Source organism: Oncorhynchus masou, chromosome 24 (assembly GCF_036934945.1).
Source record: "Oncorhynchus masou masou isolate Uvic2021 chromosome 24, UVic_Omas_1.1, whole genome shotgun sequence".
In the NCBI taxonomy this organism is placed as follows: domain Eukaryota; kingdom Metazoa; phylum Chordata; class Actinopteri; order Salmoniformes; family Salmonidae; genus Oncorhynchus; species Oncorhynchus masou.
The window spans coordinates 67,860,296-68,326,257 of record NC_088235.1 but is presented as its reverse complement, the minus strand read 5'-3'; the positions used below and the strand labels follow the sequence as shown (position 1 = coordinate 68,326,257).

The following is a 465,962-nucleotide window of genomic DNA, read 5'->3' as shown; positions in this document are numbered from 1 at the left end:
ATTAATGCATCACTCCTTTATTATAGGGATTTGTAGTCCTAATATTCACCATAGATAAGAGGCTTGTTGAATTCGACATTGACTAACTGAAATCATGTTGTGCAGCTTTATGTCAACATGTCAATTTGCTTCGGACATGTTTGTATGTTCGATTTTTTTTTTAAAGCTACAAATCCAACATGCAGAAGCCTACTTGTTTCCTGTCATGAGAATATTTGGCCTGAACTACATTACCCAGAATGCACTTAACTGGAGACATCATCAACATTAGTCTGCGTTCTGAGTTGGTGGAGAGTGGACAAGATACAGTACATCAGGTATTCCCAAACTGAGTTACCGCAATACCGTCTGGGGTACGCCAAATAAAAATGTGGATCACATTTTTTTTGACCAGGAAATTATAGGGTTCATTTATTTTTATTTGTTCACATTTCAAACAGTCCATTTATATTTACCAACGGGGCTATACATGTGGAGTTTTTTTGTCGCCTGAGCCTCATTTCAATGCCAAACTTAAACCATCTAACTTAAACTCACCCCCATTCCGTACAAATGTGCCCAACCGCAACATTCAAACGAGGCTACAAAGAAAAATAATGGGACTCTAGCGACTGTGTTGACTTCAAAATCGGGGGTGTGAATTACGTTTCAAGAGTTGATCGACATGGTAATGGCTCTATAGGATTGGAGAAAAGTTGAAAAAATGGACCCTCCGTTACATCGTGGCGTGTCATGCCATAACGTACGTCTCTCCACCAGGTGTAGCACTTCTCTCATCCTTTAAAAACAAGAAATGGACAGTGATGGGGGTAAGGGGGAAAGCTAGTCATTTTTTGCGTCATCATTGCATGCGATCATCATTCTCAAAGCTGCTGTTAACTTCTAAGATCACTTTAGCACTGCCCTAAAAACCCGATTCAACTGCGACACAAACCTTCAAATAGGTATGCAATGACACATTATATAAACTCTTTATAGTGTTTTATTTACATTTTAGATGTGATAAGGTGATAAGTTGGACAGATCGAGTGAAAAAAGCAATTTTCCCACACAACATCTTTCCTTCTCACTAACATGCAGTAGTTTTGCTTCCCCACCCGCCATTTTTAAAAAGACCCGACAGGGCTCATTGTCTTCTTGAATTATGCAGAAACGGGCAGCGTTTAGGTCATGTAATTGTTTCTCTTTGAAAGGGGAGAGATTGTGCTTTACAATGGTATTGACATTACAGTTGATCTGGAAGTATTACGTTTTTGGGGCGCTAAAATAAGGGCAATTGTACGGACCAAGGCGATGTACAAGTTTATGTTAGTGTTCAGCGAAATAACAACACAATGTCAAATACAGGTAACCTAGTCAAATAATTAACAACCAATCACATTAACCGTTACTCTCTCGCAAGAATTCCACTAACGGTCCGTATGTAGCCAAACGTAGCTGCTGCTCATTCTGTTTGCTCGAAAATTGATAAAGTTTTTTTTTTAAGGTAAGGCCAGCGTCCATAGAGACACATGCCAGCTCTACTGGTAGAACTGCCACTACTAGCAGTACTACACCTGCACCTGTTGATGACACAAATTGTTCTGCTTCCAGGAGCACATCCAATGCGAGAATCAGTAATTCTACATTTGTTGTTAGCCCAGCTAGCATGGACACTTGATAGTTGGGAATATGATGCAGCTGAAGAGCTACTGACCCCTTACTCGGGAAAGCACTGAACAACAGACACGGACATTGGACCATCGAAGAGGTGCAAGTATGATGAGAAATACTTTGATTTGGAGTTCACTTATATTGGGAGTAGTGCCTTTCCTCAGCCACAGTGTGTTATATGTGCAAAAGTACAATCTCACAACTTGATTAAACCTTCACTCTTGTGCAGACATTTAGAAACAAAACATTCCAATTTGAAAAATAAGCCACAGGAGTTTTTTGAGCGAGAATTAAGACGACTTTCAAGTAGTAAGACATGTATAAAAGCAACAGATACAATTAATAAGAACGGTCTAGAAGCATCTTATATGGTGAGCTAACGAGTGGCTAGGACAGGCAAGCCCCATACTATTGTGGAGGACTTAATTATTCCTGCTTCCGTGGATATGGCTAGGATAATGCTGGGGGAAATGGCCCAAAAAACTTTACAGACAATGCCTTCATCAGACAACACTGTTTCATGACGCGTTAGTGACATGGCAGGAGATGTTTTGAAACAATTACTGCTTTGCATACAAGCCAGTAAATTCTATCCATTACAGATGGATGAGTCAACAAACGTGGCAGGCCTGGCACATCTCCTGATATACAGTTGAAATCAGAAGTTTACATATACATTAGCCAAAAACATTTAAACTCAGTTTTTCACAATTCCTGACATTTAATCATTTAATCCTATCCACCACTTTATTTTAAGAATGTGAAATGTCGGAATAATAGTAGAGAGAATTATTTATTTCAGCTTTTATTTATTTCATCACATTCCCAATGGGTCAGAAGTTTGCATTCACTCAATTATTATTTGGTAGCATTGCCTTTGGGTCAAACATTTTGGGTACCCTTCCACAAGCCTTCCATATGGGTGAATTTTGGCCCATTCCTCCTGACAGAGCTGGTGTAATTGAGTCAGGTTTGTTGGCCTCCTTACTCGCACACGCTTTTTCAGTTCTGCCCAGAAGTTTTCTATAGGATGAGGTCAGGGCTTTGTGATGGCCACTCCAATACCTTGACTTTGTTGTCCTTAAGCCGTTTTGCCACATCTTTGGAAGTATGCTTGGGGTCATTGTCCATTTGGCAAACCCATTTGCGACCAAGCTTTAACTTCCTGACTGATGTCTTGAGATATTGCTTCAGTATATCCACATAATTGTCCTACCTCATGATGCCATCTATTTTGTGAAGTGCACCAGTCCCTCCTTCAGCAAAGCACCCCTACAACATGATGTCGCCTCCCCCGTGCTTCACGGTTGGGATGGTGTTCTTCGGCTTGCAAGCCTCCCTCTTTTTCCTCCAAACATAACGATGGTCCTTATGGCCAAACAGTTCTATTTTTGTTTCACCAGATTACTCCAAAAAGTACGATCTTTGTCCCCATGTGCAGTTGCAAACCGTAGTCTGGCTTTTTTTATGGCGATTTTGGAGCTGAGGCTTCTTCCTTGCTGAGCGGCCTTTCAGGTTATGTCAATATAGGACTTGTTTGACTGTGGATATAGATACTTTTGTACCTGTTTCCTCCAACATCTTCACAAGGTCCTTTGCTGTTGTTCTGGGATTGATTTGCACTTTTCGCACCAAAGTACGATCATCTCTAGGAGACAGAACGCTCCTTTCTGAGCGGTATGATGGCTTTTTCCAAGCTGTTTAAAGGCACAGTCAACTTAGTGTATGTAATCTTTTGATCCACTGGAATTGTGATACAGTGAATTAACAAGTTCAAACCTTTTTGGGATAGGGTGCAGCATTTTCACTTTTGAATGAATAGCGTGCCCAGAGTGAACTGCCTCCTACTCTGTCCCAGATGCTAATATATGCATATTATTATTAGTATTGGATAGAAAACACTCTGAAGTTTCTAAAACTGTTTGAAAGATGTCTGTGAGTATAACAGAACTCATATGGCAGGCGAAAACCTGAGAAAAATCCAACCAGAAAGTGGGACATCTGAGGTTTGTAGTTTTTCAAAGCTTGGCCTACCAAATACACATTGAGATATGGATAAGGTTGCACTTCCTAGGGCTTCCACTAGATGTCAACCGTCTTTAAAAACTGGTTTGAGGATTATACTATAAAGGAGGGGCTAATGAGACCTCTTTGAGTCAGTGGTCTGGTAAGAGCCTTGGTCTCATGACGGGCGCTCCCGACAGAGTTACTTCACGTTCCAGTGCTTTTCTGAAGACAAAGGAATTGTCCGGTTGGAACATTGTTGATGTTTTATGTTAAAAACATCCCAAAGATTAATTCCATACATCGTTTGACATGTTTCTAAAGGACTGTAATGGAACCTTGCAAATTTTTGTCTGGACGAAATGCTCGCGCCTCATGAAGATGGATTACTGGGCTGAACACACTAACAACAGGTGACTATTTGGACATAAATGATAGAACTTTATGGAACAAATCAGTAATTTATTGTCAAACTGGAATTCCTGGGAGTGCCTTCTGATGAAGATCATCAAAGGTAAGTGAATATTTATGGTATTGTTTCTAAATTTGTTGATTCCAAACAGGCGGATATTCCTCTGGCTGTTTTGGGTTCAAAGCGCCGTTCTCAGATTATGCGTTTTCCATTAAAAAAAATTGAAATCTGACACAGAGGTTGCATTAAGGAGAAGTCTATCTTTAATTCTGTGAATAACACTTGTATCTTATATCAATGTTTATGAGTATTTCTGCTAAATCACCTGATGTTTTGGAATCAAAACATTACTGCATGTAACGCGCCAATGTAAACTGAGATTTTTGGATATAAATATGCACATTATCGAACAAAACATACATGTATTGTGTAACATGATGTCCTATGAGTGTCATCTGATGAAGATCATCAAAGGTTAGTCATTAATTCTATCTATATTTCTGCTTTTTGTAACTCCTATTTTTGGCTTGAAAATTGCTGTGTTTTTTCGACTTGGCTCTGAACTAACATAATCATATGTTGTGCTTTAGGTGTAAAGCATGTTTGAAATTGGACAGGATGGGTAGATAAACAAGATGTTTATCTTTCATTTGCTGTACTGGACTTGTTAATGTGTGAAAGTTACATATTTCTAACCCTGCGCTAGAAAGGTTAATGACGCCAACTTAAGTGTATGTGAACTTCCGACATCAACTGTATGTCCGTTACGTTTATGGGAGGTCAATTAAGGAAGACATCCTCTTCTGCAAACCACTGGAAACCAGGACAACAGGAGAGGATATATTTAAAGTACTAGACAGCTTTGTGACATCAAATGGACTTTGGTGGTCAAGATGTGTTGGTATCTGTACTGATGGCGCAAAAGCCATGACAGGGAGACATAGTGGAGTGGTAACGCGCGTGCAAGCAGTTGCTCCCGACACCACTTGGGTACACTGCAGCATCCACCGAGAGGCTCTTGCTGCCAAGGGAATGTCTGACAGCTTGAAAGATGTTTTGGACACTACAGTGAAAATGGTTAACTTTGTTAAAGCAAGGCCCCTGAACTATTGTGTATTCTCTGTACTATGTAATGATATGGGCAGCGACCATGTAACACTTTTACAACATACAGAAGTGTGCTGGTTATTGTGGTATCCCAGGAGGTCTAACCCGGGGGTGGTAATTGAGGGGCGGTACGTGATGCGACGTTGGCTCCATCTGCTGGGAATACACGAGCTGGGCACCCCGACACGGATAGCTCCAAGTGGAGGTAATTAGGGGAAGTGCCAACCTGCCGTGAAGTTTGGCACATAAAAGGAGCACTGTGGCACACCATGGGAGAGGACCGGGAGAGAGATACACAGAGCCAAAGCTGAGAAGAAGGACCGAGCCAAACCTACATGATTTTCTTTGTTATGTTTAATTTATGGCCTAGTAAAGTTGTGTTTGCGGACTAAAACCTTCCTGTCTCTGTGTTAATCTCTGCACGATCAACCCAACACCCAACGGTTTACCACATTATCAAGGGACAAAGTATTGACACGTTTTTTTTTAATATTGATTACTGACCATAATTTTCACTTGTCTGACCGCTTGCATGATGACGAGTTTCTCACACGACTGGTCTATCTGTCTGATGTTTTTTCTCGCCTGAATGATCTGAATCTAGGATTACAGGGACTCTCCTCAACTATATTCAATATGCGGGACAAAATTGAGGCAAAGAATCTGAGCTCTTCTCTGTCTGTATTAACAAGGTTAACACACAGGTCTTTCCATCATTGTATGATTTTTTTGTGTGCAATTGAACTCAAGCTTACGGACAATGTCAAACGTGATATATAGCGCAGCACCTGAGTGAGTTGGGTGCGCAATTACGCAGGTACTTTCCCGAAACGGATGACACAAACAACTGGATTCGTTATGCCTTTCATACCCTGCCTCCAGTCCACTTACCGATATCTGAACCACTGCAAAATTGCAACAAGCGTTTCTGTGAAAATGTAATTTAAATCAGAAGCCACGGCCAGATTTCTGGATCGTGCTGCTCACAGAGTATCCTGCCTTGGCAAATCGCGCTGTTAAGAAACCGATGCCCTTTGCAACCACGTACTTATGTGAGAGTGGTTTCTTGGCCCTCACTAGCGTGAAGACTAAATACAGGCACAGACTATGTGTGGAAAATGATTTAAGACTGAGTGAGTTATTCATAATTTTCGATGAACAAATAATATATGTAAGATGGTTGTAAATAAAGAGCAAATTTATTTATTATTTGTGGCCTGGTCCTGTAAGAAGAGCTCTTCGTCACTTACCATGAGCCAGATTGTGACAAAAACACACACTCATTCTTATGTTTAATAAATGTATCGTATAGTGTGTGTGTGGTAGGCTTACAATGATGGAAAAATCAACATTTGAGAGTGCGCGCTGACCCTGGTGCTAGAGGGGGTACACAGCTGGAGGTTGAGTGTTTGAAGGGGTATGGGACTATAAAGATTTGGGAATCACTGCACTTCATGACCAAAGGTCAGTGGTGTAAAAAGTACCCAATTGTCATACTTGAGTAAAAGTAAATATAACTTCATAGAAAATTACTCAAGTAAAAGTGAAAGTCACCCAGTAAAATACTACTTGATTTAAAGTCTAAAAGTATTTGGTTTTAAATGTACTTAAGTATCAAAAGTAAATGCAATTGCTAAAATATACTTAAGTATCAAAAGTAAAAGTATAAATCATTTCACGCTCCTTATATTAAGCAAACCAGATGTCACGATTTCCTTGTTTTTTTACATTTACGGATAGCATGGGGCACACTCCAACACTCAGAAATAATTTACAAATGAAGAATTTGTGTTTAGTGAGTCTGCCAGATAAGAGGCAGTAGGGATGACCAGGGATGTTCTCTTGATTTGTGTGAAGTGGACCATTTTCCTGACAAAATGTATGGAGTAAATAGTCAATTATTATCTTTCGGGATGTAGTGGAGTAAAAGTAACAGTTGTCAAAAATATAAATAAACAAAGAGATCTTCTGTTGAATCTGACAATTAATCTTAATGGTTGTACAGTCGTCTCAAATAAAACTGTGAAGGACCTCGGCGCTACTCTGGACCCTGATCTCTCTTTTGATGAACATATCAAGACTGTTTCAAGGACAGCTTTTTTCCATCTATGTAACATTGCAAAAATCAGAAACTTTCTGTCCAAAAATGATGCAGAAAAATAAATCCATGCTTTTTTAGTTCTAGGTTAGACTACTGCAATGCTCTACTTTCCGGGTACCCGGATAAAGCACTAAATATACTTCAGTTAGTGCTAAATACGGCTGCTAGAATCCTGACTAGAACCCAAAAATGTTGATCATATTACTCCAGTGCTAGCCTCCCTACACTGGCTTCCTGTCAAGGCAAGGGCTGATTTCAAGGTTTTACTGCTAACCTACAAAGCATTACATGGGCTTGCTCCTAGATCTTTGTGGGCTATACTCGGCCTTGTCTCAGGATGGTAAGTTGGTGGTTGAAGATATCCCTCTAGTTATGTGTGGTTATATCCTTCTTGTTTGTCCCTGCGCGGGGGTATCATCGGATGGAGCCACAGTGTCTCCTGACCCCTCCTGTCTCAGCCTCCAGTATTTATGCTGCAGTAGTTTATGTGTCGGGGGGCTGGGGTCAGTTTGTTATATCTGGAGTACTTCTCCTGTCCTATCCGGTGTCCTGCGTGAATTTAAGTATGCTCTCTCTAATTCTCTCTTCTCTTTCTTTCTCTCTCTCGGAGGACCTGAGCCCTAGGACCTTGCCTCAGGACTACCTGGCATGATGACTCCTTGCTGTCCCCAGTCCACCTGGCTGTGCTGCTGCTCCAGTTTAAACTTTTCTGTCTCTGATTATTATTATTTGACCATGCTGGTCTTTTATGAACATTTGAACATCTTGGCCATGTTCTGTTATAAACTACACCCGGCACAGCCAGATGTGGACTGGCCACCCCACATAGCCTGGTTCCTCTCTAGGTTTCTTCCTAGGTTTTGGCCTTTCTAGGGTGTTTTTCCTAGCCACCCTGCTTCTACACCTGCATTGCTTGCTGTTTGGGGTTTTAGGCTGGGTTTCTGTACATCTACCACCCGAGCCACTGCCTGTTCACCCCGCTATCATCCAGAAGGCGAGGTCAGTACAGGTGCATCAAAGCTGGGACCGAGAGACTGAAAAACAGCTTCTATCTCAAGGCCATCAGACTGTTAAACAGCCACCACTAACATTGAGTGGCTGCTGCCAACACACTGACACTGACTCAACTCCAGCCACTTTAATAATGGGAATTGATGGGAAATGATGTAAATATATCACTAGCCACTTTAAACAATGCTACCTTATATAATGTTACTTACCCTACATTATTCATCTCATATGCATACGTATATACTGTACTCTATATCATCGACTGCATCCTAATGTAATACATGTATCACTAGCCACTTTAACTATGCCACTTTGTTTACATACTCATCTCATATGTATATACTGTACTCGATACCATCTACTGTATCTTGCCTATGCTGCTCTGTACCATCACTCATTCATATATCCTTATGTACATATTCTTTATCCCCTTACACTGTGTATAAGACAGTAGATTAGGAATTGTTAGTTAGATTACTTGTTGGTTATTACTGCATTGTCGGAACTAGAAGCACAAGCATTTCGCTACACTCGCATTAACATCTGCTAACCATGTGTATGTGACAAATAAAATTTGATTTTTATTTTTTTATTTTTTTTTATTTTTGTACAGCACTTTGAGATATCAGCTGATGTACGAAGGGCCATTTAAATACATTTGATTTGATTTGATAAATAGTAAATTCAAGTACAGATACCCCAAAAAGCTACTTAAGTAGAACTTTAAAGTATTTTTTACTTTACACCACTGCCAAAAGTATGTGGACACCTGCCACTCAAACATCATAATCCAAATTTATGACCATTCGAATGGAATTGGTCCCCCCTTTGCCGCTATAAGTCTCCACTCTTCTGGGAAGGCTTTCCACTAGATGTTGGAACATTGCTGTGGGGACTTGCTTCCATTCATCCACAAGAGCGTTAGTGAGGTCGGCACTGATGTTGGGAAATTAGGCCCGGCTCGCAGTTGACGTTCCAATTCGTACCAAAGGTGAGGCTTAACCACAATATTTATTGTATTATTTGTTCAGTCTTTTCTGGTGGATTAAACTGAAATTGCAACCAACTTTCTATGGCTTGTTTAAAAAAGAACAATATTTTAGAGATGATTTTGTTTTCAAATAACCAAAAGTGAGTGGTTGTAATCTGAATAAAGGGAAAAAGGCCATTCTTGAACTTGTGTTGAGACATTCTAACTAATTTGGTAGAGAACCAGTTTGGATTTAAGTATAACTTTTGTATGACTGATGCCTTAAGTGAGAGGTCTAATGCTTTAATATTTAATCATTTCTGCCCTCTGAATTCATATTTATTATATAAATAGGCCCTTTTAATGTTGTCTGGCACGCCATTTGCTCATTTAATTTAAGAAACAGGTCGCTATGTGTAGGCAAAACCAAAATAGGCCAACTGGGATATGACTAAAGAGTTAATCAGGGTGATTTTTCCACAAATAGACAGGTATTTTCCTTTCCATGGTAACAAGATCTTATCTATTTTTGCTACATTTCTACAATTTATTGGAGTGAAATAATTTCTTTCTTTCGGGATATGTATACCGAGTATGTCCACATCCCCGTTAGACCATTTTATTGGTAAACTACATGGTAATGTAAATGTTGTATTTTTTAGTGCTCCAATACATAATATAGCTTATCAAAATTTGGTTTTAATCCAGAGAGGTTAGAAAAAGTATCTAGATTCTCTGAGGCTGTGGATCTGATTCTAATTGTGGATTTACAAGAAAACATGAATCACCTTTGTTTTTAAGCCCTGGATTTCTAATCCCTTAATATTATTGTTGGATCTGATTTTAACAGCTAACATTTCGATGGCAATAATAAATAGATATGCCGATAGTGGACAACTTTGTTTTATCCTTTTGACAGTTTAAAACTTGATATGTAGCTATTATTTAACACCCAGAGGTGCTATACATAACTTTAACCCATTTCATGAGAGATTGTTTCCAGTATTTCCCTGAGTTTGAAGGTAGGCCTTGAAATACATCCACATGTACACCTCCAATTGACTCAAATGATGTCAATTAGCCTATCAGAAGCTTCTAAAGCCATGTCATATTTTCCTGGAATTTTCCAAGCTGTTTGTAGGCACTGTCAACTAGTGTATTTAAACTTCTGACCCACTGGAATTGTGATACAGTGAATTTTTTGTGAATTAATCTGTCTGTAAACAATTGTTGAAAAATTACTTGTGTCATGCACAAAGTAGATGTCCTAACCAACTTTCCAAAACTATAGGTTGTTAACAAGAAGTTTGTTAAGTTTTTATCACTCCAACCTATGTAAACTTCAGACTTCAACTGTATAAATGTAAATCCTGCTCATCTTAATTTCCATAATTAAAAATTCATATTTGTAATAATGTAGGTAGTTTAAACAAAGGATTGTTACCTCTTACCAGTATTGCCATTACAAAAATTACATTTTGGCAAGCAATTATTATTTTAGAAATCAACTGTGATTCTATACTCTCTAGCAACAGTTGTGGGATACACACACACACACACACACACACACACACACACACACACACACACACACACACACACACACTTTACGCCTTTTCCTCACAAACAACCATACACCCAAGTATAGTGTTTCCGCTATATTCATTTAAATCATTGCCGCCACTCCAAAAAGTATATATTTAACAGGGAATTGCACCCGCTGATTTGGCCTGTTTTTTTGGCTTACTGCCCTTGCCATCGCCTCTGTCACCCATCTTACAGAACCTTGCCCGCAGTGGTTTCACCTCACTCAATCACAACAAACAAACTGCAGGTTGAGTTCAATAACAGGCAAATGTATGGTGAGATGCCAGAGGAAGCTTTTATTTATTTATTGAGGGAAAATCCATTGACACCAGAGTCTCATTCACAAGGATGCTTTGATCACAACAGACACAATATGAAACAAAACAGCGATCAAATTACAGAAAATGAACATGACCAATTACCATCAGTAGCCTACAGAGTAATATGAGAAGAAGGCAATTGCTGAATTTATGTAGATATTCTAAACTAAGTGGTTTGATATCTTTCAAATGTAGTAGCAGGTTAATAGCCGATGCAGATACTGTGCCTATCAACATTTTGTCAGGTGGTAATGGGGCTACCTTGACAAACATGTCAGTGGTCATACCTTCCTGTGTCGTGTCCCATATACAACAGGAGTTCCCTGATCCTGGTTCAGAATACACAGGGTTTCTCCCTCCCCATATTGACTGCCAAAAAAGACAATACAAGTAAACATCTAGTAAAATGTTAATGCTGAGTGCCAGTTCTCTCTCCATTCAGAGTAATCAGTATCAAGCATGTCTGTCGGTCTAGACTTCATCACATCATCTAGAAAGTCTCCATGTGCTGGCTCCATACATGTTTTTGTGAACACATACAGTACCCACAGTCACTGTTCTATTACCAATAGCAGTTAGGATAGGTAATATCTGACACACAAACAAGTATTACGTTGAAGTTTGAAAAGGTCAGACTAAATCTACCTAATTCTGTTTTCTCCATCCACAACAGTTGATGAGAGGCAAGAGATGGTGAGGTGAGGGTCTTTGCCATAGCCCCATTTATGGGCATAGCAGCTGTAACGCTTGTCGTCTGGGGAAGGAGAGGAGGACCAAGGTGCAGCGTCGTAAGTGTTCATATTATTTAATGAAATATGCAACACTAGACAAAACAACAAACACGACAAACAAACAGTCCTGAAAGGTGAAACAAAAACACTAAACAGGAAACAACCACTCACAAAAGACAATGGAAAACAGGCTACCTAAATATGGTTCTCAATCAGGGACAACGATAGACAGCTGCCTCTGATTGAGAACCATACCAGGCCAAACACAGAAATAGAAAATCATAGACAAACTAACATAGACAATCCACCCAACTCACGCCTGACCATACTAAAACAAAAGACAAAACAAAGGAACTAAGGTCAGAACGTGACAGCAGTGTAGATCAGCTCCTGGCCCCTCAAAGATCTCTCTCTGTGTGTGTAACCTCCTAACAGTTATGTTTCTTCTCGTCAAGACCAGTACGTGCAGGATCTAATTTCAGGCGTTTTTTTTTACGGCTGCTACGTTAGGTTACTATCAGGGGCCTCATGATGGAGTGTCCTTTTCATAGGAGTCGAGGGAGACTGGCAACAAAGGAGGAAGTGTCACAATGGTACTTGTGTTGCATGAGACACTTTTTTTCTGAGGTCTTGCCTGACAAGCTGTGAAAAATAGCATGTGTACAGTGAATTCAGTTATATTTGGAGGTCGCTAAATCATTGCAATCACATTGCTGGACATGTTATGATACCAATTATTGCTCCTTCTGATAGCTCCCAGCATCCGTTCATGACATGGGAATCAGTCTGGCACCCAACTGTGCACTTTGTCTAACAGAAAGACAGCTTCAACGGTTGTTATCATCCCTCAATTAAAGTTAGCTAGTACCACCATAGCTGCATCCAATATGTATTTGTGCCCTAGACATGGGTTGCACTGTTTTGTCTAAATTACACTAACTTAGAAATACTTCGAAATACGATGACATTGCTAAAGCAGAATAATAATTAGTAGGAAACAACTTTACCATTTTATGATGTCGTCAAATTTACTTTAGTGAGATGGCAATATTGTAATTAGGTTTACTTACAACGTGTGTCAAAAATAGCTGCAATGCTAATGTTAGCTAGCTAAAATACGGTGTTATAAAAATAATGTTATTGTGTTTTTAAGCAAAATCAGAGTTGTATTGAATTAGTCTAACATTAGCCACAGGAAGTGGGAAATCTGAGGTTTGTAGGTTTTGAACTCACCCCTATCGAATACACAGTGGGATATGGGTTATTTTGCACTTCCTACTGCTTCCACTAGATGTCAACCGTCTTTAGAACGTTGTTTCAGGCAGTGAAGGGGGGCCGGATGAGAGCTGTTTGACTAAGCGGTCTGGCAGCAGCCTCGTTCTCAGTCACGCGCATTTCACATGAGAGGCATCTCTCGTTCCATTGCTTTTCTACAGACAATGGAATTCTCCGGCTGGAACATGATTGAACATTTATGATAAAAACATCCTAAAGATTGATTCTATACTTAGTTTGACAAGTTTCTTCGACCTGTAATATAACTTTTTGAACTTTTCGCCCGACTGGACCTGAACGCGCTTTTGGATTTGTTTACCAAACGCCCTAACAAAAGAAGCTATTTGGACATAAATTGACATAAATGATGGACATTATCGAACAAAACAAACATTTATTGTGGAACTGCGATTCCTGGGAGTGCATTCTGGTGAAAATCATCAAAGGTAAGTGAATATTTATAATGCTATTTATGACTAATGTTGACTACCCAACATGGCGGATATTTCTCTGGCTGGTTTGAGATCTGAGCGCCGTTCTCAGATTATGCTTTTTCCGTCAAGTTTTTTTGAAATCTGACACAGCGGTTGCATTAAGGAGATGTGTATCTAAAGTTCCACACATAACACTTGAATTTTCATCAACATTTATAACAAGTATTTCTGTGAATTCATGTGCCTCTTTGCAATATCACTGCATGTTTTGGAACAACTGAACATAACACTCCAATATAAAATAAGATTTTTGGATATAAATATGAACTTTACTGAACAAAACATACATGTATTGTGTAACATGAAGTCATATGAGTCATATGAGTGTCACCTGATGAAGATCATCAAAGGTTAGTGATTCATTTTATCCCTATTTGTGCTTTTTGTGACTCCTCTCTTTGGCTGGAAAAATGGCTGGGGTTTTCTGTGAGTTGGTGGTGACCTAACATAATCATTTGTGGAGCTTTTGCTGTAAAGTATTTTTGAAATAAGACACTGTGGCTGGATTAACTATAATTGTATCTTTAAAATGGTGCCTAATACTTGTATGTTTGAGAAATTTGATTTGTGATATTTATGTTGATTTGTATTGTCACGTTCTGACCTTAGTTCTTTTGTTATGTCTTTGTTTTAGTATGGTCAGAGCGTGAGTTGGGTGGGTTGTCTATGTTAGTTTTCTATGATTTGCTATTTCTGTGTTTTGCCTGGTATGGTTCTCAATTAGAGGCAGCTGTCAATCGTTGTCCCTGATTGAGAACCATATTTAGGTAGCCTGTTTTCTATTGTGTTTCGTGGGTGATTGTTTTCTGTTTTCTGTTGTGCGTCTGCACCAGCCAGAACTGTTTTCGATCATTTCTCTTTGTTATTTTTGTTATTTCCGTGTTCATTCTAATAAATATGGACACATACCACTCTGTACCTTGGTCCTCACCTTCTTCCACCAACAACAGCCGTTACAGAATCACCCACCACCAAAGGACCAAGCAGCGTGGTAACGGGCAGCAGCAGCAGGAACAGCACTATAAGGAGGAATGGACATGGAGGACATTCTGGACGGCAAGGGTTGCTACACATGGGAGGAGATCCTGGCTGGAAGGGATCGCCTCCCATGGGAATAGGTGGAGGCAGCCAGGAGAGCGGAGGCAGCAGGTAAAGGGAGCCAGCGCTTTGAGGGAACACGGCTGGCAAGGAAGCCCGAGAGGCAGCCCAGGTAGGAGACCTGTCAGGTAGGAGACCTGAGCCAACTCCCCGTGCTTAACATGGAGAGAGAGGGACCGGGCAGGCACCGTGTTATGCCGTGAGGCACAGGCATAGCCCGGTGCTGTACATAGCAGTGCCTCGTATCGGCCAGGCTAGAGTGGGCATCGAGCCAGGTGCCATGAAGCCGGCTCAGCGCATCTGGTCTACAGTGCGTCTCCTCGGGCCAGAGTACATGGCACCAGCCCTACACATGGAGTCCCCGGTTCGCCAGCACAGCCCAGTGCGGGCTATTCCACCTCGCCGCATTGGCCTGGCTACGGGGAGCATTCAGCCAGGTAGGATTGGGAAGGCTCGGTGCTCGAGAGCTCCAGTGCGCTTTCACGGTCCGGTCTGTGGCAGCTCCCCACACCAAGCTGTCTCTCCGTCTCCTTCCTACAGGTGCTCCCGCCTTTCCAGCGCTGCCAGAGTCTCCCGTCTGTCCGGAGCTGCCAGAGTCTCCCGTCTGTCCGGAGCTGCGAGAGTCTCTCGTCTGTCCGGAGCTGCGAGAGTCTCCCGTCTGTCCGGAGCAGCCAGAGTCTTCCGTCTGTCCGGAGCTGCCAGAGTCTCCCGTCTGTCCGGAGCTGTCAGAGTCTCCCGTCTGTCCGGAGCTGCCAGAGTCTCCCGTCTGTCCGGAGCTGCCAGAGTCGCCCGTCTGTCCGGAGCTGCCAGGAGCTGCCAGAGTCTCCCGTCTGTCCGAAGCTGCCAGAGCCTCCCGTCTGTCCGGAGCTGCCAGAGTCTTCCATCTGTCCGGAGCTGCCAGAATCTCCCGTCTGTCCGGAGCTGCAAGAGTCTCCTGTCTGTCCGGAGCTGCCAGAGTCTCCCGTCTGTCAGGAGCTGCCAGGAGCTGCCAGAGTCTCCCGTCTGTCCGGAGCTGCCAGAGTCTCCCGTCTGTCCGGAGCTGCCAGAGTCTCCCGTCTGTCCGGAGCTGCCAGAGTCTCCCGTCTGTCCGGAGGTGCCAGAGTCTCCCGTCCGGAGCTGTCCGGAGCTGCCAGAGTCTCCCGTCTGTCCGGAGCTGCCAGAGTCTCCCGTCTGTCCGGAGCTGCCAGAGTCTCCCGTCCGGAGCTGTCCGGTCCGGAGCTGCCAGAGTCTCCCGTCTGTCCGGAGCTGCCAGAGTCTCCCGTCTGTCCGGAGCTGCCAGAGTCTCCCATCTGTCCGGAGCTGGAGCTGCCAGAGTCTCCCGTCTGTCCGGAGCTGCATCTGTGTCCGGAGCTGCCAGAGTCTCCCGTCTGTCCGGAGCTGCCAGAGTCTCCCGTCTGTCCGGAGCTGCCAGAGTCTCCCGTCTGTCCGGAGCTGCCAGAGTCTCCCGTCCCGTCTGTCCGGAGCTGCCAGAGTCTCCCTTCTGTCCGGAGCTGTCAGAGTCTCCCGTCTGTCCGGAGCTGCCAGAGTCTCCCGTCTGTCCGGAGCTGCCAGAGTCTCCCGTCTGTCCGGAGCTGCCAGAGTCTCCCGTCTGTCCGGAGCTGCCAGAGTCTCCGGAGCTGTCTGTCCCGGAGCTGCCAGAGTCTCCCGTCTGTCCGGAGCTGCCAGAGTCTGTCCGAAGCTGCAAGAGTCTCCCGTCTGTCCGGAGCTGCCAGAGTCTCCCGTCTGTCCGGAGCTACCAGAGTCTCCCGTCTGTCCGGAGCTGCCAGAGTCTCCCGTCTGTCCGGAGCTGCCAGAGTCTCCCGTCTGTCCGGAGCTGCCAGAGTCTCCCGTCTGTCCGGAGCTGCCAGAGTCTCCCGTCTGTCCGGAGCTGCCAGAGTCTCCCGTCAGCCAGGAGCTGCCAGAGCCTCCCGTCAGCCAGGAGCTGCCAGAGCCTCTCGTCAGCTAAGAGATGCCAGAGCCGTCCGTCAGTCAGGAGCAACCAGAGCCGTCCGTCAGCAAGGAGAGAGTAGCAAGTTTTAAGTTCCTCGGCATACACATCACAGACAAACTGAATTGGTCCACTCACACAGACAGCATCGTGAAGAAGGCGCAGCAGCGCCTCTTCAACCTCAGGAGGCTGAAGAAATTCGGCTTGTCACCAAAAGCACTCACAAACTTCTACAGATGCACAATCGAGAGCATCCTGGCGGGCTGTATCACCGCCTGGTACGGCAACTGCTCCGCCCTCAACCGTAAGGCTCTCCAGAGGGTAGTGAGGTCTGCACAACGCATAATCGGGGGCAAACTACCTGCCCTCCAGGACACCTACACCACCCGATGTTACAGGAAGGCCATAAAGATCATCAAGGACATCTACCACCCGAGCCACTGCCTGTTCACCCCGCTATCATCCAGAAGGCGAGGTCAGTACAGGTGCATCAAAGCTGGGACCGAGAGACTGAAAAACAGCTTCTATCTCAAGGCCATCAGACTGTTAAACAGCCACCACTAACATTGAGTGGCTGCTGCCTACACACTGACACTGACTCAACTCCAGCCACTTTAATAATGGGAATTGATGGGAAATGATGTAAATATATCACTAGCCACTTTAAACAATGCTACCTTATATAATGTTACTTACCCTACATTATTCATCTCATATGCATACGTATATACTGTACTCTATATCATCGACTGCATCCTTATGTAATACATGTATCACTAGCCACTTTAACTATGCCACTTTGTTTACATACACATCTCACATGTATATACTGTACTCGATACCATCTACTGTATCTTGCCTATGCTGCTCTGTACCATCACTCATTCATATATCCTTATGTACATATTCTTTATCCCCTTACACTGTGTATAAGACAGTAGATTAGGAATTGTTAGTTAGATTACTTGTTGGTTATTACTGCATTGTCGGAACTAGAAGCACAAGCATTTCGCTACACTCGCATTAACATCTGCTAACCATGTGTATGTGACAAATAACATTTGATTTGATTTGAATCGCCCTTCTCTCCAGAGCTGCCGGAGTCTCCCGCCTGTCCGGTGCTGCCGGAGTCTCCTTGTCCGTCCGGTGCTGCCGGAGTCTCCCATACGTCCGGTGTTGCCGGAGTCTCCCGTCCATTCGGGACCCGTGGCTAGGGTTAGGGTCCCCAGTCCGAGGTCGGCGGCGAGGGTTGCCGCTCCAAAGAGGCAACGGAGGCGGGCTAAGAGGCAGACAAGGACTATGGTGGAATGGGGTCCACGTCCCGCGCCAGAGCCACCACCGCGGACAGACACCCACCCAGACCCTCCCCTATAGGTTCAGGTTTTGCGGCCGGAGTCCACACCTTTGGGGCTGGGGAGACTGTAATGTTCTGACCTTAGTTCTTTTGTTATGTCTTTGTTTTAGTATGGTCAGGGCGTGAGTTGGGTGGGTTGTCTATGTTAGTTTTTCTATGATTTGCAATTTCTGTGTTTGGCCTGGTATGGTTCTCAGAGGCAGCTGTCAATCGTTGTCCCTGATTGAGAACCATATTTAGGTAGCCTGTTTTCTATTGTGTTTCGTGGGTGATTGTTTTCTGTTTTGTATTGTGTGTCTGCACCAGCCAGAACTGTTTTCGGGTCATTTCTCTTTGTTATTTTTGTTATTTCCGTGTTCATTCTAATAAATATGGACACATACCACACTGCACCTTGGTCCTCACCTTCTTCCACCAACAATGGCCGTTACATGTATTTGGCGCCCTGCAATTTCATTGGCTGTTGGCGAGGTAACCCCAGTCCTACACAGGTTAAAAGGCCTTTGAACGCATTGTGGGAAATTAAACAATGGAGCCCCATTTCAATGAAGGAAAGCGAAGTGTGCGGAGCTTGGAAAAAAGGGGCATGATTTGTTTATATAATTGTAATCCAAACCAAATCTTCATATACTCATTGTGACGCACAACATTATTGTATTTACACGTTGTAGTCACTTTTGATACTAGAATAAATGTTTGACTCATATCAATGCCACATAGGCCATTTTTCAAAGGTATAAGTAGGTTTTTAGGGGCTCTTAATAAAAGTGATAAAATTTTGTATCTGCGGCCAAGAAGAGGGCAACTAAAACGTTTGGTCGGAGACCGTGTCATTGGCTAGGCCCACTACCAGCCCCCCCACACTAACTTTGCCAAACTGGCTGAAAAAAATAAGTACTTCTGCAAAAAGCACATAGGCTAAACTTTGAAAATCCAAAGGCACAGCTGTTAACTCAATTTGATCCACTCCCTCACTCTGTCCCCCTTGAAGCAACAGTAATGAGTAATTCATAAGCACAGGCCTATTTATGTTCTGTGGCTTAGCTACTATCTTAAATTATAGGCTACCAGTATGGTGCTACCCATGAGAAAGGAAGTCTACAGCCTTTCAAAAACTTAGGCAAAAGCTGAACTTTGTACAGTAAAAACATGATTATATTGTCTTAATTAAATCTACACGCAAAGTACATTTACCTCTTGAATTTATAATGCTTTATCTGTGAAAACAAGTAGAGAGTGATTCCATGCCAGTAAGGCCCAAAAATAATTTGGGTATCTCAGATTGTTCTAGCAATTGGGAGAAAGGATGTTAAGATATGCTTTTTACATTTGTAACATATAGCTTTTTTATCTTGGTGAAAGTGGCAATTTTTTGCCGTTTTTAGACCTATACATGCAAGTATATGCATTAAAGTTACGATAAATGTTATGAGCACAACCAACACAGTGAATGGGACAATGGATTCAAAGACAACTCTCTCTGCTGGTGATTTGCTGAATGAGCAATCCTAAAATCCTGAATATGCAGGCATTTGAATTCATAAATTCAACTATTAAAATTGCATTGACCCCCAAACTGTGTACCAGTAATATTATATCAGCACTGTTTAGCTGAAGAAAAATAGGTATTCCTCTTACCAACATCATTCGGGCATACAGTATCAGTCAATAGTTTGGACACACCTACTCATTCAAGGGTTTCTTTATTTTACTATTTTCTATATTGTAGAATAATCGTGAAGACCTCAAAATTATGAAATAACACATATGGAATCATGTAGTAACCAAAATAGTGTATTTTAGTAACCAAAATGAGATTTTGGATTCTTCAAAGGAGCCACCCTTTGCCTTGATGACAGCTTTGCACACTTTGCATTCTCTCAACCAGCTTCACCTGGAATGCTTTTCCAACAGTCTTGAAGGAGTTCCAATATATGCTGAGCACTTGTTGGCTGCATTTCCTTCACTTTGCAGTCCAACTCATCCCAAACCATCTCAATTGGGTTGAGGTTGGGTAATTGTGGAGGCCAGGTCATCTGATGCAGCACTCCATCACCCACATTGATCAAATAGCTCTTACACAGCCTGAAGGTGTGTTTTGGGCCATTGGGCCAAATGATAGCCCCACTAAGCGAGCGGTATTACTGCAGAATGCTGGGGTAGCCATGCTGGTTTAGTGTGCTTAGAAATCTAAATAAATCACTGACAGTGTCACCAGCAAAGCACCCCCACACATCACACCTCCTCCTCCACACATCACAGTGGGAACCGCACATGCGGAGATCATCCGTTCACATCATCTGTGTCTCACAAAGACACAGCGGTTGGAACCAAATATCTCAAATTTTGACTCATCAGACCAAAGGACAAATTTCCACTGGTCTAACCAATACTCTTCATCATTTTAATGCTTCTGGTATTTTTGCAAATGACATAAGGGATCACTGTGCTATTGTGCCTGTGTGAGAGATGGTAAAATTCCTAAGCATTCACCACGTGCCATTACGAAAAGAAACTGGAAGCGGTTTCATATTCAAGGTTTTTTACATGATGTATCTAGCATTGAATGGAATATAATGGAATTAATCCCTGATGTTGTAACTAGCTTTTCTTCCTTACACATTGCATTCCAGGATGTATGCAATAGGCATGTCCCTTTAAAAAAATCAGGATTAAGGGCAGAGAGAACCCTTTGTTTACTGAGCAATTTACTAAAATCATAAGGGAACGAAATGCTAAAGCAAGAGGGTCTGGTTCGGTTGATGATTGGATGGCTTTTAACCGTCTTCAAAATATAAGTGTGGCTATGATCTGTAAATTGAGAAAAAAGAAGAAACCCGCACACCGCTCTTGATAGTATCACTGTTCTCCAATAAGCTTTACGCATTGGCCCACGGCCTTCGTCAAAGCTCTGACGAAGGCTGTGAGGCCGATGTGTAAAGCCTATTGGAGAGCGGTGATACTATCAAGAGCGGTGTGCGGGTTTCCTATTTTTCTCATTTTATTCAACTGTTACCATGCACCTGCCAAAAAGATAGCTCAGATGTGTGAGAGCCTTTTGAATTAGGATCCGTAAATTGAAAGCAGACCACTACCTGAAATCTACTTCGGATAATTTAAATTATCCATCAACATTATGGCAATTAGTGAAAGGTTGGTAGTGCAAAAAAGATACACAGCTTCCCAAACAATTGTTGGGAGACACACAGACTGTAACTGAGAGAACCTGCATTCTGAAAGCCTTAAATCAGCATTTTCTATATGCAGACAGTTTATTTGAAAAGGTCAAAAGGTATAATTGAGCCTCCTATGAATTTACCTGACACCCCTGTGCACTCCTTCGCCAGGTTCTCATTTTCATCCTTCTCTGTTTCAGAATTGCGTAAAGCCCTGAAAGAAATTGATAGAAAAAATCCCCGGCCTTGATGATCTTGATCCCCGCTTCCTACGCTTAGCTGTAAACATCATTGCTGCACCCATAACATGTATTTTGAACCTCAAGCTTAATGTTAAGGAAATCCCAAGTTATGGAAATCTGCTTTTGTACTGCCTCTCCTGAAAGGTGGAGATCCTTCGCTACTTGACAACTATCGACCCATATCAAAATTGTCTGTACTGTCTAAGGTACTGGAGTCCTTAGTTAGTAGGCAGCTGAAGGCCTACCTCCAAGAAAACATCATCTTAAATGGAATGCAATCAGGTTTTAGATTCTGGCCACAGCATTGTTTCAGCAACATTGAAGGTTTTTAAACACATCCACAGTGCTCTTGACAAGACGTTACATTGTGTGTCTGTCTTTATTCATTTGTCGAAGGCATTTGACACTGTGGACCATGCTGTGTTAGTGCAAAGGTTAAAATGTTGTGGAATTACTGGGCATGCTCTAAATTGGTTTATAAATTATCTATCAAATTGTACACAATGTGTAATGGCAGATGGTTGTGAATCTGAGTCCATAGAGTTGTGCTCAGGTGTTCCGCAAGGTTCTATTATGGGCCCATTGTTGTCCATTTTGTATATCAACAATATTGGGAATCATATTGAAACAGCGGATGTTAATTTTTATGCAGATGATACTGTTCTTTATTCAAGTGGTAGTAATTTATCTTTAGGGAAAATTCCCAAAGAGCCTTTAACATCATACAACATAATCTGTATGACTTAAAGCTGGTTCTGAATTTGGGTAAGACAAAATGCATGGTATTTTCAAATACCTGTTTGAGAGAATGCCAAGAGTGTGCAAAGCTGTCATCAACACAAAGTGTGGCTACTTTGAAGAATCTCAAATATAAATATATACATTTTTTTGGTTACTACATGATTTCATAGTTTTGATCTCATCACTGTTATTCTACAATGTAGAAAATAGTAAAAAGGGAAAAAAGCCCTTGAATTGAGTAGATGTCCAAACTTTTGACTGGTACTGTATATCATGATAATCCTGTTTTATTTTTATGAAGGAGTGGGCCTTTAATATTATTTAGGCTGGTATTATAATGACTCTTATATTTAGTTTGCAGGCTGACACCATGCTGAAGATGGGCTTCCAGCAGCAGGTCCTGGAGGTTCTGGAGCATGTCCCAGAGGAGCAACAGACCCTGTTGATGTCCGCCACAATCCCCAAGGGCACAGAGGCGGCCCGACTGACCCAGGACCCGGTCTGCATCACTACTGTGGACCAGAACCAGGCCTGCGCCAACATTTGCCAGATTGGCATTTGTTTACATCCTTGTTAGGGAGCTATTCTTCTTTGCCAAGATAATCCATTCACCTGAGAGGTGTGGCATATCAAGAAGCTGATTAAACAGCATGATTATTACACAGGTGCACCTTGTGCTGGGGCAAATAAAAGGCCACTTAAATGTGCAGTTTTGTCACACAACAATGCCACAGATGGGTCAAGTTGAGGGAGTGTGCAATTGGCATGTTGACTGCAGGAATGTCCAACAGAGCTGTTGCCAGAGAAATGGATGCTAAGTTCTCTACCATAACGTTGTTTTAGAGAATTTGGCAGTACGTACAACCGGCCTCACAACCACAGACCACATGTATGGTGTTGTGTGGGCGAGTGGTTTGTTGATGTCAACATTGTGAACAGAGTGTCCCATGGTGGGGTTATGTTATGGGCAGGCATAAGCTACGGACAATGAACACAATTGCATTTTATTGATGGCAATTTGAATGCACATAGATATCTTTACGAGATCCCGAGGCCTATTATTGTGCCAATTATCTGCCGCCATCACCTCATGTTTCAGCATGATAATGCACAGCCACATGTCGCAAGGACCTGTAGACAATTCCTGGAAGCTGAAAATGTCCCAGTTCTTCCATGGCCTGCATATTTACCAGAAATGTCACCCATTGAGCATGTTTGGGATGCTGTGGATCGAAGTGTATGACAGAGTGTACGGCAGTTTGCTCCAGTTCCCGTCAATATCCAGCAACTTCGCACAGAAGATGCGTCACTGCTGTTATCAAATGGATTCATGCTAGCCACAAGTTCTGACTGAGCTCAATTGTCATGAAACTCACATACAGTGATGAATTTCTCTCTCTTTCATACAAACTTTAAGAAATAACCAGGAGTGCCCACAATGTGTATTGTGCGGGAAGTGCTTAGTAAAAAAGTCTCTCAAAATGAACAAATTAATAAAACGACACGTCCTGACCAAACATCCACAGCATGATGGAAAACCCAGGGAGTTTTTTTAGAACAGGGCAGAATGCTTCAGGAAACTGTGCTTCGACAGTGGAAAAGTAAGTCAGCTAGCAAGGCATTGTTGTCATTTGTTAATTAACAGGTGTTAATAAGCAGAAATATGGGAGTAGTAGATGTCAGTTTCTCTTTCAAACAATCCCCTGGCCTTTAAAAAAGGCCCAATTATTACATTTTTTTTTTAAAAAATTAACCCCTTTTTCTCCCCAATTTCGTGGTATCCAATTGGTAGTTACTGTCTTGTCTCATCGCTGCAAACCCCTGTACTGACTCAGGAGAGGCGAAGGTCGAGAGCCGCGCAGACTCCGAAACACGCTTCTTGTGTGTCTGCACTGCTTCTTGACACAATGCTCGCTTAACCCAGAAGCCAGCCGCACCAATGTGTTGAAGGAAACACCTTACACCCCGCGGCCATGTCAGTGTGCATTGTGCCCGGCCCGCCACAGGAGTTGCTAGAGCGCGATGGGACAAGGACAACCTGGCCCAACAAACCCTCCTCTAAACAGGAAGATGCTGGGCCAATAGTGCGCTGCCTCATGGGTCTCCCGGGCGCAATGGGACAAGGACAACCCGACCTGCCAAACCCTCCACTAAACCGGACGACGATGGGCCAATTGTACACCGCCTCATGGGTCTCCCGGTCGCAGCCGGCTGCGACACACTATTTATATGGATTGAACCAGGATCTGTAGTGACGCAGCTAGCACTGCGATGCAGTGCCTTAGACCGCTGCAACACTCGAGAGGTCCCCAGGCCTTGTACACAGATAATTGCTAACATTAGCCAAAGCAAGCTAGCTAGCACTGATTGTGCAACCCTTAGTAACAGTACAGATTAAGATGAAAAATGATCAGGCCTACTGTACCTCATACTGTAGAAACTAGTCTAGATTGGAACTGTCATTGTTAAAATACAAGTAATAATTTTTATTCTGAACTGGAATAAACTTATTGAAGCAAGATGCTTTTTGAGGCAAACACACTCACCCAGTTCTGGGTTGCTCATATACAGCAGGAAGCGAACTCCTGCCTGGCAGAGAAAGCAGAAGATGTTCTGATCCAGTTTGGCACCACATATCTACGCGAGTCAGGGTTCTTAACTCTGACATACTTAAAAAACAAGTACAGAAGCAGTCTCAATGCTGAACCTGACCTCAATGTTGCACTGTCAAAAACTGTGCCCAAAATAGACATGCTTGTTGAAAACTTCAACCAGCCACACACCTCTCATTAGGACTATGTGTGTGTGTGTGTTTTCTGGTCTACATCTGTGTGATGTGATCAATCAGTTTATTCCAGTTCAGAATAAAAAACATGTATTGTATTTTAACAGCAACAGTTCCAACCTAGACAGATATGTAAGAGTGTTTCTAATGGGGGAAAATAAACATGAATAGATATTTATATGGATATTTAATTTCATTGTTATTTGGTTTTGTCTATATTGCATTTGTTTTGGGTATAAGGGCAATGAAATGTACCAATATTTACATATAGTTGCATGCTTTCCTAAGCTTGGGTCCCAGGAAAACACAGAATTTCTCATTTGGTCCCAGGCTGAAAAAGTTTAAGAACCACTGGAGTAGGGCCTAATGAATTTATTTCAAATGAACTATTTATATGAACTGTAACTCAATAAAGTCTTTGAAATTGTTGCATGTTGTGTTTATATATTTGTTCAGTATATATGAAAACTGTTTGTTTTTTCTTCGGTGTACTGGGTAATGTTCATTGGTCACTAAACAGAAGAAAATAGACTGAAACAGGGAGGTGCGTGTCTGCAAAATGATTTATAATGTTTTCCATTGCGTTCCCTCATGAATCCAACCCTGGTGTAGATTTTATTTAATGTTCATTTAAGTGTCCGGTTTGGTCAGTAATTCCTGTATAGAGTCATAAAGCAGACACTCTCAGAATGGACTGTTTTTAAGTCTGAAAAATGGTCATTCCTGCTGTGTGAGGACTGAGATGGCGCCGGAGGGGAGGGCTGCCGTCTTATCGGCTCTTCACCAACCATGCTATTTTGTATGTTTTTTTACATTGTTCTTAACTTGTTTTGTACATAATGTTGCTGCTACCGTCTCTTATGCCCGAAAAGAGCTTCTGGACATCAAAACTAAGATTACTCACCTCAAATTTGATGAGGAGTTCTTCTTCAATGAGTCGGACATGAGGGATATACTACAGACACCCAACCAGGCCCAGATCCCCGTAATTCTCTGGAAAAGGAAACCTAGGTTTCGTGGAAAGAGATCAGGATGCCTTGTGAGGATCAGTCGAAGAGTGGCTAATCTTCCCTTGCCTTTCATTCTGCTAGCTAACGTTCAATTGCAGGAAAATAAATGGGATGAACTGAAAGCACGTATATACTACCAACAGGACATTAAAAACTGTCATATCTTATGTTTCACTGAGTCGTGGCTGAACTACGACATTAAGAACATACACCTGGCGGGTTATACAGGACTGAACAGCAGCCTCTGGTAAGACACGGGGCGGGGGCCTATGCATATTTGTAAACAATAGCTTGTGCACGATATCGAAGGACGTCTCGAGGTTTTGCTCGCCTTATGTAGAGTATCTCATGATAAACTGTAGACCACACTATCTACCTAGAGAGTTTTCATCTGTATTTTTTGTTGATGTCTACATACCACCACAGACCTAGGCTGGCACTAAAACTGTACTCAATGAGTTGTATTCCGCCATAAGCAAACAGGAAAACGCTCATCCAGAGGTGCACTCCTAGTGGCCAGGAACTTTCATGCATGGAAACTGTCAGGACCTGGTTACGAACCTGGGTCTCCGGAGTGAGAAACAGTCACTTAACCAACTGAGCCACGAATAGTCAGCAGAACCCAGAAGATGAGGCAGACACAGCAGTACTTAAGACGGTGTATTTAATAAAGTAAAAAGGAGAAGTCCTTCAATACAAAATGGCAAATCCAAAAGGTGGTAGGTATAGCACAAAAAAGCCTCAAGAGATACTCAAAAAACAAAAACAGAATTCCACAAGAGCGTCCACCGGAATCGACAAGAATACACAGAACACTAGGGCTGGGTGCTAACATACAAACACAGCACAGAACTGAGGGAAACTAAGGGTTTAAATACAATCAGGGGAAACGAGGCACAGGTGCAAATAATAATGGGAATCAAGGGAAAAAACATAAGGTCAAAAAGCACAATGGGGGCATCTAGTGACCAAAACCCGGAACAACCCTGGCCAAATCCTGACAGAAACTTAAACAGTTTTAGCCCATTTCTATCAGCATGTTAAATGTGCAACCGGGGGAAAAAAATTCCAGACCACCTTTACTCCGCACACAGAGACGCGTACAAAGCTCTTCCTCGCCCTCCATTTGGCAAATCTGACCATAACTCTATCCTCCTGATTCCTGCTTACTAGCAAAAGTGACTAGTGACTCAGTCTTTTAAAAAGTGGTCAAATGAAGCAAATGCTAAACTACAGGACTGTTTTGCTAATACAGACTGGAATATGTTCCGGGATTCTTCCCATGGCATTGTGGAGTACACCATATCAGTCACTGGCTTTATCAATAAATGCATCGAGGACGTCGTCCCCACAGCGACTGTACGTACATACCCCAACCAGAATCCATGGATTACAGGCAACACTCGCACTGAGCTAAAGGGTAGAGTTGCCGCTTTCAAGGAGCGGGACTCTAACCCGGAAACTTATAAGAAATCCCGCTATGCCATCCGATGAACCATCAAACAAGCAAAGAGTCAATACAGAACTAAGATCGAATCGTACTACACCGGCTCCGACGCTTCTCGTATGTGGCAGAGCTTGCAAACTATTAAAGATTATAAAGGAAAGCACAGCCGAGAGCTGCCCAGTGACACAAACCATCGAGACAAGATAAATAACTTCTATGCTCGCTTCGAAGCAAGTAACACTGAAACATGCATGAGAGCATCAGCTGTTCCAGATGACTGTGTGATCACACTCTCCGCAGTTGATGTAAGTAAGACCTTTAAACAGGTCAACATTCACATGGCCGCCTGGCCAGACAGAATAGCAGGACGTTTACTCCGAGTATGCGCTGACCAACTGGCAAGTGTCTTCACTGATATTTTCAACCTCTCTCTGTCTAAGTCTGTAATACCAGCATGTTTCAAGCAGACCACCATAGTCCCTTGTCCAAGAACACTAAGGTAACCTGCCTAAATGACGACCGACCCATAGCATTCACGTCTGTAGCTATGAAATGCTTTGAAAGGCTGGTCATGGCTCACATCAACACCATTATCCCAGAAACTCTAGACCCACTCCAATTTGCATACCGCACCAACAGATCCACAGATGATGCAATCTCTATTGCACTTAACACTGCCCTTTCCCACCTGGACAAAAGGAACACCGATGTGAGAAAGCTATTCATTGAATACAGCTCAGCGTTCAACACCATAGTGCCCTCAAAGTTCATCACTAAGCTAAGGACTCTGGGACTAAACACCTCCCTCTGCAACTGGATCCTGCACTTCCTGACTGGACGTCCCCAGATATCAACACATCCGCCACGCTGATTGTCAACATGGAGGCCCCTCAGGAGTGCGTGCTCAGTCTCCTCCTGTACTCCCTGTTCACTCATGACTGCTCAGCTAGGCACAACTCCAACACCATCATTTAGTTTGCTGATGACACAACAGTGGTAGGCCTGATCAAAGACAAGTATGAGACAATCTATAGGGAGGACCGTGTGGTGCAAGGACAACAACCTCTCCCTCAAAGTGATCAAGACAAAGGAGATGATTGTGGAATACAGGAAATGGAGGACCGAGCACACCCTCATTCTCATCGACGGGGCTGTAGTGGAGCAGGTTGGGCACGACAAAACCTATTCCCCCTAAGGAGACTGAAAAGATTTGGCATGGGTCCTCAGATCCTCAAAAGGTTTTACAGCTGCAACATCGAGAGCATCCTGACTGGTTGCATTACTGCCTGGTATGGGCAATTGCTTGGCCTCTGACCGCAAGGAACTACAGAGGGTAGTGCGTACAGCCCAGTACATCACCGGGGCCAAGCTTCCTGCCATCCAGGTCCTCTATACCAGGCGGTGTCAAAGGGAGGCCTTAAAAATTGTCAAAGAGTCCAGCCATCCTAGTCATAGACTGTTATCTCTGCTACCGCATGGCAAGCGGTAACGAAGCGCCAAGTCTAGGTCCAAGAGGCTTTCAGCTTCTACACCCAAGCCATAAGACTCATGAACAGCTAATCAAATGGCTACCGGGACTATTTTGAATTGCCCCCCCTGCTACTGCTGCTCTACTGCTGCTCTTTAATTATTTGTTATTCTTATCTCTTACTTTTTTGGGAGGTATTTTCTTTAAACTGCATTGTTGGTTAAGGGCTTGTAAGTCAGAATTTCACTGTAAGGTCTACTGCACCTGTTATATTCGGCGCATGTGACAAATTAGATTTGATTTGAACCTCTTAAAGACTTCTCTCCCTGGCCCATATTTAGAAAGCCATCACTGCTGCCCCGCCCCCCTTTCCAGAGGAAATGGGTGGGGCCTTAGCCATGACCTCGCTTCAGGAAACTATGCAACGGTTTATACCATCTATACAAGGCAGGGAGCAGGAAGAGGCTGTGCTTTCATAAACCCATTGGAGAAATTGCATTACTGCCCAGTAATCAGACTTTTTGTTATACAGGGGGATATTGACTTGCACTCCTGCATTTTACCTGTTGTCCAACAATTCTGAAATAAAATGTAATTATCATGTTATTTTATAGGTTTAGTTTTGTAGGTTTTAGCAGACTGTCTTATCCCAAATCAAATCCAATCAAATCAAATTTTATTTGTCACATACACATGGTTAGCAGATGTTAATGCGAGTGTAGCGAAATGCTTGTGCTTCCAGTTCCGACAATGCAGTAATAACCAACAAGTAATCTAATTAACAATTCCAAAACTAATATCTTATACACAGTGTAAGGGGATAAAGAATATGTACATACAGATATGAATGAGTGATGGTGCAGAGCAGCATAGGCAAGATACAGTAGATGGTATCGAGTACAGTATATACATATGAGATGAGTATGTAAACAAAGTGGCATAGTTAAAGTGGCTAGTGATACATGTATTACATAAGGATGCAGTAGATGATAGAGTACAGTATATACGTATACATATGAGATGAATAATGTAGGGTATGTAAACATTATATTAGGTAGCATTGTTTAAAGTGGCTAGTGATATATTTTACATCCTTTCCCATCAATTCCCATTATTGAAGTGGCTGGAGTTGAGTCAGTGGAGCCACTGATATTACTTATGATGGCTTATAATAAATGCACAGGGGGGTGAAACATCAGCATAAAACATCAACAAGCATAATACATCAACTCTTCCTTAGATGTAGGAAGAAATGTTTTTGTGACCGAGATGGCCATCATATTTTGTATAACACCACTGACCTGTGTGTTTATCTTGTATGTGCCCAGGATGGGAAACTGTACCAGCCTCCGGTGATGGTGATTATAGACTGTAAGCTGGGGGCAGATGCTATGTGAGCCGGGAAGTAGGTCATGGGCCTCAACACGGTGGCCATCCACTCCGATAAGACCCAGTGGGAATGCAACCGCATCCTCAAGGTGAGGCCAATGGCAGCCTTTGGTTCATTAGGCACCAAACAGAAGAAAACTGACTGAAACAAGGAGTGAGTGCCTGCACTGGTCCAATAAGAAACACACATTTTCATTTTCTTTTGCAAAACATTCTCTTTTGCGTGCCCTAATGAACAAGACCCAAGGGAGGGGTATTCAGTTGAATGATCAAAGGGTTTCCCTAGATATGTTTCCCTAGGTCAACACCACACACACTAGGATCTAGGATCAGTTCAGCCTTTTACAGCATAATTAATAAGATTACATGGATAGTGGGGACCTGATCCTAGATCAGCGCTCCTACCATAAGATGCTTTATGAATACGGCCCAGGTCTGGCTACTGTGGCTCAAAAAGCGAAGCAAGGCAAAGCTAGTGTACTTCCATAAAGAGTATGATACCTTTAATATGTTTTGTACTCTGTTCTCAGGGTCTACTTGAAGGGCACTTTGAAGTGATGGTCCACTGGCATACTGGGCAGAGGGCTCAAACTGGTCAACGTCAAACTGGTGGTCTTTGACATCTCGCCCAACATGGACAAGTATGTTCATCAGGTAGGTGAATTTGCAACTGTTGTGCATGGGAAAATCTGATGTGTTTTTGTCTTATACGTTTTTGAGACAATACCTTCTTGCATCTTGCACAGAATAATTTTTTGTATAGTATAGTTTACAAGTGTGTGTGTTTGTGTGTGTTGCCACTTATTCGGTGGTGACAAGCCATTTTAGGTGTCCGTCCTGTCACTCCTTCCTCACAGCTGAGCAGAGCAGGCAGACTGGGTCACTGGGGCATTGCCTTCACGTTGGTCAACAACATCAACAACTGTCTGTCCCTGAAGGTGGTAAACTGGGTGAAGCCCACAGGCTCCCAGCTGCCCCCCCCCCCCAGCTCCTCAACTCCCCTCACCTCCACGAGCAGCAGAGGAAGGAAGAGCAGAAAGCCACGTAAAGTAGAGAGGATGATGTCGTTGGTCACGAAGACCAATGAAACACATCAGGAGATTAAAAAGATTGCATCTGTCAAACTGTTTCTCTTGTTAGTTACTTTGTGTTTATATCTGGGTAATTTGTCAGTTTTTAAAAAATTAATATAAAAACTTGATTGAGTTGTCATTTGGATTTGACCCTCTTTTAAATTCAATATGGTAATATACACAATATACTGTATATATACAAAGTAGGTGGACACCCCTTCAAAATTAGTGGATTCGGCTATTTCAGCCACACCCGTTGTTGACAGGTGTATAAAATCGAGCACATAGCCAAGCAAACACCATAGACAAACAGTAGAATGGCCTTACTGAAGAGCTCAGTGACTTCCAACAAGGCACCGTCTCATAGGATGCCACCTTTCCAACAAGTCAGTTCATCAAATTTCTGCCCTGATAGAGCTGCCCCAGTCAACTGTAAGTGCTGTTTAAATGAAGTGGAAACGTCTAGGAGTAACAACGGCTCAGCCGCAAAGTGGTAGGCCAAACAGAACGGGACAGCTGAGTGTTGAAGCATTTAGCGAGTAAACATTGTCTGTCCTAGGTTGCAAAACTCACTACTGAGTTCCAAATTGCCTCTGGAAGCAATGTCAGCACAAGAACTGTTCAGCGGGAGCTTGGGTTTCCATGGCCCGAGTAGCCGCACAAGCCTAAGATCACCATGCACAATGCCAAACGTTGACTGGAGTGGTGTAAAGCTCGCCAGTGGTGTAAAGCTCGCATTCTCTGGAGTGATGAATCACGTTTCACCTTGGCAAATGCCAGGGGAACGCTACCTGCCCAAATGCATAGTGCCAACTGTAAAGTTTGGTGGAGGATTAATAGTGGTCTGGGGCTGTTTTTCATGGTTCAGGCTCCTTAGTTCCAGTGAAGGGAAATGTTAACGCAACATCATACAATGAAATTCTGTGCTTCCAACTTTGTGGCAACAGTTTGGAGAAGGCCCTTTCCTGTTTCAGCATAACAATGCCCTGTGCACAAAAGGAGGTCCATACAGAAATGGTTTGTCGAGATCGGTGTGGAAAAACTTGACTGGCCTGCACAGAGCCCTGACCTCAACCCCATTGAACACATTTGGGATGAATTGGAATGCTGACTGAGAGCCAGGCCTAATCGCCCAACATCAGTGCCCGACCTTCCGAATGCTCTTGTGGCTGAATGGAAGCAAGTCCTTGCAGCAATGTTACAACTTTTAGTGGAAAGCCTTCCCAGAAGAGTGGTGGGGACCAGCTCCATATTAATGCACATGATTTTAGAATGAGATGTTCGACAAGCAGGTGTCCACATACTTTTGATCATGTAGTGTAGTTGTGCATTTTGTTGAGACGATGGATCTAGTCTCAAGCGTGAAATACTGCCATCTACCCTTTAAACACAGGCTCTGCATGTCTTTTGTTCTGCTGTGGACGGTGACGTAATATGTGTCTAGCCAATAGCACACCATTGACCACTGAGTTTGAAATCGACGCGGGGCAGATGTCAACCACTACAGTGAAATGGTAAACAAACTCAGAAGAAATTGTTAAATTCTTCTGTTTTGAGAAGTAGCTGGCAAATATAATTGTGAATGTCCGAATTATATTAACGTTTCACGTTTACTTATTAAACTGATCAGATGATCATTTTCAGCTTTGCAATGTGTTATGGACAGTTAGCTAACGTTAGCTGGCTAATTTAGATAGCTAAGCTAACGTCGTACACCAACTAAACGACCAAATAAAACCGCATGCATTGTTGTCTAGCCAGCTCATGTCCGAATGATCAATTTCTTAATACAACTAACGTTAACTTTAAACTTTTTGCAGGGGAAGATGTGCACTTTCATTGATTTGTCTACAGATAACGTTGGTAACATTTTTCTTTTGGAATTGACGAAAGATTGTAATACATTTATTATTATTTTTTAAATAAACGCAGCCATGTCTTTATATTCGACATCAGCGAAAAAGCACACCGCTTTTTATGACAATTTCTTGACATCAAGGGTTCCTGACATGAAAGACCAAAAAGCTGCGCGAGGAATGATCAAAGGGGACGATACGAAATTATTGACATTGGATAAAACCAAGGAGATAAATACAACCTATTTGAACTCTGCACTGTCAAAAACCGGAGGTCAGAGGAATGGCACCCCCGGTCGAGGGCGTCTCACTCTACAGAGGAAAACGGGTACGAACGGCGACACTGTGATGAGTGAAAATACAATGGAAATCACTCAGAATAGGACACCGGTACCCGAGAAAAGACTCACGTTGCAACGCAGAACCAGGACAGGTTCAATTGACAAAAGCGCAAGTAATGACACCAGCAAAGCCACAGAGAGCTCGAGACAACACTGGGTCAGCGGTACCGACTCTCATCATTACAAAGTTCTCTCTGAATCAAACCCTCGAACGCCTGTTAGTGCAGTTGTATTGAGGTCATTCAGTCTGAGGGACAGCTCATCTAGAAGTAAATCAAGAGAAGCTGTTCATCTTTTAAACACTCCTTCTAAAGGAGGCAAACTATTTGCACCAAAACAGCCAGCAGCCCCGGGTAAAGTAGATGTGACAAAACCTGAGGATCATACCAGAACTTTTTCAACACCCACAAAAATGACTCCATTCGAGAAAATCACAGCAAAGAAGGATGCCTTTGAGAGGTTGGCTGGGAAAGAGATCCCAAAAGTGGTGGCAGTAAAAACGGTAGGCCTAGAGAGGCCGAAGACACACGCACAGGTGACTGTGGAAGCTGCAAAGCCTGTTGCAACTCCCCATACTAACAAGTTTCTGGTCAGTAGTCAAAGAGCAAACGTGACCTCCAACTTGCTGCCCGGGCAGGTGAGAAAGTACTCAACCCATGGCGACCTGACCATGGCTAGGTCCTCGACTCCTGCGCCTACCTTCTCCACCGAGCTTTTGCTCCCACCCAGTGCGATGCTAAAGCACGAACAGGGTACCCTGAAAATGGAGAACAGTGCTGTGACAGTTGCGGTCAGAATGAGGCCATTCAACACCAGGTATAAATATGTAGCATCTGCTTGTGATGAATTGTTAATTGAAATTGCATTCAGCCAGCTCTTAACGACATTTTTATTGTTTGGAATAAATATAGCTGTCTTTGAACTTGTATTCTACTAATGTGTTTCTACAGTTATCCATAAATAGTGACTTAAATAATGACAATGAAATATCTGCCTTTCATTCATATTCAGGGAGAAGACTGAGAAAGCATTGCAGGTGATCTTCATGGATAACCAGGAGACTCTTGTCCAACATCCAGACACCAAGCAGAGCTACTCCTTCACATATGACTTCTCCTTCTGTTCCGTCGACAAAAGCGACCCCGGCTTTGCCAGCCAGCAGACGGTGTATGAAAAACTAGCAAAGCCACTTCTGGAGAGGGCCTTTGAGGGCTTCAACACCTGTCTGTTTGCATATGGCCAAACTGGATCTGGGAAGTCTTACACGTAAGGCTCACTCCCACAACTTGAAGAAACACTCAAATTGTATAATGTATTGGTTCTAATGCAAGGTTTCCCAAATTCGGTCCTGGGCCCCCACCTGGGTGCATGTTTTGGTTTTTGCCCTAGCACTACACAGCTGAATCAAATAATCAAAGCTTGAAGATGAGTTTGTTATTTTGATCGGCTGTGTAGTGCTAGGGCAAAAACCAAAACGTGCACCCAGGGCTAAGATTAGGAAACCCTGGTCTAATGTAATGTTCCTTTGTGACGCAAGCCTGGTAAACTGGTTGCATCCATATGCTCAATTGAACTATATGTTCTTCTGTTAATCTCCTGCAGTATGATGGGTGTTGGGGAAGAGGCAGGTGTAACACCAAGATTCTGCGAGGAGCTCTTCTCTAGGCTGTCTGTGGTTGATAATCGGGAGGTACCTTATTATTATTAATTCAGATAATATTCCTACCAAGTTGCACATATTGTTGACTCTGTTCAGTTATCATGCAATGCATTTTTATGTGGCTGTCGATGTATTACAGGTTACATGTCATCTGGAGATGAGCTACTTTGAAGTGTACAATGAGAAAATCCATGACCTGCTCATTGCCAGGAATGAACAAAACCAAAAGAGGTGGCCTGTGAGTAGGACAAACTCCCTAAAGATAACCGATATGAATTGTAACATGACATTTCAATCCTGACATTTCTATTGAATGGCCCTATGATCTGTGTTGTTTCTCAATGCCATTTTACATCAATGAGCTTAGTAATGACCAAATGCTCTGTTTTTGTAGTTAAGGGTGAGGGAACATCCAGTCAACGGGCCTTACGTTGCTGAGCTGACAACGTGAGCAAACTTACTCTTTCCATTCTTATCTTGTTAAATGTAATGATGGATTGCTAGTCTTATGGATTCACTCACTGACTATGTTTGCTCACAGGAATGTGGTGAGCTCCTATGCGGACATTCAGGTAAGTTGCTTTGCAGACACAATTTCTTAACACTGGGCCACATTCAGTTGCCAAACATTGTTGAACGTTGCAGATAGAAATGCCATTAATGGCCTCCCGAGTGGCGCAGTGGTTTAAGGCACTGGGTTCGAGTCCAGGCTCTGTCGCAGCCGGCCGCGACCGGGAGACCAATGGGGCGACACACAATTGGCCCAGCGTTGTCCGGGCTAGGGGAGGGTTTGGCCGGCAGGGATGTCCATGTCCCATCGCGCACTAGCGACTCCTGTGGCGGGCCGGGCGCAGTGCACGCTTACACTGTCGCCATTGTAAGCGGCTGGCTGCGACAGTGTAAGCGGCTGGCTTCCGGGTTAAGTAAGCCTTGTGTTCGTTTGTGTTTTGGACGACACACCGCTCTCGACCTTTGCCTCTCCCGAGTCCATATGGGAGTTGCAGTGGTGAGACATGACTGTAACTACCAATTGGATACCACGAAATTGGGAAGAAAAAAGGGGTTAAAAAAACACAATAAATGCCATTTAATAGAGCTATCTGAACGTTCCAAAACGTGTCCTGCTGAACCCGTCCATGTTATGTGGCGAGCTCTTACCACTTTTGAACACTGCTCATTAAATGTGTGGTGAATATACACTCTTACCAGGGTTGGCTGGAGCTTGGGAACAAGCAGCGAGCCACTGCAGCCACGGGCATGAACGACAAGAGCTCCCGATCCCACTCCGTATTTACTCTGGTTATGACCCAAACCAAGGTGAACTCCCCGCCCTGTCTCTTTGTGTGTGTATGCTGTTAGCGTTACTTTGTGCATCTAAATGCATATTATCCACCCACTGATGACCAATTATTTGTTTCTTCTGATGATTATCTGGGTCTGTTTGTCTTGTGTCCTTTGTGTTTGTGGTTCTTCGTGTTTATGTTTTTATGCACATTTGTTTCATTTGTGTGTCGCTCATCTCCTTTTCTGTTTGAATACACACATACAGCTAGCTAACTGCCAAAATAAAGGAAACACAAACATAAAGGGTCTTAATAAGGCAACCACAATCCAAAATGGCTTCGATGCACCTTGGCATAGATTCTACAAGTGTCTGGAACTCTATTGGAAGGATACGACATCATTCTTCCACAAGAAATTCCATCATTTGATGTCTTGTGTTTGGAGGTGGAAAACACTCAGGCGTCGCTCCAGAGACTCCCATAAGTGTGCAATTGGGTTGAGATCTGGTGACTGAGACTTCCATGGCATATGGTTTACATAATTTTCACGCTCATCAAACCATTCAGAGACTGTTCTTGCCCTGTGGCTGGAAGCATGGTCATCCTATGGGACCTTAGTAGCTAAACTAATGGCATGCCCAGCATTTTTATATATCACCCTAAGCATGATGGGATGTTACTTGCTTAATTAACACCTACTTTGTATCCCTCATTTCTCAAGTGTTTCCATTATTTTGTCAGTTACTTGTATGTTTTGCGTGTGTGTGTGTGACTGTTCTCCCTTTGTCTGTGTAGACTGAGTTTGTGGAAGGGGAAGAACATGACCACAGGATCACCAGCAGGATCAACCTAGTGGACTTGGCCGGCAGCGAACGCTGCTCCTCAGCCCAGACCAGCGGAGACCGCCTCAGGGTAAGCACTGGTAGTTGGACTTGATTTCTTCATCCCGCTCTCGCTGACTTCTTGTCCGACTCCCAAACGCTCCTGCAAGAACTGGTTCTGAACGCGACGGCCTGAACCCGAAGGTTTGGGCGAAATAGAATAGGAGAGCGGACATTTGCACTTGACTCAATATACTTTTTGATTGACTTTTATGAGCGGGACGATTTGCACACAGTAAAATAAATGTGTTATAAATATTTATTTCCAGTCATATATAAATGTTCACAAGGTTTGCTGCCTCAGTTTGTATGATGGCAGTTTTCATATACTCCAGAATGTTATGAAGAGTGATCAACAACGAGAGAAAGACGATTTGCAGGCATAGACAAATGTGTTAGCAATATTTCTTTCCAGTCAATGTCGAAGCGTAAAATATAGCCTATCTTATATTAGGAAGTGAATTTCCTCGGAAAGACATTTCCCACTATTTGTCATTTATTTTTTGCAAAGTTCAAAACCAGTCAAATTGCAGCCAATCTGTTCTCTCTATCAAATCCATCCAGCCTAACTTTATCCTATTCCCCTGTATCCCAGGAGGGTGCCAGCATCAACAAGTCGCTGCTGACCCTGGGGAAGGTGATCTCTGCCTTGTCAGAGCAGGCCCAGACCAAGAGGAAGGTCTTCACCCCCTATAGGGACTCTGTGCTCACATGGTGAGTAAGAGAAACTTCACTGACATGCTAAAGAGTTGAATGCTTGTTATACAAACAATTGGGATGGGCTGAATTCCATTATCAAGTTAGAGAGATTTAATTGAAATGGAATCGTCCCTTACCTTGCCACACCACAGTATTGTAAACTACAAACATATTTCATCAAGCTTTTGAAACTAATGAGAAGGAGGAGATATTGAGGTTTATACATTCCTCAATTGAAACATTGTTAATCCATGTTAAAGAGAACCAATGTGGGGATAAGATCATGGTTTGTGTTGTTGGTAATGCCACTACCTGTACAAGATATCCTTATGAAATTGCGAGAGGTTGGTAAAGTCAGTTTGTGAAGTAAGTAGTTTTGTCGAGAGGTAAACTGAATGTCGTTTGTGTTGCCCGTGTGTCCAGGCTGCTGAAGGAGAGCCTGGGTGGAAACTCCAAGACGGCCATGATCGCCACCCTGAGCCCGGCGGGCAGCAATGTGGAGGAGAGTTTGAGCACGCTGCGGTACGCCAAGCAGGCCCGCATGATCATCAACGTGGCCAAGGTCAACGAGGACACCAACGCCAAGCTCATAAGAGGTCAGCCTTGCTCTCCCTCGCCATGCCACCACCCATCTCTCTGTCTTTCTTGCTCTCTTTTTCCTATCTATCCATCACCAGATTGAATTAGGTAGCCCAGCTCTAACCTTGCCTTTGGAACATATTTATACACTGTCACTTTACACGGGGGCAAAGTCAACTGTCATGCAGGTATTATTGAAAGGAGATAGCTGCGCCACATTTGCAAATACTTTATTTGACTACGGAAGGGGAAACAGTGCAGAGATTGAGACCATCTACCTTCTGTGGTGTATCACCATATTATGTGTATTAAAGGGTAGGTTGCAAGAATAAGTTGTCTTTTGACATCATACATGTGATTGTTATGAACAAAAGCTCATACAAAATGGCTCCTCACTTTTCTGTTTTGGTGGCAATTTAACAAACAATGCCGTTTGTGTCTTTGTTTACTAGAGCTGAAAGCTGAGGTGGAAAAGCTGCGGGCTGCTCAAATGAGCTCTCAGGGCATCGAGCCGGAGAAAATTAACCTCTTCCAGCAGGAGATCTTAGCTCTGAAGAGCCAGCTAACCCAGCAGGAGAGGGAGATGGCCGAGGCCCACAGGTGACCACCATACAACCTCCACACGCCTTAGGCACTAGTACCAGAGAGGGTCTGATCTAGGTAGCAAAATATGAAAATGGGTCCGAACAACTGATTTTGTCTTGGTTTGTTACTTTAATCTGATTCCTTTACCTCTTGTCAGAGCGTGGAAAGAGAAGCTGGAGCAGGCAGAGAAACGCAAACGTGAGGAAACCAAAGAATTACAGGTCAGTTTTAGTTGGTTGTAAGTGGAAAATGACCTATAGCTTCATTACTAGGGTTGCAAAGGGAGGGTATATTACACAAAACTTTTTAAGTTAACAGTAAAGTACCAGAATTTTGCTAACTTTCATGTTTTAATTTCATCAGATGACATATTGTGGCCTTTTTGTGTACTTCAGATTATCACAGATGTCTGTAATTATCTCTGGCCCTCTGTGGCCTTTTCACGTAAAATAATCAAATAATAATGAAAAAGCTGTTATCCTATATATACCAACTTAGTGAATACCATTGGTGTTTAATATGAGGGTTTCAGCAAGAATTATCCTTAATATATTTTTAACACTTTTTATTAAAAACATTGTATATTGTACATGTTTTCAAAGTCAATTCCTTCCTATATTTGTCTGCTTCCCTCTCCCTGTCTCCCTCTCAGAAAGCGGGCATCACGTTTAAGGTGGACAACCGGCTGCCCAACCTGGTAAACCTGAACGAGGACCCGCAGCTGTCAGAGATGCTGTTATACATGATTAAGGAGGGACAGACCAAGGTCGGCCAGCACAAGTCAGAGTCCGCCCACGACATCCAGCTGTCTGGGGCCCTTATCGCAGACCACCACTGGTGAGGAGAACCGACCCACCTCTTTGGTTTTAAATAGCGTCTTTTAAAAAGGGGAAGCACCATTTAAAAAATGTATTTATTTTGTATCTTCATTTAACCAGGTAGGCCAGTTGAGAACAAGTTCTAATTTACAACTGCGACCTGGCCAAGATAAAGCAAAGCAGTGCGACAAAAACAACACCACAGAGTTACACATGGGATAAACAAACGTGCAGTCAATAAATATGTATACAGTGAGTGCAAATGAAGTAAGTAGGTAAGGCAATAAATAGGCCAATAGTGGCAAAGTAATTACAATTTAGCAATTTACACTGGAGTTATATGTGCAGGTGAGATGTGCAAGTAGAAATACTGGTATGCAAAGGCGCAGAAAAACATATGGGGATGAGGTAGGTAGTTGGTTGGATGGGCTATTTACAGATGGGCTGTGTACAGCTGCAGCGATCGGTAAGCTGCTCTGACAGCTGACGCTTAAAGTTAGTGAAGGGGATATGTCTCTAACTTTAGTGATTTCTTTTTGCAATTCGTTCCAGTCATTGGCAGCAGAGAACTGGAAGGAAAGGCGGCCAAAGGGAGTGTTGGCTTGGGGATGACCAGTGAATTTTTTTTAATTTAACCTTTTATTTAACCAGGTAGGCCAGTTGAGAACAAGTTCTCATTTACAACTGCAACCTGGCCAAGATAAAGCAAAGCAGTGTGACAAAAACAACACCGAGTTACACATGGGAAAAACAATCGTACCATAGCCTACTAATGAGTCCCGTCTGTCACTTGCTTATATTTTAATGTTTGTTTGACATGAAATAACTTTATTCCAGTGTAATTTTGTCGTCGTTCTTGACCTGTCGGTCCTTCTGTCTGTAGATTTTTTTCCTTCTCCAGGTTATTTAGTAGGAAACCCCTCTATTCCAGTGTCCTTTTGTTGTCATTCTTGTATGGTTTCAGTTGCGTTATGGCTAGAATTGACTAAACTGTTCCTTTCCAGTGTAATTTCCAATGTGAATGGTGAAGTCAGCATCATCCCCATAGAAAACGCCAAGACCTTTGTCAACGGGAACCTGGTATCTGAGACCACTGTCCTGCATCATGTACGTATTGTGTACACACACGATAAATAATAAAAAGCACAAGGTACAATATTAGAAACCTGACTTTGAGCTCAATCATGAATCACTCACGTTTTTTAAAATATTTTTTATATATCTCTGTGGTTTCTAGGGTGACAGGGTGATCCTGGGCGGCGACCATTACTTCCGCTTCAACCACCCGGCAGAGGTGCAGTCTGGGAAACGCGTGTCATGCTGGACGGGCGACGGCGATGGCCATAAGGACTTTGAGTTTGCCAAAAATGAGCTGCTCTCCGGGCAAAGAGCGCAGTGAGTCGACCACAAGATTCAGAAACGATTGCGTTATGATTCCTGTCATGCGTCAATGTGAATAACGGAAAGTCCCATGCGTACTGGGTGAAAATATTTTTAGATGATTACATCGATGATGCAATACTGCACTTGTTTGAAAACTTGTTAATGCAACTAGGAGGCCATTTTGTTTCTATCTAGACTGGAAGAGGAGATCGAGGAGGCCAGGCTAAAGGCCAAAGAGGAGATGATGCAGGGGATCCAGGTGGCCAAAGAGATGGCCCAGAAGGAGCTGTCTGACCAGAAGACTCAGTATGAGAACAGGATCAAAGCTCTGGAGAGAGAACTGGTACGCCAACCATGGCTTTACGCACATGTAGGACTAATGTGTGAATGAAAACACTGATAAATCTCGGCCACTGCCTTCATGTTCACATCAAACCTTATGTAAAGTACCATGGTGTCTTCACTGTCTTGTATAAAGTGAGTCATTTAGTGTAACGGTGTAATGTCAGGGCTACTGAATTGACCAATGACCAGCTAAATCAGACGCACCACAAGTGTTGGCTACTTATCCGGCATAGTCACTCGGTGTAACATTTTGTAGTCATAGGGATACCACGGCAGGGTTTTTTCTGCATAGAAAAGTATCAGGTGGGCCGCTTAAGTGTTTTCACGGTCCAACTCTTAATCTTTACATTTTCAAGAGGAGGCCTCAGAAATTTCCGGTTTGCGACCGCGCCGTTGGCCACGCCCAGTGCCTAAGTCCCATTTTGATCCAGAAAAAACCCTGCAACGGTATAACATTTTGTAGTCAGTCATTCAGTGTACTGTTTTGTGGTCATCTGCTCCAATTGCTGACAGATTTGAATGCGAATGTAAAAATAATCAGCAAAAACAATATACAATTTTATTGGTCACATACACATGGCTAGCAGATGTTAATGCGAGTGTTGCGAAATGCTTGTTCTTCTAGTTCTGACAATGCGGTAATATCTAACAAGTAATCTAACAAATTTACAACAACTACCTTATACACACAATGTAAAGGGATGAATAAGAATATGTACATATAAATATATGGATGAGCGATGGCCGTGCAGCATAGGCGAGAGGCAGTAGATGGTATAGAATACAGTATATACATATGAGATGAGTAATATAATATGTAAACATTATTAAAGTGACTGGTGAAACCTTTATTAAGTCCATTAATTAAAGTGGCCAGAGATTTGAGTCAGTATGTTGGCAACAGCCTCTCTGTTAGTGATGGCTGTTGAACAGTCTGATGGCCTTGAGATAGAAGCTGTTTTTCAGTCTCTCGGTCCCATCTTTGATGCATCTGTACTGACCTCGCCTTCTGGATGATTGCAGGGTGAACAGGGCGGCAGTGTAACCTAGTGGTTAGAGCATTGGACTAGTAACCGAAAGGCTGCAAGTTCAAATCCCCGAGCTGACAAGGTACAAATCTGTCGTTCTGCCCCTGAACAGGCAGTTAACCCACTGTTCCTAGGCCGTCATTGAAAATAAGAATTTGTTCTTAACTGACTTGCCTAGTAAGATAAAGGAAAAAAAAAAAAAAAAACAGGGAGTGGCTCGGATGGTTGTTGTCCTTGATGATCTTTTTGGCCTTTCTGTGACATCTGGTGCTGTAGGGCAGGTAGTTTGCCCCCGGTGATGCGTTGTGCAGACTGCACTACCCTCTGGAGAGCCTTGCGGTTGAGGGCGATGCAGTTGCCGTACCAGGCGGTGATACAGCCCGACAGGATGCTCTCGATTGTGCATCTAAAAGTTTGAGTGTTTTAGGTGACAAGCCAAATTTCTTCAGCCTCCTGAGGTTGAAGAGGCGCTGTTGCGTCTTTCTCACCACGCTGTCTGTGTGGGTGGACCTTTTCAGTTTGTCTGTGATGTGTACGCGGAGGAACTTAACTTTCCACCTTCTCCACTACTCTAACGTCGATGTGGATGGGGGGGTGCTCCCTCTGCTGTTTCCTGAAGTCCACGATCATCTCCTTTTTTTTGTTGAGTGAGAGGTTATTTTCCTGACACCACACTCCGAGGGCCCTCTCCACCTCCCTGTAGGCCTTGTCGTTGTTGGTAATCAAGCCTACCACTGTAGTGTCATCTGCAAACTTGATGATTGAGTTGGAAATGTGCATGGCCACACAGTCATGGGTGAACAGGGAGTACAGGAGGGGGCTAAGAACGCACCCTTGTGGCCCCCAGTGTTGAGGATCAGTGGGGTGGAGTTGTTTCCTACCTTCACCTGGGTGCGGCCCGTCAGAAAGTCCAGGACCCAGTTGCACAGGGCGGGGTCGAGGTCTCGACCCTGGGTCTAGATACCCATTTTCGTGCCGGATATGTTTCAATCTCTAGACAAAAGGCTGTACGTGATGACGTTAATGCACACAATTACTTTTGTGCATAAATTCCCATGTACTGAACAAAAAATACAAGTAAAATGGGTTTCTATTGCATTTTCAACTGTAATGATGGTTTTCCCACAAATTATGCGTTACATAGCGAACAGCTTGCAGATACAATTCGAGTAGGCTGCCTACATGATGAGATTATTAAGAGTGGGATAATTTTGTATTTGTCAAACAGCAGCCAAGCATCGATCATGTCACCAGAATAAGACCCTTGACATTTAATTGAAAGGAGCATCAAGCTCCTCGTGCACTTTCACCACCCTGTAAAGTTCATCTGTAGCTTTAATAACCTGCATGCTTTCCTGAGTCGTAGTGGGCGGACCACAGAACATATAATCACGTGACTCAAGTTTATTTCAATATGGTTATTATATCAATATTTGCGCATACATTACGCCATTTCTAGCATAATACATTTTACAGACCCAAAAAGATCCCACCTTGTCTACTGTTTTGTCGACATTTGGAAAGTTCACAGACAAATTTGGTGTTTCCATCTGGCCTTGTGACTTTTTTTTTTACCTGACCATGTACTTTACTTGATTTTAAAGGTTAGGTGGTCCTACAATGGTATAACATTTTGTAGTCCTACAACGGTGTAACCTGAGAAGTTTGGTTTTTAACAACCAAATCTCTATGCGCTTTTCCGTTTCTCAAAAACAAGTGAAATTGCAAAAAAAGTGTCTGGATCCTTCTATAATCCTTTTATGCTTTTTTGAAAATACAATCTGCACAGGTTTCATATTTCTGTGGTGACATCACCATGCAGTAAATTGGTTAATAGACTATTAACTTTCAACAAATAACAGCTAGTTTTCAGTTTCCCCCACTCAGACCACTCCCAGACAGCCCTAGCAAAATTCTTGCTTGAGAAATAGTTTTTTGCTAAAAAGCTATTTTTGCCCTCTTTTCATGGAAATCTATTACAGTAATGTACTTAATTGTTACACAGAAATGATTTGATACATAAAACTGCATTAGGCCTTTAAGACCTTTACTCATTGACAATGGTGCTTTCCTTCCCCCAGGAGGAGGAGAGCGAAAGGAAGCGGTGTCAAGAGATGGACCAGCAGCGGGCGGTCTCCAAGATGGAGGAGCTGCAGTTTGCCAAGGTGGAGCTGGAGCAGGAAGTGGACACGCACAAGACACGTCTCCGCCTCCACATGGAGGCCCAGGCCACAAGGCAGGCCATGGCCGATCACGGTGTCCGACAGGCCAAGGTGGTGGAGGCCCTCGAGGCAGAGAAGAGGAAGATCAGCAAAGACCTTGAGGAGATGCAAAGGAAAGTGGCGCAGAAAGGAAGCCAGACTCTGAAAAACGGTAAACCATTGTTGGGAATTTTCATCTTCGGGTTGTATTCACGAGGAAACGGACCGAAACTAATAGCTAGCGCTGTGTTGTAAAGATAAGTGTCGTTTCCATTACGTCACAGCATGGTTCTAGTGTTGTAGCTAGTTACAGATCTGATGACCTGGTGTGTATTCATTAGTCCACACCATAGCAAACTGTAGAAAAACTTTTTTTTTACAAAGGAAACAAGTTTTTATTGGACAAACTCGGGTACAGCCCTCCCAGTTTGGTTCTGTTTGCTTTCTGTTTTGTCCCTAGGAAATACACTAATACTCTGTGGTCTGTTGTCTTAAGTCCCTCCACAGTGGGACGCCATGAAGTTGTCTCTGATGATCGAGGAAGCCAACAAGATCAGTGGCAAACTCATGAAGAACACAGTTTTCAGCAGGTACGAGCGGAGAGAATCTATATTAAATATTTATATGAAATAAATATTTATATGAAATAGTCCTTTGTTTTGCTGCATATTGAGATATTACTATATATCCATCTATCAGGAAATTATCTCTCTTGTTTTATTTAATTTAACCTTTATTTGGGCAGGGTGGGGTCTCATTGAGTCCAAGGTCTCTTTCGCTTTCTTTTTAGGTTAATCCTAATCTTCACTGTTTTTAGACACGAGGGGTCTGGGAAGGAGGGCGGAGGGGGAAAGGGAGAGCTGCAGGTCCAGGTGCAGAACACCAAACTGGGCATCTCCACCTTCTGGAGTCTGGAGAAATTCCAGAGCAACCTGGCCGCCATGAGGGAACTCGACCAGGTCAGTAACAGTCATTTGAGTTATTCCTTGCTACTAATGCATATGTTGTCCACCTGAATTTAAAGAGTTGTGTTGGGTGCATTTTTATTGAAATGTGGATACTCTCTGGTTAATCTAGTTGGTAGTTATCATACCACTATCAAGTCGATTTAGACTGCATTCTCCCACCCTGTTTGTCTCGCACTCAACCAGTGGAACAGTCAGTCCGCCCTTTGTAGATTTTGCCGGTGCACACCTAATTTACAAAACGCTTGTTTATGCATGAAGGGCATCCTCCGTTCCTGTAATTTCTCATTTAAGCTGAATAAATGAGTCTGGGGTTAAACTGAGCAGTCATTTATTCTCCTTCCCCAGGGGGACAGCAGCGCCTGTAAAGATGACGACGTGTTTTACGACCCCAATGATGAGTGGGAGCAAGATATATCGGCTTCCTCAACCGCCTCCTCCTTCTCACGCAGAAGGTAATTTCTAATGTGCATCCCAAAAGGCACCCTATTCTCTATATAGTACACTACTATTGACCAGGCCCTATGGGGCTGTGGTCAACAATAGTGCACTATGTACAGAATAGGGTGCCATTTTGGGACACAAACCTAGTCTCTACTCTTTCTCTCTATTCTCCTCAATTAAACTCACATGCAAAAATGTGTCAGAACTAAGTTCTATATGATGAATGTGGCAAACTGTGTTTTTGAGCTCACTTGAGTGAACATAGAAAACTATAATTCGTTGAACATATGGAACTGGTTGGGTATTTATTTTCTTCTACAGCGCTTGATATTTCCACTCTGTTGATTTACTACTTGGCACATCCTGGAAGTTCAATGTATAATTGTTCTTCACCTCAGTGTGAAATAACCACACAGAAACATTTCCCTAATTTTCCCCCCACGCTATTTTTTTTTGTTGGCTATGTTTATGGGCCTGGTGGTGCCTGCAGTGAAGGAGAGGAGGCCAAAGGAAACATGGAAACCATCTCGGTCTCTCTCGCTACTCGCTGCTCACTCTCACCTGAATCCTCTGGAGTCTACCCTGAACCCACTCGCAGCCACAGCTAGTGCCCTGTTTATCTATGTCGGTCTGGCTGTGTGTGTCTCTGTCTCCAGAAAATCCATGACGGGGAGTAAACACTTTGGGAAAAGCAGGACTTACTGAAAGCCTTAGCTGGAGGGAATTCACCATTGACGGGAGTGTACAAAGTGTGGGTAATCGGGACGCTGCCCGAGAGAACACTCACATTCTGCCAACCAATGTTTGGCTCTCAATTATTTTAAATGGCCTCTCCTCCTCTGCTCCTGTCTCCTCTCCTTCATCTGCACTGATATGATAACAGGATAGGTGAATGAAATGTAGCTGGTGCGTGGTGCCTATCAGACATGAATTTGCTTTCACATCAGTGAAAGTTGGGGCAATGCTGTGTTAGACCGTTGAGATCCATTCCAAGACACATTAGTAATGTGTGTTTTTTTGTTGTTTGTCCCCCACCATTATAGGAGCAGAAGCCTGTTGAAGAGCAGGAGGATTTCAGGGCGTCTCTACGAAATCCGAGTGCACCCTATTCAAAGCCTTCATAATAGTAACACCTCACAGTCCTCTGGTATGTGTGTTGTGCGGTCCTGTGTGTGTAAGACACTGAAGTACTTCTAGTTTCTTTTCCAGTCTACCGTATATAAAAATGAAAGAATGGTATAACATTAGGTGAATTTTGTTGCATTACAACCTGCAATTTAAATGGATTTTATGTAATGGACATACACAAAATAGTCCAAATGGGTGAAGTGAAATGCAAAAAATAACTTGTTTAAAAAAATTATAAAATATCAAAAACAGAAAAGTTGTGCGTGCATATGTATTCACCCCCTTTGCTATGAAGCCCCAAGCTGGTGCAACCAATTACCTTCAGAAGTCACATATTTAGTTAGATTGCGCACAGGTGGACTTTATTTAAGTGTCACATGATCTGTCACATGATCTGTGTATATATACACCTGTTCTGAAAGGCCCCAGTCTCTGCAACACCACTAATCAAGGGCTACCACCAAGCAAGGGGCACCATGAAGCTCAAGGAGCTCTCCAAACAGGTCAGGGACAAAGTTGTGGAGAAGTACAGATTAGGTTTGGGTTATAAAAAAATATCTGAAACTTTGAACAATAAGGGGTGTTCGCCAAAAGGCATGTGGGTCAGATGAGACTAAAATTGAGCTTTTTGGCCACAAGGAAAACACTGTCTGGGGCAAACCCAACACCTCTCATCACCCCGCCATCCTCACCGTGAAGTATGGTGGTGGCAGCATCATGCTGTGGGGATGTTTTTCATCGGCAGGGACTGGGAAACTGGTCAGAATTGATGGAATGATGGATGGCGCTAAATACGGGGAAATTCTTGAGGGAAACCTGTTATTCTTCTATATTTGAGACTGGTACAGAGGTTCACCTTCCAGCAGGACAATGACCCGAAGCATACTGCTAAAGCCACACTTGAGTGGTTTAAGGGGAAACATTTAAATTACTTGGAATGGCCTAGTCAAAGCCCAGACCTCAATCCAATTGAGAATCTGTGGAATGACAAAGATTGCTGTACACCAGCGGAACCCATCGAACTTGAAGGAGCTGGAGCAGTTTTGCCTTGAGAAATGGACAAAAATCCCAGTGGCTAGATGTGCCAAGCTTATAGAGGCATACCCCAAGAGACTTGCAGCTGTAATTGCTGCAAAAGGTATTGACGTAGGGGGATGAACAGTTATGCACGCTCAAGTTTTCTGTTTTTTTGTCTTATTTCTTTTTTGTTTCACAAAACATATTTTGCATCTTCAAAGTGGTATGCGTGTTGTGTAAATAAAATGATACAAACCCCCAAATATAGATTTTATTTCCAGGTTGTAAGGCAGCAAAATAGGAAAAATTCCAAGGGGGTGAATAATTACGCAAGCGACTGTAGGCCTACAGTTATAGCTCTCGTAGTCCACGTGGAGTTTCCTTCATATTCCATGTAATTATTTTGGCCTACGTGTCTGTCTCTGTTCCAGGTCTGATGGGTGTGGCCAAAACGCCCTCGCTGCACCCCAGCTCATTAGATTCCACCCTGACGGGGATCTGCAAAGATTTGATTGGCCAGATGGTGGGCCAGCTGCGCGGGTGTCACAGCTACGAGGAGAGCATGGCAGACAGGCTGAGCTCTGACCTCTATTGTGTGTACACAGCCGTGACGACCATCTCCGGCTTGTACGATGGCCTGGCTGATGACTGTCAGGAGAGTGGTAAGTCTGCATCTCAAAATTTACAATGTTCCATTCTTCAATGTTCCATTGCTCAGTAGGTTATGTGCTTGCAACACCAGGAGCTGGTTGCACCAGTTGATTTGTAAGTGGGTTGTAAATCTATGTCCAATGTAAAATGTGCTCTATGCTGGACCTAAATTATATCTGTTGCACCACCTGGGCGTAAATACTAATACGAGCTATGTATGCCTAGGCGTTGATTCTACACCTTTTAGGGAGCAGGTGTGTGGTGTTACATTGGAATCTTCATCATAGCAATCTATATTTTCGAAAGGAGAGTCTCATGTTCATATTTCACAAACTCCGTGGGCTTTTTGAGTTTCCTAAGCACGAGTCATTAGCAAAATAATACACTTGATTTATGCTACATTATAGCATGCCGAATGTGTCTGATCAGATATTAGCAAACTAATAGTGGAGCTGCCTCCACTTATTTGCCCAGCCAGAGATCAAATAACCAGACATAGATTTGGTGAATCAAAATTACATTGATTAAAAGACAAGGGCTTTTAGTCTGGGATATAGCCTGGGCTACTATGTGAGTGAAGAGAGAAATAATCACACCTTATTATACACTAGTTTAGGCTATAACATTCTTGCAAAATGTCCTGATAACACTGTTAGACGAACAAACTAGACGAGTCCACAGGCTTGTTTCAGAGCAGCGCTATAACGCTGTCCCAATCATAGCGATGCTGAAATTATAGTTGACCACACACGGCTATTGCTTTAGTAGAATGGCGCCGGAGAGGATGGCTGTTTTATGTGCTCCTAACCGACTGTGCTATTTTGTTCGTTTTTTGCAACTTATTTTGTACATAATATTGCTGCTACCGTCTCTTATGACTGAAAATAACTTCTGGACATCAGAACAGTGATTACTCACCTCAAACTGGAAGAAGCTTTTTCCTTTAACGAGTCCGATGCGAAGGATATACCGGCTTCATCAATAAGTGCATCGACGACATTGTCCCCTCAGAGACCGTACCAGAAGCCATGGAGTACAGGTAACATCTGCATTGAGCTAAAGGCTAGAGCTGCCGCTTTCAAGGAGCGGGACACTAATCCGGACACTTAAGAAATCCCGCTATGCCCTCAAGACGAACCATCAAACAAGCAAAGCGTCAATACAGGATTAGGATTGAATCCTACTACACTGGCTCTGACACTCCACGGATGAGTTAGGGCTTGAAAACTCTCTTATGGACCACAAAGGGAAACCCAGACACGAGCTGCCTAGTGATTCGAGCCTATCAGGCAAGCTAAATGGTCGCTTCGAGGCAAGCATCACTGAAGCATGCATGAGAGCACCAGCTGTTCTGGATGACTGTGTGGTAATGCGGCAGGGTAGCCTAGTGGTTAGAGCGTTGGACTAGTAATCGAAAGGTTGCAAGTTCGAATCCCCGAGCTGACAAGGTACAAGTCTGTCGTTCTGCCCCTGAACAGGCAGTTAACCCACTGTTCCTAGGCCGTCATTGACAATAAGAATTTGTTCTTAACTGACTTGCCTAGTAAAATAAAGGTAAAAATAAAAATGCTCTCGGTAGCTGATGTGAGCAAGATCTTTAAACAGGTCAACATTTACAAAGCCGCTGGGCCAGACGGATTACCATGATATGTACTCAAAGCATACATGGACCAACTAGCAAGTGTCTTCACTGACATTTTCAAACCCTGCCTTAGACCCACTCCAATTTGTATATCGCCCCAACAGATCCACAGATGATGCAATCTTAATCGCACTCCACACTGCCCTTTCCCACCTGGACAAAGGGAACACCTATGTGACAATGCTGCTCATTGACTACAGCTCAGCGTTCAAAACCATAGTGCCCACGAAGCTCATCACAAAGCTAAGGACCCTGGGTCTAAACACCTCCCTCTGCAACTGGATCCTGGACTTCCTGACGGGCTGCCCGGTGGTGGTAAGCGTAGGCAACAAGACGTCTGCCACGCTGATCCTCAACACTGGGGCCCCCTCAGAGGTGTGTACTGATCACCGACAACGATGAGACAGCCTATAGGGAGGAGGTCAGAGATCTGGCAGTATGGTGCCTCGGACAATAACCTCTCCCCCCAGTGCGAGCAAGACAAAGCAGCTGATCGTGGACTACAGAAAAAGGCGGGACGAACAGGCCCCCATTAACATCGACGGGGCTGTAGTGGAGTGGGTCGAGGGTTTCAAGTTTCTTGAAGTCCACATCACCAGACTATTATGGTCCAAACACATCAAGACCGTTGTTAAGAGGGCAAGACAACCCCCCCCTCCCCCCCCTTCAGGAGAATGAAAATGAATCATGGGTCTCCAGATCCTCAAGTTCTACAGCTGCACCATCGAGAGCATGGTTGCACTGGTTGCATCACTGCCTGATATGGCCACTGCTCGGCATCTGACCATAAGGCGCTACAGAGGTTAGTGCGTATGGCCCAGTACATCACTGGGGCCAAGCTTCCTGCCATCCAGGACCTATATACTAGGCAGTGACAGAGGAAAGCCCAAAAAATGGTCAGCGACTCCAGTCACCCAAGTCCTAGACTGTTTTCTCTGCTACCGCACGGCAAGCGGTACTGGAGCGCCAAGTCTATAGCTTCTACCCCCAAGCCATAAGACTGCTGAACAATTAATCAAATGGCCACAGGACTATTTACGTTGACCTCCCCCATTTGTATTGTACACTGCTGCTACTCGCTGTTTATTATCTATGCATAGTTACTTCACCCCTAGCTCGACTAGCCTGTACCACCACACATTGACTCTACTGGCACTCCCTGGATATAGCCTTGATATTTTATTGTTACTTTTTATTCTTTTTTACTTTAGTTTATTTGGTAAATATTTTCTTAACTCTTTCTTGAACAGCACTGTTGGTTATGGGCTTGTAAGTAAGCATTTCACGGTAAGGTTGTGTACACTTGTTGTATTCAGCTCGTGACAAAGTTAGATTTGAAAGTACTTAAAACGTTTGGATGACTTTCATTAAGAGTTTCATTAAGCAACAATATGATAAATTGCTTTAATTGCATTTGTGTACTTTATTGCAATATTTTCGTCATTCATTTCCACAGTAATTATTGATTGATTAATCCAGTTGTGGTTAAGAAAAGCTTTTTTGGTCCTCCAAAAATCGGTACCGGCATTGAAAAATCATAATCGGTCGCCCTCTAGTTGAGAGTACTGTAAGTTTCTCTCCCATTAATCATGAATGTGACCCTGGTCTTCTACACCTATAGTAAAGTATTTGCCAGTGCTTGGCACTCCTGAAATAACAGGTTTAAGCCCACAGTGCCTTCAGAAAGTATTCACACCTCTTTGACTTTTTAAAACATTTTGTTGTTACAAAGTGGGATTAAAATGAATACATTTTTTGTCAACGATCTACACAAAATACTCAGTCAAAGTGGAAGAGAAATTATAACATTTGTGAAAAATAAAACTCTTCATTAGATAAGTATTCACACCCCTGAGTCAATACATTTTAGAATCATCTTTGGCAGCAATTACAGCTGTGAGTCTTTCTGGGTAAGTCTCGAAGAGCTTTGCACTCCTGGATTGTACAATATTTAAATATATTTTAATAAACAATTATTCAAGCAGCATACCACCCTGCATCCAACTGCTGGCTTGCTTCTGAAGCTAAGCAGGGTTGGTCCTGGTCAGTCCCTGGATGGGAGACCAGATGCTGCTGGAGGTGGTGTTGGAGGGCCAGTAGGAGGCACCCTTTCCTCTGGTCTAAAAAAAATATCCCAATGCCTCAGGGCAGTGATTGTGGACATTGCCCTGTGACGTCTTTTAGGTGGGATGTTAACCCCGGTGTCCTGACCATCATACCATCATGGCCACCATACCATCATGGCCACCTAATCATCCCCAGCTTACAATTAGCTCATTCATTCCTCCCCCCTTCTCAGACATCTTTCCTGGTAAAATAAGGCTACCGTCCTGGTAGCCATTTGATGTTCAGGAGTCGTATTGCTTGGGGGTAAAATCTGTTGAAGCCTTTTGGTCCTAGACTTGGCGCTCCGGTACCGCCTGCCATGCGGTAGCAGAGAGGACAGTCTATGACTGGGATGGCTGAGGTCTTTGACAATTTTTAGGGCCTTCTTCTGACATTGGTCGGAGGCTGAGCAGTTGCCGTACCAGGCAGTGATGCAACCAGTGCTCTCGATGTTGCAGCTGTAGAACCTTCTGAGGATCTGAGCACCCATGCCAAATCTTTTCAGTCTCCTGAGGGGGAATAGGTTTTGTGGTGCCCTCTTCACGACGGTCTTGATGTGTTTGGACCGTTCTAGTTTGTTGGTGATGTGGACACCAAGGAACTTGAAGCTCTCAACCTGCTCCACTACAGCCCCATCGATGAAAATGGGAGCATGCTCGGTCCTCCTTTTCCTGTAGTCCACAATCATCTCCTTTGTCTTGATTACGTTGAGGGATAGGCTGTTATTCTCCACCACCCGGCCAGCTCTCTGAACTCCTCCCTATAGGCTCTCGTTGTTGTCCGTGATCAGGCCTACTACCACTGTTGTCGTCTGCAAACTTAATGATGGTGTTGGAGTCGTGCCTGGCCATGCAATTGTGGGTGAACAGGGAGTACAGGAGGGGACTGAGCATGCACCCATGAGGCTCCAGTGTTGAGGATCAGCGTGGCAGATGTGTGGCTACTTACTCTCACCACCTGGGGGCGGCCCGTCAGGAATGCCAGGATCCAGTTGCATTTTGAGGTGTTTTAGTCCCAGGTTCCTTAGCTTAATGATGAGCTTTGAGGGAACTATGGTATTGAATGCTGAGCTATAGTCAATTAATAGTATTCTCACGTAGGTGTTCCTTTTGTCCAGGTGGGAAAGGGCAGTGTGGAGTGCAATAGAGATGGCATCATCTGTGGATCTGTTGGTGCGGTATGCAAATTGGAGATGGTCTAGGGTTTCTGGTATAATGGTGTTAATGTGAGACATTACCAGCCTTTCAAAGCACTTCATGGCTACGGACGTGAGTGCAGTCATTTAGGGAGGTTGTGCTCTTGGGCACAGGGACTATGGTGGTCTGCTTGAAACATGTTGGTATTACAGACTCAATCAATCATGTTGAATATGTCAGTGAAGACACCTGCCAGTTGGTCAGCACATGTCCGGAGCACACGTCTTGGTAATCCGTCTGGGCCAGCGGATTACGTTGGCTACGGAGAGCGTGATCACACAGTCGTCCTGAACAGCTGATGTTCTCATGCATGTGTCAGTGTTGCTTGCCTCGAAGCGAGCATAGAAGCGTGCATCCCTTTGTAGTCTTTAATAGTTTGCCAGCCCTGCCACAACCGACGAGCTTCGGAGCCGGTGTAGTACGATTCAATCTTAGTCCTGTATTGGCGCTTTGCCTGTTTGATGGTTAGTCAGAGGGCATAGAGGGATTTCTTGCAAGCTTCCGGGTTAGAGTCCTGCTCCTTGAAAGTGGCAGCTCTACCCTTTAGCTCAGTGCGGTTGTTGCCTGTAATCCATGGTTGGGGTATGTACGTACAGCCTCAATGCACTTATTGATAAAGCCGGTGACTGTGGTGTACTCCTCAATGCCATCGGAAGAATCCCAGAACATATTCCAGTCTGTGCTAGCAAAACAGTCCTGTAGTTTAGCATCTGCTTCATTTGACCACTTTTTTATCGACTGAATCACTTGTGCTTTCTGCATGAATTTTTGTTTGTAAGCAGGAATCAGGAGCATAGAATTATGGTCAGATTTGCCAAATGGAGGGCGCGGGAGGGGTTTGTACGTGTCTCTGTGTGGAGTAAAGGTGAACCATACATTTTTTTTGGTTGCGCATTTAACATGCTAATAGAAATTGGTGACAAATGTTTTAAGTTTCCCTGCATTAAAGTCCCCGCCACTAGGAGCGCCGCCTCTGGGTGAGTGGTTTCCTGTTTGCTTTTTTCCTTATACAGCTGACTCCGTGCGGTCTTAGTGCCAGCTTCCCTCTGTGGTGGTAAATAAACAGCCACAATTTTTTAAATAAACTCTCTTGGAAAATAGTGTGGTCTGCAGCTTATCATGAGATACTCTCCTCCAGGTGAGCAAAATCTAGAGACTTCCTTAGATTTCGTGCACCCCTTCCCCTGTGTGCTGTTCGATCTAGCCGGTGCAGCGTATACCCCACCCTACCAGCTGAATGTTTTCCATGTTGTCATTCAGCCACAATCCGGTGAAACATAAGATATTACAGTTTTTGATGTCCCGTTGGTAGGATATTTGTGATCATACCTCGTCTAATTGTTCAATGATTGTACGTTGGCAAGTAATATTGATGGTAATGGCAGATTTCCTACTCGCCGTTGGGGATCCTTACGTGGCACCCCGCCCTGTGTCCTCTACATCTGCGTGTCTTTCTCTTGAAATGACAGGGATTTCGGCCTTGTTGGGTGTCTGAAGTACATCCTGTGCGTCCTGCTTGTTGAAGAAAAAAATCTTTGTCTAAACCGAGGTGAGTGATCGCTGTCCTGATATCCAGAAGCTCTTTTTTGACATAAGATATGGTGGCAGAAACATTGTGTCAAGTAAGTTGCGAAAAAGAAAACGCATGCCACAAATAGTTAGGTGCCCGTAACACGTCTGCCACATCATCTTGGGAAGCTCAGGACATTAAGTTAATTTCTTTGACACATTTTTTGCAGATGTACTTTAGTGCCTTATTATAAACAGGATACATGTTTTGGAATATTTTTATTCTGTACAGGCTTCCGTCTTTTAGCTGTTTTTTAGGTTAATATTGTGAACTACAATGTTGTTGATCCACCCTCAGTTTTCTCCTATCACAGGCATTAAACTAACAATTTTCTACAAATCAAATTGTATATTTCACATGCTTATTAAACAACAGGTGTAGACCAACAGTGAAATGCTTACTTGTGGGCCCTTCCCAACATAAAAAATAAATAAAAAAAATAACACAAGGAATAAATTAGAAAAGCTCTTTTCGGTCGGTCTGACAACTGAGTTTGGAACGCCTGTATCTTTGTATTGACTGGGTGTATTGATACACCATCCAAAGTGTAATGACTTCACTATGCTCAAAAGGATATATTCTTGCCATCTACCAATGGTAGCCCTTCTTGGCGAGGCATTGGTAAACATCACTGGTCTTGTGGTTGAATCTGTTTGAAATTCGCTGCTCGACTAAGGGACGTACACAGATGGTATTGATTACAAAAATCATGTTAAACACTTATTGCACACAGTGAGTTCATGCAACTTATTGTGTGATTTGTTACACAATAGGCAATATTACTCCTGAACTTTAGGCTTGCCATAACAGGGGTTGAATATATATTGACTCAAGCTTTTCATGTTTAATTCATTTGTAAAACGTTCTAAAAACATTACCCTAATTCAAAGTGGAATTATGTGTGTAGGCCAGTGATGCAAAATCTCAATTTTTAATCAATTTTAAATTCAGGCTGTAACACAACAATGTGGAAAAAGTCCAGGGGTGAAAATACTTTCTGAAGGCACTGTATATGTTTATCCTCCTGACACTTCAGACAATAGGCAGCAGTGTGCTGTGGGTGTTTTCTTGAAAAACTCATTCTTGAAACAATTCTGCAGCGGATAGACAATGTTTTCCACATTTAATTTGTGGGTGAAGGAAGCTCTGTTTTAAGTGTTGTCACCAATAGTGCTGGGTGATGTCAACCTTTGTCCTCATAAAATCTTGATTGACAATTTGTTTTTTTTACTCCTCTAAAACAACTGTTGGATTGTTGCGTGATTATTATTATTTTTTTCAAAATACAGATCTCTATTGCGTGAAATTGCATGCTACTACTATACGAATCATGACGTAGAATCATGGACGCATATTTTTGCTTTTTTCAACTGCCATTTCCTGCAATCTAGAGAAATGTTTTCTGAAATGGTAACAAATTTAAGTAAAAATGTGTATATATACAGTGTACAACTTTGTTTTTTACAGAGTTGCGCATGCAGTCCAAATGCCCCACCTGTTTTGAGCCCCACTTCTGTCCTGGAGTTGCGTTCCCATATCAAAACTAGACAGATAGCTAACAACTAAGTCTTCAATAAAACTCCCAAGGCGTGACTTTTCTTGAATGATTATATTGTAAACGTTTGTTGTGAAACTGCAAAATACAGAAAATAATATACTTCAGTATTCAATTCACATCGACATACTGTAACTGTACATTATACATTTTAAATTGAAGTTGCATAAATACAAAACACGTGCCAAGGTACCATATATCTGGCATGATGCCAAACCAGATAGCTGGTTGCTAGTCATGGTAATTACTCTAATAATGTGCAACCACCTCTGTACAATAACAAAGCATATTACATTAGAAACAGTAACAAGTTCAGTATTGTAACGACCCTGGGTTTATAAGCGCGGAAATGGACTCTGCCGCACGAGCATGCTTTTGCGGCACAGTCGATAGCGCGCCGGACCGCGGGCTAGAAGATCGAGAGTTCGAGGCCTGCTCCCTGCCTGTTTCATTACAGTATGTTTTACAATTTGTTTACATGACGCAGGAGCGAAGTAATACAGCTGACGGCATACATGAAAGACGAGGCAATTTGTGTGAGTAAATGCAAACAACTAACATTGGTAAGTAAGCAATTCTATCAATAACAAGATTATCATTACTAGCAATATGCTTTCACTTACAAACAAATCTTTTCCGAGGCGTGACGAGAAATAACTGCACTGAAAGACCTGCACCGTAGCGTTGTTTTTTTGCAGCTTTGCGTGCTGAACGACTACTCTACTTCCTGTTTCCGTACAGTCTTTCGAAGTACCAGAAAGCTTCACTAGGGGGTGATAAACACTATGGAACACAATGAAAATCCATCTTAATTAACCACTGTAATAAAATTATCTGTTACCTTCTAACAGGAAGACGGCACATCCACCTTTTTTTAAAGCTTTTTTTATGTGCTTGTTTTGCATTTTGCATTTTATTTTGGCATATCAGTTTGCTAACAATGTAAAACAAATATTAATTGAGTAAGGCAGCTCCAAAATGCAGGTGTTTCAGCCTAGCTCAGTGCTTTCTGTGGTGGTGGGGCAGCCAGCTGAAAATTGGTGGCTCGTGGTGTTCTTTAGTTGCGCTGTGATTGGCTCAATGTTCTGTCACTCAAGGGGACACTACGTCACTGCAAAGCCCCTTGGGTTCTGCCATAAAGTTACATTAGAAGACTCAAGGGCATTGGCCATAGATGACGTCAAATCACGTTATATGTACCGAAGCTTTGATTGGACTGATCGTGTCAACATCATACTTTCAAAATCTTAGCTAACAAGTTAGCAGTCATCATCATGAATCAAGTTGACATCTACTGGAAAATCCTTTTCAGTCCTTGTCATATGAAGAGAAAGTATAGATAAAATGTATTGATGCTCATTGGACATAAACATTACACAAGTTGGAAATCGCAAATTCAACAATGAGTGGTTTGGAAGGAATCAGTGGCTAACTGCAAGCTTTGCAAAGCAATCACCAGCCTGCTATTCAGTGGAGAGGTGTGTGGTCCAAGTCTGGGTTTAAGGGTGTCCTTTTCCAAGCTTAAAAGGATAAACATTCAACATTGGCCAAGCTGTCAAAACAGCATGACTTCTGCCGTGTTCGAAACAACTGGGAAATCTCAGGCTTCAGTGAGTTCTAGTAAACTGGGAACTCGGGGTGAACGAGCTCCGACTGGGAAAATAAGTTTTGAACGGTCATCCAACTCAGAATTCCAAATCGGGAACTCTTTTTAGAGCTCCGACCTGAAGATCACTGACGTCATGATTCAACCTTGTTTTTTTCCCAAGTTCCCAGTTGTCTTGAAAGCACCATAAATCCAGAGAATGCCAGAATTTGATGATACATTTTGATGACAAAATCTGTGCACAAGAAGGACTTTCACGCCACCTTCCTGTTCAAGTGAGCACATCACAAAAATGTATGTTGTGTAATGATGTAATATGCCAAGCAATTGCCAAGTGTATGTTGTGTATTAAGCTGTTAGTATCCCATGTGCTTCACCGTAATAATTTGCTCCCTTTTCTCCTAAAAATGTAGCCTGCTGGACTTGGTGTTGCACATTTACCCTATTTTATAGAAATGTCAATATCGAATATTGTAAGAGCTTTCATTGTCTGTGTTTATACCCCCTTTATTTATCCTACGGTTCTGACTTGGTGTACAGGGAGAATACTGTAAGAATGGCCCATGTTTTGAATTCAAAAGTGCTGAACAAGTAGATAAATTGACTGTCTGTCCTTGCTCGCTCTTTAATATCTTAATCGAAATTATAGATTGACTTATCCGCTATGTTGTATCAGCTATGAAAATTTTCATAAGTATTCAGACCCTTTACTCAGTACTTTGTAGCATTTTGGCAGCGATTATTGTCTTGGCACACCTGTATTTGGGGATATTCTCCCGTTGTTTTAGGCAGATCCTTTCATCGCTGCACAGCTATTTTCAGGTCTCTCCAGAGATGTTCGATTGGGTTCAAGTCCAGACTCTGGCTGTGCCACTCAAGGACATTCAGACTTTTCCTGAAGCCACTTCTGTGTTGTCTTGGCTGTTGTGCTTAGGGTTGTTGTTCTGTTGGAAGGTGAACCTTTGCCTCAGTCTGAGGCCGTAACCTGCCCAGAGCGCTTTTCATCAAGGATCTTTCTTTACTTTACTCTGTTCATCTTTCCCTCGATCCTGACTAGTCTCCCAGTCCCTGCCGCTGAAAAATATGCCCTCAGCATGATGCTGCCACCACTCTGCTTCACTGTACTGATGGTGCAAGGTTTCCTCCAGGCGTGATGCTTGGCATTCAGGCCAAAGAGTTCAATCTTGTTTTCATCAGACAAGAGAACCTTGTTTCTCATGGTCTGAGTCCTTCAGGTGCTTTTTGGCAAACTTCAAGCATGTCATGTGCATTTTACTAAGGAGCGGTTCTGTCTGGCCACTCTACCATAAAGGCCTGATTGGTGGAGTTCTGCAGAGATGGTTGTTCTTCTGGAAGGTTCCCCAATCTCCACAGAGGAACTCTGGAGCTTTGTCGTAGTGACCATTGAGTTCTTGGTCCCCTCCCTGACCAAGGCCCTTCTCCACAAATATCTCAGTTTGTCTGGCAGGACAGCCCTAGAAAGAGTTTTGGTGGTTCCAAACTTCTTCCATTTAAGAATAATGGAGGCCACTGTGTTCTTGGGGACCTTAAATGTTGCAGACATTTTATTGGTACCCTTCTCAAGATCTGTGCCTCAACACGATCCTGTCTCGGACAATTCCTTCAACATCATGGCTTTGGTTTTTGCAAACGTTCCAAAAAAACAGTTTTTACTTTTGTAATTATGTGGTATTGTGTGTAGATGTTTTTTTACATTTTTTTTAATCCACTTTATAATAAGGCTGTAACGTAGGGTAGCCTAGGGGCGGCAGGGTAGCCTAGGGGCGGCAGGGTAGCCTAGGGGCGGCAGGGTAGCCTAGGGGCGGCAGGGTAGCCTAGGGGCGGCAGGGTAGCCTAGGGGCGGCAGGGTAGCCTAGGGGCGGCAGGGTAGCCTAGTGGTTAGAGCGTTGGGCTAGTAACCGGAAGGTTGCAAGTTCAAATCCCCGACCTGACAAGGTACAAATCTGTCGTTCTGCCCCTGAACAGGCAGTTAACCCACTGTTCCTAGGCCGTCATTGAAAATAAGAATTTGTTCTTAAACTGACTTGCCTAGTTAAATAAAGGTTAAATAAAATGTGGGAAAAGGGAAGGGATCCGAATGCACTGTATGCATAGGCTTATTGACTCTGACTTTTATTCATGTTCTTTTTGGAAGTGGAAACTATTGGACCTTAGACTTTAAGGCAGGTACCCTGATGGTTAGGGCGTTGGGCCAGTAACCGAAAGGTTGCTAGCTCGAATTTTCGAGCTGGCAAGTTAAAAATCTGTCATTCTGCCCCTGAATAAGGCAGTTAACCCACCGTTCCTAGGCCCTAATTGTTAATAGGAATTTGTTCTTAACGGACTTGCCTAGTTAAAGGTAATAATATTAAAAATAGGACATTTGGAAATAGACTTCTGTTCGTAACTTTATTTTGACTTAAAGCTTTTATGGTAGAAGGATAGGTTATTGGAGGGATTCTTACTCCCCGCACAGATTATTTATTTCTTAAATAATCTTAAACTTGTCATTAGATTGTTTTATAGGCCATTGATATTGTTTGTCCTTACTCATTATTAGTCCCCTGGCTTCCTCATGTTTTTGGGCTGTTCAATCTACTTTTGAGATGGAACTGTTAATTATTCTAATTTGTTTGATCGGGAGAGAAAGCATGCATAAAACAATGAAAGCCCAAAGTCGTATTCATATTGATTGGAGAGACAAGGGAATATAGCTGTTTTTTGTTGTTGTTTTTACCGCTGGACACTATAGTTAGGGAGTGTCAGTTATAACATTTTTTTATAGGTTTAGGCAATTTTAAGGCCCATGCATCTTACAGAAGGCGAGAAACAATATTTTTTGACGGGACATTTTGTGCTGCTTTGGTGGAATTCTCTGGTCTTTCCAGCCTACACTGCTCTTGCGTTCTGTAGGCTTATATAACAGGCTATTTATTGAAATGTGCTATAGCAAATAGGAATAGGCAGATTACTTGGAATGCCACTTGTATGCTGCCCTGTCGTCTGCTGCCCAACTCCATTCTTTAGGCTACTACGTGGTGCCAGTCCAGTTCAAACGGGCTAAGCCATCGTCTGTCACATCACAATGTCCTCACCATCGACAATGGCCGCCAAACATCGTCAACAGAGGATACTGTCGTAATATTTCCCAACCCGAGTCACTATACTTAGTTCAGTCGATGGCAGGCTAAACTGAATGAACATATTATTAAGAGTTTTGGGGAATGACTTCGTCATTGATCATTGGAGCCAGATGCTGGTATGCAGGCAGCACTATGCGGGGCAGCTGGCATTGAAACCATTCCTCTGGGAGAGAAAGGTTCCGATGACGGACCTTCAGCTGCTGGAGGTGGAGGGTCGGCTGTGAAACTTTTGCTGTAAGACGTGAGGGAACAAGAGCAAGCCGTCATTTTAAATGCATCAAAATATGTATTCCCATTGGTGAGAAGAGAGCACGTTGATTATTGCACCAGTATGCAAATTCAAATCAAATTAATTCATAAAGCCCTTTTTTACATCGGCAGACATCACAAAGTGCTTTTTCAGAAACCCAGCCTAAAACCCCAAATGGCAGGCAATGCAGCTGTAGAAGCACGGTGGCTAGAAAAAAAAGAAAGGCAGGAACCAGGCCTCTTCTGGCTGTGCCGGGTGGAGATTATAAGAGTACATGGTCATTTAAGGCCAGATCGTTCTTCAAGATGTTCAAATGTTCATAGATGACCAGCAGGGTCAAATAATAATCACGGTGGTTGTAGAGGCTGCTACAGGTCAGTACCTCAGGAGTAAATGACAGTTGGCTTTTCATAGCCAAGCATTCAGAGGTCGGATGAGAGAGGGAGTCAAAAACGGCAGGTCCGGGACAAGGTAGCACGTCCGGTGAACAGGTGAGGGTTCCATAGCCGCAGGCAGAACAGTTGAAACTGGAGCAGCAGCACGGCCAGGTGGACTGGGGACAGCCAGGAGTCATCAGGCCAGTTAGTCCTGAGGTATGGTCCTAGGGCTCAGGTCCTCTGGGGGGAGGGGGGGTGGAGAGAGCACACATACTTAGTTACCTAGGACACCAGATATAACAGACTGACCCTAGTCCCCCGGCACATAGACTATTGCAGCGTAGATACTATGCCTATAGGTTATTTAGCAAGTGTGATAAGGTTGCATTATTCAGCTGTGCTGATTGGCCATAGGGTAATAGGTGACTGACATTCCGCACATGGCTAATTGATAGTAAAGGAGGAGGAGTGACATGATGCTGTGCTGTTGATGAGAACATTCTAAACATCAGATATAAATTCCTGCTGTGTCCATAGAAGAGGATTGCCTGGCTACCCAACCACATTGCTATGGCCAAACACCACACCCACGATGAGTCTGGCTATGATCTCCTCACAACGATTTCTCGAATGCGAACATTTTCAAACCGTTCTGATTGGTTCCACAAACCGATGGGTTGGGCCAGAGCCTGAAAACACTTGGTCAAGTGGCATTTTGGAGATGGTAATTGGCTTTGATAGAAGTGATCAATCGCTGATGACTTGTTTTGTACAACGTCCCTCACTTTGAAAGCAAAAATGACTTCTACGATGGCAGTCTGACTGAAGGTATGTAGCGATAGATAGAGCAGCGGAATCAAATTCAGTATGAGTCATCAGGCAAAGAGAAAACAATGTAAATTATATTGTGGTTACAGAATGAAGTAATGTGAGCTATCCATTTAGATGAGCCTTTGTGATTTGTACCTCCACTACCGGTCAAAAGTTTTAAACACCTACTCATTCAAGGGTTTTTTCTTTATTTTACTATTTTCTACATTGTAGAATAATAGAACTATGAAATAACACATGGAATCATGTAGTAACCCAAAAAGTGTTAAACAAGTATTTTATATTTGAGATTTCAAATAGCCACCCTTTCCCTTGATGACAGCTTTGCACACTCTTGGCATTCTCTCAACCAGCTTCACCTGGAATGCTTTTCCAACAGTCTTGAAGGAGTTCCCACATATGCTGAGCACTTGTTGGCTGCATTTCCTTCACTCTGGGGTCTGACTAATCCAATAACCATCTCAATTTAGTTGAGGTCGGGGGATTGAGCAGGTAATCTGGCCTCAAGAAAAATAAATAAAATATTTGGATTTGTTTTAACACTTTTTTTGGTTACTGTATGATTCCATGTGTTTCATAGTTTTGTTGTCTTCACTATTATTCTACAATGTATAAAATAGTAAAAATAAAGAAACCCTTGAATGAGGAGGTGTTTTAAAACTTTTGATCAGTAGTGTACATTATCTGAATAGTCATGGCAAGGTTAAACTAAACAACATGAATCCGACTAAATGTCCTGAGGAAAACAATCCTAATATTGGAAACAAACAGCCTTATGTTGTCACCCAGTCACATTTGTTTATTTTCCATGCTGTAGCACACCAAGTTGTGCATGAAGCAGGTTCATAGTAAAGGACTTTTTTTTTTCTTTTTTGCCATGGAATATTGACAAGTATCTCGGTAGTGTTTTGATACGGATATTGTGAAAAATGTACCCTTTTGCCTTCTACTTGAAAATAATGAACTTTTAAACATATACCCAGCGTATTCACTAGGAACCAAATGGGAAGGAACAGGGAACGACTCCTCTGAATTCGTCCAATAAGAAACTCTTGTTTTTGTTGCGAAAAGTTTTGCTAAGTTGGGCACCACATGACATTTTGAAAATACTAAAATTGACCTATTGTAATGTATTCTTTATTCTGTCTCTGTCCCAGTGTTTGTGTTAGAGGCTGAGGCTCCGACACAGCTGTTGAAGGCCACCTCGGCCATCGAGAGAGCCGTGTTTATCACCATGCAGTGGGTGGCCAGTGTCAAACCCAGAGCCGGACCCCTCTACACCGTCGCAGAGGAGCTCAAGACCCAAGTCAAGAGAATGGGTGGTTACTTTCAGCTTCTCATCCAGGTAGACATTTTTGTCAGCACTTTTAACTTAAAAAGATCAGACAATAGAATTAACAATGTATCGGACTAGGACTGTCTTGAAAAAGAGATGTTATCTTTATGAAATTGACCTGGATAAATATAGGTTGGCTAAAGTATTACATTCCAAAAGGTATACAAGGGACATATTGGAGCATTGAAACTATTGAACACAGTATATTCAAAACAGTAGCCGCTGTATGTGAATGTACAACATACAGATAGAACTATGCACCAAAAACATTCAATCACACCTACAGTGCATTCGGAAAGTACTCGAGTACTTAAATCATTTTACCACATAAAGACAAAGTAAAAACAGGTTTTGTAGATTTTTTTTCTCCAAATGTATTAAAAATATAAAACTGAAATTGTACATTTACATAAGTATTCAGATCGTTTACTCAGTACTTTGTTGAAGCACCTTTGGCAGCGATTACAGCCTCAAGTCTTCTTTGGTATAACGCTTGGCACCTTTATTTGGGGAGTTTCTCCTATTCTTCTCTGCAGATCCTCTCAAGCTCTCTCAGGTTGGATTGGGAGCATCGCTGCACAGCTATTTTCAGGTCTCTCCAGAGATGTTCGATCGGGTTCAAGTCCGGGCTCTGGCTGGGCCACTCAAGGACATTCCCGAGACTTGTGCCGAAGCCACTTCTGCGTTATCTTGGCTGTGTGCTTAATGTCGTTGTCCAGTCTGAGGTCCTGAGCAGGTTTTCATCAATGATCTCTTTGTACTTTGCTCTGTTCATCTTTCCCTCGATCCTGACTAGTCTCCCTGCTACTGAAAACATCCTCATACCATGATGCTGCCAACACCATGCTTCACCGTAGGGATGGTGCCAGGTTTCCTCCAGATGTGACGGTTGGCATTCAGGCCAAACAGTTCAATCTTGGTTTCATCAGACCAGAGAATCTTGTTCCTCATGGTCTGAGAGGATTTAGGTGCCTTTTGGCAAACTCCAAGTGGAATGTCATGTGCCTTTTTATTGAGGAGTGGCTTCCGTCTGGCCACTCTACCACAAAGGTCTGATTGGTGGAGTTCTGTAGAAATGGTTGTCCTTCTGGAAGGTTCTCCCATCTCCACAGAGGAACTTTGGAACTTTGTCAGTGACCATCAGGTTTCCTGGTCACGTCCCTGACCAAGGTCCTTCTCCCCTGATTTCTCAGTTTGGCCGGGCGGCCAGCTCTAGGAAGAGTCTTTGTGGATCCAAACTTCTTCCATTTAAGAATGATGGGAGGCCACTATTTTCATGGGGATCTTCCATGCTGCAGACATTTTTTGGTACGTTTCCCCAGATCTGTGCCTCGACACAATCCTGCATCGGAGCTCTACAGACAATTCCTTCGACCTCATGGCTTGGTTTTTGCTCTGACATGCACTATCAACTGTGGGACTTTGTATAGACAGGTGCGAGCCTTTTCAAATCATGTCCAATCAATTGAATTTCCCACAGGTGAAGTTATGGAAACATCTCAAGGATGACCAATGGAAACAGGATCCACTCCGCTACAATTTCTAAAAACCTGTTTTCGCTTTGTCATTATGGGGTTTTGTGTGTAGATTGAGGGGAAAAAAATCTATATTTAATCAATTGTAGAATAAAGCTGTAACAGAATGTGGAAAAGGGATCTGAATATTTTCTGAAGGCACTGTATGTACAGTACACATACATTGATTAGTTTACTGTAAGTAATGTCATAGTGAATTACAGTAAAGATATTCTAGAAATATCAGTTTTTATCCCAATTAAACTGAAAAGACACAAACGCTGCAAAAGGAAAATATTTTTCAATCGAGTTGGGTTGACACCTCACTGGCTCATCAAAATTCACCTCGCTGATTGACGGGTTTTAGCTTTGAGCTGTTTTGACTCCTCGTATGGAAATATCAGAGCGTAGGGGAATTCTCAACCTTCAGCCTCAAGTCCAACATGAATGAATGTATATTATACAGTGCCTAATGAATGTCTACACACACCTGGCACGGTCTTTACATTTTGCTGCCTTAAAATTGTGTTAAAGAATGCAACCGATGTACACAACCTTCTCCAGCGTTGCACAAGTCTTAGGGCAACATATAATATCCATTTTATTTGTCAAAATTGCTCACGGTCAGTAAATTTGGTTGGGAGTCATTGATGGACAACAATATTCAAACTGTGTCTCTGATTTTCAAGCAGGTTTAAGTCAGGTTTGAGACTGGACCTTTCAGGAACACTCAACATATTGGAAAGCCATTCTGGTGTGTCTTTGACATAAAAATGCGTGTAATTGTCCTTCTGAAAAATAACTATCCCACAGTAAGGTATTCAGAAGGCTGAGACAGGGTTTCCTCTTACTTTTTTATCTGAGCTTTGTTCCTTTCATATTTATTTAGATCCTGACAAACTCTCTAGTCCCAGTCTCTGCAATAACATTTGCATTCACTCCACATTATTGGCCTGTATGACAATGTTAAATCCACTTCAAAACATCTTCACCTTGTCTTTAACTTTGAAAATTTGGACTAGGTTGTGTAGATGGTTGGGAAAATAATCAAATATATTCCCTTTTGAGATTACATTTTAAGGCAGCAAAATGTGAAGACTGCAAGGTGTGTGAAGACCTTCACTACATTTTAGGAATTTAGCAGACAATCTTATCCAGAACGATTTGCTGGAGCAATTAGGGTTAAGTGCCTTGCTCAAGGGCATATTGACAAATTTCGCCTAGTCAGCAAGGGGATTCAAACCAGAAACATTTTGGTTACTGGCGCAACCTCTTAACCGCAAGGTTACCACCCAGCCCACACTAGTCACTAGTGACGGTATACGTAGCCTTCAAAATGTATTCATACCCCTTGACTCATTACACATTTTGTTGTTGCAGCCTGAATTCAAAATTGATTAATATATTTTTTCTCTCACCTCATCTACTGTACACACACTACCCCATAATGACAAAGTTAAAATATGTTTTTAGACATTTAAAAAAAAATGAAATGCGTATCTCATTTACATAGGTATTCACAGCCCAGAGTCAATATTTTGTAGAAGCACCATTGGCAGCAATAACAGCTGTGAGTCTTTCTGGGTAAATCTCTGAGAGCTTTCCACACCTGGATTGTGGAACATTTGCTCATTTATTATTTTCAAAATGCTTCAAGCACTATACATTTGGTTGTTGATCATTGCTAGACAACCATTTTCAGGTTTTGCTATAGATTTTCAAGTAGACTTAAGTCAACTGTATCTCGGCCACTCCGGAACAGCCACTGTCTTCTTGGTAAGCAACTCCAGTGTAGATTTGGCCTTGTGTTTTAAGTTATTGTCCTGCTGAAAGGTTAATTCATCTCCCAGTGTCTGGTGGAAAGTAGCTTGAACAATGTTTTCCTCTAAGATTTTGCCTGTGCTTAGCTCCATTCCATAATTGTTTTTTTTCCTGAAAAACTCCCCAGTCCTTAACGATTACAAGCATACCCATAACACGATGCAGCCACCACTATGCTTGAAAATATGGAGAGTGGTACTCTGTAATGCGTTCTACTGGATTTGCCCCAAATTTGCCACATTTGTTTGTAGTATTACTTTAAGTGCCTTGTGCAAACAGGATGCATGTTTTGGAATATTTGTATTCTGTACAGGCTTCCTTCTTTTCTCTCTCATTTAGGTTAGTATTGTGGAGTAACTACAATGTTATGTGACTTGTTAAGCACATTTTTACTCCTGAACTTATTTAGGCTTGCCATAACACAGGTTGAATAGTTATTGACTCGAGACACATCAGCTTTTCATTTTGAATTAATTTGTAACATGTTCTAAAAACGTAATTCCATTTTGACATGGTGGGGTATTGTGTGTCGCCCAGTGACAAATAAAATATCTTTAATGCAGTTTGTGCATTCATTTTACTTTGTCTAATTAAGACAACCACATTTCAATTATTAAAGTAGTTATCAGCAAAGTCAGTGGTGGTAGGAAAAGACAAGTGCAAGTGTTTTTATTTTATTCAAATATTATTTTATGTTATTTAACATCCAATTCCCATGGACTGTGACCAGGGTTGTGACTCTGAGATCTCGTCCATGGTGACCGAGGCCCACAGGAAGAGTGGTCAGTGTCTGGACACGGCACTGCTGGTCATCAGCCACCTGGCCGCGCTTACCGCCACCCAGCTCCATTTGACCGAGCTGGGCTCTGAGGCCACAGGCAAGGTAAATGTCACAACACTGTCTCTCTCCTACTCTCACACTCACCATATACTGCCTTTCATATTGATTGAGAATGGTTAAGATACTTAGGCATGGAGGCTTTGTGGTGCTTTGGTGGAAATAACGAAGCCATGATGCATCCTGCCTGGATGCTTCATCTCCACTCCCCTCCTCAATTCAGAATAATGATATAACTGGACCCAATGACACATGGCTAATCACGCTGGTTTGCGGAGGGTAAAGAAAGCGTCTCTCAAAAGTTGTTTGTCGTTTCTCTTTCCCCAGCGGTCTGTGGCCCTGTCTCTTTTGGAGGGGACTTGTAAAGGGGTGCACTCTCTCCTGGAAGAGGGTCTGACAATCTCCAACAAGATGCTGAGAGATGCGCAGCTGGCCTATCCCAGGACTCCGGTACGTAGCCACCATTTTAGTATTCACTGTCTATATGACTTCTCTATAGGAATTGTTCTGATATACACTGCTGTTCAACAGTTTGGCGTCAGTTAGAAATGTCCTTGTTTTTGAAAGTAACGTCAATAACATTAAAATAACATCACATTGATCAGAAATACAGTGTAGACGTTGAATGACTATTGTAGCTGGAAACGGGTGCTAAAATAAAAATAAATAAATATCTACATCGGCGTATAGAGGCCCATTATCAGCAACCATCACTCCTGTGGCACGTTGTGTTAGCTAATACAAGTTCATCATTTTAAAAGGCTAATTGATCATTAGAAAACCCTTTTGCAATTATGTTAGCACAGCTGAAAACTGTTGTTCGTTTTTTTCCCCCTCCACTTTTATTTAACACCAAGTAGGCCAGTTGAGAACAAGTTCTCATTTACAAGTGCGACCTGGCCAAGATAATGCAAAGCAGTGCGACAATAAACAACAGAGTTACACGTGGGATAAACGAAAGTACAGTCAATAACACAATAGAAAAATCTATATACAATGTGTGCAAATGGAGTAAGGAGGTAAGGCAATAAATAGGCCAAAGTAGCGAAGTAATTACAATTACTGTGATAGACTGCATTCAGTTTGCTGAGTAGAGTGTTGGAGGCGATTTTTGTAAATGACATCCCCGAAGTCGAGGATCGGTAGGATAGTCAGTTTTACGAGGGTATGTTTGGCAGCATGAGTGAAGGATGCTTTGTTGCGAAATAGGAAGCCGATTCCAGATTTAATTTTGGATTGGGGATACTTAATGTCTGGAAGGAGAGTTTATAGTCGAGCCAGACAATTAGGCATTTGTAGTTGTCCACATATTCTAAGTCAGAACCGTCCGGAGTAGTGATGTTAGTTGGGCGGGTGGGTACAGGCAGCGATCGGTTGAAGAGTATGCATTTAGTTTTACTAGGGTTTAAGAGCAGTTGGAAGCCACGGAAGGAGTGTTGTATGGCATTGAAGCTCGTTTGGAGGTTTGTTAACACAGTGTCCAAAGAAGGGCCAGATGTATACAGATTGGTGTCGTCTGCGTAGAGGTGGATCAAGGAATCACCCGCAGCAAGAGCGACATCATTGATATATATATACAGAGAAAAGAGTCACCCAAGAATTGAACCCCCATAGAGACTGTCAGAGGTCCGGACAACAGGCCCTCCCGATTTGACACACTGAATCTGAGAAGTAGTTGGTGAACCAGGCGAGGCAGTCATGTGAGAAATCAAGGCTGTTGAGTCTGCCGATAAGAATATGGTGATTGACAGAGTTGAAAGCCTTGGCCAGGTCGATGAAGATGGCTGCACAGTACTGTCTTTTATCGATGGCGGTTATGATAGGACCTTGAGCGGTTAGGACCTTGAGCATGGCTAAGGTACACCAGTGACCAGCTCGGAAACCGGATTGCACAGCGGAGAAGGTACGGTGGGATTCGAAGTGGTCAGGGATCTGTTTGTTAACTTGGCTTTCGAAGACTTTAGAAAGGCAGGGCAAGATGGATATATGTCAATAACAGTTTGGGTCTAGAGTGTCACCCCCTGTGAAGGAGATGACCGCTGCAGCTTTTCAACCTTTATGAATCTCGGACGATACGAAAGAGAGGTTGAACAGGCTAGTAATAGGGGTTGCAGTAATGGAGGTGGATCATTTTAGAAAGAAAGGGTCCAGATTGTCTAGCTCAGCTGATTTGTATGGTCCCAGGTTTTGCAGCTCTTTCAGAACATCTGCTATCTAGATTTGCATGAAGGAGAAGCTGGGAGGCTTGGGCAAGTAGTTGCGGGGGGTGCGGCGCTGTTGCCCGGGGTTGGGGTAGCCAGGAGGAAAGCATGGCCAGCCATAGAGAGATGCTTATTGAAATTCTCGATTATCGTGGATTTATCGGTGTTGACAGTTTCCTAGCCTCAGTGCAATGGGCAGCTGGGAGGTGTTCTTATTCTCCATGGACTTTACAGTGTCCCTAAACTTTTTGGAATTATTGCTGAAGGAAGCAAATTTCTGTTAGGAAAGCGAAGGCTAGCTTTTTCAAACTGACTGTGTTGGTTCTTGACTTCCCTGAAAAGTTGCATATCGCGGGGATTATTTGATGCTAGTGTGTTACGCCACAGGATGTTTTTGTGCTGGTCGAGGGCAGTCATGTCTGGAGTGAACCAAGGGATATATCTGTTCTTAGTTACTCATTTTTTTGAATGTGGCATGCTTATTTAAGATGGTGAGGAAATTACTTTTAAAGAACAACCATGCATCCACTACTGATGGGATGAGATCAATATCCTTCCAGGATACCCAGGTCGATTTAGAAAGGCCTGCTCACAGAAGTGTTTTAGAGATTGTTTGACAGTGATGAGGGGTGGTTGTTTGACCGCGGACCCATAACGGATGCAGGCATTGAGGCAGTGATCGCTGATATCCTGGTTGAAAACAGCAGAGGTGCATTTAGAGGGCAGGTTGGTCAGGATGATATCTATGAGGGTGCTCGTGTTTCCGTATTTAGGGTTGCACTTAGTGGGTTCCTTGATAATTTGTGTGAGATTGAGGGCATCTATCTTAGATTGTAGGACGGCCGGGGTGTTAAGCATATCCCAGTTTAGGTCACCTAATAGAACAAACTCTGAAGATAGTTGGGGGGCAATCAATTCATGTATGGTGTCCAGGGCACTGCTGGGAGCTGAGGGGGATCTATAATAGGCGTCAACAGTGTGATACTTGTTTCTGGAGAGATTCATTTTTAAAATTAGAAGTGTATGGGCATAGACCTGGTAAGTATGACAGAACTTTGCAGGCTATCTCTGCAGTAGACTGCAACTCCTCCTTTGGCAGTTCTATTTTGAAGGAAAATGTTGTAGTTGGAAATCTCAGAATTTTTGGTGGCCTTCCTGAGCCAGGATTCAGACCAGGCAAGGACATCAGGGTTGGCGGAGTGTGCTAAAGTAGTGAGTAAAACAAACTCTGATTAAGGAAGCAATAAAACTGGCCATCTTTAGACTAGTTGAGTATCTGGAGCATCAGCATTTTGTGGGTTTGATTACAGGCTCAAAATGGTCAGAAACAAATAACTTTCTTCTGAAATTCGTCAGTCTATTCTTGTTCTGAGAAATGAAGGCTATTCCATTTGAGAAATTGCCAAGAAACTGAAGATCTCTTACAATTCTGTGTACTACTCACTTCACAGAACAGCGCAAATTGTCTCTAACCAGAGTAGAAAGAGTGGGAGGCCCCAATGCACAACAGCGCAAGAGGACATGTACATTAGTGTCCTCTTGCTCAGTTGCTGGCTTTCTAGGTAGCACTCTGGGATGCTGGCCTTCTAGGCAGAGTTGCAAAGAATAAGCCATATCTCAGACTGGCCAATAAAAAGAAAAGATTCAGATGGGCAAAAGAACAGACACTGGACAGAGGAACTCTGCCTAGAAGGCCAGCATGCTGAAGTCGCCTCTTCACTGTTGATGTTGAGACTGGTGTTTTGCGGGTACTCTTCAATGAAGCTGCCAGTTGAGGGCTTGTGAGGCATCTGTTTTAGAGGTCGACTGATTAATCGGAATGGCCAATTTAATTAGGACCGATTTTTCAAGTTTTCATAACAATCGAAAATCGGTATTTTTGGAGATTTTTTTTTTACCTTCTCAGTTCAGGGATTCGATCTTACAACCTTAAGGTTAACTATTCCAACGCTCTAACAACCTACGAGGAGCCTGCCTGTTACACAAATGCAATAAGAAGCCAAGGTAAGTTGCTAGCTAGCATTAAACTTATCTTATAAAAAACAATCAACCAATCATAATCACTAGTTATAACTACACATGGTTGATGATATTACTAGTTCATCTAGCGTGTCCTGCGTTGCATATAATCGATGCGGTGCGCATTCGCGAAAAAGGACTGTCGTTGCGCCAATATGTACCTAACCATAAACATCAATGCCTTTCTTGAAATCAATACACAGAAGTACATATTTTTAAACCTGCATATTTAGCATCTCTAAGTCTAAATATTGCTTTTACATTGCACAATCTTCAATGTTATGTCATAATTACGTACAATTCTGGTAAATTAGTTCGCAATGAGCCAGGCGACCCAAACTGTTGCATATACCCTGACTCTGCGTGCAATGAACGCAAGAGAAGTGACACAATTTCACCTGGTTAATTTTGCCTGCTAAAATGTCAGCCTCAAAACCTTAATGACTTGGAGAAGATCTGCAAAGAGGAGTGGGATAAAATCCCTCCTGAGATGTGTGCAAACCTGGTGGCCAACTACAAGAAACGTCTGACCTCTGATTGTCAACAAGGGTTTTGCCACCAAGTACTAAGTCATGTTTTGCAGAGGGGTCAAATACTTATTTCCCTCATTAAAATGCAAATCAATTTATAACATTTTTGACATGCGTTTTTCTGGATTTTTTGTTGTTGTTCTGTCTCTCACTGTCCAAATAAACCTACCATAAAATTATAGACTGAGGGATCAAATACTTTTTTCCTCACTGTATGTACACGTGTTTTGAAAGGCCCCTGAGTCTGCAACACCACTAAGCAAGGGGCACCACCAAGCAAGTGGCACCACGAAGACCAAGGACCAAGGAGCTCTCCAAACGGGTCAGGGACTAAGTTGTGGAGAAGTACAGATCAGGGTTGGGTTTAAAAAAATCGATCAGATCTTTGAACATCCCACTGTGCACCATTAAATCCGTTATACAAAAATTGAAAGAATATGGCCATTGTACTACTTTAAGCCATACACTCCACGGAGCTGGGCTTTACAGAAGAGTGTCCAGAAAAAAAAAACATTGCTTATAGAAAAAAAGGCATGTGGGAGACTCCCCAAACATATTGAAGAAGGTACTCTGGTCAGATGAGACTAAAATGTAGCTTTTTGGCCATCAAGGAAAACGCTATGTCTGGCACAAACCCAACACCTCTCATCACTCCGCGAACACCATCCCCATGTTTTTTCACAGCAGGGACTGGGAAACTGGTGAGAATTGAACGAATGATGGATGGCGCTAAATACAGGGAATTTCTTGAGGGGAACCTGTTTCAATCTTCCAGAGATTTGAGACTGGTACAGAGGTTCACCTTCCAGCAGGACAATGACCCTAAGCATACTGCTAAAGCAACACTCGAGTGGTTTAAGGTGAAACATTTAAATGTCTTGGAATGGCCAAGTCAAAGCCAAGACCTCAATTCAATTGAAAATCTGTGGTATAACTTAAAGATTGCTGTTTATTAGCGGAACCACTCCTACTTGAAGGAGCTGGAGCAGTTTTGCCTTGAAGAATGGGCAAAAATCCCAGTGGCTTGATGTGCCAAACTTATAGAGACATACCCCAAGAGACTTGCAGCTGTAATTGCTGAAAAAGTTGGCTCTACAATGTATTGACTTTGGGAGGGTGCATAGTTATGTACACTCAAGTTTTCAATTTTTTGGGTGTTATTTCTGTTGTGAAACAAATCTTCAAAGTGGTAGGCATGTTGTGTAAATCAAATGATACAAACCCCCCAATTAATCTATTTTAATTCCAGGTTTTAAGGCAACAAAATAGGGAAAATTGTCCCCTTGCTCAGTTAGGTGCACCGGTGCCTCCCACTCCTCTTTCTATTCTGGTTGAGCCAGTTTGTGCTGTTCTTTGAAGGGAGTAGTACATAATGTTGTACGAGATCTTTAGTTTCTTGGCAATTTCTCGCATGGAATAGCCTTCGTTTGTCAGAACAAGATTAGACTGACGAGTTTCAGAAGAAAGAACTTAGTTTCTGGCCATTTTGAGCCCGTAATCGAACCCACAGAAGCTGATACTCCAGATACTCAACTAGTCTAAAGGACAGTTTTATTGCCTCTTTAATCAGAATAACAGTTTTCAACTGCGCTAACATAATTGCATAAGGGTTTTCTAATGAACAATTAGCCTTTTAAAATGATGAACTTGTATTAGCTAACACAACGTGCCATTGGAACACAGGGAGTGATGGTTGCTGATAATGGGACTATGTAGATATTCCATAAAATATCTTCTGTTTCCAGCTACAATAGTCATTTACAATATTAGCAATGTCTACACTGTATTTCTGATCAATTTGATGTCATTTTAATGGACATAAAATGTGCTTTTCTTTTAAAAACAAGGACATTTCTAACTGACCCCAAACTGTTGAACGGTAGAAATCCTTGAGATGGATTCTTGAGGTTTTGGCATCAGAGAAATGTTATGTTAAAACGTTAAGTAAAGGAATTACATTTAAAGCCATGAATGGCATCAATGATTTGCATAGGATACATTTTGTAATGTTATTCTGGATTGTTTATTTTGATTTATTCTGTCTCTATTATCAAGCATCAGTCTCCAAACAAGATACCATATGGTCTATATGTTTTTGGCAGGTTTTGCAGAACCTCAAGTCGAAGATGCTGGACCTGTCCTGTGCTCTCCAGAGCTACATCCACTGCCACATGAGGGTGAGCACTGGGCGAACAATAACAAACCCAACCAGCCCATCTATCTTTCTTGACATGGGGTTAAACTCTCCAGATTAATGGCCCCTCCCACAGCCAGCACGTTAAAAGGTGCGAATCAGCTTTTATGGCTCTTGTAAAAAACCTTGCCACCCCTGTCAGCCTTATCGCCACAGTCTCACGTTGAGCACATCGTTCAGGTAATGGATGTGTTGAATGAAGTGCCATCAGTCACCGTTAACGTGCTTGTTTGCCATTATCTGCCACTCACAAACTAGAGTCTTTGTTAGTGTCGATCATCGGCTGCGCTAGACGATTGGGACAAAGGAGAGGACATCTTTCCCCCGGACCTCCACCCCCATTGTCTTCAAACAAAGGGATTGGATGAGCAAAACCAGACACATGTTGAATCTCTGTGGGCCTCTGGGAGAGCCATGGTTTAATTTGTTGCTAGTGTATTTTCATGATAGTGAAATGCAGATGCAGGCAGGTCCATAATTATTGGCACCCTTGTTACACATTTTTTTTATACAAATACTGTGTATGCTCAAAGAAAATGTGAAGTTATATTATTTTACGCTAATGCAATTGCGTAAATAACATTTTTTGTTTAACCACCAGTAAAAAAAAAAAACAATCTAAAAAGAAAAAAACTCTAGCACCCTCTCCTTGCGAGCATAACGACACTGAGATGTTCTCAAATCTCATAAAACATTTAAGAAAACATGTTGGGAGGGATCTTAGACCATTGCTCCATATATAATCTTTCCAGATTCTTGATATACTTTGCCTGCTTTTATGGACTTCCTTCAATTCAAACCACAGGTTTTCAATGGAGTTCATGTCCGGAGACTGAAATGTTTAGCTTTTTGTGTCTGTTGAACCATTTCTGTGGATTTTGATTAGTGTTTGGGGTTATTGTCTTGCTGGAAGATCATCTTGCTGCCAAGTTTCAGCCCCCTGGCAGAGGCAACCTTGTCTAGCTGACGCCAGCTCTCAAAGTCTTGCTGACTTGAGAGTAGGGGTCTGAATGATAGGTATTTTTTCTTAATGTTCTAACTCGACAATGCTGTAACGTTATTAGGAGGAGCTACTTTATTAGCAGAGCAGCAGCTCAAATGTGAGTGACGATGGGAGCAGGGAGGTGGCGACATGGCAACAGTCGACTCGCGCTGGTAGACTAATTTATTGCTAGTTATTTGTCATCTCATCTGATTACTTAGTACCTTTCTTGATTGCATCAAACCGAGAGATGAATTTGGGATGAATTGGCATATGTTTTGATTTGTTTAACACTTTTTCTTTGGTATGTTACCACATGATTCTGTGTTATTTCATAGTTTTGAAACTAGCCATAGCACCGGTGCCAACGTCATTTATCATACTTCATGGTGCTATGGTCTGTTGATGTGAAAATGTAGCTCTTTGGCCACGCACACCAGTGGTGGGTTTGGCGTAGAAAAAATGGAAACATGTGCAGAAGAGTACCTCATGCCTACGTTAAAATACGTAGGATTTTATGGGGTTATGTTGCTTCCACTGGTTTTGTGGCCTTTGTTTAGGACAACAGCATCATGAACTTACCAGGACATTTTAGCCAAAAACCTGGCTGCCTTTGCAAGGAGGCTGAGACTTGGCTGCAAGTGGATCTTCCAGCATGACGTTAACCCCAAGCACACACCCAGACTTGAACCACATTGAAAACCTGTGGTTTGAGTTGAAGAGAGCAAGTCCATAAGCGCAGATGAAGGATATCAAGGATCTGGAAAGATTCAGTGTGGTGGAATTGTAAGATCCCTCCCAATGTGTTCTCCAATCTCTTAAAACATTTTCAAAAAAGGCAGTGTCGTTATCCTCGCAAAGGTAGGGTGCTACTGAAAACAGGTCTCAAAATTATTGGCAGCCCTATCTTACATTATTATTATTTTTATTACTTGTTAAACAAAAACTATTTCTCTGAGTAATTGTATTAGTATAATAATTTTAAACTTTTTTGGCGCCTACGCAGTATTTATTTTATACATGCTTTATCAAGGGTGGCAATGATTATTGACCTGAAATTGTCACATGTTTTGTAATTGCACTGTTGTAGTGAGACAGTATTTGATTGGAATCAACACTAGTTATGCACAACTAGTGTATGGAGGAAGGGCTTTATTAGGGTTAGCTACTGTATGTGAGGAAAAGGATTCATCCCCTTGGAAAGGCACCATTTTCCAATGATATCAACTGTAACGTGTGTCTGTCTGTCTACAGGATAGGGAAGAAGGCTCCAAGATGGGAGCTGAGGACCCTGATCCCTCACTGCTCCACAGAGTGAGGAACACAGCAGCCAAGCTGTTCCAGCTCAACCAGGCAATCGGGCAGCTTCACGCTGCTCTCTCTCTCGCCCTCCGAGGTACTGACTGTCTGGCCTGTGAGAAGCAAGGCCACAGCTTCCTCAGCATTGCTAAAAAACATAATGCCTGTCATTTAACTGACCAAAATGGCTTCCTTTTTGATTTCCTCTCATTTCCCTGTCCTTTTGTGACTTCAACTTTGGTTGATAGATTTGAGCGATATTGTGGAACTGTAAACATGTGTTTCTATTATCTGCCCATCATTAGTCTAATCATCCAGGAAAGCTAGGTTCTAGCCACTATAGGGACCTAAATAAGTCAAACGAGAAGTTAAATGCATGTATTTAACTCTTTACCAGGTAAAAGTAGTGACTCCAGCCTCAGTACCTGCCGAGAGGCTGTCTCCTCCTCCTCCAAGACCATCGACAAAGTCATTAACGGCCTCCCCAGGGGCGGCACAGGACTGGCTACTACATCATCTAGTCTACAGCTGCCCTGCTTGGAGACTGTCATAGCAGCCCGGGACGAGCTCCATTCTGCCCTGCAGTCCCTGAGTACCGCCTTCAACACGCAGGGCCTTGAAGAGAAGAGGGGATCTTCTGGCTCAGAGAAGAGCACACGGGAAAGGGGTCAAGGGAATGAGGGGACCCTGGTTGCTTCCAACATGGAAAGGAACAGAGGAGCCCCTACGATTGGTTCTCTCTCTTCAGGATTGTCTTCATCTAATGACGATGCACATTGGGTTTGATGCACAGGGGGTTGATCAGCTGATCAGGTACTTGTTCAGTAGGCATGAAACTGCCGGAAATGGGAAGGTAGTACAATCTGAACTTGTCCAATGAGGAACAAAGGTTTTCGGTTTCCGTTGCAATTTTTTTTGCTACAGTGTGCTCTAATGAACACGACCCAGATGATTTATGTTAAAGGTTACAGGCTCAATGCCATTAATAGAAAGCCTCAACAGAGAGAATGAATGTGCATCAAAGGTATTTCTGTCCAATTGCACTAAAACCCCAGATGTATACACTGAACAAAAATATAATGTAAACGCAACATACAACAATTTCAGTTACAGTTCATATAAGGAAAGCCGTCAATTGAAATACATTCATTAGGCCATAAACTATGGATTTCTCATGACTGGGAATAAAGATATGCATCAGTTGATCACATACCATAAAAAAGTAGGAACGTGGATCATAAACCCAGTTAGTGTGACCACCATTTGCCTCATGTCCCACTCTTCAATGGCTGTGCGACATTGCTCGATATTGGCGGGAACTAGAACACTTGTACAGGTCGATCCAGAGCATCCCAAACATGCTCAATGGGTGACAAGTCTGGTGAGTATGCAGGCCATGGAAGAACACGGACATTTTCAGCTTCCAGTAATTGTGCTTAAATTCTTGCGACATGGGGCCAAACATTATCATGCTGAAAGATGAGGTGAATGTGGCGGATGAATGGCATGAAAATGGGCTTCAGGATCTCGTCACGGTATTTCTGCATTCAAATTGCCATCAATAAAAAGTAATTGGGTTCATTGTCTGTATATTATGCCTGCCCATACCATAACCCCACTGCCACAATGAGGCACTGTTCACAACGTTGGCATCAGCAAACTGCAGTCAGGTCAAGACCCCGTTGAGGACTACGAGCACAGAGGTGAGCTTCCCTGAGACCATTTCTGACAGTTAATGCAGAAATTCTTCAATTGTGAAAACACACAGTTTCATCAGCTGTCCTGGTGACTGGTCTCAGATCATCCCGCAGGTGAAGAAGCCGGATGTGGAGGTCCTGGGCTGGCATGGTTACATGCGGTCTGCCCTTGTGAGGCCGGTTGGACGTATGGCAAAATTCTCTAAAATGACAACGTAGGCGGCTTATGTTAGGGACATGAACATTCCCAGGCAACAAACAGCTCTGGTGGACATTCCTGCAGTCAGCATGCCAATTGCATGCTCCTCAACTTGAGACATCTGTGGCGTTGTGTGACAAAACAGCACATTTTAGAGTGGCCTTTTATTGTCCCCTGCAAAAGTACCTCTAACGATTATGCTGTTTGAACAGCTTCTTTAATATGCCACACCTGTCAGGTGGATGGATCGTCTTTGCAAAGTAGAAATGCTCACTAACAGGTATTTAAACACATTTGTGCACAAATGTGCGTAACATTTCTTAGATCTTTTATTTCTGCTCATGAAACTTGGGACCAACACTTTACATTTATATTTTTGTTCAGTATACTTTATTTTGTCAGACAGGGATTTCTTCAGATTGTGTACTTTGATAAAATGTGTATACGTAATTGAATTGTACTGCAGTGGATTGTAAACTATTTGGGCAATATCTTCTCATTTTGGCATTTATACATGTAGGCGAAGGCGCAACAATTTTCTGTATTGTATGTAGCTCACTCAATGCTGTTAGAGGTGTCCCATATCACAACTTTTTTTCTGAGTGGTTTCATTCATTTGATCAACTATACTTTGCACTTAAACCTTGCACAAAGTACTTGTCATTTTTTTTGTATCTCTTGGTAAAGATTTGATACCTCACAATCATGTCACAATTTGAAAGTGAGCATAATAAATGAATATTTCTGGACTTTTTTGTTTCGCTTTTTCGTCTGGTCTCCATACATGCATATTTTGGTCTCGTTTTATGCATATTGTGCAACAGCTTGTGAGTAAGTTCGTTATTTTTCTCTCAGCAGAGCTTGAAACTGCTCCCTGCTTTTATACCCACCCTTCGCGCTCTCAGGCTCTGCATCACTTCATAAAATCTGATGTCACCTAGGAGGTTCCCTCAAACTCATGAAGAGTAAATCGAATCTACCAATTTTGGGTTGCAAACAGCGACCGATTTGTTTTTGCTAATTACTTTTGTTGAGAAAATGTAGCACGGGAGGATTCATTGACGAAAGTATTTTAAATCACACGACGACTTCGAAATGTCGAAGGAGGTGGACTAAAGAAAACGCACGAAAACTTAAGTATTAACGGATGGTGTCCGATCTCAGGTAGGTGTAAAGTACTGTTAGTCTTAACTTAAATGTTAAAGTGACAATTCAATAATTATATTTGGACATGTAGCTTTTGCCTTTTGGTGCAACCTTTAAATTAAGTTGATTTATATTGCCTTTATCGATGAATCATTTCCCAAAAACGTACTAACAATTTCAAATTGGCTTCCATTTCAAAGGATGCAGTGGTTTTGGATATTATACCCCAATTTACTTGTAAGTGCACTGTTTTCATTATTTTAGGGCATGTTTTATATTTGAAGGAATGTGTTATTGAACTTTCACACTGAATTTATGAAGGATGTTCACTCAGCCCTATTCTCCCGTAAGCCAATGTTTCTTAAGACCTATGTTCACTCAGTACCCACTGAACAAATTTCCATCATAATTGGCATCAATATTGGGGAATATGGGCCAGACTTAAGAAATGTACGCCTTTCCTATGCATGCCATTCCTACACACTCCTCAGTAGTTCAGATGTACCTTATGCAGGTGTGGTTCCATTGCACATTCTGAAAACAATTGAATTAAACTGCTGAAAACCCTCCCACTTGCAGGCCAACATATTTTATTGTGGGATATTTTAAATATGGGATTCCGTACATGTATCTAAAGTCATCCCTTTGAATTTGGTGTACTTTAAAAAAATACGTGTATCAGCAAACTCACTAGAATATATGGAGAGTACGGTTCAGGGCCTGGCTTCCAAAAACTTCTTAAGGCTAAGTTCATCGTTAGAACCTTTGTAGCAACATAGTCAAATATCCTAGCTGTTTCGCAAAACCATCGTTATTAACGTTGCACTTGAAAACGCTCGTAAACTAACGGTGCCTCAGACCACTTGTAGAACAGCTAAGTGTGTCGTTGCATGCAGACTAGACTTGGCACGCGCATGCATGTTGATTTTTGTCCACCCACACCGGACACGATCAGGACACGCAGGTTGAAATATCAAAACGAACTCTGAACCAACTATATTAATTTGGGGACAGGTCAAAACGCATGTAACATCCATGAACATCTAGCTAGCTAGCGTGCTATTGCTAGCTAATTTGGGTTATTTTATTTGACCTAAATTGCGCAATGATGTGCCAAATCGTTGATTAATGTATTTTTATTGGTCATTCGAATAAGCCGCCTCAATATTTGCTGCCGTAGGTGGTAATTTCACTAGGAGCTGACCCATCTTCAGTATTGTGAAAAAATTACAATGTTAAGGTAAGACTTGACTGGAGAAAGCTGATCAGAGAGCAGCGCTCCCTTTCTTTCGAATCAGTATTGAAACCTACTCCAACGATGCATTTAGCGACCGTTCTCTCTGCCTGGTATTTTGGGAAACGCATATGCGACCTCTTTCGGCTGTTGGAGGAAAGATGCATCGTTGGGGAAACCGGGCCCAGAATATTAAGGATCAGTGAAAGAAAGCCATGTAAATACACACCTTTGTCTCCTTTCCAACACCAATTAGTAGATTTAAAAATAGTCTGATCTTGTATATTTTTTAGGGTTAGTAAGTTATTTATTAATAAAAAATATAACTGGTTTGGAGATCCTTAAGGTGCAAAATATATTGGTGAAACAAAGATTGTGGTTTGATTCATCCTGAAAGTTACCTTATTCAATTGTTCAATCCATGAAATATTGGAAGGTGAGAAAAGTGTACAATAGGGGTTGAACAGTAGTCCTATAAGTCTACCCTAATAATCCTCACTAATCGTGGAACTATGATGGCAACGGTCCATTCATTAGAACTGCTCCAGGTTTTAAATTGCTATGTATGGTCTGCGTTCCATAATGATTCAAATAGGCTACATGTCCAAATTTATTGCACAACTTATAATACGGTAGCCTAATATTATCCACTATTGCTAGCGATCCTCAGTAACAACCACATGCATGGGACAGAGGAAACTAACAATTTAGGATAATGGAATGATGCAAAATGTAAAGAATCTAATAAGGAAGTCAGCGACAGTTATAGATGTATGTGGGCAACTGATGATTGATACCAATAGTGGCTAATATTTAACACAATACAAATTGTAAGAAGTACAATGACAAGTTCCTCGACCTTATTTCATCATGCACTAAGGTGGTGAAATTAGTGCCTTGCTAAAGTATTCGCCCCCCTTGAACTTTGCGACCTTTTGCCACATTTCAGGCTTCAAACATAAAGATATAAAACTGTATTTTTTTTGTGAAGAATCAACAACAAGTGGGACACAATCATGAAGTGGAACGACATTTATTGGATATTTCAAACTTTTTTAACAAATCAAAAACTGAAAAATTGGGCGTGCAAAATTATTCAGCCCCTTTACTTTCAGTGCAGCAAACTCTCTCCAGAAGTTCAGTGAGGATCTCTGAATGATCCAATGTTGACCTAAATGACTAATGATGATAAATACAATCCACCTGTGTGTAATCAAGTCTCCGTATAAATGCACCTGCACTGTGATAGTCTCAGAGGTCCGTTAAAAGTGCAGAGCATCATGAAGAACAAGGAACACACCAGGCAGGTCCGAGATACTGTTGTGAAGAAGTTTAAAGCCGGATTTTTTTAAAATATATTTTAAATTTGAGATTCTTCAAAGTAGCCACCCTTTGCCTTGATGACAGCTTTGCAAACTCTTGGCATTCTCTCAACCAGCTTCATGAGGTAGTCACCTGGAATGCATTTCAATTAACAGGTGTGCCTTGTTAATATGTGGAATTTCTTTCCTTAATGCATTTGAGCCAATCATTTGTGTTGCGACAAGGTAGGGTTGGCATACAGAATTAGAGGTCGACCAATTAAGATTTTTCAATGCCGATACCGATAATTGGAGGACCAAAAAAAAGCAGATACCGATTTATCGGCCGATTTTTATATATATATTTGTAATAATGACAATTACACCAATACTGAATGAACACTTTTATTTTAACTTAATCTAATACATCAATAACATATATTTAGTCTCAAATTATGAAATATGTTCAATTTGGTTTATATAATGCAAAAACAAAGTGTTGGAGAAGAAAGTAAAAGTGCAATATTTGCCATGTAAAAAAGCTAACGTTTAAGTTTCTTGCTCAGAACATGAAAACATATGAAAGCTGGTGGTTCCTTTTAACATGGGTCTTCAATATTCCCAGGTAATAAGTTTTAGGTTGTAGTTATTATAGGACTATTTCTCTCTATACCATTTGTATTTCATATACCTTTTGACTATTGGATGATCTAATAGGTACTTTAGTATTGCCAGCCTAATCTCGGGAGTTGATAGGCTTGAAGTCATAAACAGCGTAATGCTTTTACGCATTGTGAAGAGCAGCTGGCAAATGCAGCCGAAACTGCTGCATATACCCTGACTCTGCTTGCACAGAACACAAGTGAAGTGACACAATTTCCCTAGTTAAAAGAAATTCATGTTAGCAGGCAATATTAACCAAATATGCAGGTTTAAAAATATATACTTGTGTTTTGATTTTAAGAAAGGCATTGATGTTTATGGTTAGGTACACATTGGTGCAACAACAGTGCTTTTTTTCGCGAATGCGCTTGTTAATTCATTGTTAATTCATCAGCCTACTTCACCGTTTGGCGAAGTAGGCTGTGATTCGATGATAAATTAACAGGCACCTCATCGATTATATGCAACACAGGACAAGCTAGATAAACTAGTAATATCATCAACCATGTGTAGTTAACTATTGATTATGCTAAGATTGATTGTTTTTTATAAGATAAGTTTAATGCTAGCTAGCAACTTACCTCCTTGCTGCACTCACTGTGGTGTTCAGCCTGCCACGCAGTCTCCTCGTGGAGTGCAATGTAATCGGCCATAATCGTGTCAAAAAATGCTGATTACCGATTGTTATGAAAACTTGAAATCGGCCCATTCCTATTAATCGGTCAACCTCTAGACAGAATACAGCCCTATTTTGTAAAAGTCCATATTAGAGCAAGAACAGCTCAATTAAGCAAAGAGAAACGGCAGTCCATCATTACTTTAAGACATGAAGGCCAGTCTCTACATGAAAGCTGAAGTCTCTACCTATCCATTGTCCGTAGCTTATGCCTGCCCATACAATAACCCCACCGCCACCATGGGGCACTCTGTTCACAACATTGTGCACTCGCCCACACAATACCATACACGTGATCTGTTGTTGTGAGGCCGGTTGGAGGTACCGCCAAATGATCTAAAATGACTTTGGAGGCGGCTTATGGTAGAGAAATTGACATTCAATTCTCTGGCAATTGCTCTGGTGGACATTCCTGCAGTCCGCATGCCAATTTCACGGTGCCTCAAAACTTAAGACACCTGTGGCATTGTGTAGTGACAAAACAGCACATTTTAGAGTGGCCTTTTACTGTCCCCAGCACAAGTATATCTGTTTACTGATCATGCTGTTTAATAAGCTTCTTGAAATGCCACACCTGTCAGGTGGATGGATTATCTTGGCAAAGGACAAATTCTCACTAACAGGGATGTAAATACATTTCAGCACAATCTGAAAGAAATAAGCTTTTGTTCATATGTACAATTTCTGGGATCATTTATTTCATGAAACAATGCAACATTCCAACATGTACAGTAGCTTACTGTGTTCTGCAGGTTATCATCTAACCAGTGATGTAAAAATATCTCCAGTTTCTGTGTGGTTCTTGAGTTGTGGTAGTTTCAAAAGTGCAACCCTCCCACCCCACCCCCACCCCTTTAAAACTGTGTTTTGACATTGAGGTGTTTATCAAAATCTTGGCAACAGGGAGCAGCGACAGCATCATTTTCAACATTAAATTTCAATGGTATTGTACTTAATTCTGTAAAAACTAATGAATGAGTCCAAAAACATGTACTGATTGAATTATTTTGATGATATACCAGAAATCACCAAAATGTGTTTGCCCTGTTGAATCATTGGTGACTGGAAGTTGAAAAATATCTCTTCCTTTCATTTGGGTTGCCGACCCCGGGTTTAGAAGATATAACTAGGGGAACATAGGGCTGAGGGAACATGGGGCTGAGGGAACTGAGGGAACATGGGGCTCAGGGAACTGAGGGAACATAGGGCTGAGGGAACATAGGGCTGAGGGAGCATAGGGCTGTGGGAACTGAGGGAGCATAGGGCTGTGGGAACTGAGGGAGCATAGGGCTGTGGGAACTGAGGGACCATACGGCTGAGGGAACGTAGACATGGTCAGGTTACTCAGACCATAAATACACTAGTGTACACCATACGCTGTTTTAAAACAGCTAAATGGACATATTTTCATTATCATAGGCTACTTCACAAGCACAAATATTATTCTTACTACAACATGTGTTTATATACCTATTTATAGTAGGGGTCCCCAGTATTCCACTAGTTACACTTGATAGCGATTTAGATAAGACATCAAATGTCAGGAATCAAATGATAATACATTAACCTAGGTTTTGTTTTATTCCGTAGATTTGGTTTCACCACTGTACATCAGGTAAGTAGTCTTTAATCTGTTGACATGTAAGTGATATATTCTGAGTTAAAGCTGGTAGTAACATTACATAACAGCCACTATGAACTGTAACTTACAAGGCATGTATGACAAAGTTATAACCTATAGTTATTATTTGAGTTCTCGTACAATTGTAAGAGCTCATGACTTCACCGCACTTAATCGGGGTTGAACCATATTGTTGGTTAAGGGCTTGTAAGTAAGCATTTCACGATAAGGTCTACACCTGTTGTATTCGGTGCACACCTGTCTACACCTGTTGTATTCGGTGCATGTGACAAATACAATTTGAGCGTGTGGTCTCAGTTATACTGTACGTCCAGCAGTTGCCATTTTCCTGTCCTTAATCTCCCACTATGCTGAGATAATGTAAAATGGGTATTGTTGACCAAAAACATGGTTGAACAGTGGCCCAAGAAAGCCATAGTGCAACGACAGCCACTATAACTCCCTGTATTCCCTAGCAGTGCATACGATTTCCTCGATAGTGAGCTCCGTTGTTAACCAGGGTCATGTTCATTTGGGCACAGTGTAACAAAATGTTAGAAAACCTATTGCAATGGGGGGGGGGGGATAGCTTTCTTTTTGGACAAGTTCAGATAGTGCCTCCTCGTTTCCGACAGCTTTCCATTTTGTGAAAACGGACTTGAACGGTAAGGGACTACCTGGACCTGTTCGATGAGAAAAGCTTATTTTCAGATTTTTTGGGGGGCACATGGAATAAACAAAAGGCTTCAAAACCTTTGTTACCCTAATGTTACCCCTTTGTTACCCTAATGTTACCTTTGTTACCCTAATGAACATGCTCTCGCTCCTCTCCTCAACCACTCTTTGTGTTCTCCGGGCAGATACAGCTTTGACCTTGGAGAGCAGGACCCTGTTCACATACGACGAGACCTACTACGAGTACGTACCCGACAGGCTACCGTGGCATGTGGCCGGACGCCTCTGTAGCCAGCGCTCGGGGGCCTTAGCCACGGTATCCAACGCCTTCGAGAACCGAGAGCTCACCACCTTCTTAAAGTCCCTGAACATAACCCACCCTGTGTGGATTGGCAGGAAAGTCATGACACACTTAAAGAGTGAGTTCAGTCACTATGCCATTGCCATATTTGACAGCTTTAAGATTTCAGCACCTTCTCTGTATTTTTTATTTATTTTTTATTTCACTTTTATTTCACCTTTATTTAACCAGGTCGGCTAGTTGAGAACAAGTTCTCATTTGCAACTGCGACCTGGCCAAGATAAAGCATAGCAATTAGACACATATAACAACACAGAGTTACACATGGAATAAACAAAACATACAGTCAATAATACAGTAGAAAAAAAGAAAACAAAAAGTCTATATACAGTGAGTGCAAATGAGGTAAGATAAGGGAGTTAAGGCAATACATAGGCCATGGTGGCGAAGTAATTACAATATAGCAATTAAAAACTGGAATGGTAGATGTGCAGAAGATGAATGTGCAAGTAAAGATACTAGGATGCAAAGGAGCAAGAAAAAAATAAATAAATACAGTATGGGGATGAGGTAGATAGATGGGCTGTTTACAGATGGGCTATGTACAGTATGCTATGTCTCACAGTAGGGTCTTTGTTAGAGGTCGACGGATTCTGATTTTTTTTAACGCCGATACCAATTATTGGAGGGCCAACAAAAAGCAGATACCGATTAATCGATTTTTATATATATATTTGTAATAATCACAATTACAACAATACTGAATGAACAATGAACACTTCTATTTTAACTTAACATAATACATCAATAAAATCAATTTAGTCTCAAATGAATAATGAAACGTTCAATTTGGCTTAAATAATGCAAAAACAAAGTGTTGGAAAAAAAGGAAAAGTGCAATATGTGCCATGTAAAAAAGCTAACTTTTAAGTTCCTTGCTCAAAACACGAGAACATATGAAAGCTGGTGGTTCCTTTTAACATGAGTCTTCAATATTCCCAGGTAATAAGTTCTAGGTTGTAGTTATTATAGGACTACTTCTCTCTATACCATTTGTATTTCATATACCGTTGACTATTGGATGATCTAATAGGTACTTTAGTATTGCCAGCCTAATCTCGGGAGTTGATAGGCTTGAAGTCATAAACAGCGTAATGCTTTTACGCATTGTGAAGAGCTGCTGGCAAACTCAGTAAAGTGCTGTTTGAATTAATGCTTACGAGCCTGCTGCTGCCTACCACCGCTCAGTCAGAATGCTCTATCGAATCATAGACTTAAATATAATATAATAACACACAGAAATACGAGCCTTAGGTCATTAATATGTTCAAATCCGGAAACTATAATTTCGGAAACTAAACGTTTATTCTTTCAGTGAAATACGGAACCGTTACGTATTCTATCTAACGGTTGGCATCCATAAGTCTAAATATTGCTGTTACATTTCACAACCTTCAATGTTATGTCATAATTGCGTATAATTCTAGCAAGTTAGTTCGCAACGAGCCAGGCGGCCCAAACTGCTGCATATACCCTGACTCTGTTGCACAGAATGCAAGAGAAGTGACACATTTTCCCTAGTTAAAAGAAATTCATGTTAGCAGGCAATATTAACTAAATATGCAGGTTTAAAAATATATACTTGTGTATTGATTTTAAGAAAGGCGTTGATGTTTATGGTTAGTACACATTGGTGCAACGACAGCGCTTTTTTCACGAATGCGCTTGTTAATTCATCACCCGTTTGGCAAAGTAGCGTGTGATTCAATGTTAAATTAACAGGCACCGCAACGATTATATGCAACGCAGGACAAGCTAGATAAACTAGTAATATCGTCAACCATGTGTAGTTAACTAGTGATTATGTTAAGATTGATTGTTTTTTATAAGATATGTTTAATGCTAGCTAGCACCTTACCGTGGCTCCTTGCTGCACTCGCATAACAGGTAGTCAGCCTGTCACACAGTCACTTCGTGGAATGCAATGTGTAATCGGCCATAATCTGTGTCCAAAAATGCAGATTACCAATTGTTGTGATCTTGAAATCGGCCATTCTGATTAATCGGTTGACCTGTAGTCTTTGTGCAGACGTTTTAAATTGGACTGGCGGCAGCGACATTGGCCTTACTATCCTGCAGTCTAGTGAATACGTTTTTGCAACCTAAATATGACTACAATTGGAGTTGCGTAATATCGTTCCGTCCCTTTTATGTCTGTGTCCAAGTTGTATAATGAACGTGACTGTTCTATCTCTGTCCACCACTCTAAGGTTCCACCGAGACCCTTATCCTGGAGTTTGACGGGAGATCCGACGTGAAGAACGCGCGTCTCCTGCACAATTTCCCCGCCATGTGCGAAGTGACCGTTTGCACCCGTGTCCGCTTCGATCCGGCCTGCTACGGATTTTCCACTGTCTTCTCTTATTCCATCCAGTCATTCATTAATGAGTTCCAGCTCCGCGCCAGGCTGATCCAGGGCCAGCCCGTTCAGCTGGCTCTGTTGGTCCATGGCATGCACGGGCCCTACCAGGAGGCCTTCCGCCATGATGGCTCCTGGCACTCACTGTGCGTGAGCTGGTCGCGCCACGGTGGACGCTGGGCCCTGTTTGCCAACGGCCGCCCGGTCAACCGGGGCGACAGCCTGTACAGCGCAGGTGACGTGGGCCCTGATGGCCACTTCATCTTGGGCCAGGAGCAGGACTCGTTCGGGGGCTCGTTCAAGAGTGCAGAGTCCTTCTCGGGTAGTCTCACGCAGCTGCACATTTGGGAGCGGATGTTGAACGACAGCGAAATCCACACCATGGAAAAAGAGTGCTCTCCCGCCTCATCTGGGCTGGTATTCAAGTGGAGCGCCACAGTCCTGGAAGTGGAGTCCTCCTTGAAGAGGCTCTGGGGAGACTCGCCGTGCCAAGGTAAGGACCACGTGGGCGGACATGCTTGATTTAAAGCGGACTACCCCTGGAGCTAGGCTGGGCTGTCCCAGCATTCATTCTCTCTCTCTCTCTCTCTCTCTCTCTCTCTCTCTCTCTCACTCTCTGTCTCTTTCTCTCTCTCTCTCTCTCTCCTCTTACCTGTTATGAGTTCCAGAGCCTGCATTTGGAGGTTCCATGTCTCTGTCCGGCAGCTCCCTCTTCCTTCATGAATAGGGGAGCAAATTGGCAAACTCAGCCCAGTAATGGTTGTAAATATTTAATGTGTGTGGTAATGAATCCCACCCTTCAAAACAAACTCTCCTTTCTGACATCGTCGTCTCAGCTGCCTGGGCTCTTGTTATGGAGACCGTAGGGAATAGTGTCCCAAATGGCACCCTATTCCATACATAGTGCACTACTTTTGACCAGACCTGGTCAAACGTAGTGCCCTATATAGGGAATAGGGTGCCATTTGGCATGTATCAAAGGAGAACACACAGGCAGATGTTCTATCTCCATATATATCAGACCCAGACAGTACAACCTCCTTCCGTTCCTTATCGGACCATTTAAGAATGTTGACTCATTCTGACATCATGTGAAACCCAGCACATTAGGAGCGCACTTGCTTTCTCTTTCTAGCAGCTTTTTTACTTCTTAAAAGCATTGCATATCCATTGCACAGCCAGAAGAGGGTGGGACCTCCCCTCTGAGCCTAGTTCCTCTCTCGGGACTTTATTTTAACAAACCTAACGCAAATGGCCTTATGGTTAGGGTGTCCACCCTGATAGACTAGTGTCCTGTTCCACGGGGTGTACATCAAGCTGCCTCATGCTACAGAAACAGGAGATAGGCACCTTCCCTATGAGCCGTTTCGACACGCACAATCCAAGGCTCTTGCAAGACTACTTACTTACTAATTCAATGGTAAATCTAAGCGTTGGCGGTAGAGCTATAAGTCCGGGGGTGTGTCAAATATTTTTGCTATTTTCACAGCTGGAATTATGAGTGAAATAATTGATGGTGGCGCGAAAGGGTTGGGTTTTGATTAATAAACACGTTGTAGGTGTGACAAGGGCTTGGCCACTGACTGACCAATCAATGCATTCCCATGGCTTAATACTGCATGCGATTGTCTCAAGTTCTGTATGTTATTGACTGTGTCTTTGCGTTTTCTTCAACTCCAATTCAGCTGGGGGCATGGACTATTCTCGTCCTGGTCCATTGTGGATTGATATTACACTTCATTAAATAGTATAGGCCACAGTAATGAGTAATAGCAACAGTAAAAAATTGTGCTGAGCAATTAACCAAAATTTCGCTCATTTACATTTTTTTAAACAACTAATTGAATGTTAGTTGTTTAAATATTTTCATTCCATGTAGTTTTTTTTTGGGTTGTTGAGTGCAATGTGCTGTTTATCTCGCGACAAATCAGATCAAGCCTGAACTGTGAGATGTAGTAGGGAGGTGTAGTTTCCAACAGGCCAATATTCTACATAGTTTAGCAAAGAAAACATGCTAATTAACTACAATAACCATAATCCATTGAGCACCTACTTGTCTGTTCTGAGATGGAGAAGAGATAGAAAGAACTCGCAATTGAAAGGGATAAAGAGCAGTTGTTCATGAGGTATCTCTACCTGAAAATACATTATCTAAGATTGATAGTTGGTATTCAGCAGTTTTAAAAGTATGTGTTTTTTACTTTGAAGAACTATTAAAAAATTGATTTGTGTCAGACGGCATAGGCAACAGTTCTATAGAGATGAGATGATGACTTGGAATTAAATAATAGTCTTCAAATAGGCCTAAAACAAATGTAATATACAAAACAATTAAAATATTTTATTAAAGTAAAGTAATGTGAATACATTATGGTTAATAAGTGATAAGCAGTAATGGCAGTCATTTTATTAATAGTTTTTCTGTGGGGGGGTGAAACTGAAACAGCACTCCTAAAAGCTTAGTACTAGTAAAAGAAAAATGAACATCCAGTGTTTGCTCAATAGCCTATGTTTGGAGTGTTGGCAGTCAATATTGTTGTAATTGGCTTTAAAAGCGTAGCGTACATATCTTTACTCATTGCACTTCTCCTAAAATAAAAATTCTAGGCTCCCGTAAAATGTATTGTATGTGTGAGGCAGGTTCTCAATAAGCAAAATATAGCCTAGACCTACCGTTGATACTGCATTATAGCAATGAATCATTTAAATTAAGCGGAGCCAGTTCAGAAAATAAACCTGAGTGCCCCTCCTCAGGCTGACGCATCAGCTGAGATGGCATCTACTGTGTTAGAGGCTAGTATCAATCACGCCTACCTTAGTTGGCGGTCTATTTAAGCTGTCCGGGTCTGCTCACTCATCCTGCTGCCACTTACTGTTACTATGTGCTGGCTTCTTGTTCCCACCATCACCACAGCCTCTACCTGTTAGGTTCTGTGTTCCTGCCGGGGGGATTGGTATAGCTTACCGCACTCACTGCCTGTAGGCTATTTTATATTGATGCTTTGCTTGGACAGTGAGCTACCCTGATGGAGCAGAGCCTTTATCGCCAAGACTTGCACTATCCATTGCTTCTACCTGGCTTTTTCTTTCTGAAATAAGTTTGTAGGAGTGCGTTTTTGGTAACCGGATGAGATGCTCTCTTTGGAAATGGATACTTGAAGAAGCTAAATAAAGTATGCAGGTAGGCGCATACAATGCATTCGGAAAGTATTAAGACCCTTTGACTTTTTATTCTTATTCTAAAATGGATATCATACAAAAAATCTTCATCAATCTTCACACAATACCCAAAAATGGCAAAGCGAAAACAGGTTTGTAGAAATGTTAGCAAATGTATAAAAAAAAAATATATATATATATATCTTAACGAAACTATTCAGACCCTTTGCTATAAGACTCAACATGGAGCTCAGGTGCATCCTGTTTCAATTGATCATCCTTTTGATGTTTCTACAACTTGATTGGAGTCCACCTGTGGTCAATTCAATTGATTGGACATGATTTGGAAAGGCGCACACCTGTTTAATATAAGGTCCCACAGTTGACAGGGTATGTCGTGTCTGTTGACTTATATCTCCCTCACTAACTTTAAGCATCAAACCAAATGTTATTTGTCACATACACATGGTTAGCAGATTTTAATGCGAGTGTAGCGAAATGCTTGTCAGAGCAGCTTACTGATCACTGCACCTGTACACAGCCCATCTGTAAATAGCCCACCCAACTACCTCATCCTATATTGTTATTTTTTTTGCTCTTTTGCACCCTAGTATCTCTACTTGCACATCATCATCTGTACATCTATCACTCCGGTGTTAATGCTAAATTGTAATTATTTCACCACTATGGTATATTTATTGCCTTACCTCCCTAATCTTACTACATTTTCACACACTGTATATAGATTGTTCTATTGTGTTTGTTTATCCTATGTGTAACTCTGTGTTGTTGTTTTTGTCGCACTGCTTTGCTTTATCTTGGCCAGGTCGCAGTTGTAAATGAGAACTTTTTCTCAACTGGTTAAATAAAGGTGAAAAAAATAAAAAATAAATGTCAGAGCAAAAACCAAGCCATGAGATCGAAGGAGTTGTCCGTTGTGACGGCCCTGAATTTTTCTGAACCGTCTCAGTGCTTCTCCTTCCAATAGGACGCTTTCCTTTAATTCCCAATTAAATAGCCAGCATCAGCTGCGCAAAAGTGGGTTTGTGATGGAGACGTGAATGAGGATGTGTTCAACCCTCAGTTCCCGAAGCTTCTCTATTCCGGTTGTTTTGTTGCCGTTAAACGTGTATTTTGTAACCTAATAGAGTTTACCCAGGATCGGATCCACTCTTTACGTCCGTGGACTACACCTCTCTGTTCTTCGTGGCCTTTCTCCGCTGGAGATCTATAGGCGGGTTGGATTGTCTGACTGACCGACTGACTACCACCTTTTTGTATACGGTATTTCATTTGTTTTGATGTGACGTATACGGTGATGATTTATGTTATTAGTTGTAGTTGAGGACTTAGTAAGAGTTGATACGCTTTACAGTTCTGTGGTAAAATAATTGTTATATTGATTGTATGATTAATACTGGGCTTACGCTACACTTGAATGAATGGACAAACATTGCGTGACTAAGGTCACTGGAGTTCCCTGAACTCCTTTACCGGGCTGGACTCTTTTTAGGCCCGAGGTACACAACATACAGAACACAACCTACCTGGCACCCCTATAAATAATAACCTCAAGTCAAAACCGTTACACCGCAGAGCTCCGAGACAGGATTGTTTCGAGGCACAGATCTGGGGAAGGGTACCAAAACATTTCTGCAGTATTGAAGGCCCCCAAGAACACAGTGGCCTCCATCATTCTTAATTGGGAGAAGTTTGGATCCACCTAGACTTCCAAGAGCTGGCCGCCCGGCCAAACTAAGCAATCAGGCGAGAAGGGACTTGGTCAGGAAGGGGACCAAGAACCCGATGGTCACTCTGACAGTGCTCCAGAATTCCTCTGTGGAGATGGAGGAGGACCTACCAGAAGGACAACCATCTCTGCAGAACTCCATCAATCAGGCCTTTATGGTAGAGTGGCCAGACAGAAGCCACTCCTAAGTAAAATGCACATGACATGCTTGGAGTTTGCCAGAAAGCACCTGAAGGACTCAGTCCATGAAAAAAAAGGTTCTCTGGTCTGATGAAACCAAGATTGAACTCTTTGGCCTGAATGCCAAGCATCACATCTGGAGGAAACCTTGCACCATCCTACGGTGAAACATGGTGGTGGCAGCATCATGCTGAGGGCATGTTTTTCAGTGGCAGGGACTGGGAGACTAGTCAGGATCAAGGGAAAGATGAACAGAGTAAAGTACAGAAATATCCTTGATGAAAACCTGCTCTAGAGCGCTTAGGACCTCAGACTAAGGCAAAGGTTCACATTCCAACAGGACAACAACCCTAAGCACACAGCCAAGACAACACAGGAGCAGCTTTGAGACAAGTCTCTGCATGTCCTTGAGTGGCCCAGCCAGAGCTCGGATTTTAACCCAATCGAACATCTCTGGAGAGACCTGAAAATAGCTGTGCAGCAATGCTCCCTGTCCAACTTAACAGAGCTTGAGAGAATCTAAAGAAGAATGGGAGAAACACCCCAAATACAGGTGTGCCAAGATTGTAGCGTTATACCTAAGAAGACTCGAGGCTGTAATCGCTGCCAAAGGTGTTTCAACAAAGAACTGAGTAAAGGGTCTAAATATTTATGTAAATGTGATATTTCAGTTTTTTTTCCCGTAAATTTGCTCAAATGTATTAAAACCAGTTTTTATGCTTTGTCATTATGGGGTATTGTGTGTAGGTTGATGAGGGGAATAAAACAATTTAATCGTTTTTAGAATAAGGCTGTAACGTAAGGAAATGTGTGGCAAGTAAAGGGGTCTGAATACTTTCCGAATGCACCGTATGTGTATATGTTTAAAGATGTGCAGTATATTTTCTGTTCAAGGCACATTGACTAAACAACTTTATGGATATGCTGCTTTGCAAGGCAAGGATAAAACAGAAAACACGTTGCTGTTTAACCAGCCTTAGTAGCCTAGGCCTAGGTTAAGGGTAGCGGAGGGCTTGATACGAAATGGAAAACAAGAAATCTTTTTTTTTTTTTAACAACAACCATATTTCTACACAGGGTGGGGTCAGAAGCATGATATCATATATCTCTTCTTGTTCCATGGCACTGTGTGCACACGTAGGCCTAAGAAGACTCACCTGTGCGATGCTGCTAAACCAGCCTTGATTAAGAGGACATGTCTTTTCCATGGGCACTGTGTGTCATGGGTGGATAGTCTGCTATTCCGCTCTCAAAATCCATGCCATTGTCAAATGCGTTACCATTAAGACCTGCTTTTTGTGGGTCTTATCTTCCCATTAGCGCTGGGAAGATTGTTACTTTTGCGCTTGTTTTTAAGGACATACCTAAAATATTGCCACACCTCCCACCTCAACGCAAGCGAGTTGATTTTAGACAGGTAAATTGCCGAGCCTGGAGTTAGACACTTGTCTTCCTTCTACTAAGTTTTTCCCGGACAATGTGCTACTGCTTTTGCTTGCTGTTTGGGGCTAAGGACAGGTTTTAGGGCTGTATTCCAGAATTCCCGGTTGAAGGATTTCGTACCTTGGTCAATCCTTCCTGATTCTAGGAATCCTCCAACCTGGATATCTGGAAAACCTGAGAATTTTTGGAAAGTTACTGTAAGTTTGCAACCCTCGACAATTTAATGTAAAGCACTTGTGACATATAATGATTCTAAAAGGTCTTTAAAAAATGCATTTGATTGATTGATGTACAATGGACTTATCTTATCTTTTTGGCTCTCTGTTTTTTTCTGTTATTGCTTCCTTACTAGCTAACAGCAGTGAGTTGGCTGACGAGTTCCTGTACTCCCTGTTGGATTCAGATGTGGTGCCATATCACAACTTCTCTGAGGTGGTGGATGCACCTCAGGCTGGAGAGTGTGTCACCTTTGACCCCCTGAGTGGAGGCTGGGGCTTAGACGTTTGTGACAGTCAGAGAGGTGCCGTCTGCCAGTTTGAGAAAGGTGATCGCTCACTGATAACAGTTAAATGTCATCGAAACATGATCTAATTATTTCTAAGCACACACAAATCAATCAAAGGGGGAGTGCATATTTTTTGGGGGAATTAAACATCATCCTATGTAAAATAAGATACAACTTTTAAAAGTTAAGCGTCACCTGTTTCAAATAGACTCTTGTTATGTTATGTGCCAATGTAATAAAAAACTCAATGGCCCTGCTTGGGTACTTTCAAAATTAAACTTAGGATGTGTTCAGAAAGGTGATGTGTTTAGAACGTTATATAAATGGGATTAATAGAGCTAGCAGGATTCATGTCAAATATTTGTTTTACACAATACATTTATATCTGGACATTCGATAACGTTGCACCCATTCAAACAGACCCAAGTCATTCCATCCTTTAGTTAATCACTAATCTATAATTGGTTAAGTTACATCTACCTCCGTAGATACCTTGCTTTCACCTATCCAGTCACCTTAAAGGGGCAATCCAGGATTTGAACAACAAAGCGGTCAGCCCGCCACTTCTTTTGGTAAACAGAGTGATGAGGCTGGAGAAATGTAATTGATAGACAGAGCTAAGGACGCAAGGACTGACCATCCATGAGATCAAAATGATAGTGTTAGCCATGTTTTGAAGCTATACAGTGTTTATTACATTGTTTACTTGGCATGGAATAAAACAAGCTTATATTTGGGGTTCTGATTGGGTACAACAGTTGAACTAAGCTCATGAGGCATTTACATGTTATGGATGTACCAAAGGATGGTTGTACCAGTCCCCCATTGCCCCTTAAGTCAGAAGGGGACAAGGGAGGGGGTTGTTTTAAGATGGTCATACCAAGGATAATTTAGCTATTTGATTTCGAATTTTAGGACCTGTTTTGTTATCAAAAAAAGTACATAAAACGATTAATTGATGAAACATTTAAATTTGGCCTTACTGCTATTGGCCCATAGAAACACATTGAATAAAATATTCATACATGACAAAACAGATCAACAGTCAATAAAAGAAAGTGTCTGTCCTATATCTGAGAGATATAATAAATATCAGGATTTTAGGCATCCTAGAGCAAAATGTGTTCGTGAGAGTCTCACGATTCAGTATTAGTGTGTAGCCCAATCTGTACAGACTTTAGAGACAGAAGTTGGCAGATGAGCGGAACCGACTTCAGACGAGTCCCGTGACTCTTGTGGGGGTAGTAGAGCAAAACGGAGAACACCATTGTGTTTGGGAGAGTCTCATCTGTCTCTAGAGTAGTAATACATTCGGACGCTACAGATGTTTTTGTGAGGAGACCGATTTTCGGGATGTCACATGGTCTGACAAACACCACTGTAGACACGCCACCTTCCACCTTAGATGCGGAAGGCCGCCATTGGTGGATGAAGTTATTTGAGATGCTGCCCATGCAAAAAAAAAAAAAACACTATATCTCCAGTTTAAACAAAATTATTTTGATGGGGATTTTTGTATTATGCTAATTATATTTCCACTGGGGCACGGACATCAACTCTGGGCGGTTGTTTATGTTTTATTCAGTATATCCCGAGATATCTCATACTAACATTGTTTTGTTTACCTTTTTTTTATTCTAGAGGTGTTGGACATCTTCGGCTTTCCCAAGACAGCGTTTTTCATTAAGGTGAGCAAAGATGCGCTCTACCAACCCTGTAAATTGGAAGGTTCACCCAGCTGTAGCCTATTAGTTTCATGCCATTCAAATGCAGCTTTATCAGTCTGGATTCTGCGTCCAACAACCGCAAGCCAATGGCAGAATTAATATCCATCTCCCCTGGGTCATTTAGGGTTGCGTCCCAAATGGCACCCAATTCCCTATGTAGTGCACTGCTTTTTACCAGGGTCCTTAGGGCTCTGCTTAAAAGTAGTGCACAATAAAGGGCATTTGGAACACAACCTTAAGCCTGTGTCACACCAAAGGTTTTCTGTTATATTGACAAGATAGTTGAGTGACTGCTCCAACAATGGAAATGCATGTCCTCAAAGATGGAAGGCAGGGGGGAGGTGGTGAGATCAGCTGTGTGGTGACCTTTCTCGCCAGTGTGAACAACTATATTCCGATATAGTTGTTTATATAAGTGCATCCATTTATATCAGTGCATTTATAACACAACCATTACAAAACTTATTTTTGATCAAATAAGCCTCACGTACCAAATTAGGAATGACATTTTTTGTTGTTGACCAAATTTGACACTCATTGACCTCCATTAAAAAAAATCCTCACTTCGTTGTTTTATTTAGGTAGACAGATTTTGGATTGAGTAAACCCTCTTGCTTTGCAGCTTCCTTTGGTCACACAAAGCTATTTGGACACAATTTTTGTTTCAGATGCAAGTGACATCTTCTCGAGCAACTTTGCTGATACATGAAGCAATTCAAAGGCAATTGAAATTTCATGCAACATCCAATCCTGTCATACATTGGAGCTCCCGAGTGGCGCAGAGGTCTAAGGCACTGCGTCTCAGTGCTAGAGGCATCACTACAGACACCCTAGTTCGAATTCAGGCTGTATCACAACTGGCCGTGATTGGGAGTTGTCTGGGTTTGGCCGGTGTAGGCCGTCATTATAAATAAGAATTTGTTAACTGACTTGCCTAGTTAAATAAAGGTACAAATAATTAATAATAATCACATCATGGTTTCATAAATTATTTGTTTATCCTAACGCTTGGTAATTGGAGCATCCTCGATATATAGACAAAATACTGGCTGAACATTTTAGCTAGCTAACCAAAATGTTGCCTATTTGACAATCATGTTTTACCAAGCTAGCTAGCTAACCAAGCAGTTCATGTTGGACAAATTCAGTTGAAACTGGAGAGAGAAAGGTCTGGGTTCACTTTTAAAATTAAATGTATTGACCTCCAGACCATGTACATAAACCATGACTTGCCATGGTGACTAGAATTGTTTATACATTTCCTAAATGGCATGTCTCTTTTGTTGTAGTTTGCAGCAGCACTGACAGCTGTGTTGACATGAAAACTGGATCTGATTTCCGATTGGAATGATATGACTAGTCAAGTAAGCTTGCTCACTGATTGGACATTGAATACAGTCAGATGCAATGCAACTAGCCATAGACGACGCTAAAAATCTTTACATAGTTGGAGCACTCTACATAATCATGTCGTCCTGAAGTCTGCAACCGATGTGCTCACATTAGATGAGTTTGCTAACATTGCAACCTGTCTAGTCCCCTCCTTGACCTGCGATTTCCAGATGTGTCAGGGCCCGCCTCCTACTCTGTGTGCTGTAGGACAAGTTGCACAAGTAGGCCTGCACAGACTACTATTTTAGCCGTCTTATGCCACGATTTTTGCTGTCCCAGACAAAATTTCCACATCGTGGGCAAATTATAATTGCAAGTCGCATCGTAGCACCCCTATCACTTCACCAGAATTTTTTTGGCATGTCAGAAAAATAACCGGGACCTAAGATTGCATATCGGGAGAGTGGAAGACGCGTAGTCGCATTTCATTCACCCACTTTCATTATGCGACCTACGATGTCTTGGTCAGAGCATACGGCGTTAGAATTTATTTGCAATCCCAGAAATTTGTCGTGGATCTCAAATCGTGGCAAAATCGCAGTTAAAAATCATGTAATGTATTATACATTACATGATGGCGTCACACTGAGCAGCCCAGATCCAACTTCGTTAGGAGCAACATACAGTGCCTCCAGAAAGTAGTCCTACCATAGATCTACACACAAGACCCCATAATGACAAAGTGAAAACATGTTTTGAGAAATGTTAGATAATTTATTGAAATGAAGTATAGAAATATCCAATTTACTTAAGTATTATTTACTTAAGTATTCACACCCCTGAGTCAATACTTTGTAGAAGCAGCTTTTTGTAGAAGCAGCTTTGGCGGTTTATAGCTCTGAGTTGTCTTGGGTGTGTCTGTATCAGCTCTGCAAACCCGTATTTGAGGATTTCCTCCCATTCCTCCTTGCAGATTTTCTCAAGCTTTTTTACATTTGACCTTTATTTAACCAGGCAAGTCAGTTAAGAACAAATTCTTATTTTCAATGACGGCCTAGGAACAGTGGGTTAACTGCCTGTTCAGGGGCAGAACAGTACCTTGTCAGCTCGGGGGTTTGAACTTGCAGCCTTCCGGTTCCTAGTCCAACTCTCTAACCTACCCTGCCACCCCTTTTTAATTTTACCTTTATTTTACTAGGCAAGTCAGTTAAGAACAAATTCTTATAACCACTAGGAACAGTGGGTTAACTGCCTGTTCAGTGTTAAACCATTACAGTCAGCTCAGGGGTTTGAACTTGCAACCTTCCGATTACTAGTCCAATGCTCTAACCACTAGGCTAGGGTTTGTTAAACCATTACAGTCTAAGCCGGGGAGGGTTCTACTAAGCCATGTGGAATTGTTTTAAGAAGGTACCAAGATACCAAAATGATCCATACCAAGGATCATTTTGCTATTTGATTTTGAATTGTAAGACCCCTTGAAGTATCAAAAAATATATAAACAAATTATTTAATTAATATAATAATAATAATAAATAACATTTTTATTTGACCTTTACTGCTATTAACCCATACAAACACATTGAATAACAGATTCACTACATGGAACAACAGATAGTCCTCCCCCCCAAAAAAGTGTGTTTACATGTGTTTAAACCCTTATTTTTGGAACTAAACTGTCTCCATAAATACTTCCATAAATGTTTTCATTTGGTACCAGGGGACCTTCAGACTAGTCTTGTGAGGCCTGTGGGCATCCTAGAGCAAAACAACTGACATGTACGTGTTCTTTAGAGAATCACCTTTCTACAGATAGGTTATATTAGTGTAGCCCAAACTGTTTGAACACTACAGACAGAAGTTGGCAGATCGACTGTACCGACTTCAGACGAGTTTGTGGGGCTCGTAGACCAAAACATTCGGACACTACAGACAATTTAGTAAGAAGACCGATTTTCGGGATGTCTCATGGTCTGACAAACACCGCTCTAGCTCTATGCTAATTAGATTTCCACGGACATCGATTCTTGGGGGTTAATTTAGATGGGGAGCGGTGGTGAACAGCAATCTTCAAGTCTATCAACAGATTTTCTATGGGATTCAAGTCTGGGCTTTGACTGGGCCACTCAAGGACTGTCACATTCTTGTTCTGAAGCCGTTCCAGCATTCCACCTTTTAACAAACTCCAGGCGCGCGTGCGGTCATTATCGTGGAAAATACATAATTAGTCATTCTATCCCATGTTTTACTGTTTAAAGAATTATCTTGTTATATGCTGGTGTTTTTATAACCTGATACAACCTTGTCTTTGTGGGACTTAGTCATAAGACTGGGCGTATAGCTAAGGTCAGCTTGGGTGCGGCCACCAGCATGTGACACCCCGTGGGTTTACTATCTACAGAAAGTCACATGTATGGAAACTTGCAGAAAGGCGCAATTTTACACTATTTTACACACCTTTTACACACTATCTGTTGACTGCCACGTATACAGAAAGGGGTTGTATGTATTTCCTCTATAAAAGCAGAGACCGGGCTATGTTTGTTAAGCTTTCAACTCTGAACCGTTCTTGGTGATGTTGATTTTTGCAAATCTTATGATAAAGTATTGTTTGAAAGAATCTGGTCTCTCTTCCCTTTGATTATATATTCCACAATATCACGTGCCTTTTTCTTAGGAGTGGCTTCAGTCTGGCCACTCCAATAAAGCCCAGATTGGTGAAGTGTTGTAGAGACTGTTGTCCTTCTGGCAGGTTCTCCCATATCAGCCAAGGAACTCTCTGTAGTTCTTTCAGAGTCCTTCTTGCCCGGTTGTTCAGTTTGGTCAGACAGCCAGCTCTAGGCAGAGTGTGGGTATTTCCATATTTTTTTCAATTTCACAATGCTGGAGACCACTGTGCACTTGGAAACGTTCAACACTCTAGAAATGTTTTTTTTTTTACCATTCCCCAAATAAATGCCTCATAACAATTCTATCTCAGAGATCTACAGAGAGTTCCTTGGAGTAGCTGCTCTGACATGCACTGTCAACTGTGGAACCTTTCCACTGGGGCACAGGCATCAATTCTAGGAGGTTAATTTAGATGGGGAACGGTGGTGAACAGCAGGTGTGTTTCTTTTTAAATCATGTCCAAACAATTGAATTGGCCACAGGTGGACTCCAATCAAGTTGTAGCGACATCTCAAGGATGATCAAAGGAAATTGGATGCACCTGAGCTCAACTTGGAGCGTCATAGCAAAGGGGTGTGAATACATACAGTATCAGTCAAAAGTTAGGACACACACACACATACTCATTCAAGGGTTTTTCTTTATTTTTTACTATTTTCTACATTGTATAATAATAGTGAAGACATCAAAACTGTGAAATATGGAATCATATAGTAACCAAAAAAAGTGTTAAACAAATCAAAATATATTTTATATTTGAGATTCTTCAAAGTAGCCACCCTTTGCCTTGATGACAGCTTTGCACACTCTTGGCATTCTCTCAACCAGCTTCATGAGAAATCATTCTTAAATGAAAGAAGTTTGTGGAGATGGAAGAACCTTCCAGAAGGACAACCATCTCTGCAGCACTCCACCAATCAGGGCTTTATGGTAGAGTGGCCAGACTGAAGCCACTCCTCAGGAAGTGACACATGACAACCCGCTTGGAGTTTGTTAAAAGGCACCTAAAGAACTCTCAGAACTTGAGAAACAAGATTCTCTGGTCTTATGAAACCAAAATTTAACTCTTTGGCTTGAACGCCAAGCATCACGTCTGGAGGAAACCTGGCACCATCCCTACGGTGGAGCATTATGCTGTGGGGATGTTTTTCATCGGCAGGGAGACTTGTCAGGATTGAGGGAAAGATGAACAGAGAAAAGTTCAGAGAGATCCTTGATGAAAACCTGCACCAATGCGCTAAGGACCTCAGACTGTTGCTAAGGTTCACCATCCAACAGGACATTGACCCTAAGCACACAGCCAAGACAACGCAGGAGTGGCTTCGGGTCTATGAAGTTGGGTCTTTATATTCATAAAGTCTATGAATATCATTGAGTGGCCCAGCCAGAGCCCGGACTTGAACCTGATCAAACATCTCTGTGGAGACCTGAAAATAGCTGTGCAGCGACACTCCCCATCCAACCTGACAGAGCTTGAAAGAATCTGCAGAGAAGAATGTGAGAAACTCCCCAAATATACATGTGCCAAGCTAGTAGCGTCATACCCAAGAAGTCTTGAGGCTGTAATCGCTGCCGAAGGTGCTTCAACAAAGTACTGAGTAAAGGGTCTGAAAACTTGTGTAAATGTGATATTTAATTTTTTCTTAAAACCTGTTTTTGCTTTGACATTATGGGTATTGTGTGTAGATTGATGAGGTGGAAAAAATATTTAATCTATTTTAGAATAAGGCTGTAACATAACAAAATGTGGAAACAATCAAGGGGTCTGAATTAGAGGTCGACCGATTATGATTTTTCAACGCCAATACCAATATCGATTATTGGAGGACCAAAAAACCCGATAACGATTAATCGGCTGATTCCTTTATTTTTTATTTGTAATTAATGACAATTACAACAATACTGAATGAACACTTATTCTAACTTTAATATAATACATCAACACAATCAATTTAGCCTCAAATAAATAATGAAACATGTTCGATTTGGTTTAAATAATGCAAAAACAAAGTGTTGGAGAAGAAAGTAATATGTGCCATGTAAAAATGTGTGCCATGTAAAATATGTGCCATGTAAAAAAAGCTAATGTTTAAGTTCCTTGCTCAGAACATGAGAACATATGAAAGTTGGTGGTTCTTTTTAACTTGAGGATTCAATATTCCAAGGTTTTAGGTTGTAGTTAATATTGTATTTATAGGACTATTTCTCTCTATACCTTTTGTATTTCATATACCTTTGACTATTGGATGTTCTTATAGGCACTATAGTATTGCCAGTGTAACAGTATAGCTTCCGTCCCCCTCCTCGCCCCTACCTGGGCTCGAACCAGGAACACATCGACAACAGCCACACTCGAAGCATCGTTACCCATCGCTCCACAAAAGCCGCGGCCCTTGCAGCGCAAGTGGAATAACTACTCCAAATCTAAAAGCAAGTGACGTTTGAAACAGTATTAGCGCACACCCAGCTAACTAGCTAGCCATTTCACATTGGTTACACCAGCCATTAGGCTGATAGGCTTGAAGTCATATACAGCGCTGTGCTTGAGAAGAGCTGCTGGCAAAACGCACAAAAGTGCTGTTTGAATGAATGATTACGGGCCTGCTGCTGCTCAGTCAGAATGCTCTATCAAATCAGACTTAATTATAACATAATAACACACAAAAATACGAGCCTTTGGTCATTAATATGATCGAATCCGGAAACTATTATTTCAAAAACAAAACCTTTATTATTTCAGTGAAATACGGAACCGTTCTGTATTTTATCTAACGGGTGGCATCCCTAAGTCTAAATATTCTTGTTACATTGCACAACCTTCAATGTATGTCATAATTACGTAACATTCTAGTTCCCAATGAGCCAGGCAGCCCAAACTGTTGCATATACCCTGACTCTGCGTGCAATGAACGCAAGATAAATGACACAATTTCACCTGGTTAATAATGCCTGCTAAACTGAATTAGTAGTTATAACTAGTGATTGATTGTTTTTTATAAGATACATTTAATGCTAGCTAGTAATTTAACTTTGCTTCTACTGCATTCGTGTAACAGGCAGGCTACTCGTGGAGTGCAATGGTTAGAGCGTTGGACTACTTAACTGTGCTGTTGCAAGATTGGAACCCTGAGCTGACAAGGTGAAAATCTGTCGTTCTGCCCCTGAACAAGGCAGTTAACCCACAGTTCCTAGGCAGTCATTGAAAATAAGAATGTGTTCTTAACTGACTTGCCTAGTTAAATAAAAGGTATAAAAATACAAATGTAAAAAATAAAAAAATAATTGGAGTTCTGCGCCCCAAAATACCGATTTCCGATTTGTTATGAAAACTTGAAATCAGCCCTAATTAATCAGCCATTCCGATTAATCGGTCGACCTCCAGTCTGAATACTTTCCAAATGCACTGTAAATAAGCCCAATAAACATTCCCATTCAAGTCAAAATTCGCTAATGTTCTAATAGTTATTCTATTTCTATGGTTCAAACCACCATGTTTTTCACCAAGGTGATTGAGGACATGAGCATGAACGCGTCGTCTGAGAAAGACTTGGTGTCGCTGAGCGGACTGACTACCGTGCTGGTCAGGGTCCTGGAGGCCAGTCCAGACATCCTCACATCCACCGATGTCCTCTACCTCACTGAGATGATGAAACTGGAGGCCACCACCACCACCCAGGAGGTCAACCATGCCCAGGCGGGCCTAGACTCTGCCGAGGCCATGGTGTCCATTGCCACCAACTACCTGAAACTGGCCAGTCTCATCCTGGACTCTAAGAGGGCCGCCCAGTGGCTAGGTCGGCCGGAGGATGTTGTACGTTTTCAGTGTTCACACATTTATATAATGTATTACACCAGCAAACAGAACTGGTTGCAATTACGTATTTAATGATTTCATGGTCAGGTTGTATACTGGTCTTAATATTTTTTTTTGTCACACTTTTGTCTTAACTCTACAATGAATGTGAAGTTTTGATTTATTGTGTAATTTTTATGTTCTATAAGGAACTGGTTCTATAAGGAAGTTGTAATCTGACCACAAAACAACAGGAATATTATGTATTTTTCATGACTTCTTGATCTTGTCGTGAAAAAATATATCATTACCTGATTGTAACAGAGACCAGTTGTTGTATTCTGGTTACATGACCAGTTTTCAACCAGAAAATCCCTTTTCAGTAATATGTTTTTTTTCTCTCACACAAATGCCAAATAATTAAAACTTTTTTTTCCCCCATACAGACTGTGGGACCATTCACTGTGGTGGAGAGCATTGATAAACTGACTGGAGCTTTAGCACATGTGCTATCTGCCGAGTGGAAAAGCTTCACACTCTCCACGAAAAACATAGGTAATGATATTGTTAGCATCCGTTTTTTTATAGTGTTGCTAAACATCTTTCAAATGAGGTCTTATTAAGAATAAAATTAACATAAGAATGGATAAGAACTGGAGATAGAACTGGGAACTTCAGATAGATGCGAACCAACTAGAGAATAGAGGTGAAACGACAAAAGGGAGTTCACTTTACAGTGGTATCTGATGGCTCAGTCTGGGAGTATAGTGTTTGAATCAAATCAAATTATATTAGTCACAGGCAGAGAGAAAGAAAATAGAGAATTATTAGAAAAATTATAACATGTAATAATAAATACCCAATGAGTAATGATAACTTGGCTACGAGGTAATTGAGGTTGATATGTACATATAACTAGGAATGAAGTGAATAGGCAACAGGATAGATAATAAACAGTAGCAGCAGTGTTTGTGAAGAATAAAAAAAAGTTTGTGCAAAAAGGGTCAATACAGATAGTCCCGGGTAGCTATAACTATTTAACTTCTTGGAACTCTAGGGGCGCAATTTCATTTTTGGATGAAAAACGTTCCCGTTTTAAACAAGATATTTTGTCACAAAAAGATGCTCGACTATGCATATAATTGCTACTGTTCGAAAGAAAACACTCTGACGTGTCCAGAAATACAAAGATCTTCTCTGTGCGTGCCCTTTAACGTGAGCTTCAGGCAAAACCAAGATGAGATGGCATCCAGGAAATGACAAGGATTTTTGAGGCTCTGTTTGTCATGATCTCCTTATATGGCTGTGAACGCAAGAGGAATGAATCAACCCTCTCTGTCGTTTCCCCAAGGTGTCTGCAGCATTGTGACGTATTTGTAGGCAGATCATTGGAAGATTGACCATAAGAGACCACATTTACCACGTGTCCGCCCGGTGTCCTGCGCCGAAATTGGTGCGCAAAAGTCACCTGCCAGTATTTTTCCAAGGAATACAGAGAGGAAAGCAAGCTTCCACGAACTGCATGTCAATGAAGAGATATGTGAAAAAACACCTTGAGGACTGATTCCAAACAACGTTTGCCATGTTTCGGTCGATATTATGTAGTTAATCCGGAAAAGTTTTACGTTGTAGGTGACTGCATTTTCGGTTCGTTTCAGTAGCCAGGCGCAATGTAGAAAACGGAACGATTTCTCCTACACACAGACGCTTTCAGGAAACACTGCGCATTTGGCATGTGACTGAGAGTCTCCTCATTGAAAACATCAGAAGCTCTTCAAAGGTAAATGATTTTATTTATTTGGTTATCTGGCTTTTGTGAAAATGTTGCGTGCTACATGCTACACAAAATGCTATGCTAGCTTTGCATACTCTTACACAAATTAGTCCATTTCTATGGTTCAAAAGCATATTTTGAAAATCTGAGATGACAGTGTTGTTAAGAAAAGGCTAAGCTTGAGAGCAGATGCATTATTTTCATTTTATTTGCGATTTTCAGAAATCGTTAACGTTACATTATGCTAATGAGCTTCAGGCTATAACTGTATACAGGTTTTTTTCATAGCCAAACGTGAACAAAACGGAGCGATTTGTCCTACACAAATAATATTTTTTTGAAAAACTGCACATTTGCTATGTAACTGAGAGTCTCCTCATTGAAAACATCCGAAGCTCTTCAAAGTTAATGATTTTATTTATTTGGTTATCTGGTTTTTGTGAAAATGTTGCGTGCTAAATGCTACTCAAAATGCTATGCTAGCTTTGCATACTCTTACACAAATTAGTCCATTTCTATGGTTCAAAAGCATATTTTGAAAATCTGAGATGACAGTGTTGTTAAGAAAAGGCTAAGCTTGAGAGCAAACACATTATTTTAATTTTATTTGCGATTTTCAGAAATCGTTAACGTTGCGTTATGCTAATGAGCCTGAGGCTTTAGTCACGATCCCGGATCCGGGATGGGGAGTTTCAAGAGGTTAACTAACTATTTAACAGTCTTATGGCTTCGGTAGAAGCTGTTCAGGGTCCTTTGGTTCCAGACTTGGTGCATCGGTACCACTTGCCGTGCGGTAGCAGAGGGAACAGTCTTTGACAGGGGTTCTCAAACTAGGGGTTGCGACCCCATATGAAAATGGGGTTCGGGACAATTTCCAAAATCTTGAGAAAAATAATATATACAAAAAAATAATATAGTATTGTCTTTGTCTCTTAAAATCATTGTAATGTGGTTAACCTTAAAAATATGATTTAAAACATTCATTCATTCAACCAGAGACATTTACATTACATTTTACATTTAAGTCATTTGGCAGACGCTCTTATCCAGAGCGACTTACAAATTGGTGAATTCACCTTATGACATCCAGTGGAACAGCCACTTTACAATAGTGCATCTAAATCATTTAAGGGGGGGGGTGAGAAGGATTACTTTATCCTATCCTAGGTATTCCTTAAAGAGGTGGGGTTTCAGGTGTCTCCGGAAGGTGGTGATTGACTCCGCTGTCCTGGCGTCGTGAGGGAGTTTGTTCCACCATTGGGGGGCCAGAGCAGCGAACAGTTTTGACTGGGCTGAGCGGGAACTGTACTTCCTCAGTGGTAGGGAGGCGAGCAGGCCAGAGGTGGATGAACGCAGTGTCCTTGTTTGGGTGTAGGGCCTGATCAGAGCCTGGAGGTACTGCGGTGCCGTTCCCCTCACAGCTCCGTAGGCAAGCACCATGGTCTTGTAGCGGATGCGAGCTTCAACTGGAAGCCAGTGGAGAGAGCGGAGGTGCGGGGTGACGTGAGAGAACTTGGGAAGGTTGAACACCAGACGGGCTGCGGCGTTCTGGATGAGTTGTAGGGGTTTAATGGCACAGGCAGGGAGCCCAGCCAACAGCGAGTTGCAGTAATCCAGACGGGAGATGACAAGTGCCTGGATTAGGACCTGCGCCGCTTCCTGTGTGAGGCAGGGTCGTACTCTGCGGATGTTGTAGAGCATGAACCTACAGGAACGGGCCACCGCCTTGATGTTAGTTGAGAACGACAGGGTGTTGTCCAGGATCACGCCAAGGTTCTTAGCGCTCTGGGAGGAGGACACAATGGAGTTGTCAACCGTGATGGCGAGATCATGGAACGGGCAGTCCTTCCCCGGGAGGAAGAGCAGCTCTGTCTTGCCGAGGTTCAGCTTGAGGTGGTGATCCGTCATCCACACTGATATGTCTGCCAGACATGCAGAGATGCGATTCGCCACCTGGTCATCAGAAGGGGGAAAGGAGAAGATTAATTGTGTGTCGTCTGCATAGCAATGATAGGAGAGACCATGTGAGGTTATGACAGAGCCAAGTGACTTGGTGTATAGCGAGAATAGGAGAGGGCCTAGAACAGAGCCCTGGGGGACACCAGTGGTGAGAGCGCGTGGTGAGGAGACAGATTCTCGCCACGCCACCTGGTAGGAGCGACCTGTCAGGTAGGACGCAATCCAAGCGTGGGCCGCGCCGGAGATGCCCAACTCGGAGAGGGTGGAGAGGAGGATCTGATGGTTCACAGTATCGAAGGCAGCCGATAGGTCTAGAAGGATGAGAGCAGAGGAGAGAGAGTTAGCTTTAGCAGTGCGGAGCTCCTCCGTGATACAGAGAAGAGCAGTCTCAGTTGAATGACTAGTCTTGAAACCTGACTGATTAGGATCAAGAAGGTCATTCTGAGAGAGATAGCGGGAGAGCTGGCCAAGGACGGCACGTTCAAGAGTTTTGGAGAGAAAAGAAAGAAGGGATACTGGTCTGTAGTTGTTGACATCGGAGGGATCGAGTGTAGGTTTTTTCAGAAGGGGTGCAACTCTCGCTCTCTTGAAGACGGAAGGGACGTAGCCAGCGGTCAGGGATGAGTTGATGAGCGAGGTGAGGTAAGGGAGAAGGTCTCCGGAAATGGTCTGGAGAAGAGAGGAGGGGATAGGGTCAAGCGGGCAGGTTGTTGGGCGGCCGGCCGTCACAAGAAGCGAGATTTCATCTGGAGAGAGAGGGGAGAAAGAGGTCAGAGCACAGGGTAGGGCAGTGTGAGCAGAACCAGCGGTGTCGTTTGACTTAGCAAACGAGGATCGGATGTCGTCGACCTTCTTTTCAAAATGGTTGACGAAGTCATCTGCAGAGAGGGAGGAGGGGGAGGGGGAGGAGGATTCAGGAGGGAAGAGAAGGTGGCAAAGAGCTTCCTAGGGTTAGAGGCAGATGCTTGGAATTTAGAGTGGTAGAAAGTGGCTTTAGCAGCAGAGACAGAGGAGGAAAATGTAGAGAGGAGGGAGTGAAAGGATGCCAGGTCCGCAGGGAGGCGAGTTTTCCTCCATTTCCGCTCGGCTGCCCGGAGCCCTGTTCTGTGAGCTCGCAATGAGTCGTCGAGCCACGGAGCGGGAGGGGAGGACCAAGCCGGCCTGGAGGATAGGGGACATAGAGAGTCAAAGGATGCAGAAAGGGAAGAGAGGAGGGTTGAGGAGGCAGAATCAGGAGATAGGTTGGAGAAGGTTTGAGCAGAGGGAAGAGATGATAGGATGGAAGAGGAGAGAGTAGCGGGGGAGAGAGAGCGAAGGTTGGGACGGCGCGATACCATCCGAGTAGGGGCAGTGTGGGAAGTGTTGGATGAGAGCGAGAGGGAAAAGGATACAAGGTAGTGGTCGGAGACTTGGAGGGAGTTGCAATGAGGTTAGTGGAAGAACAGCATCTAGTAAAGATGAGGTCGAGCGTATTGCCTGCCTTGTGAGTAGGGGGGAAGGTAAGGGGTGAGGTCAAAAGAGGAGAGGAGTGGAAAGAAGGAGGCAGAGAGGAATGAGTCAAAGGTAGACGTGGGGTGGTTAAAGTCGCCCAGGACTGTGAGAGGTGAGCCATCTTCAGGAAAGGAGCTTATCAAGGCATCAAGCTCATTGATGAACTCTCCGAGGGAACCTGGAGGGCGATAAATGATAAGGATGTTAAGCTTGAAAGGGCTGGTAACTGTGACAGCATGGAATTCAAAGTAGGCGATAGACAGATGGGTAAGGGGAGAAAGAGAGAATGACCACTTGGGAGAGATGAGGATCCCGGTGCCACCACCCCGCTGACCAGAAGCTCTCGGGGTGTGCGAGAACACGTGGGCGGACGAAGAGAGAGCAGTAGGAGTAGCAGTGTTATCTGTGGTGATCCATGTTTCTGTCAGTGCCAAGAAGTCGAGGGACTGGAGGGAGGCATAGGCTGAGATGAACTCTGCCTTGTTGGCCGCAGATCGGCAGTTCCAGAGGCTACCGGAGACCTGGAACTCCACGTGGGTCGTGCGCGCTGGGACCACCAGATTAGGGTGGCCGCGGCCACGCGGTGTGGAGCGTTTGTATGGTCTGTGCAGAGAGGAGAGAACAGGGATAGATAGACACATAGTTGACAGGCTACAGAAGAGGCTACGCTAATGCAAAGGAGATTGGAATGACAAGTGGACTACACGTCTCGAATGTTCAGAAAGTTAAGCTTACGTAGCAAGAATCTTATTGACTAAAATGATTGAAAGGATACAGTACTGCTGGAGTAGGCTAGCTGGCAGTGGCTGCGTTGTTGACTTTGTAGGCTAGCTGGCAGTGGCTGCGTTGTTGACACTACACTAATCAAGTCGTTCCGTTGAGTGTAATAGTTTCTACAGTGCTGCTATTCGGGGGCTAGCTGGCTAGCTAGCAGTGTTGTTTACTTTACATTACGTTAAAAGAACGACAATAGCTGGCTAGCTAACCTAGAAAATCGCTCTAGACTACACAATTGTCTTTGAAACAAAGACGGCTATGTAGCTAGCTAGCTACGATCAAACAAATCAAACCGTTGTACTGTAATGAAGTGAAATGAAAATGTGATACTACCTGTGGAGCGAAGCGGAATGTTGACCGGGTAGTTGAAGTTCTATTCGGTAGACGTTGGCTAGCTGTTGGCTAGCTAGCTAGCAGTATCTCCTACGTTAAGGACGACAAATAGCTGGCTAGCTAACCTCGGTAAATTAAGATAATCACTCTAAGTCTACACACTCTAAACTACACAATTATCTTGGATACGAAGACAGCAAAGACAACTATGTAGCTAGCTAACACTACACTAATCAAGTCGTTCAGTTGAGTGTAATAGTTTCTACAGTGCTGGTAGACGGTGGACGATAGCTAGCTGCTGGGCAGATAGCCATTAGATCACAGAAATAGGCTGCACTTGACCATTGCACTTGAATCATTCCCATGGTGAATGGCTAGGCCTGCTACGCTATGAAAATAGACACTATGGCCGAGACATTGATATTATCGGCCGCAATTGATATGGTGAAAACAATGTGTGGGGAGGCGGAGGCACAGAAACTCACATCAATACCTTGTCAGAGAAGACTGCTGAATGAGTAATTTATTATATTGCTAGCAATCAATTCAAATCAAATCTTATTCAAGAGGAAACTGACTGAACGACTCAAAACTCCCCAGCTTATGCTCTCCAAATGGACGTTAGCTGTGAGGGCCGAGATGCCCATGTATTGTCTTTTGTTTGCTATACATGTATGCCATTCATGAGGACATATTGTTCTGTCTCACGATTCTCGAGCATGGAAGGGATGTTCAGTGTGCTGCGTGCCTATATTGACGAAATACAGATTCCATGGGGTTGAATGGTGGGCTTTTGCACAGATGTGACTCCAACTATAGCGGGACGGCGGGCAGGCCTCTGCACTCTAGTTATGAATGTGTCTCCCTCTGCCATATGGACACATTGTATGATACCGAGAGCAACTGGCAGCAAAAGAGCTGAGCACAGAACTCTACAGCAGGTAAGCACAGATATACAGCGGGAAGAGAGAGTATGTGAACCCTTTCTAATGACCTGGGTTTCTGCAAAAAAAGAAACGTCTTCCCACTGTCAACTGCGTTTATTTTCAGCAAACTTAACATGTGTAAACATTTGTATGAACATAACAAGATTCAACAACTGAGACATAAACTGAACAAGTTCTGCAGACATGTGACAAACAGAAATTGAATAATGTGTCCCTCAACAAAGGAGGGGGTGGTCAAAATCAAAGTAACTGTATCTGGTGTGGCCACCGGCTGCATTATGTACTGCAGTGCATCTCCTCATGGACTGCACCAGATGTTACTCAACTCCTCCACCAAGGCACCTGCAAGTTCCCGGACATTTCTGGGGGAATAGTCCTAGCCCTCACCCTCCGATCCAACAGGTCCCAGACGTTTGTTTAAATTATGTTTAATGTTTAAATTATGTATTCAATATAGACAAGAAAAATACAATAATGTGTGTGTTATTAGTTTAAGCACACTGTGTTTGTTTATTGTTGTGACTTAGATGAAGATCAGTTCAAATTGTATGGTGTGGTAAGTTCCTCAAATCCATCAAATGAATCCCGGAACATATTCCAGTCTGTGCTAGCAAAACAGTCCTGTAGCTTAGCATCCACTTCGGACCACTTCCACATTGGGCGCATCATTGGTACTTCCTGTTTGATTTTTTGCTTGTAAGCAGGAATCAGGATGATAGTATTATTTGGCAGAATTGCCAAATGGTGGGTGGGTGACGGAGAGATTTGCATGTGTTTCTGTGTGTGGAGTCATGGTGATCTAGAGTTTTTTTTATTCTAGTTGCACAGGTGACATGCTTGAAGAAATGAGGTAAGATGGATATCAGTTTCCCTGCATTAAAATCACCAGCCACTAGGAGCGCCACTTCTGGATGAGCATTTTCCTATTTGCGTTTGGCCCTTTACAGCTCATTTAGTGAGGTCTTAGTGCCAGCGTCAGTTTGTGTTGGTAAATAGACAGCTATGGAAAGTATAGATAAACTCTCTTGACACGTACCAACACATGGGTGTGATCATTCTATTGTGGTCCTTAGGGTTGCAAAGTGTCGTAAACTTGCTGGTAAATTACCGGAATATTTCCATGGGAAGTTAAGCCCTGGAATTTGGGGAATTTTTCTTAAATTCATCAAAAAGTTAGCTTATAACAGTGAACCTTTTTTGTGGGATACACATGAGGCAATTCTAGGTCTTGTGGCATATTTTGGTTAAACTATCCACGATTCAATGGTATTGCAACCATCTGCATGCACAGTGCATTCTTCCATCACATGTGCAGTGCACACTTCCATCACATGCACAGCTGATTCTCAAGAAAATGCACACTAACATGCTGGCCAGGCCGGACACGTCGCGTACGCGAGCAAGCAAAATACATTTAGAAATCCATGTAATTAAATTATTTCACCCACACTGCTCGCGCGCGCCAACGAGCGTCTTTGATGCCAAGGGCTAAAATAGAACTCCTTTCTATTTATGACGCAGATCACGCTGAAAGTCCTGCATCTCCCATTTCCTCATTAGTTTATAGAAGCAGGTACCCACGTGCCATCTCCTCATTGGTTATACCCACGTGGGTGATTGAAAGACAAACAGTTTTGCCGGTCATCGTGGTAGTACTATGAAAGTTTAGATGCCAATCACCGTATAAGTTCAAAGATGAAAAAGCCTGGAAGGAGGAGAGATGACGAGAAACGATTCGGTTGGCCGTTTTATGTGTGGATTAATTGTAAGAGTAGAGGTCCTTGTGCATTTCAGGTAAAATAACAACTCAATGTTTATATCCCAGGACATCTTAGCTAGCAAAAGCAAGCTAGCTAAATAGGACAAATTAGCTAGCAAATGCAAGCTAACTAGCTAAATTGCCATACATGTTTAATGTTTTTCGACCTGTCCCCAAATGAATGTCATTGGTTCAGAGTTTGTTTTGATATTTTAACCTGTGTGTCGTGATCGCGTTTGGTGTAGGGGGACAAAATAAATGTATGCACGATAGAGCACGATGGCGCACGCGCGCATCCGGTTTGGGTTCCGTGTAATGAGATGCTATTGAGCCCACACTACTACACTGTCTGAGCCAAGGACTACATGCTTTCTGGTAAGTTTTAATTACAATACTGGGTGGGGTGAATATATTTTATATGACATTTTATATGTTTTTGTTTAAATCATTTCTAAAGTAACAATTTCTGCTAGTTAGTTTTTGTTACCATGTGGGTTTTAGCTTGCTTGAGCCTAACTGAGGAGTGTTAATTCACCTGTTTACATACATGTTTCATTTTAAAACATGTATCTTAGTGCTTAGCTATTTATCTGTACATGGAATTGTGTTTGTTTTTTTAACAATTTTTTTCCTAGTCTTTACAGGAATGTCACAGGCACTAACTGATGTGTGGAGACATTTCACTGCGGCTAATGTAGAAGGAAAAACTGTGTACATTTGCAAATACTGTGCCAAATCATATGTGAAGAATGCATCAATGATGCAGAATCATCTGGCCAAGTGCATAAAGTTCCCTCAGCACTCACAACAAGCAACCTCTGAAAAAAGACCCTCTACTTTTATTTGAGGTGATAATGCTGAATCAGACACCTTATTGATAGCAACAGCTCATGGTCCTCCTGGAATCAGAAGTTTTTTTGACTCAATGGAGGAACGTAGTCAGAGAAATGCTGATGAATGTCTTGCTCGGGTTGTGTATGCAACTGGTTCACCTCTGATAAACTACATCATCTCCACCCCTCAAACCAGTATTCCACAAGAGCACAGACACAAGGGACAACAGACACACCGGTCTCTACATTGCAGATAAGCTGAAGGCAGCCATCAATGACCTTGGACCACAGAAGGTATTTGCAGCGGTGACAGACAATCCTGGAAACACGAAGGCTGCTTGGTCTATTGGAGGAGTCCTTCCCTCACATCACACCCATTGGCTGTGCTGCTTATGCATTGAATATGCTCCTCAAGGACATCATGGCACTGAAAACAATAGATACACTCTACAAGAAAGCCAAGGAAATGGTTAGGTATGTGAAGGGTCATCAAGTTATAGCAGCAATCTACCTCACCAAGCGAAGTGAGAAGAATAAGAGCACCACATTGAAGCTGCCAAGCAACACTCATTGGGGTGGTGTTGTCATCATGTTTGACAGTCTCCTGGAGGGGAAGGAGTCTCTTCAGGAAATGGTCATGTATAGTGGGGCAAAAAGTATTTAGTCATACCCTTAAGTTCTCCCACTTAAAAAGATGAGAGGCCTTGTAATTTTCATCAAAGGTACACTTCAACTATGACAGACAAAATTAGAAAAAAAAATCCAGAAAATCACATTGTAGGATTTTAAATTTATTTATTTGCAAATTATGGTGGAAAATAAGTATTTGGTCAATAACAAAAGTTTATCTCAATACTTTGTTATATACCCTTTGTTGGCAATGACAGATGTCAAACGTTTTCTGTAAGTCTTCACAAGGTTTTCACACACTGTTGCTGGTATTTTGGCCCATTCCTCCATGCAGATCTCCTCTAGAGCAGTGATGTTTTGGGGCAACAAGGACTTTCAACTCCCTCCAAAGATTTTCTATAGGGTTGAGATCTAGAGACTGGCTAGGCCACTCCAGGACCTTGAAATGCTTCTTACGAAGCCACTCCTTCATTGCCCGGGCGGTGTGTTTGGGATCATTGTCATGCTGAAAGACCCAACCACGTTTCATCTTCAATGCCCTTGCTGATGGAAGGAGGTTTTCACTCAAAATCTCACGATACATGGCCCCATTCATTCTTTCCTTTACACGGATCAGTCGTCCTGGTCCCTTTGCAGAAAAACAGCCCCAAAGCATGATGTTTCCACCCCCATGCTTCACAGTAGGTATGGTGTTCTTTGGATGCACCTCAGCATTCTTTGTCATCCAAACATGACGAGTTGAGTTTTTACCAAAAAGTTATACTTTGGTTTCATCTGACCATATCACATTCTCCCAATCTTCTTCTGGATCATCCAAATGCTCTCTAGCAAACTTCAGACGGGCCTGGACATGTACTGGCTTAAGCAGGGGGACACGTCTGGCACTGCAGGATTTGAGTCCCTGGCGGCGTAGTGTGTTACTGATGGTAGGATTTGTTACTTTGGTCCCAGCTCTCTGCAGGTCATTCACAAGGTGCCCCTGTGTGGTTCTGGGATTTTTGCTCACCGTTCTTGTGATAATTTTGACCCCACGTGGTGAGATCTTGCGTGGAGCCCCAGATTGGGGGAGATTATCAGTGGTCTTGTATGTCTTCCATTTCCTAATAATTGCTCCCACAGTTGATTTCTTCAAACCAAGCTGCTTACCTATTGCAGATTCAGTCTTCCCAGCCTGGTGCAGGTCTACAATTTTGTTTCTGGTGTCCTTTGACAGCTCTTTGGTCTTGGCCATAGTGGAGTTTGGAGTGTGACTGCTTGAGGTTGTGGACAGGTGTCTTTTATACTGATAACAAGTTCAAACAGGTGCCATTAATACAGGTAACGAGTGGAGGACGGAGGAGCCTCTTAAAGAAGAAGTTACAGGTCTGTGAGAGCCAGAAATCTTGCTTGTTTGTAGGTGACCAAATACTTATTTGATTTTCTGGATTTTTTTCTCTCCATTTTGTCTGTCATAGTTGAAGTGTACCTATGATGAAAATTACAGGCCTCTCTCATCAAGTGGGAGAACTTGCACAATTGGTGGCTGACTGTATGTCACAGTTTGCCGATAAGGACAGCCCCATCAAGAGGATCCTCCTGTATGATGTATTTTGGGAGAAAGTGGTAAGCAGCCTGAAACTCCTGAAACCTATAGCAGTAGCCATTGCACAGATTGAGGGAGACAATGCCATCCTGTCTGATGTTCACTCTGCTTGTTGAAGTATGAGAAGAAATCCATACTGCCCTTCCCCCTTCACTGTTGCTCCAAGCAGAGGAAACCGCTGTTCTGAAATACATCAAAAAGCGTGAAGACTTCTGCCTGAAGCCCATACACGCCGCAGCGTACATGTTGGACCCCAAGTATGCTGGCAAGAGCATCCTGTCTGATGCAGAGATCAACAAGGCCTATGGTGTCATCACTACCGTGTCTCGCCACCTTGTTCTGGATGAGGGCAAGGTTCTTGGCAGTCTGGCGAAGTACACTTCCAAGCAACGTGACACCCAGAATGCATTGTATAATGTCAACAAACATGGTGCAACACATAGCTGGCAAATAGCTTAGCCTTATCTCATCGTAATCAGTACAACCTTCAAAAAAGTATTTTACACACATCATAGGTGTCCATTAAAATCTATGCAATTATCGGAAAGTATTATTTTTCACCAGTACTGTGAATAAAACTGTTAATACTTTATGCTCCATACATACATACTGAATGCTACAGTAGAAACGTCAAAACGATAGAATACCTCATGAAGCTGGAGAGAATGCCAAAAGTTTGCAAAGCTGTCATGAAGGCAAAGGGTGGCTACTTTGAAGAATCTAAAATAGATTTTGAGTCGTTTTAACAGTTTTTTTGGTTACAGCATGAGTCCATATGTGTTATTTCGTAGTTTTCATATTTTCTTCAATGTAGAAAATAGTACAAATAAAGAATAACCCTTGAACGAGTAGGTGTGTCCAAACTTTTGACTGGTACTGTATATTTTTGATACCTCAAATAGCTAAATTATCCTTGGTATGATCATCTTAAAACAATTCCATATTTTAGCACGAGTCCAATTTGTCTGTGATGTTCCTGCATTACTTTATAGGAGTCCACTTTCCCTGTATGTCCTTTGTTCCCAGATGTGCACGTGGAGGCACGGAAGCTGTCCCAGATGAGCTGCAGCTGTGTGTTTAAACCGTCAGTGTTTGGCGGCCACAGTAGAGGTAGTGGCCAGGACGAGCTGCTCATCCCCGACACGGAGGTCCAGAGACTACATGACTTGGGTAACACTCATTCATGCGGATGAACACACACACGGACACTCACACTAAGGTTTAACTCTAGAACCACTAGAGAACGTTGCCTATAGCCTATTTTTGTTTCCCTTACAATAAAAACATTACAGTGTAATCCATTTGATCAACTTTATTTGTAGATTTGATTAGTAATAGTTATAGTAATTAATAAAGTCCAGTTACAGCTTCTTTTGACAAAGTAGAAGTTAAAACTATAATAATAATATAACCAACCAGGTACACAGGTGAAATTATTTGGCATATTCCTAAACAAAAGCATCAGTGCATGAACAATTGTGAAGGATGAATTGCATTAATTAATATTTGTGGAAATACTGTATATTCATGACAAGATATAAGAACACGCATTTTTTGATTGTATCGGACACTTGCGTGCCTTTTCGCATGAATCAATCTCGTCTTCTCTTTATGCTTTGTTTCCAAAGTCAGCACACAGCTTCGAGGCTTTGTGTGAGCAAGCCCCACAAACAAATCGGTTACACTGCACACAGTTTTCATGGGCCTTGTTTTGTGTGCCCCTGCTGCAGGTGTCGCATAACCTCTCTGTAGCGGTTGTGTGGCATGGTCTCTCCCAAAACAAGTCCACCCTAAAACTATCAGAACAAAATTCCTCTACATCCATGCTCTTTCCGCGTGCAATAAATGCTTACAGTTCATCATTAGACATGTCCCACGTACTGTTTCCTTTTTTGTGCACATGAGCAACAGTACAATCTCTGATGCACTGCGACATCTGCATGTCACATAAACTCATCACTCTTTTCTACCCAAACCGTGCCATCCCTCCCAGACTCCTGTCTCACCGTGGCAGTTGGGATCACCATCTCAGTTGGCTCTGTTCTGGTTTTTCTGCGGCGAGACTCAAGATCAGAATCAGATGAAGACTCTTCATCAGCAAGGTCGATTTCAAGCTCAATATCTGATCCTCCATCAGGCTCCAAATCTAAATTCTGCAGTATTTTCAGTGCTGTCAAAACGTGAAAGAGAATGGTAATCAAACCCGCATGTCTTGCGGTCAAATTAATAACGTGAGTGCCAACGCTGATAAATAGGCATAACACAAACTCGTTATTACACTATTGTTGTTCTAAATGAAACCAACCTCTTCACCCTCATCATTCAGTTAGGCCTTATTTAAATCAGATTGTGAAGTAACTTGCACAATGATTGCCCATTCCATCCATTTTCATTCATTCTGTGGGCTGGCATCGTTTGCTTCGCTGTATAGAGTCAAGGATATGTTTAGCGTTATTCTAAAGGCCTACTGCAACATGTAACATGTTTTTATTTCCCTTACAATACATTTGATTAGTAATAGAGTTATAGTAAATAAAAGAGTCCCATAACAGCTTATTTTTACAAAGTAAAAGTTTACATACAACTGCCCCAAAACATCACTGCTCTAGAGGAGATCTGCATGGAGGAATGGGCCAAAATACCAGCAACAGTGTGTGAAAGCTAGGCTACAGCGAATGTAATTTTCACTAGACCGTATTAACCCCATAATATTTTACTAGTCGGCCAACAATGCTTCAAAGGCTTGTTAAAACTAGGCTACATCAATGAAATAGTGTGGTGACTTCAAGAGTACTTTGAGTTGGTTAAATTGCGACAAATACAACAAGATATCGTTAGATTAATGTGTATATTTCTCCATTTATAGTGGTATAATCATGTCAGATTTTCTTTCACTGGTCTCCCGGTTTGAACAAGAATAGTGGAAGACTCATTTAACTAACACTTGCATCAGTGTTGTATTTTATGATGACGTTTATTTTATCACTCATTTTGTTTGGCAGGTCACAAGGAAGTGATGGTCATCCATACGTACTACAGCCATCTCATGGAGATCCAGTCTAGGATGGAGCAGGACACTTCTCCAGAAGACCAGAGTGAAAACACAGGGTCTGGTTTCCTTAAACCTCCAATTTGACCTAGTAGAGAATGTCATCCAATACAATGAATGACCATGCTTTGACATAATTATGGTAAACGTTTCAAAACCTCCAGATCTTTTGGGGAATTAAAATGCTACACCAACATACAGCATGGAGAATTCAAAGGGAATACATTACTGGATTATATCTGAATTACACTTTACACTTCAAGTAGTCTGATCTTAATCGGATAAGATCTGATTTTGGTTGCCAACAAGCTCACATGAAAGGAAAGGCCTAAAGGTTACATCTACTCTATTATTGCTCTCCGCAGTGTCCTCCCTGGTCGCCTGGCCACTGCAGTCATCTCAGCCACGGTTCGAGACCCCTCCAAGGCCCAGAACATCCCAGTGGCCATCCACTATACTTTGTCCTCCTCGCACGTGGTAAGATCAATGGCTGCATCCCAAATGGCACTCTATTTACTTTATAGTGCACCCTATTACCTTTAGAGTCCTATGTGCCCATGTCAAAATTACTGCTCTATAGGGAATAGGGTGCCATTTGGGACATACACATTACTATATATGAAGGGGATAAAGCCCACTGCTACACACTAGATTACTGCCTGCATCCTGATTCACACTATAGTGCCAACCTGAACCATAGAGTACTTACTGGCTTGGATATTTTCATTTCACATTGTCCTTTCCAACTCTGCTCCAGCAACTACGGTGATGAGTAATCAGGCCAGCCAGTGCGGCTTGGCTTGGTTCGGCTTAGTAGTGTGAAATGTTATGTCCTGCAACAACAACAAAAATATTCCCTGCAATTCTTATGATGAAACGAATTCCAATCTGTACAATATGTTACGATTTTGTAAGAGCTTAAGTATGGGTGTGTGGTGTAACGTTGATGTGTATATATTGTGTCTAGTGGGTGGTTCTCCTCCTACAATTTTTCTTAGGTGAGGTTGCCAGATTCTCAAGAACCCCAGAATCTTTGGGTTTCACTAACAAATGGTGCAATTCAATGGTCATTTTTACAGTGGTTGGAGGTGGTTGGGAACAGGGTGAAGTAATGGTTGAGGGAAACATAACGTTGTTATAGAAACTCTACAATACAGTACATGTCATTGATTTGACATCTATTCACAAAGTAAAGAGTTGGCCCAGGTCTTTCTAGTAAGTTCCCTGGCCCAATTCCGTTTTGCTTTTGGCGTGTCCTGTCAAAGGGTGCGAGGAGAGAGACTGAGAGAGAAAGAGGGTGAGAAACATCTGTTTCTTGTTCTAGGTGGAGTATTCGCAGCGAGTCACGCCTGTTTGCGTGTTTTGGAATTTCACCCTAATGTAAGTATGACCACACAGTGCAGCTAAGTCAGACGTCCCTAGAGTACATGTCAGTAGCGATAAGTCATAACATAACGTTGCGTAGTGTTTGTATGTGTGTGTGTGTGCGTGCGTGCGTGTTTGTGTCATATTGATTTCTGGGTTTTTGTGCCACAGGACTGGGAATTCTAATGGCTGGTCAAGTGAAGGTTGCAGGGTGACTCACACGAGCTCTGATGTCACTTCCTGCTATTGTAACCACACCACCAACTTCGCCGTCCTGATGAATTACATGGAGTCCAAGGTAATGAATAGCATGGTCGTTCCACCAATTACGTGCCATTTGAGTAGTGTAACTTGGTGAGGGGAAAAAAAACAACATTTTAACATTCTGTCATAAAGAGTACGTTCAACTTTATAAAAAACATGTTTTACCATCTCAAGAGGTTAATTAAAAATTTTAAATAGTGCGGAACTGCCAAATAAAGTAACAGGGTTGACTGTAACAATATTGACCGTAACAGTGTTGAAGATGTCATCTTAAATCAGCCATAAATCACCTTTTGAAATGCAGAATGGAAGCTTGTTGTGTGAATCAGGGAAGGGCAATTGAATGCAAGCTTCACAGTATTTTTGTTATTGTTAAAACATTTCTAGCCTGTCGCTCTATGGGTAATAGGGTTGATGTGTTACGCTCAACCCACTTTTCCACCACAAAACACCAGAAAATTGTCAAAAAGAGTAGAACCAGCTCGCCTGCTTTTACACTGTGATTTGACTATGAGATGTTCAATGTTTCTTTAGAAAAACATATATTTTAAAAGGAACAGTTTCAGTTCAATTTATGTAACAGGGTTGACTTTTTTTTGTTCTCTTGAAATTAATCTCTAATTACATCAAATACACTGAACAAAAATGGAAACGTAACCTGTAAAGTGTTGGTCCCATGTTTCATGAGCTGAAATAAAAAATCCCTAAAATGTTTCATACGTACAAGAAAGCTTATTTCTTTCAACTATTTCTCTAAAATGTTGTTTATATCCTTGTTAGTGAGCATTTCTCCTTTGCCAAAATATCCATCCACCTGACAGGTGTGGTATATCACGAAGCTGGTTAAACAGCATGATCATTACACAGTTGCACCTTGTGCTGGGTACAATAAAAGGCCACATTAAAACGTGCTGTTTTGTCGAACAACACAATGCCATAGATGTTAGACGTTTTGAGAGAGCGTGCCGTTGGCATGCTGACTGCAAGAATGTCCACCAGAGCTGTTGCCAGATAATTGAATGGTAATTTTAATATCATAAACTGCCTCCAACGTGGTTTTAGGGAATTTGGCTGTACGTCCAAGCGGCCTCAAAACCACAAAACACGTGTAGCCACGCCAGCCCAGGACCTCTTCTTCACTTGTGGAATCGTCTGAGGGTGGGTGCAGAGGGGGTGCTGAGGAGTATTTCTCTCTGTAATAAAGCCCTTTTGTGGGGAAAAACTCATTCTGATTGGCTGGGCCTGGCTCCCCAGTGGGTGGGCCTGGCTGCCAAGTGGGTGGACCTATGCCCACCCATGGCTGCACCCCTGCCCAGTCATGTGAAATCCATAGATTAGGCACTGATGAATTTATTTAAATTGACTGATTTCAATATATGAACTGTAACTCTGGAAAATCTTTGAAATGGTTGCGTGTTGCATTTATATTTTTGTTCAGTATAAATAATAATCTTCAGAAATGACTTCGTCAAAGCAACAACATACACTACAGTACCAGTCAAAAGTTTGGACACACCTACTCATTCAAGGGTTATTCTTTGTTTTTACTATTTTCTACATTGTAGAATAATAGTGAATACGTAAAAACTAGGAAATAACACATATGGAATCATGTAGTAAAGAAAAAACTGTTAAACAAATCAAAACAGATTTTATATTTGAGATTCTTCAAAGTAGCCACCCTTTTCCTTAATGAGAGCTTTGCACACTTTGTGGTAGTGGTATGTTTCAGTTCTGATATCGCATCAAAGAATTTTGTACACATGCACGCACAACTCCAGCAACTGTTGGATTTGTAGCCAGGACAAGCGTAGTTCAGCTCTGCTCTGCTTAGTAGGGTTATTTGTTGTGTCAGGTATTCCTCAAATCAAGCTCATCTAATGTCAGTCACTTGCACTTATTGCCATCAGACTGTTGCAAACTTGTATTGTGCCACATTGCCCAGTAGATGTCACTGTTAGTATGGAGAACCATAGGCCTCAGGCCATGTAGGAGTTAATCAGCTATAATATAGACTTGTTCCTAGTGATCAGTACTCAGTGGATGATAACAAGACTTATGTGTTGACTGTGTTTTGACTGGCTTGTCCTACTGTGTGTATGCGTGTGTGTGCTTTTCTCCCTTTCTCTCCCCAGTGGACTCAGGAGGAGGAGGATATTTTGACGAAGCTGACGTTTATCGGCTCTGGGGCCTCTCTGTGCGCGCTGGTGTTGACCTTGATGCTGTTCACCGTGCTGGAGTGAGTGTTTTATTAGCCAGTCGCCAAGCTGCTACTTTTGAAAAAACACCACCACTGTGAAACTGGGAAGAATTTGAGCCAACATGGCCTCATTGAAGACATTTGTTCTCTCTAACTTAGCTTCACCCTCCAAAGCCAGCATGGCCCATTTCTTAGTCAGCACTCACTGGAATATGATATTTTAGCCATGCAAAAGCAAACAACAACATTTACTTAAAGACAGTAAGAGAAAACAAACATTGTAAGCAAGCCCCTTTAAAAGCAATCCATCAGTAGCTACATTCACAATTAAACCTGATTTAACAGCAGAACTTCTCAACAGTAAGTTGCCACATCCAGAGTTCGGGTTTCTAACTCCATTTGAATTTATTAAATTCAGGAGATTCACTGAAGACATTTCGCATTATTTCCAATGAAGAGTTGTCTGAATTGAAATGGAATCGACCCCAACCCTGGTCAAACCAGCCAACAACATATCATTGGAATCATAGAGATACAATTACTAGAATTGGGTTTTCCCATTCGTCAATGTAATTTGTTTCAAGTAAAATTGTCATGATCTCAAGGACTTTGTCCCTTCTAGTAATTATATTTCTATGGTCAGAATCCTGCCAAGTCATCACTGATGCTCTGTTTTAGAAGTTTTTAACAGTGCTAATGTAGTAATTAGCACACTGCAGGTTTATGGTGGCATTAAAGGGCAGCAAATTAACTCATCAATGGAGATCCAAATCAGCATGGGAATTGGAATAGCGGGAATAGGCGACTTGACAAGGAGATTTATGAGCCAGTCAAACCTAAATTATCCCAGACACACCCTATGGCACACAGATGAAAACAAGAGATGGCTGGTTATTCGCCAATACTTCATTTGAATAACAACAATGGGGTTGGATAAATCACAGAGTGAGCCTTTAAAGCCATTATATTTGCTGCTATTACTTTCTTTCTCATACATTCTGAAAGTATACATGTGTAATTATTGCAAAGATACTTGATTGAGGTTTTATTGTTATGCCGTCCTGTTAAAATATAAATGTTTTCAACACTAAATCTTTTGATTTTGTCCAGCATTCCCAAATCGGACAGGACGTCTATCCACAAGAACCTGTTCATTGCTCTAACCTGTGCCCAGATAGTCCTTCTCTGCAGTGGCTCAGCTGTCAACAACAAGGTAGGCTAACAATCTTGGCTAACTGTGGGGCAGAATAATTAACTTTACAGTTAGTTAGCTACGGCACCTCTCTTTGCTAGGAAACCGCTACCCCTGAAACGGATAGGGTGGCTCCACATTTTGTGACGTATCCTCTTACAAAGCGTATTGGTCTGCCGTGTTGTTTATCTGACCCTTGACCCTGTCAGGTGGCCTGCACCCTGGTGGCGGCCCTGCTGCACCTTTTCTTCATGGCTGCCTTCAGCTGGATGCTCGTGGAAGGACTGCTGCTCTGGAGCAAAGTGGTGGCGGTCAACCTGAGCGAGGACCAACACATGAAGTACTACTACCTCATTGGCTGGGGTATGACACAGAAGAACAAGATAGAAGAAGATTTATCTTATTAGTCCATTGAGAAACAATGTCTTTTCCATATCCCATTCTCCCCAGTAGACATACTGTACACATACACTACATGTATTATTTTATACTAATACAATTTCTCTGAGAAATATATATTTCTTTTCAGATCCTTCCTATCCTTCATCTGCTGTTATGGACTGCCCTCTTCAGTTCAAACCACAGGTTTTCAGTGGGGTTCAAGTCCGGAGACATAATGTTGATTTTGTGGTAAATTAACCATTTCCTTGTGGATTTTTATTAATACTTGGGGTTATTGTCTTGCTGGAAAATCCACTTTTGGCCATGTGTCAGCCTCCTGGCAGAGGCAACCAGGTGTTTGGCTAAAATGTCCTTGAATTGAAGAGGGCAGCCCATAAGAGCAGACAAAGGATATCAAGGATCTGGAAATATTCTGTATGGAGGAATAGTCTAAGATCCCTCCCAACGTGTTCTCCAATCTCATGAAAACATTGGTGTCATTATCCTCTCAAGGGGAGGGTGCTGGAGTATTAAAAACGGGTGAAAATAATTTTGTCCCCCATCGTTTGAGATTTTACTTGTTAAACAAAATATCTTTCTCTGAGCAATTGTAATAGTTTAAAATAATATAATTTCCCATTTGTTTTAGCATACAATATAGCTCAGTATTTGTATTATTTATTTTATAGAGAAAATAATTATGTACCTGACTGTACATACACACATACAGTGCATATACACACACACACTCAGGAAGAACTGATCTCTCTTGCTCTAGCTCTCATTCCTTCCCTCCCTACCAGGTCTGCCAGTGCTGATAGTCACCATCACCCTGGCCTCTGCCTCAGGGAAGTACTCTGCTGATGGCCACTGTTGGCTCAGTGTGCAGAACGGGGTCATCTGGGGTTTCGCAGGCCCTGTCATTTTCATAATTATGGTGAGAACACATGAACACACGCACATTTTTTTTGCTCGCATTGCATTGTCTGAAAGCATTGAAAATACACTGAAAACATCCCAAATACATAATCTATACAGCTAAAATCTACAATGCCATGTAAAAACAAGTTGACATTAAGGTTAAATAAATTGTTCTTTCTCAATTTACCAAATTTTGCTAACCGTTACGTTAGATAAAATCAAGAAGTCGTCATGAAAAATCTTGAGTTACAGCTCACTTTGAGAAAATCCTGTGAGTTAACGCGATGTTTAAAGTTTAATGTTTTTATCGTTTGCCAGCCCCAAAATTCTACTAATTTAACTCTAACAGATGACAAAACAATGTCTTAGATACAGTAAGGCCTTCTGAATACAAACAGTACCTCTCACATGACCTGCATGTTTTAACCAAATATGTACTGCATTTACACTGTTGAAATGTATGTGAATATATTGTATGTCTCTGTCTAACCGACAGTGTGTGTGTGTCCTCTCATCAGGTGAACATCATGGTTCTGATGCGGGTGGTGGTCATCACCATCTCCACAGCCAAGAGGAGGTCCATCATGCTGGCAATGGATAGCAGTCCTGTGGAGCAGGCCTATGAGCAGATCAGGTATGCACCACACAGGGGCGTAATTTCATTACAGTTACTGCCACTGGAATGGACTACTACTAGGTGGTAGACAATACTAATGTAGTTGTTCTATGTCTTTGCAGAAGTTCCATGGTTTGAGGTTGGTTTTGTAATCTGGTTAGAATTCGTTTTTAACATTGTGCATAAAGCCGGCAGGTATAATACTTTCATTACTTGTTATAAGCATGTATGAGGCATTATAATCTCTTAAACAAATAACTCTATGTATATAATGACTCTATGCATTTTTTTGGTCTTACAAAACATTGTGGACATCCGCTCTTTCCATGTCATGGACTGACCAGGTGAATTCAGGTGAAAGCTATAATCCCTTATTGATGTCACTTCAATCAGTGTAGATAAAGGGGAGTAGACAATTGAAACATGGATTGTGTATGTGTGCCATTCAGAAGGTGAATGGGCAAGACAAAAATATTTAAGTGCCTTTGAACGGGGGATGGTAGTAGGTTCAAGGAGCTCAACAGTTTACCCTGTGTGTCAAGAACAAAGACATCCAGCCAACTTGACACAATAGTGGGAAGCATTGGAGTCCAAATGGACCAGCATCCCTGTGAAACGCTTTCGACACCTTGTAGAGTCCAATTCCCTGACGAATTGAGGCTGTTCTGAGGGCAAAAGTGGGGCGGTGCAACTCAAAATTAGCAAGGTGTTCCTAATGTTTGATATACCCAGTGTACATATTAACTGATTGCAAGATATTAACTACACTGCAAGAGGTGAGGTAAAGTGTGTTGGTATTTTTCTCTTTGTTGTTTCCTTTACCCTTTGTATTGGATACAGTGTGTGAAATTTGAGTGTAATTATTCATTCACTGAAGTGCTGTTTACAATCTATCAGTGGAAATCATTTCAACATGTAAATGTTTTTCCTGCAACTCAGCTGCGCTGGTCACAATAACAACTCTGTGGAGGAGGAATATAAATGTTGGTGTTGAGCGTCAGCCGGCCAGCCCGATGGCAGCCAGAGTGGAAACTTAAACACATTCCTCCGCTGAATAAACTAGAGCCCTCTCCAGCCCCACAGCTGGTGCGGTTTAGCGGTCACCTGAACTGGAAGGTAATTTCATCCTAAACAGAATTAGGGAGCGATTTAGTGTGGAAATTGTCACAATATGAGACTAACCAGCCGCCCCTGTTGTGCTTGGGTCGACCCTCCTGCCAACCTGCCCTATTTGGCCCAGTAGGGAGCCAACCACGTCCAACCAAGCCCATAGCGTTGCGCACTGATCCGATCCAGAATGGACGGGGAGTTTCAGTGTGAGGTGCCTGGATTGGGTGGGTAATGGGGAAACTGTCTACAAGCATGGTGCCCAGTCCTTCAATTTGTGTCGATTGGCTTGTGGTTGCTTTCTCTCAGGGCTGCAGTGAAAGCGGTGCTGGTGCTACTGCCAATCCTGGGCCTGACCTGGCTCTGTGGCGTCCTGGTGCCCTTCTCCATAGTCATGGCCTACATCTTCATCTTTCTCAACTCACTACAGGTACTGGCCACATACTTTCACTTATCTAAAAAAACACATCACTCTTTCTGTTGTTCAATTTGTTTTCACCCATACTGTCTCTGTGTGTTCTCTCTCTTCCTCTCACTCTTTCAGTCATTCTTTGTCCCTCTGTTGTCCTCTTTCTCTCTCTTCCTCTCAATTCGGTGTTATACACGTATGATTGTATACGGATGTGTAGATTATTTGCTATAGGCCTATTTCATTGGAGGCCTACCCAGTAGAGGGACATACTGATTTGTAGATGTTGATTGGAGAATTAACAAGGATTGCAAGACCACTAACCACCAATAGAGATGGAAGTGGCTCAAGTTTCAGTTGAGACCGTTGTTCTTTGAAAGGCCTCTAGGTTTTGCTGAGTGAATGGGATGCTTTATTAGAACCAAGCTCGGAGATTAAAAAAGGGACACAATCAGTATTTGTGGCAAATAGGGACTCTCATTTTACCATAAAAAACATCCCCATCGTTTTTTAAATGTTTTTTTTTTATCAGAAAGCATTTTACTATTATGCATTCTCGTGATTCTCTTATTCTGACAACAAACTCTCAAGGTTTCAGTTTGTGTTTGTTGGAGACAAGGTTGACTTTGACAGGAAATGAGAAGCATTCTGCTTGTGTTAAACAGGTGCTTCTGTTTTTCAGTGAAAGTTACAAAATGGTTTCATGAGCTACTACAGAATTTACAGGCTGGCATCTTGATTGTCAATTGTGTTCATGTTTAAATTGTTAATTTTTCAGCTATAAAAAAACATGTTTTTGTTATTTTATTTAAGTCTTTTATTTACAGTGAACAATGTACATCATTTCAGTCAAATTCACCACTTCGTATCATGTTATTGATATTGGATTCAGTAGTCATGTAAATAAAATATTTTTTTAAACAGTGAAATAAGGTATTTTTCTAATTAAATTTCATAAATATGACACATACAACATTCTGAAAACATGAATACGTATTTTCTTATGTTTTATCTCAGCAGTGTACCCAGGAGTTAGCTTTCATTTTTACTTCCGACCCATAATTAACATCAACTTGAGAAATATCGGTTTTCACATGAAAACATTAATTCCAGTGTAACTTAATTATCTTGCTTGCCTGTGAAAATAGGACAGAGAGAGGGAGAATAATGTAATGCTCAGAATGCGGTCTACCCTGGTGTGCAGTACTCGCACTACTCACATCCTGCTTGGCAATTTGTAGTCATCTTTAATCAGTTGTATCTTTAATTGAGCCGTATATTTAACAAGAAATCAATAGAGATTTAGCCCGAGTCAGATCATTAAGAAAGCCCTCTCTCTTTCTAACTATAAATAGTTATGTTTCTCCCACATCTAATTACATTTTTTATCATAACAATAATTAATGCAGGCTATCTTAGTAGTCGGGGTGGAGTAACATAGCTTTGATGGATGGCTTCCACTTTAACAGTAAAGTAGAAACATAGAAACAACTTTTCCTCATAGTTTTTCCTCTGAGCCCTGCTATAAGCAATAGAGCAAACTGAATGAAGAAATGATTTCGGGTCCTTCAAGCTTCCGTTACCTCACTAACATGCAACACGACTCCTTTAACATCATATTATCCACGTGATCGCATAGCAGACTAGTTATAATATTTTTATGTCTATATTCGTGACGTAATTGGAGCATTACCAAGACAAAATATACAGTTGAATTGCTCAGATACAGGTAATAAATGTACAACTTTCTGGTCAGGACAGTGTTTTTAACTGCCTGTGTAATGTTAAAATAGGCATGTTTGCGGTTTAGATTCAATGTTAGCGGTCATCATGCCTTGAGGAAATCATCCTACACATAATCACTGTCTGTATTTATCACACCAAAAGTCCCAGCCCATGTTTATCGTGTCAATCTTAAATAAGGTAACAAATAGCACTAACCTGCACCTTTTTGTAATTCACCAGTCAAGTACAGGTTTTTTTATGTGACCGTGTGAGTGAGTACCTTTTACTTCTATCATTGCTAAATAATGAAATGAAACTAAATAAATGAAATGGCCATCCAAACGGGACTATATACATTTTTCAAATGACTGCTTATTGTGTGGGGTCAGACTGGTCCACAAACCTCGCCTGAGGATGAATTAATGAAGTGACGGGGCACTCCGTGTCAGTTGGTGTGGCGATTGGGGCCCTATAATAGCCAGCTGCTCCTGAATTCTGTAATCGGCCCTGCTTTAAAGGCTTTGACTGTAGAGAATAGGGCCAGACCACCCCTGCTATGCAGAAAACTAGTCCCCCGTTGCTAACCGTGACCTGGCATTCAGCATATTGTCACTTATTAGATATACCTTGTTATTCGGGATACAGGCCAAATCACTTATTAGATTATTGCTCTTCAGCTAGAGTGTCACTCATGTATTGCATAATTTCTCAACTATGTCTTTCAAGTATATTATTCAGTATTTTGGGACTGTTAAAGCTGAAAATGTCAGATCACTATATACTAGATATTTGCTCAGCATGCTTTGAATTCTTATCAAAGAATTACGGCTTCAGAGGGTGGACATCCGGTGAAACAAGAAGTATCATGCATATAAAAAGCATTTTTGAAAGTATTAATTGCTTTGTTGGGAATTTGCGCATCCAGCTGGAATGCCAGCTATTGATGGAAGCTGTTTGGAATCCGAGGCTAGAGTTGAGTCTTTGATTTGATTGTCGCCATCGCTCTGTTTTTAGTCTTTTAGGAAGTATCGCATTTGTTTGATGGCGAGGGGATGGAAGTCAGCACAATTTCGGTGAGTCACAGAGACGGTTCTCAGCACTAGGCCCAGTGCAGAGGAAACATCCTGAGTGCTTTCTGTGATCTTCTAATTGTACTGAGAGTCTTTTCGGCCCGGTCTTTTCCACTGGAACATGAAGAAAATAGACGTCCCCTGTGTACAATTTAAAATGGATTCATCTGTTTTCCTGATGATTTCCAGGCCCATGTGGTACCCCCTTTCCTCTCTTCTCTCTCTTGCATAGCTCTATCTTTCTTTCTCTCTCTCCCTTTCTCGTAATGCAAGCAAGGCTCAGGCTTTGGAGCAAAATCTTGGGAGCCAAAACATTTATCTTGTTTTTGCAAGTTTCTCAATGTATCTTCCACGTTTTTTCACCTACTTTTTGTGATACATTTGAATTTGGTGTCATCGGTGACTTCTTGATGCATCACGTAGGCCTATACTGATCTCCAGTTCTGCTGGAGATGTATCTAACTACAGTATATCCTCGTTCAAATGACATTGATTTCTTGGCGAGGAAAAACCTACTTGAACATTCTGAAATTCTAATGGCCGCCCATAAAGATGATGAAATGCAGGAAATACATAATAATGCACGCAAAACCTCAAGTGATTCTGGCATGTGATAAAAAGGGGACGTTTTAAGGACGTTTTTTTTTATTTGTGGCTATTGTATTTTCAGTGGGGTGGCCAAAGCAACGTAACGCTTAAGCTGCTTGCCTTTACTGTTAAATCAATAAAACAGATAATGTTGACAAGCCTTTTTCATCGCACTCCTCCCCCCTATTGGGTGCTTGACAAGATTGTTTGAGTATTTACAGTGTTGTTGTTCTCTTTTCTTCTTCTTTTTTTTTGCAGACATTAACCGACCATGATAAACAAACGAGCAAACACGATCATGCATTTTCTTACACACCAAAAGCTCACAGACCGTTTATGTTTTATTTTTTCACTGATACACACAGGGAGTGTGTGCGTGCGTTTGTGTGTGTTTGTGTGCATGCGCGCATATATGTGTGTATTTTTGTGTGGTTTTATACCCTAGCATTTCCTCATATAACATTTGTGTGGTTGTTTTTGACTCATTTGATGTTTTGCATTAAGAGCAACAGCACATGGTTTGGTAGATTCTCAATTTGCTCCATTTTGAGTAAGCACCCATTGGTTCTGATTGTATTTACTATATCATGTAATTGGTCCTTGGTATATATTATAATATACTGAACAAAAACATAAATGCAACATGCCACAATTTCAGATATTGTTTTTATTTTATCAGTTCGTATAAGGAAATCAGTCAATTTAAATAAATAAATTACTCCCTAATCTATGGATTTCACATGACTGGGAATAAAGATATGCATCTGTTGGTCATTGATACCTTCAAAAAAGGAAGGCGCAGGGATCAGAAAACCAGTCAGTATCAGGTGTGACCACCATTTGCCTCATGCAGCGAGACACATCTCCTTCGCATAGAGTTGATCAGGCTGTTGATTGTAGCCTGTGAAATGTTGTCCCACTCCTCTTCAATGGCTGTGCGAAGTTGTTGGATATTGGTGGGAACTGGAACACGCTGTCGTGCATGTCGATCCAGAGCATCCCAAACATGCTCAGTGGGTGACATGTCTGGTGAGTATGCAGGCCATGGAAGAACTGGGACATTTTCAGCTTATACGAATTGTATACAGATCCTTGCGACATGCTAAAACATGAGGTGAATGCCGCGGATGAATGGCACGACAATGGGCCTGAGGATCTCATCACGGTATCTCTGTGCATTAAAATTGCCATCGATAAAATGCAATTGTGTTCGTTGTCCATAGCTTATGCCTGCCCATACCATAACCCCACCGCCCCCATGGGGCAATCTATTCACAACGTTGACATCAGCAAACCGCTCGCCCACACAACGCCATACACGTGGTCTTCGGTTGTGAGGCCGGTTGGACACACTGCCACATTCTCTTAATCGACATTGGAGGTGTTTTATTGTAGAGAAATGAACATTCAGTTCTCTGGCAACAGCTTCTTCAAGACTTGAGACATCTGTGGCATTGTGAAGTGTGACAAAACTGCATTTTAAAGTGGCCTTTTATTGACCCCCAGCACAAGGTTCACCTGTGTAATGATCATGCTGTTTAATCAGCTTCTTGATATGCCACACTTGTCAGGTGTATGGATTATCTTGGCAAAGGAGAAATGCTCACTAACTGGGATGTGAACACATTTGTGGACAACATTTTAGAGAAATAAGCTTTTTGTGCGTATGGAACATTTCTAGGATATTTTATTTCAGCTCATGAAACATGGGACAAAATCTTTAAATGTTGCATTTGTATTTTTGTTCACTGTACATTTACATTTTAGAGTGATACAGTATATCGAATAGTTTCATTGATATTTCATTATGTCCCATTCATCTGAATTAAGGTAGTGGGAGAGTCCTACAATAACCAAATTACACATAAAGACAAAAAAGTATGAATTGGCCACCAAGCTCCCTCATACACTATATATACAAAAGTATGTGGACACCCCTTTCCAAATTAGTGGATTCGGCTATTTCAGCCACAGCCGTTGCTGACAGGTGTCTACAATCGAGCACACAGCCATGCAATCTCCATAGACAAACATTGGCAGTAGAATGTTCTTACTGAAGAGCTCAGTGACTTTCAACGTGGCACTGTCATAGGATGCCACCTTTCCAACAAGTCAGTCAAATTTCTGCCCTGCTAGAGCTGCTGTAAATGCTGTTATTGTGAAGTAGAAACATATAGGAGCAAAAACGGCTCAGTCTTGAAGTGGTAGGCCACAAAAGCTCACAAAATGGGACTGCCAAGTGCTGAATCACACAGTGCGTAAAAATCGTCTGTCATTGGTTGCAACTGTCACGACTAAGTTCCAAACTGCCTCTGGAAGCAACGTCAGCACAAGAACTGTTTGTTGGGAGCTTCAGGAAATTAGTTTCCATGGCCGAGCTTCCGCACACAAGCGTAAGATCGCCATGCGTCAGCTGGAGTGGTGTAAAGTTTGCCACCATTGGACTCTGGAGCAGTGGAAACACATTCTCTGGAGTTATGAGTCACGCTTCACCATCTGGCAGTCTGACGGATGAATCTGGGTTTGGCGGATGCCAGGAGAACGCTACCTGCCCGAATGCAGAGTGCCAATGATAACATTTGGTGGAGGAGTAATGGTCTGGGGCTGTTTTTCATGTTTCGAGCTAGGCCCCTTAGTTCCAGTGAAGGGAAATCTTAATGCTACAGCATACAATGACATTGTAGACGATTCTGTGCTTCCAACTTTGTTGGTTTGGAGAAGGCCCTTTCCTGTTTCAGCATGGCAATGCCCCTGTGCACAAAGCGAGGTCCATACAGAAATGGTTTGTCACGATCAGTGCGTAAGAACTTGACTGGCCTGCACAGAGCCCTGACCTCAACCCCATTGAACACCTTTGGGATGAATTGGAACGCTGACTGCGAGCCAGGCCTAATCGCTTAACATCCGTTCCTGACCTCACTAATGCTCTTGTGGCTGAATGGAAGCAAGTCCCCGCAGCAATGTTACAACATTTAGTGTAAAGCCTTCCGAGAAGAGTGGAGGCTGTTATAGCAGCAAAGGGGGGACCAACTCCATGTGAATGCCAAAGATTTTGGAATGAGATGTTTGGTGAGCACGTGTCCACATACTTTTGATCATGTTGTGTATATCCCTAGAATATGAGAGGATTTTAACTCCTTCCCGGCCGTCTTTATGAACTTGTGGACCATAAATACCACCATGCCTCATCTGTGCTCTTATCAAGCTGGAAATAAATAGCATGGAGGGGGGCTTCACTTGGCCATAAATCGCCAACCCTCCGTCATCCAATCTCCGTGCAATGTCATTCAATAGCTCCCTGCTATCCATTACCTGGGCATAATGGGCTCCTGGCCATGCATTGTCCGTCTTATTATTAGCCCATAACTTCTAACTATCAATAACTTTTGAGTGCAGTGGGACCGAGAGATTGGGGGAGGAAGGGTGAGAGTGAGAAAACAAATGGGCTGGGGCTTGGAAGTTGGAACTTTGTGAGTTTGCTCATTGTTAATAAGTGTAGAGGAAACTACAATATTAGTTATAGAATAGTTGTTGCTTTTAAAGTTGTTGGTGTTTATGGTTTTGTTTTTGTGCAGCAGAGGTTATAAGGCATTTAAAATGTCTGTTTTTGAACCACCAGAGGGCAGTGTAATTTCAGTCCTTCAAGTTCTTACTATTACAGTGGGGAAAATATGATGAACTTGTGCAAATATTTTTACTTGTGCACTTTCTTGTCAAGCTTTTTAATTAGAAGTTGCTGATGATGACAATAGCATTTACATTTCCTTTGAAATTAATTGTCAGTGCCTGGATAGAAATATAATTCCAAATGCATTCAACAGCACTTCAGAAACGGTTTACTTTTTAAATCATGTTTAATGCTGAAGGAATAGATTTGATAAGCTAATGTAATGATGATATGTAATTGATTTGTTGTGGAATTAAGTTTTAGCATGTTTAAAGAGGCTACTTTCTGATATTTGAGATAATAGATATTTCCCCATCTTAACTTCAGTGCCTAAACCTAACATCTTATTTTTCTGATTAAAATATGTTGTATTCCCTGGGCATTCTGTCAAAATTATATTTTATTTAATATGTGGTGTCATATATAATATATTGTCATTTGTCATGATGAGATTTCTGAATACCCAATATGGTGTCGAAAGAACCAATATAATTTGTGCTTTACCATGACATGACTGTTGCTCAGTCAAAGATGTCATCCAGTCAATTAATCAATACTGGTTCTATACACATTGGCTGTCCGAATGGCATTTTAGAAGCCAATGGAACAAATTACATTTAAAAAAAAATAGGAATTTTAGCCAACATGGCTGCGTTTACACATGCAGTCCAATTCTGATCATTTTTTAACCAGTTGGTCTTTTGTCCAATCAGATCAGCTCTGAAAAAGATCTGATGTGACTAGTCAAAAGACCAATTAGTGGAAAAAATATCAGAATTGGCTGCCTGCATAAACACAGTCTTAGTAGTCAGGAATCAGGGCTTTGGGCTTTTTGTAAGGACTTTTTTTACATTTTTGTGTGTGTGTGAGAGAGTGTGTCTACCTGGGCCAAAGACATAGTCATAAGAGCATAGCGTTTTTAGACACTCAAGATGTTCTAACTTAAACTCAGTTCTAACTAAAACTCAGAATGTTTCTCTATTTGTTGAATGTGACTTTTTTTCACGTTTTCCTTTGACGGGTTGTTTTGACATTATTTTGACTGATTGTTTGACTCATTGTGGCTGTTTTGACAGGCCCTTTGAGCTAAGCCTTTGACTGGGGTAATTGTAGGCAGTGATGATAACTTTCCCTTCTGCCCGACTTCTAAGGCTGTCGAAAAAGTCTTGGCACTTTAAATAAGTGTTAAGGCTTTATGAACCCTTTAAAAGGCATATAATGATTTTTCAGAAATCATTCATAAGCAAATGTCACGATATAGTCTATTAAGTGAGGCAAAAGGGTCTTAATGCCACATTGGGCAAAGCACCAGGTGGATTGAGCTTTTTTATCATCCCTTATGTTGTATAACTTTGCTTATTAATTATATTTAGTGCTTATGAAGCCTCTGAATGCCTCCTGAAAGAACTGGACATTTCTTGTGGCCTTGTTACTCAGTGGGCCCTGGGCCTGAACCTCTGGGAGTTACGCTTGTGCAGGATCAGGGTAAGTTCCGTCTTAAATTCTGCCCACTTTTCCGATATTAACTCAAAATGCATCGTCACAATGGAACATTGCTCATGATTTTCTAGTCACGGACTGAATTTTGTGTCATCCTCTGAATTCTGCCCTTGACATGAACTTGAAATACAACTCATAAACAAGATATTTCTAATAATTTTCTAGTCATGAAGTGAATTTGGTGTCATGTCTCTGAATTGAGTGGATTAAAATGGATTCAATTGAGTTGACCCCCCCAGTCCACTGGCTGGTGATTGTCTCTGATTAATGGTGGTTGTGGCCAAGGAGGAGATCAGGGGGCCGTTTACACTCCTTTCAGCTGTCGCAGCTGTGTGTCATGCTTCAGTTCCCCCCCCACACTAGCAATCCCCGGTGGAATTTTTTGGCCATGCGTACGCTCACTCGTATGGATGCCAAGATACCTCCATCGGGGGCGCCCTGGGAGTGGGCCTGGGTCATGTTCTCTGTGTGTGTGTGTGCGTGTATGTGTGTCTCCAACGCCCGTCACCTCCCCGTTTCCCACCTCAGACAAAGGGGAGACTGGTTATTTTAAATCCCAGCGCACGACAGGGAACAAAAACAGGAGTCCAGCTTTCCAGGCAGTTGTCCAGTCAGTCAACTCACATGAACTCTCCAGCCTCTCCGGGGCAGTGTCTCACACACACACACACACACACACACCTTTCCTCTCTCCCCTGCGTAGACACACACACAGGGTTGGGTAGGTTACTTTTTAAATGTGATCCGTTACTAGTTACCGGTCCAAAAGTTTAGATGACCTAACCCAGTAACGTAATCTGATTACTTTCAGTTACTTTTGAATAACTTTCTCCTTAAGGGGCATTAGAATTCATGTGTCAAACCTATTCCACAGAGGGCCGAGTGTCCTTAATTGATGAATTAAGGTCACAAATTAGTAAGGAACTCCACTCACCTGGTTGTCTAGGTCTTAATTGAAAATTGAAAACCCGCAGACACTCGGCCCGCCGTGGAATGAGTTTGACACCCCTGCATTAAAAGAAGACAAAAATGATTAATCAAATGCCTTTGGTGTGTCATCACAGTGGTCTCTGACTTGTGGTTAGACTCGCTCAGGTGGAACAAACTTTAACCTGCGCCTTTTTTCAATGCTGAATTGAATGCCATTGAGAAAACAGAAAGGTATCATAATATTGTTGCTTTTTTGCAAACATCCTTTCTGAATATAAAAGTAATTGTCTACGGTAATAAACTAGATCTACATCTAGTTAAATAAAGGTCAAATAAAAAAATTATAAAACACAGACACACACACTCCCACTGTTCCCGAGTGGCGCAGCGGTCTAAGGCACTGCATCTCAGTGGTAGACGCATCACTACAGACAACCTGGTTCGATTCCAGGCAGTATCACAACCGGCCGTGATTAGGAGTCCCATAGGGCGGCGCACAATTTTCCCAGCGTCGTCCGGGTTTTGCTGATGTAGGCCGTCATGGTAAATAAGAATTTGTTCTTAACTGACTTGAATAGTTAAATAAAGGTTGAATTTAAAAACACACACAGCCCAATGGTCAGATTACCAGGGAAATGTTTTTCACGTTGAATTGTTTGAGACGGCAGCAGGCAGGAACACTATCCCCCTAGGAGTCCAGTGCCTTTGTAAAGTTCAAAGACACAGCCCCTACTCAGTGTGGAGATATCTCGCATCACATGCTAACTTAAATAATGCTAATATTTTCTGTTTTCCCACAACTGTACTTTTTCAGGGTAAACTAAAACCTTTGGTAACACTTCATGATAAGCATTAATAATGCATTTGATAAACTATTGATGAATATGTAGTTCTGGGTCCAAATTATAGTAAAACAATGTATTTATAAGTAGTTGAATAGGTATACATTCATTAGACACTCTGTAGCAACAGGTAATAGGGTATCACTATGTAGCATCAGGTACTAGGGTATCACTTTGTAGCAACAGGTAATAGGGAACTTGTAGTGTCAAATACATACAAGCACATTAATAACAGGGCATGCGTATATCATCCAATAACTGTATTCATAAATGTGTTCATAAATCCCCCCAAAAATACAGGGTGCCTGAGAGGACAGGGTAAAGGGCACAGAGGAAAAAGTCAATTGCTTGCTTTTTTATTTATCCAGGTGAGTCAGTTAATAACAAATTCTTATTTACCGGCACAAAACAATGTTAAACAAGATTACAAGGTCAGTGTTGTGTCTTACTATGAATTCCTAAGAAGATGGCATTTGCAATTAGGTCATAGTGTGCTTTTTTAGGTAGTATATTTTTGGGGCATTTGCCTCAAACTTGTTCTTGTTATTTTTTCATGTCTCATTTCATGTTACTTAACTTTGGAAGTACACTGTCTAAGGAGAACACTGACACATTTCATATTGCATTTCCATAACTTCTTATGGAAATAAATGAATGTTTTATGAATGAATGTTATCAATAAAATATCAACTCCTTAAAACCCTTGTCAAAGTCTCACAAATACAATTGAAGAATGATATTGGGGTTAATTCCATAAAAATATTTTTTAAGTCCAATAGACCAGCAGCGCATAAGTGAGCAATATGTGGTATTTAAGAATAAAGAAGGGCCTCATTTTGAACCAAACGCCATCCGAGCGAAAACCCAAAAACCTGACTATATCGGTGCTGCTGGGAAAATAAGCCGGGAAGAATGATATGCTTCCTGTCAAAAGGAGAGAGAATTCTAAATTCCTGCCGTTACTCACGACACCACCACCTCAAAAAATACCCTTACTTGTATTAAGCCCACTAGCATTTATTTGCTTTAGAATTTACCTGCCAGCTCAATTTAGTAATAGCCTATGTCATATGAAAGCAAACCATAGTGCAAGCCCATGACCCGAAACACATGATCAGCTGACTCTCACACTTCATGACCCTTTTTATAATAACACAACACCCCCTCCCCCTTCCTCTGCCCTCCCCCTGCCAACCACCCACCTAGCAGTGTCAGGAACCACTCCGACGACTCCAACACTGAAATAACACATTCAGAACAATGACCATTCTATTTATAAGTTCAACCACTTCTTTGCCTTCTCCGACCTGTTGTGAGCTCACAGTTCACACAGACGTGCTCGTCTGGCTGTGACAGCAAGATGGGGTAGGTTTGGTGGATTAGTTAGTTAGAAAGGGGAGCCCTCAGCCCGACCACATCGCAGTCATATATTTTAAATGGGTTTGAATCTATCTAAGTGCTGCAGACTGTTTGGCCTGCTTTGATGCCTACTTTGCAGATAATTAGTGAGAACTGGGTCAGCATGGGGCAAGGCAGCGGCATCTTTTAAATATTTTGTTGGGGTGGGGTAAAGGCCGTCAAATACACATGCCAATTTGCAAGTGAGCTATTCGCTTATTTTCTCGCATGTGAATTAAACCAAAATAAACACCAATGTATTATTCAGGGGCCTTGACTTTGTAAATCATTATTCCTTTTCGAAAGAAAGCTTAATTGTATGTCATAGCTATTATTGAACAGAGAAAGGAAAGTTCAGTCTGTCGGTTTATCTAAGAATTTACGCTGAAAAGGGATGCTATGCATTTAGATTTTTTTTCCCGCATAAAGATTGCCCAGGGAACTACCTGGCTATTTCAAACGTTACAGCATTGTTGTTTCAATGTTACAGCAGCATTGTGTAAAGCAAACATGGCATGGAGTCACAGACAGTGAAAACAACGGCAGCCAAGGGGATGTCACTCAGCCTCAGCCCCTTTGGCCTTTTGCCCTTCCTCCCATGGCCGTGCTGTGCTTTCTCACACACACAGGACAGGGTGAGCCACACACACAGACACAACCTGGCATCTTGTGTCATTTCCTCCGCGCACCGCCGAGCCGCCTGGCCCTAATGAGAGTTTACAACGACATGCTGATTCCTATTAATCTGGTTATTGTCGACTGGAGGGAGGGAAGAAGGGAGGGGTGGAAGGAGGTAGGGAAGGAAGGAGAAGGGAGGAGGTAGGGTTTGTGTTAGAATGGGCCCACGCTGCTGAAGTTGGGAAAAAGAGTGCGCTCTCTCTCTCTCTCTCTCTCTCTCTCTCTCTCTCTCTCTCTCTCTCTCTGACAGATCGGGGCACCACCACCTCCCTTTGCTCCAACGTTACACTGAGCAGATGTGGTTCCCCAGTTGTTATTCCTAGTAATTATCCTCATTAAGTGAAAGCATGTGCCAATCAAATGCCTTTGAGAAGGGCCCCGGCCGGGGCAGAAAATCGGCCTAACACCATCTCAAAAACGTCAAGCCTGTGTCATTTGGACTCATTAGTAGGCTAGATTAAAGAGGTTAGTCGACCAGGAGTTAAGAAAGTCCCGCGGAACGAGAGGCTGAGGCAGCGACGATATTGCGACTCGTTTCACTTTCCTGTGGTTGATAAATTTTATGATTATCACGTTTAACACTTTGCGATGCTCAATCACATGAAAAGGCCGAAAAGCCATATGGGCCTTTTTTAATCCCCTTTTTAAAATGTAAGACCTCTTAGATAATTACTCCTTAAAAGCAGAGAAATAAATATACACAAAAAAACTATTCCAAATTCAATGAGTTGAGGATTATTGTAATAAATTCTAGTATAAATTATATTTTACGAAATTGTTGAATCATTTCTTCTACAGTCGGAAGAGGGGAATATTTTATAACATCTTAAATAGGGACACAAAAACACAGAGCCATACAGATAGAAAGAGAAAAAAGACAAGACAAGTTCCCCCCCAAAAACAAGATATATGAAGTCTTCATGTCGATGAACTACCATTCGTTTTCACTTTGAAGTCCCGCGATCCGTAGTAAACTGTGATTGCATGTGACAGACTCCGGGTCCCCTGCTTTATCATGATGGATACTCCGGCAAAGTGCCTGAACTGCCGCTGGCTCCACACGTCACCGCAGTTGGCATATGCCATTAACCCCAGCTCGCCTCACCTCAGGTGGGGAAGAAGAATAGAGGAAACACGTCCCTAGGATCCAGGAATTGGGATAATACTTCTCTCCCTCGCTAGTGCAACTTTCTCTGAGTTTGCATATCAGCGCATTTTATTTATTTTTGTTAGTGTGATTTTGCTCCGGTGTGTTGTGTGGTGTTTCTAATGCACATAGAAGCTTGTTTGTGTGTATCCACCAGTTACTACACAGTCCTTTCCTATCAGACGACCAAAAAAGTGGAGTTTTTGGGGAAGTTTTAAGTTTGCCATTAATGAATGGAATGACATATAAGAATTAGCTTGAGCTGTTGCAAATAGTATCTGCTACAAAGGGTAGCTAATGTCTAGTCCAAATAGACACTGTTATTATGATTTTAATATAATAAGCCCAGCACAATGCCTGAAAAATACAGTCAATACACTGTGCTTACATAGGAGACTCACAAAGAGAAATAGTAAGTTGGCCTTCTTCTCTCCCCTTTTTTCATGCCGTGAAATTGAAGGTATCCTGCAAAGTATCACATGTTCTGCATTCAGTAGGTGTTAGTGTAGTGATGATGGTAGAAGCGTGCCTGATTCTATCCACAGTCAGTTGGACTATTCTCTCTCAGTTCAGAGCCTAGAGCGGAGTGTTTGTGTATGAGGGAGATTCCCAGCCCAACCCAAACTCCAGCTGCTCACTGCTTCTCAGAGATGTAAGTTCGTTTTCCACCTCCACCCCACCCCCGTTAGTGGAAAATGTGTAATTAAAATATGCCCCAAGATTGACAGAGGGGTCTCATGCAATTTGACAGGGGGGTGCCCAAAAATGTCTGTTGGATATCTAAGTATTGTTAATTGAACAGCTTTCTGGCACTCAGGCTTCTCTTTCCTTTGCCAGTTCAAAGAGTTTGGTTTGACCCATGTGTTAAAAGTTTGTATCAGTTTTCTGCGTGTATGTTTTCCTTGGCGCTGGGAACATGCAATGCCAAATTGTCTTGTTTAAAAGTGTGTTTGTTTACAGTTCGTTCTTTCGCCCTTATTTTCTTCCACATGTGTACGCTAGGATAAATCCGGGTATACGGTTACACACTCAGTTGGATTCGAATCGTATTGTAGCAGGCAGATTGGTGTAAACGTTCCAGAATTAAGTTAACACACCAGACAAAATCAGTACATTAGTGAATGGAAAAGCTGCCACTCGAGTGGCTTCGGTTGGTGTACTTAAAGAAGAACAAGTACAATAAGAAGTACAATAGTGCTCTCATCTGTTACCGAAGGAGGTTCATCAATAACATTTGGCCCTCTGATGTAAAATCAATACAACACACACCGACACAATGTTAGACCGATGGTTGTGACATCTGTCATCGACTGGCTATAAAGATATGTCACCATTGATTTTACGGGGATAGTTTTTTTCACCTTTCTCTCCCTCTCTCTCGTAGTTGTTAGGGTGTAATGGAAAAAATAAATGAATGTTATTATGAATGAGGCATGGTCAGCCTTGCCAAACTCAATTAATATTAGAGAAACAATGTGAGAAAGAACACTGTGATTAGATCTTTCAATTTTCCACGGGATGCTTTGCTGGCAGTTTGAAAATGGGGTGGGATGCTCAAGGGGGGAAAGAGTTTTGTTCAGCGCTCGCTCAATACATGTTTTCCCTGACCTTCCAAAACTAGCCCTTCTGAATGGACAACTCTCTCCTGAAAACCAGAACATTATTTGGTGTTTAGGGTCCTCTGTGAAATGTTAAGGTTTTTTTTAGGCTACTTTGAATTCAACAACCTTGACATTTTGTTATGGATTCTATAATTCGCGGGGTTCTCAAAGTGGGGTCCGCGGCCAGATACCAAAATAAAAAAGTGTATGATTGGCTCACAGGGATATTGGTATCCACAGTACTCCACCAATTATCACATTTTCAACTCAATAGTTCTTGTATTCCCCATCAACATTTGTTTGGAGTGGAAGACATAAATGCACTGGAATTTAGACTTTCAAACTGCAACTTTTTCTCTCTACCTCATAGCAAAATGTGTAGAATTGCAGGATATTATATTTAAAGCTGCAACAACAAAAATCTCTGCCCCATGACAAAATGTGTAGAATTGCAGGATATTATATTTAAAGCTGCAACAACAAAAATCTCTGCCCCATGACAAAATGTGTAGAATTGCAGGATATTATATTTAAAGCTGCAACAACAAAAATCTCTGCCCCATGACAAAATGTGTAGAATTGCAGGATATTATATTTAAAGCTGCAACAACAAAAATCTCTGCCCCATGACAAAATGTGTAGAATTGCAGGAAATTAGCTTGAAAACGGCAACATTTTCTTTCTGATGCCAAGAGATGCGGCCCTAAAATGTTCCTTCCCAGTGCCCAGACTTGGTTCGTCCTGCCATGTAGTGCCGAAGTCATAGAAACTCCTTGTATGCTATTTTTTTTTTATCTCACTTGAGTTGTGTTCATATGAATTTGCTATTACAAAGTGGTCCCGGCCCCAAAAAGTTTGAGAACCCTTGCTTTAAATCTTGCTTTCTACTGAAAAATGTAATATCTGTTGGATGCTAATTGTTTTCATGTTGAAATGAGTAGAATTCCTTTAGTATATATTGTGTATTATGTGTATCCATTTAATATGGTGCATTTATTCCAAATGTATTTTGAAATCATTGATAACTTGTTCAATTTTGGCAAATATCAGTTTAGAATATTAATCCAATACCAAATTATCAATAGAGAAACAGATGTTAGAAGTTAGATAAGCGTACCATATGTTTAATACAAAAGGATGGTACTGTACATGATATACCTAAGATGTGATGTGTGTGCACGAGTGTGTACAAAGCGCTTGTGCCTGTGTGTGTCACAATTTGCCATGGGTTTGTTTCTTGCTGTATACCTCGTCGTGCCAGTGGTAGCAAGCAACATCTGTTTCGGCTTGTTGTTCCTCTTGGCTGCTTTTCAATTGGATTTCCTCAAGCAGGTCCAAAAGCTGTCACCTCTGCTAGGCTCTGCTAGCTATCAGCACTGGCCCCTATATTAAGTAGGTGTTTCAGGGCTAAGCTAATAACTCTCCCTCCTCTCCTGAGTGATCACAGTCAGCACTGCCCCTCTCTGGGCTCAGTTACCCCCTGCTCCACAGGGGTGGCTGGCCTGGGGGTCCCCTGTTCACTCTGACACTGTGTGTGTGTGGTGGTGGTGTGGTGGGATGGGACGGTGTGTGGGGGGGGATGACCACACGTCTGTGTGTGTGTGTGCGTGTACAACCTGTACGTTAGGGCTAGCAAAATTACAGTAGAACCGTGCAGCCGACGGTTATGGATGACAACATTCATGAAAATCAAATAAATGTTATAGCCGTTTAAAAATATATATATTTACAGCTGATTGAAGACGGGGACGCATATTCATGCAGTTGTGTCCGTTTCTGCGGTGACATGGACTCTTTTCGCTCCTTGCTGAAACAAGTAAGGTGTTGTAGCAAACTAATCTTTGGTTGCCTGGACAATACCCCCCTCCCTCCAGCAGCAGCACACATAGAAATAGGATAAATAGAACGTACTTGATGCCTAACCCTGGCAATTGACCCTTTACTAAGACCCACCCCCCTTGGTTACTGTTGCAACCTCAGAAAACATTCCCCATTCAACCACTTGCAAAATCTTCTCTCAATGATTTCAAACTGTGTTTCTAATACACAATGAAATTAAACACAGACTACCACTTGCTAATCAGGAAACTCTTGGGTATATTGTGGTGGACTGTCATTACAATTGCTTCATGGGACCCTGATAAAATTATATTTGTAGTGTAGCTACAGTAGCCACAGAAAGGCTCAGAATTCACTCAGCATGCAATTAAAGCTATAATCAAATCGCATCCTGTTGTCGTAACAGATAGGAGTTGTATTCATAACATTGCTAACTTAGCTAGCTAAAAAACAAGTTAAATTAGGTGACTAGCTAGCGTTAGCAACGTTTGGCAGTCAATGATACTGGGAACTAGCTAACCAGCTGAGCTATCAAACAATGTAACAATTTTGGATAAAAAGATACTCCCAACAGGTACTGCATTTCAGGAATCACAGTAGCAAGTACTCCTGGTGCACTGTTAAATTATTTAGCAATTAACAACAACAAAAAATCGGAACAAAACTCTGCTTCTGCCATAGCCTTCACTGGCTTTCATGTGATTTAAACGTGAGCTTGTCCTAGTTGTCGGACTCGATGACAGTCCATTGGAGCGCTGCGATTGTTGCCCAAAAACCTGGAGCGGGGCTTACCGAAAGGTCAATTTTACTTGTAAACTCATGGGTACACCCGCAATGGCTGGCTGGTATTGTGATACAATAATTTCCATGGTAATGTAGAATGTTCATTCAAATGGTGTTAACAGCTGTGGCTCATGCAATAAAATATTTTTTTGGTTTAATCAACAAATCACTGCAAATATTGATGGGTCCACTTCCTGCTTTTACTTCCTGCTTTGCTCCTATGGGTACACTCGTAATGGCCACCAGTCCACTCATTATGCCATCATTGACTTGAATGGGGACACCCTTCTATTCATTCTATTTCTATGGCTGCACATGCAGTCCTTATCTTTTTTTGGTTGTTGCTATTCCATCGGTTATTTTGGTGACCGCGGTCATTTGGCTGGCCAATAACCATCATCCAAAATTCCACGACAGTCACAGCCCTAGCATGAGTGCATTGTGTTGTTTAGCCCCCACCTGACTTCCTGTGAAAGCTTACCACTATTCCTCTCTCCTACATCAGATCTACAGCATGGTGCAGGCTCTGACACAATTTATTTCCTCAGGCCATTATCACTTAAATTGTTTTAAGTACATCACTTTTATACATATGGTATAAACAATATAAAGGCTTGCCCATTCAAATAAGGATTTCGTAGAATCAAGGCTTTAATCTGGAAATAGTTTTTATGTCCTGTCCCTAGTGCAACCTGGCACTGTGTTGATGGCTGAATATGTTCCGCCATCATTATAAAAGCAACTGAGTGCATATTTAACATGGCTTTTGGCCCAGAATGAAATCCAACCAACATATGTGAGTGATGTGGAAATGCCTCACCCAAGGAATATTTTATTTGTTTTAGAATACTGTAGTTTATGTAATCCCTGAATGCCTGTTTGTGTGTGTGTGTGTGTGTGTGTGTGTGTGTGTGTGTGTGTGTGTGTGTGTGTGTGTGTGTGTGTGTGTGTGTGTGTGCGTGTGCGTGTGTGTGTGTGTCTCTGTGTGTGTGTGTGTGTGTGTGTGTGTGTGTGTGTCTCTGTGTGTGTGGACTAAGGATTGTTTTTTCTGAATGTAACAATCACCCTAGGCAAACCACTGTTAGTCTGCTGGTGTCATCCAAAATGTGACTGCAGAAATTCATCAAATAAAATGTTTGGTATGTTGTTGAGATCCATTTATTTTAGCCCGAACCTTAAAGCTTTTAAGTATTGTCTTAATTATATTATTATTATTATTATTATTATTATTTCAGACTGTTGAAAAGGGGGTTCAGTAGAAAATATGGATTTTTTTTGCAGTTGTTCATTTGGTTATATCCACAAAATTAATAATAGTATTGGATATGTAATATTTTTCCCGATTATGCTTAATGCGCTAGATTTGAACACAAGTTTTATCTTCTAGCCTTTTCGATCAGGAGAGTTGGTAGTTGGCTCTCTTTCTGACAGAGCGGCTGCCTGCCTGCATCCCAACTGGACGAAATACAGAGAAGTTTGATCTAAATGTGAGGACCTGCAAAGCATCAACTTCTAGGGCTCGGGGCTTTGACTGACAGCTTTATTTGACAGGCCGTGAGCGGTTAAAGTGAAAGTTATGTATACAAGTTAATTAAACTGTTTTTGTGTAGAGGGGTCATAGACATTAGCAGGTACCCTCCGCAAAAAGTGTGAACTTTTTTTTCACACCGTGTTTTAACCTCTTCTGTCTCTCATTTAACGTAATGACTGCCATGTGTGGTGGAATTTTCCAACCTCTGCCAAGCTATGGACAGGGCAGTCGCTTGTTTTTGAAAAGATTTAATGTACAAATTGTACTTTTGTAATGTATCATTTGTTGCTAAAGCATTGCTTTTTGACAGAGCACCAATGGTTGAAATGTTATGTGGACTGACATTAACATTGTAGATGACTGAGTTTGTTTCGTAATTGAGCTATTTTGAGACTTGGATGATATCTCTTGAGTTTTTGTAGTTCAGAATGTCTGCCTAAAGGACTTGTAAGTAGTCTAGCTTTTGTGAAGCTCTCGAGAGTGTTTTGCTCTGAAGTTGAACAATTTTATAAATAAAATTATGATCACTACATACAATACTAACAGCCAAAATACAGTGAAGAAAGTTGTTTTGAAACCTATAGTTGGTTGTATTTAAATGGGAACTTTTGTTTCCTCACTTCATCTAGATCATTTGAATATAATTGTCAAACAACCCTGTGACAACTGTCCTTGATCAGTCTGATGGCACTTTCAATCAAAAAATATATTTTCCAAGAGGCCACAAAAAAGAGGTGGTCAACAGAAAATATTCACACAAAATAATCGGGAACAATAACATCATTAGAAGGAATTCACGATAACCTTAAGGGAACATTCCATAATGCCCAGGAAACGGTTTGAGCTCATCAGGCGGTGGCTTAAACCTGATGGAAGGGCTCCACACCTTGCTGACTTCTCTCCCATTGTCAGGCAGCTATGGTGGCCATGTCCAGTTGGTACAGAAGTGGTGTCAGGAGCCGTTATATATATTTTGCTGCGGGAAGTAGAAAGCTACCCGCCACTCCCCTTACCGAGACACTGGCTCTCCTTAATCATAGTTTTCATTTCAGTACATTTAGATTTCGGTTCCCAAGGACAATGTCATCAATAAAACAGCCTTTTGTGAGATTTTTACCTGCTGCTACCTAACTTTCCACATTAGGGAGGGGCCACTGTAAAAAGAGGAGGTGGTCATCTGTAAACATTTATAATAATTTGTTATGTAGGCTAGGGGCTTGAGCCCAGCAGGGAGGTAAGGGAGAAGCATGAAGGCACACATCCTTAAAGTGGGGCAGGAGGACTCCTAAATGAAAAGTCAAGTGAATTTCTGTATCTTGTCACAAAGTAATGAGGAGCTAGGGCCCTTCTTCATTGCGACGTACAAGACATTCACTCTCAATCTGAGGGAGAACTGTTAACTGATGTATGGCCTGAAATTGGAGAGGAATTTATCTGTGCTCAACGCAGGGCTGTCGTGACGGGAGGGTGAAGGGAAGGGAACATGCTTGGATGGACTCGACTCGTCACGAGGGTTTTTGCAGTAGTGCTGTTTCACTGTCTCTTCTAGCTGCCAGTGCAAGTATTTCTTACACGAGTTTGGTATCCCACATTGCCAACTCAAAGTCCTAAGCCAGGACATGTATTCAAATGCTGATATAAGATCAGGTCTTCCACCACCTCCATATAATCTTATCTCATTGGGATCTAAAAGGCGAAAGTTATCCTATATCAGCACATCTACTGAGCCTTTATGAATACGGGCCCAGGTGTGAGAGTCTACTTTGTTATCAAAGTTATCTATTTGTTCTGACTGCAGTGTTTGAGAATAATTTATCTGGTTTTGACCCCTTCTAATGAGTTGTGTGCTGCTGTGAGTTGTGTGCTGCAGTTTGACTGCCTACTTCTCTAGCTAGCACACATAGTATTTCCCCACTGTTTATTCAAATTGCGTATTCTTTTTTGTCTTCCGATGCACCACATTACAGTTCTCAAGGGTGATATATGTTTTTACAAACACAATGTTTGTTGGTTTTAACTTTTTAAACATACAATTGTTCCCTAATTAGTTTGGTCGTAAATTAATTCAGCCATTTTGTTTGATGTATTTGTAGCAATACTTTGAAAGCAACTAAGCCAATCCTTTGCATACATTTGTACCATTTTACTGCAGAGTTCAAAAGAAACCGGGCTCTGTTTGGAAAAGCGCACAATGCATTTAAATATTACGCTCCAGTTTTACAATGTTTGTTTTTAACTGAAAAATTCATGAATTAACATTTTAAACAATCCATCATTATTGTTTTGATGCCACTTATTTTTAACTCAATTATATTCTAATTGATCATTTTTCATAATGTGCGAGAGATGTTTTCCCACTTTGTTTGCTACACAACAAAATATTAATTGCAAATAAAAGAAATGATCAAAAACATGATAATTAATTTGTAACAATAAGGAGGAAATTGCAATTCTAATGCAATACAATGTGTTATGTGTTGTAAATTACCTCTTACTGTCTCTAGGTATTGTTTTTTTGGTGTGTGTGTTGGGTACATTTTCAGCACTGCACTTTGATACAGAGTTTTAAGGGCACTCTTTTGTGTCTTAACTATAATCACACCGTTATAAAAACAAGCGTATGTAAAGGACAATATTGACAAGTGCACATTTCTCATAATATATTTTTTAATACCTTTGAGTTTTAGAGTCAGGTAATGAAATAGTTAGATTGACAGTGACACCTCCTGGTGCATCCATTTTGTTTTGTGTGGCCTTTGGAGTGGCTGGATAAAGAGGACAGATGTCCGAAGATGGCACCAGACAGATAGAGGCCAGTCCCTTGGGGACAGCAGCAGGACCAAAGGAGTTGGGCGATAAGCCCAGTTTGGAGGTGCCATCGTATAGGCCATCAAGCCTGTCATCGCGAATGGGGCCCCCAAATCATGTTGTCAATGGTGATGCATCGAGATCTTGCTCTGGCAAATTGGATGTTCCAAACTCGCACTTGATTGATGCCCCGACCACGTCGCCTATTCAAGAGGTGTCATCTAACCGCTGAAAGATCAGAAATGAGAAAAGAAGCAAGAAAGAAAAAGGACAATATGTTATTTTGTTATGTTAATTGATAAAAGTTTGTACTGTGAAGAGTCTGCCCTCGTCTGACATTAGGCCCAAACTCGGGACAGCCTTGGAATTGATAGGAAATTTTTCCCTTTCATTTTTTAAAATCTTTTGGGTGGCGACTGCATTCCGCAGTCCTCCTTTGTGAATCATGTCTCTTCACTGTGCCTATTACGGTTGGAGGACTGCATTATGGGGTGAAGGTGAATTTACAGCTTGTATTTTCAATAAAGACAACAATGGGTTAATGAAAAATGTGCCCTTTATGTGCCCAAGGGCATTCCATTCTTGCGCGCCCAGTACTAGCCGCAGAGTTTTGTGAACCTGAAATATTTTCCTTTATTTGCCTTTTCTTTCATTCTTTTGCTCGCCTCCTCCACTGATTATTCTCGATAAACTCCTACATGTGTGTGTGTTTTTGTGTGTCTGTCTGTTTGTGTATGTGTTTGTCTGAGTGTGTCTGCGTGCCTCTATCTACCAGGGAACACAAATTGAACATGGCCACTTGAGGGTGAAATATTTCTGTTCCGTAAAGCCAGAGGAAACCTTGGGTTTCAGGTTTTGATCGGCTCGAAGATGAACACCGCACAGCAGAGATGCGTGTCTCGCAGAAGTGCCCCAGTTTAAAGAAGATCTCCACTCCCTTAAGTCCTCCAAACCCACTCTGTAGGGCTCGCTAGAAACAAAACAGCCTTAAGCTCAGTCCACTTTTCCCTCTGCACAGAGAGAAATATGTGTAAATACGTTGAAATACTGTAGGTATAGAAATACATTATGTTATTCATGACGCAAGATAATAAAAGAGAAAGCAACTTTTTTCTCTCTTTTTTCCTCTGTGTGTGTGTGTGTGTGTGTGTGTAGGGCCTGTTCATCTTCCTGATATATGGAGTGTACAACACAGAGGTAAGTCTGCATTGTGTCTCAAGGCTGTCGCAGTGAATGAGAGAAATGACACGTTTCTGATGGGCTCGCTCGGTTTAAAAGGGGGGGGGCGACGGATTGAAGGAAGGGGACTAGGGAGCGGGGGAGGCTTTCCACATGAGCGTCCCACTGCCCTTCATGCTTGAGCTAACTTATATGCATCCAGCCACCGCCATTAAACACTGACACGGCCGGTACTCAGCGTAGTCATTCCTCACCCACATTGGCTAATATTTCACTGCCTCTTTAAGTTTTTAAACTCACGGCCCTCAATTTAGCATCCTGACAATAGGGCTACTCCGCCACTGGAGGACTAGAGGGACTGGAGGATCTAGCGCTTTGTCGATGGGGGAAAAACAATATGCAGCTTGAGGAATGGGAGGGAGTGGCGAGGTATCATATTGAGATGGTTGGTTATTACCATTTAGATTTACATTGGGATACTAAAGGGGGATAAAAAAGGGGGGGAATCTGACTTTATTGATGAGTTTCAATTGAATGAATCGCTCTTGGTCAAATAGTTCTTTTTTTCTATTGCCATGTAAATAGGGCGGGAGTTGAATGTGCTTAAGCAAATAACACACATTATAGTCGAGCTGAAGTGGAGCGGGATTATTTCTGAAGTCCAATTGCTCATTTCAAGATGTTAACCTTGCTCTGCCTCGAGATGCTTTTACATTCAGCAAGACTGAATGGAAATGTATTTCTTCTCACTGAGGAGATTCAAATGTTTGAATTTAAGCTGACTTCTGATTTGCTTTTGACCAAAGTTAATGGCCTGCAATTACTTGGATATGCTATCACAATACAGTAAGTAGCCTGTTGTTGTCCTTCACAGTGACATATTTGTTTTCACAAGAAAAATACTTCTCTGTAAGATACCTCCCGAAAAACCAAAACAATTACTGACCAAGATTTTTTTTTTTTAAATACATCCAACTTTACTGTCATCTTTACTGGGTCAAAATAGCATTATTAAAAAATTGTCACACAGGAATAATCATTTTCGTTACTTTAGAGAAGTCACCCAGTTTTAAGGTGTGTATGTATGTATGCATGCATTTACTGTATGTATGTATATATGTACGTACATACATACATACTCACTCACTCACTCACTCACTCACTCACTCACTCACTCACTCAGTTTTTCACAATACCTGACAATTAATCCTATGTTGCCAGGAACTTACTTTCGGCCATGTGGATTAATTCCAACACCCTGTCTCCCACCTGGAATTCTCGGGGCTGGGTTCCCCGATTCCAGACCTGGGCTTGGGCTGGTTGGGCCTTCTCCATATGTTCCCTTACCACTAGCCATATGGCTGTCATCCGCTACCTCGTCGTCTCCATGTGCCCTACCACGCTGCGTAAGGTGGTCGGCTAGGCTTCCCCCACACCTCCTTGGCAAGGTCCAGTCGGCCGCGTGGCCGAAAGGGGAATACCCAGTGGAGGACTGGGGTACTTCTTGGATTGAGAACATTAGGTGGGGTAGTATCTGGTCCCAGTTCTTCCCGTCCTGCTCGAATACCTTCCGCAGCATTTGTTTGAGCGTTTTATTGAACCGCTTGACGAGCCCATCCGTCTGCGGGTGAAAGACGGAGGTCCGGATCTACTTGATCTGCAGGAGAGCACACAAATCTTTCATTAGGTGGGACATAAACTCAGTACCTTCGTCTGTCAGGATCTCGTTTGGGATGCCCACCCGGCTAAAGAGGTAGAACAGCTCCCGGGCGATTCCCTTGGATACCGCCGCCCGTAGGGGAATGGCCTCGGGATCACCAGGATGTACCGGTGTCCTCGTGCTGTTTTTACCAAGAATCCCACTATGTCCATGGCGATGCGTTCAAATGGCATAGGGATGATCGGTAGGGTTTCGGAAGTGTGCTTTTGCTGCAGTGAGTTGACACTCCGGGCAGCCACAAACAGTAGTCTTCCACGGCCCTCCTCACCCCGGGCCAGTGGAACCGGGAGGCGATCCGTTCCCAGGTCTTCTCCATTCCCAGGTGCGCCCCCAACAGGCGGGTGTGGGACAGCTGAAGAACGGTTCCCACATACTGTCGTCGGGGCACCAACAATACCTCTCAAAGTTCCCCCTGTTGGCGCGACACCTGATACAAAGGGTTATTGTTGATTTGGAAATGGGGGTATCGCCAGTCACTCACCCCCGGGAGTAGCTGTCCATCCACCACTATCACTTGGGCTGCGGCGGCTTTCAAGATCGGATCCTCACACTGGGCCGTCCCGAATTGTCCCCTCAGTTGGCCCCCAGCGGGTGTCTCGACTAGCCCCTCGAAATCGAGGAGGGGGAGGCTGGGCTCCTCCTCCAGTGGTTCCCCAGGGCGGTCGGGTTCTGGTGCCCCGTCCGACTCCAGACCCGTAGATACAGGTTGGTCGTCCCCGCTCTCTTTTCGACCGGCTCATATCTTTTTCTTCAGCTCGTGCCCCCATAGGGCCGCGAACAGCGGACAATCCCGTCCCACTAGGAGAGGTACCAGCAACTCTGGTTCTGCACACACCATCTTCTGGCAGCTCCCTTGTGGCATCACGATTTTGGTCCATATGGTTGGATACCGCTTTTTTTCTCCATATTATGTCAAGAACAGCTCAAATAAGCAAAGAGAAACAACAGTCCATCATTACTTTAAGACATGAAGGTCAGTCAATGCGGAACATTTCAAGAACTTTGAAAGTGTCTTCATGTGCAGTCACAAAAACCATCAAGTGCTATGATTAAACTGGCTCTCATGAGGACTGCCACAGGAAAGGAAGACCCAGAGACCTCTGGTGCAGATGATAAGTTCATTAGAGTTACCAGCCTCATAAATTACATCCCAAATAAATGCTTCAGAGTTCAAGTAACAGATACATCTCAACATCAACTGTTCAGAGGAGACTGCGTGAATCAGGCCTTCATAGTCAAATTGATGCAAAGAAACCACTACTAAAGGACACCAATAAGAAGAAAATACGTTATTTTATTTTATCATTCTTGGCCCAAGCAAGAAAATACTTATTTGGTCCAAGAAACACGAGGAATGGACATTAGACCGGTAGGAATCTGTCCTTTGGTCAAATCCTTTGGTCCAAATATGTGTTTTTGGTTCCAACCGCCGTGTCTCTGTGAGATGTGGAGTAGGTGAACAGATGATTTCTGCATGTGTAGTTCCCACCGTGAAGCACGGAAGAGGAGGTGTGGGGGTGATTTGCTGGTGACACTGTGATTTATTTAGAATTCAAGAGACACAGCATATCTGCAACTATATACCATCCCATCTGGTTTGCGCTTAGTACGACTATCCTTTGTTTTTCAACAGGACAATGACCCAATACACCTCCAAGCTGTGTAAGGACTATTTGACTTAGAAGGAGGGTGATGGAGTGATTCATCAGATGACCTAGACCTCCACAATCACCCAATCTCAACCCAATTGAGATTGTTTGGGATGAGTTGGACCGCAGAGTGAAGGAAAAGCAGCCAACAAGTGCTCAGCATATGTGGGAACTCCTTCAAGACTGTTGGAAAAGCATTCCAGGTGAAGCTGGTTGAGAGAATGCCAAGCATGTGTAAAGCTGTCATCAAGGCAAAGGGTGGCTACTTTTGTTTACTACATGATTCCATATGTGTTATTTCATAGTTTTGATGTCTTCAATGTAGAAAATAGTAAAAATGAAGAAAAACCCTTGAATGAGTAGGTGTCCAAACTTTTGACTGGTACTATATATATATATATATATATATATATATATATATACATACATACATACATACATACATACATACATACATACATACATACATACATACATACATACATACATACATACATACATACATACACCTTAGAACTGGGTGACTTCTATCAATGCAGCAAGGATGCATAAAAAATATAATCTTCTGATGCTATGACTTAGTGGGCAAGGTCATTGTCACTGGGGCACAGTACAATGTCCCCTCTTCCTCTCCATCACCCCCCTCTCCATCCTCGTCTTTCCGCCCCCCTCCCTCCATCACAGGAGTCCACGCAGTACGTGACCGCAAGAGTCAGGACACCTCTCCTCCCTTAGTTTTTTTTTATCATTCTGCTCTACAGAGAGGTGTGAAGAGGTGTCCCTGAGTCATAGCACTGCATTGACATAGCAGACGCATTGGCTTGACCCCCCACATTGTAAAATAAATCATTGTCACATTCTTGCTTAAGTGGCTTTTTTAGTGTGCAGGAATCAATTTTCTTACTTCAAGTTCTCCTTGACCTCTGGGTCTTCACAATTTGTGAGCAACCCATTTACACGTTCTGCTTTTCAAAAGGGGTTTTGTAAATACTAAACGTAATAATCTTCCTTTTTTTTATCTCCCTCTTTTCTTTTTTGCTTTTCTCGCGAGCTGGCCTTTTTTTGCTTTTTTGACGCTGCTTAAAGGTGTGACAGAAAACACTGGCACGTTTCGCGTTTCGCCCTCTGACACCCAAAGGAAATTTGTGTCTAATAGAAAAAAAAATGCAAAAGCTGAATAGAACAATCAAAGTTTTTGTGTGTGTGTGTCTGACTAGGGGTAAAATCAGATCATTAAGGAGCGGAAAGGAGAGGCCAGAGTGAGAAGTTCTGTTCTGTCTTCTCTCATTTAAGCAAACCAGTCCAGATCACCAGGGAAGGTAACATCCAATGACCTCCCTTTGGATTAAATTATCGCATATGTGACAAGACAGAGAGAGAAAGTTTTGTTTATTAGGATCCCACTTAGCTACTGCACATGCAGCAGCTACTCTTCCTGGGGTCCACATACAACGTACAAATACATGACGAAGTACAGAACAGTAATAGACAAGAACAACATAACATATTACAAGGGACAACAAAAATACTATTTACACACTATATATATATATATATATATATATACACATATTCATATTCTTATATACAGTACAGTTAAATTAGATCTTATGAAAAGAAGAGGTGCTGTGATACAACCAAATTCTTTTTTAATCTGTTTTTTAAAGCTAAACTTGCTTTTTACCTGAGTGTAACCTCTGGTGGCAGAGAATTCCATGATGACATGGCTCTATACATAACTGAGCGATCCATTCAATCTGTCTTTGGTTTATGCACCGTGAAGGAATCCATAGTGTGGTGTCTGGTGGGGTATGTACGGTGCTTTCAGAAAGTATTCACACCTTTGGCTTTTTCCATGTTTTGTTGTGTTACAGCCTGAATTTAAAATGTATTACATTGTGATTGGTGTCACTGGTCTACACACAATACCCCATAAGGTCAATGTGGAATTATGTTTATAGAATTCTTTACAAATGAATTAAAATACAAAGCTGAAATATCTTCAGTCAATAAGTATTCAACCCCTTTGTTATGGCATGCCTGAATAAGTTCAGGATTAAACATTTGCTTAACAAGTCACATGAAAGTTTCAACCTTCGTCTCTCCCGAGCCCGTACGGGAGTTGTAGCGATGAGACAAGATAGTAGCTTCTAAAAACAATTGGATACCACAAAATTGGGGAGAAAAAGGAGTAAAACAAAAAAAAATGAAGCTAGCCACAGGCAGGAAAACCTGGTTTAGTCTTCTTTTCAACAGACACTGGGAGATATATTCACCTTTCAGCAGGACAATAACCTAAACACAAGGCCAAATATTGCTTACAAAAATAAATTGAATTTTCCTGATTGGCCTAGTTACAGTTTTGAATAGGCTTAAATCTATGGCAAGGCTTTAAAATGTCAACAACCAACTTGACCGAGCTTGAATATTTTTTTATGTGCAAATATTGTACAATCCAGGTGTGCAAAGCACAAATGTTTCTTAACAAGAGTAAAAGAGAAGTTGTCCATTTTCCCCTCAACCCTCAACAAGGAAAGACTACCATGCATGTTGTTGATGTTAGTTCCCTGCATACAGTTAATGGCAAGGCCTGTCTTTGCTGCACCTGACCATATTACCGGATGGGACAAGATCAAAGCCTGATCAACTAGTACAGTGGATCTTTCTGTCAAAAATGCAGGACATCTTTTTATAACAGACATACTGTACCTCTCCCCATCTCCACAACAACTTTGCGAGTGTGACTTTGTCAAACTGACCATCCAATGTTACTGCGATGAGTTCAGCTTCTTCAACTTGTTCAATGGTCACATCCTTTATGCACAGGTCGAAGATAATGCTCTGAACCAAATACAATGTCTTTGGTTTTAGATGTATTTAAGACCAGTTTATTGTTAATTACCTGATCTGACACTGACTGTTACTCCTTGCTAAGAGTCTCAGTGAGCTCACTCTCTGTAGGTGCTGATGTGTGGAGTGTGCAATGATCAGCATACATAGTCATTTATCTGATGTTAGACAAGCTTCCATTGAAGAATACTCTCCTGAGTTCTATTGGATAAGTAACTCTCCAACCATTTGATGGCAGGTGATGTCAAGCCATAACAAGTGATTTTTTTTCAATAACAAATTAGATCCAACTAGCATCTTATTATCATGTCTTTTAGACAATCATCAGTCATCTGAGTCAGTGCAGTAAAAGTTGAGCGCCCTTTGTTCAAACAAATACAATGAGAGAGGAAGACATAAAGAGGAGAGAGCACGTGTATGAATTTGACTCTTAAGTGTTGACATTCATCTTCTCTTCTTCCGATAAGTGGAGAGTTGCCAGATGGTATCCCCTTAGATCAGGGGTGCTCAAATACTATTTGAGAAGGTCCAGTCACACAAATTTCCCAGGTGGCAAAGGCCTGGATGGATATTGTAATTTATTTATTCATTTTAATAGGTTGGGACCTGCGGTCCATTGGTCTTGTTACGTTCATTTTCTTTTAACAACATTGGTGTTGGCAAAGAATTACATATAGAATCAGGGATATGTGTGGGATCTCTATGCGTGTACACACCAGTGGATTATATTGAACCTTCTTATATCACTGTATAGGAGTAGGTAACACAATTTAATCATGTTCATAAATTAACCATTTATTATAAAGTGTTACTCAGCATTATTCTTTGAGAACAGTGATAGATCGTATGTATTTGTTCTATGTTATTTGATTCAAAAGGTCCCTTAAATCTAAATATCAATATGAACAATTACATCAATGAGTAGTGTGCGTTTTATTGTCAATTAGAGTTACATGTTACACAGATTGCAATGAATAGATTGCAATGAAAGTTGAAAAGATTCAATCAAATTCAAATTTATTAAAAGTTACCCAAATGTTCTAAAATGTACTGTGCATTTTAATGCAAAGTTGGAAAATACTCTTGTTTGCAGGTTTCATAATTAGGAAAACACAATGTTACATATATCATACCCACTGATATTACACTCCATTGCAACATATATTTAATTACATGATTGAATGATTACATAATTTATCCCAATTCACTTTTTCTCCTTGGTCAGTTCTTCATCCTCCTCTTTGATTACTTTTTATTTCAATCAACTCTATGGATGTCGGTGTGTGTACATGCACGTCTTTCATGTGCTAATCATTTTCTCCCATTTACAACGGAGACTCGCGGTTATATCCCTGCAAAATCTTCAGGCAACAGAAATCCTTAACCGCATAACAATCGTCTAAAACAATGCCCTTCCCTTCATTGTCAAATGATTCATTAAGTCAATGTCACTTAATTGCCTCTCGCCTTTTATTTTATGCTATTGAAATAACCAGGATTTCCCCTTTAACAGCGGTTGGTAAACATTATCTAAACGCATCTCAAACGCATTTCAAATGCTCGGCAGGTCAATGTCACGTAATTTCCTCAGCTTTGATATGAACAAAAACACCAGGATTCCCCCTGAATATCGCTGTGTAAACATTATCTAAACTCATCTCAAACGCTCGCCGCTCCTCATCCCGTCAGGATTAATAGGGGTGTGGAATATGACACTGCTCTGTTGATTCTGCCTGTCAGGAGCCTTCTGCTCTCTTCATTATGGGCCCGCTCAGCGATTGTGTGTATGCAAAACATCCCCCTGGCACACACACATAGACAGACACACACACACACTATTTTTAGTGTGTGTATTTCAGTGTGGCGTCATAAATTATGACATGCCGCAGCCTAATGAAGCCATAAGAAATAATGCATATTCACTAATGGAGCAGGCTGCCCCTGAGTGCGCCGGAGCCCGTTACAAATTTACAGTGTATGGTGACAGCAACCAGCCTCATTGAAGAAAACGTCATTGGACGGAAATGCTTCACAGTTACAGTAGTAAACAGGATCGATAGAATACAGATCAGTAAAGCCTGAACTTGTGTCTTTTGTTGGTGTTATAAGCATGCATGAGCCTTTAAAATGTATTGTAAGGCTTATGATATTTGATTGTCTCTCCATGTAGGACATTTTTAACTGACTCAAAATAGTTTTAGTCAAGTTGATAACGAGACATAAGGGGTCATACATGCTTATGCCAAGTCTTACGATGCATAATAACAGCATTGGGATGCATTACTCCTGCAGGCTTAACATTAAGTTGTAAAACATTTTTAAATGTAGCCAATTTGTATGAAGAGGTATGATGAAATGAATCGCACAAAATATATTATGAATAAAAAATGTAATTTTAAAGCATTCCATTGGAAACCTTAAACACATTCTACTGATGTTAATAGCCAGTTTTAGGGAAATATCTATCAGTAATTCAGTTGATGACTTTCAAGTGAATCCTTGCCTTGCTATTGTTACTTTAGTAGCTCCATTTTCATGTAAACCAAATTCTACTGATACAATAAATGTATATACAAAAAATAGCCTACAATGTAATATGCGTTCATACTGTAAATATACCCTGCCCAAAACATTTAACCACCAAAAAAAGAGATGTAATCTATGTGTGCAACAAAACAGCACTATTGGATACTGTTCCACACTGCAAATATAATCTGTTCTGCTAGTGCAACCCTTTCCCCCCTATAGCTCCATTTGTTGGTTCCCCTTGCCATGTGACAGATGATAGCTTAAAGTAGTCTCCTTAGTTTGCTGGCGCTATGTGTCACTTTCAGGTTCCATTACCCCTGACAAACTGGAACATTTCTGTTTTCCCCTCTCCGGTGCTGCTCATCGGCCTAAAAAAATGTGCTGCGTGCTTTGTGTGTCTCTCTCTCTCTCTGTCTCGCTCTCTCTATCTCTCTCTCTCTCTCTCTCTCTCTCTCTCCACTTTGTTCTTTATTTTGAATTTGCTTCCAGATGCAGTGGGATGCCTTTGAAGGATTTTTTGTTTTGTTTTTGTAAGTGTTGTATTGTCCCCAAGTCAAGAACAGACTATGGGAGACGTACAGTACTACATAGAGCCATGGCTACATGGAACTCTATTCCACATCAGGTAACTGATGCAAGCAGTAGAATCAGATTTGAGAGAAAAAAACAGATAAAAATATACCTTATGGAACAGCGGGGACTGTGAAGAGACACACACACATGATAAGACACGCACTCGTACACATGGAATTTGTATCGTAGATATTTGATTGTAGAGTAGTGGCCTGAGAGAACACACCTATATGTGTTGTGAAAAGTGTTATGAAATGTAATGTAATATTTTAAATGGTATATAACTGCCTTAATGTTCCTGTACCCCAGGAAGAGTAGGTGCTGCCAAAGTAGCAGCTAATGGGGATGCTTAATAAATACAAATACAGCATGGTATGTTCTGTGTCAAACTCTCTTAATGCCCTGTCTCGCTCTCTCTCTCTCGCTCTTTCTCGTATCTCTCTTTGCTGCAGGTTCGGAGCACAGTTAAAGGGATCAAGGAGAGAAGAAAAGCGCTACGTTTTTCAGTATGTAACCTAGCATCCCTTTTACGTGTGTGTGTGTGTGTGTGTGTGTGTGTGTGTGTGTGTCTCTGTGTGTGTGTGTGTGTGTGTGTGTGTGTCTCTGTGTGTGTGTGTGTGTGTGTGTCTGTGTGTGTGTGTGTGTGTGTGTGTCTGTGTGTGTCTCTGTGTGTGTGTGTGTCTCTGTGTGTGTACAGATTCACATAGTTCATACATAGTTCACCATAGTACACATACCATGTTCTTTTCCACATCAATGCTGCAATGTCAGTGAGAAGTAGCCACTGAGCAATGCTTTTTGTACCGCTGGCGACAAACCCCATGTTAGAAGCCCTTATACATCAAACACGCACCTCTGTAATAGCCCCTATGCCGTACGCCGGCCCAGCACCTTCATCCCGACCAATGTCACCCGCACCACCGGGGTTACAAGTTTCTAATCCTGGACGAGCTGTCCCCTGACATTAAAGTGTCAGGCCACTATTTATACTGTTCCCTCCTGCTCCCTGCAATCACTTAGCTCCGGCAAAGCGCTTTAAAAGTAGTTAATAGCCCCCCTCCACACATACACACACCAACCAAAGCCCCCCACCCCCCTTCACACACAACAACTGTCCCCTCTCCTCCACCCCCTTCTGCAACTCGTCCCTTATGAGTGATCACATTAACTCCTCTCCCGGGTTGTCACGCTTTATGGCTCAGAGCAGTTTGTTCCCCAGTCCAGTCCCCCCCCCACCCTTCAACCATCAGGTAATTGAGAAGGGAATCAGACCATTTTTAAAGGCAGATTGATTTTAGAATATCGCCCCTTCTTCCTTTTTGACCCCGTTACAGTTCCTGACACTGTGAAGATTGTGACTAGTAAAAAAAAAAAATGGCTCGGGAGGGGGGGGGGGCAACACACCCCCAGGGTAGCTGATATACCGTGCAGCTGTATTATCAGTGTGGGGGTGCTCCTTTTAGTGCTCTCTGGCAATTTTCCAATCTCAAAGTCCGCCATCCAGTTTGCCCATGCAGCGGATGTTTTTTAGCTAATGCTATTTTGCCCCATAAATCCCGCTGAAATACAGTATCTACCTGTCTGTCTGGAGATGGGAGACATTTGGCTCTAGATGACCGAACATGCCCTGTATCTCCCCAGTTGTAAAATATAGGATTCAGTATCGTCTCTGGTGGAAGGTACGAATACAGTTCTTTGCAGCATACCGTTACTGCATATGGTACTTCAGAAGATAAATGAGACATAAAAAATAGTTTTATCTAAAAGGCTTTTTATGAATGCTTCATAAGGTTGATGTAAAATGATTGTGTGACGCATAACCAGATACACTGGAATGAAGCACGCTGTCCGTTTCAGCTCTGTTTTCTAAATGGCCATTAGTCCATAGATTTCTCAGAATGCACATCAAAGCAAATATTGAAATAAAAATAAATAAAAAGAGGATACACAGCGCAGCGTTGTTGTTCACATCTCTTAAATGATCCGGCGCCGCATTCATGTCAGCATAGGTATAGTGCAGCGAAGCAAAACATTACCCCCAATCATTATATCTAATGACATTCTGTCATTGTTAATTTAATAATCCTATTGACCGCTGTTCAGCAGCCCCAAAATGCAGTAGGTTGTGCAAACAGCCCTTTTAGACCTCCGGGAGTCCCCCCTTCAAGTTAATTTATACACAAGCTCTAGACCAATGTTGCCTGCCTGCTTGATACCAACTGCCTGGTGACCCTCATGACCCCACACTTGTACTGTACACACACTGCCAGATTGCTTTGTGAAATAAAGCTGTCAGTTGCACCACCCAAATAAAAAACAACCTCTTTTCAATACTTGGAGTTCCGTGGCTTTGACAGCACTGAAACATCGATATTGGAAGTGGATTAGTAAAAAAAAAATAATTCTTAATTCAAGTTTTGACAAGATATAGGAAGCCGGGGGCGAACAGTGTGGGTGTGTGTGTGAGTAGGGGTTGTAAAAGGAGCGGCAGGCATAACTTTGAGAGTTTGTTCAGAGATCTGTGATGCTAGGCATTCCTTCATGACAGATATGTAATACAAGAGGCCGAGCCCATGGAAGTGCCCTGGTGCTCTCTGAAGTCTGTTTAATAGCTGTGCAAACAAATGGGATTCAATGATTGGAGTTTATTTTGGTCTCTTAGAGAGATTCCCTGTTTTAAATTTGTTCAAATTGTGAAATGTGTCGCCCATAGGGATGGATAGAGAATGCACTTGCCACAAAACACTTTGATTGCATGCACAATGCCATGGGGGGATTTCACCATTTTAACTGGGTGGTCAACTGGTCTGCACATGGTCTTCTTTCTTAAATGGGTTTGTTTATAGTTTATAAGGTTTCCATCCAGGTCAGTAGGAGAATCTGCCAATGAATTACAAGGAGCAGAAGGAGGAAGTAATGTCAGGTTGTCGGCTAGGACAGCTTTCCATTCTAAAGCCCATAGACCTTTTTGTCTGTTGGCTGCACTCCCCTCCTCTAAGCCTGCCTCCAAATCAAAACTCCAAACGAGAACAAAGAAGAAGCTGAGCGGGGAAAACTTGTGCACTCAATGAGAAGAATCGAGCCCGAAAACAAGATATTTGATCAACTGAATGCTTTCAAAAGGATTAAATATTATTACCCTTGAATATTATTTTCTATTTACATTTTTTGTTAATACATTTATTCTATTTATTTTTAAAATATAAGTATTATTTTTGTTTACAGTTTTTATTCTTCCTCAGTCCATCATTACAGTGAGGAGGGAAATTATTTGATCCCCTGCTGATTTTGTACATTTGCCCACTGACAAAGAAATGATCAGTCTATAATTTTAATGGTAGGTTTATTTGAACAGTGAGAGACAGAATAACAACAAAAAAATCCATAAAAAACGCATGTCAAAAATGTTATAAATTGATTTGCATTTTAATGAGGGAAATAAGTATTTGATACCCTCTCAATCAGAAAGATTTCTGGCTCCCAGGTGTCTTTTTTACAGGTAACGAGCTGAAATTAGGAGCACACTCTTAAAGGGAGTGCTCCTAATCTCAGTTTGTTACCTGTATAAAAGACACCTGTCCACAGAAGCAATCAATCAATCAGATTCCAAACTCTCCACCATGGCCAAGACCAAAGAGCTCTCCAAGGATGTCAGGGACAAGATTGTAGACCTACACAAGGCTGGAATGGGCTACAAGACCCAATCAGCTTGGTGAGAAGGTGACAACAGTTGGTGAGATTATTCGCAAATGGAAGAAACACAAAATAACTGTCAATCTCCCTTGGCCTGGGGCTTCATGCAAGATCTCACCTCCTGCAGCACCCGCAAGGTCCCCCTGCTCAAGAAAGTACATATACATGCCCGTCTGAAGTTTGCCAATGAACATCTGAATGATTCAGAGGACAACTGGGTGAAGTGTTGTGGTCAGATGAGACCAAAATGGAGCTCTTTGGCATCAACTCAACTCGTCGTCTTTGGAGGAGGAGGAATGCTGCCTATGACCCCAAGAACACCATCCCCACCGTCAAACATGGAGATGGAAACATTATGCTTTCAGGGTGTTTTTTCTGCTGAGGGGACAGGACAACTTCACCGCATTAAAGGGACGATGGACAGGGCCATGTACCGTCAAATCTTGGGTGAGAACCTCCTTCCCTCAGCCAGGGCATTGAAAATGGATCGTGGATGGGTATTCCAGCATGACAATGACCCAAAACACACGGCCAAGGCAACAAAGGAATGGCTCAAGAAGAAGCATATTAAGGTCTTGGAGTGGCCTAGTCAGTCTCCAGACCTTAATCCCATAAAAAAGCTGTGGAGGGAGCTGAAGGTTCGAGTTGCCAAATGTCAGCCTCGAAACCTTAATGACTTGGAGAAGATCTGCAAAGAGGAGTGGGACAAAATCCCTCCTGAGATGTTTGCAAAACTGGTGGCCAACTACAAGAAACGTCTGACCTCTGTGATTGCCAACAAGGGTTTTGCCACCAAGTACTAAGTCATGTTTTGCAGAGGGGTCAAATACTTATATCCTTCATTCAAATGCAAATCAATTTATAACATTTTTGACATGCGTTTTTCTGGATTTTTTTGTTGTTGTTCTGTCTCTCACCGTTCAAATAAACCTACCATTAAAATTATAGACTGATCATTTATTGGTCAGTGGGCATACTTACAAAATCAGCAGGGGATCAAATACTTTTTTTCCTTCACTGTAAGTCCTTGACTCCTTACTCTTCTCCCTGTGCCCCTCCAGAACTGTGCCAGCTCCAGACCCTCCAGCTCATTGACCAGCTCCCGGCCCGCCAGCTCCCCCACGCGCTCCCCCCAGGGCCCCCAAGGTCCCAGCCTGGACAAAGGGGGGGACAAGACCTGCTCCGGCCAGCCCAGCCCACTCCCCAACCCTACCTACCCCCATACCCCAGGCCTTGTGGAGGAGAACGCCAACAGAGGTGAGCCACAAGCTCCCTCACCCACAGTTCCGATGACAATACTACCTACAGAGGTGAATCGATGACTACCTCCCTCTCTGACCCTCATCCTGAATGCTGCATTTCACTCAGAAAACAAGATCTCAGACTGTATATTGCGTACCATGGTCTGAGAGCTGAATGAAAGGGGGGAAGACAGCTGAAAGAATATGCTCCAGCTTTTCACAAAAATAATCTAAATCGTCCCAAAAATATTTAGACACTCATTCTTCACTTCAAAAACATATTACCCTGTGTGGGAGTGTGGCCAAGTGTAGTTTGTAGTCGTGCAGACTCCCATGGACATATTGCCCACAGTGGCATGGGTACGAATCTCACCCCAGTCTGTCTTCCCCTCAACAACCTGTACCCTGCCTACATTCCAACTGTCTAAGTAAATTACAAAAAGAAGGACAGAGCTCTTGTCCTCCTTTTTGTAAATTAAATACAAAATAAGCATATTACTCAAATGTTGTACAACTTCGAGAGGCAATCATGAAATTCAGGAACAAAAATAAAACAAATAACCTTTGCTGATTTTTCTAAACCAATAATAGTTCCTCTTAGATGATTTTGAGTAGCCTATGTAATTAGGACTGAGAAATATGGAACTTTATTCAATCGAAAACCTGAAACCGGATATTGGCGCAACAAGAGTCATTTAATCAACAAAAAAGTGTTTTTATATGACATAACATGTCAATTCAACCTCACATTTATTCAAACCATCTTCCTCGAGAACAATCTCATCCTAGTCTTACTGCGGAAACCTGCGTATTGGCTTTGATTGAACAGCGAATCTGCGATGCATTAGGTTGTGAACGAGGAGCGGTGCTTGGCACAGAGAGTGAACCCAGACGTGATAGCTCCTCTGTAGGACTCAAACACTGTCCAGACTGCACAGACTGAACAGCTTTAATGCAGTTCCCTGACCCGTGTATCACTGAGTGGAGTCAATGTAATTGAAGGGGAGGAAAACACACATGATAACACACAATCAGCCATGCATGCACGCAATCACATATGCACGTGTGCACACACAAAGCATTTTACGCACATGCACACACACCTATACACACAAACACAACACAGACACACACACAGCAGAGGAAAGTTTCAAAGCAGTGAAAAAAGGATGGTGGCATCTCCTTAGTAAGTGACTCAAATACAGAGTCAAGCTGCTATATCTTCTCATTTCTTTAAAGCTGCAATCTTGTATTCAAACAACTGCTCAGCCTGACACTTTTTTGGTAAACTGGTGAGGGATGGGTTCAAGGACTGACCATCCATGAGATCAAAATTATGTTTTAACCATGTTTTGAAGCTATACATTGTTTACACACAATGGAGTAAAATTAGCTTATATTTGGGGTTCTGACAGAGAAAAACAGTCTAACTAAGCTCATGAGGCATTTCTATGTTATATTTAAGCAATAAGGCCCGAGGGTGTGTGGTATATGGCCAATATACCATGGCTATGGGCTGTTCTTACGCACGACACAACACGGAGTGCTAGGACACAGCCCTTAGCCCAGCCGTGTTATATTGGTCATATATCACAAACCCCTGAGGTGCCTCATTGCTATTATAAACTGGTTACAAACATAATTAGAGCAGACCAAACTGAAATACAGAAATATCTAATTTACATACAAAACCAGTCAAAAGTTTGGACACACCTTCAAGGGTTTTTCTTTATTTTGACTATTCTCTACGTTGTAGAATAATATTGAAGACATCAACACGATGAAATAACATATATGGAATCATGTAGTAACCAAAAAAGTATTAACCTCTTGATGCTATGGGGGCGCTATTTCATTTTTGGATAAAAAGACGTGCCCGTTTTAAGCGCAATATTTTGTCACAAAAAGATGCTCGACTATGCATATATTTGATAGCTTTGGAAAAAAAACACTCTGACGTTTCCAGAACTGCAATATTGTATTGCAGTTCTATTGATTTTGTCTGTGAGTGCTCCAGAACAGATGCTACAGGCAAAACCAAGATGAAACTTCAACCAGGAAATGAGCAGGATTTTTGAGGCTCTGTTTTTCATTGTCTCTTTATATGTTTGTGAATGTGCAAGGAATGAGCCTGCCCGATCTATCGTTTCCCCAAGGTGTCTGCAGCATTGTGACGTAATTGTAGGCATATCATTGGAAGATTGACCATAAGAGACTACATTTGCCAGGTGTCCGCCCGGTGTCCTCCGTCGAAATTGGTGCGTCATCTTCAACTGCACGTCTTTTTCCAAGCGTTTCACCGGAGAAAGGAGACTACCACAAACGATATATCAATGAAGAGATATGTGAAAAACACATTGAGGATTGATTCTAAACAGTGTTTGCCGTGTTTCAGTCAATATTATGGAGTTAATTTGGAAAACTGTTCGCCGTTTTGATGACTGAATTTTTGGGGTTTTTTGGTACCCAAACGTGATGTACAAAACGGAGCGATTTCTCCTACACAAAGAATCTTTCAGGAAAAACTGAACATTTGCTATGTAACTGAGAGTCTCCTCATTGAAAACATCCGAAGTTCTTCAAAGGTAAATGATTTTATTTGAATCCTTTTCTGGTTTTTGTGCAAATGTTGCCCGCTAAATGCTACGCTAAATGCTACGCTAGCTATCAATACTCTTACACAAATGCTTGTTTTGCTATGGTTCAAAAGCATATTTTGAAAATCTGAGATGACAGTGTTGTAACCTCTTGAAACTCTGGGGGCGCAATTTCATTTTTGGATGAAAAACGTTCCCGTTTTAAACAAGATATTTTGTCACAAAAAGATGCTCGACTATGCATATAATTGATAGCTTTGGAAAGAAAACACAGAATTTTCCAGAACTGCAAAGATATTGTCTGTGGGTGCCCTAGAACGGGAGCTACAGGCAAAACCAAGATGAAACGGCAACCAGGATATGAGCAGGATTTTTGAGGCTCTGTTTTCCATTGTTTCCTTATATGGCTGTGAATGCGAGAGGAATGAGCCTGCCCTATCTATCGTTTCCCCAAGGTGTCTGCAGCATTGTGACGTATTTGTAGGCATATCATTGGAAGATTGACCATAAGAGACTACATTTTCCAGGTGTCCGCCCGGTGTCCTCCGTCGAAATTGGTGCGTCATTTTCAGCTGCTGGTATTTTTCCATGCGATTCTGAGGGGAAAGCAGGCTTCCACGAACTGCATATCAATGAAGAGATATGTGAAAAAACACCTTGAGGATTGATTCTAAACAACGTTTGCCATGTTTCGGTCGATATTATGGAGTTAATTCGGAAAAAGTTTGACGTTTTGGTGACTGAATTTTCGGTTCGTTTCGGTAGCCAAATGTGATGTACAAAACGGAGCGATTTCTCCTACACAAAGATTCTTTCAGGAAAAACTGAACATTTGCTATGTAACTGAGAGTCTCCTCATTGAAAACATCCGAAGCTCTTCAAAGGTAAATTATTTTATTTATCTGGTTTTTGTGAAAATGTTGCGTGCTAAATGCTACGCAAAATGCTAAGCTAGCTTGCAATACTCTTACACAAATTATTGATTTGCTATGGTGCAAAAGCATATTTTGAATATCTGAGATGACAGTGTTGTTAAGAAAAGGCTAAGCTTGAGAGCAGGCGCATTATTTTCATTTTATTTGCAATTTTCAGAAATCGTTAATGTTGCGTTATGCTAATGAGCCTGAGGCTTTATTCACGATCCCGGATCCGGGAAGGGGAGTATCAAGAGGTTAAGAAAAGGCTAAGCTTGAGAGCTAGCACATTCATTTCATTTGTGATTTTCATAAATAGTTAACGTTACGTTATGCTAATGAGCTTGAGGCTATAACTGGATACAGGTTTTTTTCATAGCCAAACGTGAACAAACGGAGCGATTTGTCCTACACAAATAATATTTTTTTGAAAAACTGAACATTTGCTATCTAACTGAGAGTCTCCTCATTGAAAACATCTGAAGTTCTTCAAAGGTAAATGATTTTATTTGAATTATTTTCTTGTATTTGTGAAAATGTTGCTGGCTGAATTCTAGGCTCATAGCTATGCTAGCTATCAATACTCTTACACAAATGCTTGTTTAGCTATGGTTGAAAAGCATATTTTGAAAATCTGAGATGACAGTGTTGTTAACAAAAGTCTAAGCTTGAGAGCAAATATATTTATTTCATTTCATTTGCGATTTTCATGAATAGTTAACGTCGCGTTATGCTAATGAGCTTGAGGCTATAAATAGAATCCCGGATCCGGGATTGCTCGACGCAAGAAGTTAAACAAATCAAAATATATTTGATATTTGATTTTCTTCCAAGTAGCCACCCTTTGTAGACAGCTTTGCAGACTAGTTGGCAACCAGCTTCATGAGGAATTGTTTTCCAATAGTCTTGAAGGAGTTCCCACATATGCTGAGCACTATACATTGCTCTCCTTAGGAGAGGAGAGCTGCTTATACTTCACTCTGCAGTCCAACTCATCCCAAACCATCTCAATCATCTGATGTAGCACTCCCATCACTCTCCTTGGTCAAATAGCCCTTAACCAGCCTGGAGGAGTGTTTTGGGTCAATGTCCTGTTGAAAAACAAATGATAGTCCCACTAAGCGCAAACTGGATGGGATGGCGTATCGCTGCAGAATCCTGTGGTAGTTATGCTGGTTGAGTGTGCCTTGAATTCTAAATAAATCACTGACAGTGTCACCAGCAAAGCACCCCCATACCATCACATCTCATCCTCCATACTTCACAGTGGGAATCACATATGCAGAGATCATCCGTTCACCCTGCAAAGACATGGCAGTTGGAGACAAAAATCTCGTATTTGGACTTGTCAGACCAAAGGACAGATTTCCTCCAGTCTAATGTCCATTGCTTGTGTTTCTTGGCCCAAACAAGTCTCTTCTTATTATTGTTGTCCTTTAGTAGTGGTTTCTTTGCAGCAATTCGACCATTAAGGCCTGATTCACGCAGTATCCTCTGAAGAGTTGATGTTGAGATGTGTCTGTTACCTGAACTTTGTGAAGCATTTATTTGGGCTGCAATCTAATGTACCTATCCTCTGCAGCAGAAGTAACTCTGGGTCTTCCTTTCCTGTGGTGGTCCTCATGAGATCCAGTTTCATCATAGCGTTTGATGGACTGCACTTAAAGACATTTTCCATATTGACTGACCTTTATGTCGTAAAGTAATGATGGACTGTCGTTTCTCTTTGCTTATTTAAGCTGTTCTTGCCATAATGTGGACTTGGTCTTTTACCAAATAGGGCTATCTTCTGTATACCACACCTACCTTGTCACAACTCAACTGATTGGCTCAAACATATTAAGAAAGAAAGAAATTCCACAAATGAACTTTTAACTTGGCACACCTATTAATTGAGATGCATTCCAGGTGACTACCTCATGAAGCTGGTTGAGAGAATGCCAAGAGTGTGCAAAGCTGTCATCAAGGCAAAGTGAGGCTACTTTGAAGAATCTGAAATATAAAATATATTTTGATTTGTTTAACACTTTTTTTGTGACTACATATGTGTTATTTCATAGTTTTGATGTCTTCACTATTATTCTACAATGTAGAAAATAGTAAAAATAAGGAAAATGAGTAGGTGTGTCTGAATGTTTGACTGGTACTGTAAGTATTCACACCTTTGAATCAATACTTTGTAGAAGTACTTTTTGCACTGATTACAGTAAATTTTTGGATTGTGCAACATTTTCCCTTTGTTCTTGAGAAAATTCTTCAAGCTCTGTCAAATTGGTTGTTGTAAGTCATAACTGTAACGAGGCCACTTTGGAACATTCACTGTGTCACGCCCCGATCTGTTTCACCTGTCCTTGGGATTGTCTCCACCCCCTCTAGTTGCCGCTTATTTTCCCCAGTGTATTTATTCCTGTGTTTCCTGTCTCTCTCTGCCAGTTCGTCTTGTATGTTTCCAAGTCAACCAGCATTTTTCCCCATTCTCCTGCTTTTTGCATTCTCCTTTTTCTAGTCCTCCCGGTTTTGACCCTTGCCTGTTTCTGGACTTTGTACCCACGACCATGGGTTAAAGGCTATTATGGAGAAAATCAGGGAGTTAGCTCAGACTGTCTACCACCTCTGAAAAACCCCAATCATCCAGTAATTTTTTTCCTGTCTGTGGTGAGTTTGTACAGCCTATCCCGACTCCCTGTGAACCCCTCGTACCTCCTCCAGAGCGATATTCGGGGAATCCTGGTACCTGCCAGGGTTTTCTTTCTCTGCTCGCTTATTTTTGAGCTACAGCCTTCTTTGTTTTCTTCAGACCGATGGGAAGGGCGCTCTCCTGGGCTACGGCAGTTTGGGAGCAACAATCTGCCATTTGCGGTCATTTGGAGGAATTCATGGCAGAGGTGAGTTTGAGTCTCCGGTTTAAAGGAGAAAGGTGGCCAGAAAACTGCTTGACTTAAGTCAAACTCCGTAGTGTGGCAGACTACGCGGTGGATTTTCGCACGTTGGCTGCCGAGAGTGCCTGGAATCCGGAGTCTCTTTTCGATACTTTTCTGCACGGATTATTTGAGGAGGTAAAGGGTGAGCTAGCTGCTCGGGAACTGCCGGTGGACTTCGACTCTCTTATCGCCTTAACCATTCAAATTGAATGACACCTAAGGGAACGCAAGTGAGAGGAAGTCTGGTCTCGGGCACACTCGTGCTCCCGATATGGTGTGTTCACCTCCTATGGAATCTGGAAGTTTCCGAAGGCAGGCAGCTCTTCCGAGAGGAGTTGATGTCCCCAGAGCTCTCTCGTGAATCTACGACGGGTGATTTGGATATTCCTGAGCCTATGCAGTTGGGACGAACTAGGCTATCAGTTTGGGAGCGCTCACGGGGGATGAATAATAACAGCTGTCTGTACTGTGGAGGGGTAGGACATTTTATAGCTACCTGCCCTATTAGGAAACCCGTGTCTCTAATGGGTACCAGTACTATGGTGAGTCAGACTGGGAGTTCTCGAATTCCCATCACCCGCACACCCCTTTTTGCTCTTGTGCTGTGGGGAGACCAATCTAAGTCTCTCCAAGTACTCATTGACCCTGGGGCTGATGAATGTCTTATGGATGCCACGATAGCATCGGAGCTTGGTATTCCCACTCAGCCGCTCTCTGTGCCAATGGACGCTAGGGCACTGGACGTCCACTCTATAGGGGAAGTCACCCATAGTACCGTGCCCGTTCAATTACGGGTTTCTGTGACCGCAGTGAGACCATGCAGTTCCTCCTCATTGCATCTCCCCATGTTCCGGTTGTTTTGGGATTTTCCAGCCTACAAAACACAATCCTGTGATTGACTGGACCATACGCTACATCCTGGGTTGGAGTCCTTTTGCCATTCCCACTGCCTTCAATCAGCACAGCCTTCCCCAAGTCATCCTCCTCAGGATGTTAGCAAGACTGTGGATGTCTCTGCTTTTCCTACTGAATACCATGACCTCCTGGAAGTGTTCAGTAAGGCACGTGCTACTTCCCTTGCCCTGCACCATCCTTATGATTGTGCCATTGATCTACTCCCAGGCACTACACCACCTCGGGTCGGCTGTATGCTCTGTCCGGACCAGAGACCAAGGCTATGGAGGAGTATATAGAGGAGTCTCTGGCCGCTGGGGCCGTCTGTCCTTCTGCATCTCCTGCCGGCGCATGGTTTTTCTTTGTGGAGGACAAGACCCTGCGCCCATGCATTGAGTACCGGGGACTTAACGATATCACGGTCAAATCGTTACCCCCCTACCTCCCCTCGGCATTTGAACCTCTCCAGGGGGCTACCATGTTTTCCAAGTTGGACATATGGATTGCCTACTACCTGGTTCGGATACGTGAGTGGGATGAGTGGAATGAGTGGAAGACAGCCTTCAACACAGCCAGTGGACATTATGTGTGTCAGGTCATGCCATTTGGACTCACCAACGCTGTCTTCCAGGCTTTGGTCAATGATGTGCTTCGGGACATGTTAAACCGGTTTGTGTTCCTCTACCTGGACGACATCCTGTTTTTTTCCCATTCTGCCCAAGAACATGTACTCCATGTCAGACAGGTCCTTCAGCGCCTCCTGGAGAACCAATTGTTTGTGAAAGCAGAGAAGTGTGATTTCCACCGCTCTACAATCACCTTTCTGGGATATGTCATTGCTGAAGCCAATGTTTAGATGGATCCTGGAAAGGTGAAAACAGTGGTGGATTGGCCTTAACCAACGTACAGGGTGCAGTTGCAACGGTTTCTTGGGTTTGCATACTTCTTCCGCCGTTTAATTCGGGATTACAGCACCCTGGCGGCCCCCCTCTCGGCACTCACCGCCCCCAAGGTACCGTTCAAATGGTCTCCAGCTATTGACAAAGCCTTTGTGGACCTGAAGCATCGGTTCACAACAGCACTCATCCATCCAGACCCCTCGTGCCAATTTGTGGTGGAAGTGGATGCTTCGGATGTTGGAGTGGAGGTCATCCTGACCCAGCGATCTGCCCAGGACCAGAAGCTTCATCCCTGTGCCTTCTTGTCCCATCGTCTCAATCCTGCTGAGAGGAACTACGATGTTGGCAACCGAGAACTCCTGGCGGTAAATATGGTGTTGGAGGAATGGAGGCACTGGCTGGAAGGAGCAGAACAGCCATTCCTGGTCTGGACCGACCATAAAAACTTGGAATATCTCCATTCAGCCAAGCGCTTCAACTCAAGGCAGGCCCGGTGTGCCCTCCTGTTTTACCAGATTCAACTTTTACCATTTCTGGGTCTAAAAATGTGAAGCCTGATGCTCTCTCCCGCCTATATAGTTCCTCTGCCACACCCTCGACTTCCAAAACCATTCTCCCTACCTCATGCCTTGCTGCCACTGTGGATTGGGATATTGAAGACCTGGTTCGTGAGGCACAACGCTCCCAACCTGGACCTGAAGGGGGCCCGGCTAACCGTCTGTTTGTCCCTCGTCCGGTCCCGGGTCCTGGAATAGGCTCATTCCTCCAGGCTGACCTATCATCCAGCGTCCCGTTGTACACTAGCCTTCCTTCGACAACGCTTCTGGTGGCCCACTGGTCCCTGACGTCTCTGCCTTCGTCACTGCATGCACTGTGTGTGCTCAAAACAAGACTCCATGGCAAGCTCCTTCTGGCCTCCTGTAGCCACTACTGGTTCCTCATCGTCCCTGGTCTTATATATCTCTGGGCTCCCTCTGTCTGATGGCAACACTGTCATTCTGATGGTAGTCGACCGGTTCTCCAAGGCCGCCCATTTCATCCCTCTTCCCAAACTACCTTCAGCCAAGGAGACGGCCCAGTTTATGGCGCAGCATGTCTTCCGGATCCATGGATCCTGTCCACAACCATTCTCTTGACTGGATTAATAAACATTGTAAGACTCCAACCATCTGCCTCCTGCCCCCTGTGTCTGCATTTGGGTCTCGCCTTGTGCCTTGATACACTGTCTTTGTAAGCAACTCAAGTGTAGATTTGGCCATGTGTTTTTATTTTGAATTTTAACCTTTATTTAACTAGGCAAGTCTTGTTTTCAATGACAACCGAATTGACAGAGGGGAAAAAGGAAGCCTGTACAGAATAAAAAGATTCCAAAACATGCATCCTGTTAGTAATAAGGCACTAAATTAACACAGCAAAAAGTGTGGCAAAGCAATTCACTTTTTGTCTTCAATACAAAGTAGTATTTTTGAGGCGAATCAAATACAATGCATTATTGAGTACCACTCCATATTTTCACGTGTAATGGTGGCTGTATCATGTTACGGTTGTGTTTGAAATCATTAAGGACTGGGGCATTATCCTAGAGGAAAACCTGGTTCATTCTGCTTTCCACCAGACACTGGAAGATGAATTCACCTTAACTTAAAACACAATATCCTAGTAGCCTAGTGGTTAGACTGTTGGGCCAGTAACCGAAAGGTTGCTGGATCGAATCGCTGAGCAGACAAGGTAAAAAAAAATCTGTCGTTCTGCCCCTGAACAAGGCAGTTGGCCTACCGGGGAACAGTATTGTGGAGTAACTACAATGTTGATTCGTCCTCAGTTTTTTAGAATGGCTCAGCAGTTTCCTTCCTCTCCGGTAACTGAGTTAGGAAGGATGCCTATACCTTTGTCGTGACTGGGTGTAGTTATACTAAACAAAAATATAAACACCACATGCAACAATTTTAAAGGTTTTACTGAGTTACAGTTCATATGAGGAAATCAGTCAATTTAAATAAATTCATTAGGCCCTAATCTATTGATTTCACATGGCTGGGAATACAGATATGCATCTGTTGGTCACAGATTTTTTTATTTTTATGGACCTTACAATGGGCCTCAGGATCTCATGGTATTTCTTTGCATTGAAATTGCCATCGATAAAATGCAATTGTTTGTTGTCTGTAGCGTATGCCTGCTCTTACCATAACACCAACGGCACTCTTTTCACAGCAAACCGCTCACCGTACGACACTATAAACGTGGTCTCTGGTTGTGAGGCCAGTTGGAATTACTGCCAAATTCTTAAAAAAGACGTTGGAGACAGCTTATGGTAGAGAAATGAACATTTTCTGGCATCGGCTCTGGTGGCAATTCTTGCAGTCAGCATGCCAATTGCACGCTCCCTCAACTTGAGACATCTGTTGCATTGTGCTGTGACAAAACTGCATATTTTAGAGTGGCCTTTTATTGTCCACAGGTGCACCTGTGCAATGCTGTTTAATCAGCTTATTGATATGCCACACCTCAGGTGGATGGATTATCTTGGCAAAGAAGAAATCCTCACTAATAGGGATGTTAACAAATGTCTAAACTATTATTGCACACGGTGTGTCCATGCAACTTACAGTATTATGTGACTTGTCCATCATTTACAGCAAGCGAGGGGGCCCACAAAACGCAGCCGAGGCCAATTTTATTTAATTATTTGTGAAGCACAAACGTAAATATTGATTGTCAGCCGTTATTATCGAGCTAATTTCCTGTGCGGCAGCACGCTCCGCTCTGCATGATTGAGCGTCTAGTGAGCTTTGCGCTAGCATTGCACTCTACTGCTCTGCTTTACTCTACTGTTTGCATATGTAAAGCTAAGCGGAGCCTCAGCGCTCGCACAACCACTCTAACTAATCGTCTTGACGAGCCCACCCATAATCCAACGCAACATGAGCAATGATTGAATATTTGTTTTTAATACCGGGCCACTTTCTTTAATCGTCGGCGGGTAGTGGGTAGGGCACCCCCCTGACCGCCAAGGGAGCAGTGGAACTAGATAGTGTGAGGAGGACACAGAGAGAGAGGGAGAGAAAGAGACAGGGTGATGAAGGATGGAGTTTAATGAATGAAAAGAGAGATAGATAGAGAGCGAGTGAGGAGAGATGAGGTTGATTGTGTGCATTGTCTGTGGGTGTTGTTGTATTGTGCATATAGTACATACGCGCTGAGCTCTAAGGAAGTGTAAAGTGCGGCGCTCTATAACGCTATTTAACAGAATGAACATTACCCAATACCAAGACATTTTATCCCAAAAACCTGCTTGGGCTCTACCAGGAGGCTGACACAAGTGGATCTTCCAGTAAGACAATAACTCGAAGAACTAATCAAAATCCACAAAGGAATGGTTAATTGATCACAAAATAAAAGTCTCAGTCTCTGGACTTGAACCCCATTGAAAACCTGGGGTTTGAACTGAAAAGTGCAGTCCACAAGTGCAGACGAAGGATATCAAGGATCTGGAAAGATTCTATTTGAAGGAATAGTCTAAGATCCTCCCAACGTGTCCTCCAATCCCATAAAACATTTTAGAAAAAGGCTGTGTCGTTATCCTCACGTAATTGTTGGCATCCTTGAAAAAAATAAAACGAATACTGAGCTATATTGTATGCAAAAAATGTTTTTATTATGTTATACTAATACAGTTGCTCAGAGAAAAAGTTTTTGTTTAACAAGTAATAAAAAAAAATATTGTACAGCGAGGCACTGTTGACATGTTTCAGGGCTTTCACAAACAACTTAGAAATATAATATAATTCTATAAGTTCTAATAGAAAATGTTTTTGTAAAATAATAGTGTTAAGTCAATATTAACAAGGGTTCTAATGGTCAGATTTTCTCCTTTTAGCATCTGTTGTTCCCCTTTTATTTGTGCACCACATTTTTGGAAAGCTGTTTGACTTATAATACTCAATGTTGCCGTTTCAGCTCCCCCTTATTTTAATGGACTTACTGAAAGTCTGTTTCTTAGAGCAACTATAAAAACCCGAAATAACAACTGTGAAAGTGAAGAAACAAAAGTGAATTCCTTTCTACAGAAATATTGAAGATTTGTGCGTTGTACCTGGCCAATAATAAATCAAATAAAGTAATACTGTTAATAATGTAATACTGTTAACCAGGGCCCATAGGTCTCTGGTCAAAAGTAGTGCACTATATAGGGAATAGGGTGCCATTTGGGTATGCAACTTAAGTGAAGTTGTCAGTGCGCAGCCTGCCAGGATTCTTTCCACATAGCACTCTAGTAAAAAGTAGCACACTATATTGGGTGTAGGGGGCCATTTGGGACTTAGCCTAAGTCAAGTTGTCGTGCGCAGCCTGCCATGATCTGATCCCTTGTGCTGTCTGTCGTCTCTGGGTACAGGCCCATCTCCTGTAGGTGAAGGAGGAACCATATGGTTGTACTGCTAACATCTGACTCGCCCCCTCTTAACATGTGTTTCTCAGCATCAGCTGCAATTAGGGGCCTACCATTGCGTCTAAATAAAGGGGCTCGTCTCTCTATCGCATGCAGCCGCAGATTACCCCCAGAGCTCCCCACCAACACCAATGTGGTGCATGGGGATGGGGGGATGACTTTTCTTCCTCCATCCCTCTTTCATTCCCTCCCTCCTGGCCCGCTGCTTGTCACACACGTTTAGCCTGATTCATTGACACGCCACAGGATCTGGGGCCTCCCAAAACGCCCCAGAGACAATGACAGCATCACCTTCTCTCCTTCAAACTCATCTGTAGTACACCTTTGTAGTCCTCGTTCACCTTGTTCAATCAAAAGTTGCATGTGGAGGTATCCGGGAAATGTCTGTTTGTGTGACCATTTGCACAATATTGATGAAGCTAAAAGGAACACCAGAGCGCTCTCGCTGTTTTTCTGCCTCACTTTGGGAATTTCCATATGCTGGTTTTGATTGAATAGCGGCAGTAACGGGGTAAAGTTATCGTTTCCAGCTAGCCATAACATAGCATCGTGATTCATAATCCACTGTATTGATTTAGCCTGTTTTCTGTTTTGTCTGCTGTGTTCCAGCAAGGTTAGTTTGTGGACAGAAATAAGAGAGTGTATTGAAGTGTACTACCAATTTTTATTAGTCAGGTTTTACTAATTTGATTTATACTGTAGCTCTTGAAAGACGATGACTTGAAACGTCATTGACACTTTTCCGCGTTTATCTGTGTAAAAACAGAAACGCTCTGTTTTCAATTACTGATTCCAGTTGGAAAAACAGCTGGGCACATCTATCCAGGTATATGCTCCTATTTTCTTAAGGAATGAGTCTTTACATTGGGGATTGGCATCACATCGATAATTGCACGAGCAGAATTACAGACACCAGCAAACCCTGGTGCGGCGAGAGGGAGGTGTACTCTCCATGGTGGCTTTATGGTTTACGTCTCGCTGATGCAAAGTGATGTGTACTAATTCTACATCTGGTCAAACAAAACAGGCCCCAGAAGTTCAGCCAATGCAAAAATCACTTCCCTTTTTCTCGTCCTTTCCTTCTTTCCTCCTGCCCTCTCTTTATTCAAGCCATTTATGCATCTTTATTCATTTTTCTCCCATCCACAATGATTGACAAATAACTGGGGGTGACCTTGAAGGTTGTATGCGTTGAGCTTTAGCTTGCTCAGCCTTTGTTTAGTGGATCTGTGCCGCTGTATCAGGGCCTTGTCATTTGGACTGAGGCTTTGAGGACTTGATTGTAGCCTACAGTCTAAATACCCAAACAAACTGCTGGGGCCAAAATGTGCTATTGGTTTGCTGTGTATTTACATTCCTTCCTTCTTCTCACTCTGTCTTTCTACATCTCTCTCTCTTCTGTGTTTCACTTTCTCTCTCATCTCGCTCTTGTCTCTCGCTATCTCTCCCGTCTTTTCCTCTCTCTGTCTCTTCTCACTCCCTTCTTCGCTCCCTCTTTTCACTGAATGGCACATGCAGGATCTCTGGCCTAGAATCATATGTTTACATAAAAACCAGTTTGGGGGAAGAAATTAAGTTTTGAGATTTCAATTTAGGAATTCCATATTCTTAATTTCCTTTTTGCTTGGGGCCGTATTATGTGAAATCTGTAATTCATTCTGAGGTAAACGTTAACTCTGGCACCCACATGTTCTTGCGCTCATGCTCTGGCACTTCATATTTATCAGACACACACACAGTCAATGAACAAAGGAAAAGCTGAAATATTGAACGTGTGTTGTCGCTCTTAGGGCGCTTTAAGTGTGAATGTTTATGCATATGCACTCGACTGTTTCAAAGCGTGCCGTGTTCCAAATGTGTTTTCCTACTCGTTTCGCATACGGCTTGCTTGAGCAAAGTCGAGGACAGAAATCTATTCATAATTCAAAGAAACAACAACGGCGAGTTGAAAGCTATAACAAATTGGAGGGAAAAGTTGAATTTGTATCTTCTTAGGAGGCTGACTCCATAATACATACTGCTCCCACTGTGTGGTAATGGGATATATGATGGATGGCCAACCAGCATAGACTCCCATTTCTTCTCTTTGCTATTCATCTGTTTATCTATTTATTCATTTCTTCCGTCATCCAGTGAGACCCAGACTAACTGTGGATTGGGCCCTGGAGGGTCTCTGGAGGGTTCCCCGTAAGTGGCCTAAAAGGGATATTTCACCCAAATTACTCAATAACATATTGGTTTCTGTACTCTGTTAGCAGTCTATGCAGTAAGATGTCAGCAATCCATACTTTGGTTTTGTGTTCCTGGCCACTGTCTTCAAATGTGCCACTTTGTAATTTGGGTGAACTATCCCTTTAACATGGTTGTTTATCAAAAGAAGGATGGATACTACAATTTACTATAGATCCTTTAGGGCATTTGGTGTTGATTGATGTCATTGGTGGCACAAGGTGCAGTGTGGCTTTGGCTTCCTCAAAGCAGATTTGATGTGGTTGCTGTGAGCCCATAAATTAAAGGTACAACTGTCTCCACTCATATATTGTGCCAAACAACACCCCTTGGCTGTGGTATATACTGTACTGTATTCACGATATACCATGCCTCCTCAGGCCTTATTATTGCTAAAGTACCACATGCAACTTTAATACTTTGTTGAATCACATTAACAATCGATGTCTGGACATTGTACCTGTCTTGTAGATTATGCACTCTAAAAAAAGGTACATTAGAAGAGTATACTGTACATACACCACTACAACCAGACCAGTTGTTTCTCAAGATGTCGCTCTAGCTAGCCAACCTCGACCTCAAGAAGTGAAATTCCTGATTTTTACCTGGATTATGTTGGAGAGGCTTCCATTAAATAACACCCTCTGTTTTCTGTTGGACAGCTAACTCTTTATCCACAATATAGCATGGGGTGTGAAGCCATAACACTTTTTTTCCCCAGAAGCAGACTATGATCGATAATGTCGAAAGCCATCCTGAAGTCTTACAAAACAGCCCCCACAATCTTTCATCATCAGCCCATCATCAGTCTTTTGTGTAAGTGCTGTGCTTGTTGAATGTCCTTGCCTATAAGCGTGCTGAAAGTCTGTTGTCCATTTGTTCAATGTAAAATATCAACTTTTTTTCCAAAAGTTTAGGAAGGGTTGGTAACAGGCTGATTGGTTGGCTATTTGAGCCAGTAAAGGGGCTTTACTATTCTTGCATAGCGGAATGACTTTTTCTTCCCTCCAGGCCTGAGGGCACACACTTTCTAGTAGGCTTTGATTGAAGATATGCCAAATAGGAGTGGCAATATCGTCCTCTATTATCCTCAGTTATTTTCCATCCAAGTTGTCAGAACCCGGTGGCTTATCATTGTTGATAGACAACAATACTTTTTTCACCTCTTCCACACTCACTTTACGGATTTTAAAATTACAATGCTTGTCTCTCATAATTTGTTCAGTTATACCGTACTTGGATGTGTAGTGTCAGCGTTTGTTGCTGGCATGTTTGCTAATCTTGACAATGAAATAATCATTACAGTAGATGGCAACATCAGTGGGTTTTGTGCTGAATGAGCCATCTGATTCAATGATTGAGTTTGTCTTTTTGACCAAAATTTCATTTATGGTGCTCCAAAGCTTTTTACTATTATTCTTTATATAATTAATCTTTGTTTCACAGTGTAGTTTCATCTTCTTTTTAATCAGTTTAGTCACACGATTTCTCAATTTGCAGTACATTTTCGAATCGGTTGTGTCAAGTGCAGCAGCTACTGTAGTTGCACCTCATTACACACATACAGACCAGCAAATATTATTTAAATCATCAACAGAGGAATTACTGCAAAACTTATTGTATGATCTCTTATACACCATGTTAGGCCAAGCATTAACTTTGGTTTTCCTAGATATGGCTACTATATTATGATCACTACATCCATTGGATTTGGATACTGCCTTAAATCACATTTCTGCAGCATCAGTAAAAGTTGTGATAAATACATGTTGATGATTTCATTGCTGTGCTGTTTGTAACTACCCTTATAGGTTGACTGATAACCTGAACCAGTTTGAAGCTTTTTCTTGAGTGGGCAGCTTGATAAAAGCCAGTCAATATTGAAATCACACAGAAAATATACAAATATATATACAAATATCCTGCTCTGTCCATGTCTGATCTGTGTAAACGTTTTGACCAAACCCTCTGGTCTGCCACAGTATGTACAGTCTGAAGTTCACCACAATATGTACAGTCGGAAGTTTACCACAGTATGTGCAGTCGGAAGTTTACCACAGTATGTACAGTCTGAAGTTCACCACAGTATGTACAGTCGGAAGTTTACCACAGTATGTACAGTCGGAAGTTTACATACACTTAGGTTGGATTCATTAAAACCTGTTTTTCAACCACTCCACAAATTTCTTGTTAACAAACTATAGTTTTGGCAAGTCGGTTAGGACATCTACTTTGTGCATGGCACAAGTCATCTTTCCAACATTTGTTTACAGACAGATTAATTCACTTGTAATTCACTGTATCACAATTCCAGTGGGTCATAAGTTCACATACACTAAGTGCCTTTAAACAGCTTGGAAAATTCCAGAAAATTATGTCATCATGGTTTTAGAAGCTTCTGATAGGCTAATTGACTTTGGTGTGAAAAGTGCAAATCAAACCCAGAACAACAGCAAAGGACCTTGTGAAGATGCTGGAGGAAACCGGTATAAAAGTATCTATATCCACTTAACCTGAAAGGACGCTCAGCAAGGAAGTAATCCTCAGCTCCAAAACCGCTATAAAAAAGCCATACTACATTTTGCAACTGCATATGGGGACAAAGATCATACTTTTTGGAGAAATGTCCTCTGGTATGATGAAACAAAAATAGAATTGTTTGGCCATAATGACCATTGTTATGTTTGCAAGCCGAAGAACGCCATCCCAACCGTGAAGCATGGGGGTGGCAACATCATGTTGTGGGGGTGCTTTGCTGTAGGAGGGACTGGTGCACATCACAAAATAGATGGCATCATGAGGAAGGACAATTATGTGGATATATTGACACAACATCTCAAGACATTAGTCAGGAATTTAAAGCATGGTCACAAATGGGTCTTTCAAGCATACTTCCAAAGTTGTGGCAAAATGGCTTAAGGACAACAAAGTCAAGGTATTGGAGTGGCTATCACAACGCCCTGACCTTAATCCTATAGAAAATCTGTGGGCAGAACTGAAAAGGCGTGTACGAGCAAGGAGGCCTACAAACCTGCCTCAGTTACACCAGCTCTGTCATGAGCCAAAATTCATGGGCCAAAATTCACCCAACTTATTGTGGGATGCTTGTGGCTGAAACATTTGACCCAAATTTAAACAATTTAAAGGCAATGCTACCAAATACTAATTGAGTGTATGTAAACTTCTGACCCACTGGGAATGTGATGAAAGAAATAAAAGCTGAAATAAATCACTCTCTCTACTATTATTCTGACATTTCACAACCTTAAAATAAAGTGGTGATCCTAACTGACCTAAGACAGGGTATTTTTACTAGGATTAAATGTCAGGAATTGTGAAAAACGGAGTTTAAATGTGTTTGGCTAAGGTGTATGTAAACTTCCGACTTCAACTGTTGATATCACGTACATTATCAAGCATTTCACATGTTATCCAGATACTGATTATTGGCACTTGGTGGTCTATAGCGGCTTCCCACAATAATGGGCTTTAAGTGTGGCAGATGAACCTGTAGCCATATTACTTCCACAGTTTTTTAACATGAGATCATCTATACGCTTTACAGGAATGTGGTTCTGAATATACACCGCAACACCACCCACATTGACATTTCTGTCTTTTTTGTAGATGTTATAACCATGGATTGCTACCACTGTATCAAAGGTATTATCTAAGGGAGTTTCAGAGATAGTCAGAACATGAATGTCATCTGTCAAGTTATTGATTTCATGAACCTTGTTTCTTAGGCTACATATGTTAGTGTGGGATATTTTTAGCACTTATTGGATGCTTGATTGGTTTTATTGCTTTACTGGGAAGCTTATCAGAATTGGACATGCTCATGTTATTTATGTTTGAGGTGATACTGCAGGATGAACCGACCACAGTGGACTTCCTACTAGGGCACACCGCCTGAGTGCTAACAGTATAACTCTGGTTCATAGGCACAATAGTTGTAGGCTCAACAGAGGCCAAAATCTCCAGGTCTCCCTCATCTTCAACCTTATTTTTGCTCCCAATCAAGGGCGTTGCTCAGGGACCTGTGTTGTCCCCCACTCCCTTACCACTCCCCTGGGGGTGACCTCTCACGTCCCGCCCGCACCGCTGCTTGTACAGGCCCCTGGGATATGGAGGGGTGAGAGGGGGGGGGTGCAGGTATAGCATAGAGGCAAGGTGACAGCACTCTAAACCAATGGCGCATCAAGACACTTCTTCCCCGGGCAGCAGGACCGTAGATCAGAACAGGGAGGATGGCGGAGCGACTGAGGGTGACAGGGGAATAACATCCCTTTCTCCTCAATCGACAGGGACCATAACTCCTGCTTCTCCAGGGACAGATTGAGAAAGGCAATAGCCATGGGCTGTGAAGCACGGATGCTTAGGAGAATTGAAAGTTAAAGAAGCAGCGGTTGGGTCTTTTTGTTATTTTATTTTTTTTGTCCCTTTTTTTATGTATATATAAAAAAAATCCTTATAAAACTATCGAACAATAAATCCTGTGCATTCTTGCACCCTCCCCCCCAAAAAAACAACAACATTATTTTATATACACTGAGTGTACAAAACATTAAGAACACCTCCCTAATATTGAGTTGCACCTCCCCTTTCGCCCTCAGAACAGCCTCACTTCGTCGGGGCATGGACTCTACAAGATGTTGAAAGCGTTCCACTGGAGATGCTGGCCTGTGTTGATTCCAATGCTTCCCACAGTTGTGTCAAGTTGGTTGGATGCCCTTTCTTGATGCACATGGGAAACTGTAGAGCGTGAAAAACCCAGCAGCATTGCAGTTCTTGTATGTTTCAAAGTATTTTTTGCTACTTTTTGATATCTACCATGACTCTAAGATTATGTAGAGCAAGACCAGGATATTTGAACCAAACAGAGTTTCCTTCTGAAGCTTAATTTCCTGGTCCAGGCTTAGTGGTGTTGAAAATGTGATGCATTACATTTTCTGATTGTTATACTGCTTGGTGTGTTGTAGTGTATTGTATATTGTAGAGTACTGTGATGAGCTGGTACTAATGATAGTGCACTGTTATGAATCATTGTGTTACATGGTCTTGTGTCTCTCAGAGCCTGTATAGTTACTGCTGCATCAGGTCTGAGCTGTCTCACTCACACCATCTCTCCTTCTTCCTCTCTCTATCTATATCTCTCTCTCTCTCCCTTCCTCACTCTCTCTCTCTTCCCCTGTCTTTCCTCCTGTCTCCTTCTCTTCCTCACCCCCCATCCCGTCCTCTTCCCCCTATCTCTCTCCATCCTGCCTGAGGCGAGAGCCTCCTCCTTCTCCATGCATGGCCACTTTCCCCTGGGGAACAGCTTTTATTGACTGATCAATTTCACAGTAGCTTATTGAATGCCTTTTAATGGTTTCTTTATTTTCAATTACAATACACTGTGTCTCGCCTGACGACGTGGTAACCGACAACGACCCAATGTACTCACCAGAGAGCAGCGAAATTTTGAACTCCCATTTTGAGAAATTACAAATGTTTTATGTGTTCGTTGTAATGTGTTTGGGACTTTTATTGTCACGCTGGGATAATATTGTCCTAAACTGTGTGGGGGCGAAAAAGATTGACTGGTTGAATATCATTAGTCAAGATATTATACCAATAGTGATAATAAAGAAACACTACACAACAGAAAACCTCAGTCAAATCACATTCAATTAATTAATATTTGTGCTGGTTGAGATTTAGGCCTAATACATTCCACCATAGAGTAGCTTGCAATTTCCAAGCCCAGTATGGTCACTGACTAGACGAGGGGAAGGGTACATTTCAATGTGCGTTGGAGATTAATCGGCGGTATATAAAAAAATTGGGATTATTTCATTCAGGCACTGTCATCAAGTTGATGAAGGCAAACACCGATAGGTCTGGTAAATACAGTGGATGAAAAATAAAAACTGCTAGAGTGTTAAGGTGTGTGTATATTGGATGGCGGGGATTGTGTTTGTGCGTGCCTGCCAGCCGACCAGGTTACCAGGCACCTGCTCCACTGAAGGTGAAAGAAGTGCTCACTTGAGCTCATTGAAAAGTAGATGTGACAGTAAATTTTTCAGCCTCCCGAGATGGGAGATCTTGTTATAGCAGTCAGGATGGGGGTCAGGGCAGTGGCTGTTGATGATTGAGGAAAAGAGAAGTAAATTCATTCTGCTTCAGGCACTTTGTCAAGTGCCAGTAGCTTACCGTTGAGAGCCACTCACCCATCACTGTGTTACGGCCCCAGAGGTCACCCTCCCGTCGTAAATCAGAGTCGCCTCGCCTCGGCTGCTAAACCTATTGCCTGCTCTCCTATTGCCGCTCCCCCTGCTCCTAGTGAAATGAAAAAGGAAGATCAGCCAAGCCCATGTTGCTGCTGCTGTATTGAAGAACATAACAGGGGCATGCATGTAAGGAGATGACTGGGACTGGGAAAGAACTCTCTGGGAGCACTCCTCCACGCCACATGTTGCTTCTGTTTCATAAAAGCCACCTCTCTTTTTTCGCTCTCAATTCAATTCAATGGGCTTTATTGGCATAGAAAAAAAACATGTTTACATTGCGAAAGCAAGTCTCTCTGTCTCTTTCTCTCAGGATACATATCGATCCTCACGTATCAAGTCATTAAAAAGTATATTTTCTCCGTTTTTTCTTCTTCTTTCTATTGTTTATGAGAATGAGGCAATTAATTGGTCTGTTTAAGTTGGAGCAACCCGTTCCTGGTGGTTTATGATGTGTCTAGAGTTTTTGCCGCCATTGCATGGCTGCAGTTGCATTGCCATCAGTGACAATGTTTTTGATTACTCCTGACAAACCTCCTTGGAGTGTTAATTAAAAATGGCAGCAGATGCGCAGGTGTGGGAGATCATTAGGAGACACAGGGACCCCTTGTTCACACACACACACTTGTCTCGCCACACCCCAGCCCAGCGTGCACACGATTGCACACACACACAGGCCTCCACAGCTCAGAGGAGAAGTTATCAGGAAAGGGGAGAAGAGAAAAGGAGCAGAGAGGAGAGGAGCAAGGGAGAGGGGTGGAGAGGATAGAAGGACGGAAGATGAGAGAAAAGAGGAGAAGGACGGAGAAGAGGAGAGGAAACAGCGCTGACACTGTAATCTGCCAGACAACAGAACCAAACTAGAACCAAACCAGAAGCATATCCAAAACCAACTCAACCAGCAGGTGCCTTAATAACATACAACCGTCAATCCTACACACGTACAAACTGTTCTAGGATCAGCATTAGTCAGCCCTATCCAGTATCTTTCACTTTGGGTTTCCATGTCTGAGTGATGGCGCTAAATGCCCTAACCACAGCTGCAAGCAGCACGAAAGCTATCAGCAGCGTGTTTCTGAATCTCCCCCAAAGTGCGAAAGGTCTGATGATACTCAAACATGCCGTGTTAGTTTTTCTGGTGAAATGTAAGCTCCAGTCTACAGAAGGATTCCTTCATTTTTCAGTCTTTGCTCGCACTGCCATCACGGCCCAGAGCTTTGGACCCAGCCGGGACTCAGGGCTGGCCTCACGCAACTCTACATACAGACCTTCACAGGGTGCCTCCAAACCAAACATCAAATGTACAAACGCAAACCCCCAAAGGCTCTCTTTCTTTCAACCTGTTAATTGATATATTATGAAATTATTGATATCTTGTGTGGCCATGTGCAAACATTTTTCTGGGATGGTGGGAAAGAGAGGGAGAGAGAAAGAGAGAGGAAAAGGGATCCAGTGTGTGTGTGCACTGCTGTTTTTAATATTCCTTCTTATTAGGGTGTGATTATCCTCCCACGCCTGGCTTCTCTCACATGATGACTGGAAGAGGAGCGGGGAGACCAGGAGAGAGGACTCTGAAAACCTGCGTTTTCACCTCTAACTTTACTTTCATTTCAGTGAATCAGACTTTTTTCTTAAAGTAACTGTGAATTCTGATGGCCAAATGACAAAGATAGTTGATTTAAAAAGTATTTATAGAAAAATTGTGTCCGTAAAATAGCTATTTAAATATATGGATACTAGCCTACAATGGATGTTCAGGGTTTGTTTAAATATTAGGCAATTTTGAGCATACTGCTCTTGCATCCCTTGAGAAGAGTCATTGGTGTATTTGTTGATGGTATCATGCCAAACATTGTCGACGACCTCTGAAGACTCCCACCGTTTAACAGGCGCTAACATCAGCCGTAAGCGAACGGTTAGCCTTTTCCAGCATCTCTCTCCCAGGATGTTTATGCCTTTATGTTCGCCTCCTCTTCACGCATACACACACACTCGCGTCCAAAGGCCTCTCCAGTCAGCCGATGCGCTTCTGCCGCTGCTCCTCACCGCCTTCAACATACTCTGGCACAGTTTTGCTAACCTCTCAAATAGAAAATTCCACCCTTTGATGCAAATCGCCAGAGCAGGCTGGATACATGCCACTGAGGATGCTGGCGACCGTGCTATGATCTGACGGAATATTCCGTGCACCAAGAGAAGAAAAAAAATGGAAAGGAAAGGACGACAAACAGAGAGAAACAGGATGGATGGAGGGAAGAGGAGATGAAGAAGAAGAAAAAAGGCAGCGAGAAACTGTGCAGGGCAGGTCTCCGGGGGCCCGACCAAGCACTTTGTATCGTACATATATCACCTGTCAACCACGGGCTCTAAAGAGACACACAGAAACACAATGGAACTGACAGATGGTCCAAAACAAACCAAACCTGGTTTGATGCTATTAAAAGCTGTTTACCTCGGCCAGACGGCTGCCTGTGTGTGTGTGTGTGTGTGTGCGTACGTGTCTGTCTGTTTGTGTGTGCGTGTGTGTGTACAGTATGTGTGAGAAGGTGTTTGTGTTTGTTCTGTTCGTGTGTGTGTGGCTGTTTCTTAGCTCCCAGCATTTCATCTAGCTCACTGTTATGTTAGCAGCTCCCAGGCGGCAGTTCTAAGGCCGAATAGTGCAGTGTGTGTGAGCTTGTGTGTGTAGGAGCTGTACCACAATTAAGATTAAACAAAAGACACAACATAGTGAAACATTCCCACTGATTACTATGGTTGTTGTTGGACACCAGCCAAACTCTCTTAAGTATTGACTGATCAACCCCCCCCCCCCAAGCGAAGGGTAAGAGAGAATATCCCCCTTCCCTATCCTCCCTTCTTCATCCCATCCTCCCCTCTAAAGAGGTCTGACACCTTAGAATGATGAACCCCTTAAATGCACTGACCTTTCTCATGTGGACTTCACCCCCCCACACACTTTCTCCATGTCAATGAGACAGAGACAGATTAAGATATTTCTGATGGGGAGCGATTTGAGCGCAACACGCTAAATGAATTCTGGTGGAAGCCAGCCCACCTCCTGTTACTGACACAGGGCCACTTTGAGACCATGACAACTATGAGAGAGGAGAGGAGTTGACAGGCCATGGGTGTGTAGGTGTGTGTGGAAGTGTGATTACTTTGCAAGAATAACGTGTTACATTTATTGTATTAGATGCCGTCTCAGTTGCAGTTATAATATTCCTTTTCAAAGGCTTTTTTTTGGGTGGCTTAAGACAGCATCCAATTACATGTGATGATGGACTTTGGGCTCATTTTGACTTCTGAATTTTCTCCATAATTACAAGAGCATAATTAGTCATTCAGTGCTGACAGCCTCGTGTGTGTGTATATTTAATTTAAGAAATAATTAATGATTACTTTGCCCCATTACATAGTTTATTTGTCACGTTCTGACCTTAGTTCTTTTGTTATGTCTTTGTTTTAATTGGTCAGGGCAGGGGTTGGGTGGGCGGTCTATGTTCTTTTTCTATGATTTGGTATTTCTGTGTTTGGCCTGGTATGGTTCTCAAATCAGAGGCAGCTGTCAATCGTTGTCCCTGATTGAGAACCATACTTAGGCAGCCTGCTTTCACCCTTGAGTTGTGGGTGATTATTTTCTGTGTCTGTGTGTTCCACACGGAACTGTTTTGGTTTTTGTTATTTCACGTTGTTAGTTTGTATTTTTCAGTGTTCTATTAAATGAATCATGAACAGGTACCACGCGGCGCATTGGTCCTCCAATCCTTCCTACTTACTCCTCGTCAGAGATAGGAAGAAGACTTGCATTATTAGGCATGGCATATTATAGTATCCCGATATTAGGAACACCTTCCTAATATGGAGTTTGCACCCCTTTCTGCCCTCAGAACAGTCTTAATTCATCAGGGCATGGACTCTACAATGTGTCGAAAGTGTTCCACAGGGATGCTGGAATCCAATGCATCCCACAGTTGTTTCAAGTTGGCTGGATGTCCTTTGGGTGGTGGAGCATTGTTGATACACATGGGAAACTGTTGAGCGTGAAAAACCCAACAGGGTGGTGGACCATTGTTGATGCACACTGGAAACTGTTGAGCATGAAAAACCCAGCAGCGTTGCAGTTCTTGAAACACTCAAACTGGTGCGCTTGGCACCTAATACCATACATCTTTGAAGGCGCTTAAATATTTTGTCTTGCCCAATCACCCTCTGAATGGCACACATACACAATCCATGGCGAAAGGCTTAAAAATCCTTCTTTAACCTGTCTCCTCCCCTTCATCTGCACTGATTGAAGTGGATTTTACAGGTGACATCAATCATTTATTTAATCAGGAAAACCCATTGATACCCAGAATCTCTTTTTCAAGGGAGACCTGGCCTAGAAGGCAGCAACAATCATTACATTACATAATTAAAACATACAACAATACAAGTCAACAACATGATCCAGCCTAAAAAAAAAGCATTTACACTCTTCTGTAACAGAGTTGGGGATCATAGCTTTCTCCTGGATTCACCTGGTTAGTCTATGTCATGTTTTGTACACTCAGTGTGTGCATTACTGTTTCAGCTGTCCATGCTCTGATTGGCTCCAATGACCGTCATTGGGTCATCCCTTGTGTTTGGTTTGTTCCATTCTGATTGGTCAGTTTAGAATTGATCAGTCAGACATTTGAGTCCAAGATAAAACATTTTTAGTTGCAGACAACCTTTTGACATCTCAGTTTACACAAAACACACGGTAGCATAGCTATCTATGAAAACTTTTGAGTACATGATTAAAAAAACACTGACAAGCATAGTCTAAAACTACTGGTCCTGAGTTGTGTATTATGTATATTGGATCTTATTTTTGCTTGGATATGTCTGTTAATACATTCGATTCCCTGCATTCTGTAATTCACAGATTATTGTGGTTGACAATTATTTTCCACAATTTCAGATGTGCTGTTCACTTAGGATTGTCTGTACCGTATACCCTGTAAAATATATTACCTTTTGGTAATTTTTGCAAATATTTTTAAATAGGAAAGAATCTCCTTATTAGAAAAGCCTCTACTTGTAATACCCCAGGGAGTGCCACACATATTTTCTTCCCCAAACAGTCCAAGTGGTTCCATGTTTAGTATGTTTGTAAAGCGGTGTGAACAGAGACGTGGGACCGCAGAGGCCTCCCTCGTGGTGGAACTATGCCTGTTGATTTAGCATGCTACGGTTCCCATGGCATTACAGTGAAAAGTACAGGAGTATTATACAAGTATGACATTCCACAATTGTGTGTGGCTCCAAATTGCTTCAAAAATACTTTTTATGGAAGCACAAGAACCAAAATATTCAGTGATGTGCAAACTGAATTGAAGAAAAGTTGTTACTTTGTGTCGCTTCAGTTGAGGTCATTGGCAGAGGTCATTGGCAATCGTCCATGTTCTCATCAGATAGTATAGATAAGACAAGATCCTTATCTGTGTTATGCTGATCAATAAATATACTTTCCTGGTAATTTAACCATGTTCTCAACCACATGTTGGGACATTTCCATAAGCAGTGGCTTAGACCATCTGACCACCCCATGCCATTAGAATCAAGATCCAGACATTAAAACAGAATGAACATTATTCCAAAATGATCATTAGTTGGGTATAAATATAAATGTTCTGTTGGTAATTTAATTCCTCTTTTCAGAATGAACATTATGCATCAGTGATTTGTATTTCACATGTCCTGAATAGTGAGTACGCATTTGTCTACCACTGTGTAGCCATTAACATTTTTTTTTTATTTTACTAGGCAAGTCAGTTAAGAACAAATTCTTATTTTCAATGATGGCATAGGAACAGTGGGTTAACTGCCTGTTCAGGGGCAGAACGACAGATTTCTGCCTTGTCAGCTCGGGGATTCGAACTTGCAACCTTTCGGTTACTAGTCCAACGATCTAACCACTAGGCTACCCTTCCGCCCCATGATGATGCTAGTGTAATGACAACCGTCTTCTGGGAGATGGAAAGGTTTTTCCAAAATGATATTATGATTATTTGCATCAATCCAGTGTCCACTCTGCAATCACATGAGCGCTACAGAAACATTGCAAATCAAACAATAGCATCTGGCTGGGGTGATTACAGCCCCCAAAATCTAAAAAATGATCCCAGAACCTCAAAAGTGGTCTCCTGATGTGGTTTAAAGTATTATTGTGGACATACAAAATCAAATGTGGTTGTTTTTCTCTCTCTTTTTTTGTTGTTTGAAAAACTAAAACCTGAAAAAACTAAATGGAATTTGGAGGGGATAAAACTAAACAGATTTTATAGGGCCCTAATAATTTAACCCTCAATGTACTTTAAATTCAACATTCAATTTACCTCAATCATTCACCCAACTACCTCGTACCCTAGTACACTGACTCAGTACCGGTACTCCTGTATATCGCCTCGTCATTTTATCGTGTTACTATTTTATTTTGTATCTATTCATACATTTTCTCACTTTTTAACTGCATTGTTGGAGTAAGCGTTTAATGGTAAAGTCTACAATAATTGTATTCGGCGCATGCGACAAACAACATTTGATTTGATTTAAAGCTATTTCTTGATCAATGAAAAGTGAAAACAGTGACTGTCGAAATGCATTTCTGTTTTAACGAGCAACATTTTTGTTGTATTACAATATTGTTAAATAACAAGGATGTGAAAATGACAATCAGTTATATCATCGAAATGATCTATGTCGAGACAAATTAAGGAAATTGTGTTAAGTTAGAAACGGTTTATAGGATAAAACAAATTGGGATGTCTTCATTACTTATTTACTGTTGTATTACTTTTTTACAGCGTAGAACAGGGGTAGGCAACACGGGTCCTTGAGTGCCTCAGGCACTTCATGTTTTAACTAACCTGGGAGACCAGGTGTATTCGATTCAGGCAATGACTGAATCAGGTGTGGTGCCTAGTTGGAACAAAATCGTGCATTACCTGCGGCACTCCAGGAACAGGGTTGCCTACCCCTGGCGTAGACTGAAAGAACAATAATTGGGAGCGGACACATTTTTTATAATTTTTATTTGATCTTATCTTTTCACTTATCAAATTACTGTGTTAATTGTAATACTCCAATATATTAGATAACACATGTTTTCAAAACTTGGCTGAGTGATGTGAGAGGTAGGTGAACCAGACAAACTGACAGTGTTGTGTGTGTGTCTGTTTCCTTCAGGTCAGCTGTCCATTCCTTGTGTCTCAAAGAGCCTAAAGGATTCCCACAGTCATGCTACAGGTGCCTTGATCCCCAGAATGGTAATAACACACATACTGTACACGTACACACATACACATTTAGTGCATTCGGAAATTATTCAGACCCCTTCACTTTTTCCACATTTTGTTACGTTACAGCCTTATTCTAAAATATATACAAATATGTGTTTTACTCATTAATCTACACACAATACTCCATAATGGCAAAGCAAAAACAGGTTTATAGAAATGTTTGTAAAAAAATAAAGTAAAAATGTATTTACATAACAATTCAGACCCTTTGCTATGAGACTCGGAATTGAGCTCCGGTGCATCCTGTTTCCATTGATCATCCTTGAGATGATTCTACAACATGATTGGAGTCCACCTGTGGTAAATTCCATTGATTGGACATGATTTGGAAAAGTACACACCTGTCTATAAGGTCCCACAGTTGACAGTGCATGTCAGAGCAAACACCAAGTCATGAGAAGGAATTGTCTGTAGAACTCTTAGACAGGATTGTGTCGAGGCACAGCATTGAAGGTCCTCAGAACATAGTGGCTTTCATAAATCTTAAATGGAGTAGGATTGGAACCACCAAGATTCTTCCTAGAGCTGCCTAAAGCCACTATGTTTTTGAGGACCTTCAAACTGAGCAATCGGGGGAGAAGGGCCTTGGTCAGTGAGGTGACCAAGAACCCGATGGTCACTCTGACAGAGCTCCAGAGTTCCTCTGTGGAGATGGGAGAAGCTTTCAGAAGGACAACATCTCTGTAGCACTCCACTAATCAGGTGTTTATGGTAGAGCGGCCAGACAGAAACCCATTTTCAGTAAAAGGCACATGACAGCCCACAAAAGGTCCCTAAAGGACTGTCAGACCATGAGAAACAAGATGTTATGGTCTGATGAAACCAAGATTGAACTATTTGGCCTGAATGTCAAGCATCATGTCTGGAGGAAACATGGCACCATACCTACGATGAAGCATGGTGGTGGGGATGTTTTTCAGGGACTGGGAGACTAGTCAGGATCGAGGGAAAGATTAAAGGAGCAAAGTGCAGAGAGATCATTGATGAAAACCTGCTCCAGAGCGTTCAGGACCTCAGACTGCGGCATAGGTTCACCTTCAGACAGGACAACAACCCTAAGCACACAGCCTAGGCAACGCAGGAGTGGCTTCGGGGAAGTCTCTGAATGTCCTTGAGTGGCCCAGCCAAATCAGATCAACGTTTATTTGTCACGTGCGCCGAAAACAACAGGTGTAGACGACCTTACAGTGAAATGCTTACTTGCAGCCTCTAACCAATAGTGACCGGACTTGAACCCGATCGAACATCTCTGGAGAGACCTGAAAATAGCTGTGCAGCGACGCTCCCCGTCCAACTTGACAGAGCTTGAGAGGATCTGCACAGAAGTCGTGTCATACCAAAGAACACTCGAGGCTGTAATCACTGCCAAAGGTGCAAAGTACTGAAAAAATATAAAGTACTAGATAAAATACCTGAATACATATGTAAACATTTTTTTTGTGTGTGAAAGTTGCTACATTTTCTCCAAGCCTGTTTTTGTTTGTCATTATGGGGTATTGTGTGTAGATGGATAAGAAAACAAATGAACCCATTTTAGAATAAGGCTGTAATGTAACAAAATGTGGAAAAGGTCAAAGGGTCTGTACACTTTCTGAATGCACGGTACATACACACCACTGTTAGATCTGTCACTCCCTCCTCCTCTGGGCCTTTTGGGCTTTCTAACAGGCTAAACACCGGAGGTCAGGCTGTGGCATTTGACCTGTGAACCCAAGACAAAAACAGCTTGAGCTCCAGGCCAGGTGATTACTATAGAACGCTACTGTATTCAGGGCAGCCCAGTAATGTTTTAAGCTCCCCCTCGGCCCCTTTCCTTCCCTCCTGTCCTCCCCTACTAATTCCCCACAACCTCCCCCAATATTGTCATGTCTCCCTCTTCTCTCGCTCCCTTTCCTTCCCTCCTGCCTGTCCTCCCCTACTCAATCCCCACCACTTTTACCATATTTCAGGTCCTCCCCATGTCTGCCTCTCCCTCTCTCTGTCTCCCCCTTCTTTTCCCCCTGTTCTCTGACTCTACTAGTAGGTTTCCCATGTCCTCCCCCTTTCTCCCTCCACCTGTCTCCCATGTCTTCCTCTGTCTACTGTCTCCCCCTTTCCCTCCCTTCTCTCTGCTGCTGTCTGATCCTACCGGAGGTCCTCAGTCATCACAGCAAGCCTCTGTGCTGGAGGTCAGTGTGAGGCCTAATGTAAGGTGAATAACTTGGGGCTGAGTAGCTAAGACCCAACTAGTGTATGTACAGAGCAGTACAGGGGACATATGTATCAAGCGTCTCAGAGTAGTAGTGCTGATCTAGGATCAGGTCCACTCTGTCCATATAATCGTATTCCTTGTGATCTAAAAGGCATAACTGATCATAAATCAGCACTCCTACTCTGAGAATCTTGATACTTATGGCCCCAGAGAACTGACATTGACTTTTGGTCCTCAGTACTGAAGCAAGCGAGTTGTTTTAACTTCCCTTTTAAGTTCTGACTGACTGGGGCAAGGATCACCAAGTAGATTCAGCCGCAGGCCAATTTTTTTCTTCAGTGGATGGTCAGGGGGACGGAACATAGTTACAAATCATTTGTAGACTGCAAATAGACCACAAGAAGCCCAAACAGATATAACATTTGACGAAAACACAATCATTTCAAACCTTTCTTATGTTTGTATACGATCACATATCTCTATTATGCGTGGGAATACGGGAACATATTTCCAAAATTCAAATAACTTGGAGATGATTTCTCTGTTTTTACAATCTTTTATGTCCAACAATGAAAATTCACAACAACATTAAAAAAATATATTAAAAAAATATATATATGATTTTTTTTGCTCTGAAAACTTGGGAGGCCAAATAAAACTACCCACTGGCCACCAGTTGGGGAACCCTGGACTAGGACATGCCGTGTGGGACGCCTCCACATACATGCACACTCGTTGCCTCCTAAATGGCACCATATGCAAGGCACTACATAGGGAATCGGGTGCCCATTTCAGCAGACACTGATGTAATGTTGTGAAAACAGATCAAACAAATGAAACTACAAACAACGAGGCAAAAGTGGCAGTTTGATTTGAATATAGATTGTGATAGTTACAGGGAGGAATAAAGATGACAGAGCCCACATCAGACATACTGTACCCCTGTACTATAGGCCCCCTGGTGGACAGTGGTGGGAGAGCATCAGTAGTCACATCACTGTCTTTCATCCCTTGCTAACCCAGTGTGTTTGCGTGTGTGTCCTGTGGATAGTGGTGTGTGTATTTCTAGCTGATTGTGCAGTGTAGGTGTGTGTATGTCCAGGGCAGCATAGAAACGGTTACTGTCCCATTTCTGATATGATCATGCTTGACTTTAGCCCCTTTGCTCTGTTTGGTTTGGTTTTCATTTGGGTGGTCCACTCGATCCATGTGAAGTGTGTATGGCTGTTTGAACTTGTCTCTTTCTCTGTGGGGCCTGGCGTGGCCTGAAACCTAATACTTAAGTACACACAATTACGTTCACACCAGTGGTTACATGGGGAAATAGGCCCTTTCCCAGAGGTGTGAATCAGTTCAACCTGTATACAAGAGCCAGAGGCTTCTCACCACTCATGGTTCAAGGTTAAGAATTTCTTTGGTTGGAAAAGAGGCGGGTCTGAGACCTGGTTGGCTGTCCCAGTGGAGATGGTGCCTTGACAAGCAGAATTATCCAATCGGATATCCTGTTCTAGGATTTGTTCTGATCAGCTGTGGTGAAAATATCCCACTGTGCAGTAATGTCCAGAGTGTTTTCAGTGTCAAGAGTGGGTAAAGTAACTGCCACAATAAAGGAAACACAAATGTAAAGTTGGGCCACCACGATCCACCAGAACAGCTTCAATGCACCTTGGCATAGATTCCACACGTGTCTAGAACTCTATTGGAGGGTTGCAATACCATTCTTCCACGGGAAATTGCATAATTTGGTATGTTGTAACACTCAGGCACTGCTCCAGAAATCTCTTGTTTGAGATATGGTGACTGAGACACAGACAAACAAACACACACAGACCCCCATATGGTCCTTTGGGACCACTCTTTCAAAGTCACTTACTCTAGTATGGTACATAAAATATTGGGCGACTGGGCATTTCACTAAGCATGATGGGAGGTTAATTGCTAAATTAACTCATGAACTACACCTGTGTAGAAGCACCTGCTTTCAATCTACTTTGTAACCCTCATTTACTCTAGTGTTTCCTTTACTTTGGCAGTTACTTTCATATACAGGGCTTTCCAAAAGTATTCAGACCTTTTTCCACATTTTGTTACATTACAGCCTAATACTGAAATGTATTAAATACACACAATACCCCGTAATGACAACTCAAAAACAGTGTTTTAGAAAATATATTAAATATAAAAAATGGAAATATCACATTTAGTCCCTTTACTCAGTACTTTGTTCTAGCACATATGGCAGCGATTACAGCCTCAAGTCTTTTTGGGTATGACGCTACAATCTTAGCACACCAATATTTGGGGAGTTTCCCATTGTTCTCTGCAGATCCTCTCAAGCTCTGTCAGGTTGGATGGGGAGCGGCACTGCACAGCTATTTTCAGGTCTCTCCGGAGATGTTCGATCAGGTTCAAGTCCGGACTCTGGCTGGGCTACTCAAGGACATTGAGATTTCCCCAAAGCCACTCCTGCTTTTTCTTGGCTGTGTGCTTAGGGTCGTTGTCCTGTTGGAAAGTGAACCTATGCCCTAGTCTGAGGTCCTGAGTGCTCTGGAGAAGGTTTTCATCAAGGATCTTTATGTACTTTGCTCCATTCATCTTTCCCTTGATCCTAACTAGTCTCCCAGTCCTTCCACTGAAAAACATCCCCACAGCATGATGCTACCACCACCAAGCTTCACCGTAGGAATGGGGCCAGCTTTCCTCCAGACGTGACGCTTGGAATTCAGGCCAAATAGTTCAATCTTGGTGTCATCAGACCACAGAATCTTGTTTCTCATGGTCTAAGAGTCCTTTAGGTCCCTTTTGGCAAACTCCAAGCGGGCTTTCATGTGCATTTTACTGAGTAGTGGCTTCCATCTGGCCACTCTACCGTAAAGGCCTGATTGGTGGAGTGCTGCAGAGATGGTTGTCTTTTTGGAAGATTCTTCCATCTCCACAGAGGAACTCTAGAGCTCTGTCAAAGTGACCATCAGGTTCTTGGTCACCTCCTTGACCAAGGCCCTTCTCCCCCGATTGCTCAGGTTAGCTGGGCTGCCAGCTCTAGAAAGAGTCTTGGTGGGTCCAAACTTCTTCCATTTAAGAATTATGGAGGCCACTGTGTTCTTGGCAACCTTCAATGCTGCAGAAATATTTTGGATCTGTGCCTCGACACAATCCTGTCTCTGAGCTCTATGGACAATTCCTTTGACCTCATGGCTTGGTTTTCACTCTGACGTACTGTCAACTGTGGGACCTTATATAGACAGGTGTGTGCCTTTCCAAATCATGTTCAATCAATTTAATTAATTAACTTATTTTTTGCTTTGTCACTCTGGGGTATTGTGTGTAAATTGTTGAAGAAAAAAACATGATTTAATCCAGTTTAGAATAAGGCTGTAACGTAACAAAATTTGTTAAAAGGGAAGGCGTCTGAATACTTTCTGAATGCACTGTAAATGCACAGACAAACGCATGCGTGCGTGCGTGCGACCACATAAATCCTGCATTGATATGGTGCACCTCACATAGAATTAATTGGCCATTTACTTAGTTTTGGTGCATCCTTCTTCCACACATGACGAGTGTTGACCAGCAACGTGATTACAATCTTCCCGATGTACGCTCGTGCAATGTCATGCAGTAATGCTGTATTATGTCTAGTAATTTCCCCCCCAACCGTTTTGAGACAGTATGAGATGTCTTCAAAAAGACAAACATAATAAATAAATATGATTATGTACACTACATGACCAAAAGTATGTGGACACCTGCTTGTCGAACATCTCATTCCAAAATCATGGACATTAATATGGAGTTGATAACCCCTTTGCTGCTATAACGGCCTCCACTTTTCTGGAAAGGCTTTCAAAAAAATGTTGGTACATTGCTGCAGGGACTTGCTTCTATTGAGCCACGAGCATTAGTGAGGTCGGGCACTGATGTTGGGTGATTAGGCCTGTTTCGCAGTCTGCGTACCAATTCATCTCAAAGGTGTTCGATGGGATTGAGGTCAGGGCTCTGTGCAGGCCAGTCAAGTTCTTCCACACCCATCTCGACAAACCATTTCTGTATGGACCATGCTTTGTGCGCAGGGCACTGCTGAAACAGGAAAGGGCATTCCCCAAACTGTTGCCACAAAGTCGGAAGCACAGAATTGTGTAGAATGTCATTGTATGTTGTAGCGTTAAAATTTCCCTTCACTGGAACTAAGAGGCCTAGCCTAAACCATGAAAAACAGCACCAGGCCATTATTCCTCCTCCACCAAACTTCACATTTGGCACTCTGCATTCGGGCAGGTAGCGTTCTGCTAGCATCCGCCAAACCCAGATTCGTCTGTCAGACTGCCAGATGGTGAAGCGTGACTCATAACTCCAGAGAATACGTTTCCACTGCTCCAGAGTCCAATGGTGGCAAGATTTACACCACTCCAGCTAACGCATGGCATTGCGCTTGGTGATCTTAAGCTTGTGAGTGGCTCCTCGGCCATGGAAAGCCATTTCATGAAGCTCCAGGTGAACAGTTCTTGTGCTGACGTTGCTTTCATAGGCAGTTTGGAACTCGGTAGTGAGTCTTGCAACCGATGACAGACGATTTTTATACGCTACAGCACTCAGCGGTCCCGTTCTGTGAGCTTGCGTGGCCTACCACTTCGCGGCTGAGCCGTTGTTGCTCCTAGACGTTTCCACTTCACAATAACATCACTTATAGTTGACCGTGGCAGCTCTAGCAGGGCAGAAATTGACGAACTGACCTGTTGAAAAGGTTGCATCCTATGACGGTACCACTTTGAAATAGCCAAATCCACTAATTTGAAGGGGTTTTCATATACTTTTGTATATATAGTGTATGTACATATTAGCCTTAAACATGATTGTTAACTATAAGTTCTTTAAGGCTACGAGATATGGCATTCCTCCTAGAATCAGTACACCCATTTCCCCAAAAAGTCTAATAAAATAAATATGATTGATTTGTCAATATAATATAACACATTAGCCTAACTGTAAGTCTCTCTGGATAAAAGTGTCTGCTAACTGCCAAATGTTTTTATGTAAATTGTATTCTGAAAGTATTAACACCCACTTGACTTTTTCATCATTTGTTGTTTTTCAGCCTTAATTAAAATAGATTAAATAAACACTTTGGATGGTGTGTCAATACACAGAGTCACTACAAAGATACAGGAGTCCTTCCTAACTCAGTTGCCGGAGAGGGAGGTAACCGCTCAGGGATTTCACCATGAGTCCAATGGTGACTGTAAAACAGATAGAAGAAAACTGAGGATGGATCAACAACATTGTAGATACTCCACAATACTAACGTAATTGACAGAGTGAAAAGAAAGAAGCCTGTAAAGAACAAAAATATTCCACACAAATATTCCAAAACATAATCCTGTTTGCAAGGCACTAAAGTAATAGTGCAAAAAATATGGCAAAGCAATTCAATGTTATGGTTGGGGCAAATCCAATACAACGTATTACTGATTACCACTCTCCATATTTTCAATTAGTGGTGGCTGCATCATGTTATTGGTATGCTTGTAATCGTTAAGGACTGGGTAGTTTTTCAGGATAAACATAAATGTAATGGAGCTAAGCTCAGGCAAAATCCTAGCTTTTCCAGTCTGCTTTCCACCAGACACTGTGAGATGAATTGACCTTTTGGCAGGATAATAACCTGAAACACAAGACCAAATCTACAATCTACACTGGAGTTGCTTACCAAGAAGACAGTGAAAGTTCCTGAGTGGCAGAGTTATAGTTTTGACTTAAATCTGCTTGAAAATCTGTGGCAAGACCTGCAAATGGTCAGCAACCAATTTGACAGAGCTTGAAGAATTTTGAAAAGAATAATGGGCAAATGTTGTACAATCCAGGGGTGGAATGCTCTTAGAAACTAACCTACAATGACTTACAGCTCTAAATGATGCCAAAGGTGTTTCTACATCTGCATTGCTTGCTGTTTGGGGTTTTAGACTGGGTTTCTCTATAAGCACTTTTTTGAAGGTAAAAGGGCTTATAAATAATTTTGATTGATACTAACATGTATAGTCCCAGTGTTGAATACTTATCAAATCAAGATATATTAATGTTTAATTTTTCATAAATTATTTTACAAATGTTCATATTTGTCTTCCCGTTTGACATTGACAATGCATTTTGTGTAGATCGTTGACAAAAATGTAAATCAAATTGATTTTAATCCCACTTTGTAACACAACAAAATGTGGAAAAAGTCAAGGGGGTGAATACTTTCTGAAGGCACTGTGTAGACCTTTTTTAAGAACCTGTAAGCTACCGTTTTTAATTTGAACTATAGTACATGGACTCGTATCTGCAGTGAGCCAACATTACTTTTATTTTTCTCTACGGTGGCTCTTCTTTTTGTCCAGCTTCTGTGCACAGTTGTATGTGTGTTTGCGTAAATATCTCTACTCTCACTGATATCGTTGTCCCTATCAAACCAGTACAGCTGACGTACCTCCCCCTGCCTGTCTGTTAATTGGACAAGTGGTCCGACACTGAGCAGCGGCCTTTCTGTGAGGCGTCACACGCGATAGGGACCCCCTTGGCAGCCCAGGTGGCCCCTCCATTCAGACACAGCCAGGGGCCGGGTCCCACCGGGCCTCCCTGGCCCCCCACTTGTCAGTCACGAGGGCAACTTGTCAATCACTAGGGGAGTGCTTGAGCTTCCTGTTTTAGCCCGGGTGCTGTGACACATCCTGGCAGGGGGTGACTGGTGTCAGCCTGTCAACTGGAGGGGGGCTGTTGGAGCACACACTCTCTCTCCCTCTGCTCTCTAAGGCTGGTGACTCCGCAGCAGAGGCAGGGCCCTAGTTCCTGTTTTACCTCACACACCTGCAGGCTGCCGTTAGTGCAGTCGGTGCTGCCGTCTCAGAGGTCACATGTGCCATAATCCAACCTCATTAAGAGCCCTCTAAGAGCCGGGGGAAAGAACGTACAATTGCCTATCACCAGATAACTCACCGCTGAGTGTGAAGGTAGCCATTTTTCACATGCAGCCATATTTAAGACTCAAACGCACCCCTGTGACCTCAGGGTTTCAACAGCAATTAAAACCGTCTTTTCACGTCTTTAGTGCCACACTGGCTCTGGTACAGGGCTCGTGCTCCCTACTGTAACTCCCACTCTGCCAACTGACAGACCCATGCATGTACACACGCACACACTCCACACACATCTACACCCATCTTCAAAGAAGAGTTCAGGCTGTGTGTGTGTGTGTTTGCTGTAGCTAAAATGAACTAACAAATTGTAGCTAAATTAACGAACTGTAGCTAATAAACTGTAGCTAAATTAGCAAATTGTAGTTAACAAACTAGCTAAATGAACTAACTGTAGTTAAGTTTTATTTTGATAGGTGGGCATGGCTGGAACATTCCAACCATTGTCTGGTCTATGTCAGGCCCTGTCTATTGTAGATACGCCACTATAAGGTTATTTTCGATACCAAAATATTTAGCCGTAGGGACAACAACCAAAAACAGAAAGCCGTTGAGGTGAAGTGCAGACAGACTCATCTTTCTCACCCTTAATTAAACCTCTGTAGCGGGGGCCATTGTTTAACTCCAACAATTGTCATTGAATTAAAAGTGTTGTGTCTTTTGTTCTGGCGATGTGTGCTGCTGTCAGGGGTCCTGTCGTTAATGTGCCATCACCACGCCTCATATCCGCATTAGACACCGCCGCTGATGTTATTTCCTCTGTGTGTGTGTGTGTGTGTGTGTGTGTGTGTCTCTCTCTCTCTCTCTCTCTCTCTCTCTCTCTCTCTCTCTCTGTCCTACATATCCCTCAGCAGGAGAGGAAGAGTGGAAGAGCATTACTGTGCGAGACGGTCATGTCATCCAACATCTGAGAAACCTGGGGCTCAGTGATACTTATGCACACACACACACTCAAGTACATATCGTATACATATACGCACGCACGCACGCTCGCACAGACACAAACACTTATAATTGAGAGACCTACGTCCCGTTTCCTTGCAGTTGCCTAATAGGAATGGAGATTTTTTTATATGTTTTATTGCGTCACTACAGTTGGATTCAGATGTTTTATTGCAAATTAAAAAGCTGAAAGAGTTACCTCTTCCTTTTCTGTGAATGAGCAGTGTTTGCTTTTTGGATTTGGGTGTGGCACTCTAGTGAGTAACATGTCCTGGAGCCTGCAAGGCTTCAGTGAATGGGTGTTGGCCAGGCAGATAGTATGACAGACAGGAAAGGATCATCCCGGGGTCACCACAACAATTATCACTTAGTGTCCACAAGGTAGAGAGGGTCACAGTGCCTTCAGAAAGTATTCACACCTCTTGACTTTTTCAAGATGTTGTTGTGTAACAGCCTGAATTTTAGTTTTTTTCTCATTGGCCTACACACAATACCCCATAATGTCAAATTGGAATTATGTTTTTATTTTATTTATGTACTCATTAATAAACAATGAAAAGCTGAAATATCTTCAGTTGGTAATAATTCAACTTTGTCATGGCAAGCCTAAATAAATTGAGGAGTGTAAATTTCCTTAACCAGTCACATAATAAATTGCATGGACTCTTCTTGTATGCAATAATAGTGTTTAGCATAATTTTTAACAACTAACTTGACAGAGCTTGAAGAGTTTTAAAAATAATCATGTGAAAATATTGAACAATCCAGGTGTGCAAAGTTCTTAGACTTACCCAGAAAGACTGACAGCTGTAATCACTGCCAAGGGTGATTCTAACATGTTGACTCAGGGTGTTGAATACTTATCTAATCAAGATATATTACCTTACAAAGTACAAACAATATAAAAAATGTAAATTAAATCCATTTTAATCCCACTTTGTAACACAACAAAATGTGGAAAAGTAAAGGGGTGTGAATAGTTTCTGAAGGTACTGTAGCATTATATTCTCTCTCTCTTTCTGACACACACAGTTCTCTCTTTCTCACACACATACACATACCCTTACAGCCCCTCTCCTCTCTCTCTCTCTCTGGCACATACACAGACAGCAACAACATCCCTCCCCCCGTCTCTTTTATGTACACACTAACACACACTAGTGATATGTCCACTGAGGTGACATTTCCGGGCGGGGGGGACAGAGGATGACACCCGTGTCCACCCCTGCTTGAGAGGAAGTGGATATCAGAACACAACAGGAAAGACCGAAAAGAAAAACAAGCTGACATCTTTTTGGACATTAAATCACTTCCTTTAGGGCCCTGCGACTGACCCCTTAAGCAGGTTTACCGCCGAGCATCCTCTTGCTGGGCTGGGGATCGATCGTTGTGTGTGTGTGCTGTCTTACTCTTTCTTTTGGGGGGGGGGTAGATCAGCTTCAATATTGCAAATAGATTGTGGCTTCTATCAGTGTTATTGTCTGCATAATTTCCAATTCTCCATATATTTTCTCCATATATTTTTTTGTAAATATATATATATATAGAATGTTAAATATATTTTTTTTTCCATATACACTGCTTTCGGAAAGTATTCAGACGCCTGGACTTTTTCCACATTTTGTTGCGTTACAGCATTATTCTAAAATTGATCAAATATTTTTTTTGCCTCCTCAATCTACACATAATACCCAATAATGACACCGAAACACGTTTTTGGAAATTATACCTTATTTACATTTTTAAAAACAGGTTTTTGCATTTTCATTAGGGGGTATTGTGTGTAGATTGATGAGGAATTTAATCCATTTTATAATAAGGCTGTCTGAATACTTTCTGAATTCACTGTATTTTCCTTCTTTATTACCCTACCACCCCTCCACTAATTGGAGTAAACTAATAGACAACTTCCAGCTTATACATACTACATACATTTCACGGGAATTATATTTTGCATGATCTTGTTTTTAGTCCCAGCCTTCAGCTCCCCTTAACCCCTCCCATCTATCTCTGAAGACCATCCCGTTTTGATTTCTAGTTGCCGTATATTTTTCTACTCTGCTGTGATGTTTCAAAAAAGTTATATATTTCTATTCTCATAGTTTCTACATAGTTTCTACATCAACATATTTGCTAAGATATTATTATATTGTTGACCGATTGACTATGACTTTTCAAAACACCCAGCAGTGCTATTTACAGAGTTAGCTCCGAGTAATTATTGCAATTGTTCAGCCATTCTTGAACTTGCGACCAAAAACAAGTTACCAAAACAAGATCTAATGATTCTGTCTCTTCGCAGTAACATCTGCAGAGCTGGGATGGTTGTATCCCCCATATACAGTGCCTTGCGAAAGTATTCGCCCCCTTGAACTTTGCGACGTTTTGCCACATTTCAGGCTTCAAACATAAAGATATAAAACTGTATTTTTTTGTGAAGAATCAACAACAAGTGGGACACAATCATGAAGTGGAACAACATTTATTGGATATTTCAAACTTTTTTAACAAATCAATAACTGAAAAATTGGGCGTGCAAAATTATTCAGCCCCTTTACTTTCAGTGCAGCAAACTCTCTCCAGAAGTTCAGTGAGGATCTCTGAATGATCCAATGTTGACCTAAATGACTAATGATGATAAATACAATCCACCTGTGTGTAATCAAGTCTCCGTTTAAATGCACCTGCACTGTGATAATCTCAGAGGTCCGTTAAAAGCGCAGAGATCATCATGAAGAACAAGGAGCACACCAGGCAGGTCCGAGATACTGTTGTGAAGAAGTTTAAAGCCGGATTTGGATACAAAAACATTTCCCAAGCTTTAAACATCCCAAGGAGCACTGTGCAAGCGATAATATTGAAATGGAAGGAGTATCAGACCACTGCAAATCTACCAAGACCTGGCCGTCCCTCTAAACTTTCAGCTCATACAAGGAGAAGACTGATCAGAGATGCAGCCAAGAGGCCCATGATCACTCTGGATGAACTGCAGAGATCTACAGCTGAGGTGGGAGACTCTGTCCATAGGACAACAATCAGTCGTATATTGCACAAATCTGGCCTTTATGGAAGAGTGGCAAGAAGAAAGCCATTTCTTAAAGATATCCATAAAAAGTGTTGTTTAAAGTTTGCCACAAGCCACCTGGGAGACACACCAAACATGTGGAAGAAGGTGCTCTGGTCAGATGAAACCAAAATTGAACTTTTTGGCAACAATGCAAAACGTTATGTTTGGCGTAAAAGCAACACAGCTCATCACCCTGAACACACCATACCCACTGTCAAACATGGTGGTGGCAGCATCATGGTTTGGGCCTGCTTTTCTTCAGCAGGGACAGGGAAGACGGTTAAAATTGATGGGAAGATGGATGGAGCCAAATACAGGACCATTCTGGAAGAAAACCTGATGGAGTCTGCAAAAGACCTGAGACTGGGACGGAGATTTGTCTTCCAACAAGACAATGATCCAAAACATAAAGCAAAATCTACAATGGAATGGTTCAAAAATAAACATATCCAGGTGTTAGAATGGCCAAGTCAAAGTCCAGACCTGAATCCAATCGAGAATCTGTGGAAAGAACTGAAAACTGCTGTTCACAAATGCTCTCCATCCAACCTCACTGAGCTCGAGCTGTTTTGCAAGGAGGAATGGGAAAGAATGTCAGTCTCTCGATGTGCAGAACTGATAGAGACATACCCCAAGCGATTTACAGCTGTAATCGCACCAAAAGGTGGCGCTACAAAGTATTAACTTAAGGGGGCTGAATAATTTTGCACGCCCAATTTTTCAGTTTTTGATTTGTTAAAAAAGTTTGAAATATCCAATAAATGTCGTTCCACTTCATGATTGTGTCCCACTTGTTGTTGATTCTTCACAAAAAAATACAGTTTTATACCTTTATGTTTGAAGCCTGAAATGTGGCAATATGTCGCAAAGTTCAAGGGGGCCGAATACTTTCGCAAGGCACTGTATATAACATTCTATTGGTTGCAAGAATTTTGTATAATATTTTAAATTGAAAGACTTAGAAGTTTTTAATCCGACATCGTTTTGTATATCAGTTCATAAACCATGTGACATGGAATCGGTACATCAAAAATATCCTCCCAACTATTTTGCGACCAGTGTGGCTCAGCTGTACATTTTTTTGTCCTTAAATTAAACTAGTATACTTTTTGTATGTATCACCATTTTCTTTATCCAATTTTGGTCTTTAATGTAGGGCCAACAGTCAAGTTCCTTACCTTTCCTCCATTTTTGGGGTAATGCTGCAATCAGTTGCATGTTTGACAAAACTCCATCAGTCCTATTTGTGATATCATTTACAAAGATTATACTGTTTTTAAAAAAGTAATAATAATTAAAGTATTTTTTTAATCAATTACTATATTTGAGTTGAACCATAATATTTGTTGAGGCTTTTCTTGTGGATTAAAGTCAAATTGCAATCAGCTTTCTATTGCTTGTTAAAAAATAAATATTGTGGAGGTTGTTTCATTTTCAAATAACTGAAAGTCAGAGGTAATCTGAATGATAGGAAAAAGACCATTCTTGAACATGGCATTCTTTTTTTTCTTCCTTTTTTTTGATCCAATAAAAAAATATGGTGCACACAAAGTTTGGTTTTAATCCAGAGAGGTTAAGATAATGATCTAGATCCTCTATGAAGCTGTGCAGGGAATCAAATAGTGGATTATAAGAAAACAATAGTCAGCGTACAATGACACCTTTGTTTTTAAGCCCTGGATTTCTAGCCCCTTGATATTATTTTTGGATCTGATTTTAATAGCTAACATGGTCATAATAAATGCATATGCCGATAGTGGACAACCTTGTTTTACTCCTGGTGACAATTTAATACTTTCTGAGAAGTAGACATTATTTACTATACATAACTTTTAACTCATTGTATAAGAGATTCTCCAAAATTAAAATAGTCCACGCATTTGTATATAAATTCCAGTCGTACTTTATCAAAGGCATTTTTAAAGTCAGCTATGAATACCAGGCCTAGTTTCACAGATTTTTGCATAATCTTCTATTGTATTATTATCTCCATTGTATCATCCATGTCCCCCCAAAAAATAACTGTCTGATTAGGATGAATAATATCCAACAATACCTTTTTAATTCTATGCGCTATGCATTTTGTTATAATTTTGGCATCACTACACTGAAGTGTAAGGAGTCTCCAGTTTTTTAGGTGGACTGGATCTTTATATTTACCATCTTGGTCCTGTTTCAGTAATAGTGAAATCAGACCTTGCTCAGTATCTGATAGTTTACCATTTTTATTGAAGTCGTTAAAACATCTTATTAACGGAACTTTGACAAACATCAAAAAAATATTTGATGAACCTCAACTGGTATGCCATCCATCCCTGGAGTTCTCCCAGACTTGAAGGCATTAATTGCATTTAGAAGTTCCTCCTATGTATTTAGGCCTTCACATGAATATTTCTGTATAGCTGTTAATTTTACACTATTAATAGAAAAAAATAGACCGTCATTTCGAACAAGTTTCTGTAAATTATTTTTGGTAGCATTTCTAGGTTGAAGATAAAAAAATATTTGGTGATTTTTTTTTCCCTTATTCCATCCAGTTCGCTTTATTTTTATAATATATTACACTTGATCTTTCTTGAATAAGTTCATCCGTTTCTGTTAGTTTTTATTGCTATCTGTCTGTACTGTTAGTTCCTCTATTTCCTTTTTTTGATCTAAATTGTTTTTGTTTTAAAGATTAATATTGAATACAGTAAGGGGATTTGTTGTACCTATGATATGTAGGAAAAAGTTGTACATTCTTCTGTCTTTGTTAGAACAAGTTGTTATCCAGTAGGCTTTGAGATTAAATGTCCAATATCCTAGTCCTTGTGGAAATTCTGTAATGTGTAAACCAATTATTTGATGGTCCGACCACATTCTGTCCCCTATCGACACTCTTTAAACTTTTGGTACCAGCGAAAACAACATAAGAAAGTAGTCAAGATAACTAGCTCGAGTGAGCCTCCATCATGTATATCTCATCCTAAAGATTGATTCTATACTTCGTTTGACATGTTTCTACGACCTGTAATATAACTATTTGGACTTTTCGTCCGTACTTTCAATGGATTTGTTTACCAAACGCGCTATCAAAAGGAGGTATTTGGACATAAATAATTAACTTTATCGAACAAATCAAACATTTATTGTGGAACTGGGATTCCTGGGAGTGCATTCTGATGAAGATCATCAAACGTATGTGAATATTTATAATGCTATTTCTGACTTTTGTTGACGACACAACATGGCGGATATCTGTTTGGCTTGTTTTAGTCTCTGAGCGCCATACTCAGATTACAGCATGGTTTGCTTTTTCGGTAAAGCGTTTTTTAAATCTGACACAGCGGTTGCATTAAGGAGAAGTTTATCTAAAGTTCCATGTATAACACTTGTATTTTCATCAACATTTATGATGAGTATTTCTGTAAATTCATGTGGCTCTCTGCAAAATCACCGGATGTTTTGGAACTACTGAACATAACGCGCCAATGTACACTGAGATTGTTTTATATAAATATGAACTTTATCGAACAAAATCTACATGTATTGTGTAACATGAAGTCCTATGAGTGTCATCTGATGAAGATCATCAAAGGTTAGTGATTCATTTATCTCTATTTCTGCTTTTTGTGACTCCTCTCTTTGTCTGGAAAAATGGCTGTGTCTTTCTGTGAATAAGCACTCACCTAACATAATCGTTTGTGGTGCTTTCGCCATAAAGCCTATTTGAAATCGGACACTGGTGGAATTAACAAGAAGTGTATCTTTAAAATGGTATAAAATACTTGTATGTTTGAGGAATATTAATTATGAGATATCTGTTGTTTGAATTTGGCGCCCTCACTTTCACTGGCTGTTGTCATATCGATCCCGTTAGCAGGATTTCAGCCATAAGAAGTTTTAAGTGCATGAGGGTGATAGTTTGTAGTGTGATCTCCTTTACGGTCCATTGAGGTATTTAAATCTGTATTATAATCTCCCACCATAATAATTGAGTCTGTTTCACTCTTTGTGAAGTATCAAAAGAGCTACAGTTAGTCAACAATATATGTTCCCCCTTGCGTTAGCTTGCATACTCCAAAGTAACTGTACTACAGGTTGACTAAACACTGTGTTAAACCAATTTATGGTGTTAGCTGGGGTTGCTCTTTCAGGTCTCTCAGTTCTCAGACAAGGTCTCTCATCATGCGAGCCTGGTTCATTGAACCACTTCAGTTACAGTTGTAAGGAGAGGGATAATGAGTGTATTCTTAGCACCAATAAGAGACCCGACCAAAATAGGGTGAAAAGTCGGCTTTATTTATCTTAGTCTTTCTACCACCCAAACATTTACTATCTATCTTCACTACCGTCAAGGTTGTGAGGCAGTTTCAAAACATAATTTGAGTTCGATAATATGCCTTATATTTCTCTCATAAGAAGATTTGTATTACATATTAAGTGTATTAATTTAATTTATTTTGTTAAATTTATTTGACAGGGAGGCCGTTCCACCAATTCAGTGCCTTTTGAGAGTGTAACTTCGTAAGAAAAGAAAAAAGATTTGGCATACCGAGTGGCGCAGCAGTCTATTTAACTAGGCAAGTCAGTTATGAAAAAATTGTTATTTACAATGACGGCCTACCAGATAATGATTGTTCTGAATTATCACAGATTAAAGGCGCATCTCCTCTGAGAACTAAGGAAGTAGCATGAGGCCCCAGAGGGGTAAGAATAAAACAGAGTGCGAAACAAATTCGACACACTTGTTTTTGCTTTGTCACAATTTTCTTCATCCAATTTTGGTCTTTAATGCAGGCCTGGCAGACATGTTCTTTGCTTTCCCTGCTTACACTTGTCTCTTCCATTTTTGCGGTAATGCTGCAATTAGTTTGTTGTAATTTTGGGTAGAGCAGGCATTTCCATATATTTTTGTTAGCTGGATGTCTGACATAACTCCACTGGTCCTATTTATGATATAATTTACAAAGATTATACTTTTTTTCAAACATTTAAATATATACACTACCGTTCAAAAGATTGGGGTCACTTAGAAATGTCCTTGTTTTTGAAAAAAATATCAGCAACCATCACTCCTGTGTTCCAATGGCACGTTGTGTTAGCCAATCCAAGTTGCTGGCCTTCTAGGCAGAGTAGCAAATAAAAAGCCATATCTCAGACTGGCAAATAAAAATATAAGCCTAAAATGGGCAAAATATCACAGACACTGGACAGAGGAACTCTGCCTAGAAGGCCATTATTCCGGAATCGCCTCTTCACTGTTGACGTTGAGACTGGTGTTTTGCGGGTACTATTTAATGAAGCTGCCAGTTGAGTACTTGTGAGGCGTCTGTTTCTCAAACTAGACACTCTAATGTACTTGTCCTCTTGCTCAGCTGTGCACTGGGGCCTCCCACTCTTCTTTCTATTCTGATTAGATCCAGTTTGCGCTGTTCCTAAAGGGAGACACAGTGTTGTACGAGATCTTCAGTTTCTTGGCAATTTCTCGCATGGTATAGCCTTCATTTCTCAGAACAAGAATAGACTGCCGAGTTTCAGAAGAAAGTTGTTTGTTTCTGGCCATTTTGAGCCTGTAATCGAACCTACAAATGTGGATGTTCCAGATACTCAACTAGTCTAAAGAAGGCCAGTTGTATTGCTTCTTTAATCAGGACAACAGTTTTCAGCTGTGCTAACATAATTGCAAAAGGGTTTTCTAATGACCAATTGTCCTTTTAAAATTATAAACTTGGAATAGCTAACACAACGTGCCATTGGAACACAGAAGTGATGGTTGATGGTTGCTGATAATGGGCCTATGTACGCCTATGTAGATATTCCATAAAAAAATCTGCAATAGTAATTTACAACATAAACAATGTCTACACTGTATTTCTGATCAATTTGATGTTATTTTAATGGACAAAACATGTGCTTTTCTTTAAAAAGCAAGGAAATTTCTAAGTGACCCCAAAATTTTGAACAGTAGTGTATGTTTTTTTAAATCAATTAGTATAACCACAATATTAGTTGAACCACAATATTTGTTGTATTATTTGTTATGTTTTTTTCTGGTGGATTAAACTGAAATTGCAAGCAACTTTCAACGGCTTGTTTAAAAAACAGCAATATTTTGGAGATTATTTAATTTTCAAATTACCAAAGGGAGAGGTTGTAATCTGATTAAAGGGAAGGCCATTCTTTAATAGGAGATGAGACATTTTTACTAATCTGCTAAAGAAACAGTTTGGGTTTAAGTATAATTTTTGTATGACTGACGTCTTTAGTGAGAGGTCTAATGCTTTAATATTTCATCTTTTCTGCCCTCCGAATTCATATTAATTATATACAGTTGGGTTGGAGTCATTAACTCGTTTTTCAACCACTCCACAAATTTCTTGTTAACAGCTGCCAGAGTCGCCCTCCAGTCCGGAGCTGCCAGAGTCGCCCTCCAGTCCGGGGCTGCCGGAGTCGCCCTCCAGTCCGGGGCTGCCGGAGTCGCCCTCCAGTCCGGGGCTGCCGGAGTCGCCCTCCAGTCCGGGGCTGCCGGAGTCACCCTCCAGTCCGGGGCTGACAGAGTCTCTATTTCCAGTGTGGGTTGCTGACAGATTCGCCCTCCAGTCCGGGGGGCTGCCAGAGTCGCCCTCCAGTCCGGGGGGCTGCCAGAGTCGCCCTCCAGTCCGGGGGGCTGCCAGAGTCGCCCTCCAGTCCGGGGCTGCCAGAGTCGCCCTCCAGTCCGGGGCTGCCAGAGTCGCCCTCCTGTCCGGGGCTGCCAGAGTCGCCCTCCAGTCCGGGGGCTGACAGATTCGCCCTCCAGCCCGGAGCTCCCAGAGCCGCCCTCCAGCCCGGGGCCCGCTGCGAGGGTCCCCCATCCTGGGTCGGCGGCTAGGGTGCCCGCTCTAGAGGCGCCAGGTAGAGGCCCCAAGTGGCGCCAGTGGGCCAAGCCTGAGGTGGAGCGGCGTCCACGTCCCGCACCAGAGCCGTCACCGCGGATAGATGCCCACCCAGACCCTCCCCTATAGGTTTAGGTTTTGCGGCCGGAGTCCGCACCTTTGGGGGGGGGGGGGTACTGTCATGCCTTAGATATCCTTTTTATGTCTCTGTTTTGGTTTGGTCAGGGCGTGAGTTGGAGTGGGTATTCTATGTTTTGTGTTCTATGTTTTCTATTTCTTTGTGTTTGGCCGGGTATGGTTCTCAATCAGGGACAGCTGTCTATCGTTGTCTCTGATTGGGAACCATACTTAGGTACCCTTTTTCCCACCTGTGTTTGTGGGAAGTTGACTCTGTTTGAGCACTTTGCTTTTGAGCTTCACGGTTTGTTTTTGTAGTGTTTAGTGTTTTGTTTGGTGTCATTTTGATTAAATTAATGAAAATGTATGCTCATTACGCTGCACCTTGGTCCTCTCCTTTGAACAATCGTGACAATATCCACAGTAAAACGCGTCTTATATCAACATAAACTGAAAGGCCGCTCAGCAAGGAAGAAGCCACTGCCCAAAACCATAAAAAAGCCAGACCACAGTTTGCAACTGCACATGGGGACAAAGATCGTACTTCTTGAAGAAATGTCCTCTGGTCTGATGGAACAGTAAAAACCCAAGTTAAACCATTTAAAGGCAATGTTACCACATACTATTTGAGTGTATGTAAAATTCGGCTCTATGCGAAAAAGCGTCGCCCTCCTGAGACGTCTTTCAATGTCTTGTGCTCACTGACCTGCCTTTGATCTTTATCTGAGGAAAAGGCAACAGTGAAAGAGACACGTTTGCCTAAGTCCTTATCAGAGCAGGAACAACGTTGCCATTTCAAACAGAGCTAGAGAAACGGAAGATCAAGTGCCAGACACAATGCCTGACATCATGACAACCGACCATTCACCTTTGTAGTATATTGTAAGTGTTTATCATATCAGACATTGTATTGCACATTGTTTTTCTCAATAGAAACTCCATTTATTAATAAATGTCATGAAAGTGTATTTGAGTACAACCGAGCAAGTTGTCAACTCACACACATTGACAAACACAGCTCTCTCTTCGTAGCATCGGTCTATACATTGTTGCTGTCCCCCCAAACACCCAGCCGTCAAAAATATGACTTCCTTCCCGTGGGCATTTTCCTGTTTATGTGTGGGTCAGGAGAGAGAGATAGTGTCTTCCAGTCCCTTCTGACCTAACCTTAAGGTCAGCACGTCTTGCATACTTGTAATCATCACAAGTACACACAAAGACGCCCTCTTGTCCCAAAACAAAGACATTGAAGGAAACTCACATGATGTTTATTTTCTGGTTTACCATATTGTACCAGATGAGGCTGGGATTGTCAGCGAAACAGCAAAATGTCTCAATTGCATGCATAAGCTATTGTACTTTAAAAGGTTGTTTGTTTTATTCCTGCTGATTTCCCTAAAAGAGGTGACTGCTGTGAATGTTTAATATAAAAGCTCCTGTTTCCGCACAGTACAACACTGCTGGGTTGGAGCGTGTGCGTGCGTAGAAAGTAGCTCGCCACTCCCAACCTCAGAGAAGATGTTCCCTTGCTATATTTATTATTTATGACTTTACCAATTCAAATGGGCATTTATATCAGCCACTGTGTTACTGGTGTCTGACTTGGCTTCTTGGGTTAGACTGAGGGAAAATTCTGATCTTGGTAATGTAGAGGGAGCACTTGATGTGTTATGGAGCTTTTTTACTCTATGAATGGAAGGTTTCATTCTTCCCTTCTGTTAGCTATGATTGTGATACTCCCTCTGAATAATACAGGAAGATTCAGAGGCATGTCTGTCTATAGCAGCCAATCACCTGAGACTTTGCTGCTCTCGCTCAATCATGAACTGGCACTCAGGATTTCATAATATTAACACAGTAAGAAAAGATGGAGAGAAAGCAGGGAGCACTAATGACAGCCTGCAGGTGTGTGCATGTGTATGCGTGTGTGCGAGTCACCACATGCGTGCGTATGTGTGGGCCCAAACATGAGTGTGTGTTTATGTGGACAGAGAGAGGTACAGACAAACCTTCATTTTTTTGTGCCTAGTGCACACATAAAAACGTTTCAGATGTTCAAATCAAAGAACAATTGCGCAGGAAAAATGACGGCGGTCGGGTGCATCACGAATTCTGGCCCGCTGGACAGCAACATAATAAACTAAAGCCCTGATAATTGGGAACAAGGTCAGAATGACTGCTAAGGTTTGATCCATAAATGAAATAATTACATTTGTAACCTAGCCTAAAAAACTAACAATTACATATGTCCAAGATGCCTGATTAACTTGACATCAATAGAGTAGCCACATACATCCCACAGTCCCTGGTGCAGACATTCAGAAGTAGAAAGATGGTATTTAGTTTAAAAACTCTGACAAATGCCAAACGAACAAGAAACGCTTTTCAATGAGAAAACAGAAATCCACTTTAAAAAATAAAACATCTATACAATATTCATTTTAAGAAGAACAAAACTAGTTATATTTGAACACCACCACAGCAGCTTCGCTATTTGGCATCTTCCCAATTAAGTAGCCTAGTTTTGTTGTTTGGCATCTTGAAGAGAACTAAGGGCATATTACTCTCAGCCCACCTCTTCCAATGCATTGTGGAAAAGTGTGCATTGAATTCTACTAGATGACGAGCCGAAATGAGCTGGAAATTCACATACTATTTTTTTTTTAAATTGCATACTGAGAATGAGTCATGTGCGATGGGATTGTTTCCCGTTATTCGTTGATATCTACAGTTGAAGTCGGAAGTTTGCATACACCTTAGCCAAATACATTTAAACTCAGTTTTTCACAATTCCTGACATTCAAGCCTAGTAAAAATTCCCTGTCTTAGGTCAGTTAGGATCACAACTTTATTTTAAGAATGTGAAATATCAGAATAATAGTAGAGAGAATTATTTATTTCAGCTTTTATTTATTTCATCACATTCCCAGTGGGTCAGAAGTTTTCATACACTCAATTAGTATTTGGTAGCATTGCCTTTAAATTGTTTAGCTTGGGTCAAACATTTTGGGTAACCTTCCACAAGCTTCCCACAATAAGTTGGGTGAATTTCGGCCCATTCCTCCTGACAGGGCTGGTGTAACTGAGTCAGGTTTGTAGGCCTCTTTGCTTGCCTACGCTTTTTCAGTTCTGCCCACAGATTTTCTACAGGATGAGTTCAGGGCTTTGTGATGGCCACTCCAATACCTTGACTTTGTTGTCCTTAAGCCATTTTGCCACAACTTTGGAAGTATGCTTGGGGTCATTGTCCATTTGGAAGACCTATTTGCGACCAAGCTTTGACTGATGCCTTGAGATGTTGCTTCAATATATCCACATAATTTTCCGTTCTCATGATGCCATCTATTTTCTGAAATGCACCAGTCCCTCCTGCAGCAAAGCACCCCCACAACATGATGCTTCCACCCCCGTGCTTCACATTTGGGATGGCATTCTTCGGCTTGCAAGCCTCCCCCTTTTTCCTCCAAACATAAGGTCATTATGGCCAAACAGTTCTATTTTTGTTTCATCAGACCAGAGGACATTTCTTCAAGAAGTACGGTCTTTGTCCCCATGTGCAGTTGCAAACCGTAGTATGGCTTTTTTATGGCAGTTTTGGAGCAGTGGCTTCTTCGTGACTGAGTGGGCTTTCAGGTTATGTCGATATAGAACTCGTTTTACTGTGGATATAGATACGTTTGAACCTGTTTCCTCCAGCATCTTCACAAGGTCCTTTGCTGCTGTTCTGGGATTGATTTGCACTTTTCACACCAGAGTACGTTCATCTCTAGGGGACAGAACACGTCTCCATCCTGAACGGTATGTCCCATGGTGTTTATACTTGCGTACTGTTGTTTGTACAGATGAACGTGGTACCTTCAGGTGTTTGGAAATTGCTCCCAAGGATGAACCAGACTTGTAGAGCTCTACCATTTTTTTCTGAGGTCTTGGCTGATTTCTTTTGATTTTCCCATGAGGTCAAGCAAAGAGGCACTGAGTTTGAAGGTATGCCTTGAAATACATCCACAGGTACACCTCCAATTGACTGAAATTATGTCAACTAGCCTATCAGAAGCTTCAAAAGCCATAACATCATTTTATGGAACTTTCCAAGCTGTTTAAAGGCACAGTCAACTTATTGTATGTACACTTTTGACCCACTGGAATTGTGATACAGTGAATTATAAGTGAAATAATCTGTCTGTAAACAATTTTTGGAAAAACTACTTGTGTCATGCACAAAGTAGATGTCCTAACCAACTTGTCAAAATGATAGTCTGTTAACAAGAAATGTGTGGAGTGGTTGAAAAACTGATGACTCCAACCTAAGTGTATGTAAACTTCCAACTTCAACTGTAATTGATTAGCTGTTGTCAAAGCCAAAATTAGTATGACATCAGAGCATTTAAAGTATATGTACTGAACAAAAATATAAACGCAACATGTTACACACAACAAGTGTTGGGCCTATGTATCATGAGCTGAAATCAAAGATCCCAGAAATTTTCCATACGTACAAAAAGCGTATTTCTCTTAACTTTTTGTGCACAAATTTGTTTAGATCCCTGTTAGTGAGCATTTCTCCTGTGCCAAGATAATCCATCCACCTGACAGGTGTGATATCAAGAAGCTGATTAAACAGCATGATCATTACACATGTGCACCTTGTGCTGGGGACAGTAAGTCCACTCTAAAATGTACAGTTTTGTCACACAACACAATGCCATAGATGTCTCAAGTTTTGAGCGAGTGTTCAATTGGCATACTGACTGCAGGAGCTGTTTGACACTATGTCCAACCGGCCTCACAACAGCAGACCAATGTGTATGGCGTTGTGTGGGCGGTCGGTTTGCTGATGTCAAACACAGTTGCATTTTATCAATGGCAATTTGAATGCACAGAGATACTGTGATGAGATCCTGAGGCCCATTGTGAGGCCCATTTCTTTAACAGTGTATGTGACCAACAGATGCATATCTGTATTCCCAGTCATGTAAAATCCATAGATTAGGGCATAATGCATTTATTTCAATGGACTGATTTCCTTATACAAACTGTAACTCAGTAAAATATTTAAAATGGTTTCATATTGCTTTTATATTTTTGTTCAGTATATTTTTTAAATGTTACATACTATTAAACTTTATTTTTTCGCATGCTCAAACAGCTTACGATTTAGGATACAAGGATGGGTATTCGGACATGGCCTCCTTTTCTCTCTCTCTCTCTCCCTCCACCTCCCTCTCTCCCTCTACTCTCACCACCCACCCACCCTACTCTCTTTCTCTCTCTCGCTCTCTCTCGGGAGCCCCTCTGGCCCTGAGCCAGTCTCTGGTTGCACGTGATATTGACCTGATCTACCTGCTAGTCTCGGTGGTACTGCCTCAGGCCTACTTCAGCCTCTACACCTCTCTATACCGCATTGGTTCAGCGCTAACATTCATACTTGACTTGGAAAGATGGCTGGAATGGAATGGAGAATCAGTGTCTAATATCATAGCCAGTCCTCTGAGAGACTGGGTAGAATGGCAGTCAATTGGAGGTGTTTTAGCAGAACATGCTCTTGCCATCAATCTTGTATCGATCCCTGTGTTGAAGACACAATGGAAGGGTATCTGTCAGTATGCGTTTCAATCAGTGTTCTGCTCTCCCTTATATCACATTTTGTGAGTGTAGTGTGAGGACATCCCCAGTATTTCAGACACAGAGACACACACCCTCTTTCACACACACCCTCAGCGTCATTGTTATGTCAGGAGTAGCGTGCTTGATCCTCCACAGGTCAACGACAGCTTGACAGGCTGTCGTTGTCTGAAGGTGACGCGAAGCAGCTCCCTGCCGACACACTCAACCAACCTCTCCTCTCCCCTCTTCCTCCTCTTCTCACCTCTTCTCTTTCTTTTCCCCTTTCCTCTCTTCCCCTCCCCTCCTTTCTTCCCTCATCTTTTATCCTCTCCTCTCCATCGTGACCCTAACAGATGCAGAGCCCAATTCCCCAGGCCCCCCCCAGCCAGTTCCCTGTGATGAGTCCACAGGCCCTGTGATGTACTTTCTCTGTGTAAGTGTGTGGTTTTCCTGGGCCTCTGATGGTGTACGGCTGCTGTCAGGGGCCTGAATCCGGGGCTCTTACTGTGGCTCTTTCTTGGGGCCTCTTGGGACCTTGCAGCAGCCAAAATAAACAATGTTTCCCATTACAACTGCCTATCTGCTGCTGCTAGGAACAGCTGTTTGGATCTGAGCGCCCGCCAAACATTGTTCTGTGTCGCGAGAGAGACATGGGAAGAAAGGAAGGAAGAGCGAAGGAGCGAGGGAATGAAAGGAGAGATATTGTTGTTGGAGTTTGTGTTGTGGCAGTTTGTCTTTGTCCTTAAGGTGTCTCTGTGTTGGTCGGTGCCTCGCACACACGCAGGCACGAATCAAACGTACGTACGTACACACACACACACAAACACACCCACCCAGACACATACACACACACAAGGCATACCTCCCATTCCCATCTTCCCCCCAGATTGGGAGGTTGTACATGTTTTTGTTTGTCACACAAAGTGTCAAACACGCTTCTCTCCTGACTCAAGGACAAACAATATTTAGGTGCTGTGGTGGTTGTGGCTTAAAATAACCCACTTCAAAGTACCAGACCAGACAATGTTAATTTGTTTTACCTTTATTTATACAGGCAAGTGCATTAAGAATAGATTCAAATTTTTAATACATACCTGTCAAGAGGCGACCACAGCAACGACTTTACATTTGGAGCTCAACAATGTCACTTTTGTCCAAAATGGTGGCTTAATTGACAGCATGTAGATGGAGTCCAGACCCCTCCTGTTGACTTCTGACTCAACAATGTCACTTCTCCTCAAAATGATGGTTTAGTTGACTGCATGTAGATGGAATCCAGACCCCTCCAGTTGACTTGTGTGAGTGGTTGCGTTGCTTTAGTTTCTCACAGCAGGATTATGTGTTTGGTGTTTGACTTGGGGTGTGAACCCTTCTGCTCCCCTGCTCTGTGTTAATTCTCCAGCTCAACATCAGCCAGTCCCATTCAATCTGCAGTAAGCCTGGTTCCAGATCAGTTTAGGCCTTATAGACGACTCCTTGTTTGTTGTCATGCAAAAAGGGATGGGACAAGGCTACGTTGGAGTGGTTTCTCCAGCAGGTTTCTGTCTATGGAGTTTGTTTGCATTGGAGTTAGCCTGGTCCTAGATCAGTTTGTGCTCTATAGCTAACTATTATGGTTGTTCTCATTCTAAACATAACAAACAGATCTAGGACCAGGCTACGTTGGGAGTGGTTTCTCAACCAGGTTTCTCCTGTATTGCGTTTGGTTGTGTTAGGAAAACCTGGTCCCAGGTCTGTTTGTGCCTTATAACCGACTCCTATGGTCTGTGTCATTCTAAACATAGGGGAGAATAGGGTATTGTGAAACATTTCTTACATTCAGCATCACTACGCCAAGGGAAATATAGTATTCTTACTAACAAATATCTCTACATATATTCCAGGGTGTGGTGTATCCCCGGAAATAATCAGAATTCATGTAAACATAACAGTTTTTAAAACATAGCTTGTCCAAAAAAAAGTAGTCTCTTGGCGCAACTTATCCCCGGTATGGGGTAAATTGAGCACAAGGACTGGGTAGGTTTATGGTGTCCTGTGTCAGTGGGTGTTGGTGCTGGTAGGTTAATGTTTAATTCATGGATGGGGATATGATATAGGTATTGAATAGATATAGATCTCTATACATGCAATGGCTTGTTCAACTTCAAAGCTTTGTCTATTTATTGAGGCTACCAGACAGTCCTTTTCATTATTATGTCTACAACACATTTTGATTGTGTAATAATTCATCTTTACAACAAATTCCGGATGCAAGCTTCATAGGTAAACAATACATTTCAAGCAATTTTGACATACCAAAAGACCAGTAAGCCTATGCTAGTAATTGTTGCTTAAGGCCCAGTTGCTGGTGAGCATGCAAAGTAAACAGCTAATATTCCTGATTAACCATTTTCTTTGGAGCTGCATATTTATTTATGGTAATCCTCTCTCTCCCTACAATTAGACATTTGCGCTGCCCCAGATCCTACAGCAAATATGTACATCAAATCATCAATCTGTTCACGAGCTCAGTGGTTCCCAAATTTTTGAACCAGGACCCCCAAAAAGGAGTGGTTCAAAGCTTGTGACACCCCTGCGCACGTGCATGCCCTTGCGAACGCGCACGATCGGTGCGCAAATGTAGCCTGTCATTACAGCCATAAATGTGATGCACTTCCAAAACGCAAGATACAGAAATATACTGCGTTTTACACCTGCGTTTTGAGCTGAAAGTCATTCATATTAGCAAGTAGGGATATCATGTCACATTATCACGTCTCTGGAGTACAGAGTAAGTAGGTTCATGTAGCCTACCTGTGTGCAGCGGAGGTTGAGGTTGCAGGATCAGATGGAAAGCATGATCAGTCTGTATAGACTTTTTCTTCTTCACATATTGTATTTCATTTGCCAGAATATGTTACATCTTCAAACCGTAAGTATTAAAGGTAGTGCGACGTTACAGCTAGCTTTAGACATATAGCCAATTTCCACCACCGAGGTAAACAATTGTAACCCACCCAAACTAGGCATATCTGAAATATGAAAATTATTAATGAAATCAAGGGGCAGGGATGCGGCCGTAACAGATTGCTAAACGGTATTTTATATGGATAATATAAACGTAGGTGGGCTACTCTGTTTTTGCCAGGCTCATTTGGAGAAAATTAAACAAGCGCTTTCTGGTCAATAATCTGGATGCTCTGCCAATGTTGATGACTGGTCATTGGTCAACACTTGAGATGCGTGGAGATACTTTTGAAACAAGAACTTGGTGCAATGCTGTAGGTCTATGTTAGTGACCAGATCAAATAAGCAAAAATATACATACAAATGGAAGGCTATATGTAACCTATTAAAATATGTATTAAATGATAACTTCTTCCAAAATATTGGAAGAATGGTTTCCTAGAAACAATTGGTGGTTCAACTAAACCTTTTGCACAACTTACCCCACTCTCCCCTACAAACAGATCTATGATCAGGCTCTGTTGGGAGTGGTTTATCTACAATCTCTAGCAGGTATGTGTTGGAGTTAGCCTGGCCCCAGATCAGTTTGTGCCGTGTAGCCAACTCCTATGTTCATTGTCATGCCAAACATATAGACTGATCTGCCACATCTAGGTCTGTGTATTGGGTTTGATTTAAGGTGCAGTGTGTTTTAGTGTGAACCGTGCTTGGCCTGCTCACTCTCTCCCCTCCCCTGCCTGCTGGTCTGTGTTATTTCCTCAGCCCTCCATCAGTGGGTCACAATTCAAGGCTGCAGGGAGCCACAGGAGACAGAGGCCTGCTCAGGCCAGAGCTGCAGCACTGGGTTCCCTCAAAGTTCACTTCCCCCACCACCATACAGTACATGTGGGGGTATGGGTGTGTGTGGGGGAGGGGTGGTAGGTGGGTGTGTTTGTGTGCCTCTTTGTGTGGGGGTGTGTGTGTGTAGGGTGGGTGGGTGGTATGGTGTGGGGGGATATGTGTGTGTGTACGTACGCGCTATAGGATTGGAAAGGGAGATGCGTGTTTCTAGTGTCAGTGAGTCAATCAGCAAGTTTTTCTGTGCTGAAACTGGTTACCTCCATTCATATGACATGTCATGTTATTTTTTTGTGTCTGTGATAATGTGTGTCCAGTGTGACTGTTTGTTTCCCTTTTTCTGTGTGTGTGTGTGTTAGTGTACGTGTATGTGTCTGTGGGTTTGCATGTTTGTGTGTGTGTGCATTCGTGTTTTTGTTTGTGTGTGTGTCTGTTTCACTCTCCAATAAGCTGGCAGATGTGACCTTGAGTGGCATCCCCATGCTGATTTATCAAATGTTGTCTTCACAGCACAGTCTATTTTCACCTGACAAAGGCACATTTCCCAACTAAACAGGGGCTCTTAGTTAAAAATGGCTATGATGGCTCAATGTCCTTCCACACACAATGCATCTGAAATGATCAGTGTAAGGATTAACCTGTTTAGGTTAATCAATCTCCTCACTAGAGTTACAGCTCTGTTCTAATGTTGTAATGTATGGTTTGATGTCTATATTTGATGCACTAAATCAATGTATTTTCAAGAGTCTCCTCGATTTTTAATTAGTGTGGGAAAAAAATCTATTGGGGCAGTGTGTGTTGAAAAGTGTTGATTCGATATAAAAAGGAGTTCAACAACATGAGTTGTTGAAAGCATGAAAGTTAAGATGTCACAGTTTTCAATTTGTCACTTATTTCATCGTTACATATCTTTTTCTTCTCGCGGCACTCTTCTCGCCATTGGCGAAGCAAAGGTCAGATTCCCACCACGGCCGGTATTGTCCACAGGCACTTGTCTGAGGCCTGGTGTGATTAATTATTGGTGCCTACATGTGAAGAGTTTCATGTCTCTTACAAAGGAGTGAGGCAAACGAGTAGAAAACTAGTTTTCGGAAAGACTTTGACTTTGGCCATTTGAATTCGATGTTCTATCCGTCTCTAACTCTAAATGGATTTCTGAAGTGCTCATTGGCTGGGGCTTTCAATTGAACGTAACCTTGAGTTATTTTTCATGTCGGATTTAAGTGCCGGTATGACATGAAATTGAAAAATCTCCATCCGATACTACGCCATTGTCCAGGCAATTAATGGAATGGTGAAAGAGAGGTTCAGGTGCTTCAAAAAAAAAAAAGCATGTATCCGTTTTTCCTTTCCCTTTTTTCGACTTAATGACTAATAAGGATAATAAGAAAAACACAGCTTAATGCTGTAGTGTTCCTACTTAATGCTTATTTATGTATTATGCATGCATATAAATGAATAGGCCGTGTCCTTCGGTCCATTCCGTTTCAAAACCCGCTATATTTGCTTCTTAAGGTGAAGGTTTTGCATAACAATCAGCGCAATCCTATTCAAACGTTGGCCTATTAATTTAAGTCGTACCTTTTTTTTGTGTGTCTAAAGGGCTGCTAACAATAAGCCGCAGTCGGTGTTTCTCGTAAACTTGGCTAATTGGTCCTCAGATGAGTTCTGACATTTTTGGCCTCTTTCTGGTATTCAATGAGATTTTCTTTTAAACATTAAAGCTTCTACCAGATATACTGTATCTGGTGGTGTTCTGGTACAGTATATGTAACTCAGAAAATGCTTCTGACATGATTGTTCACTTAGAGGAGCAGTACTGTAATGCTGTTTTACAATGCTGCCTGCAACGTTGTGTTGGGGGGGAGTTCATGGGTCCTGATCGGTGTTAATCGAATGACAGTTTTGTAACGTTTGCTTTGAGACAAGATTTTGTATCTAACTTGTAATGCTACGACAGAGTGCAGCTTTTAAGGGGCAATCTGCAGTTGAAACAATAGAAGGTCTCCCTGCCACTGTTTCGGTAGAAAGCTTAGGCTGAAAAAATGCAACCACTCTCAAATTCCTAGACAGAGCTATGGATGAGGCGGAGTGACCATCCATGACATCAAAATAACAAGCTTATATTTTGGGTTCTGATGGGGTACAACTATTGAACTAAGCTCATGAGGCATTTCTAAGTTATATTCTTCAAGAATCAATGGTTACATTATCATTAATTTATGTAGCAACTGCAGATTGCCCCTTTAAGGCAATTTCTCGCAAAGATATCCAATTGAACTAAAAGTAATGTATTTATCTAATGTGTGAATTCTCTGTCATCAACAGAACACTGTGAGAAACTCATGCCAGCACTATACTATGCGCTAACACATCCACTAAACTGCATATGTACCAACTAGTAGACCATGCCACTGTGGGGCTTTTTCATGGCAGGGCAGAGTGCGATATACCACGCGGGTGGCGTAACACAGCGAGAACGGAGCCCTCCTGTAAACGTTGTGACTTGGCTGCCCTGTGGGCCTCCAGGGTAGATAGAGGAGGCTGGGGAAAGCAGGACCAGGTGACTGCTCTGGATTTTTCACCCCTCCCTGTCTAATTCAAATGTCTCTCTTCTATTTGAGTGGCGTCATCTCTCGCTCTTTGGAGGAAGTCCAAGTCCTTTCTCCTTGCGGCCCCTTCTGGTTGACTTAGTGTTGTGGAGGTGCCGGGAACATATGAGAAGAACTAGCCAACGTGCATGATGTGGTGCCATAATCTTAAGTGATTGAGCATAGATACAACTCCGGGGTGTTTCGACATTGAGGGTGGGAGGGACACTTGTTAGAAACTGACAGTGGTGTGTGTGCGTGTTAGAGAGAGGGAAGCTGTTTCTTTTTGTTGCTTTTGGCTATCTACTCATTTGTTTATTTTTTCCTGTCTTAGAGTTGGCGCTTAGAGTTTTTGCTACTGCTACCTTCAGGGATGCGAGTAGCATACATTTGTGAGTCTTTTTACCTGAGGCTGCCCTTGTTAGTGCCTGTGTATAAATGTATATACATTATTTATAAAAATTCACAGGGAGTGAAAAAAGGTTTAATACATTTACAGACAGTAGAGAGAACAAGCACTGCAAGCAAAGCTGGGAGTTAGTTAGTTTGCATAGTAGTAAGGGGGGGGGGGGGGTAGTAGACAGGTACTTTTTGACCAGCATGTGCAATTTCATTGTACTAATGATAATAATAATATTACTATTACCACAGCTACTAATAAATATTTCATTTGTATATTTGATTGGGACGGATAGAATTTAATAGTGATGCATGGAATCGTCAGTCAGATTGCTAATACAACATGGGTCATTTTAATAATGACAATAGTATAATTTAGTGAATGTTATTAATGTATCTTTATGTGTATACAAAGATATGTCAATTTCTGCATAAGGGGTACTTTGTTTTTTTAAACTGTGTCTTAAAGGGAAAATCCACTCAAACTATATTTTGGTATTTTTTTAATTAGTCTACTGTTGATACAGTCAGAAAATGTTATGCATGTCAGCAGTCAAGTTTTTATGATATTGGACTTTCAAGAAGCAAAGCCTCACCGGCCACATCATCAAGTTGACGCAAAAGTGCATCTTGTAAAATGGCACAAAAAAAATAAGGCCATATCAACAGTGGACGAATGAAAAACAATTACCAAAAGTGGATTTTTTTGGTGTGGATTTCCCCTTCAACCACACACACACACTCACACCACTCACTGTGCCTTCTTCCTCTTTTGACAGGACAACCCTCCCAAAGCCATGGAGGCCATGCTAGGTGGATGTAGCCTTCACGTACCCATGATGGACGTCGAGCTCACGTCTTGTTTCTCCCTCCCCGAAACCCTAACCCCCAGAAAACCTACGGCCTTGTATATTTAGACGAACCCATCTGTGGCCCTCATTACCACTGTCATTTTGCTGTTGTTTTTCTTCTTTGTCTACTTGTCTCTTGAGGTGGTGTTAATTTTTATATATTTTTTTATATACTGATTCCACATGGTCTCTGTACAGTATGTCATTTAATTTTTAACTTTTTGTAATGTTTTGTTGAACGACGTACGTGTTGTTAATTAGGTAACAAACAATAATAGAATTCAAGGCTGTATAAATGCATATATCGAAAGAATAGGGCAGCACTTTCTTTTACCAAGTAGTGTGGAATAGTGATTTCAATGTCAACACCCAAAAATGTGTTTAAAATAAACATACAGTACTCTTCACTGTTAAGATAATCATTTTCACTGTACATAAAGGTGCATATTTGCTTAAAATGACCGGGAATGCAACTAAAAACCTCCCCATTAAATGAACCATGTTGCATTCTGATTGAATTAATATTACTCTGTGTAAAAATGAATGAATGGTAGAGTCACCTGCAGGAAGTGACAGCAAAGCGGTGTTGGCATATAATTATTTATTGAAATATGAAGAAAAAGTCCATCAGCTTTGAAAGAAACTCCCCAGAACAGGAAGTGGCAGGACATAGTGTCAGTATGGGGGGGATGTGAGTGTGAGAGAGAGTGTTTGAGGACTTCCAAGGCAGCTGTAGAACTTTACCAGAACACACAGAATGAGATGGGGGACTGATAGAGATTGTCATTAAATACACACACTTAAGTACGGTAGTGGATTCATGCCAAAATAAAAACGTTTTTTTTGTGACTATTTTTCGATATCAGTGGGGGTTTTTCACCATAGTGCATCGCATTTCGTAATAACGTGCGTCTATCGCAACAACATTTGTATTTGTTTTGGCATGAATTTGCTTCCATGGTTAAGCAGGGGACGAGAATAGAAAGTACAATACTTCATGGGGTTAAAAGCCAAAGGTTTAGCCAAAATAGCTTTTTTCTGTCTTTAATAAAACACACCTTTCAGAATGGATACTGAATCAATTATTTAACCAACCACTAACATTTACAAAAGCAGAAATGTATGTACTGTAGATACAAAAAATATTTTTGAATCACAGACGAATGTGAAGTGGATGATGTGATGGTTTTGAAGTGTACATTATAAGGGAAGGAACGAGCACAGGTTCAATGCTGTAAAAAATAATTGTGATTCAATTACAATCCATAACGCTGTGAAGAGCAGCGCTGTAGCGCAATTGAAATTTGAGGGTTCCGATTCAGCTGACATATGCAGCGTTTACCGTGAATGCAGTCTCCACGAATGCAGGAATAATGCCTTTACATTTCTATTGCGCTGTAGCGCAGGTCTTCAGCGCTACTGATTGAATCGAGCCCTTGATCTGTTTTGACTTACAAAATGTAGACAGGCGTATATATATATATATATATATATATAATATATATATATATATACACACACACACATATACATATATATATACATATATACACACATATATATATATATATATATATATATATACACATATATATATATATACACACACACATATATATGTATATGTGTATATATATATATATGTGTATATATATATATATGCATATGTGTGTGTATGTATATATATGTGTATCACAAATGTTTGGGGCCTTATTTGTGTAAGACAACAATGTAATTCCACAAAAGGACATTACAGACTTCTGGATGGCTGGGGGGGGGGGGGACTGTTTGTTCATTCAGTTATAACACATCACAGGTAACCACAGCTCACGGGACAGATGCAGTCTTTGGTATCAAACAAACAGGGCTGAAATGTGAAGCTAGTTGAAATTCAATGACAAGAAACAACTGATGCAAGGACAGTAACAATCACACCCATTAACTTAAATACAATACTTATATATTTTTTCAATTTACAGCTCAGAATCCCATAGACATGTAATTAAAAAAAAAATGATATTGATAATTTCTAAGATAATTGTTTTGTTCCTGAACTGCATCAATACATTTAAAAAAAAACATGCAACAGTAAACAAATATATTTGGCCTTGTCACCTTGCGCTTATAACACACAAGAACAAAACCCGGGGCTGGATTCAATCTGTATCGCCAAAGTATTGCGGAAGTTCTGCGTTAAAATTGAAAGGTCATTTCAGATTGAGCCTACATATGCAGCATTTACCGTGTATGCAGTCTCCGCGACCGCTGGAACGTTGCCTTTCATTTCATTTGTGCTATGAAGCGGATCTTCAGCCCTACGAATTGAATAGAGCCCCAAGACGCAATAAATTATTTTCATTTTTAAGCATAACCAGTGACATACATTGAAAGCTAGAACATTGAAAAACAATTCTAAATAAAGCAAGTGTCTGAAACTGAACTCTAACACAATATGCACATTTTTTGAATGCCAACAGAAAACCTGTTAGAAATTAAATGTTTTAAGTGAGATTCCTTTTTGATTTTAGTGTCTCACGACATAATTAAGTACTGGTCAAAGAAAAGAAAAAAAAGTTCAACACTGTACACACCAAAGAAAGCAAACCAGAGGAATCAATTTTGTGTTTTTAGTTTTTTTAGGAAATCATTGCTTTGCAATTTGCCTTGTCACAGTTATCTCCCACAGGACCGCTTGAATGTAAACACCACTTGAATTATTCTTCTTGTTTTTATTTTTTTACATTAATACTTTATATATATATTTGTACATATTTTCATTCACATCTGCACGGTTAGCTAGCATCGTAATGAAATAAGGCAAGACTCACATAACTGTGACATCACAAATGTATAATACTGATACTTAAGGTTTTGTTACTTTTTTGTTTGATGTTGTTCTGCAGCAGGCTTTGGTCTGTTCGGACAAAAGGCAGCGTTTCTCAAATCTAAAATCATGCTTTCTTTCCAGTTCTAACGAAAGGGATACATATTTTTGGGGGAGGGGGGGGATCACACTCCATATCTGTCTATGCAACCATAAAATAGCCATGTAGAACATTCAAATAACTTATCTATGGTGTGTAAAACACATTTTACTGAGGTAAATGGTAAACATTGTTGATATGAGATCCTTTTGGGGTGGTTACAGGGTGGATTACAAAGAGGAGCCTCAGAATGACCAAGAGGAGGAAAAAACTAATGTTTTCAAAAATAGTTTTTTTGTTCTCTTCTTTTGTTCTGTCATGTTTTAATTAATTTTGTTCATCTGTTTTTTGGTGGATGGGGCTGCACACGAGTCTCTGTCAGGTTCTGACATTTTCACCAGTTCTTCGTTGCCGTCTGTCTGTCCGGCCTGTTAGCCATGCAGCTTCTTTGAAGCCGGCTAAAGAGACTCTTGTCCAGCTGACAGCCTGCTCTGGTCTGCCCAATGCAGTCAGCTAATACAGTACCAACACTGAAAAGCATGGGCCAGTCTAAAGAGAGCGAACCACCCACACACCTTTGGCCAAAGTCATCGCTCTCTTCTGAAACCCTCAGCACAGATATCATAGGGTGGCTGGCACTCTTCATTGCTCAAAACCCTTCAACAGTATGGGAGGTGCAGAATACTAATGGTTTGCTTGTTTGTTACTTTAGTTACAGTCTGCTAGTCCTTGTATCACCTTGATGGTTTGTGTTTTTATTAAAAGCAGAAAAAAAAGTATCTCCCATGTACAGAGACCAATGTATAGTTTACAAATGTTTTCGCTGTTTCTCACTGTCTCACAGCTTTACCCAGGGCACCAGACACACTTGTCTTAGAGTAAAGGGATGTGTGTGTGTATATGTAATATGCGTATTGTTTGAATTTTAACGTGTGTGCTTTTGCGCGCGTGTGTGTGTGTGTGTGTGTGTGTGTGTGTGTGTGTGTGTGTGTGTGTGTGTGTGTGTGTGTGTGTGTGTGTGTGTGTGTGTGTGTGTGTGTGTGTGTGTGTGTGTGTGTGTCAGTTTCTGCATGTGTTTTTTCCTGTTTGTGTGCCAGGATGGTTGATCATTACGATGAAGGAAAAGGACTGATGCTTCCCACCCCAGAATCACAAAGTCTAGCTCTAACATGGGCAGAGTTTGTTCTGAGTCGGGTAAGGGCTGGAGTCTCAACAAACAAAACTGCAAAAACTAGTTCAGGGTCCAGCGTCCCGCCTGCAGTCTCATCAGGCTCTCTTGGCGTGTAGCATCTCGATGAGCAGGTTGTTGCAGGGCACGTCTCCATTCAGGTGCTTGTAGTACAAGTACTCCTCGGCCTGGAGGCTGATGGCTCGGATCTCAGGCAGCCGCAGGAGCAGCTGGCCAAACTTGTCTGTCTGCTGCGGGTAGTTGCACATGACATAGTCCAGCAGTGCAGCGTTCACCTGCTCCTGGACGCTTTCCACCAGGTGGAAGTTCTCCAGGTTCTTCACGTCTGGAAAGAGAGAGGGGGGAACAGGAAATGGTGGTTAGCATTTCAAGGAAACCGAAATGGTCAATATCAACACATCAGTTTGCGTATATTGAACATTTCTCAGATGCTGGGTATAAAAACCTTCATATATCACGTGTTGAGGATACATGTACACTAATTTTAGGCCCTGAAAAGTACACCATATGTACACCTTCTCTTAATGACATGATTGAAGAGGCTAACATTCCAACAATGGAAAGTCATGGAAAGCAACCAAGGAACTAAACTGAACAAAAATATATAAATGCAACATGTTATGTGTTGGTCCCATGTTTCATGAGCTGAAATAAAATATCCCAGGTGCTGAGGAGTATTTATGTCTGTAAAAAAGCACTTTTGTTGGAAAAAATACTAATTCTGATTGGATGGGTCTGGCTCCCAAGTGGGGGGCCTATGCTCTCACAGGCCCACCCATGACTGCGCCCCTGCCCAGTCATGTGAAATCCATAGATCAGGGCCTAATGAATTTATTTCAATTGACTTATTTCCTTTCATGATCTGTAACTCAGCAGAATGTCTTTTTTTGTTACATGTTGAGTTTATATTTTTGTTCAGTATAAATGGACGATACATATTTACATTTAGTTCACATAACATATATTAGATTTACATTTTCAAAACTTAGCAGATGCTCTGATCTAGAGCCTGAAACAAGTGGGTAACGTGGTACTCTAGATGCTTTATCCAAGACAGATTAAAAAGATGCCAAATTCTCCCCCTTCTATATTTCTTTGCCCCGGATTCTCCCAAGAGAATAAAATCGAAAGAGAATCAAATAAGAAAAAAAATCCTCTCCTCTGAGAAATTCTCCCCAGGAGTATATGAATTATGTAGGGCAGCATTACAGCGATGGAAGACTCTTTAAAATGAGTCCTTCCCCATTTAAATTAAGCATCTATACTACTCTACTGGCGTGTACTTTACACTTTTGTGTGGACATGGCTACATATTGAATTGAAATCAAACTGTAAAGAAAGCTTATGTCCAGTGACACATTTTCGTGCTGGCATTTGAAAATATTGAAATATAAACTTTTTACTATTAAAGTTTTATATACAGTATGTACTGTTTCGTACAGTAGCGGCTTTTCCATGTGGGCTATAGAGCTTGGATTCTGTGATGGATCAGAAATAAATACAATATGGCCACCTGGCTAAATGAATGCCAGTACACTACATAGTAATGTATGCGCACCTAATGAATAGGTGTCACAGGGCTATATTTAATAAAATACAGAGAGAGGTGTGTGCATGGTTGTTTATGTGTGTGCGCAGTGGCTATCTGAGTGTGATCTTTTATTCATCTTTGACTCCAGGTTGAGTGGGCTCTGGGAGCCCCTGTGCTTGTGGAATGTGACGGGTGTCCCCATGTCTGGCAGACACACACACACTTAGAACAGACCTCCCACCCGCCTTGCCAACTCTAAGAACCTGAAATGATCAGCCTCCTTGCTACCGACACACACAGGCTCCATTGCTGTGAACTCTGAGACACGCACGCACCCCCAAGACACATTCGGGCTGTGAAGCAGAGAGAGAGAGAAAGAGGAGGAGGAGATACATCAGCGCCTAATGAGGTCTAAAGAATGAGAAGTCATTCAAGGCACCTTACTCATTCTATGATGCTCTGCACCGCTTTATTACAATGTGTGTGTGTGTGTGCCTGTGTGTGTGTACCTGTGTTTGTGTGTGTGTTCACCCTGACCCTAGTGTGACACGTAGAGGCTAAATAAGGCCAAGAGAAGGGATGAGAGATGAGGGGGAGGAGAGGCTCTGCCAGTGACAAATGACCCTCCAAACAGATATTTGCTTTTTCCTGCCTGCTGCCACTCTGTGGTCTGTCTGTCTGACCTCACATCAGCCTCATCAACATCTCCCAAATGAGCTCCAACCAATTGACCCGGTCAATATAAAAGAGGGCTGTGACTTATGGTGTTAATGTTCGGACATACATCACTCCGAGTGAGTCTGACACATGTCATGTTCATTAGGACACACCTTAGCAAAACATTTGTCAACAGGAAACTAAAACCTAAGGTTACTTTTACAACCCCAGTTCTCTGATAATATGAATAAGATGTATCACATATGGGGATCGCCTGGATCACCAATACTCTCGGAAGGACCTATCAAAAGTGTCTGTTGGAGACAGACGAGTACAGTGGTGAATAAGGAGAGACCCTCATCTCCTTATAAGGAGCCACACTCCAACCCTCTGGTCATTCTCACTTACTGAGTTTATTGTCCCCATGGGGAAATTTTGTTGCAGTCTCATGTACACTTTTTAAAGTGGCATTTAAATACAAAACAAATTAACAATACAATTTTCATAAGTTACATACCAATAAAAGAGACTAGCCTGCTGGCCTTACTGGGTCGATAGGAACATTAGCCCGAGCTATTCAGGAGGGATATCACACCTGGCACAAATTATTGTCTAGTTCTGTCTTTCCTGCCGAGGGGCGCCCTATACCTGTGCCCAGAAGGGAGTAGTCCAAAGTCCGGGTACAGGGGGTGGCTTGAGTCTAAAATTATTTTGTGAGCCTTGTGGAGGGCCCTGACCATAAAGATCTCATCCAGGCATGTCTGTTTGACTCTCTTCCTTGCTCTCTTGTGCGCAGGGGAATGTGGTGATACATCTCACTCGAAAGTACTTTAAGTTCTCTTTCAAATACTTGTTTTGATGTATCACATATGGGGATATGGCCAACTCCCGTACTGCAAAACATGCTCTCCAAAGCCAGGGTAGTTAGAACCAAGAAGGTGGAACATCATAACCAAGAAGGTGCAGAAACAACCTGTCGGGAAAAACATCATAACAAAGTGAGGGGAAGCCCAATACGTGGCACACAACATCTCAGTTTAATGAGATACACTACATAACCAAAAGTATGTGGACACCCGCTCGTCGAACATCTCATTCCAAAATTCATGGCCAATAATATAGAGTTGGTCCCCCCTTTGCTGCTATAACAGCCTCCACTCTTCTGGGAAGGCTTTCCACTAGATGTTGGAACATTGTTGCAGGGGCTTGCTTCCATTTAGCCACAAGAGCATTAGTGAGGTGGGGCTCTGATGTTGGGAAAACTAGGCCTGGCTCACATTCGGCGTTCCAATTAATCTCAAAGGTGTTCAACGGGCTTGAGGTCAGGGCTCTTTGCAGGCCAGGCTAGTTCTTCCACACCGATCTCGACAAACCATTTCTGTATGGATCTTTCTTTGTGCACAGGGGCAATATTATGCTAAAACAGGAAAGGGCCTTCTCCAAACTGTTGCCACAAAGTCGGAAGCACAGAATTGTATGCTGTAGTGTTAAGATTTCCCTTCACTGGAACTAAGGGCCTGAGACCGAAACATGGAAAACAGTCCCATACCATTATTCCTCCTCCACCAAACTTTACAGTTGGTACTATGCATTGGGGCAGGTAGCGTTCTCCTGGCATCTGCCAAAACGCAGATTCATACGTGAGACTGCCAGATGGTAAAGAGAGTCATCACTCCAGAGATCGCGTTTCCACTGCCTCAGAGTCCAATGGCAGCCACTCCAGCCGAAGCTTGGCATTGCGCATGGTGATCTTATGCCTTCTGTGCAGCTGCTCGGAGATGGAAACCCATTTCTTGAAGCTCCCGACGACTCGTTGTTGTGCTGACATTGCTTCCAGAAGCAGTTTGGAACTCGGTAGTGAGTGTTGCAACTGAGGACAGATGATTTTTACGCACTACATGCTTCAGCACTCAGCTATCCTGTTTTGTGAGCTTGTGTGGCCTACCACTTTGCTGCTGAGCCGTTGTTGCTCCTAAACGTTTCTACTTCACAATAACAGCACTTACAGTTGACTGGGGCAGCTCTAGCAGGGCAGAAATTTGACGAACTGACTTGTTTGAAAGGTGGCATCCTATGAAGATGCCACGTTGAAAGTCACTGAGCTCTTCAGTAAGGCCATTCTACTGCCAATGTTTGTCTATGGAGATTGCATGGCTGTGTGCTCAGTTTTATAAATCTGTCAGCAACGGGTGTGGCTGAAATAGCCAAATCCACATACTTTGCATATATAGTGTATATCCCAAAACCAGAGCCCAAGTGGTAAACGCTTCTGTAGATAAAGGCCCTTTCAGGCCCCTCAGAAGACTGTCATAATTGCCATCATAAATCAATATAATAGTCCCCATAATCTGGTAAAATATCGTCGGAGAAGAGCCCATCCTCTTTCGAGGGTAGTTGCCTAATGAGTGAAGCGCATAACACCCTTACATGACCTCTCATTCAATCCAAGTAGATGCGCAACCCATGTACAATGAGGGTTACGCACTTCTGGGGAAAGACACAGACGAAAAGCCATAGGCTCCAAAGTGCAACAATGAGAAAAAGTTGACCTGGGCACAAGGATGGGTTAAGGTACATTTATCTGGAAAAACCCTGGGCAGACTGCGGGCGTGAACAGTGGCTGGTAGAGCACAGTCCACACACTCGCTTAAGGATGCCATGGGCAGTAGCAAAGAAAAATATGGAGAAATATTACACCTCCACGCTTATCAGTGGCTAGTAGCTGCTGTGAAAGTATCTTGAACACAATAAACATGTCCCAGGACAAGCTAAGACTTAGAGACTGGGTGTAAGCGATGTGCCCTCCTTGGAACAACATTACATGAATAAACTGTACTACTGTAGGGGTCTAGGCGGGCCAAAAAAGTGTCTACAGGACTTTAACAATGACGAAACCTTCTCTCTGTCAAAAAAGCTTTGCAAGGAGCATAAGACCATGGAAAACAGAGTGTAGGCAAGAACAATATATTTAGTCATACCAGAAAAACACAACAACTGTAACACAGAGAGCATGCATAAGCTCTTCCAAGAGTCCCAGGCCCTATTCACTTGCTCTGTGCAGATGGAAAAGAGAGGGTAGCCAACATAGGAGGAAAATAATACGGCATCACCCTATTTTCATGGATGTGTCAGCTCTCCCACCTCCATGGCTCTCACAGGGTCGTAGCTTCTACCAGGATGCAGCAAGTCAGTCCGCATAGATGCGGGAAGTGGGCTCTCTCGGGAAGTCAGGCAATATAGCCGGTGGAAGAAGGAAACAACTGCCGAGCAGTAAACCTAATCATTTGGCATAGGTGCCTGAGAAATGGAACAAACAGAGCAGTTGGTTCAGTGCAGTTAGAAAGCACTCGTTGGACCACTGGTGTTTAAAATGTATATTTTTTATCTATTTAGTTGTGCTGTTGCATTTGTATCGTTGTTTCATGTCCGATGTGTTGGTCCAATGGTGTTGTTACATTTCATTTGAGCTGCGTGCACCATGAGCAAATTCATTATATAATTTCACTTTTCCTGTAAGAACCATGATGCGCACATTCTGATTAGGCTTTGCTGTGGCGCAGACTCTGACTCTGAGTTTTGTATTTATTATGGAACCCCATTAGCTGCTGCCTTAGTTTTTACAGTCATGCTTATTAGTAACTGGAATAAGCATTTCATAAATGTGTCAAGTGCAGCGTCTGGTTGGTCCTCATGACATACCACAGACCAGCAAATATCCTTTACATCTTCAACATAGGAATCCCTACAAAACGTATTATATGATCTCTTATACACTACAATTAGGCCCAGTCTTTGGAACTTTGGTTTTCCTAGATATGGCTACTACATCCAATGGATTTGGATACTGCTTTAGAGCATTAGTAAAGATGTGATCAATACATGTTGATGATTTCATTCCTGTGCTGTAGGAATATACCCTGGTAGGTGGACTGAGAACCTGAACCAGGTTGCAGGCACTGGTTCAGTTTTAAGCTTTTTCTTGAGTGAACAGCTTGATGAAAGCCAGTCAATATTTAGGTCATCCAGAAAATATACCTCTCAGTTGATATCACATACATTTTCAAACATTTCACACATATTATCCAGATACTAGTAGCTAACAAGTAGATAGTTCGAAATAATCACTAGGCCTAATATTACATGATTAAAATATGTGAAATACAGTGGCGGTCCGTGCCGTTTAAGATGAGGGAGGACAATTTTTTTTTCATGAGCATGGCCTTTTCTACTACACTCAGTTCAAAGTAACATTGAGAGTTTCAGGCCACTACACGATACTCAAATTTTCCCTATGCCCATCATGTTGCTTCATCCCAGCCTATGAATGAAAGTTTACAATGTGGAGCACACAGGTCGAGATACAAATTTCAGGTGATAGACAGTGACACATGGACCGACAGTGACACATTCAATGCTACCTTGCACACTCTTGCTTGCATCTAGCTGATCTTCTAGGGTGTAACCATTCGTCCAATAGTTGCAAACAACATTTTCTATTGGACAAATTCAGGTATGTTTATCCCCATTTAGTTCGTTTTACTTTTGTTTAATAAATGTTAATAAATGTTTTTCAACAGAATCGGCAGATTAATATATCCCTGATCACACATAAACACAGTTAACTTTCATAGCAGCCACGTTTTCCTTCTCGCATCTATGCGTGCTCTCCTCCTCTCACCTTTTCCCTTAGCTTGTGGACTTCAATTGCACAACACATCAGCTGTAAGTGACCAGGCAAAATAAACTTTCCAAGCCAAACCATATCATAACCGCTACACACAGCCTACATCATTGTCACCATATACAGAGTGCTACTGTAGACCTTTACTGCAAGACAGTATGTTTTAATAAATTATTTTGGTGACATGTGAATAGATTTGGTATAGTTTTTTCTAAAAATCTCTTTTTATTTTTATGAAGTTCACTATGGAGGATGGTCCTCTCCTTCCTCCTCTGAGGATCCTCCACTGGTGAAATATTTAGCATTTAACACCATTCAGCATTTATGGCATCCATTTTCCCCATTTAAATCGGTTAAATCACAATGTTAAAATGTTATCAATCAGTTACATAAAAGTAACAGACCTTGTTGAGCCCCATATGTGAGAGTAGCAGCGCACCATGGCCGATTTGCGGTTACAATGTAGAGAAGCTGTGTCTGTATGTGCCAATGCACAAAATGAGAAAGCACAGGATATATGTGTTTCGATAAAAACGCTCTGCTTGGCTTGGTAGGTAATACTGATCAAATAAGCCATTTCTACCCTTGTTGCATCAAATATGTATGCTGCTGAGACAAGTACATATTAAAAAAAATATATGTATTTCATGGTGACAGCGCTTCAAACAACAGCGCCAAAAACATGTTTGGCAGAGGAAATGCAGAATGGTCAGTTAATGTGTTTGCTTAGAGCACACTTGTTAGGCCACTATAGTAAACAGAACGACAATTTAGTAGCCTAGTCCTTCATGAAGGCTACAGATTTGTATAAATGTAAAACCCTTTAAAAAGGCAAGATTCTCAAGGTAGACTACAGTAGAATGATTTTTGTTCAAAATGTGTGGTCTTTGTTTCTATTCATCAACTTTGCCCTACACAATAACAGAATATGCAGGCTGTATATGAGTAACTTGCGAGAAAAAAAGTGTTTATGAAAGAAATGTTGGAGACCCCTGCCCAAACTGTTCAAATATGACCCATACTACCGGAGCTATATTTTATTCTTTATACTGCAGATTCGGAGCCTTCATACCTGCTAAAAAAAACTAATTTGATAATGATCAATTAATCATTCATTAACAATATTATATTTATGTGAACATAATCAATGACCAAATTTAAATACAAAACTTCAGTTTGCATTTTCAAGTTGATAGTTCTTGTTCAATGCCCTACCAGCTAACACTACCATATTGAGAAAGACATTTGTTAAAAGATAATTACATTATTGCATCGCATTATTTATGACAAATCCTAATTAGGTACAACAATATTATTCCTGTCATGCAACAAGATCTCACAGTCTCACTGCAGAATTAGACATTCATCCACGTTCTCCAAACATCAAATTTCAAAGCTGCTCCAAACGTCTAATTTCAAGTGTGAAATGGCCTGGTTCAGGGGCCTAGCCAGAGTCTTGCCAGACTGCTGCATTGCCGAGGAAATCAGTTCAGCTGTTGCCCCCTCCCAGCTGTGAGACTGGGGCGAGAGGCAGGACTTTTGCTTTCTTTTTAATTTTTAAATGTTTTATTTAACCTTTATTTCTATGTTGAGTATGTTACACCTCTGCCACATGGCAGGGACAATGGGCCCGAACAACTCCTTGGGTGTCACTGGGGAACCAAGGAGGTTCACTTTTTCTTTAAAATGTTTTTGTTCATTTGTCTCATTTAACTCTATTTTCCAGATCGACTTACAGTTAGTGCATTCAACTTAAGATAGCTAGGTGGGACAACCACATATCAGTCACAGTAAGTACATTTTCCTCAATAAAGTAGCTACAAGCAAAGTCAGTGCTAGTAGGGGAGAAAAATTTAAGTGTGAGTGTTAGTTCCCGAAAGGCAAGGGGTAAGGAGTGGGTGTGAGGTGGGGGTGTTGTGGGCAGGGACTCTTTGTCCTAGCTTCAGGGGGAAGCTGGTTCCACCATTGGGGTGCCAGGACAGAGAGGAGCTTTGACTGGACTGAGCAGGAGCTACCCTCCCATATGGGTGGGAGGGCCAAGGGACCAAAGGCTAGCCTGAAGGTAGGGAGGTGCAGTTCCTCTTGCTGATCCGTAGGCAAGTACCATGGTCTTGTAGTGGAGGCGAGCTTTGACTGGAAGCCAGTGGAGCATGCATAGGGGCAGGGTGACCTGGGAGAATTTGGGAAGGTTGAACACCAGGCAGGGTGCAGCATTATGGATAAGCTGCAGGGGTTTGATGGCACAAACTGAGAGCCCACCCAACAGCGAGTTGTAGTAGTCCAGCCTGGATTAGGACCTGCGCCACTTCCTCTGTGAGGTAAGGTCGTACTCTACGGATGCTGTAGAGCATGAACCTGCAGGGCAAGTCACTGCTTTGATGTTTGCAGAAAACGACAGGGTGTTGTCCAGGGTCATGCCAAGGTTCTATGCACTCTGGAAGGGGGACACTGTGGAGTTGTCAAACTTGATGGAGAGGTCTTGGAGCGGGCAGGCTTTCCCCGGGAGGAAGAGCAGCTCCGTCTTGTCGAGATTGAGCTTGAGGTGGTGGGCTGAGATATCTGCCAGGCATGCAGAGATGCATGTCACCACCTGGCTGTCAGAAGGGGGAAAGGTCAAAAGTTGTTGAGTGCCATCTGCATAGCAATGATAGGACAGACCATGTGAGGATATGACAGAGCCGAGTAAATTGAGAGAAGAGGAAAGGTCCTGGAACCGAGCCACGGGGGACACCAGTAGTGAGAGTACATGTTGCAGACACAGATCCTCTCTACATCACCTGGTAGGAGCAGCCTGCCAGGTAGGATGCAATCCAAGAGTGTGCAGAGCCTGAGACGCTCAGCCCTGAGAGGTTGGAGAGGAGGATCTGATGGTTTACGGTGTCAAAGGCGGGGGATAGGTCTAGGAGAATGACAACAGAGGAGAGAGAGTAAGCTTTCGCAGTGTGAAGAGGAGAGCAGTATCGGATGAGTGACCCGTCTTGAAGCCTGACTGGTTAGGGTCAACAAGATTGTTCTGGGAGAGATAGCAAGAAAGTTGGTCAGAGACAGCATGCTCAAGTGTTTTGGAAAGAAAGGTGTAGTTTTTGACGTCAGAGTGGTCGAGTGTTGGTTTCTTGAGGAGGGGTGTGAGGAATGGGAGGTCTCCAGAGATGTTCAGGAGAAGCTGGGCGGCCAGACCTCACTAGTCGTAGGATTTTATCTGGAGGGAGACGGAAAAAGAGGTCAAGGTGTAGGGTAGTTCTGTGTGAGTGGGATCAATGGACTCAATAGGCTGAGTGAATGAGGAGTGGATGTTGTCAACCTTCTTTTCAAAGTGGTTGACAAAGCCGTACGCAGAGAGGGAGGAGGGAAGGGGGTGGAGGATTAAGGAGGGAGGAGAAGGTGGAAAAGTTTCCTTGAGTTAGAAGGATTTAGCAGAAGGGAGAGATGATAGGATAGAAGAGGAGAGCGTAGTGGGAGAGAGAGAGCAAAGATTGCGATGGCGCATTATTATCTGGGAAGGGGCTGAGTGAGCAGGGTTGGAAAAGAGGGAGACAGACAAGGAAATAAAGTAGTGATCAGACACCTGGACGGGGGTTGCAGTGCGATTAGTAGGCGAACAGCCTCTATTAAAGATCAGGTCAAGCGTATTGCCTGCCTTGTGAGTGGGCGGGGACTTTGGAAAGGGTGAGGTCAAAAAGAGACAAAGAGGGGAAACAAAGAGGTGGGAAGAAATTAATCAAAGGCAGACGTCGGGAGGTTGAAGTCACCCAGTACGATGAGCGGTCAAGGAGTCAAGCCCGTTGAGGATCACTCCAAGGGCACATGGTGGGTGATGATGACAATTTTAAACTTGTGACAAGTGACAGTGACCGCATGGAATTCAAATGAGGAGATGGGCAGATGAGTGAGGGAGAAAATAAAGAATCTCCACTTAAGAGCAATGAGTAGTCTTGTGCCACCACCGCAATAACCAGATGCTTTTGGTCTATAAGAAAACACGTAGTCAGATGAAGAGAGAGCAGCTGGAGTAGAAGTTTTGTCAGAGTCTCAATAGCTAGCAATCAAAAGATGGATATCGTGCTCCCCACGATACCAGCTAACCTGGAGTCCAATCAATGAGATGAGATTGGAGATGTTGGTTAGAGCTGCCCTGCCCTATAAAAAACACTCACAACATTTGAGTTTGCTATTCACAAGAAGCATTGCCTGATGTGAACCTGCCTCGAACAAATGAGATCTCAGAAGACCTAAGATTAAGAATTGTTGACTTGCATAAAACTGAAAAGGTTTACAAAAGTATCTCTAAAAGCTTTGGTGTTCATCAGTCCACGGAAGACAAATTGTCTATAAATGGAGAAAGTTCAACACTGTTGCTACTCTCCCTTGGAGTGGCCATCCTGCAAAGATGACTGCACAGTGCAGAATGCTCAATGAGGTTAAGAAGAATCCCAGAGTGTCAGCTAAAGACTTACAGAAATCTCTGGAACACGCTAACATCTCTTTTTATGAGTCTACGATACGTAAAACACTAAACAAGAATGGTGTTCATGGAAGGACACCACGAAAGAAGCCACTGCTGTCAAAAAAACATTGCTGCATGTCTGAAGTATTCAAAAAGAGCACCTGGATGTTCCACAGCGCTACTGGCAAAATAGTCTATGGACAGATTAAACTAATGTTGAGTTGTTTGGATGGAACACACAACACTATGTGTGGAGAAAAAAAGGCACAGCACACCAACATCAAAACCTCATCCCAACTATAATGTAATGGTGGAGGGAGCATAATGGTTTGGGGCTGCTTTACTGCCTCTGGGCCTGGACAGTTTGCTATCATTGATGGAAAAATGAATTCCCAAGTTTATCAAGACATTTTGCAGGAGAATGTAAGGCTACCTGTCTGCCAATTGAAGCTTAACAGAAGTTGGGGGATGCAACAGGACTACGACCCAAAACACAGAAGTAAATCAACAACAGAATGAAATACGTCTTCTGGAGTAGCCCAGTCAGTCCTGACCTCAACCTGATTGAGATGCTGTGGCATGACCTCAAAAGAGCAGTTCACACCAGACATCCCAAGAATATTGCTGAACTGTAAAGAGGAATGGTCTAAAATACAACTACAGAAAATGTTTAGTTGAGGTTATTGCTGCCAAAGGAGGGTGAACCATCAATTAAATCCAAGGGTTCACATACTTTGCGCACCCTACACTGTGAATAATTACACAGTCTGTTCAATAAAGATGTGAAAACAAATAATTGTTTGTGTGTTATTAGTTTAAGCAGACTGTGTTTGTCTATTGTTGTGACTTAGATGAAGATCAGATCAAATTTTATGACCAATTCATGCAGAAATCCAGGTAATTCCAAACGGTTCACATACTTTTTTCTTGCAACTGGAGACTGAGAAGTAGAAAATACATTTCTACATAAAGCAAAAACCTTTCGGTCAACCTCTCGACAGAGTCTGAAGACCTACGCTCGGCAGCGATGTCCTTCACGGTTCACTTGTGAGCAGTTAAGCAGGAAAACAGGGATCCAGGGATCCAGTCGTCGGGAGAGCTGGAGAGTAATGTTCTTTATGAGGAAGAGAAGTGAGAATGACCAGAGGGTGAGAGAGTGGCTCCTTATTAGGAGGTGAGGGGCTCACCTCATTTGTCGCTCTACCGGTCTGTCTCCAACAGATGCTTTTGATAGGTCCTTCTGAGAGTATTGGTGATACTGGTGAATCCCCCATATGTGATACATCAAGTATTTGAGAGAGAACAAGGGGTTGTTATTGGACAAGTCCAGATGTTTCAATCTATTCTCTTACATTTGGTGCCTAATAAACACAACACATGTTTCCTTGATGAGGACATAGCAATACTGACAATAGCAATACTGACTATTTTGAATATATGTAGAAAATGTACAATCTATATTGACAATATGATGTCATTGTCTGTTTATCGATTACAATTTCTTCTGTCCATTGATAAAATGTGATTTCATTGATTTAGAGGAGACATGACAGGGTTAGCTGCGATCACTGGCAAAACAAGACACATGATATGTTGCCATGGTTTCATGGTAAGACTTTTCTCTGTGTGCGTGCGTGTTTGTGTTTGTGGGGTGTGTGTGTATGTGTGTGTGAGACCCAAAACTACAGAGATGAACAGCCCAATGTCTCTGTCATGCTAATTAGAGAAAGATGAGGCAAAAAAAGGCACATTTTAATTGCTAATTATTATCAGGCTCCTTTTGAAAAAATAATGAAAGGGGCTCAAAAAGCACACTGATGTTCGATGACAATAGCTTGATCTCTTTTCCCCTGCAAACAAAAACACAGGTTTGCCGCAAAAGGAATTATCCCCATTTTCGATAGTAATTTATCGGCAGCGAAAAAGAGGGTTTGATGATGCTATGGCGATAAAGGGAGTAGGGTGATGGAATTGTATGGTTGAGTCATTCTGATTAACACTAGCCCAAATGTCAGGTTGGAGCTAAGTACCACCGTAAGTCTCTCCTCCTACTCTACTCCTCAATCCCTCCATTGAGTCACTAAGGGACTAATTATCAACTTTTTTTCACATGAAACAGGCTCAGTGTGCTCCAGCGCCGTGCACAGCACTCAGATGGAAACCCTGAGGTCCCGTGGAATATATTGTTTCGTTTGACTTGCGATCCACGCTGGAGCCTGACGACCCCACACTACACTACACACACACTACACTACACTACACTACACTACACTACACTACACTACACTACACTACACTACACTACACTACACTACACTACACACACACACACACACACACACACACACACACACACACACACACACACACACACACACACACACACACACACACACACACACACACACACACACTGTACAGCCTCTCAATATGCCGCAATGCCTTTTAATTACATTGGATTAGCTCTGCCTGGATTCATTCAGAATAGGGGGGTCCATTTCTGCTGTAGTTTTATTTACCAAACATATACATATACATATATATATATATATATATATATATATATATATATATATATGATTATTATCATTATTTATTTTTTTCACCTTTATTTAACCAGGTAGGCCAGTTGAGAACCTGGCCAAGATAAAGCGAAGCAGTGTGACAAAAACATCACAGAGTTACACATGGGATAAACAAACGTACAGTCAATAACACAATAAAAAATCTATATACAGTGTGTGCAAATGTAGTAAGATTAGGGAGGTAAGGCAATAAATGGGCCATAGTGGCAAAATAATTACAATTTAGCAATTAACACTGGAGTGATAGATGTGCAGAAGATGAATGTGCAAGGAGAGATACTGGGGTGCAAAGGAGCAAAAAAATAAATAACAATATGGGGATGAGGTAGTTGGGTGGGCTATTTACAGATGGGATGTGGACAAGTGCAATGATCGGTAAACTGTTCTCACAGCTGATGCTTAAAGTTAGTGAGGGAGATTTAAGACTCCAGCTTCAGTCAATTTTGCAATTCGTTCAAGTCATTGGCGGCAGAGAACTGGAAGAAAAGGCAGCCAAAGGAGGAGTTGGCTTTGGGGATGACAAGTGAAATATACCTGCCGAGCGCATGCTATGGGTGGGTGCTGCTATGGTGACCAGTGAGCTGAGATAGTGCAGGCCTTTACCTAGCAAAGTCTTATAGATGACCTGGAGCCAGTGGGTTTGGCGAAAAATATGAAGCGAGGGTCAGCCAACGAGAGCATACAGGTCACAGTGGTGGTTAGTATATGGGGCTTTAGTGACAAAACGGATGGCACTGTGAAAGACTACATCCAATTTGCCGAGTAGAGTGTTGGAGGCTATTTTGTAAATTACATCGCCGAAGTTAAGGATCGGTAGAATAGTCCGTTTTACGAGGGTATGTTTGGCAGCATGAGTGAAGGATGCTTTGTTGCGAAATAGGAAGCCAATTCTAGATTTAATTTTGGATTGAAGATGCTTAATGTGAGTCTGGGACGGAGAGTTTACAGTCTAACCAGACACCTAGGTATTTGTAGTTGTCAGAACATTCCAGAGTAGTGATGCTAGACGGACGGGCGTGTGCGGGCAGCGATCGGTTGAAGAGAATGCATTTAGTTTTACTTGCATTTAAGAGCACAGATGCACAGAAAGCCACAGAAGGAGTGTTGTATGGCATTGAAGCTCATCTGGAGGCTTGTTAACACAGTGTCCAAAGAAGGGCCAGAAGTATAGAGAATGGTATCATCTGCGTAGAGGTGGATCAGAGAATCACCAGCAGCAAGAATTGATCATTGATGTATACAGAGAAAAGAGTCAGCCCAAGAATTTAACCCTGTGGCACCCCCATAGAGACTGTCAGAGGTCCGGACAACAGGCCATCTGATTTGACTCACTGAACTCTATCTGAGAAGTAGTTGGTTAACCAGGCGAGGCAGTCTTTTGAGAAACCAAGGCTATTGAGTCTGCCGATAAGAATGCGGTGATTGACAGAGTCGAAAGCCTTGACCAGGTCGATGAAGACGGCTGCACAGTATTGTCTTTTATCGGTGGTGGTTATGGTATCATTTAGGACCTTGCGTGTGGCTGAGGTGAACCCATGACTAGCTCGGAAACCAGATTGCATAGCAGAGAAGGTACGGTGGGATTCGAAATGGTCGGTGATGTGTTTGTTAACTTGGCTTTCGAAGACTTTAGAAAGGCAGGGTAGGATAGATATAGGTCTGTAACAGTTTGGGTCTAGAGTGTCTCCCCCTTTGCAGAGGGGGATGACCGCGGCAGCTTTCCAATCTTTAGGGATCTCAGACGATACGAAAGAGAGGTTGAACAGGCTAGTAATAGGGGTTGCAACAATTGCGGCGGATCATTTTAGAAAGAAAGGGTCCAGATTGTCTAGCTCAGCTGATTTGTTTGGGTCCAGATTTTGCAGCTCTTTCAGAACATCAGCTATCTGGATTTGGGTGAAGGAGAAATGGGGGAGGCTTGGGCAAATTGCTGTGGGGGTTGCAGAGCTGTTGACTGGGGTAGGCGTAGCCAGGTCGAAAGCATGGCCAGCCGTAGAAAAATACTTACTGAAATTATAGTTTATCGTAGATTTATCGGTGGTGACAGTGTTACCTAGCCTCAGTGCAGTGGGCAGCTGAGAAAGAGGTGCTCTTATTCTCCATGGACTTTACAGTGTCCCAGAACTTTTGGGAGTTTGTGCTACAGGATGCAAATTTCAGTTTGAAAAAGCTAGCCTTTGCTTTCCTAACTGCCTGTGTATATTGGTTCCTAATTTCCCTGAAAAGTTGCATAACATCGCGGGGGCTATTCGATGCTAATGCAGTACGCCACAGGATGTTTTTGTGCTGGTCAAGGGCAGTCAAATCTGGAGTGAACCAAGGGCTATATCTGTTCTTAGTTCTACATTTTTTGAATGGGGCATGCTTATTTAAGATGGTGAGGAAAGCACTTTTAAAGAATAACCAGGCATCCTCTACTGACGGAATGAGGGCAATATCCTTCCAGGATACCCGGGCCAGGTCGATTAGAAAGGCCTGCTCGCTGAAGTGTTTTAGGGAGCGTTTGACAGTGATGAGGGGTGGTTGTTTGACCGCGGACCCTTTATGGACACAGGAAATGGGGCAGTAATTGCTGAGATCCTAGTTGAAAACAGCAGAGGTGCATTTAGAGGGCAGGTTGGCCAGGATGATATCTATGAGGGTGCTCGTGTTTACATATTTAGGGTTGTAACTGGTAGGTTCCTTGATAATTTGTGTGAGATTGAGTGTTGTAGTTGGAGATGGAAATTTCTGAATTTTTGGTGGCCTTCCTAAGCCAGGATTCAGACACGGCTAGGAGATCAGGGTTGGCGGAGTGTGCTGAAGCAGTGAACAAAACAAACTTAGGGAGGAGGCTTCTTAACATGCATGAAACCAAGGCTTTTATGGTTACAGAAGTCAACAAATGATAGCGCCTGGGGAATAGGAGTGGAACTGGGGGCTTCAGGGCCTGGGTTAACCTCTACATCACCAGAGGAACAAAGGAGGAGTAGGATAAGGGTACGGCTAAAGGCTATAAGAACTGGTCGTCTAGTGCGTTGGGGAAAGAGAATAAAAGGAGCAGTTTTCTGGGCGTGGTAGAATAGGGCATAATGTACAGACAATGGTATGGTAGGATGTGAGTACAGTGGAGGTAAACCTAGGCGTTGAGTGACGATGAGAGAGGTTTCGTCTCTGGAGGCACCAGTTAAGCCCGGTTAGGTCTCTGCATGTGTGTGGGTGGGACAAAATTGCTATCTAAGGCATGTTGTGCGGGACTGAGGGCTCTACAGTGAAATAAAACAATACGAACATGGCAGAACATATGAATGTAACAATAAAGGACAGAAGAACAGAGCAGATCAAGAGAGAAAGAGTAATGACTCTAGTAATCAACTCGTGCATCACAAGCAAATATGATACTCACTACCTAATCATTAATCCTTTAGTCACAAAAAATGACTGTCAATACATAACTTGTAACAGTGGCGTGTGTCCAACTAAACACGTGAGTGAACAATGAGCCAATCCGTTAAGAGCCATTCAGGGGGCGGGACTTTGGCTAGATCGTCCAATTCCCTGTTAGGGTTTACATGACCTCTCTATACAGAGATTGTTTTACTACTACTAGGCTATCACCGCATTGTAGGATATGATATATCACTGTATTATCCCCCTATCTCAGTCTGTCCGCTATCTCCCAAGCCACTGCCATCAATCTCCCCTTTATTCATCATTAACCTGCTCACCTGACTTTCAGGAAGGTTCCAATCAGACTGGTGGGGCAGTCCTGTCAGGGAACCCAGTGACCCCATCACTGATGTGGGGAGAGGTAGGCCCTGGGAATGCCACACCTGTGGATGGGTTGGTTGTGTGAGGGGAGGGGAGGGGAGGGGAGGGGAGGGGAGGGGGAGTATGTGTGCGTTGGAGGGCGGGGGGGGGATTTTGTGTGTGTGTGTGTGTGTGTGTGTGTGTGTGTGTGTGTGTGTGTGTGTGTGTGTGTGTGTGTGTGTGTGTGTGTGTGTGTGTGTGTGTGTGTGTGTGTGCTGATGCTGGACAGGGCAGTAAGAGGGGGCAATGGCCGCCCGGTCAACTCTATGGGCCAGTTTGTTAATACTTCTACTGCTGAGTCACTAGGTGAGTAGTTATGTGATAATGCCAGAGAAACTGGTGTTTGAAGAATATATTGGCCAGTCGTTCACTCTCAATGTTCCATTGCCATACTGGCTGGCAATGTACTTATCCCTTGCTAGCTAGCTAGCCAATTACGGCTAATTTACAGTCACGTCAAAAAGCGAAGCCAGAATAACAGTAAAGTAGCTGCATTTGCATTTGTTTAAGCTGTTTTCTAGTGACATTTATTTGGATACATCCATAACAATGAGCTAATGAGGCGGGATTTTGCCTGGCATAAAAAAATGTGCTCACTTGAACAGACGAGCTAGCCAACAACACAGCTAACACAAACACTTTAAACTGAAGCTGGAAAGACTGCAAACTAGCTGCACTTTGTTTCGTTTTACCATTTTTTCAATTGACATTTCTTAGTATATATCCATAAAAAATGATGCCAGCTGATTCATGATTTCAACTGGCTGAGAAATGCTTTAACTATCCATTCAAGTACATATTACCTCAATTAGCCCGACTAACCAGTGCCCCCTGCACATTGGCTACCCCGGACTATTTGCGTTGTGTTTATTTTTTACATTTCTTTACTAATCTATTGTTTACCTAATACCAATTTTTTTACTTAAAAATTGTACTGTTGGTTAGGGCTTGTAAGTAAGCATTTCACTGTAAGGTTTTATATTTGGCGCATGTGACAAATAACCTTGATTTGATTTGATTTGATATGTCTTGTCCGACTCCAGACAGTCAGATCCAACAGAGTAAATAGGCATTTTAACGTCATAGATTTAGACGGTGGTAACATGTGGAACAGACACCGTCTGGAATGTGTTTTTAATTAGACCCACCGATTGTATAATACTGTACACACACCCTATGTTTGTACCCACTGAATGGAAGTGTTGAGACATTTTTTGTTGAAATTTGTGAATTTCTGTTGATGTTCTTTCTCTATTTCAAACATACATACACACACAAATATGCATTAACACACACCCACTCACTGAAACACACATACCCACTCATTGAAACACACACACACACACACACTGTCTTTCACCGCGAATACCACACGTCCTACTCAGACCTCATCAATACTCAACTGACGTGTGTGTTCTACCATAGATTCTCCTTCCTTTCACAGCACCATGTTCCCTATCTATATTTCTATCTACTGAATGGATTTCCCTGATCCCTGGAGCTCTACACTTCCTTGTTTCCTCCAATTCCCACTGGGATAATTCACTCAGTTTCCACATCTAAGACTAAAACAGGGAAACTGGAGCAGTGTGCCTCTTGACATTAATAGGTTATTTGAAGGAATTCACCGTAGAGTAGCTAAGCTAACGGCTAGCTAAGCTAATGGCTCGCTAGTGCCATGCATTCTGTAGTCACGTCTAGCTAAGCTAACAGATAGCGCCAAACATTCAGCGTAAGTACAGGGGGATAAATAGGCCATCGCGATTGGGCCATTATCGCGATTGGGCCATTATCAAACTGAGATGCATTTCGATCTGCAATAAAGATTTAAGGGTGTGTATGGCTGTCTGGCTATTATATTTTCTTCTTTACAGTGAAATGGCTGGAGAGGAGCAGGCAGAGGAGTTGAAGAGAGAAGGAGAGGAAGGGAAAGGAAAGGACAGGAGAAGTGAGGGGTTGAATGAGACATTTGGGAAAGCACTCGAGAAAGCACTTTCTAAAACACTATACTGGTCCTCAAAATGACACCAATACCCAATTCAATCACACACAACCAGACAGTGTTGCATTTTTTTTTCTACTGTGTTATTGACTTGTTTATTGTTTACTCCCTGTGTAGCTCTGTGTTGTTGTCTGTTCACACTGCTATGCTTTATCTTGGCCAGGTCGCAGTTGTAAATGAGAACTAGCCTACCTGGTTAAATAAAGGTGAAATAACATGTAAATAAATAAAATTAGCATCAATGATGCATCAATGATGCATTAGCATTACGTCACAACACTTCCTTGTTCTTTCGAGTGGGGGGGGGATGTGTGATTGGCCTGTTGATGAGCCAGTGGGGACAGGCTTTTATGTGTCAGAATAAGGCATGAAGGCTCGCCCCTCGTCAACCTCGAAGACCGCCGGGACCTGCGCCGGGCGGCTATGAAAGAGAATTAAACAGGAACGGCGTCCATTCGGGGATATATTAAGTAAAATCTGACTTAAAACCGGCGGCAGTTGTTGTTACTAAGCAGGTAGCCGAGGAGGCAGGTCCCGTCGCCCAAGGACGGGTCGGTTGGTTGGCGAGCTCGTCAGGTGCTCCGAAGACGCAGAGAGGACAGGAAAAGCGCCTTAGGTCTGATTAAATAAACAAGAGAGACAAGGCTCGCCGGCGGATCACAGAGCCGTCTTGTTACTTATGCTAGCTGAAATGCACTAGGGTCTGATCCTAAGGTGAAGGGAAATGCATTTACATCCATTGATTCTGTCTGTGGCATGACGATGTCGGCGTTATTAAGTGCTAGGGCAGTGGAGGACATTCAGAGGCAGAGGGGTTATATCCACAAGAATAATCACGAGAACATCGTGAAATCATGAAAATGGACACAGGCGAGAGCTTTTTCACAATGGTGACTAATCTAGTATGTCAAACCAAACAAACAGAAGATTGCACAGTGTGTTTGGTACATTCATGTAAGTGCACACACACCTGCAATTTGCATTGGTGGATTGTTAATTAATCTCCCTCTGTCTGTCTCCCTCTGTCTCTCTCTCTCTCTCTGTTTCCACTACAGGTCAAGGCTTCATGCTTTTTTTGCCAGTTCATGACTGGGGTGAAATTCTATCCAAACCACACTGCAGTAACAGTGTTGTAAAGTGGCTATACAGAGGCAGGTAGGGCACACCACTGTGAAAGCAGACACTAAGGGGTTGTATTAGCCATGAGTAGGTGACTGTGTTTTGGTTAATCATGACCTGGATTTTTACCTTTATTACAGAAATTAGAATTGGCCCAAAAATGAAAGCAATTGTCTGAGGATGGTGACATAAGAAGAAAAGGGGGCAGTTTGCTTTAAAATCCAGGTCATGTGACATGATTAACCAAAACGCAGGGCCCATGAGCCCCTTTCCTCAACCCTTCTGGTCTCCTTTGCCACTTTTTAAAGCCCCCCTCCAGGCGGAACCAAATGCCTTTCAATGAGTTGACCTCAAAGGGCACAGCCACACTCCCAGGCCTGTGCTCTTTCACCTATATAATGCAATCAGAATTCAATGAGCTGTTAACCCCTAGAGCTAACACAGCTAGCTAGCACTTCATGTTTTTTTTTGGTTTTTTAGCACTTCATGGTTAGAGTTAATATACAGTGAGTCATTCTGAAAAGAAGCACATGCTAGGCAGTTTGGAGCGATGGAATTGACAGAAGCATACGACATTTGAAAAGAAAGAAATAATAAAAGTAGGTCAAATAAATGTACTAAAGGTGTTGTAAATTTGGTTGTCTCTCTGATGTAACCTGTGTTTTGTCTGTCTTTAAAGCTTTGAGGAGTTCATATGAACAACAAACAACAGACTGGTCAGCTCCTCTCCTTTACTCTTCTCCATCTTTTCCCTCTCCTCCCCTTCTCTTTTGCTGATGGGTAGCTGGTTCTGGTGATGGTACTGCTGGCGCTGGTGAGGGGAGTAACTGGTTTGCATTCAGCATGTACTTTTACGGCCCTGCTAATTACATGCATGCGAGAGTGAGCGGGGGCACGTCAAAACCTCCTTGTTTATGATAAAGTGACAGAAAATCATTGGGGGGTCAAGTATCCCCCTCTCCTTCTAAACTCCTGGAGCAGTAGAAATCCCGCCCAGAGTGGAAACCTCGACACCTAATGAGACCATTAAAGCCGAGCTCCCATCAATATATTTCTTTCATTCTTTTTCGGACAAAATTTGAATTGATAATTCAACAAGAGTGCCGGGGGATGTATATTTTCTGTGTGAAGGACAGTTAATCCATAGTGTCATTTTTCCCTCGTTTTTTTCTCACTCCCTCTATCTTCACACCTTCCATTCCCGTCTTCTTCCTGACTCCCCTGTTTGATGATGGAACAGACAGAGTGCTGACTACAGAATTGGGTTTTTATCTTCATCACCCCTTTAATCTCTCTCTCTCTCTGTGATTTTACTCCTCTGTCAGTGTAGATTGGAGGTTCATTTATTTGGCTATGTTAGCAGCTGTCGTAACATGGCAATAAGTAACATGGCATCCCACTGGGCACACACTGTTTTTGTGTTGCCTGTCAAAGTCGGCTTGATTTACAAGAGCATTGCTTCATTGAATCTTTCTCATGTACCAAAGGGTGGAAATAATAATGAAACGGAATAAACGGGAGGAGAAAGAACACAATATTGAGGCAATCAGTCTTATTCAAAACAGGTGCATCCGTCTAATGCTTTGTTATCGATTGGTTGTCGGAAGCAGCATTGAAGGGAAAAAGACTCGCAAAGCTGTCTGAAATAATTTCCCCGATCAGAACAGTTTCGCACTGGTGATATGCAATAGCGAAGACAGTGGGTTGAAAGAATCTCTATCAGGAATTAGGGTTCAGAAAGAGGGCGTAACAGTGCTGACAACTTGGCAGAGGAAACTCTCTTATTTATATATCCTATAACACTGGCCACAGTATTGAAGTGAACACTCCTACACTTTTAAAGAATGCCTGGGATCAAAAATGCCTGTGGACACCAATGACATCCATGGCAGGTGCCACCACAGCATGTGTGGTCGATTTTAATAACAGAGAGATATGAATGAGAGGATGAGGGAGAGGCAAGTGGGAGAAATACAACAAAGAAAGTGGTAGACTCAGGACTCGAGCCCCCCACATAGAGGGGCAATGTGTTAGTTCGAAGTCGGCAACTCTAGCACTAGACCAGACTCCTGGCGGGCACCTGGTACCCCCATTAAAATGATATAAAGTTGCATTATTCCGTCGATGGACACATGTCATGGCTTTTGTCCTCCCTGCGACCTCTAACCTTACCAACAGTCAACCATTTTGACAACCAAGGGTGTCCATTTTGGCTCTCACTGTGTTTTGATTGATTGATACCCCCTTTGTCTAAATGCGTCTCTCCCTCTTGGCCCTCCTGGCCCTTGTTTCCAACACTTGCCCCGGCCTGCAGGTTTAGGTTACACTCACCGAAGAGTGATGTGGAGATTTTTTCCACAGGGGGGTGAGAAGACAGTGAGCTCCACAGACGGCTTTGTTACTTTAAATACACTAGCACAAGCGGGGCAAGGCAGGAGGAGGTGTGTGTGTAAGTATGCACAAGTGTGTGTGTATGTGTGTGTGTGCGTGTGCATCTGTGCGCAAGTGTGTGCGTCCAGAGAAAAAGAGACACGACTAGAGCACCTGTCGGATCATCTGTGCTTAAACCATTTAATCACTGTCTCCAGTTACCGCTGGTCCTTCTCTGTTCTCTGCCGGGATCCTATAACCACATTGTGAGAGGGATCCGTCATGAGCCGACCAGCACAAAGAGCAAAGGGAAGCAGTATCCGGCCACCTGACTGCCATAGCTCACATCACATTGGCCACATGGATGCCCTTATATACAATCACCCAGGGTGGGCACTCACTGGGCAGGCCATGGTGGCACACGCCAGCTGGCAGGGACTTGATGCCAGGGTGCCGATTTGTGATGCACCAGGTGACGCATCACGTTAGGAAAATTCCTTAAATAAACAACTTATTTTACATCACGGCTTTTGTCGCTAGCAAACAGGCAGTCTGAATTTCAGTCTACAAGCGTCAGTATGCGTTTTTGTAATAATGATCATGACGCAATAGTTCTCGTATGCTGTTGTACTCTACTCCTTTACATAATATTAGCACTCATCTGTCTCCATATGCAAACTTTTCATGTTTCGGAGAGAACTTTTTTACTGTCAAATTATGACAGTCAAATTACGCTAATGACTATTCAAACAATTCATAATGTACAATAATGAATAATGCACAAATACTATCAGCTAATATTTGCACAAATGTAAATGGCTACCAGTCACATTTATCGGGCTTGACAAATGATTGAAAGACTTGCCTCTCTATTCAATCAGATCCGCTTTAGCTGACATCCGCATAGTGGTTGTTTTGGCATAATACCTAAATTGGACATTGCCACTGGTTGCACAAGTTCGAACACTGGAATGTGAGATGCAATCTACACCTCAGTGAGGATTTGAGGATTTCAATTTGAGAGCGGGGTGGGGGTGTGGCAAGTGAGGCGGGTGTGGCTTCGTGACAATGATCACAAGAGCAGCTGCTGACCGACTTGACATCTCCAACACAGTTTCACCTTCAACACAGCCAAAAACATCTGCTATGTGGCCGTCTGATATCGCCCGGTTAACGCTTGATCTGATTGGTCTATTTCATTGCCGATGTGGTTTTTGTGCATTAGACCTGGGTTATGCTACAGCAGCCCCTGAGGCCACGGCTGCCTTTGGCCTGACTGTTGCAGTGTGTGAGAGATTGTGTCTGTGTACGTTTGTGTTTGTGTGCGTATGTGTGCAGAATACGCGTGTGCATTTCTCTGTGCGTGTGTGTGCGTGCATGCAGGCCTGTGTGTGTGTGTGTGTGTGTGTGTGTGTGTGTGTGTGTGTGTGTGTGTGTGTGTGCGTACATACTCGTGTGGGTGTGACAGAGACAGCTTTATAGATGGCCACGGCACAGAAATCCCTGGGAGGGATCGATGGAGAAATGACAGCTCTTTATGGAGGGCTTGTGTAACTCCTTATCTGTGTTTGTGTGCAATGTTTAAATAAGGCCTGGCTGGCTTACTGATCAATACGGATTCTGACCGTGGCAGTTGCTCTTTCTCTCTCCTTACATCGGCCATGCTACCTGACACTATACTCCTGGGAGAGGACATATGCCGTAAAATACAAAGTTTATATACCAGTTTTCTCCCACAAGTATATAAATATATCCACAAGATCACCAGGCGCTGAGCTGAGATAATTTAATTAATTTAAATAAAAATAGGTCATATTATCTGCTTCCAATGGGGTTAGAAATTCTGACTAGATAATGTGAGATGATAAGTGTACCGGTTTCATGAATGTACAAGGTTTTTTCCAAGATAATCACATTTTTGTTTTAAAAAAGTAGGTTTGAATTATTTGCTTCAAGTGGGTAAAACATTCTGACTAGTTAACATCAGATAATGTAAAACAATAAAATTAAAACAAAAATCATTGTTTCAAAATAGCTAGCATTGTACAATTTTGTTTACTATTTACATTTATTATTTATTATTTACATTTATTTTGCCCCCTGCTCTCCACTGGGCCCTGGGTAGCCTGTCCTCTCCTCCATGCCCTGGCAGGCCTCAGCCGATAATTGATGGAGAGCAGAAGCTAGCGCATTGGCTATAATAGCGCTGCTGCTGCACCCATTGTGAAACATTAGCATCGTAGCGCATACCATGTACTGTACATAATGATAACCTCAAGCTGGGGCTACAGGGACCTCCAGTCATGTAAAGAACTATTCTGATGCTGCTCTATAGGGCCACTACAGGACCCCCCTCCTCCCTACACACATGCACAAACACACACGCGCTAGGCGTTGGACGGCTTGTGTGTGTAATGAACTTAAGTCCATTGATCGGGAATGAGAGGCGTTGCGAGCGGTCTGCTTGTCCCAGCAGGACCTGCGCAGCGCTCATAAATGTTTGAGTGGGCCCACGCTCTCCTCCTTATGCACTACTGTTCCTGTTTAGGTATCCGCTTCAAATGAATCCGCTTCAATTCAGGTGATAGACAGCTCGGGGTTAGGAGGAGTGATTATTTCAATATTTCTCCCTAATTTTTGTTAGAGGCAGGGTGGGTTTGAAGAGAAGTTGGTGTGGAAAAGTTACACATAAACACTTAAATATGGCCAAATGCCTTGCAAACAAGCACCTGGGAGAGAAGAAATGCTGGCCTTAAAAAAATCCAGCCTTGCAAATATGTTTGTATGTTTATTTGTTTCCCTGCAATGTTGTTCTCTCATGTTCTCATGCAAACGTGCATCCTGTGAACAGAGGCCCAGAAGGCCCCACCAGAAGAATAGGTATTATAATATATAGATATTATGATAGCATTGTCTATCGATGATGATTGACAGTCGATGGTGACAACATCATGATGTGACAGACGATGGTTTAGCGCAGGGGTAGGCAACTCTGGTCCTGGAGTACCGCAGGCACTTCATGTTTTTGATTTAACCGACCTGGAGGACCAGGTGTGTTGAATTTAGGGATTGAACTGATCAATTAACTCAGTTGGTCAGGTGTGGTGCCTAGTTGGAACAAAATGCTGCAGTACTTGCGGCACTCCAGGAACAGGGTTACCTACCCATGGTTTAGAGTATTTGAACTTGACTGGCACCGTGCAGTAAAGAACGAAGTTCTATCTCTAAAAAAGTTGTTTGAATAGCCTAAAAGTAAAAGGTAGCGAGGGTACTAATAATGAGAGAGAGCAGACAATATACACTTTGACAAGTTTCTTATTAAGAAAGAAATTATCCATGCAGACTGGGAAAATCCTTCCATGAAAGGTTGAAAACCAATAACCATCCTTCTACTAGGCCTATCATAAATGCTTTAAGACAAGTTACAGTTATGAACAGTTGCTTATTTCCCAAATATTCTAGCCTAAGGTGTGCTCTAAAGTTGCTGCTTTTAAAAATAACAATAATGAAAGTCTATAGGACAAGAGTTTTTTAGAATAAAAAGGAAACGTAATAGAGCTAATCACAGGCTAGAGGAAAACCTGGTTCACACTGCTTTCCAACAGACACTGGGAGATGATTTCACCTTTCAGCAGGACAATAAGCTAAAACAAAAGGCCAGATCTATACTGGGGTTGCTTACCAAGAAGACAGTGAATGTTCCTGAGTGGTCAGAGTTACAGTTTTGACTTAAACCTGCTTGAAAATCTATGGCAAGACCTGAAAATGGTTGTTTAGCAATGATCTACAACCAATTTGACAGAGCTTGAAGAATTTTGAAAAGAATAATGGGAAAATGTTGCACAATCTAGGTGTGGAAATCTCTTAGAGCCATACCCAGAAAGACTCGCAGCTGTAATCACTGCCAAAGGTGCTTCTACAAAGTACTGCCTCAGGGGTGTGAATACTTATGTAAATGAGATAATAATCACAATAGGACAACGGTTGACATCGGCCAACCATAGTGCACATATCACTTAGGAAGCATCTGACTTGTCGGGAGCATGTCCTAGGGGCTTAGAGGTGATGCAGGGGTCTAACCGGGAGGCAAACACAGCCTTATGCAGCCCTGGTAATAAAAGTTGAGCATTGATTTTCTGTAGCTGCTTGTAACTGTTAATGTTGATACATCAATAGCCGCGCAAGGAAAGCACCGGAGCTTAATGGGAGGGCCGAGAATGTTGGAGATATGGCAGAGGTGTCTGCCACTAAATCACGGAATCTATCCCGACGATCGATAAGACAGTAACTACAAGTGTCCCTCTGCTTTCCTAATGTTTTATAATAAACTGACAGGCTTGTAATAAGGCCTAGGATAGAGGGAGCGCAACGGTTTCTCCCTGCACCAACATCAATAGCTCATTCGCGCTTAAATCACACCCGGCGGAAAGAAGAGGAGGAAAGAAGGAGAGGGAAGAAGGGAAGAGGATATTTTTTCATAAGAAAACTTTACAGGGCATCTGTCTGCTCAGTGTGGCCCACTAAAGCTGGACAGTGTGTTGATGAAAGCAGACAAAGATTACAGGACATTCGCTGTAGTACTCTCTGCCTGTCGTCTATAGTGTGAGTTAAGATTGCGTTAAATTCTACTGCATCCGAACAGACATTATGGTTGCGTTGGATAGGCCTCCACTTCTCATCAGTTTTTTAGTGGATGGGATTGTAGTACAGTCTACACACCAACGTAGCAGTTCCTGAAACTGTTAGGAAGTTGATGTAGCAATGTTTTTGTCTGTTTGTGTCTGGGGTTGGAAGCAAAATTATTTTCCAATCTTTTCGTTTGTGTTTATTATTTTTTTCGTTCCGTTCCACTGTTCTGACCAGCAAAAAAAGTTCTGACCCGGTTCAAACCAAAGAAAGTTACAGTTTGTATTGTTCCTTTCTGTTCCTTTATAAACCTCTGAAATATACATTGATTTACATTTAGCTTAACATTAAATTACTTCACCAATGGATAGAGCAGCTTGCTATGGAGCGGGCAAACTATGTAGATATCGGAAAGTATTCAGACCTCTTGAATTTTTTCATATTTGGTTACATTACAGCCTTATTCTTAAATGGATTACATTTTCTTCAACAATCTACACACAATACCTCAAATTTATTAAAAATAAAAAACTGAAATATCACATTCACATTTTACAAATATTCAGACACTTTACTTTGTTGAAGCGTCTTTGGCAGCGATTACATATCTTCTTGGATATGACGCTACAACCTTGACACACCTGTATTTGGGGAGTTTACCCCATTATTTTCTACAGATCCTCTCTAGCTCTGTCAGGTTGGATGGGGAGCGTTGCTGCACAGCTACTTTCAGGTCTCTCCAGAGATATTCGATTGTGTTCAAGTCGGAGCTCTGGCTGGGCCACTCAAGGACATTCAGAGACTTGTCCGGAAGCTACTCCTGCGTTGTCTTGGCTGTGTGCTTAGGTTGATGTCCTGTTGGAATGTGAACCTACACCCCAGTCTGAGATCCTGAGCGCTCTGGAGCAGGGATCCTTTTATCAAGGATCTCACTGTACTTTTCTCCGTTCATCTTTCCCTCGATCCTGACTAGTCTCCCAGTCCCTGCTGCTGAAAAACATCCTCATAGCATGATACCGCCATGCTTCACCGTAGAGATGGTGCCATGTTTATTGAGTCCTTTAGGTGCCTTTTGGCAAACTCCAAGCAGGCTGTCATGTGGCTTTTACTGAAGAGTGGCTTCCGTCTGGCCACTACTTTAAAGGCCTGATTGGTGAGTGCTGCAGAGATGGTTGTCGTTCTGGAAGCTTCTCCCATCTCCACAGAGGAACTCTAGAGCTCATTTGGGTTCTTGGTCACCTCCCTCACCAAGGTCCTTCTCCCCCATTTGCTCAGATTGGCCAGGCGGTCAGCTCTAGGAAGAGTCTTGGTGTTTCCAAACTTCTTCAATTTAAGAATGATGGAGGCCACTGTGTTCTTGGGGACCTTCAATGCTGCAGAAATGTTTTGGTACCCTTCCCCAGACCTGTGCCTCGACACAATCATGTCTCAGAGCTCTACGGGCAATTCCTTCGACTTCATGGCTTGGTTTTTGCTCTGACATGTACATTCAACTGTGGGACCATATATAAACAGATGTGTGCCATTTTAAATAATGTCCAATCATTTGAATTTAACACAGGTGGACTCCAATCAAGTTGTAAAAACATCTCAAGAATGATCAATGGAAACAGGATGCACCTGAGTTTAATTTCAAGTCTCATAGCAAAGGGTCTGAATACTACAGTGCCTTGCGAAAGTATTCGGCCACCTTGAACTTTGCGACCTTTTGCCACATTTCAGGCTTCAAACATAAAGATATAAAACTGTATTTTTTTGTGAAGAATCAACAACAAGTGGGACACAATCATGAAGTGGAACGACATTTATTGGATATGTCAAACTTTTTTAACAATCAAAAACTGATAAATTGGGCGTGCAAAATTATTCAGCCCCCTTAAGTTAATACTTTGTAGCGCCACCTTTTGCTGCGATTACAGCTGTAAGTCGCTTGGGGTATGTCTCTATCAGTTTTGCACATCGAGAGACTGAAATGTTTTCCCATTCCTCCTTGCAAAACAGCTCGAGCTCAGTGAGGTTGGATGGAGAACAGAATGGATGGAGAATTTGTGAACAGCAGTTTTCAGTTCTTTCCACAGATTCTCGATTGGATTCAGGTCTGGACTTTGACTTGGCCATTCTAACACATGGATATGTTTATTTTTGAACCATTCCATTGTAGATTTTGCTTTATGTTTTGGATCATTGTCTTGTTGGAAGACAAATCTCCGTCCCAGTCTCAGGTCTTTTGCAGACTCCATCAGGTTTTCTTCCAGAATGGTCCTGTATTTGGCTCCATCCATCTTCCCATCAATTTTAACCATCTTCCCTGTCCCTGCTGAAGAAAAGCAGGCACAAACCATGATGCTGCCACCACCATGTTTGACATTGGTTATGGTGTGTTCAGGGTGATGAGCTGTGTTGCTTTTACGCCAAACATAACGTTTTGCATTGTTGCCAAAAAGTTCAATTTTGGTTTCATCTGACCAGAGCACCTTCTTCCACATGTTTGGTGTGTCTCCCAGGTGGCTTGTGGCAAACTTTAAACAACACTTTTTATGGATATCTTTAAGAAATGGCTTTCTTCTTGCCACTCTTCCATAAAGGCCAGATTTGTGCAATATACGACTGATTGTTGTCCTATGGACAGAGTCTCCCACCTCAGCTGTAGATCTCTGCAGTTCATCCAGAGTGATCATGGGCCTCTTGGCTGCATCTCTGATCAATCTTCTCCTTGTATGAGCTGAAAGTTTAGAGGGACGGCCAGGTCTTGGTAGATTTGCAGTGGTCTGATACTCCTTCCATTTCAATATTATCGCTTGCACAGTGCTCCTTGGGATGTTTAAAGCTTGGGAAATGTTTTTGTATCCAAATCCGGCTTTAAACTTCTTCACAACAGTATCTCGGACCTGCCTGGTGTGTTACTTGTTCTTCATGATGCTCTCTGCGCTTTTAACGGACCTCTGAGACTATCACAGTGCAGGTGTATTTATACGGAGACTTGATTACACACAGGTGGATTGTATTTATCATCATTAGTCATTTAGGTCAACATTGGATCATTCAGAGATCCTCACTGAACTTCTGGAGAGAGTTTGCTGCACTGAAAGTAAAGGGGCTGAATAATTTTGCACGCCCAATTTTTCAGTTTTTGATTTGTTAAAAAAGTTTGAAATATCCAATAAATGTTGTTCCACTTCATGATTGTGTCCCACTTGTTGTTGATTCTTCACAAAAAAATACAGTTTTATATCTTTATGTTTGAAGCCTGAAATGTGGCAAAAGGTCGCAAAGTTCAAGGGGGCCGAATACTTTCGCAAGGCACTGTAAATAAGGTATTTCTGTTTTTTATTTTTATTACATTTGGAAGAATATCTAAAATCCTGTTTTCACGTTGTCAATATGGGGTAATGTGTGTAGATTGACAAGGAAAATTCTTTATTTAATTGATTTTAGAATAAGGCTGTAACGTAACAAAATGTCGAGGTGTCTGAATACTTTCCAAATTGATTAGACAGACAAGTGTGGTGTAGGGTTTGAGATGCGACTGAAATTTTGCGGGGCATGAGGCACTGGGCATCTTGTTGTTATGACATGCATTATCTGAATTTGGACCAAAGAATTATACCTACGGAGGAGCGGCTTCTATGAAGGAACTTTGAATACCTTTGAACATCGGAGAGTTGGCTTAACTAATGTTGGACCAGAGCTAGGCCTTGATCATGACTCTCAGTTCCATTACATTACACATAATGCCACGTAGCATTTTCCTGAACTAGACCAGTGGTAGCTAAGTTAGCTAGTTAACAGGCTTGTGTGTACAGAGCGGCACCAGAATTAAAATACACATTTTTGTAGTTAATAAATCCAATGTGAAATGTGATAACTATAGTATCCTTACCTATCATTGAAAAAGTAAAAAATCTGAATCATTTCTGAATCATTTCTGAATCATGCTTGTAACGAAAGTAGCTATAGTAGACTATGCTTCGGAGGGAGTAGTACGGGCAGGTAGCTTACACCCACCCTGGCAAAGATTTTCAGCTGGTAGGCAGACACTTGAATACGTTTTTAAGTGACAAAGTGACTCTAACTCTGTATTGTTTACATGGCAATGTAGTATATATGTTTATTTATTGTGTGCATAGTGCATAGGCTCTTTTTGTGGGAAAAAAACTCCCAGAATGTAAAAAACGTTATTAACCTGTTCCCATGCTTTTAAAATAATGGTTTTGTTCCAGAACAGTATAGATCACTTTCGTTCTCAGTTCTGGTTCTGTTCCTCTAATATGTTGGTTATTTTACCGTTTTTGATAGTGTTCCCTGAACCGGTTCCAACCTCTGGTTTGGTTATCATACAGTATCTTCACTACATTTAATGGAAAGGAGTGTTTAAAACAGGCTGTACCTGTATTCATTCCCAGAAAATTAGCATAATCTAAAAATCGAATGCATAATGTATTTTGCTAACACACTGAACTAGGCTCCATTATTTCTCTCAGGACCCCCTTGTAACACAATTATGATGTGTGTGTTTTTTTTTACCATTATCACACCTTTATCAGCAGAAAGTGCTAGGGTCCAGCATTTTACAAAGTACAGGTAACTGCCAAAATAAAGGAGGGCACTTGAGTAAATGAGCAATGGAAAGTACTGTAAATTGAAAGCAGGTGCTTCCACACAGGTGTGTTTCCTGAGTTAATTAAACAATTAACATCCCATTATGTTTAGGCTGCACCGAGGAGTCTCAAAGGAGCATAGGGGGTTTAAAGGGTGTGTGTGTGCATCCCTTCATCCCTTCGAGTTCCAGACACTTGTGGAATCTATGCCAAGGCGCATTGAATTTGTTCTGGCGGCTGGTGGTAGCCCAATGTCCTATTAAGATATGTTATGTTGGTGTTTCCTTTATTTTGGCAGTTAACTGTAGGAGCAGGGTATTAAAATCGAGGCGGAATCGGGGCTTCACTTCCAGAGCGTTCTGAATGTTAGGCAAAAGGGAGAGAATGTAAGGCAAGAGCTACAATTTCGCCCCAAACTCCTTTTTTAATCAACAGCAGCCTGAATCGGAATCAGTAATGGCCATTAATAGTGGCATCATGGAGATCTGGTGCTTTTACAGCTTGATAAAGTCTGAAAGCCTTTTAGAAGGTCTCAATACAGTGCTTGCTTTTCAAAGTGGGAGCCCGACAACGAACAACTGTGGGTTTGCTTTTTTACAAAGAGAGAGGGATGAAAATCAAGAAATACTAGATTCATTGCTTAGGGATTTGCTGCTACCTTGTACTGTTAAAATAAAGGAAAATAAAGGACACTCAACTAGAAGGCAATTGAGGCTTTTGTGGTGACTAAGTTCAAGCGTATGTCAAGAAAGCATTTTTATGCAACAGTCTCATATGTTGCTCAGTTGGTAGATCATGGTACGAAACTAGTAGGAAAAAGTATGTCAAATATACACTCACTACTGTAAGTTGCTCTGGATAAGAGTGTCTGCTAAATAAAAAATTAAACAAAAAAAGTACCAAAACTGAAGAGAAGTGAGAAGATATTGAGGGAATATGTTTAAGAAGTAAGCACACACACCCAATCATGGTTTATATGGGTATTGATCACGTTAACGCCACACGCGACTTCACCGCCTCCAAATGTTAATCAATCCTGACTGAATTCCAAATTATTTGATTTGTTTCAGGAAATGAATATTTGCGAGGCATTATGTGAGCCCGGGTTGTGCATGCATTAGTGAACTCCCCAACTCATTGGCCGGGATCAGAGCATTGATTGGGGAAGCAGAGGAGCAAGGCTTGTAGCTTAATTAGGACATACCTGTCTGGGAATTACATGTTTTCTTCTCGGCTTTCAGGGAGCAGTGTATGTGTGTGTGCCTGCATGCGTGTGTAAGAGAGAGAGAGAAAATGAGTTTTTTCTTTCAACAGGGTTTACCACGTTTGTGTTGTTTCAGCAGATTGGTGTCTGACCTCGTGGAACCCAGAGCGAGAGGCTTCACGTGACGTGCTAAACATGTTAATGAGAGATGCTAGCTAGCGCAGGGGAGAGGGCGGAAGGGTGGAGGGGATGCGAGGAAGGGAGGGAGAGAGGGATAGAGGGGAGGTGGGATGGGTGGAAGGGTTGAGACACAGGTTATTCCAGAACTGATTTCAGATCAGATCTATTCAAATGTCTGAAGAGAGAAGGAAACTGTGGTGTAATACCTTTTTTGCACTATTGGTTAGACCCTGTAAGTAAGCATTTCACTGTAAGGTCTACACCTGTTGTATTCGGCGCACGTGACAAATAAACTTTGATTTGATTTGACTGTATGTTTATATTTCCATTGAAAATTATTCAGTATTTCCCATTTGTTTTATTTTTAGGTGGGAGGATCCCCAAATCAACAGCAAAGGCTGCCAACATCCCCCAAAAACGTCAGCTCTTTCGGCAAGGGTGCAAAGGAGACTATCTAAACGGGAAGGGACCCGCCTACATATACTAGTAAGGGGAAACACTCCTCGTAAGACTTGAATGGAACACAATCAGTCATCTGAGTAACCTTTACTCCTATAGTTTTTTCTGGTTCTTTTAGAAAAGAAGCAGAAAAAAGGCCAGATAGTAGTAGTGTTATTTATGCTCTGCCCACAAATCTGGCCCCCGTTGGGAGCACTTACCAGCACAGCCTGGCTATCCCTGGCTTTCCTCGCCTCTGACAAGTTATGACTGGGGCGGCCTCACACAATTACACATGACAGAGGCTGACCTCGAGCCGTGGGGTCACTGCAGAGCTCCCCTAACTGCACTCTTATGCCACTATTGCCGCATCTGGCATGTAACACACACACACACAGATATACACACACATATACACACACATATGCACAAGCACGTATGCAAGCAAAACATGCACGCACATGTGCGCACACACACAGACACATACGCACGTTGTTTTGCACATGCACTCAAGCACGCACACTAACCGTGCTTACACCTTGCATTAACGTGGTTGTCGTCATCCAATCACTATCTGATCGATATTTGTTGCTTCTAATAAAATGTGTCTCTTATTTGCCCACTTCATCCCTATTGTGACCAGATTCCCTGTCCCCTCCCTGTATCCAAATTATTCCAACCTGCCTTGGATCTCCTGTTATGACACAAGCTGTATAAACTGACAGAAAACAGCACACTTTTATAGTCAACAGTCTTACACTCTCATCATTACAGCTTACTTTTGTTATCCAACGACTTAAGACTTGACGTAATAGGCTACTGTCCCGATAACCTCGACCACAGATGTACACATAAATATTCGGAGAATCCCTAAAAATTTCACCACACAAATGAGCTGAGGATTTGTGTCCAAAATACAATTATTACACTTAGGCCTTATGCACACAGTAAGAACAGAAACAGGTTACTTCACAGAGTCGGCTACAAAGTGCATCTCTGAATGGTGCAATACATTATCCAAACAGGCCTGGAAAGGGTTTACATACACTACACGGACAACACTATCTGGACATCCCTTCAAATTAGTAGATTTGGCTATTTCAGCCACACTCATTGCTGACAGGTGTATAAAATAAAGCACACAGACATGCAATGCAAAAATTGGCAGTAGAATGGCCCGTACTGAAGAGCTCAGTGACTTTCAATGTGGTACCTTCATAGGATGCTGCTCCGGTCAACTGTAAGTGCTATTATGGTGAAGTGAAAATGTCTAGGAGCAACAACGGCTCAACCGCGAAGAGGTAGGCAACACAAGCTCACAGAACGGGATCGCCAAGTGCTGAAGTGCGTAGCTCGTAAAAGTTGTCTGTCCTCGATTGCAACACTCACTACCGCGTTCCAAACTGCCTCTGGAAGCAATGTCAGCACAATAACTGTTCATCTGGAGCTTCATGAAATGGGTTTCCATGGCCAAGCAGCTGCACACAAGCCAAAGATCACCATGCACAATGCCAAGCGTCAGCTGGAGTGGTGTAAAGGTCAACGCCATTGGACTCTGGAACAGTGGAAACGTGTTCTCTGGAGTGATGAATCACGCATCACCATCGGTCAGTCCGACGGACGAATCTGGGTCTGGCGGATGTCAGGAAAAGGCTAACTGCCCGAATGCATAGTGCCAACTGTAAAGTTTGGTGGAGAATAAATAATGGTCTGGGGCTGTTTTTCATGGTTTGTGCTAGGCCCCTTAGTTCCAGTGAAGGGAAAACTTAATTCTACAGCATACAATAACATTCTAGACGATTTTGTGCTTCCAACATTCTGGTAACAGTTTGTCGTAACAGAAACCTTTCCTGTTTCAGCATAACAATGCCCCCGTGCACAAAGCGTGGTCCATACAGAAATGGTTTATCGAGTTCAGTGTTGAAGAACTTGACTGGCCTGCAAAGAGCCCTGACCTCAACTCCATCGAACACCTTTGGGATGAATTGGAACGCCGACTCCGAGCTAGCCCAACATCAGTCCCCGACCTCACTAATGTTCTTGTGGCTGAATGGAAGCAAGTCCCTGCAGCAATGTTCCAACATCTAGAGGAAAGCCTTCCCAGAAGAGTGGAGGCTGTTATAGCAGCATAAGGGGGGTCAACTCCATATTGATGCCAATGATTTTGAAACTAGATGTTCAATGAGCAGTGTACACATACTTTTGGACATGTAGTGGATGTTGTCTTTATATTATCGTACATTTGTATTGAAAGAGGCATGCTAGGAGAACGACCGTGGTTTAGGTAAGTGATAATGCCTGAGAAGCTGGTGTTTGGATGAAGTCGAGGCAAACCATACCTCGACATCGAGGGCATTATCACTTTTATACAACAAGTTATAAACATATTCAAACAATGATTTACATATTTTCATAAAACAACTTTATTTTGAGGAATTTATTCGTACTATTTCAACCTTCCACAAGTTATAGTCGCGACACAAATCAAGGGTTGCTACCCAACCCGGCTGGTCGTTCGTTCGTCGTATATCTATGGACGGGACCCAGTCGTTCATTATAAATGTTCTATTGCCATACTGGCTGGCAACGTTCTTATCCCTTGCTAGCTAGCCAACTACAGCTAACTTATAATCACGTCAAATACAGTGTGGCAGAAAAACAACAAAGTAGCTGCATTTGCAATTGTTTAAGCTGTTTTCTAGTGACATTTATTTGGATATGTCCATAACAATGAGCTAATGAGGCGCGACTTCACCTGGCATAGAACATGTGCTCTCTCATCAGGATACTGTTGTTCAGACGAGCTAGCCAACAACACAGCTAACACAATCACTTCAAACTGAAGCTGGAACGACTGTAAACTAGCTGCACTTTGTTTCGTTTTACTTGTTTTCTATTGATATTTCTTTGTATGTATCCATAAAAATTATGCTGATTCATGATTTCGACTGGTTGAGAAAATTTGCCTGCCTGTCTGTCTCATCCCAACAAGTTCATAACTACTATGTGACAGCTGGAGATCGAATTTGAATATTGAAACAATGTTGCAAATGTCGGAGAGACAGACAGCAAGGTTAATACAAACCTCTGCATGTACGCACGCGCACGCACGCGCACACACACACACACACACACACACACACCACACTTTTTCTTGACACCCCACCACCCACCAAGACAAGTGACTCTTCCCAGGTCAAAAGCGATGGTCTATCCTCCTCTTTATCGACAGCCAGTTTTACAAAGAGTCCGGCGGCGAGCGACACTGACTGATCACGCTGGAGTCGGCACGCTGATAGAAAGCACAGGAGTTGGAGCTATTGGGCTAGGCTCATGTCAGGCCAGGGGAAATGTACCTTTGATTTCCTTTAAAAGGCTTCATTTGTAAAGGGCTTAAGAGAGGGCTGCGTTTAGGAGAAAAGGCCTGTCTAGGATTGATGTCTGTATGTACATCGGAGCTGCATTTGACCTTGTGTGGCAAGTTTGTGGAGCAGTGTGTGTGTGTGTGTGTGTGTGTGTGTGTGTGTGTGTGTGTGCGTGCGTGCGTGCGTGCGTGTGTGCGTGTGCATGCATGCGTGTGTCAAATCAAATCCAAATCTAATTTACTTGTCACATACACAGTTTACAGCAGGTATAAAAGGTGCGAAATGCTTATGTGCTGGATCCCTCAACAATGCGGTACATTAATCTATAATCAATAATAACGGTGAAAAGAGTCAAGTCAAAAATAACAAGTAGTAGAATGAATAGAAGTGGTAGTGTGCATATGTGGGTGTGTGCGTGGTTAACCTGTCTCACACACACTCGGCCTTGGACTGACTGGTGCTTTTACCTCACATCGATCTCTACCTTTCGGTGATCAGAATTCTACCAGGCATCTCTGAAATAGAGAGCCCCTGACAAAAAAGCCTTTAAAAGATGTGCATTGAAATTCAATTCAGTCTAAATCTGATTAAAGACGTTGTATCTTCTTGAATATACAGTGCCTTGCGAAAGTATTCGGCCCCCTTGAACTTTGCAACCTTTTGCCACATTTCAGGCTTCAAACATAAAGATATAAAACTGTATTTTTTTGTGAAGGATCAACAACAAGTGGGACACAATCATGAAGTGGAACAACATTTATTGGATATTTCAAACTTTTTTAACAAATCAAAAACTGAAAAATTGGGCGTGCAAAATTTACTTTCAGTGAAGCAAACTCTCTCCAGAAGTTCAGTGAGGATCTCTGATTGATCCAATGTTGACCTAAATGACTAATGATGATAAATACAATCCACCTGTGTGTAATCAAGTCTCCGTATAAATGCACCTGCACTGTGATAGTCTCAGAGGTCCGTTAAAAGCGCAGAGAGCATCATGAAGAACAAGGAACACACCAGGCAGGTCCAAGATACTGTTGTGAAGAAGTTTAAAGCCGGATTTGGATACAAAAACATTTCACAAGCTTTAAACATCCCAAGGAGCACTGTGCAAGCGATAATATTGAAATGGAAGGAGTATCAGACCACTGCAAATCTACCAAGACCTGGCCGTCCCTCTAAACTTTCAGCTCATACAAGGAGAAGACTGATCAGAGATGCAGCCAAGAGGCCCATGATCACTCTGGATGAGCTGCAGAGATCTACAGCTGAGGTGGGAGACTCTGTCCATAGGACAACAATCAGTCCTATATTGCACAAATCTGGCCTTTATGGAAGAGTGGCAAGAAGAAAGACATTTCTTAAAGATATCTATAAAAAGTGTCGTTTAAAGTTTGCCACAAGCCACCTGGGAGACACACCAAACATGTGGAAGAAAGAAGGTGCTCTGTTCAGATGAAACCAAAATTGAACTTTTTGGCAACAATGCAAAACGTTATGTTTGGCGTAAAGCAACACAGCTCATCACCCTGAACACACCATACCCACTGTCAAACATGGTGGTGGCAGCATCATGGTTTGGCCCTGCTTTTCTTCAGCAGGGACAGGGAAGATGGTTAAAATTGATGGGAAGATGGATGGAGCCAAATACAGGACCATTCTGGAAGAAAACCTGATGGAGTCTGCAAAAGACCTGAGACTGGGACGGAGATTTGTCTTCCAACAAGACAATGATCCAAAACATAAAGCAAAATCTACAATGGAATGGTTCAAAAATAAACATATCCAGGTGTTAGAATGGCCAAGTCAAAGTCCAGACCTGAATCCAATTGAGAATCTGTGGAAATAACTGAAAACTGCTGTTCACAAATGCTCTCCATCCAACCTCACTGAGCTCGAGCTGTTTTGCAAGGAGGAATGGGAAAAAATTTCAGTCTCTCGATGTGCAAAACTGATAGAGACATACCCCAAGCGACTTACAGCTGTAATCGCAGCAAAAGGTGGCGCTACAAAGTATTAACTTAAGTGGGCTGAATAATTTTGCACGCCCAATTTTTCAGTTTTTGATTTGTTAAAAAAGTTTGAAATATCCAATAAATGTCGTTCCACTTCATGATTGTGTCCCACTTGTTGTTGATTCTTCACAAAAAAATACAGTTTTATATCTTTATGTTTGAAGCCTGAAATGTGGCAAAAGGTCGCAAAGTTCAAGGGGGCCGAATACTTTCGCAAGGCACTGTACTTGGATTGAGTAATACTAATCTAAAGTAGAGAATTGACTGTCAATAAAAGGAATAAAAGGTTAGAGTGACACCAACTACTGTATATTATAAACTGGGTGGTTCAAGCCCTGAATGCTGATTGGCTGAATGCTGATTGGCTGAAAGCTGATTGGCTACAAAACATTTATTTTCACAGTTCTAATTATGTTGGTAACCAGTTTATAATAGCAATAAGGCACCTTGGGGGGGGGTGGTTGTGGTATATAGCCAAAATACCACAGCTTATGGCTGTATCCAGGCACTCCGCATTGGAGTATACAACATATACCACATCTCCTCGGGCCTTATTGCCTAATTAACTTGTTACAATGTAAGCAGTGCACATATGTCAAAACACGAATGCACCCATGCATTTGATAGCTAGTCCAAATTAGCTGGTCAAAATGGAGCTGGTTAAAATATGTGATGTGCAGCTGGCAAAAAAAAAGGTGCTCCACTTGATAGCTTATTGGTACAAGTGATGGTCACCTATCTATGTTAACACACACACACACACACACACACACACACACACACACACACACACACACACACACACACACACACACACACACACACACACACACACACACCGATAGTAGGAGCAACTTGTGATCCTGTAAAGAACCAGTATTCACAAAACATCTCAGAGTAGGAGTGCTGATCTAGGATCAGGTCCCTCTCTGTCGATGTAATCTTAGTCATTATGATCTAAAAGGAAAAACTGATCTGACAGTAGATCAGCACTCTTACTCTGACATGCTTTAGGAATACGGGCCCAGGTAGCAAGTGTAGGAGTAATAGAGAGATAGTGTTTCACCTCATGTTGCCTTCTGCATTCACCCAGCACGGCACAGGAGTAGTTTCATGCCTCATTTCATTAACTCCCTATTAATTGGCTCCTCAGCTGGAGTTGATGAACTCTAGTACACACAGTATACAAACACACAGAGACACGCACACACTGTATAGTAAAACTTACACTTACAGACACGCGTGCATTCACATGTATATAAAAACACACACACACACTCCTCTCGACTGTGGGATGATATTAATCAGAGCACTTCTAATCTCCTGGCTTAATGTTGGTTTCCCGCTTTCTCTCCATAGCGAACCGTCTAGCGTTCACAGGGGCCCAGGCAGCGCAGAGTACACGCACTGCCGGGGGCGATACACATCCCTCAGGTGAGCCTTTCATTATGGATGATGTTTCCGCCAAATTATTTAGACCATCAACCCCCCAGACCCCCCATCACACCCTCCCAGCCTCCCCTCTCACCCGCCCCTCTGCCACAAACACCCAATAACACAAACATTAATCTCACTAGCTCTGAGCACGGCAAGTCGGCCAGGAGGAAAGCATTTCATTAAGGGGCTTGTGCGAGGGTTGGGGAAGTAAAGCCCTTTTCCAGGTGGGACTGAAGCGTGGGGAGGAAAGGGGGAGAAGTGGAGGAGTGCAGAGGGGTTGGGGGAGGGTCTGCGTTTATTCAAAGGCTTGCTGTTCACTTAGCGATTCCAGGTGGTCAACATAAGCCCCTTGTAAATTGGAGGCGAGAACATGCACACGCGCGCACAAACAAACTCACACACAGACACGCACACACACTCACACACACACCTTCAGATGTGGAAATGCAAGTGATATGATAATACTTGTTGACAAACAGCCGAGTACATTACAATTCCAGCAATCTTTCCTGGCAGTAACCATCAACCCTGGAAGTCTGTCTTTGATAGGAGAAACCAGTGTCCACCGTGGGGCTAGCCTGAGCATATTACCTTGACTTCAAATGACTTCATTAATGAATGATGTTAAACTATGGGAGTGAGGAGGCATAAGTTACGAATGGGAAACGGTGAGGAAAGTCCCATGGCTGACCAACAAACACACATACAGAGAATATGAGAATATTGAACCTTTCTTAGAGGTGTGTGGTGTGTTTGTCTGTGATCGTCTCCGTGTGTGTGTGTGTGGGGGGGGGCGGGACGTCTACCTGGCCTGATGACTACCTGGCCTGATGACTCCTTGTTGTCCCCAGTCCACCTGGTCATGCTGCTGCTCCAGTTTCAACTGTTCTGCCTGCGGCTATGGAACCCTGACCTGTTCACTGGATGTGCTACCTTGTCCGGGACCTGCTGTTTGGGACTCTCTCTCTTCCGCACTTGCTGTCTCTAACTCTATGAAAAGCCAATTGACATTTACTCCTGAGGTGCTGTCCTGTTGCTCCCTCTACAACCATTGTGATTATTATTATCTGACCCTGCTGGTCATCTATGAACATTTGAACATCTTGGCCATGTTCTGTTATAATTTTCACCCGGCACAGCCAGAAGACGACTGGCCACCCCTCAGAGCCTGGTTCCTCTCTAGGTTTTCTTCCTAGGTTCTGGCCTTTCTAGGGAGTTTTTTCTAGCCACCGTGCTTCTACATCTGCATTGCTTGCTGTTTGGGGTTTTAGGCTGGGTTTCTGTGCAGCACTTTGTGACATCGGCTGAAGTAAAAAGGGCTTTATTTGATCAACATTTGATTGATTGATTGATTGATCCTGCAGCTGCCACAGTACCATGACCACACCACAACCTGCCATCACGACAGACCACTGCATCCGCAACCCGTGCGATTGACCAAATGGCCAATCGGTTGCAGATAGGGTAAGTGTGTGTGTGTGTGCATGCGTGCATCTATGTGTGTGTGTTTATATGCAGGGCTGAACTACCACATTTGGGGCTACCGGGCACCGATCACCTTTTGTAGAATTAACATTTTTGGAGGGAAAACAGCTAACTTCCCGGTTGAAAAAGCTAACATTTAAGGTTGAAAAAATGTGCAGTTTTATAATGCTTTCGACTAGGCTGGTCACTCGAAACATACGTCAATTTCAGACATTTTAAAAGGTCCTGTTGTCGTCGATATGATCCGTCCTTGGAGCTCACCAATTATTTTTTTTGAGAATTGTGGTACAGCACTCAAACTGGAAATGTTTTGAGCCAGAGCACACTGCTTAGACCACTGCGTCAAGGCAGTTCATAATGCTTTAGCAAGCAGGGAGAGTAGTTAATGATATTAAATGGAAACAGCATTTCTTGTATTATTATTTAGTTTTGTTTCCCCAAACCATAGCCCTAACTTTAACAGCTCGGGAATTAATACCTGAACTTAAACTTTTGAGTTGTTTTTGTTTTAACCCTGTAACCATGCGGAATGAAACCTATAACCATGCTGAATTAATGAGTCAAAAATCGACGTTCATCCAATTATGTCAGATCCTGAAGTGAAACTATGAGATCAGATTGATTCTACACATTTTGTCACGAGGCTAAGAGAAAATGTTGCTGTTTAAAAGCTAATTTCCTGATATTCTACACGTTTTGCCATGGGTCAGAGAGAAAAATGTGCTTTATAGCTAACATCACGCTATTGCTCACATTTTGCCATGAGGCTGAAAGAACATTTAGCAATTTTAAAACAAAATGTTCTACTATTCCTCACATTTTGCCATTAGCCCAAGAGAGAATTTAGCCGTTTTAAAGCAAATTTTCCTACAATTCTACACATTGTAACTGGGTTGTGGGCCCCCTGGAGGTCGGGTGCCCCGGGGCACGTGCCCAGTGTGGCCGTTCGGTGACCCTGCCCTGTTTCTATGTGGCATTCATGACCAGTGTGTTGTAATCTCGTGTGTTGTAATCTCCCCCACCCAGCCTCCCTTCTTTCCATCCCTGGGACTCACCCACACGGAAACAACCCTCTCTCCCCCCGACCCGTTCAGCCTCCACCCTCTCCTCCCTCAGCCACCTTCTCCTCTCTCACCCAGCCTCCCTTACCCGGCCTCCCCTCCCCTACCCAGCCTCCTCCAGCCTATTACTCACCCAAGCTGAACAGCACCAGGAACTTGAGGCAGACAAACTCCCTCTGGTCCAGCTGCAGAGAGCGCAGCTTGCCCACCAGCTCCTGGGCGTGGCTCATCAGGTTGTTGAGAGTGGCTCCGGCTTGGGAGGCAATTACAACGTAATCCACCTGCAGGAGAGAGAAGGGGGGGGGGAGCACACACAAGCTGTTAGACACTGTGAGGTATCTGTATATATAATTTGATCACTCGTTTGTTGCCGAGAAATCTCCTTGATCTTGTGCAATTCAATAGCATTCCCATAGAATATAACACACTCCTTTACAGTGTGTGCTGAAGTTGAGGTGAGAGAAAGGTCTTGTCTGGGATGAAAGAATACTTTGAAGTCTTGTAGAATGATTTAACTCTTTTTGTTTATAAAGCCCTCCTGCATAAACTTCTGCCGTACCTTACTTCATTGTTAACTTATATGGTGTTTTGTATAACAACATGTATTTTAATGTGTGTATGGGTGTGTAGTTGTGTATTTTAATGTGTAGTTTAATGTGTATATTGTATCTTGATGTGTATTGTTGTGCTAAACAGGGCTCATCTGGAAAAGAGACCTTGGTCTCAGCATTGTCAGTTTTAGAATGGGTGGCCAGTAATAAACTAGTCCTTAACATCTCTAAAACTAAGAGCATTGTATTTGATACAAATCATACCCTAAGTTCTAGACCTCAGCTGAATCTGGTAATGAATGCCGTGGCTGTTGAGCAAGTTGAGGAGACTAAATTACTTGGTGTTACATTAGATTGTAAACTGTCATGGTAAAAACATATAGATTCAATGGTTGTAAAGATTTGGAGAGGTCTGTCCGTGATGAAGAGATGCTCTGCTTTTTTGACACCACACGACGTAAGATGTGCAGGCTCTAGTTTTTTTCTTATCTTGATTACTGTCCAGTCATATGGTCAAGTGCTGCAAAGAAGGACCTAGTTAGGCTGCAGCTGGCCCGGAGCAAAGCGGCACGTTTTGCTCTTCAAAATCAAGTTAAATAAAATTGGCTCCCTGTCAACATAAAGGTTAAATAAAACATGGAAATACCTTGACCGGTTTTTGAAAGTAAAACCATTTTGTAGATCACTGGCACCTTAAGTGATGCCTATCTATACAACAGTATGCCTTATACAGTATATGTGTATGAAATTTCCCTTTGGTCAATCTGACAGTGTAAGATCCCATCTCAATATGGGTGCAGTTAGCTTACCGTTCTTACACAATAAGACAAACAATAAAATAAACACGCAGGTAGACCCCTATAACTGTGTATCCATAGAAATTAGGAAGAATACAGTGTATGCCTTATAACAATACAGGGCGCTATGTGTCTAACAACAACAGCTCGATGCATCCTCCCCATCAGCATACAGTAGGCTGGCTATCAGGAGAGTTTCTCTCCCTCTCTTATGGAGGCTTATCGCTCTCACTGAACCTGAAAATATATATATTTATATATATATATATATATTTCTCTCTCTCTCTCTCTCTCTCACTCTCTCACTCTCACTCTCCCCCGCACTGTAGCCCAGCACACTGTAGATTGCCAGCACAGCAGGGAGAGGATACAGGGAGCGAGGGAAAGAGGAGTGAGAAAGAGAGGGATGGAGAGGGCCGAAGGGCCGGGGCTGACTGCTGAATCATAATCACCCGCCGATAAACAAGGGGGGGACAACCCCCTCTCTCCTCCCTCTCGCCTTCCCCCTCCTCTCCCCTCCTCTGCGTCTGGACGCAGGGTTTGGAGGCGGGGGCCGAGAGGGGTGAGAGCGTGTGGGCCCCCCCGGATATCCCCCAGGACCCCCCCACCCCTCCTCATGCTCTGGCCCCGGCACTGGCCCCATTGGCCCACCGCGAGCACTTTCAGGTGCACTTAATATCTGCAGCAGCAGCAAATTTGTCTGGGAGGCAAGTCCATAGCTGCCACTCACAGTAAGCAGGCCATATTAAATTTTTATATTTATTGACAATTCATTACCATAATTGACTGAGCCAGGGTTTCTCGAGGAAGGTAGGCGGCTGCCTCCTAGGCTCGGGGAGGGGTCCCCGCGAGCTGCATTTGCAATTAAAACGGCCCAGATCGGAATTTATTTATTGTGTAAATAATGATGAGTAGAATTTTTTTAAGCATTGGGCTGGGAGGATTCCGAGATGTGCGGCAGCTTTTATTCCCTACTTCTCATCGCCTCTCCATCTCTCCTTTTCTCTATATCTCTCTCTCCCTCCCTCTCTTCTCTCCCTCTCTCTTCTCTCCCTCTCCCTTCTCTCCCCTTCTCTCACTCTGTACTTTTTTGAGGTGGTGAAAATTAAGAGTCAGTGAAATGTCAACGCCCCCCCCTAAAGTGTCAATTCATTTACATAAAATCAACTGTGCATGAAATAACTTCAATGAAGGATTGGGCTCTTGATGGCATTGGGTTATGGTTTCCTAGCCTTAAAGTAAAAAAAACAATACACTTATCTATCATCTCTATGTCTGCATATTATAAAGATTCATAGGTCAACCTGTCATTAATACATCAAACAAAGGCAAACAAAATTAGCATGGTTTGCCAAATGACAAACGAGCATAAAAATGGGTAAAGACGGCTAATATGGTTGGGTGACTCATATAGCACAGGAAGTTGGGTCATATAATAACACAAATGTCTAAAGTTAAATTGCACAGAAAGTTGGATTAAAGTGTCTGCTAAATGACCACATTCTCCTAATAATACTATGGCTCAAAGAAGACGAGTTAGTTTAAAAAGACAATGCCACTGAAAAGTAGTGTAAACCTGCCGAATACATGAGTTCAGAGAATATTTTTTAGCAATGCTTTAACATTTGCCTTTCACGTGCAAGTGCCATTGATATCAAGTAATATCAAAGACTTATCTTGCGAGACCTTGCTTGTACATTCATACTCTACTGAACTGCCATACAGCCAAAACCCTGTGTTTTCACATGACACCGGCAGTCATGTCTTGTGTTTGAGCCAAGGACAGTTCAGGTCAGTACAAGACAGGCCAAAGAGCTGTATAAATTAGACGTGAATGTTGTGTGATTATATATTGTATCTGTTGCTACATCAGATTCCTCCGAAGGTCGGTGTACTGTGACTAAGGCTACCAGCTGACAGATAGGAGAGTGGAGGGCGGTGAGGGATCTGTATTCAAAGGGGGAAGAGGGGAGGAACGGAGGTAGAAGAGGGGAGGAAGGGAGGGGGAAATCGGAAGGAAGGGACAGTAGCATGTTCTGAAGCCTGTCCTCCCGGGGTGTCATGTGTTGCTCGCGTTTCTCCTTTAATCCCCCATGGTGCACTTGGATCATTCCGACGACGGCTGGCAAAACAGCCAAGACACAAATGCTCACGCAACGAGGTAACAGCGTGGAAGTGGTCGGCACGCCCAAACAGACCCAATTGCCCTCCCAAAGATCCTCAAAATATTTTTGCAGTAACGCCAACCCGTGATCAACCCAACCCCATCTCTGTTGCGTTATCTGAGAGATATCGCAAGAGGCTGTTGAGTTCTGCCATAGTAACCTTATCCATGTGTTTTTGGTGGAGGTGTTGCTGGTAGTGATGGTGGTTGTGGTGGTGGGCCCTGGCTTTAAAGCATTGCTGCTGTCACCTCTGGCTTCAAGGAGAATAATAGGAGATAATGAACGGTTTGAGAGGAACTCCCCTCCTGTCTCCCACACCGGCCCCCCAACACCAGCTGTTCATTAACCAAAATATGCAAACGAGACCTGGTCCTCACCTCCCCTGACTCTTCCCCCCCCCCTCCTCCTCCTCCTCCTTCTTCCCTGGCTCAGCCCTGCTCACAGCCAACCTTCACTAATCAAACACAGAGCAGCAAAGACACTGCTGGGAGTACGAGCCAACGCTCGGCACTCTGCACTGGACGTGGGAGGGGGGGGCAGTGACTCAGGGCACTCTGTGTGTGTCTGTGTATGGGTTGGTGTATGTGTGGGTATATGTGGTCTGATAAAATAGCAGTGATATGAAAACTCCCCCTCTCTTGCGCTTTTTCTCTTTCTGTTTCTCTGTTTCTCTCTGTCTCTCTCCCTACATGAACTCACACACAACAACTTCAACTTTCTGACCACTAATTATTGGAGTTCATTCGGAGAACCACTCGTGTCCCTCCTCTCACAACATCTTCTTTTCCAAATCACGTCAGTAAAGCTCATCTACAGTACGTCTGTAACTGTAAACAAAGGTAAAAACAACACTCCCTAACTCCACTCAGACCCTCCTTGCTTCGCCTCAATAGTAATGCCCCCATCTATTGTTGGAGAACATTTTGTTGAAGAGCAACGTTTTGGAAACACCGCCCCATCAATAATTAAGCGTGCTCGTCTTGCTGACAGGCGTGCCGGGCGTTCAGAGCCATATTCATAACGAGCAATTTCATTCCTCTTTCCCTCTCTCTTTATCTCCCTCTCTCTGTCTCTCGCTCTCTCTCTGTCAGTGGAGAAAAAGACTGAGGAATCACAGGTCCACTCTGTGTTGAGAGCCTCGTCAGGAGCCTCAGGCATCGGCCCTTGCCGGCTCCTCGGGGGCCCCGCAAAGGTAAATCATCATAGGCTTTTTTTTCTACAGCTATGACTCTACCGGCATGCTTAACCAAGCGCTTTATTTATTCGCTGTTTGGAGTCTTTGCTTGATGCAAAATAATAAAAAATAAATAAATTGAAAATGTTTAATTGATTATTCTGGTCACATTAGCTTATACCTATAAGCGTAATCTATTTTTAATGGAGCGGTGACTGCGCGGGGGCCGGCTTGGTCGATAGTGCTTTAAAGGGTGTTGATGTGCTCGTGCTGAGTGGCTGATGAGGTCTATGGGGAGGGTGTGGAGAGAAGGGGAGGGGCGTGTGGGGCAGGAAGGGGTTGGTGGAATTGGGGGAGTCAGGTGACTTACCTGCTGGCCGGTGACCAATAGGATGGAGCCTTCCTTGGCGTGCATCACCTGACGGAAGATGTGGTCGAGGATGAGGAGCTCGCTCCAACAGTTCTGGAGGAGCTTCATTTGGTCATCCACCTGATTGTGACAAAAAGGTAGAGAAATAGAAGATGAGGTCAGTTGTTGATGCTAATGCTAATGTATGTGCACAGCTCATGCTATCCTAATGTGTCATGCTACATATGTTTCCCCTCTGAATAAAAAGGATACATAACGATGAATAAAAAAAGGTTAAAGATTTACGATGCTGCATTATTCTCTTGGTGAAAAGTTTTTGGGTGAAGCTTTACCACTTTTATGGTTTGACAAGTAGACACATCTTGGGGTAGATTGACTCGTATTGATTACTATTCCACAGGTGGAGGAAGACAACTTCACACGATACTGTAGTTTCACATAGCCTCCCCCTTCCCCGTCTGAACACAACCACACCACTACTTTCTCATGTGAACTTAGCAACACCACGCTCTCTCAAAAAGCCCAGGAACGTCCCTGTTTGACAGCATTACTGGTTAGCTGTTTGCCCTGGACTACCAGTGGCTGAGGGATTTCTCCATTCCCAGTGATTAAGTAGTGAGTTTCTAGCAACACTGCGGCCGTGACTCCCATTCCGGTGGCTGACGCACGCCAAAGGGGAGTCTGATACACTGCAACAACCATCCATTGTGAACTCCTGCAACTTCCCAGGTCTCACTATGTTAATCATTACACACTGTAGCCACACACATAGAAAGGCCACATTCAGAAGAGAAAGAATGAGGAAAAAGACAGGGAGAACCTCTCTCAACCCCTCCTTTTTTCCCCCGACAAAAAAAGTGTCACATTCGATACTATTTATCTGACTTGCGGAATGATGTGGCTTCGCGAAATTCTTCGGTATGTGTTGTTCTGGTGAAATGTGCTTTGCCTGAGTCTGAGAAAATCCTTGGGTTGACAGTAACAATCTGTGACGCTGCACTCGAAAACGTCAATGAGAATTAGAGAAGAATGTGTAAATCGATGGTGTAAACTACCTCACTAACAGGTATGGTACAACTGACGGAGAAAGGAATGCTATTATCCATACTGGAACTTTTACTTTGTTATATATTTTTTTTATTAACCCCTCTTCGGAGGACAAATATCTTTTTGTTTTTCTACAGATTTTGTGCTACATATACACTACCAGTCAAAAGTTTTAGAACACTTACTCATTCAAGAAGTTGTCTTTATTTTTATTATTTTCTACATTGTAGAATAATAGTGAAGACATCAACACTATGAAATAACACATATGGAATCATGTATTAACCACAAAAGGGTTAAACAAATTAAAATATATTTTAGATTTGAGATTATTCAAATAGCCACCCTTTGCCTTGATGACAACTTTGCACACTCTTGGCATTCTCTCAACCAGCTTCATGAGGTAGTCATCTGGAATGCAGTTCAATTAACAGGTGTGCCTTGTTCAAAGTTAATTTGTGGAATTTCTTTCCTTCTTAATGTTTGAACCAATCAGTTGTGTTGTGACAATGTAAAGAAGATAGCCCTATTTGGTAAAAGACCAAGTCCATATTATGGCAAGAACAGCTCAAATAAGCAAAGACAAACAACACTCCATCATTACTTTAAGACATGAAGGTTAGTCAATATGGAAATTTTGAAGAACTTTGAAAGTTTCTTCAAGTGCAGTTGCAAAAACCATCAAGCGCTATGCTGCAACTGGCTCTCATGAGGAGCACCACAGGATTGGAAGACCCAGAGTTACCTCTGCTGCAGAGGATGAGTTCATTAGAGTTACCAGCCTCAGATATTGCAGCCCAAATAAATGCTTCACAGAGTTCAAGTAACAGACACATCTTAGCATCAGCTGTTCAGAAGAGACTGTGTGAATCAGGACTTCATGGTCGAATTGCTGCAAAGAAACCACTACTAAAGGACACCAATAATAAGAAGTGACTTGGTTGGACCAAGAAACACAAGCAATGGACATTAGACTGGTGGAAGTTTGTCCTCCAAATTGGAGATTTTTGGTTCCAAATGCCGTGTCTTTGTGAGACACAGTGTGGGTGAACGGATGATCTCTGCATGTGTATTTCCAATCGTAAAGCATGGAGGAGGAGGTGTGATGGTGTGGGGGTGCTTTGCTGGTGACACTGTCTTTAGAATTCAAGGCACACTTAACCAGCATGGCTACCACAGCATTCTGCAGCGATACGCCATCCCATCTGGTCTGGGCTTAGTGGGCCTATAATTTGTTTTCCAATAGGACAATGACCCAAACACCTCCAGACTGTGTAAGGGCTATTTTACTAAGGAGAGTGATGGAGTGCTGCATCAGATGACCTGGCCTCCACAATCCCTCGACCTCAACCAAATTGAGATGGTTTGGGATGAGTCGGACCGCAGAATGAAGAAAAAGCAGCCAACAAGTGCTCAGCATATGTGGGAACTCCTTCAAGACTGTTGGAAAATGCATTCCAGGTGAAACTGATTGAAAGAATGCCAAGAGTGTGCAAAGCTTCATCAAGGCAGAGGGTGGCTATTTGTTGAACACTTTTTTGGTTGCTACATGATTCCCTATGTACAGTATTAGTTCATAGTGTTGTAGTCTTCACTATTTTCTACAATGTAGAAAATAGTAAACATTTTGACCCTTGAATGAGTAGGTGTTCTAAAACGTTTGACCGGTAGTGTATGTACATTTTACATATGCATTTTACATACACATTTGACATACCTGGTACTTTTATGTATATAAAGCAGTCACATAACAATAATACATTACCAAACATAATCTCTTTAATCCCAACCCTCAGCCGCTCTCAGCCCATCCCAGCTATCACCATAGACCACCCTAGTTTGGTTTCCATGTGCCATATATTTTTCAATAGTGCTGTGATATTTTATATATCATTTTTAACCTTTCTAATCATATCGTACAGATTGAGCTAAAGATGAAAACCTTTCCTACGAGTATTATTATATTATTTATTGTAACTTTGTAAAAGAGGCCATTTGTTTCAATCGAAGCGCTGTGATATCACTGAGCTAACAGATGTCTACTGTACGTGAAATGCTTTATTACTTTGAATGACAGTGTGGTAGTTTCAGCACAACTGTTTTTGGCGTTGATTGTTTTGACTGCATAGGGGTTGTTTTATTCTCCACCTAGTCATAACAATGGCAGTATCACTGAGCGTTCGCTTGGTGGTGCCGGGTCATGGAACTTCATAGTCGAGACTCAAACCGGGTCTGTCTGTGTCTCAAACCCAGGAACGCTGACATGATTTGTCTCATTCCTCTTTTTATCAAAATGAAATACAACAAAGCCGCTGTGACCATTACCACAACTTCTGAAAGTTGGGTGAACTCCCTTTCTTTCCTCTTTTTTTTCTCTCATCCTTCCTTTCTGTGGGGTGGGTGACCAGAGGCGACATGTGAGAGCAAAATTCAAATGCCATCATTAAAACCATCAGAAAGCGAGGGAGGGCGTGAGGGAGGCGATGGTGAACGAGTGTCCTCCTTACTGTACTTTAACCCCCCCACACTCCCCCCATCCCTGTCTTCGTCTCAAAGCCTCAGCATTAGTAGTAAAATACCCTCTCAGAGAGAGAGTGAGATTGAACGAGAGAGAGATAGATGGAGCGAGAGAGTCTAAGAGAGAGGTGGTGGAGTGGGATGTGCAGCGAGACCTCGCTCTTCAAAGCAGGCCTGTCAAGGGCCCCGGCGAGCGTCGGGGTCCTCATCAAAGGGAGCCGTCCTCACGCTGCCTGCCTGGCAGCATCACTCCCGACAGAGCTGGGTCATCAAAAGGGGACAAGGGGAGATGAGGGGAACATGAGGTGGGAGCAGGAGACACCCGCACAGCAACCGAGACAGGACGAGCACAGTGAGGCGGGGAGAGAGATTGCCGACCCTTTAAGTGCCAGTGACACTGGCTGTTTTCCTGACAAGATTTTCCTTTACACTGTCACATGGTTGAACACGACAGGCCCTGGATTTCACAAATCCATCTGTCTGTCCACTGAGATACTTGGTGGTCTGACAAAAGGGAGGGGATTGTTCGACTATCTCTGCCTTTTATGTATTCTGTTCACAGTATGATTGCTTGTGAACAGGAATATACGTGTTGTAAATAAAAAAAAGTATGCAGCCAAAGCCAAGCCAACAGAACAGAATGTGATCTTAGACAATGAGGTTTATTGAGTAAATGGTCTAATAAAGTTTCAATTGATGTTAGGCCTATAGTTTGTTGAACTATATGGGAGCAATACAACTGTCTGGTTAATAATTATCATACCAAGTAGTCATGGAAACTGTGGATAACATGGACGATAGGCAGTCAGTTGCTAACCACGATCAATGTACTACTTCATTAAAAAGATTCCAACCTTTCCTGATGACCAAACCCTTACAATTGAGACTTCTTGGCGTTATCTAGTAATTTTACGTTAGTAGAATCAAGCTTCATTCCACTGCAGAAAACAGACATCACAATTACATCATCAATACTAAACAACTGACCACTATTACTCAAAGTAGTATATTTAAATACCGGTTTCATTGTGAACAATTTTTTCAATTTGAGCACCATTATTTCTATATAGCCTACACTTTCTCACTCTGAACTTCTAAACGCAAGTGAGGTGGGTGTGGCTTCATGACAATGATCACAAGAGCAGCTGCTCACCGATTTAATGGCTCCAATGCAGTTGCACCTCTGACACCGCCAAAACATCCGCTATGCGGGTGTCTGCTATCGCCGGTAAACACTTGATCTGATTTCATTTAGGCCTTAAACTACCTATCGCTTTCTATGGTTTGACTTGAACCCGCCAAGCAATAAGTGATCTATCCTTGAAATCATGAAACAGTCATGACAAAGGCTTTAGCATGTTCGCTTTGGGTTTGGCATTGATAGTGGTTGAATAGCCCCCTTAAGAAGAGTATTATACCTCTGATAGGCCCAAACTATGTTCAAACAGACATTTAAGGCTATTTTCAAGGTGTTCTTTCTCTATACTTTAATATCATCACTGCTTTTTTCTTATTTTCAAAAAGGAACTTCTCTCAGTACATATTCTCCCAGAAACCAATTTAACACCTTCATGACCATTGAGGTGAGGACATCAATGTCCAGATCAATCGCTTTGCCCATAGCTTTTGTTCAAAACCACAAGCGCAGATTAATGTTTTCTACTTCACACACAGAGAGAGAGAGAGAGAGAGAATAATAGGGGGAGTGAGATAGAGAAAGAATAAGAGGGGGAGTGAGATAGAGAGAGAATAAGAGGGGGAGTGAGATAGAGAAAGAATAAAAGGGGGAGTGAGATAGAGAAAGAATAAGAGGGGGAGTGAGATAGAGAGAGAATAAAAGGGGGAGTGAGATAGAGAAAGAATAAAAGGGGGAGTGAGATAGACAAAGAATAAGAGGGGGAGTGAGATAGAGAGAGAATAAAAGGGGGAGTGAGATAGAGAAAGAATAAGAGGGGGAGTGAGATAGAGAAAGAATAAAAGGGGGAGTGAGATAGAGAAAGAATAAGAGGGGGAGTGAGATAGAGAGAGAATAAAAGGGGAGTGAGATAGAGAAAGAATAAGAGGGGGAGTGAGATAGAGAAAGAATAAAAGGGGGAGTGAAATAGAGAAAGAATAAGAGGGGGAGTGAGATAGAGAAAGAATAAGAGGGGGAGTGAGATAGAGAAAGAATAAAAGGGGGAGTGAAATAGAGAAAGAATAAGAGGGGGAGTGAGATAGAGAAAGAATAAGAGGGGGAGTGAGATAGAGAAAGAATAAGAGGGGGAGTGAGATAGAGAGAGAATAAGAGGGGGAGTGAGATAGAGAAAGAATAAGAGGGGGAGTGAGATAGAGAGAGAGAGGACTTAAGGGTTTAGAGAAAATAAAATACAGTGATTAAGAAAATAACATTTCCCCCATTTTTCGGGAATGTAAATTCATTGGGAATGGTGTTTTTGGAGAACCCAACAGTAATATGTATTCATCTTCCCCTGCTAAGAAGAGGTCACTGATAATGTTGATAATAGTCTGGAGTCAAAACTGGCAAATGTGTCAAAGCGTGTTATTTTTTATTTTTTCCTTCATCCTTTTTTTGGGCTGTTTTTGGTCGAGTGCCACAAGCATTGTTAAGCGTGGTGGGTATCGCGGCCTAACGAGGGTACACAGCTGGATCTGATTTTAATAAGTAGCTCCATTTTTGATGTGGCCTAATGAACAGATTAATAGAATCTCCTTCAGTGCTCCTTAATGAACAGAGTGAATTGCATTATTTTTGCCCACGAACGCAGCGACTTCACATCCAAAATTACATTTACATAAAGCAAGATGCGCATCTGATTTCCCTCTCTTTCTCACTACTTCTCTCTGCCCTTTTTTCCCTCCTACTAGCTGGATGTGTATCAATGTTCTCTCTGAGAACTACAGGTGAGGTTTGAAGTTCACTTCAATGAGGGGACTCTCGAGCATGGCATCGTTTGAGTTCTCTTCTGTTGGCATCTGTTCGTCTGGTGGCGAACAGGCCTTGTGCATGGTACTATTCACTTGGGGATAGGAATTAATCACCTAGAGTAGGTTCCACTCTTCTCAGGCTGTTACTCAGCCTGCTTCACTTCAAAACACATTCTAACCTAGACATACAGTACTTAGGTGTAGGTGTTTAGATTTGGGTTTCGTTTGTAAAGCATTTTTCTTAACCATGGAGAAAGCCATTCCCAAATGTAATATAATCGATAGTGACTGTAAGGGAGAGGGGGATACCTAGTCAGCTAACAACTGAATGCATTCACCTGAAACGTGTCTTGATATTTACAAGAAAAAGTAATGTGACACCTTATTTTGCACACTACCAATAACGCTTTAAAACAATATAAAAGAAACAACACACAAAAGAGTGGTTTAATAATCATATAATTGTAATGTCCATTCTAGTAATTATTTTCCTATGGTAATAATGAAAGGGCAAAATAGCCTAAGTGAGTGAGTAAATCCCTGGGATGTGCTAAGTATGTGACCTAGGGGGAGCCAGCCAGCTAGTTTCTCCCGAGAGACAGGGCCTATTTAATCTCTCCTATCTATGATCCTGTGGAAATATCCCAGTCTGTTTATCATGGCACAGCCTCTGTTTGGGCCTCGGCCTATCCCCTGCTGTGGCTAATGGTGATAAGCATGCTGGGAAAATCCTTGGGCCTTATGTGGGCCGCATGTATGTGGGTGTATGTAAGTGGGTGCGATGACACAGAAATGCTTTTCAGCTAGAAAGGGAATTTATATATACAGTATATACAGTATATACAGTATATACAGTAAATATACAAAAGTATGTGGACAGCCCTTCAAATTAGTGGATTCGGATATTTTAGCCACACCCGTTGTTGACAGGTGTATAAAATTGAGCACACAGCCATGCAATCTCCATAGTCAAACATTGGCAGTAGAATGGCCTTACTGAAGAGCTCAGTGACATTCAACGTGGCACCATCATAGGTTGCCACCCTTCCAACAGTTCGTCATATTTCTGCCCTGCTAGGGCTGCTCCGGTCAACTGTAAGTGCTGTTATTGTGAAGTGAAACTGTCTTGGAGCAACAACGGCGAAGTGGTAGGCCACACAGAATGGGACCGGTGAGCGCGTAAAAATCATCTGTCCTCAGTTGCAACACTCCCTACCGAACTAACTCTGAGGCTAGTGTTTGCGGCCTTCTAAAGTAGGACAGTTTTATTGCTTCTTTAATCAGGGCAACAGTTTTCAGCTGTGCTAACATAATTGCAAAATGGTTTTCTAATGATCAATTAGCCTTTTAAAATGATAAACATGGATTAGCTAACACAACGTGCCATTGGAACAAAGGTGGTGGTTGCTGATAATGGTCCTCTGTACACCTATGTAGATGTTCCATTAAAAAATCAGTAGTTTCAAGCTGCAATAGTCATTTACAACATGAATAATGTTTCCATGGTATTTCTGATCAATTTGCTGTTATTTTAATGGACAAAAAATAGCTTTTCTTTCAAAAACAAGGACATTTCTAAGTGACCTGAAACTTTTGAACGGTAGTGTATATGTTTTGATTTCCACATACACCAGATGGGTGGAGTGAAATGTGTTATTTTACAGGGTCAGCCATACCGTGGTAGTACAATGCCCCTGGAGCAAATTAGGGTTAAAGGGACATTTACAAAAAAAATCCACTTCATATTCATCATCTCCAGCACCACTCCAACACCCTGTGCTCTGACCTCTTTCTCCCCTCTCTCTCCAGATGAAATCTCGCTTCTTGTGACGGCCGGCCGCCCAACAACCTGCCCGCTTGACCCTATCCCCTCCTCTCTTCTCCAGACCATTTCCGGGGACCTTCTCCCTTACCTCACCTCGCTCATCAACTCATCCCTGACCGCTGGCTACGTCCCTTCCGTCTTCAAGAGAGCGAGAGTTGCACCCCTTCTGAAAAAACCTACACTCGATCCCTCCGATGTCAACAACTACAGACCAGTATCCCTTCTTTCTTTTCTCTCCAAAACTCTTGAACGTGCCGTCCTTGGCCAGCTCTCCCACTATCTCTCTCAGAATGACCTTCTTGATCCAAATCAGTCAGGTTTCAAGACTAGTCATTCAACTGAGACTGCTCTTCTCTGTATCACGGAGGCGCTCCGCACTGCTAAAGCTAACTCTCTCTCCTCTGCTCTCATCCTTCTAGACCTATCGGCTGCCTTCGATACTGTGAACCATCAGATCCTCCTCTCCACCCTCTCCGAGTTGGGCATCTCCGGCGCGGCCCACGCTTGGATTGCGTCCTACCTGACAGGTCGCTCCTACCAGGTGGCGTGGCGAGAATCTGTCTCCTCGCCACGCGCTCTCACCGCTGGTGTCCCCCAGGGCTCTGTTCTAGGCCCTCTCCTATTCTCGCTATACACCAAGTCACTTGGCTCTGTCATAACCTCACATGGTCTCTCCTATCATTGCTATGCAGACGACACACAATTAATCTTCTCCTTTCCCCCTTCTGATGACCAGGTGGCGAATCGCATCTCTGCATGTCTGGCAGACATATCAGTGTGGATGACGGATCACCACCTCAAGCTGAACCTCGGCAAGACGGAGCTGCTCTTCCTCCCGGGGAAGGACTGCCCGTTCCATGATCTCGCCATCACGGTTGACAACTCCATTGTGTCCTCCTCCCAGAGCGCTAAGAACCTTGGCGTGATCCTGGACAACACCCTGTCGTTCTCAACCAACATCATGGCGGTGGCCCGTTCCTGTAGGTTCATGCTCTACAACATCCGCAGAGTACAACCCTGCCTCACACAGGAAGCGGCGCAGGTCCTAATCCAGGCACTTGTCATCTCCCGTCTGGATTACTGCAACTCGCTGTTGGCTGGGCTCCCTGCCTGTGCCATTAAACCCCTACAACTCATCCAGAACGCCGCAGCCCGTCTGGTGTTCAACCTTCCCAAGTTCTCTCACGTCACCCCGCTCCTCCGCTCTCTCCACTGGCTTCCAGTTGAAGCTCGCATCCGCTACAAGACCATGGTGCTTGCCTACGGAGCTGTGAGGGGAACGGCACCGCAGTACCTCCAGGCTCTGATCAGGCCCTACACCCAAGCAAGGGCACTGCGTTCATCCACCTCTGGCCTGCTCGCCTCCCTACCATTGAGGAAGTACAGTTCCCGCTCAGCCCAGTCAAAACTGTTCGCTGCTCTGGCCCCCAATGGTGGAACAAACTCCCTCACGACGCCAGGACAGCGGAGTCAATCACCACCTTCCGGAGACACCTGAAACCCCACCTCTTCAAGGAATACCTAGGATAAGATAAGTAATCCTTCTCACCACCCCCCCCCCCTTAATGATTTAGATGCACTATTGTAAAGTGGCTGTTCCACTGGATGTCAGAAGGTGAATTCACCAATTTGTAAGTCGCTCTGGATAAGAGCGTCTGCTAAATGACTTAAATGTAAATGTAAATGTAATGTGAAAATGGCACATTTCTATGTTTTGAGGAAGAAAAGATTGAGGAAGATACTTTTTTCCAATGACATCATTGGTGTGCATCATGTGATTCTAACCAATTATGAGTAGGCGTTGCCGACTAATTGTCTACTAATTGGTTGATGATGTCATTGGAAACGCTTATCTTCATTTTTATATGACAGAACACGTATCTTCATCTATCTTTTTCTACTATAAAACAGAAAAATGCAATTTTCACATATGTTGAGGTTGGGATGGTGCTGGATCTGATGAAGTTGACATTTGTTCTGTTCCGTACAGTCAGTTTGTATCTGAAGCATTCTGTGAAGTTGATTCTCAGTCATTGGCAACTGCTTCTGATTCTATGTCTTTCTGTCTGACCATTCTAGTCTTGCTGCCAGACCAGTCAGTCTAGTGTGGATTAGAGGGGGGCTAATGGTAGGTAGAACACATATGCTTGAACTTTTTTCTCCGTCTTGCACCTGTTTAGAAGTTAGATCTAGATTTTATATCAAGTAACTTGGCCAATGTATGCAGGCCTATCCCCTGACCACACAGAAACCCTATACAGATATTATGTCTCTAAACAGCAATAGAAATACCAATGTCCAAACTAAGCCTATACAATGAGCCAGAGAAATGATAACTCATCCTCCCTCAGACTGTTTTTTTTAGCCTTCACACAATATCAACAGAGGAGCATTTTCTCTATACCATGGAAAACCGCAGAACATTCATATTGAAGTGGACTTTTTACAAGGCAAAGAGTTAAGTATAAATATATGCATAGATATATATATATATATATATATAAATAAATACATATACAGTTGAAGTCGGAAGTTTACATACACTTAGGTTGGAGTCATTAAAACTTGTTTTTCAACCACTCCACAAATTTCTTGTTAACAAACTATAGTTTTGGCAAGTCGGTTAGGACATCTACTTTGTGCATGACACAAGTAATTGTGCATGACACAATTCCAACAATTGTTTACAGACAGATTATTTCACAATTCCAGTGGGTCAGAAGTTTACATACACTAAGTTGACTGTGCCTTTAAAACAGCTTGGAAAATTCCAGAAAATGAAGTCATGGCTTTAGAAGCTTCTGGTAGGCTAATTGACATAATTTGAGTCAATTGGAGGTGTACCTGTGGATATATTTCAAGGCCTACCTTCAAACTCAGTGCCTCTTTGCTTTACATCATGGGGAAATCAAAAGAAATAAGCCAAGACCTCAGAACAGTCTGGTTCATCCTTGGGAGCAATTTCCAAACACCTGAAAGTACCACGTTCATCTGTACAAACAATAGTACACAAGTATTACACACCATGGGACCATGCAGCCGTCATACTGCTCAGGAAGGAGATGTCTTCTGTCTCCTAGATATGAACGCACTTTGGTGCGAAAAGTATTGTAAAGTGGCTGTTCCACTGGATGTCAGAAGGTGAATTCACCAATTTGTAAGTCGCTCTGGATAAGAGCGTCTGCTAAATGACTTAAATGTAATGTAATGTAAAAGTGCAAATCAATCCCAGAACAACAGCAAAGGACCTTGTGAAGATGCTTGAGGAAACAGGTACAAAAGTATCTATATCCACAGTAAAACGAGTCCTATATCAACGTAACCTGAAAGGCTGTTCAGCAAGGAAGAATCCTCAGCTCCAAAACCACCATAAAAAAGCCAGACTACAGTTTGCAACTGCATATGGGGACAAATATCATACTATTTTGGAGAAATGTCCTCTGGTCTGATGAAACAAAAATAGAACTGTTTGGCCATAATGACCATCGTTGCGTTTGGAGGAAAAAGGGGGAGGCTTGCAAGCCGAAGAACATCATCCCAACTGTTAAGCACGGAGGTGGCAGCATCATGTTGTGGGGGTGCTTTACTGCAGGAGGGACTGGTGCACTTCACAAAATAGATGGCATCATAAGGTAGGAAAGTAATGTGGATATATTGAAGCAACATCTCAAGACATCAGTCAGGAAGTTAAAGCTTGGTTGCAAATGGGTCTTCCAAATGGACAATGACCCCAAGCATACTTCCAAAGGTGTGGAAAATGGCTTAAGGACAACAAAGTCAAGGTATTGGAGTGGCCATCACAAAGCCCTGACCTCAGTCCTAGAGAACATTTGTGGGAAGAACTGAAAAAGCGTGTGCGGGCAAGGAGGCCTACAAACCTGATACAGTTACAACAGTTCTGTCAGGAGGAATGGCACAAAATTCACCCAACTTATTGTGGGAAGCCGAAACGTTTGACCCAAGTTAATTAAACAATTTAAAGGCAATTGCTACCAAATACGAATTGAGTGATAGTAAACTTCTGACCCACTGGGAATGTGATTAAAGAAATAAAAGCTGAAATAAATAATTCTCTCCACTATTATTCTGACATTTCACATTCTTAAAATAAAGTGGTGATCCTAACTGACCTAAGACAGGGAATTTTTACTAGGATTAAATGTCCGGAATTGTGAAAAGCTGAGTTTAAATGTATTTGGCTAAGTTGTGTGTAAACTTCCGACTTCAACAGTATATATATATATGGGCCTATAAATTAATTAGATGACAGAATAAAGAAGCAGTGGCCGAGGCTTCTGATTGGTTACTTGGGGTAGAGCAGACCGTCTGCCTTTCTGAGAGGCCGGGAAGAGGGGAGTGAGCGTGTGTGTGTGTGTGTGTCTCACAGAGAGTCGTATTGTGATCGATACTGCTGAGGCACGGAGATTGATAAGTTCCCATAGTGACCGCATTAACAGACTCAGGAGGCTGTCCCCTGACCTATAGAACACACTTTGTTCGATTAGCCTCCCACTGCAACCCCTTCCTCCCCTCCTGTCCCAACGCCTCCCACCCCAAACCCTTCCTCCCCTCCTATTCCATGCCCAATGGCAAAGGAAAATATTTAAAGTGGTGCTAACCCTGCTCTAATAAGGTCCTTCCTGTGCGCTCCTCACCTCATCATGCCTCAGCACTGATACGGATCCACTGGAGAAATTAGAGATGCATCTCTGATGGAGGGATATCTGTCATTTTTAGATATTGTTAGCCATTTTTTTCTATTGTTTGCCATGTTAGTAGACATTGTTTACGTACTATATATTTTGGGTTCTGATGGGGAACTAAGTTCATGAGACATTTGTAAGTTGTATTCTTCAAGAATCAATGGGTATATATTCTGCATGCATAAGTCCAAAAGTGGGTGTAGCAACTAAGGATAATAGCATTAAAGAGGGAAAACGGAACTTTTGTCAGGAAGGGGCACACCTCCCCACACCAATAGGCAAACGCATAAAACTAAGGCCCAAAACTCAGGATTTGTGTGGTTTAATGAATTAAGAAATCATAGTAGTGTATGAATCATACTGCCAACAATCAAGCCCACATTTTGCGTAAACAATTAGCAACTAAACTTACATAGTGTGTCTTTAATGAGCTACAGTCAAAGTTTCCACATATCCAAAATAGACACTGAATTAATTGGATACATGACGGACAGCAGTTGTCCACACTTGTTGTACGCACTAGCCACATACAAACAGTTAAAAGAGCAAACTATGAGAGCAGTTGGTCAACACAGAGAAGAGGTACACACAAAGTCTCTTTGGTGTGTGTTGTTGGGAGTGTCTTGTTGTTTTCAAGGTCACTAAAGAAAGTAACAAACCCTTCCTCTCAGATTTCAGACAGGGATTTGCAGACCAAATCAGGTATCCCAACTTATGTATTCCTTTTCCCCCGATGAATAAGCATATGAAAGATATAAAAAAATCAATAAGGCAAGAGAGAAACTGACCAGAGAGACGCTAGTCATGAATTTCAATAGACATATTTATATGGTGTAGTTATTGTTGACTAGTTTAAATTCTACCAGTGGGGTACACTGGAGTCAACTGGATAGCCCTAAAATAGATAAAAGGTAGTCCTTTATAATAACTCCATGTAACAAAGCATTTATAATGGATTAGCAAATAGTTTATTCATAGTTTATTAATCATTACTCCCACATTTGTAAATGTTAGTAACCTAGTTACTACATTTAAAATATTAAATAATGATTAATAAGATTATTCATACAATGTTTAATATAGGTCTTTATAAACCATTTACTAATCATTGGTTAAGACTTTCTGCGCAGCCTCATCTAAAGTGTGGGCTATTTATATATATTTTATCAATGTTTTGAGTGACCAGTCTAATTTCTCACAAAAAGTTGGACCTGCCATTGGTAGACATTCCTGCTGTACCTGATGCTCCTTAAGGTCTCAAAATGGTTGAGTGAAATAATGTTACTCTATGCTGAGTAAAATAACGTTCTTAGTCCAAAAATGCTAACAAAACGCTAAGCGTTTCTTTGCAATCACTTTTCTACCAAAACCAAAGTGTGTTTTGGTAGAAACGTTATCACGTTATCATTACAGTTTCTGTATATCATGTTGTCGTTTTTACTGCAGTACACCGTACGTATGTATGGACCATAGTGTATTTTGTATTTTATTCACATGTTTTCAAGTACTGGTGACAAATAATGCATTCCGATTCTTGTATAGATTGTAATGGACACATATGATGTGTGTAAAATGCTTTTTGGAAGGTTGTACTGATCATGATGAGGATGTGTGGCACCATGTTTGTTGATCATGTCTGGTTGTCACGTAAATCGTACGCGTCAAAGGGCTAATGATTAGTAAATGGTTTATAAGGACCTATATTATGTAATGATTAATAAATAATAAATACATTATTTACTAATACAATGTAAAATGCTTTATTTTGTGGAGTTATTATAAAACACTACCAAACAACATCAAGACATCTTTGATTGCTGGGAAATCCTGTCAGGATATGATAACATAGAATCAAATGTACAGCATTGAGTAGAGATTAATTTTAGGAATAGCAAACTGTTTGTAGCCTGACCTCAGATCTGGTGGCATGCCACAGCTATACAACACAAACAGATCTGGGACCAGGCTCGGCAAACACAAGGTAAAATCACACAAAAATGTGGTTATGAGAAAGAAACACAGTTGGTACAGCTGCTTCATTTCTGGATTTGAAATAGTCAGTTAAGTGCATGGAGTAGACCATCTATGAGTACCGTTGTTGATATGTTCATAATACGTTTTTTTTTTAAATGGCCTGAGTTTGCTGGATGGTATCTTGAGGGCTTAAAGCTAAGAAGCTATCAACTAATTATCAAAAACAGAGAGGCGTAATCAATTATTCAAATTAACATTAGGCTCCTAATATAGATGACGCCAGGGGAGCAGGAGCTCCCAAAAGTAACCCTCCCTGAGACACACACACTTCCACACACACATATATACACACACACTCCTTAACCCCCCGCTCCACAAACACACTCCGAATCCTTCCCCGACACCCACCAACCAAACTCCCTCCAAACTGAAATACAGTGAGAAAATAATGACTTCCAAATGTGAAATGAGTTTGTGCTCTGTAAGTCTAGGGCGCTGGGTAGTATTGATCTGTTCCACAGTGTTCAATCTAGCAGGCAATACTCTGCATTAAGCCTGGACAGCCGATCCCTGAGTGATCTGTGGTGGGCTCATTTGATTTTCATTCCATGCCTTGTTTGACTTGATTCTGTGATTTATGGCTATAGGCTACTTTATGGTAAGGAGGGCTGTCGATATTGTGTGTGTAGGGTGGGTGGGTGTAGAGTGTGTGTGTGTGTGTGTGTGTGTGTGTGTGTGTGTGTGTGTGTGTGTGTGTGTGTGTGTGTGTGTGTGTGTGTGTGTGTGTGTGCGTGTGTGCGTGTGTGCGTGCGTGCGTGCGTGCGTGTGTGTATATGAGTGTGTGTGTGTGTGTATCTACAGCACCTTGCAAAAGTATTCATTCCCATTGGAGTTTTCATATTTTGTTGTATTACAACCTGTAATTTAAATTGATTTTTATTTGGATTTCATTTAATGGGCATACACAAAATAGTCAAAATTGGTGAAGTGAAATTTAAAAAATAATAATAACATGGAAAAGTGGTGCGTGCAATATGTATTCACCCCTTTTCTATGAAGCCCCTAAATAAGATCTGGTGCAAACAATTACCTTCAGAAGTCACATAATTAGTTAAATAAAGTCCACCTGTGTGCAATCTAAGTGTCACATGATCTGTCACATCATCTCAGTATATATACACCTGTTCTGAAAGGCCCCAGAGTCTGCAACACCACTAAGCAAGGGGCACCACCAAGCAAGCGGCACAATGAAGACCAAGGAGCTCTACAAACAGGTCAGGGACAAAGTTGTGGAGAAGTACAGATTGGGGTTTGGTTATAAAAAATTACCCGAAACTTTGAACATCCCATGGAGCACCATTAAATCCATTATTAAAAAATGGAAAGAATATGGCACCACAACAAACCTGCCAAGAGAGGGCCGCCCACCAAAACTCACGGAACAGGCAAGGAGGGAATTAAGAGAGGCAACAAAGAGACCAAAGATAACCCTGAAGGAGCTCCAAAGCTCCACAGTGGAGATTGGAGTATCTGTCCATAGGATCAATTTAAGCCGTACACTCAACAGAGCTGGGCTTTACGGAAGAGTAGCCATAATAAAAAAGCCATTGCTTAAAACCTGTTAAGGCTCGGGACAATACTGCCCCCTTTGGATGAATTGCGTGCCCATAGTAAACTGAAAGAAAATCTGTCCAAAATTGCTAATATATGCATATAATTATTATTGAATAGAAAACACTCTAAAGCTTCTAAAACCGTTTGAATTATGTCTGTATGTACAGCAGAACTCACAGGGCAGTCAATCTCCCAAACTAGTTTTCTCATCAGGAAAGTTGGGCCAACTTTGACGTCATCGCCCCCACCCTTCCCAACCAGCTATGGATCTGGGAACAGTTTCTATGTCTTCCGCGAGATGTCCTCTTTCAGTAGAGCATTTAATTGTGCAAATCCCGTGAGCTTTGACCCTTTGGCAGGCGCGAATTGTACACAGTCATTCCTCCGTTCCAGATTGTCTGAGAGGAATTGCTTTTGTCCGGTTGAATCGCCAATTGTTTTGTACGTTAATAACATCCTAAAGCTTGATTCTGCACTTAGTTTGACCAGTTTAGTCGACATATAATATGTAATTTTGAAGTTTTGATGCGCAACTGTTTGGGACCAGAAGTAATTTTGGATGCATTTCAGCTGGAACTTGAAGCATATGCTAATACAAAGACACACGACTTGAAACCAAACGATGTTTTAGGTAAGTATGACTCCTTCCACTACATTCTGATCGAAGACCATCAAAGGTAAGGGAATATTTATGTTGTAATTTTGTGTTTCTGTTGACTACAACATAGCGGAGAAATATTGCTTATGTCTGAGCGCCGTCTCAGATTATTGAATAGTAAACGATTTCTGTAACGTTAAAAAGAAATGTGACAAAGCGATTGCATTAAGAAGCAGTGTATCTTTCTAACTATATGTAGAACATGTATATTTAGTCAAAGTTTATGATGTGTATTGCTGTTATCTGGCGTTATCTGGCGGAGCTATCTATAATTTCTCCGGACATTTTTTAGCATTTTCTGAACATGGCGTCAATGTAAACGGAGATTTATGGATATAAATTGCATATTATTGAAAAAAACATAAATGTACTGTGTAACATGTCCTATTACTGTCATCTGATGAAGATTTTCAAAAGGTTAGTGAATTATTTTTCTTTTAATAGTCAAAATTGTGCGTTTGTGATTGCATCTTTTGTTCGACAAAATGGCTACATATAGTCTGTGTCTTTGTGGTGGTTTGACATACATATGTGCTATGTTTTCGCCGTAAAACATTTTAGAAATCTGACTCGCTGGGTAGATGGACAAGGTGTTTATCTTTCATTTGAGCTATTGGACTTGTTAACCTCTTACACTTATGGTGGCGCTATTTCATTTTTGGAAGAAAAACGTTCCCGTTTTAAACAAGATATTTTGTCACAAAAAGATGCTCGACTATGCATATAATTGCTACTGTTCGAAAGAAAACACTCTGACGTGTCCAGAAATACAAATATCTTCTCTGTGCGTGCCCTTTAACGTGAGCTTCAGGCAAAACCAAGATGACTTGGCATCCAGGAAATGACAAGGATTTTTGAGGCTCTGTCTTTCATGATCTCCTTATATGGCTGTGAACGCAAGAGGAATGAGTCTGCCCTTTCTGTCGTTTCCCCAAGGTGTCTGCAGCATTGTGACGTATTTGTAGGCAGATCGTTGGAAGATTGACCATAAGAGACCACATTTACCACGTGTCCGTGTCCTGCGCCGAAATTGGTGCGCAAAAGTCACCTGCCAGTATTTTTCCATGGGGCACAGAGAGAGAAGCAAGCTTCCACGAACTGCATGTCAATGAAGAGATATGTGAAAAAACACCTTGAGGATTGATTCCAAACAACGTTTGCCATGTTTCGGTCGATATTATGTAGTTAATCCGGAAAAAGTTTCACGTTGTAGGTGACTGCATTTTCGGTTCGTTTCGGTAGCCAGGCGCAATGTAGAAAACGGAACGATTTCTCCTACACACAGACGCTTTCAGGAAACACTGCGCATTTGGTATGTGGCTGGGAGTCTCCTCATTGAAAACATCAGAAGCTCTTCAAAGGTAAATGATTTTATTTATTTGGTTATCTGGCTTTTGTGAAAATGTTGCGTGCTACATGCTACACAAAATGCTATGCTAGCTTTGCATACTCTTACACAAATTAGTCAATTTCTATGGTTCAAAAGCATATTTTGAAAATCTGAGATGACAGTGTTGTTAAGAAAAGGCTAAGCTTGAGAGCAAACGCATTATTTTAATTTTATTTGCGATTTTCAGAAATCGTTAACGTTGCGTTATGCTAATGAGCCTGAGGCTTAGTCACAATCCCGGATCCGGGATGGGGAGTTTCAAGAGGTTAATGTGTGGAGGTTAAATATTTCTAAGAATATTTTTGCATTCTGTGCGCCACTTTTAGTTGAGGGGGTGGGGGGGGGTGCCCTTGGGGAACGTGTAGCGTGAACACGTTAAAGAACAAAATAAGCAAACACGTTTAGTGTTCGCCAAAAAGGCATGTGGGAGACTCCCCAAACATATGGAAGAAGGTACTCTGGTTAGATGAGACTAAAATGTAGCTTTTTGGCCATCATGGAAAACACTGTCTGGCACAACCCCAACACCTCCAATCACCCCGAGAACCCTATCCCCACAGTGAAGCATGGTGGAGGCAGCATCATGCTGCGGGGATGTTTTTCATCAGCAGGGACTGGGAAACTGGTCAGAATTGAAGGAATGATGGATGGTGCTAAATACAGGGAAATTCTTGAGGGAAACCTGTTTCAGTCTTCCAGAGATTTGAGACTGGGACGGAGGTTCACCTTCAAGCAGGACAATGACACTAAGCATACTGCTAAAGCCACACTCGAGTGGTTTAAAGGGAAACATTGAAATGTCTTGGAATGGCCTAGTCAAAGCCCAGACCTCAATCCAATTGAGAATCTGTGGTATGACTTAAAGATTACTGTACACCAGCGGAACCCATCCAACTTGAAGGAGCTGGAGCAGTTTTGCCTTGAAGAATGGGCAAAAATCCCAGTGGCTATATGTGCCAAGCTTATAGAGACATACCCCAAGAGACTTGCAGCTGTAATTGCTGCAAAAGGTGGCTCTGCAAAGTATTGACTTTGGGGGGGGGGGGGGGGGGGGTGAATAGTTATGCACGCTCAAGTTTTCCGTTTCTTTTGTCTTATTTCTTGTTTGTTCTACAGTAAAACATATTTTGCATATTCAAAGCGGTAGGCATGTTGCGTCAATCAAATTATACAAATCCCCCCAAAATCCATTTTAATTCCAGGTTGTAAGGCAACAAAATAGGGAAAATGCCAAGGGGGTGAATACTTTCGCAAGCCACAGTGTGTGTGTGTGTGTGTATGTACAGTATATGAGTGTTTGCATGGGAAATGACACACATACACATGCAGGTACATGGATATAGACTAGCCTTTATAATGCAGTCCAGAGGAGATACACTTGCCCAGCCTCGTTGAGTAGACAAGAGTGTTTTAAAATGCACAGACAGATGCTTCTCTCAGTCTGAAGAGGAGACATACATTCCCATTAGCACTAACAGACTGTCTGGTTCTGGCACTTCACAGCTGGGGCCACTCAGAAACCCACTTTGATTGGGGCTTTGATATGAAATTAACATCTGAATTAAACAAATTGATCTATGGATGTGTGATCTAAACACAAACAATTAGTGAGATGTAATTGAATGACTATTGCTGTGAAAGGTTGTCTCTCTTGTGGATAGTGAAAAGCCTTCTTTATCAACAGACCATTGTATCAGGGAGAGTGTGTGTGTTTGTGTGTATCACGCTTACATAACTCTTTTGAGAGACTGAAGGCCGCTACAGTTCTGTGTGTGTGTGAACCTGCTATCATGTGTGTGTACCTCTGAAACAATCTGTCTATCTATTCACCTCTCTCAATTGAATGCCCCTGTCGACACCCCTAGCAGGGTGGGTTCTGGGGCAGTTAAAACGTGCTGGTCCTTGAGTCCATTCGGAATATTTTGTTTTTATTTTTCATTGTTTCAGTGATCGTAAAAAAGTTCCCTTTTATCCCCTTTAAGTGTGCAATCTAAAAAGAACGCAGTCATAATATCTATTCTTAGACTATACGCTTATTTAATATGTATGGATAATTTAGTTCTGCACCATGCCAGGTGCTGAGTTAAGGAGAGAGAGAGAGCACGAGAGAGAGTGTGAGAGAGAGAGAAAGTAAAAAAAGATGGAAAGAAAATGAAAGAAAGAAAGAAACACGATGACGAACAGGTGTTTTTCTCCTACTATTGCGGTCCGTGATGTTAAAGACATTTTATAGGTGCATGGTGGGCCTCGTGAATTTCTCGCCCGTCGTAACTGACGCTCACGTCTAGCGTTACCCCCTCCAGAACCCACATGTCATTCATCAGAGTACAAATCTAATCACCCCCCCCCCCCGTTGTAAGCCTGCATTCTCTCTATCCTTTCATCCTATTGCTTATCTATTGTCTTTGGTCTCTCTCTCTAACTCTCTCTCTTTCTCTCTTTCTCTCTCTCAGCGAGACGCCGCTGTCCACTGTGTCCAGAATAGCCGCCCGTAAATAAGCAGCAAAAATAGACGTAGAGAACAACTGTTGACAGGTTGTGTGACGAGGGTGGCAGACCTCAGCCAGCCAGCCAACCTCCAGCCAGCACCCTAAAATACAAGCAGATAATTAAGGCCGGGGCTAACAATGGAGAGCGAGACCCGCAATAAGCCTGAATCATGATTGTAGGAGAGAAACAAGGCCCTGTTATTAAGATACATGAGATGTATCTTTAGATGGAAAACAAGTGGATGGAAAACATGTGAGGGATAGATACATCAGTAACACTTCATAATAACTTTCATGATTAAGTATTGATAAATGATTTATAAATAGTGTAAGTACAATTAAAAATGTGTATATAATTATTCATAAGCATTTTATAAACATGTATCTCAGCAATTACAAGTGCTTTTTCATTCACATTATTATTAAGTTTATAAATCACTTGAAATGACCACATGGCTTTGTGTAGTGAGTTTAGTTTGGAATTGTCAGTGTCCGGTCAACATGAGTCCAGAGAGGCCACACCTTAGCCCCTTTGACCTAAAGGAAACTCAGGGAGTAAATACTAGCGCTTGGTGTGTATATGTATTGCCTGTGACAACACATTACCAGCAGACCTGCAGATAACAATGCTTTACTGGAAGCCACTTGTTTTCTCTCAGCTCTTGTGAACTGTTGAGCAATATGTTGTTGTTAAGTCTTTTGATGGAAGACACTGGAAAGTGGACTCCCTCCGAATGCGCTATTGTTTTTAATGTCGGCTCATAACAATAGTGAGGGTGGAGAAGTCAAATGTAAGAGTTTGTCTGATGGAGACACCGCCTGAGTTAGCGTCAGCATCAGAGCCGTTGAGTTGATTTGTTAGCAGGCTAGCCAGCTAAATCAACTCCCAATATCCATTTTGTTTTCCCATTTCGCCACCACTCGCTCGCCCGCTGATTTTGCACGCCTAGTCGTGGGCGGCGTCGTGGAACTGCACAGGAGTAGTGTAGGCCCCCGCGCTAACAGCATTGCCGAGCGTCCACAGACTCCACACCTTAATCAGCACCATGGCCTGCCAATAAAAAGGCTCTTGCCCTGATCGTCCATAAATAAGACTTAACATGGACCGGCTCTCTTCGCTTCCACTAGCAGAGAAGCCAAAGTGCTCACAAATGCGAATTCCAATGATGAACAATGTTCAACTTCAGAAAAATTGCGAGTGGGGGGGTATTCTATTTTGTTTCCTTTGCCATCATAACAGAAGCAGTTAAAGAGTACGAGGAGGAAGGATGGGAGGAAACAGGGAACGGCGAGACATCAGAAGATTTGGTGCGGATGAGTATCAGCGAATTCAGCAATGTTTCACTTCTGAAATTGTGTGTGGGGGTGTGATTATTTTTCCCCTTCTTCCTTTGCATATTTATTTGCCAGTCTGAGGAAGAGAACGAAAGGATCGAGGAGGGGGGGAAACGGCAAGCGCGGAAGAGAAGAGTCTGAGGCGGATGAGTAGTTCATGCCAGCCTTTTATCCACCATCAAAGCAACAAGTGGATGAGCAGACTCAGCGAATACTCGAAGCTCTCCCCGATGTCTCGTTCTCCGCCCGTCTGTGGGGATAGCCAGCCCTAAATCTTTCCTTTTAACAAGTGCCTCCGCTTCCTTCCGGTCCCGGGGAGAGTCTCAGGAGACTACCGGGGATCTAGTTCTGGACTTGTCCAGACTTGTCTTTCTTCTAGGCCGGGGATATTGCTGTCCAGGGACCAAGGGAGGACCGACAATGGGAAGTAATGGTCGAACAAGACAGACAGGGGGAAAGAACGGTCCAGAGTGGTTGTCAATGGTCAAATGAGGCTGAAGCGACTCTAAAGCGACTAGGCATGAAAAAACAGACATGGTTTAGCAGTAAATAAACGGAGTGAGTGATCTGTCAAATGTCGATGTAATTTTGTGTATATCCTGGATTCTTGTAGTAGCTCAAGACTTAAAATGGTTCCATTTTGAGAACCTTGCTTGCCAGATGTCTATATGCTCTCTGTCTAAAATCCATCATATTATCTGACACTATATTTTAAAAAAGGAACATTTCGTCATATATCGGAATTATCGGAAAGCTAAAATACGCAGCTTTTTTTGCCCGTTCAGTCATTTATGAATGAAAAGAGGCTTTTATGACCTCCCTCGCGCTCCATCCTGCCCTGATCAACCAGATTTTGTTACCACTAAAATAGCAACTTAAAAAAACAGGCTGCCAGCAGACTTCAGCCTGGGACAGAGACAAGAGAGAGAGGGGGTGGGGAGGGTGGGACCGAGACAAGAGAGAGGGGAGGGTGGACTGAGAGAGAGGTAGAGAGAGAGGGGCAGAGTGAGTGAGCAAGAGTGAAGTTTAGTGAGAGAGAGTGGGAAGCAAGAGAGAGAGAGCGCGAGAGAGAGAGAGGGAGCATGAGCGAGTGAGCAAAAAAAATATGTACAGGAGCAGGCCCTTACAAAAACTCACACACCATCTCCAATTGTGGCTGCCTGGCGGGGCACGGCGGGGGGATATCATCTATCAGTGGACAAATGCAGGGACTGAGAATGCTGCTCCTCAAATGAAATAATATATCTTTGAAAACCTATGCCTGCACCAGGCCCAGGGCCCATATATCAAGCCTGAGCGTCTGGTGGATCCGGTCCAGGCCCATTAACCTTCCACCTGTTTCCCCCCCTGTCCTTCACCATGCACCCTTGCCCTTGGTATGCCTCTCCCCGGGCCTTGTTCATCTTCCCCCTCCTCCCTCCTTTCTTCTTCTCCATCACTCTCTTCCTCTTTTTGACTCTTTCTCTCTCACTAGGGCACTAATGTAAAGCGAGAGAGGGAGAGAGCGAGAGAGAGAGAGAGGGGGCTCGCCTGTGGAATAATTCAAATGCAATGGACCAGGGACACAGTTACAAATCTCTGCCAGCTGGGACGCCAGCGGCGCGCACGCAGTTTGTCAGAGCTGACCTCAGTGACAAGAGCGCGACGAGAGGGAGAGTGGGGGGTGGGAAGTATGGCTTGGGGATGGCAGTGGGGTGGTGGGGGTGTGGGTGAGGGGGTGTAGATATAAATCCGACCCCCCTTCACCTCCATCCCGCCTTTCACCCCTCGAGTTCACAGATCACGCCTAAAACGCCTTATTAATTTCCCCCGGTTATGAGGCGTAAAAAAACACAATCAGGGTGTGTGTGTCCCGCCAGCACCTTAAAATTGGATCGCTCAGAGAGAGGTTGCAGTGGGAGGGGAGAGAGGAGGGGTCGAATGCGGGGAGGTTGTAGAAAAAAGGCTGCAATTTCACAAAAGTAAATTCATGTAATATGTATGGCCGGTGAAATTATGCGGCTGTGTGGGAAAGCATCAGATCAGTACATTATACACTCAGATAAATCTATAAATTGAGAATATTCAGGTATGTTATAAAACCCCTGGGATTCTGACTGTCGTCCTGAGAGATTGACTGACGTACACGCTATAAAAAATGCATGTACACAAACACACTGCACATACACACACACACATCTACACCCTATAGACTATGGAGGGACGTATGAATGGCAGTACTCGGAGTAAGCACTGTAAATAATTCCATTGCTGATCTATATTTTTCAATTGGAGAATTTTTTTTTTTTTTGCGATTCTATCTTTCTTCTTTCATAGGCCTTACATAGCTTAGAGTCAATGTTGCTGTTCCTTACATTTTTTGTGAATACATCTTTACTCACTGGTTGATTGAATCAATGTTGATTCCAAGTTATAAACAATTCAAATCTATGCGATAACATGGAATCAACGTGGAAAACTGATTGGATTTGCAAAAAGTAATCAACGTAAGGGAATTTTGTCTTTGTTTCACTTAACTTTTAATCTAAATCCAATGACATGGTGACATATTTTGTTGATTTCATGTTGAATTCACGTTAGTTGACAATGTCATGCATAGGTGTAATAGGTGGCAGGGAAGTCAGGCGCAGGAGAGTCAAATAGAGTGTAAAATGGAGTCTTTTAATAAAGTTCACGGAGTATGCTCCATAACACTAAATGTATGTAAACAAACATGGGTACGAGGACCCGATGCGCACCTATACAACATCACACTACACTGACAATAAAACAATCTCTGACAAAGACATGAGGGGAAACAGAGGGTTAAATACACAACAGGTAATGAATGGGATTGAAAACAGGTGTGTGGGAAGACAAGACAAGACAAAACCAATGGAAAATTAAAAAAGGATCAATGATGGCTAGAAGACCGGTGACGTCGAACGCCGAGCACTGCCCAAACAAGGAGAGGCAACAGTGACAGACAAATCTACCCAATGTAAATCAAAACTAGACGTTGAAATGATATCTGTGCCCAGTTGACTGAATTACTTGGAGAGATCATTTAGGTATATCTCCAGTACCCAAAACAAAACCATTTAACAATTTAATTTAACCACAAAAAATAATATGTCTACGTAATACTGTGTTAAAACTGCAATATGTGTTTGACTGAATGAAGCATTTAAGTCAAAGACAAGCAGTGAAGTCAAGAGGCAGACTGAGGCTTCTCTGCTCTCCTATCCTATACTTTCCTCTCCTCCGTTCTCCTCTCCTTCGCTCTCCCCACCCCCCCCACCTCTCCTCTCCTGTCCTCTCCTGTCATCTCCAGCTGCTAATCCAATAAGGACCTGGGCAGCACAGCTGGGTATGGGCCCAGAAACAAGGCCCTAATACAGTCCTCCCCTCACTTAATGGCAGGTCTGGTATTGTCATCGTCATTACCTCGGAGGAGAGGAACCCCAAAGCCCAAGCTGTCCCAGAACAACCGTGAAAGGACTAAAATAAATATTGCCGCCACATGTCAAAGCGTCATGGGCTTTACCCGGTTGAGTTTTATCAGGTTGACGGACTAAATCTACTTGTTATGTTACAGTGCGTGTGTGTGTTTGTGTGTACGTGCATGTGCGCGTGTCGGGTCCATTTTAACTGCAGAATAAACAAGTAAGTTGTCTTGTCACAACACAATTATTCTGTGGTGGAATAATAGAGTAATAATAGTGGGGTTATAAAGTATCAGAGGATAAAAACAAAACTAGAAGCAGGGAGGAATAATAGCAACATAATAGAGACAGATGAATCAATAACCACAATTGGAGACTTAATTCGGTCCCATTGTGTTGGTGGAAGCTAGAGGAAAAGCGCGGCTCACGCATCCTATCCCTGGAACAATGGTGGAGAGGCCCAGAAGCCGAGGTGGTTCTCTCCATGGACCCCGGTATGAATCATTCCTCAGCTCATGGGCAGAGCGGCTAATGACACACACTCATGCACATACAGACAAGCTGACACACACGCACGCACGCACGCACGCACACACGCACACACGCACACACACACACACACACACACACACACACACACACACACACACACACACAGACTGACATATGCATGCATGCACACATGCACGCGCGCGCGCACACACACACACGCGCGCGCGCAGCCGCTGTGAACCCAATGGCAGCCCGGCCCTGAGAAGAGACACGCTAATAGTCTGGGTAAAAACTTAACCTTGGCTCAGATCTGGTCTAGAAGGGGCATCAATAACAATCCCAATAACGACCCCACTAGAAATTATGCCCTCGGAGAAAGAGGTTGATAAAACGTTGATGAAATGTAAACATCTCAATTAGTAATTTATTACCATTACATTCCACAGGTTGGTGTGATTGGGTGTTTATTAAATGGTGCCTGGCATAAAGGCTTGCCAGGCTATGGGAGGAGTGCCACAGACACATGCCAACCCTGCGGTGCCACCCCCTCAGTGACATCTAGCCACACTGAGCCACACATCTGTTTCCCTCTGTGCCCAGAGCGAGCACAGCAATAATGGGGAGGGACGCTACTACTAAAACACACACACACACTCACAAGCACACACACACACATGCACACTTGCAATCAAAATGACACTCACATGCAAAAAGACACCCCTCCCAAAACTCTTTCCCCTCTCATATTACCATTTATTACAGTAATAACCAAACCAGGACACCTGGTTTAAAAAAGTCCAAATGTGAAACGAGTTAAGACTGAGGTAGGTAGGGCTGGAACCAAACAAAGATAATAAAAGTACAGTTAAAGATCCAATCCAAAGGTGTGAGAATTGTGAAACTATTCTTGGCTAAGTGTCTTTCTTCTCCGGCTGCTCAGCTGCAGAGCAACACAATGGGGCTCCTCTCTTCAGTGATATCTAATGGCTAAATATTTATGACTCCTGTAACCAGGTCCAACTTATGGAAAATAAATCTTTAAACACTTTTGGCAGAAGCTTCTCGCCACTCGGCTCCATTACCATATCAATTATTTTGTTCTTACCAAGCTAATAATAGGGGCCTGTAGATGGAGGGGTATTTATAGTGCCCTCGGAGCCGGGGTCTCAGACCAGCTTTTATTCCATGAGTATTTCCTGTGTTTATCGCCTGCTCTCTGTCCTCATTTTGAAATTGTTTATATATTAGATGTAGCGGTCTACAGAGGTCACCAGTAGTAAGTAGTATTTGAATGTCTCTCTGAGATATGGTGAAGTGCAGAAATGCACACGGACACACGCATAATACACACATTTTATGATTCAGACACTGACGATCACAGATTGAGTCAAATCACCTGAAAATCTGTCTGAAAACACCACTTTTAAATCATTGAATTAGTATGAAAACAAAGTACATACAGTACAAGTAAATTTAGACATTTATCTTCCTACAGCAGCATGTGTGGTTCAGCGTGTTGAAAAGGCCAAAATGCAGGGGGGCAACATCCCACAAAGCCTCTCTGTCTACTGTATCAGTAGCTGCCTTAGCTTAGTAGAGCTCCAATTTGCCAGCACTTGTGGAAACAGTGCAGGGCTTACACAGGGCTTTTCTCTCATCACCAACACTAAGTTTTCTGCTCAACAATAGTTGTACAGCTATCTGCTAATTACAAACAAGAGGGGGTGGGGTCTAGTGTACAGGGAAAGCTGTTAGTGCCTGCCTGCTAGCACACTATTTTTCAGCCCTGCTAGAAAAGCGCCTTTAGTCTAAACTTGAGTAGCTAGATGAGGTAGCGTTAAAAAACGCACCCCCTAATTATTCAGTAACTTCAGCGAATCAGTGAATTAACCCCCCACCCCGCCCCTCCGTGACCTCGCCTGCTACCGCGTGTCCCCGTACCACTACAGAAGGGGCGGCGGACACAGGAATATTGGTGCAGGAATTAGCCCCCAAATTTACAGCGGGTTGTTCTCCACCATGGACAGTCATTAGCTTGGACATAATGATATTTCATTCTGAAGTGAACGAGGGGCGACATCTACAAGTGGATATAGGTAATTGAATTCGAATGGAGAGTTTAGAGAGGTATGCTGCTCCACACACTGCACAATGATCATTCAGCGGCTTAAATGGGCAAAAAACAACAACATGTACAACCACGCCCAACTCTCCTGCACAATAAACATTTTTATTTTATGCTAATTCAGATACAGAAAATGTCAATAGGGAATGGCCGCGTGATAAATGTCAACATGTGTTTTCGAGAGCTCTTGCCCCTGATACAGAATTGGATTGTGTTGAATATTATATTTCTATTTCCTCCCCCAAAAATTCAGAGGACTGTAATGGGGGCCCTATTACATGAATATGCAGTCATGCCTTTGGCTACCGAGTAAACAGACAAAAGAGTGAGATAAGAGAGGGGGCAGAGAAAGAGAATTAAAGAAAAACAGGTGATCCACACAGACTCATCAGAGCTTTTTCATGTTGCTCTCTGCATATTAACCTTCTCTACTGAACGAATAAACCTCGGAGCAAACGAAACCACGCTTGGAAACATTTCCCGTTCCTCTCAGGGACTGAAAAATGTTTGGAATAATCCGTTTTTTACAGGAAGACTCGTCGTTGGCCATCTAGGGTTGTTTTGGTAAGCAGCTGTTAGTGATTGGTTGACAAAACACGACAAAGTATGTCAACCAAACTTGACTTTGGCTCCAAACTGGCCAGGAAAACTGTCTGCTGCAGTATCCTCACTGAAAGCAGGGCTTTCGGAAACAGAGTTCGATAACACATCAATGAAATTTAAATACTTCAATTAGGCATGCGTTACTACTAAATGGGTTGATCGGGTGAGAATATCAATATCCTAATACATTCATTAATTAATTTTTCAAGTATTTTCCATTTACCTCTGCCGCTGTGATGATGCATGCATTTGTGGGCCTGTGACCATATTTTATTTTGTATTTCAATATTTTCATACAGTCCCTGCCTACTTGGATCTCAAAAAATGATACAGGGAAAAAGGGCACATCAAATCCAAAATTCAAATCAAAACCAAGAGCAGGGGATCTCGCTGCTTTGAATGAAAAGTGCCTGAAGGCGGCCAGTCAAAGTTTTCCTAACCCATACCCGAAATGTGTCACAGTGTGTAAATAGGGCAGGCTACTGAATTTTGATCAGGATGAGAGATAGACGGCTAAAGCTACACCGCAGCCTTCCCTCTCAGCTTCGTACACATTGCATTAGTGTCGAGCAGACACATAAAAGGGAAAGATTAAAGGCGGGTGAAGATAAAATATTAGGGTGGGTTTGACGAGGAGTGAGATCACAAGGGTGTGTGTGTGTGTGTGTGTGTGTGGTAAACTGTCAATTGTGGATAACAACATTGGGTTGAAACATTGAACGTTTGGACAAAACGCAGGATGCATTATGCAAGGCCACACAAATAGGGTAGGTATAACGATGTCTATTGATCAGAAAATATATCAAGATATAATATATGTTTATGACCGAGTTTGATATGTGTAATATGCATGACCTGTTGAATATTGTAGTTAGCTAACCAACATATCTAATTTAATTCATATCATCAGTAGTTTAGCAACCACTAAAAATTATGTATGTGAAAATATAGAAAACCAATGTACTGTATATACAATACAGATGTACTGTATATGTGTTTGACTAGTGTTTGTCCATATGCAAGTTAAACCTTCTGAATGATGCACATGAACAATTAAAACAGACATACAGTATACAGTGTGTGTGTAAAATTCAACATGGTGTCTGTGTGTAGTGTTCCCACGTACCTTGAGCTCGCGGAAGAAGATGCTGCTCCGGGCCCACTCCACGATGGAGAACAGCGTCTGGTCGGCCATCTTGCACATTAGGCCGAACGTGTTGAGTTTCTCGTGCTTCCCCCGGCTGGCCTGCTCCTGCTGCAGATAGGTCAGGATCTTGGCCTGCACCTGGGGCTCGTCAGGCTCGCACTTCAGCAGCTCTACTATGAGGTGAGGGAAGCTGGGCGGCGAACCCGTCTGGTACGCGTCCATATACGGGTTGTATCCCATGATGGACTCAGGCGAGCTGGTGTACGGGTCCGGGTACTCGGACTTGATGGTGCGGGTGCTCTGGAAGTGGCCGTAGGCTGCCTGGTAGCCCTGGAGGGAACCGGCATGGGGGGGCATGGCCATGCTTATGGGTGACGTGACGAAGGGGCTGCGGTCGTAGTCTGTGTGGGGCAGGGCGGCGTGGTGCGGGTGACCATGGTGGCTGAGCGGCAGGCCCTTGGAAGCTGCCTGGTGGATGTTCTGGATAGCCGAGGAGATGGTGAGGTCGGTGGGCACCGCCTGCATCACCTGGGTCATGGCCTCGATCTTCAGGCCGTTGGCACGGATCAGTGCCTTTTTCTGCTGCTTGAGCGCCCGGTCGCGCTTGTACATGGGGCCAAACTTGTTGCGGCCGCCACGCATGCGGTCAGCCCTAACAGCTGACGGAGACAGACAAGACAGGAGAGGAAGGACAGGAGAAGAGGACGTTAGTGACATGATAACATCCACATGTGTTTCCATTTATTTTAGCAGGTAAGGTGACGAGGAGCACATTCTCCTGGCGGGTGTTGAAGGGGGAAGGAGAGAAAAAGATATTAGCAATATTGATAAACTGATCAAATAAAAAGTCATTGGAGTCTACTTAAGCCAGTGTTCTGAAACTTCCAATCTGCGGGCCACAAATAGGCAGCTCATGAGCCAGGAGTTTGTGACCTCTGAGCAAATGTCATTCATGATCCCCATGTGTTCATAACAAGAACCCACACCAAACTATTAGCATTGATGGATCATAGAGATATCTACAATGGCCATTTAACACAGAGCTCCCGTTTCATCTTATAGGTCATACATAGAAGGGGGGGAAAAAACGATCAACAACTACTAAACTTTGTGTTGACCTTTGCACTGGAGAACTTGGATGTCTCAGAGCAGGGAAATACAGCCTTGTCATACCGTGTTACCTTTCACAAGCATGGCACGCTTTGTCACTCAGCTTGACAGGTTGTAAACACTAGTTACTGAAACAATAACTTTTATGAACCTATGTAATCCTGATACATACCAGACAACAAGGCTGTTAGTAATTTCTCCAAGCATATATCGTCAGTCCAAAAGAGAAGTGACAACATCAACATTATTTATGCCTACACTTATTCAAAACACTGAAAAGTGTTAACACTGAAAATGATTTAACCTTGTTTAAAACACTGAAAAGTGTTTGCACTGAAAATGATTTACCCTCATTGAAAACACTGGAAAGTGTTAGCACTGAAAATGACACTCATTCAAAACACTGAAAAGTGTTAATACTAAGAACTACCCTAACTCAAAACACTGAAACGTGTTAATCCTAAGAACTACCCAAATTCAAAACACTGTAAAGTGTTAACACTGAAAATCAAACCAGAGTACAAACATGACAAAAATGGTACATTTCCTAATGATCCCAAAACATCATATGAAAACTCCAGCAGAATCCCGAATGATCCCAAGATTCCGAGGATCACAGCTTCATTCAGGCTAATGAATGAGACTGTCTCCATGGTGCACGGCGGACCATGTATGATCTGCACCATGCATGCCAAGGGGGGAGACTGTCTCTCTGCCTCTCTCTCTCTCGGGTGCCCCCCTGTTAATTATTTATGGTTAATTATTTATCTCTTATGCCCAAGCTGTGGTGGAGTGGAGCAGACAGCAGACTGGCTACGCTGGGCTCGGTGGGAGAGTGAACAAGGCGGGACCACACCATTCACCCCCCATCCGCCCACCCCCGTTCCATCCCTACAATACTGGGTCAGGGCGGACACACCGTTGGGCACTCAGGCCACTAATATCTAATATCTCTAGTAGGGAGTATGTATTGAAATACATAAAGTGATTAGAAGGGGGCTGGACCAACAGCTGCCTTGGGAGTAGTTTTAATGGTCTCTGTCGCAGCAGTGTCTGTCACAGTGGCAGTGATCTGAGAAAGGGGCCAAGAGGGGCTTTGAGGGGAGAGCACAGGGGCCGCAGACACACAGTACAGAGGGTATCACACACTGATGCAGCATTGATAAGAGAGAGAGGTAAGGTCAAGCACATAGGGTCCGTAGACACTGGCACCTAAGAAGAAGAGCCTGCCACTGGCTAAGTGACACACACCAAACAAATATATACTGTATATATGGGCCCTGGTCAAAAGTAGTGCACTATAAAGGAAAACATTTGGAACGTGGATCCCGTGTATCCATTATACATTATTGTAGCGCCTTTAACTATTAATGACTCAGAGCAACAGGGTAATTAATAAGCTGAAAATTAATAGTCGGCCCGTTTGGGGAAAACACAATTAGGTCTGAACCTGGGACTCACATCATGAATAGTGGAGCATTTTTGATAGCAGTTTTTTTTTTTTCTCTTTCACCCTCCTTGTGTCTAATTAAACAAGGTTATTTACATGCATGTTGTACAGATTAATCTGGGATGGAGTTTGGGAGAGGATGGGGCTTTAGCTGGGGGATTGGGGGTTAGGGCTAGCTGAGGTTGGGATTGGGGTTTGATACTGGGGAGAATACTGTACTGTATAAGGCAGGAGCTGAGGTACAAGGATGGGTCTGTGGTATAAGTTTAGAGTGTAGGACTGTAGTATAAGGCTGGGGCTTAGGTACAAACACACAGACACACACTCTACACTCCATCCCGGGCCCGGCCCGCCACGGCACAAAGGGCTCTGCTTATGGTCTGATTTATGAGTGTTTAATATACAGGAATATTAAGTGAGCGTAGGTGAGGATCCCTGTCGGGCAGCAGCATATTAATGGCTCCCCTGGCCAGGTTCTGACACCCTGTTTGTCATGTCTGCCCGTTTCCCACTCTGGATGTGCGCTACCCCACGCACACACATGAATACCTATGATACCTATGCATAAGTAATGGGACAGGAGTCTGGCTTCCGTTTCTTCGGCAGGTAGAAAGGGAAACAAGACAGGGCAGGGAGAAAGGGAGGAGAAAAAAAGGAGGACAGAGGGAAAACACAAACACACAGGAGACAATTCCGTTTATCTGTGTGGAAATATTAGGATTCGGGCAGGGGTTCAATCAAACCTGCACTGCGGGGGAAAAAAGTGATGTTTTTCCCTAACAGCGATATTGCATGTTACAGTGAGAATCTAAATGGGATAATACGTTTTGTTTAAATGACTGAATAGTACTTACTATAAAGTATATGCTTAAATAAATATATGTTTTTTTAGGCCTAGAAGCATGAGATTTTTCAGCAGTGTGCTAGTAGTGCATGCATTGTGCGGGTGGTTGAATCCTACTCTTGATACCTGGGACAGGCATCTTGCTAGGCTCTTGGATGACAGTAGCTATTTACTGACAATTTAGCTTTGGGCAATAAAACAGGAATAAAGAATTCCCACCATACTTAACAAAGTAAATTATCCAAATTAGATGAATTACGGATATTAGTAAGTATGGTACATTTTAACACTATGTTTTAAAACATGTTTTAACACTCAGAAATGTTAACCTATATTAACACTCATCAATGTTAAAATACCAGTGCCAATGCACCTTTTCAAGGGAAAAGAAGAGTGTAATCTGTACATTGCTCATTCACACTCAACAGGAAAGACACAACAACAGGAAAAGTGAATCTGAAATCAGATCATGAGCCCAGACTGCACATTAGGCCAAAGGTAAACTATTTATCATTGGCATAAATACACAACAAAAGGATATCTCACGGCGGCATAATGACTCCTTTTCCTCCAGGATAGATAGGCGTCGCCATGCTTTTATCAGTCCAGATAACAGGGACTGAATCTCTCTATGGCAGACATGTCAGACTCAGGATACTGTCTGTGTCACTCAGATATGACTGCCTGTATTTTCACCATTATTTACAGCCCCAGCCCAACACTGTACTGGATATTGACTAGGTCTATTGACTTATCGGTAGACAGGAACAACTTCCAACAAGCAAAACAAACCCTAAAATTATCCAAACTTTAAAAATAGATTTAACTGCAATTCGACCATTTTTTCTTTTCAAAAATCAGCCCAAAATGAAGGACTGAACGGGTCTAGCTGTAAACACCTTTTTTTGGTGCGTCTGAATATATTTATAATATATTTATGTGTTTACTGGAAAGCTGTGTCTGGAAGATCAGGATTCGAGCTCAGTGCTCTTTACAGGTTGTGGCAACTCTCCACACTGCCTCCCTGCCTGTCCACTCGCCTGCCTGGCTCTGCCCCTGGGCTGAAGTAGACAGAGCGCTGCAGGGCCCCTCCGCCCAGCTGCTGGCATATGAAAACAAATCACATCGTAGTAAGCTGTAAAATGACAGGCGTGGAAATTCTGCCCCGCGGCCATTCACAATTAATAGTAATTAAAACCATACTCCTGCGGGCTAAGAGGAAAAGACTCCAAAAAAAGAACTGTTATCTTAAAAAATGCTTAAAAGTACACATGAATATGGGATGGTTTTATGAAGATTTGTGGTTCAACGAGGAAAGGTTTAGGCTAAAGACTGAGGGCCCAATAGATATGAGTGTCAGGGGTAAATCAAGCCAATGTTGCCTTTCACTTCTCGCCCCTCTGTGTACCTGCAGGACATGTTTGGATTATTTCTACAGAGTAGGTTGAATTTGGCCCTCATTATTGATACAGGGTCAGATATTTGTTCATCCCCCTAATCCTAACCTGGTAAAAGTTAGGATTGGGGTAGGAGTATCTCATCCTCGATCTGTGGTTTAGGGCAACTTCTACATTAACCTATGTCTATACAACAACAGTAAAAACCTTTGAAAACCTTAGGTGATACCAATTCAAACGTGTTTGTTTTTCCTTTGCCCCAAAACTTCCACATAACAGTTTTGTTTGAATATGGCCGTAGCGTTCAAATTAACTCTAGGGAGTTCAGAGATAGTGGACTGGAGAATTTCCACATCTTTACTGATTGCCCATGCTAAATTCCCACTCCAATAAGCGTGGTCTGTGCACCAGACTCTGAGCTCAAATTGTATTTGTTTTCTTTCAAATACTTTAGCTGGGTGTGACTGAACTTGTCTGGTGCAATGGAACCGAAGGAGTAGTCCCAAAAGTGCAAAACCCAAACATTTGGCACTCTGCACGATTCGATCAAAGTCCTCAAACTTTTTGAAAGACAAACAAATACTACTTGAACACAAGTCTGTCATTCACCAACGTAAATCAAACCCTGACCCTAACTATACTATGACCTTGTCTTACTGTTTCGTAATCTCATTAACAAGAGTTGTCCTTACCTTCCAGCTTCATGCCGACGGTAAGGCACTTCTGGAAGCGGCAGTAAGGGCAGCGTTTTCTTTGTGTCTTGTCGATGGCGCAGCTCTGGTTCTCTATACATGTGTACCGCTTGTTGTTCTGAACAGTGCGCTTGAAGAAGCCCTGTGGAAAGGCAAGAACTAAGATGTCAACACTTATGACCCCAACTGTTGTAATTGCCCTATTCACTCACACACACACACACACACACACACACACACACACACACACACACACACACACACACACACACACACACACACACACACACACACACACACACACACACACACACACACACACACACACACACACACATATAATGGGAAGCAATCACAGGCATAAACACAGTGATGTGAACACTAGGAATCACAGAATGGAGGCACAGAAAAAACAAACTACCAAACTATATTCACACAAAACAATATACTTGATAAACGGACTATGTATACACATAATTGCAGCCATAAATACAAATAAATGACCCCAAACAGACACACAAACACACACAAATAAAATATGTATTGATACCAGCTCCTGTTCATGACAATGATATGAGAATTGGGCTTCAGTGTTCAATGTCTGGTACTGAATTAAACTGAACTGTATAATGAACATACTGATATCAAATGTTTACACTGAAGAAAGCTTAAAACCCTAACAAAGCAGCAAACCCCAAATCTGATATAGCCTACTTGGTATAACACCTACTAATTCTTATTCTTATGCAATTAACATACTAACATCACCCTATTACTTTTCAGTGCTAATGCTGAATTTTTACTCACATGAAAGTCAGAATTTTCCTCATACATAAATATGTACTTTGGGTAAGTGATGAGACGGATGCATGAATATGATTCCTATGCTACTTATAGTTGAATTAGTGTTTGATGAAAAGTATAGAATATACTTCTGTTCTCATTGTGAGTTTAAACAGAGTTTTAATACAATATTACGAGTAACATCATCAAATAGGTGTTCAGTATTTTCATGAAGCAACCTGTTGCAATTCCAGCCATATATACATTGGTATTCACACTTACACGGCCCTATGAAGACTTCAGAATTGACTTGTAAAATCTCCTCTATCTATCTCTCAATTTAATTATTTAAAAATATGAGTGTTAGAGTAAAAAATCCAATAAATTATATCCATAATTTACAGTTCCGGGATTACACCGTTCTACCTGCACCATTGAATTCGTTTTCAGAAGCAGCAGGAAAAATCTAATGGGGAAAAGGTATTAACGTATTCCCGATCCATACCAGCAGGAGAATCCCCTAAACCTGCCCATTTAAAAGTAAAATGATCAATATTTCACCAAATTCCAAACACAGATTTAATGTACAATCGCGATGCAGGGTCGTGACATGAAAATGAAACCGCACTAGACTCGAAACTAGACACAGTGGGCAGACAGTCTACTGACTTCGGCCAGACAAACACGCATCAACGTAATTACCCCCCCCCCCCCCCCCCCGCGCGTTCTATAAACAAGGTAAGCCACAAAATAAAGCGTGGATACCAACAACTGAATTTGCGTAAAGCCGCAAGATTTCAACGTCCAGGTTGTCCCAACTTCTCATTTGTGTTTTGTGTACAGTATGTGGCCTATGTTGAATTTGTGTGTCAGTACACTGTGTCTGTGTCTTTATCCAAATCTAGACTTTTCCCACAGCTTCTGTGTCTAACAGAGGTTATGGGAATATGGGAAGAGCCTAACGCAGACCAGTTAAAATGTACAGTATTTCACACATTTTCAAGTCAGTGATTGTGTGTGCGTGTGTGAGCGTGCATCCTGCTTGCCTGCGTGTGTGCATGTTTGTGTCCGCTTGCATGTGCCTATGTATGTGTGTATGTGTGTCTGTATAGGTTTAAAGTAGACTAACACTGTATTACTTTGTGTGCGTTTAGACATGAGTCCTGATACCACCCTTCTCAGACCCACGGCAGTGTGGTAGACTGGCGAGAAACGATAAAAACGCTCCAAACCCAATCTTTTCCCAGTCCAAAACACACAGCTTCCATTGAAATAACTACACAGTACAAAAAAATGACACCCCAAATATGTTCCTAAAACACAGACAGATCCCATTTAGAACTGTGCCGGTAGACATTTGCCACAGTTTATCGCAAACACAAGATGATTTCGCTGAAGACACTCATTTGAGATCTAATTTTAAGCAATGTTGCTATTGAAGGTATCCTCAAAGAAAACATTTAACATCTCATGGTCAGAAAACTGATGAAATCTATAACACCTGTTTTAAATGATGCCAGCCGAGGCAGAAATATGTAACGCATACACAGAACGGCTAGCTATACACAAATTGACATTAGAGATGAACATTATAGAAAATACGACTAAAATAGTCTACTTGAAACTTCATTGGACAAACAAATGTAGGAGTTAGCCTATAAGCAGCTATGTTCAAGAGAAGCACAGATGGACAATCTGATGAAAGGGTAGAAAAGGGGTAGAGAAAAAAAAAAAAGAACAAACCTTGCAGCTTTCGCAGGTGAGCAGCCCATAGTGGTATCCAGAAACCTTGTCGCCACAAACCGGACACATCTCATCCAAGTCTTCGTCATACGAGTAGTCCATCATTTTATAGTGGGGGGCTGCAATAGATAAAATACACACATGAGCACACAAAGAAGACTGTTTCGTTTGAAAGACCATCTCTGCCTAATGCAGTCATCTTTAACGTATACATCTGAATAACTTCACAATGAGCTTAGGTTCTGTAATATTTTGGCGACATCCATAAAATGTTCAATAGAATTTTAATTTTAATTTTAAAGCTTTTAAACAAAAAAGGGCATTTCACAAAACTATCATTTTTGAAGGAATAATGTTATTTGATGGAGCTGAAAGAAAATATACCTCTGTATCCCTCTTTGCAGCATTCACTCTTGCTCGCCAGTCGCAGACAGGGCAAACATATGAAACTGAGCTTCATAAATATTCATGATTTTAAGTTGTGAATTCATCCGGGAAATGGTAAAATAGAGTAAGGGATTCGAGGAGAAAATGTTACCGCCCACAGACAAATGAAGACATACAGTGTAACCTTTCGCTCTAACAGGCGAAATAAAAATACAAAACTGATACTGAAATTGAACTTACAAATGCGCTCATTAAATCGCTATTGTTCCTATCTGCTGTAGCCTGTATGTGTAGGCCTACATTTGTATTGACTTACCATAAGCCACTGCTTTAGCCCACATTTTACGTGCATGAATGCCGAATGCAATAGTTGCATTGACGAGAGGATATATGACAGTGCTATGCAAACTGCTGAACTGACATTTACAGTGGGTACAAAATGTTTTATTGTTCTTATAAAAAGTGGCAAACATCAAACAGAAAAATCCCAATGAATTCCAGAGCAGACTGGAAAACTGGCAAATTATTTCCCGACATTAGACTCTATATAAAATAATGTAGGCTAACTTTCAATTGCAATTGCATCTTTCTGCCTGTGCCTGCTGATTTCTTTCTCCAGTGACCATTTGATCTCGCAGCGTTTATAAGCGCTAAATATTAAGTTGAAAGAGGCAACAAGTCCTCTTGTGTTTTGAAAGTTCTGCAGTGCACTTTAAAAAAAACTTTTAATAGAGTTAGCTGATAATGTAGCCTATTACTTACTATATTACAAACATATCTGCCTGCACGAAAAATCCCTTCGATAGGAAAGTGTCAGGCCTCGTATGTTGATGACAGGAGAGCAGAACCCATGGATAGCCCAAGTTGTATGCGAACTCTGAGTCGTTTGGATTTTTGCCAAGTTCAGACAGCTTTTCTGTAACCTACGGATATCACCTAAGCTATCGAATCTTACTTATGGTCTCTTAAGCACGTGCAGCCTCAAAACTATATCCAGTTAAAATGTAGATTTTTAAAATATATGTTTAAATGAATTGGAGAGAGGCATTTGCTTGTGCACTCACACAGAGAAACTACCCGTGTAAAGTGAAACAGAATGTCACAAAGAAATTCTAGCCCTTTATTCCTTGAGGTTGATGTTCCTTTATCAGGTGTTTAAAAAAAATCAAAGCCACATGAGACTTGATTTTAAAACAAATGTAAATGTACAATTGGCAAAATGAAGGGATTTACAGATATTAATTCGATAGGCCTGCAAGAGAAGTATTTTTTCGATGAGAATTTTAGTTATTTTATTTCCATATCTTATTCAACTTTGGGAAATTCAAGCAAAGCACTAGTCTAGAATTGTGAGAAATAACACCTAAACCAAATTGCCACAACGGGTTATAGGTGATAGTTTGTAAACTAAACACATTTTACTTGGATACATTTTTATCTAACTCAACTGGGTATTTTTCAATCATTACATAGGCCTACGAATTTTTGTTTTAGGACTATTGCTACTCTGACACAAAGACTAGACTATATGATTTGCACGCTCGCATTTGCATTCTGGAGTAAAGATTCTACATGCATCACCCTTTTGTATATCAACTTTTGCCTTTTGACAGAAACGTGACATTAACTAAAATATTTTATCCAGAATAAAACAGTTATTTTAATATCACTGACATAATTTTGCATGGTACTGAAATCGAGGTTTAAAAGATAATAGCCCAGAGTTAGTGACATTTTGGGAATTCCAATTTTTCAGGATTTAACAACTGCTGGCGAATCAGATCATGCATATTACGCAAATTGTAGATATCGGTGGGCTTTCGGGTGGTTTACTTATTAGCCTAGTAAAATATCATCAGATGACGTTGGCTATATGATAGATAAACTGTGGCGTTTAATTTCGTAATATGTTGGAATAAAAAACAATGAATTAAACCGAATGATATCTGACAGTGAGTATTGGGAGTTTAATGAATTCATAGAGTGCACAAAACAATCATTTGGCATGGACTATTTGGATCGAATTTGGGTAGGGTAAATTCGCAAGTGCAACATCTTGACGGTCCCTGTGCACCCTGATATTGTTGCACAATGCATGATCAGCAAATACGTGAACTATGAGAGAGGCAAGCGCGAGAGGCAAGACGAGTTTGTTGTCTTATTCTGTCTAACACTGCCAGGTCTTTCGCCTGGTATTGTGCACAAATGACACAACTTACGATTGTGATAAGGCACAAGGGACATGCGGTCTACAATATTGCGTACATCGATCTCAATCTCTTACCTTGCATATTCCTTTGCATGTGCCCCTGTTCTCCATGCGATCGAACGAGTCCCAAAGATTCCGTGTCGGCTTTGGGCAGCATGACAGCTCCGCTGGGCTGAGCGGGAGACTCAGCTCCGTCCGGTGGACCACCTGGACGGGAGAGGATCACCACAGGTTCTCTCACACACACACCAGAGAAAAGTGACTTCCCAAATCCCGCGCGCTCACTGTGTGGTTCAACTGCAGCCGGCTCGGGTTAAACTGACATCATATGTCGAGGCTACATACCCAGTAGGTAGCCTGCAACGGCGAGCCCAATGTAAATTAATTCTGAATAGCGCTCTTGCGTAAATTGCAATACGGAGCAATGCCGCTGAACCTAGAATATGAGCATGGTTTCGCCGCGAAGTTGAGGAGTGGAGCGCACTGATTTCCAGTTCTCTCTCTAGCTCTGTCTGTGATGAAAATAACAAATCTACCCGGGCAACGATACATCTATCTATACGCTGGCCTTTCCACGTCTTTTTTTGACCAGGGTCTTGAAAGTGTAGTTAGCGAACTGTAAGGAACTTTCGGGCTGGATGGCAAAGACTGTCACGCCGGCCCCTCCTTCGCGTAAGGTTGGACTCGGTCTATCTGTGATGTAGTGGGAAGTGAAGTTCGGTCCTATCCTTGCTGCTTTGTTTACTCCACACTGACACCGCTGCCTCGCGCCAATCAGGGGCTCATGGACTCTGACATCACACTGTTAGCTCCAATCGCGTGCGGAGATAGGCAACATCACTTCTAACCGGTTTTCCACACACTGTCTAAATCACAGCTGTTTATACAGTATATGATGGACTTAATAAAAGCAGTGGGATAACAAGGAAATAAACGAAGGTGAATGTTAAAATAAAACGAGCTTAGACACAGAGGAGCGGAAGACAAATAGCCTACACAATGAGGTACAGTATGATAATAGTAACGAGTTATAACTTATTCGTTCTCATTAGGGTTTTTATAAGGAACAGGTAGCCGATAAATTACGGGGAAACTTTGCGCGCAAACGTACCATTTTACTGAAACCTAATGCCATGTTCGTTTTACGCTTAATTCCAAAATATTATCTATATTCATCCGATGCAATTGTGACAAAACCATACATTTGACCCAAATGTTCCTTGTTTTATGCTAATATCCCAAAACATATTGCCATGTCTTTGGCAAAATATTTGCATTTTAAAAAGTAGCAAAGTTATAATATGATATATTGCTTAAGGCGAAATGTATTTGCGTTTTTTAAATAGGCTACCAAACGTTCTCAATTACTTGTATAAATGATCTAATTTCTCTCCTTAATATTTACAGAAATCAATACAGGACGGGAAATATCAATTCATGTAGACCTACACTCTAAACCCCAATTGTGCTGGGGACAATAAAGGCCACTCTAAAATGTGCAGGTTTTTTACACAACACAATGCCACATTTGTCTCAAGTTTTGAGGGAGTGTGCAATTGGCATGCTGACTGCAGGAATGTCCACCAAAACTGTTGCCAGATAATTTAATGCTCATTTCTCTACCATAAGCCACCTCCAATTTAATTTGAGAGAATATGGCAGTACATCCAACCGGACTAAATACCGCAGACCACGCTTAACCATGCCAGCCCAGGACCTCCACATCCGTCTTCTTCACCTGCGGGATGTCTTGAGACTAGCCACCTGGACAGATGATGAAACTGAATATTTCTGTCTGTAATTAAGCCCTTTTGTGGGGGAAAACTAATTCTGATTGACTGGGCCTGGCTCCCCAGTGGGTGGGCCTATGTTCTCCCAGGTCCACCCATGGCTGCACCCCTGCCCAGTCATGTGAAATCCATAGATTAGGGCATAATTTATTTATTTCAATTGACTGATTTCCTTATATGAACTGTAACTCAGTAAAATCTTGAAATTGTTGCATGTTGCTTTTATATTTTTGTTCAGTATATAAATAGCTCTCTAAAATATGCAATGACTGGCATGATGAGGAAAACTGATTATGCACTACCCAATTTCAAAATTGCACCTTATGCATTCTACTGTTACAACTTGCAAGAGTAAGTTGATGTGACTTCTCATTTAGTTACTGTAATACTTACTTTTCATTGAATTAGTTCCAGTGGCATGTATTCATGAATGCCCAGGGAAGCCAGACCCCCCCCCCCCCCCCACACACACACATTTTTAAATAAATAAATAAACATACAAAATAATTTATATTTTAATTTATATTTTACAGCGCCCATTTGTCTCTGTATGTGTAGCCCATCTGGTTAAAAAGAGAATTACATTGTTGCTGCCCATAGCATTGAATGCGAGGGAAGCCAGTGAGCACTTGGCCTCCCTTGATACAAAAAGTGTAAAATAATAACCAATCAGCGTTGAGCTAAACTGAGTGATCTCAGCTGTGAATGGTCCTGGCGCACCAAAAAAAAGTGTCAAGGGAAGCCCGTTTGAATTTGGCTTCACACCAATCACATTTCATTAGAAGCCAAATGTCATTGACAGAAAATTTGAATTGTTGCATCTCGTTGTGTCATTGTCCTCCAGTGGCTAGATAGCTAGCTAAAATCATCCCTTTTCTAAATTAGCCATGGATGGAAATAGGGATTTGGACTTGTGGACTTGTGGGTTTACTTAATTCTCCGTACTGGCCAATGATTATAACGGCTATTCTGATCCAACCATAAATTCATACATTGTGCACCTGGCTTGAGAGTATGGAATTCAACATGTAGCTAGATGTAGTAACGTTAGGCTAATGTTAACTAGCTGGCCTGGTTCATCATTGCCCATGAAAGGAAGTTAGGCTAGTGAGCAAGGATTTTAGTCAGGTAGGAAAACAAAAACTAAAAGCGTATCTGACAGAGTCATAGACCTGTTTAGGCAACATGAAAGAGGAGGATGGCATTGGCGTTTCTCTACAAGTAGGGTGAGTCAACTATGTTTTTTCTACTTGCACGCATGCATGCACACACACGGAAATAAGTACAATGGAAAGCCACATCATATTTAGCTTACATTGATTGGATTATATAGTTTTTTGGTATATTTTAATGTATTAGACTAAGCATAGGTGATTTAGATTATGTTGAGAAAAAAGAAGGAACCTGCACACTGCTCTTGATAGTATCACTGCTCTTTCATAAGCTTTACGTATCACCCTCACAGCCTTTGTCAGAGCTTTATGTTATGTAACTGTTTGTTACATGCAATATGTTTTGTGGACTTCACAGGACAGATGATGCTCTCCGGTTTGTGATGAAACAAAGGTTTGTTTGAATTTACTTTGCCACTGTGTCTTCTTATTGCCTCGGCTTTAGGCCTATATATCACGGTGCCAAGGCGTATGAACTAACCGGTTATAGAGCAAACAACACAATTATCACAACACAGGTTGTAATATGGCTTTTTTTCCCTGGCTTGGCTTCCCCAGTGATTTTACCCACACACGGCTACTGCTGAGTTCAACTTCCTAGAAGGATGACTTGTGGTTTAAAGTGTAGGCATAACGAGGAGAGACAACATTAGTGACATGGACCATTGAATTAAAACCACAAAATGAAAATCAGGATTTGTGTGTGTTAAAATAGGCAAATAAGACATTAGCGTATTTTCACATGCATGTATGCACACACACACACACATTTTTATTTTAAGGTTTGGCTCTGCGGAAACCAACATAATTCAGTCTTATTGAAAAATTATGCACAGCGGTCCTAGAACCAAATATTACATATCAAAGGTCAACTCGAGACACACTGTATCTGAGAGGTCCTAAGGCACGCTGTGCACACACACACACACACACACACACACACACACACACACACACACACACACACACACACACACACACACACACACACACACACACACACACACACACACACACACACACACACACACACACACACACACACACACACACACACACACACACACACACACACAACTGCTTGGAGTAAGTCTGAACATAATAAAATGCTGCACTGCCTTTTTAACAACACTCACTATCAACAAGGCAGGTCATACAGGCTCTAGTTCTGTTGCACCTGGACTACTGTTCAGTCGTGTGGTCAGGTGCCACAAAGAGGGACATTGGAAAATTACAATTGGCTCAGAACAGAACAGCATGGCTGGCCCTTAAATATAGATGAAGAGCTAACGTTAATAATATGCATGTTAATCTCTCATGGCTCAAAGTGGAGGAGAGATTGACTTCATCACTGCTTGTTTTTGTTAGAAGTGTTGACATGCTGAATGCACCAAGGTGTCTGTTTAAACTACTAGCACAAGGCTCGGACACCCATGCATCTCCCACAAGACATGCCACCAGATGTCTCTTCACAATCCTAAAGTCTAGAACAGACTATGGGAGATGCACAGTACTACATAGAGCCATGGGTACATGGAACTCTATTTCAAATAAAAAATAAAATAATTTTATTGGTCCCATACACATGGTTAGCAGATGTTATTACGAGTGTAGCAAAATGCTTGTGCTTCTAGTTCCGACAGTGCAGTAATATCTAACAAGTAATCTAACAATTCCACAACAACTACCTAATACAAACAAATCTAAGTAAAGAGATTGAATAAGAACATATACACTACCGTTCAAAAGTTTGGGTCACATAGAAATGTCCTTGTTTTGAAAGAAAAGTGCATTTTTTGTCTATTAAAATAACATACAATTGATCAGAAATACAGTGTAGACATTGTTAATGTTGTAAATGACTGTTGTAGCTGGAAACAGAAATAGAATATCTACATAGGCATAGAGAGACCCATTATCAGCAACCATCACTCCTGTGTTCCATTGGCACACTGTGTTAGCTAATCCAAGTTTATAATTTTAAAAAGATAATTGGTCATTAGAAAACCCTTTTGCAATTATGTTAGCACAGCTGAAAACTGTTGTCCTGATTAAAGAAGCAATACAACTGGCCTTCTTTGGACAAGTTGAGTATCTGGAGCATCAGCATTTGTGAGTTCGATTACAGGCTCAAAATGGCTAGAAACAAAGAAACTCTTCTGAAACTCGTCAGTCTATTCTTATTCTGAGAAATGAAGGCTATTCCATGCGAGAAATTGCCAAGAAACTGAAGATCTCGTACAAAGCTGTGTACTACTCCCTTCACAGAACAGCGCAAACTGGCTCTAACCAGAATAGAAAGAGGAGTGGGAGGCCCCGGTGCACAACTGAGCAAGAGGACATTAGAGTGTCTAAAAGGCCAGCATCCCAGAGTTGCCTCTCCACTGTTGATGTTGAGACTGGTGTTTTGCGGGTACTATTTAATGAAGCTGCCAGTTGAGGACTTGTGAGGCATTCAGCTACAATAGTCATTTACAACTGTATTTCTGATCAATTTGATGTTATTTTAATGGACAAAAAAGTGCTTTTCTTTAAAAAACAAGGACATTTCTGTGACCACAAACTTTTGAACGGTAGAATACATGTAAATATATGGACGAGTGACGACGGAGTGGCATAGGCAAGATGCAATAGATGTTATAAAAATACAGTATGTACATATGGGATGAGTAATGCAAGATATGTAAACATTATTAAAGTGGCATAATTAAAGTGACTAGTGATCTATTTATTAAAGTGCCCAATGATTTCAAGTTTGTATGTAGGCAGCAGCCTCTCTGTGCTAGGGATAGCTGTTTAACAGTCTGATGGCCTTTGAGATAGAAGCTATTTTTCAGTATCTCGTTCCCAGCTTTTATGCACCTGTACTGACCTCACCTTCTGAATGGTAGCGGGGTGAACAGCAGTGGCTTAGGTGGTTGTTGCCCTTGATGATCTTCTTGGCCTTCCTGGGACAACGTGTGCTGCAGGTGTCCTGGAGGACAGGTAGTTTGCTCCCGGTGATGCATTGTGCAGACCGCTCCACCCTCTGGAGAGTCCTGCAGTTGTGGGCGGTGCAGTTTCCTTACCAGGAGGTGATACAGCCTGACAGAATGCTTTCAATTGTGCATCTGTAAAAGTTTGTGAGTGTTTAAGGTGACAGCCAAATTTCTTCAGCCTCCTTAGGTTGAAGAGACGTTGTTGCGGCTTCTTCACCACACTGTCTGTGTGGGTGGACCATTTCAGTTTGTCTGTGACATGTACACTGCAGAACTTAAAAGGAGATGATTCTGGACTTCAGGAAACAGCAGATGGAGCACCCCCCTATCCACATTGACGGGACAGCCGTGGAGAAGGTTGAATGTTTTGTTGACATTGAGTGAGAGGTTGTTTTCCTGACACCACACTCTGAGTGCCGTCACCTCCTCCCTATAGGCTGTCTCGTCGTTGTTGGTGATCAAGCGTACTACTGTTGTGTCATCTGCAAATTTGATGATTGAGTTGGAGGTGTACATGGTCATGCAGTCATGGGTGAACAGGGAGTACAGGAGGGAGCTGAGCACGCACCCTTGTGGGGCCCTAGTGTTGAAGATCAGCGAAGTGGAGATGTTGTTTCCTACCTTCACCACCTGGGGGCGGCCCGTCGGGAACTCCAGGACCCAATTGCACAGGGCTGGTTGAGACCCAGGGCCTCAAGCTTAATGATGAGCTTGGAGGGTAGTATGGTGTTGAATGCTGAACTGTAGTCAATGAACAGCATTCGTACATAGGTATTGCTCTTGTCCAGATGGGATAGGGCAGTGTGATGGCGATTGCATTGTCTGTGGACCTATTGGGGCGGTATGCAAATTGAAGTGGGTCTAGGGTGGCAGGTAAGGTGGAGGTGGTATGATCCTTGACTAGTCTCTCAAAGCACTTCATGATGACAGAAGTGAGTGCTACGGGGCGATAGTCATTTAGGGCCTTGTATTCATCCCGGAAGTTATAGTTGCAGTGATCCAGTGTATTGCCAGCACGAGTGCTACAATCAATATGCTTGATAGAATTTAGGCAGCCTTGTTCTCAAATTAGCTTGGTATCATGGTAAGATTTAAAATACACCTTATGGAACAGCGGGGACTGTGAAGAGACACATACACAGACACATATACACCTGATAAGACACACACTCTACACATGGATGTTGTATTGTAAATATGTGATAGTGGAGTAGTGGCCTAAGGGAACACACTAAATGTATTGGGTAAAGTGTTATGAAATGTAATGTAATATTTGAAATTGTAAATAACTGTCTTGACCTCAGGTGATTGTTATGTGTACCAGGTGGGTGAAAGGTAATTTGTGAAACACACACACACACACACACACACACACACACACACACACACACACACACACACACACACACACACACACACACACACACACACACACACACACACACACACACACACACACACACACACACACTGATTTCATTATACCCTATCCATTAGACATAATCTTTTAATTCAAATGTAATTATCTTTTCTTACATAAACTACAAATTAATAATTATTTCCAAACTATCAAATAGGCAATACTACTAATAATTGTTGCAATTGTGGTGTTTTATCATTCTAAATAACATGAATTTTTTTGAATTTCTCATGCATATTGTTCATGCGGTGTAAAGGGGTTACTATGAATTTGACAGTAGCTTACAGGAAGCTTGATGGTAAGCAACATTCTGTATTTCATATTACAGTACACCTACTGTAATATAAATACGGTATCAAAGCAAGTACTGTGTAATGACACAGTACAATACCATAACATTGCCTGGATTATACTTTTAAAAAGAAATGTTACCGTAATCGAAATGAATTAATGAATAGATGAATTTCATAGTATTTTACTGTAGTTACAAAGGATTGGTGCAAGCAGGTTGGCTTCTAGGTAAAGTGTTCACACATTACAGTATGTTAATGTATATTTTATGTTTTATATCACTTGCATTTCTAGAGGCCTTTTAACAAAGGCTTCCAAGCTGGCAGCATCTACATGGTAAAATAGACCACAAGGACATGGTAAACTGCTCAACCATTTAAGGTTCAAGTCTTGCTACCACTCCAATCTGTCCCCTATACAAATTGATGGGGCACTATAACTAAATTGGTAAATTGGTATGTTAATGAGCCAGAAACAACAATACCATGCACCCGCTAGTGGTCAAAAGGTTTTTGGCACTGCAAAGATACAGAATGGTGCTGTATTATGTGGGGTGGAATTACAGTACTATTCGAAATACAGCAATCATTTCCCCGCCCACAACATTTTCCCACATTGCACCATTAATTTACAGTAAGCTGCAGTAAAACGTTTCAGAGTATTTTACAGTTGATAATACCCCAAATTACCATATCATTTAAAGTCTTGATAATTTCCGAGCATAAGGCTACTCTGCAATTATTTCATCTAGAGAATTAACATTTAAACCGAACACTAGTACTTCTACAAGCACATCAAAATGTCACAGCAAAGTTGTAAAACACAATAGCCTCATATACCACTTAGACTGTAAAGTGTTGGGCAACTCGTTTCAGTCAGATTGCTGGAATGCGTTTGCCTGTTATGTTTACGATTAGAATGCACCAATTATTTACTTTTAAAATCTACTAAACTTTGAATAGTAATCAATGTTGAAAAGCTCATCATCTTCTCTGATATTTTCCTGAAACAATTGCAAGCTGTAGCCTATCGATGATGATGCCCCGACTTGTTGCAATCGAGACCACACGTTGAAGCTACCTCATTTGCAACATCTGCTAACATCTACCTTTAACACAAATGACTATTTTATGCATATAAAAACATTTGCATTGTGTTTTTGTAGCAAAAAAGAACAGTACATTGTATATAAGCCTAAGAGGGAAAATGTCATGGATGTTATTCAACAACGCAAATCAAATGGACATTCAAAAGGTTAATTGAGAAAATATGCAAGTTTACACTGTATTCATGGAAACATCAAAGTCTAATAAAACAGTCTAATAAAGAAATGAGGTATAGAGGGGCCTCTTGAAACATGGCACACTGCACCATACACTGCACACGGAGCCATGTTACAACACATTAGTCCCTACTCACCTGCACGAGCCAGGTCCTCTGTAGAGTTGCACTGGTCTCTCTCAGGGCTGGAAGAAGACATACTCGAGTCCCAATCCACAGCTCCAGAGAGTAAACATCTAACTCCTAACAACAGTGATCGACACTCGTAACCTCTTTCATTCTGTGAGAATTCATTGGGACAATCAGAGCAATGAAGAGGGCTGAGACTTTAGGGGTTAAAAAGTTAGTTAGCTCTGAAGTCAAGTGAACTCGCCCTGGTGAACCTCTCTCTCCCTCCTTTCAAACATCCCCCTTATACGCACACACAAATAGCCTGCCTCCCCCACCCCCCATCCAATCCATGTAGTGACCTGCGTTAAACTAGTATTCAAACTGCTGGGCTGGGATTGGTCCTGGGGTGGTCAGGTGGTTGATAAGGGCTGGTTATAAAGTGACACAGATATGGGGTCACTGGCAGATCTGAGAGAGAGAGAGAGAGAGAGAGAGAGAGAGAGAGAGAGAGAGAGAGAGAGAGAGAGAGAGAGAGAGAGAGAGAGAGAGAGAGAGAGAGAGAGAGAGAGAGAGAGAGAGAGAGAGAGAGAGAGAGAGAGAGAGAGAGAGAGAGAGAGAGAGAGAGAGAGAGAGAGAGAGAGAGAGAGAGAGATCATTCGCTGAAGAGATGAATGTGTAACTTCAACTGTAATGTATTCCATGCATTGATGTCAATGCAAGAGTACAACTCATCCTTACAAAGGTCCCACCTACTAAACCATGCCTCCCGCTGGGTCAAATCTTAATAACCCAGTGTCAACAGCTCTTTTTAAAGAAAACCACCCTACTAAGTGACCCAACACCTGCAACAAAGCAGTTGGATTTTCTGGGGTTTTGTAGTTGAAAACTGTGCACGTTGAGCATAACTCTTCAACCCTGTTACCCAACAATTAAAACAATTTTGGGGGAACTTGCATTCAATTGCCCCACCTTGTTACTATCATCAAGCTTCCATTCCCTCTGTCACAAGGGGATTTATGGCTGATTTAAGATGAAAACCTCAACCCTGTTACAGTCAACCCTGTTAATTAAATGGCACTTTATTGGCACTTACTTTGAATTCGCAGAGGTCTTGCTTGAAGTCGAGGCGGTGATTTTAAGCATGAAGGACTGAAAACACAGATGGACTTTTCGGAAGGGTTGGGGCTAGTGTGCGAGCTTTGGCATAGACTTTGACGGGGGGTAGAGACTTATCTGCTGTTCCCGTCAACAGCTTCACCCCCAGCATCAAACCAAGTAGCTAGCTAGGCAATGCAACATTTGTCTCTGGGCTCTGAAATGATTCCAGATACAAATGAAAGAAGGGGATGAAAAACCCAAACTTTCTTTTGGGTACACATTTACTTCCCTATCTGGCAGGGGGCAACACGTGTTTATACCAAATCCTGAAGCAGGTTCCATTGACCTTCCCGATCTGATAAGGAACTCATTATAATGACCTGAGCTCAGTCCAACAACACACTGCCCAGCATCATTAAAGTCTAATCAACTGCTCCTAGCGCCTCATATCCAGGAAACCAGATCACTCCGCTTGTTCTCTTCATCCGCTGGACAATATAAACATTCAGTTGCTTCCAAAAATGCAGTCCAAGATCAGCATCCATTGTGTCGTTCTCAGTTGTAAATACTGTATCAGGAGGTGAGTGGACAACGTATTGTAGTGAAGTCAGGGGGTAGTCCTGACCGGGGCTTGACCCCAGCCTTGCAACTGTCAACCCAACATGTTGGCTGATAGGCCAAGACATGAGATCCTCTTGTTGAGGTCAGAAGGTGTTTATTCAAGTTTATTCTTATTTTTTACTTAAAGACATCCTTCGCCAGTAAATTTTGACATTTTCCTGTTGTATAAATACAGTAAAGTACACACACTAAATAAAGGGTAAAAATATATATATTTTGAGCAAAATAGTGTTTTTTAGACACAACTGCAAACTTCAAGGAGTAGGGCATTCAAGGAGTTGGGCTGATGGGAAGTCGTGATTATTGTATTATTATACCATCAGCCTCCCCCCTTGCTTGAGGAATGGTAGAAGAGTAATAGAGAACAATAGAGGAAAGGCCCACCCCCCCACTTGTGCAATGTCATGACTTACTTGGACCACCTATTAAGATGTGCCTTCTGTTAAAGATGTCCTCGGGTGACTTTTACAGTTGAAAAGCGATATCCCAAGTCTCAATACAGTACACACAAAAGGGTAAAAAAAAATGCGTTGTTGAGAAAAGTTTTTTTAGACACAACTGCAAACTTCAAGGAGTAGGGCATTCAAGGTGTTGGTCTGACGGGAATCCATGAGGTCATCGTCCTCCCACCCTTGCTTGAGAAACAATAGAAAGCAAAAGAGGAAAGACTCACCCCCCACACTTGTGCTATGTCAATACTTATAGGTGGACAACCTATTAAGTAGTGTCTTTTGTGAAGTAAATCAGGTGTTAAATAAGGTGAAAATGAGGGAGGTCGATGACATCTGAGGGCACCATCAGACCAACTCCTTGAATGGCCTACTCCATGAAGTTTGCACGTGTGTCTAAAAAACACAATTTTGATCAAAAAAACATTTTTTTACAAAAAAAATGTGCAATGTTTTATTACATTTAAAAAAAGTAACCTTTATTTAACTAGTTAAGAATAAAATGTTATTTAGAATGATGGCCTTCCCCCTGGAAACATTGTCTTCAATATACCCAAGATTGTAATGGTTTTCTTGTGGGGAAAGAGAGGCGGACCAAAATGCAGTGTGGTTAGTTTTGTGCATCTTTAATAAAGATGAAAGTACGACAATCTACAAAACAAGAAACGTGCAAAAACCAAAACAGTCCTATCTGGTGCCACAAACAAAGACAGGAACAATCACCCACAAAACCCAACACAAAACAGGCTACCTAAATATGGTTCCCAATCAGAGACAATGACTAACACCTGCCTCTGATTGAGAACCATATCAGGCCTAACATAGAAATGGACAAACCAGACACACAACATAGAATGCCCACCCAGCTCACGTCCTGACCAACACTAAAACAAGGAAAACACACACAAACGATGGTCAGAACGTGACAGTACCCCCCCCCCCCCAAGGTGCGTACTCCGAACGCACAACCTAAACCTATAGGGGAGGGTCTGGGTGGGCATCTGTCCGCGGTGGCGGCTCTGGCGCTGGACGTGGACCCCACTCCATAATTGTCTTAGTCCCCCTCCTTAGCGTCCCTTGAGTGGCGACCCTCGCCGCTAACCTTGGCCTAGGAACCCTAACAACGGGCCACACTGGACTGAGGGGCAGCTCCGGACTGAGGTGCAGCTCGGGACTGAGGAAGCTCAGGACTGAGAAGAAGCTCAGGACTGAGAGGAAGCTCAGGACTGAGAGGAAGCTCAGGACTGAGAGGAAGCTCAGGACTGAGAGGAAGCTCAGGCAGGTTGATGAATCGAGCAGATCCTGGCTGGCTGGTGGTTCCGGTAGATCCTGGCTGACTGGCGGTTCCGTCAGATCCTGGCTGACTGGCGGTTCCGGCAGATCCTGGCTGACTGGCGGATCCTGGCTGACTGGCGGATCTGGAAGATCCTGGCTGACCCTGGCTGACTGGCAGTTCTGGCAGATCCTGGCTGAATGGCGGATCCTGGCTGAATGGCAGTTCTGGCAGATCCTGGCTGAATGGCGGATCCTGGCTGACAGGCGGATCCTGGCTGACTGGCGGATCCTGGCTGACTGGCGGATCCTGGCTGACTGGCGGATCCTGGCTGACTGGCGGATCCTGGCAGTTCTGGAAGATCCTGGCAGACTGGCGGATCCTGGCTGACTGGAAGTTCTGGCAGATCCTGGCTGAATGGCGGATCTGGCGGCGCTGGGCAGACTGGCGGTGCTGGGCAGACTGGCGGCACTGGCGGCGCTGGGCAGGCTGGCGGCGCTGGGCAGGCTGGCGGCGCTGGCGGCGCTGGGCAGATTGGTGGCTCAGGCGGCGCTGGACAGAGGAGCTCTGGCGCCTCTGGACTAAGGGGCTCTGGCGCCTCTGGACTGAGGGGCGGAAACTCTGGTAGCGCCGGACAGGCGGGAGCACCTGTGTTGATGGGACAGAGAGACAGCCTGGTGCGGGGAGCCGGCACTGGTGGTACCGGGCCGGGGACACCCACCTCCGGGTGAGTGCAAGGAATAGGACACACCGGGTTGTGAAGGTGTACTGGAGACCTGGTGTGTATAGCCGGCATCAAATCCCCCAGAACTCCAACACACGTTTCAGGCTGAGTACGAGGAACTGACACAGGTGGCATCGGACAGCTAACACGCTCCTCAGGGCGAATGCCGTGCATACTATGCCAAACCAACAGCTTTCTCTCTACTCTGTCCAATACATCCTCAACACTCTCAGACTCAGCCCTCAGCTTCGCCGACAGCTCCAATTTCATCCATGGCTCCTTACGGTAAACAGGGGGAGTTGGCTCAGGTCTGACTCCTGACTCTGCCACACTCTCCCTGTGCCCCCCCCAAGACATTTTTGGGGCTGCCTCTTGGGCTTCCAGCCGCTCTGCCGCGCTAGCTCCTCATAATGCCGCCTCTCTGCCTTCGCTGCCTCCAGCTCGGCTTTGGGGCGGCAATATTCCCCTGGCTCTGCCCAGGGTCCTTTCCCGTCAAGGATCTCCTCCCAAGTCCATTCTTCCAAATAGTGCAGCCTCTCCCACTGCTGCTGCTGCTTCTCCTGCTGCTGCCTCTGTTGCTCCTGCTGCACCTGTCGCTTCTCCTGCTGCTGCCTCTGTTAACCACGCTGCTTGGTCCTTGGTTGGTTGGTGATTCTGTAATGATTTTCTTGTGGGGAAAGAGAGGCGGACCAAAATGCAGTGTGGTTAGTTTTGTGCATCTTTAATAAAGATGAAAGTACGACAATTTACAAAACAAGAAACGTGCAAAAACTAAAACAGTCCTATCTGGTAACAAACACAAAGACAGGAACAATCACCCACAAAACCCAACACAAAACAGGCTACCTAAATATGGTTCCCAATCAGAGACAATGACTAACACCTGCCTCTGATTGTGAACCATATCAGGCCTAACATAGAAATGGACAAACCAGACACACAACATAGAATGCCCACCCAGCTCACGTCCTGACCAACACTAAAACACTAGACCCGTCTCAACTCACACACGAACGATGGTCAGAACGTGACAAAGATATAATATACTAAACATATACCCAACTCTTGCTCGTTTTACACAGCACATCTGATTAGCAGTTATAAACATTGATTCTATTTAAAATCACTCTTGTCCTATAGGGGGTCTATTCTCCATTCTATGGTCACCTGCATTCATTGTGGTAAGAGTGGCTGTAAAATCAGTCGTTTCTGACCAGGCGAGATGTTAAGTCTGTCAACAACATGACGTTTACATTGAAGGTCAAGAGATAAACCCTTGTGGGACAAGTGGCCAAACAAAGGCTGGCCTATTGACTGAAGAAAGGCCCCCTGTGACCCGAAGTTGCTTAGTCGGCGCTGGTACAACTGACCCCTCTCTCCGTGTCCTGACTATCATAAGTGGACGTCTGCTGATAACGCCAGAAGAGCTAACACAGTAAGAGCGCTTTACTTATCTAGAAGATTTACATCACACACACACTCAAGCAAGCAGACACTTACACACACGTCTGCATGCACACGCTCAAATTCAGGAAAGCCTGCACTCGTCTGTGAGCTATTTTATCTTAATTTATTGTCACACCCTGATTTGGTTCACCTGTCCTTGTGATTGTCTCCACCCCTTCCAGGTGTTGCTTATTATCCCCAGTGTATTTATCCCCGTGTTTCCTGTCTCTCTGGGCCAGTTTATCATGTTTGCCAAGTCAATCAGCGGTTTTCCTTGCACCTATTTTTCCCAGTCTCTGTTTGCTTCTAGTCCTCCTGGTTTCGACCCTTGCCTGTCCCTACTCCGAACCCTGCTGCTGCAGAAAGAAGTTCGCAGGCTATCTGATGAGCTGAAGTAGGAGAGACTCATTGACGAGTTCACCAATGTACCGTAGCTAGAGCCCAGGCTAAACATATCTTGGCGCAGAAAATCTGTCTCGCCCAGGGTGGTGGAGAGTTGGGCGAAGTCGATCTGTCCCACATCTTGGAGCAGGTGGCTTATTCAACTCCACTTCACCACAGAGACTGGGCCGAGGTGCTTAGGCGAAAGGGCCAGAGGGAACCTCCACCTGGGTGGAGCAAAATCAAGGTGACTTACAAAGATGAGGACCAAGAGCATGAGAGGGAGTGTGGCGATGTAATATCCACAACTAAAGAACCATTGTGGAATCTGAAAATACACATATCCCGACAGCATGATGGGGTACTTACTACATGCACATGCTAAAAGAAAGGAATGGGGTGGGTAGTTTGTTAAGTGTGTCATTGTAGCAAAGTATTTATAAACTAAAAATCTGATCTCTTAAAAGTTTCCTTCATTTTTGTTCTATTGTCTATACAATAGGCCATCATTGATTTTAGCCGAATAGGCATGGCGTACTCCAACTTTCAAGGAGCTTTCCATTTTGAGTGGGTTATTTTGCATAAAAACCTTTAGGCCTACCTATATAAAAAAATGCATCCCTGCCTAGCCTGGCAAGAGTGGCCAACAGGGTGTTTAGCATCCCCAGTCGCTCTGCAAGAGCAGAGAGATATATACTCTCTCCAGGCACCATCGCATGAGCCTGAAGCAACAGATTCTGGCCAAACGGGTGTTTCTAAAAATTAATTCAAAGGCACGGTAGATTAAGCCTAATAAGGCATTTTTTGTTTAATTTTTATCTTAACTGAAAGGTTGGAAAGGATGTGAAACATCAAGTAGTGCGCAAGTAGTGCTCCATGAGCGATGAGCAGGATTTCCGACCGCTCAACTCAGTTTTCCAATGCTCACATATTCTGACCCTGATGCCAGGCAAGTGATTACCAACATCAAACAACAGGGCGACGACATCAGTCCCTTTACCCATGTCCACCTGTCTGGTCCGCCTTCAGCTGGCAGCCAGACCGTGCCCCCTGCCTTACCCAACTGCTCACCACCGAACTTCAGCGACTTTGGATCACCGAGCCAACGGAGGTCCTCGTCGCCCCCTGCAACACCTCTTTCGAGGCACCCCTCTCTCTGAGGCACACCCCCCCTTCTAGGCAACGGCGCTCTTCGCTGCACCACGCACCTGGAAATCCACCAGCTCCCTCTCCCAAGATAGCCATCATTGAGAGTTCCTTTGTAAGGGAAGTGGTGGTTGATGGCACAAAGACATTCTGCTTCCCTGGTGCCAGAGTGCGTGACATCACTCGGGAGCATACGGTCATTCTAGACCAAAACCTGGAGTTGCACGTAATGATTGTGCATGCTGGTACAAATGACATCAAGCTGCGGCAATGGGCTGAGTTGAGACGGGTCTTCAAATACAGACTATTGGCTACGGGCAAGCATATTGTTTTTCCTGGCCCTATCCCAACACACGATCATGGAGTTGATCACGTCAACTGGCTATTCTGCTCTGAAAAAGCGTTGAATCTTTTTGACAATTTCAATCTGTTTTGGGAGCAACTGCAGTTCCTAAGAAGGGACGGCCTGCACCCGAACAAGAAAGGAGCTTGGTTACTGAGTGCTAACATTGAAAAAGTACTAAGAAAGTGATGGGATATCAGTCCTTGCCTGAAACAGGTAATCCTCATTGAGTCTTGTATTAAATCCACGTTCTCGTTCGAGGCATAGAGCAAATGGCACAGTTCTAAGCAATCTTGTATCTATACCATTTCAAGCCAACCATGGCTATGGCTATTTCATATAGAGGGTCACCTACTGTTCACAGCATGTTTGTGTTAGAGACTCCATCTGATCTGAAATCCTGCAGCTATGGCCTTGGACTGGTTCATGTAAATGCCAGAAGTTGGTTTCGAAAATGGATGTTATTGTAATTCTTGCTTCTCAAACTAACATAGACATTTTGATAATTACTGAGACTTGGTTAAAAGGTCTGTGCCAGACTCTGATGTGTCTCTGAATAAATATATACAGTGCATTCAGAAAGTATTCAGACCCCTTGAGTTTTCCCACATTTTGTTACGTTACAGCCTTATTCTAAAATGTATTGAACATTTTTTCAATCTACATCAATCTACTCACAATACCCCATAATGACAAAGCAAGAACTGCTTTTTTAGTAATTTTACCAAATTCATTCAAAACTAAAAAATGAAAATATCACATTCACAAAAGTATTCAGACCCTTTACTCAGCGATTACAGCCTCAAATCTTCTTGGGTATGACGCTTCAAGCTTGATACAACTGCACTTTGGGAGTTTATCCCATTCTTCTCTGCAGATCCTCTCAAGCTCTGTCAGGTTGGATGGGGAACGTTGCTGCACAGCTATTTTCAGGTCTCTCCAGAGATGTTCGATCAGGTTTAAGTCCGGGCTCTGGCTGGGCTACACAAGGACATTCAGAGACATGTACTAAAGCCACTCCTGCGTTGTCTTAGGGTCGTTGTCCTGTTGGAAAGTGAACCTTCGCCCAAGTCTGTGGTCCTGAGTGCTCTGGAACAGGTTTTCATCAAGCATCTTTCTTTACTTTGCTCTGTTCATCCTTCCCTCAAGCCTGACTAGTCTCCTAGTCTCTGCCGGTGAAAAACATCCATACAGCATGATGTTGCCAACACCATGCTTCACCATAGGGATGATGCCAGGTTTCCTCTCGACGTGACGCTTGGCATTCAGGCGAAAAAGTTCAATCTTGGTGTCATCAGACTAGAGGATATTGTTTCTCATGGTCTGAGTCCTTTAGGTGCCTTTTGGCAAACTACAAGTGGGCTGTGACGCGCCTTTTACTGAGGAGGGCCTTCTGTCTGACCACTCTACCATAATGGCCTGATTGGTGGAGTGCTGCAGAGATGGTTGTCCTTCTGGAAGGTTCTCCCATCTCCACAGAGGAACACGGAAGAGCTCTGACAGAGTGAAACTACTTCCATTTAAGAATTATGGAGGCCACAGTGTTCTTGGGGACATTTAATGCTCCCAAAATTTTTTGGTACACTTCCCCAGATCTGTGCCTCGACAAATTCCTGTCTCGGCTCTCTAGAGACAAGTCCTTCAACCTCATGATTTGATTTTTGCTCTGACATGCACATTCAACTGTCTGACCTTATATAGACAGATATGTGCCTTTCCATATCATGTCCAATCAATTGAATTTACCACAGGTGGACTCCAATCAAGTTGTAGAAACATCTCAAGGATGATCAATGGAAACACGATGCATCTGAGCTGAATTTTGAGTCTCATGGCAAAGGGTCTGAATACTTAAGGTATTTTTATTCATTATGTGGTATTGTGTGTAGATTGATGAGGAAAACATTTATTTAATACATTTTAGATTAAGGCTGTAAAGTAACAAAATATGGAAAATGTCAAGGGCTCTGCATACTTTCCGAATGCACTGTAATTCTTATTGATCTGACAGGGCTGGCAGAGGTGGGGGTGTCGACATATTCATAAAGAACAGCTTGGATGTTCCTGTGTATATTATCACATCTGTCCCTAAGCTATTTGAATATCTTGTCCTAAATGATAGTTTGGCATTATTACGAAGACTAACTTTAGTGGGAGTTTATCGCCCTCCCAATTGCTCTCAGCAATTGCTCTCAGCAAACTGTCTGGCTTGCTGTCTAACTATGCTAAATCTGAATTATTAATACCTGGATTGGTAGATGCCTGTGTCAGATAGACTGAAGTATATTTGTACTCAGCTAAATTTAACTAAACTGATAACTAAACTAATCCGTCCAAACTTACAACCCCTTCTAAAAATCGACTATTTTGGATATCATGCTCAAAAGCACGCCGCTCATAAGTTTACAGCCAATGTGATCTTTGCTAATGAACTCAGTGACCATTGTCCCATTACCTGCTTTAGAGATACTAAACTACCTAAATCATGTCCACGCATTATTACAAAGAGGAATTTTTAAAAACTTTCAATTAGCAACATTTCCTGTATGGTGTTGTATGATTGGTAGGGTGTGTCTTCTATCTCTAATTTCAGATCAGGTCCTTAAATGTTTTACCTCTCGGTTTAGCATGCTCCATAAGAGATTAAGAGTTAAGGACAGATCTAACCCATGGTTCACGAATGAATTGTCAGAAAATGTTCATGAAAGAAACATAGCTTTGGCTAAGGCTAGATTGACTGATTCTACCTTTGACTAGCAGTCCTTCAGACATTTGAGAAATATATGTTTGTGTATCTGAGAGTGGTGGAAATCCAGCAAAATTCTTGAAAGTGATCAAATCACGCCCTCATTGCCCCAGCAGGTTATGACAGCCTCTGGTCCCATAACAGACACAAATTACATTTGTGGTGCTTTTAATAACCATTATGCTTCAGCTGGCCATCTATTTTAAAAATGGTTTCTGAAAAAAAAGTTCCATTAGAGGGAGTCCTTTATTCACCTCTAACAGAGAATGATGCACTTTCAGGCACTCAGGCACTCAGATAATGGAAACAGAATTTTTTTCTGCAAACTTTCCAAATATTGACAAAACAAAATATGACAGACAATGTGGGATCTTTTTGTGTCCGTAAAGTGAATTATGCGAGAAATGTCAGTGGAAACGCTTTTATGGACAAACATTGATACAATAACCATCAAATCAAAGTAAACTTGCAGTCACACAATAACATGTTGTGTGATCCTCCCACTATGACTCATTGGAAAAGAATGCAGTTTATTACGCTACAGATTAAATAAATTATGATAAACTTCACAGGGTGGGGAAAGTGCAAGGTGATGAGCTTGATCCTCCTTTCCAATAAATATTGAGGGTCTTATTCTGTTGACTTGATAATCGACGCTTGGTTGCCTTTTGACAAAAAATGATCTTGCTCTTTTGTCTATAATGATGTCATCATGTAGGCCAGTGTTTCCCAACCCTGGTCCTCGAGTACCCCCAACAATACACATTTTTATTGTACTTGGGAATGATGAGAAGGGATGATAACAAAGTAAAAGTGAGAAATAAGGCAGAGGGGGAAAGTAAGAGAGAGGCAGAGAGTGAAAGATATGAATGAAAAGAGAGAAAGAGACGGTGAAAATGACAGAGAGAAATAGAGAGATCGAGAGCGGGGAAAAAAGACTAAACACTTGACCCTGGGAAAGCACAGGGATGTGTGCCACGGTCACGACAGTCATGACTCATGCACAGTATTGGGGAGTAAAGCTTACTACAAGCTCTACACAGACGCAAGGTTCAGAGTGTTGCAATGTCAGTTTTTTTTGTCACCAAAGGAGTGGCTCATTGCAATACGCTCTGGCATTGAACTTTGAGACACACCATATAATTTATTCCGTAGCCGTGTGGGCAGTGTAGCTGCTTGGTTCCTTGATCTGATCTATAGGCTATTCATCAAAGTAGCCTATTTTGCATTGATAACCAAATATAATCTCAGTGACTGTTCATAAAGTAAACCAAACAACAATAATCCACCAAAAAAAGGTATCTTGTTTAAAAGTAATAACTAGTGATTACAGGCTATTATGAAATGGTAGAACCTGCTTTAGCCAACTAGCTAAGCCATGTGCTTTGTTCTCTGTGACCAGAACATGATCAGCTAAACTATTTTTGAGCTGAAATGGGAATGGATACATAAGCAGTAAATCTGATTATTTTACAAAAAGGCTAGCTAGCCAACTATGTATTTAGTTAGCCAGGCTGCCAGCTAGCTACTAATAGTAAGGGAAGGTGACTCTTCCTTGCTTTCACAAAATTAAAAGACCCCCCAAAATTAACGCTGCTTATCACCCCCTTGTGAATGGGAATGGGACCAGCGAGGATACCATGTTAGCGAAAAGTGTCCATTCACGTACGTAGATCAACAGAGTGAAGTTTGTAATAACCTCCATGGATAAACTGTAATCCAGGACCATTACCAGCTAAAATATTGTAATCCGATTACAGATACTTTTGAAAACGAGACGACAACTTCTATTATGACTTTTAAATTCAAAAAGGATGATTGCGGACAAGTTTCTGTTTTCACAATGACATTCAAATCAGCATTGAAAAAAGTTTCACGTACATTTGTTCCGCCTGAGCGAGCCCACTATGATGACATGCATTCGGTGGATCGCGAGAAAAGAGCAGGAATAGGTTTTTGTAGGCTACAGTTCAAACTAAACCTTCCAATAGTGCGATTAATGTCGGCATCCGAAGATTATCCAATTTGAATAAACGCTTGGAGGTAAGGACAACAGCCGTGGTGTAGCCTATGGGCGATACGGATATCACTTATTAGTTATATATACATAGCGCACTGCTGCTTTCTCATGAGCTATTTGCGATTTACGTATTGTGGTTGTGGATGTCTGTTCACAAATGTATATGTGTATTTTAACCCAATAATGGTTTAATTGAAGAAGTTTAAACTGCCTCTCAATCTTTGTTTTTGCAACCAGTGGGCAAAATGTTCTCTTGCAACATAGTGCATTGTGCAGATCCCAGCCTTTAAAAGTTTTTAGGGAGTTCGTCCCTTCTAAACTCCTCCGCGGTAATGTGTTCTATACTATCAAAGACACGTTTAATTTAATTCGTGCTGATTCCAAATGTTTATTTCCATAGGGCTAACGGACACATGTTCAAACTCGCACACTTTTGATGGACAGCCTTGACACCTGCAAATTATCGTGATATCAAAGTGTCAAACAAAAACTAAAATGTAAACAATAGGCCTATTGCAAATGCAGCATATGGCATTCATTTTTCACATGCAAATAGCACTTTTCAGTAGTGCTCAAAGCATGCCATTCCATCAGAGCAGCATTTTTTTTTTTTAATTGAAGCAATGAGTCCAATTAGTCCTCCATCACAACAAAATCCTAAACAACAGAGGAGGCTAATAAATATTTTGTTTTTGGGTTATGCTCAGGTAAAACAATATGGCAAATCTATATTTCCTTATTTCCATGTCCGATTCATGAAGATCAAGGGGTATTCAATTAATTGTAATGTATTAAAAACTAAAGTCTATCAGATGATAAACTTTGGTTTTTAATATACAATAAAGATATAGCCTAATCATATTATTATCTGTAGTGGAAAGCAGTGGGTTAGAAGAAACCTACATAACCAACCCTTAAAGTTAAATGCAACATCCATTTATGACCAGCTATATGAACTCTAACATTGATTTATCCTGCAATAGATGTCGTTCAATTGGTAATATTCATTTCTGTCTTCTAATGCCTCTTAAGGGGAAAGAAATCGAAAGTAACTGAAAGTAATTTCATTATGTTACTGAGTTTGGGTAATCCAAAAGTTATGTTACTGATTACAATTTTGGACAGGTAACTAGTAACTAATGGATTATGGTTAGAAAGTAACCTACCCAACCCTGCTCATGTCACGTAGCTCGCTTCTCAACACGCATCCCCTCTCAGACACCTAGGTGGCATCCCAAATGACACCCTATTCTCTATTTAGTGTACTACTTTTCAAAAGTAGAGCAATATATATGGAATAGGGTGCCATTTGGGACGCAAATTACAGTACACACATGTTTATCACTGGTGTAGTCTACATTCCCGTGCCCCTGCACTTCTACAGTAGTTCCCCCATTCCCAGTATGTACAGTCGACATTCATCTCCTACCGGCAAAATGCCCTCATCGTATTTCTGTATATATTATGTTGTGTCCTATTCTAATTAAATTCCATATGTTTTCCTCCGACTCATAGAGATGCCGACTTCTCCACGGCATGCAAACTAGAACGCAGTGAGAAAAAAAACTAAAACACTGTTAGAACCATTAGCAGGTCAAGCAACGGTCATTGTTCATTGCTTCCTTATATGATTATTTTTTTCAAGAGGTCGAAGGAACAATAGCAGCAACTTGCTAGCTGCTGTCAGGTGTTCGACTAGGGCGGCTAGGGCTTGAACCATAACAAGGCGGGGTTACTGTATGTTTTGCGCCTCAGTGAAAACAAGAACAACACAGCCAGACCTGGATTGAAATATTATTCTAAATCATGTCAAATACTTTATCTGTGCTTGATTGAGCTTGCCTGGCTTAATGGACCAATAGAATAGTCCCAAAACTGCAAACCCCACCAATCTGGCACTCCAGGCAGGCTAACGCAAAGTACTTTAAAGATTCCAAATAGTATTTGAACCCAGGTTTGCGTCACAGTGAAGAGACAGTAGGCTCAGAGGCTTTGTCAGTGTCTAGCAGTCTGTCTGAGCCCGAACATGGGAAAGCCTGTTCACAGTATAGCCTTTATCTCCTGAGCTGGGGTGTAAGTCTAGTACTTGACTTGTTAACGATAGTTTTCTTATGTGCCACAGAGAAGGACTGTGAATGCGAAAACAGCTGTGTGAAGAATGTACAGTACATTTGGTGCATTGTGTTAGTGTAGGGGTTCCCAAACTATTTTGGCAAACGACCCCTTTTGATATCTGAAAAGTATCTCGACCCCAACCATGTAAAATGTATTTTTGAATTAACAGCCAATGTTTACTTTTTAAATGTGGCTATAGCAGTCAATTGAAGAACAATATTTCCTTGTGAATAGCATCTCCCGACATGTATAGCAAACAAAAGTGAATGCATGGGGATCTCAACCCTCACAGCTAACATCCATTTGGAGAGCATAAGCTTGGGAGTTTTTGAGTCGTTCAGTCAAAGTTTCCTCTTGATGGCTAGCAACAGCATAAATTATTTGTTTAACAGTGTGCTCTGACAAAAGTATTAATGTGAATTTATGTGCCTTTGCCTCCCCACACATTGTTTTCACCATATCAATAACGGCCGTTAATATCAAAGTCTCTGCAATTGTGTGTGGTTTCATAGCGTAGCAGGCCTAGCCATTCACTGTGGGAACGATTCAAGTACAATGGTCAAGTGCGGCCTTTTCCCATGATCTAAGAGCGCTTTCTGGTTGAATTTGATCTTTTAGATTTGAATTATTTTTAATTTTTAAGGTTAACCATATTACAATGATTTTGAGATACAAAGATGTTATTTTTTTGTATATTCCATAATTTGTTTTGAAAAAAAATATACCCCCAATTTTGTGATATCCAATTGGTAGTTACAGTCTAGTCCCATTGCTGCAACCCCCGTACGGACTTGGGAGAGGTGAAGGTCGAGAGCCGTTAATCCTCCAAAACACGACCCCGCCAAGCCGCACTTCTTCTTGACACAATGCTCGCTTAACCCGGAAGCCGGCCGGACCAATGTGTCGGAGGAAACACCATACACCCGCCGACCGTGTCAGTGTGCATTGCGCCCGGCCTGCCACAGGAGTTGCTAGAGCACGATGGGACAAGGACAACCCGGCCGGCCAAACCCTTCCCTAACCCGGACGACGCTGGGCCAATTGTGCGCCGCCTGGAATTGAACCAGGAGCTGCACTGACGTAGCTAGAACTGCGATGCAGTGCCTTAAAACACTGTGCCACTCGGGAGGCCCTTTTTTGTCAATTCTCCCGCTACTCCATTTTCATATCAGGTGACCCCAAATGAGGGTTGTTTGGGAACCTCAGTATTTGTGTGTGTGAGGGAGGATTTCAACAAATATATGTAGATATATATGTTTATATTGCCATGGATATTTAGGTTAGATTTTTTTATTTTTCCTTTATTTAACTAGGCAAGTCAGTTAAGAACAAATTCTTATTTTCAATGACAGCCTAGGAACAGTGGGTTAACTGCCTGTTCAGGGGCAGAACAACAGATTTGTACCTTTGCAACCTTCTGGTTCCTAGTCCAACACTCTAACCACTAGGCTACCCTGCCACACCGATGAATAATTGGAGGCTCAAAGGGAAATATGGTGTTGTTATAACGCATTATATTAAATTACAGACATATTACAGATACAGTGATTTTGGTGATATATTATGCTATGAATGTAATAATTATTTTAAGGAACTCAAGTATTATTACAAAAATAGGATTTTCTACAGCTACAGTGCTTTCGGAAAGTATTCAGACCCTTTGACTTTTCCACATTTTGTTCAGTTACAGCCCTATTCTAAAATGGATTTAATAAAAATCCTCAGAGAAAACAGGTTTTTAGAAATGTTTGCTAATTTAAAATTTAGAAAATACTGAAATATCACAATTACATAAGTATTCAGACCCTTTGCTATGAGACTCGAAATTGAGCTCAGGTGCATATTGTTTCCATTGATCGTCCTTGAGACGTTTCTACAACTTGATTGGAGTCCAGCTGTGGTAGATTCAATTGATTGGACATGATTTGGAAAGACACACATCTGTCTATATAAGGTCCCACTGCTGGTTGTGCATGTCAGAGCAAAAACCAGGCGATGAGGTCGAAGGACTTGTCCGTATAGCTTCTTGACAGGATTGTGTCGAGGCACAGATCCGGGGAAGGGTACCAAAACATTTCTGCAGCATTGAATGTCCCCAAGAACACAGTGACCTCCATCATTCTTAAATGGAAGAAGTTTTGAACCCCAAGACTCATCCTAGAGCTGGCCGCGTTGCAAAACTAGGTAATCGGGGGAGAATGGCCTTGGTCAGGGAGGTGAACAAGAAACCGATGGTCACTCTGACAGTGCTCTTGAGTTCCTCTGTGGAGATGGGAGAACCTTCCAGAAGGACAACCATCTCTGCAGCACTCCACCAGGCTTTTATGGTAGAGTGGGCAGACGGAAGCCACTGCTCAGTAAAAGGCATTTGACAGCCCGCTTTTGGAGTTTGCCAAAAGGCACCTAAAGACTCTCAGACCATGAGAAACAAGATTCTCTGATCTGATGAAAACAAGATTCAACTCTTTGGCCCGAATGCCAAGCGTCATGTCTGGAGGAAACCTGGCACCATCCCTACGGTGAATCATGGCGTTGGCAGCTACATGCTGTGTTTTATTTTTTCAGGGACTGGGAGACCAGTTAGGATCGAGGGAAAGATGAACAGAACAAAGTACAGAAAGATCCTTGATGAAAACATGCTCCAAAGCACTGAGGGCCTCAGACTGGGGTGAAGGTTCACCTACCAACAGGTCAACGACCCTAAGCACACAGCCAAGACAACAGAGGAGTGGATTCGGGACAAGTCTCTGAATGTCCTTGAGTGTCCCAGCCAGAGCCTATACTTGAACCCGATCGAACATCTCTGGAGAGACCTGAAAATAGCTGTGCAGCAACACTAACCGTCCAACCTGACAGAGCTTGAGAGTATCTGCAGAGAAGAATGGGAGAAACTCCCCAAATACAGGTGTGCCAAGCTTGTAGAGTCATACCCAAGAAGACTTGAGGTTGTAATTGTTGCCAAAGGTGTTTCAACAAAGTACTGATTAAACAGTCTGAATACTTATATATTAAAAACTTAAATATCACATTTACATATTTTTTTTAAATTAGAAAAACACATTTAATAATCTATTTTTGCTTTGTCATTATGGTGTATTGTGTGTCGATTTATGAGGGGAAAACAACTATTTGATTAATTTTAGAATAAGGCTGTAACCTAACAAAATGTGGAAAAAGTCAGTGTCTGAATACTTTCCGAAGGTACTGTATATAACTTAGCATTCTTTCTTTCATCCAGTTGACCTCAGGTGATTATTTTGTGTACCAGGTAGGTGAAAGGTAATCTGTGAAACACACACACACACACACACACACACACACACACACACACACACACAGTCTTGTACAGCTAACCTTGTTTGGACACACAATTCAGTCCCATTTAAAATCCTATTTTCCCTAACACCTAACCCTAACCTGTAATCTTACCCTAACCTTAACCCTAACATTAACCGAAAAACCTAGCTCCTAACCCTTAATTACATTTTAACACTAATTCTAACCTTAACCCAAAACCCACTAGAAATAGCATTTGACTTCGTGGGGACTAACAAAATATCCCCAGTTGGTCCAGTTTTTGTTTGTTTACTATTCTTGCGAGGACTTCTGGTTGTTAAACACACACACACACACACACACACACACACACACACACACACACACACACACACACACACACACACACACACACACACACACACACACACACACACACACACACACACACACACACACACACACACACACACACACACACACACACACACACACCCCAGGCCAGAGTGTGTGTGTGTGTGTTGGTGAGCAGTCAGTTGTAACAGAGTGATCCCGTCCCCTCTCTGTGACCCAGGTCACCATATTCACTGCTATCTACACTCTACTCCTGAACCCAATGGAGCGGACCTTTTTTATTTCACCACCGGCCCTCGCAAAGGTATCATCTAACACCATGCTAATGACACAGAACAGTTAAGAGGCTGCTTAGAGACTCTCAAAGCCTCTTAACCACCAATCTTCAGAGCACAAGCATTAAGATATCGTCCTTATTAACCATTGATGAGATAAAATGCCCCCCCCCCACCCTTATTTGATGTGCAAACACCTCCGAATCAATGTGATACCTTTCAATTAGGTCCTACATTAACAGCATAACAGCAGCGGGCCATAATAAAGGTTCATCGCAGCGAGTCAATCTATCAATGTAGACAGGTGAGGTGAGGAGGTCAAAAGATGCGGTTTACGGCTCGAAGAGACTGAAATAGCTCTCAGACTAAAGAGGGATTTAAAGAACCATTGTTTTCTTCAGATAAACTCCCAGGGTGGATATCTGTCAGACAGCGTGCACACAAACTCAGCGAGGTTTGACTAGTTCTTTCCGCTAAATACTGTTGTTTGCACACCTCTCCATAAGAGACGGCGGCAGACACACACACACACACACACACCATGGTTGTAAGCTGTCCCATGTACTCATCTCTGGCTGTGTGTACTTCCTTACTTCCTTCTGTCATCGAGACTTAGCTTTGCGCCGGTTAACCAAGTACTAATGGAGGGCAAATACTGGGCCTAACCATTAACAGTGTCATTGTGTTTGGACAGGTCAATACAAGGGAATGGCATTTATGGCTGGGCCCCCCCATTTTAATGTGGTTCAGGTAAGGAGGAAAATATGGAAATAAGGTAGATGTACACTGTAACAGAAAACTGTAAATTAAATTAAACTGTAATTTTTTGTATTATCAACAGTAAAATACTTTGAAACGTTTTACTGCAGCATACTGTAAATTATGGTGCATTGTGCATAAATGTTTTGGGTGGGGATATAATTTCTGTATTTCGAATGGTACTGTAATTCCACCCCACAGAATACAGTACTGTATCTTTGGAGCACCAAAACATATTTTGACCGCTAGTGGATGCATGGTATTGTTGTTTCTGGCTCATAAAATGTATTTTGAGGCGTGCCTTGTAAAAGGCCATGTTTGTTGCACCCGTGAGTGAGAATGCTGTACCAATTTAACTTCTATACGTTTATAGTGCCTCATCAATTTAAAATGTGTAGGGGACAATTTGGCGTGTCATTAAGTCTTAGACTTTAAATGGTTGAGCATTTTGCCATATCCTTTTGGCCTGTTTTGACCTGTACTCGCTGCCTTTGTTAAGGCTTTTAGAAGTGCGGGTGATATAAAACGGCATTCATTAATAGGTAGTAATGGGGAACAATGCTTCCTGTAGCATTGAGGTTTTCCGGCCAATTGTGTCTCAAATAGGTTCCACCCTCGAGGCTTTAATCAAATTATTATAGAGCAGACAAATTATTATAGATGATGTCCCACACTCTATACCGCATGCGCAGCGTAGCCTTTTTCTCTTATACCAAACTAATCAGGTGTTTTTTTTTTTTTACAAAACACCTGATTGACCATTGATCATGTGCTTCTGATAAAGTGATACAGGCATAGGCACACTGCTTAGCGATTTCAACGCACGCCTCGGAGCTCTAGTATCAAACGTAACATCAATTTGAATATGCTGTAATGTTTGTACATCCCTTGTAATTACAGTAAATTGTGTGAAAATACACACCCTCAACAAATTTCAATCATTCAGCCACTAATTAATTCATTCATTTCAATTGCGGTAGCATTGACTTTTTATTTATTTTTATTTTTTACAGTATAATACATTCAATTTTACAGTATTGTACTGTCATGACACAGTACTTGATTTGATACCTTATTTATATTACAGTAGGTGTGCTGTAATTTCAAATACAGCATTTCACTTGCCACCGAGCTGCCAGTAAGTTACTGTCAAAATCACGGTAACCTGTTTTCTGTGTAAGGTTGATGCTATCTTACCTGTTTGTGATGATAAACAATGAATGGACATGGCCCCCATCCTGACATTGCTTGTTCTGACATTGGTAGTTCTGACAGGTTCAATCTCTTGTTTCTTATTTTTTTCCCCTTGGGATTATTTGTATGTGACAAATACACTGATTTGATCTTAAACATGACATTAGCTTCATAGAGCACTTATCAATTTGAACCTCTAAAATGTTTTTCAATCACATAATTTGTGCAACCCCATAGATATACAATGATATTATGTTATTGCAGAGCAAGATATGACTCTCCCTTGAACGGTGTGTGTGTGTGTGTATTATGGCCATGTGCTAAATACAGTTTGCATAACGTATAATGGCACTCTAACTCACAAGCCGATCATTAACCCATTAGACCAACAGGTCACGAAAGGTGAAATCCTAGTGACCAGGGAGAATTCTCACTCCCATGTGAGTGTTTGAGCACTTACAGTAAAGCATAACACACACACACACATGCAACACACGCACATACATGCATATACACACTTCTGTGCAAGCATGCACTCATGCACAGACTCACACACACCCACACACACACACACACACACACACACACTTCTTCTTTGTGAGAGATCTCCAATGCCAATCCCCTTCACTCTGTGCATCATGCTTCTGAATAAAGCATCGCAGACAAGAACAGACAGCTCCTTCTACCATTGGCATTAAAGGGCCATTCTTAAACGTGATGCCTTAGACACCATGCCATTAAAATGTCATGAAGGTTGAATGGCTCCTGTTTGTTTTGGCCCAGATCAATCTGCATTGTGCAAAGGCTCACTCAAGTCTATTCCTTCCTTCTCTTCATGGCACTGAACCCAACGTTTAGAAAAAGTTTTGGAAGTTATTCCAATATAGAAGATTCTTCTTTGATTAAGCGACAGCAAAACGATATCATCTATTTCAACTTGAATTTAAAAAACACACAGTATCAAATCAATGGTGTAGATTTAACTCTGAAAGTGTAAAGTGTAAAACATTTTCAGTTCACATGAGTCCCACTGAACTGTTCTTAAAATAACTATTTTGAAATTGTTAAAGATTTTTCTCTGTTGCAGTGTTCCCCATTTTACTCTTAAAGTGTTCAAAGTAACTTGTGTTTGCATAGAGTAATTAACTACTGTAGAGTAATTAACACCTAAAGTGTCAAACATAACATTTGATTTAAAGTAAATTGGACTCACTTTGCTTAGTGCTGACGCTGTTACACTTTCTTCAGTGTAAGAAATTAACAACTGTAGTGTTACATTAAATCATTTTGGGGTGACGTTTTAACACTGTATGTTGTAAAGTCTAATTAGCATATTTCCCAGGGTATGTTTTCTTTCTGAGTAAATTGTAGAGTTAACACCCATGACTGTATTTGTTAGTGACAAAGTCATGGCTGTTGAATTATTTCCTTTTCAAGGCCCGTTTCTTCCACCCCTGCGAGTTTCTTGTCGAATGTTATCATTGACAATATCTATGACACTATATCATAAGGCCTTACTTATTGGCCTAGTTTTACCCTAACACAGTGGTGTTAGGAAACTCCTGGTTCACAGGCCAAATCAGGCCTACAAGTCACGTTATGCTGGCAAAGTGATGTGTAATTCCTTGGGACAGATCTAAATGTACTGGGGGGAGGGGCTGGTCCAACTCAAAGTGTCATAAAAAAAAATGCACCCCCCTCACCAATGTGAATAATATTTTCACATGACCCTCCTATTGTATTGTAAAATAAATTGAACACCCTCCCTCCTCATAGAATAAACAAAAAATAATGTTTATGATCACAAATAACAATAACTGTGTTTATAAACGTGGATATCGACTTTGTCACTTCAGCATGCTTTTGTGGCACAGTTGATGCCACACAGGGCTACGGATCAGAAGGTTGAGGGTTTGCTGACCACCTGTTTTATTACACTACGATTTATTACACTACGATTACACAGAACCAGCTGTAGACAATAATCAGATAGGGGGAAAATCAGATTATCAACTTTTTGATGCCATATTTATAATTATATAAAATATATGCAATGAATTTTCCATCAACAGGTTTCTGTGCCAATGCACCACACAAACAATAAGCAACGCATACCGACTTCAGGCAATTTAATATAATGGTTTGCGTTTTCAACATCCCAATTAATAGACTATTTCAATTTTGACAAACAGAAAATACATCCCTCCCTAAGTTGTAGGCTTGCCCAGTATCAATGGCTTGGTTTGACAATCTCAAATCAAATCAAAGTTTATTTGTCACGTGCGCCGAATACAACAGGTGTAGTTACAGTGAAATGCTTACTTACAGGCTCTAACCAATAGTGCAAAAAAGGTATTTGGTGAACAATAGGTAAGTAAAGAAATAAAACAACAGTAAAAAGACTAAAAAAAGACTAAATACAGAAGCGAGGCTACATACAGACACCGGTTAGTCAGGCTGATTGAGGTGGTATGTACATTTGGATATGGTTAAAGTGACTATGCATATATGATGAACAGAGAGTAGCAGTAGCATAAAAGAGGGGTTGGCGGGTGATGGGTGGTGGGACACAATGCAGATAGCCCGGTTAGCCAATGTGCGGGAGCACTGGTTGGTCGGCCCAATTGTGGTAGTATGTACATGAATGTATAGTTAAAGTGAATATGCATATATGATAAACAGAGAGTAGCAGCAGCGTAAAAAAGAGGGGTTGGGGGGGGGTACATAATGCAAATAGTCCTGGTAGCCATTTGATTACCTGTTCAGGAGTCTTATGGCTTGGGGGTAAAAACTGTTGAGAAGCCTTTTTGTCCTAGACTTGGCACTCCGGTACCGTTTACCATGTGGTAGTAGAGAGAATAGTCTATGACTGGGGTGGCTGGGGTCTTTGACAATTTTTAGTGCCTTCCTCTGACACCCCCTGTTGTCGAGATTCTGGATGTCAGGCAGCTTAGCCCCAGTGATGTACTGGGCCGCAGGCACTACCCTCTGTAGTGCCTTGCGGTCAGAGGCCGAGCAGTTGCCGTACCAGGCAGTGATGCAACCAGTCAAGATGCTCTCGATGTTGCAGCTGTAGAACCTTTTGAGGATCTCAGGACCCATGTCAAATCTTTTTAGTTTCCTGAGGGGGAATAGGCTTTGTCGTGCCCACTTCATGACAGTCTTGGTGTGTTTGGACCATTCTAGTTTGTTGTTGATGTGGACACCAAGGAACTTGAAGCTCTCAACCTGCTCCACTACAGCCCTGTCGATGAGAATGGGGGCGTGCTCGGTCCTCCTTTTCCTATAGTCCACAATCATCTCCTTAGTCTTGGTTACGTTGAGGGATAGGTTGTTATTCTGGCATCACCCGGCCAGGTCCCTGACCTCCTCCCTATAGGCTGTCTCGTCGTTGTTGGTGATCAGGCCTACCACTGTTGTGTCATCTGCAAACTTAATGATAGTGTTGGAGTCGTGCTTGGCCATGCAGTCATGGGTGAACAGGAAGTACAGGAGGGGACTGAGCACGCACCCCTGGGAGCTCCAGTGTTGAGGATCAGCGTGGAAGATGTGTTGCTACCTACCCTCACCACCATCTCTGATTTTCAATAAACTTTTTGGTGTTATGTAACATGTCTCTTTTCATTCATCGATTGGCAGTTTGGATTGATTGATTTATTTTATTTGTCAGTAAAAAGAATACATATATACATAAATATTTGTTTTTAAGTGACCGGGATGGCACAATAAAATCTGGGACTTATTTCCATTGTGGTTCCATTCCATTTTTAATAAATCTAAATGACAATTAGATACTGTAGATACAAATTTCAGAGACAGAGACAAAACGATGTTCAACCTCCAGATGAGTATGAGGGGGAGATTGAGTGAAATTCTTACAAGCTTGTTTGGCTGGTAGCTTATTCTTTAGATGTTTGGGGCTCCTGGTGAACAATGATGTCCAGGCATTAGCTAGATTTCCATCCAATTGGCGACAGATTTACTTGTGAATGTTCTAAAATCTCCATAAAAACAATGTGCCATTTCAGATTCCTTTTGGAAAATTTAACACCGGACAACATGACAGGGAAGATTTTAATTTACTGGATATTTGTGAAATTTTACGGACATCCATATGCATTCAGATCCAACCTGGAGCAGCCAGCGTCATTAATAAACAAGGGATGTTGGGCAAATAAGCCACATTAACGTGTCCTTAAATAAATATATACAGTGGGGAGAACAAGTATTTGATACACTGCCGATTTTGCAGGTTTCCCTACTTACAAAGCATGTAGAGGTCTGTAATTTTTATCATAGGTACACTTCAACTGTGAGAGACTGTGAAAATCCAGAAAATCACATTGATTTTTAAGTAATTAATTTGCCTTTTATTGCATGACATAAGTATTTGATACATCAGAAAAGCAGAACTTAATATTTGGTACAGAAACCTTTGTTTGCAATTACAGAGATCATATGTTTCCTGTAGTTCTTGACCAGGTTTGCACACACTGCAGCAGGGATTTTGGCCCACTCCTCCATACAGACCTTCTCCAGATCCTTCAGGTTTCGGGGCTGTCGCTGGGCAATACGGACTTTCAGCTCCCTCCAAAGATTTTCTATTGGGTTCAGGTCTGGAGACTGACTAGGCCACTCCAGGACCTTGAGATGCTTCTTAAGGAGCCACTCCTTAGTTGCCCTGGCTGTGTGTTTCGGGTTGTTGTCATGCTGGAAGACCCAGCCACGACCCATCTTCAATGCTCTTACTGAGGGAAGGAGGTTGTTGGCCAAGATCTCACGATACATGGCCCCATCCATCCTCCCCTCAATACGGTGCAGTCATCCTGTCCTCTTTGCAGAAAAGCCTCCCCAAAGAATTATGTTTCCACCTCCATGCTTCACGGTTGGGATGGTGTTGTTGGGGTTGTACTCATCCTTCTTTTTCCTCCAAACACGGCGAGTGGAGTTTAGACCAAAAAGCTCTATTTTTGTCTCATCAGACCACATGACCTTCTCCCATTCCTCCTCTGGATCATCCAGATGGTCATTGGCTAACTTCAGACGGGCCTGGACATGCGCTGGCTTGAGCAGGGGGACCTTGCGTGCGCTGCAGGATTTTAATCCATGTCTGCGTAGTGTGTTACTAATGGTTTTCTTTGAGACTGTGGTCCCAGCTCTCTTCAGGTCATTGACCAGGTCCTGCCGTGTAGTTCTGGGCTGATCCCTCACCTTCCTCATGATCATTGATGCCTCACGAGGTAAGATCTTGCATGGAGCCCCAGATCGAGGGTGATTGACTGTCATCTTGAACTTCTTCCATTTTCTAATAATTGCGCTAACAGTTGTTGCCTTCTCACAAAGCTGCTTGCCTATTGTCCTGTAGCCCATCCCAGCCTTGTGCAGGTCTACAATTTTATCCCTGATGTCCTTACACAGCTCTCTGGTCTTGGCCGTTGTGGAGTGGTTGGAGTCTGTTTGATTGAGTGTGTGGACAGAGTCTTTTATTCAGGTAATGAGTTCAAACAGGTGCAGTTAATACAGGTAGTGAGTGGAGAACAGGAGGGCTTCTTAAAGAAACACTAACAGGTCTGTGAGAGCTGGAATTCTTACTGGTTGGTAGGTGATCAAATACTTATGTCATGCAATAAAATGCAAATGAATTACTTAAAAATCATACAATGTGATATGTGGCCTATATAAAGGAAGAAGAGAAGCTCAGGCCTAACCCCAGAGAAATAGAGATATGCCAGTGGCATGCTATGACGCCGACATGCATTTCTTTGTCAGATGGCTACTGCAACGAGTGCTGACATGCAACTACACATAGACAATAACCCACAAAACCAAAATGGCAACCTAAATAGGATCCCCAATCAGAGACAATGATAAACAGCTGCCTCTGATTGGGAACCAATTCAGGCCACCATAGAACTACATTTACCTAGACAAACCAAACCCCTATAGATATACAAAAACCCTAGACAAGACAAAACAGACATACCACCCTCGTCACACCCTAACCTAACCAAAATAATAAAGAAAACAAAGATAACTAAGGTCAGGGCATGACAGTACCCCCCCTACAAGTCCACTCTTGTAGCACTGACCCGTGGATCATTGTCGGAGGTTCTGGACTGCGGCTCCTCTCCGTAGGCCCTGGGCTGGGGACCGTCTCTGGAGACCCCGGACTGGGGACCGTCGCTGGTAGACATACCAAACCCCAATAGATGTACAAAAACCCTAGACAAGACAAAAACACACATACCACCCTCGTCACACCCTGACCTAACCAAAATAATAAAGAAAACAAAGATAACTAAGGTCAGGGCGTGACAAATATGACCCCTCTGTGGAAAGGCGAGTCTCTCACAAACACGTACAAAAACAGATTGGAGGTATATATGGAGACTGTTTAGTGCCAAAAATAAGGGGTTAAATAAATGTAAAAAAATTATCTCTACGATATAGTACAGGCACTTTATCTTTATTTATCTGTTATTCCATGTAGTGAATCTGTTATTCAATGCGTTTGTATGTGCTAATAGCAGCTATTTATTTTTGATTCTTCAAGGGGTCTTAAAACTCAAAATCAAATAGCAAATTTATCCTTGGTATGACTTTCTTAAAACAATTCCATACAGCTTAGTAGAACCCCCCAGCCCCCCACCCGGCTTAGACAGGGCTTAGACTGTAATGGGTTAATTTCACTCGTACAGAGTGAATTTAACTCCTGAATCAAAGACAGAAATGTTACACTGAAAAGTCAACACTGGCCAATTTGCTGTGCAAAATGTAGTTGTTCTTTAAGGTGACATGGGGAATGGAGGTGGGTGCATGTGGGGTTTGGGGGATCTAGAGTTAAATTGGGCTAGAAGGAACCCTTCGTCGTTCTGACAGACTTGGCCTGAGAGGGTGGCGAGGGGTTTGTACTGTATATTTTCCGAGCAAGGCAGCTAGCTGTGTGTGTGTGTGCATGTGTGTGTGTGTGTGTGTGTGTGTGCAGGGTTTGTGTGATGGTGGGGGATCTAAGTGTGTGTGTGTTTGAGGACCACCCATAGGCTGCTCCTCTCGGTGAAGCCTGGGTATGGCCTAATTGAGGGCCCTGTGTGAGGTGGTTTTGTGGTGGGGACACCTGTGAACTCAGATGTGGGCTGTCACCAAAATCTCAAGACGGACTTTGCTTCGGCATGGTGAAATGGCTTCCAGCTTCCTCAGACAGAAGGAAATCTCTGACATCTGTTTCTTATGCTGGTTAAAGTACAATGTAAAAAGAGAACGAAATCTAAATACTGTTTAAACTCCTGTAAAAATGTGACCTATTCCAAAATAAAAAGGGCCAAAAAATGCCCCCCATGCAAAAATGTTATCCAGTTTTGAAGCTTTCGAGGGGAGAGACGTTTTGGTGTTGGAATCCATTCCTGCCCCACATACAGGCCCTGTGGATGAAATATATCGGTGGCGCTCTTTACTGGATAGCCAACTGGATATAAATGGTGGTTCAATCTCTCTCGGCAGTGGTCTCGAGGCGTTATCGGGGGTTTGAGGCGTTTTACCTCATGCAGACACCAATAAATCTGTCACCCCGAGAAGATCCGTCTCTCGCCTGCTGGAGGGAACAAATTGTGTCTTTCGGGGGAGGGAGCAAGGAGAGTGGGGTGAGGAGTGGGGGTGAGAGAAGTGACCTGTCAGCCTTCCCCATTCATCATCCGGACAAAATGGCTCCCGCATCTTTTCCGCTGACCAGGGAGAACATCCTGTCGTAAGCAAGTTTAGGAAAGACGTTGAAACCTCCGTCTCCAATCCTTTTCCCCTCATCTATATTCCCAAAGATTTGCAAAAAAAAAACCTGTGATGTTTTCGGCCCCAAAATCAAAATGTTTCTGTCTTTTTCTCGCACTGTGTATTCGCCTGAGTAGTAACAGTGGCCAGGGAATCTGCTTACATGCAATTAGTATTTGGGAAAAAACAACAGTGGAAAGTGTGTGTATGAAGTTATTGAAGTGAAGTTGGACCAACAGGGGGGATCGTGTGTGGTATTTATAGAATGTGGTGCTGAGGCTACTCAAAACCATTTTTACAACAGACCCTGATCGGGAGATGTATGGCTGAATGTAGCTATATAAAAGTTGGCTTGTAACAGACCACATTAATAAAGTACCTCCAAGTTAAAATGGTCAAATGTGGGGCTTTAGCAGCCAACAACCTGACAAAGAACTCCCCTCGAGACTACGGTTGGCATTTGAAGAGTTTGGCAGGATTCTGAGGGACACGCATAGGGTGTCTCACACACATGTACACACACACACAAACTCACAAGCACACACACACACACAATCACTCGCATTTCAAAGTGTTATTCATAAACTAGCATGTAGAGCATAACAAAATTCAGATTTCATTGTGAAACCTGGATTAAAAACATTTAAATTAAACAGCAATGTTTGGCAGACAGGCTTAAAGAAATCACCAGAATAATTCAACAACTTAACTAGGGAGGTGTTTGCTTATTTTCTCTTGGTTTCTGCATGACAGCACAATAGAAAATGTCAGTTTCTGTTTAGTCAAAGGGGTTCCAACTGCACTATCACATTTCCTATCATAAGAAAAAGCAGGATATGACAAGTAAACGAATCCAAAAATCCAAAACGGGCCACTTTGAATCCCCCTGGGAATACACATTTGTTTGCCTTCAATGAGTCTCATCTCATTCACCATACACACACACGTGCACGCAGACTTACACGCATACACCCCCCCCCCCACCCCAAATGCAGACACTCATCGATTACTATTTTTGAGTCAGCGTAATAATTCATGCTATAAAATATTCACGGTTCGGCTAAGTCCATCTGCTGTGGCCATAATAATGTAGAGTGTACTTTGTTTACAATAACACAAGTAGACTAATGTGCATATTGAGCTATTACAAAGCTCAATATCAGAAGCACTATTGCTACTACTACAACAATCACTACTACTAACTATACAGTACGATTCCTAAGTATTGATGCGGCCAAATATATTGGCACCCATGCACAATTCACAAATTCTTCTAATAATAAGTTGAAATATTTGGTGTTCACACGTGTATTTGTTTGATTTACAACTGCACGGGACCCAATGAAATAAAACAAATCAAAACGTCAAAGTTCAATTATTATTAAGCAAAATTATTATTAACAATACAAATGAATTTGGTTGGGGGCCAGTGATTCACGTTTATATGTAATTGATCTCACTTGTGATAAGTTGCAGGTGCCTACAGGGGACCAGTTTTGAAAAGAGAAAACAGAACATTCTGCTCCATTGTAAAGTGCAAGGGTGCCAATATTTTTGACCGCATCTCCTTTGCTACTACAGACAATAACAATAGCACTATTCAAATCACCGTGGCCAAAGTTGATGTTCAATTATTATAAAAATAACATGCAGTACCAGCACAATACTACATGTATCTTTACTCCAGTATTAGCATCTTTACTCCATTTAAATATTTATTTAACATTTTCCTATCCCGTTCACACCACTATGCAATGGAAGGCAGATGAAGATGTGGCTTTCCACACGGTGTGGAGTCATGCATTCAATCCTGCACAGCTCCCTCGCATGATGATGAATGGGCCATCCACCAATGGCTGTCAATAAGACCATATACAGGAAATAAACAGAACCTTTTTTCAATGGCAGGTATCTGGGCAGATAAATCATAGTAACAGCCAATAATAAATGGATCATGCTTCTATGTTTTTAAACCCAGTGGAAGCTGTATTGAATGGGGAACCTTGTGTGTGGGAGAAAATAGACCTTTATTGATCAGAAACAACAGAGGAGGAGGGGAGGGGGGGAAAAACGTCTGACATCCAGGAAAATGATGTTCTCACCAGATTTTTTTATAGACTCCCCAGCGCAGTAAATTCAAATGGTAGGGCTCGGTTTAAATAGATGGCGCGATAATGATGCCATTAGACAAAATATACTGTGTGTGTGTGTGTGTGTGTGTGTGTGTGTGTGTGTGTGTGTGTGTGTGTGTGTGCTCATTTCACTAAGCCACTCACCTCTTTGAGAGGATGGCAGATGATTATAACTGCCTTCATATTTCAGGGCGATCTTTCAGAATGAGAAAAGTAGAATCAAAAATCCATTTAGTGTGTCAAAATGCTCTTGAAAAAGCAAGCAAGCATATCTCTATTTCTAATTCACAGTATACAATTTAAAATGAAACTGAAATCGAAATGTTTCAAAAAAACATCTCCATCCGCCCATATTCATTTCCAGAATTGTGGTGATTGAAATAACAAAAAATGTAAAAATGTATTTGCTCAGTCTTACATGCCAGATGCAAATTCCGAAAAGGATTTCTCTTTTTTTTTCATCTCATCTCACTCCGGTCCTGCACGAAACATCAAGTTACAGACTGGGTACAGGACCAATTTAAACACTCCGGGTCTGCAGCTGAACGCTGGCTGCAGCGGTGTGGTCTCCAAAATACTTTGTCTGTGGCCAGACAATTAAGGATTAAGGTGTGGCGATAGGAAGAATGTGGAAACTAGATCTGTGCGGCCAGGGAGAGCCCACACCCTTACTGCTGCTGGAGATTGGGCTTCCTGCAGATGCCACATGCACCCCGAGACACAAGCCTGCCAAACAGTCAGTCGGCTAGCCAGCCAGCCAGCCGGGCCTTATAGCTTTGCTCTATTGTTCGGCTCCCTTTAGGCAGGCCTACAGGGCCAGGGGCGATGGGGGCGAGAGAGTATCCCAGTACATATCCACTTCCCCTCCATCTCCACCCCAGCATCCCCCACCTCTGTAACCTGTGGGACACCAATGGGAACCTATCCGTCAAAGCAGATGACATTCGACTCTTCCTGTCGGGAGGCCTTGTTTTGCACTGTACGCCACCCTATAGAGACAGATATGTGTCTGACAACATATATTTCATTAGGACATACTGTCGCAGTGTCTATTTCCACTGTTCGGAGGAGGAAAATCTAGAATTGTGCATTCTCTTAGGACATAAGACTTGATTTGGTTTATTTTATTAAAAATAAAAGGGGAATTAGTGATTTGATGATAGTATGTGAAAACTGGCAGGCATATGACGGATTTAAAGACAGGAAGCGGAGCAAGAAGTTTGAGCTGAACTAGACCTCAAAAGTTCAGGCACACGACATACATCCTCTACACCAAATCTGTTTTAGTGTTTTCAGGGTTTCAGGGATTATCAGATTAATATTTCAGTTCAATATAATTTCAATTTAATTTCAGTATAATTTCAGTATCTCATCAGACATTTGAATATACTCTACATGAGGACAAACTAACTAAAAAGAGAAAAGATATTAAACTGACTATATTGAGAAAATGTAAGAATCTATGTATTCTATCATGTTATCATACACTGTGGCCTGTAATCTTTTACAGACAAATCCTCTGTGTCGACTAACTTATGATCCATGTAAACTATTAGATGTCCATTTATTATGCAATTAAATCAATTATCATGGATGAGAGGGGATCAAATCTCCAAGAAATCATTGCAACAACTGGCCAATATTGCTGCCTGGATGGCGAATGGAGAGATTGGGAGAGACAGATAGAGCCATTCCTCAAAATAAGTGAAGTGGCCTGACTTGCGCTGAGATAGACCTAGTGATAATGGCCCTGTTTACCTTGACTTCCAACAAGCTCCAGATCAGTGCAGGTAGGTATCACTCTCACTGGCAAGCAGTCCATCTGTCCACGTGTCCATGTGTCTGTGTCCATCTATGTGTGTGGTGTGGAGCAGCTGCAGGTGGCTGTGGTGATGGGTGTGAAGGCTAAAGAGTGAAGTAGAAGAGAACCGGGGCAGCCGTCAGAACTCATTTTCTTAGCGGTTATGTGAATTGCTAAATGCAATGCTTAATAACCCTATTCAATCTTAAACTGGTAAGCAAATATTGCTGGAAAACGGATTTGAGTGAATACAAATAGTATAATTTTATTGTGGATCTTGGGGGAATTTTCAGTACAGTATATCAGAGAATATCATTATCACAACTGATAATTCCTTATAACAATTTACAATACAGCAGAACCTAAATAGCAACCACTCTCCCAAGTACTCTTCCCAGTATTTGGTCCTGAATTAAGTTGCGTACGGGGAACACAGACCAACGCGCAGACAGACCTTGGGTATGTAGCTGCTGCTACTGTCGTGGATGAAAACTGGGGGGGATGAGAGGAAGGCATGGGGGTAAGGAATTTCCTGACGCGACTGTATCAATATGTTTAACATGTCCTCCCTGTTTTACTATCAGTCCACAGGGCTCTCCCCGTCTCCTTCCCCGTCACTCCTTCCCAACATAAAACACATCATCATGTCTTCTTTTCTGCCGCAGCTTGCAAAGACGTTGACAATGCTTCAGGCGTGGTGGGGGACCAGGGAGAAGGAAGGGGGTACTACCGAGGGCTACCCTCTCACCCCTCTTTAACTTTCTAGAAAAGGCTACCCCTTCTCCTGTGGGACACATCAGCCCCTTCTAACTCACAGAACAGCACATCCATGTCAAGAGCGCTGTTATGCCATATGCGATTGTCACTGCTGCAAACATGAAAAGAAAGAAGGTGCAAACCGTGCAGAGACAATTATTAATGGTAAGAAAGTATTCAGTCAGTTCTATCTATCCATTCCTAGGCTTTAAAGACAGTTCAGCCAATTTACAAATTGACATAGTTTTGTTTCAATGCTTGGATTGCGGTCTCTCCCAGTCTGACTGCATGTAAAGCTGAGGAAACATATTTGGCCGAACTCTTTAACATCTAACCCTGTACAAAAATTATTTTCTATAATATTGCAGGGACATTTTCAATTCAACTTCCGTTGTCCTCCAAGAGAGGATGACTATCTCTTTCTCACATCTCAACCTATAATTCACAGCGGTTGCTACTGCCTCTTTAACCCTGTCAACCTCTTGTACAGTAGGAAGCACCTGTTTCAGTTACCAACATGTGTAGAGAAAGAGTATTCAAACCACTGTACATATCAGTGGAGGCTGGTGAGGGGAGGATGGCTCGTAGTAATGGCTGGAATGGAATGGTATCCAACTCATGGAAACCTTGTGTTTGATGTGTTTGATTCATTCAATTTATTCCATTTTAGCCATTACTATGAGCCCGCCCACTGATTTAAAGTGACACCAGCCACAACTGGTACATATACATAAAGTGCCGACATCACTCTGAGTATTTTAATGTACATTCCCCCGTCTCCGACATGTTAAAGAGCGCCCGATGATTTAAATTGATTTTTTTTCCTACGGTCCAATATTTTCATATCGTAAAAGCGATTAAGCATATTGATTTCCACCCAGGGTTGGTCGGTGTATGTTTCTGGGATTCCAACTGACTCGGTGGCTGGGAGTCTGGCAGAGAGAGGGGGAAAGAGGCTGTGGATTGCGACTTGCTGCCTGTGCTGCATCAGCATCCTGGGCCAAGCTTGGATTGATATGTTTTCCTCAGGAAATATCTGTGGAGCTAGCTAGCATAGTGGAGGGAGCCCAAGCCTCCAGCGGCATCCAGTGCGAGAAGCCTTAGATCAGCCCCAAGACAAGACTCCCATCCTGGCAGAGAGAGCCTGGCGAGGCAGGCCCAACGTGGATCACCTACATAGATTATTACTGAGTGTTTCAGAGTGCTGGCGGAGTAAAGCTTATCTCGTGTGAGTAACACAGGCAGAAAAAAGAATGTATAAAGCCAATACAGAGTAATATATCTATATATTTTCTTAATGGCTATGATTTTTCCATAAAGTAAATTATAACTTGTCCAGTGCTTGACTTGGACTGAAATAGGTGCTGGTGGTCATTTTGGGTCCTGGAATTGTTTATATTTAGGTGCTGGAACTCTGCAATGCTTTTAATTCAATATACTATAAGAGGTCACGGAACACAAGTCTGAATCTATCTCGTAATGGAAATAAATTAGATGTGAGCATCATCCTCCTCATCCTCAAGCCTTGAAAGCTTTAAGGTCACATACCCTTTTCTCAAACATTTCTATTGCTGGTTCTGTTAAACGACTGGCATGGAAAATGTGGATTATTCCTTTCCACAGGTCTGTAGCTGATTTCAGGTGGTCTCCTGTTTATTAATTATTCCCACCAACATTTTTTTTTAACTGTTGAAGTAGCAATTAATAACCAATGGCTGGATTGAACATGAAATTCTGCAGCCTGAGAAAGAGAACACATGTTCTAGTCTGCAGTCCTTTGCGTGGCTTTCTCCCTCAGGCTTTCTCCCTTTGTTTCCTCCCGAACGGGGAAATAAACGAAAAATTCCAGGCCATGGTGATGGACTACAGAAGCACAGTTAAGTTGACCACACAGAGATGTGAGGGATTACTTTGAGATTTCCATGTTTCAAACGTCATCAAATATACACATGCCAAAGCAATAAACAGGACAAATAACAGACAAAAAAACAATACACACAGACCCAAAATGGTTGCTATACAAAGGACTTCCCATTGTTCTTGGCGATGCATTTCGTTGTTAGAGTTTGTTTGCTTTGGTGTATATGGAGATAATTGTCTTGTGAATTGATATGGACGTTTATAGTCAGTTCTCAGAGCAATACATGCTAGACAGCTCCTTGTTACTATCGAGGAAAGTAAACAGGTTTTCCAGGGCGGGTGAGAAAGTTGCGGGAAGTATTTACCCTTTTTCTCAGGTGCTAGCTAAGTGGGCTAAAGCAGGTGCATGAGTCACACTCTCCATGGCTAAAACAATCCAGCTGCCTCTATCACCCTCTTTTTTTGTTGCTAGTTCCTCTTGGTCGTCTGTCACAGGGAGAGATAGGAAGCCCAAGAACACTCTTGATCGATGTCATGGTGTGCCGTGAGGAGGAAACAACATAGCAGAGGGCATGGTTATTTTTGAGTTGTCGCACGGAAATGGGATGCATCCCAAGGAGGATGCAGATATGCCAGAGGGAGTTGCATAGAAACCTCCCCTCATTCTCTCACACACACGCACATGCACAACACACACACGCACGCACACATACACACACGCATATCACTATTCAAGAAAGAAGCTACGGCAGGGGTGTGGTGCATGTGTGTGTACATGTGTTGTCACACATATAAGCCACGTATGAAGAAAAACTATGACTGCACACACACAAACACACACCACGCACAAGCAACAAAACAAGTTGAAAGAGGACGGCAGGCCAACTGAAAAATTGATAATGAGACATCAATGCTTAATTCATGCTGAATTCGGAGGCAAAAGCCAAACTAGGAATGAAAAACATCAGGAGTTGATCATTGGGAAGTCCTTTGAACATGAACAATATTTATTTGTTTTAATTGTAGGAAGAAAACACCCTATGAATCTGTAAGCAACATTTCAGAGAGTGAGTTTTCCTAAAAATAATTTTCCTATAAATAGTCATTTTTCTCGTCCTGGATGCTGTGTCGGGGTAAGAGGGCTACATGTGTGGTCTCACCTAAATCGCCAGAAGTTAATATCACAGCTGGACCCTGGCAGGCCTTGTGGCTAGTCCCGAAAGAGAAAAACGACCTCTCCCAATAATAAAAAAAGAGACAAAACCCTCAAAAGGGAAAAACACAATTATCTTTGAGGAAAAGGCAATTCCTTTTGTTTGACTGGATTTCTGAACTAAAAACGAATTCAGGATCCTGTTTCAGGAATGACACATCCAAACTATTATCTTTAATAAACATATTAATATCAAATAATTTCTGGGTAACCTTACTGTAATACATTTCCATTCAAATAAGCAAAAAACTATTTCTCAACCAATAGTTTTGCTAGGACTGTCTGGGAGTGATCTGAGTGGGGAGGGGAAAACAGAAAACTTTTATTGACAGAGAGATTTGAAACTCTCTTTGTTATTGGTCTATTAACCAATTTACCGCGTGGTGATGTCACCATGGAAAGCCAAAACTCCTGCCCATGCAAACCTGCTGATTAGAAGGTCCAGTGTAGATTCTTTTTTCAACCAGCTATCAGGAAATTACACTGATAAAAAATGTTCACACTTGTACAGTGTTAGTTTCATTAGCTGCTCTACAATATGATACAAAACACTGAATTTTGACTGCATTGGGCCTTTAAAGAGGCTATATGGGGACTTTTTAGAGGGAGTGTTTTTAGCAGAAAGACAACCCCCCACTCTGAGAAAGGATCCCCATAACCTCTTTAGTTTCTCCTTCTGTCATAAGTGGCTGCGGACCACAATGTTTTCACTGGGTGGTTGGTTGCCCATCGTACTCCCCGAGTCACTAGACCGTGGCAAAGAAGAAGCTTGTTCAACATGTTTCCCCCTTCTACTGGCCTGCCTCCTCAATACCACCCAAGTGTCGAGAGAGCCCTCAACACTGGGGCTGCGTATGAAATCAAACAGATGACATCACATGATTTAGATGACTTAAAGTACAGACTGCGAGTATATGTCAAACCCTCCCCGGAAAAACACATTTATATATTAGTTAATTTTGTCCATGAACTAGAGTCTTTAAGGCTAATTTGTCTAATATTTAAATAACATTCTACAGTGGCACCAAAATTCCCTTGTGCATGTTTGTACAGGAGTCTCATTCATACACTATTCTCTATATTTCGGTTGTCCAATAATGACTGGAGGTTGAGTTGAGTGCTGGGGGCAGGGGTGGGTTGGGGTGATTGGTTTTTCACCGGTGCAACGCAGCAGAGATTAAACATATACAGCCTCCAATGCAATCTGTCAGTGCAGTTATTACAGCGTTCACGACAATGAGGACGACCTTCACCAAATCAGAATGGATCTGTCTGAGTGGCCAACACACATGCATGTGCACACACGCACATACTCGCGCATGCAGGCACACACGCATGCACCCACCCACGTGAGCATGCACACACACACATGTGCACCTAAGCATCAATGCAAGAGTAACAACTCTAATCGGAACAAGTGGTCCTTATGGACGCAAGCACGAACACGCACAAAGGCAATACACATGAAAAATGGGGTATACACATGTAACACAAGTAAACACACATCAATACACTCTCAGACACACACAATGACAATAATACACACAAGCACACATACATTGTGGTTCCATTTGTTAAGGTAATGGAGTGATATTAATTTGAGTGGCCTTATCCTATCATTTTAACCGTAGGTTATGATGCAGTAGTTGCCAGCTACACCACAGTTAAAAAAAGCCCTATTTATTACCCACAATACCCAGAGAGAGCCTGTGACCTCCACATCACGGCTCACATGATGGGCTCTTATTTGGATGGAGGAAGTCAATTAATTCATAAATACTTAAGCACCTTTACAGTAAGGCAGAGGGAAGAGAGGACTATTGATCGATTAAGCCTTTGGCCCCCGGGCCATAGGTTTAACGAACCTGGGCATCTCAGTCCAATCATACCATGATCAGAAAATACAGGGGGAAAATAACTTTAATGATTTTACTTTCAGTTAGATGGGAAATGTTGTGGAAAAATGTATTAATATAATAAGGAAGATGTTTCTATGCAATTACAGTAATATGTCAACAATAATTTTTATCAGATACCTGTTTGGTTAGAAATATTAATAATTTGGTATAGTAGTGTTCTGTTGAATACCAGGTGGAATATGACTAGTATTTCATACCAGAGTAGTGAATACAGTAAAGACAGAGGTACTGTTCAGTGAGAAAGAGAGGTGAGGTTGTGTGTGGAGTCTAGTGCTGCTGGCAAAGACATCTGAGAGATTGTGGCAGAACAGCAGAAAAAGGTGACCTCATTTTTGCGGCGCTTAGATGGGCAGGCTTACAGTGACCTAACCAGACCTCTAGTTTTAAGTCAGCACTTCAGGAAAAAGTCATTTTAAGTCTTGAGTAAAAAAAATGCTGCTAATGTCGAATCTGTGGCTACTATAATTATTTTTGTTATTTAATTATTTTTTTAACTCACATTTATATTTGTTTATATGTTTATAAAGTACCCGGCCGTCACCTATGCTATGTATCCCAAGTTAGGTAGGGAAAAAAGCAATTGAAAAACAATCCAGTGGCTGTTGATTTATAAATGAGATGGAAATCCCTAGAAACTGTGTTTCCTATCAGTAGAATCTATGCACTATAGGCTATTAAGCACTCTTAACATTATGAATTACTGGCAAGCCATCAGCTAAGCAATATCGCACTGGACTAAAATGTGAATGGAGCCAACCTTTGTAGCCAACACCACATCCAATACCAAGCCAAGCAGATAAATGGATACATGAAACATTTCTGAGGCTGATTTAATGTCGAGAGATATTGAGCTAAGTAATTGCAGGTGTTTAATTAATTGATCTCAAAAGAAATTATAATAATGATAACTTATAATTGTAGGGTACAGTACGTAGAGTCAAAAGAGCTAAATAAAATGATGAAAATAGTATTATATGCATCTTAAAATCATTCACAAACTGTTTAAATTTGTTCTTACATATAAGACACAGATTATTAATCACAAGAATCATAATCCTTGCATTAAATTACAGAATTTGGTAGATGTTGAAGATCTACACTCTAAAAAAGACTAGGTTGTTTGGTTAACCCAACTGCTGAGTTGCAGGTATTGGGTCACTTATTTGGGTTGTTATTGATGCTGGGTGCTGGGCAGTGCTTCATTTGTAAATCGGAAGGTCCCGGAACACATAGTGAGAGCTAGAGGGTGGCTTTGAGGTACCGGAACACATGGTGAAAAAAAGTGCCAAACACAACGTAGCAACCAAGTAGCTTACGGTGGTGAATTGGTCAGTACTCATATCAAGCGAAATGCTTGCGTTTCTCGCTCCAACAGTGCAGTAATACCTAGAAATACAAAACAATACACACATAATCCAAAAGTTTAAAAAAAAGAAAGAAATGAAGAAATATCAGAATGAGCAATGTCAGAGTCTAGAATATATATATTAAAGTGACCAGTGTTCAATGACTATGTGTACATAGGGCAGCAGTCTCTAAGGTACATGCTAGAGTGTGTGCATGTGTGTGGTTTTGTCTGTGTGATTGAATGTGTGTGTGCGTTTGTATTTGTGTGTGTGTGTGTGTGTTTGTTTCTGTGTATATGTGTGTTTGTGTGTGTGCACAAGTGTTCCAGTGTGTGTGTATGTGTGTTAATATCACTCCATTATTTTAACAAATGGAACGACAATGTGTGTGTGTGTATATGTGTGTGTGCCAGGGTATAGACAAGCAAGGGGCCATTTGTTCTGTTCACGGCCCCAGGAGCAATCAGTCCGTCAGTGAGGGTGGAGCCCAGCTAATTTACCCCCCTCCTTCCATCCCTCCGTCCCTCCCTCCCTCCCTCCCTACCTCTCTCTCTCCCTTCCGCTCCCAAGACTGATGCTTTGGGTAATAAGGCTAATCAATACACTTTGCCTCTGTCCCCAGACATTATCAGCCATTTGTCATCGGAGCGTCGCCCTTTTATTAGACATCCCCATCTTGTTTACATGGTGCCCCCCCCCCCCTCGTCAGATTTACCCCTGTGGTGATGAATAGACACATAGGCAGGGTGACAGGCTACACATGCACACTGGTGTCGAGATAAATTAATCAACCTCGGCAAGAACAATGACAACAACAACAACAGCCCCCTTCAACAAATAACACACACTGTAATTTGCCTCGTTTGATTTCTCAAGGGCCCCATGGCACCTGTCGCCTTTTCTTAATTAATTAAGCAACGCAATGCAGGGTGGTGGGGGAGCGTCGCGTGAGTGGAGTTATCCGAAGTTACCTTACTAAGGAACTACTTTTGTCTCATTTTTCGGAAATCATGTATTCATCAATGAGATGAGACAAAATTTTGCAATCAAATTAAATACTTTAGACGCGAGTGGAGGCTCCTCAGAGGAAGAAGGGGAGTACCATACTCCTCAGTGAATTTTATGAAAATTAAATAGTGAACATTTTAAAAAGGTATCATTTTTTAGATAAAACTATACTAAATATATTCACATCACCAAATAATTTATTAAAACAAATTGTTTTGCAATAAAGGTCTATAGAAGCCTCAACAGCAATATGTAGGATAGCACCATGGTGTAGGCAGAGGACAGCTAGTTTCTGTCCTCCTCTCGGTACATTGACTTCAATACAAAGCCTAGGAGGCTTGTGGTTCTCACCATCTTCCATAGACTTACACAGTAATTATGACAACTTCTGGCTTCAGCTATTGCAGCATGAACAGACATGTTGTTCACCCAATCAAAGGATCAGCGAATGAATCTAGTACTGAAATCATAAGCTACAGCTAGCTAGCACTGCATTGCATATGTGTGGGGGGAGGTTTATGTATATGATACATACAGGACTGATACATACTGATACAGGACTAGTAAAGGCCCAGTGCACTACTTTTGTGAAAACATTTAAACTAAATGTATTTCAGTGTTTACCAGTCTGATAATTATCAGTTCAAAAAAGTTAATCTGATAATACTTGTGGTATATAAAAATACTGTCTAGGTATATGTTTTCCAGTTTCTTGAAATACTTTGCAAATGTGACTTATTTCTATGTGAAAACTAAAATGGTCTATTCATTCCTTTTTACTAGATGCTCTTATCCAGAGCAACTTAGTGAGTACATTCATTTTCGTACTGGTCCCCCACGGGAATCGAACCTATAACCCTAGCATTGCAAGTGCCATGTTCTACCAACTGAGTCACATCACATCATCACAAGCCAGTTGATGTCTCAATATACTCTATTCATGTATGGTGCATTATTTTTCTTCATAGTGATAGAAAGTCTACAGGTACAAGCCTAGATAACCAGCCTATGCACAATACAGCAATGTACTGGGGCGGCAGGGTAGCCTAGTGGTTAGAGCGTTGGACTAGTAACCGAAAGGTTGCAAGTTCAAATCCCTGAGCTGACAAGGTACAAATCTGTTTTTCTGCCCCTGAACAGGCAGTTAACCCACTGTTCCTAGGCCGTCATTGAAAATAAGAATTTGTTCTTAACTGACTTGCCTAGTAAAATAAAGGTAAAAAAAAAATACTTTGCATTAAGTGGTTTGTAAGGATGATAAATGAATACAGCACAAAAAGTGTTAGTTTTACATGTTATTTGATCAAGAAAAATGTTCAATTTGATGTTGGTTTTGTATCTGCACCTTTTGATATAAATGATTGAGCAGAAGGATTTGTTCTTTCTGGATTCCATTAGAATGACAATCGCAGAGAAAGGGACAGGGCAATAACTAGTCCGCTAACACTAGTGAAGGCCCCTTTTGTTAAATAAAAATAGTGACAAAAATAATTAAAAGTTAGCAGTTCAGATTTTTTCAGTTGAAATAAGGAGAAGCGAGAGCGCTATATTTTTTTTATTTAGTTTTACTTTCACTTACTTAGCTAGAGAATGCAGCTAGCTAGTTAAGATGGCCATGGCTATCCAACACGGGAACTCTTCCAGGTCAAGGTAAGCTTCTGGTTTTATAATTTATTGCCACCGTGGCCCACCGGTTTAACTGCTAAACTGCTTGCTAACTGTACACTGTACTGCATGATTGTTTACTAACGTGCTAGTTCTAGTAGCTACAGTTGAAGTCAGAAGTTTACATACACTTAGGTTGGAGTCATTAAAACTAGTTTTTCAACAACTCCACAAATTTCTTATTAACAAACTATAGTTTTGGCAAGTCAGTTAAGACATCTACTTTGTGCATTACACAGGTTATTTTTCCAAAAATTGTTTAGACAGATTATATTCACTTATTTCACTGTATAACAATTCCAGTGGGTCAGAAGTTTACATACACTAAGTTGACTGTGGCTTTAAACAGCTTGGAAAAATCCAGAAAAGGATGTCATGGCTTTAGAATCTTCTGATAGGCTAATTGACATCATTTGAGTCTATTGGAGGTGTACCTGTGGATGTATTTCAAAGCCTACATTCAAACTCAGTGCCTCTATGCTTGACATCATGGGGAAATCAAAAGAAATCAGCCAAGACGTCAGAAAGAAAATTGTAGACCTCCACAAGTCTGGTTCATCCTTGGGAGCAATTACCAAACGCCTGAAGGTACCATGTTCATCTGTACAAACAATAGTACGCAAGTATAAACACCATGGGACCATGCAGCCATCATACCGCTCAGGAAGGAGACGCGTTCTAGAGATGAATGTACTTTAGTGCGAAAAGAGCAAATCAAACCCAGAACAACAGCAAATTACCTTGTGAAGATGCTGGAGGAAACAGGTACAGAAGTATCTATATCCACAGTAAAACGAGTCCTATATCGACATAACCTGAAAGGCCGCTCAGCAAGGAAGAAGCCACTGCTCCAAACCCGTCATAAAAAAGCCAGACTACGTTTTTCAACTGCACATGGGAATAAAGATTGTACCTTTTGGAGAAATGTCCTCTGGTCTAATGAAACAAAAATATAACTGTTTGGCCATAATTACCATTGTTATGTTTGGAGGAAAAATGGAGAGCTTGCAAGCTGAAGAACACCATCCCAACTGTGAAGCACAGGGGTGGCAGCATCATGTTGTGGGGGTGCTTTTCTGCAGGAGCGACTGGAGCACTTTACAAAATAGAAGTCATCATGAGGGAGGAAACGTTGGTGGATATATTATCTCAAGACATCAGTCAGGTAGTTAAAGCTTGGTCACAAATGGGTCTTCCAAATGGACAATGACCCAAGCATACTTCCAAAGTTGTGGCAAAATGGTTAAAGGACAGCAAAGTCAAGGTATTAGAGTGGCTACCACAAAGCCCTGACCTCAATCCCATAGAAAATTTGTGGGCAGAACTGAAAAAGCGTGTGCGAGCAAGGAGAACTAGAAACCTGACTCAGTTACACCAGCTCTGTCAGGAGGAATGGGCCAAAATTCACCCAACTTAGTGTGGGAAGCTTGTGGAAGGCTACCTGAAACGTTTGACCCAAGTTAAACAATTTAAAGGCAATGCTACCAAATACTAATTAAACTTCTTACCCACTGGGAATGTGATAAAGAAATAAAAGCTGAAATAAATCATTCTCTCCACTATTATTCTAACAATTCACATTCTTAGAATTAGGCGGTGATCCTAACTGACCTAAGACAGGGAATTTTTCTACGATTAAATGTCAGGAATTGTGAAAAACTGAGTTTAAATGTGTTTGGCTAAGGTGTATGTAAACTTCCAACTTCAACTGTATATTGACTTGATGTTAGCTAACATGGTGACAACAATGTTGGCTATGTGTAGCCATTAGTGTTTATGATATATATATATTTTTTTACTTGACTAGGCAAGTCAAAATAAGAACCAATTCTTATTTTCAATGAAGGCCTAGGAACAGTGGGTTAACTGCCTTGTTCAGGTGTAGAATGACATATTTTTACCTTGTCAGCTCAGTGATTCAATCTTGCAACCTTTCAGTTACTAGTCCAACGCTCTAACCACTAGGCTACCTGCCGCCCCATATGAATGTCTGGCTTGGAAATTTTTTTCACCTGGTAACAGATAGCTGATGTGTTGTGCACTGAAGTCCACAAACGAAGGGAAAAGGTGAGAGGAGGAGAGCGCGTAGATGCGAGAAGGAATTATCCAATGATCATGCTGTTTGTATGTGCCTGCAATGAAAGTGAACTGTGTTTGCGTGTGATCAAGGGTGTATTCATTCTGCCGATTCTTGTTTGCAACTGTTGGACTAATGATTACACCCTAGATCAGATAGATGAAGGCAAGATTGTGCAAGGTGGTATTTTTTATTTATTTTTTATTTTACCTTTATTTATACAGGTTTTTTCTCATTTAGATATCTCTTTTCCAAGAGAGACCTGGTCCAATAGCAGCAGAGGGAACAACGTAATTAATTGAATGTATTGAATGTGTCAATGTCTGTCACCTCGATTACTCAATTTTCCCTTGACCTGTGCACCTACAGTACGTTCATATGCTAGGTTGTAGCAACCTCATGATGGGAATAGGGAAAATTAGAGAATAATGTTGTAGCCTAAACCTATCGATGTTATATTGGGCTGGGTGAATGGAATATGAATGACAGTCATCCAATATGCTGTAATAGAAATATGACCACGCCCATAAAAACATGAGTGTTCTCCCTCATCTTAAAATAAATGTTCACAGACAGTCAGCTCATTGTTACTGATGAATAAGAAATAGGAACATAGGCCCTAAATAACTAACCTTCCTATTTCTCAGCAAATGCATGAACAGGACAATGACCTATACTACTGTATACAGTACAGTCCATCACTCAGATGAACAAACCTTCAAACCTAAGCAAAAATTGAAAAGACTCAAAGATTACTGAGGGCAATAGAAGTGTAGGTTACACCAGTAAATGTACCCACACTTGGGAGAGATGAAGCTTATTGTGTAGTAACCAGTTACCTGAGCATTTACATGGAGCATGACATCGGTGACATAGGTTGAGCTCAGTCACAGGTAGGTTAATTAACATGTGAAAGGGCCTTCCTTTGATGCTCTGGAACTTCTGGGTTAAGTTTCCCCTAGGTGCGGATCTAGGATCAGCTTCCACTCCCCCAATGCTAACCTTAACCATTAGTGGGGAAATACAGACCCAAGATCAGCATCTACACGCAACTTCACCCAAGAACTTCTATGATTCCCCTGTCCTGACGGAAGGCTGTGATTGGGTGTAGGGGGTGTGTCGGGGTGGTCCCACACTCTTGAGGGGGAGGTTGATAGGTTGACAGTGTCAACTGACACTACTGTTTGTCCTCTGATGATATGGCTTCCAGATGATTTAGAGGTTTCTGATGAACAGCTAATTCGTCACCCTCTGTCTTGGATTAATGATAGTTAATGGTGCCACCGGTGACTAGGCCTGGGACTGACGTCCAAGGGAGAAGATGTGTGTGCGCATGTATGTGTGCATGTGTGTGTGTTTCTGCGCATGCACGTGTGTGTGTGTAACTTTCTGTCCCCTTTGTGTTTCATCAAAGGATGAACTATACAGATTTGTATATTTGTCCTCAAAATTATCTGTTATCTCATACAATACAACAATACATCCATTACTGTCATTCAGTTGTTCTAATCCAAGTTAACGAGCGCACATGGAATTTCAATAGGAAAAAAACAATGGCTATTTTCTACAGAAAGTCTAATGTGTTTTCCGCACCCAGAGACCACCTATCATCGTACAATTGTTTCAAGGACTGCGTGCCTTTGTTTTTTTGTTGCTATTCTTCTCTAGGTGGACCATATTAGAAAAAAGTTGGAAGACGAGAAACAATCTCATAAACTCCATCACTCTCTCCGGGTCCAACAATAACACTTCAGCTGTCTGTAGTAAACACCCCTCCTTAAAACGTGGGCTGAAACGAGTATTGCTCCTGAAACCAATACATTGCTGGAGAATGAAAAAAAAGACCAAACAAACGCTATGGAGTCGAAAAAAGCCAAAGCCTCCTCCCTTTGAAAATCGGACCGAAGAAACTATGTATTATAAATAAAGGCAATGGGTTCCTTTGAAAAAGCCTAGCCTTCCTTCCTGGACCTGTCATCCAGGGGGAAAAGCACACTCCAAGCCATACTCTTAAATTCCCAAAGACCCATTCTGTCATCAAACTCCTAACTGCTGCTTTTCAAACACGTGATGTCTGGCCTCCCCCCTCCCGTCTCTCAACCACATGCCCCCCCTCAACCCTTTCATCTGTGGACTTGTGAACCCATGGATGGGAACCTTAAAGTTAGCTGTGTCTGGTTAAATGGCCTAAAATGGGTAAATTATTTGAAAGGGCACTAGAAACCTAGCCATGGTGAGGGGACACCATGCATTCCCTATCTCATCTCTCCATTGGTCCTTAGTGTTCTCTGATATTGAGACCAGGCCAGCGGATGCTCGGTAAATTGGCTGAACAAATATATTTCATTCATTAGCTTCTGTATAACCCTAATCTGTGTGGTGTACATTTTGTTTATGTCTGCTTGATACCAACAGGAGAGACCAACATAAAAAGCAAAAGCAACCAAAGGACTTTAGGCACACACTATGCACTGACAATTTCATACCTCATCCATAGAGCGACACTAGGACAATTTCAGCAGACGGAGGCATATGCACACACACCCTCTCTCTCTCTCTCTCTCACACACACACACACACACACACACACACACACACACACACACACACACACACACACACACACACACACACACACACACACACACACACACACACACACACACACACACACACACACACACACACACACACACACACACACACACACACACACACTCCCTCAACTTGTCCTCTGTACAAGTGCAAAAATATGAACTACACTAAAGGATCATACATCAAATGAAACCTGGACACAGACTGGGGCACACAATGACCCTCAGCAGCAGGGACTTTAATGACATCCACCATCTTGGCTCAGACAGGGCATCCCAATTTAAGCAGTTTCCACTGAGAGTGGGGCTTTTTCTGCACATCTGCTGAGCTGGTACAGCGAGTGGGTCAAGGGGACAGACATGGTGGTCAGCCCACTGGTCAGACACAGAATGGACCCCGGTCCCTTAGATGAATCAGAACCCCTTACTTCTTCTTTTATAATTTAATTTCACCTTTTCATTTTGTCATTTTGTTTCACTGTTTTCTGCATGGATCTAAGTCAAATAGTGGTATGAATCAAATGTTTTACTCTCAATTTGTAAGCTTGGAAGTTGTGTATGTATGTATACGTAAGGAATATATTTGGTATCACTGTATTTTACATTCCAATTTTTGCTAGTTGACCTGGTATTTGCCCCCAAAATATTTGAGGCATTATGTGTACTTTTAGGTTCTTCACAGAATTCCACACATTTGGGAATTACATAATGGTACATCATTGTGTTTGTTTCAACGAATCCTAAAGAAATATGAAATTGTTAAAACGATAAATAAATGTTTAAATAAATAATAAATAGTAAATATTTTGTTTTCTTGATCGTTCATTCATTTTAGCCATATAAAAACCAGAAAAACGTATTTTTAAAATAATTTGCTGGGTGTGTTTCTAACAAAAATACACAAAAAACATAAGGGAAGAGTCTAGAGTCAGAAAGATATACATTATGTTGCTTGGGGTTAACACATGAGTCTAGACTAAAGATTAGGAAACTGCTAATAAGTCACATTTTACTACACTTTCAGAAAAAAAGAAGCAAAGTAGAACCATACAGGGTTCTTTGGTTTGTCCCCAAAGGCGAAACCTTTTTGGAGATGGGTAGAACCCTTTGCAGGGTTCTTCAAAGAATCCCCTGTGTGTGGCTCTACCTAGAATCCTCTATGAATGGTTCCACCAGCCTTATTCCCCTTTAAAATTGTATTATTTATGACAATACATTACATTCAGTTTATCATGAGGGCCTAGTTATACCTGCTGGGAAATATTATATATGGTTCTATGTAGAACCTTTCTTACCTTCCAAAAAATCCTCAAATAACCCTTTCTTCCAAAAACGGGTTCTTAAAACAATATCCCTCCTCATAGAACCCTTTTGGAACCCTTTTTTTTAAGAGTGTACACAGGAGTCACAACTAGCAGAGATTAGCTCTGCAAAATACTGTACTTCTTATGTAAATTGTCTTTAATTCAATATTATATTATGTGAAATGTATTATCATTACTTTTAAAACATGTTTTAAAGCTATACATAATTTCATTATCTCATTTGACAACAGTAAAATAACCAATTCAGTTAAGGGTCCTATAAAAAAATCATTGGGTATATTTCATTAATTGATGGATACGACTTTAAAATGTATCTATTTATTTGCCTTTGTTCTGCTTTTGTGCGGCCTTTGGCATTACATTTATTGGCAAGACTTTACAATAATAAGGTTACCTTTATGAAGGGTTTATAAAGGGTTTATGCCATTTTTCTCATACTATGTGGCTAGACTCTTGATTGACTTACATCTACTACACAGGTTGAATTAATATTTTGAGGGAATAGTTACAGTGACTAAAAAGCTATTTTTTAGCTTCCTGTCAGAGAAACTACTAAATAACAATGTATTGTCTGGGTCAGACTAAATGTGTGAGGAAGTGAATAGTAATCAAGTGAAAGAGAAAGAAAAAGTAGTTTGTGAGAAACAGACATAAAATAATGGACAGGAAACAAAGATCAAAGCGCCGTGCCGAGCAGGTCTGTTTGTTTTCATACTCGCCGGCCAGTAATAAAACACGCAGGCTGGCTTCAGAGGGTTTTGTCGAGGCGAGTAATTGCTGAAAGCGTTACGTCCCATCCTGAGGATCCCGTGCTACTATCCCCATGTTGTGTGTGGGAGAGAGAGAGGCAAACCTGGGTTCAAATACTGTTCTAAATCATTTCAAACACTTAATGTGTTCTTGATTGCACTTGCCTGGATTAACGGCCTAACGGAATAGTCCCAAATCGGTAACCCTCCCATCTGGCACTCCAGGCAGGCTCAAACAAATCCTCAGTATATTTGAAAGATTTCAAATAGTTTTGAACCCAGGTCTGGTGTGTGAGAGAGAGAGGCGCAAGGAGGAGGGTTGATGGGAGGACGGCAGAATTACCAGGAAAAGAGACTTCAGAGGCAGTGGCATCTTGTTAAATACAGAATATGTGTGTTCATGGGAACACTTTCCCCCTCTTGATGCCCTCACACATAATGGATTGGTGTTTCTGAGGACACGATAAGAAGTAGCAGTGGCTGGGTGTGAGAATGACTTAATATGTCGACAGGTGGAGTCAGAACACGGACAGACAGGTTTCATTAATCACTTAAATATTAAGAGATGGTGGTCGAATGTCTTACAAGCCTCCACGATCTCTCTCCTGCTCATTAAATAGGACTCACCTATTACAGTTTTTTTCAATCACTTTGGTGCAATTTTCACAAGTACAGTGCATTTGGAAAGTATTCAGACCTCTTCCCTTTTTCCACATTTTGTTACGTTACAGCCTTATTCTAAAATTGATTAAATCTTTTTTTCCTTCACAATCTACACAAAATACACCATAATGACAAAGAGAAAACAAGTTTTTATAAATGTTTGCAAATGAATAAAAAATAAAAAAACAACAATACTTTATTTACATAAGCATTTGCTATGCTATGCTTTGAGACTCGAAATTGAGCTCCGGTGCATCCTGTTTCCATTGATCATCCTTTAGATGCTTCTACAACTTGATTGGAGTCCACCTGTGGTAAATTCAATTGATTTCACGTGATTTGGTAAGGCACACACCTGTCTATATAAGGTCCCACAGTTGACAGTGCATGTCAGGGCAAAAACCCTGACATGCAAGTCATGAGGTCGAAGGAATTGTCCGTAGATCTCAGAGAAAGGATTGTGTCGAGGCACAGATCTGGGGAAGGGTACCAAAAAAATTCTGCAGGTTTGAAGGTCCCCAAGAACACAGTGGCCTCCATGATTCTTCAGTGGAAGAAATTTGAAACCACCAAGACTCTTCCAAGAACTGGCTGCCCGGCCAAACTGAGCAATTGGGGGAGAAGGGCCTTGGCTAGGGAGGTGACGAAGAACCTAATGGTCACTCTGACAGAGCTCCAGAGTTCCTCCCTGGAGATGGTAAACCATCCAGAAGGACAACTATCTCTGCAGCACTCCTCCAATCAGGCCTTTATGGTAGAGTGGCCAGATGGAAGCCACTCTTCAGTAAAAGGCACATGACAGCCAGCATAGAGTTTGCCAAAAGGCAAAAGGACTCTCAGACCATGAGAAACAACATTCTCTGGTCTGTTGAAACCAAGATTGAACTCTTTGGCCTGAAAGCCAAGTGTCACGTCTGGAAGAAACCTGGCACCAGAGAGATCCTTGATGAAACCCTGCTCCAGAGTGCTCAGACTGGGGCAAAGTTCATCTTCCAACAGGACAATGACCCTAAGCACACCGCCAAGACAATGCAGGAGTGGCTCGGAACAAGTCTCTGAATGTCCTTGAGTGTCCCAGCCAGAGCCCGATCTAACATCTCTGGAGCCACCTGAAAATAGCCGTGTGGCGATGCTCCCCATCCAACCTGACAGAGCTTGAGAGGGTCTGCAGAGAAGAATGTGAGAAACTCCCCAAATAAATGTGTGCCACGCTTGTAGCGTCATACCTGTGTAAAGGACCTGAATACTTATGTAAATGTGATATCTGTTTTTTTATTTGCAAACATTTCTAAAAACCTGTTTTTTCTTTGTCATGATGGGGTATTGAGTGTAGATTGATGTGGGAAAAATAACCATTTAATACATTTTAGAATAAGGCTGTAACGTAACAAAATGTGGAAAAAGTCAAGGGGTCTGAATACTTTCCGACTTCACTATATACAGTATGGAGGCTGTTTAATGCCCAAAAATATGGGGTTAAATACATGAGGTTAAATACAAAGAAATGTTTCTTGATCTGTCTTTCTTCTCTCAGATATAAGAGAGACACTTTAGAACAAACTTTCTTTTGATATTTTTTTGATACAACTATCTGTTGTTCCGTGTAGTGAATCTGTTTTTTAATGCTTTTGTATTGGCTAATTGCAGTAAGGCCCCCAAAAATTATGAATCAAATAATTGTTTTATATATTTTTTTGATACTTCAAGGGGTCTTACTATTCTAAATCAAACAGCTATGTGATCCTTGGTATGACCTTCTTAAAACAAATACATATACTGTAGACAAGATGAATATACAAACCAACTCACTTTGAACCCACCTGAATGAAAGGTTGGACATCTTCTCGCTCTCGTCCCAGGTCACGTACAGTTCTTCTTCAACTCTCACATATGTCCGATGGTGCCATTCACTTAATTCAGCCCCAGTGCTCCCAGAGACCCCCAAATACCTCCCAAGGGGTCCATCCATACCGGCTAATAGCAATATTAGGAACAGTGTGCAGGTAGGACTAGATAACATATATTAATTATTGGCCATTAGTACGGGGTTGTGTTATACAAATGTGTAAATGTCCATCTTACAGATTTGCACTCTTAGAAAAACATGAAGAGTTCTACATAGAACCATATATAATATTTCCCAGCATGCTCTATTGCAGGTAGATTTTCAGAATAGTTTGTTTTACTGCAATATCTGCATATGCAGTACATTGATTGGTTGATACATTTTATGCTACACAAAGATAAATAGCATACAGTTTTCTAAATAAATCCAATTTGTTAGTACTTGGATGTATTGCACCTGTTACTGAGATGGTTATTCTAGTTTAAATGATTGAGGTAGTTGTAACGGTTTTCTTCTGGTGAAAGAGAGGCGGACCAAAATGCAGCGTGGTTATTTTGTACATCTTTAATAAAGATTAAAATTCAACAATCTACAAAACAAGAAACATGAAAAAAACGAAACAGTCCTATCTTGTGCCACAAACACAAAGACAGGAACAATCACCCACAAACCCAACACAAAACAGGCTACCTAAATATGGTTCCCAATCAGAGACAATGACTAACACCTGCCTCTGATTGAGAACCATATCAGGCCAAACATAGAATGCCCACCCAGCTCACGCCCTGACCAACACTAAAACAAGGAAAACACACAAGAACGATGGTCAGAACGTGACAGTACCCCCCCCCCCCAAGGTGCGGACTCCGACCGCACAACCTAAACCTATAAGGGAGGGTCTGGGTGGGCATCTGTCCGCGGTGGCGGCTCTGGACGTGGACCCCACTCCATAATTGTCTTAGTCCACCTCCTTAGCGTCCCTTGAGTGGACACCCTCGCCGCTAACCTTGGCCTAGGAACCCTAACAACGGGCCCCACTGGACTGAGGGGCAGCTCCGGACTGAGGTAGCTCAGGACTGAGGGGTAGCTCGGGACTGAGGGGTAGCTCGGGACTGAGGGGTAGCTCGGGACTGAGGGGAAGCTCGGGACTGAGTGGAAGCTCGGGACTGAGGGGAAGCTCGGGACTGAGCGGGAGCTCGGGACTGAGGGGAAGCTCGGGACAGAGTGGAAGCTCAGGACTGAGAGGAAGCTCAGGCAGGTTGATGGATGGCAGATCTTGGCTGGCTGGTGGTTCCGGCAGATCCTGGCTGACTGGCGGTTCTGGCAGATCCTGGCTGACTGGCAGTTCTGGCAGATCCTGGCTGACTGGCGGATCCTGGCTGAATGGCGGATCCTGGCAGACTGGCGGATCCTGGCTGACTGACGGCTCTGGCAGATCCTGGCTGACTGGCAGTTCTGGCAGATCCTGGCTGACTGGCGGATCCTGGCTGAATGGCGGATCCTGGCTGACTGGCGGATCTAACGGATCCTGGCTGACTGGCAGCACTAGCGGCTCCTGGCTGACTGGCGGCACTGGCGGCTCCTGGCTGACTGGCGGCACTGGCGGCTCCTGGCTGACTGGCGGCACTGGCGGCTCCTGGCTGACTGGCGGCACTGGCGGCTCCTGGCTGACTAGCGGCACTGGCGGCTCCTGGCTGACTGGCGGCACTGGCGGCTCCTGGCAGACTGGTGGCACTGGCTACTCCTTGCAGACTGGCGGCACTGGCGGCTCCTTGCAGACTGGCGGCACTGGCGGCTCCTTGCAGACTGGCAGCCCTGGCGGCTCCTTGCAGACTGGCGGCCCTGGTGGCGCTGGGAAGACTGGCGGCCCTGGTGGCGCTGGGAAGACTGGCGGCACTGGTGGCGCTGGGAAGACTGGCGGCGCTGGGCAGACTGGCGGCACTGGCGGCGCTGGGCAGACTGGCGGCGCTGGGCAGACGGGTAGCTCAGGCGGTGCTGGGCAGACTGGCGACTCTGATGGCACTGTGCAGACGGGGAAGCCCGGAGAGGAAAGCTCTGGCAGCGCTGGACTGAGGAGCTCTGGCGCCTCTGGAATGAGGGGCTCTGGCGCCTCTGGAATGAGGGGCGGGAGCTCTGGCAGCGCCGGACAGGTGGGAGACTGGTCAGAACGTGACAGTAGTATTAGTATTCCATCTTCCCTACACTGGCAGTCATTCTGAATAAAGGTTGTGGGTGATTAACATTTCCACTTGTTGAATATACTTACTCTGGATACTAATAGGAATCACTTTGCGAGCCAGCATAATGTGATTTTAAGGCCTGATGTGGTGTTAGGGTATAACTCGGATTATACCTTGATGAAGACAGCCTGGCTGTCGAAACGTTGGATATTAAAGTTTTGCATCTGAGCTCCTAGAGTGTGTGGCTCTCCTTTATTTTCAAGTTTTCTACTCCGCTAGCCAGCACCTTCTTTTTCTTCTAGGGTATAACTAGGCCCTCAAACAAAGGCCTTATGATATACACTGTGTGTACAAAACATTAGGAACACCTACCTTTCCATGACATAGACTGACCATGTTTATCCAGGTGAAAGCTATGATCCCTTACTGATCTCACTTCAACCGGTGTAGATGAAGGTGGGGAGACAAGTTAAAGAAGGATGTTGAAGCCTTGAGACAATTGAGACATGGATTGCGTATGTGTACCATTTGAGTGCCTTTGAATGTATGGTAGTAGGTGCCAGGCGCACCGCTTTGAGTGTGTCAAGAACGGCAACACTGCTGAGTTGGAGTCAACACTGGTCAGCATCCCTGTGGAACCCTGGAGTCCATGCCTTGACAAATTGAGGCTGTTCTGAGGGCAAAAGGGGGTACAACTCAATATTAGGAAGGTGTTACTAATGTTTTGTCCTCTCAGTGTATGTATTGTAATAAATAAATAGTTCTGCTAACATAGCTGATGGATTCTACTTGTTCAGAGAGTTCTAGGAAGATCCCTCCAAAGATAAAATGGTGGGGGTTCTTTGAAGAACCCTTCATAGTGGGTTCTAGATCTAATTATCTGCAAAGGGTTCTACAAAGCATCAAAAAAGGACAAACCAAAGAACCCTGTTTGGTTAATCTTAGCACCTTTTTTTTCTATGAGTGTAGATCCCCCCCCCCCCAACGTCTTATATCACTCCTTGCTAAATAAGCACTCTAGGCCAAATGGTCAGGCAAGGTGGAGTTTGTAGAGTTCCATTGACATGCAAATAAATAAGACTTTGGAGAGGCTGTAGAGCAGTGAATCTGGTTCTGAACACAACTCATTACCCAATGACTTCCACATCCATTTGTATTGATCGTGATCTCTCAAGCTTTTCCAATAGAGCTGGGTTCATGAGTTCATTATTACAAACATTAATGTATAATTGGCTTTACCTATTAGAGGGAGTTATTTACACTAATCCATGTGATGCAACATGTTAAAAACTAAACTGTGTTTGAATTATTTTGTGAGAACTTACACCTAATATATTTTGTCAGTGTTATGTTTAAAGTGGTTGCAGTCCCTCCTCTGTCTCAAGGCAAGGAAACAAATATCTAAATATGTCAAATGTTTGTTAATGAAATCACACCAGTGTGCCAATCCATTTACGTACTGTATATTACAAAACTGACATACCTTGTTGATAAACTTTTGGTTGGGAACACCCAAAAATTATGCAAAAGCTTGAACAGTAGGAAAACATTAATGTGAGACTATTGCTTCTGTTCAACATTCAGACAAAATCAATATTAGGGGTAGCAATGCTTACAACAAAATGACACATTTCAGAATGTTTTATTGCAACCAACTTTTGGCACAAAGATTGCCAATATGGCTTAATTATGTATTCTGAAAAATATGACTAAAGACTGTCTATGCCATGTCACTGACCAACATTTGTTTAGAGGGGAAATACTTTGATTTAATTATAAAATCCGCTTGCCATTTTAATTCAACCTAAATGTGTAGCTGCTGTCTTTACATTACAGGACACATTGCTTCACAATCACATCAGATACACCATATAACATCTAACCCTAGACTCCGAGCATGAAAGCTTCTCAGAATAATCGCTCCACGATAGTTTCCATCCAAACAGAACAGACCTTTGCTCAAGGCAGGTTGATGTTTATTGTCAGATATCTTGGCCTGGAGGCAGAATTGACTGAGTGCCATTAGCTCGACCAGCTGCAAAGTCAAAATTGTCTATATTGTTAAAATTATATAAAACAAAAGTGTGCTTTTTGGTTGTAATTTAAAGGTAGGGTTATACATTAGTGTTTGCAGTGCGGTTAAGTATAGGTTTAAAATCAATTTTATGACTTTGTGGCTGTGCCTGCTATAGTGACCACTCTGCAGAGCTGTTTCCAGGACAATAAATTCCAACCTACTCACTAAAGCCTAACCAAGTACAGAGTCGTGTTCATAGGCACAAAACGGAAGAAAAGTGACTTAAAAAGGGAGGGACTACTTGAACTTATCCACGAAGAAAGCTTGTTTTCGTTTTCCATTACCAAATGTAGTCTCGCTTTTTTATTTGAAGTGCATCTTACAGAGACTTCATAAAGCATTCATATAGGCTCCATAAGCACTGCATAAATGGGTCCAAAATAATCTATAACATTATTTCATGCTCTATAAAAGATTAATAAATGTGAACAAATAAATAGATGGTTATGTCACACAGTTATGCCACATTATGAATCTTTATAGAGCATGATATACAGTTGTAAATGATTTGTGAAGCATCTATGTAGTGCTTATGAAACCTACATGAAGGCTTTATGAAGCCTTCAGAAGATGCAGTTAAATGTTTTGCGATTGTGTGCACTGTTTCATAATGAACACTACCCAGGTCTGGGGAATCAAACACAGGCTGGTGGTTGGCTGGCCTCCTGCATGGCTCCCCTTCCGGCTGACAAGATGGAGCCATCAAAAGATCCCTGGCTTTCAGAAGAAGAAGTTTTGTGGGGCAGACAGCCAGCCTGCTGAGTAGACTTCCTCTGATGAAAAGGTCAGTGGCACCTGTAAATCTAGGGGCTGCAGAGAGCAGCTGGAGGAACTTCAGCAGTCAGGCGCCCAGGGACCCTAAACTACCCCCGCTACTACATACACACACTCACACAGATGCATATAAGCACGCGAACACACACACACACACACACACACACACACACACACACACACACACACACACACACACACACACACACACACACAAATCTGTCCATGTATACACACACAATCAGAAAAACAATTCTACAGACATTGCACACACAAACAACAGGGAAATGAAGGGAGTTAGCAGAGTGAAAAGCCCACTGAGCGAGGAAACACCCACTGAGGTATGTAATACAGTGCATTCGGGAAATGTATTCCGAATGCACATTTTCCACATTGTCTTATGTTACAGCCTTATTCTAAGCTGTTATAGCCTTATTCTAAGATGGATAAAATTATCACCCTATTCAATCTACACACAATACGCCATAATTACAAAGCAAAAAAACAATATATATACAAAATTACTGAAATCACTGAAATCACACATTTACATAAGTATTCAGACCCTTTACTCAATACTTTGATGAAGCACTGTTGTGACTTCACTTTCATTAATCTGATGACTGCTATTTATTTAATCAACTAACTATGTTTAATTGTTACCCGATTAAATGAATCATGTAGCAATTAACTCATTAGGATTTGGGGCACCACGGAAGAGGTTGTTTAAAGAGTTACCATCTCCCGAATTAAACTCGATAAGGTATACTATATCTATTTAATCGATAAACAGTCATCTTATTAACTTACCTCTTATCATATCAGTCGTAACCTCATGCATCTGCAAAAAACCCAGCCTTGCTCATGATTCAGTAAAACACAAATTGGTTTAATTATTTATTTACTAGCTAACTAAATTACACAGAATGAACATGCACCCTTGAGACAAAGGTCCCTTGCGGACTGACAAAACATGACTGCTTGTTTACCAAAAGAGGGAGGGGTGTTGAGAGAGAGACAGAGAGAGAGAGAGAGAGAGGAAGCGACAAAACCACTGCCCATTTGGAGTAAGAAATCATGAATGTATTTACGTGTGAATGCCTTCGTTCGTTGTTCATCTCTGTCGGAACATGAGCCTCCTTGGAAAGGGGTTTGGTTGGGTATCCTCATGTGTAAGTCTCTGACTGTCCACAAGAGATCACAATGTCATTCTTCTTAGTTGTCTGGTCTCCATTGGGTGTTCATTCCTCAGAACAGCTACTTAGCTGGACCAGTGATTGTCTAAGAGGGGAGTTCTCCTCTCTCCACCTCAGGTAGATAGTTAAAGTTCCAAACCACTATACACGTGCAGCTGCAGACTGGCAGTGTACTGGTCTGGTAGGTGAGTTCATTTTCTTCACCTCGTGTTGATGTTCAAAGTTCCAACCATTTCAGATGTGTAGTGACCGCTTCATGCTTTTCTGGTCTAAATGTTGATTTCTCTTCCAAGCCTTTATTCATCCTTGGTCAAAAGGGCATTCAGTCATGCTGACAAGCTCTCTCACCTCACTCGGAGCATGGCTAGTTACTGTGCAAAGTATTGTAAAAACAATTATCTTATTAGAAAACTAAAATCAGAAATGCATAACATATTGGGATGAAAACTTGACAGATTTATAGTATTTCTGTTTTTAATAACATCGCAAAATGAAAACCAATATTACATTAGTTTTCCATAGTTCCCCACTGACCATTCCCCTCATTGTTATGTTAGAAATATTGTGAGAGTTCTGGCGGTAACATGTTTGTGAAACAAAGGCAGATTCCTTTCACCAATACTGGAGGTGTAGAGAGAGGCCCCTATCTACTTAAATTGACAACCAGGCGTGAGCTGTCAAACCGGCCCAGCGCCCTCCTCCCCTCTTCTATAGATGAGAGAGGGTCTGGTTATTGTCAACCATTGCCAAGCTGATCTGGGCCATTGGATCCTCACAGGACAGTCATGACAGTCCCCCTCTGGTGGGTTCAACCTTGGAAGGATTCTGCAAGTTGCAACCCACCATACAAATTACAATGAGATGTCCTGGTTTGAGGATCATCGTAGCGGACCCCCTCTGGTGGTTTAACCTGGTAGGATTTCTGCAAGCTGCAGACCACCATATAGTCATTCCAGACCCGTCGTCTGGTTGTCCAGGCTGGTGGATCGAGTCAGCAACACTCACGCAATACATCATTACATTTCTTCCTAAAATGAATGGCTTTTTGGCACTTACTGGTGGCTGTACGGGGAACTTGTTTGAGGCTCTATCACTTCCTAAGTGTCAAAGAAAATGAAACAATGAATTAAAAACCAACAAAAGTTATACAAAATATAGTTATCACACGTTAATCATCTAATTGAACTGTATTCTATATACGTCCACGGTCTTGCTTAAATAACTCTATCATGGCATTTTGTCTAATGTCATATCTAGGGTGATCCTACATAGCGGTGTGTTGCTTAAGGCACTATCCTAAGTTGATAACTACATGATAAGTCTACAGTTGTAAGGCACTAGCTTTGGACAGTCTACATGGATGACCTATGGACCTCTGGGGTGAACTGGTAATTACTGTAGCTGTAGAGTCAAAGGACTTCAGGGTAAATGTTAAATTTGACTAAGGCTGGTATTTTAATTGGACCCTAAGTGATCCTAGTATAAATCCTCATTAAGTTCCTTTGTACATGTGTGTTTATGCTTACACAAGTGCATATGCCAAGGGACAGAAAAACTAGCATTCTGTTAGGATGTGACCTGCTCAGAATGAGTCTGAATTCATTAGATAATTTCCGTATAAGTGATTGTGTGTCAGTAAGAATCGGTGCCGAACTTAAGTCTTATGCCAGTGGTTTTATTACAAGTCAATGTGTTTTACACCATTGTAGTTGTGATGGGTATGAAGGACTCTATTTCATAGCTATGTTATCCATGGAGGAGCTATCCTCATGGCGGAAGTACTCTATAAGCACTGAGCCAGTCGTACGCGGTGTGCATACTTTTTTTACAACCAGTGTGGTACACGTCAGTGATATCTCAGAATTATTCTAAGGTTATCCCCTCAAGGGGCTTGTCCACTCTTCTCATTTCTGGTGGGGAAGTTTACAACTTGATGGGTCTGGGCTAGTATTCCCCCTCGTTGTGCCTCGGGACCCCCCCACCAGCAGTTAGTGTTGGTTTCCGAGGCACAAACAAAAAGGTTGGACACTTTTGTATGAGATGTCAGCAACCGCGTTAGTAGATGTAACCTTTCAACCAAATCTTCTGGTGTTTGTGCTTCAAAATGCACAGGGGCTGTCGTGGCCTGCCAGTCACCACATCGTCTGTTTGTGGCAACTGTCCCAGTACCTATGAACTGAGATAAGTATATTTTCTGCGATATCACACAGTGTTTCACCAGTGGGAGTTATCAGGTCAGTGGCGGGACTGACGCCGTTAGTGCCATAGAAAGTGATTTCAGTCCCTCTCAAAGAGGAAAATGTATCATCGAAAGCAGAGTCCACATTGATGCTTTGTTTCCTGAGACGGCTGGGGTGCTGGCGGAAGTGTCCAAAGGACAAGATAAGTTAATCTTAGCTAATCATCGCATGACTCCAAGGAGGAGGGAAGTTGCTCACTCACAGTGACTGCAGGCTCAATATCATGAACATAATAGTCAATCAGGTTTGCTGATTGAATGTGATGAGATATTGTAATATCTGCTTGAGTCAGAGGTGTTGAAACGTATTTTTCCCAAGGGGTACATTCGACAGATACTCCTTGTGGATGACTGTGTTGCAGCCAGTGTAGGTGAAGACAGTGTGGTCAGTGGAGACGGCACGGTTACCTGTGACCACAATTGGTTGAGTTTCCAATCCATCAGTGGGATTAAACGATCCATCAAGTCTGCTCAGAGTAGCAGGTGTTCTGTTTCGAGGCTGGTAACTTACACAGGGTGAACAAGCGACACGTCTTGGAAGTGTAGTTTCAGCATGACTCGCTTTGTGAGAGGCGAGGTTGTCTGAGTGAAACTTCGAAGTTTAGTGTCGTATCGTTCTGTTTTTAACCAACATTTAGCTGGGTTCAATGCCCTTTTGAGATCATTGAAAAATATTTCAGAGATGAGCGATATTGTCGAGCGCGAATCAATTAGCACATCACAGGTTAAGCAGTCCTCAAGGACTGTTTCCAGGTATGGCCTCTTTGAGTTGCGTTTTGTTGTTATATATATATATTTGTTATATTGTTGTTATCCCCACAAAGTGGAGTGAATGTTCACACCGGCGTGATGTGTAATTTATGTTCATGGTCAAAACAGAATGACTTGAGTGGAATTGGCTATTGCGATGTTTACCTTGTGAGTCGCAACATTTGTATTCGAGTCTATAGGCAAAGTTTCTTGATCAAGTGGGCCCTGCCCTGGATAGGGTCTTGAGTGAGAGCAGGAGTAATGTGATTGTTTACGTCCTCGCTAATGGAGTTAATTTTGGTGGACCTGTCGTCTGGCAAATTCACAACTAGTCTTGGTAACTTATCTTTTTACATTTACATTTTTTTTGGCGCTTTTATACTTCTCTTAGCAGAGCTTCTATAGAGCATCGGTCTACGATTTGATCATCATTGAACCTTTTGTTACCCTTGTGCCTTGACACTTTGTGTGGGTTGGGTGCAGGAACGTAGCGATCAGGTTGATTGTAGTCGTTCTGATGGTGATGTACTTTATAGCTATTTTGACCGCTGTAGTTTCGTGGTAGATACCTTTGTTGTGTGTCATGTCTCAACGCTCCTATCCCTGTTAACGCACTCTCTAACTGGAGATGTCAGGGTTCTTAGCGTGGCTCACTTTTGATGCCTCAAAAGCTGTGCTCGCAAGCTCGTAGTTTTAAGATTGGCAAATCAACATGGGCTGTAAGGGCCCAAGTTGGGAATGAAGTTGGGATACATATTTGACAGAAGCATTTGTTTGAATGGTAATAGCTCTTCCATTCCTGTTTCAGTGAATAGGCCAAAATAAGCTGAACGTGGCCTATGATTGCATGCTTGTGGGTGTTCGTTCCAAGCTTGTTTGACAGTATTAGCCAGCGAGCTGTCGTGTTTGAATGTGGCAGAACCACAGAATTGTATTTTCAAAGCCATGACAAGTTTAGTGTAGTCGTTTTGTACGTGTTGCTGTTGTAGATGCATGAACCATGTCATGTATCTATTCGATATTACCTTCAACAGGTAAAGCCTATCAGTACCCGTAGTGTTCGGGTAGCCATCCAAGGCGTTCTCTATGTCTACTAAGAACTTCTCAGTGTTGTTTGGCTTCCCTGGAACGGGAAGTTGGGGAAGTTTTTGACGATTTTGTCAAGGCGTTCCATGCTAAGTGTGCAGAGAGGGTTGCCAAAGCAGCAGCTACTCTTCCTGGGGTCCACAAAGTTAAGGCAGTTTATACAATTTTTTAAAATTACAATACATTCACAGATTTCACAACACACAGTGTTCCCTCAGGCTCCCACTCCACCACTACCAGATACAGTTGAAGTTGGAAGTTTTACATACACTTAGGTTGGAATCATTAAACCTTGTTTTTCAACAAATCCACAAATTTCTTGTTAGCAAATTATAGTTTTGGCAAGTCGGTTAGGACATCTACTTCATTTTTCCAACAATTGTTTACTGACAGATTATTTTACTGCATCACAATTCCAGTGGGTCAGAAGTTTACATACACTAAGTTTACTATGCCTTTAAACAGCTTGGAGAATTCCAGAAAATTATGTCATGGCTTTAGAAGCTTCTGATAGGCTAATTGACATAATTTGAGCCAATGTACCTGTGGATGTATTTCAAGGCCTACCTTCAAACTCAGTGCCTCTATGCTTGACATCATGGGAAAATGAAAAGAAATCAGCCAAGACCTCAGAAAAATAAATGGTAGACCTCCACAAGTCTGGTTCATCCTTGGGAGCAATTTCCAAATGCCTGAAAGTACCATGTACCATATACAATAGTTAGCAAGTATAAACACCATGGGACCACGCAACCGTCATACCACTCAGGAAGGAGACACGTTCTGTCTCCGCTCAGCAAAATAGAAGCCGCTGCTCCAAAACCGCCATAAAAAAAAGAGCCAGACTACGGTTTGCAACTGCACATGGGGACAAAGATCGTACATTTTGGAGAAATGTTCTCTGGTCTGATGAAACAAAAATAGAGCTGTTTGGCCATAATGACCATCGTTATGTTTGGAGGAAAAAGGGGGAGGCTTGCAAGCCGAAGAACACCATCCCAATCTTGAAGCATGGGGACGGCAGCATCATGTTGTGGTGGTGCTTTGCTGCAGGAGGGACTGATGCACTTCACAAAATAGATGGCATCATGAGAAAGGAAAATTATGTGGATATATTGAAGCAACATCTCAAGACATCAGTCAGGACGTTATAGCTTGGTTGCAAATAGGTCTTCCAAATGGACAATGACCCCAAGCATACTTCCAAAGGTGTCAAAAATGGCTTCAGGTCAACAAAGTCAAGGTATTGGAGTGGCCATCACAAAGCCTTGACCTCAATCCCATAGAAAATTTGTGGGCTGTCATGCCCTGACCATAGAGAGCTGTTTATTCTCTATGTTGGTTAGGTCGGGGTGTGATTAGGGGAATTGTATATCTATTTTGGCCTGGTATGGTTCCCAATCAGAGGCAGCTGTTTATCATTGTCTCTGATTGGGGATCATATTTTGGTAGCCATTTCCCCATTGTGCTTTGTGGGATCTTGTCTATGTATAGTTGACTGTGAACATTATTATAGCTTCAACTTTCATTTGTTTGCTTTGATATTTTGTTCTTTGAAGTTTTCTATTCCAAAATAATGGACGGAAACATACCACCCTGCATCTTGGTCTACTCCTTATGATGAATGTGACATGGGCAGAACTGAAAAGGCCTGTGTGAGCAAGGAGGCCTACAATCCTGACTCAGTTACATAAGCTCTGTCAGGAGGAATGGGGCCAAAATTCACCCAACTTATTGTAGGAAGCTTGTGGAAGGCTATCTGAAGCGTTTGAACGAAAATAAAGTGGTGATCCTAACTGACCTAAGACAGGGAATTTTTACTCTGATTAAATGTCAAGAATTGTGAAAAACTGAGTTTAAATGTATTTGGCTAATGTGTATGTAAACTTCCGACTTCAACTGTATCTACAGTGTATGTATAGTGTGTATTTTATCATACGTATGTGTGTGTGTATGCATATGTCTGTGCCAATCTTCGTGTTGCTTCACAGTTCCATAAGGTGTTTTTTAATCTGTTTTTTAAAATCTAATTTTACTTCTTGTGTCAGTTACTTGATGTGGAATAGAGTTCCATGTAGCCATGGCTCTATGTAGTACTGTGTGCCTCCCATAGTCTTTTCTGGACTTTGGGACTGTGTAGAGACCTATTGCGGCATGCCTTGTGGAGTAGGCATGGGTGTCCGAGCTGTGTGCCAGTAGTTTAGACAGACAGCTCGGTGCATTCAACATGTCAATACCTCTCATAAATAAAAGTAGTGATGAAGTCAATCTCTCCTACACTTTCAGCCAGGAGAGACTGACATGCATATTATTAATATTAGCTCTCTGTGTACATCCAAGGGCCAGTTGTGCTGCCCTGTTCTGAGCCAATTGCAATTTTCCTAAGTCCTTTTTTGTGGCACCTGACCACACAACTGAACAGTAGTCAAGGTACAACAAAACTAGAGCCTGTAGGACCTGCCTTGTTGATAGCGTTGTTAAGAAGGCAGAGCATCGCTTTATTATAGACAGACTTCCCCCCATCTTAGCTACTACTGCATCAATACTGTATGCTTTGACCATGACAGTTTACAATCTAGTGTTACTCCAAGCAGTTTAGTCATCTGAACTTGCTCAATTTCCACATTATTTATTGCAAGATTTAGTTGAGGTTTGGGGTTTAGTGAGTGTTTTGTTCCAAATACAATGCTTTTAGTTTTAGAAATATTTAGGGCTAACTTTTTGGTGTGGAGGCGCCATATTACTCTGTGCCAAATGGCCAAGAGGAGAAGACTGAGGGACACCTGAGAGAGGCAAAGTGTAAAATCTTTTGTGGTCTTCACTCCTTTGTGTACCGAGTTCCGGTTGCGAGCTTGGTTGCGTAGTCCCACTGTAGCGTGTGACCATTCTGGATTTCCTCCAGATGGTACCGAAGGGTGCTATTCTGCTGCATCGCAGAGTCCACTTGGGCGCTTAGAGTACTTATTTTAGGCACGTGAGTGTTGCACTTGCTCCGTTCTGCCTCATACTTATCTGTCATGGTTTGCAGGTAGAGGTTTGCAGGTAGAGCGAGAGATTCAGTGATGAGATATCCTTTACTTGCTCAGAAATCCTTTTTTTCATCTGTCTCACCTGGGTTTTCTCATCAATCATTTGATCAGCAACTTCAATCAGTTCCACAGTTTATTCCTCCAACTTGGTCATCGTGTTCATTCATTGACCATCTTTGGTCTGCTGCATTGGACTAGAACATTACTGCTTTGAGTGTTGTTGATCAAAACTTTATGCATTGTTATCAAGTTGCGCACCCTGTTTGTAGATAACTTGTCAGATTTATCTAGTTTGTCGAGACTTCGTCATATTTCATTTTAGCTAAATCAAGTTGTTCCTGTAGAAGACGTTTTTGTTCCTGTTGAAGACAGGTTTGTTGAAGAGTTTGTGCTCGTTTGTCATAAGTATTTGCCATTTGTTTCCTGGTTCCTTGTCCCTTCATGTCTGTTTCTTTTCTCGTGCTTCTGCTGTGCACTGCGGTACTGGACCGATGTCAATCTCTGATGGCGACCATACATCAGGGCTAAACCTTTTCAATGCCTGCGCTTGATGGTTTATTTTGGAGGATGTTTTTTGCAATTTCTGCTCAGGTCAGCAATCAATCTGTCCATGGGTGGGGGTTCACTAATTAGTGGGGGAATGGGGGCCATCCCCTCTGAGAGCTTGCACATCAAATATATATTGTGGCAAACCTCTTCAAGGTTAGGAGCGTTTGTCACAAACTAAGTGGTAAACTGTCACCAAATCACCCTAGAATGAGAGTTCTTTCGAACAGGACAGTACCTGTGTGTTTGTTTCTCCGTCCTGGTCCACCCAGGCCGTAGGCGAGGTCAAGGATAGCAGGGTTCGGTACACGAATCGGGTTCTCGGTAGGTCCAGGTCCAAACACCAACAGGTAAGTCCAAAACAGTCCAGCTCATACACGGTAAATCCAGCCAATCTCTATTGTCTCTTTCTCTATTGTTCATAGATCCTTCCAGCACTCTCTTCTTCTCTTCCTGGTTTTTCTTGACCCTTTATCTGTGGGTTGGCTCCACCTTCTGAGGGTTCCCCTTGCTTCTGGGACTTGTAGTTTTGGTGGTCGGCCATTTTGTGATCTGTAGTTCTGACAGGGGTGGCCATTTTAGTGATCGGGCAAAGCCCGTTTATTAGTTCTGCTCTCACATATCTGCCATTTACCACTCGACCCCTTTCTTTGCCACACATCTCTCCCCCTAGATCCGATCCCCTAGGTCGGGCTACCGCAGCAAAATATGCGTGCATGCGGGATAACCCATCCACATTTCCCATTTCATTCCCTGCTCTGTGTTTCAAGTCAAAATGAAACGGTTGGAGACTCAAAAACCACCGCATCACCCGAGCGTTCTTCTCTTTAGCCCTATGCATCCAGGTGAGTGGGGCATGGTCACTGATGAGGGTGAAGTGGCGCCCCAGCAGGTAGTATTTCAGGCTTTCTAGAGCCCACTTTACTGCCAGCGCCTCTTTCTCAACGACTGAGTAATTGGTTTCCCATGGTTCCAGCTTCCTGCTTAAAAACAGGATGGGGTGTTCCACCCCTTCTACCTCTTGGGATAGCACTGCTCCCAAGCCGACCTCTGAGGCATCCGTCTGAACCATAAACTCTCTCTCAAAGTCTGGTACCACCAGCACTGGATTACAGCAGAGAGCCTCCTGTAATGTCCTAAATGCTTTGGTGGCCCTTTCATCCCATTTGACCATGTTTGGCCCTCTGGCTCTAGTCATGTCGGTAAGTGGGGCGGCCACTGTGGCATAATTTGGGATGAACTTCCGGTAGTAACCCGTCAGCCCTAGGAAGGCTCAAACCTGCTTCTTATTTACTGGTTTCGGCCATTCTCTAATTGCCTTCACCTTCTTATGTTGGGGTTTGATTAACCCTCTTCCCACAGTGTATCCCAGATACTCTGTTTCCTCTAACCCCACATAACACTTGGCAGGGTTTGCCGTGAGCCCTGCCTTTCTAAGGGCGTCTAACACTGCCTGTACCCGGGGTAAGTGGGATTCCCAATCTGGGCTGTAGATCCCCACGTCATCTAAATAAGCTGCGGCATATGCTTTGTGCGGTTTTAGGACTTTGTCCATGAGCCATTGAAAGGTGGCTGGGGCCCCGTGTAAGCCGAATGGCATGGCGGTGTATTGAAACAAACCGTCAGGTGTTGCAAAGGCTGTCTTTTCTTTGGCCCTGGGGGTTAGAGGAATTTGCCAGTACCCTTTTGTCAGATCAAGAGTCGTAATGTACCGAGCATTACCAATTTTCTCCAGTAGTTCATCTACTCGGGGCATGGGATAGGCATCAAACTTGGAGATTTCATTTACCTTCCGAAAGTCGTTACAGAACCGCAAAGACCCATCGGGCTTGGAGACCATCACAATTGGGCTAGACCACTCACTATGTGACTCTTCGATCACTCCAGCTGTCAACATTTTCTCCGCCTCTGCTCTAATCGCGGTCCGTCGAGCCTCGGGGACCCGATATGGCCTCATACTCACTTTTCTCCCTGGTAGGGAAACGATATCATGAGCCGTAACCTCAGTTCGGCCAGGTACCTCTGAAAACACATCTCTGTTCTTCTGGATCAGGGTCTTTACTTCCTGTACTTGTGCTGGGGACAGAGTGGGTGAGATATTTACTTCGGCTGTCTCCTGAGTGTGTGTGCCTCTCAAATATGCCATTCTTGTGGCCTAACTTCGCAAACTTAGGAAAGTCTCTACCCAATATTACATCATATGGCATCTTTGGGACCACACCGACCTCATAATCCAGCAGACCGTCCTCTGTTTGTATGCTCACTAAGGCCGTGGGGTACAGACGGGTATCCCCATGAGTGCATGTAACACTGATATCCTGTCTTGTATCCAGTTTATGATTCGGCACTAGGCTTGCAACGACCAGGGTTAGCATACTGCCGGACTCCAGCAGTGCTTCAACCTCTTTCCCTTCAACCTTCACCCTGCACATATGTTTGTTTCTTGATCTTTCAAGTACAGTGGTTACAACAGGACATGCATACCGTATATCATCTTCATTTTCACCGAGGTTACATTGCATTGGCTCTTCTAATAGGGCAGTAGGCTGCAATATGTCCTGGTTGATTACAATTGTAACAGATAATAGGGGTTCGGGGGGGAGACCCCCTCGACACCCAGTCCCGGTTTCCGTTTTTTCCCTTAGTGTCTCGGCCTGATTCTGATTCTTTCCTCATGGCCCCACGCTGCTCTCTTCCCCCTCTATATGCTGGGACAGCCTTACCCTGTCCGCTGGTTTGCCCATGCCTGGGGAACGGGAATCTTTCCTCCTGAGCCGGCTCAACTGTTCCTGCGATACAATACCGTTCAACCAGGCCCACGAGATGGTCGGCGGAAAGTACCTCGTTCTGGCCAACCCATCGTCTCACTTCTTGGGGTAGACCTCGCTGAAACTGGTTGAGTACGATGGTCTCGACGATCTCGGCGGATGACCGGGTCTCTGGTCGCAACCATTTCCGTGCCAGGTGAATCAAGTCGAACATCTGTGTTCGTGGGGGTTGTCCCGGTCGGTAGGACCACTGGTGGAAGCGGTGTGCCCTCACGGTATTGGTCACTCCCAGTCTAGTCAGGATCTCTCCCTTTAGTTTATCGTAATCCTGTGCATCTTTCAACTCCAGGTCGAAATAAGCTTTTTGAGCGTCCCCTGCCAGGTATGGTGCCAGAAGCCCTGCCCATTCTTCTTTTGGCCACTTCTCCCTCTCTGCCGTCCTTTCGAAGGTGGTAAGATATGCTTCCACATCATCCTGCGCTGTCATTTTTTGAAGAAAATGATTGGCCCTCCTCTGGGTATTTGCAGCTGGTAATTGAGCCCCAATTTGGTCCGCTAGACCCTTTAGGCTTTTTCTTAACTCCCGGGTGTTTCTCTCTTGCTCTTCTCTGAGCAGCTGGTTGGTGCGGTGCTGGACCTGTAACGTGTCCTGATACATTTGCATTGCATCCTGATGAGCTATTTGTTGAGCTCTAGTTGCCTCTTGTAGGGCGGCCGCCACTTGTAACATGGCCTGTATGGCTCCCTCCATACTCATTTTCCTGAGAAACTGTCCTAACCAAACAAAGCCACAAAAAAACCTGACTCCCCTTTGGAGTGCTAACTGAACATTTTTCTTTTTCTTCTACCTAACCAGTGTTATGGTTAGTCCATGCCTGCATCCTCCACCACGTGTGGCAAACCTCTTCAAGGTTAGGAGCGTTTGTCACAAACTAAGTGGTAAACTGTCACCAAATCACCCAAGAATGAGAGTTCTTTCGAACAGGACAGTACCTGTGTGTTTGTTTCTCCGTCCTGGTCCACCCAGGCCGTAGGCGAGGTCAAGGATAGCAGGGTTCGGTACACGAATCGGGTTCTCGGTAGGTCCAGGTCCAAACGCCAACAGGTAAGTCCAAAACAGTCCAGCTCATACACGGTAAATCCAGCCAATCTCTATTGTCTCTTTCTCTATTGTTCATAGATCCTTCCAGCACTCTCTTCTTCTCTTCCTGGTTTTTCTTGACCCTTTATCTGTGGGTTGGCTCCACCTTCTGAGGGTTCTCCTTGCTTCTGGGACTTGTAGTTTTGGTGGTCGGCCATTTTGTGATCTGTAGTTCTGACAGGGGTGGCCATTTTAGTGATCGGGCAAAGCCCGTTTATTAGTTCTGCTCTCACATATCTGCCATTTACCACTCGACCCCTTCTTTGCCACAATATATATAGGTATGTAATACACTGTATATATATATATATATATATATATATATATATATATATATATATATATATATATATATATATATATATACACAGTGTATCACAGAAGTGAGTACACCCCCTCACATTTTTGTAAATATTTGAGTATATCTTTTCATGTGACAACACTGAAGAAATGACTCTTTGCTACAATGTAAAGTAGTGAGTGTACAGCTTGTATAACAGTGTAAATTTGCTGTCCCCTCAAAATAACTCAACACACAGCAACTAATGTCTAAACTGCTGGCAACAAAAGTGAGTACACCCCTAAGTGAAAATGTCAAAATTGGGCCCAATTAGCCATTTTCCCTTCCCGGTGTCATATGACTCATTAGTGTTACAAGGTCTCAGGTGTAAATGAGGAGCAGGTGTGGTGTACTCACTTTTTGGTGTCATCGCTCCCACACTCCCTCATACTGACTGGTCACTGGAAGTTCAACATAGCACCTCATGGCAAAGAACTGAGGATCTCAAGAAAATAATTTTTGCTCTACATAAAGATGGCCAGGGCTATAAGAAGATTGCCAAGACCCTGAAACTGAGCTGCAGCACGGTGGCCAAGACCATACAGCGGTTTAACTGGACAGGTTCCACTCAGAACAGGCCTTGCCATGGTCGACCAAAGAAGTTAAGTGCACGTGCTCAGCGTCATATCCAGAGGTTGTCTTTGGGAAATAGACGTATGAGTGCTGCCAGCATTGCTGCAGAGGTTGAAGGGGTGGGGGGTCAGCCAGGTTGCTGAAGACAAGCGGACTAAGGACATGGATTACTGGAACCATGTCCTGTGGTCTGATGAGACCAAGATAAACTTATTTGGCTCAGATGGTGTCAAGCATGTGTGGCAGCAACCAGGTGGGGAGTACAAAGACAAGTGTGTCTTGCCTACAGTCAAGCATGGTGGTGGGAGTGTCATGGTCTGGGGCTGCATGACTGCTGCCGGCACTGAGGAGCTACAGCTCATTGAGGGAACCATGAATGCCAACATGTACTGTGACATACTGAAGCAGAGAATGATCCCCTCCCTTCGGAGACTGGGCCTCAGTGCAGTATTCAAACATGATCACGACCCCAAACACACCTCCAAGACAACCACTGCCTTGCTAAAGAAGCTGAGGGTAAAGGTGATGGACTGGCCAAGCATGTCTCTAGAAATAAACCCTATTGAGAATCTGTGGGGCATCCTCAAATGGAAGTTGGAGGAGTGCAAGGTCTCTAACATCCACCAGCTCTGTGATGTCATCATGGAGGAGTGGAAGAGGACTCCAGTGGCAACCTGTGAAGCTCTGATGAACTCCATGCCCAAGAGGGTTAAGGCAGTGCTGGAAAATGATGGTGGCCACACAAAATATTGACACTTTGGGCCCAATTTGGACATTTTCACTTAGGGGTGTACTCACTTTTGTTGCCAGCAGTTTAGACATTAATGGCTGTGTTTTGAGTTATTTTGAGGGGACAGCAAATTTGCACTGTTATACAATCTGTACACCCACTACTTTACATTGTAGCAAAGTGTCATTTCTTCAGTGTTATCACATGAAAAGATATACTCAAATATTTACAAAAATGTGAGGGGTGTACTGACTTATATATATATATATATATAATTATTCTCCAAACTTTGGGTTTTGAGTCACTGGAACTTGCAAAAACGAATGTAATCTATTTAGAGACGTTAATCAATCATCAATATTGGATCAGTAATGTGGGATTTGGGCTTCAATGAGCTTGCAAAATAAAATGTAATTGATTTAATCAATGTTAATGATTAATCATACCTATATAGGCTATCTGGGAATTAAACTTTAATTAACCTGAAAGCGTCACTGTATCTAGGTTAATGTGGAAAAGTTTAAAATGTCTCATCGGTTGGAACAAATTAATTTGGTCCGTATCCATAGATCAACCTAGTAAAAGGTTTGTTTGGCAATTAAATCGAATGAGACAATGATATCTAATCAGTTGAGATTCGTTGGATATTCTTAAAGAGTAACCAGTCGTTACAAATGTGAGATGACTTTGGTGCTCACAATGGATCCTCCCCTCCCCCCCAAAATACTGGTAATTTTTACAAGCGGGCTGTCATCTGCATTTTACTGAGGAGTGGCTTCTGTCTGGTCACTCTACCATAAAGGCCTGATTGGTAGAGTGGTGTAGAGAGTGTTGTTCTTCTGAAAGGTTCACCCATCTCAACAGAAAAACTCTGGAGCTCTGTCAGTGTGACCATCGGGGTCACCTCCCTTGGTTTCTCCCCCATTTGCCTCCAGGCGGCCAGCTTAATAATAATATATAATAATAATAATAATATATAATAATATATAATATAATAATAATAATATATCCCATTTAGCAGCCTTTTGTCTCCCCACTACTTTTACATATGCTCAGTTTGGCCATGCTCTACCGACTGGCCAGGACTCTAGGAAGAGTCTTGGTGGTTCCAAATGTGTTCCATTTAATAATGATGGAGGCCACTGTGTTCTTGGGGACCTTCAATGCTGCAGTCATTTTTCGGTACCCAATGAGCTCTATGGACAATTCCTTCGACCTCATGGCTTGGTTTTTGCTCTGACATGCACTGTCAACTGTTGGACCTTATTATAGACAGGTGTGCGCCTTTCCAAATCATGTCCAATCAATTTAATTACCACAGATGGACTCTAATCAAGTTGTAGAAACATCTCAATGATGATCAATGGAAAAACAGGATGCACCTGAGCTCAATTTCGAGTCTCATAGCAAAGGGTCTGAATACTTATGTAAATGTATTATTTCAGGTAATTGTTTTATTAGAAATGTTTAAAAATGTCTAAAACCTGTTTTTGCTTTGTCATTATGGGGTATTGTGTGTAGATTGATCTGGATTTTTTTAAATGTCATCCATTTTAGAATAAGGCTGTAACTTAACAAAGTGTGGAAAAAGTCAAGGGGTCTGACTACTTTTCAAATGCACTGTATATGTGTGTGTGTGTGAGAGATTGTTTACGACTTAGGAAAGGCAAGTTGAGTCTTCTAAATATACGGGTTCACAGGACCATACAAATACCAAATAATTTAACATTTTCAAACCAATTTTCTTGCCACCCCAAAACTAATATTTGTGAGCTTCCAATAATTATTTGGGCACATAGCACTGAAACATTTTTAAATAATATGTGTTAGTTCTTATTTAAAACAATCGAAATGAGATAGCAGCAGATACATCACAAATGCTCATATTGTTTAATTCAATAGCTAACCAATACTGAAATAAAAACGCATTATTTTGTAGGCCTACCGATTGTAGGAAAAATATCAACACTACCAATTATGTACTGTAGGCCTACATACTCTATCTCCGTGGGTCGGTGGATTTAGCGATTTACTGGCTTACCTCCTTTGTCATGTCAGCGACTGGCAGCTGAGGTCTAGCACAGGGCACAGAGGTCTTGCTCAAGGCTGTTTCCTTATTTGACAGAAAATGATATTTTACTGACAGATGAGAGATTATGAATGACATAACACATCCTCTTCAAAAGCACTAATTTGTGAGAAGTTGTAGAACTATTGGAGGTGTTTCTAGTCTAGAGTCAGAGCTGTGGATTCTGCCCTTATGACATTTTGATGTTACATTTTGTGTGTCCTTCTCATAACAAAAGTCTTGAGAAGGCTCATATTGTGTTTAGTGCAGAAGACATGTGAAGGGGGCTAGGCTATAACAAATCCACTCCCAAGCATTGTGAACTGACAGTTACACTTGTTGGCTGTTACAGTTTTTCCATTTACGTTCTAAGATATAGGCCACTGCTGAAGACATGCCTACACATTCTGAAGATGCGTTGCAGGTCAGGGAATAATGAAAATGTTCTGGTATTGTTTACAATTCAATTCCCGCAAAAACGTGTATTTTATGACAAACTGCAGAGACAATGCAACATGAGTGCAACCCCCCTTCTTTTGAAAGAACAGCCCGCCAAGTTCAAACTGCAAGCCAAAGTAACACAATACCGCTGCTGAGCATTACAATGTCAGAATGCCGCACATTTGAATCGCAACGGGCGGTGGATTGCGAGTGTCACAGGAGTGCATTGTTATTTTGGAAGGAGCATGTGTTTTCCTTACCACAGCTCGGATTTCTTGGCTCTCCGCTGCCTGTTGTCCAACTCGAGCGTTTACTGGGCGTAGGAGACGTGATGGATGGCGCTTCTTGCCCCCTCCACCCCCCCTCGACACATTCCCGGTCATCTTATTTATGATGTTCAAAATGAACAAGGGGGTAAGGATATGCTATCTAGTTGTGGAACAGTATTAATTACTGTTCGCATGGCAAGTCCTCACATTTCCGTTCCTTCTTCAAGTCTAAATTAAGTTTGGCTACTACACAAAAAAATGCTGGGTTGTTGAGATACTGTATTACCCAGAAGGGTCAGACTCAGATCAGAAGACTGGAGGCGTAGTTTAGTTGGGGCGTAGCTTTCAAATAGTTATTTTTAGCCACCCATGAGTGTAAATGACATTCCTGTTTGTCTGTTCTGTTGTGTAGTTATCACATGTTGAGGTCAAACAGAGAATTTTGACGTTTCAATGAGGTGTATGGCAGTGTATAAGTTGAAAGCCTACCTAAATCCCATTGTTAAAATAAGGTGGAGTCCCTTATCATAATATGTAATAAATAACTAGAAAAATGTGTCAAATTGGCAACATTTTGTTTGCCGAATGTAAACTTAAAATTATGAACAGGACTGTAATTTACTCCCACAGCTGGCCAATAAGATATCAGAAAGACAAGCTCCTAATGAGCTACACCTGCAAATAACCTAAAAAAAAATCCTGTTGTTTTTACGGTCATTTACTGGCAGCTAGTTACCTTTAAGTTATTGTAAAATAAGTAACTTAAGTATTAATCTATATTTTATTTTATTTAACCTTTTATTTATCTAGGCAAGTCAGTAAGAACAAATTCTTATTTACAATGATGGCCTACCCGGCCAAACCCTAACCCGTATGACGCTGGGCCAATTATGTGCCGCCCTACGGGACTCCCAATCACAGCCGGTTGTGATACCCTGGTTCAATTCCAGGCTGTATGTAGTGACGCCTCTAGTATGTTACATTAATTTCCAAAGAAACTTTGTTTTAACAGTACTGCCAATAAGTTACTGTAAAAACAACAGGATTTTTTTGTACAGTGCAGCTGCTAGGTAAACCCAGCATGCAGTGGTGAACCGTGATTATGGGACCTATGCCTTCAGAGGGACAAAACATTGTCCAGTATGTTTTATCAAACCAAAAAATCTAGAAAATAACAGGAAACGTAGTGTCACCTGACATAATATCTTCTGTAGTCGGACAATTCTAGTTCTAGTGAAGGAGGAGCAATACTTTTTGATGACATTATGAATAAATCAAAAACAGGCCAAGCTTTGGGCTGCCACACACAGAGACAAAGCCGGCATGGACATATTTTATCACGTTCTTCACACGAACCGATGATCTAAAGTTTAAACACAACAATGTTTCAATCATTATTTTCAAAGAGATATCTAACAGAAAGCGAGCTGCAACAAAAAACAGTGCCACTCACCAGATGATGATCATTTGTAAACAAAGTCTGAAAGGTAATCGTGAAAAGGGTAATGCTACCAAATTAGCAGCAACATCCACCTTGAAGTTGATAACAGCTGCTGCAGCCACCATAGCCATTGTCATGTCACTACTACAGCTAATATTGTCACACTACTACAATTAAGTGATAATGTTCTCAAAGCCCGTGTTTGGAGGATATATTGGCACGGGTGTTGTTATGCCCGAGACGAAGTCGAGCAAACCGTGACAATATCCTCCAAATCACTTTTATACAACGGGTTACCAACATATTCAAATAATGATTGACATATTTTCATTAAAAACATTATGTCCACATCACCGTCAGACCATTTTATTAGTAAACTACACGGTAATGTAAAAGCATAATTTTTTGGTGATCTAATATATAATATAGTACACTTATCATAACTTGGTTGTAATCCAGACAGGTTGGAAAATGTATCTATATCCTCTATGAGGCTGTGAAGGGATTCAAATTGTATATATAACAGAAATGGCTGGCTGAGCTAGGTAGATTTCTCTACCCAGAGAAAGGCCTGCCAGCATGAAAGTAAAAAATACCCCATTTATGTTTATAATGAACTAATGTTTGGGTAATCTCAACAAACCAATTTGTTGGGTTATTCACACAACCCAACTGGATAGGTTAAAATAAAATGAATAAAGTAAAATGAATAAAGTTAAATGAACACTACTGGATTTTTTTTTACACTCAAAGTGATACGCTCTCTGGAGTTAGTGTAACTGGAGTTGATTGGGACGGAGTACTTTTAACTCCATTAAGAGTAACCAGAGACAGGGAGTTAAAACTATGGAGTACACACAGATGTGGGAATGGAGTCATTGTCATATTTTTAGAATAGGTTTTTTCAATATCTGTGTTTTTTGCATGTAAAGTGATTGTCTTATGCTACAGAATGATTTTTTTAAAGTATTTAAAAAATGTAACCTTTATTTAATATGTAATATACATGTTATGTATGATACATTTTTTATTTTTTATTAAATACATTTAAAAATATATATAGATTTTTTTAACCTGTGAGTGGTTGGATTTATTGCAACGGTTACTGAGAAGGCTGTTCCAGTTTATATGATGTAGGTAGTCGCTAACAACAGGATTCTCCTTCCTGCTCTGACATCCATGCTGAATGTACGTTTTGGGTGACGTATAATGGCTGGATATTCTCCCTTTCAGGGGTGGACTGGTATTTCACATACCAGATAACCTATTGTTTTATTTTGCGTGCAAAATTATCATTATGTGTCTAAATAATGGGGGCCTCAAGAAAAATTATATGCTGGTGTGGGGTCCTCGAAGATAAAAATGGGCAGGTGTGTTAGAAAGGCCAAAGCCGACTTCTGGTCCCAGTCCGCCACCTGCTCCCTCTTTAATGGATAACACTAGATATTGCATGTCAATATTGCAAACCACCATAATATGACACATTACGTAATATGTAAATCAGACTTCACAGCTTTACATCTCAAATGGGACCATATAAACCCCATTTGAGATGGTTTATAGATGACTTTATTGAGAGTATACATTACTCTAAATAATTAACTCTTGAATACTGAACACTGCAGAGTTAAAAAATGAAGTTATTTTCAATGAATACTGTACATAGTGAAACATAATGATGCAGAGTTAAATATCAAAACTAAATTGAGCATGTACAACTCTGTTGCGAGAGTACATTGTTGCGAGAGTAAATTGCTCTGTTGCAAGAGTACATTTTACTCTTTTTAGATTGGGACCAAACGTTATCTGTAGAAGAGTCAAATAGAATATTCTTTACTGTGAAATAAAATAAAATGGGTTGTTTTCAACCCAGCATTTTTTTGACTCTATAGGGAGGTGTGTGGGTTCATAGAACTTCCGCCAAAGATCTACTGTTCAAGTCTACAAACATTTTCAAGGCCTATCTAAATAGATAACACTGATAATCTAGTGTAACACGGATAATCTAGTGCCTTTAGAAAGTATTCACACCCTTTGACTTTCAAATGTGTTACAATGTAACGGGTTTCTTCTACCTCCTCTGACGAAGAGGTGGAATAAGGATCGGACCAAAATGCAGCATGGTTCGTTCGATACATCTTTACTGATGAAAAAACACGAACAATACAAAACAACAAACGTCGAAAACCGAAACAGACCTGACTGGTGCAACCAACACAGAGACAGGAACAATCACCCACCAACACACAGTGAAACCCAGGCTACCTAAATATGGTTCCCAATCAGAGACAATGACTAACACCTGCCTCTGATTGAGAACCATATCAGGCCAGACATAGAAATAGACAAACAAGACATCCAACATAGAATCCCCACTCAGATCACACCCTGACCAACCAAAACATAGAAACATACAAATAAACTATAGTCAGGGTGTGACATACAAGGTGAGATTAAAATGGATAATTGGATGTATTAGGTTACGAAATTGCAGTTTGGGCAGAGTGGGTGGACACACTACATCTAGCCACTTAGCTAGTAGGTTATTGCCAGGGTCCTCACAATATGATATTATCACAATACTTAGGTGCTGACACGACATGTATTGCGATTCTCACGATTCTATATGTATTGCAATTTTATTGCGGTTTGAAGTTCCAAACATATTGCTCTGTATACATTGCCTTCAGAAAGTATGTACATCCCTCAACATTTTCCACATTTTGTTGTGTTATAAAATATATTTGTCAATTTTTGTAAACGATCTACACAAAATACTCTATTATACATCGCTGCAACTCCCCAACGGACTCAGGAGGCGAAGGTCTAGTCATGCGATCCCCGAAACAGGAACCGCCAAACCATGCTTCTTAACCCGGAAGCCAGTCGCACCAATGTGTCGGAGGAAGACCGAGGTCAGCCTGCAGGCGCCCAGCCCGCCATAATGAGTCGCTAGAGTGCGATGAGCCAAGTAAAGCCCACCGGCCAAACTCTCCCCAAACCAAGACAACGCTAGGCCAATAGGGCACTGCCCTAAGGGACTCCCGATCCCGGCCAGTTGTGACAGAGCCTGGAAACGAACCCGGGTCTGTAGTGACACCTCTAGCACTGCGATGCAGTGCCTGAGACCGCTGCACCACTCGGGAGGCCAACTACTATTTCATTTTTTATTAATGTGAAATTAAACTCTAACATACAGTGTCTTGATTATATAAGTATTGAACCCCCTGAGTCAATGCATGTTAGAATCCCCTTTGGCAGCGATTACAGCTGTGACTCTTTCTGGGTAAGTCTAAGAGTTTTGCACACCTGGATTATACAATATTTGCACATTATTCTTTTGAAAAATCTTCAAGCTCTCTAAAGTTGGCTGTTGAGCATTGCTAGACAGCCATTTTCAAATAGATTTTAAAGCCGATTTAGGTCAAAACTGTAACTAGGCCACTCAGGAACATTCAATGTTGTCTTGTTCACTCCAGTGTATATTTGGCCTTGTGTTTTAGGTTATTGTCCTGCTGAAAGGTGAATTTGTCTCCCAGTGCCTGTTGGAATGCAGACCTAACCAGGTTTTGCCTGTGCTTAGCTCTATTCCGTTTAATTTCCTAAAAAAAAAACTCCCCAGTCCTTGCCGATGACAAGCATACCCATAACATGTTGCAGCCACCATCATGCTTGAAAATATAAAGACTAGTATTCAGTGATTTGTTGCGTTGGATTTGCCCCCCAAAAAACAAAAAGTTAATTTGTTTGCCACATTTTTGCAGTTTTACTTTAGTGCCTTGTATCAAACAGGATGCATGTTTTGGAATATTTCATTCATTTATGTTAGTATGGTGGAGTAACTACAATGTTGATCAATCAGTTCTCCTATCACAGCCGTTAAAATCATTATTGCAACATATGTATTACTTGTTAAGCACATTTTTAATCCTGAACTTATTTCGTCTTGCCATACCAAATGGATTGATACTTAGACTCAAGACATTTCAGTTTTTATTAATTTGTAAACATTTCTAAAAACATAATTCCACTTTGACATTATGGGGTATTGTGTTTAGATCAGTGGCTGTGCGAAGTTGCTGGATATTGGCGAGAACTCGAACAGACTGTAGTACACTTCGATCCATATCATCCCAATCATGCTCAATGGGTGACATGTCTGGTAAGTATGCAGCCCATGGAAGAACTGGCACATGTTCAGCTTCCAGAAATTGTGTACAGATCCTTGTGACATGGGGCAGTGCATTATGCTGAAACATGAGGTGATGTCGGCGGATGAACGGCACTACAATGGGCCTCAGGATCTCGTAATGGTATTTTGAATTCAAATTGCAAACTATAAAATGCAATTGGGTTCGTTGTCCGTAGCTTAAGCCTGCCCATACCATAACCCCACCTCCACCATGGGGCACTCTGTTCAAAACGCTGGCATCAGCAAACCACTCACCCACAGGGCGCCATACCCACTGTCTGCCATTTGCCTGGTACAGTTGAAACCACGATTCATCTGTGAAGAGCACACTTCTCCAGCATGCCAGTGGCCATCGAAGGTGAGCATTTTCCCACTGAAGTCAGTTCAGACGCCGAACTGCTGTCAGGTCAAGACTCTGGTGAGGACGACAAGCACGCAGATGAGCTTCACTGAGATGGTTTCTGACAGTTTGTGCAGAAATTCTTCAGTTGTGCAAATCCACAGTTTCATTAGCTATTCGGGTGGCTGGTCTCAGACAAACCCGCAGATGAAGAAGCCAGATGTGGAGGTCCTGGGCTGGCATGGTTGCACGTGGTCTGTGGTTATGAAGCCGGTTGGACTTACTGCCAAATTCTCTAAAATTATGTTGGAGGCTGCTTATGGTAGAGAAATTAACACTAAATTATCTGGGAACAGCTGGAGTCAGTGTTATGGCTTTCTAGGTGGGAAGGAGAGTCGGACCAAAATGCGGCATGTAGATTGCGATCCATGTTTAATAAACAAACGTAAAACACAAATCAATTACAAACACTACAAACCAAAGACCGTAACGAAAACCGAAACAGCCTATACTGGTGTAAATAAACACAGCACAAGGACATCAGGACACTAAGGACAATCACCCACGAAACACTCAAAGAATATGGCTGCCTAAATATGGTTCCCAATCAGAGACAACGATAAACACCTGCCTCTGATTGAGAACCACTTCAGACAGCCATAGACTTAACTAGAACACCCCACTAAGCTACAATCCCAATACAAACACACCACATACAAAAACCCATGCAACACCCTGGCCTGACCAAATAAATGAAGACAAACACAAAATACTTCTACCAGGGCGTGACAGTCAGCATGCCAATTGCAAGCTCCCTCAAAACGTGATACATCTATGGTATTGTTTTGTGTGACAAAACTGCACATTTTAGAGTGGCCTTTTATTGCCCCCAGCACAAGGTGCACATGTAAAATGATCATGCTGTTTAATCAGTTTCTTGATATGTCACACCTGTCAGTGGATGGACTATCTTGACAAATGAGTAATGCTCACTAACTGGGATGTAAACAAGTTGGTGCACTACATTTGAGAGAAATAAGCTTATTGTGAATATGGAACATTTCTGGGATCTTTAATTTCAGCTTCTGAAACATGGGACCAACACTTTACATGTTGCGTTTATATTTTTGTTCAGTATATATGGAGTAGACAGTGCAATGAATTAATATCTGACATCATATAAAATGGTAAGGCCCACTCAGATATAGTGAAAAGTCAAAATTGCAACAAAACTGGCTAAATAAATAAAAATAGGAATTTATAATTGAATTAAAAGCCTTCTAGGGTCGGTCTGAAGTTCATTTGTTAGGTCAATATTTTCAGTGCCTTGCCTCATGATAACGATCATTGCTGTGCCAACAGTTGAGGGGAATATTAGGTCTAGTCATAATAAATCATTATGCTATAATCATATACCTCACCAACTCTTATATGATTTATATGATCAATATTGAGTTTTAAAATGGTATTCTATCTTTTTTTCTTGACTCTTCTCAATGCATGCTTTCGATCTGAGATCTAACAAAATGCAATAGAAGGGTAATGGCTCTGATCATAGTTCACACTACGCTCTGGATAAGAGCGTCTGCTAAATGACTTAAATGTAAATGTATTTTAAATTGGAGGTTATTTAATTAGGACCAATATGAAGAAGGTGGTCATGGGAGTTTGGCGTTCACGGGAATCAATATAAAACAATATAAAATGTTTTATATTGACGGACATTGATACTGGTTGCAGACATTAAGGCTTATGAATATGCATTAACTGCTCAGAGCATAACTATCAAACGCATATTAATTCTCGAGATGTGTGTCTAGAGATCACACTTTCCAACATCAATCCAAATATGCAAATGGTTGCAGTTTTAAGTGTAGTCACTGGACACCGACTACTGATGTGCATTTTGATATTTCATTCAAATACTGGATGAGAAAAAAAGAACAATGCTAAAACAAATAAAAAACACCCACAATGCCTTGATGTAAACTCGCCTGAGGTTGTGGATAATTACTCTGTGGAGGGCCTTACCTGCATGCATCTCCCAGCTTCCTAGCACCCCCCCCACACACACACACACAAACACACACACAAGGGACGTATAGGCCTGGCCTCGCGTCCACAGGGGAGAAATCGTGAACTAATTTCTGACCCTCGTTGCGGAGGAGTTAATTGCCCTCCTGAGTTAGCGTTTTCAGGGTAAAGGTGCTACCCTTGATGTATCAGCACACTAGCCACCGGTGACTGATTCTTTCAACTCTGACGTGTTCCGTGCATATCCTATATCTCATTAAATCTCCGGATGGGAAGAAAAAACACAGGCACGCACAGACACGTCCTCATGCATGCACACACACACTCACACACATGAACACATGCGAGTCCTCATGCACACACACACACACACACACACACACACACACACACACACACACACACACACACACACACACACACACACACACACACACACACACACACACACACACACACACACACACACACACACACACACGTATTCAAACGCAGGCACACACGCACCCTCATGCATGCATGCATACAGTGGGGCAAAAAAAGTATTTAGTCAGCCACCAATTGTGCAAGTTCTCCCACTTAAAAAGATGAGAGAGGCCTGTAATTTTCATCATAGGTACACTTCAACTATGACAGACAAAATGAGAAAAAAATCCAGAAAATCACATTGTATGATTTTTTATGAATTTATTTGAAAATTATGGTGGAAAATAAGTATTTGGTCAATAACAAAAGTTTATCTCAATACAGTTGAAGACGGAAGTTTACATACACCTTAGCAAAATACATTTAAACTCAGTTTTTCCACAATTCTTAGACATTTAATCCTAGTAAAAATGCCCTGTATTTGGTCAGTTAGGATCACCACCTTATTTTAAGAATGTGAAATGTCAGAATAATAGTAGTGAGAATGATTTATTTAAGCTTTTATGTCTTTCATCATATTCCCAGTGGGTCAGACGTTTGCATACACTCAATTAGTATTTCGTAGTATTGCCTTTAAATTGTTTAACTTGGGTCAAATGTTTCGGGTAGCCTTCCACAAGCTTCCCACAATAAGCTGGGTGAATTTTGTTCCATTTCCCCTGACAGAGCTGGTGTAACTGTGTCAGGTTTCTAGGCCTCCTTGCTCGCACACGATTTATCAGTTCTGCCCACACATTTTCTATGGGACTGAGGTCAGTGCATTGTGATGGCCACTCCAATACCTCGACTTTGTTGTCCTTAAGCCATTTTGCCACAACTTTGGAAGTATGCTTGGGGTCATTGTCCATTTGGAAGACCCATTTGCGACCAAGCTTTAACTTCCTTACTGATGTCTTGAGATGTTGCTTCAATATATCCACATATTTGTCCCCCCTCATGATGCCATCTATTTTGTGAAGTGCACCAGTTCCTCCTGCAGCAAAGCACCCCCATAACATGATGCTGCCACCACCGTGTTTCACTGTTGGGATGGTGTTCTTCAGCTTGCAAGCCTCCCCCTTTTTCCTCCAAATGTAACGATGGTCATTATGGCCAAACAGTTCTAATTTTGTTTCATCAGACTAGAGGACATTTCTCCAAAAGTACAATATTTGTCCCATGTGCAATTGCAACCGTAGTCTGGCTTTTTTATGGCGGTTTTGGAGTTGTGGCTTCTTCCTTGCTGAGCGGCCTTTCAGGTTATGACGATATAGGACTCATTTTTACTGTGGATATAGATACTTTCGTACCTCAATCATCTTTACAGGGTAGCCTAGTGGTTAGAGCGTTGGACTAGTAACCGGAAGGTTGCAAGTTCAAACCCCCGACCTGACAAGGTACAAATCTGTCGTTCTGCCCCTGAACAGGCAGTTAACCCACTGTTCCTAGGCCGTCATTGAAAATAAGAACTTGTTCTTAACTGACTTGCCTAGTAAAAAAAAAAAAAAAAAGTTCCTTTGCTGTTGTTCTGGGATTGATTTGCACTTTTTCAACCAAAGTACATTCATCTCTAGGAGACAGAACGCATCTCCTTCCTGAGTGGTATGACGGTTGCGTGGTCCCATGGTGTTTATAATAATTTTGCACGCCCAATTTTTCAGTTTTTGATTTGTTAAAAAAGTTTGAAATATCCAATAAATGTCGTTCCACTTCATGATTGTGTCCCACTTGTTGTTGATTCTTCACAATAAATACAGTTTTATATCTTTATGTTTGAAGCCTGAAATGTGGCAAAAGGTCGCAAAGTTCAAGGGGGCCGAATACTTTCGCAAGGCACTGTATTCAATTTGGAGCATCTAACTTTAGACCACTGTGTGGAGAAATAGAGAGCAACACACACACACACACAAGTACAGAGAGAGGAACACACACAGAGAGAAACACTCTCAGCGGCACAGTACACACTGTCTGAAGTAATCACAAAACAGACGCTACCCAATGTATATTCAAGAGCTATGGCTACGTTCTTCGAACATCAAAAGTATTGTTAGCGTGTATGTGTGTCTGTTGCTCTCTGTTTCTCCACATACTGTGCATGTGTATCTGGGTAAACACCCGCTGACAAAAAGCTCTGACTGTCAACCCTTTGAAAATGATAATGAGGCTTACTTTTAAAACATCTCAACTGTTTACCGAAATTGTTTCCCAGGACGAAAGTCAAATATTAACCGATTTTCCTACCTGCAGCTCTTTCAGAGCGCCAGGATTCATTTGGAGTTGCAGCTTTTTATATTGGTATCCAGTGCATTCGGAAAGTGTTCAGACCCCTTGACTTTCATAGCCTTATCCTAAAATCGATTAAATAGTTATATTCCTTCATCAATCTACACACAATACCCCATAATGACAAATCCAAAACAGTATTATTTTTTTTACATTTCTGCAAATGTATTAAAAATAAAAAATGAAAATCACATTTACATAAGTATTCAGACCTTTTACTCAGTACATTGTTGAAGCACCTTTGGCAGCGATTACAGCCTCGAGTTGGCCCACTCAAGGACATTGAGACTTGTCCCGAAGCCACTCCTGCGTTGTCTTGGTTGTGTGCTTAAGGTCGTTGTCCTGTTGGAAGGTGAACCTTTGCCCCAGTCTGAGGTCCTGAGTACTTTGGAGCAGGTTTTTACCAAGGATTTCTCTTTTCTTTGCTCTCTTCATCTTTCCCTCTATCCTGACTAGTCTCCCAGTCCCTGCCGCTGAAAAAAAATCCCCACAGCATGATGCTGCCACCACCATGCTTCATCGTAGGGTTGGTGCCAGGTTTCCTCCAGATGTGACCTTGGCATTCAAAGAGGCCAAAGAGTTCAATCTTGGTTTCATCAGACTAGAGAATCTTGTCTCTCATGATCTGAGAGTCCTTTAGGTGCTCTTTGGCAAACTCCAAGAGTGCTGTCATGTGCCTTTTACTATGTAGTGGCTTCCGTCTGGCCACTCTACCATAAAGGCCTGATTGGTGGAGTGCTGCAGAGATGGCTATCCTTCTGGAAGGTTCTCCCATCTCCACAGAGGAACTCTAGAGCTCTGTCAGAGTTACCATCGGGTTCTTGGTCACCTCCTTGACCAAGGCCTTCTCCCCCAATTGCTCAGTTTTGCCGGGCGGCCAGCTCTAGGAATAGTCTTGGTGGTTCAAAACTTCTTCAATTTAAGAATGCTGGAGGCCACTCTGTTCTTGGGGACCTTCAAAGCTGCAGAAATGTTTTAGTGCCCTTCCCCAGATCTGTGCATCGACACAACCCTGTTTGGGAGCTCTACAGACAATTCCTTTGACCTCATGGCTTGGTTTTTGCTCTGACATGCACTGTCAACTGTGAGACCTTATAGACAGGTGTGCACCTTTCCAAATCATGTCCAATCAATTGAATTTACCACATATGGACTCCAAGTTGTAGAAACATCTCAAGGATGATCAATAGAAACAGGAAGCGCCTGCGCTCAATTTCGAGTCTCAAATCAAAGGGTCTGAATACTTCACTAAATAAGGTATTATTATTTTGAAAAAATTCTAAAAAGCTGTTTTCTCTTTTCCATTATGGGGTATCGTGTGTAGATTGATGATGAACAAAAATGTATTTAATACATTTTAGAATAAGCCTTTAATGTAACAAAATGTGTAAAAAGTAAAGAGGTCTGAATACTTTCCAAATGCACTGCATATCTAAGATTTAGAGGAATGGGTGCAAAGAGCCTGAGAAAACATTATTCAGTCAAGTATATCCTCAACACTAAGAAATCTATACCGCTGATAGTTTGTACTGTACTCTGAAATATGGAATCAAATCCTTTCCCATCTTGGTGAATTTTACTGAAATTAATGAGAGTAAGGCTACATACTGTAAGAGTGTACAAACCACTACATAGGGTTTTGAGTTTGAAAAAAAGTGAGGCAATTTTCAATATTGAAGGATAACAATCTCATTCAGCATTTATTCTAACCCTGGATGTTTTCATTGTCCGATATAATTAATTTTAGGCAAGTAATTAAAACCCATAGTTGATCATAAAAAAGTATTTTGTACCCACCGGAAACTTATTATTACTCAAACATTTAGCCTTGATAGATTTTAGTGCTCCCTTTTCTCTGACTCGATTTGAGAAGCAGTGGAGGATCCTTTCCGCTCTCTTTCTTTCTCTCATTATTTCCAACACTCACTCTCTCTCACACACACACTCTCTGTCAGGGTGTTACTCACAGGTCATCAGAGGTGTGTGTGTGACCTCAGCACAGCACCACCAAAAAAAACACAGCAAAACACTTGTATTGAACTATAAACCAGTAGTAGTGTATCTGGAATCCAAGTTCAGAGTCATATATATAACATTGTCTAAGAAATGTACGTTTTTTAAACTTTGTGGTCTACATAAAGTAGATTTCCTAGGTACACACTACTGAAATAAGGTACTTTAAATACACTAAGCATGTATAACAACTTGTTTATGACATAAATATTAATACTTTTTTACACAGAACCTTTTGATATATTACTCCACCCCCCCAGTTAAATTGTGGGGAAATTATTTAGACTGTTAGTGAAACAGTGTGTTGGGGGAAAAATGTTGCAAGCACTCCTCTGCCATCTAGTGAAAGATTTATGTTTTGAAAATCTTCCCTGCAACAAATGAAAATTAATTCACATTTTGTCCATCAAACTCAGAGGTAGACTATTTCATTGTTAAATAAAGTGCGATGATGTGCATAATTTAATCAAATTCTATTCATCTTGGTCAATAGAGGTATTTCCCACAAATATAGGCTACTGATGTTCTTGGTTTAGAGTTCTCTAGCAATATCGGCAGAATTTTACCCACTTCTACACAAATAAAACACCCGATTAAATCAGACATTTTTCAAATCCAATGATTTCAACCAATTAGGTGGTTCAATTTCAAGGAGTGCATACATCCCAGACAGACAGAACTATAAACACCCACAGAAATGTGTCTTTCCTCAAATATAAACCTCCGTGGTGACCACACAGGTGTAGTGCTTTTTAAGATTATTTATTTTAATTACATTTAAAATGCAGCAGGGAACAGGGTTTTTTGGTATATGTCCCCCCCTGCACACACACTTAGACCCTTCTTACCCCATCCCCTCAACCCACACTCCCCTTTCCTCTTTTCCTCCCTCCACCTCCAAAAAAGAAAGAGGGATATGCTGAGGGTCTAAAAGTGTCCCATCTCTCAGTAGCTGAGCACTCCACAATGGTCATGCGTGCCTCGTAAATCTAGCAACCTCCCCCCCAGCTCTGCGCTGCAACCGGGCTCCCGGCTCAGTGTTTTGGAACCGACGGACAGCAGATTGCCCCCCTACACCATTATGTGCTAATAAGACACCTCCACCACATTCCTCAGCCAGCCACCTCTGAGACACCCGCTCCAAATTAGAAAAGTGACATGGCTGACCTGGCGATGGGGGTCACCACCAGGTCACCATCCACTCACTCCCTCCCTCCTTCGATCTTCTTTGTACCGTTCCTTCTTTCCTCTGTCCTGTACTGTTCTTCTGTGCTAAGTGTCCTTACTATGGGTTCATCATTTGCTGTAATTTCAGATGAGAAAAGCTTATAGTATGTGGAGAGACAGAGATTTGCAGACATTTGTGGTAGTCATTGTGTGAACTGTGCACTGTGAATGGACAAATGTACATTCTACACACATTTTCGCAGAGTATGTGTGCTTGGACAATGTGCTTATGAGTCTGTGTGTGTTTTCACTCACTAGCATGTATACCCAGACAGCGGGACACATAAACAGACCTCCGGCTCCTCTCATCTTTAACCCATTTTTCCCCTCCATCAGACAGCCCCCCACCCCCCTCCCTTTTCCCCATTCACCCAAAATAGTATGTTCAGTCAGTCCCCAGGAGGGGCCCAGCCACCCATAGGGGCCCCATTAGGCCAGGGAGACACTGGCAGGTCAAATCACTTTACGGTGGCTGGGTGAGTAACTATCATTTACTGTAATGCGGGCCCTGTCACAGTGAAGGAGAGGGAAGGTTAAGAGCAGTAGCGTCGCCAGCCAGGGTTCATCCGACTCCATGGTCACTAGTCTGAAACCACCGCCACTTCGTTCCCCCACCACAACTCATTACAAACCTCAGACCTACAGGCCTCAGACATTTTTCAGCCAGCAAAATTTGCTTCTGTGAAAACAATAATATAGCTCATACGAATACCTTGCTGTTGGTAGTCAATGTGTGGGTGACACTTTATATGAACTATGTCAGCACCCACGTGGAAATCTAACTAGCAAAATTCCCCGTAAAGTCAGTTGAAGCTAGAGATATGTTTGTTTGCATTTTATTAGTCTAAATCCACCGCATCGACTGATGTGTGTTTGTCAGATCATGGAACTGTTGTTCCATGAAGTGAATCTGTTATTTTTTTAAATTTTTATTTCACCTTTATTTAACCAGGTAGCATTTGTATCGGCTAAAAGCAGTAAGGCGCACATTTTTTTTTCATCAAGTTATTAAATATATTTTTGGGATGCTTCAAGGGGTCGTAAAATGTAAAATCAATAGCTAAAATTATCCTTGGCATGACCTTCTTAAAACAATTCTATACAGCTTCGTAGAATCCCACACCACATGATATTCATTGGACATTCTATTTTAAGCCTAGCTAGGTACATGCCAGCTACCAGTGAAGTTACAACAGGACAGCTGGGCATCCACCGCAAGCGCAAGTAATGCTTCCGACAGGACATTGGTCTGAAGTCATGGCAAGTCAGATTAGTAAATATACTGTCTCTTTCATAAGTATTCACCCCCTTGCATTTTTTAGCATTTCATTGTTACTCCAACATTTTTGATCTAGACAGGTGTTGGTCATCACGACACGCGACACTTTGAGTTGGAACCACCTGTCTCAATAAATGACGTATATATAAAATTGCATTTAACTAGGCAAGTCAGTTAAGAACAAATTCTTATTTACAATGACAGCCTACCCCAGCCAAACCCGGACGATACTGGGCCAATTGTACGCCGCCCTATGGGACTCCCAATAACAGCCGGTTGTGGTACAGCCTGGAATCAAACCAGGGTCTGTAGTGACACCTCTAGCACCAAGATGCAGTGCCTTAGACCGATGGACCAACCCTGGATTGCTGATGCAATTTCTTGAGGCTTTGAAGCCACTGGTTGCCCATATGGCACTCCCCAGTAGGCACAGTCCTCCATAGGAATGAATGTAATTCTATAGTATTTCAATTAAATGTTAAGGACAAAATTACATGGATTTAAGTATTTTTGTTGTTGTAATGGGGACAGTAACAGTAGTAATCTCAAAATTATAATTTAAGGAAAATTCTATATTTAGCATTTTTGTTTAGCTCACATGTAATTTAAAAGTATGCATCATTTAAAAGTCAGTCTGTAAGAGAATAAATGTTACAAAAACGAATGTAGAAAATAAAATGCATGTCTACAGCTTCTAAAATATTTTTTAACAATAGTGAGGAAGTGCCAAGATGGAGACATAGCACCCTCTATTAGTCATCTAGTGTATATATAAATTGGTCTCCACAAAAGGAGCTGATTGGCTGACACTGCCATTCTACCTAGCATGAGGACGAAAAGGACAGTTATCCAGAAAAACAAGGAGTTGTTCAATCTTATTGGTGTAACAGCTGGGATAATTCGGAGTACAATGTATTTTTCATTCGTGGATTGAGGTACATTTTCAGAGGCATGTCACATCAGCTCTGCGGTGTTTTAATATACACAGGAATGTCCAACCCTAGTGCAGCTGTAGGCAAGCGGGTCGGATCTACTGGCTTCTTAAATGCATATTTTTTTATTATAAAAAAAAAACTTTACACGAAGGAGAATGGAATTGTCGCTGTTTTCATAATTGTGTGTATCACTTTGGCAAAATTGACCCTGCTATTCTTGCCATTAAAGCAGATTGAATGGAAATGTATTTGAATTTAAAGAGAGACAGTAAAACATTTAATCCAGTGGTTCTTAACCTTGTTGGAGGTACTGAACCACACCAGTTTCATATGCGCATTCACCGAACCCTTCTTAAATTGGAAAAATAAAATACGATTTTTCCAAATTCAAGACATAGGTATATATTTTACTGGTGCACAAAATGAACCGTGCATCAACATCACTGTGTTCAAAAAACAAAATCATCAAAACATGATTTTCACACAAAAACAAAGACATAATAATGAATATTTACTGCAAATCAGTGTGACTTCTGCTGTTGCATTTCAGAGACCAGTTCAGAAATGCGCGGCTTCACCTTGGCAAGGATTGCTCGCAAAAGGATTGCTCGCAAAGATATGTTGTAACAAATGGTATGAAAATCTCCAGAGCTTTCTTAGCAATAACAGGGTACGTTACCATTTCTTGACACCATTGCGTTGTTGTTCTGAAGAGTTGCTGTTGAACCTGGCTCTGCTGAATTTCAATGATTTCATCGAGGTATTCATCATTGACATCATCATTGTCTCAACACTAAACGTGAACGGCTGTCTCACCCATGCTGGATATGACTCTCGTAGGGAAGTATCCGTCGAGAGACTTTGCAAGCTCACCTAAGTGCGTGGCAATTGCTTGCTTCAGTTCCGCGGGTGCAGAAATGTCTCTGATTCCGGATACATCTTCGATCTTACTTACAGTCGTCCAGCAGGGGACAGTTTGCGAAGTTATCGTTCTCTGTTCGTCGTTTCCATAACGGTAGCTTTTTTTAAAAAGCCTTCAGGTTTTCCTGTGCTTCGATGATGTTGACTCCACCGAGTCCATGTATGCTAAAATGAGATTGACCTCAGAATTTTTGAAGCAATCTACATGACAATGTTGGTGCTCTTGCAAAAACAGGGCTAATTCCACACGCATGGCAAAAACACGATTCAGCACCTGTCCCCGGGATAACCACCGAACGTTAGAATGGTACAGAAGTACCTCAAATTCAGAGCCCATTTATTTACACAGCTCACTGAAGATGCGGTGCCTCAGAGTTGGCACATAGTTCACGCATTCCACTACAATTTGTAATACTTCTACCAGTTTTGGAGGCAAAGTTTTTGTTGCCAACGCATGCCTGTGCAGAATACAATGCGTAACAATGATGTGTGGTGCATCGGCTTTCACTAGCACACCAAAACCAGACTTTCTTCCCAGCATGACTGGAGCTCCATCCGAACAAACTGCAGAAACCATATCCCACGAAAGATTGTTGTCTTTGAAGAAGTCATCCACAAGTTTCTTCACATTGGCTGCCTTAGTTGTTGTTGTAAGAGGCTTACAAAATAAAAAAATCGTCCTTTATCACGTCGTCTTTCACATAGCGCACGAATACAGCAAGCTGGCTTAGATTGGAAACGTCTGTGGTCTCGTCGAGTTGAAGGCTGAATTTTGCCGGGCTTGAAATCAGATCTGCAACTACTTGAGCCAAGATGTCTTTGCTAATGTCCTCTATTCTGTCGCTGATGGTGTCATTTGAAAGAGGATTAGTAACTTATTAACTTAAGTTCAGCCTCTTTTCCCAGCATGATATTCGCCATCTTCAACACAGCTGGTTTTATAAGTGTTTCACCAATGGTGTGTGGTTTGCCCTGCTTTGCGATCAGGTAAGCAACTTCGTACGATGCTGTGAGGATCGGTTTGTTGATGGGTACAAAGCCGAGAACAGGCAGAGTAGCCTTTTCATCGAATTCAGCGAGCTTGTGTTCTTGTATTTTCCATCTCCATGCAGCTTAAGGGAGTGTTCTCTTAGTTTTGCCGGTGCTAGACTAGAATTGCTCAACTTGGCATTGCAAATCATGCAGTTAGGACGCTGACTCCCATCACGTTCCGTTATACATGTGGATCCATGTTGTACATATTTGTCTGACCACTTTCTTTTTTTGCTCGACATAGTAAGTATGAAGGGATTAAAATAAATAAAGATATCACAAGACGTACCATCACGACAGTCACAAGTCGACTACTGAGCGCACCCAATTCCCTGCAGCACAGATAGGCCAAGCAATGTAGCGTGATCACCTGCAGCCAATGATGGCCAAGAGTGGCGTGTCATCACGAATCATATGAGTCGGCTGTGTGTCTTGACCTCCGCCGAACCCCTGAGACTGACTCACCGAATCCCTGGGGTTCGATTGAACCCAGGTTAAGAACCACTGATTTAATCTATCCATGGCAACTTCATTACTATATACACAGTATGCTATAGCCTACAATGCATTTCTTAAGAATTAATTATCTTGAATTTTCTACTTCAGAAAGGTTTGGTGCATGAAACCGGCAGAACATTTGATTATCAAAGTAATCGCTAGTAATGTTATTTATGTTATTTCTAAGTGACACTGTTAATTTTCTTATTACACATTTTGTGTTTCTCAAAATGATTAAAAATATGCTTTCACCTGTTTACACAAAATACTCCATAATGACAAAGGGACAATATGTTTACATTTTTTTTGGTACATTTATTGAAAACGGTTTAGCTGCGGTTTAGCTGGTACAATGATTCCCTACATACTGAGCGCTTGAATTTTAGCAACCAAGAAATGGTGGCGTGATTTCTGCATATTGCACCTTTAATTGGACACAAATGAAAACAAAATAACACAAACCAGCAGACACACTGCCCTCGATGAGATGAGTTGGACAGCCTAGCTCTTATCACTCACGATGTTGCCACAGTTAGTGATACATGGTTCATGTTATACATTTTTCCCTAGAGTGAAGAACATGTCATGAGGATAGAAATGTTATTAAATAGAGGCAACTCTCCCTGTGGTTGGCATATCAATGGATGTGATTTTGGATGTGAGTTTGATTCAATGCACCCCCCCACACTATACCTATACACATTGTATGTGAAAAAGTAGTGTTATAATCCCTGTGACAAAACCATAGCCACAAGCATGCTTTGTCCCTTTTGGTAAATGAGTGTACAGATGAACTCATCTCAAACTATTGTCTGCTTGTTTGCTTCTCTTTGATTTTTATTTTTGCTCTGTATGAGCAAAGAACAAAGGCATATTGGCATTGTCACCTTCCTCCTTTTCTTCCTCCTCCTCCTCTGGCTCCTCCACTGTATCCTCCTGTGAAGAGGAGTGGGATAAAATACTAAACAAGGAAAAGAATAAGAAGAGATAGAAGAGAAACCAAAGAGAGCATATGTAACGGTAAATGAGTGAATAGGTGTGGAGTCAGGCGCAGAGAGCAAAGGATATGGGAAAAACACGCTTAAATGTCCAGAAAATCACAAGAACAAAAATTGGCGAACAACACATGTGAAGAAATAAAGGACAGCGAAAAACCCCGAAAATGCAAAACACAAACCACTCTAACACATACAGATGAACAAGCCCGCACAAACAGAAGCGGGCTGAACTAACTTAAATAACCCCACCCTAACAACCTAACAAGAAACAGGTGAAACCAATTAGACAAAACCAAACGAACACAGAACAATGGATCGGTGGCAGCTAGTAGACCGCCGAGCGCCACCCGAACCAGAAGGGGAGTCACCCTCGGTAATATTCGTGACAGTACCCCCCCCCTGACGCGCAGCTCCCGCAGCACGCCGACGCCGGCCTCGGGGACGACCCAGGGGTCGAGGCGCCAGCCGATCCTGATGGAGGCAATGGAATTCTCTCAACATAGATGGATCCAGAATATCCCGCACCGGGACCCAGCACCTCTCCTCCGGACCGTACCCCTCCCAGTCAACGAGGTACTGCAAGCCCCTCACGGCGTCTCGAGTCCAGAATAGCTCGTATTGTGTACGCCGGGGACCCCTCAATGTCTAGAGGGGGCGGAGGGACCTCCGGAACCTCACCTTCCTGCATGGGACCAGCTACCACCGGCCTGAGAAAAGACACATGAAATGAGGGGTTAATACGATAATACGAAGGAAGGAACCAGAAGGGGAGTCACCCTCGGTAATATTCGTGACAGCATAGAAGAGAACATTCCGCCATAGAAGTAAATTAAACAAATATAGGCTATAGAAATAATTTTCCTTTGCAATCTGTGACTACAAAAAAAAACGTTATTTATGAATGTAACTTTTTGCGAATTTGGACCAAACTGTGAGATGTGGACTGTTTATGTTAATATTTAGTGTACCATGAATTCATGCAATATATATACACTGCTCAAAAAAATAAAGGGAACACAAACAACACAATGTAATTCTAAGTCAATCACACTTCTGTGAAATCAAACTGTCCACTTAGGAAGCAACACTGATTGACAATAACATTCACATGTTGTTGTGCAAATGGAATAGACAACAGGTGGAAATTATAGGCAATTAGCAAGACACCCCCAATAAAGGAGTGGTTCTGCAGGTGGTGACCACAGACCACTTCTCAGTTCCTATGCTTCCTGGCTGATGTTTTGATCACTTTTGAATGCTGGCGGTGCTTTCACTCTAGTGATAGCATGAGATGGAGTCTACAACCCACACAAGCGGCTCAGGTAGTGCAGCTCATCCAGGATGGCACATCAATGCGAGCTGTGGCAAGAAGGTTTGCTGTGTCTGTCAGCGTAGTGTCCAGAGCATTGAGGCAGTACACCAGGAGACGTGGAGGAGGCCGTAGGAGGGCAACAACCCAGCAGCAGGACCGTTACCTCCGCCTTTGTGCAAGGAGGAGCAGGAGGAGGACTGCCAGAGCCCTGCAAAATGACCTCCAGCAGGCCACAGATGTGCATGCGTCTGCTCAAACCGTCAAAAACAGACACCATGAGGATGGTATGAGGGCCCAACGTCCACAGGTGGGGGTTGTGCTTACAGCCCAACACCGTGCAGGACGTTTGGCATTTGCCAGAGAACACCAAGATTGGCAAATACGCCACTGGCGCCCTGTGCTCTTCACAGATGAAAGCAGCTTCACACTGAGCACATGTGACAGAATCTACAATGGAATGGTTCAAAAATAAACATATCCAGGTGTTAGAATGGCCAAGTCAAAGTCCAGACCTGAATCCAATCGAGAATCTGTGGAAAGAACTGAAAACTGCTGTTCACAAATGCTCTCCATCCAACCTCACTGAGCTCGAGCTGTTTTGCAAGGAGCAATGGGAAAAAATTTCAGTCTCTCGATGTGCAAAACTGATAGAGACATACCCCAAGCGACTTACAGCTGTAATCGTAGCAAAGGTGGCGCTACAAAGTATTAACTTAAGTGGGCTGAATAATTTTGCACGCCCAATTTTTCAGTTTTTGATTTGTTAAAAAGTTTGAAATATCCAATAAATGTCGTTCCACTTCATGATTGTGTCCCACTTGTTGCTGATTCACAAAAAAATACAGTTTTATATCTTTATGTTTGAAGCCTGAAATGTGGCAAAAGGTCGCAAAGTTCAAGGGGGCCGAATACTTTCGCAAGGCACTGTACATATTACATATAAATATGTATGTAAATGGTGAGTCAAATCATAAATTAACCATTATCAAATACCTTATGAATAATCTTATGAGTTGACAATAACTCCTTTATAACTGGTTTATAAGTTCATTTGTAATACATTAGTAATCATTTACAAATTGTGAACATACTATGATCAAACACCTTAGTAATGATGTTATAAATCATAAATAATTTAAATAGGGTTTATAAATGCGTAATTGACTATTTAGAGACTGCTTATTGACATAATAAAAGTATTCACAGTATTGTGATTGTGATTTTGATTAGGAATTAGTATTATGATGACTGTGTAGTGCATTCACTCACATTCATCTCATTGACATAAATAATTTTTTATTATCATTCCACAATGAATGCCTACATAAACTAAATTGGTTGATAATGGAAGTTGGTTTGAGCTGTTTGTGGTTGAGTTGCTAGGTTTGCCTGTAGACTCCATCCTACACAGCATCCTACACATCTTATGTAAATTCTAAGGTGGTAAAATGCAACACTAATCTTAGATCAGTGTCTTGGAGAGTTACTGTACTGAGTATGCTGCTGGCTTTTGTTCCAACCCAGTTGTTGTAATACACCGGAGGTGCGTTCAGTTCTCTTGAATGTTTGCTACGTTGCGAAATGGTTTCTACTGAATGATACATTTCCCCAAAACATTTTTGTACATTCTTTAGCAAACTTTGAGGTACATTTGTTCCCATTTGGTGGGTGTGGCGAGGTGTGGCTTGAAGCAATGAGTGACGCATTTAATGGGCAGTGGCCGTGCTGACAGTGTTCCACAACCAAACCCCTCCCCATTTTCCAACTTGTCGTTCAGTACGGCATCGTTTCCGTTAAACACATCCCTGACTCGGTGAAGGTTCAGATGAAATGCTAATTAGTAGAATCAGGTTGGAGCAAAAGGCCGTGTTCGAGAGCATCAAAACCATGATCTACAGTGTCATGGTAAATTGTGTGTAACTGACTGATTTACAAATAATATTGAGTAGTTATTTATGATGCAAGGTGATTTGTAGTTTGCTGCAATGGCAAAGGTGCCCGAAGTTTGCAGATGGACAGTTCTCTCAATTTGGGTTGGCCACCCATCCCTGGCCTATATAGGATCCACAATATCCTTCTGCCATGAGCTCATGCTGAGGCCACAAAGCTGCTATAACATGACTTTGATCACTAGATGGAAGCATTTCTCTCTGCCTAGTGCCTACACCAGCCAGTCACCACCCTGCTGAAGGAAACCCTCTAGGCCTAGCAGGTCTAAAATACCCCCACCACGCATGCGTCCCAAATGGCACCCTATCCCCCAAATAAAGTGCCAATTGTGAGCAGGGCCGGGTGACAAGTAGTGCACTAAAAAGGGAATAGGGTGCCATTTGGTATGCATTCCCTATCCTCAACATTTACATTTTGCCGCGCCTACTCTCGCTCTTCCCACCTAGTGCTCGAGGGCGCCAGGCTCCCCAGCAATTGCGCACTCCTACCACCATCATTACACACACCTGCCTTCCCCTCATCACTCGCATCAGCGTATTATTGGACTCACCTGGACTCAATCACCTGTTTATTACTTCCCCTATATTTGTCAGTTCCACATCTCTGTTCTCCGCTGCTGCATTGACTGTCATTTGTCATTGTGTTGACGTTGTTTTTGTCTTGCTCTTTGTCTATTCCTAATTAAATGTCAACTCCCCGTACTTGCTTCTCGTCTCCGGCGTTGGTTCTTACAGAATGAATGGAGGAACTGGCTGGAGGAGGCGGAACACCCTTTCATCGTGTGGACCGACCACAAGAACCTGGAGTATCTCCGCACCGCCAACCGCCTCAATTCCAGGCAAGCCAGATGGGCCCTGCTGTTCACATGGTTTGGTTAAATAGTTATGGGACTTTTGACTGGGTTTCAAGCCTAAATATGTTGTTTATATGACTTCAGGGAATTTGAGCTACTATTGCTGTTTGCAGGCTTGTTTATTGTTAGAGGTACGCTAGCGTTAGTGATACTGAGGCAGGGATAAGCTACTCACTGGCTGGCCACCTAATTGCCAGCTAGCTAATAGCTTAACAGTTGTGTATGTGCTTACATGTGTCAATATAATCTTTTTTTTGGGGGGGGGGGTGAACTCAGAAGGATGGTGATTGTTTAACTACTTGTCCCTATTTATATTTGAGGGATGATAGTTATCATCTGGTAAAGGTTTTCATTTATTCATCATAGCTTGATGTCTTTTTTCCTGTGCTGCTTGGATGTGGTCATCAAATCAAATGTATTTATATAGCCCTTCGTACATCAGCTGATATCTCAAAGTGCTGTACAGAAACCCAGCCTAAAACCCCAAACAGCAAGCAATGCAGGTGTAGAAGCACGGTGGCTAGGAAAAACTCCATAGAAAGGCCAAAACCTAGGAAGAAACCTAGAGAGGAACCAGGCTATGAGGGGTGGCAAGTCCTCTTCTGGCTGTGCCGGGTGGAGATTAATACAGAACATGGCCAAGATGTTCAAATGTTCATAAATGACCAGCACGGTCAAATAATAATAGTCACAGTAGTTGTCGAGGGTGCAGCAAGTCAGCACCTCAGGAGTAAATCAGGTCATCACTTTTGCCTGCCGCATGGCACAGGTTTCAGGGCGCCTTGGGGAATGCGGATTGGTTGACATTTGAGTGTGCAGGTAGGCTCTGCTGGTGACTATGAACGCATCCTTTGTTTTTTGTTGTTGTTGAGACATGCTCAACTAGGAATAAATAGTCCGGTCATTATTGTTGCCGATGTTTGTCGCTTTGATTCAAATTGTATTTCGTTACTCGACAAACTATATTTTCATGTTACAAGGAACAGTCAATGCACTTCTAATGCCATATACATATAATTTAGCAACGCTATGCATAGCAGGTACATCTAGTTGAAAGACTAGCCTTCTAAGGGTATGTGTTCTTTAACTCCCTCAGTTGGAGAGGGGGTTGAGTCGGTTTGTGGTAGGGTCAGGGTATTAGCTCCCGAGATGTTTACTATTTTATACTTTCATAATTTAACTTTGTACAAGTTGTTTACACAACTCAATTTAGTTTCTATATTTTCCCCCTATTTTTTTTTCTTTAAAGATGTCGGCACCTTTACACATTTATGACACTTAACATTAGGGGTACTAAATGCCCAGTCAAGCGAAAACACATTCTGCGTCATCAAAAGCAGCATAAGGTTGATATAGCTCTTCTTCGGGAGACCCACCTGACTGACTCTGAGCATGATACACTGAAGACAGAGTTGGTGGGTCCAGTGTACTATTCATCTTTCACCTCTCGGGCAAGAGGGGTGGCCATACTCATTAATAAGCATGGCCCCTTTCAGCTACAATCTCAGATGAAAGACAAAAGGGGTAGATTTGTGATCATTCAAGGTTTCATTAACACTGAGCCCACTACCATTGTGAACGTGTATCGGGCCTAACCATGATGATCCTACATTTTACCAAGACATCTTTTTGAAGTTGATGTGGTGTCCCAGGAGGTCTAACTCAGGGGCTGGTAATAGAGGGGAGGTACGTGCTGTGATGTTGGCGCCCTCTGCTGGGAGTACACGGGCTGGGCACCCCAACATGGATGGCTCCCAAGTAGAGATAATTAGGGGAAAGTGCCAACCAGCTGTGGAGGCCACATAAGAGGAGCACTTGTGGCACACCTCGAGGAAGAACAGAGAGAGACTGACAGAGCAGAAGCTGAGAAGAAGGACTGAGCCACACCTATGTGATTTTGTTGTTGTATTTATTTTATTGCCCAGTAAAGTTGTGTTTGCTGACAGTGCCCATCATCAGAGATAATAATGGCAGGGGATTTTGACTTGGTACTGGACCCTTCCAGTGATAGCTCTTCCTCTAATAGTATAAACCTCATGCAGGCAGCAAACATTTTAAAAGCTGAAATTAAAGATTTGGTAGACGTATGGAGATTTCACATTAAAGAATACTCATTTAACTCCCCTGTCCATAACAGTTACTCTAGAATTGACTTATTTCTTATTCCTGCAGGCAAGGGAAGTTTAACTACTGGGTGTAAAGTACTTGCCAAGATCATTCTAACCTGCTGGCTTAAGTACCAGTCAGTAAAACATAACCGCCCTCAAGAAGGTGGAGGTTTGGCACATACTTACTAAATAATCCCACATTTGTAACATTTCTGAACACTCATATCGACATATTTTGTAGCACCAATAACAACTCTGCCTCCCCCTAATTTTATGGGAAGCTCTCCTTGCATATCTGAGGGGGCAAATAATATCCTTTAGTTCAGGTGCTCGTAAGAAGTATAAGGCTCAAGTAGGTTTGTTGGAGAAAGAAATTAGAGATCTGGAAAATGAACATATTATATAACATTTGGAGACTCAACTCTACAAAGATTTCACTCACAGCGATTGGAATATAACACCCTGACGGCCACAAAGCGGAAACATCTCAGGAGAACAAAACAAAACTACTATGAACATGGAGATAAAGCAGGAAAGTTGCTTGCTTGGTAGATAAGACGAGAGGAAGCTAGCAAAGTTATTAGCTCTATTAAGCAGCCCAATAACACCGTTGTTCACAGTCCTGAGGAAATCAATCTAGTCTTTAGGGAGTTTTATGAAACATTGTACAAGTATGAAGGGGATGCCACAATGCATGAGTTTTTGAACAAACTCAATTTACAAACTTTAACTGTTTAGGATAGAGAGTACTTGGAGGAAGAGATTACACCCGAGGAAATTAGGGAATCCATTTTCAACCCTGCTGGGGGAAAATCACCAGGGTTAGACGGATTCCCTATTGAATTCTATCGATCCTTTTAACTCAAACTAATTGAGCCTCTTTGCAATATGTTTAATTATGCCATAGAGACAGAAAAGCTCCCAGACACACTTGAACGGGCACTGATCACAGTTTGTTAAAACCCGGGAAAGATCCTCTGCTTTGTGGGTCGTATAGACAAATATCTTCATTGAACACTTCATATAAGATTCTTGCAAAACTCATAGCTCTTATACTAGATAAGGTTCTTCCTGGCTTGGTTGATATGGACCAAACAGGCTTTGTAAGAAACTGCTCATCTGCTGATAATATCAGAAGATTATTTCATATTGTGCATTATGTAGAGAATGACCTGTAGTGGCGGCTTCATTAGATGCGGAAAAAGCTTTTAACCACATAAAATGGAACTACTTGTTTGAAGTTTTACAGAGGATGAATACTGGACCAAAGTATGTAGGTCTGATTAGATTACTGTCTGCTGGCTCAGATCCTGACTAATGGAAATGTTTCCTCACAGTTCATGTGACACAAGACAGGGTTGTCCCACTAGTCCTCTCCTTTTTTCTTTGGCCATAGAGCCACTGGCAGAACCTTTTAGATCTCATCGATCCATTGATGGTGTTCATATAGGTGGGCGTGCTATATGCTGTATACTATATGCATACTATATACTATTTGCTTTACCTCACTAAACCAGAAATTTCACTCTGAGCATTAGTTGACACCCTGAAAGAATATGGGACCTTTTCAGGATATAAAATAAACCTATCAAAGAGTATAATTATGCCTTTTAACATGGCAGCTATGCAGAACCCAGTCTTAGACCAGCCATTTTTTTGGAGACCTCAGAAAAGGACATATCTTGGATTGCAAATTCCTTCTGAAATGATTATCAAATGAACTATACTCCACTGCTCAAAAAGCTTGGGAAAGAATTGTATAGATGATGGGATTCACCAATTTCTCTTATTGGACAGGTCAATTGTGTAAAGATGAACATACTACCAAAATTCTTGTACCTTTTTCAAACCTTGCGTTTTCCTATTCCCAAAGACTTTTTCAAACATCTCATTTTCAGTTACCTCAAACTCATTTCTTCAAGTACCTACAGGTTAGGCACTATATTGCCACTCAGCAGGGAGCTAGGATTCAGCCCATGAACCTATAACTGATCAAATGTGGCTTGAGAGGAAAGGGGTAAAAGGTTTCATTTCTTACTTGTACTCCAGTCTTCAAGCTCTGTTGGGGAACAATGAAGCTCTGAAGGCTTGCATGAAGATGTTCAGCGTATTTCATCTAACACAAGGCACAAGTTGAAGCAATTCAATATTTTACATAGAGTCTACTTTACACAAGAGAAACTGATAATATTAATTCTAAATATTGAACATTTTGCCCTAGGTGTAAAACAGGGGTGGGCACACTTATGCATCTGATTTTGTCCTGCCACGAACTAGGCAATTATTGGAAAGACATTCAGATCTTATCACAGGTCACTAACATGACGGTTCCACTAGATCCTTCCCTTACTCTTCTTGGAGAGGGTTCTACCAGTTAATACTAGTAGCAAACCAGATTAATTAAATTGCCAGTCATTGCAGCCAATAAATGCACAGTTATTATATGGAAGAGTGGCTAAAAGAACTAACTTCCTATATTCCATCTGAAAAAATAACGTACAATTTACATAAACCCTTTGAATTGACTGATGTCTGTGGGGAAGTTTCTGGAGTCATCACCTGAGCTGCCTCATTAGTATTTTCTTCATCAATGTATTATTGTTATTATTATTATTATTTGTTTTTGCGTTGAATAATTTATTGAATAATTTATTTTCTAGCATTCAAATAAAATCCAATTTATTTATAAAGCCCTTCTTATATCATCCCAATATCTCAAAGTGCTGTACAGAAAACCAGCCTAAAAACTCCCTAGAAAGGCCAGAACCTAGGAAGAAACCTAGAGAGGAACCAGGCTATGAGGGTGGCCAGTCCTCTTTTAACAGAACATGGCCAAGATGTTCAAATGTTCATAGATGACCAGCATGGTCAAATAATAATAATCACAGTGGTTGTCGAGGGTGCAACAGGTCAGCACCTTGGGAGTACATGTCAGCTGGCTTTTCATAGCCGATCATTCAGAGTATCTCTACCACTCCTGCGGTGTCTAAAGAGTTGAAAACAGTAGGTCTGGGACAGGTAGCACGTCTGGTGAACAGGTCAGGGTTCCATAGCCGCAGGCAGAACAGTTGAAACTGGAGCAGCAGCACGACCAGGTGGACTGGGGACAGCAAGGAGTCATCAGGCCAGGTAGTCCCGAGGCATGGTCCTTGGGCTCAGGTCCTCAGAGAGAGAGAAAGAAAGAAAGAATTAGAGAGCATACTTAAATTCACACAGGAGAAATACTCCAGACATAACAGACTGACCCTAGCCCTCCGACACAAACTACTGCAGCATAAATACTGGAGGCTGAGACAGGATGTGTCAGGAGACACTGTGGCCCCGTCCGACGTTACCCCTGGATAGGGCCAAACAGGCAGGATATAACCCCACCCACTATGCCAAAGCACAGCCCCCACAGCCCCGCATTGAATGTGAAGGTTATTCTGTTTCTTTTTTTGTTGTTAATCATTGAAGCTAATACCGGTAGGAGGGGAGGGAAGGGGGTGTTTATGTGTTGGGGACGGAAGGGTTTTGCATGATGTGCTCCCATGTATCATGCTGTTTTGTGTAGGTGGAAGAAATAACGGGGCATTATCTGTATCATATTTTGCTGATTATTAAATTGTAAAATATGCCAATAAATATATTTTTAAAATAAATAAAAGATGGGTGTGAACATTTTGTGTCATGAATAGTGCTTGTGCCCATAGAAATAGACGTGGCGTGCAGGGGATGTTGCCCAATGCTGGAATGGTGGCCTGAGTTTGGGAACCCCTGATTTAGCAGACACTCTTATCCAGAGCAACATACAGTTAGAACATTTGTCTTAAGAAAGCTAGGTTGGACAACCACATATCACAATCATAGTAAGTACATTTTCAGCTCATCATGTCTCCCTTTGATGTGCAATGCAATTAGCTTCCGGAATGTATCAGGATGTGTAGCTGTGTAACAAGTTAGTACAGAATCACATGACCATTCTTATTCAATATTGTTGGTAAAGCTTTAAGATGTTGGCACTCTGGATGGTGACACAAAACCTGGGTTTTGAGGCACACTGATTAGATACCATTTATGAAACAGACAGGTCCAAAGTAGGTCTATAGCAATATGTGCCAAAACAAATAGTGTCTGGCAACTTGGTGGAATTAGTCAAGGAATATGTTAGGCATACAATGTGTCAAGTATTTTGGTAACGGTATTGTAACGGCGTTCTTCTTTTGTTGAAAGAGAGTCGGACCAAAATGCAGCGTGTAAGTTACTCATGTTTAATAGTGAAGACAAACAAACGAACTATACATGAAATAACTTAATAAATACGAAAACAACAAACAGAACGTGAAACCTAATACAGCCTGACTGGTGCACACTACACAGAGACAGGAACAATCACCCACGACATGCAAAGCGAAATAAGGCTACCTAAATACGGTTCCCAATCAGCGACAACGAGAATCACCTGACTCTGATTGAGAACCGCCTCAGGCAGCCAACCTATTTAACACACACACACCCCTAATCAACTACAATCCCAAACACTACAAACCCCAATACGAAAAAACAATACATAATAACCCCATGTCACACCCTGGTCTGACTAACTAATAAACTAAAACACAAAATACTAAGACCAAGGCGTGACAGAACCCCCCCCCCTAAGGTGCGGACTCCCGAACGCACCTCAAAACCATAGGGAGGGTCCGGGTGGGCGTCTGTCCATGGTGGCGGTTCCGGCTCCGGACGTGGACCCCACTTCATAAATGACATTGTTCCTCCCCTTCGCGTCCATGGATAATCCACCCTAACCGCCGACCATGGCCGAATAGTCCTCACCCAGAACCCTACATAACAGAGGGGCAGCTCGGGACTGAGGGACAGCTCGGGACTGAGGGGCAGCTCGGGACTGAGGGGCAGCTCGGGACTGAGGGGCAGCCCAGTACTGAGAAAAAGCCCAGTACTGAGATGAAGCCCAGCCAGGAAGTTGAATCCGGCAGATCCTGGCTGACTGGCGGATCCTGGCTGACTGGCAGATCCTGGCCGACTGGCGGATCCTGGCCGACTGGCGGATCCTGGCCGACTGGCGGATCCTGGCCGACTGGCGGATCCTGGCCGACTGGCGGATCCTGGCTGACTAGCAGATCTGGAAGAGTCTGGCTGACTGGCAGATCTGGAAGGGTCTGGTTGACTGGCAGATCTGGAAGAGTCTGGTTGACTGGCAGATCTGGAAGAGTCTGGCTGACTGGAAGAGTCTGGCTGACTGCAAGAGTCTGGCTGACTGGCAGATCTGGAAGAGTCTGGTTGACTGGCAGATCTGGAAGAGTCTGGCTGACTGGAAGAGTCTGGCTGACTGGAAGAGTCTGGCTGACTGGCAGATCTGGAAGAGTCTGGCTGACTGGCAGATCTGGCTGCTCCATGCAGACTAGCTGCTCCATGCAGACTAGCAGCTCAGGCTGCTGTATACAGACAGGAGGCTCCGGCAGCGCTGTAGAGGAGGAAGGCTCTAGAACCGCTGAACAGACGGGAGACTCCGACAGCGCAGGAGAGGGAGGAAGCGCTGGCTGCGCTGAACAGGCGAGGCGCACTGAAGGCCTGATGCGTGGTGCTGGCACTGGTGGTATTTGGCCGAGGACACGCACAGGAAGCCTAGTGCGGGGAGCTGCTACTGGAGGGCTGGGGTGTGGAGGTGGTTCTGGATAGACCGGACCGTGCAGGCGCGCTGGAGCTCTTGAGCACCGAGCCTGCCCAACCTTACCTGGTTGAATACTCTCGGTTGCCCTGCCAGTGCTGTGAGGAGAAATAGCCCGCACTGGGCTATGTAGGCGAACCGGAGACACCGAGCGCAAGGCTGGTGCCATGTAAACCGGCCCAAGGTGACGCACTGGAGACCAGATGCGTAGAGCCGGCTTCATGGCATTAGGCTCGACGCTCAATCTAGCCCGGCCGATACGCGGAGCTGAAATATACCGCACCAGGCTATGCACCCGCACTGGGGACACCGTGCGCACCACTGCATAACACGGTGCCTGCCCGGTCTCTCTAGCCCTCCGGTAAGCACAGGGAGATTGCGCAGGTCTCCTACCTGACTCAGCCATACTCCCTGATAGCCCCCCAAAAAAAAATTTGGGGCTGCTTTTCGGGCTTCCTTGCCAACCGTGTTCCCTCGTATCGTCGGCTCCAATCTCCGGCTGCCTCTTCTCTCCTTAGTGCCTCCACTTGTTGCCATCCACGTCGCCGTGCTGCCTCCTCATACCAGCGCCTCTCCGCTTCAGCCGTTTCTAATTCCTCCTCCCTTTGCTTCTCCAGCTGTCGTTGCCTGTTAATACGCTGCTCCTGTTTGGGCTGCTCCTGCCTGTTGACACGCTGCTCGGTCCGTGTTTGGTGGGTGATTCTGTAACGGCGTTCTTCTTTTGTTGAAAGAGAGTCGGACCGAAATGCGTAAGTTACTCATGTTTAATAGTGAAGACAACCAAACGAACTATACATGAAATAACTTAATAAATACGAAAACAACAAACAGAACGTGAAACCTAATACAGCCTGACTGGTGCACACTACACAGAGACAGGAACAATCACCCACGACATGCAAAGCGAAATAAGGCTACCTAAATACGGTTCCCAATCAGCGACAACGAGAATCACCTGACTCTGATTGAGAACCGCCTCAGGCAGCCAACCTATTTAACACACACACACCCCTAATCAACTACAATCCCAAACACTACAAGCCCCAATACGAAAAAACAATACATAATAACCCCATGTCACACCCTGGTCTGACTAACTAATAAACTAAAACACAAAATACTAAGACCAAGGCGTGACAGGTATAGTCAGTGTTGAAGGAGTCAGTGTGTGGACTGGAGTCAATAGATTTGTGTTCCATTCAGGAAGCTGTGTACTCAATCGATTTTTATTACTTCCTACAGACTGTGCACTCAATTGCATGTGCGAGCACATCCACTTGCACGCACGCACACATACCACATTTGAGGATTTCATTTGGATGGCTGAATTGCATTACTGTATGACAGCTGCATCAAATGAACCAGTCTCACACTGTACTCTCTGTTTTTCACTGGAGGGCGATGTGTAGCTCAAAATCATCCTACAGTTTGGAGAGCAGGTATTGTGTTCCAACATTTCTGTTTTATGATCATTTTAATTATGAAATACAATATTTGATGTCTTCAAGAGTTCAGCTACAAATTCAACACTGCCAAAATGTCAAACGACATCAATATCAATCAATCACATGTGCCGAATACAACGGGTGTACGCTCCAAAAGGGTTATTTTCGGAGGGTTAGGGTTCTATCAAGAACTGTTTTGATCAGAAGAACCCTTTTAGGAAGAATGGAATCTTTGATGATTCTTTGGAAGGTAAGAATGATGTGACAGAAGATCCCACCATAACAGGACCAAGCAGCATACCCAGGAGGAGAGGGATCCTGGACTTGGGAGGAAATCATGGCAGGACAGGATAGCCTTCCTTGGCGGCAGATGCATGGAGATAAGGGTGGACAGCGACAACGCAGTGGTTCGCGGCCACAAAGAAACGCCAAAAAACAGCCCAAAAATATTTGGGGGATGCACAAGGGGTGGTCGGCGGAGCCGAGGAGTGAACCAGAGCCAGTCTGGGAGAAGAGGGAGAAACTGGAGGAGAGTGAACGGAGAGAATCAGAGACCGTCAGTGAGTTGAGGGAGAATTTGGAGGAGAGAGAAATGAGAGTTGTTGAGTTGGTGGAAGATGCACGACATTTGCCCTAAGGAGCGTGTTATCAGTTTAATGCCACTTGAGTCAGCTCTCTGTACTCGTCCTGAGGAGCGTGCTATCAGTCTGGTAAAATCTGTGCCGGCTCCACGCACCAGGTCTCCAGTGCGCCTCCACAGCCCAGTACGTTCTGTGCCAGCTCCTCGCACTTGCCGTGCGAAGTGTGTCATCGAACCGGGAACAAATGATGCCGGCTATAAGCACCTGGTCTCCAGTGTGCATCCACAGTCCAGTACGTCCTGTGCGAGCTCCACGCACTAGGCCTACAGTGCGCCTTCCCAGTCCGGTACCATCTGTGCCGGCTCCACGCACTAGATCTACAGTGCGCCTTCCCAGTCCGGTACGTCCTGCGTCTCCTCCTCGCACTTGCCCTGAATTGTGTGTCACCAGTCCGGTGCCACCTGTATCGGCTCCATGCACTAGGCCTCCAGTGCATATTCCCAGTCCAGAGCTTCCGGCGACGGCTCACAGTCCGGAACCTCCTGCGACGGCCGACAGTCCCGAACCTCCTACGACGGTCTACAGTCCAGAACATCCTGCGCCGGTATCCAGTCCAAACACGGCGTCCATTCCAGCGTCATGGCAGGAGCCCTCCTCTGTGCCGGTGTCCAGTCCAGACACGGCGTCGAGTCCCGCTCTAAGGCCGGAGACTACCCTTGCGCCGATGCCCAGTCCAGGCACGGCGTCCAGTCCTGCTCCATTGCCGGAGTCTTCTTCCGTGTCTTGCCCAGTCCAGACACGGTGTCCAGTCCCGCTCCATGGCAGGAGTCTTCCCCTGCGCCGGTGCCCAGTCCAGGCACGGTGTTCAGTCCTGTTCCATGGCCAGCGCCTTCTTCTGTGCCGGTGCCCAGTCCAGGCACGGTGGCCAACCCATCTCCATGGCCGGAGCCCTCTTTTGCACCGATGCCCAGTTCAGCCCGGCGCGATGGCTGGATTCAGGGTCTGAGCGAGTTCGTCGGCCCGCACCAGAGCCACCCCCGATGTTGGTGGATGAGCTGGTTTTTCGTCCCGCACCAGAGCCGCCACTGATGCTGATGGATCCGCGAACTGAGTGGGTACTTCGCCCTGCACCGGAGCCGCCACCGACGCTAGGTGCCCACACGGACCCTCCCCTATAGAGTCAGGTTTTGCAGCCGGAGTCCGCACCTTTGGGGGGGGGGGTACTGTCACGCCATAGATCATAGACCGTAGAAAGCCTTTTTTATTCTCTATTTTGGTTAAGGTTGGGGTGTGACTAGGGTGGGTAATCTAGGCTGTGTATTTATATCTTGGCCTGTTATGGTTCCCAATCAGAGGCAGCTGTTTATCGTTGTCTCTGATTGGGGATCATATTTAGGCAGCAATTTCCTCACTGTGTGTTGTGGGATCTTGTTATGTGTAGTTAACTGTGAGCACTCCATTGTCTTCACGTTTCGTTCATTCTTTGTTTTTGTGCGTTTCCATTAATAAACATGTGGAAACCATATCACGCTGCACCTTGGTCTGATAATTCGTACGACGAACGTGACAGGATTGCATGTCAGGAATTATGAAAAACTGAGTTTTAATGTATTAGGCTAAGTTGTATGTAAACCTCCGACTTTAGCTGAATATAGTATTGTTATTGAGTATAGATAGTGTCAGTGCAGGTAGTCCGGAAAATCATTTAATTTACTATGCAGCAGTCTTATGGCTGATGAGATAGCAAAAGCACAGGCTGCCCAGCCCGGTGGAGATAACAAGGAGATTCCTGCTAAAATATTATTTGAGGATGACCTCTTCATTCACAACAAATTTTCAATTTTTTTTAATGTCTTCCCCAAAAATCTCTAATTGGATTAGAGTGTCTGCTAAATGACTAAAATGTAAAAATGTAAATGTAATCCCAGGCATTCAGTGTATTGTTTTCACTGTGTATGCCCTTTCTGAAGTAGTACCGGTACCAGCGCTTTACATGACCACAGCTGAGTTTTGGGGCAAACCAACACGTTCTCCCATCCTAAAATTAACCTTCTGTCTCAAGCCCAATGAAATGGGTCTGAAAAACATGAGTCTGAAATCTAAGCCACAGACCACACTGGAGGGAGAGAGAAAGAAGAGAGAGAGGCCATTCACAGTCAAAATACTCTGAATGCCTGGGATTTCTGTGGTAGACATATAAATAGTCATCTTTGTTTCGGAAAATGTGTTATGAATGAAGAGGTTGAGAGAACAAGAGAGAGAGAAAGAGAGGGAGAGAAGGAGACTGCATAAGTGAAAAAGAGAAAGAAAAGAATAGGAAGAGAGGAGACAAAAGAAAAGGGACAATAACACAACACCATCGTTTATGATTATATACAAACAAACTGGACAAAAAAAACTTATACGGCAGTCTAAGGCAGGCAAGGAATTGAAGTAGCCACAATGAATGGTCCCAGATATTGGCATAGCCATTGGTTTTCTCAGAGAGGCACAGACCCATGAATGGCCTGGCTGTCATTTTGTGGTTATTGAGTAATGTTTTCACGTGACCCTTGAGACAGGCCCAGACACTCTTTATCATGCTAATGTTTTTCAATTTCCCCCACAAAGAGCATACATATCACACAAAAGATGTCTCAGACAGGCCCACAGCACATACGCACGCACACACACACACACACCCTTCACAGCTGGTCCTTCTCCATATGAGCGGCTCTCCATTGGTACACACACACAAAAACAGCACAATGAGGAAATTCACCCCCCCCCCAGTCCGTCCCTCTCTATACACACTCTACTCACTCTTCATACACTCCCCAAGTCCCCCAAATATCAAGTAACCTTGTTCTCCTACTATCTCAACTGCCCGACTGTCCCTTCCACCCCTAAATGACTGCCCTCAGTTAATCTACTAAGCAACCAAGGACCTCAATGAGAAATCTAGGCTGCGTTACAAATGCCACACGATTCCCTATATATAGCACTTATTTTAATCACAGCCCTATGGGCCCTGGTCAAAAGTAGTGCACTATAGAGGGAATATGGTGTAATTTGGGATACAACCCCTGCCTTCTATTCCCTTAAACAAGCAACAAGCATGCTCTCTCTTTTATATGCACAGACATAAGGATATATTCATCAGCTGCGTAGTTACTTGATTTCCTTTAATTAGGGCCTATTCAGAAATAGGGCTACCCTTCCCTGTTTTTATTTTGATTCATATTTTTTTATTTATTATTCACTGCAGAATTATCCAGTTGTAAAATCAGTTTTACTGTGTCACTGTACTAACATTGAAACTGAATATTGTGCACAGTACATTTTTATAAAAGTTGTACACTCGATACATATGTATTAATGAAATGAATGTGACTGTGACTATGAGAAATGTTCTACAGAGCGATGGCAGTCCTTCACAGCTATTGCCCTTTGTTGCCTGAATGAACATACAACAGACACTCCCCCCCCCCCCCCGCACACACATAACCCCCTCCCGGCCTACCTTCCGGAGTACCAATCAAAATCAATGAATGTAGGACCCTTTTAAGGGGCATTATGGCACACATTAAAATCTCATTAACGGGACAGCTGCACTTCACCACCACATGCTGATGATTGTAGCGTTTTGTAGCTGTGGGTCTGCTAGTGTGTAAAGGGCTATTACACCAGAGGAAGCTAGTGAGAGGAGCTATAGGAGGACGGGGCTCATTGTAATGGCTGGAATGGAATACATGAAACGGCTTCAAAGATGTGGTTTCCATAACTTTGATCTGTTTGACACCGTTCCATTAACTCCATTCCAGTCATTACAATGAGCTGTCCTCCTATAGCTCCTCTCACCAGCCTCCTCCGGCTGTTGGGTCACACCATTGTCAGCCATAAAGCATCTTCTTTAAAGGGCACCCTGTTAGTTTCAGCTTATTCACGCTCTACTATGCTACTATTGTGTGCTATGGTTTCCAATAGCTGCCCATTTGTTATTGCAGTAATGCTCGGATATGATAGCAGGGAAAGGTTGCAAAAAATGTATCACTTCATAGCTTGTCTAGGATAGTTCACCCAATCCCTTTTACAGGCATTTTCCTGACATATGAATTTCAATGGGAGACCTTTCCCTCAGCATAGAGCGCTCTTGCTGACAGAAGTATTGGCCTATGTATGACCACAATTTAAATTTGGCAGTGCAGACATTTACAGATGTTAGGTCTGTAAGCCTACACACACCAGAATATTTTTGGCACTATGGTGTTCCATTTGCAAAAGAGTGTAAAAAAGTGCCAGTGCCACTGAAACCCCACCATACAATTCATCCAGTGTAGCTGTGTTGCGAGTGAAGAATTTAGCAGGGACTATTTTTGAACTGGGAAGAAACCCAAAACCCGTACTTAAACCGGGGTTCATCTGAGGCAAGATGGAGGGCTGGCATACAACACTCTGGCAGATGTGACAGAATCCACTCTTCTTTCTCTATCTCTCCTATTCGCTCTCCTCTCTTCCTTCTTAGGCTGCTCAATGTGGCGTCTCCTCCTTAAACGCACGCACGCATACACACACGCACACACACACACACGCACACACACACACACTTTCCATCATGAGACTCCTCCATATGAATATTTACTATACTGAACTGTCAGAAACACAGGAAGAGCATACCACAGTATATGAATATCCGTGGTTTCAGGTGGTAGGTTGACAAAAATATTTCAAATCAGAAGAAGAAAAAGGTGTATGCTCTACAACTATATTTTAGCTTCAATCAAAAGGCAATATCATTTTTTCCCTTTGGCTATAATTCATCTAGTACTGATTTGCACCTGCTTTTTAATCCCATATAAGAAAATGTAATATCACCATTTGTTGGTATGCGTATTTCATTAAATCCAGGGGTGGAAGTAAATAATTACATATACTCTTGTTACTGTAATTGAGTAGCTTTTCCAAATACTTTTTCAAAGTCAATAAATTTACCTTTTCATTAATTATGTTTTGAATTAAGTATTGTACTTAGCTACTTAAAAAAAAACTATCTGTTACAGTACAATTTTGTAGCCTGTCCATAATAGTATGTAGATCATGAGGTCATGGAAAGATTGCATGTAATCTTGCTCACTGTAAAGGTAAGATATCTAAAACGTTATGGATGACTTTGGCAGCTAGTATAGCTATCTATCTAATGGTATAAGTTATCATTTTGTGACTAGGGGGCAGTGTTTTCATTTTTGGAAAAATAACGTTCCCGTAGTAAACGGGATATTTTGTCAGGACAAGATGCTAGAATATGCATATAATTGACAGTTTAGGATAGAAAACACTCTAAAATTTCCAAAACTGTAAAAATATTGTCTGTGAGTATAACAGAACTGATATTGCACGACTGCGTGGCCACGCACGCCCAACTCAATCATCAAGTTTGCGGACGACACAACAGTGGTAGGCTTGATTACCAACAACGACGAGACGGCCTACAGGGAGGAGGTGAGGGACCTCGGAGTGTGGTGTCAGGAAAATAACCTCACACTCAACGTCAACAAAACTAAGGAGATGATTGTGGACTTCAGGAAACAGCAGAGGGAACACCCCCTATCCACATCGATGGAACAGTAGTGGAGAGAGTAGCAAGTTTTAAGTTCCTCGGCATACACATCACAGACAAACTGAATTGGTCCACTCACACAGACAGCATCGTGAAGAAGGCGCAGCAGCGCCTCTTCAACCTCAGGAGGCTGAAGAAATTCGGCTTGTCACCAAAAGCACTCACAAACTTCTACAGATGCACAATCGAGAGCATCCTGGCGGGCTGTGTCACCGCCTGGTACGGCAATTGCTCCGCCCTCAACCGTAAGGCTCTCCAGAGGGTAGTGAGGTCTGCACAACGCATCATCGGGGGCAAACTACCTGCCCTCCAGGACACCTACACCACCCGATGTTACAGGAAGGCCATAAAGATCATCAAGGACATCTACCACCCGAGCCACTGCCTGTTCACCCCGCTATAAATTTACCTTTTCATTAATTATGTTTTGAATTAAGTATTGTACTTAGCTACTTAAAAAAAAACTATCTGTTACAGTACAATTTTGTAGCCTGTCCATAATAGTATGTAGATCATGAGGTCATGGAAAGATTGCATGTAATCTTGCTCACTGTAAAGGTAAGATATCTAAAACGTTATGGATGACTTTGGCAGCTAGTATAGCTATCTATCTAATGGTATAAGTTATCATTTTGTGACTAGGGGGCAGTGTTTTCATTTTTGGAAAAATAACGTTCCCGTAGTAAACGGGATATTTTGTCAGGACAAGATGCTAGAATATGCATATAATTGACAGTTTAGGATAGAAAACACTCTAAAATTTCCAAAACTGTAAAAATATTGTCTGTGAGTATAACAGAACTGATATTGCACGACTGCGTGGCCACGCACGCCTCCAACTCAATCATCAAGTTTGCGGACGACACAACAGTGGTAGGCTTGATTACCAACAACGACGAGACGGCCTACAGGGAGGAGGTGAGGGACCTCGGAGTGTGGTGTCAGGAAAATAACCTCACACTCAACGTCAACAAAACTAAGGAGATGATTGTGGACTTCAGGAAACAGCAGAGGGAACACCCCCCTATCCACATCGATGGAACAGTAGTGGAGAGAGTAGCAAGTTTTAAGTTCCTCGGCATACACATCACAGACAAACTGAATTGGTCCACTCACACAGACAGCATCGTGAAGAAGGCGCAGCAGCGCCTCTTCAACCTCAGGAGGCTGAAGAAATTCGGCTTGTCACCAAAAGCACTCACAAACTTCTACAGATGCACAATCGAGAGCATCCTGGCGGGCTGTGTCACCGCCTGGTACGGCAATTGCTCCGCCCTCAACCGTAAGGCTCTCCAGAGGGTAGTGAGGTCTGCACAACGCATCATCGGGGGCAAACTACCTGCCCTCCAGGACACCTACACCACCCGATGTTACAGGAAGGCCATAAAGATCATCAAGGACATCTACCACCCGAGCCACTGCCTGTTCACCCCGCTATCATCCAGAAGGCGAGGTCAGTACAGGTGCATCAAAGCTGGGACCGAGAGACTGAAAAACAGCTTCTATCTCAAGGCCATCAGACTGTTAAACAGCCACCACTAACATTGAGTGGCTGCTGCCTACACACTGACACTGACTCAACTCCAGCCACTTTAATAATGGGAATTGATGGGAAATGATGTAAATATATCACTAGCCACTTTAAACAATGCTACCTTATATAATGTTACTTACCCTACATTATTCATCTCATATGCATACGTATATACTGTACTCTATATCATCGACTGCATCCTTATGTAATACATGTATCACTAGCCACTTTAACTATGCCACTTTGTTTACATACTCATCTCACATGTATATACTGTACTCGATACCATCTACTGTATCTTGCCTATGCTGCTCTGTACCATCACTCATTCATATATCCTTATGTACATATTCTTTATCCCCTTACACTGTGTATAAGACAGTAGATTAGGAATTGTTAGTTAGATTACTTGTTGGTTATTACTGCATTGTCGGAACTAGAAGCACAAGCATTTCGCTACACTCGCATTAACATCTGCTAACCATGTGTATGTGACAAATAAAATTTGATTTGATTTGATTTTGATTTGATTTGAAAACCTGAGAGAAATCCAATCCGGAAGTGCCTCATGTTTTGAAAGCGCTGCGTTCCAATGCGTCTCTATTGAGCAGTGAATGGGCTATCAACCAGATTACCTTTTCTCCGTATTCCCCAAGGTGTCTACAGCATTGTGACGTAGTTTTACGTATTTATGTTGAAGAATACCCGTAAGCGGCTACATTGCGCAACTGGTCACCTGATGGCTCCCAGAGTGATTCTCGCGTAAAATACAGAGGTAGCCATTATTCCAATCGGTCCTACTGAAAAACCAATTGTCCCGATGGATATATTATCGAATAGATATTTGAAAAACACCTTGAGGATTGATTATAAACAACGTTTGCCATGTTTCTGTCGATATTATTGCGCTAATTTGTAATATTTTTTCAGTGTTTTCGTGACTGCAATTTCCGGGCGATTTCTCAGCCAAACGTGAAGAACAAACGGAGCTATTTCGCCTACAAAAATAATATTTTGGGAAAAAAGGAACATTGGCTATCTAACTGGGAGTCTCGTGAGTGAAAACATCCGAAGCTCATCAAAGGTAAACAATTTAATTTGATTGCTTTTCTGATTTCCGTGACCAAGTTTCCTGCTGCTAGCTGGACAAAATGCTATGCTAGGCTATCGATAAACTTACACAAATGCTTGTCTAGCTTTGGCTGTAAAGCATATTTTGACAATCTGAGATGATATGGTGATTAACAAAAGGCTAAGCTGTGTCTCAATATATTTAACTTGTGATTTTCATGAATAGGAATATTTTCTAGGAATATTTATGTCTGTTGCGTTATGCTAGTGTCAGTCGATGATTACGCTCCCTCATGCGGGATGGGTAGTTACTAGAGGATAACTTACGTACATTAGTGCTAGCTTAGTTATCTAACAAGCTATTCTTGCAGCTCTGTTAGCTACATGGCTAACCACCACCTGATGATGATAGTGACATTGACGTGCTAACCATAACAGCTATGTGTGGTACAGTGCATTCAGAAAGCATTGACCCCTTCACTTATTTCACATTTTGTTATGTTATAGGCTTAATCTAAAATGGATTAAATAAATGTTTTTCCTCATCAATATACACACACAATACCCCATAATGACAAAAAGGAAAACGTATTAAAAATAAAAAAGTATTCAGACCCTTTGCTATTTTATTTTTACCTTTATTTTTCTAGGCAAGTCAGTTAAGAACAAATTCTTATTTTCAATGATGGCCTAGGAACAGTGAGTTAACTGCCTGTTCAGGGGCAGAATGACAGATTTGTACCTTGTCAGCTAGGAGGTTTGAACTTGCAACCTTTTGGTTACTAGTCAAACGCTCTAACCACTAGGCTACCCTGCCGCCCCAATGCTGCTATGAGACTTGATATTGAGCTCAGGTGCATCCTGTTTTCATTGATCATTCTTGAGATGTTTCTACAACTTGATATTGACTCCACTTGTCGTAAAGTCAATTGATTGGACATGATTTGGAAAGGCACACACATGTCTATAAGGTCCCACAGTTGAGAGTGCATGTCAGAGCAAAAACCAAGCCACGAGGATGAAGGAATTGTCCGTAGAGCTCTGAGACTGGATTGTGTTGAGGCACAGATCGGAGGAAGAGTACCAAAACATTTCTGCACAATGGCCTCCATCATTCTTAAATGGAAGAAGTTTGGAACCACCAAGACTCTTCCTAGAGTTGGCCGCTCAGCCAAATTGAGCAATCGGGGGAGAAGGGCCTTGGTCAAGGAGGTGACCAAGAAATGAATGGTTACTCTGTGGACTATCTCTGCAGCATTCCTCCAAACAGGCCTTTATGGTAGAGTGGCCAGACGGAAGCCAGTCAGTAAAAGGCACATGACAACCCGCTTGGAGTTTGCCAAAAGGCACCTAAAGACTCTCAGACCATGAGAAACAAGATTCTCTGGTCTGATGAAACCAAGATTGAACTCTTTGGCCTGAATGCCAAGTGTCACTTCTGGAGGAAACCTGGAATTATCCCTACGGTGAAGCATGGTGGTGGCAGCATCATGCATCATGGGGATGTTTTCAGCGGCAGGGACTGGAGACTAGTCAGGATCGATGCAAAGGGGAAAGAAACAAAGTACATAGAGATCCTTGATGAAAACCTGCTCCAGAGCACTCAGGACCTCAGACTGGGGCAAAGGTTCACATTTCCAGAGCCCGGACTTGAAACCGATCAAACATCTCTGGAAATAGCTGTGCAGCAATGCTCCCCATCTAACCTGACAGAGCTTGAGAGGATCTGCAGAGAAGAATGGGAGAAACTCCCCAAATACAGGTGGGCCAAGTTTATTCATACCCAAGAAGACTCAAGGCTGTAATTACTGCCAAAGGTGCTTCAACAAAGTACTGAGTCTGAAGGGTCTGAATACTTATGTAAATGTGACATTCAGTTTTTTTTAAATGTATACATTTGCAAAAAATGCCATTATGGGGTGTTGTGTGTAGATTGATGGAAAAAAACAATTGAATAAACTTTAGAAGAAGGCTGTAACGTAACAAAATATGGAAAAAGTCAAGGGGTCAGAATACTTTCCGAAGGCACTGTGTAGTGTATCAATCCTCACTTTTCAATGAAAAGCAGTCCAACACAACTAAAAAGATGATCACAGGTGGCATGGGCAGGCAGGCCCGTGTTCAGATTGAGGGACAGCTTCTTTATGTATGGAAAGGAATGTGGCAAGTCCATCTCATCTGACACACAGGCAAGGCACCCACATAACCTAATGCACTTTATACATCAGTGGAGGTTCCTCAGAGGAGGAAGGGGAGGACCATCTAATCAGTGAATTGCATAAAAATAAAGAGTGTAATATTACAAAAGTTATCCTTTTTAGGTAACACTATACTAAATATATTCAGGTCACCAAATAATTGTTTAAAACACACTGTTTTGCATTGAAGGTCTACAGTAGCCTCAACAGCACTCTGTAAGCTAGCACCATGGTCTAGCCGGAGGACAGCCAGTTTCCGTCCTCCTCTGAGTACAGTAACTTCAATACAAATCATAGGAGGTTCTCACCCGCCTTCCATAGACTTACATAGGTTGGATGACATCCTCTGGAAGTTGTCATAATTACTATCAGAGCTCTTGCAGCATTAACTGACATGTTGTCCACCAAATCAAAAGCTTGGAGAATGAATCTAGTACTGAAAGCTTTAGCAACAGCTAGCTAGCACCGCGGTGCATAAAATGTGGTGTGTAGTTGACTCAAAGAGAGAGAAAGAAAATAGTTGAACCGTTTTGAAGCAATTAAACCTTTGACCCATACGATCACATATTTGTGATCATTGTTGACTGGTCCCTGTAGTGTACCATCACAAATATGTGATTGGAACAGTAGCAACAGAACGTATGATGCAACAAACAAAAGCAACTAAACAATGTTTTGCACTATTGGGAAATAAAACTCTTCGCAACTTTATTCCTCAACTACACCTTTATTGTAAAAGATCAATGCGAACTTCCTCATCCAAACATCACACGGAACACATCCACAGCCAAACTCATTACTAAACCAATCTAAATAACAGGTTGCACTGGCAAAAAAACTAAACATAAGTTAGCGCCCTAACAGTTAGACTTGTTTACAATGTACAACATCTCTGGTGAGCACAAGGGAGAAATGTAATATTGTTACGAAAAGAGATGCGTCAGAACTTTTGGCCTCTTTCTAGAGCTCCGACCTTACAGTTGTCTCCCAGTTGTCTTGAAAGCACCATAAATCAGTTGAGTGAGCTATCCCTTGTTATAACATCTTAAGCCTGACAGACGCTTACGTGACAACCAGAATGCATTGTATGATGTCAACAAACATGGCGCCACACAGCTGGTATAAAGCTTAGCATTAGCTCATCATAATCAGTACAACCTTCACACATTTTTTACACACATCATATGTGTCCATTTCTATCTATGCAAGAATAAGAATTCATGATTTATCCCCAGTACTAGAAAATGTGAATAAAACAGAAAATACACTATGATCCATACATACAGTATGCTACAGTATAAACAATAACACGATATACAGACAATAAGGCACTTACTTTGATAGGAATGCACACATGCCCAATGTCCAAGTAGGAAGGAAAACAACAATGAAGGCAATGCGGGGGCCAGCCAGAAAATGTACCGGGTGAAAAAGTTTGTGAAAGGCCTGTTCTGACGAGAGATGCGCAATATCTTCATACTTGATCCGGGGAAAACGATGGAAAGTGCTTGGGCTCTCCTTGAGGAGAGAAGTTTTTTCTGGCTCAGTAAAGCCTCAAACATAAATTGTCCGCAAAATTGAAATGGGATACTTCTTACATGAGTTAATGAGGAGGCGGAACACACCTCAATTCAAATTGTTGTTAAAAAATAAATCTTGTTAGAAAATAATTACAAATTGAAACAGAGCCTAAATACTTAGCAGGCAGCGTGGCTTGGTTTGAGGGCAGCACAGGTTAACTGTCCTGTTTCGGATCAATCACATTTAGGAAAAGTGAGCACATTCTTCGCTTGCTGAATGATACACCCTATGATGGCTTCCGGTGTCCTGCTTTGGGCATTTCTCGAAGGCTCTATGTTATGCTGATTGCACTATATGTTTTTGTGGGTGTAGATATGGTTATCCTTGTTGGATAGAGTCATTGGATGTCTTTCAGCAATGTTCCTATTGGTGGATGCATTGCTAAATATAGAAGCAGACACACAAACTAGATACTGTAATGTAACAACATTTATGAGGGTTGACATTGTTTATGATTATGACCATGGATGCATTTCAATCTCACAAAATTATAGGTATGATGTCAAATAGAATTCCAACAGATTGTTGTTATATGCAACAGAATAGAGGGTTCTTATAACTCTATTGTGTCTGTGCATATTATTATTTGACCCTGCTGGTCATCTATGAACATTTGAACATCTTGGCCATGTTCTGTTATAATCTCCACCTGGTACCGCCAGAAGAGGACTGGCCACCCCTCATAGCCTGCTTCCTCTCTAGGTTTCTTCCTAGGTTCTGGCCTTTCTAGGGAGTTTTTTCTCGCCACCGTGCTTCTACCCCTGCATTGCTTGCTGTTTGGGGATTTAGGCTGGGTTTCTGTGCAGCACTTTGTGTCATCAGCTGACGTAAGAAGGGCTTTATAAATACATTTGATTAATTGATTAACCTCCCTTACCAAGGCCCTTCTTCCCTGATTGCTCAGTTTGACCAGGTGACCAGCTCTAGGAAGAGTCTTGGTGGTTCCAAACTTGTTCCATTTAAGAATGATGGAGGCCACTGTGTTCTTGGGGATCTTCAATGCTGCTGACATTTTTTGGTACCCTTCCCAAGATCTGTGCCTCGACACAATCCTGTCTCGAAGCTCTACGGACAATTCCTTCAACCTCATGGCTTGGTCTTTGCTCTGACATGCACTGTTAACTGTGGGATCTTATATAGACAGACTTCTGCCTTTCAAAATCATGTCCAATCAATTGTATTTACCACAGGTGGACTCCAATCAAGTTGTTGAAACATCTCAAGGATGATCAATGGAAACAGAATGTAGATGAGTTCAATGTTGAATATCATAGCAAAGGGTCTAAATACTTAAGGTATCTGTTTTTTAAATTTTTAATACATTTAAAAATAAATCTAAACCTATTTTCTCTTTGTTATTATGGGATATTGTGTGTAGATTGATGAGGAAAAACATTTGTTTAATCCATTTTAGAATAAAGCTGTAACATAACAAAATGTTGAAAAATTCAAGGGCTCTGAATACTTTTCCAATGCACTGCAGTTTATCAATCTACAGAGTTTGTTCATTCATATTTATTTCTATGATGTTCTGTTACTACCTGCGGACTAATTTGACATGAAATCCTTTAGCTATGCCCGATGTGTCATGGCAGTCCCCATTTGGCCTTGTATGGGTGAGAGTGAGTGATTGAGTGATGGAGAAAATGAGTCAATGAGAGAGTTTGTGAGTGAGGATAAGAGCACGAATGGGTTGTTTTTTGTTTTCGTACTTTATTTTGTATTGCTGATAATTCATTAACACATTTTAATTGCTTTATATTTTAATTTATTTTTGACACATCCTTGCTGCAATGCAAACAATAAATGAACTTAGTTCATACTGTACATTAATTTCCTCTCTTCCTTTTTACATGTATTGTTTAATAACAATGTTCAGGTAACCAATGCAAAGTTAGCTATAAGGTCAATGTTTTTATGTTAATGTAACTCAATTACTTTTACTCTGAGTACTTTTAAATTAGCTACTTTTTTACTTTCACTTGTGTAGCTTTTTACAACAGTAGCTTTACTTCTACTTGAGTAAAATCTCATTATAGTAACAGTACTTCTACTTGAATATGATAGTTCAGTACACTTTACCCCTTCAAGTTAAATCTCTGAAATGTACTGTATAAGCCTAACCATAGGAGATGTATGTAGAGGGAGGAACATCTGATAGTGGGAACAATTTGTCTATGTTCAAAATGGCACCCTATTCAGTACATAGGCCACTATGGGCCCTGTTGGCCCTGATCAAAAGTAATACACTATGTAAGTAATAGGGTGCCTTTTTGGACTGTACAGCCACAACACTGATCAGGTGAGAATGGGGTGGAGATAGGGAATAGGGTTACATTTTGAACACAGCCTATATAGTGACTACTTTTGACCAGAGTTGGCTCTGTGGTTGAGAGATATCACTACTTGTCTCCGGAGACAGAAACTGAAGGAGATTCTACCCCTGCATTGCTTGCTGTTTGGGGATTTAGGCTGGGTTTCTGTGCAGCACTTTGTGTCATCAGCTGACGTAAGAAGGGCTTTATAAATACATTTGATTAATTGATTAACCTCCCTTACCAAGGCCCTTCTTCCCTGATTGCTCAGTTTGACCAGGTGACCAGCTCTAGGAAGAGTCTTGGTGGTTCCAAACTTGTTCCATTTAAGAATGATGGAGGCCACTGTGTTCTTGGGGATCTTCAATGCTGCTGACATTTTTTGGTACCCTTCCCAAGATCTGTGCCTCGACACAATCCTGTCTCGAAGCTCTACGGACAATTCCTTCAACCTCATGGCTTGGTCTTTGCTCTGACATGCACTGTTAACTATGGGATCTTATATAGACAGACTTCTGCCTTTCAAAATCATGTCCAATCAATTGTATTTACCACAGGTGGACTCCAATCAAGTTATTGAAACATCTCAAGGATGATCAATGGAAACAGAATGTAGATGAGTTCAATGTTGAATATCATAGCAAAGGGTCTAAATACTTAAGGTATCTGTTTTTTAAATTTTTAATACATTTAAAAATAAATCTAAACCTATTTTCTCTTTGTTATTATGGGATATTGTGTGTAGATTGATGAGGAAAACATTTGTTTAATCCATTTTAGAATAAAGCTGTAACAACAAAATGTTGAAAAATTCAAGGGCTCTGAATACTTTTCCAATGCACTGCAGTTTATCAATCTACAGAGTTTGTTCATTCATATTTATTTCTATGATGTTCTGTTACTACCTGCGGACTAATTTGACATGAAATCCTTTAGCTATGCCCGATGTGTCATGGCAGTCCCCATTTGGCCTTGTATGGGTGAGAGTGAGTGATTGAGTGATGGAGAAAATGAGTCAATGAGAGAGTTTGTGAGTGAGGATAAGAGCACGAATTGGTTGTTTTTTGTTTTCGTACTTTATTTTGTATTGCTGATAATTCATTAACACATTTTAATTGCTTTATATTTTAATTTATTTTTGACACATCCTTGCTGCAATGCAAACAATAAATGAACTTAGTTCATACTGTACATTAATTTCCTCTCTTCCTTTTTACATGTATTGTTTAATAACAATGTTCAGGTAACCAATGCAAAGTTAGCTATAAGGTCAATGTTTTTATGTTAATGTAACTCAATTACTTTTACTCTGAGTACTTTTTAAATTAGCTACTTTTTTACTTTCACTTGTGTAGCTTTTTACAACAGTAGCTTTACTTCTACTTGAGTAAAATCTCATTATAGTAACAGTACTTCTACTTGAATATGATAGTTCAGTACACTTTACCCCTTCAAGTTAAATCTCTGAAATGTACTGTATAAGCCTAACCATAGGAGATGTATGTAGAGGGAGGAACATCTGATAGTGGGAACAATTTGTCTATGTTCAAAATGGCACCCTATTCAGTACATAGGCCACTATGGGCCCTGTTGGCCCTGATCAAAAGTAATACACTATGTAAGTAATAGGGTGCCTTTTTGGACGCAATCTCACTTGTACAGCCACAACACTGATCAGGTGAGAATGGGGTGGAGATAGGGAATAGGGTTACATTTTGAACACAGCCTATATAGTGACTACTTTTGACCAGAGTTGGCTCTGTGGTTGAGAGATATCACTACTTGTCTCCGGAGACAGAAACTGAAGGAGATAAAGAGAGATGTGCTGGGTTGACAGGTTCTTGTAATGGAGGCGCTGTATTCTAAACTTTCCTGACTATTTTTGGATGGTATGTGCTGCTTATTGTGAATACATTTGATGGCATGGTGTGGTCTTTACTCGGTAATGGTACAATGGTCTTGTTCAATATCAGAGGCATTATATGTCTTTCAGTGTGTGTGTATATGCGCATGTGCTTCTACACCTGCATTGCTTGCTGTTTGGGGGTTTTAGGCTGGGTTTCTGTACAGGACTTTGAGATATCAGCTGATGTAAGAAGGGCTATATAAATACATTTGATTTGGTTTGATGTGCATGTGTTTGTGCATGTATACGCGCGTGGGGTTCAACACAACCTATTATACTTAGTATTCTAGAATCGAGATGCTTTATTTGCATCGTTAACTCCCAGTTGTTAGCTCATACATAACTTGGGGGTTTACCCAATTAGAAGTTGTCTAATATGCAAATATACCCACTTCCCATAAGACCAGGAAGTAATATAAGTCCACAGTATCACCACAATCTACAACTTTCTTCTGACAGTTATTTATTCGCTTGTAGTTATTTTTTCTAACCAGACCTTCTCTCTCACACACACACACACACACACACACACACACACACACACACACACACACACACACACACACACACACACACACACACACACACACACACACACACACACACACACACAGAGAGAGTAACCTAAGCTCACTAGCATGTACAAGTACAATCATATTGGTGCATGATCGGTCAAAAGACTAATTACAGGAAAAAATATCAGATTTGAGCTGCCTGTCTAAATGCTGCCTAAGGGCAATGTCCTGTAACATATGTCCTGATCTGTCCATGTGCGAGTATAGTGCCTTCAGAAAGTATTCACACCACTTGACTTATTCCACACAGTTGTGTTACAGCATGAATTTAAAATGGATTAAATACATTTTGTTCTCACCCATCTACACATAATTCCCCATGATGACAAAGTGAAAGCATGTTTTTAGAAATGTTTGCAAATTTATTGAGAATGAAATACAGAAATGTCTCATTTACATAAGTATTCACCCCTGAATTAATCAATACATGTTAGGATTACCTTTGGCAGCGATTACAGCTGTGAGTCTCTCTGGGTAAGCCTCTAAGAGCATTGTACACCTGGATAGAAAATTATTCAAGCTCTGTCAAGTTGGTTGTTGATCATTGCTAGAGAGCAAGTCTTGCCATTGATTTTCAAGCCGATTTAAGTAAAAACTGTAATTAGGTCACTCGGGAACATTCAATGTTGTCTTGGTGAGCAATTCCAGTGTATATTTGGCTTTTTGTTTTCAGTTATTGTCCTGCTGAAAGGTGGTGAATTTTTCTCCTAGAGTGTCATGCACTGGTCGAAATATACTGTGTTTGTCTTTATTTATTTGGTCAGGCCAGGGTGTGACATGGGTTTATTGTGGTGTGTTTTGTCTTGGGGTTTTGTTAGGTATTGGGTGTGTGGTTTAGTGGGGGTATATAGCATAGTCTATGGCTGTCTGGAGTGGTTCCCAATCAGAGGCAGGTGTTTATCGTTGTCTCTGATTGGGAACCATATTTAGGCAGCCATATTCTTTGAGTATTTCGTGGGTGATTGTTCCTGTCTCTGTGTTAGTTTGCACCAGATAGGCTCAGTCACTTTGTTTTTTCTTTTTTTCCTTGTTTTGGAAGAGAAGAGAACGAGCGCCATTCTCCTTGCGGAGATGGTGCAAAATACATCAACACGGTCGGTCCCTGGGATTGGGCTGGCCAACACGATTCGGTTTGCTTGGAAGGAAAATGAGTTGGAGCCTTTAGGACGGGACACTTTTGGAAGGATAATATTGATGGGGATTCTAAAGCTGACGGTGAAGGACGTGTTTTGTTTCCAAGGCAACTCGTTGGAGGGAGCATACGACGTGGCACTATATACAGAGGAGAAACACGATGATATCCTGAGAAGGGCAAGAGCAGTGGGAGGTGAGAGGCCGATGAGCCACTATGAAATAACAAACCTGGCGAAGAATAACTTTAGGGTTGCAACTGTCAACATTTACAACCCATACGTTAAGGACGAAGAGGTGAGGGCCTTTCTGGGGAGATACATGGATAACGTCTCCTCAGCAAGGCACCTCAAAGACTCCCTTGGGTTTTGGAATGGGAGGAGAGGCTTCCAGGCACTCCTCAGGGAGGACCCAAAGGGACATGGTGGCTACCTCCATCCTCCTGCTATGTTCTCCCTAGGGGCTGACAGAGGGACGTTGTTTTATGCACGCCAGCCCCCATTTTGCAGGCGCTGTATGGCCTACGGCCACATATTCGCTTCGTGCAGCACAAGAAAATGCAGATTTTGTGGATCTGAGGAACACGAGGCGAGGGATTGTGACAAGCCTAAGGCATGCCACGGGTGTGGCTCGTCAGCACACCTGTGGCGGGGGTGCCCGACTCGTCAGAGGTCATATGCTTCTGCGGCTGGGGGGGAGCAGGAGCGGGGGATGGGGGAAGAAGAGGAGGGAAAGGAAGCACGCCTCATGACCAGAGTACAGGTCCAGAGGGGAAGGCCGCAAGGAAGGAGAAGGAGCAAGAAGCGGCGGATGGAAGAGAGAAGGAAACGGAAGGCACGGGAGTAGGAGAAACAGGAAAAGTGGCGGAAGGCGGCAACCGAGTGGAGGAGCATGAGAGAGAAGAAAGCGAGGGGAGGAGTGTTGGAGAAGGAGACGGTGGAAGAGCAAGTGGACTGGGGGGAAAGTGCACTGGTGGAAGAGATGAGGGGCATGGTGGAGGAGCTGGCGGGAGGGGGGGGGGGTGGTATCTCTCCACTGCCGCCATCACCAAAGAAGAGAATGAAGAGGAGGGTGCGATTGGCCGACAGTGAGAGGGAGGGGATGGCCAAGAGAGTGATGGGGGTGGGAGAAACCTCTGGGTTGCTGTTGGTTTCCCCAGGCCCTCAACTTCTGTTGTGTGGGGACACACCTAACAAGGCTCAGGACTGGATACAGGAGGAGGTGGGGAGTTTTTTGTTTGGGGACTCAGCCTCCCCGATTTTTTTCCAATCCAGCTGCAGTGCAGGGCACCCTGGAGCCAAACACTATTCCTGCATCCTGGGTTGGTGAGATGGAGGAAGGGGGGGGGATGTCGGGAGGACGGATGGTGTTCTCACCGGTAGATATGGAGCAGGGGAGCATCGGGTGAGTCTCCTGTTTTTTTTTCTGTCTGGGTTTAGAATTTGAGTGTATTACATGTTTTTATTTTATTCTTTCATGGGGTCTAATTTTACTTTTGTTAGTTTAAATGTAAGGGAATACCCCCCTGAATTGGACAAAAATGAATGGGAAACCATTGGCATAGTACAAACCATGTACACAATGGCCAATACCACCCAAATCGGCGTTGATTCATGCAAAATGTATTTCAAATGCCATATGGCAATTGCCAGTTGTAACACTTCAAAAATCCAACAGGTGGCGTGTGCGCTCCACCGTGGTTTTTCATATTGAAAATGGACCCCAAGTCAACATCCAAAAGCCAAATTTTGAAAAAAATGGATTTTTTGTCAAACACTTATCACCCCTTAAAAAAGTGCTTTCTGGACCGTTTTTCGAAATTCTTTCGCTTTTTTTGTCAATTACACATGTGTAAGAACTGTATGAATATACTTTTGTCCAATTTTATTATCATCCTTTTTTTTTTACTTGCACATTATTGCATGTGTTTTCTCCATTTTTACAAAATGATTTCATAGGAAGTCAGAAGTCAAAAGTCAATAATTGCAAAATTTCATAAAAAACTTCACACACCCCTAAAAAAGTGCTTTCTGGACCGTTTTTCGAAATTCTTTAGACTTTTGTGTCAATTACACATGTATAAGAACTGTATCAACATACTTTAGTCATATTTTATTATCATAATTTTTTTTTTTTTTTTTTACTTGTGCATAAGGCATATGTTTTGTGGGGGCCAAATGTCATAAGAAATTTGACATGCTCAAAAACCCTGCAGAAATGCAAAATTGACTGGCCTGATGAACTCGGGATGGCCGGGCAGTGATTGTTGTTCCTTTCAATCACTCGTGGTGTTGATTTCATCATGTCCATTTGTTTATGTTTTCTCACTTTTGCAAAGTCACTGTGCATTTGCAATATGGTTAACTGGGCATTCACCATCACCAATTTGTCATGCCATAAAAATTGTGCAGGAATGCCAAATTGACTGGCCCGGTGACCTCGGGATGGCTGGGCAGTGATTCTGGTACCTCTCCATCGCTCGTTTGGGTTGATTTCAGAATGTCACTTTTGGTGATGGTACCTCACTGTTAAAACATATTGCAAATGTTTTCTCACTTTTGCAAAGTCACTGAAAATTCGTGCAGGAATGCAAAATTGACTGGCCCGATGAACTCGGGATGGCTGGGCAGTGATTCTGGTACCTCTCCATCGCTCGTTAGGGTTGATTCCAGAATGTCCATTTGGTGATGTTTCTCACTCTTGCAAAGTCACTGTGCATTTGCAATATGGTTAACTGGGCATTCACCATCACCAATTTGTCATGCTATAAAAATCGTGCAGGAATGCCAAATTGACTGGCCCGATGAACTCGGGATGGCTGGGGTGTGATTCTGGTACCTCTCCATCGCTCGTTAGGGTTGATTTCAGAATGTCACTTTTGGTGATGGTACCTCACCGCTTAAACATATTGCAAATTAACAAAAGTCAACTAGCAAGTCAGTGTCCATCAGTCAATTAGATGTCATTCTGACACCAAACTGATATCAATTGACACCAAACTCACTTTTTCCAACTCATTTAGAAGCCAACTATCACATATGTCAGAGCAGGCCCATAATTCACAGCGCCTTTAGATGAAAACATAATAAAAACGTAAAACACATAGTTACGTTCTAGCTACGGGTCCAGTTCGGACATTATGTGTAGTCCTATGTGAGGCGACCCCGAATCCCGAGTTTCGGCTCGATAGGTCATTCGGTGCCCGAGTAAAACCCTAATTGGTGCTGAAAATCCACTTTTTTCAATTACTTGCTACGGGGTCCTTGAATGAGCTATCGGATAGAAACGTTGGGGTCCATCTCTATGGGCCGAGACGGTTTCAATGCACCTAGACTTGTGTCTCTGAGACTTTTCTAAATGTCGCCATTTTTGTAATGGTCAAAATGAATTGAAGTCATTGCAAATGTATGAGGCTGTTTCTCGGTCCGAGAACCTTCTAGTGCCACCTAACTCACCACGCACTATTGACCTGAGGTCTAGAACAGGTTTCTAAAGTTTTGGAACTCTAGGTCTGACGGTTCTTTTTTAGCTCGAACAAAGCTAACTATTGGAGGCAGTGTCAGTCTCTACGCACCCCAATACATCCCTCCATCCAAGTTGTGTATCTGTGTGATTTAGTTTTCCTTTGAATTTTTATGGGAAAAATGACTGATTTACAGTTCATGGGGGTTGCCTAATCACACATATGAAGTTTTGGACAGATCTGATTTTTTTAACCCTTCCAAACAGCCCCTGAGACACCAATTATGGCACTTCCGGTTGACACAGGAAGCTATAAGTCAACACATATCCTCATTGGGCTATGCTTTTACAGAATCCTGAGTTTTAAGTCTTTACGTTAAGAATTGACTGATTTACACAGGGTTCAATGCACTATGTCCATCAAATTGCAGGCAGGGTATGGATATACACTTTTAGGGTGATTTTTAAGCACTTCCGGTTGGCCCAGGAAGCCTAGAATCGACACAGGTAGACCTTATAGTGGCCTGGTGGACTGGTACCGAAGACAGGTTCATAAGGCATTCATAACCCATATAGGCTCCAGGTTGAATTTAGTGGAGCAGGCAATGTATTCCTATGGGGAGAGAAATCAATGTCACCCAAAATCAAATGACGTTCTGGTGCAGGCTTCATATTGGGCCTACTTTTCTCATGGTCGCTGCGCTTAGACCGAGCGAGCTACGGTCAAGCGGGATATCTCGTTGAACTCGGCACGGCCTTGGGATTATGTTTATGCCATTGCCTGCCCTCTGTGTCTTTAAACACCGCGCTTTGTCACTCCATCCTTGCTGTGTGTGTGTGTGAGAGCTTTTCTTTGACATCTGTTGGGAGAAATGACTGATTTTACAGTTCAGGAGGGTTGCCCAATCACATATGAAGTTTTGAAAAGATCTGACCTTTTTAACCCTTGGATACAGCCACTATGACACCATTTAAGGCACTTCCTGTTGGCACAGGAAGCTATAAATAAACTCATATCCTCATTGGGGTATGCCTTTACAGAATCCTGAGTTTTAAGTCTTTACGTTAAGAACTGAGTTATTTACGGAGGGTTTAGTGAGTGTGTGTTATTTCAGAAAATCATAGAAAATCACAGAAATCTCGCAGAGCTCCGCAGCATACTTTAAAAATATTCGTATGAACACCCTGCAACTGGATCTGTAACTGTTGAAAAAAAAAACACCTATATTTGAACATCACAAATCTATCATCGTACGATTTCTCTTAAATGACGATAGATAAATGGCTGATTTTTTTTTTATTGACACCGGAGGCTCCTTGACTTTGACGTGAAGTGAAAAAATCATTTCTCTATTTTCATTTTGGACCTTTAATCCCAGAAAAATGGGCATAACTCAAAAACCGTTGAGGCCTAGACGCCATCTTGTTCGGGGCCAACTGCCCATTATGCCAAACCTATGCTCACCAAGTTTCGGCTTCGAAATATTTTCAGTTTTCGAGATATGGCCCGTCGTGATTCGTGATGTTTTGTCAAATTGCAATATGATTGCTTATGCCCTCTTGTGGGATTTTCCGGCATAGCGGAAAAATGACCAAAATTTGATTATTTTATAAAACGAAAACCGAATGTCCGACAAAGTTCATTTGATGACTTCCCGGTAGGTCTGGCCCTGCCGCTCGGCCTGACGCCGTCCCCGAATTTTAAAAATGTTTTCGGACGTCTAGTAAGGGACGGTACATTTGCAATATGGACTTTCTCACTAACCATACGGAAAATGTCGAAATGTTCCCTTAAGGGGTTTAAGGGATTTTGTTAAGAGGAGGGCGGTTTTTAGTTATTTGGAGGGTGTGGGGTTTGATTTTTGTTTTTTACAGGAGGTTCACCTGAGGGATGGAGGGGGATGTTAGTAGGTTTAAGAGGGAGTGGGACAAGGGAGAGTCGGTTTGGGGTATTGGGGGGGTGCACTCATCGGGGGTAGGGATTTTGTGTGGGCACAGGGAGGTAAAAGTGGAGGATTCTTTTGTGGTAATGCAGGGGAGGGTTATAGGGGTGGATGTCACGATAAGGGATTGTAAATTTAGATTAGTGGTGGTGTATGGGCCACAGGTGGTGGCAGACAGGAGGGAGATGGTGGACTGTCTGACGCCCTGTGTGTCACAAATAGGAAATTAGTGATAGGGGGGATTTTAATACAGATTTAGGAATAGGGGGGATAGCAGTGCAGGCGCCATTGCCGGGCTAATGGCTTGCCATGGTCTGGTAGATGGTGGTCTGCACACTACTCCGAAAATGGCCGGTCCTACATGGCGCAACTCCAGGGGGTTGAGCGGAGGCTCGACTATATTTTTGTACCCAGGTCTTTGGGTAAGTTGTCTGGGCGGCTGTTGCCTGTTTTCTTTTCGGATCACGACGGGGTGCTCCTGCAGGTGGGGTCGCCAGCCTGCCTCTTTGGTAGGGGGTACTGGAAGTTAGATCGGGATGTGCTGGAGGAGCAGGCTTTTGTTGACGGGTTTTATGGTTTCTTTTGGAGACTTGAAGGCCTCCGGTCCATGTGCGAGGGGGTGTTAGAGTGGTGGGAATTAGTTAAGGTGAGGATTAGGGCTTTTATAATAGGGTATTGCAAGAGGAAAAAAGGGAGGAGAGGAGGGAGGTGGATCGTATCCAAAGGTTAATTGAACTCGAATACGAGGCAGGCAACCTCGGCGGGTCGTTTGACTGGGAGAGATCCACAACCCTAAAGGCGCAGCTCAGGGAGTTGCAGGAGCGGAAGGCTCGAGCTTTCCTGGAGCGTGCGCATAGTGGCTTTCTAGAACATAATGAGACTTGTTCTGCTATGTTATTTAAGTCGGTTAGGGCCAGACAGAGTAGGAAGGTAATGCATGGCGTTAGGGAAGAAAATGGTAGTATAGTTAGAGAACCAGAGGATATGGTCAGGGTGACAACTGATAATTTCCAAGGTTTATTTAAGGAAAGGGAAATAGATGTAGAGCAGGGAAATGTGTTTTTAGAACACTTGTCCAGGCGGTTGCCGGAGGACATTAGAGAAGTGATGGAGGCCCAGAGGATGGGAAAAGGGAAGGTGCCTGGGATGGATGGGCTGCCGGCTGAGTTTTATCTCAAGTTTTGGGGTATACTTGGACCAGTGGTCCTCGAAGTCTTGAAGGCCATCCTTGAGACGGGGTTCCCAGGGGGATCAATGGCTGTTGGTGTGCTGTCACTTTTATATAAGAAGGGGGAAGTAACAGACCTTGGCAACTGGCGGCCGTTGACCATGCTGTGTGTAGATTACAAGCTACTTGCAAAGGTTTTAGCAGACCGGTTGCGCACAGCCCTTCCCTACGTCGTCCATGAGGATCAGACGTGCGGGGTAGAGGGCCGCTCTATTAGATGGAACCTACAGTTAAATCAGGGACTCCATCGCTTGGGTTGAAGATAGAGGACTGCCTTTAATGGTAGCAGCGCTAGATCAGGCGAAAGGTTTTGATCGCGTGAATAGATCCTTTTTATTCAGTGTTAGGTCGATTAGGATTTGGGGAGAAGTTCATAGGATGGATTCATACATTATATGTCGGAGCGGGGTGCCGAGTTAGTGTAAATAGTCACTTGGGTGACGTTTTTGACCTCACGTCTGGGGTCAGGCAGGGGTGCCCACTCTCGGCTCTCCTCTTCGTTCTGTACATGGAGCCTCTGGGGGCTGCCATTAGGGCAGACACAGGGGTGGAAGTCTTGTTGATCCCTGGAAGTGGTGGGCTGCGTGTTAAGATGACAAGGTCCCTTGCCATCTTTGGGGATTTCCCCGAGCGTCGGGAGCAGTTCTGAACCATGCAAAGTCTTCCGTCAAGTTTTTTGGAAGATGGCGCGGTAGAACGGATGTGCCTGGGGGGTTATCTCTCTGTGAGGGGGCCCTGAGCATTCTCGGGGTCCATTTTGAGACCTCCGGCTCAGCGACGCTAAACTGGAACATGCGTATCGCAGTGATACAGAGGAAGCTAGCAATGTGGAAGGCTAGGTATTTGTCATTTATGGGCAAAGTCCTGGTCCTAAAGGTGGATGTGTTGCCGGCTTGTCTGAGGAGGCCTCTAGTGAGGCTTGTGTTTCAGTTCATGTGGAGTGGCAGGTGCGAGTGGGTCGCCAGGGCACGCATGCTCTGTCCCATCGGGGAGCGAGGTAGGGGTGTACCACATTTTCCCCTCAAGCTGGACGCAATTTTTGTTTCTTTCTTGTTAACGGAGCTTGCTCATCCAGTGATACACCCGTCCGGTTACCTCCTGCGGGTGTTCTTCTCGTATCAGGCGAGAAGCGTTATGGTGTGGTCTAACACGGGTCCTCGGGCGGAACAGCTGCCGTGGCACTTTGGTCATGCGGCCAAGTGGCTGCGTGCGCACCCTGAGGTTGAAGTTGCCCGAGTAGGTTTAGATCACAGGCACCTGTACGAGGAGGTCAGAAAGGCAGGGAGTCCGGGGCCTGTAGTGGGCATCTCGGAAGTGGTCTGGGAGGGGGTGCAGGCGCGGGGTCTGGACAACAGGCTCAAGGACCTGAATTGGTTGAGCCTCCATAAGTGCTTGCCGGTACGTTCCATCATGTACCGGTATAGTTTGGTGCAATCCCCCACCTGTCCAAGATCCTCTTGTGGCAGGGAGGAGACTGTGCGCCATGTCTTTTGGGACTGTGCCTTTGCCGGAGTAGTATGGGCTAGGGCACGGGTGTTGTTAGGTTTGGTAAGGGGGGATTTTGTATTGACGTGGGCCAGGTTAGAGAGAGGTGTAGGGAGAGCGAGAGGGACGGATAGGGACAGGTTTCTGCTCTGGCTTCTCATGAGTCTCTTTAAAAGGGGGCTGTGGGAAGCCAGGCAGAACATGGTGAAGACAAGGAGAGATTGGGGGGTGGAAGGGATAATGAGGAGGGTGGAAGGAGATTTGAGGGGGAGGATGATGAGGGAGGAGAGGAAGTGGGGGCAGCATGCTGCTCGGGAGAGGTGGAAGGGGGGTTTAGGGCTGGGTGTTATTTAGATTAGGATAGATTAGGGACAGGGAGATAGGGAAAGGTAGTTTGTAGGGTGTCGGGGAGGGAAGATGCTCCCCTGAGGTTTTGTTTGGGGTTGTTGTATAGTTAAATTAAAATACCATTATTGTAATGAATGAATGGTATTGAAGGTAATAAATTATTTTTTATAAAAAAAATGGCTGTATTAGGTTTTCACACATTTATTGTTTTGTTTAGTTATTTCATGTCGAGTTTATTTATTAAAGAACATGAATAACCACCACGCTGCATTTTGGTCCGCTTCTCTTCCACCAGACGAAAGCCGTTACATAGTGTCTGTTGAAAATCAGACTGAACCGGATTTTGCCTGTGCTTAGCTCTATTCCGTTAATGTTTATCCTAAAAACTCCCTAGTCCTTTCCAATGACAGGCAGATGCATAATATTATGCAGCCACCACCATCTTTGAAAATATGAAGAGTGGTACTCAGTGATTTGTTTTGTTGGATTTGCCCCAAACATAATGTTTTGTATTCAGGACATAAAGGTACATTTCTT

At 42.3% G+C, this 465,962-nt stretch overlaps 3 protein-coding genes across 4 annotated transcripts; 2 read left to right on the top strand and 1 right to left on the bottom strand.

The window, feature by feature from the left end:
* Nucleotides 1–32,840: 32,840 nt before the first annotated feature.
* LOC135512525 (kinesin-like protein KIF14) lies at nucleotides 32,841–80,894 on the top strand. Its single transcript, XM_064934633.1, has 29 exons — nucleotides 32,841–32,889; nucleotides 33,196–34,388; nucleotides 34,584–34,838; nucleotides 35,175–35,262; nucleotides 35,372–35,470; nucleotides 35,627–35,679; nucleotides 35,774–35,804; nucleotides 36,442–36,549; nucleotides 37,311–37,427; nucleotides 37,992–38,110; nucleotides 38,519–38,691; nucleotides 39,127–39,274; nucleotides 39,417–39,480; nucleotides 39,912–40,096; nucleotides 41,082–41,184; nucleotides 41,315–41,472; nucleotides 41,656–41,803; nucleotides 44,915–45,206; nucleotides 45,531–45,624; nucleotides 45,852–45,993; nucleotides 46,348–46,454; nucleotides 47,487–47,590; nucleotides 49,020–49,250; nucleotides 64,673–64,860; nucleotides 68,917–69,069; nucleotides 69,352–69,474; nucleotides 75,877–75,951; nucleotides 78,205–78,346; nucleotides 78,647–80,894. Exons 2-29 carry the CDS (start codon nucleotides 33,310–33,312, stop codon nucleotides 79,033–79,035), a joined length of 4,968 nt encoding a protein of 1,655 aa, XP_064790705.1. The 5' UTR covers nucleotides 32,841–32,889; nucleotides 33,196–33,309; the 3' UTR covers nucleotides 79,036–80,894.
* Nucleotides 80,895–81,016: 122 nt separating this feature from the next.
* Nucleotides 81,017–230,799, top strand: LOC135512524 (adhesion G-protein coupled receptor D2). The gene is made up of 25 exons (XM_064934632.1): nucleotides 81,017–81,309; nucleotides 81,492–81,528; nucleotides 86,756–86,780; nucleotides 87,647–87,880; nucleotides 90,033–90,674; nucleotides 97,066–97,257; nucleotides 98,860–98,906; nucleotides 106,453–106,758; nucleotides 107,187–107,295; nucleotides 119,852–119,995; nucleotides 121,828–121,933; nucleotides 122,240–122,351; nucleotides 123,199–123,254; nucleotides 123,411–123,537; nucleotides 125,639–125,742; nucleotides 126,814–126,916; nucleotides 127,105–127,258; nucleotides 128,080–128,213; nucleotides 128,716–128,831; nucleotides 130,230–130,350; nucleotides 153,592–153,633; nucleotides 163,389–163,442; nucleotides 167,691–167,886; nucleotides 196,256–196,335; nucleotides 229,643–230,799. Exons 1-25 carry the CDS (start codon nucleotides 81,293–81,295, stop codon nucleotides 229,778–229,780), a joined length of 3,396 nt encoding a protein of 1,131 aa, XP_064790704.1. The 5' UTR covers nucleotides 81,017–81,292; the 3' UTR covers nucleotides 229,781–230,799.
* An 853-nt stretch (nucleotides 230,800–231,652) lies between these two features.
* LOC135512522 (nuclear receptor subfamily 5 group A member 2) lies at nucleotides 231,653–332,690 on the bottom strand. 2 transcript variants are annotated; one of them, XM_064934630.1, is made up of 8 exons: nucleotides 332,423–332,690; nucleotides 323,428–323,559; nucleotides 320,757–320,875; nucleotides 318,231–318,372; nucleotides 312,717–313,396; nucleotides 282,469–282,588; nucleotides 277,545–277,692; nucleotides 231,653–234,152 (listed from the first exon to the last, which is right to left on the bottom strand). In XM_064934630.1, the coding sequence occupies exons 1-8, from the start codon at nucleotides 332,481–332,483 to the stop codon at nucleotides 233,905–233,907; spliced, it is 1,650 nt and encodes a 549-aa protein (XP_064790702.1). In that variant the 5' UTR covers nucleotides 332,484–332,690; the 3' UTR covers nucleotides 231,653–233,904. The 2 variants fall into 2 exon arrangements, with proteins under 2 accessions (XP_064790702.1, XP_064790703.1); XM_064934631.1 differs by lacking the exons at nucleotides 323,428–323,559; nucleotides 332,423–332,690 and adding an exon at nucleotides 321,141–321,161.
* Nucleotides 332,691–465,962: the final 133,272 nt, after the last annotated feature.

What these genes read in the sequence shown, in the direction of transcription:
- LOC135512525 (XM_064934633.1), top strand. Translation starts at nt 33,310, where the DNA reads ATGTCTTTATATTCGACATCAGCGAAAAAGCACACCGCTTTTTATGAC. An exon ending in AAGCCAGACTCTGAAAAACG is followed by an intron (nt 45,207 to 45,530) that starts GTAAACCATTGT and finishes TGTTGTCTTAAG; the next exon opens with TCCCTCCACAGTGGGACGCC. An exon ending in CCATGAGGGAACTCGACCAG is followed by an intron (nt 45,994 to 46,347) that starts GTCAGTAACAGT and finishes CTCCTTCCCCAG; the next exon opens with GGGGACAGCAGCGCCTGTAA.
- LOC135512524 (XM_064934632.1), top strand. An exon ending in TTTTGGAATTTCACCCTAAT is followed by an intron (nt 123,255 to 123,410) that starts GTAAGTATGACC and finishes TTTGTGCCACAG; the next exon opens with GACTGGGAATTCTAATGGCT. An exon ending in TGAATTACATGGAGTCCAAG is followed by an intron (nt 123,538 to 125,638) that starts GTAATGAATAGC and finishes TTCTCTCCCCAG; the next exon opens with TGGACTCAGGAGGAGGAGGA.
- LOC135512522 (XM_064934630.1), bottom strand. Translation starts at nt 332,483, where the DNA reads ATGTCTTCTTCCAGCCCTGAGAGAGACCAGTGCAACTCTACAGAGGAC. An exon ending in CATGCAAAGGAATATGCAAG is followed by an intron (nt 320,876 to 323,427) that starts GTAAGAGATTGA and finishes TATCTATTGCAG; the next exon opens with CCCCCCACTATAAAATGATG. An exon ending in CGTCGGCATGAAGCTGGAAG is followed by an intron (nt 313,397 to 318,230) that starts GTAAGGACAACT and finishes TGTCTCCGTCAG; the next exon opens with CTGTTAGGGCTGACCGCATG.